The 512,321-nt window shown below is 35.3% G+C and overlaps 2 protein-coding genes across 7 annotated transcripts; one reads left to right on the top strand and one right to left on the bottom strand.

Moving 5' to 3' along the window:
• The first annotated feature begins 36,472 nt into the window (after positions 1 to 36,472).
• pigs (GAS2-like protein pickled eggs) lies at positions 36,473 to 454,798 on the top strand. Of its 6 annotated transcripts, none has more exons than XM_073971919.1 (11): positions 136,141 to 136,216; positions 182,928 to 183,024; positions 221,472 to 221,527; positions 260,785 to 261,326; positions 372,657 to 372,853; positions 375,430 to 375,548; positions 382,149 to 382,423; positions 431,999 to 432,106; positions 446,434 to 446,621; positions 450,126 to 450,775; positions 451,540 to 454,798. In XM_073971919.1, the coding sequence occupies exons 4-11, from the start codon at positions 261,156 to 261,158 to the stop codon at positions 452,775 to 452,777; spliced, it is 2,946 nt and encodes a 981-aa protein (XP_073828020.1). In that variant the 5' UTR covers positions 136,141 to 136,216; positions 182,928 to 183,024; positions 221,472 to 221,527; positions 260,785 to 261,155; the 3' UTR covers positions 452,778 to 454,798. The 6 variants fall into 6 exon arrangements, with proteins under 6 accessions (XP_073828022.1, XP_073828018.1, XP_073828021.1 ...); XM_073971918.1 differs by lacking the exon at positions 136,141 to 136,216 and adding an exon at positions 145,678 to 145,871; XM_073971921.1 differs by lacking the exons at positions 136,141 to 136,216; positions 182,928 to 183,024; positions 221,472 to 221,527 and adding an exon at positions 36,473 to 37,275.
• A 49,179-nt stretch (positions 454,799 to 503,977) lies between these two features.
• LOC141398235 (transcription factor Adf-1-like) lies at positions 503,978 to 506,716 on the bottom strand. The gene is made up of 3 exons (XM_073975507.1): positions 506,546 to 506,716; positions 506,316 to 506,469; positions 503,978 to 504,161 (listed from the first exon to the last, which is right to left on the bottom strand). The coding sequence occupies exons 1-3, from the start codon at positions 506,676 to 506,678 to the stop codon at positions 503,978 to 503,980; spliced, it is 471 nt and encodes a 156-aa protein (XP_073831608.1). The 5' UTR covers positions 506,679 to 506,716.
• Positions 506,717 to 512,321: the final 5,605 nt, after the last annotated feature.

The raw sequence follows: 512,321 nt of genomic DNA, 5'->3' as shown, positions 1-512,321 counted from the left end.
AACCCACCTATCTCCTCCCCCGGGATTCGCCTCCACCACGGAACCGCTTACGCATTACTTCGAGGTGGACCCCTTAGTGGTGCCTCTCACCAACTTCTTCAAAAATTGCCTGCGTCCAGGCACCGCTGCCTTATTTTATGGGTTCATATCAAGGTCTATCTTTTTCTTGCGGAGAACGAATTCCACAAACTTCGATATCGCTTTCCATCCAGCTTCACTTTCCAGCATTTTTATTGCAATGCTTGAGCATTATAGTAATAATAGTAATAGTAATAATAATAATAATAATAATAATAATAACAATAATAATAATAATAATAATAATAATAATAATAATAATAATAATAATAACAATAATAATAATAATAATAGTAATACTAATAATATTATTAATAATAATAACAATAATAATAATAATAATAATAATAATAATAATAATAATAATAATAATAATAATAATAATAATAATAATAATAATAATAATAATAATAATAATAATAATAATAATAATAATAATAATAATAATAATAATAATAATAATAATAATAATAAAAATAATAACAATAATAATAATAATAATAAAAATAATAATAATAATAATAATAATAATAATAATAATAATAATAATAATAATAATAATAATAATAATAATAATAATAATAAAAATAATAATAATTTTTTTTTTTTTTTATTATTTCTTGAAATATCATACATACATTTACATTATTTTACGAAGCCTAACTAGGCTTGTTTGTAAAATACTAAATTCTTATGTATATGTACAAAGTATTTATTCCATGCTGTAGAATTTATTTTTTAACTTAATCGTAATTAATTAGTTGTTAATAAAACTATTTTTAATATGTTTAATTTTGGAATATTTATTTCTTATTTCTAAAATCTCCTTTGGAAGTTCATTTAGAATGCTAGGAAGAGCGACATCAAGAGCGAGTTTTCCGTATTCGTTTTTAAATTTCGGTATTATGTAGCGTCCTTCTAGTCTTCTTCTTGTGTTTCTTTCGTGGTTTATTTTTTTTGCTAGATTTGGATCATCTGAGAATTCTCCAACAATTGTCAGTGCGAAAATTTCTTTTATATTCAGTATTCCTTGGTTTTTGTATATGTGTTTTTTGTTATTGCCTGGTACACATTCACGAGTGTTATTATGTGTGTGAAGATATTTTTTGTGTAGGTACTTTACGATTCGGTCCTGGGTTTCTTGAAGCGTTCTGCAACACCTTGCATTACCCCAAGCTGTGATACCATGCCTCAGGTGTGATTCTACTAGTGAGTAGTATGCTTGTTTTAATGTAATGTATGGTGCACAATTGCCTAGGTGGTAGAGGGCATAAGCCGATTTACGTAATTTGGTTTGTAAGCTTTCTATATGATTTTTCCATTTGAAATTTTGATCAAGGTTAATGCCTAAGAATTTGTAATTTTCAACTACTTCCAAATAGGTTGTGCAGTTTTCAATATTTTGTTGGGTTGTCTGTCCATGTAGACAATCATTGTTGTGAAATAGGATTTGGATGCTATTTTTGGGAACATTTCTTGATCTGAAGTGCATAATCTTTGTTTTCTTGGGGTTTATTATGAGACCATAATCATGACACCATTTAGTTATTGTGTTGAATTCGTGCTGCATTGTTAATGTAGCTTCTTTTAAATCATGATGTGAGACTATTATTGCAGTATCATCTGCATATGTGAATGAACTACTGTTTTTCAGAGTTAGTGTCATTTCGTTTGTATATATAAGATATAATATTGGGCCCAATTTTGATCCTTGTGGGACTCCATATCGTGTTGGTAGTTGTAAGCTGTTCGTCTTATCAATTTTGACGCTGAATGTCCTGTATGTCAGATAGTCTTTGAACAATTTTAGACAGTTTCCTCTTATGCCAGTCTTTTCGAGCACATTCACTATTTTTTCATGTGACAATGTGTCGAATGCTTTGCTGAAGTCTATGAAAACAGCGATGCAATGTTTTTGTTGACTTAAGCTTTGGTTTATATGGTTTGAGAAGTGGCCTAGTAGTTGGTTGATGTTTTTGTTTTTTTGGAAACCAAATTGGTTTTTATTTATAACGTGATATTTAGTTAAAAAACTGTTCAGTCTTCTGACTAAAACCTCTTCCAAAACTTTTTCTAAAATGGGAAGTATTGAAATAGGCCGGTAGTTGGCATAGTCTGTTTTTATTCCTCCTTTGTAAATTGGTCCGATTATTGAATGTTTAAGGATTTGTGGTATGGATGATTCGCATATGCTTTGGTTTATTAATTTGGTGATTACTGGTGTTAGAAAGCTTGCATTGTTTTTAATATCAATAGCTCTGATATTATCTATTCCTGGAGACTTATTGATGTTAAGAGTCTTTAGTATTCCGTTTATCTCAGTATCTGTCGTATATTCGAGGAATATTGAATTAGTAACTATTTTTGGGCTGTGTGTGTTTAGTGTGATTATATCACATTGATGTATAATGTTCATAACATTTTGATTAAAATTTATAGCAAAGCTGTCAGCAATATCTTTTATATTTTTATTCGTAAAATTGAGCTTTATGTGTTCATCAATATTTTTCGTTTCCTTTCCAATTACCTCGTTAATTACTTGCCATGTACCGCGTATATTGTGTTTGTTTTTAACGAATTGACTGTGTATGTGATCGTTTTTAGTTTTAATTATAAGTTTATTTAGTTTGTTATTAAAATTTTTATAAATAGTTTCATTTGTTTTGTTTGATTTATTTTGTTTCCACTTTTTGTATAACTTGTCCTTTATGGCACAAGATTTTAGTATACTTTCGTTCATCCACGGTAGACTGTTACGATTTTTCTTTTTGTATTGTTCAACTTTCGAATTTTCATAAATTTTATTAAAAGTTTCGTAAATGTTGTTAAAAAGTTCGTTTGAGTTTTTGGATATGTTGATTATTTCTTCCCAATTAGTGTTTCTAATTTGTCTATTTACGCTGTTGGTACTGATTTTGTTTGTTGCAATGTTCTGATTTTTTTGTTTTGTATTTGCGTTTTCTTCAAATAATAATAATAATAATAATAATAATAATAATAATAATAATAATAATAATAATAATAATAATAATAATAATAACAATAATAATAATAATAATAATAACAATAATAATAACAATAATAATAACAATAATAATAATAATAATAATAATAATAATAATAATAATAATAATAATAATAATAATAATAATAATAATAATAATAACAATAATAATAATAATAATAATAATAATAATAATAATAATAATAATAATAATAATAATAATAATAATAATAATAATAATAATAATAATAATAATAATAATAATAATAATAATAATAATAGTAATACTAATAATATTAATAATAATAACAATAATAATAATAATAATAGTAATACTAATAATATTAATAATAACAATAATAATAATAAAAATAATAATAATAATAATAATAATAATAATAATAATAAAATTAATAATAATAATAATAATAATAATAATAATAATAACAATAATAATAATAATGATAATAATAATAATAATAATAATAATAATAATAATAATAATAATAATTATAATAATAATAATAATAATAATAATAATAATAATAATTTTTTTTGTTTCTTTTTTTTTTGCGGGTCGAGATGGGAAAATGCTTTACGCATCTGGCGATGTCGTCACAATCGTCGTATGCCGGACTCGAGTCTTATACCGGCTAAAAACCCACCTCTTTTCACCCCGGGGATTACCACCACCTCGGAACTGCTTTCGCATTACTTCGAGGTGGAACCCCTAATTGGTGTCGGTGCACCATTTCATCTTGTTTTTACCTGCGTCCAGGCCCCGGGCTTGCACATTGAGTACTTCCATCAAGATCTTTCTTCTTCTCTGGCAGAACATTTTCTGCAAAGACCTTTATACTTTCCCAGCTTCTTTCATCTTGCAAAATTTTGATAACAATATTGCCACTACTCAGTTCTCCAACCTCTGTTTCCAGTAGTGCTCGTCTGGAGGCCCACCTTTCACACTTCAGAAAAGTATGTTCAGCGTCATCAAACACTTCTTCCTCTTCGTAGATGCAGTACGGTGTACTGCATTTCCCCATGCGGTGCAGGTACTTTCGGAAGTAACCATGTCCCGAAAGCATCTGCGTTATATAGTAATTTACCTCGCCGTGTTTTCTGTTAGACCATATTCGGAGATCAGGGATCACCTTGTGTGTCCATCTTCCTTTTGTTCCGTTCGTCCACCGGAGTTGCCATATATCCATTGTTTCATCTGGTATAACAAGTGTATCGTCTGATTGGGCTACATTTTCTGATTTTGCGATGTAAGCCTTTCGTCGCTTGATTGCCTGCAAATCGATAGGAATCATGCCAGCTATTACCAGGACGGCTTCTGCTGATACGGTGCGGTATGCTGATGTCACGTGGAGCGCAGCAGTTCTTTGTACACCTAATAATTTTCTCGCTCGCGACTGCTTTTCCAGCGTCGGGCCCAGATTTCACATCCATAAAGGAGTATGCTGGACTCTCCAATCGTTGACTTTGTTAATCAGTGTCTCTGAGGCGAACGTGATGTCTGGTATGGTTCCCTCACTCCCTGGGCGTCTAAAAGTTGGTGTGTTCCCCGAGTTTATGGTTATCATACCGAGACGTGCGATCATTTCTACTATGCGCTGTCCCCTTGAGTCGGTTGTTGGCATTCCCCACTCGATTGCTCGAGAGTTGACATCACCAGCCGACTGATACTTTTTTACTTGTTTTACTTCAATTTTTGACTTTATTTTGTTTTCCTTGCATAATTCTTATAAAAATTAGATTTGAATGCAAATGAATGACTAAGTTTACTCCAAACACATGAAGCAAAATATAATAAAACTTAATAATTTCATATCTTGCATAATTTGGAAAAAATGGAGGTTGAAAAAAATTTTGCAGGGGGGTTCTATTCAAGTGAGCGGTAGTGTATATCCATGTCCGATCCCGCTGGATTTGATGATCTGGTTACTTTGTGGGATCCAGATTGCTGCAGTTTTTGTGGTATCTTCGAGCCACTTCCCGTCGTTTTTATTTGTATATTGCTCGCTAATTATAACTATATCTGCATTCACTTCTTCTACTATCTTAGGCAGTAGTGCATTTGCCACTTTGCTTCTGTACATGTTTGCTTGGAGAAACCTAATCATGTTGTGGTTGCAGGTTTACATCTGCGGGAACCGGGCATGTGGTTGGTATGTGGTCCTGTGCATGTTTGCTTGGAGAAACCTAATCATGTTGTGGTTGCAGGTTTACATCTGCGGGAACCGGGCATGTGGTTGGTATGCCTATTCGCAATTCCTGAGCAAATGCAGCATTTAACTGGGTTAGTGCAATCCTTCATGTTGTGGCCTATCTGTCCGCACTTTCTACAAACACCCATTGATTTCCGATCTGGGCCTTTACAGTCCCACTGCATGTGCCCTGGCTCGAAGCATTTAAAACATCTCTTTATATCATCACGGTATTTAACTTTGCAGTTTGGCCATCCAATACGGATCCTTCGTCTTTCAAGGACTGTGTTCGCATTTGATGCTGGTAGCGACACAAAAGCTCTTTTCTGTTCTCGACTGTTTGTTGAAGAGAGCCTCACGTCCATGCCTTCCTTCGCCAGATTCGTCACCCTGTTAATTGATTCGCGGACATCGTCCTCTGTGGTGAGTGCGTCGAGGTCTATTATCTCTATTGTGACCTTTGATTTCTTGCTCTGCACTATTGCCACGTCTTTAAGCGAGTCCGTTATTGCTTCGCAGAATTCGTCTTTGTTTCCTCCTTTTCCCATCACGAGGAGTATAGACCCAGTCTTCGTCTTCCGCACGGATTGTATAGCTACTTCCGTATTTTCAGGATTAACTTTTTCGCGAAGTCTTTTAAGTACGTCTGCATAGTTTTCCCCTCGCGTGGCTTAATGACGACAGCATCTTCCCTTTCTCTTGGTCTTTTAGGGCGTGGTTTTCTCCTCTTCGACACAACTTCCCATTCTTGTGGTTTAACACGAGCGTCGTTAAGTGCTGCTTCTTTAACTAGAGATTCTGCTGCTTTCTGCTTATGCTTTTTCTCTGGATTGGTTTCTACCGGGCTAGGTGCACTGCGCTTATTTTGTATTTTTAAAGGTGCTGGGGTGGATAAATTCTCTCCTTGCTTATTTTAGTACTAAAAATTGTATTTAACAGTTTGTTTGGAAACGCATAACTGCATTAATTTTCCTTCTTCCACCCATATCCTGGGAGCCGTTGGGCGGTCTTTTTCATTTAATTTTTTCTTATCTTTTATGCTGTGATCAATTCCAAGTGATAAGATCAGATCTTATTTATCAAAAATTTTCCCATAATCGTAGTTTTATTTGGACAAACCTTAAAAAAGCGTTCTTCCCGAATAGGCATATATCCCAAAAAATTGCTATAAAACCAAAAGTCACAGGAAGTCGCAGGTTAAAATTTAAGACGTTATTCTAGACAAGATACATACAAATTTAAAAAAAAATTAAAGCTAAACATCACTAATTTCCATACTAAATGTCTATTTTAATTGAAGAAGTTGAAAAAAAATTGACCTTACATTAATTTAGCAGGAAACATGTTATGGGTTATAAAACTATTTCATTTAATTAAATACCATTACGATATATAAAAAATATAAAATATTCCACAAAAATATATTCACAGTATGCACACGTCTATCGCAATTTTAGAACTAAAAAAGGTCATCGTTAACATTGCAAAAAGTATCTATTTTAAATGTTCCGTTATTCCGTTCTGACTAACTATTTCTAATTATTTGGTATGCAGTTAAGTACGGTCAATACTCTAGTTCAATACTATACTAATGTTTTGTAGTTTCTTTCAATTCCATTTTTTGATTTTCTGCACGCTAGATCGGAATTTTTTCCCACTGTGAGCTGTAGCTACAATTTAAAACGAATATTTGGTCCAAAATGGTATTTATTCAACAGAAGGCCGAATTTTCCGATACTGTCTAATATTCCCTATGATCAGCCTTATTAGGCGAAGTCTGTACATAATTAACACGGTCTTTAGTCGAATGTCAGGATATAAAGGGTAACTATAACAAAATGTATGTTTGATTCAGGCATTTCACGATAATTTGAGGTTGGCAAAGCAGGACGAAGAATCCAGACTTAATAAAATGTAAACTTTTGGTATACAGTTTTATTTTTGTTAGGGCTTTTACTATTCTTAAAGCACAATATCTGTCTTAATTTTGATGTCCCCACCTCTAATAACAAAGATATTATGAGATAATTATATAATTTTGATTTTTCAAAGGAGTCTGACTTAATCCCATTGTTGTTGTTTTAATATTTTAAAACAGAGAAGGTTTGGCATTGTTCGCCAAGGGGTAAGGCAGAGAAGACTAGTTTCGATCCTCGCCACGGGATCTCATCAGTTCCCTTGGTTCTTGTTTGTGGATATTCTCCACCGAAGTTACTTTTCAATAATTTCTTCAACAAAAAACTTTTTATACCCAAACATCCATCGTCAGCTCGAAGTATAAAGGTGAACCAAGAAAAAACTTCAATGAGAAGTTTTTCTTTGGCAACCTCACACAACCCCGACGAAAGTGATTGCAAAACAATGCCAAACCCCTTGGCGAACAATGCCAAACTTTCTCCACTAATAAATTAGGTCTTTTAAAATATTAAAGCAACAACAATGAGATTAGAAGTTTACTCTCAACACTTGTTGTGAACGGTTGACTTCTCTCGCACAGCGCATACTGTTAATTTTTTCAATCTTACAACAACTGCTACCTTTTGTTAATATCGTCTGTGTACAAAAAGACATTATTGTAAATCGTTAAATTTCTTTGCAATGGCATCCTCCTCAGGAGGAAATTAGTATAAGGATCTGGATCCCGACGCCGGATCCAGTTCCTCCCCCAAGAGGGAAAAACAAAAAACTGGAAACCTAGCTCTAGGAAATTCTTTCGATTTCCCATCATTAATAACACCAAAAGCCAAGAATCAATCCTGCCCAAAATACATCATCATGAAGAGTAAACACCCGGATAAAACACTCAAATCATTCAACATATTTCTAATTTCTAAAGCAATCCACTAAAAACAATATTCACCAGAGATGGTAATCTTCTCATCTTGGCCAAAAATGAATTTCAAGCCAATCGTTTCATAAAAACTAAAAATCTTGCTGGAATTTGCCCCATCGAGTGCTACTACCATCCAACATTAAACATTGTAAAAGGTTTTGTTCGTTGTGATTTACTCACTGATTTGTCTGCAGAGGAAATAGTGGACGGTTTAAAAACACAAGGAGTAGTTAATTGCCAAAAAATAACCACATTTAAAGATGGTAAAGTATTTAACACTGCCTCACACATACTCAGTTTTAACATGTACGAAGTGCCAAAACTCATTGATATTGGTATTATAAGCTGCATTGTAAAAGAATATATACCCAATCCAATTCAATGTAAGAATTGTTTCAAATTGGGTCACACCAAAAAATTCTGCCAGAACACCCCTATGTGTGAAGTGTGTGCATCTGTAGTACACGATCCAACACCATGTACTCACGTCAAGTGCATCAACTGCCACGGTACTTAAACACAAAACACTCAACAAATGTTCATTTAAAGAAGCTAAAATCAATGCCCCCAAACTTACTCCATCCAACATACCAGTTGAGAAGCTCTCAAATGCAATAGAAGAGCGCAAGAAGAGATTGAACATTTTAAAAAGCCACTCCATCGTTGATCCACAAACCAACAACAATAACAATTCTCTCACAACACCTACCGAACTAACACAGCAAAGCACAGATGCTACAACAAAAGTAACTATCACAGAGACAGTAAACTCAAATAAAACTCAACACACATCCCTCACAACGACAAATATTACAAACCAAAAGAAAACGAATACAAAAACAGAAACAATAAATAAAGTGGAACTACTCAACAAATTTCAAAAGAAAATAGAAGACATCAACAAAAATAACACAGATACCTCAGATTCAGTAAATGTATCTGAAAAAATCCCACTCAAGGAAAGAAGAAAACCGCACCAGCAAAAATAACATCTAGAAGATCTGCAATTAGCGATCTTGAAGATACGGATATGAAAGAGTAATGTTCATTTTGAGGCGGATTGGGGCAGTGGGTCTCCCTTGTGTTCCCGGTGTGCGTAGATCTGTTCACGCTCGCAGGCTGTTAGATTCTACACAGGTAGCGGGCTCGAATAGTTGTCGCTCGCTGGGATCACAGGGGAGATCCATTGCCTTACTCTGTTTTAAACATGATCTCATACTTTTATATCCATATCTATGATCAATTTTAATATAATCCAATGGAATATAAAAGGGCTAATAAATAATTACGTTGACCTGCAATTACTTATTCAAGATCATAGCCCACATTTCATCTCCCTACAAGAAACTCATCTACCATATTCATCTCACCCCATAGCACCCAGTTCATTTTGTTCATACTCTGTGAACCATCCCTCCAACACGTATGCCAAAAATGGCCTAGCTGTTTTTATTAAGAACCACATCCCACATAATAGAATCTACAACTCGTCAAAGCTTCTCAATATAGTGGTAGAAATTACATTAAATATAAAATTAACAATAATATCTGTTTATATACATCCAAACGAAACGTTCACAGCAAGTGACATTTCGGCACTTTTTGAAAATGGTCAGACTCCTGTGTTATTAATTGGTGACGTTAACGCTTGGAATGTTTTATGGGGCTCCATTAAAAACAATCCAAGGGGTATCGTTTTAGAAAATGCATTAAATATGCATAATATGTGTATACTAAACGATGGGCATCCTACTCACCTTTCCACTCTCAACACACTAACGCACATAGATATTGCTAGCTGCTCTACGGCCCTATTACCTGTCGTGTCTAGTGAGACTATTGATAACCTTTATAGCAGCGACCACTTTCCTATCATAACTAAGGTCAATACGAGTTCTTCCTGGTCGACATCAAAACGGACTCCAAGCTATAATTTCAAAAAGGCAAAATGGTCACAATATAGTTCTGCTGTAGACATGGCGTTGGCGGGTAAATCATTCGTCGGCAATCCAAATAAAATAAATGCAACCATCACCAAAGCAATACTCACTGCAGCCAATAAATGCATTCCATTGAAAAAGACTAACAGAAAACACTACGTCCCCTGGTGAAACAAAAACTTACATCTTTGCCGTCTAAATAAAATCAAAACCTATCGAACTTTTCGTAGATGCCCCACAACAAGCAACTTAATCCTTTACAAAAGGGCTAATGCTAAGTTCAGATATGAATGCAAGCAAACAAAAATTGCTTGTTTTATAAAATTTACAAACACCATTAGCAGAGATTATCCCCTCTCTAACATATGGAGCAAGGTCAATAGAATCCCAGCAAAATGTTCGATGCCAAAGATGACATTCAATCATGGGTGCAAGTGATCTAGCATGTCATCTATTTAGCATCTTCATCGATGAATTTTATATGAGCGTGGACCCCAAAAGATGACGTTCTTTTCTGGATCCTAAGCATGTCATTTTAACCAATGCGTTGACATGTCATTTCCACCAATGCTTTGGCATGTCATTTCCACCAATGATTTGACATGTCATTTTCACCAATGCTTTGACACGTCATTTTCACCCATGCTTTGACATGTCATTTTAACCAATGCTTTGGCATGTCATTTTCACCAACCCCTTGGCATGAAATTTTCATGTCTTGTTTGGAAAATGGAAATGCTGTATTGAAATATGGTTTTCATGAAAAACAAAACTCTTTATTAATTCAAACGAATTCATGAAATAGCTACAATTAATTTATCAGTTTAGTTTTTCAAAAGTTTACATCCAAAATTGCAATGTAATCACCACCGCTGCAACGCAAAAGATTACTTCCTCCGTTCTCCGCAACTGATATTCTTTCATCTTACAAAAGGTTTTTTCAATTATCTTCCCATCACCAGTTCAGATTTCAACATGGACTCCAAATGCACTCCTTTAAGTATTTTTATTTCGTAAATTACTTTTATTTTATAATCTTGTTTTTTTATAACAACATTTTGGTAATTTATACTCTTTTGTTTAGTGACGGAAATATGTAGGGATCTACAACCCGGCTTGCTTTAGGGATCTCTAAGAACAAAATGTAACGAACGGGGAGGAGAGACTTTTTATGGAAAATACCATTTATGCTTAATTAATTTATTTTTAATTGTTTCTTTCCAAAAGTAGTTTCTTCTTTATTTTCAGATTCTTGTTCCTTTTCGTTTCGGACTTTTTTTTTCAAATTCCAAGAAGCGAGATTTGATTGATTTCATTCTATGTCAGATTTAGAACAGACAAGGGAACTTTTAAAATAGCAATGGGTGCAGTCCGAGTCTATGTTTAGCTCGATGGTTGGGACTTCATATAATACCAATTGTTTAGAAGTTTTAGTTGTTTGATATGCAGGAAATGTAAGACAACATCACGACGACAGTTCTAACAACTTTGGTCTGTTCCAGAAACTGCAAGAATCTACTTATTTTTACTACGATAACAATTTTTCCTTTATGTTATCGGAAAAAATAGTAAAAATTAGTAGATTTTTGCAGTACTGGAACATACCAAAATGAAAATAAACAGGTGTGTAAATAAAAACACAAACATTATCTCTATTGGATCGATGGAATGTGTACAAATGCTGATGAAAAGATCGGATCTTTCACGACTTCCTTTGCATTGGTTCAAATCCTAATGAAAAGATCGGATCTTTCACGACTTCCTTTGAACCAATGCAAAAGATGACATGAAATCACGTCATCGCAAAGGACCCCTTCCGTCAAATTTTGCTGGGATGTCAAACCGCAACACGTCACACACATTTACAGCCATAGAGACAAACAATTCAATACTATCTGATCCGTCAGAAATTGCAAACTTTTTTGGGCAGAAATGGTCATCTGAATCTTCGGATACAAATTTTTCGGCAGAGTTTTGCGCAGCAAAAGATAACATTCCTAACCAGTTTAGTAACCCTGCCACCAATAAGTGCGCCTCATGTATTGAAAATGCAATTAATTTTTCGGAATTGTCCATGGCTTTAAAAAAAGTAAAAGGTAATACGCCTGGTCATGACCGTATTCCCTATTTGATGCTGCAATATATCTCCAGTGATAATCGTGTCTTTGATTCCGGAGTAATACCATTTTCATGGAAGTCGGCAATAGTCGTTGCTCTTCCAAAACCAAATAAGAGCAGAACTGATTTTTCTGGTTATAGGCCAATTTCATTATTACCATGTCTCTCAAAATTAATGGAGCGTATTATTTCTAATCGACTGGCTTGGTTTATAAGGACGAAAAAACTGATTACACCAAACCAAGTAGCCTTTAAAGCTAAACAAGGTTGTGATGATGCACTTTTACATATCGATTACTACGCCTCCAAAGCTATTTCTACCAAAAACCATATATCGATACTTGCGATAGATTTTGAAAAAGCCTTCGACCGTATTGGGGTCCATGTAATTATGGATTCCTTAAAATCTTGGGGCTGTGGGAGCAAAATATTAAACTACATTAAATCTTTCTTAACTGGGCGTAACTTTCGAGTAAATATTAACAACATATACTCCAAAAGCTTTACCTTGCAAAATGGGATACCCCAAGGATCACCACTCTCCGTAACTCTCTTTCAAATCGCCTTCAATCAAATAAGCAATATTATCAACAGATACAACAAAATATATCACTGTCTTTACGCAGATGACGTCTATATTTTAAGCCAACAAAAGGACAACAACATTACCAATGACACGTTTACTAAAATAATTGCAGACATTCATAACTGGTGCAAAATATCAGGATCTAAAATATCTTCTTCAAAATCATCTATACTTCATATCTGCCGAAAACAACAATGTAAACCGAATGATTTCGTAGTTAATAATATGACTTTCCCTTATGTTAGCGAGTTGAAAATCCTCGGCATAACATTTGAGAAAAATTACAGATGGAAAAATCATATACTGAGATTAAAAAAAGAACTTACTGCTAGATCAAACATTATTAAATACCTATGCAGTAAAAGTTACTCCCATATAAATACAAATATTTATTTGGTAAGAACACTCGTGCTGAGTAAAATAGATTATGGCTTTTACTTGTTTGGCAACAGTCCCAATTCTACCTTAAAATACATCAAATCCATCTACCATGATTGCGTGAGATCAAGCATTTATGCTTATCGAACAACGCCATTAAAGATATTGTTTATTGAATCTGGCTTACCTTCTCTAGAGGAGAGATTTAGTGTATGCAAGAATAGGCTATTGCCAAAAATTCTTGCTATGTATTCTTCAGTTATAGATGAAGACGTGTCCAAAGTAATCTCATCAAAACGGACACCCAGAACACCTTCTGTCATATACCAATGTATTCACAACAACATTTTAAACTTCAAGGAAAAAGTGACAACGTACATTTCAAAGCATCCTGTTTGGTTCTTCTCGGAAAACTCATGTGACGTATCTTTATCTTCATACAAGAAAGATAATACACATAACGAAGTTTTTATCGCACATTTTAATGAGCTCATTGCCAGGCACAACAACTGGAACTATATACAGCAGGCACAACAACTATATACGGATGCCTCAAAAAACAACAGTGCCACCGCATATGCAGTGGTAAATAATGCTGGTGATATATTAGCCTCCAAAGTTTTGTCACAATATTGTTCAATTTTCACTGGAGAAGTGGCGGGAATTTTGGAAGCCATATCCATCGCCACACATACCAATGGCAGAACCGTAATTTTAACTGATAGTTTGTCTGCAGTCAAATCCATCGCAAACATATCAAATACAAAATGGGCTGGAATTAATAAAATAAGGGATCTTCTTATGTCTAACAAAAACAAAATCAAAATAGTTTGGATTCCTGGTCATGTAGGCTTACCAGGGAACATTTTAGCAGACAATGCCGCAAAACATGCATGCAACGCGCCAATGATAACAGATACAATTATTGAAAGCCTCGATCTTAAATCACACATCTCTAGTCGTATGCAGCAGCTAATCTCTAATCTAATCTAATCTATAATCTCACACAAAAGAAACAACTACAAACATTATCATTACAGCGCTATAAATCCACATTGCCATTGAAAAAAGAAAATAAAAACATTCTCTAGATTACGGATGGGTCATAGTATCTTAACTCACCAATACCTAATTAATAAAAACATTGACAACAAATGTCCCAAATGTGGTGCTATCGTCGACGTCAAACATATTCTCCAGTCATGCAGATTATTATCTCAACAACAACAATAATTTTTTCTAAATAATGGATTTCACTTGTTAAAAACTGCCAATACAAGCAATATTGATCTCATCTTCAATTTTATTAAAATAAATAATTTTATCATATAAGCTGATGGCCTTTGTAGCTAATGCTTCTACCGCATTTGTAATTATCCTTATATTCACTATAAGTATATTTATTAATAAATAAATAACAATGGGATTCAACCAGACTATTTTGAAAAATCAAAATTGTAACAGCTATCCCAATAAAAAAACGCCACCAATCTTCTATATATATAAATGAGCTTGGTGATAAGTGACTGACTGACTGACTCATCATCAACGCCCATTACGTACTTATTCACTTAGTTGGCCCTCTGCAAGACATGTGTCAAATTAACAATGCTATAACTTCTTGATATCGTAAGAGATCACACATAATTTCAAATTTTGTAGTTTACTTCTAGGCGCACTTATTTTTATCGTAAACCACTAAATAATAGAAAGACAATTACGCAAAAAATACAAACCGATCCTGATTTTGTTTTCACATACAGGTGTCGCACAAAAAATTTTCATTCGTTAAAATCCAGTTAGAAAAAATGATTACAAACGATGCATTTGTAAAAAGTCTTTCAATAAATAATGTTGGGTTTGTTGAACAAATGAGTTGATGTTGACAACATTAGGGGAATAAATTCAGAAATCGGCCAGAAATAACAACTACTAAAAACTGTATGGACCTGACTTTTTGGTAATAACTAAATGTTTGCAAATCAATGAAAGTGCAATAAAATTGTGCATATTACAACGATTTATTTGCAATTAAGAATTTTATCGTATATGGAGATGTACAGTCATAACTATTCAATTTTCAATTTCAAAATCTGTAATTTGAAGAAATTGCTAAATAATTAATGAAATCAATAATAGTCCCCAAACCAGAGACAAAAGATTGGTTCTGTAATTGAAAACGATTTTGGAGTATGTGTGTTACGTGAAAAAGGCAGAAAAGTATTACATAACAAGTATTCATCACGAAGGGTTAGGAAAAAATTCTCTCCCCGCAAAATATAAAGCAACGAATCAGATTTGCTGCTAAGAAGATTTCAAGCCCGTTAAAGTACTTTGATGACGTTATATTTTCTGATGAGATGAAAATTATGTTGCACTATTACGACGGAACCCAAAAAATATGGCGCAATATGCAATACATACTGTAAAGTTCGGAGAACTGTAAGTTATGGTAAGGGCATAGACAAATGAAGTGTATAGACAAAGCATTACTCATGTTGAGTGCTGTCAACAGACTCAAACCAAAATACTTAACATTTTTCGAAGTCGATTTTTGAGAAAAATTGCAAGATTTTCTTTTACATCTGAGTATGTAGATTTCGTCAAAAACTAACCCCATACAGTTTTTGTTTTTAATTGAGTTGTTCTGTAAACGAAATCGATGTTAACAAATGAATCGTATAGACAAAGGATTACTCATTCGATTTGTTCCTAGGTTTTACCATTTTTGAGATATAGAAGTTCAGGTCACAGTTTTAGGTTTTTGTTAGGTTTTCGCGAGTTTGCTTGAAAACGGCATGTATTGTCAAAATGGGACTAAAAAAATCTTATAGCTGTGAAAATTTCGTAATTTTTTCATAGGTTGTACCATTTTTGCGATATATAAGTTAAAGTAGGGAAATTGCAGTCGTGACATTGTTTCATATGGAGACGATACAGTCAGTGAATTGTCCTAATCTGAACATCTATATCTTACAAATGGTAAAACCTACAAAAATATCATAAGGGACAATTTTGTAGAGAATTTTCGATGCTACAACAATTTCTTTATTACATTTTGATAGGGCGTGAAAACCTAAAAACCCCCAAAAAATGTGAACTTTGACCGTGATTTGTTTAAAAACGCTCAGGCGATTTTTTTATTCCCAGGTGTAAGCTCCTTTCATTTAATGTTGGTTCAAGAGCACCACATCATGTTATATGCTGTTAACCGACCCAAACAAAAATACTCAACGTTTTTCGAAGGCGTTTTAAAAAAAATGCAATATTTTCATTTATACATTTATCTGAGGATGTAGATTTCGTCAAAAACTAACCCCATACAGTTTTTGTTTGAACAAAATATGATTACAATTGTATTTTTAATACAGTTGTTCTGTCACCAAACTCAATGTTAATAAAATTGGTGAGAGCAGTCCTTTGTCTATACAATCCGTTTTTCTGTGGCATGGGGTTGTATATAAAGCAAGGGCTTTGGTAAAATACGGATTTCGGAGGAAACATTGAAAAATTATTTAATCGACAACGTCAACATTGGGTTTTTGGACACTGAAAATTATAATATAAACTCTACCAATACAAGACAGTCTATACAGACGTAAATCTTATTTACGTAGGACTTGGTTGTTATACAACAACAACGAAGACATCGACACTAAAGTCCAAAGTCCAAATATTAACCCCATTGAAAATTTATGGGTTCATCTGAAGACAGAAGTCGGGAATAAGACATCCCACTAATATGAGAGACTTAATAAAGATCAATGGCACAAATACCAATAAAATATGACATTTCGAATTGTATTTTTTTAAATCCTAGGAGTTTAAAAGCTGTAATTGATACCCAAAGTAGGTATACGTTATATTAAGACCAACTTTTCCTGAAAGTCCCGATACGATAAATGTTATACAAATAAAATTTGTATAACATTTAGATAACTAAAACAGTCAAATGTATACATTTTTCGCAGAATACTTTCTTCGGACATCCTCAATGTTCATGTGAAAAAGAATGTCAAAAGTCGACCAACCCTAAATATGTACATACAAAATGTATATGAAAAGTTTCAACACATATGTAAAAACATATCGTGTAAAGTATCCATTACATATTTAAAATTACAACGAAACTAAATTCATTTTTGCTCTGCAGAAATATTGCAATACATTTACTTTTCAGTGAAAAAAATCTCCGTTTTTGAATAATGGTTATTGAATGATTATAGTATAGTAGATTTCTATTAACGCTGAATATTTTAAGACAAAATAATTAATTAATGGCCTGTTTCTCTAAGATGATTGGAAATAAAATCCGTTCGAATTACTACCAACCAAACTCCTGCTGTTGTAGAAAATATTTGTTTGACTGAAAACAAACATGACTCATACATTTTTATATATTTTTCAAAAAAAAAAGTTTGGTAGTAGTTTGAACGAATTTGTATATGTATGGTATTAATGAAACTGGCCATGAATCTTCTTATGATAAAGTTTGTCGATTTTAGAATTTTTTGTTATACCCTACACCACACTGTGTTAAGGGGTATTATCAATTTGTGCATTTGTATGTAACATGCAAAAGGAAACAAAATAGGTCAATGGTTCCTTTCGATGATCTACATAGCATCACATTCTGAGTCCATTTATACGTTCCCATCCATCCGTTAATGCACTTTTGTCGCATTTATCATCCGGGTTAAAATTTATGATGGTCGCAATTTTGACCAAAGGACTATAGCTATTGCTTTTGACGAGAATCGGTTGAGATTTGGATATAGCCCCCATATATTCTCCCGATTCCGTATATTCTATCCACCAAACAACTATTTTATAACAAATGTGTAATGAAATCACTTCAGTAATGCGATTCACTAACTAATTTTGTGAGTTACCGACAATTGTCATTGTTTGCACTTATTTTTAATGCCAATAATACTGTAATACTTAATAAAATACTGCTTAGTGTAGTACAATTCAACTGTTTTGCCCATCCGAGGAACATTGAAGTGACGGTTGAGCTAAGTACTTTCATTACTAAAGGGATTTAGTTATGCCATATTCGAAGTAGTGTAGGGTACCAAATGTTAAAGGAATATGTAGTTTAAACAACAGTCGTTTAGAATAGTAGAGTAGTAGTTTAGAAGTTTTAAAAATACTACGGCCCACATTTTTTGAAAACAAAATTTAGCCGTTGATAGCTTCTACTTCTACACGGCATCAATAAAGCAAAATAACACAAATTGATTAATCGATTTATGTAGTTCTATTTGAAAACCACAGGTATGATTTTTAGAAAGATTGTGTAGTAAAACCTTAAACTGTCGTACTTTACTGGATAAAGAATTTGTAAATAGGAACGGGTGAAACTATACTCTGCATTTCAATTTATTTATTTATTATCCTCCTTTATATTCATGTGAATTCTCCGCTAACGAAGTAGCGGGCACTTGCTAGTATTCTATAATTACACTGTAACACAAAAAGGGGGTGAAAATCTGGAGCAGACATAATTCCTTTTGGGGATGAAAGCCCTAGGTGAGTATATTAAGAATCCCAAAGGACAGATCCGCCGTGAGTCGAACTTCCAAGTTATGGCGTGATTAAGTGTCTGTGAAGACCCTGTAAGGTATCTGAAATTAGCGTTATATCTTTGTTAACTGTCGTTTTAGCTGAGATGACATATCTGCAGTCAAATCAAATTAGGATTATTTTAGTAGAGCATTTGGAGCCTCTAACTCGCTTCATTCTATGTCCTTTTCGTCCTTTATGTTAAGAACCGCTATTAAAGTACCACAAGATGGCGTTTTTCAGTTTCGAAATGTTTTGCAAAAATGTCGTTCAGAAAATTTTAGGTACGACTCTCATTAACAACTAATCGATTTTGTCGCGTTTTCATGATCATGTTTGACATTTACTCTGTTTTGGTTCAGAAAAAAACTATGTTTTGTGTTTTTGTATATTCTGTATATTCGAACATTCAATAAATAACGAATATACAAAACAAAAAAAAAAAAAACAAAATATAGTCTTTTTCTGAACAAAAACCGGGTAAATGCACAAAAGGACTATGAAAACGCGATAATGTCGATAAGTTGGTAACGAGAACCGTACCTAAAATTTTCTGAGCGACATTTTTGAAAAACATTTCCAAGCGGAAAACGTCATCTTGTGGTACTTTTATAGCAGTTCTTAAAATAAAAGACGAAAAAGGACATTGAATGAAACGAGATAGAAGCTCCAAATGCTATACGAAAATGATACCCATTCGATTTGACTGAAGAGATGTCATCTCATAAATAAGCTAAAACAACAGTTAACAAAGATATAACACTAATTTCAGATACCTTACAGGGTCTTTAGCAGAAACTTAATAACGCCATAACTCGTAAGTTCGAATCACGGCGGATCTGTCCTTCGGGATTCTTAATATTATCACCAAGGGCTTTCATCCCCAAAAGGAATTATGTCTGCTCCAGATTTTCATCCCCAAAAGGAAAGGAGGTGTTATATAATAACGAAGTCGGTAACTTAATTTACCCCTTTACCCGCACATTTTTAATCAAATATTTATCAATTATGAGCAATTTTGTACCTATTTAACAAAAACGGGTTAAACCAGTTAACCGGTTTTAAAAAATTTTGAAAACCGAAACCCGGTTTTTGAAAAAATTTTAAATTTCGGCTAATTGAAAACCGTTTTGTTTGGAAAACCCGTTTTTTGGACACCCTAGCTAAGAACTCTATACTATTGCAGCGGAGTACCTTGTTTCCATAGGCAGAGCAAATTCGAAAATGGAATATATCGGCCAACATAACCGAACTAGCTTTAATTTTACATTAGTTAGTTAGTTCTTAGGGGTCAAAATATTTCTCTACCAAAAAAAGTTTCACTCGCGAGTGGAATTCGAGCGAGTATTCGGAGCTTTGGGTGCAGGAAACCAAGCTCAACAAAAACTACAGCTTACTGCGTTTTGATGGTTACAACGTAATGAGGAAGAGTAGCACCAAATGTAGAGTTGGGGATTACCTTTCTTATTGTACCAGTCTAATCAATACAGACCTATCTCTTTTGAGCCTACACGCATAGAAGAGATATTGTGTTTCCTGACACAAAATATATGGTTGAAACAACAACGTATATTTGCACATTTTTAAAATATACTATTTTGCTCATAGTATATGATTGCTCCCACAATATCTTTTCTCTGCGTGTAGCTCTTGAGTTGTATATGGAATGTATGGTGGAAGAAGCCAGGTGTGGAACTGCAGAGGTAAAGTTACTTAACGTATACATCCTATCCAGGAACGTACGCAGGGATACGACCTCCCGAAATTAAAATTTTCTGTAAAATTTTTGAACATTTTGCTTCCAAAAAGTCAAATTTGAATTGTGGGTAGAAGGAAGATAGAGGACCTCAGTCACGTTTGGCGACGTTACGCTGACTGATCCGAAGAGGTGCGCAAGTTATTTTAATCGACAGTTTGGCGAACATCCCTGGAGTGACATGGCGAAGAGAAGAGTACTACGTCACATGAGATATTTTCCAGCCACGGATGAACCTCCACAATTTACAACTGATGATGTTGCGAATATCATCAGAAACGCTGAATCATCCAAAGCGTGGAGCCCTGATGGAATCTCCATGGTAATGCTGAAAGTGCTTGATGAGCCGGGAATCGAGAATCCCACTAAAGTTCTCAACCTGTAGCTAGCCAGCCACATCGTTCCCGAAATCTGGAAAGTCGGTAGGTTGCCAGCAAAGGTGAATCGTACAGACGGATTCGATTTTGCCACCAGAAGCAAAGACAATTGAGGCTTTAATAGTCCTCACCGTGAGAAATAGGTATCCTGTTGCCGATCATCAGCAGGGGTTCCGTAAGCAGTACAGAACGACAACAGCGATGCACTCCATCTCCACACATATCAGTCGAGGAAGCAACCAGAGCAAGCCGTGTGATAGAACAGTGCTGGTGGAGCTCGACTTGTCAAAAGTATTTGACACTGTCAAGCACTCCATGCACTCCGTCAAGTTTTAAGTGTTGTATAATCAATTATATGCGTGATGCCAGTCCTACCTGGAATTTAGGAAGAAGAAGTCCATGTCCAATAGAATAAAACAGGGAGTTCCCCAAGGTGGCGCGATATATCCGGAACTGTTTTATCTCTACCTTTTCTGCATTCCACTCCCTCCAGACGGCATTGAGATCGTAACGTATGCGCATTAGAGTGGGGCGATTTGAACACCATCACGGGCGCCTGGAGTTTCTGATTTTTGGGATTGTACTGAGCAAAAAAGTCAACTAGACCATATGTCTACGGTGAAAATCGAGCCCCCGGATTTTGACTTGAAGTTTTTTTTCAAAGATTTTTGGATATTTTGGCATATAACAACCAAACCACTGAGATTTTCGATCCAACACAAAGACAACAATTGTAGCCAAGACAATAATAAAGAACTCTCTAGTACATCGCAAAAGCATTGGAACGCTCCTTCAGGTAGTTATGACCTCGATAAGGTGCACATTTTTCGGAAAATATCGATAAACGACACTGTGCTACAAAATGGAACTCAAAGTCAGTGGGTGGAAAATTACTTTTGGAGATGAAAGCCCTTGGTGAGTGTACTGAGAACCCAAAAGGAAATTTTCACCATAGGTCAAGTTTCCGAGATATTGCGTGATTAATGGTTTAAATTGTGATCAAATAGCTTTATATCTCTCTAAAGCGTTATTGTAGCTTCATTTTGACATTACATGTCTTCAGTCAAATCGAATGGTGAATCTTTTTGTAGAATATTTCATCCCTCTAACTCAATTCCTTTCATGTCCTTTTCGTCCTTTATTTTTTGAATCGTAGTAAAAGTACCACAAGACGAGATTTTACAGCATCCAAATATTCTACAAAAATGTTGTTCAGAAGATTTTAGGTACGGTTCTCATTGATGACCAATCGATATTTCCCCGTTTTCATGGTCCTTTTTGACATTTGCCCGTATTTTGTTGAGAAAGCTGTGTTTTGTTTTTATGTATATTCGTTATTGGTCTGTGGTGCATCTGAAATACTTACCATAAATATCTCTTGTAATGATGAACACGTTAATAACAAATTTTATTGAAGGATAGATCCGGGTATCTAAATTGAACCGGATATTCTGATATTAAAACCGATTTTGGAACCGGTTTTAAGTAACCGATTAACCGAATATGTATATCATTAGAAAGCTAATCAAATGGTCAATCAAATGACAGCAAGTAGCTTGGCTACAATTGTTGTCTTTGTGTTGGATCGAAAATCTCAGTGGTTTGGTTGTTATATGCCAAAATATCCAAAAATCCTTGAAAAAAAACTTCAAGTCAAAATCCGGGGGCTCGATTTTCACCGTAGACATATGATCTAGTTGACTTTTTTGCTCAGTACAATCCGAAGAATCAGAATCTCCAGGCGCCCGATAACACTTTTTTTCTTCCATACAAATCGCCCCGGCCTAATGCGCATGTTGTACGATCTTGGCGTCAGACCCTTTCCCTGATGTCATTTATGAAAGGCTGAACTCCTATTTAACGGATCTTACCGTTTTTTTCCACTCGACGAATATGAAAATATCCACCAATTAGTCTTCGTCCATTGTTCACCACATGGACTGCAGAGGTGAGCACAGAGGTGGGTCTGTGGTAAGCTATGCGGTGCTAGCGATGAAAATATTCCAACATCATGTCTTCAATGGACAATCTACATGAGGAGACAACGATTATTCCAGTACAGTAACACAATGGCATGCTTTCGTTGCAGTACTTGTTTGGGTATTACCCTGAGAGCCATTCTAATCACCACATGGTGGATAGGACTCCCCCACCCAGACATGTCAGGATGGATCTTCATGATCTAAAAAGAGAGGTCCAACGTTACAAGGCAGAATCCCAAAATCAACAAGCCTATCAAACAGGTTTAAATATCATTCACACGGATGCAGACTATCGTTTGAGGGCGGTCCTTGGAGACCGCTCAGGGAGTTTAGCTGCCACGACAAACCAGATTGAAGCAACCACATTCCTAGAACTGGAGACATACCCAGATACAGTTTAAGCTGAAAAACGAACTTACACACATATCAGCTTTGTTCCTTTACTTTTTTAATGGTAAAAGTGGTAAAAGAGAAATGTGTCAAAATTGCTCTCTCATGAACATTTTTACCAGAAAAGTAAAGGAACGGAAAAAGGTAGATCTGGTAGCAATGTCAAAAGGAAACATAAAAAATCAATTTTCGTCTTTTATTTCACAGTTTTTAATTTAGTTTTGTCAGCGTTCGACTTTTTCTTCTGTTTTCATCCATTTTTTCTTCATTGTGAAATAATCGTCAAACAAAAGTCGAAAAATCAGTTCTACCATTTTTTACCTGTAGAAATTTGTCTGGTAGCCTGTGGTAGAATAGAAAGGCATATGTGTTCTCTCTCCTCTCTCAATCTCTTAAAAATTGCTGCCAGTTTTACCACTTTTGGGGTTAAGGAACGCTTTGCAGGTTAAAAATGGTAACAAATGGTAAAAATGGTAACCTCAGGTAAGTAAAGGAACACAGCTATCATATACGTTACAACAACATTATGGTCGCTAATGATAAGTTCCAAGTGCTTTGGGTGATTTTGAGAAAATTTGCGATTGAATAACATCAGCTATTTCAGTCACTGATGGGATATTAGGATTTATTTAAGATATTGGACCTGCAAGAATATGGAGAACTACTGCAGCAATGATTCTTAGCAGTCCTTTTAATTGTTTCATGAGCTCGCATCACCAAAATAATTATTTCCATGTCTTAGAAGGCAGTAAATACATGAGTGGTGGAAAGTTCCGATCAAACTGGCAGTCCATCAGTAGTTTTTCTCTAACGATGACTCGATTGATGGTATTAAAAAAAATCTGTGAAATAATTTCGACTTGAAAAGAAATGGCCGACGTAGGCAGTCCAGTCAATTCGTTAATTAGAATGCGAAAATTCCTGACGTCTTCTTTGAGGATCAGGTATCTTTGGTAGTGTATCTTTGAATAGTTGCCCCCTTTATTGTCGAATCCTTATTCTGTGTAAAAGCAAAATTCCGCTTCTACTTATTCCAAAAAGTAGAAGCGATTGTCTGCTCGATAATCTGATTTATGCTCGGATGTTGAAGAAATTAAGCGAAAGTCTTCTCTGATATAAAACCTCGTATGATAGCGAACTATTCGGAGTGTTTCTTTTCGAATTTTACTTCGGTTGATGTGCGAGTTATTGTCGTCTTGCAAAGAGGAGCTAACAACTTTCGTAACCTACAGGAAACTAATTATTATACCCTCCACCATACTATGCAAGCTATATTAAGTTTGTTTTTCAGTTTGTAACGCATTCCAATAAAAACAACAGCATCTGCAATTTCATCCATTTTCCGAAAAACCATTTTTTAAATAGGAACCTTATTTTTAAACGTAGAAGCTTGAAATTTTGCTAGAGCATGTATTTTAGCTTTATGTATCAGATTCCATCAAAAACGAATTTCGATTACGTCTTCGGGCATTTATGGTGACGATATATATTCTTGATCACATCACCTGATAACGAGAATTGTCCACCCAAAAACATTTCGCCAAATCAAAATATGACATCTGAGAGAGATTTGCTTTCATGGAGTAAACTCGGTGATTTTTTTTTGGTATAACCTTTCCCCCGATTTTCTGCATTTTGAGGATTTTAGCTAAAAATTTTTACCCGAACTAGCTGCAACTTCTCCACCAAAAATCGGTAACATAGGTCCATGTTTTGGTATAGAACCCATATAACGGTACCTCCCGATTTCGGGTATTTTGAAGGGTATAGCTACCTTGTTTGATGGAACTACCCGTAATTTAACATTTAAGATTACCGGTGGTCACAAAACGTTCTTACTACAAATGTTCAATATAGTTCCACTTTTTGGTATAGGCCCCAACGAATCGTACCTCCCGATTTTCGGTATTTTGAGAATTTTAGCTGTATTTCTTGACCGAACTTGCTGTACTTTGACATTTGAAGCTCCGAATGGTCACAACACTTCAGCACCAAAAGTTGTCAACATAGGTCCGGTTTTCGGTATTTTGAGGTTTTTACCTACATTGTTTGAAGGAACTACCCTGCAGTCAAAAACTACACTGTGCTACAAAAGTGGACAAAATTTTTTTGCAGGTGTTCTGATGCATATATTCGATATTTTGGGAGTCCATGGAAGACGAAAATACGTTTGGTTTCTTTGGGTCACTTCGCTATTTGATTTTATAACGGAAAATGTAGTGAAAAACGGGGTTTCTTGGATTTTCAACTTAAAACGGACATAACTTATTTTTTCCACAACGGACATTTACAGCTTATTATACCCTCCACCATAGGATGGGGGTATATTAAGTTTGTCACTACGTTTGTAACTACTCGAAATAATCGTTGTAGACCCCACAAAGTATATATATTCTCGATCAGCGTGCAATTCTACATCGATATAGCCATGTCCGTCCGTCTGTCTGTCTGTCCGTCTGTGGAAATCACACTAGCGTCCGAACGGATTGACGTAGGTTGATGAAATTTTGGGAAAATATGTTATATTTACGTAGGACTTTTGGTATTGAAAGCGGGCTATGTAGGTCCACGCTTTCGTATACCCCCCATACAAAATGACGCGTGGTCGTTTTAAGGAATTTTTAAGATATTTGGCCCATTTTACCACCGAATTGGTTGTAATTTGGTACTTTGTGTCTCCAGAGGCCAAAAAATATTCCTACCAAAGTTGGGTTATATAGGTCCACATTTTGGTATAGCCCCCATATAAGGCCCCATATAAAGTACGCGTCATTTTAATATATTTTGAATGTATTAGACCCATTTGACCACAGAATTGGTTGTAAGTTGGTATTTTGTGTCTTCAGAGGCCAGAAAACATTCCTACCAAAGTTGGGTTATATAGGTCCACGTTTTGGTATAGTCCCCACATAAGACCCCTTATAAAGTACGCGTCATTTTAATATATTTTGAATGTATTAGACCCATTTGACCAAAGAATCGGTTGTAACTTTGTATTTTGTGTTTCCAGAGGCTAAGAAACATTTCTACCATAAAATGTTTATATAGGTCCACGTGTTGATATAGCCCCCATAATACAATATCTCCCGATTTTCGATATTTTGAACGTTTTAGCCTCATTATCACACCGATATGGCTGAAATTTGGTATTTAGTCTTCTTTAGGCGTATAAAACTTTCCCCCAGAAATTTGTAGGTATAGGTCCACGCCATCATATAGCCCCCATAGAACGGTACCTTCCGAATTTCGGTATTTTGAAGGTTGTGGCCACATTAATCCACCGAAATGGCTGAAATTTGTGGTGGAGGGTATAAAAAGTTCGGCCCGACCGAACTTAACGCTTTTCTTACTTGTTTTTTATTTAAAAGATGAGAATCGTGTCTTTCGAACAAGCCATAAAAATCGGGTAACAAATGGTTAAGTTATAGTGATTTAAGTGTGACGAAAACGAATTAAAAAACAGGAAAATGCTTTTCCTCGTGCTCTAGGAAAACCAATGAAATCGGTTGAAAAATGCGTGAGTTACGCCATCTTTAGTGTTTTAACTTTTTGGTTTTTCGTTTATAAAAGATTAGTACCTCGTGCGTAATTATTTAGTAGACAAATTCAAACTACAATCATACGCACCAAGGTACCAACTTTTATAAAGGAAAACCCAAAAAGTTAAAACACAAAAAATGCCATAACTCACGCATTTTTCAACCGATTTCATTGGTTTTCCCCATTTTGTAAAGCTAACTAAATTTCCTTCTTGATAAAAGAAAATAATGACGCAGCTTGTTGTCTTCTACGCCGCCTAGAGCACCAGGAAAAGCATTTTCCTGTTTTTTAATGTGTTTTTGTCACACTTAAATCACTATAACGTAACCATTTAATACCCGACATTTAAAAATTATGGCTTTTTCGAAAGCCATGATTTTTACCTTTTAAATAAAAAAATAAGCTGTAAATTTCCATTGTGGAAAAAAGAAGTCCGTTTAAAGTTGAAAATCCAAGAAACTCCGTTTTTCACTACATTTAGCGTTATAAAATAAAAAAACGAAGTGACCCAAAGAAACCAAAGGTAGTTTCGTCTTCCACGGACTCCCACAATACCGAATTTATGCATCAGAACCCCTGCAAATTTTCACTGTAGCACAGTGTTATCAACGTAGTTCCAAACTTTGATGTAGCCCCCATATAAAGGTACCACCTGAGGTAATACATTTTTATATCCCTTGCATTTATGCTATCGAGGATATATACACTTTCATATGGGCAAAATGTTCCTCATCAACATAATGTATTTAGACCCCAAGTATGTTTGGACGAAATCCGTTTCAGACAATTTGGAGTTCATTTAGCCATGTCCGTCCGTCTGTCTGTCCGTCTGGCTGGCTGGAGCGCACGATAACTCTCGAACGGATCAACCGATTCGGTCCAAAATTTGGCTTTCTTAATATTTTGTCTAAACTAAGTTTAAGTTCGAAAATGGCTTATGTCGGTCCACTCCTTCCGGTACCTTCCACACAAAATTTTGGAAAAGTTCAGTTTAGGACCTGCTCTCGAATCGCTTTGATTTTTGTTGTAACAACATGTATTCACTGCCCCCCATATAACCGTACAAGTTTCGTCGGAGGCAAGTCCATATTTCCTGAGAAATTAGCCTGAAAGTTACAAAAACACCGTGTGTAGTGGTTGGAGCGCAAGATAACTCACGAAGGTATCTGCCGATTCGGTCAAAAATTTGACCTTCGTAATATTTTGTCCAAATTAGTTTAAGTTCGAACATAAGCCATATCGGTCCAATTCTTCAGGTACCTCCCCCACAAAAGTTTAAAAATGTTTGTAAAAATTGTGCGCACGATAACTCTTGAAGTGAGTGACCGATGTGGTTCATACTTTACACATCCTAACATATCTACCAGATATAGATCAGCTTCGAATATAGACTATATTTGTCAACTCCTTCGGGTACCTCCCACACAAAATTTCGGATAAGTTCACTTTAAGACCTGCTCTCGAATCAGTTAGATTTTTGTTGAAGCAACTTGAAGTCGCTGCCTCAATTATTACGCTAAAAGTTGTTTTTAGGGGCAAGTCCATACTTCCTGAGAAAACAGCCCGAAAGATGTAAAAACCCACCATATGTGGTGGCTGGAGAGCACGGTAACTCTAGAACTTACAACCGATTTGGTCAAAAAGTTGGCCTTTGTCATGTTTTGTCCAAACTTAGTTTCAGTTCAAAGATGGGAAAATACCGGCCCATAACTTCCGGTACTTCTTCATAATATTTAAAAAATGTCACTAAAATGGTATGCACGATATCTCTAGATCGGGGCAACCAATTCGATCCTAACTTTGGATCTCCTAATATTTCAAATTTAATTTAACTTCTAATATGGCCCATATTGGTCCACTTTTTGTGGTACTTCCCCCACAAAAGTTCAACATTTGTGTCTAAGTGCAGTTTAAGGTCTGTTCGAATATCCTTTGGAAATGTATACCGATGCTGTTCTTTGTGGTCCTGTTTACAGTGATATTATGTTTTCCGAAAGTAATGCGATGACAATATTTATCGGAAAGATATGATTCCAAAATAAGATCCACTTCCATAATGGACTATGTCGGTCCATTCCTTTATGTACCTCCTCCGCAACACTTTTGAACTTTAATCCTAATCCACATTTTTGTCGGCAGGTTCAAATGTCCAGAAAGTGCCACTATAATCTGAAATTACCCTAAATACATTCGATCTGTACGTATATGAAAGATTCAATTCACATAAGCTGAGGGTATACCTCCGTCGGAAAAGCCGACCGATACTTTTTTACTCGTTCAGATTAGATTATATAATTTAGGCATTATGGGGTATCCGCGGAAAATTTTTGCACCTAAAATTGTGAACAGGAAAGAAAACTAATTATTCCATTTGAGTTAAGAATATTTGTATGGTGGAGGGTATAAAAAGATCGGCTCGGCGGAACTTAACGATCTTTTACTTGTTCTACATTAGTTCAGTATAAAAAGTTCGGATCTGCCTTGTTTTACAATATTTTCAAGCTCGATTTGTAATGCCTTCTCCTGATTACATCCGATAGTCCCCCTGTGATGAACCATTGCTGTTATAAAAGTTTTCAGTTGTTTGATGTATTTTTGTAAAACAAAAGTCATAATGTCAAATCATATTTTACTTCTCATAGCAGGTCCTCCTACAAAATTTTTATTTGCACTCGTCATATGCCCTATACATGTCCACATAATCTATAGCTTCTTCGACGTTTTTTACACATGTCGACTCCAATTTCCGTTTCCTTCGAATAATGTGACACTAATCGATTAGTTTTTTTCTGTAACATTCTCAGCTATAGCCCACTTGACTTGCGGCGTCCCACGTACTTAATTTAAGGCTTCATTGACTAGACACAACAGCGACACCCGTACGTCATCGTCGCTGTCTTCGTCAGCATTTATACGCAAATAAAGATTCCCAGTCCTTGGACAAACACTTGATTCCGTTAAGTGAATTACGTTCTTTATGAAAGCATTAAACCGAATGACTGCCTGCTACGACGGACGACAACGACGATAACTTCCATTCAAATCATTGAAAAACAAAAAAAAACGGGAAGAGTAGTATTGTGATTGGCGCTTGTGTCCAATGAGGCCAGGCCAATCCTTTTCCATGCAATGACAATGCGACCTTGACATTTTGTCGATGTAAGCAGGAGAACCCTCCATTTGGTATTGATGATAGACGAGTGGAAACGGAGAAAGAATAACGAACGTCCTTGATGGTTGTTGTGGCCACATTTAAATTGCCTTATTTTGTTGTTCTGCTTGGCGTATGTGTTGAGTGTGTGTGTGGATGGATGGATAAAATTGGTTACAAAATATCTTTCGATGGTTTCTATTCAGTCAAATGAACCATTCAGTGAGGACATTCTATCCATGTAATTAAATAAAGTGAGACCAAATAAATTATTGACTTTATTGTTGTTGTAAAATTATGTATATGAACCAAAAATAAATAAGTTAAAAATGTGTTAAGTTCGTCCAGGCCGAACTTTCTATATCCTCTCTGCAATGAAATATTATGAACTCAAATGAAATAATTATTAAGTAAGACCACTGGAAATCCTAAATACAGATTACAGCAAATTTGGGCCGAGAGTGTAGATTGAAATTTCAAAAATACCTGAAATCGGGGTGCGGTTATATGTGAACTATATCCTACGTCCACAATTTTAGACGGAGAAGTTATTGACCACTGTAAACCCAAATACTACGTAATAGCTAATTCGGTCGGAAAACTTCACAATACCAGAAATCGAGAGGTACAGGCCTCTGCCCACAATTTTTGGTGCAAAAGTTTTTGGATCACTGGGAATCCTAACTGTCAAATGGACTGGACCTATATCCACAATTAGCGCTGAAAAGCTTTTTGGGCACGGGAACCCAAATTACAGCCAATTATAAAAGTAGAAAAAAAAACAAGTAAGAAGTCATTAAGTTCGACCGAGCCGAACTTTCTAGACCCTCCACCATAAAATATTCTTACAAATATGGAATAATTAGTTTTCTTCCCTGTTCACAATTTGAGGTGCAAAACATTTTTGACCACGGATACTCAAAATGCCTAAACTATCTAATCTAAAAAATGTGCTCAACCACGTAGTACCTTTTTATTGGGTCTATATCAAAATTGGACTTATCTTGAAAATTTTTGGTGGAAAAGTTTTGCAAGGAAACTAAAATGCCTAATTACAGGTAGTTCCTTCAAACAATGTTGCTAAGAACCTAAAAACAACGAAAACATTTTTAGCAAAAAATCTCAAAATATCGAAAAACGGGAGGTACCGTTGTATGAAAGCTATACCAAAACATGGACCCATGTTGACGATTTTGGTGGAGACGTTTCGTGATCAGTGATCACTGAGAAACTACACCAAAAAATTTACCTACGTTGACGATTTTCAGTGAAGAAGTTTCATGACCATCGGTAAAACAAATTGTAGCTAAAACCCTCAATCTACCGAATATCGGGAGGTGCAATTATATGGGGGCTATACAAAATCGGACTATCGGAAGAGTGACGCGAATACGAACAATTATATTTGTTCACACAGCCAATCCTCTTCAAACGTCAACCTTACACACTGTCTACTTGCGACTTGGTGTCCTCTGTTTACTCAAACGAGGCTCTGGGGACCGATCATGGGGGGTATAACTCTAACTCGTTGCACGGAAGAAATAACTGCATCAATACCAAAATATCTGTAAGAGGCAACTCGAACTACTTAGGGAATAGGGTCTACAGATATCTGCGTTGTTATGGCGGACAAGACAGTAAGAATGGCAGCGGATGAGCCCATATATAGGTCAACGGTGGCGCGCATAGGCTTCCAAGAAGTTTTCGCTCGTGCTTAGACGTAGTTGAGTGCCAGGCTCTCTAAGTTCTTTCTTGTGCTCACAAGCAAAGAAGCAATCCTGACGAATTTTGTCACCAAAAACATGAAAAAAAGAACCGAAAGAAATTTAATTCTCCCAGGAAGTCACAGGCATATGTCAAATCCTCCCGCAACTGCGGCAAGCTCCACGTGTCAGACAGTGTTTCAGAAACCTCTACAAACAAGAAAATAAATGAACCATTTGCTTTTAAGAAAAGAACCAAAATTGCTTGTTGGAACGTACGCACTCTATATGAAAACGGAAAACTACAACAACTATCCATAGAACGAGGAAAACTGGGGATATTTATATTGGGTATAGCCGAATGTCGGTCGAACGGCACTGGTATGTTTACAACAAAGTCCGGAGAGAAACTTTTATAATCCGAACTCGAAGAAAATGATATCCACAGCGAAGGACTGGCAATTTTACTTAGCCGTCCGGCAATTGCCTTATTAATGAACTGGCGTTCCATCAACCACCGTATAATGACTGCTCGTTTCCATTCCAAGATTAGAAATATCACAATTGTCCAAGTAAACGGACCAACAGAAACATCAACAATCGAAAGTAAGACGGAATTCTATAGCGAATTGGACCATACCCTATGGGAAACTTCCAAAGGCGATATACTGATTTGCATGGGAGACCTAAATGCTAAAGTGGGAAAGGACAATACGGGTTATAGGAGGCCACGGAGTCGGTTAGAGAAACGAATATGGCGAACTTTTGTTAGTAACATGCAGTCGCCACGGTCTTATTGTTGGTGAACCCTATATAATCACAAACGATGCCACAAAGCCACATGGGCCTCTCCCGATGGCAAAACAGAAAACCAAATTGATCATTTCTGTATGAGTCGCAAATGGAAGCACAATCTCCAAATAAAGAACAAAGGAGTGAGAAAGGCTTATAGAAAGTACAAACGTATGTACATAGACGAGCTTGCGACGTTAGCTAATGACACAGCAAATAAAAATGATACAAAAATGGTCTACAAACTTGCAAAGAAACTCATGGGAAGGAATATTTCATCAGACAGGCCAATAAAATCTAAAGATGGAACTCTCCTTTCGAATACCGATGATCAAATAATAAGATGGCGAGACCACTTCATGGGAACTCCTAACAACTATCCATACATCTCTTCTACTCTAGACTCAAAAGAAATTATAGAAGCAGCTTCCTACGAAGCTCTATTCTCGTCTGTGAGCATATGCTCTATTCCTTTACATGCAAGAATCTTCAAGTTTTACCACTTTTTACTCGAAAAGCGTTCCTTTACTTCTGACACCATACAATTTCTATGGGAGCAGTTTTCAACTTTTACTACTTTTGTCAGTTTTACAATTTTCAAAAGTAAAGGAACAGCTGTTTTGTTTGTTTGGCAAAGCTGTTGTTTACATTTTTAGGTTATGTCATACCAAAAAACTTAACCATAGAAACAGAATTGAGCCCCAGGTATCATAAACTGTATGTAAAATGAAAATTTTGTTGTACATATGAATTTGCATGTGAATATACAAGCTACATAACATACGAAAAATGCAGATGGTCTGATGGCACCTTTAGAAGGAATAATAATTAAGATTTCAAAAAAGCAGATCTTTCTCAGTGTAAGAACTACAGGGAAATATCACTGTTATCAATACCATCGATAGTGTTTACCGCGAAAAAATATGGAGTATTCTTAGCTCGCTTGCCATCCCCAACAAATTGATCAACCTCATAAAATCTCAGAACCGTTTTTTCCTATGTCGGGTGTAAGACAAGGCTGTTTACTTCCACCTATTCTTTTTCTGCTGGTCATCGACAAAATCCTCACTGACACAATCGATCACAAAAATCGAGGAATTCAATGGACGTTAAGGGAGAATCTAGAGGACATGGATTATGCAGATGACATATGTATGTCATTTATCCACAAAACACTGCGATATGCAGATCAATGACTTAGTAGTAGAGTCAGCTAGTGCAGGACTTAAGATCAATATAAATAAGACCAAAGCAATGAAGGCAAAATCCACTAACTCAAATCACTTCTTTATTGGCGACGAAGCGATTGAATTCGTAGAGAAATATCTTAGAAGCATTATTGCAATCGAAAGCGGAGCAGAAGCCGACATCGCAAACAGAATTGGCTAAGCAAACGTAGCTTTCAATTAACTGCGAGCCATCTGGAACTTTACAATAATATCGACGAATACAAAAATAAATATATTCAAATCGAAGTTTTATCCGCACTACTTTACGAGTGCGAAACTTGGCTGACAACAGCAGCATTAAACTCAAAGCTATATTCATTTACAAATCGATGTCTCCGATACATAATGAGGATATGGTGGCCAAATGTTATAAGCAATTCCGATCTACACCAAAGATGCAATACCGTTCCAATAACAGCCATCATAAATAGAAAAAAATGGAAGTGAATAGGCCACATATTGAGGAAAAATAGTGATGAACTATGTCGTCAAGCCCTAGATTGGAATCCCCAAGGTAGCAGAAAAAAAGGAAGACCGAAAAATTCGTGGAAAAGAAGTCTTGTGAAGGAGTTAGAATCCACCGGAAAATCATGGAGCGAAATAAAAGCAATAGCAAATGACAGATCATCCTGGAGGATGTTTGTAGAGGCCCTATGCTCCTCAAGGAGTTAAAGGGAAAAGAAGAAGATATAACGGTACCTCCCAATTTTCGATATTATAAGGGTCCTACCTAAATTGTTTGACGGAACTACCCGTAATTTGACTTTTGAAGTTGAAGATGTTTGTGGTGGCCCTATGCTCCTCAAGGAGTTAAAGGGAAAAGAAGAAAATATAACGGTACCTCCCGATTTTTCGATATTATAAGGGTCCTACCTAAATTGTTTGACGGAACTACCCGTAATTTGACTTTTGAAGTTCCCTGTAGTTGTAAAACTTTTCCACCAAAAATTGTAAAGATAGGTTTACACTTTGATATAGCCCCGTTGGTGGTACCTTTCATTTGTATAAACACATTTTTATACCCTCCACCATAGGATGGGGGTATATTAGGTTTGTCTTTCCGTTTGTAACTACTCGAAATAATCATTGTAGACCCCACAAACTATATTCTTTTTATTTTCATATTAGGCGAAGGTCATTTTTTATTAAGTTTTAATTAATTTCTCGTTAGAGACGAGGTTACTGACCAAGATGCTTTTTGAAAAAGGAAAGCCGCCGACGATACGAACCCACACAACCACCACTGTGTGACATGACATGTTTCGCCTTTGGTTTAGGAAGGCTCCTAAGACACATCGATTGTGGGGCGGCTTCGCTATCGTCTAACTTTTTTTCTCTTTCAAATGCAATTTGTTTTTTTTTTACAAGGTTGAATTGTTTGTTCAAATCTTTGTGTGGCTTTCATGACAAACGCTTAGCCTAGCCTTTGAAAGTTAAGAGTTTGGTTCTGAACACTAACACGCCGAGACAACACTTTTTTCCATGTGTTTTTCAAGGACGTGGGTTCGAACCCCAGCCTGGCTCAAGCTAATTTTTATTTTTATTTGAAAATTTTGCCTATTAGGCGAAGGTCATTTTTTTATTAAGTTTTAATTAATTTCTCGTTAGGGACGAGCTTACTGACCAAGATGCTTTTTGAAAAAGAAAAGCCGACGATACGAACCCACACAACCACCACTGTGTGACATGACATGTTTATTGATCAGCGTGCAATTCTACATCGATATAGCCATGTCCGTCCGTCTGTGGAAATCACTCTAGCGTCCGAACGGATTGATGTAGGCGGATGAAATTTTGGGAAAATCTTTTAAGGAATTTTTAATATATTTGTCCCATTTTACTACCGAATTGGTTTGTAATTTGGTATTTTGTGTCTCCAGAGGCCAAAAAAACATTCCTACCAAAGTTGGTTTATATAGGTCCACGGTTTGGTATAGCCCCCATATAACGCCCCATATAATGTACGCGTCAATTTAATATATTTTGAATGTATTAGTCCCATTTGACAACAGAATCGGTTGTAACTTTGTATTTTGTGTTTCCAGAGGCTAAGAAACATTTCTACCATAAAATGTTTATATAGGTCCACGTTTTGATATAGCCCCCACAGGACGATATCTCCCGATTTTCGGAATTTTGAAGGTTTTGCCCTCATTATCACACCGAGATGGCTGAAATTTGGTATTTAGTCTTCGTTGGGGGTATAAAACTTTCCTCCAGAAATTTGTAGATATAGGTCCACGCCATCATATAGCCCCCATAGAACGGTAACTTCCGATTTCCGGTATTTTGAAATGGCTGAAATATGTGGCCCGACCGAGATGAGATTAGAAAATTTGGTGTATCCGTGGTAGAAAAATGTTTCCACCTAAAATTGTGGAAGGTAACTAATTACTCCATGTTAAATAAGACTATTTTATGGTGGAATGTATAAAATGTTCGGCCCGACCGACGACTTTATACTTGTTATCAAAATAAGGTAGTATTGGCGGTTCACTTAGTTTGGAATCTTAATTGTGTCGGCTATATCAAATTGCAATATATAAAATTGGGTGACGTAGGGGATGAAAGATACCAAGCAACGGCCCTAGCCGGCTTTAACATGGCAAAGCTCAGGATTTATCTTGGTCCCTCTTACATCTCAAGTGGGCACTGGCTTCCCCGTGTTGCCACCTGGGGGGCTGCCTTTAACAGCCCTTAAAGGTAGTGAGCTAACATGGCCGTCGTAAAAGGTAAGTATAAAATTGGTGACTGCACAATTTAAAATGCAATCATTTCATTTTGCCCCAAAAGGGGTGTGCTAATTCTGTGACCGACACTGTTTGAATCTGAGAATTGAGTTGGCCTTGAAATATTAACAATATTTTTTGCCTTTATTTTGTATCTACTTAATTTTTTCAATTCTCATTTGCAAAATCTTTACGCCTAGAAAAAAATAAGATCTATCAAAATTGGCGACAGCTTAAGAAATTACACGTCGGGTCATGGTAGCTTGTTTTGTGTTGACTGGAAATAAATTGCAAAAAAAACAACATTTAATGTGTAGCCGTCAACAACATTCAAATTTGGCGAAAATCCCTTTTAACTTAATTCTAATAAATGGTTGGCCAATGAATTAATCGCCAAACATGCGCAAACGTTCTCGTCAGAATGAAGGTAAAACAAAGAACTGCGCTCAAGAACATGAATGCAGTGTCAAATCAGAATCTTGTCGGCTTGGGGCCGACATTGGCGTCACTGCCTGTCATCAGCCAAAAAAAGCTCAAAGGTGTGGTGCCAGCCAGCACGTTTGGTTCTGACATGAACATCGAATAGATGGATTAATTTCAATTGGGGAATAGAGATAAAAATCATGTTTGTTCATGACTTGACATGATGCTAGAGAACAATAAATAAATGGATTTTTAAATTGGTTAATGTTCGAATCCGATACGGTTTGGCAAATTTACACTGAATATTAATGCTGCTGCTGTTGTTGTTATTGTTGTTGGTGAACAGTATGTTACTGCCAAAAATCACCACCAATCAAGACAACAATGGGAAATATGATCGCACGCCATTCAAGCTGGAGTTAGTTAACTGGAGTATTGGAGATTTGCATGAATATGGAAATTGGCAAACGGCATGAAACATAAATAAGGTGGGTGGTAAAATTGACATTTAATTATTAATGTTGTTGTTGCTGTTTTTGTTTCTTTAATGTTTTTTAATGAATTAAAGCAATTTGCACTTTGCTTAACGAGCGTTTATTCCATTTATCTTGAAATTTATTTGCATGTACTCGTTCGAACATGCCTGAATTTGGTTAAACCAATCAACCAACCATACCTTGCCCCAATCATATTGTGATTAATGAGTTCACAGATAACCGACTAACAATGGACTTAATAGACAATTTGGAAGTAATTGGGCAACGTGATGAACTTATTATAGGGCGGGAGAGAGAGGCTCAGACTGCGAACGAAAGTGAAAGTTTCAAGGTTACAACACAACATGACAGTCTTTTTTGTGTGTGTTTACTTTACTCGATTTTAACGTGTATTTTAAATATAACGCCTGTCTAGAAATAATTAGGAAAATATCAGGCCGTTACACATCTAGGACACAATTTTTTGTGCATATTTGCACTGCTTAACTTTATTGAAATAATAAACAGATGGGATGACATAAATATGAAATGGAATTATTGTATACAGTCCACAAAAAACAAGTGTGTGTGTGCAAAGGCTATAGACGGGATGGACCAACTATGTGATACCCTACTACACCACTCACGGAAAACATAATATTGCTGTAAACAGGACCACAACGAATAGCACCGGTATATATTTCCAAAGGATCTTCGAACAGACTCTAAACTGTACTTAAACAAAATTGTTGAACTTTTGCAGGGAAGGTACCTTAAGGAGAGGATCAATATGGGCCATTTTTGGAAGTTAAACTAAATTTGGACAAAATATTAGAAGATCCAAAGTTTGGTCGCCCCGTTCAAGAAAGTGTATCGTGCATACCGTTTTAGTGATTTTTTTTTTAAATTTTGGGTGGAAGTGCGGGAAATTGTGGACCGGTGTTACCCATCTTCGAACTGAAACTACGTTTGGGCAAAATATGTCTGACCAAATCGGTTGACCAGTTCGAGAGTTATCGTGCTCTCCAGCGACTATATATGGTGCCATAGGGATTTTTACAATTTTCGGGCTATTTTCTCAGGAAGTATTTACTCGCGCCTGAAAAAACTTGTACCATCGTAAAGGGGATCAGCGAATGCAAGTTGCTTCAACAAAAATCAAAGTGATTCGAGAGATAAAGTGAACGTATCCGAAATTTTGTGTGGGAGGTACACGAAAGAATGTACAAATATAGTCTATATTCGAACCTGATCTATACATGGTAGATATATTAGGATGTGTAAAGTATTGACCAAATCGGTCACTACCTTCAAGAGTTATCGTGCGCACAATTTTTCCGAACATTTTTGAACTTTTGTGGGGGAGATACCTGAAGATGTGGAATGATATGGCTTATATTCGAACTTAAACTAAGTTTGGGCAAAATATTACGAAGGCCAAATGTTGGACCGAATCGGCAGATCCGTTCCAGGGTTTTCTTGCGCTCCACGGAGTCATAGGGGCTTGCCCCTGATTAAACTTGTACCGTCGTATAGGGAGGCAGTGAATTCAAGTTGTTACAACAAAAATCAAAGCGATTCGAGAGCTGGTCCTAAACTGAACTTTTCCGAGATTTTGTGTGGGAGGTACCCGAAGAGTAGACCGATTGATACGATATTGAAACCTCATCTAAGTCTGGTAGAAATTTCACGATGTGCAAAGCATGGACTGAATCGGTTACTCCTTTCAAGAGTTATCGTGCGCACAAATTGTCCGAACATTTTTGAACTTTTGTGGGGGAGGTACCCAAAGGAGTGGACCGGTATGGCCCATCTTCGAACTTAATATAAGTTTAGGCAATATATTACGATACCCAAAATTCGGTTGATCCGTTCGAGAGCTTTCGTGCGCACCAGGCACACAGACAGACGGACGGACGGAATTTTATTCCATATTAGTTTTTTGACCATTCCGACCAATGAATTTGAGCCGACCATCAACAAGCTCAACACAGTTTTTCCTATTCGGGACACACACTTACCACCAAAATTTCGTGAAGATCCGATTAAAATTGCGACATGTAACGGGATTACAAAAAATGAAAAAACAAATGGGATGTTTTACCGAATATTGCGATATCTACGTTGTTTGACCGCCTACGCCAACCTACTTTGATCAATGTAAGGGTGATCTTTTCTTCTTGTATCGATAGGATTTGCTTTTGGAATACCCCTACTAGAGACGGAGATATTCGCATATGAATAAAACTTTGATTTTTTTCACACATTCCTACCCCTGAATATTATCTTATACTTCCTCTTTGGGACCCTCAAAATTTCGTGATGATCAGATGCAAAACAAAATTAAACCTACTTTGCATCATTGCCACCTTTTCAATGATGAAAACTAGATTTTCTACTTTCATCGTCAGGGTTTGCTTTTGGAAGGTCCCCAATCAAAGCTGTGATATTCGTCATAACAATTAAAATAGCAAGAATAAAAAATTGGGTTGGATTACTGACTATTGCGATATCTCCGTTGTTTGACGCCTACACCTACCTATTTACATAATCGTAAAGTTGATATTTTCTACTTTCATGGCCAGGTTTTGCTTTCGGTGTACCCCTTATAGAAGCGGAGATATTAGCTGTGGAATTAAACTTTGGCTTTTTCTCCCATTTTTTTGCCGATGTTTTATTGTATATTTATCCATAATTATACTAAGAATAGCTTCAGATTGACAATTTTACATCATTTATTGATATATTTGGCCGATTTGTATTATTTATATTTTTTTATATAACTCCCATAGGGCGATACCTCCTGATTTATGCAATTCTGATGATTTTAGCCGCATTATCTAACTGAAATGGCTGAAATTTGATATTTAGTCTTCGTTGGGGGTATATAATATTCCCACATAGAATTGTCGGTACAGGTCTACTTTTTGATATAGCCCCCATAGGAAGGTATCACCGGATTTTGGTAATTTTGAGGATTTTAGCGGCATTATCCAACTGAAATGGCTGAAGTTTGGCATTAAATCTTCATTTTGGGTATAAAATATTCCAACAGAGAATTATCGGTACAAGTCCACTTTTTGATATAGCCCCATAGGAAAGTACCGTTCAATTTTGCAAATTTTGAAGATTTTAGCCGCAAAACCAACTGCAATGGCTGAAACTTGGCATTTAGTCTTTGTAAGGGTCTCAAATATTCCTACAGAGAAATGTCGATACAGGCCCACTTTTTGATATAGCCCCCATAGAAAGGTACTGCCCGATTTTCGGTATTTTTAAAATTTCACCCACATCATCCATACGAAATGGCTGAAATCTGATTTGAAAATACATAATTTATGGTGGGGGGTGTAGTAAGAGTTCAAAATTATCCCTTTCTGCACTTTTTGGTAATAAAAAATTGTATTTAACAGTTTGTTTGGAGACGCATCACTGCATTAATTTTCCTACTTCCACCCCTATAGTAGGTACAGTAGAACGGACTTTTTCATTTTGTAATTTCATATAAGCTATGCCGTGATCAATTCCAAGTGATATTTGATCTTATTTATCAAAATGTTTCCCATAATCGAAGTTTTATTTGAACCAAACTTAAAAAAAAGCTTAGTTCCCGAATTGGCATATTTTCTTAAAATCGCTATAAAACCAAAAGTCGCAGGAAAAAAATTAAGACATTGTTATAGACAAGACACATAAAACATTAAAGCTAAACTCGACTAATTTCCATACTAAACCCCTATTTTAATTGCAGAATTTAGAAAAAATGGGCCTCACATTTATTTACACCGAAACATCTAAATTAAAATAACTTATGGGTTACAAAACTATTTAATGTATTTTAATACCATTACGTTATATCAAAAATACAAAAGATTCCGTAATAATATATTCACAGAATTCACACGTCTATTGTAATTTTACACCTAAAAAAGGTCATCGTTAACATTGTTGAAAATATCAATTTTAAGCATACCGTTATTCCGTTCAGACTAACTATTTTTAATTATTACATATGCCGTTGAGTACAGCCAACACTCTAGTTCAATACTGTACTAGCGATGCATAGTTTCCTTCAAGTCCATTTTTTGATTTTCTGCACGCTAGATCGGTATTTTTCCCCATTGTGACATGGTTTCCTAGGGTTTTTGAAACTTTCAGGCTATTTTCTCAGGAAGTATGGACTTGCCCCTAATGAAACTTATACCGTCGTATGGAGGTCAGGGAATACCATTTGTTACAACAAAAATCGAAGCGATTCGAAAGCAGGCTCTAAAATGAACTTTTCCGAACTTTTGTGTGGGAGGTACCCGAAAGAGTGGACCGATAGAGTCCATATTGGAACCTTATCTAAGACTGGTAGACATTTTACGATGTGCAAAGTATAGACCAAATCGGTTACTCCCTTCAAGAGTTATCGTGCGCACAAATTTTCCGAACATTTTCGAACTTTTGTGGGGGAGGTACCTGAAGGAGTGGACCCATATGGCCCATCTTCGAACTTAAACTAAGTTTTGAAAAAATATTACGAAGGCCAAATTTTGGACCTAATCGGTTTATCCGTTCCAGAGTTATCGTGCGCACCAGCCAGACAGACAGACAGACGGACGGACATTGCTAAATCGACTCCAAATTGTCTGAAACGGATTTCGTCCAAACATTCTTGGAGTCTAAATCCATTGTTTCGATGAGGCACATTTTGCCCGAATGAAAGTGTATATACCCTCGTTAGCATAAATGCTGAGGATATAAAAACAAAATACGTAAAATTACTGAATTTAAGATAATAAAGCCAATGTCCCGATAACCGTGACTAGGTACGCCTTAGGGCGAAAATAGAGTTTATTAAAAAACTTTTACGCGTCTGGTAAATGCAAAAGGTGGGTCGTGCCAGAAAGCAAATCCTTGAGACTATTTTTAAATGGTACGGAAATACCATTTAAAGATAGAATTAAGTATTTCGGAGTGACATTTAATAAATTAGTCAAATTTAATGAACATGCACGGAGTCTTATGGGAAAGGCTTATAGTATAAAGGGATCATTTGGAACGCTTCTTCAAAGTAAATCACTACCTAATTTTGTTGGTTTAGTTTGGCTTTTAGCTAATTAAGTGATAGCTAATTAAGTGAAATTGTAATAAATAATCATTCTTTGCTTATATATTGTTATAACATATATTATTTGTTTATTCTTTAAAAGAAAAATCCCTGATGATGAACGTCGAGGACGTTCGAAATATTGGATAATAAAGCAAACAAAATAAAACAAAAACTCTTGTTTTTATTCCTGACCTAAAAGCCAAACTAAACCAACAAAATTAGACAGTCCAAAGGTCAACAAAAACTACATTCGACAAATGTAAATCACTACCAATTAAATCCGAATTGATGTTATACAAAACATGTGTTAGACCCGTACTATTATACGCCTTTCCCATCTGGTTCACTATTTCTCCCACGGTTATGCAGGAATTAGAAGTTTTAGAGAGGAAAGTTCTCCGGTTATGTATAGGAAAAAAATTTCAATCCGTAAATAGACGCTTTTCAAACGCATATGTGTACGAAACTTCAGGTGTTACACCCATTTCTGTATATTCAATGCAATTAATTAAAAAATATGTAGACAGACCATAGGAAAATTTTGTAGAGTTAGGTTAGTTGTAGTTTTAGTAATAAGCTAAAATTAAAATGAGATATACTCTCGAAATATGAAAGAGCCGGGAGCAAGCTCGTTATTGATTTTACGTAAATATTAAATAATGAACTCAAATTATTAAAGAAGTTAGTTTCTGAATACACCTCATCATGTAATTGAAACCATACATAATAGTTAAAAAAAAAAAAAAACTGGGGGTAAGTATCAAACATGTTATGAAATTATATGCTTTTTATGGTTTGAAAAAAAGGCTCAATAAACTTAAACTTCAAAAACTTTTTCTTTTTTATCAATTTTTGGAATGAAAAGAAACATCTTTTACATTTTATTCTTGTTTAAATGTATTCAAGTGGTTTTGGAGCTATCTGGATACAGCTGACTACTTGGAGAACGCATTGGTTGTAATCGTTCGCGTATGTCGTTCACAACTTTCAAGTTGTTTACCCTGCTTTGCGCCTCCTGGAGTTACTGTTTAATCTCTTGAACAACAATAAGTCTCACTTTTAATTACGTCAGGTAGGCCTTTTTCTAGGAACTTCGGCAGTTGCTCTTTTGTAAGTTTGGATCGAATATTTCTGGAGAAATTTCTATCTTTCCTTTGTTAACATTTTGTCGCCATTTGCCCCTTTACGACGTGTTGCGGGGTCGGTTCAAACAATACCACGACAACAAATTTAGGACTAAGATACCAAAGAGGATTTATCATTTTGCTATTTCCTTTTTTGATATTTGTTTGTCGTATTTCAATAGATTTTCAATGAGGTCTATGTCTTGTTTTGATGCTAAAGGCATCGTAGAATCTGAAGGACCATCGTCCCGAAAATAATCAAGTGTGGCTTCAAGATAATCCTAACCGTGGAATTGTCATTGCTGCTGGACCCCTGTAGCATGTCCTATAGGAACGTTACTCGTATCAATTTGGCTACAGTAGAAGCTCTCGGGGAGGATCCCAACAAATATAAGATCTCTAGAAGCGTGAATAGCAGAGAATAAACCGTGAAAACAACTTCAAGGAATGCTTAAGATACCCCAAAACAAGGCTATTTGCACTGGCATGGATAACTATTACCAGGTATTCTCATAACAGAGCAGAAAGAACGGCTTGCTGTTATGGAATAGAGACAATAGATTGAGTTGAATACAAAATAGTGAAAACGATATTCATAAATATTTTTTAGATCCAATACAGAACCTATTATTATTATTGAAATACGAAAGGCATTCACAGACAAATATCAAAATGATAAATCATCTGTGGTATCTTAGTACTGAACTTTTTGGAATGACACTATTTGATCTGATAGTGCCAAAGAGCCAAATGCGACAAAAATCTTAACAAAGCAAGCAGAAGAAGATGGGAATTTCTCTAGAAATATTCAAACCAAACTAACAAAAGAACAACTGCCAGGCGTAATTACAGGTGAGACTTAAGGTAAGGTCACATTAGGCAAATATTTGCTCCAGCGACCGGCATTGTGGGCTTACTGAGAGCAAGTGAGCATAAATTCAATGTATTACTAACACCCACTTGATCTCAGTAAGCGCACAATGCCGGTCGCTGGAGCAAATATTTGCCTAATGTAACTCTACCTTTACTTGTTGTTCAACAGATTAAGCATTAACTCCGAATTTTTTGAAAAATATCATGTAACTTGGACACAGAACATCAATTACCAGGAGGGGTAAAGGATGGTAAACAACTTGGAAGCTGTGAACGGCTGTACCTAGATGGCCCCAAGACCACATTATGTCAGTCCCTTGTTAATACGTGCCACTGGGTCCTCGAAGTTACGAAAATCTTGATTTGTTGGCTATTTGGGGATTTCGGCGACCCATATCTCTGGAATGGTTAAAGCTATTTGCCAGTATTATGCATTGAATTAAAGGCAATTCTGTTCCTAACATTTCTTTCTGAACAACAAAATACGTAAGTATTACAGAATTCGAGATAATAAAGCCAATGTGCCGAAGAACGCCTTAGGGCAAAAATGGAGTCTATTGTGAAAAAATAAATCGCTAAGATCGCTATTTTAATTGGTGATGATCGTGAAATATTTAGTGGGTGAAATGGACCAAAAACATAATTTTTATCCGATGTTGTGTATGCTCTGTAGGTCGCAATAATATTCAGATCGCCTCGAAATTTTAAATAAGCTAAGAGTATATGACAAAGAAGTAGCTTGCAATTTGAGATGGCGATCAGATAATATTTAGAGGTTTAAACGGACCAAAACTTTTGTGTGAAAATTGTGAACAATTTTCCGGGCGAGTAAGCTATACTTGGATGAGGAATGCTTGACCCACAGTTTATACAGTTGGCCATTCAGAGTTCTGTTAACAACATTTGACAACAAACATAATAGATTGTTCATTATTGTGATTTGATTTCCTTTGTATTTTATGTATTTGACAGCAAACTAAATAGTCAGGGCTAACTAGTTTGGGCTGAATGGCCAACTGTATAAACTGTGGCTTGACCTTTCTAATGATGTCAATTGTGTTGGTGTACATGATAAGATAACAGAGTTACAGCCTAATGTCCCCTGTTATTTGCTTGTATTGTAATGATGAAACACGCTAGAGGTCGCAATTATAGTTCAATAATGACGAAATTTTGCATGAGTTGAGAGTTTAGGTCGAAGAAGAGGCCTACAATTTTGGATGATGATCTGATATTATTTAGCGGGTGAAATTGATCATTACATTTGTATGAAAAATACAAAAAAAAATATTTTTAGTTTATATCTTTTATATTATTTAGCGGGTGAAATAGACCATTACATTTGTATGAAATATACAACAATATATTTTTTCCTGGAGGGCATATACCGGCAAAGTAGACTACATATGAAAATAGAACTACTGATCTTCCCCCCGATGAAAATTGCAATAAAGTGTCTGCTAGATAACGGGCCTACTGCTTAATATATAATGGGTTATGTGTAGAGAACCACATTTTCCCATTCCCAGTTGTTGCATTGTTGCATATTACATCGACACCTCCAAATAATAGTATGCTAAGTCTAAAAAGTGAGTTTTGCAGGAGAAGCTCTCAAAGTGTTGACATTTTTTTGAACTTCAGTACTATGCTAAGTAAATATTTGTTTATAACTTCTGTTCGGATTGGCCGATCATTACCAAAATTAAGTTAAAGGACGTTCGGCACCTCCAAATAATAGTTTGCTAATTCTGAACAGTGAGTTTTGCAGGACAAGCTCTAAAAGTTTGGAAATTTCTTTGACCTTCAGTACTGTTCGGATTGTCCGATTATTACCAAAATTTGACAGAATTTAAGTTAAAGGACGTTAAACATAAAAATGTAAAGAACTTGAAAACATGCTAAGTCGACTTAGCATACTATTGTTCGGAGGCGTCGACATGGTGCCCTAACGTTTTAATTGTACAATTGGATTTTTATATATACATTGCAGCATGATTCGCTTTGCCACCTTCTTTCAGAACGATTCCCCAGCCAGGCAAAATCAATTTTTAAAACGGTTTTAATACGCGATGAGTTAATACACATGTAGTGGTGTAGGGTATCACATGGTCGGCCCGTCCGACTATAGCCCTCTCTTACTTGTTTCCTTATGCAACAAATTAAGACAAAGAAAATATTGAATTTTATATTTTTATTTAATTTTAATTTTACATTAAATATTCCCGAGGGTGTTTGTCAGTTCTCCTACCCGGCGCGTCCCCACCGGCGGATAGGGGGAGGTGGATGATCGTATCACTCTACCCCAAACTAGGAAATCACTAGTGACTGTACTGTCTGAGGTAGAGTGGTACGATCACCTACCTCTGGAAACTTCGAATTTCCCGCGGACAAAAAAACTGACTACGGGGGTGTTCCCCTAAAACAAAAAACAAATATGGATGTTGAAAATGAGATAAAAGTTATGGTGCAGGTAAAATGGAGGAGGAGACAGGGAAGCCTAGGGATAGATTAAACTTGACCCAACCATCAGAGTATGGGAGCGACCCTGACTCCGACAGCAACAGCAAAAACAATACTGCCGTCGTGGAAACCCCAAATAAAGAGGAGGTCCCAAACATGGTAGAAGAAATAAGCGATAACATCGCTAAACTTACAACAAATAAAGTGCGGTGGACTGGGGCTCAAAGACGAAGGTATAAGAAGAACCAGGCGCGGCTTAACAAAAAACAACGGGCTGCTCCAAAAGAGACCAATGATACTCCCTCCCCTTCCTCGAAAGCGGCGAAGAGGACATGGTCTCCCGAGGAACAGAACACCGCTAAGCCGAGTAAAAAGAAAAAGAGCTTCCCACACTCGAATGTCCCGAGCAAACCAATCCAAAACCCACACGAAGGAGACTGCCCAAAGAACCCTTCGAAGGAGGGCGAAGAAGTGAGCTCAGACATGAAGAGTGTGAGGGCGACTGCAGAATCTTCTGGAAGACCCGGTGACTCAATTAAGAAGTCCAAGACCTTCCAGAAGAGGAAGATGGTCGCAGAAAACGGAGCGGAGTCGTCAACTTCTTACTCCAAGGTAACCAGGAAGTACTACAGGGACGAACAGTGCTATGCAGTGATCGACGCCAGTAGAGGGTCCGGCAGATTGCCAAAGGAACACCAGGAGGCCATCGAAAAATGATCGGCGACAAAATATTGGATCACATCCTGAGAAGTGGCCCAATAAACATAATTAGCAGCGAGCTCAAGGGGGACTTCCTGTGGTTCTACTTGGGCCCAAAAGCAAAACCGACCGCTCTCGAGGAGGTTATAAGTGGAGTAACCACCCCTTGGGAAGGCGGTAAATTGAAGCTGGTGAGGAAGGAGGACGTACCTCACCTGACTAAAGCGGCAGTCTTCGTAAAAGGTTATGGCTGCAAGTTGGAGTCAGAGCGCATGCTCGAAGTCTTTGGAAAACAAAACGAGACTTTGGAAGTGAAGAGGTGGGAAGTCTTCCACAGGGAGGAGAAAGAAGATGGCACTCTCCTTGTGGTGGGAATTGACGACCTCTCACTAGCCAGTCTCTCAAAGACGAAGGGCAGGGCGTTCTATATCTGCAACGCAGTCACCTTCAAGACTGGGAGGGCAAGAGTCGGAGAGGAGGAAGATGCCCAACCACCTAGCCGGGAAAAAACCTACCGAGCGAAGACACAGAGGGAGACGAACCCATCAGCGCCTCCCAAGAAAACCGTCTACTGGACGACCAATGATTGAGGTCATCCAGATCAACCTCCAGCGGAGCGAAACGGCAACTCATGCGCGATGGAGAAAATGAACAAAGGTAATATACATATAGGTCTAATCCAGGAACCTGGGACAGTGAAGAACAAGGTCTCTGGATTGAACCATATAAATTATCAACTTTTCTACGCTAGTACAGGTACCCGCCCGAGGACCTGTATTATAGTCCATAAAAATTTATGCTTTCTCTTCTCTCCGGAGTTGTCATCGTCGGACGCCACGGTATTGAAGCAAGGGAATGGTAATATATACCTAGCGTCTATATACCTACCGTTCGACTCCCCGACATTACCACCTACGTCGGAATTGCAGCAGCTGGTGAGGAAAATCAAGCAAACAGGTAACGAAATACTAGTAGGTAGCGATGCTAACTCACACCACATTTCGTGGGGTAGTACTAACACTAACAAAAGGAGTCAAGCCCTTCTAGATTATTTGAATACTAACGACCTAATAACTCTTAACGTAGGAAATAAACCTACTTTTGTTAACAGAATTAGGGAGGAAGTACTAGATATAACAATATATTCAGAAAACCTAATAAACGAGGTACATGACTGGATGGTCTCAGATGACCACTCCTTCTCTGACCACAGGTATATTAGGTTCAAAATATCAAGGCCACCGCCAAACCCGATAACATTCCGTAACAAATCCAAAACAAACTGGACCAAGTTCGGAATTAAATTAAGGTACAGACTAGGGCAAGGAGAAGATGAGGAATGCCTAAGTAAAGAGGACATTGACAGTACCAAAAATAGACAGCTCTATGGTTAAGCAAGCCATAATGAGCTTCTCACCAAACAAAGCAGCAGGACCTGACCAGATCTTCCCGGCCTTACTTCAAAGGGAAGTGGACTACATTTCGTCCAAGCTGGTCAAAATTTTCAACGCGTGCTTAAAATTTGCGTATACTCCCATAACCTGGCAGGAGGCACGGGTGGTTTTTATACCCAAACCAGGTAAGGCAAGTTACGCAGTACCAAAATCTTATCGCCCGATAAGTTTAACATCTTTTTTACTCAAGACAATGGAACGGACAGTCGATACCATGATCAAGAGCAAAAACTCCAACGACATGTTGAAATATAAACAACATGCATACGTGAAAGGAAGATCAGTGGAAACCGCATTACATGAGGTAGTACACCACATAGAGAGGACCTTCGAAATGAAGATGTACACACTCGCAGTTTGCATCGACATAGAAGGTGCTTTCAACAACGTCAGCACGGAAACGCTGATCCACTCCTTAGACGAATTTCGTGTAGACAGAACGCTGAGGAACTGGATAGACGACATGCTAAGGAACAAATGGATAAGCTGCGCGCTACATGACGTAACAAGAAGAGACAAAGTAAGGCAGGGAACGCCACAGGGGGGATTTTATCGCCGCTTCTGTGGGTTCACTACCATAAATAGTATACTAAGGTCCTTAACCAAGGAAGGATTTGAACCAGTCTGTTATGCAGACGACGTTATAATACTTCTAAGGGGAAAGAATCCAAATCTACTTTGCAGGAGAGCCGAAGAGGCTCTAAATATAGCTTACAACTTGGCTAGACCAAGAGGTTTTAATGTTAACCCGGAAAAAACAGAGTCATGTCTTTTCACTAGGAAAACGAAATTGGGCTCCGTCGAGGAACCAGTTTTCCTGAATAAGACATTGACTATATCTCCAACAGTTAAATATCTGGGGGTAATCCTAGATAGGAAACTCAAATGGAAAGACCATATTCAGGAAAGGGCTGCCAAAGCACACAGATGTTGGTCAACTTGTAGAAGGGCTATAGGCTCAAAATGGGGTTTTAATCCTAGAATGATACACTGGCTATACAGAAGCGTAATAAGACCGATACTTACTTACGCATATGTTGTATGGTGGACAGCTATGGACAAAAAGTACAATGTGGAAATATTGCAAAAAGTCCAAAGAAAGTGTTGCCTAGGCATTAGCGGGGCGATGAGGACTACACCAACTAGGGCTTTAGAGACAATTCTATTTGTCCACCCGATTAAAATACAGGTAAGGTATGAAGCAGCCATCGCGGCTATAAGACTGAAAGCGATGAGCGAGTGGATCGAAAGAGACCACCAAACATACCACCAATGCATATTACGGTTCACAACGGGTGAATCTATAAATCAAATAGTATCGGACCGGATACCAGAATCAAGTGAAGTAGCTCTGTGTGAAGTTCTAATACCGGACAGAGGTATGTGGATCGATGGAACCTTTGCACAGATTCCCGCTGGAAGCTGCGGGTTTACGGATTGTGTTAGGGGGGAGAACGGGACTGGGTCTTTATATCGTAGACACGGAAACGAGGATCTCCCTTCGTCTGCCGGATCATAACACGATCCTCCAGGCCGAAATCCGAGCGATCACAGAATGTCTGAACTGGTTTAAAACAAATACAAGGCCACTCACAGTTAACATCCTTACGGATAGTAAAGCAGCAATTAGAGCTATAACAAGTAAGGCAACAATATCGAAAACTGTCTTAGAGTGTAAAAATTCAATTAACGACTATTCCCATTATGGCTCGGAAAACATTATATGGGTACCAGGACACATAGGGATTACGGGAAACGAAGTAGCAAAACAAGCCAGGGAGCTACCTACAGTAAGTCTAGACAATGCCAAACCTTTAAAGGCGGCGCGTATAGAACTAAAAGCTTGGGCAAAGAATGCTCATGTATCCCTATGGAATAACCAGGAAAAGGGAAAAACTACAAAAATCCTATGGGGAAACCCAGACCAGGACAAAACAAGTGACCTCCTAGTGATGAGTAAAAAGGATATCAGTAGACTTATCGGTGTCCTCACAGGGAATCTAGGACTACAAGCGCATCTGCACAGAATAGGCTGTGCAGAGAATGGTGAATGCAGGGCATGTGGCGAGGACAACGAAACGTTGGAACACTATCTCTGCCACTGCCAGGCTTTCACAAACTTGAGAACTCAACTAATGGGAAACGACATAATTACAGGACTCGACCATATCAAGGACATCGGGTTCAAAAACTTGAGGGACTACGTCAATGGGACGGAACTCCTAAACTAACAACAACTTCCAGGACACATAAAATTAGAGCGCACAACAGGCCTCTTCTGGCTTAAGTGTATGCCTTTTCTTTTTAAGGACATGTGGTGATCTTGAATCACCCCTCTTCTCAACCTAACCTAACCTAACCTACATTAAATATTTCAAAATTTAACAAATTTTATATTTTTGCATAGTTTAATAATAAAGAAGTGAGAAAAGGCTATAGTCGGTGCGGGGCCGACTATGTGATACCCTACACCACTACCTCTGTGAATAATCTTTTCACTCGAAAACATTTCGTTTATGGAGATACGAAAGTTTTCACCTATCTGGCTTTTATACCAAATGACTTAAGGCGAACTGAACCAAAATAATTAATATTTAATTTTATATTTGACTACTCTCGACATCACCAACATCAATAGGCTTCTATCTCTGTGAGAAAATTTCGTGATGATCCGATCAAAATTCCGACCTGTATTGTGATTGCAGAAAAAGTGGAAAAAGGGATGCATTAACGACTATTGCGATATCTCTATTATTTGACTACCTACGCCAACCTACTTTGCATAATTTCAAATATGGGATTTTCTACTTTCTTAGTCAGGCTTTGCTGTTAGAAGGTCCCCAACCAAAGGTTTTATATCCGACATTACTATTAAAATCGCAAAAATGAGAAGTTGGGTTTTATTGGCGACTATTGCGATATCTTCGTTGTTTGACCACCTACGACAACCTACTTTACATCGTTAGAAAGGTGATATTTTCTACTTTCATTGTCATGTTTTGTTTTTGTATACCCCTTATAGAAGCTGAGATATTCACTTTGGAAGAAAACGTTGTCTTTTTATCCAAATAAGTTTTTTGCCTATTCCGACCTCTAAATATTATTCGACCCTCACCAAAATCAATAGGCTGAGATCCCCATTAACTCTCAAAATTTCGTGACGATCCGATCAAAATTGCGGCCTGTAGCGTGATTTCCAAAAAAATGGAAAAATGGGATGAATTACCGACTATTGTGATATCTCCGCTATTTGGTCACCTACGCCGACCTAGTTTGCATCATTGTAAAGGTGGAATCTTCTACTTTCATAGTCAGACTTTGCTTTTGGAAAGTCCCCAGCCAAAGCTGTGATATTCGTCATTATAACTAAAATCGCAAGCATGAAAATTTGGGGTTTATTTGCGACTATTGTGATATCTTCGTTATTTGATCACCTACAAGAACCTACTTTACATCATTAGAAAGGTGATATTTTCTACTTTGGTTTTGCTTTTGCATATAGAAGCTGAGATATTCGCTTTGGAAAAAAACGTTGTCTTTTTATCCACATAAGTTTTTTGCCCATTCCGACCCCTAAATATTATCCGACTATCACCAAAATCAATAGGCTTCTTCCCCTCCGGGACCCCCATCAACACCCAAAATTTCGTGACGATCCGATCAAAATTGCGACCTGTAGCGTGATTACAAGGTTTAGATGGACAGACGGACGGACGGACGGACGGACTGACGGACGGACACACATAGCCAGATCGACTCAGCTCGTCGAGACATTCATTTTGATATATATATATATAAGTATGGGTCTACGACCATTATTTCGATGCGTTACAAACTTTTTGGCCAAAACCAACTTATAATACCCTCCCCACATAGTGGTGTAGGGTATAAAAAATGGTACTACACTATACATACAAGCATATTTTTATACCCTACACCACACTGTGGTAAGGGGTAATAACAAATTAATCTGCTAAAAAATCGACGTTAAACGGCCAAAAATCTTAATTTAGAACACTTTGAAGAATTTGGTGATTTTTCCAACTTTAATTGACAATTTTGCGACTTTTATGACAATTTTCGGCCAAAAACGTTTTGCATATTCTGCATATGTTTTGCATATTACGCATATTTCTTGCATATTTTGCATATATATTGCATATTTGCCATATGCACAAAATTTGCAACAAAAATATAAAATATGACCCTATTATTAAATTCAGTTTTCTTTGAAACGAATTTTGGTCCAATCAGAATCCTCGTATCTTTATTATTAAAAAAATATGCAAAATCCGGTGTCTAGTCACTATGTAACCCATTACAAAGTAATGTAACAAAAATAATACCTATATTATTTCTTTTTAAGTGATGAGTACGGTGGCACAAAGCGTGTGTGTCCCAAATCGTAGGCTTGTGTGTTCAAAAATATAAAAAAACAGTTGGTGATGCGTATGTAAGCGTTTAAACACCCCTAAATGTTAGTACGCGTGGCACAGTATGTGGTATGTTCCGCTACAAATCAGAAGTTCGCACGAACAAATCCAGCAGAGAGCAAAATAAAATAATAAAATGAAAATATGAATTGTGTGAAATTGAAAACAAATCCCACCTCAACTGTTCTAAAAATAGAACATTATTTTAACATATTCTTCAACTTCTAGTGACCATATAATAACTACAGTTAACCAAAAAAGTATACATGCACCCTATAAATCTCGAGTTTTAAGGATTAGGAAACATTTTTATAAAAATCCAAGTACATAGTTCCATTTCATATCCCTAAACAACAAAAAGTAAAATATATTCCGTAATACGAATAACGGTAAATTCTATAAAATTTAAAATAATAATAGGGAAAAGTTTACATACACCCCAATGAAATACGGATATTACCGTAAACTTAATGGAATAAACAATACAAATTTTACATTTTATTGCTTTAGCGAATGCCTCTGGTTGTCCATGATATATTTTAGACAAACTAATTACGGGTGCCATCGTGGTGCAATGGTATGCACACCCGTCTTGCACGCTGAAGGTCGTGGGTTCGATTCCCCGGCCAAGCAACATCAAACAATTTTCAACGGTGGCAAAATACCCCTCAGTAATGTTGGCGCCATTTCCTGAGTATTTCAGCCATGTAAAACTTCTCTACATGTGGTGTCTTAAGACACGCCGTTCTGTCTCGACGATGAACTGTAGGTCCCATAACATTGAGCTAATATGAATCGGGGTGCACTCATTGATATGAGAGAAGTCCTGCTTATCCCATCTGGGACGTTTGTGGAACAATTATATAATTATAATAACATATTTGAGGGTTAATTGCCGTTACTTAGCTGATAGCTCGTTAAAAAGGACCGTTGCAAAATTCTTTGACTTTTTCACTCTAGTTCTTTACATAACCCAAGAAATACCGTGGAACTGAAGATTTTGAGATCCCAGAGCGATTTGAAGTTGTCCTTGTGTCCTTGAGCTTCGCTATAATTACTATTTATTTTCTCATAAAGTTTATAGATTCGTTCTTTTATATAATCCACAACATTCCAAGAGGCAAATTAGATGCGGAATGCATTGACTCAGCAATGTACAATTATCAGATATTTATAGCCATTTCAATGACCCTAACGATCATGTGATACACAGTATAATTTCATGCCGATTTCATGCATTCTTTGGTGTTGCTTTTATTTTGATGGTTTGGGAGCTTTAGGAGCAGGTTTGTAGAATAATAGTTTACATTTCTGATTAAGACAAGGTCCAAACATTATATCAGACCTTATTTCGAGGTAATTCTAATAATTTGCGTTTGGAATGCTATTGAATCAATGCTCTGGGATCTCAAAATCTCTAAAGTAAAAAACTCAAAGAAATCTGAAAAGGGTCAGTTTTAACGAGGTATCTGCGAAGTCTGACCTTAAATAACGGCTATTACCAGATAACAAATATGTTCCAATTATATTTGCTTATTCCATAAATTTTACGGTAATATCTATACTTCATTGGTGTGTATGTACACTTTTTCCTATTATTTTTTGTTAATTTTTATGGAATTTACCGTTATTCTTATTATGGAATATATTTTGGTTGTATTAAACTCGAGATTTATAGGGTGTATGCAGACTTTATTAGTTGGCTGTAGTTATTCTAGTGGTTATAGAATAACTAGTTATTCAGTGCGACATGCCCTTGTTGAAATAATGGGTATGGTTTGTAGGTAGCTGCGACTACCAAAAAGTACTTTTAAAACCCATTATTTGGTAATGATTTTTTTGCTGGGGACAAAATAAATTCATGGTTTGAACATAGTAAGATTCCTGGGATTGTACCCAGCAAAAATGTCTACTAGAGCATATGTCTACGGTGAAGATCGAGCATCTCGATTTTGACTTGAAGTTTTTTATCCATGTTTTTTTGGATATTTTGGCATATAACAACTCTAATAATTTTAAAATAAACTAATAATATATCGCGATTTGAGAAATTTATGTATTAGATGTACTTTTGTAGAACTTTCCGATACTGATTGTATTTAATTTTAATAAAAATAGCTTTTTTTAAGAAAGATTTTGTGTTTTAATGAAAAATAAAAAAAAAAAATAACTACATAACAAAACTTGAATGCAATCGGTGCGGGCACAGTCTATAGGGGCTGGCAAATTTTTGACGGCAGAGAAATAGTGACAACTACAAATCATTTCTTCAAATTTTCCATGCTCTACACGGCTATACTTGCAAAGTTATAACCCCCCTATTGTGCACAAATGGACAAACTGTAACATGGTATTTCGGATTTGAATGGGAAGAAAATATTGATGCCTTATTGGTATTAAACCTTGTTCAAACGAGTGAAAAAAGTATCAGTCGGCCTTGCCGACATAAATATTCTCTCAGCCTGTTTGAATAGACACACTTCTATCACAAAAAACTTATGAGTTTAGGGGGTTTTCAGAATTTGGAGCGTATGGACTTGCTAAGCTAAAACGTTTTGCGGGGGACTTACCTAAAGGAATGGACCGACATAGTTCATTTTGGATGTGGGTCTTATTTTGGTAGTCATTTCCCTAGCTAGATGTTGCTCCCAACAACCATTTCAGTTGGTTACCATATAATTTAGACCTTTAGACCATTATATCAAACATCATAGAATTGATATGAGAGCAGTTTACGACTTTTATTGCTACCCAGCAAAAACCAAAATTGGATGTTTGAAGTCCAACAAAGTTATGAAAAATACACTCCGTTCGATACATATAAGCATTTGCTTAGAGATCCCTACAAAGCAACCCAGTTTGTTATAAAATAAAGAAATACAAACTAAACACGAACAGTTTTGCGGTAATTCACGATTAGTGGAGGTGAGTTGGACTCTGTTTCGAAATCTGAACTGGAGTGGGAAGACAATATAAAAAATCTTTGGCCGATAAAGCAAAATCAAATGCAGAGCGAAGGAAGTAAAGTGAGTTGTGATTAAATGTAAGGAGACTTTTTATAATTTGTGTTAAAGTAATAAAGTTCTTAATATTCTTATTTTGAACCAATTAAATTGCATTTTATTTATTTGGGGTTGCTTGGATTTTTATAGCATCTTTAAACTACATCAAAAGTTGTGTGCTTCTTTTCGGCGCGTTCTCTTGTAAAATTCATAGAAAAAGATTGTAGGGTAAGTGCACCTAATGTCGGCATGTACCTGTAGTTGGCAACTTTTGAATTTGAACTCAAATAACTGAAAATTTATAAAACAAAATAGGAAAATAATCCTAAAACTGCTTTAACAATGTTGTCAGCTAACTTTATATAAAATTTCATTGAGCTAGGACCAATTTTTATATCGAAATTTAAGTTTTTGTCAGTGAAGGGTTTTCACCACAACCGAAAATGCATGTTTCTTAAGAAAAAAATTGTGGAGATGTTAACCTTATAAGCTCTGTAATTATATTAAAATGAAGAAATTTTCCACAACATTTTTGTTATATAGGTAGAGAACAGTTAAAAGAACACTTTAGAAAAAGAAATTTTTAAAAAATATTTATGATTGTGCAATTTTTGCTGATGCCGACTTTAGGGACAAAAAAATATAAAATTTGCCTGATGTCGGCATGGGGTTATAAACATTGGTTTTTATCGATTACTTTTAGCTAAAAATTATAAAAAATACTTAACATATACTTTAGCGATTTTAAGCAATATTAGCCATGATTTGAAGAACGTAGGTTGTGGGTTGCCGACAACTGGGTAATAGATGCCGACTATTGGTACGAACTAATTTATTTAAACAATATGTTTAAATTTCCTTATTTTTTGAAGTAAAATGTAAATGTATATAATAAACTACAAATGTATAACAAACTAATGCTTAAGCTATTGTTCTTTCAAATATTTAAGAAAAAATATAAAGTATGCATTTTTTCTTTATTTAAATATAACATGGCGACTACTGGATCATATCATGCCGACTATTGGGTAATGGTGCCGCCTACTGGTGAAAAAACGGTATTTCACTAAAATTGTAATTTTTGCATGTTGAACAGAAATAATCAAAAAAATTGTTTATATAATCCAAAACTACACAAAATAACGAATCATAACAACTTAAATTCAATTTGATTGGACATTTAGACTCGGAATTACATACGGCTAATGATACGAGAATCCTTAAAGTGCCGACTACTTGTGCACTTACCCTACTTTCGTGACATTTGTACTCATTTAACAGCATCCGTGGATGCAAACTTTTTGCAGGGTATTAATACTTTAAACATTTGTAATACCCTATACAGACGGCAGCGTTAATTTGCATTAACTGCCTTAATTCAAATTAATTCGTGCATTATCCACATTCCTATGCACAAAATCAAATGGTCTGTTCCTTTACTTTTGAAAGTGGTAAAACCGGCAAAAGTAGCAAAAGTTGTAATCTGGTTCCATATGAATTGTATGGTGTCTGAAGTAAAGGAACGCTTTTCGAGGAAAAAGTTGTAAAACTTGAAGATTCTTGAACGTAAAGGAACAGAGCTAAAGTGAATTTAAACTGAATTTAGGTATTTCAATATGGTAATACTGTAGAAAAGAGCCCATATTCATGTAAGAGGTAGTTTACACTATCTATCAATGTCATATGACACGAAAAAAAACCATTCCATATCTACCCACGGAGGCAATGTGGAGACGTAGTTTTTTTACATTTTTGCTGGTGTGGACCCACAGGGTAAATGGCGTAAGGAAAATCTCCAATATTGCACATATTATCGAATATATAACGATGGAAAATTTCATGTCATATGACATTTACATATAGTGTAAACTACCACTAAGGGAGAGAGCATATTCATATATTCATGCTCTGAGACACAATTTACATAACAAAAAACGACAAAACAGTTGTTTACCTGCAATCAGCTGTTTCGTAAATGCTGAAACTGTCGTCTGTCACGGTAAAATGCAGTTCTTAATGCAAATTAACGCTGCCGTCTGTCTAGGGTATAAAGTAAAGGAACATACCAAAAATTGTTCAATTAGTTTGCCATATATCCTCCGTTCAAATTAAAGGCTGTGTCTTAGAACATTTTTTCATTCATGTTATTATCATCCAATTTATGTTAAATAACATTTGGTTTTCTCTAAACATTTTTCCATAGCTACCCTGTTACAATTCATGAAATGTTAATAATATTTAAAATTTTCCTGACTCACCCGGTAGTTAAACATAACATACAGCCATGCCGCTGTTAACTAACCTATTGGACATGCCAAACAAGTTGTGTTGTGTTTGTGGTAGGTTGTGTTTACGTTTGACGGAGTGCTGCCATCCTACGAACGATAACATTTGGTGTTGTTGTTTTGCATTGCAAAAGTTAAAATACTGTTAATGTCAAACATGTTTGTAGCTACAGCGCGAGTGGAATGTGGATGTCATTGCTGTAGTTGGCGGATGTTGTGTTGGAGGTTCGGAACATTCAGTCGTTCGTTCGTACGTTCAATCATCAATTTATATATTTCAGTTTATAAACGAATGTTTCCGATAGAATTACAGTTGTTTTTTGCAACGAACGCGTGTGTTCAAAACGAAAGTCGCACGGTGTCGCTTGTTTGAATTTTGTTATTGTGTTGTTGTAATTGTAAAAAAATAAAGAAATAAAAAAATATTAATTTTTGTGTTATAAAATTTCGGAAATATAAAAATTCATATTTTTTGATGTTTCATGATAAATGATTTATGGTGAAAATAAAATTATTAAACCGAATATTTCTGGCGTTCTCAAATTGTGTTGATTGACTTCCATGGAATCAATCTTTTATGTGAATCAACAATGAATATTTGAGCGAATTTTAAAATTTTTTGAAAATTAAAATAAAAGAATTCACACTCCTTCCTGAAGGGAGCACAAATACAAACATAACATTCCCCCAAGTTTCTAAATAAAAAAAAAAAAAACAAAATAAAAATCCCACAATTTTGAAATGAGTGTTTGAGGTGTGTACGAAAATTGAAAGTGAAAATTAAAACTAAAATCCCAAGAAAAACTTAAAAATTGTGAAAAATTTAGTTTTTGGATAAAATTTATAGAAAAATTTAAAACCTTTATTTCCAAAAATATTGTGTATTTGAAAAAAAAAGCTTGAAACAAATCTCTGGATTTTTGCAACCCCCCATACTGGATTAAACTTTTGTTTCGGATTAGACCCCAAGCTTCAAAAAATTCTACGTGTTCCAGTTTGCAGTTTATGAAAAATTTGAAACAAGAAAAGGTTCGTTAAATATATTTTTGTGTGTTATGTGACCGGAGCTGAAAAAAGTAAATAAAATTATATGATAACACTTATCATCAATTATTGTCCATCAACGCAGTCAGCAGTGTCCGTCATCGTCGTCATATAACTTTATATCAACAACAAATACTATATGAGGGGCTACTGAAGTGTTATTGGTTTTTGGATTCTCTTTTGCATCCCCATTGTTGTCACTTCCATTTAGTTTTTTGTTTTTTTTTTGTGTAACGGCATTTCTCACATTAAGGGTCAAAGTGCATATGGCTGTTATAAGGGTACCCCACCACCCAGCACAGAACAGTCATAGACAATCTACATTTAAGAATCCATAAATGCTTTTAAAATTCCATTGACTACCGTTTTTTTTTGTAAATAAAATAAATTTTTTGAAAATAAAAAAACTTGAGATAATTTTTATGACACTTTTCCCTTAATGGAAGGAAGATCTTATTAGAAATAGAATATTTTTTTTTATTATTTTTAGGTCATAAAAATTTATTGATATTTTTTGAAATAAAAATTAAAAATCAATAGAGAGCAATAAAATATAAAAAAATATTTTTTATTTGATTTAAATTTATTTTTCATTTGTTTTTCAAAATAGTCAGGCTTAATCCCATAGTCGTTGTTTTAATATTTTATTAAAACAACTTTAATTTATTAATGGGAAAAAGTTGGCGATGTTTACCAAGGGGTAAGGCAGGGAAGACTATAGTTTCAGATCTCGCCACAGATCTTCATCAGTTCCCTTGTTTCTTGTTTTTCAACAAGAAACTTTTTATACCCAAGTGTCAATTGCCCGCTCAACCCTCCTGATTTAAATTTATTTAAAAGGAACAAAACAGAATTGTATTTATTTTAGGAAATTTAATTTTTTAAGAAAATAAACAAAAGTACAAAAGGATATCCCACAAAAATGTATCCGCAGGCATTGATAGCAAACATCTATTTCAAATATAAACAAGTGAGCAAAGGCTATAGTCGGGATGGGGCCGACCATGTGATACCCTACACCACTACCCCTGTGCATAAGCTTTTCACCGCTAAACATTTCTTTTAGGGAATATAATCCGACTAACACCAAAAATAATATGCCTCTTTCTCTCTGGGACCCCCATAAGCAACCAAAATTTCGTGACCATCCGATCAAAATTACGACCTGTAGCTTGATTAAAAAAAATGGAAGAATTCGATGCATTATCGACTATTGTGGTATCTCCCTTGTTTGATCACCTTCGCCAACCTGCTTTACACCAATGTAAAGGTAATATTTTCTTCTTCCATTTACAGGTTTTGCCGTTGGAATACCACTACTAGAAGCCGATATATTCACAAAGAATAAAACTTTGAATTTGTCTCCAAATAAATTTCTCCCCATTCCGACCCCTAAATATTATCCGACTATCACCAAAATCAATAGGCTTCTTCCAGGTTTTGCTTTTGATATACCTCTTAAAAAACAGAGATATTGGCTTTGAAATAAAACGTAGACCTTTTCACTAAATAAGTTTTTGCCCATTCCGACCCCTGAATATTATCCGACCATCATTAAAATCAGTAGGCTTCTTCCTCTGTGGGACTCCCATTAACTCCCAAAATTTCGTGACGATCCGATCAAAATTGCGACCTGTAGCGTGATTACAAAAAAATCGGAAATGGGATGCATTATCGACTATTGCCATATCTCTGCTATTTGACCACCTACGACAACCTACTTTACATCGTTGTAAAGGTGATATTTTGTAGTTTCCTTGCTTTTGATATACCGCTTAAAGAAACAGAGATATTGGCTTTGAAATAAAATGTTGACTTTTCTCCAAATAAGTGTTTGCCCATTCCGAACCCTAAATATTATCCGACCATCACCAAAATCAATAGGCTTCTTCATCTGTGAGACCCCCATTAACACTCCCATTTTCGTGACGATCCGATCAAAATTGCGACCTGTAGCGTGATTTCCAAAAAATAGAAAAATGGGATGTATTACCGACTATTGCGATATCTCCGTCATTTGGTTACCTACGCCGACCTAGTTTGCATCATTGTTAAGACGGGATCTTCTACATTCATAGTCAAGCTTTGCTTTTGGAAAGTTTACAACTAAAGCTGTGATATTCGTCAATATAATTAAAATCGCAAAAATGAAAATTGGGGTTTTATTTGCTACTATTGTGATATCTTCGTTGTTTGATCACCTACGAGCACCTACTTTACATCATTAGAAAGGTGATATTTTCTACTTTTATTGTCAGGTTTTGCTTTTGGTATACCCCATATAGAAGCTGAGATATTCGATTTGGAAAAAAACGTTGTCTTTTTATCCACCTAAGTTTTTTGCCCTTTCCGACCCCTAAATATTATCCGACCATCACCAAAATCAATAGGCTTCTTCCCCTCCGGGACCCCCATCAACATGCAAAATTTCGTGACGATCCGATCAAAATTGCGACCTGTAGCGTGATTACAAGGTTTAGATGGACAGACGGACAGACGGACAGACGGACGGACGGACGGACTGACGGACGGACACACATAGCCAGATCGACTCAGCTCGTCGAGACATTCATTTTGGTATATATAAGTATGGGTCTACGACCACTATTTCGATGCGTTACAAACTTTTTGGCCAAAACCAACTTATAATACCCTCCCCACATAGTGGTGTAGGGTATAAAAAGTAATTCTCCAAAAATTAAATTTAACAGATTTTGGTAATTAGTTTTTAATTTACATGATTTTTTATTTGGATTTTTTCTGAAATCATCGACTTTGTAGGTGGCAAGTTTTGGGTTTGTGACAGGATTAGGATTATTTTTTCAGGATTTTTAGAATTTTAGTAATATATGCATTTATGTATATAAAAAATATCCTCAGCTTTTAAAAGCAAAAAAAAGGATTTGTCGGAATTTTAAGCCTGTTTATTTAGTTTTTGAAATCAGGGCCCTAAATAACGCATGCGGTAAAAAATTGCAAAATAATGAAGTGACTAGTCTTAAGCTTAATAGGGTGCCACCGTGGTGCAATGGTAGGCACAGCCGTCTTGCAAGTTCGATTCGCAGGCCAGGCAACATCAAATTTTTATGATGGCGAAATACCCCTTAGTATAATGTTAGCGACATTTCCTGAGTAACAGGGGTGCTCAGAATAGTTGGTGTATTAGTAGTGGTAAAACACTCTCCCCATTGCTAAGCAATGGCAAATCAGAAATAAAGAGAGAATACGTGTGCTTTGTTTTTACGCTACCGTAAGGAAGCGAGCACCAATGATGTAAAACATCTTCACATTTGTTATCGTAAGACAAGTTAATATGAATCCGGGTGCACTAATTGGCGAGGGAAGTCTCCCTCAATCTGCACCTAAGCGTCCTTCACCATAATATGGAAGGTATAATTAAAAAAGTCGATATAACCATGTCAGTCCGTCCGTCTGTTGAACTCAAAATACAGCTAGCAATATTTAAGGTACACACGGTGCTCTTGAACCAAATTTAAAGGGAAGGTGCTTACACCTGGGAAGTTTTTGAGGATTCTGAAACTACAATGTTCATAGATGAGAAAAATCTAAAATAAAAAACGCCGGAGCGCTTTTTAAATAAATCGCGATTCAAGTTGAAATTTTTAAGGGTTTTTTTATGTTTTCACGATTTTGCTTGGAAACCGCAATGAGACTAAAGAAAATGTTGTAGCTATGAAAATTCTTTACAAGATTGACTTTTATGATATCTTCGTAGTTTTTACCGTTATTACGATATAGAAATTCAAATTATGACAATGGATTGACTGTATTGCCTCCATATAAAACAATGTCATGACTGCAATTTCCCAACTTAAACTTATATATCTCAAAAATGGTACAACCTAGGAAAAAATTACGAGTCAATATTGTAGAGAATTTTCACAGCTACAACATATTTTTAGTCCCATTTCGAAAGGATTTGCAGTTTTCAAGCCAATCCTGAAGACCTAAGAAAAAAATCTGAAAGTTTGATCTGAACCTCTATATCTCAGAAATGGTGAAACCTAGAAAAATATCAATCGGCAAATCTTGTACAGAACTTTCACTTCTACAACATTTTTTTTAATCCCATTTCGATAGGACTTGCGGTTTCCAAGCAAAATTGTGAAAACCAAAATAAAAAAAAATGAAAATGTGAACTTTGATCGCGATTTATTAAAAAATCCATCCAGCGATTTTTTGTTTTCAGATTTTTCTCATCTATGAACATTGTAGTTTCAGAATCCGCAAAAACTTCCCATGTGTAGGCACCTTCCATTTAAATTTGGTTCAAGGGCACCGTGTAGTGCTTTATAAATTGGTACAGAAGTTTATATTGCTTCTAGGATGTTTGGTATGGAAAACGGCCCATATCAGCTCACGTTTTGATATAGCCCTCATTTGGAGCTACAAAACTTTCTCCAGAAATTTATATAAGTTCACGTTTTCATATAGTCCCCATAGAAGGGAACCTCCTGATTATCGGTATTTTGAGGGCCTCAATATCCCACCGAAATGGCTGAAATTTGGCGGTATAAAACCTTCCCCCTGAAATTTGTCGGTATAGGTCCACGTCTTTATATAAAACGTCATATCCCGATTTTCAGTATTTTGAAGGTTGTTGCCTCAATATTCCACTGCAATGCCTGAAATTGTGCATTTAGTCTTCGTTGGCGGGTGTAAAACTTCTTTTTATATAGCCCCCATAAAACGGACCCTCCCGGTTTCCGGTATTTCAAGGTTGTGGCCTCAATATCACACCTAACTGGGCGAAATGTTGGTGGTATAAAATTTTCCACCATCAATTTGTTGGTATAAATCCACGCTTTTATATAGCACTCGGATTTCGGTATTTTGAAGGTTGTGGCCTCAATATTCAACCGAAATTGCTGAAATTTGGAGCTAAGGAAGGAATTGACTGATATAGTCGATATTCCAACTTAAGGTACGGTTGGAATAAATATTACGACAAGTAAAGTTAGGATCAAACCTCAAACTCACTTCGAGAGTTATCATTCTGTGCTATTTTAGTACGTGTAACTAAGGCTTTCGAGCCATTATCTCAGGTAGTATGAACAATCTCATGTAAAAACATATATTGTTGTAATTAGGATCGGAAATGCTACCTGTAATAAAAATTTCAAAATGATCCGCCAATTACTCCTAAACTGCACTTAAGCGAAGATGTTCGACCTTCATCTTCGAACTTATCTATGTTTGAAAGAAACATTCGACTCTGTGAAAGTTTTGATACAATTGCGTACTATCATAGAAGTTGAACGAGGACCACCTTGACACGATCAAAAATTTGCCTCATCGAAATAATGGTTTCAGACCCCAAGCATGTTTGGACGAAATCCGTTTCAGATAATTTGGAGTCGATTTAGCCTCGACCTACCGACTGTATGTCTGACTGGCTGGCTGGTACGCACGATAACTCTCAAAGGATCAATCGATTTGGTCCAAACTTTGGATCTCGTAAATGTTTTCAAATTTTGTTCAAGTACGAAAATGAGCCATAGCGGTCCGCTCCTTCAGGTACCTCCTCCACAAAAGTTCAAAAATTTACCGCCGACACAATATTTCAAAATTTCGCAAAAGTTATGTTAAAGACCATCTCTCGGATCGTTGTTAATTTTTTTGCAGCAGGTTGTCCTTTTGAAGTATGACGTACACTGTTTTGTGGGGGCAAGTCAAAACTCCCTGACATAATGGCCCAAAAGCTCCGGATATGCCAGAATATTCATACATCTATTTTCAAAAAGGGCTAGAACGAAGAACCCCCATCACCAAAGGCCTTGGCAGCTCAATTTTTGTATTACGCATTGTTTTTGTTTCTGTGAAGAGCAAAGGTTTGCTGAATTTGTTCCATCAGAATTATTTTGTTATACTCCTAGCCTTTAGGCTAAATACGACCAAAATTGTGCCTCATCGAACTAATGGTTGTATGTTTGGACGATATCCGTTTCAGACAATTTGGAGTTGATTTAGCCATGTCCGGCCGTCTGTCTGTCTGGATGGTGCGCACGATAACACTCGAACTGATCAACCAATTTGGTCTAAATTTTGGTTATCGAAATATTTTGTCCAAACTTAGTTTATGTTTGATGATTGGCCATATCAGTCCACACCTTTCGGTACATCCCCCACAAAATTGCAAAAAATTTCACTAAAATTGTGTGCTCGAAGGGAGCAACCGAATCGATCATAACTTTTCATATGACAATATTACTTCCAGGCATAGATCAGGATTGAATATGGACTAAATCGGTATACATACTTCTTCGTGTAAATCGGTGTACTTTCCCCATAAAATTTGGAAAAAAGTGCAGTTTAAGACCCCCTCTGGAATCCTTTTAGTTTTTGTTGTACCAACTTGTATTCGCTGCCCCCATTACGATGGTGCATGTTTTTCAGGTGCAAGTCCATATTTCCTGAGAAAATGGTCAGAAAGCTGTAAAAACCCGCTATGGCACCATGTGTAGTGGATCCAAAATTTAGCAATGGTAATATTTTGACCAACGTTAAGTCAAGTTCTAAGATGGACATTATCGGTCCACTCCTTTGAGTACCTCCCCCACAAAAGTTCAAAACTTTTCGCTAAAATGGTGCGCACGATAACTCTTGAATGCAGAAACCGATTTGCTCCATACTTTGGATATCGTAATATTTCAACGAGACATAGATCAGGATAGAATATGAATTAACTCCTTCGAATACCTCCCACACCAAATTTGGAAAAAGTGCAGGTTGGGACCTCCTCTCGAATTATTTAGATTTTTCTTGCAACAGGTTGCATTCAAAACCCCTATTACGATGGTACATGTTTTTAAGTGGCCATACTTCATGAGAAAATGACCCGAAAAGTATAAAAAAACCCGTACGGCCAGCATGTGTAGTGGCTGGTGCGCAAGACAACTCCCGAACCGAATAATGCGTTGGTCCACACTTTGCATATCGTAATATTTCTTCAAATATTAGATGAAATTCGAAGATGGAGCTTATAGGTCCACTCCATCCGGTACCTCCCGCACAAGAGTTCGAAAATATTCACTAAAATGGTAAGCGCAATATCTCATAAACAGATCAACCGATTTGGTCCAAACTTTGCATCTAGAAATATTTTTGCCAAACTAAGTTTATGTTCAAAAGTGGGCCCTATCGGTCCATTCCTTGTGGTACCACCCACACAAATGATCAACATTTTTGTTTAAGTGCGGTTAATGTTCTGTGCGAGAATTCTTTGGAAATTTTTACTGAAAGTACTCCTAATAGACCTATCGACAGCGACATGTTTCCTGATATAATGGTCCTATAGAGAGGAATGAATCCCAAAATAACACACACTTCCAAAATGGACTATGTTGGACCATTCCTTTAGGTATCTCTCCTGCAAAATTTTCGAAATTTTATCCTAATCCATATCTTTGTCGGCAAGTTCATACGCCCAAAATTCTAAATACATACTTTTTTGGGAAAAGGGTGTTTCAATTTCACACAGGCTGAGGGTATACCTCTGTCGGCAAAGCCGACTGATACTTTTTTCCTTGTTCGGGGGCAAGTCCATAAATCCTGAGAAATTGGCCCAAAAATTCAAAAAATCCCAATAGACGTCAGAAGTATTGTGTTAACGTTTTTTCTTTAGGTCCGAGGCTAAGGGTATGTCTTCGTCAGCACAGCTGACTAATACATTCTTACTTGTTTTAGAATAGTTTTCATGTCTCTTTGGAATTATCTTTTTATGATATTCTATTAGAAATTTTGTTATTAATTTATAAAATAAACATTTTTGAAATGTTCTCCAAAATATGTTTATAATAAATATTAAAAATTATATATGTATGTGTGTCTATTGCAGTGACTGTAATCACCTCTAAAAGAATACTAAAACTATTTTTATATTCCTAGTTTTTAAAATCCTCCACACAAACATTCATACACAAGTATGAATGTATGCTATATATGAATGAAATCCTCCTCAATACAAAGTGAACGAACAAACGAAAAAAACCCATATCCTTTAGTGGAGGTTATACAAAATGCAGTTCTATTTTTAAAACAGCATTTACAGTTCCTCTCAATTCCTTTAGTCGTATGGTATGGTGCATTTGTTGGTAAGGGTCTTTTCATTATCACATTTTCTCTTTTTGCTCTCACTTATCCCTGGAGGGGGGTAAATGCAAAGGTTTCAAATAGAAGACGACATTTATTTATAGAATTTAATTTATCTGCATGCAGGCAACAGCAGCAACATTATTACTCATAGTCCTCCTCACTTTGTTCAGTTCACAGCTCATAGTTCAAAATTCACAACAAACGGCTACGTTGGGTGTTACGTTGTAGCTGCTTAGGTATTGCTTCTGCTGCTGTGTCAGACACCATTTATCAACTATGACGATTATAATTATATTTCAGTTTTGAAAATAAAAGAACATTAAATGTTATAATTGCTTGAGATTATCAGAGGAAGAGGAGAAGGGGAGTTTCTGCACTACAGTACAATTGTTGTTCACTTCGTTTGCCTCTCTTAGGGTTCTTAGAAAGTCACAGTCAGCTTTGTTAAGTTTTGTGGATTAATATTAAGGTTTTCTTAAGAATTCCAGTTAAACTTGATTATTTTTGAAGATTTGCAATTTTTGTTTTTAAGTTATTTTGTTTGGTTTGTTTTTTTTTTTTCTTTTTTGTTTTGCAAAATAATAATTTGCTTAATATGACGTTAAATGTGATTTATTTTATAATTACGGGAATTTAATTCTTAAAGCAAAGGGGGATTTAAAACGTTAATGAGATCAGTGAATTGCTTGAGCAGTAATTATATTTTGAAAACATAACAATATTATAAAATTATAATTAGATTTTGTGACATATTAAAAAACTAAAGATTAAATTAAAATATATTTAATCTGCGGACCCCAAAACACTCACACACCCAAACATCTAAAAAAATTCCTTTCAAACTCCGTTTTTGTTTTCAAAATACCAATTTCCAAATCTGTCTTTAAAAATTTATTTTCTTTTAAACCTGCTGACCATTTAGGTGGATAATTAACACTTCCATAGTGGTGAAGCTGGTGATTGTCTGTCGATATTAACTAAATGATCAATGAATCAACAGATATGGCCACAAAAACTTACACAAAGCAGTAAAAGACATAACTTTTATGGCCAAAATGAGATGGAAAGAAAACAAGAAAATATCCAAAAAGTGTTACAAAAGTACGCCTTCGCAAAACACAAAAATGTTGTATGAGCTTTTCTTTTCTCTTTGCCCGACAAAGTGAACAGTTGTCGTTCATTGCTTGACGTTATCGTTCATTGTTGATGGGCAACTACCAAAAAATCTGCTGAATGACTAAACGTCGTCTGATATAATACACGTAACTAAAATTTGTTACTAATACACCTCATATAAGAGGTAGGCCAAGCAGCCAAGTTTAAAATATTCAACTAACATACAAAAGCCGTTATGTCTAAATGTGTGTATTTTTTAATGTGTAGAGATATGAAATATCACTAAATGTGTGTTTGTATAGTATAAAAGATTATGAATGCGAAGAAGAAGTAGCAAGCATAACATTTCAAAACTAACAACCCACACTAAATATTCTAAATCAGCTGAGTCGAAAGAAGGCAAAGTGAAAAATGTTAGCGCCAAAAAAGAAATCGATAAGATAGAGAAGAAACAAGCAACAACGGCATGCAATTTGTTATAAGAAGGTCGTCAGATAGGACAACAAACAAATTATTTCTGCTTTTTTATTTGCTTCTAATAGTTAATTGGCTCGTGCTTAGACAAAAAGTGCAAAATCACAGAAAAAATCTTATTTAAATTGTTTATAACGGAAACGTTTTTAAGGGAGATGTTTAGGCCTTAGTTTATGATCAAAAACCCGTAATTCAAGTCGAATCTTCGGCTTTCGTTTTTCACATGCAAAAAATCTTTGATCAATAAGCTCGACTCCAAAGAGAAATTAATTAAATCAATATTAAAATAATTTTCGCCCTAATAGGAAAAATTTTCAAATAAAAAATTGTGCTTGAGCCAGGCTGGGGTTTGAACCCACCTCCTTGAAAAACATATGAAACGTGTTATCATGGCGTGTTAGCGTTCGAAGCCAAACTCATAAATTCCGAAGGCTGCGCTTAAAAGTTTTTGTTGTGGATGCCATCCAGGTGGAATGAGTTAAAAGCTTATCACTATAAAAAACACATTGCGTGTGAGAAATGAAAAGTTATGTCTGATGAGCTGCTACCATCAGCGAAACATAATAGAGGCTGTGGGCTCATAACCTCCACCACCCTCTTAACTAAAATGGAATAATTAGTTTTCTTTCCCGACCACAATTTTAGTTGTAAAAATTAAATCTAATCTAAACAAGTGAGCAAAGGCTATAGTCGGGACGGGGCGGACTATGTGATACCCTACACCACTACTCCTGTGCATAAGTTTTCACTCGTAAACATTTCTTTTAGGGAGATACTAAAGTTTTCACCTATGTGGCTTTTATGCCAAATGACTTAAGGCGAACTAAACCAAAATAATTAATATTTAACTTTATATTTGACTACTGTCGACATCTACTTGGTACTGATTGAAATCTTTGCAGGTCTTCTTGATTAGCATTTTACATGTCTTCAATAAACCAAATAGACAGCTTAGCGCATTTATTTTGCAATAACTCTGATATTTTACCATAAATGCCACATTTTGTATTAATTTAAAGCCCAGATGGTTTAGTTTCACTACCCTGTAGGAAATGTCAATAGTGAATCTATACTGACTTACTACTGACATTGTCAACAGTACTACTGACAAACTGTAGACAACTCATGTAATTTCCTATAGACATTTTGTATGAACGTGTCATTCGAAATTCAGTACTGACATTGGAACTAGTATGTCAGTAGTTCCTGAGGAACCATGTGTTGACATTGGAGGTAGTGAGTCAATAGTACATAAAGGCTCGTATGGAGGCATTTAGGCATTAAGTTTTTTGGTCTATTTGGAACTTTTTATAGATTAAAAAACTATATAGTGTGTTTAATAAAACGATGAACTTATACTTTTGTTTAAATAGTATATTTTATTAAAGAAAAACATATAATTATGAAAATACTAAAAAAGTACAAATTACGTATTACAGTCTTTTTTATCTTTATAAAGCCCAAGATTCCACATAAACACAAAATTAGTAAATAAAGCCAATGTTTTCAACATTCTAAGTCATTATTATGCCGTGTCCAAATATCAGATATAATTTGTGTTCATCATTTCCAGTGAGACAGGACAAATATTCGTCAGGCTCCACAATCTTCTCTAAAGATTCCATAAAATGTCTAATTGTCGAAGTTTCACCACAAATGTTGTCAGCCGCCTCAGAATTTGTATTTTGATATATTTCACTTGTCTGTTATTTTCCTTTCCTTAATTACTTTGTTCATACTTGTTATTAAAATTAAATATTTTATTGATTTTTCACAAAAACACTTTTTTAACGAAGTTTATTTTACGCCAATCAATTAAGAAAATGAAGAAAAAATTAGAAGATACCTCGTTGGGCTATCAGTTTTCAATATAAACAATGCTTCTTCTTATTAAGGTAAAAGTATCATTGTTGACAACCTATTGACAAAGTGTTGACTTTGTCACCATAATAGTAGACAAAGTGGTGACATGTCAACACGTGTCCCCATGCTTCCTACAGGGTATCAAGCTCTCTAATTGGAATATGTACAACAGAAGCAGAAATATCTGACATGGAAATAAAATTATATTAAAAGGAAACTGGAATATCCCAGCGCCTTTTTCAGCATCACAAACATTTTACCAATTTTGGTACCGCAATTGGGAACATTTTAAAGCTTAGAATGTATTTATTGCTGAAACGCATCCAACCAAAGCTGAGATACTCGTCAGCACAATTCAAATAAAGGTGATATTTTCCTGATCCATTGACGGGCTTTCCTTTTGGAATACGAATAAAATAAGAATAAAACTTTGTATTTTTGTCCGCATAAGTTTTTTGTCCTTTCCAAATCCTGAATATTATCCGAACTTCACCAAAATAGGCTTCTTCCTCTATGGGACCCCATTAACCCTCAACTTTTCGAGACGATCCGATCAAAATTGCTACCTGTAGCGCGATAAAAACATCGAAAAATGGGATGTATTACCGACTATTGCGATATCTCCGTTGTTTGGTCACCTACGTCAACCTACTTTGCATGATTGTAAAGATGGGATTTTCTGTTTTCATAGACATGCTTTGCTTTTGGAAGATCCCCAACCAAAGCTGTGATATTCGTCATTATAATTAAAATCGCAAAAATGAAAAATTGGGTTTTCTCTTCTTCTTTATTTGCCAATTCGGTTTTCGAATTATAGGCGACCAAAACAATATTACAAAAAATCATTATTTGCTTAGGATATTATAATTTCACATATTTTTTAGGATCTCTGCAAAGGCATCTCTGTCTCTAGCATCACTTAAAAGTCTTCCAGAATCCCGAATTCCCGTCCATACTTGGATATTGTCTAGCCATATAGTTTCTTTTCTGCCTCTTTCAGCTCTGCCAGCAATAGTTGTCCGTAGTATATTTTGTAGCAATTTGTATTTGGGGTTTCTCATAATGTGTCCTAGGTATGATGTCTTTCGTCTCTTTATCAAATCGATCAACTCCCTCTCGCAGTGCATTTTTTTTTAAATTAAAATATATTTAATCTGCGGACCCCAAAACACTCACACACCCAAACATCTAAAAAAATTCCTTTCAAACTCCGTTTTTGTTTTCAAAATACCAATTTCCAAATCTGTCTTTAAAAATTTATTTTCTTTTAAACCTGCTGACCATTTAGGTGGATAATTAACACTTCCATAGTGGTGAAGCTGGTGATTGTCTGTCGATATTAACTAAATGATCAATGAATCAACAGATATGGCCACAAAAACTTACACAAAGCAGTAAAAGACATAACTTTTATGGCCAAAATGAGATGGAAAGAAAACAAGAAAATATCCAAAAAGTGTTACAAAAGTACGCCTTCGCAAAACACAAAAATGTTGTATGAGCTTTTCTTTTCTCTTTGCCCGACAAAGTGAACAGTTGTCGTTCATTGCTTGACGTTATCGTTCATTGTTGATGGGCAACTACCAAAAAATCTGCTGAATGACTAAACGTCGTCTGATATAATACACGTAACTAAAATTTGTTACTAATACACCTCATATAAGAGGTAGGCCAAGCAGCCAAGTTTAAAATATTCAACTAACATACAAAAGCCGTTATGTCTAAATGTGTGTATTTTTTAATGTGTAGAGATATGAAATATCACTAAATGTGTGTTTGTATAGTATAAAAGATTATGAATGCGAAGAAGAAGTAGCAAGCATAACATTTCAAAACTAACAACCCACACTAAATATTCTAAATCAGCTGAGTCGAAAGAAGGCAAAGTGAAAAATGTTAGCGCCAAAAAAGAAATCGATAAGATAGAGAAGAAACAAGCAACAACGGCATGCAATTTGTTATAAGAAGGTCGTCAGATAGGACAACAAACAAATTATTTCTGCTTTTTTATTTGCTTCTAATAGTTAATTGGCTCGTGCTTAGACAAAAAGTGCAAAATCACAGAAAAAATCTTATTTAAATTGTTTATAACGGAAACGTTTTTAAGGGAGATGTTTAGGCCTTAGTTTATGATCAAAAACCCGTAATTCAAGTCGAATCTTCGGCTTTCGTTTTTCACATGCAAAAAATCTTTGATCAATAAGCTCGACTCCAAAGAGAAATTAATTAAATCAATATTAAAATAATTTTCGCCCTAATAGGAAAAATTTTCAAATAAAAAATTGTGCTTGAGCCAGGCTGGGGTTTGAACCCACCTCCTTGAAAAACATATGAAACGTGTTATCATGGCGTGTTAGCGTTCGAAGCCAAACTCATAAATTCCGAAGGCTGCGCTTAAAAGTTTTTGTTGTGGATGCCATCCAGGTGGAATGAGTTAAAAGCTTATCACTATAAAAAACACATTGCGTGTGAGAAATGAAAAGTTATGTCTGATGAGCTGCTACCATCAGCGAAACATAATAGAGGCTGTGGGCTCATAACCTCCACCACCCTCTTAACTAAAATGGAATAATTAGTTTTCTTTCCCGACCACAATTTTAGTTGTAAAAATTAAATCTAATCTAAACAAGTGAGCAAAGGCTATAGTCGGGACGGGGCGGACTATGTGATACCCTACACCACTACTCCTGTGCATAAGTTTTCACTCGTAAACATTTCTTTTAGGGAGATACTAAAGTTTTCACCTATGTGGCTTTTATGCCAAATGACTTAAGGCGAACTAAACCAAAATAATTAATATTTAACTTTATATTTGACTACTGTCGACATCTACTTGGTACTGATTGAAATCTTTGCAGGTCTTCTTGATTAGCATTTTACATGTCTTCAATAAACCAAATAGACAGCTTAGCGCATTTATTTTGCAATAACTCTGATATTTTACCATAAATGCCACATTTTGTATTAATTTAAAGCCCAGATGGTTTAGTTTCACTACCCTGTAGGAAATGTCAATAGTGAATCTATACTGACTTACTACTGACATTGTCAACAGTACTACTGACAAACTGTAGACAACTCATGTAATTTCCTATAGACATTTTGTATGAACGTGTCATTCGAAATTCAGTACTGACATTGGAACTAGTATGTCAGTAGTTCCTGAGGAACCATGTGTTGACATTGGAGGTAGTGAGTCAATAGTACATAAAGGCTCGTATGGAGGCATTTAGGCATTAAGTTTTTTGGTCTATTTGGAACTTTTTATAGATTAAAAAACTATATAGTGTGTTTAATAAAACGATGAACTTATACTTTTGTTTAAATAGTATATTTTATTAAAGAAAAACATATAATTATGAAAATACTAAAAAAGTACAAATTACGTATTACAGTCTTTTTTATCTTTATAAAGCCCAAGATTCCACATAAACACAAAATTAGTAAATAAAGCCAATGTTTTCAACATTCTAAGTCATTATTATGCCGTGTCCAAATATCAGATATAATTTGTGTTCATCATTTCCAGTGAGACAGGACAAATATTCGTCAGGCTCCACAATCTTCTCTAAAGATTCCATAAAATGTCTAATTGTCGAAGTTTCACCACAAATGTTGTCAGCCGCCTCAGAATTTGTATTTTGATATATTTCACTTGTCTGTTATTTTCCTTTCCTTAATTACTTTGTTCATACTTGTTATTAAAATTAAATATTTTATTGATTTTTCACAAAAACACTTTTTTAACGAAGTTTATTTTACGCCAATCAATTAAGAAAATGAAGAAAAAATTAGAAGATACCTCGTTGGGCTATCAGTTTTCAATATAAACAATGCTTCTTCTTATTAAGGTAAAAGTATCATTGTTGACAACCTATTGACAAAGTGTTGACTTTGTCACCATAATAGTAGACAAAGTGGTGACATGTCAACACGTGTCCCCATGCTTCCTACAGGGTATCAAGCTCTCTAATTGGAATATGTACAACAGAAGCAGAAATATCTGACATGGAAATAAAATTATATTAAAAGGAAACTGGAATATCCCAGCGCCTTTTTCAGCATCACAAACATTTTACCAATTTTGGTACCGCAATTGGGAACATTTTAAAGCTTAGAATGTATTTATTGCTGAAACGCATCCAACCAAAGCTGAGATACTCGTCAGCACAATTCAAATAAAGGTGATATTTTCCTGATCCATTGACGGGCTTTCCTTTTGGAATACGAATAAAATAAGAATAAAACTTTGTATTTTTGTCCGCATAAGTTTTTTGTCCTTTCCAAATCCTGAATATTATCCGAACTTCACCAAAATAGGCTTCTTCCTCTATGGGACCCCATTAACCCTCAACTTTTCGAGACGATCCGATCAAAATTGCTACCTGTAGCGCGATAAAAACATCGAAAAATGGGATGTATTACCGACTATTGCGATATCTCCGTTGTTTGGTCACCTACGTCAACCTACTTTGCATGATTGTAAAGATGGGATTTTCTGTTTTCATAGACATGCTTTGCTTTTGGAAGATCCCCAACCAAAGCTGTGATATTCGTCATTATAATTAAAATCGCAAAAATGAAAAATTGGGTTTTCTCTTCTTCTTTATTTGCCAATTCGGTTTTCGAATTATAGGCGACCAAAACAATATTACAAAAAATCATTATTTGCTTAGGATATTATAATTTCACATATTTTTTAGGATCTCTGCAAAGGCATCTCTGTCTCTAGCATCACTTAAAAGTCTTCCAGAATCCCGAATTCCCGTCCATACTTGGATATTGTCTAGCCATATAGTTTCTTTTCTGCCTCTTTCAGCTCTGCCAGCAATAGTTGTCCGTAGTATATTTTGTAGCAATTTGTATTTGGGGTTTCTCATAATGTGTCCTAGGTATGATGTCTTTCGTCTCTTTATCAAATCGATCAACTCCCTCTCGCAGTGCATTTTTCTCAGGATTTCGGCATTAGGTATGAAATTAGTCCATGATATTTTCAGTACGCGCCTATATATCCAGATTTCGAATGCCTCTAATCTTTTTATGTCTGCTGATTTTAAAGACCATGTTTCTACAGCATATAGCAAAACTGACCAAACATATGTTTTTATAAATCGTCGCTTTGTTGTAAGATTAATATCATGACTTAACAAAATTTTTTTGTATTTATAAAATGCGTCTCTTGCCATTTCTATGCGGCTTCTAATTTCTCTTGAGCAATCCCATTTCTCGTTTATATTGAATCCAAGATATTTAAAGCTCTTTACTCTTTCGATAAATGTGTCCTGTACTTGCAGCGTGATGTTGTTGTAATTATTGTTCTTGCTGATAATCATGTATTTAGTTTTTTGCATATTAATTTTTAGTCCGTAATATTGACTGTATGTGGATAGTTGATGCATTAAAAATTGCAGTCCAAGCATACTATCAGACAGTATTGTTGTGTCATCCGCATATCTTATATTATTATTAAGGAATATACCTTAAATATATACCTTTTTGAACGTTGTTAAGAGCCTCTTGAAATATTTTTTCGGAGTAGATGTTAAAGAGTAATGGAGAAAGAATACAACCTTGCCTGACACCTTTAGATATAATGATGCTTTTCGTCAGTTCTCCGCTTATTTCTATTTGCGCTGATTGATGCCAGTATAAGCTCTTTATACATACATTGGATCTATTTTTGGTCTATATCAATGGATGTAAGAATTTCTATCAGTTTATCATGCTTCACTGTATCAAAGGCTTTCTCGTAATCAACAAAGCATAAGAAAACATCCTTTTTTGCGTTGCGGCATTTTTGAACCAGTGTCTGTATAGAGAAAAGTGCTTCCCGTGTTCCCATGCATTGTTTGAAGCCAAATTGGGTTATACCCATGGTGCTTTCGCATTTCCTTTAAATTCGGGAATGTATTATTCTGAGAAATATTTTTAACGCGTGACTCATTAGACTTATTAGTCTGTAATCATTGCAATATTTTGGATGACTTTTCTTGGGGATAGTTATGAATGTTGATTTCAGCCAGTCTTGAGGAAATTGGCCCGTATCGTACATTTTGTTGAACAGTATTGTTAAAATGTCCATGTTGTTGTCGTCTATCAACTTCAGAATTTCCGAAGGAATTTCGTCTGGACCGCAAGCTTTCCTGTCTTTTAAAGACGTTATTGCAGACTCTACCTCTTGCTTGGTAATTGAGGTTCCTGTGAGTGGTGAGGAAATAGATTCGTAAGTGGATCGGCCGTCGTCTGTGAATAACTGTTTTATGTATTTAATCCATATCAGCTTCTTCTCTTCAGTACTAATCACAACTTCATTATTGCTGTTATATAAGATTTTGGAATTTGTTTTCCGGTATACTCCCGATACTTCTTTTAGTTTTTTATGGAGATTGAAGTCGTCATGCAGATTTTGTAGTCTTTCTATCTCCTTGCATTGGCTTCTAAGATGATTGTTTTTTGCTGCACGTACTGCTATTCGTACTTCTTTGTTCAATTCCCAATACTTTTCATAATTTTTGTTTTTATATTTACGACGCTCATTTATTAGTTGTAGTATTTCATCTGACATCCATTCTTTCTGTTTTTGTGGTCGATTGCAGCTTCCTAGACCATTGTCTGTTATATATATATTAAAGTTACCTTAATGGAGTTCCACATATTCTCAACATCCTCTGCGTTGATCCTACTTAACTCCGAATTGACGCGTTCTTTTATATTTGTCATAGTATTTTCATCTTTTAGTTTTTCAATATTTAGTTTCCTTCTTGGTGTTTTATTTTTTGTTGTTTTAAGTTTGGTACATAGACTCGTCATCAGGAGGTTGTGGTCTGATGGTACATCTGCCCCTGGATATGTTGAAGTTTTTGTAATGGCTGTGCTGTACCTCTTGTTTATAAGAATATAATCTATTTGATTTCTGACTATATTTCCCTCTCTGTCCTGGGGGGATTTCCAGGTATAAAGCCTTCTTTTAGGTAGGCAAAACATCGTGTTTGTTATCAGCATTTTATATTCTTGGCAGAAATTAATTAGCCGGTCGCCTCTATCGTTCCTTTCACCAAGTCCATATTGTCCAGTAACACCATGTACTACATCATTACCCACTTTGGCATTGAAATCGCCCTGTATTATCGTGATTTCATGGTGTTTTGTCATTTTCATTAAGTCTTCAATTTCTGTATAGAAGGCTTCGATATCTTCATTACTTTTATCTGCTGTGGGTGCATAAACTTGGATGATATTGATGTTTATTGGCTTGGCTTCTATTTTTAATAGCATTGTTCTGTCAGATTTCGGGACAAAACCACTTATACACTTCGCTATGCTATTTTTTACTATTACGCCCACACCATTTCTATGATTTTTGTTATTATTTCCGGAGTAAAATATTTTTGTGTTTTGGGAGCAAAATTCACCATTATCTGGCCACCATGTTTCACTAATCCCAAGAATGTCAATATTTAGTCTGTTCATTTCCGAAATTGCATTGGCTAGTTTTCCTGATTCATGTAGACTGCGGACATTCCATGTTCCGACGTTAAGTTGTTGTTTTCTTTTACCTCCGGGGATTCTTAGCACCCTCGTATTACCGGAGATTGAGGGCCATGTTTCATTGTTTTCATTCATACTGTTTGGTTTACGAAGGATAATACTTCAGTGGTTTCCCGTTGCCTTCTGAAGGGTTAAGTTTTCCGTCTATATATTCAGCCGCTCCATATGGAGTACAGATGCTGTTTGCTGCCGCCAATTGTTGGTCAGACGCTGCATTTTCCTTTTTTTGGTTCGCCCCGCATATTTTATTTTTGCGGTACCCGCCATATCTGACGCCCTGGGGAGGCGTCCGATGGGAGAAAAAAATAAGGAAAAAAAAGAACTCCGACTATTGTGATATCTTCGTTGTTTGACCACGTACGACAACCTACTTTACATCGTTTGCTTTTGGTATTCCTTCTTATAGAAGCTGAGATATTCACTTTGTAAAAAACTTTGATTTTTTCTCCAAATAAGTTTTTTGTCCATTCCGACCACTAAATATTATCCGGCCATCACCAATATTAGTAGTCTTCTTCCCCTCCGGGACCCCCATCAACTGCCAAAATTTGGTGACGATCCGATCAAACTTGCGACATGTAGCGTGATTACAAGGTTTAGATGGACAGACGGACGGACACACATAGCCAGATCGTCTCAGCTCATCGAGACAATAATTTTAGTATATAAGTATGGGTCTACGACCGTTATTTCGATGCGTTACAAACTTTTTGGACAAACCAATTTTTAATACCCTCCCCACATAGTGGTGTAGGGTATAAAAATGTGTTCAATCAGATGGTACTTTTATATGGGGGCTATATCAAAGTGTGGACCTATGTTTACAATTTTTGGTGGAAAAGTTTTGTGACTGCATGGAACCTCAAATGCCAAATTACGGGTAGTTCCTTTAAATAATGTTGCCAAAACCCTCAAAATACCGAAAATCGGGAGGTATCTGTATATGGGGCCTTACCAAAACATGGGTCTATACCAATAGGACCTTCAAATATCAAATTACAGCAAGTTCGGCCAAGAAATACAGTTAAAACGATCAAAATACCGAAAATCGGGAGGTACGTTTAGATGGGACCTTTACCAAAAAGTGTAAAGATATTGAATATTTTTTGTGAGAACATTTTGTGACCACTGGGAACTTCAAATGTCAAATTACAGCTAGTTCGGCTAAACATTGTAGCTTGTACCCTCAAAATACCGAAAATCGGGAGATACCGTTATATGGGGGCTATACCTAAAAATTGATCTATTTGGAGGAGAATTGACTATATTTGGAGGAGAAGTTTCGTGACTTCGAGAAATCTCAAATGTCAAGTTACGTGTAGTTCAGTAAAAAAATGTAGCGTATACCCTCAAAATACCCAAGATCAGGAGGTACCCTTGTGTAAGGGCTATTCCAAAACATGAACCTATTTTGACGATTTTTGATGGAAAAGTTTTGTGACTGCAGGGAATCTCAAATGTCAAGTTGTAGTTCAGTCAAGTAATAAAAATAAAACCCTCTAAATAGCGAAAATCGGGAGGTACCGTTATACAGGGGCTACACCTAAACATGCACCTATGTTGAAAATTTTTGATGAAGAAGTGTGCTGACATCAAATGTCAAATAACAGCCAGTTCGGTTAAAAAATGACCCTAAAATAAGCATGGATTTGTGAACAAAAAAATTATACCAGAATAACACAGACCGCCTTCGATAGAAATTTTAAAACTATACTCGAACAGCCCTTAAGCTAAAAATTTGAACTTTTGTGGGGAGATACCGGAAGGAGTTGGTTGGTCGAGAAAATTTATTACGATGTACGAAGGTTGAACCACCACCATTGGTCAGCATAGGATTTCTTAAAGCTTTTGGACCAATAGGGCAGGATGCATGGGCTTACCCAACAAACACATAATATCGCTGTAAACAGATTCGAACCAAATTTTGCACTCCGTAATATTTTGTTCAAACTTAGTTCTATTTCACCTGAATGAATGGATGGTATTGCCACCGGCAGGTTCCCCGCTCGAGAAACCAACGCGGCCTTTGCTCTCAATTAGCAGTTTGTAAGGTTCGTAAAGAAAAGTCGAAGAGTCTTCAAACTAATCTACTATGTGCTCCTCTGATATATCAGACTCACTGTTGATAAAGAATTGGACCTGGTCTTTTGCGGGTCATAGACTCGTATTTAAAATTGTGTTTCCCGTTTTTGTGTTAAATTTGCTTTGTCTGGTGGTATATAATTAAAATTCATTGAATGTCTGCCTTGGGATAATTCGCCCCCTCCTCTTTCACATAATTCTTATTTTCAGATCGATGTCTAATCCTAGGAGCACTTTAACACACATTTAATTGTCCTTCCCTCCCCCGGTTTTTTGCAACTTCAAATACAATATTCCCTTTCGTTTCTTTTTTTTTTACAAAACTCTCAATGAGATTTGTTTTCTTTGGGGGGAGAGAGGCTTTCACTTGAGATTCAATGTGTTTTGACAAACACGCACACACAATTCCCCCACACATCATCTAATCCTTGGAGGGTATTTCATTTCCTGGTTTTGTTGTAATTGTCAAAGAGTGTTGCATAGACATCCTCCCTCAAAACCATAAAAAACAGAAAATTGTATCCCCAAAATGTTAGAGGGTGTAAAAAGGGGGGATGATTTTGTGGCTCCAACCATGTGTAACTTTCGTTATTATTATTATTTTTGTTTTGTCTGGCATTGCAGAGCACGAGCGGGGAGGGAAGGAGAAAATTGTGAATTGTCACTTTCTCGTTAAAGAGACATGCGCACAACTAACAGCAGGTTATTTTAGTGCAGTTTGACAGCTGTCAAAATCATTTGTTTGGGTTTTTCTCTCTACCCTTCATTGTAGACTTTCCATCGACGAGGATACACAAGTGTCAAAAACAAATCATTCAAGAGGAAAAACAACAAACAAATCTCTCCACTTCATACACGGCCACCGGATAGTCTGTCTGTCTGTCAGCGAGTCATCTGTTGTGTGTATTTACCTCAAGATATGACGTGAGTTTACCGTTATCCTTTGTAACGTAAAGTTGTCGCTTGTGCCGTCGTAACAAGGAAAAGCAACAAACAACGTGTGTGTGTGCGTAAGCGCTCGAGTAAACGGATTTTATTTTCTGAGCATATGTAATTCTTTGTATGTGGCATTGCGTTATCCTTACACACGTACATACACAGAAAAAGAAATTGTTTTCCATTCGGTTTTTGCCTGTAATTACGGTTTGCGGAATTTCCGTTTTAGTTTTCTTCGTTATTGTTTTTGTGTCGCGTGTTGATTTTTGTTGCTTTATGTCCTGTGTGTGTTCTCTTTTTGCTGCTCTCTCTCCGGCTGTTTACCAAAACCGCCATGGATAGTAGGGTAGTGTCCTAGACAGACGGTCATAAATATTCCGCATGCCAAAAAAAGTTCTATGTGCCATGAAAAATTCACCCAACATTTCGGTTCTATTTGGGGTGGAAATTTAAAGCAAAAAAGGTAAATCTACAATTTAAGGATAAGTAAATGAGTGTAATAAAAAGTATTGAAAACAATATAAACAAAACAATAAAAAACAAACCAAATAGCAAAGGTGGGTTATAAAAAAGGATAAAACTAAATATTAAATAAATGAAAGAAGCAGTTTTGAAACAAACGAAAAAAACCAAATACACGGAAGTAAAATTTGTTATAGAAACCGACGAATAACAAAGCCAGACATGTTTTGCTTTAAAGGGATTGAACAGAGTAGTAAGAGAATTTTCCAATCTTTTGAGTATTTCAAGTCGTCGTCTAACCATGGCGAATGAATGAGTCAATAAAGAAAATAGTTTTAGTGTTTAAATGAAAACGAGAAAATATGAAATCATGATAACGAAATAATGAAATCATCACAAAAGAAAATCGGAAAAAAATTTGAAAATTTCACAATCTATAAATCGAATTTGTAAATGATACCAAATGTGTATTTGTGTGTATTTCCAATTAAAAAAATCACAACATTTGTTTATAATTCTAGGGCGTATTCACAATTGGTGATAAAAAAAAAACAAGTGAGTGAGACATATGGTGGTGAATAATGAATTTTTTCCATGATAAAACTTGTTCTAAATTTGAAAACAACATGAAACAATCAGCATCTGAGAATGGTTCTTTGTTGCAGAGATAAGAATTCCACTACCAATGGAATGTTTTATTACAATAAAATAAATTTGTTCAAATAAAATTGTTCTGCGGTTTGTGCATGCATTTCGAGTGAATCAAGATTCTAGGCACTACAAATATTGAAGTGTATTCTAGTAAATACATTAAGAAGAATTTTAACTATAAAATTATTGTTTTAATCACGTAAAAACGAACCTGTTTATAGATGTTGGGAATCACAATCCTAAGAATCCTAAATACTTCACAATGATAGTTCATGGATTAACTTAACTGATAAATTTTACATACTCAAACCATCAAACGTTACCAAAATTAATGTTTTTTCTAAAAGTAGAAATCCTGCAATGTCTTTATATGTGGGTTTTTCTAAATGATCTCATATCGACATGTTGTAGTAGGGATGTTCTTCATACTATGAAAATCCAAAATACACAATTCGCCCATAATAGTTCTTCTATCTTATTATTTTATTATTTTTATTTTTATTATTTTATAACATTAACTTGTGTATAGAGACGTGTCGTTGAATAGGTAGATCCATGGTCCAATAAAGAAGGTCACCAAAAAGGCAAATTCACCAAAAAATACCAATCTGCACTTTCAAAAGTTGTTGTTGCTGCGAATAAAAATTATTTCGCCTTGATTTTGCTATTATTAAAAATTTGTATTTTTGATTTCTTTTATATCACACAACAATAAACGTCTCAAAACACAAAGATAATTGAAGAAAATGTTTTATTCGTGATATTTCAAAAGACAATACGACAATATATTTTGACAGGAAATCGAGGTATCAGCTTGTATTTTTAGATGACCTTTCATTTGGATCATGGGTAGATCCATCAGTATTCAGTCCTGCGAAATGTCAAAACATTTCGCAAAAATAAAGCAATTCTTACAATTTTTCCACACAATTTCATTCGGAAAATTTGAATAAAAATGTAATAAAAAAAATCATTACAATTTTTTACATTACAGTTCTGTGACTGAGAACTTGCAAATTTTTGCTGAGAAAATTTTTCCCGTAAAAATTTGCAAGTTTTGCCAGCTGACTTGAAATCAGCTGTTCAACTGAAATGTTAAATTTTTTACCAAGAAAATTTCACAATTTCACATTTTTTAGATTCTAAAGCGTTGTGGATAGGATCATTGCTTTAAATACATATGTACGTAAAATGCAATTTTAAAATTTATGTTTTCATTTGGTCTAAAATATCAAAAGAAACAAAAACAATTTTCATACATTTTCGGAAACATCTGACTTTCTTGCATGTTGTTACAAAATGTTGTTCGATAACTTTCTGCAATTTTTCTTGCATGAGAGATTAAAATTCTCTGAGAGACGTTGCTGAAACATGTTAAGCATTTATTGCTGTGAAAGTTATCGTACAGGCCTATTATGTAAAAAAAATTAAATCAAGTTCGGCAGATCGTTGTACCATCAGCTGGACTGATACAGGTACCTTCATGATTCTGCCATGGTCGTTCCAGATCGAACCAGTTCAATGGAAGTATTCCACGTAAGGAACGTTTGGTACTACATATATTCATTTAGTTCCACAACCTCATATAATACCATCAGTTCGTGTTCATCAGCTGTATCTCTTTTATTAATGAGAAATGGATGTTGTACACATAGTTGTATTCAAATAATAATAATTATAATAATAGTATTATTTTTTAATTTACTTACTTTTTGACGTAAAACCGGACGATATTATTAAACGATTGAACTGAAAAGAACTATGGAACTAAATGAGCGACCTAGTTCCTTTAGAGGATCGGAACGAAAAGGATCGAACCGCAAATGGAACAAGATTACCTATTCGTTCAAAGCTATTGTTGCCATCTCAATTGACCATATAATAGAGATATAACCGCGCCTACCCAGCAAAAAGTTTACCTCAAAAGATGCAGTTAATTTTCTTGAGCAGGTGATGGGGCGTGACTTCAAAATATTAATTTTCAATCATTTTTTTACAAGAGCATGATTCCTAATAGATGCAGTCTATTTCGGGTCATAAGCATGCCATTTTCTCTAAAAACTTGGTTTAAATTCCACATTAATACTATGTTTAATTGAACTATCTCGATTTATTTTACACATATTGTAGTATAATGGCAACTTAAATCCACTGGATTTGCTAAATAAAGCATAATCTAAACACTGCATTGTTACCAAAATGTTGGCTTTGCATTTCCAGGAAACGCATGGAATTTTCACCAAACCTTTAGGATAGAATGCCGCACATTTTACTTTAGCAGACTTTACTTTAGCAGCACGTTCTTTTCTTGAATGCATTGTACTGAATTAAAAGACATGCTTCGGAATGTATTTTTAATCCGTTCAAAGATGCAATACAAATACAAGCCATTTAAAAATATCCCAGATATCGTGTAAAACAAGAATATTAAAAACTTTATTTCATAAACACAAATTATAAAAAGTCGCCATTGAATTTAACCGCAACTGAGTTTGTTTCCTCCGCTCTCCATTTAATCCAATCTGAACTGTTCTTCCTTCATCCTTTTATATTGTTTTCCCATCACCAGTTCAGTAGGCCTATTCTGTAACTTTTATCGATTGAAAAGTTGTTATAATTTCTTTTTTTTTTGTAACAACTACAAAACAAACCAATGAAATTGTTGTAAAATAAACAATGAGTAAAGTTGTTAAAAAGTTACTGAATATGGGGCTGCGCCCTTTTTAATCGATAAAAATTACAGAAATGAAATCCAGGTTTTGAAATGAACTCCAACTGCACTCAATTATTAAATTTTCCTCTCGTGAGTTACCGCAAAAATATTCGCAACTTGCGATTTTTTATTTAGTAAGAAACTTTTGGAAATGTTTACACGCTTTTCTGTTTTTGAAAGAAATGATGCCGCTGCTTGTAGGGATCTAAAAACTGAATTGCTTGTAGGGATCTCTATAGCAGTAGCACTACATTACATGCCTTACAATTTTGTTGCTGGGTTCTTTAGAGGCATCGGTATACACAAACCAAAATTTTTAGGCACATACACCCACGAATGTGACAATAATTTTAATCTGAATAATTTTATATGATGTCAACATCGACGCTAAATGTTCCGGCTATTTAACTACAATCACAATATTTCCGGGAACGCAATATAAAGTTATCTACGGCAAAAAATACAGTGTCCTTATTCACTTCCTGGATTAGAGAAGTCAACAAACAGCTTAATATATTCTTCAATGATAGGTGTATCCTCATAATATCCAAACTCCAATTGGCCTTCGACAATCTCTTTCATTTCTATTTCAAAGTCACCCCTATCAACTAGTAGGTGAAATTCAGAAACAAAGTCCTAAAATCATGAGCTAGCTGGCACCTTCTGGGACAAGGATAAGGAAACATTGATAGCGATATATAAGGTTCATTCGTCGCTCTGTCATAAATTATGCCACCCCGATCTGGACATCCTCAAAATAATGCTCTTCGAATTGCCACGGGTTGAGTTCCAATGGCAAAAATGGATCAAAATATGGATCAACAGAAAGCTGAGAGTCAGGTAACATACTACAAAAGTCAAGTAATTTATGCAAATTGTTACTGGATGTTGTTCGTTTACTCTACAGTACAATTTAATGACCTCAGTCGTTTACAAGAAGTTACTGAACTTGTACAAATTTGAACAAATTATTGAGTAAACGAACAAACCTATAATGTGTTGCTGACTACACAGTTCCTGTTGGCATGCTATCAGCCAAGTCAATCATCATCAAGTTGTGGTGGAAAATCCACCACATAGGCGCATTCGTAAGAACTTCAGTTAATATCGTGAGATCATCCAAGACGTCATTTCAGTCAATATCAACCGACTGTTGATAGCGAACTCTCTGAACACCTTGCATCAACTGGCAGTTTCCAATGCCATAAATGGTTACAAATGCAACAAAGTCCTAAACCAACATCCTTTAGCAATTTCGGATTTCTTCCAAGGCAACCGCGTTCAATACGGGCACAACTAAAGTCGGGTTACGGTAGAATTCCTAACTGGGTCGATCGTGTCGACCGTGCTTCGGATGTTTTTGCGTTTTACATGACACAAAATAACAAAAACACGATACACAAGTTAATGCACCTGCGTGCTATTCGCGGCACGGGCACTCCAAATATTGCCCATATGAATTTTGGTTATTGGTGAGTTATGAACTGGACTTGGAAGTCGTCTTCTTCGTTCTTCTATCGAAAGACTAAGCAAATTTGTTAAATTTACTCACGCCTTTGAAGAATAAAATTGACACACGTGTTCACTTGATACTGGAGGATTCAGCAAGCCCAAAATACTGCCCATTCTAATTTTGATTGACCCAACTCTAACCCTGCTGATTAGTGACTTTACGAACGGCGGACGTGGAAGTCACAAATCATCATTTCGGTTTCCTGAGCTTCAATAGTCTTCTTCGATCTTTGGACATAGAAGATTTTCTTTGTTAGTCTGGCGATGGAGAGATCATCTGCTCCTTGGTGATTCTGTGAACTGAGTTCTTAGAAGTCGCTAATGGCGTCTTCGAATGTCCTCTTCGGCCTTTGATTTTCAAATGTTTAAATAAGCATATAGAGGTTATGCACATAGGTTTTGTCAGACTGGCTATAGAGATACTATATAAGTATGATATATAATTGTTCCACAAAAATCCCATACGGGACAAGGTGACTTCTCTCATATCAATGAGTGCACTCCGATTCATATTTAGCTCAATGGTATGAGACCTACTGTTTATCGCCGAGTCCGAACGGCGTGTCTTAAGACACCACTTGTGGAGAAATGTCACCAACATTACTAAGGGGTATTTTGCCACCTTTGAAAAATGTTCCCTGCGTTTAGCCAAAGTCAGACCAGATGTGGACAGATTATCTATGCGAATTTGAAAAGTTTACTTATTTTATCCATCAAAGCCGCCTCACTTCAATGAAGGTTTATCTGGTAAATCTCATGTGTGATTCTTGAGGATTTCCATTCCATGTTTTCTTTCAAACCATACCAACACACTTATCAGTTTTGTCTGTCGTTTTTTCGGAAATATCGATAAATGTCCAACTATCCAGCAATCACAACACATTTTTTGGTTGCCTGATGACTGGCAACAATGAGCGGTCACACTGGCAATCAACCGATTATTTGAGCAAAACTGATGGTGTGTTCTCCGCTTTATAGTACATTTAGATTACCGACAATTATCGATAACTGATTTTGTTACTTTTTGCTTCTGAACTTTTACAACCGAGCCCAAGCTAATTAGAAGGGACCCCAAAACTGAGAGACCTAACAAAGCAAACCCTAAATAGGGCATTTTAGTCACTATGCGCACATTCAATATTTGCCTATTGCAAGTTATTTGCATTTTTGAAAATGAATTTGTATACACTAACTCTCCCGGATTTAAATCTATACACCTGCACACCTTGCAATGGTCGTGTCTAACCTTAAGTTCGCATGCCGTTTCTTAAAGACATTGAAAAAAGTAAATTTTGCAATGTCAACAAAAGTGATTAACAACTTCAAAACTTTGCAGTACGTATATTTATTTGTTTCCTGATCATTTATAACACAAAATTTATCACCTTTTGAACGCTGCACGTAATAGTTTTTTTTTCTAATCTATTGTTGTTTTGCTTTTAGCATAACACCATTATTTTTTGTTAAAATGAATGAAAACAAAACAACAAAATCAATTGACATGTGTCGGACAAATCAGCTGTTTATGTCATTGCAAAACACAGCTTGAAGCCTTTGAAGAATGGTGTCACTGCAAAGACAGACCTTACAAAATGTAGGCCAAAATAATAAGTGAAGTGTAAACAAAATGTAAAGCGAAAAAAAACGGAAACTAATTTAAAACACTATATTGATTTATTTTAGTTTATTGCGTGGAAATAAATTATATATAAATTATCAGAGTCATTATCATGATAATAATTGTCAGTGTAAATGTATCTTTAGTGAGGGATCTATAAGTCGAATCATATTAACTGGTCCCCATAGCAAAACAGCTGATTTGAACTGTCAATGTTACGGATTGTGATTGAATCACAGTACAAAAAGTAAACAAATATCTTAAACATGTTGATGTTTAAACTTTAAAGTAAAAATAATCATAAGTTGTTTTTGCTGAAGACTTGTTAATCGGGTCATGGTCAGAACCATGACGATTGGGAAATATTGATCGATTCATGAGTTGTAAGATCTCCTGTTTTCTTTCTTATTGAGAAATTCCTTCTTTAAAGATGTTCTCAAACTGAACATTTCTGTGTTATCTAATATCACAGTAAAGTTAGCTTAACGCTTATTGAAAAAATATTTTTTAAAAATCCACGATTATAAAAAAAAATATTTTTATAAATATCCACAATAATGGAAAAATTTTTAAAATTCACGATTACTGAAAAAAATATTTTTTTTTTTAAATTCACGATTACTGAAAGAATTTTTTTTTTAAATCCACGATTATTGAAAAATATTTTTTTTAAATCGTCGATTTATTCAAAAAAAAAAAAAAAAAAAAAAAAAATACAAATTTACGATTACTGAAAAAAATGTTTTTAAAATTCACGATTATTTAAAAAATGTTTTCTTTTATAAAATCCACGAATATTGAAAAAAATTCATTTTTAAAAATCCATGATTTTTCAGAAATCCGCGATTATTGAAAAAATATTTTTTTAAAAATCAGGGCTAATTTGAAAAAAGTATTTTTTAAATGTCCACGATTATTAATAAAATATTTTTTAAATGTCCACGAATATTGAAAAAATATTTTTTTAAAAATCCACGATTATTGAAAATGAAATATTTTTTAAAATCCAAGATTATTGAAAAAATTATTTTTTTATAATCCACGACAATTGAAAAAATATTTTTTAAAAATCCACGATTATTGAAAAAATATTTTTTTTAAGTCTGGAGTATTACCCCAATTTTACTGATCGCTACCAATATCATGATTTCATCCCGGCGAAGGGAATTATAAATTGGCTTTTCAGCATTTTGAAATGATGCCTTTTTTTGCGAAAAACCGTTCGGTTGTGTCTAGTGTGTCTAAGTGTCTAGTATTCTGAAATAAATGAGAATCACACTCACTTTTCGGCTTTCCCAAAAATCATCAGAACAAAAATATTTGCAAACAACTATCAGCACGTATCAACTAAGAACTCACCGAGTTCTGTAAGTTGAAAAGAACATCATTCGCTAAAAAGGCATCATTTCAAAAAGCTGAAAAGCCAATTGATAATTCCCTTCGCCTTGATGAAATCGTGATATTGGTGGCGACCAGTAAAATTTTGCAACACTGTCTGTTCGTTTTGAAAAACATTACTCTCTGTAACAGAAAGTAATGATGAAGCTTAAGCAATTGGGGTAATACTCCAGACTTAAAATCAATCAAATGAGATTGAAACTTTAACCAAAATAAAAAAAATATATACATACATATTTTTTTTTTAATATTAAATATTAAAGTAAAATGGAACAATTAGTTTCCTTTCGTTTATGAAAAAGACAATACCAAAATTCAGCAATTTCGGTAAAACAATATCCGTAACCTTCAAAATACCGAAAATCGGGAGGTACCGTTCTAAGGGGGCTATATGGAGGCGTGGACCTAAATATACCGACAAAATTAGAGGGGAAATTTGAATACCCCTAACGAAGATTAAATACCAAATTTCAGCCATTTATTGTGGCCATAACCTTCAAAATACCGTTTTTATACCACCAATGAACACTTAATACCAAATTTCAGCTATTTCGGTGTGATAATGAAGCTAAAACCTTCAAAATACCGAAAATCGGGTGCTACCGTTCTATGGGGGCTATATCAAAACGTGGACCGATGTAGCCCATTTGCAATATCAAACATCCGAGGGTAATAGAAAAGTCTATACCAAATTTCAAAGCTCTATTTTAAAAATTGCGCGCGGTATCTTGATTTCAACAGACGGACGGACGGTCAGACGGACATGGTTATATCGAGTTAGAATTTTACCCTGATCAAGAATATATATACTTTATAGGGTCTCCGGTGAATATTTCGATGTGTTACAAACGGAATAACAAATTTAATTATACCCTCCATGTTATGGTGGAGGGTATAAAAACCACGATTATTATCAAAAAATACTTTTTAAAATTCCACGATGATTTAAAAAATAATGTTAAAAAATACACGATTATTCAAAAAAATTTTAAAAAATCCACTAATATTGAAAAGAAATATTTTTAAAAAATCCACCATGATTTAAACTAATATTTTTTAAAAATCCCCGATTATTGAAAATAAAAATTTAAAATCCACGATTATTGAAATAAAAAATATTTTTTAAAAAATTCACGATTATTGAAAAAATATTTTTAAAGAATCTACGATTATTGAAAAAAAAATATTTTTTTAAAATCCACGATTATCGAAAAAAATATTTTTTAAATAAACCGACGATTATTGAAAAAATATTTGGTAAAACCCACGATTATTGAAAAAAATATTTTTTTAATAAATCCACGAAATTCGTCCTCGGTTATTGAAAAGTATTTTTTGTTTAAAGATATTGGCGAAAAACAAATGATGACATTGGCTAATTTGGCCTTCTTCTGTACCAATAGCTAACCACAAAACAACAAGAAGATAATTTATTAGAAGCTGATAGCAATGAAGCCTATTGCAATAATAGACTTAAACAAGTTCAATATAGGAAAGATGTGTGCCTCAATGATTGGTACTTACATATATCTGGCATTTTATTATCTTTCAAAGTTATTGAGACAAATTGCTAAATAACAACAATGAAGACGAGGCAACAACACATCTTTGGAATTATCCATAAGACAAATATACGAGAAGCAAATAGCAAATAGGCTGTGGAATGTAAAAACAAAAACTTACATCAATGATTATTGATTGTGCTAACCACAATTTATTTGAACTCTCGTTTCCTTTTAAATTTACGTCCAATTTCCAAGGCATTTAACCCATATTCACATAGAAAACCAAGCCAATCAATGCCAAACAAAGCAAAAAAAAAAAAAAAAAAAAAATAAGAAACAACGTAAATGAGTTCCTTGAACATCACATTCCTTATTCCCATTTATGCAATATTAAATTGTTAGCCAGCCTATGCCTACGTGCGGATGAGTTCGCCACAATATTTAGGCTATTAATTTATGGTGTTATTGTTGGTGATAGGTTTTCTGTAAATTATACCGTGTTTTGTGGTTAAAATTGGATCATTCTACAACTGCCACTGGCAAGAGATATTCGATTGGTGACGCCTTTTTCTTGTGTCATAGATAGTGTGGCGCTTTTTAGCTAGAACTAATTAGTTGGAATTCGAAACCTTCAATCTAATCAATTAAGTTTTTTCTTTCGAATAATACTTTCAAACATTCAGCGAGAGGAAAACATGAGAAAATTAGTTTTTACTACAAGTATTAATATTTGTTACACAAAAAACCAACTACAAATTCATAAGAAACATATACGCTGATTAATTCTCGTTATTTTGTTGCTGGCGACATGAGCACAAATATTGTCGTGTGTATGAGATCACACGGGGTTTCAAGTGGCAAATTGCCAGCAGTAAAGTAAAGACATTCTAGGGTTAATAGGAAGAATTTTTAATTGTCACACTGATTTTTACAAAATATTTTTTTAAAACTTAAAATACTTTTTTCAATAGTCATGGATTGTAAACTTTTTTCAATAACCGTGGATTTTAAACTTTTTTTTCAATAATCGTGGATTTAAAAAATATTTTCAATTAATGTTGGATTTAAAAAAAAAATTCCAATAATCGTGGATCTTCTTTAAACAATATTTTTTATTTTTTAAAAAAAAAATTTAAAAATCCGCAATTATTGGAACAATTTTTTTTTTAAAAATCCACGATTATTGGAAAAAATATTTTTTTTTATAATTCACAATTATTGGCAAACTATATGTTTTTAAATCCACGATTATTGGAAAAAATATTTTTTTTTATAAAAATATACTTTTTTATTGGAAAAAATATTTTTTTTTTAAATCCACGATTATTGGAAAAAATATATTTTTTTAAATCCACGACTATTGGAAAAAGTATATTTTTTTAAATCCACGATAATTGGATTTTTTTTTTAAATCCACGATTATTGGAATTTTTTTTAAATCCACGATTATTGGAAAAATATATATTTTTTAAATCCACGATTATTGGAAAAAATATATTTTTTTTTAAATCCACGATTATTGGAAAAAATATATTTTTTTTAAATCCACGATAATTGGATTTTTTTTTAAAAATATTTTCTTTAAAATCCACGGTTATTGAAAAAAAATTTTTTTTTAAAAATCCACGACTATTGAAAAAAAAATACTTTTTAAAAATCCACGACTATTGGAAAAAATATTTTTTTTTTAAATCCACGACTATTGAAAAAAATACTTTTTAAAAATTCACGACTATTGGAACAAATATTTTGTTTTTATACCCTCCACCATAGTATGGAGGGTATATTAAGTTTGTTTTTCCGTTTGTAACGCATTGAAATACTCATTTGCGACCCTATAAAGTATATATATTCTTGATCAGGGTAAAATTCTAAGTCGATCTGAGCACGTCCGTCCGTCCGTCCGTCCGTCCGTCTGTGGTAATCACTCTAGCATCCACAAAAATGGAGATAGGACGCTGAAATTTTGGGAAAATGCGTCTTTTGTTTGCAGGCAGGTCAAGTTCGATGATGGGCTATATCGGTCCACGTTTTGGTATAGCTCCCATATAACGGTACCCCCCGATTTACGGTATTTTGACGTTTTTAGCTACATTTTCAGACCGATTTGGCTATAATTTGACATTTAGGGTTCTTTAGTATCAATAAACTTATATAACAAAAGTTGTGGACATAGGTCCACGTTTTGGTATAGCCCCCATATAACGGTACCCCCCGATATACGGTATTTTGACGTTTTTTGCTACATTATCAGACCGATGTAGCTATAATTTGACATTTAGGGTTCTTAAGCGTTAATAAACTTATAAATTAGAAGTTGTGGACATAGGTCCACGTTTTGGTATAGCCCCCATATAACGGTACCCCCCGATTTACGGTATTTTGACGGTTTTAGCTACATTTTCAGACCGATTTGGCAATAATTTCACACTTAGGGTTCTTAAGTATCAATAAACTTATATAACAAAACTTGTGGACATAGGTCCACGTTTTGGTATAGCCCCCATATAACGGTACCCCCCGATTTGCGGTATTTTGACGTTTTTAGCTACATTATCAGACCGATGTAGCTATAATTTCACATTTAGGGTTCTTAAATGTCAATAAACTTATATAACAAAAGTTGTGGACATAGGTCCACGTTTTGGTATAGCCCCCATATAACGGTACCCCCGATTTACGGTATTTTGACGGTTATAGCTACATTTTCAGACCGACTTAGCTATATTTTGACATTTAGGGTTCTTAAGTGTCATTAAACTTATTTAACAAAACTTCTGGACATAGGTCCACGTTTTGGTATAGCCCCCATATAACGGTACCCCCCCGATTTGCGGTATTTCGACGTTTTGTAGCTACATTTTCAGACCGACTTAGCTTTAATTTGACATTTAGGGTTCTTAAGTGTCAATAAACATATATAACAAATGTTGTGGACATAGGTCCACGTTTTGGTATAGCCCCCATATAACGGTACCCCCGATTTACGGTATTTTGACGTTTTTAGCTACATTTTAAGACCGATGAAGCTATAATTTGACATTTGAAGTTCTTAAATGTCAATAAACTTATGCGACAAAACTTGTGGACATAGGTCCACTTTTTGGTATAGCCCCCATATAACGGTACCCCCCGATTTACGGTATTTTGACGTTTTTAGATACATTTTCAGACCGATTTGGCTATAATTTGACATTTAGGGTTCTTAAGTATCAATAAACTTATATAACAAAAGTTGTGGACATAGGTCCACGTTTTGGTATAGCCCCCATATAACGGTACCCCCCGATTTACGGTATTTTGACGTTTTTAGCTACATTTTCAGACCGATATAGCTATAATTTGACATTTAGTGTTCTTAAGTGTAACTAAACTTATATAACAAAAGTTTTGGACCTAGGTCCACGTTTTGGTATAGCCCCCATATAGCGGTACCCCCGATTTACGGTATTTTGACGTCTTTATCTACATTTTCAGACCGATTTAGCTGTCAATTGACATTTAGGGTTCATAAATGTCAATAAACTTATATAACTAGTGGACATAGGTCCATGTTTTGGAATAGCCCCCAAATAACGTTACCGCCCGATTTCAGGTATTTTGAGAATTTTACCAACAAGTTTTAACCGAATTATCTGTAATTTGAACATTTGAGATTTGAAATTCTTAGTGGTCACCACACCTCTCCACCAAAAATAGTCAAGAAAGCCCCCATATAACGGTACCTCCCGATTTTCAGTAATTTGATGATTTTAGCTACAATATTAAACCGAACTAGCAGTAATTTGACATTTGAAGTTCTTAGTGGTCACAACACCTCTCCATCAAAAATTGTCAACATAGGTCCATGTTCGGATATAGCTCCCATGTAACGGTACCTCCCAATTTTCAGTAATTTGGCAATTTTAGCTACACTTTTTAACAGAACTAACCGTAATTTGACATTTGAAGGTTGTAGTGGTCACCACACATCTGCATCAACAATTTTCAACATAGCCCCAATATAACGATACTTCCCGATTTTCGGTACTTTGAGGATTTTACTTAAAATGTTTAACCGAACGTAGGTCCATGTTTTTGTATAGCCCCAAAACAAACCTCCCGATTTTCCGTACCTTAGCTTTATTTTTTGGACGAACTTTCTGTAATTTGAAATTTAAAAGTCAACAAAAATTCTGCAACAAAAATATTTCATTTAAGTTCATATTTTCGTATAGCCCAGATACCTCCGAACTAGCTGTTAATGGCATTTGAAGTTCCCACGTTATGTACCGATTTTCGATATTTTGAGGATTCTAGCTAAATTTTTTAACCGAATTAGGAGTTATTTGACATTAAAGGCTCCCATCAAAAACTGTCAACATAGGCCCATGTTTTATTATAACCCCTATATAACAGTACCTCCCAATTTCTAGCCCACCAAAAATTGTCAACAGTTAGATATAGGCACCATAAAAAAGGGCCTCCCGAATGAAGCATTTTATGTACATTATCGGACATTTTAACGTACTCACTTAAAGTTGGGGACAGGAATGAATATTTTATGGTGGAGGGTATGAAAAGTTCGGCCCGGCCGAACTTAATGCTTTTTTACTTGTTAAATCTACGATTATTGGAAAAAATATGTTTTAAAATCTGCGATTATTGGAAAAAAATATGTTTTAAAATCCACGATTATGGAAAAAAATATTTTTTAAAATCCACGATTATGGAAATAAATATTTTTTTTTAAAACCCACGATTATGGAAAAAATATTTTTTAAAAATCCACGATTATTAAAAAATATATTTTTAAACATCCACGATTATTAAGGAATATATTAAAAAAAACACGATTGTTGAAATATATATTTTTTAAAAATCCACGATTATTGAAAATTATATTTTGCAAAAATCAGTGATAATTAGAAAAAACAATTTTTTAAAAATTCACGATTATTGGAAAAAATATATATTTTGTTTTAAACTAAGACTATTGGAATTTTTTTTTTAAATCCAAGATTATTTAATAAGATATTTTTAAAACTTCACGATTAATAAAAAATATATTTTTTAAAAATTCACGATTATTGAATTTTTTTTTAGTAATCCCCGATTGTTAAAAAATATATGGTAATATTCAAAAAAGTTTTACAATCGTTGAAGTTGAGGTTCACCATTTAATAAGTCGCGAACTGTTGATATATTTTATAAAATATGAATATCTTTATATTAATTGAAGTGTTTTAGCTACGATCTGATAATATGGACCATAACAAATAATTTTCGTGGAAGCTGCGTTGGTGGTAATATAAAAAAATGGGAAAAATGTGTTGAAGTAATCAAGTTTTTTTGTGTTCTTTCTTGATTTCTGGCCAAACCACGCAAAATTCAAACCTGTGCTCAAAGAAAGAACTAAAGAATACCCCTTGGGAAACATGGTTCTAGTGCATGACTTTTCGATATATACACTACATCCCACTAAAATCGATGCTGACATTTTGAAGTTTTGATTTCAGTGTTTTTCGAATTTTTCTTATAATTATATGGTGCAACTGGATAATATTTTCAAACTAGTTACAGGATTGTAGAACTCGCGATTCCACGTCGTTCGATGTATATCTCATGAGTGTGCTCCCTACAGCTTCCTAGTAATAGGAGCCCAAAGGCCAAAATTTGGTGCGTAAATTTTCTGAAAAAACCTATTTTTTGGCTTTAAAATTTACAACTGTCGTACAGGTACCCCTGAACCCCGCGTGATTTTAGTTTTTTTACGTGCCGGATCTAATAAGACCTTTCGCGTTCGAATCCATTCACTAAAACGCCGGATATATATACCTTGAAAGTAGGAAATTCTGCAAAAATATATTTTGACAATTCCGCGAATTGAACCGCTATTTTCTTTGATTATTTTTACATAAATGTAATCCTTTATACGCGATTATAATATTTGCCAAAAAGAGGTGTCACAAATTACAAAGATTCGGGAGTAATATCCCTATTTATCCCAAAATAGGATGTGGTGGCACATCCGCAGTTCTTGACGAATCTGTCTAAAATCATTCATATTGACGTATTTTTAATAGGCGGCCATTGAAATCGGATGCACCTTATAATCATATGCACATCGCGCAATTTTTGCCCACTTGAATGTTTTTTGAATAGTAAGATGCAACTGATGGCACACTTTGGCCGCTGAATGAAACATGGGAAAATCCATGCATATTGATAGACATGGACTCCCTGTATCCGAAAAGCACATGCACCTCAACTGATTTAAACGGATTCGCGAATTACACGCTTTTTAAACTTTAGTGTTTTTTCTTTGATTGTGATTTCAATATTACTCTGTACTTCTTATTTCTATTGCTTATCACAGAAAGCAAATATACTTTCACGATGACTAATTACTTTTTTCGTAGAAGTTTAAGCAAAATACTTCAGGATTTGGATGGAAATTTAGCGAAAAAATGGAATAACTACCAACATTTATTTTTCAAATTTTTCGTATTTAACCAAAAATATATTTTTGAAATAATTTCCAACAATAAGTTTCCGTTCTTTGTTGTTGCTGTAATATGCAAGTTATAAGCGCGATCTTTATAATTTTGGTCTCACATTTTTCTACGCGTTGTCTAGATTCTGTACGTATTTTTAAATTATTTTTTAGAGATTTTTTGGCCTCTGATTTAGAATAAATAAAATTTATTTCAAGATTTCTTCAATATTTTTTGACTTTCCGCGAAAATAAAAATAAATTTAGCAAATATTTTAGCATCTACGGATAGATATCAAATGCTGCTAACGATTCATATATACATGTTCTTATTACAGCACAATAGGAATTTTTAAATATTTTTTCTTTACAAGAGAGTAAAACCGCATATAACTTTTGAGTGCAGCATCCAATTTTGTGAACGCGAACAAATTTGAAACCACGATTTTTTTCGTAACCCATGTACCAAAAATGGCGGATGTGCTCGCCAAAAAAGTTTTTAATTTTTTTTCTATGTAATTGTAAAGGAAATTTGAAATTTACCATATATATTTTTAAATCCACGATTTTTGGAAAAAATATTTTTTTAATAATTCACCATTATTGGAAAATTTTTTTTTTAATCCTAGATTATTGGCACAAAATATTTTTTTTTTAAATCCACGATTATTGGAAAAAATATTTTTTTAAATCCACGATTATTAGAAAAAATATATTTTTTTAAATCCACGATTTTTGTATTTTTTTTAATCCACGATTATTGGCACAACATATTTTTTTAAATGCACTATTATTGGCACAAAATATTTTTGTTAAATCCACGATTATTGGAAAAAATAGATTTTTTTTAAATCCAAGATTATTGGAAAAAATATTTTTTTTTTTAAATCCAAGATTATTGGAAAAAATATATATTTTTTAAATCCACTATTATTGGATTTTTTTTAAATCCATGGAAAAAATATTTTTATTTAAATACACGGTTATTGGAAAAAATATTTTTTTAAAAATCCACGACTATTGAAAAAAATACTTTTTAAAAATCCACGATTATTGGAACAAATATTTCTTTTAAAAATCTACGATTATTGGAACAAATATTTCTTTTAAAAATCTACGATTATTGGAAATAATATGTTTTTAAAATCCACGATTAAGGAAAAAAATATTTTTTTATAATCCAAGATTATGGAAAAAAATATTTTTTAAAAATCCACGATTATTAAAAAATATATTTTTAAAAATCCACGATTATTAAGGAATACATTTTTTAAAAAACCACGATTTTTGAAAAATATATTTTTTAAAAATCCACGATTTTGGAAAAAAATTTTTTTAAAAAACCACGATTTTGGAAAAAAAATTTTTTAAAAAACCACGATTGTTGAGAAATATTTTTTTTTAAAAAACACGATTGTTGAAAAATATATTTTTTAAAAATCCACGATTTTGTAAAAAATATTTTTTTTAATCTATGACTATTGGAAAAATATTTTTTAAAAATTCAGGACTATTGGAACAAATATTTTTTTAAAAATCTACGATTATTGGAAAAAATATTTTTTTAAATCCAAGATTATTTAATAAAATATTTTTTAAAAATTCACGATTATTGAAAATTTTTTTTAATAATCCCTGATTGTTAAAAAATATATTTTTTAAAAATCCTCGATTATTGAAAATTATATTTTGTTAAAATCAATGATTTTTAAAAAATCCACGAAATTGTTTATTTGAAAAATTCAGGATTATTGATTTTTTTTGAAAAATTCACAACTATTGACTATTTTTTTTTAAATTCACGATTATTAAAAATATGTTTTTAAAAAATTTCAGTATTATTGAAATAATATTTTTTAAAAATAAACAATTATTAAAAAAAATATTTTTTAAAAATCCAAGATTATTGAATATTTTTGTAATGCTCCTTGTACTATTTTATCTTTACAGTCATCAGTTTCAATTGATTTTTTAATACTGCAAATAGTTAATTAAAAATAACCTTCACATAATGAGGAAAAAAGTAAAATGAACAATTCTATAATTCCCCAATCAATGCAAAGCTTTCCTTGGAATATCTAAATACAATATTCCAAACGTCTTGCCACAATGCGTCTTTAGGTTGAAACACTTAACCTTCATTAATCAAGGTTTTTGTTTTGGTGAAGTCAGTCAGGCGTGTTGCTAATTTCTCTAATCACTAAAACGCCAATTTGTCCTTCGTCCTCAGCTGCTTACCAGTGTGAATCATACGGCATTGTGATATTGTGTTTAAGGTTAGGTACGAAGTCCAAAGTTCTTTTCCAACAAAATCTCAATGGATTTGTCAGCAATATTTTTAATGAACACAAAGGAGAGCAAGAACCCCACTATCCATCCTCCCCCCTCCTCCACCAACAACAGAATATTTTTGTAATGAAAACCGCTATAAATATCATATTCCACCAATTGGGAAAACTATTGTAGTTGTTGTTGTATGGTTGTTTTGGTGTTGTTAGGCATGACTCGTACACTCATAAAATTGGTTAGGGCAAGGAGCAAAAGGAGGTCATTACTTGGTTGATTGAAGTACTGTTTGCAGTTGATGGTGACGGTGGTGGTGGTGTTGTACCCCCAAACCTTACCGCCCCATCAGCTAAATTAATGGTGTCATAGTAGGTTCTACATTTTTATGAACCGACGCCATTTAGTCACCATACCAGGGCGACATCCATCCATACGAGCCCAAATGACTCACTTGGTTTTTCGTGTTTTTATTTTCGCATTTCATTTCATGTTGTTTATGACATTTTCATACTGGGCCTGTGGATATTTTGTTTCCAAACTTCTAGATATTTGAATTCTTTTTACATACATTCATGTTTGTAAATGTTACCTATGAAACCTAGCCTAGCTATGTACATTAGGGCTATAACCAAAAAAATACCACCACATAGCCGTGTAGAGCATGGAAAACTATTATGAAATACGGCGTCAATTTTTCTCTATCGCGAAAAAAGTTTCCGCACCAAATGCATGGAAGTTCAGTAATGCATTTTTTAATTTTAGCTGTTATGACAACATATTTGCTTTTAATTAAAATTTTTATTTTTTTGTAATCTAATTTAAAATCATTATCAAAGCGTTCTGGACCAATTTGTTCTCAAATCGCGCCATTACGGAGCATTTTATGAATTTTTGACACCATTGCAGTTTTTGCTTTTTCTTTATAAACTCGTGAATTTTATGTTTATATTTTTTGTACCTACCGGACAAAAGAATATGGGGTCATTTGCAACGAAGTCGCGAAAGTTACAGACTGTTTTTGTTGACTTTGCCTGTGAGAATCGTACATGTTTTTTACAAAAATACAACACCAGTACCACGTGGGGAATTTTGTCCTAATAATGAAAACGCGTTTCTAAGATCGATTCGGTGAAAAAAGTTTCCGCGCCGACTGCAATTACTAAAACCCTTTTGATATTTTTTCTACTTATAATTTTAAATTTGCTTTGTTTGAATAAATATTCATAGAAAAAATACAATTCTCACAGGCAAAGTCATTAAAAACTGTCTGTAACTTTCGCGAATTTGTTGCAAATGACACCATATTCTCTTGTCCGATAGGTACAATAAATATAAACATAAAATTCACGAGTTTATAAAGATAAAGCAAAAACTGCAATAGTGACAAAAATTCATAAAATGCTCCGAAATGGCGCGATTTGAGAACAAATTGGTCCAGAAAGCTTTGATAATGATTTTAAATTAGATTACAAAAAAATAAAAAATTTAATTAAAAGCAAATATGTTGTCGTAACAGCTAAAATTAAAAAATGCATTACTGAACTTCAATGCATTTGGTGCGGAAACTTTTTTCGCGATAGAGAAAAAATTACACCTTTTTTCATAATAGTTTTTCATGCTCTACACGGCTATGTGGTGGTATTTTTGATATTTGCAAAAAAGTGCAAAAAGTTAGATCCCTAATGTACATACACTCGGTCGTACATAACTATCCCCTGCATAGGCTTGTGGATGGATGGATACCTTGGCTTGGACTGTAGTTATGTGGAATACGACGAATATAAAAATAGTTGACATGCAATGTCGGCTTGAATATCTATTTAATGGGTTTTTCTTTACAACAGCAGCAACAACAACAAACAAACAAAAAGAACTACATACTCACTGTTCTAAATTGTAAAACATTGCGGTATATTGCGATAAATTCGTTAGCATGCTATGGTATGTTCTGATATTCGTTTTTTGTTTTGCATATCAAAGTCTGGAAGAAAAAAAGGTGTTTTCAATAATTTTTTCATTAAAAACATGTACCTATATTGTTTTTGGACGAAAAGCTATTTGAAGGGTAAGAAGGTTTAAGGCACGAAACAAGTAAGAGAGGTTAGGGGCTCCAAAGGACTAACGACTCAACTCTTTTGATATTTTGATATATTTTTTTATAATACTAGGTTATTGAAAAAATATTTTTAAAAAATTCACGCTTTTTGAATAAATACTTTTTAAAAATCCACGAAATATTTATAAAAAATCCACGATTATTGACAAAATACTTAAAAAAATACTGAAAAAATATTTGTTTTATTTAGATCGGGTTTAGATTTTATGGCCTCATCTAAGCCGACTTAAATGAGCCTTTTTTCCAGTGATCGCACCTTTATCTCCGAAACTAATAAGAATTTTTCTTTGCAGTCTTCAGCAATATTGTGGCCCTAAAGTAGTAGAACTTATGTGTCAAACAGATGAACTAGGAAAAGCTGCATCTAGCGCATCGAACTCGTTAAAATATAGAAAAGTTTACATAATTTCTGAAATTCTGGTCAGTAACAACTAAACTGTTTGAAGTTGAAACAAGTAACAACTCTAAAAATTTTCTAAATAATGTGACCATCAATTCTTCACAACATTCTGAAACTCTAAAATTGATATTTCACGTTGTTTAAGGAGTATTTCATAACTTACCTTTTACAAAACTTATTTCAAACAATGTTCACACAGCCTGTTTATTCTCATGTTGGGGATTTCAATGAATTATTGAAATATTTACCAAATTGCTGTTGAAAAATTTGCTATAAACAAGGCGATAGAGGTAGTTTACAACAATATAATGTTCTGAAGAGTTGTGTATTACATTCCAATGAATATTTTCCAAAAAAGTAAAATTAAGAAGAATCTAACATTTTGGGAGATACGTTGCGAAATATACACAAATTATAGAATTTTTAGATATATTATAAAATTTGAGGCAATAAATGCAGTTTTTCGAGTTCACTATTTGTGAAGTTTGCTGCAGATGTCAAAACAAGATTCGTATTGGTTTCAGAGATACAGCCCCGATTTGTTTTAAAAATTCGATCTCTAGCCATGTTTAGATGAGGCCATAAAAACCGAACCCGATCTAAGAAAACAAACCCCAAATATGGTTTTTGCCTATTGGTCCTCTACTTTCATAAAATTCTGCACAGAAGTTGTTTGCACGCGATTGGCTCAAAAATGTTGCACAGTGTTATTAAAAAATTATTTTTTAAAATAAATCCTCGAAATAAATATTTTTGTTTTTCAAATAAAAAAATATTTGTTTTTAGTTTATTTTGTTATTGTTGAAGATTCAATCATATGATTGCTTAAGTCTGGAGTATTCCCCCTTGGGTTTTCCTTCATCATTACTTTCTTTACAGAGAGTAATGTTTACAAAACGCATTGACAGCTTGCGGCTTTCCCAAAAAACACCAGAACAAAATATTTGCAAGCTGTTTTGGTGTTTTTTGGGAAAGTCGAAAAGTGAGCATCATTCTCATTAACATGAGAATATTCGATGCTGAAGGAGTTCAGGTTTTCACTAGAAAAATCATCATTTCAAATACTGAAAAGCCAATTGATAATTCCTTTCGCCGGGATGATATCAGGATATTAGTAGCGATCAGTAAATTTTGCAAGCTGTCAGTGCGTTTTGTAAACATTACTCTCTGTAAAGAAAGTAATGATGAAGTTAAGCTAATAGGGGAGTATTCCAGACGTAAGCAATCATAAAAAAATATTTTTAAAAAAAATCTCGATTATTGAAAAAAATATTTTTTATTATCGAAAAATATTTTTTAAAAATCCACGATCGTTAAAAAAATAATTTTTAAAAAACAGGAATATTCAAAATTTTTTTTCAAAAAATCTACGAATATTGAAAAAATATGTTTTAAAAATCCACGATTATTGAAAAAATCCCCAACAATTGTTATAAAATATATATTTTTTTAAATCCACGATTATTGTTGAAAAATATATTTTTAAATCCACGACTAATGAAAATATCCACGGCAATTATTGTTTTTTTAAATCCACAACAATTGTTAAAAAATATATTTTTTTTAAATCCACGATTATTGAAAAATGCCCACGACGATTGTTGAAAAATATTTGTTAAAAAATCCACGACTATTGTTCAAAAGTATTTTTAAAAAATCTACGACGATTATTGAAAAATATTTCTTTTTAAAAATCCACCATTTTTTAAAATTGTGTTTTTTTGTAAAAAACGATTATTGAAAAAATATTTTTTTAAAAATTCACCATTATTGAAAAAATAATTTTTTAAAAATTCACCATTATTGAAAAAAGAAATTTTTAAAAAATCCACAATTATTGAAAAAATATTTTTTAAAAAATGCATGATTATTTAACAAATATTTTTTAAAAAATCCACGATTATTGAAAAAATATATTTTAAAAAATCCACGATTATTAAAAAAATATATATTAAAAAAATCCACGATTATTGAAACATTTTTTTTAATCCACGATTATTAAAAAAATATATATTAAAAAATCCACGATTATTGAAACATTTTTTTTTAATCCACGATTATTGAAACATTTTTTTTAATCCACGATTATTGAAACATTTTTTTTTTAAATCCACGATTATTGAAAAAACATTTTTTAAAAAATCCACGATTATTAAAAAAATGTTTTCTTTTTAAATCCACGATTATTGAAAAAATATTTTTTTAAAAATCCACGTTTATTGACGAAATATTTTTAAAAAATCCACTAATTTTGAAAAATGTTTGTTAAAAATCCACGATTATTGAAAAAACATTTTTTCAAAAAATCTGTATTATTGAAAAAAATAGTCCATATTTTCATTAGGCAATTTTCCTTGCGGCAATTGTCAGTTTGAAGGAGAGAGAGGTGAGGCATATGGTAAGCCTTTGCCTTTGAACAACCTCTGTCATCGACAAACTGACAATTGCCGCAAGGAAAATTGCGGCATATTTTTTAAATCCAAGATTAATATTTAAAAAAAATACCAATATTGAAAAAAATATTTTTAAGAAAATTTACGAATATTGAAAAAAAAATATTTTTAAAAAATCCACTATTATGAAAACAATATTTTTTAAATAAACCACGATTATTGAAAAATATTTTTTAAAAAATCGACAATTATTGAAAAATACTCGTACTTTTTAAAAAATCTAGCTAATATTATTTGTAATATTTTTATAAAATCAACTATCATTGAACAAATACGTATGTTTTAAAATTGGACTAGCTATATTCAATGAGAGGCAAGTCTTCATTTGTGCCTCAAGTATGTTCATGGGAAATAGTTTTTATTCTTTAATATTCTGGCTATTAAGCTATACAAACGAACTAACTAACAGAAACGAATCAAGTGTTTGCTACGCCTATTTTGTGTTATATCTGTGACTAATGTGTCCGAAATTGAGTGTCATAATTCTTAACATAATTACAAAATATAAGAAAAATTTTAATGCCAAAATGTCTCAACAGATTGTAAATTAAATGTGACAAATTTAATTCTATGCCTAGTTATGACATGATAATGTAGAAATTTTTTCGAAAAATATACAAAAAAACTATCGTCATCATAATCATACATGTGTTCAGCAAATGTGTAAGCGGAAACTGGCTACTGGCTTTAAGGCATGTACATATGTTCATAACCATGTGTAACTGAATGTCTCGTGGCAACCAAACATTTGTTGTAGATAATTAATAAAAATGAGCTTTAAAGTTAAGCACTTAATAATTAAGATCCCAAAATATGCCTCTGCCTCTCTTCAAAGCTCCCTCTTCTTTTTACATTTTTTTTGTTGAAAATTATTAAAGAGGCTTAACAAAACGATTTGCCATTAAAAGCAAATTATTTTCATTACATTACTTTATTAAGTTTTTTGGTGGATAGTTTTGAATGGGTTTTCTGGCTTGGGAGCATGTTTTGAGGGTACCCCCACTCCTCCAGCTGATAATATAAAAAAGATGATTCTCATCTTTGATGGCACTTGTTACGAAAGAAGTTTTCGTAACCACCACCAACAACAAAATAATAAAATAAACGTAACGAATTTAATACCAAAATTGAATCATAAATTATGAGCCTTAAAAAGAAGCAAACCGATGACGTCGTAGAAGGGAAGAGGAAACCAGTAGCTGCATGGAAACGGCAGCAATAATTAACCAAAATTATTTTTATGAACGATCGAGAAAATATTCAGTGAAAAAAAGACCTTTAAAAAATTGTAACTCATTGAAGATAAGACTTCAAACTGTTTTATGATCGAACAAAGGAGGAGTGCTGGGGACTGTGTCTGTATCCCCAACCGGTTATTTGATTGAATTCGTTTTCCGATAAGACAATTTTTGTTTTCAATGTGGGGAGTAAATTTTGTCACCCTGTTCTTGATTATGTTATTATTATTAGAATTGTTGTTACTGGTATTGCTGATTTTTATTGTTGCTATTTACTTATTTCCTTTTTGTTTGAAATGACATTGACGCCAATTTGATTTTTGGCCATTAATGTTTATTTAATGCCGGTGCTGTTGGTGTCTCCGCTGCCTCATTCGTGCCGCCGACATGCGGTTTTACATTTTTTCTATTTGCGTTTTTTTCAATTTACAAGTGGGAATTACGGCCACTCACTTGAACTGAGTGAATTGTCGCTGTTCATTTCAATAACTGACAATTTGGGTGCATATGTCTGTCTGTCCAGATTCATGTCTATGTCAACTTATATCTGTCTGTTGTTGTTTTTTCTCCGACTCTGTTGATGGTGGTATGGTGTCATTGCAGTGTAATTGATTAAAAATAAATAATTGACAAGCCAGACGACGATATGACAAACAATTGGAAAACAATAAAAAATTGAACTAAAATTGAAAATAAATAAAATTTGGGTAAAAACAAGGTCGCCGGATAAATTGTCTGAAGAGCAGATTTACATCTTGGAAACTTGATGCCAATTGGGCTATTGCGGAAGAGCGAGACGCTTGCAAGGCTATACTTAGTCAATATTCATGATTTTTAATTTCCCTTTCCATAAAATCTGTTTTCATAACTTGTTGCTGCCCCGCCTCCAATAGTCAGTCTATCGAACGTGACATCTGCCCATGATCTACCCAAACATTGCAATAATGGCCAAATCAAATATTTTATTTTTGGATTACATAGCACTGAGTACCCCATTCCTATAAATTTGTATTTTTTATGGACCTTTTTATGTTTGTTTGACATAGAATTAAATGACAATAACAAATATTTTGCAAGATTTCAATAAAGTTTTTTTTTGAGAAATTTGCACTTACTTTTTATTTGTCATTTCTTAATGAACCGGCATTTCTATTGGGCAAATTGCCCAAAATGACAAAAAGATTCTCATGACGAAACATTTTTTTTTCTTTCTTCATCAAATCAAGAAGACATACCCCAAAAATAACAGATAAAAATCCTGACCTACTGCAAAGCATCAATGATGATGTTACAAAAAATAGCTTTTTGTGATGATGCTGTGGCTGCTGATGGCTACTGTTGCTGATTTCACAAATATTTTTGTTTGATATTGCCACAGATAACATCTACAATAATTTTGTTCAGCTGGCTGGCTTACTTATGCGGCAAAATAGTGGCGGAATTTTATCAGACTACGATGGCATGCCATTCATTTACTCTTTCATTCATTGCCAGATAAGTGTATGACCATTTTGCGTTTTTATTATATGACTTGATTATGTGTAATTGTTTCAATTTTTTGTAGTTGTTGTTTTTTGTTTATGATTAAAATAAACCACCAGTCATTCAACCGAATTCGAAGCAATTTTTATGATTCATAGACAATGTTTTTGGTCAGTGAAGTCATTTTTATGAAAGGGAGGGGGCGTTCAAATAACATTTTTCCAACAGTAAAAAAACTTTTGTAGCTTTTGAGAATTTTAAAATTCAAATTGGCAATATTGTTGAAATGTTTATTAATTCTTGAACTCGGTTCGAAGATTTTTTTATATTTCAATAAAAAAAACTAAGATAAATGGTGAGGATATGTGGCGATATCCGAAAATATATTATTTTCTGCCTTCTAAAATGAAAAAACAAATCTTGGAGAAAGGTCAATTAATAACCAATAATTAAAATATTTTCTGCTTTCCCTAAAGCAAATCAGTTTTAAACTCCTCATATTCTAAAAAAGGTCGACCTTGAATCACTTAGTTCGAGCTTGACGTAAAAAACAGGTCCCATATTATTGGTATATAATTGGGCTACACTTATGTAGAGAGGCAGGTCTCCACTTGTAACTTCGGGGTATTCGTTGGGAATTTGTTATGTTCCTTTAATATTCTGGCTATTAAAATATTTAACTAACGAAAGCGCATCAAGTATTTGTTACGCCTGTTTTATGTGGCGATATCCGAAACTATATTCTAAGGGTATGTGGCGATATTCGAAACTACTGTATTATTGTCTGCCTTCCCCATTTCAATTTAAAATACCTCTTTAAATAACTGTTTTAAAATTTAAAGTAACAAAACTGATATTAAGCTAAATTACTTTATAAATAATATTTAAGAATTTTTTTATAAACAAGTCTAATTTTCTCTTTCTTTTCAGGTAATTGTGTTTTACAAATCTTCTATTGATTCAAAGGTAAAATATGATATATTCGCAAGTATATTTAAAAAATATTCTAAAAAAAGGTTGTTTAATAACCGTGTCCCCCGGTTAACACTTATCTCACATCAATCAGAACTTTATATGCACCCTACTGCAAATGTTGCGCCACTTGCAGGGACGTTTTCATGGGTAAAATTCTCAGAAAATGTTAAATTTTGTCAAATTCGTTCTATAGTCTGACTCTGGAAACCCATTTTCAGACTTGTTTCCTTCATCAATTGTCACGGTGGAAAATTATTATTTTAAAACTACTATGCTAGATAAGAAAAATAATAAAAAAAAACAAAAAAATCGCCGGAGCTCTTTTTAAATAAATAGCGATCAAAGTTCACATTTTTAGGGGTTTTAAGGTTTTCACGATTTTGCTTGGAAACCGCAAGTCCTATCGAAATGGGAAAATTCTCAATAAGATTGACCTTTATGATATTTTCGTAGATTTTACCAGGGATGCCAAGTTGGTGGTTTTCCCGCTATTTGTGGTGACTTTTGACGTGCAAAAAAACACTTTTTAGGAGTTGTAGCGATTTTTTATTTTAAATCGGTACAGTAGCGATTTTGGCTGTTTAAGGTAGCGATTTTTACACAACATTGTTTATTGTCAGTAGTATATTGTGCATCGAGTGAAATATTCATACATGTATGGCCAGATAGAGTTCAAAAATAAGAAAAGCAAATAGCATGGGAATTGGGATATTCTATTGAAGAAATGGATAAAAATATGTATGTGCGATATTTCTAGTTTCTCTCTTTCTGTTCAACAGTTGATAATTTCTGCCGTTTTTCAAAATTTTCGTACTGTTTTTGGTCTTAATCAGTAGAGATTTGTGGTGGTTTTCAACACAACTTTTCTGTAGCGATTTTTACCTCGGAACAGTTGGCATCCCTGGATTTTACCATTGTTGAGACAATGCAATGACTGTATCTCCTCCATAGATATGTATATCCCCAGTCTCGGACCTAGTGAAAAGAAGTAAACACAATGCTTCTGACGTCTATAGGAGGTTTTTGAGTTTTTGGGTCAATTTCTCAGGAAGTATGGACTTGCCCACGAAAAAATTGTTCCGTCGTAACCGCAGAGTTCTTAAGATGAGTGCAGTTTAAGAACTCGTCTGGAATCTTTGTGTGGGAGGTACCGGAAACAGTTGTTCGATGTAGTCAATATTCGGACATATACGATGTACAATGTTTAGATCGGTGTCTGCTTTCGAGGGTTATCTTAAGTACCACCTAGTTTAGTTGGTGCCGGTAGGCTTTTTTGGAGCCTTTTGACCATTATCTCAGGAGGCATGGACTTGCCTCCGAAAAAAATATGAATTGAGTCGTCATTCATAACAGCGCACGCAACAAGAATTTCTTGCAAAATTTTCAAAACGGTCCGAGACGAGCAGTTTTTTTTTTAATTTTGCGTGGGGGGTATACTTAGGAATATACCGATTTAGTCCATATTCAAACCTGGTATAAACCTGGAAGTAATACATATTAAAAGTTATGACCAATTCGGTTACTCCTTCGAGAGTTATCGTGCTCACCAGTTTAGCAAAGATTTTTGAACTTTTGTGGGGACGTACCGGAAGTAGTATGCCGAAACGAAGTTTATACAAAATATTGCTATAATCAAATTTTGGACCGACTCGGTTTATCCTTGCGAGGGTTATCGTTCGCTTCATCCAGCCAGACAGACGGACGGACATTGCTAAATCGACTCCAAATTGTCTGAAACGGATTTCGTCCAAACATACTTGGGGTCTAAAACCATTATTTCGAAGAGGCACAATTTTGTCACATCCTAGTGTTTGTAATGACTTACAATATAAATAAATTCTCTTCTTAACCATGACTCAGAAAACTAGTTGCAAAAGTGTTTATATTGGTTGTATATAATTCTCATATACATTTTCTAAAAATACATGTAAATGCGTATATTGCAAAATACTTCGGAAAGTGCTGATGAAACCCAAATGCATCAAAATAAATGATTCATGGGAATTATATTTGCACGAGTTCGTTTAAACTCATTCCAAAAGAAAGAATCACTTGTAACATGAACGAGACACAATTTATCGCCATCCTTCGAAATAGTAATTTCTCCAATTCTTTGGAATGGAATTTTTTCATTAAAAAAGAAAAATATGACATTTCTAACAAATCTTAAGAGAGTCATTTTCATCAATTATTTGGATGTACATTTGCATGACTTGAGTTGAACCCATTCCAAAGATTAAATGAAAACACCAGCCTATGTAAAGATTCATTTTCACCAATTCTTTGGAATGGAATTTGCACGTGTTCGTTGGAACTCATTCGTAAAATAGACTGTGGAAGCACTTGATTTTATGGTTGTGCCCATTCTGTCATCGGCGAATGACATTTGCAAAAATTCCTTTTATGGGTCGCCACAAAGAAAGACGAGGTGTTCTCCTGATTATCCTAAACATGTTCGAGTTTAACTTAAATAATTTCATTGGTAGAAAAATGGGTTACTCGATTAATAAACAGAGATTCCCGATGTTTAACTTAGGGATAGGTAATGGAAAGCAATAATCGATTTTTCGATTTTGGTCTAAAACTACAAATGCGATTTTTCGGTCCGGCGATTATTTCAGTTGTCCTCAAACTCGACATTCGACTTTTTCATAACAGCAGAAAATCGATTATAATCGACTATTCGTCGATGTCCGAGTTTTTGAAACTTTAAAACCGCCAAAAGTGTAAAACCGCCCAGTCAACAATCTATGGGCAAACTCGAAAATCGACCACAAGATAATCGATTATGCGATTTTCCCTCCAGACAAAAGTCTTGCACGTGTTCGTTCTACGATTTTTAGACTTTTGACTGCAAAAAGTCGATTAATCGATTACTCGAAAGTCGACTTACCTATCTCTAGTCTGACTTAAGGATGGAGTGACGATAAGGGTCTTTTTTTATTTACTCATCTGTAATTTGGATATTGGTAATCGTTCAAGAATATTTCAATGATATATGATATTAAATATATATTTATGATTATTTGTTGTTACACAATGATGTTCAGCTCTCTATTCACGGCGGCATGTAAAAGAGTGTATTCAACATTATAGCCAGTCCATATCTGGATATTTTTGAGCCACGTTGTCTCTTTTTACCTCTTCCGCGCTTTCCTTAGATTTTTGGCTTAAGGATTTTTTTGTATTATTTTCTATTTGTTATTTCTCAATATGTGTCCAAGGTAGGAGATTTAACGCTTTTTAATTGTTGACATTAGTCGTCGGTTCACATAAGTACATCGTCATTTGATATTTTGAAAGTCCGAGGTATTTTCAGTACGCCGCGAAATGTCCGCGTTTTATTTGAGTGGAGGTTCTCATATGAAACTTGACCGCATTGCCCTAACACATTGCCTAAGCCATTTGCAGATTGTATGTAATTGTATGTTGTTCCAATCCATCCTGCATTTACCTCTTTTATGTGTGAATTAATGTCATGTTAATATAAAGACAGAATTAATGGGTGAATTATTGTCATGCCAATATAAACACAGAGATGATATGACATGTTCGCAGTCATCATTGACAGTATGCCTTTATGCAGAACGCTATGCTAATATTAATGTCGTCCATGCCACATATGACTGTTGTGCAATTTCGTATTCAACATATTCCGTATTGTATTCATTATTAAAGAACATCTTCAGTTGTGGCATCCAAACGAGTGTTTTATGTCTTGCTATGTCATCCAACAAAAACACAAATATGGCATGAAATGACATGGTTCGCTGTCATCATGAATAGTATGCCTTAATGCAAATCTATTCTATGTCTTGCCATGTTATGTCAACAAAAACTCAAAAATAGTTTATATACTGGCTAACCAATGTAAATTTTGTGTGCCAACACATAAATGTGCGGTCACATAAAAATAGAACAACAAATCAATTTTAAAACACACAAATGACATCTAATCATGTTGGATGACATGGTTCGCTGTCAACATTTACATGCCTCAGACGACTATTGTCAGTATTGAGATCATATTCTATCACTTCTGACCAGTACTTCATTACCTCGGGTTGTTAGAAATCGTTTAGAACTTGATATATGCATCAATCGATGAACCGAAACCGCTCTGAATGATTTTGGACTGTAATCAGCAAAATATCCTGTTGCTGATATGTAACCCCTTGATGTGAATTTAAAGGGACAATATAGCATGACTTCCCGAGTTAGTTCAGATTCGACCATGTATTAAGGAAATGTACAGAGAACGACCCCGTATTTGTTACGCTTCCACCCTAGCCGTGATGTGTGATCCTGTGACATTTAAATATAGTACAGGATTAAATTCACTTTTCGGCCCAAAAGTAAAGTTGCTCTATGAGTATTGGATATTGACTATTTTTCAGTTCTTATAAAAGTCCATATTTACATTAGACCATCTTCCTTGCGGCAATTGTCAGTTTGTCGGTGAGAGAGGATGTTGAGAGGCAAAGGGTTACTATATGGCAATTGCCAAAAGGAAAATTACCTAATGTAAATATGGACTAAGAAAATTTCCGGTATAACTATTTGGAAAGTTTTCTGTTAGGACTATAATTTCTTGAATAGCTTCTTTAACATAAATTTACAAATACTTTCATATCCCTCAGCAGAGGCATATAGCAGGGCTGTTTTTTAGGGAATTCAGGCCAACGAAATGCAAATTCCTCATACAGTTTTTGAACATATTTCTTCCAAACAGTCATATTTAGTGAAGTGCAATGAATGTATATGCACGTTGGTGGTATATAGTATGAGCATGAGTCTATTTTCATTTCGGTGAACCGGAACTAATTTCCCCTCAAAACACGTCAAACCTCAGTAATCAACAATCAGAAATAAAACACACACAAAACACTTTGTTCATGTAACTGTTATCTAACTTCTTGGCTGCTAACCCAAATATTTTGTGTTAAATGAAAATTGTGTCATTCGCTGTTATCAAAAAAGTCCCCAAGAAAAAATAAAAAACAAAACTCAGTCATGTCGCATTAGAACTGGCACTACTTATGTCAACAACAACAATAATAATAACATATGGTGGGTGATGATGATGATTCCAAAGAAAAATGACAAAAAAATCAATACTGACTCAGACTTGGCAGGCAAGTCATTCACATGTCCATTTAGTCAGTCAGAGAGATATTAGAATTGGGTATTATATTTGCCATAGATTTGCTTGGGTAATGTTTGTCTTTTTTTGCGGCCATACCTGTCATACCCTCTAGCAGAAAATACTTTCTGATTTAAATTGTTACCTCGGCCTTTGGTTTCATATTGCAAACAAAAATTGCAAAGATTGCAAAACAAAAAATTCCACCTCCATACCATGGCCCAATCAAATAGTATTGCTTCTGCTCATCGTTGAAATACACTCAGGTACATAATTGCCATTACACCTAAGAATGTATGTTATGTGAGCATTACAAGGAAATACAACGACACTACTTTATGCGGGTCTTTAAGCTAAGTCAAAGCTTTAGAAATCATTGAACGATTATGAATAATTGAACAGAGAGTTGTTACACATAGAGAGAGGAAAATGAAAGATGATACAATTAGTCAAACAGTCAATGCACTTGTTGGATAATATGTATGTTGCAATATGACACAGTGGTGTCATGTGGAAAAATAAATATTTGGCAAAAGCACTTCAAACTACAATCCATGAATTTATCTCAGATGCAGAGAATGAGCCAGAAGAAACCAATGCAAAAGATAAGGACGGTGAAGTGTCTGATAAAGAAAAAGATCCGGTTCGAAGTACCAAATGTTAAAAATTGAAATGCGCGGAGGACTAATTTTACTAAGCTTTTAAGTCAATAGATTTGGCTCCAAGGACTTTCTAAAAAAGGTGAAGACGAAACCACTATGCGGCTCGAAGGACCAATGTAAAAAAGTGAGATCCATACCACAACCATTCCGCCTGTAATGTCTTACAAGCACTCACAACACGTCTCATTGGTCAAAAGGTTGAGGGTAAATAGAGAGGGTTACATAAAATCAAATAAGAACGGAGTTAAGTTCTGCCGAGTCAAACTTGTCATACCCTCCACCACTAGTTGTATTGAAATAAAATGGAACAATTAGTTTCTTTTCGTTTATGAAGAAGACTAAATACCAAATTTCAGCAAGTTCGGTAAAACAAGATGGCTAACCTTCAAAATGCCGAAAATCGGGAGGTACCGTTCCATGGTTGCTATATCAAAACGTCGATCTATTTCTACAAATTTCTGGCAGAAAGTTTTTACACTCAAAGAAGACTAAATACCAAATTTCCGATATTTCGATAAGATAATGAGGCTAAAATCTAAAAAATACCGAAAATCAAAAGGTACACTTCTATAGGGGATATAGAAAACGCGGACCTATACTCATAATTCTCTTCTGGAATATTTTATAACCGCATTGAAGACTACATAACAAATTTCAATCATTTCGGTGGGATATTGATGTCGCCACCTTCAGAATTACGAATATCGGGAAGTACCGTTCTATGGGGGCTGTATCGAAACATGGACCTTTACCGACGAATTTCAGTCCGAAAGGTTTTTACCTCCAACGTTGACTAAATACCAACTTTCAGTTATTTCGGTGAGTTGTTATGTTGATACAACCTTAAAAATAACGATAATCGGGAGGTGCCGTTCTATGGGAGCTATATGAAGCCGTTGACCTGTACGTACAAATTTCAGGTGGAAAGTTTTATAGTACCAACGAAGACTAAATACAAAATTTTAGCCATTTCGGTTGATTATTGGGGCCAAAACCATCAAATTACCGAAAATCGGGAGGTACCGTTCTATGGGGCTGTACTGATAAATTTCCGGGGGAAGACTAAATGACAAATTTCAGCCATTTCGGAGCAATATTGGGGCCTTAACCATCAAATTACCGAAACTCGGGAGGTACCGTTCTATAGGGGCTACTTGAAGGAGTGGACCTATACCGACAACTTTTATAAGAAATGAAGACTAAAAAAAGTTCTATAACAAATAAACGCTTGTAATAATATTTACAAAACACACACACACTCCGAATACTAAGATAGTGGTCATGTTGATCAACATCAATATCGGCTACAATCAACATTACCATCATCAACACCATCAGCAACAAATGTGTCCGGATGGCGGCCGATCGACCTCTTTGTCAGGTTTTTGTTTGATTTGCTGGTGGGATGGATGTGTTTACACAGTTTGTTCACATTTCACATTCTAAGAGCGGCGCGGTAAATATCAACACACCAGCCGACATACATACATACATTCGGCATTCAATAAAGTCGTAAAGACAAGCATCTAAATGGGAATGGCTTTGTCAACACCATATAATACAAAAACAATGCAAACACAAATTTTTTAAAGATAAGATTGTAAATAACCTGGATTCAGATTATGTGGTGGTGTTCTAAACGTTCCATCACCCAATTGTGGTGATGGTTGGTGGTAGCTTAAGATGGTGTTGCTGATGATGACAGATTTTCACACACTTACTAACGGCATTCTCAACCACACGATGGCACCTTTTTGTGTGTCTGCTGGTTAGCTAGGCAATCAGCCAGACAGACGGACATAGCCAGTTGTTGCTACTGTCGTTCACCCGTTTATTTTTGGGATTATTGTCGGCGCCAAGGGTTTAGATTCGTTCGTTGTTTGGCTTATTATGACTGCCAATCATAACAAGGTGTGAAGTAGGAGCCATTGTTAAATCTTGTGGCTGATAGGAGTGCATCTGGTAGGTAGCACATTTGTGGTATGTGATTTACTTCATGTTTGCTTTGTTGTTGTTATTGGTCTAAGGATAATTGATTGTTATCCTTTGTTTGGAAAAACTCTGTAATCAACCCATATGCCATAGCCTTTATTTGCTGAGTGTAAAAAAGGTGTTTAGTCTTCAAAAATCACCATAAGACTGGAAGTTCTATAAATGAGGGAGTTTATTTTGTATGGTGTTATGTTGCTATTTACATAAGGGGATTTTAACAAACCCACTGTAGACGGCTCATAAATATAAATATTATAAAAATCATAAACTTAAAATATTCAAAAAAAAAAAAAATCCGATCCTGTAGGCTCTTAAAACCCAAGTTTTAAGCTATTAATATTTAAACTATAAATATTTTTTGAAATCCGAGGGTTTAAGGGCTCTTAAAAAATTGAAATATTTTTTAACAAATCAGCGTTTTTGGGTCAATTAAAATTTTTCATTTCTTTTGTTAAATTTCAAAAATAATTTTTTTTAAATTTTTAAAGTATTTTTTTTTTAATTGCACTTAAAAATATATTTTTTCTTAATTCATGTTCTTTAATAATTTTTTAAAAACATTCTGTTCAAAATTATAATTATTTTTTAAAATACTTGAAAATTTTTTTAAACATCTTAATAATATTTTTTAACATTCACGTTCCTTAAACATATTTTTAACAAGTAAAAAAGTATCAGTCGGCTTTGCCGACAGAGATATACCCTCAGCATGGGCAAATTGAAACACTTTTTTCACAAAAAACTTATGTATTTAGGGGGTTTCAAAATTGTGGTCGTATGAACCGACAAAAATGTTGATTAGGATTAAAGTTCAAAAATTTTGCGGAAAAGGTGCTTAAAGGAATGGACCGACATAGACCATGGGGGTGCCATAGGGGGTTTTTACACCCTTCGGGCTGTTTTCTCAAGAAGTATGGACTTGCCCCTGAAATAACTTTTACCATCGTGAACTTATCCAAAATTTTGTGTGGGAGGTACGGGATGGAGTGGACAAATATAGTCCATATTCGAACCTGATCTATATCTGGTATATATTATGAGAATGTGTAAAGTATGGACCAAATCGGTCACTCCCATCAAGAGTTATCGTGCGCAAAATTTTTCCGAATATTTTTGAACTTTTGTGGGGTAGGTGCCTGAAGGAGTGGACCGATATGGCTTATCTACGAACTTAAACTAAGTTTCGAAACAATATTACGAAGGCCAAATTTTGGCCGGAATCGGCATTTCTGTTCGAGAATTATCTTGCGCTTCCACCCATAAACATGGTGTCATAGGGTTTGTTTTTCAACTTTTAGGCTATTTTTCAGGAAGTATGGACTTGCCCCTGAGGAAACTTATATCTTCGTATAGGGGACAGTGAATACAAGATGTTACAACAAAAACCAAGGCGATTCGTGAGCAGGTCCTAAACTGAACTTTTCCGAAATTTTGTGTGGGAGGTACTCGAAGGAGTTTACCGATTGAGTCCATATTGGAACCTCATCTAAGTCTGGTAGAAATTTCATAATGTGCAAAGTAATGACCAAATCGGTAACTTCCTTCAAGAGTTATGGTACGCACAAATTTTCCGAACATTTTCGAACTTTTGTGGGGGAGGTACCGGAAGGAGTGGACCGATATAATCCATCTTTGAACTTGAACTAAGTTTGGACAAAATATTACGAAAGACAAATTTGGGACCGAATCGGCAGATCCGTTCGAGGGTTATCTTGCGCTCCAACCATTACACACGGTGTCATAGGGCTTTTTGTAACTTTCAGGCTATTTCCTCAGGAAGTATGGACTTGCCCCTAATGAAACTTACAGCGTCGTATAGAGGACAGCGAATACAACTTGCGTAAACAAAAATCAAAGCGATTCGAGACCGGGTCCTAAACTGAACTTTTCCGAAATTTTGTGTGGGAGGTACCCGAAGGAGTGGACCTATTGAGTCCATATTGAAACCTCATCTAAGTTTGGTAGAAATTACACGATGTGCAAAGTATGGACCAAATCGGTTATTCCCTACAAGAGTTATCGTGCGCACAAGTTTTGCGAAAATTTTTGAACATTTGTGGGGGAGGTACCTGAAGGAGTGGACCTATATGGCCCATCTTCGAACTTAAATCGAATCTGGAAAAAATAATTCGATACCCAAAATTTGAACCGAATCTTGATCCGTTCGAGAGTTATCGTGCGCACCAGCCAGCCAGACAGACAGACAGACGGACAGACGGACAGACAGACAGACGGACGGACATTGCTAGATCTACTCAAAATTGTCTGAAACGGATATCGTACAAACATACTTGGGGTCTAAAACCATTATTTCGATGAGGCACATTTTTGGTCGTATCAAAGTGTAAATACCCTCTTTAGCCTAAAGGCTGAGGGTATAAAAATCAACTTACATTAAAAATGTGTTTTTAAATCCAGATTCCTTAAAAATATGTAAATAAACGTTCCTTAAAATCATATTTTTAAGTCCACGTTCCTTACAAACATGTTGTAAAAATCTACGTCCCTTATTTTTTAATTAACGTTTCTTATTTATTTTTAAAATTCACGTTCATATTTTTTTAATCCACGTTTTTAATTTTTCTTGATCATCCTTAAAGATATTTTTTAAAAATCCCCGTCCCGTAAAATGTATTTTTTTACATATATCCGTTTCGTAAAAATAGATATTTTAAAAATTCACGTCCCGTAAAAATATATATTTTAAAAACTCCTCGTACATTTGTTAAAAACCCCAAAACCTTAAAATATTTTTTTAAAAATCGATGCACCTTAAAAGTATTTTTTAAAAATCTACGTTCCTTAAAAATATTTTTAAAAATCCTTATTTATTATATGTATTTTAAAAATACATCGTTCTTAAAAATATTTAAATAAGTTCACATACTTATTTGTAAAGTAAGTCAGCCTAATCACAGATTTAATGTTTTCAAATTTTAAAAAATTCTGTGATGAAGCTGAGTTACTTTAAAAAAGGAGTAAACACACATCACAACAAAACTGCCAAAGTGAATCTAAGTTCACATACTTTAAAAATTTATTTTAATAACAATATTTTTCCATAACAATATTTTTTAAAAAAATCAGCTCACTTAAAACTATGTTTCAAAAATCCGCTTTCCTTAAAAGTAATTTTTAAAAAATTAAGGTTCTTTAAATATATTTTTAGAAGTCCACTATTCATAAAATACTTTTTTTTAATTTACATACCCCCTTAAAATATTTTTTTAAAAATCCACTAATAAACATATTTTTAACACCAGTGCTTTTGGACTCCATAAAATATGTTTTAAAAAGTTGATATATTATTTTTAAAAAATATATTTAAAAAATCCACGTTTTCACGTTAAAAATATCAAAAACAAAAACTTTTATAGAATCGTTAAAAATATTAATTATTATTTATACGAAAATCCTTCAAAAGATTTTGTCAAAAACATTTTAAAAATTAATTGATACATAATTACGGATCTGAGTTTCCGAATCCGAATATGTTTTCATATTTTAATTAAAATATTTGCAGTTTATTGATTACCCACCCATATATGCCTTAAATAGAAATCACATAACACTCAATTAATGATGTAAAATTTAACGAAGGGTAGGGATGTCTTTGTATTTTTCAATGCACTTTTTTCAATGTTCTTCACCAATAATGGCGAACCCGTATGGGAAAAATTAAGTAGACGAAGGAAGATTATTACATGTCTCACTTCAAATTCAATTTCTTGACAATAAAACAAAAAAAAATCAAAATCAAAATAAATTCCAACTAATGCGGTACACAATTACCTCTGGGTAGATGGGAACCCCTATAATACATGCAAATGCAAGTGTGTGAATGCGTTGTTAAACTGTAGAACATGGAAAACACCCCATTTTTCTCCAGAGCAGAAGTGAAAGAAATTAAGTGGTAACCACCAGTATTTTATTAAGCTGAGATAAATGCATCCTGAGATTTGAATAATTTGCTGAAAATACAACTTTTACAACACCCCCCATTTGAAATGTCAATTATGTACATACATAGCTAAAAATTATTTTAAATTTAAATTGTTTTTGACAGTTACAAATCATGCATTACAAGCAATGGAGATGGAGATGGGAGAGAAAGAGAGAATTAAATGAATTTTAATACCATGTTATTTCACAAAACATGATTATTTTCATATTATAATGAAGATTATGATGTTGGCATTGATGAAGATGTGTATTTTCATAAAATAAATTTAAAAAGAGTCTACTCTCCGCGCCTTGGGGTCTGTTGCTTCCCATGCAAATGTCAACCGAAAAGCAATTGCATCCAAAGTAGGAACACGTGCATATTTTGGTGTGTCTCTAATCCACCGGAAAAAAGGACAGACAGACAGACAAACACATTATTCCCATTAATTTCATCTTCATTTGCCGGTGTTACATGCAAATCATCTCCGTAATGAGGTCCCGCCTCTTGAAAATAATTCATTTACTGTCTAGAATGGCTGCATTCTACGTTTGAATCTATTTTGATTTTTTATTAAGAATCGAATGAATATCTAGATGATGTCATGATATGCGGATATACTGTGGCATCTAACCTATTATTTGGGGGTTTTATTGCTGTTGTTTGCGGTGCGGTGTGCCGCAGTACTTTAGACATGTGTTGAAATACAATGTTCTTCAAGGAGAAAGCATTGTAACAGGTTTACATAGGCAGGATGCACAAGGAGAAAATCTTATAGAACATTTATACGAATTGAGTTTTGGTAAAACGGTCAATTATGTTGTGAATTCCATTAAAAATCTTTCAAACAAAATAAGTATTTTACAAAAACTCGCATTTTAGGTGTCAGTGTAAAAGTATGTTAACATTAAAATTTTTTCCCGGGTTAATCCCCATTATGAGAATGTATTTGAAATGGAATTAAAAACCACTGGATCTACTTCAATGTAAACGTACTAAAAATTAGAAAATTTGTACTTTAGATTAGATATTATCAGAAATCCCCTAAATTTATTTTCTTTCGGTGTATTTACTCCCTTTCATATGGTTGGTTGGTCCCATTTCAAACATTTCTATTTTCCTAATGTAAATATTTAGACAAACTCCAATAAGAGTTCAGACATTTTCTTTCTGTTCTTCGCTTTCTTCTTGAAGGCAATTAAATACAAAATTCTAAGGTTAATAAATCAATCAACACTTTATGTTTTATTAGCTCCAATTTTTTTCAACTTCTCTACCTTCTTCTTCTCTTTGGCGGCAGAAAAAAATAATTTATAAAAATGTATTTGTGTTGACTTTTCTGGCAATCATTTGAACAGAAATGCAAACAAAAAATTTAATTTTTTTTTTAAATGTTAATTGGTGACCAAAGTAAAGTGTTTGTTGACTTTTCCCCAGCTAAGGTGTGTGAGACATCTTCTCGTTCTTCAATTTAAAAAAAAATGTAATGATTTATGACCAAATTATTAAATTGAGGAAATCAACATCTGTAAATAAGATTTATGTCACAGAGGAAAAATTACAGGATGAATATGCCGTGGGGAAGTTAATTGGGAGAGTTAATAATAGTGCTATATGCTGGAAATATTTAATTCTAATAATTTTCTAAACCAAATTTCTTAAAATTATATTTATTTTAATCCATGTTCCTTTTTTAAAGTGTTTTTAATCAAAGTTCTTAAAACAATATTTAAAAAGGAAACATTCCCTAAAATATTTTTAAAAATCCACGTTCCTTTAAAATATATATTTTTTTCAAATTCACGTTCCTTAAAAAATATTTTTTTATCCTTAATAAAAATAAAGTGCATGTTTCTAAAAAACAAAAAGTTTACATTTTTTAAATCCACGTCCATTGAAAACATTTTGAAAAAATCTAATTTCCTTAAAAATATTAATTTAGAAAAGTTATGGTTTAGTTGCTTCTTTATAATATTATTTTTAACAAGTTTTTTCCTTTATAAATTGGGCAGAACTTTCAAAAATAGTACGTTTTTGCAGAAATTTGACAGACATTTACAAAAAATTAGGTTTTTGCAGGTTCTCGTACGGAACATTATTGAGTATAATTTTGCTTCAAAATGTGTCTGAAAAATATTTTTTTAAATCAAAATTTCTTAAAAAATCCATGGTTGTTTAAATTTTTTCATCCATGCTTCTTTAACATATTTTTCATCCATGCTTCTTTAACATATTTTTGTTTTAATCCACGTTTCTTAAAAATGATTTTTTTTAATTTCACCAATGTTAGTTTAACCAATGTTCTTTTAAAAATATTTTTAAAAATTCACATCCCTTAAAATATTTTTAAATACCCACATCCCTTAAAATATTTTTAAAAATCCGCGTTCTTTTCAAATATTTTTATATCACTTTCCTTTAATTTTTTTTTAAATCCACGTTTCTTAAAAATATTTTTTTAAATCCTCGTTCCTTAATAAAATATTTTTAAAAATGCATGGTTCTAAAAAAATACTTTTTTACAAATCCACTTTCCAAAAACAAAAATTTTAAAAAATATTTTTACAAATCGGCTTAACTAAAGAAAATTTTGAAAAAATCCAAGCTTTTATTTTTTGTTTTTAAATCCACATTCCTTGAAAATATTTTGCAAAAGTAAAATTTCCTCAAAAATATTAATTTTGCTATTTTTAAAGAAATTAAAATATAAATTTTCAATATTGTTAAAAAACCACGAAAATATTTTAATACGTGATTATGGGCCCCTGAAAATATGTACATAGAACAATATTTAAACCTGTCAGAATGCCACTTTGAGAACTGCAACAGGGTTTCTTTTCATGTCTTCAGAGAACCATCTGCATGAGGAGTCAAAGATTCTTCCAGTACGGCAACACAATGGCATGTCCTCCTTGCAGTACTTGCCCGGGTGTAACCGTGGATTTATGTTAATGACCCTATGGTGGATAGGACCACTCCACCGAGGCATGTCAGGAGGGATCTTCATAATCTACCGAGAGGGGTCCAACGTTACGAAAGAGGAAATTTAGATCAGCAGGCAAGACTTAATAGCATTCACACAGATGAAATCGCAGATGCAAAAAAAAGATCGTGTGAATGCAGTCCTCAGAATACATCCGCTATTAATCACAGCTAAAGAAAATCAGCTGCCACGACAAAGCATAGTAGTTTTGACTCAACTATGTTCAGGATGGTGAAACAGTCTAAATTTGTATAGAGAAAGGATTGATGACACCCTACAAAACATCTGCCCAGCCCACCCACAAGGTACACTGTGTAGACCTAGCCCGGCCCCCCTGAAGTGGTAATTCTGTACACATTTTTGGCCACCAGGCCCCCCACCATGAAATGGTACTGAGCTGCATTTCTGACCACGTCCCTGATACAATATGCAAAAATAGCAAATGCTGTCACAACAGCAAAAACCGACCTTCACTGTGCAAGACGGCCGTTGTACCTACGGTAGGTCCGATAAATCATAGTTGGTATGTAGATGATCTCACTCGTTCTTAGGTTCAGTATCGCAGATTAATTACTGACGTCCAAAATTAAATAGCAGTACAGCTATATATGCGAAGAAGGGCGTCTAAAGTTGAATTTAAAGGTTAAGGCACTTAGAAGTCCAATAGAACACTTTTTGTTATAGAAATCTAAGCACATACATATATATTATGTATATTTTTTTTATAGATTTTTATGCAACGTTTAAATATTTTTCATCGTCCAACTCAAGCTCATAACGGTCTTCGGCGATAAATACCACGCAGAGGCTGTATTCATTCATCCATTAAAATCTATGCAATGTGTTTTCGTTCACAGTTAGCTTTTATAGCTGTCTTTAAGATAAAAAACTGTAAAAAATATCATCAAACACACATCATAAAAATTTTCCAATTATAAGCGGAAAGAAATTTACGACTACTTGATGATTGAAAGATATTTAATATGAAAACAATAGACAAAGTCTTTTGTTCAGCTGAAAGGTTTATTTAAAAACTCATATTAATATTGTGGATTTTTTTTAGAAAACGCAGTACTGTACGGTTCATATGAATTGATAAGTGTGTCTTGAAAATTATTTTTACTAATTTATGCAATTTTGTGGTTATTTTGTGAGATGAAGTCATCTACAAAACCACAACAAAGCCTTGAAGAATAGTTCTTTTTTATTCTTTTAAAAATAGTATCATAAAGTAAAATAGTATCATGAGTATTTCTCAGATCAGAAATAAAATAATTAAATAACTTATTGTTATGAGATATAAAAATATTGTAATAAAATTAAGACATTCAAAAGGAGAGAAGAGAAGTAAAACTATACATCTTTTGAAGAATTTTCATATAAATAAAAAAACATAATTTTTAAACGTTGTTTTTTTAATATATTTTTAAAAATATTATATCAACTTTATAAAACATACATATTGTGTTATGCTTAAATTTGCTCGGCGTTATAATGTCAAACAGGTTTCTTTATCTGCCCCCCCAAGTGCAGCCCATTTGTGACTTTAAGACCTTGTTCCTACATCTCAGCTTATCGCAGATAGCAGTGGCATGCGCGGACGAGGCACTATGTCGCGAGTTCATATAAACCCAAAAATAGAAGGAACTGGCGTAGGTGAATGAGTTTTGGTACAAAAACTTAATGTTGGCTGACAATGTCGAGGGCATTGTCCACGTTTTGGTATAGCCCCCATATAACGATACCTCCCAATTTTCGATATTTTTACTATTTTGGCTAAACTTATCGATACAAATAGCTGAATTTTGAGGCATAGGGTTGCCAGTTAACAAAAAAAAAAACTTTCCCGACAAAAATTATGGGCATAGGTCCACGTTTTGATATAGACCCCATATAACGGCAACTCAAAATTTTTGAAATTTTAAGATTTTACCTAAGTTTCTCAAGCAAAGGGGCTAAATTTTTGCATTGAGGGCTCCCAGTGGACAAAAAACTTTTCTTATAAAAATTATGGGCATAGATCCATGTTTTAATATAGCTCAAAGAACGGTAACGCCCGATTTTCAGTATTTTGAAGGTTTTAGCCACATATATAATTGTTCAACAAACATCCCATGCGGGGCAAGGGAGACTTCTCTCATATCAATGAGTGCACCCCGAAAATTCGAAATTTCGATCTTGACTGTTCACCATTTTTTAATGTGACCCCTAGAAACTTGGTAGTAGGTGGTCGGACTTCTGCTGTCATCGACCATGACATTCAACTCGGTCCATGTGGCGAACAGAGTGGCTGCTGATTTAGTGGCGGATATTTGCATATTCCTCGCGTGGAAAGTAGTGGTAAGAAATGAAATAATCCATATTCGAACCTGATCTGTGTCTAGAAGAAATATTATGATGTTCAAAATTTTGGTACAAATCGGTTGGAAGTTTTTCTGACATTCGGGCACCTGCAAAGTTAATACTCGACCGTCTTTATCTATTCTGCATTCCCACAAAATCTACAGTAGTCGAAGCAACTGTCATCCCATCTTGAAGTTAAAAATCTAACCCTACAGTGACACGTAATGAGGCCCATAGTGATTTCATCCCCAACTTATCGATGGAGAAAATGTAAATATTGTCTAGGATATTCTGCATCCAGATTCCATAAACCTTCTAATGTGCGACTTCTCAATGTAGATCTCAAGAAGATCTCTGTAGTAATTCATCAGTGGCCGAATAGATTCATCAATTGATACGTCGATCAACTTAAAACCCCCACCGAGCTAATTCATCGGGTGATTTGTTTCCCCTTATGTTGTGTCCTAGAACCGAGCAATTTTTAACGATATGAATGCGAAACCCTTCTGCAATGAAGAATAGCTCTCGATTTTATGGTCCTTCACTAGAGAGCCTTGAGGGCTGTCCTACTATCGAAATATATAGTCATGCGTCTTGTAGGATTGAAGTTCTAAAAACAACTCTGCTGCTTTCCCAATAGCAGGAATTTCTGCCTGAAAGACGCTACAACTATATGAGTGTTATCGACCGCTGTGTAAACAACATCCCCCCTATAAAGGAGGCTAAAGAGTTGAAAAACTTGAACTTGGAGGCATTCTGCAGAAGCCGAAATTATATCTATCAGATTAAACGCAGTTTATATATAACCGTATTTAACAAACCCGTTTGGTTTCAAACGTCAATTCCATAGAATATACGTCAAATAAATCCTCATAGGAGATTACCCCAACTTGTCGTACAACTTGCCGTGATAATATGGAAAACGGCTATTGCTAATGCCCTACGCTTCAGTGAGAGTTGGGATTGGGGTGTAGGTATTTAAATTTTATGGTGGTGATGATAGGAATGAGAGGAGAAGGGTTAAAGTTCTCTTTGACACATTATAGATGTTGGGTACCACCGTGGTACAATGGTATGCACACCTGCCTTGCTCGCTGAAGGTGGTGGGTTCGATTCCCCGGCCAGGCAACATCAAACATTTTTCACACGGTAGCAAAATACCCTCAGTAATGTGGCGACATTTCCTGAGTATTTCAGCCATGTAAAACTTCTCAACAAGTGGTGCCTTAAACACGCCGATCGGACTCGGTGATAAACAGTAGGTCTCACATCATTGAGCTAATATGAATAGGGGTGCACTCATTGATATGAGAGAATTCTTCCTTGTCCCTTCTGGGATGTTTGTGGAACAATTATAGATGTTGTATTAGAGGCCATTTTTTATTTAAAACTTGTTTTATTTGATCCGACCTAGCATAACATTAAGAATTTCTTCATTTTTTTTAACACATTACTCTTACTTTACACTCAAGGGTCACATCAAAACCTCACACATATTCATACATACATGTAGGCATATTAAATAAACATAGCCTAGCATAACAATTACCACATTAAGCTCTTCTGTGTTCGCATAGCAGAGTAACAATTTTGCATTATGTAATTAAGACTCAAAAATATGTAAAGAAATATGCATGCCATTCGCAGCATATAAAATGTTGCTCTGACATTGTTAATTCCCCTGCCAAATAACCTCAAATTAACGCCAGTCATCTTAGCTGGGGTTGTAACAAGAGAGCTAACATTGGTCTTACCACATATGACGCCATCTTTTAGGCAATTTATATTCATGGTCTGGTCTATTAAATGACACAAAGAATAGGCCAAAAAGAGTTGCCTGGTTGTTGTCCCAAACGGCAACAACAACAACAAATGGTTTTCTTTTGCAAAAAAGTTCGCACAATTCTGCAAAAGTTTTAAGCTGATTAACTTCCTCATTGTCACACGAAGTTGTTAAGCCTATTTAAATTTAAATTAGTTTTTTTTTTGAAAGGGTTTTAAATTTTCAAAGGCCGCTGATCATTCCCCAACCCCAGTCGGCCAGTAAAAAGAAACACTAAAACCAGAAAATTACAATGCTTTAACAAAATATGAAGTATTAGCTGGGAGTTAAGGTCATTCTAGCCATGTTTACAAAGTGACTAGATTTTATTTCAGCAATTGAGGGGATTTGGGAGTTAGTTTGACTTTGATGAAATTAGTTGAATAATGAGCCGCTTTAGTAATAAAGCTACCAGGTGACATCATGTTCTTGGGTGACAAATGAAGTGGGACATGTTGGGTTAATGGCATAGACGTTATGGGTCAGTTGATTGTTTTTTTCTTTTTCACTCTTTGTTTTAGCAAAACAAATGACACACGTCAAGTTTAACCCAAACCACCATAGTTGGTCGGTCATCAATTGCTGTTGTTTGCTTTTTAACTTCATGGCTTGGTTTTTTCACTAAACCCCTATAGCTGTCATTGCCATAATCATCAGTGTAATCAGCAGGAGCACAGCTGATTTGCCGGTAGCGGTGCGAGTTTTCACACTGAATATGGGATTATCTCTTGCCCGTTTTATGTTTAGGTCATTTAATGCGAATAATGCGTGAGACTTCGGTTTTGTATGCCTTCGTGTGTGTGTTTTACTACTTGGTTTTATAAGAATTCCCCAGTTTATTACCATCATCCAACCATTCATTCAGCCATCCTACCGTAATCTATCTTCAGTCATTTTAATGGTTGATAATATTTATTCATTTTGTGTCACACAGAATCCACTCAATGTTTATTTTCTTTTCTCTCATCACTTCTTTGGTTTGTTGCTGTTTTTCTTTTTGTTTAAAATATTTCAACTTTCAAATGTGTTTATGCCGTTTTATGGTCATTGACGTCTGGATTGGCCATCGCATTTTTGCCTGATTTCTTCAGTGAATTTTTAAATTCGGATTTTTTAATTGAATGTGCCAAGGCTCACTTTGCCGGCCATGACAAATATACAAATATATGCCAAACATTTTGGCATTGGAAATTTGTCATTGTTACTACTTTGTTGGTGTTGTTGTTGGTCTACATGCACTCGTATGCATGATGATTGGAAATGGTCATTTCAGTTTTCAAGATGCCTCAATATCAAATAAGTATTCCTTAAAAAGGCAGTCAGAATTTTGGATAGGTTTTATTGTAATACAGTAATTGTGGATACATAGCCGATATCTGCTTTAGAGCAAATATTCTTACTAAACCACCTGTTATTTGGCATTCCAATTTTTCAGTGATCAGAAATTTCCTAACAAAAAATTACGGACATAGACCCACGTTTAGGTATAGACTAAATATTACGATTTCACCCGATTTGAGGCTTTTGCAGCAGTTTTCTACCGAATTAACTGTAATTTGGTACATAAGGTCCCACATTAAAAATTGTGGACATACATATGTAGGTCTCGTATTGTTATAGCTCTCTTATACCGGTTCCTTCCGATTTAATGTAGTTTCGAGGTTTTAGTCGCATTTGTCTAAAAAATTGAACTTTGAAATTCTCAGAGATCAAAATAAATTTCATAGTTTTGGTATAGCGCCGATAAGAGGTATTTTGTGACCGAATTATATGTAATTTCGTATTTTCGATTGTAAGTCGTCTTGGATGTATTCGCGAATAGTTTTCACTCAATCGTGGAAGTCGAAGGAGCTGTGGCTTGCTTAACCGATATTCTACTGACTTGTTACACGGAGGAAAAAACGCCTCTCTAACATATGTCCCAAACATATTATGCAGCAAACATATATTTGTTTGCAATCAGTCCCAAACATAACATATGTTTGGGTCCTGCAAACAAATATATGTTTGGGTGCAAACAAATTATATGTTTGGGTGCAAACAAATACAAACCCAAAAGCCACAAAAAAAAAAAACAAACACATGCACCAGTGGGCGCTTTCTGAGAGCAAAAATGTCAATGTGAAACACATTGAAATATATGCTCACTTGCTCTCAGCAAGCGCTCACTGGCTATCTCCAACATAAACACACATTTATAAATGGTGGTGGTTTATTGAAAGACATAGAAAAAAAACAAAGGCACAACAGACACATTGGTACATAAAAAATTCCAAAGAAATACAAAACAGACTTTAATAAAAGAAAAAACTGAATGAAATAACTTATAAAAAGTCTAACAAAAAAACTGACCAAAATTTTGAAAGTTCATGTTAGCGAAAATGTCTTATTTAGCAAAGATGTAAACCTTAGTTTTCGGATGAAATAATTTTCATTACTTTTTTTAATTCAAATGGCGTAAGACTTCTTGGCCAATTTTATCTTGTTTTTAGAACTTTTTTGACAATATGTCACAGTTAATATGTGGTCAAAACAATGAATATAATTATTAATAATACCATATACACTACCGCTCACTTGAATAGAACCCCCCTGCAAAATTTTTTTCAACCTCCATTTTTTCCAAATTATACAAGATATGAAATTATTAAGTTTTATTATATTTTGCTTCATGTGTTTGGAGTAAACTTAGTCATTCATTTGCATTCAAATCCAATTTTTATAAGAATTATGCAAGGAAAACAAAATAAAGTCAAAAATTGAAGTAAAAAAATTGGCTCATTTGAATAGAACCCCCCTTTAAAACTTGGGAATACAGAAAGATTGTAGTAGAATATCGATGCATATTTACTCTATATTGAAAACGAAGTACTTTCAGTAATATTCAGTAAAAGTATATCCCTCCTGATTAAGGATACACCCGTATATCCTGCTTTGGCAAGGATTCTTTAAATAATCGGGTGTAATGCCCAACAAAGCTTGCTTTTTTCATTCAACAAGTTTATTTTTTGAAGATTGCTGTCTCCTTTAGTCGTATATTTTACGCATAAATTATTCCCATATATTTTAGAGAATATTTACCACTGTAGAATATGGCGGACCCACAAGGATTTTCGTATTTCTTTTCAAAATTTTAAGTTGTTATGACTCGAAGTGTACAAAAGTTTATAAAATCGTGATGAAATTTCCACACGGGATATCCAAAAATGTTACTCACTACTGGCTATGTCTGTTTCAGAACTCCTTTATAAATTGCCGTACGCATTAAGGTGAAGTAAATTGACGCTCATGTCCTTAATAATTAGTAATGCCTTGCAGCACCATAAATCCACATTCATCGCTACAGAAACAATTTAGAAGATGGTCTTCCATTCAATAGACGCGAAAAAAATAGTTTTATAGTTATGCAATTGTTTACTTAATAAGGAGAGTCCTTACTAATTATGAAGGACTTGGGCGTCAATTTCTTTCACCCTAAATGCGGACGACAATTTACAAAGGAGTTCTGAAACAGACATATCCAGTAGTGAGTAACATTTTTGGATACCTCGTGTGGAAATTTCATCACGATTTTATAAACTTTTGTACACTTCGAGTCATAAAAACTTAAAATTTTGAAAAGAAATGCGGATGTCCTTGCGGGACCGCCATATTCTAGAGTGGAAAATATTCTCTAAAATGTATGGGAATGATTTATGCGTAAAATATACGACTAAAGGAGACAGCAATCTTCCAAAAATAAACTTGTTGAATGAAAAAAGCAAGCTTTGTTGGGCATTACACCCGATTATTTAAAGAATCCTTGCCAAAGCAGGATATACGGGTGTATCCTTAATCAGGAGGGATATACTTTTACTGAATATTACTGAAAGTACTTCGTTTTCAATATAGAGTAAATATGCATCGATATTCTACTACAATCTTTCTGTATTCCCAAGTTTTAAAGGGGGGTTCTATTCAAATGTGCCAATTTTTTTACTTCAATTTTTGACTTTATTTTGTTTTCCTTGCATAATTCTTATAAAAATTGGATTTGAATGCAAATGAATGACTAAGTTTACTCCAAACACATGAAGCAAAATATAATAAAACTTAATAATTTCATATCTTGTATAATTTGGAAAAAATGGAGGTTGAAAAAAATTTTGCAGGGGGGTTCTATTCAAGTGAGCGGTAGTGTATTTTTGGGCGTATCATTTATCAAACTAAACTACAGTGAATGTTATGAAATTCAGTGATATCAGTTCGGTAAGACCAAAAGAAAGCGAATGCAATCGGAAAACCTTAGAAATATCATAACATTTAATTTTCAAATATCTTAACATTATAATTTTCAAATATATGCAAAAAACCGATATCTACTTATCGCAAAGAAGTTCTGAAGACCGAGAACCAATGCTTAGCGTTAGTTAGTCTATCCATCAAGAAATTCTAGCACCTAATCGCGGTTATGTAAATGACAAATTCTGTCGCCAAATCATGAAACTGTCAATAGACTAATTTTGGTGTCCAATCGTCGGACTTCACTTATAGAAATTCTGGTTTCCTATCCTGGATCTTCTTTCTCATAAATTGATCAGGAACAAGGGAAACTCTGGAATACAGTCTTATATTCTTTTAAAATGAAATTATGTCGCCCAATCCAAGGTATATACCTGTATACATTCGTTTATCAAAAATCCATAAACATAATTTTTCCCAATCTACATTTTTTATACTCTCAGCCAAAATGTGCCTCATCGAAATAATGGCTTTAGGGCTAAAGTGTGTTTGGAAGAAATCTGTTTCAGAAAACTTTGAGTCGACTTAGCTATGTCCGTTCGTCTGGGTAGCTGCCTGGAGATCACGATAATTCTCAAACATATTAAGCGATTTGGTCCAAAATTTGGCCTTCGTGATATTTTGATCAACTTCGAAGATGGGCCGGCAAACTTCAGCAAAGTATTTCAAAAATTTTCAGCGAAGTGCAGTTTAAGACCTCCCTGGATAAGCTGTGTAAGCTTAAGACCTCAATTGTCATGGCTTCACTTCCTTTATGCTAATAATAGTTATAAGTAAAAATATGAAATAATTAAATTAATAAATAAAAAGAACTCTCTGGAAACGCTTTGCATTTTTGCAACAAGTGTTCTCGGGGCCCCTATTACTACATTAATCTTTACTTCCAGAGAAAATGGCTCAAGGCTGTAAAGAATGGCAATCATGTATAGTGGCTAGTGCGCACGACAACTTTCGAACCGGATACCGCGTTGGTTCAAACTTTGTTTATGGCAATATTTCAGCGAGCCTTATATATACAAAATTCGAAGATGGTGCTTTTCGGTCTACTTCTTCTAGTATTTTCCCCCCAAATTTCAAGAATTTTAGCTAAAGTGGTATGCGCGAGTTTTCTTGAAAGGAGCAACAGATTTGGTCCAAACTTTGGATTTAGTAATATTTTTTCCAAACTTAGTTTTTGTTCGAAAATGTGCCGTACTGGGGTACCTCCCTCACAAAACTTCAAAATAGTTGTTTAAATGCAGTTTAAGGTCTATTTGAGGATCATTAGAAATTTTTACTGAAGGTATTCCTTGTGTTCAGATCGGTATTATGTTTTTCGTGGGCCAGTCCATATTTCCTGACATAAGGGTCAAAAGATGAAAATTATACTGTGGCGAACTTAAATGACTGGTGGGCGCAATATCTTTTAAAATTAATGACTCCCAAAATAAGATCTACTCCCAAAATGAACTATGTCGGTCCAGTCCATTTCTCCATACCTCCTCCGCATATTTTGTTTGCAAGTTCATACGTCAAAAATGGCTACAAATTTCTGAAAATCTCCTAATACATAGTTTTTGGGTTTAAGTATTTTGGCTGTGTAGCTGCTATTCGATCTATCTATAGATGAAAGTTTTAATTCACACAGGCTCAGGGTATATTCCTGTCCGCAAAGTTGAAGGTACTACTCAAAATTCATTGAAGATGAAATTCATTGTAATTTTGAAATATTGGAAATAATATCTAATAAATCCATATATGTATGTATATAAAGTAGACAAATGTTTGTACGTTTGTTTGTTTGAAGTTTATGGACTCAAAATCCGCTGATCTTCCTGAAATTTTCAGAGTATGGCCTGAAAGTAACATAGGCTATAAAATTTTCTGAAATTCCGCGTTGATCCGGAAAATAGCATCAGAATCACAGGAACCTCCAAAAATTTAAATTTTTTATGCAAATATCTATAGAATGGTAACAGATAATGTATCCAAATTTTGGATGTGTGCAGGAATTTGGTCTAGAAATCAATTTGCCAAATTATATTGAAATCTGTTCAGATTTGGATATAGCGCCCATATATATTTTCGGTCGATTTCATGTATTTGATGCACCAAACACGCCTTATATACCCTATTTTAATGAAAGTTGGAATGAGTGACGAAAATTGGCCTACAAATAAATTTGTCAAAATATATTTTCCTTATTCGGGGTAGCGAAGAGCACCGAGTTCAGCTAGTAAAATATAAACATTGACCTCAAGCTCAAGTTTGATTTTGTTAACATTCGAAAGGTCGAACAAAACAAAATTCGACATAAAAATCTTTTTGTCCAATAGACATTTACGACACTGCGGTGGAACAGAAATTATATGATAAAAAATGGTTGATATAGTTTTTCTATTGCAAATTTCAAACATAGTAAAGAATTTGTAATTGTTATGAATTTCAGAATAGTTCATTATAAAAACGTGTTAGAGAAAATATACAAACACTGTTGCTCTTATAAAAAATTTCAAAAACAAAATATAGCAAAAATTTTATTTGTGGATGTTTTTTATAAGCCAAAGTATTGGACGTAATATGTTACAAACGTTCAATAAAGTTCAATAAATACAAATAAACGTTTTGTTCTGAACTCAGTTACACTTACAGTCAGCCTAAAGTTCCGATTAAACGCTTAAACAACACCTGAAAACGTAACAAGAATTATGCATAAAATTGATCAAAAAGCCTAACTTGTTCATTATTTTTGTATTTTCAAATATGTTGGATAATATGTATACCAATGTAGTTAAATAATTATCTGTAATACTTTCAACTACTTTACATATTTCTTGAACAATTTAAAACAGTTTAAAATTTTACTCAAAAATTTAAAAATGTGTAACATAAGCAAATATCCTATGGGAACTAGAATCATTTCGGGGGGGGCCCGGGGGGCCGGGCCCCTGGCTACGTCGGTGATTAAAAAATATAAATAAATAATTGCATAAACTTTTAATTGTTTATGGTTCACAAAAAACTAAGAGTACGTTTTCACCATACACACAGCTCTTTATTATAAATCGGCATTCCGCAGCCGCGAGAGCCCTGTTGTTACTCTCTTTGACAAAAATCTTCTCTCCACCTATAAAAAATATGTTTTAACATAAAAAATATGTTGGTACCCAAACAAATAAAATTGAGATATGTTACAAAATGTTGCAAACATATATTTGTTTGGACTCAAACATATTATGTTGGGATCCAAACATATATTTGTTTGCAATCAGTCCCAAACAAATATTTGTTAGGATCCAAACATATTTCTAACATATATTTTTCTTCGTGTATAATACTTGATCTGTTCCAGAACCTGCAAGAAGCTACTATTTTTTACTACGATCACATTTTTTCCTTTATGTTATCGGAAAAAATAGTAAAAATTAGTAGATTCTTGCAGTTCTGGAACAGACCAACTGTGTCAAACTTCACCCCGGCAGCCTTTTTTGATATAGTGTGAAGCTTGAATCCATCCATTTCACTCTCAGCAGAACAGGGATCAATGAGGTGCTGACAAATAGGATAATCAATTTGTGAATAGGAGAGAGTTCCGGAAAAAAATATTAACAGACCATAGGAGGGGGAGAGAATCTCTAACCTCTGCTCTGGCTTCTCGTGATAAACTAAATTCTTGTGTGTTTCGACCAGCTGAAAACAAAGGTGATGGCCTATGCTGATGATGTTGAAGAATTGATTTTTTTACCAACCCTTTATGACCTTATTCAAGGTGCCCTTTTTTATTCTGTTTGATTTCTCAATTTATATTTTACTAATCACATTTCTTCCACTTCTTCTATTTGCAGGTAAATTTTGCAACCGTTATTGGATGATTATTGATCATAGATTCAGTGCTGAAAAAAAACTTTATGAGAGGTGAGCATGTCCCATAGAAAATATTCAGTAAAATGAGGAGATATACAAGACTGCCAGCAAAAGAGAGGATTTTTTATCTGAGGTACGGTTAGGTATTACTCACTTAGATGATCTGTTCTTGTTCCATTTGCCCAACTAACCGATCTCTGATCATTTAATTTGTATATCCAATTTTGAATTCGAGTTTTGGTCTCTCTACTAAATGCATCGTCATAAAGGGTGGTGTTCATATGCCTCACTATCTGGTAGAGTTAAAAATTTTGAATTATTTGAAAAATCGCTCAATACTATTCAGATCCACTCTTTTGACTCAACTAGTTCAGAAATAATGTTCATAGTCCACTATCTAGTTGAAGACCATTAAAAAACAAAAAATGTTTTGTTAGTTCATTAAATTTGAAAACTATATGGAATAATGAATTTGATCGTTCGGTCACTCTCTCATCTTAGTTCAATAAAATTGTGAACCATGGCGACTGCTCTTTAGTTTATACACTCTTTTCGGGGAATCGTTCTATGTGATATATTTCATTCATGAGCTAAACAACTTTAATCTATTCTGAACTTGCCATAGCAAGAAGTTGTAACTCGTTGTAAACCATATTGAACTTTATCGACTGATCTAATTCATGCGGTCTTTGTCAAAGAATCGTTCAATTGAACTATTTCATTTGTGAAGTAAACAACCCTAATCTAATTTTGCCATAGTTATGCGTTGTAACTCTATACCAGGCCTGCTCAAGGTGCGCACCTGAGCTGTCGGTGTGTGTCAATTTTCTCACACACACAATTTAAAAAGAGAGCTTTTGTTTTTGTTTTGAATATTTTCAAAATTAAAAATCAGTCTCTATTGAACATTCAATGAGGAAGGTTCTGTTTTCGAATTTGTCTATGAATTTATATGCGTACACTGAAAAAATGAATGAAGATACTGAATACGAATTTTTATTTGCCTAAAATTTTTACGGCAAATTAGAGTGTTTGGTTTGTCAACGCACTTTGGTTTGTCACGAACTTGATTTGCAACAAATTATAACATCAACAGTCACATTTGGTCAAAATAAAATAATTATTCTACTCTATATTTTGAAATATAAAATAAAAAAAAACTGTTACGATATTTCTCACAGTATACAGAGAGACAAAGGAAAATTGAAATTTGTGTATTTCAAAACCAACACAATTACAAAATGTGTTTGTATGTGTCTGAGCAGGCCTGCTCTATACCTTTAACTAATTTCCTGAAAAACTAGATTGGCAATTGTTCCTAAATCGGTCCTTTCTTGATCGTTCGGTTGATTTTAGTTCAATGGACTTGTGAACTATATTGACTGATCTAGTTCATATGCTCTTTTCGGGGAATCATGCAATTGATCTAATTCATTCCTCAGCTTAACAACTACAAGCTATAGTTACACTTAGAAGTTGTATCTCGTTGTGAACTATAATGAACTATATAGACTGTTCACTAGTTCATGCGCTCTTTTCCATGAATCGTTCAATTGCACTATTTCATTCGTGAACAACTGTTATCTAATCTTTTTATAGTTAGACGTTATAACCTAACCTTGCGATAGTTAGACGTTGTATCTCTATACCGACACCGTTACTCAGCGTCAACGTAGGTGGGAAAAAATATGTCATATAAACCAAGTATAGCTCCAACTGCATTCATAAGTTCCATGTTTCAGCTCTATATGCATTAGTAAGGATATAATCCTGAGTAGGTAGGCTTTCGCATGCGCAGGCTATAGTAAATTGGTCCCTGTGAAGCAAGAAAAAATAATCCATGGGCCAAGCCGACAGCTAAATGCAACCGATGATGTACAAAAACAATAATAACGAGGTTCAAATCGATTCGAGAAGTAACCTTGAACTGAAATGCGTAATAGAGTTGAACTCTTGCGAAGGAAGAACCTAAATGAATGGACCGACATTGCTTGTAAAGTGGGTTTTTCATCGTCTGGGGTAAGTACGGTGGCGTCCAGGCAGGAACGAACACAGAAATTAATTTCTGGGGTGCCCACCAGAACAAATATGACATTTTTGAAGAAGAATGTAAAAAATTGTGTGAACATCCCAAATTTTTCATTTGGGAGGGAGACATGCCCCCCCCCCTCCCCCCTTCTGCACGTCCCTGCGTCCAGGGTCTAAATTACGACCCACTAAACCTTTTTATTTGTTTTATTTATGATTGTGCCGAGAAAGTTAAAAACGTAAATTACCTCAAAATTTCAATTTTCAACTTTAACAGCTGGTTTGAGCCGTGGTTTACTGTCGCACCCACTTTGTCAGATTCTCTTCAATGTTTCCAAAGATGGCTGTTACAGCTCGCAATGGTCGACCCATTACATCTCGATATCTTTCCTATTTTTACTGCTGATCATATTCCGCATGAATGCGAAGGAACCACTTTGATTTCTCGGAGCCACAAAAGCCCCACCTTTAGTCGATGCCTAAGTGGAATATTTTGATTTCAAAACGACACTTATAATAATTCTGTTTTTCCTAAGAAATAATGGAATTATTTTCCATATTATTCTTTGTCCTTCGTGGTTCCAAATCATATCTTTTGATTTAGTAATTTGTGTCTTCCAAATCATTTTGAGTCATAACCTCCAGCATTAGAGAGTTTTTAATAATAAATAATGTGGTATTATATGAGTTAAGTGTGCTTGTTGATAGTCATCTCCAGATTGCAAATTTCAATTAAATTTTGAAAATTAATCCCCGTTATGAAATGTTATGCAAAACAACCTCAAGGTTGTTTGAAAGATTTTGGAAATTAGATAAAATTTTCTTTTGAAAGAAAGAAAGGAGTGGAAGCCATGAAATTTCAAACTCATGGCTTAGTTTGACACATATCATTCAAACCTAATCTAATATGTAACACAATTTTGGAATTGGTTTTACGTTTTCTCTATTTTCTGTTTTGAATGGCGAAAATGACATTTGAAAATTTTAATTACACACCTTGGGTGCCACCGCCTCTGTTTTCGTAGCTATTATCACAGCTTACCGAGAGGGGGCTTATGGATGGATAGTGGAATTTGGTGAATTTGAAATTTAAATAAAACCCCTTTGATTGCTTGATTACAAAGAGATGCTTGACGCTCACTCAAATTAGATACAAATGTATGTATGACTAAAGGGCATTTTTTGGGTGCTGGTGATTTGATATGATATTGGATCTTTGAATAAAATTTGAAATGAAATTCCCCTCAAAGGAAAGGAGAAGCTTAATGCATGAAGATCAATCACATAAATGTGAAATTTTGTTTTCTTCCCGTTTGAATGTTTGTTGGAATTTTCAAGTAGAGCCGTCACTTATTATTGGACATCATCTTGCTGTATTGCGTGCAGCGAGATTTTAAACAGTTTCAAATACAAATTCATGCCAGCAGAAGAAGAAAAAAGAAAAGATTTAAAAGTAATTTAATTTCGTTTTTTCAATCAAATTGTCTGATAGTAGACACTTGGCGGCGGCATGACATGCATTTGAAATCAATTGCGGTGATATTTTCCATTTTGTCTTTCAAGCATTCGATTTCATTAAATCAGATGCTTAATTATGTGGCAGCGTGAGAATGATGGTGATGATGATGATGATTGATAACAATAACAACATCATCGCCATCATTGATGGATATGTGTCCACTGTATTGCCATTCAGCTTTTGCTACTCTTCTGCTGATTTTAATTTCAATTTCTTTAAACAAAAAGTTCAAAATGATTTAAAACTTTGATTTGAAGGCATAGCGGGTCTTTATCATTAAATTTACCGAAATAATAGCCTACCGCCCGCCATTTGGATTGGCATGGAAGGTTGTTGGTTGCTTTGGGTTTGTCTTTGACAAATATAACCCAGATAAATTGTTTTCATCATTTTTGTCTTTCTTTTTTATTTATTTATTTTCTTTAAAGAGAGCCAGACAGACCCCAACTTCTTTGTACACCATAAATGCGGTTGAATGATCCGCCGGATTTTATTGCTACACGCTTGATAGGCCCACTTGATTAGCAGTTTTATTATTTCGTAAAATTTTGCTTGGAATGACTAATTTTGTTCAAATAACCATCAAATAGTTGGCGATTTTTTTCTGTTTGTTTTTGTTTATTTCCATTTATGATCGACGACGGACTATTCATCAATTAAAGTCCACACACATTCATTTCTTTTAGGCCTCCCAAAGCTCTGTTATGACACACGCACATTTGGTTTAATAAATTTAACTTCCTTTGTGGTTGTTGTTGTTTTTCTTAAGTTTTATTGATGTTTAATTGTGTAACAAACATTTGGGCTACTCCACTGTGGGCAGATGCGCTTCAAAGTTGTTGTTGTTATTTTTTGCCAAACAATGTTTCAAAAGACAAAAGAAAAGCGAGATGACCTTTAAGGGCCATTCCAATAGGGGTATTCAGTCAAAAGTGAAAACTTCTTCCATCGAACATCTCCGTAGAGACAGGGGAAAAATTCCCCATATCAATGAAAACAACGTTAATCCATACGTGATAACTTAACCACTTAGTCTATGAAACTCCAGAAAAAGAAAATCCAGATTCCAGGCGATAATAAATCATCTTTTTGTGTGCCTTACGGAATCCCGAATGGAACTCTGACCAATATTATCCTGCTATTAATCCCTTTACCAATCCATTCTGTAAAGATCTCGGTACATAAGCAACATGGTCACAATACCCTTTACAAGGGAATCCCATTTTCAGTTATACCCGAAAATAGAACCCTTCCCCAATGTTGTGAAGATTGCTGACAAATTTAAAAAACTCCTTCATTTCGCACGACGTCTCGCCGCGCGCCTTAAAAGAGACGCCATTCTGCCCTCAATCTGCATATTTCTGGTATAACTTCTTCTGAGAAAACAATGTTGTTCAGACGGACTTCCTAAGGATCAATTTTGTAAATGAATGCCACCGAAGACTAACCCTTCCTACCTTTGTAGGATATGCTTGGCCTGCCGTTAGATATAGATGGTCTGGCCTCTTCGAGACATGCACAGAAGGTTTGGTTCGATTTCGGATCCACATCCTAATTGGTCTATGTTATACAAGAAAAACCCTGCAAGCAAAAAATATAACGGAAGTGACTTAATCGTGTCGCTTAGGTGATAGAAACAATCGCGGATGATGCACAATGAGTGACTTCATTCGTGAAGAAATGAACAACACCCGCATCTCTTCCTTGAAGTACCCTTACCAGAGAATCCCATTCTCAGTTATCGCAGCAAAATAGTATCCTTCTCCACGGCTGTCAAGATTATGAACAAGTTTAAAAACTCCTTCATTTCCCAGGATGTCTCCGCCGCGCCCTTGAAAAGAGGCGCCACTCTGGCTCCAATCGGCATATTTCTGTTATACCTTTCGTCCGAGGAACCAATGTTGCTCAGACGGAATTCCGTTGATTTCTTCTTCAAATTTTTAAATGAATGCCACCCGAAAACTGATCTGTCCTACCTTTGTAGCACAAACATGGGCTGCCAATAGATAGAGATGGATATGGTTTGGTTCGCTTTCGGATCCACAGGATATAGTAAATTGGTCCATATAAAACAAGAAAAAGAGTGATTTAATCGTGTCGCCTAGGTGATAGAAACAGTAGCGGAAGTCAACCGAAGCGACCTCATTGTTGAAGAAATCAAACACGCCCACATCACTTCTTCTTAGGCCAGGGAGATAGAAACTCATTTCCAAAGAATCCGGCGGCCAAGTCGATAGCTAAATACAGTCTATGATATACAACAACAAAAATCACAAGGTTCTACACGATTCGAAAAATAACTTTAAACTAAGGAAGTACCTTAATAAATGAACCGACATAGTTTGTAGTGTGATTTTCTCGTCGGCTTGGGTAAGCCCAGTTGCGTCCAGGGTGTGCTTAAGGGCCCACTAAACCTTACGAAATAAAAAAAACTAGTTTTCACCCTTATAAGGTAAAATGTTCTATTTTATTGAAATGCGATAGGATGATGTGCGTGTAGCAAGGCCGGTGTGAGACAAATGTCCCTGTGCGCAATGCATTGTTAAGGAATTAGGGTTAACTTAATCCCGTGTAGACGCCGTTTTATTCCCTGATACAATTTGTACCAAATAAAATGAGGGTTCGATTCAGATTACGATTCTACATACAATGCTTTATTGACGTTACCCGCGCAAGACTTAATTTCTCTATTAAGCACAAAGCTTATATCTGGTAAACACACAGCTTTACTCTATTCAGATTACTCTTTCCTAAGTTTACGCTCATAGTTTAAGGTCGCGATCTGAATGACAACTCAATCGCCCACCCGCTACTCTCCCGCATTTGTACTCGCTTGCGTATGCATAGACTGTTCCAGCATCCTTCCTTCCAGTTGCACATACACATAATCTTATACAAGCAGAAGAATTAATATAAACAACTAATGGGGCAGACGTAATAAATATAGGGAGTAGGAAGATTTACAAGGAATGATGTCACAATGTAGAAGTATAACTGAATAGTCAAGAGAAAAATACAACAAACAATAGCTAAGTAAACAGTGGAAATTAAGACTAAGGCATAATTACATGATTGTAGTAAATTCCTTACAGTAGTTGTTGTTGCAAAACTGATACAAATAAGATAAATGCTTAATAAAAATTTACGTTACAATTCAAATGTTTATATTAACAGAAATGCATCTAAATAAACTTAAATCTACCAGTTATATTCGTAACAATATTAAAAGGGTCGCCGCAATAGGTAGATCTTCCAAAATTTTTTAGCACAACTTCTTACCCAAAATTATCTTGGCGGATATCAAGTGCCTCTGTAGTAGCAAGCTGGTATCAATGGCAAAAAGCGAAATACTAAAGCCTCCGACGACATGAGGTGAATGAGAATTATTTCTGTTACAGCCTGTGATGAAGTTGCAACGAAGTGAATAAATCCATATACATTAAGGTGGATTGTTTTATGGAGTTGATGTCACGTTATAGGTTCATAGCTCCCGCCAGCCCTTTTAGTTACTTTTAAGGGTTTCTGTCAGGAAGGATGGAATGGAAAACCATTATATCGCTGTAAAAAGGATCACGGGAAGTACCGTCTGTAAAATTTTCAAAACGATTCCCTCCCTTAAACTTCTCTTAAGCGGAAATTTTGAAATTTTGTGAGGGAGATAGCCAAAGTTATTGTCCGACATAGACCTTCTTGGAACTTGAATTAAGTTTGACAGAAATTTTACGATGTGCAAAATTTCAACCATATCGCGTACTCAGTCCGTAAGTTATCGTGCTCATTTTCTTGCTGTAGCACCGTAGAAACCTACGTAGAAGCATAGGTTTTATGCTCATCAGTCATTTTAGTTGGTGCCGACAGCTTTCTTTCGGAATTATCTTAAGAAAAACAAAATTGAATCGTCTTAATAGATGCCTTACTCCCACCGAGAACTACCATGCGCAAGTCTTTAGCGAAAAAATTTAACTTTTGTTGGGGAGGTACCCAAAGGAGTGGACCAGTATGATCCATCTTCGAACTTTGGACCAAATATTACGTGTGGAAGGAAGGCTTTTAGGGGTAAAGTGGGCATCCAAACGCCTGTTCCTTTCGAGAGATGTCGCGCCCATCAGGTTAGGTTTAAGGATGCGCTAGATGGCTGTCTAGTTCCTGCTTCAATCGGAGTTCTTTGGTCTAGAGATGATAGGTGTTTGGCAAATTTAAAAGGATAATGGGATCTATGTCTGATAGGAAGGTGAGAGTATCTATGTAATATCTGCCCAGTAGTCAGCGTCTTCATGGGCGAAACAATGGACACTTGCAAAGTAGATATTCTGCATCATTAGACAACCTACAGTAATCAATGCCACCTTTCTCTCATTTTGACTTTGGAGTTCTAATCCTGCAGTGACCTGTAATAAGACCCAGTGTTGTATCCATTACTTATATCGTTCTACGATGAGAGATCACAGCCGAGATTGCTTTGGAATTTCCGCATCCAGATTCCATAAGCCATCTGAGATGTGTCTACTCTAAACATATCTTACTAAGTTTGCCGAGGTAATAGCACATTGGTGGCCGGACATCAACTGACTTAGCGAGACTATGCATTTGTGTTGCTTGCGCTAACGCAGGTTGTGTAAGTAGAATTTGTGTGTAAAACTAATGTGTCTGTTACTAATTGCGTCAAAAGCAATGTATTGGCCATCAGGGCTCTAGAGTTTATTTCCGTGGCTTGAGACCTTAAGTGACGCCTGACTATCAACATATGTATGTACAGTAGAAATCGCTTATAACGTCGTCGTTTATAACGTCATATCGGTTATAACGACGACATCCAAAAGTCCCAAATCTCTGGGGCCCTTTATAGCCCTATCGCTTATAACGACATATCGGTTATAGCGACAAATTCCGTCGGTCCCTTGACCGACGTTATAAGCGATTTCGACTGTACATAGTTACTGGCCTTGTAAGATTGCTTTCAAGTCTTCACCAATTCTGCTGCTTACCTGATAGCAAGAATCTCTGCCTATAAGAAGCTACAGCTATCATTAAGCTTAAATAATTGTTTGGTTAATGGGTTCTCTCAGTAGACGCCGGCGCCAGAGCCTTCCTCGGAGCGTAATTATAAACAAGCTTTTCCTCCTGGTCTTTATCTAGTTTTATACTATTCTTCTCTGTAAACATAATAAATTACTTCCATTACAAATCAAATAGTTTAAAGCGGAATTTCATACCCCACTTGAGCGTCAAACCTTTATGTGGTAAACATATGAATATTGCGAACAATGAACCGCCCTTATACAACATGGGATTAACACACCTCAGAGCTTGTCTACACCACACTTACAACAGATCATAACAGCATGACACATGATCGGTTGCTGGGAAAGTTTTGCGCTGAGATATTTTATTACGAATCCGATTACAAAATCCAAAAAAAAGACAAAAACCACAGACCCACACAGAAGTTATTGAACTATAATTTTTGCCAATAACTGTTCCACACATTATGAAATGAAATCTCCACAAAAGCAATTTGTTGCTTTGTTTCCCCCACACAAAGTGAATACCCCTAATGTAAGAAATTATTATTTAATATTAAGCAGAACGTGGTAACTTCTTGCAGAGTTTTTGTTTTCATTTTGTTTGTTTTTGGCTAAGGTTGACCAGCTGACGTCGTTGCGACGTCCGTCTTCGTACTATGACTACAATAGTATTTGTTGTAAAATGCGTAGCGTAACGTATCCCAAACGTATGGACATGAGCGAACCGCACGTGCGTAGGCTAACTAATATGAGGTTTATTGATGACGATTTGTTTGGTCTGACGGTCGATCCGTTGGTCGTTCTCTCTTCGCATTGTGCGATGATAGTTTGTTGACTTGCCATATGGATAAGGTTTCTTAAAGAGCAAATCAATAACAAAACAAACAATAAAAACTGAATGAAATTGCGGCTTCGCTGGGTGAATGAATGAGTTAGTGCCAGCAGTAAGTATTGTTATACGAACGCGCGAGCATATGTAGCGGCGTTGTCAACGTCTTCATATTGCGGTGGCATCATATTCGAAAAGAAAAAAAAAAAACGTTTGGCTAAACGCGAAAAACATAAACAAATAATAGGAAAACGATCCCAATATACGGTTTGGAAAATCGTCTCCCTCTTTCACTCTCGCTTTAAAGTAAGTTCGTTATTCGTTCGTTTTATAGATTTGTGTGGAATATTGTTATTGGATTGTCCGCCTGTTGCTTGATCTCCCAGAGCCAGAGTGTCTAATATTAAATGCGTATATTTTGCAATCGTTTTCAACTTCGTCATCTTCTTCTTGTGTCATTAAGAATTCAATTCGATTTGAAGAGTTTCGAATTTCAAATTAGTTAAGACTAGAGATTTTGTTGTACAGCGTGTGTATGCAAGTGTTCGTGTGTGGCCATAAACGCCTGTCGTTTTGTTTTTAAATAAAATTATGGTCATCTTTTTTGTTGATTTTGATTTTGGAATACCAAATTCTGTAAAATTGTGATTTGTGTATTGTACATATTTCCTGATGCCGATTTATGAGTTCGCCTTTGGAATATTTTGTAATGCTAGCTTCTATTATTACCATGTAAAAAAGAGGAAAACCAAATGGCAAATGACAAGAGATACAAAAAATGAAAGTTGAAATTCCCAAAAGTCTAAAAGCAGTAAGTGATACAAGTTTGACCAATGCACAAATAAGGATATAATATTTGCGGAAATAAAAATTATCGGAATTTTGTGTATAAGTGTGTGTACAAAAGTAAAGCGTTTTATTCTACAAAGTATTTTTTTAGAGTAGTAAAGAATTTTGCTTATTATTTTGCTTTGGAATTAATGTTTGTTGGACAAATTTGCGTTGGGCGCCACTTTGTCTTCTAATCGGTATTTAACTCACAATGAAAATAATTTATTGAGGTACATAAATATAAGACAGCCTAATCTGAGCTGAGCTTAACTGATAATGAAATGTTGAAATTTGTAAGATGATTACTTCAATTCGAAATCATAAGGAAATGAAACAAAATAGAAATAAAAAAGTAATTCTAAAATATAGTAAATATATTTCAAAAACTAAATGAAACAAAACAGAAATAAATAGTAATTCTAAAATATAGTAAATATATTTCAAAAACTAAACATGAGGGTGAGTTTTGTGGTCGTTGCTAAATTTATGCAAAAATTTAGTTGGGCGCCACTTTCGACATAAATGATATCCTCTAGAATCTGATCTGCCAAACTCTAAGCCAATGCCTATTTCAGTTGGAATTCCTTCGAGATGTCAAATTGAATCATTGTTTTTATCTAGGATCGATTTGAAGATGCTGTTGAGATGATTTCTTTGTTATGCTTGTTGAAATTTCCGGTACATTGCTCGATGGCTAATACGGGAACAAAAATAAAGTAAGATGGAAAGAAAGGAGTTAGAAGTTTTTACCAAGCCATAATAAGTTTTCGACAAATTCAAAATGGTAAAAGAAATTTATGTCTGATAAGAAGGTGAGATTGTATCTTTCACATCTACCGAATAGTCGGTGTCTTTTTGTGTGCAGAAACATTGCTTTCAAGTCTAATTCTGCTGCTTTACTGATAGCAGGAATATGTGCCTGTAAGAAACTACAGCTATCATTAAGCTAAAAAAATGTTTGGTTAATGGGTTCTCTCAGTATTGTGTTCTCACAGTGATTTTATCCCTAGAGGAAAGTCGGTCTACAATAAGTGATCCCAGGCTAGATTGCATTGAATTTCCTGCATACCGGTTCCATAAGCCACCTGCGCTGTGCCTTCACAAAGTAGAATTTACTATGTTTGCCCATTAGTGTCCGGAAAAACTCATTAACTGGTAGATCGATAGACTTAGAGCCACCTCGAGTTAGTTCATCTGCTAATTCGTATAATTAAAACCTGGAACCCAGCAACGTTTAACGATATTTCGTTATACATCATACAGAGTTCTTGTGAATTCGAGGATTGCTCGCGAGATTATGGCCCACGACTTCAGAGCCTTAAGGGTCGCCTGACTATCAACATGTATAGTCACGAGTACTGTGAGACTTAAGTCCTCTAACAAACTCTGCTGCTTTCATAACAGTAGAGTTTTTTGCCGAGAATCTCTGTTAAATAGACTCTACAGCTATCTCTAAGCTTGACCTGAGAGTCTTTAGGGCTTCCTGACTATCGACATGTATAGTCACGATTCCTACGAAACTGCACTCAACTGCATATTGCCAGACCGTCCAGACTAGAAGTATCTTTAATTCAAATGTATAATCTTGGAATAATTACTAGGATTTAGTCAAATCTGAAAGAGGTGGGCATAAAATTGCTTGTACGATTACTGATTCAAGCTCCAACCTGGTTCGCGAAGTTTAAAATCCGTGCTCGCACGCCGTGCGCCCTTGATAGTTTAGACAGTAGTGCCCTTTTTCCATGCGCTGTCTGCAGCTTAAGATCAAATTTGATAGAGGTAGACATATAATCGGTTGTGCGATGCTCCAAACTGTAAAATTCGCACACATTTCTGACTCTCGAAGTCTAAAAGCCGTGCTCACAACCCTTAGGGCCCTGGATAGTTTGGGCCGGTGTGCCTCCATAACTTTAGATCAAACATGAAAAAGTTGGGAATAAAATTGCTTGTACGATTACTACAGCCAGACTCAAGCTCCAAACTGTGAAGCTCAAAACGTTCCTGACTCTCGAAGCTTAAAATCCTTGCTCACAGCCCTTTGCACACTTGATAGTTTGGACAGTAGTACCTTATTCCCATGTGTCTGTCATCAGATAAATCCACCATAGGTTAAGTTGAACAGAACCACGGTTTCATTTGCCAGTGGTGTTCTTGCAGGAGTAAAGTGAAATGTGACCTTACTTTGATCGCTCCTTAATATTCCTATTCCCGGTCATTTGGCGGTCTAGGATTATACAAAGAGAAAATTCTAATACAACTTCATCCAAAATTGCTGGCTGAAAATTGGAAAGTTTTCGCTTCCTGATGAATAGTACGAGTTCCGTTTTCTACGGGTTTATTCCAATTGTCATGGCCTAAGCCTGATAGTTGTACTTGAGAACCTTGCACATGTCTTCGGTTGCAGATCATGTCGTTAGTTTCAGGTCAGGAAGAACTTTACAAGAACTTCGAATTGATCTTTTAGAAGTCCTAGAAAGTTCTAGAAGAAGTTCCATACGGCATTCTAGAAGAAGTTCCACACGGGCTTCTATAAGAAGTCCTAAACGAGCTTCCGTTAGGAATCCTATTCGAGCTTCATTTAGGAGACCTAGACGGGCTTCTATAAGAAATACCATACGGCGTTCTATAAAAAGTACCATATAGCCATCTATAAGAGATACCTTAGGATTTCTATAAGAAGTACTATACGGACTATTAGAAGTCCTATACAGCCGTCTATAAGAAGCCTTATACGAGTTACTATAAAAAGTACCATACCGCATTCTATAAGAAGTCCCATACGAGTTTCTATAAGAAGTCCTATATGGACTATTAGAAGTTCTATACAGGCTATTAGAAGTCCTATGCGGGCTTCTATAGAAATCCTATACAGACTTCTATAAGAACTCCTATACGAGTTACTATAAGAAGTCCCACCATACGAGTTTCTATAAGAAGTCCTATATGAACTATTAGAAGTTCCATACGGGCTATTAGACGTTCTATGCAGGCTATTAGAAGCCCTATGCGGGCTATTAGAAGTCCTATGCGGGCTTCAATTAGTAATCCTTTACAGGCTTCCATAAGAACTCCTATACGGGTTACTATAAGAAGTCCCACCATACGAGTTTCTATAAGAAGTCCTATATGGACTATTAGAAGTTCTGTACGGGCTATTAGAAGTTCTATATGAGCCATTCGAAGCCCGATGCGAGCTATTTTTTTTTTTTATTATTAATTACCCCTTAATCACAGATCCCCGACAACAATCTGTCCTACAAAATGTTACAAAATATCCCCTACTTAATATTCCTCTGGCATTCCGCAAAATTCAAACTAAAATATATCGAAATCGATTTTTAACACTCTCCTGGCTGAGAAGACCGCTTCTTGGTATTTCAATTATTAAGAACACAATGAATTCTACCAAAAACCCCATTTACGTATAAGATTCATTCAGTATGCCGAATACCTGCTCCCCACCAGTCATGGTTTACAATAAAACGCAAAAAATACCAACAACAACAGAAACGAAAATCTTGATAACTATTTAGCCATGGGGAGAAAATTTGCCGATGAAGATCACATAGCATAAAGAGACGGACAAGCGATTGGACAGACAGTCAAGTTACATGAAGAGGCCTGGCAAAACATTTACTGCTCTTCAAAACGCAACGAAATTGTGAAGGATAGATAGGTGGATGGATGGATGATGGTCGGTTGGTTGGCTGGCTGGCTGCCTGTTAAAATGGTCGGACGGCATCAAGTATAATTATCACGTTATTATCAACATTTTCATTTTTATGTCAAACTTATCACTTTAGTAGTGAACATACCCCCATACATAATTACTGGAATTTAACTGTCGGGATAGATGAATACCAAACGAAGCGATCCGAGTGAACAGTTTAAACAAGACGCTTTGATGGTAAACAGCAAGTTCCTCAATCTTAGAGGTAAGTTAATTGTCTACAAGGTATAGCTGGAGTATTCATATTTGTTGTTAAATATTGTGTGGAGCCGAAGCTACGTCCCCAACATCCATCCATCAATGGTGGAGATGATGATGGTGACGACCACTAACGTCAATCATCTGTAACCGGAATGTTAACAAGAACCTTCTGTTTTTTAGTGTTGTTCTTGATCGATTGCGATCAATTTATGCAAATCAATAATTACAGAAAGAGAAAAATACAAAAGACGCGACAATGAAGAGGTGTTGCCACAAAAAATAGCAGATGTGATTGTTATGTGACAGATGGGAGGAGGGTAATTTACATTACTAATGGGGTTTTGGGTTTTAAACTAAGATTTTATTAAAAATAAACTGCTTCACATAATCTAAAATATGAGAACCATTCTCGAAGTTATCGATTGTAATCGATGCCTCAAGATCTAGAAAACCCTAACCGACGAATCAAAATGCAATGCTTAAAAATAACAATCAAATCCGGAGGACTGTTAGATTAGAAAGGAAAGAGCCTGCTACAGGATACTGAAGAGATTTTTAGAACACCAAAAGGGGTTCTACAAAATGACAAATCCGAAAAAAGTTACCGTTTGCTATCAATTCGCATTACCTAGCGGAACCTATCACAAATCATATCCAATATTTTGTAGTAGGAAAATAACAAAACTCTGCAATTCTGTTAATATACAACCAATGGAGCTTTTTGGGATGACCAACTGATTATTCTCATATAAAATGGATTAGACATTGTTATAGGAGATCAATAACCTTTTTCTGACCATCTAAAGAAGTTTCGGATTAAAAAGTTATTTATTTCATATTTTCGGAAATCAAATCGGGAATAAACAATAGCTAAATGATTAGTAATATACATGTATGACAAACCAGTTCTAATCTGCCCAACAGCTGTTGTTCAAATCAAGTTGCCATTGCTGGCGAATTGTGATTTTAAGTTCTTGACAGAAGCAAAACAAAAAACTGAAAAAAAAAAAACAAAATACAACAAACACTTACAGTTAGAGCTGCTGTGCTGTGTGCACTAGCCGCCACAGTCAAGAAGTAAACAAAAAAGCACACTTTATCAAAATAAAGTAAAATAGCAGCAACAACAACAAACAAACCAACAATTGTAAAAAACAACTTCCGTTTAAGGTTTTCTACTTAACGAAAATAACAAAAAAAAAATTCAATCAGACTTTTAGCAGCAGTGGTAATGCTGAGGAGAAAAAAGTATTACTAAGTGACTGAGTGAGTGACTGCGTGCGTGGTTGTATTTAAAACCGCTTTAAAAGATATCTTTGCGAATAAATGGATTTTTGTTTTTTGTATAGAAATTCGTTATAGAATTGAAGTACAAAAATGGCAATAGCAGGCTGTTGTAAGCGTACATATGTGGGGGGTTGTATGATAAGTTTTTGTTTAAAATGCCCCTTGCGAAAGTGGCTTATATATACGGGCTTCTATTAGAAGGCATTTACCCGGGCTTCTATTAGAAGGCCCTTACGTGCTTCTAGTAGAAGGTCCCTATGTGCTTCTATTAGAAGGCATACGAACTCCTATAGAAGTCTCTAAGAAGTCTTATGCCTCTTTCTATAAGAAGTCTTATGCGTCCTTCTATAAGGAGTCCCATACGTCCTTCTATAGGAAGTTCCGTACGGGCTTCTATTAGAAGGGCCTTACGTGCTTCTTTTAGAATGACCTTACAGGCTTCTGTTAGAAGGCCCTTACGGGCATCTATAAGAAGTTTCATAGGGCTTCTATCAGATGTTCAATACGGGCTTCTGTAAGAAGTGCCATACGACCTCATATAAGAAGTCCCACACAGTCTTCTATAAGAAATCCCATAGGGACTTTATAAGAATCCCATCGGGCTTCTATTAGAAATCCCATACGGGCTTCTATTCGAAATCCTTTAGGGCTTCTATAAGAAGTCTTCTATGGGCTTCGGTAAGAAGTCTTCTACAGGCTTCTATAAGAAGTCTCACACGGGCTTCCATTATAAGTCCGGTGCTTCGGTTATAATTCCAGTACGGGCTTCTAAAAGAAGTCTCATTCGACCCTTTTTAAAAAATTTAATACGCCCTTTTATAAGAAGTCATCTACGGGCTTCTGAAGGAATTCCTCTACAGTCTTCTATGAGAAGTCCTCTACAGGCTTCTAAAGGAATTCTTCTACGGGCTTCTATAAGAAGTCCTCTGCAGACTTCCATTAGAAGTCCCATACGGGCTTCTATAAAAATCCTTAACGTGCTTTTATGAGACGTCCCATACATGCTTCTATATGAAGTCCTATACGTGCTTCTATAAGAAGTCCTCTACGGGTATTTACAAAATTTCCCTTATGGTCTTCAATAAGAAATCTCCCTATAATAAGTCCTATACGGGCTTCTAGTACAAGTCCCATACGGCCTACGTTTAGATGCCTAATACGAGCTTCTATAAGAAGTCCCATACGGGCTTCTACAAGAAGTCCCATACGGACTTCGATCAGAAGTATCATACGGGCTTCTATAAGAAGTCCCACACGTGCCCATACCATACCAGCTTTTACAAGACGTCCAATACGGCCTTCTATAAGGAGTCCCATACGACTTTCAATAAGAAGTCCCATAAGGTCTTCTTAATAAAGTCCTTCTAAAAAAGTCTTGTATGTGCTTTCTACAAAAAGTTCAACTCCGGCTTCTGTATGAAGTTTCATGCGGTCTTCATTAAGGAGTCCCATACGGGCTTCTTTAAGAAGTCCCATAGGGGTTCTTTAAAAAGTCCCAAAAGCTTCTATAAGACGTCTCATTCTACAAAATTTTTTCATGGGCTTCTATAAGAAGTCCAATGCGGGCTTCTATAAGAAGTTCTACACGGGCTTCTATAAGAAGTCGTATATGAGCTTTTTAAAGAAGTCGTTGACGAAATTCTATAAGAAGTTCCATAACTCCTACTATAACGACTTTTTATAAGAAGTTGCATGCTGGCGTCTATAAGAAGTTTCATACCGGCTTCTATGGAAAGTTCTACGGGTTTCCATAAGAAGTTCATTGTTGGCTTTTATGAGAAGTCCCTTGCGGACTTCAAAAGAAGTTTCATACGGCTTCCAGTAAGCAGTTACATAAGCCTTATTTTAGAAGTTCCATGCGGATTTCTGAGGTCGTAGAGACTTTTAAAGACCGTTCCGGACTTCCTTTAGAAGGCTTTATTGGCAATCCTATTGTAGGTCGTTTTTTATTTCCAATAAAAGGATGTACAGAACTTCCTAAAAAAGGATGTTGGCACTTCTTATAGAAGATCATAAAGGACTTCTTATATAAGGTCGTGCAGGACTTCATGTAAAAGAGAACCTCTTTTATGGGACTTCTGATTAGGCTTCTTATAGAAGTCGGGATTTCTTTAAAAATCCGTAAAGGACTTTTTGTAAAAATATTGTAGAAGACTTCTTATAGTAGAATGTGCTGACTTCTGTCTGAAGACCGTAGAAGACTTCTATGGAACCTCTTATGGGACAGTTACGTGAAATTTTCTCCATTGCAGGGAGAGTGGAACTATTTCACATTTTTTAAAAGTCGCTGGCTGCGAAGTTTTTTAGAAATCACGTGGTTCTATCATGGTGGCCATCCTCATATCCTTCATCTGATCAATCAAACTCTCCGCTTTTGCGCTTCTCCAATGGCAGTGAACTGTTTGATTAGAAATATTTAAATTAGCTTTGATGTTGGCGGGATACTGTCCTGGTCAGTCACAAGAATGCTTGCTTTATTTAGTTCATCTCGGTTTATCTATAGTCTCGGTTTATCTATCGACTTGTGATGTTGCAGCCTAGAATCGGACAAAGTATTACCATCTTTGCGATGCTTTGATTCGTCGTTGAAGTTTGCTTCTCGTCGGGTTACCGCACTAATCAGTTCAACTCTTTCACGTACTTTTAGTGCAGATTTAATTCTGATTAGTGATCGATGTAGATTTTATTTTAGTTAGCAACCCATAACCCATTACACCTATAGAATTTCCCCTCTTTGGCCTAAACCACGCGTTCCAATTATTACTAAGACTCTACAGTCGCCTATTATCCATGTTTTTTTCCTTAATTAATCTCACAGTCTCTACTTTAGGCGTTAAAGCTGAATTGAAATGAAATAAAACAGTCAGTCGTCACACATTCATCAATTCCAACTACGCTTAATAATAGATAGACGACATACATACAAACATATGTACATATGTATGTGCAGTTGACAACGGCGTCAATGAAATCTTGAATGGAAGAACAACAGCAGCAGCAGTAGCGACGGCAGGCAGCACCAGCAGCTGTGGCAACAAAAAAATCGGTAGGAAGTACTGATTCAAACGATGAATCACAAAAATTGCTACAAGTTTCTGTTTTCGTCAGTAAATTTTGGTGAAGCTTAAAAGCAAGTGAGTTTTAAGTGGAAAATCTAGGAAAGGCTATTGGACGTGGGGCAGGGATAGATTCCAGACGGCGTTATGACCTTCCTATAATGGACACAAAGCCAAATTAAATAGGCCACAATACCCAATTGCTTAGTGTAGAAAAAAAGTTTTTGAGTTGGAGCCTTCGGCCAGAATTGAAGAATTTTTCCCTTAGACAGATGCAAAGTTAGCAACGCCTATAAAACCTCCTTGACGCTGTAAGCAACTTATGTTAGGAAGCCAAGGACATACCATATTTGAGGTTTACGATACGCAACCAATTAAAATATAGTCCTAAGATTTTCTACTTAATATTTATGAAACATTTATAATATTTTATTGAATATTAATACCAATATTTAAATTAAGTCGCTCCGCATTCGAATTTTTTTCTTTGTCGATTTTCAGGCTTTTTTCATAGCTTTGTTCCCTATTGTGTTTTTTCTCTGCATGCAATTTTTGCAAATCAAAAGATTTATTCAATAAAACTGTCACGACTGTATCGACACCAAAATTGTCTTGTCAATTCATACGTCTGTCCGTCCGTCCATTCATCCATCAATGGCTTTTAGCAGCTAATGCCGGTACTTTTTTAGTGTGCGGTGACTGATGTTGATTGGTTTGTTGGTTCACAGAGACACAGATTCAGTCATTTTTGCCGCCGCCGTTGAACTTGATGACCATGAATTTATCACAAAATCACATCAATGACTAAAAACAAACGAAAGAAAAATTGCAAAGAAGAAGAAAAAGGGAGGAAAAAAGAGTTGGGACTGTAGTGATGGAGGAAAATGGTTTTGTGGTCCAAAAAATCCATAATTAAGGCATGTGCGACTTAATCCCATTGTTGTTGTTTTAATATTTTAAAACAACTAATTTATTATTTTTTATTTTTGCCTTATCTCGAAAGAGAATAATTAAACTAATTTATAAGTTGAGAAAGTTTGGCATTGTTCGCCAAGGTGTAAGGCAGGGAAGACTAGTTTTGATCCTAGCCACAGGATCTCATTAGTTCCCTTGCTTCTTGTTTGGAGATATTCTGCACCGAAGTTATTTTTCAATAACTTCTTCAACAAAAAACTTTTAATACCCAAACATCAATCGTCAGATCGAAGTATAAGGGTGACCAAAGAAAAAACTTCAATGAGAAGTTTTTCTTTGACAACCTCACACAACCCCAACGAAATTGTTTGCAAAACAAGACAAACCTTCTCCACTGTTATGTAGCGTTGAATTACAACGAAGGCCACAAGAAAATATACAAACTGTGTCAGTGTTTCTCAAATAGACCATTGGTGGCTTTTTTATTCGAATAACTGTTGCCATTTCGTTTATTTAAAATAGTCTGGCTTAATCCCATTGTTGTTGTTTTAATATTTTAAAACAAGTAATTTATTAGTGGAGAAAGTTTGGCTTTGTTCGCCAAGGGAAGGGAAGACTAGTTTCGATCCTCCCCACATGATCTTATCATTTAAAATATTAAAACAACAATTCGATTAAGCCAGACTATTTTGAGTAAACAAAATTGCAACAGCTATCCCAATAAAAAACGTCACCAATGCTCTAAGGCATTTATATTTGAAAACAAAAAAAATGTTCGTAATTTTGTAACTTGCCTCATATTAAGATTTTCCTATTAACTATTTCTATGAGCGTATAATTTCTTCTAATTCCCACCTATGTTATTATGGTTCTTCAATTTTCTATAATGAGCTTATTTTATTACATTGCAACATTGTATTTTTTCTCTCCACTAAATCTTTAGCCTTTATAAGATCTCACATTGCTATATTATGTTACATTGTTGCAAATCTGTAGTTACCATAAATAGAGTGTTTGGTTGGGTCACTTCTGGCCAACTAGCGAATTAACTTTGTTGCTGTTTTTGTTAAAATTTAATGTTAATTTTGTGAATCAAAAAATTATGTTTTTGCTGCAGTAACTAAATCACGTTTTTTGTTTAAATTTGGGAAATGGCTATGTGATCTCCAAATTTAGGAACCACCAGTTTGGCCTATTGCATAGAGAAATGGGTAGAGGTGATTTTGGCCAGATTTTAGCTTCAAAACTTCTCTGCCATAAAAGCGCAATCGATTCATAATTGAAGAGCATTTCAGTCTGTGAATATCAAAATATTGTGGATTGGGCACAATATTTCGATACTCACAGACTGAAATGCTCTTCAATTATGAATCAATTGCGCTTTTATGGCAGAGAAGTTTTGAAGCTAAAATCTGGAACTTAATACTGGTCTGGTAGTTTTTACGATGGCAACAAACAAATCTTTTCAGAATCTCTAGCTTTGCCAACCAACATCCTGAAGTTCTCGTTCCTATTGTTAATATTGTTACGAAATTAAGTTTAACTTGTCATCGGACAGAATACGATTTAACAATGCTTTAATGACTTTACATCTATTATTCACACAAGTCTTTACTAAGCACACAGCTTTATTTTACTTTGCTTTACAAACGATTTTTATTTGCGTTATGATTTACAACTAACGCACCCACCGGCTATTCTCCCATATTTATACTCGCTTACTGATGCATAGAATATTCTATCATCCTCAATCTAGGATGTTCTATAATGGACAGGGAAATGTAAATCGATTCGAAAATACACATACAAACAGACGGATAAATGAAAACCAGAGTTAGGTAAATTATTTGGTTTTACTCTCACTTAGTGTAAAATACATTCAAATTTACGCTCACTGAGAGTAAAGTGCGCACATCGCCTACCCCTGATGTAAACAAAAAGTGGAGCAGAGGTAATAAATACGAGATACTAGAAGAGGTAGTAATGAATTAGGGATAGGTAAGTCAACTTTCGATTAATCAAATAATCGACTTTTTGCAGTCAAAATTCTAAAAATCGAAGTCGACTTTTGTCTGGAGGGAAAATCGAATAATCGATTATCTTGTGATCGGTTTTCGAGTTTCGGTTATAAAAAAGTCGAAAGTCAAGTTTTAAGACAACGAAATAATCGCCAGACCGAAAAATCGCATTTTATGTTCAAGACAAAAATCGATTATTGCTGTCCATTACCTATCCCTATAATGAATGACGTCATTTCTTAACTGTGCTTTGGTGCAGATTTTATTCCTATCAGGGGTCGGTGTGGATTTTATTTCAGTTAGCAAGCCATGACCCATGTACGCAAGTTCCAATTATTACTAATCCTCTTCTTTTGCTCACAATTAGTGTTTCCCTTAATTTATTTCCTTAATAAAACCTCCACTTTAGGCACAGATGCTGAATTGAAATAAAGTAAACAAGTTACATCCAGTTTTTCGTCCCATCACAACGACATTCCAACTGCTAATACAGGTGGTGGCACAATGATTATCACCCTTTCTAGGATTAGTTGTTTTATTTCTGATTTACAAGTGTCAGATAAGTACCGAACAGCTGCAGCAATTTTATTTTTTTAATCCACGTTTAAAATTTTTCGCCGAATATTATTTCCTTTTTTAATCTAGGTCAAATTTATTTAAAAAAATACGTACTTTTAATATATTTTAAAAATCCGAGTTTATGAAATATGTTTTGAAAAAATCAAGTCTAACATATACTTAATCCACGTCTAATATTTTTTTAAATCCGCATCTATGAAAACAATTTATTTTAAATCCTCGCCTTTGAAAAAAAAACATTAAGTTCACGTCAAATATTTTTTTCAAAAAACCTGAGTCTATGAAATATATATTTTTTTAATACATTTTAATATTTTTTAGATCCGCATATATGAAAAATATTTTTTTGAATCCACGTCTAACAATTTTTTTTAAATCCACGACAAATATTTTTTTAATTCGAATTTATGATTTCTTTTTTAATCCAAGTCTAATATATATTTTTAAGTTCGAATCTATGAACAGTACTTTTGTTTTGATCCCTATGAAAAATATTTTTTTAAGTCCACGTCTAGTATTTTTTCAAATTCACGTCTATGAAAAATGTTTTCTCTTAAGTCAATATTTTTTTTTTAATCCTGGTCTTTGAAACATTTTTTTAAATTATCTGGTACTATGAATTTCTATAAAAAATATATATTCTATAAAAAATATATGTTTTTTAAATTCTTGTCTATAATTTTTTTTTAATCCGCGTCTACAAAAAATATATATATTTTTAAATCCAAGAATAAAATATTTTGTAAATCCTCGTCTATAATATATTTTTTTAATCCACGTATGATATTTTTCGAAATTCGCGTCCATAAAAATATTTTTTTTTTAATTAATAATATTTGTTTAAATAACCGTGACTTTGAATAATATTTTTTTAAAAAATCGAGGACTATAGGGTTATGAAAAATATTATTTTAAAAATTCGTGCCTTAAAAAATATTTGTTTTAAATCTGCGTCTATTAAAAATATTTTTTTTTAAATCCACGCATAACATTTTTTTTAATCCAGATATATAATATTTTTTTTTAGATCCACGTCTAGAATTTTGTTTTTTTTAATTCGCCTCTATGAAACATATTTTTTTACATCCACGACTATTATTTCTTTAAATTCGCGTCTATGAAAAATATTTTTTCTTAAGTCCACGTCTAATATTTTGTTAAAGATCCGATTCTTTGAAAAAAAAAATTTTTTATTTTTAAATTTTTTTTTTTTAATTTTTAAAAATTTTTGTTAAATTTTTTTTTTAAATAAAATATTTTTTTTTTAAAATCTGCCTCAATAAAAAATATTTTTTTTTAAATACACGCATATTTTTTTTTTTTTTTAATCCACGCCTCTAATATTTTTTAAATTCACGTCTAAAATTTTGTTTTTGTTTTTTAAATTCGGCTCTATGAAAAATATGTTTAAAATCCACGACTTTATTTCTTTAAATTCGCGTTTACTAAAAATATTTTTTCTTAAGTCCACGTCTAATATTTTATTAAGCAGTCGAGTCTTTGAAAAATATTTTTTAAATCTGGGACCATGATAGTAGTTTTAAAACAATCAGCTTCAATGAAAAATATTAAATTAAAAATTCGTGTCCATAAAAAATAATTTTTTAAATCCGCGTCTATAAAAAATATTTTTTTTCAACTCCTGTCTATAAAAAACATTTTTATATTTATTTAAAATCCACGTCTATAAAAAATATATTTTTTTTAATATGTGTCTAACATTTGTTTTTAAATTCGCGTCTAAAAAAATATTTTTTTTTAATATGCGTCTAACATTTGTTTTTAAATTCGCGTCTATGAAAAATATTTTTTCCTAAGTCCACGTCTAATATATATAACTTTTTTTATAAATTCGAGTCCTTGAAAAATATTTTTTAAAAAATCTGGAACTATGTTTTTTTTTTCAAAACAATCCGTGTCTATTTTAATACGTGTCCACAAAATTTTTTTATTCCGCGTCTATAAAAAGTATTTTTTACTAAATGCTTGTCTATAAACAATATTTTTTAAATCCACGAATAAAATATCTTTCTTTTAATTCTCATCTATAATATTTTTTTAAATCCACGTCTGATATTTTTTATTTTTTCTATGAGAAATGTTTTTTCTTAAGTCCACGTCTAATAATTTTTTAAAAAATCCAAGTCCTTGAAAAATGTTTTTTTTTTTTTTAATCTGGCACAAAGAAATTTTTTTAAAACAATCCGAGTGTCTTAAACATGTTGTTTTGAAAATCCAGGACTATGAAAAATGTTTAAACAGTCCGCGTCTATGATTTTTTTTTTGTTAAATCGCCGTCTATAAAATATTCCACGTCTGGATGTTTTATAAGGTCTTTAGAATTTTTTTTTTTACAAACTCCTCCCTCATTCTTCCAATGATACTTTACAAAATTTGTTTAAAAAATCCACACACATTTTTCTATTTGTACAAGAGCAATTCTGGTTTAAACAATTTACGCTCTTATGGCCCTAGAAATTTTTTTTTTTTTTAAATAATAGTTCTGGTGGTCCTTGTCAATAAAATCCACTCTTCTTATTTAGATGATCGCTGAGAAGTTATTCTTAAAAGAATCAAGAATGATATACAGAAGGCCCACAATTTTGGCCGCAATATTTTTATTAAAATTAAAAAAAGTTACAAAAACCCAGTATTAGCTACTTTTTTATATACATATTTAAGGCTGACTGTGGAGCAACTTGATATAAAATCTGCAACAATGTCGCTAAACTAAACTAAATAAATCGCAGGCGCGCATGACTTTTTAAGATTTTTGCCAATGTCGTTGCGGTACGTCGTCTCATGATGATGATGATGGACCGACAACATGGCTTAGAAATACTTGCGTTTTTATTTACACACACTATCTATCTACAGCAATAATAATGTTCTTTACTAAGTTGTCTTTCCTTATTTTACTTTTCCGCGACTCTAATGTTATTTTGTATAAGTTGTTATTGTTATTGGTGTTGTTGTTATTTCTTAAGTATGTTTAAAGTGATCTTTTTGATTCAAGCCGCCTTCAAGTTTTTTTTGGTTTTCTGTAATTCTCCCTCATAGCTGGTATTTGTTTTGGTCTAGAGTTTGCGCTTTTGACTAGCGCTAGCTGTTCTGCTAGCTAGCCTTTGTGGTGAACTACATGTTTTCCATTAAGTGGTTTTGAGACTCTGATCTGCTTTGCTGGTTGGTCTCTTTCTTATGTTCGGTTTTGTCATCGAGCGGTAGATACCAATGATAGACAACAAGCGGGCAAAGTAGTTTGCATAAATATTACAAAGTTATAGAGACAGTCGCAGCAACAGCTATAACAATAATAGTAATAACAACAACAAGAACAACAACAAATGCTGCAATAAAGTTGTTACAACATAGTTCTTGTTATATGGCCAAAGAAAAACTTGTAACACCATCTCATCAACATTGAGTCGGGCTGGCAGTCCGTCAGTCAGCTAGTCAAGGCGACAGTTGGCCATATACGACCACATGATAACGTTATAAATTTTGCCATTAACAACTCCAAATGTTATTTTTGTTCAGAAATCCACAATTCTTAAAAAGAACAACAACAATAAAAGCTTTTGAAAACAACATTTGTTTTTTCTTACTTTTTGCATCACCAATTTCATTACGAATATGTCGGCGTTCGGCCAAGTGCGAGGGCGTTATTTGACTTTTAATTTATACGCTACTGTGTAAAAGACACTGTCACTCAGCTCAGCAGAGTTGGCAAAGGGGGAATAGTGAGTGGCTCTAGATCCACCTTTGGCTCCACTAAATATTTTTGTGGTTACATTTGTGGTTGTCCTCCCCCTTGCCAACCAGCCCCCCTTCCACAACCTTTACATTATAGAGACTATAAGAAATAAGAAACAATTTAATTTTTTTGCTGTTGAATATTTTTATTACCGCTCAATTTGGTCTCTTGATTGGCCGGGTTGGATACCCCTACCCTTTTAAGGAGTTTTGACGTTGAAAGTAAAATTAAAAATTGTCGCGACATAAGGTTTGTATATTGTATTTGTTTGGTTGTATGTATCTTACATTGATTATTACATTGACTTTACACACATTCCGATTACACGATGGAGGCTATTTGTAATGAGTTATAGTTCAATAAAGTCTATTGCCTTTTGCGGATTTTGTTTCCTTTGTTTGTTGGTTGGTTGTTTGGTTGCTAATGGAATGGAGGAGGGGGGCCTCTGTAGTGGTATAGTATGCGGATTTGCATATTATTCAATAGTTTATAATTACCACTTTTTTGTTGTTGTTTTTGTTGTCATTAGGGTGTTTTGTTGTGTTATTTATCATCATAAAAATGCGGAAAGCACTGCCTTACAAAATAGACAAAATGATTATTTAAATGATCCTTGAAAAAATATATTTTTTTAAAACAAACCACGTCCATATTTTTTTAATTTTTCGTTTATTGAAATTCTATAGGAAACGTTTTTAAAATCCACGTCTATTAATTTTTTCATATTTTATTTATGAAAAATATTTTTTTAAATCCACAACTATTTTTTAATTTTTTATTTGAGAAAAATATTTTTTTAAAATCCACGTCTATTAAAAATATTTTTTAGTTTTTTATTCATGAAAAATATTCTTTTAAAAAATCTACGTCTGCGAAAAATATTGTTAAAATTAGTTTTAATCCATGTCTAAAAAAATATTTTTTTTTTTAAAAATCATGTCTATAAAAATATTCTTAGAATTTTTTATAATGAAAAATATTTTTTTTTAATCTTTATTTAATGCATTTTTTTTAATTTTTTATTTAATAAAAATATACGTTTTATAAATTACGTCTATCAAAAAATATTTATTTTAATATTTTACTTATGTATGTATTTTTGAAATATTAAATAACTGACAGTTACATAAATAATTCGAATGTACAATTTTCGAATGACTTGTGGTGTAAATGGTAGTTTCCAAGTTTAGACTTCGTTCACCCACTAAAATAAAATAGCATTCTAATATGCCTGATGATCGGACTTAACCAGCCATGAAACGTAGCATGATGGTTGAATAGGTGGGACTTCGGTGGATTCCTAATTTTTCTATGTACCTCTTAGGACATAACACCTCAATTTTCAATTCCACGTCGATGAAAAATATATATTTTTAATTTTTATTTATGAAAAATATATATTTTTTAATTTTTTTATAAAAAAATATATTTTTTAATTTTATTTATGAAAAATGTTTTTTTTTTTTAATTTTTATTTATGAAAAATATTTTTTAAATCCATGACCTGAAAAACATTTTTTTTAATATCCACGTCTACGAATAACGTTTTTCTAATTTTTTGTTTACGAAAAATATTTTTAAATTCTTTAATAATAATAAAACAATCTTTAATTTTATATATATTTTTTTAAATATATTTTTTAAATTTTTTAAATAACAAATAAATTTTTTATATCTTTTATATATAAAAAATAAATCTTTTAATTTTTTATTTATAAACAATACATATTTTTTTTTGAAATCTTAAAATGATCGAGGTCTATGAAAAATAGGTTTTTTAGAAATCCACGTCTACGAAAAATATTTTCCATGTTTTATTTATGAAAAATATTTCTTTCTACTGAAAAATATATTTTTAAATTACATTTATTTATTTATGACAAATACTTTTAAAAAAAATCCAGGTCTTTTAAAATTATTTTTTTCAAAAATCCACCAATATGAAGCAGGATTTCATTTCGGGGGGGGCCCAACTTGACCAAAAATTATGAAATTAAAAAATGTGGTAAAGCATTACGTAAAGCTATTTTTAAGGGGTTTTAGTTGATTTTATATGAAATATAGATACAAAGTACATAATTTCAATTGAGAGAGTTTACAATATTTTAGATATAACTTTGAAATTTGGAACAGAGTATAATAAATTAGTCTTTGGATGTTTAGAATTGAAATTAAACATATCAGAACATGTTCAGTATAGTCCCCATACACAAATTCCGCCTAGTATTTTGAAGATTTTAACCAAATTCTCCAACGCAATAACTAAAAAATCTTTCAAATGAACATTACCCATATAGGTTTACGTTTTAATGTATCCCAGAATTTTTAACCACAGTAGCCCTTATTTGGCATTTTCGATTGTATTTCAAAGATTTTCAGTATTTCTTCTTCTTTAAAGTACATATCCATATATCCCACATTAACTTCAGTCCCATTAAAAAAGTTTTGTCTTATTAAGTCATCAATTGGGCACATTTTTACCACGAGGACTGATTCTGACAATAAGATCTATCTAAAAATCTATTAATGTTATTTGTATACCATTAATTAATTGAAATCATAAACTCCAAAAAAGAATAAATCGAATCCGCGAGTGCAGATTGGGCTTGTACCGAACTATTGTTAGAAAATAATATTCTTTTATGTCATAAAACACCAAAACTTTACTATTTTACCAGAAGTGGTAGAGTTCATGCAAGCCAACTACAAAAAAATCTACTCATTTTTAGTAGCAAAAATGTGTAGATTCCTGAAGGTTCTGGAACAGGCATTTAGAAAAAAGAGAAAACATTTTTATCAGGAGTCGGGCGATACCAACTACGACTTATAGACTCCGAATTCTACTCGCAGTACTGTTTGAGACTACGAAATCCTCATTCTGTCTCGGCAAAATGTTAGTTAAGTCCTGACAAAATAGGTTAAGTCGAAAAACTCCATCAGTAGTGCGATTGTCTAACACATTTTTTGAGTTACCGACAAAAATCGGTAAAATTTAAACCCAAAATTATATATGAAAAGTTCAATAAAAATTTAAAACAGTCTTACTATCGGTATAACTTTTCACTGCTTTTTATTCGTCGCTAACTTACCGAAAAAATCGGTAATTATCGGTAACTCAAAAATTTAATTAGAGAATCGCTCTACTGATATCCCAATGGTTGTTGTTTCGCCTTATTTCTATCTTAATTGTACGATTAGATGTTTATGAACTCGATGACATTTAAAACCTTCCAAGGACTATGACTTCTGTTGGCACAGCGGAGGTAAATTTATGAAAATTCATAACTTTTGTTTTCTCGAAAACAAGTAAAAAATATCAGTCGGGTTTGCCGACAGCCTGTGTAAGTTGAGACTTTTATCTATAGACAGATCGAATACGGGCTTCATAACCAACATCTTTGTCCTATAAATTGTGTAGTCAGAGAGTTTCAGAATTTCGTGGCTTTTTTTGGACGTATACACTTTCCGACAAAAATATCAAAACATTTGGGTATAAAACTTCAAAATTGTTGGTGTTGCGACTAAATGCTTATGCTGAGCTCATAAGTTTGACTTCGATAAGACCGAAAAATTTTGCACTTTTGTGGAGAAGATACCTGTAAGAATGGTCCATTTTGGAAGTGGACCTAATTTTGGAAGTCATTCCTTTTGATAGTTATGGTGTTAAGCCGTTATTTTAAGTAAGATTTAGAGCTTTTGAACCGTTATGTCAGGAAGCATGGACGAAAAATAGAATATCTCCGTAACCAAGACCGCAAGCAGTAGCATTGGTCAAAATGTCCAAAGGATTCTCGAACAGCACATAAATAGCACTTATGTTGAAATTTTGTCAGGGAGGTATTCGAAGATGTTGTCGCATATAGACCCTCTTGGTACTTGATATACATATCGCTCAAGTACTCAAAGAGTGGCATAATTCAAAAAATGCACTTTCTGAGTTAGTAATTTCTATTTTTTCTACGACTTCTACTTTATCTTGTGTCAAATTTTCATGCTGATATCTCTAAAACTCGACGTGTTACAGCTGATTTACTACGAGTTTCGCATAGATTAACACAAAAGTTTTTGGAATTTATGAAGCAATAAAACGCTTCAAATCATGCTTGATCTTGCACAGAAATTAAACACTGATATCTGGCTAGGTGTTTGAAAAATATGGTCCAAGTAGCTATTTTATTTTTTATGTAATATTCTTTTTAAGTTGGGAAGTCAAATTTTAATCGCTAACTTAAAACGCATTTTTCTCGAAACTCGTTTTTTTTGAAATGTGACACTCTTTGAGTAAATGAGCGATATGTACGTCCGGAAGTAATTTTAGGATGTTCAAAGTTTCGGTGAAATCGGATATTGAAATTTTGTGTGCGAGGTACCTGAAAGAGTGAACCGATATAATCCATATTCGAACCTAATCTATGTCTCGAAGAAATCGATTTGGACCTTCGAGAGTTATTGAGCGCACCATTTTAGCGAAATATTTTGTATATTTTTGCTAAATCGACGCCAAATTATTTGAAGCGGATTTTGTCGAAAGATATGAGATGTCAAAGGTCATTATTTCGATGAGGTACATTTTTATCGTTAGCGTAAAGGCCGAAATTACAGCAGATTTTAATACCATTTAACCAATGTTTGAGCATTAATTTCGTTTACGGTTGTTTTAAGCTACAACTTTGTTAATGGTAGGAAAAAAATTCTGTTGGGTATGCTACGAGACTTATAGCAGATATTAGCACTTTATAACGCACAACAATAAATTTTTCTCCATTAAATAAATAATAAAAAAATTAAGGTAGTAAAACAATTTTCTAATTGGTTTTAGCGATATACTCCACGGAAAACACTTGATATATCGTACATTTTGTCCAGTAAACATGTCATTTCATGCACTTCCAATCCGCACAATAATAAACTCGTAATTTTTTGAATACAGAATGAGTTTAAAGCCTCAAGACCTTTATATTCATTATAGAATTCCTCGGCCCTTTATTATTTGACAATGAAATTACATGAGATAAAGAAGTAATTCAGATTTTACTGTAAGTTTTTCACAAAAAGAGTATTCAAAGAAAAAATTTTTTTAAATATTTCTTAGACAACTTGTTCATACAGTACATTTTTAGTACATAACCTTCAGAACAATCTATATTTACTTTTCAAAATTCCAAAAATAAAAATTATTTTAGAAAAAAAAACGCAATAATTTGTTAAAGTAGCTCAAAAAATTTTAGTCGAACAAATCATTTCGGAAAACACTGCGTACGTCCCTGATATGAAGAATATTTTCTAATTTTTTATTTATGAAAATTTTGTGTTTTTTTTTTAAAGAATTGTTATTTAATTTCATATTTTAAAAATCCACATCTATCAAAAGTGTTTCTTTATTGTTTTATACATGAAAAATATATATTTTATTTATGAAAAATATTTTTTTAACCTACGTCTACGGGTTTTTAGAAATCTGAAAAAATATTTTTTTAATTATGAAAAATATTTTTTTAATGAAAATATATTTTTAAAAAATCACGCCTATAAAAAAGTTTAAAAAAATTCACGTGTGTTGATTTTTTTTAAATCCATGTTTTTAAAAAGGAAAGGAAAGTTAAAAAAATTCCATGTTAATGGATTAAATTATAAAAAATTTACCCAATGGAATATTTTGTTTTTAAAAATTCTATAAAAATATATTTTAATAAAATGCTATCAAAAGTATTTTTTAAAGATACACGTTAAAGAAAAATAATTAAAAAGATACCATGTAGAATATTTTTTTAATCCACTTTCATGAAAATATTAAAAAATCCACTTCTATAAAAAATTTGTTTTTTATACCCTACACCACTATGTGGGGAGGGTATTATAAGTTGGTTTTGGCCAAAAAGTTTGTAACGCATCGAAATAGTGGTCGTAGACCCATACTTATATATACCAAAATGAATGTCTCGACGAGCTGAGTCGATCTGGCTATGTGTGTCCGTCCGTCAGTCCGTCCGTCCGTCCGTCTGTCCGTCTGTCCGTCTGTCCATCTAAACCTTGTAATCACGCTACAGGTCGCAATTTTGATCGGATCGTCACGAAATTTTGCATGTTGATGGGGGTCCCGGAGGGGAAGAAGCCTATTGATTTTGGTGATGGTCGGATAATATTTAGGGGTCGGAAAGGGCAAAAAACTTAGGTGGATAAAAAGACAACGTTTTTTTCCAAATCGAATATCTCAGCTTCTATATGGGGTATACCAAAAGCAAAACCTGACAATAAAAGTAGAAAATATCACCTTTCTAATGATGTAAAGTAGGTGCTCGTAGGTGATCAAACAACGAAGATATCACAATAGTAGCAAATAAAACCCCAATTTTCATTTTTGCGATTTTAATTATATTGACGAATATCACAGCTTTAGTTGTAAACTTTCCAAAAGCAAAGCTTGACTATGAATGTAGAAGATCCCGTCTTAACAATGATGCAAACTAGGTCGGCGTAGGTAACCAAATGACGGAGATATCGCAATAGTCGGTAATACATCCCATTTTTCTATTTTTTGGAAATCACGCTACAGGTCGCAATTTTGATCGGATCGTCACGAAAATGGGAGTGTTAATGGGGGTCTCACAGATGAAGAAGCCTATTGATTTTGGTGATGGTCGGATAATATTTAGGGTTCGGAATGGGCAAACACTTATTTGGAGAAAAGTCAACATTTTATTTCAAAGCCAATATCTCTGTTTCTTTAAGCGGTATATCAAAAGCAAAACTGGGCAAGGAAACTACAAAATATCACCTTTACAACGATGTAAAGTAGGTTGTCGTAGGTGGTCAAATAGCAGAGATATGGCAATAGTCGATAATGCATCCCATTTCCGATTTTTTTGTAATCACGCTACAGGTCGCAATTTTGATCGGATCGTCACGAAATTTTGGGAGTTAATGGGAGTCCCACAGAGGAAGAAGCCTACTGATTTTAATGATGGTCGGATAATATTCAGGGGTCGGAATGGGCAAAAACTTATTTAGTGAAAAGGTCTACGTTTTATTTCAAAGCCAATATCTCTGTTTTTTAAGAGGTATATCAAAAGCAAAACCTGGAAGAAGCCTATTGATTTTGGTGATAGTCGGATAATATTTAGGGGTCGGAATGGGGAGAAATTTATTTGGAGACAAATTCAAAGTTTTATTCTTTGTGAATATATCGGCTTCTAGTAGTGGTATTCCAACGGCAAAACCTGTAAATGGAAGAAGAAAATATTACCTTTACATTGGTGTAAAGCAGGTTGGCGAAGGTGATCAAACAAGGGAGATACCACAATAGTCGATAATGCATCGAATTCTTCCATTTTTTTTAATCAAGCTACAGGTCGTAATTTTGATCGGATGGTCACGAAATTTTGGTTGCTTATGGGGGTCCCAGAGAGAAAGAGGCATATTATTTTTGGTGTTAGTCGGATTATATTCCCTAAAAGAAATGTTTAGCGGTGAAAAGCTTATGCACAGGGGTAGTGGTGTAGGGTATCACATGGTCGGCCCCATCCCGACTATAGCCTTTGCTCACTTGTTTTTTTTTAAATCCACGCTTGTGGTATGGATGAACCTTGAAAATATTTTTTTTAATTCATGCTTATGGTATCGATGATCCTCGAAAAATATTTTTTAATATACGTATGTGGTATGGATGGTCATTAAAAACAGTTTTATAAAAATACCCTCGCTTATGTTATGGATGATCCTTAAAAAATATTGTTTTTAGAAATCCTCACTAAATCAGCCTAAATATCCAGTCTTCAAGTCCATCCGATTGTAATCATGTGTAATTATATTTTCTTCTTCATCATAATGTTGTTGTTGGTATTGTTCATTGCATTCAATTAAGTATTCTCGTTGCAAAAAAAACAATTGCGCTCATGCGCAAATGCTATTCAATTGAAATAAATTTAGCTGCCGCTCATTATTCTTTGTCTATTGATGGGTATGCGTGTGTATGTAACTACAATATTTATGAGCATATGTCTATCTCTTAATTGTTAAATTATTCGCATACAAACAAACAAAGCAGTCTAGCCTAAGCTTCTCTTGATTAATTTTCATCTAATTAAAATGCAATTTTTGAAATTTATTTTTTCACTACACGACAATTAATCAGAAAAGGGGCGTGGCGTCTGTGGATTTCGTAAGCGTTGTTAGAATATTAGATGTTTGTTCCGGGATATTGAGTGCTTCTCTATAGGTTTTGCAGTAACGCAAGAAGCTGTAAAACAATTCCCAGTGATGGGGGTGGTGTTTACGTAACACGATTTTATAGTTGTTTTCCATATAATAGCTTTCCTGAAAAGCTTGACAAATTGAAAGGTCTTCCAAGCAAAAATTTTTAATGGCATCTAAATAGGTACGATGGCTTCAAATTTACTCAATTTACTCTTCGCAAAAAGAAAAAATCTTTTAATAATTGACAATTAAGCCAATAGCTCTTCCCTTTAATTTATTGCTCCACTTGACAATAATACCCAAAGAAGACAGAAAATCTCCATTGAAATGTCTTAAAATTCCGAAACATTGTATCAAGATCTATAATTCAGATTTCATGGTTTGATAAGTTTCCACACTATGGTGGTGTTTTTCACTCACCTTTTATTTATGGCGCCAGTAAATTAATAAAATAAATTGGTAATAAATTTAAATGCTTTTCTGTTGTAAGTGCTCACATCTCAAATTTCCCATAAATTTGTAAGCGGTATTTGTTGCTGTTTTTTTCCTCTTCAGAACTTTGTGAGAATATTAAACAGCTGAAAATGAAGAACTTCGAAGTGAATTTTTTATTTATTCAGACACAACTATAAATAAAATATTGTCATGGATGATAATAATCGCAATGGAACTTGTGTAATGGTGGCATCAAGCAGTAATATTTTAGTAGATGGATGGGTGGTAAGCTGAGAGAGATGAACAAAAGAGTGTGTTTTAAGTGGCATGAAGACTACCATTATGCCTGCATATAGTACTACTCAGCCTTGCTGAATATGGTCTTCTATAGGAAAACTGCTATTCAGCCTCGCTGAATATGATTTTCTATAGGAAAACTTCTGTTCAGCCTGGCTGAATATAATATAGGAAAACTTTTATTCAGCCTGGCTGAATATGATTTCCATAGGAAAACTTCTATTCAGCCTGGCTGGAATAGAAATAGAAAACTTTAATTCAGCCTGGCTGAATATGGTTTTCCATAGGAAAACTTTTATTCAGCCTGGCTGAATATGGTTTTCCATAGGAAAATTTTTATTCAGCCTGGCTGAATATGGTTTTCCATAGGAAAACTTTTATTCAGCCTGGCTGAATATGGTTTTCCATAGGAAAACTTTTATTCAGCCTGGCTGAATATGGTTTTCCATAGGAAAACTTTTATTAAGCCTGGATGAATATGGTTTTCCATAGGAAAACTTTTATTCAGCCTGGCTGAATATGGTTCTCCATAAGAAAACTTTTATTCAGCTTGGCTGAATATGGTTTTCTATAGGAAAACTTTTATTCAGCCTGGCTGAATATGGTTTCCCATAGGAAAACTTTTATTCAGCCTGGCTGAATATGGTTTTCCATAGGAAAGCTTTTATTCAGCCTGGCTGAATATGATTTTCCATAGGAAAACTTCTATTCAGCCTGGCTGGAATAGAAATTCAGCCTGGCTGAATATGGTTTTAAATAGTAAAACTTTTATTCAGCCTGGCTGAATATGGTTTCCCATAGGAAAACTTTTATTCAGCCTGGCTGAATATGGTTTCCCATAGGAAAACTTTTATTCAGCCTGGCTGAATATGGTTTCCCATAGGAAAACTTTTATTCAGCCTGGCTGAATATGGTTTTCCTTAGGAAAACTTTTATTCAGCCTGGCTGAATATGGTTTTCCATAGGAAAACTTTAATCCAGCCTGGCTGAATATGGTTTTCCATAGGAAAACTTTAATTCAGCCTGGCTGAATATGGTTTTCCATAGGAAAACTTTAATTCAGCCTGGCTGAATATGGTTTTCCATAGGAAAACTTTTATTCAGCCTGGCTGAATATGGTTTTCTATAGGAAAATTTTTATTCAGCCTGACTGAATATGATTTTCTATAGGAAAGCTTTTATTCAGCCTGGCTGAAGATGGTTTTCTATAAGAAAACTTTTATTCGGCCTGGCTATAGAAAAACTTTTATTCAGCCTGACTGAATATGATTTTCTATAGGAAAACTTTTATTCAGCCTGGCTGAATATGGTTTTCCATAGGAAAACTTTTATTCAGCCTGACTGAATATGATTTTCCATAGGAAAACTTTTATTCAGCCTGGCTAAATATGGTTTTCCATAGGAAAACTTTTATTCAGCCTGGCTGAATATGGTTTTCCATAGGAAAACTTTTATTCAGCCTGGCTGAATATGGTTTTCCATAGGAAAACTTTTATTCAGCCTGGCTGAATATGGTTTTCCATAGGAAAACTTTTATTCAGCCTGGCTGAATATGGTTTTCCATAGGAAAACTTTTATTCAGCCTGGCTGAATATGGTTTTCCATAGGAAAACTTTTATTCAGCCTGGCTGAATATGGTTTTCCATAGGAAAACTTTTATTCAGCCTGGCTGAATATGGTTTTCCATAGGAAAACTTTTATTCAGCCTGGCTGAATATGGTTTTCCATAGGAAAACTTTTATTCAGCCTGGCTGAATATGGTTTTCCATAGGAAAACTTTTATTCAGCCTGGCTGAATATGGTTTTCCATAGGAAAACTTTTATTCAGCCTGGCTGAATATGGTTTTCCATAGGAAAACTTTTATTCAGCCTGGCAGAAAATGTTTTTCCATAGGAAAACTTTTATTCAGCCTGGCTGAATATGGTTTTCCATAGGAAAACTTTTATTCAGCCTGGCTGAATATGGTTTTCCATAGGAAAACTTTTATTCAGCCTGGCTGAATATGGTTTTCCATAGGAAAACTTTTATTCAGCCTGGCTGAATATGGTTTTCCATAGGAAAACTTTTATTCAGCCTGGCTGAATATGGTTTTCCATAGGAAAACTTTTATTCAGCCTGGCTGAATATGGTTTTCCATAGGAAAACTTTTATTCAGCCTGGCTGAATATGGTTTTCCATAGGAAAACTTTTATTCAGCCTGGCTGAATATGGTTTTCCATAGGAAAACTTTTATTCAGCCTGGCTGAATATGGTTTTCCATAGGAAAACTTTTATTCAGCCAGGCTGAATATGGTTTTCCATAGGAAAACTTTTATTCAGCCTGGCTGAATATGGTTTTCCATAGGAAAACTTTTATTCAGCCTGGCTGAATATGGTTTTCCATAGGAAAACTTTTATTCAGCCTGGCTGAATATGGTTTTCCATAGGAAAACTTTTATTCAGCCTGGCTGAATATGGTTTTCCATAGGAAAACTTTTATTCAGCCTGGCTGAATATGGTTTTCCATAGGAAAACTTTTATTCAGCCTGGCTGAATATGGTTTTCCATAGGAAAACTTTTATTCAGCCTGGCTGAATATGGTTTTCCATAGGAAAACTTTTATTCAGCCTGGCTGAATATGGTTTTCTATAGGAAAATTTTTATTCAGCCTGGCTGAATATGGTTTTCTATAGGTTTTCCATAGGAAAACTTTTTATTCAGCCTGGCTGAATATGGTTTTCTATAGGAAAACCACCATTTTGTCTTGCTGAATAAGGTATTCTCTAAAAAAATACTATTCAGCCTGGCTAAATATATTTTACTATGAGTAAAATCTTTTTCAGTCCGGTTAAACTGAGATTCATCACCCCATAACATTAGTACTCTCTTGATTTGTTAAGCTTTCTTTCAATTGATTTAAAGTTAACACTTGAAAATGTCAAATTACCCATCACGACGCCACTGCATAATTCATTCCCCCACCTCTCCCAAGAACATGAATAAATTTCAAAGTTAAACAACATCAAAAATATTGGCAAAATATCGACAAGCCGAACAATATAAATCTTATGTAACTGAAAATGTTTGCTTTCCCCTCCCCCTCTTTCTTTCCGCAACCATTGCCATGACCAAATCACAGACTGCCTGCCTGCCTCTATGTCTGACTTTGTCACAGCAAACATAAGAATGACACTCGAATTTTTTGAACGGAACTAAGAAAAAATTGTATGACATCGTGAATGAAGTGCATAGTTATGGAAGACTGAAACAACAATAACAAGAACAACAGGAACCATAAATAAACTACAATCCAACATGGTTATGATGAACTCCAAATTCTGGCATTTTACGAGTCTTCTTTGAGGAACCGTTATAACCACGTCCCACTGTATTCTCAATAAAAATTGTGTTTTTATGAGAAAATTATTTATGGTTGTCGCATAATATTATCTGTGTGTATGTCCGTCTGTTTGTGTTGTTAATTTGGATTTATTTTTGGGCTTTATTGTTGCACAATAAATGCATAATGCAGGCAACTGCGGCTGCAATAACAACAAAAACAACAACTGTACAAATATTAAACAATATAATAAACAATTTATTTATTAGCATATAGCCGTTTATATTTGTTGATTTACTTAAATAAGCCGGAAATCTTAAAAATTTGCCTTTGAGTGTTGGTAGCTTTGTCTGGCGACGGATTTGGGTTTCAAAAGTGAAACAACTTCACTTCATTTTTTAGTTGATTTGTTTATTCTCAAAGTAAAGTTTTACAGAACAAATTGCAAGAGGGCTGAATATACAACAAGTTTGATAAAATGTTCTACAACCGTGGACTGTAAAGATTGAATGAGGCAAATAAATGATAAACATGAGAGCGGCGGACTCCCCTTTTAAGGGTTAACTAGATTAAGTAAATTATGTTTTTGTGCATTTGTAGTGGACAACTGTCGACATACATACACACATACATAAATATATATGTATATGTATGTATGTATGTCTGAAGAATGAGTAGGTTGTGTTCGTTATTATTCTTTGTATTTCAAAACATTTAACCGAAACATGCCTACTCAATTTCCCCCTATATTCATTCATTCCTTTAACATTCACAGACATCAGTTCAGCCTTTGAGACCCAGAGATTTTAAGCCCGACAGAAATAAAGATTCCTCATAAAAGATCTTATTCAGCCCGGCTGAATTAAAGATTTCCTATGGAAACTTTTATTCAGCCCGGCTGAATTAAAGATTTCCTATGGAAACTTTTATTCAGCCCGGCTGAATTAAAGATTTCCTATGGAAACTTTTATTCAGCCTGGCTGAATTAAAGATTTCCTATGGAAACTTTTATTCAGCCCGGCTGTATTAAAGATTTCCTATGGAAACTTTTATTCAGCCCGGCTGAATTAAAGATTTCCTATGGAAACTTTTATTCAGCCCGGCTGAATTAAAGATTTCCTATGGAAACCTTTATTCAGCCCGGCTGAATTAAAGATTTCCTATGGAAACTTTTATTCAGCCCGGCTGAATTAAAGATTTCCTATGGAAACTTTTATTCAGCCCGGCTGAATTAAAGATTTCCTATGGAAACTTTTATTCAGCCCGGCTGAATTAAAGATTTCTTATGGAAACTTTTATTCAGCCCGGCTGAATTAAAGATTTCCTATGGAAACTTTTATTCAGCCCGGCTGAATTAAAGATTTCCTATGGAAACTTTTATTCAGCCTGGCTGAATTAAAGATTTCCTATGGAAACTTTTATTCAGCCTGGCTGAATTAAAGATTTCCTATGGAAACTTTTATTCAGCCTGGCTGAATTAAAGATTTCCTATGGAAACTTTTATTCAGCCTGGCTGAATTAAAGATTTCCTATGGAAACCTTTATTCAGCCCGGCTGAATTAAAGATTTCCTATGGAAACTTTTATTCAGCCCGGCTGAATTAAAGATTTCCTATGGAAACTTTTATTCAGCCCGGCTGAATTAAAGATTTCCTATGGAAACTTTTATTCAGCCCGGCTGAATTAAAGATTTCTTATGGAAACTTTTATTCAGCCCGGCTGAATTAAAGATTTCCTATGGAAACTTTTATTCAGCCCGGCTGAATTAAAGATTTCCTTTGGAAACTTTTATTCAGCCCGGCTGAATTAAAGATTTCCTATGGAAACTTTTATTCAGCCCGGCTGAATTAAAGATTTCCTATGGAAACTTTTATTCAGCCCGGCTGAATTAAAGATTTCCTATGGAAACTTTTATTCAGCCCGGCTGAATTAAAGATTTCCTATGGAAACTTTTATTCAGCCCGGCTGAATTAAAGATTTCCTATGGAAACTTTTATTCAGCCCGGCTGAATTAAAGATTTCCTATGGAAACTTTTATTCAGCCCGGCTGAATTAAAGATTTCCTATGGAAACTTTTATTCAGCCCGGCTGAATTAAAGATTTCCTATGGAAACTTTTATTCAGCCCGGCAGAATTAAAGATTTCCTATGGAAACTTTTATTCAGCCCGGCTGAATTAAAGATTTCTTATGGAAACTTTTATTCAGCCCGGCTGAATTAAAGATTTCCTATGGAAACTTTTATTCAGCCCGGCTGAATTAAAGATTTCCTATGGAAACTTTTATTCAGCCCGGCTGAATTAAAGATTTCCTATGGAAACTTTTATTCAGCCCGGCTGAATTAAAGATTTCCTATGGAAACTTTTATTCAGCCCGGCTAAAATAAAGATTTCCTATGGAAACTTTTATTCAGCCCGGCTGAAATAAAGATTTCCTATGGAAACTTTTATTCAGCCCGGCTGAATTAAAAATTTCCTATGGAAACTTTTTTCAGCCCGGCTGAATTAAAGATTTCCTATGGAAACTTTTATTCAGCCCGGCTGAATTAAAGATTTCCTATGGAAACTTTTATTCAGCCCGGCTGAATTAAAGATTTCCTATGGAAACTTTTATTCAGCCCGGCTGAATTAAAGATTTCCTATGGAAACTTTTATTCAGCCCGGCTGAATTAAAGATTTCTTATGGAAACTTTTATTCAGCCCGGCTGAATTAAAGATTTCTTATGGAAACTTTTATTCAGCCCGGCTGAATTAAAGATTTCATATGGAAACTTTTATTCAGCCGGGCTGAATTAAAGATTTCATATGGAAACTTTTATTCAGCCGGGCTGAATTAAAGATTTCATATGGAAACTTTTATTCAGCCGGGCTGAATTAAAGATTTCATATGGAAACTTTTATTCAGCCCGGCTGAATTAAAGATTTCATATGGAAACTTTTATTCAGCCTGGCTGAATTAAAGAATTCCCACAGAAAATTAAATTAGGTTAGTTAAATATATTTCAAGAGTCCCCACACCCTTCCTTTGTATGAAACCACTACAACCACTGTCTGTGTGTCTGTCAATTTTCCAATAGCAATAAATACATTTTCCGTTCCGTATCTCATTAAACCGATCCATTTTAATTTGATTGTCAGTTTTCGGTCGACATTAATTTATTTATTAAGTCCGTTTTGTTAACAATTTGTTGAGTGTTAAATGATGGTGGCCCGTAGAGGTGGGAAAACCTCACACACACACTTTGAATGGGTATGTGGCCAACAACATTGTTACATGGTTAATAGCCACACTTATGGGTCTCACCAGCCAACAATCGGCAATTTTCAAGAAAGAAAAAAAGTGGTGTGAATGACAATTTTTTGTTGTGTTGTGTCCCTCTGTCTGTCCGTCTTAAAACAATTGATAAGAGGCGGTTGTTAAGAATAAAAACACAAGACAATGCAACAATAAAAGACAATGGTAGCAACAACAACAACAATAAGAGCGTTGCAAGAGCTTCAAAAGAATAAGCCGGCTCTATGTACGACATGTCTGCCACATTGTCTTTTAACCTAACAATGTTGTTGTTGCATTTATTTAGGTCTCTGTATTCTAACCAGTGTTGTTGTTAATTGTTATTGTTGTTGTTATTGCCGCTGTTATTCGCACCAGGCACGTGACCCGCAGACCTAATAAACAAAATAATATAACCACCAGCCCACCACCACTCGGACAGCTATCATTGTTTCAGCCACAACAATGGAGTTTAAAACCTGACTCAGTTTTATTTGGCTAAAAAAGCCAGCAGTAAAAACAATAACCCCGTGAAATTTTGGGCTTAAACTAGAACAGGGAAAATTGGGAAGGGTCGAGATGAAAAAGATAAATTCTTATATGTATTTTTCGGAAGCTGAACCGAAAAATTTATGTATATGACCAGGAAGTCAACTCTTAGGCATATAATCTGGCAGACGTTAATAGGGAAACAAATGTCGCCTTGTCGTACACTCAATGTCCTTCACAATCCTCCTCGCTTTCGTGGCAACTCCCAAACAAAACTAATTCAATTGTTTTGTTCAGTGTAGTTCGTAGATTTGTTTTGTAGTCCTACTTAGCATGTTGCTTAAAATTTTTGTTGCTGTTATACAAGCAACGACAAACAATTTTTATTCATGCGTTTTAATGAATGATTACCAACCCCACTCAATTTTAGAAGAGGGAGCAAGCAACAACAATAACCAGCTAAAAGAGTGTGCCGTTTTGACTTTGAACGGAAAGCGTGAATGACCAGAGTTATCTACTCTGGCATTGAGTTGCACACGGGAAAGGTTACGATGGATGCTGGAGTATTCATAACGGTCGAATGAAACCATATTCAGCCGGGCGGAATAAGAGTTTCCCTATAGAAAACACTATTCAGCCGGGCTAAATAAGAGTTTTCCGTATAGAAAACCTTATTCTGCAGGGCTGAATAAGACCTATAGAAAATCCTATTCAGCCGGGCTGAATAAGAGTTTTCCCTATAGAAACCTCTATTCAGCCGGGTGAATAAGAGTTTTCCCTATAGAAAACCCTATTCAACCGGGCTGAATAAGAGTTTTCCCTATAGAAAACCCTATTCAGCCGGGCTGAATAAGAGTTTTCCCTATAGAAAACCCTATTCAGCCGGGCTGAATAAGAGTTTTCCCTATAAAAAATCCTATTCAGTCGGGTAAATAGAAGTATTCCTAGGGAAAACACCTAATTCCTATGGGCAAACACTTATGCTTAGTTTACATTTGGCGTCGTTTCGTGATTTCGAAGGCGTTTCGTGGTTTCGCGCGGAATCAAGCAAAATTTATCATGATTTCGCATACAAAAATGAAATCCTCTCATTTCGTGATTTCGGCGAAATCAACATCGAAATCACAGTACACAAGATATACAACCCTGCTTTTGCCTAAAAAAGTACCAAAAGTTGCAACACTTTTCACGTATCATAATAAATAAGGTAGATGGTCAATTGCTGCAACAAAAAATGTTAGTATAAAAATTTGTAAACAATGTGACAAAATTATTAAATTACTTTGTTACAATGATATTTCTTATTGTGTTCCCGTACTTTTTAATGGTAATGTTAGAAAAAAGAGCGAATTGTAAAAACTTGCTTCCCCATACAAATTTCTTAAAAAATACGGAAACGGAAAAATGACGGAAATTGCAAAAACTCCAGCATAAATATCAAAATCAACGTATCGGCTTCATATTAGATGCCAATGAACATGCTTGCTGCTAGTTTCTACTAGGCCAAAATTGTATGGCAGAAAACAGGAGAAGAGGGTGTTATTCGTCGCTATTTTTGTTAAAAGAGAAGTGCAAGTCTTGCTAGATTTCGGAGTATGAGTACGCATTTTTAGCACTAAACGGGAAAACTACTGCAAATACTAATATTGTGCAGGTTCTGAGCACAACTTTTATCTATCAAAATTTATTATAACGATGTCTCAACGATAAAATCATTTGTTTATTTTTTTCATTTGTTAGTACTATACACAATTTATACGATATATAGATATTTTTACGATAATTTTTCGAATAAAGTTGTAAAGTTCTATATTGTCGTATATTTTTAATGAATAATTCAATTTACAACAACTTGTTTTGAAAATTCATGTTCAATTAGCTGCGCATATGCATCTACCTTGATCATTGTGATATGTTTGAAATCAACAAAAAAATAAGTGTAAACACCGGGGTGTATTTCAGGATTTCGTGAAATCCAGTGGATTTTGGAACGCAAGTATAAACTTGGCATTATTCTGCAGGCTGAAGAGAAGTTTTTGTATAGAAAACAACTATTCAGCCCGGCTGAATAGGGTTTTCTATAGGGAAAACTCTTATTCAGCCCGGCTGAATAGGGTTTTCTATAGGGAAAACTCTTATTCAGCCCGGTCAGAAGTTTTCTCGTAGATAAATCTATTCAGCTAGGCTGAATAGACGTTTTGTTATAGAAAACCCCTATTCAACTAAGATGAATTGTAAGATAAATTCAACGAAGTTATGAAAAATAATTTAGAAGTTTATAGAACAGGTATTCAACTTTGCTGAATTAAGTGTTCAATATTATTTCTTAATTCAGCTATGCTGAATTGAAATCAAGGGTCATAAAAGAAATTTAAAACCTTTTGTGTAATGATTTTACGTTAAAAATTAAGGTATTCAGCTTTGCTAAAATGATGTTTTTTAGCTAAACTAAATTATGAGAAAAAAATCTCATAAGCCAAATCTTAACTTATTATTCATCTTTGCTGAATTATGTTTTCAGTATTATTTCACTATTTCACCACTCAACATAGCTGGATTGCATTTTCAATACTATTTCTTTATTCAGTCTAGCTGAATTACAAGCAAAGGTTGTAAAAGGAACAACCCTACTGAAAACTGGCTTATATTGGTTTTATTGTTTTCTAATGAATTCAGCTAAGCGGAATTATGAGTTTAAGACATAAAATGTATAGAAACTAATTTATAATTTATTATAAAATGTATTCAGCTTCCCTCCCGAAAACTGGGTTTTCATTAAAAATGACTTATTCAGCTCAGCTGAATTGAGGTTTTATAGTTTTTTTTTAAATCCAGCACAGTTGAATTCAAATTTCACGAGTTATTTTGTAATTCAGCGGAATTGCCAGTTAAGTTTCTAAAATAACTGAAAACTAGTTTGAAATTGAGATTCTTATAACAATTTCGTAATTCAGCTCAGCTGAATTGCATCTAAAAGTAAAATTTTGGTTAAATTTTTAGGAATTTCACTGTAAAGAGTGCTTCTTCTTAAAGTAAAACATTTTTTCGTCAAGGTAACCATACTATTTTGTAATTCAGCGAATCGGCATCGCTTTAAAATATAGAAAACATTAAATTTTTAAAATAATTTTAATATATTTTGAACAAATTCTGCTTAGCTGAATTGCATGAAAATTATATAAAATGCTAACATAAAGTCATACAAGTCAATAATTTACAATTCAGCTCGGCTGAATTACAACTAAGGGTAAATTATTGTTACATTTATAGGTTGAACACTCTAAGCGTATTATTTCCTAAATTCAGCTAAGCTGAATAGAACATTTCGTATTTCTGCTATGCTGAATTGTTTAAAAATAAAGAAAACATTTATATTTTTATTTTTTAAATAAATTCAGCCCAGCTGAATTGCATGGAACTGCTATAATATGCAAACATTAAGTAGTAAGAGTCAATATTTTACAATTCAGTTCAGCTGAATTGTGTATTGTAGTGGATTTTAAAGGACATTTATAGGTAATTCACTTTAAAATACGCTTATTATCAAATTATAATTAATTTTGCTAAGCTGAATGTATAATTTTGCTATTCAGGTAAGCTGCTAAGCTAAAATTTTGAGATTTTTAAGCAAATTTTTACATCTGAATTGCAAAAAAACGTAAATTGTATATAAATTCAGCTGTGATAAATTTAATAATTTAACATTTCAGATTAGCTGAATTACATTTAAATGAAGGGAGTTTTAAAATTTCATTAATTTTTAAGGGGATTATTCCACTTTGGATGGAATCAACTGTGCTGAATTGAGGTTAAGCTGAATAAAAATAGAAATTAGGACGGTTTTAAGGAAGTTTATATGAAATAGGCCACATTGTTTTTCACATAACCTCCTGGTTCCACCACTTATTCAGCTAGTCCTTAGTTATATTATTTTGTGCCCATGATCTTTTGTGCTTGCGTTACATATGTTTCGTACATTTCTGCCCAGTATATGCGAATGTGTGTAAATATGTCTACACACTAACAACACAAAAATTAAAGAAAAACATTGTGGTATAAACACGTTCTGGCTGGTTTCCGGCATGAGTAGGTTTCATTCACAAAATTCATATTGAACATTATACATGTGTACGTACATACGATCATAGTTAGTTGTCTAGTCGATGTTATCGTTGTTAGTACTGCAGCAACAGATTTCTGTGACTATGTGACGACGATACTTTGCCGCTTAGATAAATTGTTCCAAGTTTCTTATACAATGTTGTGGCGGTTCGTTATGTAAAATGCTTTGGGTAACATAATATTCTGGAATTCGTAAAATGTTTCTAGTCTGCATACATGGTATTGATGGCATTCCACTCCTCTCCACGCCAATCTTGGCGGTATTTGATATCTGATGTTACACATAACCCCCTCGTAGTTTCTGAGCGTTCGGTGCACATTAATGTGATTAATGATGACATTTGCCGGTTAAATAATTGTCAATAAGTATTGCGTTAAACTCTTTCACCATCATCAGCGCTGGCTGAGATTTATAGCAAAGTGACCGTGGAACGTGTTCTACACTTAGATTAGTCGGTAGTTCGTTCCATTTAGGTGAATGGGCGATGAGTGAAAAAAGGAAGTGTACGTTATCACGTTTATACGTGTGCGGACATAAAATGTTTAGAACTTTGGGTGACAATTGTCAATGTTTGGAATATATTTTCTCCCTCTTTTACTATTGCTCTCACTCCTCTTTTCCCCTTTGATTTTAACTAGAGTCCAAGGTATCGCTGAGCCAACATACATACAGGAAGTTGGTGTTTATTATAAATTAGTTGTGTGTAAATATTGTTTTGTTTATTTATGTGACTTATTTTTGTTATTATTTTTGCTTAGTTCTAGTTGTTGTTGCTTTTCCATAAATTTTAATTAATATTTTTCTATTTTATTCTTTGCAGGTAATAAATCGTAAAATTTTGAGGCGTTGATTTTTTTATGAAAGGTAGGAAGAAGAAAATTTATGACAAATAATTTATTGGGAAAGTAATGATGGGGAAATAAATGACTGGACCACACTATGAGCCTGAGGAAGCAATCAAGTAAGCGATATTAAAATAAACCAAAAAAAGTTAACTGTCTTATAGTACGTTTAGACTATGCATGATTTACCACATAAGTTGTCATTTTCATAAAACATTTGTCAAATTAATCGAGATAATGCTCTTAATCATCGTATGAGTGTATAGTCTAAACCAAGCTTTAGCAGTTTGTTGTTCTACCACATGTTGTTAGTTTGTAATTTAATATCCCGCAATTTACATTTGTTTTTCTTAATGAATTTTGTAAAAAAAAACATATCCCCAATTTGGCCATATTGTGAAATACATATTTGTTTGCGAATTTATTTGAAAATTTGATATTTACCGCATGTTTTGTGGCACACTTTACAATTAATGAAGGTGACACATTCCTCGCAGGCATAAAGCGCACGCTCTGCTGACTATAATCAATTTGAAATGTAAAATTATTACGAGTTATATCTGGCCAAGCCGAAGCAATCACTATAATTAACTAAATAACGTTAATTATAATTTGCATATAGTTGTTTTTGTGCGGCCGCCCCTAAGGCATTTTCATGTTTTCATTCAAATACATATTTGACAAAACATTGATGGAATAGCGTTGTCAGGTGAAATATTTGTTAAAGAAACTCGGGAAAAATATATATTTAAATAACGTTTTAATGGACAAAGGTGAATAGATACACACACACATTTATATACCAATACCGCAATAAAGAAGAAGTAAGTTCGAGTTCCAGACAAGACAATATCAGATGACGGTGGTTAAACCCATCAATGTAATCTTTGGTTGAGTTTCCAGATTCTTATTATATCATGTCACTTCTTTGCAAACGGTGTCATTCTATGTTTGTCACGCAGTTCGGGTTAGGTGTTAAAAATGAGGACACATATCATTAAGCACATGCAGCAACGTTTGGTTGATATTTTCCTTATCCTTTTGTCTATTAACCCCACTTTAATAAATCTATTCTTTAGAATTTTCTCAACAATGCACAGTGGTGGCACTTACATGTGAAGGTGTGACAAAAATACTTCTAGATAATATATCGAACTGAAATTTTTATTACACTAACAAAAATACTGGTCGTGGGTTCGGTTCCCAGATCAGGCAATATCAAAATTTCAACGGTGGCAAAATATCCCTCATTGATGTTGGCGACATTTCCTGAGTATTTCAGCCTTGTAAAACTTCTCTACAAGTGGTGTCTTAGGACACGCCGTTCGGACTCGGCAAAAAACAGTAGGTCCCATATCATTGAACTAATCTGAATCAGGGTGCACTCATTGATTTAAGAGAAGTCTCCCTTATCCCATTTGGGATGTTTGTGGAACAATTATAACAAAAATATTGTAGTCCTAGGTCCAAGTTTTCGCGTGGCTCCCATATAACGAATCACTCTGAATTGACGTATTTTACGTTTACCAGCACATTATATAATTGTTCCACAAACATCCCATACGGGACATGGGAGACTTCTCCCAGCACATTGTTCAATCGAATTTGCTGCAATTCTGTACCAGTAGTTCTTATTGCGTAAGAGACCCCCCGCGAAAAATGTTTCCTTTTTGGCCCATGATTTGGTATACTCTCATACGATTTATATCTCGATTTATTTCGGCAGATGTTAACCAAATATATAAACCCAATGGGTTTTAATAATTAACTAAGAGTTCAGAAAACCACCTTATAAAACCAAAACCTTTTATTTTTCTTTCACGAGTTTTCAGTGAGACTCCAAGTTACCATGAGAAAAGAAATCACTAATAGATAAAAAACCTTATATTGAATATAAATGTAAGAAAGCATAATAAAAATACTTAAAAATATTCTAAAAAGTATAAATTTAGCATCTAAAAACAGAGTTAATTTTTTGGCCATAACTGCCAAAACCGCAAATGTCCGCAAAAGGTCTAAACAATTTTGAAATCTAAAGCCAAATGTTGGTACTAGTGGCGATTCTTGCATATGCTTGGAAAGTAACTACAACTTTAAAAGAAATCCATACATGTATATTAAATATTTTCATTCAATTGGAGCTTAGACAATCTACTAAAATATTAAACTTAAGTTAAGGCGTGAATAATAGCCCTTGGTTTCAGAAACTCGCTCTATATATAACTATTTTCTTCTCATTTTTAAACATATTTTTCTCACGGCGGAACTGTCCTTCTGGGTTCTTATTATACTCACCAAGGCCTTTCTTCCCCAACAGGAATTTTCCGTGCCCCAGACTCTCACCTGCATTTTGTTGCACAGTGATATTTATCGCAACCACTTCTTCTTTGGTAAAGTATTTGGAGTAGATATGCTTCAAAAAGTCAGTTCACATTTCTTTAAATGGCGCCCAACGTGGGAAACTTCTGACTATGGTACATGTTTTGGTACAATTTCTGAGAGCTTCAAGTGGTGTTGTTGTTGTTGTAACAGCATATGATATATTTGTACGTTCGTGATTCTGCTTAATCTGACTCTGGGTCTGTCTCCAGTTCTGGAAATGTGGCTGCATCGATGGGTTGCAACCACAAAGCTACTGGAGTTAGTTGAGTAGGACTGTCACAGCGGTTGAAAAGGTGCAGTGTGCATATGTTATGATCTCAATGCGGTCTGGAGGGACTGGAATACAGGAGAGTTAGAGTTTAAACAGTTCGGGAGATAACACCCCACCTTGGGGAAATCCCTGCCTCACTCTACGGTAACGACCTACATTTTTTTACGTTTTAAAAAAGTTCAAATTTTGTTTTGAGATGCAGTTCTGGCTAACTTCTGTGCTCCTGAATTCGAAGAACGACTGGCACCCAAGCATATTATTGATTATCCAAAGTTTCAAACTTGGCAGGAGGGTAGTCTGCTCAATGTCCTCAAACAGCATGGAGTGCTTGAACACATAAAAGGCTCTTGATAAGTGGAGCGCCACCATCACTGTCCTATAGCACGGCTAGCTCTGGTTAAGTTCTCGACTAATATGTTTGGAGGTGGCATGCAGCGCTTTTGTCGAGCGGTACTGCTTACAGAAACCATGATGATGATCAGCAACTGGATAGCTATTTCTAGCGAAAAGTCAAGGGTCTTTGCTACGGGTGAGAAAAGCGAAATCAGCATGGAGCGGGATCACCCTGTCTATTTTTCAGACTGCTAGAACGATGTGGGTGGCTTGCGACAGGTTGAGAACTTTGGTGAGATACTCGACTCCTGGCACATCCAGCTGTTTCAGCATTACCATGGAGATCCCATCAGGGCCAAACGTTTTGGACGATTTAGTAGTCCTGATGACATTTGTAACATCCTCCACTGTAAATTGTGTTAGTTCCTCCTCTGCAGGAAGAGATCTAATGCGACGTAGTACTCTTCTCTTTGCCCTGTCACTCGCGGAGTGCTTGATTAAAATAACTTGCGCACCTCTTCGACTCAATCAGCGTAACGTAGCCAAACGTGACTGATGTCCCATCTTCCATTTTCCAGGGTTCGAGAGTGACTTAACCCTTGCTCACAATTCACTTATTCCGAGTCCAATCTTGCAACTCTTCAGAAGATTTAACCACTTGTTCCGCTTATGCTCACAGACCAACCTAGTAACTTCAGCTCCCTGACTCTGGGTTCACTGGGGCTGGGACGACGAAGCTAATCACGTTTAGTTGTTGATCTCGTCGTATCTGCTGGAAAGTTTGGCCTTACTATGGGTTCCGACCAGCAGGTATACGGCGAGCGGCTGCAGCACTGATGATGTCTCGGAACGTCATTTCTGTTACCCGAACATCAAATGGGTTGGGCAGATCTCTGAAGCGGTGATAAGCGAACTCTCTGAAACTCGCCCAATTAGTTTTCCCAAGATTGATGAAAGTGCAGCGTTCAGAGGAGATGAAACCGGGATGTTTGCTGATGGAGACAATTATGGAGAAATGGCCTGATCCGAGAGACCAGGTGACATGACATGCAAAACGTAGAGCTATCAATCTGCTCAGCCAGCGATATACAACTCTAATTATTTCCGAGGTCCATGGCATTCGATGGGCATTAAGACCAAGACCAGATTGTTATGACATTCCCTAAGCTGGCTAATGTCGAGCCTATAACCTGGAATACAGCTATTTGTGGGCGGGATGTTTACCTTCAGCAGACCTGTCTACTACCCCCATACATTCCATGCACGGGCCATTAGAGCCAGGCTCAAGCGAGATAGATCTGTATTGAACAGAAATGTGCGATATAAAAGCTATTTCCCGCCTACACTTCTGGTGCGGATTTTCCTCCGTCCCGGCAAGGACATTCCGGGCTCCCAATACAAAAAACAATACAAATACAAACAAGTGTACACTGAGGTGGCAGCTGCAACAAGTTTTTGGTTCCCGGTCAATCCGGTATCGAAGAACGCGCCGCCGTGGGATTGGCTTTTCTATGGTCAGAAGGTCTTCTAAAAGTCTTGTCTAGTCAAAAGTTCTTCTATGAACAGAATGCATTTTTCTTGCCTTGTCGGCTCAAACCATGGTGCAACATTGCACGGGAGCAGAGATACCATGTGTCGACCAGAGCCTCCTTGGGATAACTTACAGCGCTGCTAGAGTGGCTGTCCTCCACAGAGCTTTCAGATCTATCCCCAAGGTGGCAATTTGAAGATCCACTTCACTTCCTCCTGGTAGGAGGATGGGGTCTATCTTTCTATCTGACTTCGTAGTCAACACTACTTTACTGAGGGGTTTACCTCGTGGTTGAATGTGAATTCAGGGTCCAAGACGCAAATGCTAAGGTTCGCACCACGGTGACAATGATATGAATGGTGTACTGTCTTATATTTTACTTTGGAAGCCACAGTAGACAAGAAATAGAGTATCTATTTTGTAACTTCCACCGTGGAATGAGAATACCTAAGAAATGTTAGCCCACATGCGTCGCAGTGGTGATGAAATGAATGGTTTCTTTATTTAGAAAATCTGTGCGGCACCACTTTTTACTGCGTTAAATTTGCGCTGCAAAGATTAGATAGATATTGTTTTTTTGTCGACTCTAACGTAGAATATATTCAGGAAATGTAAGCCATAACTGCGTTAAAATTTAAGTTGGGCGCCACGAGTTAAAAATTACCATTTTCTTAGTTAACTAGGCTTTATAGACGGCTTTAGGTTCGGACCATTATTTCATGTCGCCTGAAGTTCGTGACAAAACGTTTTTTTCGATTTCTCGCTGTTTTAATGATTTAAGGCCCTCTTTCCAAATAAAAAACTCGAGATTTTTCTCATTCAATTTATAGAACCCCACTAGTCGAAATTTCCAAATATATAGCCATGTTTTGGTATGGTCCCTTCTAAGGATATTTGTCAATTGTGAGGGTTTCAAAGGTTTTCAAAACAATTTTCCACATGATTTTGCTTGAAATCGACATTTATTTATTGCTCAAATTATCCTTATCACTTATCTTTTAACCTTCTATATTCTGTTACAAGAGAGCACGGGGCTAATATCGGATGTGTTCATGATGTTACGTTTTATATTCCTTTATTTGTGTGTGTAAATGTGTGTACTACACTGCACAATGCAACCAAAGATGCTTTTGCTATATAAAAGTCATTTGATATCGTGCAATTGTGTCACGCCTCTGTGGCTTAAGGCTGCTGCTGCTACTCTACTCATATGGATAGGTGGAAAGATGGATGGATGGTTGGTTGGCTAGTTGGTTGTTTGGATGAATGAGTGGATGTTAGTAGTGTCGATGGCAATGCTGTTGTCGTTGTTATTGTTGTAGTCATTGTAGTTTGTTCTTATTTTAGTATTTTTGTACTTGACAGCCAACAAAACATTGCAAGTTTAGGCCAATTGAACAATACAACTCCGAGACACATAATAGCCAAGTGACTTTGAGTATCTGTATATATGTGACTGCCAGTCTTTACGTCTGTTTATTGGACTGTCTGTCCGTCTGTCGTCTTAATGTAACATATATGACTGTGACTCTTTATGGCCTTTAATTTAAAAGTTTCACCTACAAAACACACATGACGAGCAAAGCATATTTTGCTGTTGTTGTAAACATTCTTAACAAAGGATGCTACAGAATTTTTTATAGTGGAACAGCGGCAGCACCAGCTTCAGAACATAAGAAAATGTCACGCTTTAACACATCTCTTTAAGAAAAAAATACATAACAACAAACATGATGCTGCACATGACGACTGCTACTTAAATGATGATGATCATGTTGATGCTACTAATGATGATGATGATAATATGTTGCTTTGGTGTAGTTTTGTCATAATGATGAAGGTACAAATGCTGTGGCATCTATGTCGCCTTTTAAATGACTTGGTTGGCTGACTGGCTGGATATGTATGGCTGGTTGGCCACTTGAGAAATAAGGTCTTTTTCCTATTGTCATACGCTTGTCATTTCCTCTGTTACACTTTTGAGTTTTAGTATGTTATTTCTTTACTGATGTTGTTGTTGGATGTTTTGCTTTGGAGCCATGGCGATAGCATCACCAAAATCAACCAACAAACTCAGTGACTGACTTGGCTGACAATTAGTAAACAGAGTTTGTTAAACATGAATAGGCTATTTGTGTCTCTGTGTGTAACAATTACAAGTTTTACGTTCGTCAATTTTATTAATGTAGCATTCCAAAGAAAGCACGTAATTCCTCTACGTCAGCACTAATCCCAACACCTATGGGAAGCCAATCAAATTCTTGGGGAAACGGGTATTTTTCGAGCTTGTATGGGAAGATTGGTAGACAAATTTCTATTGGAAAGTAGGATACTGTTTTAACTGCTAGGCTAGGACATCGTCGTCAGCACATACATGATATTTTTCGAACACCCTAAACCACTCAGAACTATGTAACTTAATAAACGAAGACTCCATACATATGGATTCGTCATACTGTGGTTAAGATGAATTTCATTAAATCTTTAAACAAATTCGATAGGTTTGTGTGTGTTTAATACGACCCAATAGCTTTTCAAGTTGTAAAATTTATTGCAAATCTCAAACTTCTTTGGGCGCCAATATTAAAACTCCGACCCACAAATCAGAAATTTCAGACAAGTCCATAAGTGTGGTCGTTCCATGCTCGGTGTGAGCTTAGGAAGAACTTGAACAGTCAGAGACCACGTTGGCCGCCATTTATTAAGATGAATTTTATTGAATCTTTAATTTGGGCGCCACCGAGATCCCCAAACATCCAACGATGCAGAAGTTCGATTGACCATTGTCTGTTCAATACGACCCAACAGCTATTCAGGTTGGAAAATTGATTCCAACTCAAAAATTTCTTGGGCGACAATATTAAAAGCCCAAACCAGAAATCAGAAACTTTAGACAAGTCCAAAGGTGTTGTTCCGTGCTCGGTGTACAATCTGGAATCATTGATAAGAATGTGAACCCATACCAGTGAGCATGGGAATAAATGGATCAGTCAGAAACCAGGTTGGGAGCCATTTTTTATGTCATGCTGATTTTGGAAATCATTTTTAAAGTAATATAAGCATTCAAAGATTTGAAGTTCACTGTGCTCTAAATGTAATCTAAGATACAATATGGCTAAAAAATCAGACTACGAGAGAACTCAGGTGATCAGCAGGTCGTGGAATGCTAAATATATGTTCTATTAAAGTCTAGTGAAAAACTACTATGGGACGATAAATTAAAAACCATATCTGTAGTGCGATTCTATAACTCCTTAACGACAGAATTAACGACGATTGTCGGTAGTTAACGATAATTTTCGGTAAGTGCTATTCTGTAACCAATTTTAACGATTTTTGTCGGTAAATTTTGTCGTTAATTACCGAAAATTATTGTTAAGTTAACAACCAAAAAAAGTAGTCGTTAGGTCTTAACGACAGTACATTGTTGCAATATTTAGCTGATTTCTTTTATAAAAAAGGCGTTTTTATGTGAACATATGTATGTTAATGAGGTGGGTATACAAATTCCGCATTATTGACCTATGTTGACAACTTTCGATGGATAAATTTCGTGACCACAACCTCAAATGAAAATAACAGGTGGTTGGTTCAAAAAATAGTTCAAATTCTCAAAATACCTATATTAAAAATGTTTAGTGGAGAAGTGTTGTGACCGCTAGGACCCTAAATTTGCAAATTACAGCTAGCTCTGTTAAAAATTGTAGCTAAAATCCTCAAAATTCCGAAAGTCGGGAGGTATCGTTGATCCACGATCTTATTTCTAATTGTAAACCTCAATCTTCGTCTGGTTCTTCTTTTAATTGCGCTATTCAGAATTTCCTTACAAAGCGCCAAAACCGAAAATATTATCCTACCTTTGTAATTAGACAAAATAAAACAGCGACTTAAATACATACATACATATAGGATCTACCACTATATCACACACATTCATTACATCTATCAAACATAAATCATCCAGCTTCTGTTGCTACTCCACACACGGTGTATAGATGCACACTTCCTTAGACTGTTGTCAAATGTATTGCTCCACTTCAAATCCATAAAATAGAGATATTCTGCATTTTTGGCTTGCCGAGCTATTACATAAATGTTATTCATATCCTGGAATAAAACCACCAAAATCTATTTCAATCACGTATTGTTTATTTTCCTCCTAAATTTACTCACATAAACATTTGATGCTTTCAATCCCACGGCAGCGGGTTCTTTTTTACCGGATCGACCCGAAACTATAGCTAGCGGCTGCCAACCCAGCATCAAACCTATGCCTCTACATAGGTTTCTATGCTGCAACAGCATATATTGCTACAACAACAACATTTGATGCTTTACCCTTGTGTAACACATTGTTGGGGTACTTGCGGATACTTATTTTCAGCACATTCCTCCAAACAGCAGTCCTTTTTTCCAGATTTATGCGATTTATGTTCAGTAGTTGCGAGGGAATTATCTTTTTAACACAAAAATTCATTAATAATATTAAAATATAATATTTGACATTTTTTCTTTCCATCGATATTCGTCGGTATGTGCTAACGATTTCTACAATCGGTAACATAAAGTTACAGAATAGCACATTCGTTAATTCAACCGAATATTTTCGTTAACTACCGATGTCGGTTCAATATTAAAATAAGTTACAGAATCGCACTACTGGCCTACATATCTTACCCTTCCCAAGGTGTTTAAGGGATACGAAAAGACATATCAGTGTCCTACTTCGTCTAGAACATTGGCATGGTAGAAGTTGGCACCAGTGGAATATGTATGGTTTGAGCTTTAAATTGTTCCTTAGAGTTACAAAGAAATGCGTAATGTTGGGCGCCATTTTGCTCCAGTTTACTTCCTACTTCGTTTTTGGCATTTGATCCTCCTCGTGTTTTCTTTGTGTTCTTAAGGCACTTTGAGTTGCGAGCTATCTAAAAATGTACCGTATTCTGACACGAGTAGTGGTGCCTACGGATTCCTGAGAGGTTAAATTCCGTGCTCGAATATTACAAAATAACCGAATTTTATAAATTCTCCTTGTGTAAACAGGCATGGAAGGTGGCAAATCTGATAAAATAATGAAGTGTAGGAACTTAGTTTGGGCGCCATTTGGAATTTTCTATAGAGTTCTAGAGGTAAACTTTTGGTAACCATGAGCACCGTAACGTGCCTTCAATCATTTAAGCGGAGCTAAACGTATTGCCCTAACATTGGATCCTCCTCCAGAATTCTTGGTGTTCAAAAGCTTTAGTTGCAAGCCGTCTAAAATGGTACCCGATTCCGATTCTAATACGACCGGTCCTATCTTAGTGGTAACTACGGATATCTAGAAAGTTAAAATCCGACCTCGAAATTTATAAAAAACCGGGTTTAGAAATGTTTCCTTGTGTAGACATGGAAGGTTGAAATACTACACTTTTTTAAATGTAATTCGAAATATTTAATTTGTAATTCGTAACATTTCATTTGTCTCGAATTACATTATTATATGTGTAATTCGAAGTATTTCATTTGAAATTCGAATTATTCAATTTGTAATTAGACTTATTCCATTTGTAATTCGTAGTATTCCATTTGATCTTCGAATTATTCCATTTGTAGTTCGAATTATTTCATTTGAAATTCGAATTAATCCGTTTTTAATTCGAATTGTTCTATTTCTAATTCAAATTATTCCATGTGTAATCCGAATTATTTTATTTGTAATTCGAATTATGTTATTCGAAAATCAAAACTTTAAATTTTCGAATTATAAATAAAATGATTCGAATTACAAATGAATCGAATAACAATTGGAATAATTCGAATAACAAATTGAATAATTCGAATTTCATATAAAATAATTTGAATAACAAATAGAATTATCGAATTACAAATAAAATTTTACGAATTGCGAATATAATTCACGAATTACAATTAAAATAATTCGAATTACATCTGAAAAAGATTTAATAATATTATCAAGTGTTGTATCCCAGGTTTGGCGCCATTTGGTCCTTTTATAGAGTTCCAGAAGCAAACTTTGTGTGATCATGAGTACCACGACGTGCCTTCAAACACCATTTAAACGGAGCTAGTCCTCTCAAACGAAGCTACCCTCTAAATTCTGACAAACATGTCATGAGTATATGGAAGTGGAAAGGAAACTATATAACATCCAGATAAGCTCCGCGAAAGAGAGAGACATTTTTTGCTTAACACAATGTTATGTGACTTTCTTTCCTGCAGAAAATGTCTTTGGGCAGTCTCCTCCGCGTGGGTTTTGAATAGGTTTGCACTGGGCATTTTAAGTTAGGAAGCTCTTTTTCTTCCTACTCAGTTTAGCAGTGTTTTGTTTCTCAGAAGATTTTATCCTCTTCGCCGCTTCCGAGGAGGTGTTATTGATCTCTTTTGGAGCATCCCGCTGTTCTCTGTTCAGTCGCGCCTGGTTCATCTTAAACTTCCACCGTTTTCTCGTTGTAAGTTTAGCGATGCTCTCGCATACTTCTTCTAGCATCTTGTAGACATTATCTTTATTGGAGTTTTCCACATTGGTGATGTATATTTTGCTGTTGCTGTCGCATTCGAAGTCGGGGTTGCTCCCAGTCTCTGATGATTGGGTCAAGTTAAAACTATCCCTAAGCTTCCCTGTCTCCTCCTCTCTTTTTCCCTTAGGTTGTGTGCTTGTGGCAGTATCTTCGATCATAGATGCCAAGGCACCCAAATATGTGGTTGATGTTTGCTCACGATCGCTTGATGACGACGAGTTGTGACTCGCAGGCAGATTACTGCACTGTAACTTTCATTTCAGAAACTAATTATTCAACTTTGTAATTGGAAACGGAAGCTCCCGTTTACTGAAGAAAGGTTTTAAAGAATATTTTTTGCTGGATTCTTACACCCAGTTTGAAGTTTCTAACAGATGTTGATTATATGTTGGGCGCCATCATTTTAATTTTTCCCCAGAAGTATGGCGTAGATTATATAAGTTATCCCAATTATATACCTTCTTAACTCCTTGCTTAGAAGTTAATAAATTTTCCTTCAATGTGACGGCATCTAACAAATATTATTACCTCCACCGAAAAAGATCTTTATCGCCAAACATAAGCATGACATGATTTTGCGCTTGCATGCCATAGCCCCCCCGCCTCTCCTCCTGGTATAATGGTATCGTAAATCAAAAATGGCATACAATAATTGTAATAATTAATAATAATAATTAATTCCCACGAGAGATAACAACAAACAAGCTAACCAGCCTATCAACTAAACTAAGCTTAGCTGACAAACAAACGTTTTACAAACATGGCCATGAATAGGCTAGCCACTCACTCACTGTTGGCCATCACACACACATATTCCTTTGGCCATATCTGCCGAAGATCTTCAATTTGAAATAGACCAAACGAAAGAAAAAAATGATCTGTTTATGGTTCGCATAAAGACGCCTGTCCCGTCAGCCTTTCTTTAGCAATTGCAGCAGCTGCATGTCTCTTGCTTTTCTTCTTGGCATTCCCGTTTATTTGTGTCTGCTTCCATCTGTTGATGTGCGCTGCGGCGGCTGCTGTTCATGGCACATATGAGCACGGTCCATTTACGGTATGACAATGACAAAGACGGCCACTGGTGCAAAATGATAATACCCCAGCGCGCTGCAATGCGTCTAACTTTCCATTGTCAAGTGTAACGGTTGAAGGCTGTTGTTTAGGCTGGGTTGGGTGGGGCTATGACAGAGGCTGGGTAATATGTCTTGTCTACTAACCTCACTCTCTATTGACTCCTTGGCCTAATGCGTTAGCAGATCGCTAGCTCGTATCATACTTCTTGGCGATTATATTGCTTTTTCGCCGTTGCTGCTGCCAACAAATCTAATTATGTTGGCAATGCAAGACGACAACACCTATTTAACGAATGTTTAACGAATTATTGTAGATCACTTCTTCTTCGGTGTCGTGCTGTATTGTATCTCACATCTTGCTATCTTGAGCAGATAGCCTTACATTTAAGATGATATGATAGTCATGGTGACATGCTTAGAATCAAAAAAAAAAAAAAAAACTTTATGTGTGATATAAGGAGATGTTTGTTGGACAAGCCAAGCCATTTATAGCTAATTTAGATATTTGCAGAATAAAAATAAATAGAATAAAGCTTCATGCAACAAGAATAATGCCAACGCGCTAAGTAACCGCAACCCGATAAGTGTTCTATGTTTTATGGTTTTCATTTCACAAAATTGCCAGTGTATCCGTGGCTAATGCAACTAAATCTAAATATGGGAAGGTTAGATATCATGGAAACGCAAGGAGAAAACAACTTTTACTCTTGTCCAAATGGCGCTAAATCTGGAAGATTTCATGGATTTGTTATATGGCGGTCACTCAGATAAAATAATGTCAGTCTTCTTAATTGGGAGTAATGGGAAAAATTTTTCAGAGATCTGAAGCATGTCACCTGACGTCAATTCCTTACAAATATGTGGCAATAATGTCAAGGTTTTAGTTGCATTCTATGGGAAACTTTGTATGTATATTTAAGAAACCCCTTGTCAAACTACTTCCGCTGAAGTATGGCGAACTCAACTTTTAGTTTATCCTGTTAGGACAGATATAATTGTTGAAATTCACTCATAATAATGATGATGAAGACAGTAAACGTCAAAACATCAGTAGCCTACTGAATAAGTATAATGCAGAAGGAGTCGAGCTTCACAACAACGGTGAAAAGTCAGTGTCATAGCAGGAGGGGAGCATCCTACCATAACTCCACTTTCGAACTGCCCTATGTTTATGGTAACTGATAAGAGACCAGTATTTAGTCTGGGAACAGTTACATGATTAGACTGGAAACTTAAATCTTGAAGAAATTTCAAAATTTGACCAACTTCGTGCAGATCTGCTACCAATGTATAATTCTACTGCCCATTTCTCCAATTTCACCTGTAGCATAAAATTAAGAATCCTTCCCTTAAAGAGCACTTCCATATTGCAAGGAAATTTTTTTCTGGGAAGCGCATAGCTCAGCGGCAGCTTTACTGATGATTACGATCAAGACTGCGAATGGCCTAAATCAGCAGCAGCTCCTAGTACAGTCGTTCGATACGCTTGTTCTTCCAATGCTGAATGCACACGTTGGTTAGCTAATTACCGTATAGATGGACAAACCATCATCGAATTACGAGGCCAAAAGTTTAAATATTGCAAAAACTAAATGGGTGTGGCGGAGTCTTTCTTTCTCCACCAGGAAATATTTCAATGGTGTCGTACGTGGATGAATGAAACCTTTTTCCATCCGGCGTTAATATTCGCGACGTAAGTGCTCAGGCCCACAGCCAATAATTTAAAAAAACTGGCAGTAGTCTTCGACAATCTTCCCTACTTCTCACGCCGCATATATACATATGTAAACCAGAAAAGATACAGTCCTCAAAACACAAGGCTGGTACCTCCTGGAGCTGTAATTAGGAAACATAGGTAACGACGTATAGAAACACCGGTCGTTCCGTCCCTGACTATACAATTCCAGTCTTGACTTGAGGAAAGCCTCAGCGATGGCCAAACATACCAAAATTATGCACTCCGAGTTAAAAGATGTTGTCCAGTGTGGATCAACTCCATGAGGAGACCAGGATGCTGTCAATCTGACAGTAAAAGGTTGCTGACTAGACAGTCCCTGCTTCCGTTCTATCTGACTCATCCTTATGGCCTCGAGATGCTATTGGGAAGGTATTCAAATCGTTATGCCGAAGATATCAATCGATTGTCAATAGCGAACTCCAGCTACCGTTCTGTATGCCGTGTCAGGCCAGCCATCACACTGTAATGGAGAATCCACCTCCCTGTCGCAACTGCAAGGACAATAGTGAAGACATCCAAGAGGTCATTTCATCAAACGTCAACCGATTGTCAATAGCGCCTAACGTTAAATATAAACCAACTTTGTTCTATCGTTAGGATACCCGCCTTGCACACGGAATTCACATTTCAACGATGGTTAAAGCCCTCAGCGTAATGTTTTCGTACAATTCCTGAGTACTTCCATTCCACGGTAGACTCGGTAGACTTGGCGCCCAATTTAAAATTTAACGTAGTGAAAAGTGAAGGCGTTCACATTTTCGTTAGCCGTGGTGGCAATCCCTTCTTTAAACCCCGAATTCACATTTCGACGATGATTAAGCCGCACAGCGTAATGTTGGCATACATAAGGTAGAATCTAATGTCAAGTTCATGTTTTCTGTGGCATACTTCCCCACCATGTAATTTCAGACTGTCTATGTATGTAGCTATTTTAGCTAAACTATGGATACGACGATGATGCGATTACGACAATTGTTACCTGAAGAAGCAGAAGACAAAAAATAGAGAAGCAACAAAAGCCAAGAAAACAAATTACCTTGTACAGACCTCTAAGTATTATCTAAGTTTATATGCCATTTAAACCAGCGTATCATTGTTGTTACAGATATTTAATCTTTGTCCGTGTGTGGAAATGTGAAGATTAAAGCATTTGACTTAAAAGTATTTGAAGCGTGATAAATGCAGATACGTACATACACATAGAAAACACTTAGAACTTGGAATCACAAATCGCTCATTTACTCAAAGAGTGGCATAACTCAAAAAATGGGTATTTTGAGTTAGCAATTTCTATTTTTTCTACGACTTCTACTTTATCGTGTGTCAAATTTTCAAGTTGATATCTCTAAAACTCAACGAGTTACAGCTTATTTTCTAGGAGTTTGACATAAATCATCAAAAACCTTTTTTGCATTTATGAAGCACTAAAACACTTCAAGTCATGCTTGGTCCTGTACAGAAATTTAGCACTGATATCTGCCTAGTTCTCTGCAAAATATGGTCCAACTAATAATTTTAGTTTTTGTGTAATAATCTTTTTAAGTTGGGAAGTCAAATTTCGATCTACAACTTAAAACGCGTTTTTCTCGAAACTTGATTTTTTGAAATGTGTCACTCTTTGAGTAAATGAGCGAAATGTATTTCAAGTATAACAGCGAAAGAGAGGGAGAAAATAAAACGACCTTGCAAATAAAATAACTGTTGAGGTTCACAGGGAGAAAATGTTGTTAATTATGTAAAAAATGTGAAGAAAGCAGTTCAATTTCCGGTCTGTTTGACAATGGAATAATCGAGATGTATAAGAGTCAGAACGAAGTCCGGTCCCAAGTTTTTTTTTGCAGAGATTAAAACACCTGCAAAGACGATGCAGAGAATATAGTGTGCTGAGGATCTGTATTCCCACTGAAGGACAATTAGAGTTAACTGTGGATCTGACCTCTGTTGACACCACTGTCCTGCTAGGATCCATTCATTAGACAAGCTATCCAAAAACTCATTGAAATGTTTTCGCATCGGTCATAGACAGCAGAATGGCGCCCAACGTAAAAAACAGTTTTTTGGAGTATCATTAAAATATTTCTATTCCCTTCCTCCCTTCCAAAGATTTAAATTATAGGTAATGATTGCACGCTTTGTATTGTTTAGCCATATTTAAAAAAAAACACTTGTCCATAGGCTCCACAAACAGTTTGTGCACGGTGGAAAAGTTAATAAGCCTGACCACAGTTTTGTGAGAATTCTTAATAAGCGTAAAACATAAATTCTAAGCCTTGAAAAAAAAACTTGCAAACATACAGGAAAAATGGTATACTTTACAAAATCGAAACTCCATGCATCGCCCAGCAAGCGGCGGCAGAATAACTTTCCTTAATGAAGCGTAAAACCATATTTTTCTCAATTGTTTCCTTAAAGATATAACCAAACATGAAGAGCAACCCCCCCAAAAAACGGCAAAATTTTTTTTTATTTGCTGTCAAATAAAAAACTTGACTAACCTTTTTCGTATGGAGAACAACAGACAAGCCAAAAATACTCATAATGATGCTGGCGATGATGACGGCAATGATGATGATGCTGTTGCTTTTATTTGGGATTGGGTTTTGAAAATAAACCAAACAAAAAAACTAACCTGCACTTGCTGCCATTGCGTGCTGAGCGCCTGTTCACTTTGGCTTTATTACCCATCCGGGTATGACGTTTTTGGCTGGCTGGTGCTTGGCTTAGATTTGAGTGTGCCACATTTACCCAAAAAAAAACGCACACACACATTGGCTAACTAAAGCAAAACATCATCAGACGCCTGGGGCTATTTAGCTCAGTGATGCTGACTTATTTTGTTGCTATATTTATTCATTGTGGTTTTTTGTTATTGTTGCCGGCAAATGTGTCGTTTGTGCTTCTTTCTGTTCGGTGTTCCTTGTATGTTGTTGCCGGTTACCGGCTTTACTGTGCTGCTCTACTGTTGCTTGAATCTTATTTTAGATATGCCGTATGAATCGCCCCGAAATACGAGAAAAAAACAACAAAACTTGAGCTTAAATTTAACTCTTGCTGTTTGATTTGGCATCTCTTTGCCGTCGCCTCTTTACAAAGAGAGCTAGCTAACCATTCATGCACAATCGGAGGTAACAAAATCCTCGGCTTTTTAACATGAAATTTACTCACACTTGAACACTTTAGATGAAAGATACACCTGAACAACAATCGTGATATGTTCATCGGAGAGGATCAGGAAGTTTCGGAAATTGAAACAAGGTCCTTGAGAAACTGTCACCAGATAAACACAATTAGGAAGTTAGGAAGTGTTACCGAGTTTTAATGGTGATGTCGAAGACAACCTGCTGCAAAAAAATTACAGAACGATCGACGAAAACTTTAAAACAAATCCCGAACAGCAGTTAAACTACACTTAGGGATAGTTTTGAAATTTTGAAGGAGATAACCCTATATAGACCTTCGCGGAACTTGATGTACGTTTGGAAGAAATTTTACCACTTGCAAAGTTTCGGCCAATTCGAATACTAACTTCGTAAGTTATCGTGCTCAGCAGTCATTTTAGTTAGTGCCGGCAGGTTTTATAGGCCTTTGGGCCATTTTCTCAGAAAGTATGGACTTCGGTGGCAAAAAAAATATGTACCTTTGTAATAGAGTCCGCGAGGATAACGTGATACAAAACTTTCAAAACTATCCGATACATGTCCGTTAACTACATTTATGCAAAATAATTTTGAAATTTTGTTTGGAATGTACCCAAAGGAGTGGACCTATATAATCCATATTTGAACTCGATCTATGTCTAGAAGAAATACTACGAGGATCAAATTGGATGAATTCGTTCAAGAGTTATCGTGCGCACCATTTCCTAATATAATTTTTAAACACTTTACATTTTTTACAGAAATAAACTAAACAAATTGTGAAAGTGGCGCCCAACGTTCAATTAACATTTTCCCGGAACATTTGGAAATTAACTGACCAGGGGTTGGCTGAAAATTGTCAGGCTTAAAGAAATATGAAAATCCATAAAATCTTTTATTCAGTTGCCATCGCAGAGTTTCCTGTGATCTTGACACCGTTGTGTAGAGTTTAGCCCAACCTGTACTGTTCTTATTAGATCTCTCACTGGTGGTACTCCATCAACGTAATGTGCTCTATCAACAGCCATTTTTAAAAAGAACGTCTCTCCTATCGCAATTCCCGAAAACTCTATTTTTGGACGAACTGTTGATCGCGATGTCTTGGTGTCAAGCTTTCGATTGCGCTCGGCCATCTTCGTTCTAAAATGATTTTCGAACACTTATCTTCTTTCTTCCATGATTAAATCAAAAATTGTAAAAGTGGCGCCCAACGTTGAATTCACATTGTTGCCTAGACATTTGAAAATAGTTACGCTTAAGAAAAACATTTTAATGCATGAAACATTCGATTTTGTTGCAAACTTTTTGGCGTTCCAAAGTATCATATGGTCTTGGCGCCATTATGGAGAGGTTAGCTCTTCCTGTTCTGTTTGAATTAGATCTCTCTCAGATGGTACTCCATCAACAACATTTCAACAAACAAACCAAAAATTCTGAAAGTGACGCCCAACGTTGAAGTTAAATTTTTCCTGCACATTTATTCCTGGACATTTGGAAATTTAATGACCTGCATTGGAACGCACGAAATTTTTCCATGACATTGAGACCAAACAGTCTACTGTTCCACTTACCTTCATCAGCAAAGAACAAAATGTATCACAGATAAGAATCGATCAGTTTCCACCAATTTGTCTAGACTAGAGCTTCCTACAGGATCAAACTTGTCAATCATTTACAAATGAAGATTTTCCAAGATCATTGTTTGAATTTCTTCACGTCCTCTTCTTGCATCCGGAGCTAAGAGCGGAACATTTTTAAGTAATTACAATTTTGCCAGAGGATATCAACCCAACACTTATTATAAAAACCAACTAATGGCTTCCACCGCAAATTTTAATACCTCTTTTGAGTTGATACGGAATCAACAATGTTTTACATCTAAAATATGCTAGATGATCCTCTTCTCTTAGATGATTATCAATCAGAAAAAAAACTTGAACGTCTCAATAGACAGATAGGTAGATCAATAAATCTCAAAATTTCAACACGAAATCTGTTGAATTTAAAAGCTCAACTTGTTGTTTACCTGCTGTTCTATTATGACCCTCGAAATATTAAAAGTGGCAACCAACGAAAATTGGTTATTGGATATTCCAATTGCCTTTTTAAATAATACCAAATTAGTAAGTTAAGCATCCTAATTAAAGGCAAGAATGTCTAGTACCAAGGCGGGGTAAAATATTAATCTCCATATTAATTTCCAAATGAACAAGTGCAACCTGATTCAAATTTAGCTAATGATATGCGCACTACTTTTAATAGAGGAGTCCGAACGGCGTGTTTAACGAACCATTTGTAGAAAAGTTTTAATAAAAATAAGTATTACACAAATATCCCAGAAGGGATAAGGGAGACTCCTTTCATACTAATGAGTGCACTCCGATTCATATTTAGCACAACGATATGGGACCTACTTTTAATAGCGGAGTCCGAACGGCATGTCTAACGACAAGGCTGAAATACTTACTTACACTTTTTCAAGGCTGAAATACTTACGAAATATCGCCAACATTTTTGCCACCGTGGACAATGTGATGTTGTCTGGCCTGGGAATCAAACCCGGACATTCAGTGTGCAAAACGGGCGTGTTTACACAGTGCAATAAGGTGGCGCCCAATCATTATGCAGAATTTATTACCATGATTTTTTTAATATTTTAGGAAATGGTGCCCAATGTTTCTTCCTTGGCTTTCTTCACATGCTTTTCTACATTATCTCTAACCACACTTTCCGTAAAAACCTCGTATAAAGCTGAGCTTTATTCATGTTGTTTCCAACCAACCAACACTCACCTCTACCACTTGACATTATCAAACACTGGTGTGTGCGCGCACACTCTCACTCGTCGTTCGCTGTATGTTAAAAAGTCAAGAAAAAACACACACAACACGGCAACAAACAAAATAACATTAACCTTGAACTTGTATTATATATTTTTTGTCAAAAAGATTTTTGTGTTTCAAGATAAATTCGTTTTCAGTATTTGTGTTTGCTTTTTTTGTTGGTTTTTGAGATGCTCTACTGAAGTTTTTTCGTGTTCATCTCCTTTGCTGTCGTTTTTGTATTGGGCGGCTAATAGTGTTTACTGAGTTAATATGAAACTGAAATATTGAAATTTGTTATTAAAGGAATATTTTTCAAATAAATATGAAATAATTATTTTATAGGTAAGAGTTACAAAAGACCTCATATAGTCCCTATTGTATAGCCAAATTATACTAGTGTCAATTATATCTCTATTTAAGACAACGACGTTGGGCGCCACGTCCAGTTCGTGTAATAGATACATACATACAATATAGCATGTCTGAAAATTCGGTTATGTTTGCCCATCATAGAATATTATTCCTTCGGATTACGGCAATTCAATCATAGCAGTAGAAGATAGCAATGCTATGAATGTTCAAATCTATTGGTTCCTTTTACAGTACTAGGTGATTGTGAAATTTCCGCCGGGTGAAAAAGAATTCAATCACATTTACGATATATAGAAATTGGGCGCCACTTTTATCACTGTGAATTTCAAAATTACATTTGTGAAAAGTGCATAATTTTACTGACTGTAAAGATGCCTTAAAATGTCTGATACTCGTACTTTCATAAGAGCTTACAGTATCGGAAGAATATCTGATCAACTGAGAGTCATGGTACATCAATGATGTGACATCATCAAGGTAACACAGAAATTCAAATAAAATGTATATTTATTTGGTTTGGGTAATTCATGTATTCTTATTGGTAAAGAGAATCAATTTGTTTGGCTGAAAATGTGATATATTTTAAAGCATGTATGCAATTTAAGTTTGGAAAAGTGTTAGTTCGTTTTCCGCAAAATTTTGGCTCTTTTGGGAAATAAGCACACCATATTCATTACTTTTTCTGCAAATCATTTGCAACATATAATCGTCGAAGAATTGTTCAATCGATAAAACTTTCGTCTGGAAAAATGTGTTTCGAGGCATGAAATGCAGACTGGGACCATTTAAATTTGTCCTTCAAATTTGACACATTTATTTCTGGGCCAACATAGCGTAATTGATTCGATGCACCCTGCGAAATACTACAATTTTCGACTTTGGGCATTTCTTTGTCGATTCCCTCTTCCAGCATAACATAATCGTCATTCGATCCATAAAATTCGATTTCGGCTGTTTGACACAACTAATCGTGGTGTGAATCCAAAATGGCGCCACCTTCGTTTTCATCTGCTTCATCCCCAGCTCAATCATACACTGAAACGGCAGCAATTTTTTCCTCTGCACCATCCCCGTCATTCAAAAATTCTAAACAGCCTGTATTTCACATAGTTTCATACTTAAAATAAACCATAATTAATAAAAATTAAATAAAAACCTTATAAATGTACAAAAAATATATAAACAACGCTTTTTATACACTTAAAACCCGATAGCAATATGTTTTGACAGATTTATAATGCGTCCCTGTGATGGTTCCATATGGTACCACTTTTTTAACACATTTTTTTTAAAGCAAATACTAATTTTTTAAGTATAAAGATTTTACATTATGTAGACTTTTTTAATCACTTTAATTATGTATTCATGGTTTGTTTAAAACAAATATAGAAATATGTTTAATTTGCTCTCACAACTTGCGAAAACTATTTTTTCACTTTTTTGTTTAATTTTTTTTTGCACACTTTTAACTAACTTCTGGGACCGCGCAGTTACATGCACCGAAACGTAAGAGAGAAAAAGTTAGCTGCATGTGTTTACTGTTAGAACAAAATTTAAACAATATCAAAATATTATGTTCTTTACCAGAAATTACTTATGCAAGAAAGCCAGCCCCTTATGAAACGAGACCTTAACTGCCTCAGACTTCAAAAGCATATTTTGCAAAAATTAACGACAAAAATTACCATTTCCCATAAGCAATGGCAAACGTTTTATACGTTTTGTCATTCCTGAAAAAATTTGCAGAGTTTTATTGACGTTCATTAAACTGTACGAAAAAAACACCGAGCACCCAATTCCAACTCAAGCCGCACGCTTACACCACAAGTTAGCTGAAAGGCTTGCGACTACTACCGTATTACAATAATTTGTTAAACACCACCAATAACCAAAAACAAATGATCGCATTTACATTAATTGGTATAATAAAAAATTGAGATTTTTTGTAAAAAACAAACATTGATGCTTGCAGCAAGCACACTACATAACCCAACCTCAAAAGAAACCCCTTTAAAGATAAAGAACTTGTTTTCTTGTTAGCATTTTTTTTGTAGTTGTTTTGGTTTTCGATTTTTTTTATTAACTGTTAGTTATTATTGTTTTTGTTGTTTGTAATACGCAGTTGTTAATATTTAGATTCGATGTGATTTAAAGCTTTAAACATTATTGAACACCGGTGTTGATTGTTTAAAACACCAGTGTGGACATCCCTAATGTGACGATTTGTCAAAAAAAAAAAAAAACAAACAGACAAAAATTAGGTTTAGCTTAAAATTCCATAGAATAACAGCATTTAAGAAATGATTTATTGGAGATTCTTCTTTGTGTTGTTTGAAAGTTTTTTCTTTCAACGAATTGAGTAGAAGCTGTTAATTTTTTTAAAACCAGTTTTGTTAGAAATTCTTGATGCTAGGTTTGTTTATTAAAAAAACAAATTGCCAAAAAAAGAATATCTAACTGTTGTAGAATTTAGAACGATTATTTAACATATCAATAAAAGGGTGTCAGAGGTGAGTTATTTATCTAAAGTCAAAGTTTGCAGATCTGTGTTATATTCCCAGATCACAAAAACTCCTTCAAGCGTGTTTGATGAGTGCCAGTTCAGTTTTCAGTTTTAATATTGCAGATAATGGACATAAACTACCACAAATATGTATACTGCATAGAAATATTCCCTATATTGTTGGGTTGTTAACGCATTTATTTACTTTTTTAATTTTTTAATGAGTCAAAATACTTAGTTGACTCACTGTACATTTTCCAATATCTGTGGCATAAAATATCAAAAGGATTTGGAGGGATAAACTTTTTAAACGGTTTGCAAGATATGACCCTGAAAAAATGATACCATTTGAAATCAAGGCCACAAATCTTTAAAGGCCGATAACAGCGAAAGTGCGTGTCTGGAAAAACGGCAAGAGAAACCAGTTTTTTTTGCGATGTCAGAATATGGTTAATGTTTTCGTGTTACACATTGTTAATAACACAATTTATAGGAATAATTTTATTTATATATTTAGGGTTTAACTTGATCTCATATAGATGTTGCGTTATCCCCCAATACGATTTGTTCCCAATAAAACGATTCTAGAATGCTTTATTGACTTTATCCATGCATGAATTTATTTTTCTATTAAGAACAACCCTTATCTCTAGTAAGCACACAGCTTTACTCTATTCAGATAACTCTTTTTAAGCTTACACTGACGGTTTTAAGTCGCGGTCTGAATTACAACTCACTCGCCCAGCTGCAACTCTCCTACATTTATCGCCCACTGATGCGTAGACTGTTCTAGCATCCTTCATCTAGGAGATTCTCCAATTTTCAAATAGATTCACATGCACAAACTCGCGTACAAATAGACAAATGAATGTAAACAACTAATGGGACAGAGGTAATAAATACTCGAGAGCAGTGAGTGGCGTCACAATGTAAGCTACAACTGAATGCTAAAAACAAATATAAGAGAGAGAAAAGTACAACAAAACAATGGATAAGTAAACAGTGTAAATAAGACTAAGCGATAATGTCATGATTGTAGTAAACTCCATAAAGTAGTTGTTGTTGTAAAACTGATACAAATAAATTAAATGCTTTATAAAAAGTAAACAAGTATCAGTCGGCGAGAGATATACCCTCAGCCTGTGTGCGTTTCCTTATGCATTTAATGTTTTTTTTTTAATTTTGGGCATATGCCTTGCTGACAAAAATATGGATTTGGATCAAAGTTAAAATGTTTTTGTAAAGTAATGGACCGACATAGTCAATTTTGGAAGTGGGTCTTATTTTGGAAGTCATTCCTCTCGATAGATATCACGCCCACCAGACATTTCAGTTGATCACCATATAATTTAGAGATTTTGGACCATTATCTCAGGAAACATGCATTTGTACTTTCGGTAAAAATGTCCAAAGGATCCCCGGACAGACCCATAACCGAGCTTAAACAAAAATTTTGAATATTTGTGTGGGGTGTACCCTATAGAGTGGATCGTTAGGCCCCACTTATGAACATAAACTAATTTTGTACAAAAAATATTTCGAGATCCAAAGTTTGGACCAAATCCAGTGGGAGGTATCGGAAAGAGGAGGAGCACCATCTTCGAATTTCATCTAATATATTACGATATGAACATCGGTTAGTCCCATCGAGATTTATCGTGCGCATAACTTTTGCGAACAATTTTGAACTTTTGTGGGGGAGTGGACTGATATGGTCCATCTTCGAAAATAAGTTTGGGCAAAATATTCAGAAAGCCAAATTTTAAACTAAATCAGTTAATCCTTTCGAGAGTTGTCGTGCGCTCCAGCCAGCTCGACAGACGACGAACGTTATTCATTCGACTCCAAATTGTCTGAAACGGATTTCGTCCAAACATACTTGGGGGTCTAAAACCATTATTTCGTTGAGGCACAGTTTGCACTATGAAAGTGAATATACCCTCGTTAGCTTAATGCTAAGGGTATAAAAGATTACGTTACAATTCAAATTCCGAAATTCATCCAAATTAACTTGAGTCTTACCAGTGCCATTCGTACCCAATTTTTTCCCAATGATGGCGCCCAATGTGGATTTTATTTCTTGACTTTCCCATATTTAAAAGATCTTTGATCAGAAGCAATGTCAACTGAATAGTCCTGGAATGTTTTTTCTCTTTCGGAAATACAATGGTGTATGCTATTTTCAAAGCGATTGGCGTTGGGCGCCACTTTTACTGTTAAACTAACAGAACACACATAGTAAGGTAACTTTATATAATTATCTCATGGAAATTATTCGAGAAAACTTAAGAACATTTATTTTTTTATACACTCGCGTTACTTTCCACTTCACTTTCATTTAGTTGAACCACTGCCACAATATTTTATGCTTCTTGTGCGCTGAAAAATGATTTAGCCCCAGGTGTTTCACTCCTTGAGTAACACCAAACATTCGCTCTTGATTTGTATCTGAAATTCCCATGTCAACCGATTGATTTATTGGCTTGAATATTAGATTTATTAATAGGAAAATGTTATGCAGCAACATATCGCCAACATAACCTTCAAATAAAAAAAAACAACAAAATTTATTATTGATTTTAAGTCACATTTCTAACAGATCATAAAGTAAAGTGCCCATGTTATGCCGGCAATATATAACATATCAATTATAAAACAATTTTATTCCACCAAACAAATCAAATAAACTTGTTTTGCCGTTCGTTCGGCTTGCAGAACTGAAGCGTACCAAACGCCACAATATTATTGATGATTGTCGCCATTGAAACACCTGAGAACTTTATGGTGGTTCTTAAGATACAAATTGTATGTATTTTTTGTCTTATCTACTTACTTTCCCCCCTACTCCTACTTTTCCGTGGGGATATCACTTCGAAATTGCACACATGATTTCTGTGCAAATAAAGCACAAAGCTAGAAAGCCACACACACACCAAGACCCTTAGCTTATGAAAATTAAACTTGTTTATATCGTTATTGAAAACAGAAAAAAATTGTATAAAAATATTGATCCGATAAGAATAGTAAACTAACGATACACACGTGTTAGAAAAAGCGTTCCAGCAGCACCACAACACCACACAAACGCTACGGTGGCAGCAATCTTTTTTAGTTTCAGTTGTACTCCATCCAGCCAACCACTACTTCAGTGGCTGTCAATAAATGTATTCATAAGCGATTTGTGAATATGGAACTGGACACAAATAATACTTCATGAATTCGAATCGTCATATCGAATTAAATCAAGTAACGAAATGGTAAACAAATACGAACATAGAAATTGAGTAGACAGACAGATAGACAGGGGTATTGTTCGTATGTACATATCGCCCAATGGTTAACTGAAAACATTCTACGTTACAACTTTAATTTTTTCTATACAAATGTGAAATGAATTATTTATTGCGAACAAACAATCGCTTGTATTTGACAAATGTCCGAAGAAAGAAAAATCTCCGATGATGGCGACAAATGTTCGTTTACCAGAGATATAGTAAAACCCCAAAAGATCTCTTTTACAACGTAAAACAGAAGTGTCAACAACAACGTCTGCAGCAGCATAAACAATGCAAATGATGATAATGATCAACGCTGGTGCTGCTGCTACTCAATAAATGTCCCATGGTAAACAAAAGGATCTTTATGGGTGGTCGGTGAGCCAATCGATCACACATTCCGCACCCGATCAGTATGTAGTGACCAATAGAAATAGACACAACTTGGAGACAAACATACAAAGTAAAGAAACATGGTGCATAGATGAAAGTACATATGTACATACATACATACCTCAACGAAGACATGCCAACTTCTTGAATGACTATGAGTGGGTACAAAGTACACAAATGTTTGTGTTATTTGCAAATTAAGGAACCATTGATTAAATGCCACAAGTTTGCTGTCAGTCACACGAAACGGGGGCATTGACATATTTCGATTTTGGGTGTTGGCTGTAATTTTAGATTTTTGGCTAACTTAAAAGGAATGTTCTTTTTTCTACCAAAAAAAAACAAACAAACAAAAGCATTGCGATAAATTTGAGTGAAACAAATATGGCTACGTTTACATAGGTGAAATAGGTGAAATTTTGTATGAGGTTAGAGACAAGGATAAGTATCCTATGGTTTTAGATGGTGATACAATAAAATAGTCACCGTATTAGGTTTAACTTATCTCCGTTTAAACGTTGTTCTATTTTCCGATAAGATGTGTACAAATAAAACGAGGGTTCATTAGATTATGATTCTAGAATGCCTTATTACCGTTAATTCACGTATTCTCACAAGACTTTACTAAGCACACAGCATAGTTCTACTTGGCACACCACTTTAGTTTACATACACTCCGGTTCATCTGAATAGAACCAACCAATATTTGTCTACAAATACCGTTATATCTGACGAAAGGAGAGGAATTGTAAATTATAGTTTTGTGGACATGTAGAGTATATAGTAGCCGATATTTTCAATACCTAAAATGTTTCACATATGCGTTATAACGGTACTTTTTTCTCGCTTTATGAAAAAATGTCAAAATATTAGCATTTTTTAATGGTTCACCAGGATAGAACCACCCTAAGAATTTACACAAATCCTTTGTTAGATGTGGTAAACTTTAACAAAAAAACTATTTATAATTATAAATAAATGCCGTGAGTGTTGATTGCCATCAAATATCATGGGAAAATTTGTACTAGGGTCTTCAAATTTGATGAAAATCGAGGCTTAGAGCTCCAAAAAAATATTTGTATGAAGAAATCGGTAGAAACAATTTATAAAGACAAAATTTTATACTGAATTATGTTCAAAATTTTCTATACTACAATAAAATTACAAAAAAGTCACATTTGATAGGTTTATGAGTCCGAAACAGAGGAAATATGGTAAAGATAATTCAAAACTCTACCTTTCCAATCCAAAATTTGATATTTTATCTCAGGAAAGTGAATGCAAATCGATGGGTTCCACCCAGTTTCGTTCGCTGTGGACATCTACAGGTCCAAAAAATAAAGAAAACTCCACCGCCGAACGTTCCATGTCACCATCAAGTCCTTGGAATTTCAAAAGGTTCTAAGGCATTTGATGTGAAGAAACAGCTTAGCGATAGGGGAAGGCAGACGTTAATTTTTTCGAAAGGAAAGGGTTTAATTTTGATGGTTATGATGTTCACACAACTTTTCCTCATAGTATAAGTACCGAAAAAATATTTCTGATCCGTTATTACACAAAAAAGAGCGCCTATGTTTCTGTGCTTTCCATGTCATGCGATATCTTCTAAATCAAACCCTTGATGTTGACATGAAGCGTTCGGCGGTGGGATTTTCTTTATTTTTTGGACCTGTAGATGTTCACAGCCAACGAAACTGGGTGGAACCCATCGATTTGCAGTCATTTTCCTGAGATAAAATATCAATTTTTGGATTGGAAAGATAGAATTTTGAATTATCTTAACCATATTTCCTCTGTTTCGGACTCATAGACCTATCAAATTTGACTTTTTTGTAATTTTATTGTAGTATAGAAAATTTTGAACATAATTCAGTATAAAACTTTGTCTTTGTAAAGTGTTTCTACCGATTTCTTCATACAAATATTTTTTTTGGAGCTCTAAGCCTCGATTTTCATCAAATTTCAAGACCCTAGTACAAATTTTTGCATGATATTTGATGGCAATCAACACTCACGGCATTTATTTATAATTATAAATAGTTTTTTTGTTAAAGTTTACCACATCTAACAAAGGATTTGTGTAAATTCTTAGGGTGGTTCTATCCTGGTGAACCATTAAAACATGCTTATATTTTGACATTTTTTAATAAAGCGAGTAAAAAGTACCGTTATAACGCATATGTGAAACATGTTAGGTGTTGAAAATATCGACTACTATATACCCTACATGTCCACAAAATTATAATTTACAATTCCTCTTCTTTCGTCAGATATAACGGTATTTGTAGACAAATATTGGCTGGTTCTATTCAGATGAACCGGAGTGTACGTTACGCTTCAATTTTTTACTACCTGAAGGTTTTAGTTCACGGTTTGGTTTATTTATATATATTTTATATTATTTATATTATTTGTACTCGCTCGTTGAAGCACAGACCACTCTACAACCCTCAATATAGGATATTCTACAATGTTCATACATAATGCAACCACATCCATTCGCAGATGCGAAAGTTAAAGCAGAAACGTAGAAGTATAGGGTATCACATGGTACCTATCTAAGGTCAACATAAGTTCTTCCCACCATTCCTACATTGAAGTTAAGTCGGTGGAATCGCCACTAATTGAGGTCCTTGTGTTAATCAAGAGAAATATGGAAGGTTCAAACTGCCTCCAATAACGTCAGGCTTGAATCCGTCCATAATTCAATCATAAGCTTAGGTGTTCCCTCGGCACTGATCAATAGGATTGGCAAAATGTTTAGCCACAGGATAACCAATTCAAACATCGGTGAGAGTTCAATTCGAAGGTATGCAACCTGGGACACACGCACAAGGTGGTGTCTTATCGCCATTAACGTGACTATTTGTGATAAACGAATTACTTTAGAAAGCTATCGACGTAGTCATCTAGATCAACTAAGTACCTCGGAATTATTCTGGACCACCAATTAACTTGGAAAAACAATGTCCAGGAACGCACCAAGTGGGGTCTAATAGCACTGGTTTTCTGCCTGAATTTCATTGACAAGACCTGAGGACTGAGACCACAGGTCATTAACCCGATTTTTATGACCATTATATGTCCAATTCTGGACTATGGGGCTCCGGTGTGATGGTGGAATGCATTGAGACATCAAGACATCATTTATGGTAAATTAAATAAGTTCCAAAGAGCATCATGAATTCTAATCACCGATTTCACAAAGAGCACTCCATAGGCTTCCCTAAATGTCCTACTGGATCTCCTCCACTGAATTTTGTAGTGCAGGAACTGCCAACCACGAGTGTACTTCGGGTCAAGGAGCTAAACTTATGGCGCAGTTTCAAATACGACTAGGCTGCCATACATGGACGAATAGAATTACCACTGAGCTCCAATTCCCCAGCAGAGGTTTTTTTCTTACCGGATTGACCCGAAGCCATAGTGTTTTGGCTAGCGGCTGCCAACCCAGCATCAAACATATGCTTATATGCTGTTGCAACAATAAACACTGAACTCGGAAGAAATCTGTGATCTGTGAACTTCGAGCCAACATATACCTGAGAGGAAGGCCTGTACAACACAACCCCCACCTCTTGACTTTATTGAGATTTGTACCGATGGCTTTAATGACACGGGATCAGGCGTCTATAGCGATACCCTCAAGCTACAATTCTAATATAAGTTGAACAAAAATTGTGATGTCTTCCAAGCCGACACCTTTGCAATGAAAAAATCTACATAACTGAAAAACAACAGGAAAGGGATATAGATGAACCGGCGATAGTCATGCAGTCCTTAAGTCACTCAGGTCCCACTGTATCAAGACTGCGACGGTTTTGGTCTGTAAGAACACCTTGGGGCCCTAAAATTAATTGTAACTTCATGTTGACGGATGAACCAACGCATTGCGGATAGAAGTTACACCATGTTGCAATCAATAACTCGATCAAGCCACTCCTGTACCACTTTTTGAGGCTAATAGAACAAAACTTTAGGAATAAGGATAGCCAGATTTGGCACAACGAACCCAACAAGTTCGGCTGATGAACTGATAGACAATAGGAACAAGAACATCGATGGATCGGTGATTACCTACGTCGATAGTCAAGCGGCCTTTATTTCATTAAGGTCCCACTATATGAAGACTGTGTCGGTTTTGCACTACAAGAATGCCTTAGCGACCCTAGAATCAATAGTAATTTTATGTTGTCTTCCGGATCAGAACAATATAGAAGGAAAGGCAATAGCGGATGAACTGGCTCGTTTTCGATCCAGAACCTGACGTTTCAATCGATAAACCATCCTTTGCTGCCACTTCATGTGGCTGTTAGAACAAAGTTATATGGAAAAGGCTAGACAGATTTGGCACAACGAACTCAATTAGAGGGTTTTCAAGGTTTTTCCTTGTAGAAGTCCGTCCTGAAATTTGCAGTAGGATTAATCACAGGTCACTGTATGAAATTTCTGACTACTGCAGGCTATGCGAAGATGAAGAAAAAGCAAAGCCCATCGAACACTTTTTATGTCGCTTTCCAATGCTGAGGACCAAATGACTGATATTCATGAGTGAACATTAGGGTTATGACTTTTTTACAACCTTCTACCCCTGTATTATATTTTGATGAAGTTTTACCCGAGATTAGATAAAATCTTAATTATAAAGTGATTCGATAAAAAAACTTCCACACAAATTGCTTTTATTTTTCAGAAGTTTTGACAATTTTTTGAAGTCACTGTAAGCAGCTTTTTATCAGGTTTTTTATCAGGTTTTAACAGGTATAAGGACACACGACATAACCAAAATGAAGTATATCTTTTATATTATATATAACTTTATTTCATACATCATAAAAATTAAAAGTGGTTTGTGCGGTTATTTTAGTCATTAATAGGCAAAAGGTCATGCATTCGTGCAACAGGAAATAAGTTTTTGAGAAAAAACGTGCAACAGGAAATACATTTTTGAGAAAAAAAATTGTTTTCACTTCATAGCATTTTTTTAAAAAACAAAAAAATTTAAAGTGGTTTGTGCGGAACCTTTTTATACCCTACATTACTATGTGGAAAGGGTATTATAAGTTTATTTTGGGAAAAATTCATGTAACACCGCGAAATATTCGTCGGAGACCCCCAATGTGGTATACCAATCTTCATATCTCGGCGAGATAAAGCGATTTTGAGATGTGTGTCCGTCCGTCCGTCCGTGTGTCCGTCTGTCCATTATAAATTGTAATCAAACTCCAGGCCGCAATTATGGACCGATCGTCACAAAATTTGGTATGGAGGTCGGCTTCACATCAGAATAGATCGCTATTTTGATTGGTGATGATCGTGAAATATTTAGCGGGTGAAATGGACCAAAAACATAATTTTTATCAGATTTTGTAGCTGCTCTGTAGGTCGCAATAATAGTCCGATCGCCTAGAAATTTTAAATAAGGTAAGAGTATATGACAAAGAAGAAGCTTGCAATTTGAGATGGCGATCAGATAATATTTAGAGGGTTAAATGGACCACAACTTTTGTGTGAAAATTGTGAAAATTTTTAATAAACAGCTTATATCTCTGTTCCTGAAAGACACCCTCCCCACTCGTGAATTATATTTGGAAGACGATCTCTTGACCTTTCAATTGATGTCAATTATACTGATGAACGTGATCAGATAACTGAGTTACAGCCTAATATATCCATTTTTTTGTTTGTAGTGTAATCATAAACCCGCTAGAGGTCGCAACTATAGCTCAATAGTCACGAAATTTTGCACGAGGTAAGAGTTTAGGTTGAAGAAAATGCCTATAAGTTTGCATGATTATCTGATAATATTTAGCGGTTGACATAGACCATTACTTTTGTATGAAAAATATAAAAATTTTATTTTTGGTCCATATTTTAATTCCTGGAGGGCATATACCGGCAAAGGAGCCTACATATGGAAAAATGATGCAAATTGCAATAATGTGTCTGCTAGATAACGCACCTTCTGCCTGATATATAATGTGTTTTGTGTAGAGAACCACAATTTCCTCCCATGCTACAAATTGTCTCTATCATGACAGAGAAATTTTCAATTCAGTTGTCAAATTGGATTTTTATACAAATATTGCAACATGGGGTCGCCTCGCCACCTATTTTATACCTCATGATTTAGGGTAAAGGGGATACAAACAAAATACGACCAAAGATGTGTCTCAGCGAAATATAGGTTTTAGACCCCAAGTATATTTGGACGAAATTCGTTTCAGACAATTTGGAGTCTATTTAGCCCTGTCCGTTCATCTGTCTCTTTTAATGTCTAGCTGGCTGGTGCGGACGATAACTCTCGGACGGATCTACCGATTAGAACCAAATTTTATACTTCGTAATATTTTGCCCAAGCTTTGTTTAAGTTCGAATGTAGGCGATGTTGGTACACACCTAACCCAAAAAAAGTTCAAAATTGTTTTCGAAAATTTGTGTGAACGATAACTGGCGAAGTGAGCAATCGATTCGCTAAAAACTTTCCATATATTATTATTCCATCCAGATATAGATCGGATAAGAGACTATATCGGTCCTTAGGGTACCTCCCACACAAAATTCGGAAAGGGGAAATTTAAGAGTCCCTTTGAATCGTTATGATTTTTTTCAGCAGATTGTACTTGCGCCGCAAATCCGCAAGTTAACTCTCAAGGGGATTTTCTGATTGGTCGAAACTTTACACATCGTATTATTTCATCCAGCCATGTGTCAGGTCGGAATATGGACTATATCTGTCCGTCCTTCGAGTACCTCCCACACAAAATTTGGGAAAGTGCAGTTTGAAGAGCCGTATCAGATATATTTGATTATTATTTTCTTTTTGAAGAAGGTTCTTTTTACGTTCCGTATTCTGGTCCCTTTCCCGGGGTAAGTCATACTTCCTGAGATAATCGTTCAGAAGTTCCAAAAACCCCTGCCGGCTCCAACTAAAATTACAAATTTGAAAAAATAAATAATAATAATTCTAATAGAATTTAGCTTACTAAAATTAATTTGGTATATCCCCATATTACGATACCTACAGATTCCACGTATTTTGAAGCAAACTCGTGTTACAAAATAAATATATTTGTAGAGGCTAAAGGTATATCACCATTAGCGCCGCTGACTTATACTCCCTTCTTTGCTGTTTAATTGTCTCTTTTAATTTTCGAAGCATATGTGAGGTACAAGTGCACAATTTTGGACGCTAGATCTTCAATAAACTTCCAATTTTCCCAATTATGAAATATACCAAATTGCGTGGTATATATGTATTTATTTTAAGTGTATTCTAAAGAGGAACCTGATACTCAAAGACAATTTGAAAATGTAACAGGAGGGGCTAATCAATGTGAATTTTCCAATTTTCGAATATTATTTAGAAATGTTTAATTTATATATTTTTCCACAAACATCCCAGTAAAGACAAGAGAGGCCTCTCTTATATCAATGGATTCATATTAAGTTATTGATAGTGTCCTAAGGTGCCACTTGTAGAGACGTTTTTCATGGCTGAAATACTCCGACAGGTTGTGGTGTAGGGTATCACATGGTCGGCCCCGTCCGACTATAGCCTTTGCTTACTTGTTTATAAAATGGAATGAATGTTATTATAGGCATTAATAGGCCAAAGGTTATTCATTCTCATTACAGGAAATCATTTTTGAGAAAAAAATTTCAAAAAATCATAACCTTAGTGAGCATACGATCCAATCTCTGACAGCCTTCAGCCAAGCCGTGCCAAAAAGTCTTCTCCTTCTTTAACATCTTTGTTCAGAAATCTATAGGATGAATGGCTTTTTCACTCGGAGACCTTATAGTCCATTGTATAAGTTCTCTTAGTGAAGTAGCTGTTAATTAAGACAGCTATGCGTCCTATAACCTAACCTAAGCGCAGCAAATCTTGGAGATTTGAGGCTATTACAGGCTAGCCTTTGGCAACTTCTATAATAATATTCTAAAGTCTTCAAAAGATAGATTTTTAATAGCTACTAGGGGCTACTTTTTCCATTATTGAACAAATGCTCACCTAAAGTGGATTTCACATGCTTCCGTAAACCCATAAAACTTAGATTTTTCAATGCTGCTACGATGCTTCGCCCAATATTGTGAAATGTAAATTTAAGAGTTATGTTGTTCATGAACGAAACAGTTCAAAACGATCGATTCTGTGAAATGAACGAACGGAAATATATCTAGCTTATTCGTTTTTATCCTTCATTTAGCTCTGCTCGTTTATTTATTTCCCACAGTTCATGTTTTTAGTTTTCGCTCTATAACAATAAAAAATGAGAGGATGCATGTGTTCTCTAACTTATGCTCGGTTTAAATTTACGAAATCCACCCGATTTCAACTGTCAATTCCTTTACGTATACGTCAAATGAAAACTCATTGAAAATCCATTGGATTTCATTTGACGTTTAAGCAATGGAATTTACAGTTGAAATCGAGTGGATTTAGTAAATGTAAACCTTCTTTTAAGGTCAATAAAACTTGGAGATTTAAGGTTGCAACAGGATGGTGCCACCGTGGTGCAATGGTATGCACACCCGCCTTGCACGCTGAAGGTCGTGGGTTCGATTCCCCGGCCAAGCAACATCAAACAATTTTTCAACGGTGGCAAAATACCGCTCAGTAATGTTTGCGACTATTCCTGAATATTTCAGCCATGTAAAACTTCTCTACAAGTGGTGTCTTAAGACACGCCGTTCGGACTCGGCGATAAACTGTAGGTCCCATATCATTGAGCTAATATGAATCGGGGTGCACTCATTGATGTGGGAGAAGTCTCCCTTGTCCCATCTGGGATGTTTGTGGAACAATTATTACAGGATAGTCTTTGAAAACTTCTTCAATCTTTTTCTAAAGTCTAAAAAAGATGGATCTTTAAGATTCCTTTCCCAATATTGATTAAATGCTTACATAACATAGGTTGTATATGTTTTCATTGGGGCCACAAAACTTTGACTTCTAAATGCTGTTTCGAGCTCTAATAATATGTGTGTTCGTTTACTTACAATCTGTACAAATTGTTATTGGATGTTGTTCGTTTACTCTTCAGTACCATGCAAAAGACCTTAGTCGATTACAAGAAGTTACTGGACATGTACAAATTTGTACAAATTATTGAGTAAACGAACAGACCTTTTGTCATTCATGAACGAACTGGTTCAAAGAAACGATTCTCCAGCTCATTCGTTTATATCCTTCATTTAGCTCCACTCGTTTATATATAAATTCCCACAGGTAGTTTTTTTAGTTTTCGCTCTTTTAGTTTCTAGTTCTCTTTATTTTTCGCTCTATTACACTCAAAATTTAGATATGTCATATTGAAGAAAAATTAGCGATGAAAACAATTCGTTCATTTCGTTACTGAATTCAAAACTCAAAAATAATATGTGAGTCGATCGGGGTATTTTTTATTTCTTTATTTCATTTCATTTTCAGTCTATGGTCTATTAAACCTTCCAGACTGAGGAAAAAACTTATATCTATAATTTACATTATTTTAAGTACATAATCTTATAATAATAAAAATATCAATGAAGAAATCTTTGAATATTCTCTCTCAACGCATATTTTGTTGCACTAAAATCAATTTGAGTACATCTATTTAGTAAATTGAAATCCATTAGAGCCCTATTAATGGGGCAATTATTTACGTAATTATTTCTATGACAATTGACATGAAAGAGATTAGCCGTCCGCAAATTACGACTTGGTACATTAAAAGATATATTATACAAAAGATAAGGACAATCTATAGCAGAGTTTATTACATCATATATAAACAATAAAGCAAGACATTTTCTTCTCCATTCAAGGGATTCCAAATGAATTAATAGGGATCGGGATTCATAACTCGGCAATGGGTGAACAAAATTTAATGACGACAGTGCATATTTAAGAAATTTCTTTTGTACTCGTTCAATGCGATTAATGTGATTTGCAGAAATTGGACTCCATATGAAGCTTCCATATTCAAGTGTAGATCTTACATAAGAAGTATACAGCAATTTCAAGGTATATGGGTCTTTAAAATCACCACTATTTCGTTTTATGAAGGCAAGCATAGAATATGCTTTCGGAATAATATGATCAATATGTGAATGAATGTCAGCTTATAATCAAAAATAATACCAAGATCTTCTATCTCATCTACTTTAAACAGGACATGCGTACCAAGAAAAAAACTTAACTTTTTAAATTTTTATAATTAAAAAGAAATACATTATTTTTAACTAATTTTTCTATAGTGATTAAAAAGTGGATATACGAAACATTTATTTTCTTAGTTGTAATCCACATTTACACCTAAAGGGTTTTGCAAAACATGTGTCATTTGTCAATTCCATATAATACCTATATGCCAAATAAGTGATGTATTTGTCCCAAATATTTGTTTTAGGTGGAGTAAAGTGAGTTTTAAGACTGATAAAACTACTTTTAATTACTTATAATGAGAAGATGAAGCATGGACGATATTCACAAGAAAATGATAGACGGAAATGAAATATTGAACTATAATCAGTCAAAGAGCAAAATTAACAACCTAGTTCCGTTTGGAGAACGGCCAATGAACGAGATTGTCCAACACTAGTTAATATGTAAAGTCTAATAGAAGGCCTCCTTTAATATTATTTAAATATTCTTCAAATCTGTATTTGAGGCCTTGTCCCTTTGAGATTTTGTTTTACAATTTCATTCACGATTTGAAATGTAAATTTGAAATATTATTTCCTTGATATTAGCCTTGCAAATGTCTCAACTTAACTTCATTATGCATGGTTTTTATTAAGTGGTTAATATTATGTTACGGATAATTTCCCCCACAGTTCATTTTAACAATGAATTTAAAGTGAGTGTGTGACAATTACGCTTAAAGGAGTGGTGGCGGCCAAGCCCAAGCCCTTTTGTCCCACGATGGTCACTCATTGGCTTACCTACCACCACCACCGCCACTAATACTCATATGATTTATAGCTAAAAACATTTAACTAAGTTGCTGACAACTTTAACTTTGAAAGAGGGAGTTTAGAGCGTAAAATATTGCGTTTGGTTATGTTAAAGCGGTAATTTACCGTCCCTAAGCTAACTTGCTAGGTACTCGTATGAAATTATGAATAACTTCATAAGGCGATGAAATTGATCAACCATACATCCGGATATTTTCCAGTGAACGAATAGGAAAAAATGTAATGATATGAGTGGAAACTAACTAAATAATATTTAATATGTTTGTTGAATGTGGAGAAATTCTCTGCTACACCTTATCAATATGTGATAAGTAAAAATCGGGGAGGATACTCACTTTCTCAACTAAAAAGAAACATGCCATACCATTACAATGGCCAAAGGCAAATTCATTACGTTTGCCCATCGATTCCAAGAAATTTATGGACTTTTAAATCAAAAGTGTACTGTTGCGTATCTTGTCATCAATCAAAATGTAATTATTATTTTTTTTTTTTGATATGACGATGTGATTGATTTTTTCTTATTTTCTGCATACTTGACAGCTTCTTAATGCCTGCTTCTCAATTGCCAGTAGTAGTTTCTCTAACAAAAGAAATATCCCCCAAGACAAATAACAAAAAATCAGACAACAAAACAAAAGCTGAATGAAATTGTATTGAGTTTATTTATTGAATATTTTGTCTGCACTTGGCATTCTTGAAATTTATTAAAAGCTTTATTTTACAAATAAAAAAATGATTAGCAAAAAATCAAAGTTAAGGTGAATGAATAATATCTCTATGTCTCTGTCTCTCTCGAGAATGTCAATCCAACTAACCATTAACAAACATATTTACATTAGGTGCCTGCCAGTAATTCTATCTGTCTTGATAATAACTCGTTCAATTTATAATCTGACAGGTTTTCTCGAATTCGAAAGAATTCATTTAAATCGCCTTTGACAGTGATGGTTGGTGGTGGCAACGATGACCGACGGCGGCGGCATAATGTCAAAGTCATTATTTAGAGTTCAGCTATTAAGATTTTTTCTTTTTTCAGAGTTGTTGTCAGAATAATAATAAAATAATAATCTCATGATTTCCAGCAAACCAAATTGTATTATATTACATTATAAAATAATCACCTTTTTTATAAATGTGGGAGTCACTGTATTTGTCATTTGTGTATTTTAAATTTGCTATGTTAACACTGAACTTGAAATATTCAATAACCTAACAAAATTGTTTTTTTTTCTTTGGTTTCTTTTTAGGTATCTAATCTCTTTCGCTTGTTTGGATAATACTTATTTTGATAAAAATAAAGGCGGTATGTAGCACTTAACACTTATGTAGTTACGTCTCGAGGCAATAAACCGTTTCGTATTGGGCTTATTATTTAAGAATTAGAATCAATGCCATTTGGTTGGCTACAAACAAGAATTGTTGTTAACAAATTATTGTTGAGATTAATTTTTATGTAAATTTGATAACACATAATAAGTTATTTTAGATAATAAGGAAATGATTTTTAAGAGTTTAGTTTTCAGGGGTGGAGGTCAATAGTCCGTATAAGAACATATTCGGTTACATAGATTTAAGTATAAAATCAGTGAAAGGAATCTTTGCTACCAATTTCGAAGTAAAAACATTAATATTAACTTAAGTGATTGCTTGGAAAATTTCGATTAGTGTATAATTTTGGGGGCACAGTGGTGCAATGGTAGTAAGCATGTCCGTCCGCACGCTGATTGCTCAAATTCGATATCCAGGCAAGACAACATCAGATTTTCAGCTGCGATTCTACGCCCATAAAAACTACCACAACAACCACTAAAATTAGTGATTACATATCACCACAAATAAACTTCGTGCCAATTAATGTACCTCACAGGGCAGACCTGGACCCACACCTTACCACCTCTAGACGTTATAAATATTTATATCTATGGCTCGGAAACGGGACAGGAGCAGGCGTCTATGGTGATACCATCAACTAACTGTTCTCATATAAGTTGAAAGAAAATTCTAGTGTCTTCCAAGCCGAAATCTTTGCAATTAAAAAAGCTGCAGAACTAATAAGCAAGTGACTATTTACTTCGATTATCAAGCGGCTCTTGAATCGCTCAGGTCCTACTCTATTAGGTCTACGGCAGTTTTAGATGACAAGAACGCCTCGGGGACCTTAAAATCAATCGTAACATTATGTTGACTCCCGGGTCATTGTAATGGGGAACTAAGGTTTTGCACCGCAAGACCGCCTTGGAGATGCTTAAATCAACCGTTACTATGTGTTGGGTCCGATATTGCAATCAACAACTCATTCAAGCCACCCCTGTTTCACTACATGAGATAAATCTACCGGGATAAGACTAACACGATTTGGGTTAATACACCCATTTTTTAGCTATACAAGGCATTCTGGCTAATCCTTTCCAAGCGAAGAACTACATCTCAACTTTCCAAAAAGAAATTCGACTTGAAATAAATACTCGTCACTGTAGAAGAAGAGATTCACTTAGTCTAATTTCTGCCCTCTGCATAGTGGCGCCCAACGTAAAAATCCTAATGGCCTATGAAACAGCCATTCCTTTAGAAATGGTCAATAGAAGCGCTCTTTTCTTTGGAAAGGATCAATAGAAGCACGCTTTCCTTTGGAAAGGATCAATAGAAGCACCATTTCCATTGGAAAGGATCAATAGAAGCACTCTTTCCTTGCGAAAGGATCAACAGAAGCACACTTTCCTTTGGAAAGGATCAATAGAAGCGCCCTTTCCTTTGGAAATGATCAATAGAAGCACACTTTCCTTTGGAAAGGATCAATAGAAGCATTCTTTCCTTTGGAAAGGATCAATAGAAGCACCATTTCCTTTGACAAGAACCATTTCCTTTGGCAAGTGTCTATAGAAACACCCTTTTTTTCTCTGAAAAGATTGAAAATTTATCGCAACATCGTTGTTTTATTCTGGGGCAGATATGTCACTTCACATTTGTTGTTGTTGTTTCTTTTTTTGCAAATAGCGCCCCACTTTAGAAATTTCTGACTGCTGCAGGTTATGAAATAGGGTTCTGGGTCTATCTTCAGTTCTAGGAATATGGCTGCTTCGATGGGTTGTAACCACATAATAGCATGTAGACCTGAACAACTTACACTCATATAAGTTTCGCTATTTAAAATATGTTGTTCCAAACTGAAAAATTATAAGGTTCTGGAACAGACCTACAGTAAAAATACAGTAAGAAATTTCTACTCTTATTTGGAGATTTTATATAAGATCAACAGACTTTAATGTTTTTTACATTATATATTTAATGTTTTTTAAATATGTTTTTAAATATCACTTCCATTTATAATACCCCCAATTCCAAAATTGTGGCTTTACATTTTTATCTCTCGCGACACTCCTTAAAGCTATTTACATTTTTTCCAATTAAAAAATAATAATTAATTAATTATTTTATGCCGCATGCCATGGCATCTCGGCAATAAATTTACAAAACAAATTTTGTAAAAATTAACAATGTGACGATCATTAAACAAAAATAACACATGTTTATGGTTTTGTTAGCCGCCGCAAATGGCAACATGTATCCGATGACACTTATTCTCATTCAAATGATGTCTTATTGTCTTTGTTTTTTTTTTTTTTTTTTTTTTTTGTACAGCAATTACAAAACATTAAATTCGACATACGAAATAAATGAATAATTAATAAATTTAATAAAAATCCATTTGCATACAAAGTTGTCTTTTTACAATTGACCACGCAGAGAGCCAATGAACCGAACCAACCGAACATTATTTATGAACATTTGTATGAAAATGAAAAACATTAAAATTCTTTGGTGTTGTTGCAGTTTTCTTGAAAATTGTTATTTGTTAAAATTGTCAAATGTTTTTACACCAACAGCTCCGCACCCCCTTACCCAAAGTAAGAGTCGGTGGCATGCTGCTGGTACATTTGTTATTAACAATAATCAGTTGCCTTGCTGGTTAATGTTTTTTTTAATTTTTTGTGATCTTTGTCACAATTTTATGTAACGTCAAGAGACCCGAGTGTCGCTGGCCTGAGAATCAGGTTCGTATGTATGGACCTAACACGTACGTGCTCCTTGTACACATCGATTGAATTGGGGGTACAAAATCTAAGGCTGCAAATAAATTTACAAAAAACATTGTCAAATGAAACAACAAAACTTTACGAATAGATTTGTTATTATTATTCTACAGCAACACTTAACAGCAGCATGATTCCAAGAAATAACTCCAACTCGAATGTACATGTGTATGTACGAATTCGCACTTGAATACACAAATTAATCGTAAATCGTACAATTAAAATGGACAAAATTGTACATTACGCGCAATTGACAAAGCGAAAATCTCGCGCACACACACCTGAAACCTTTGCACATGCCCAGTTAAACAACTTAGAATAACAACAACAACCCCAATCTTGTCCATATAACATCGGTTGTGGGTATAACAGCCACCTTTTTTCTTCAAAGGCCAAAACTTGGTTGGACAAACTTGTCCACATATCTTTGGAAGTGAAATAGTTTTTTTTTTATTTTCCACCAATCAAACACTTGGACTTGAATGGAGTTCGGCCATTTGCAGTTATACTTAAATTACGCATTGACAGGGTTCTTTGACGTCATTACAAGTTACAAGCATATGTACAATAAAGCTAGCTACATAGAGCTAGTTCAACCTAAAGCCACATGCCAAGGCAAAATAGTTAAGTTGCAAAAAATTAGCATTCAATAACAAGAAAAAATAACAACAATAAACAGTGTAACTGCTCTGCTCTTTGCCAACCCACAGGCCATAAAAGTTATGCATCCAATTACCTATCTTGCATTTAAGCGATAGCTAATGTTGGTGTACACTGAGAAAACATTACAACATTTGACAAAATTAGTTTACAACTTTGCTAAAGGAATTAAAGTTGTAGTATTTTCGGGTAGTTTAGGGCTAAAAAACAGCTCCAACATTGCTAAACTCCTGACGGATTTGAAATTATGTCGTATGCTATTGAGTGTATGGTCTCACAAATGGAATCTTCTTTCAAATTGAACAATTGCAGTCTGTCTCTATGCTAAGGTTGGTAATATCCTTCGTAAAATTTTCTCTTATTCGAGATATGTATTGTGTGTTCAAGAAATCCGCAAGCGTTCCACCAAAGCGGTTGGGATTTCTTCCTCGGATATATGATTGGCAGGAGTGCTCTTAACAAGTCAGGAGAGTTTTGGTATGAGTACTCTCAGCTCCCTTGACTTTTTTGACTCTGCGCCAACTGTTTTCACACAGTGTCGAAGGCGTTAGCGCACAGAATGTACCCAAATCCGATCTACTGGTATTTAAAAAAGTATCATCATGTTGTCCGAGAAGGAACACTTTTCAAATATCCTCCAATTCTTTATATCAGAATCGTTCAAGGATTACCAGACCTATGCTCTCCTATTCATTCAACATGGTGGTAGAGGTCTTTTAGGGAAAGATAAAAGGCCTGTTGCATTCTCATTCCATACGTAAGGTACACGCAAAAAAAAATCGGCCTCTCTAACATATGTCCCAAACATATTTTGCAGCAAACATATATATGTTTGCAACAGTCCCAAACATAATATATGTTTGGGTGGAAACAAATATATGTTTGGGTGCAAACATATATATGTTTGGGTGCAAAGATATTTATGTTTGGGTGAAAACAATTTTATGTTTGGGTGGAAACAATTTTATGTTTGGGTGCAAACATTTTATATGTTTGGGTGCAAAAAAATACAAACCCAAAAGGCACAAAAAAAAAACAAACACATGCACCAGTGAGCGCTTACTAAGAGCAAGGGAGCGTAAAATTCAATGTAAAACACTTTAAAATGTGTGCTCACTTTCTCTCAGTAAGAACTCACTGGCTATCTCCATAGTATACACACAAATGTTGAGGTTGTTTATTGGAAGGCAAAAGAACAACAAACACATAGGTACATACAAAATTCCAAAGAAATACATAACACAATTTAATAAAAGAAAAACTGATTGAAATAATTTGTAAATAGTCACACTTTTAAAAAGAAAAAATATATAGAAACGTAGTTGAATGCTTCTCCTTTGTTGTGAAATAAAACAAATTGTCCTCATAGTTGAAATCATCAGCGGGGAATCGGCATCTAGAATCAAATGATTATGTAATGTAATAAATAAATATGGATATGCCATATTTCAAATATACACAAGTATGTATGTAATTACCAATATTAAATGCGATTTCTTCCTTGTCCAATAAAATAATTCCATTCAACTTTCCGATTCAATTATAAAATGTATTGGGCATTTAATTTACTAAAAAGCACAATTTCTTTAAGAAAACACAAAACACTGATTTATTCACTCACTTTACCGTCTTGACTCTACAAAGGCATCTAAAACACTGAAGAAAGAAATAAAATATAATTCATATCATTTCTTCTTTTCTTATTCTCCTCCTAAGTTGGTTAACAACAACAAAACAAGAAACACACGAGTTTGTCGCATACACGCCACCAAAGCCCCCTTCTTCGCTTCTACGTCTTCTATTATACAATACACACAACTCTTCATTATAAAACAGCAATCCACCGCCGCGAGAGCACTGTTATTACTCTCGTTGACAAACATCCTCTCTCCACCCATGAAAAAAATGTTCTAACATAAAAAATATGTTGGTACCCAAACATATCAAATTGAGATATGTTACAAAATGTTGCAAACATATATTTGTTTGGACCCAAACATATTATGTTTGGATCCAAACATTAATTTGTTTGCAACCGGTCCCAAACATATATTTGTTTGGATCCAAACATATTTCTAACATAAATTTTTCTGCGTGTAGTCATGTCACTTCTACTACAAGTAAGAAGAATTAAATTAAGGTTATTTTTAACAACTATACACATTCTCACCCTGTCCCCACTTGACCCCCATTTTATATCTTACTTTTATATGAAATAAGTTCCCGGAATAGGTCGATGAGGACAACTAAAGTCGAGAAGGTTTGAAGGAGTTCAGCAGCATCAGCTTAGGAATGATTCAGATTTGCACAAAGCTAAGCTCTTGCAGCTTCCGTTCTACTGGTGCCTCTGTGGGATTCCGAAGCATAAGCTTTCCAATCATAAGTTCAGGACCCAACCCCTCCCCCTCTACTTCTTACATGGTCTTCTCCTGTATGATCTGTGCCAACCTTTTTGACAAGCCCGTCGTTCTTCGACGTTCTTCTTCTCCACTCACTTTAGTATCTTGCTGCTTTTGTCCTACTGGTGCTTCTGAAAGATTCGGAAGCACATACCTCCTAATCCGAAGTTTAGAAACCCCCTCGACTTCTTAGATAGTCTTCTCCTTTTTTATCGGTGGCAAAATGTTATTACAAGTCTGCCATTCTTCAGAAAGGAATTTATAATCCTCCAACTTCCCATCCGTAGGCCTACCTTCTGTTTCTCAGTCAGTAATCTCTCCAGCTCCATAGAGGAAGGTACCCATACAGGTAAAGCCGGCAGGCTACTGCCTTCCTAAAGTGGGCCAATGCCCTTAACTGCCTGCATAAAACATCCACCGATTGCTAAGAGGGCTTACGTACGGTGCTGTGATCCGCAGCGACTGAAATGAGGATATCCCTGAGATGACCGTCGAGCGGCAGGCAATGACTATTACTGATACACCCATTGAGATCAACCCTCCAATGATTCGGTACCAAGCTCCATACATCTTTGTCAACATGCTTCTGGTTAGACATGCAAGGTTTCTGAGAAGAACTGGTCTTCACACTGACCTTATTCTCCCTCGCAGACGTACAAAGTTTCTGCAAAGACTGCACTGTCTATACGGATTTTGGACTCTCTAGTAGTGATCTTCTCACGAATTTTCATCATAAGTTTACTAAGCAGACCAATGGACCGGCAGTGTAAACTTCTTCGTGATCATCTCATCCTTTCCACAAACAGTGGTCGTGATTTCGGGTTGATCGACTGAAAACTAGCGGCTTAGGGAAGTGAAGCAACCAGTGACTACTTGCAAGAAGACAGTGCCTTAGCTGTCATGGTTGTAGGACTTATCTATGCAGTGTGTTGGGGATTTATAGATCTTAACACCTTCATAACCTTCACAGGTTGAAACTGAGTTGCTATCCTTCGATTCCACTTTGAGGTGGATGAGGTAGTCGACTATTTTGACACCTTCTCAACTACCATCGCAATAATCTATTTGGGGTCTCGAGAATATGGAACCACTCTCTGCACATGAAGTGGGAATTTCGCTGATAGGAAAGTTCCTCTTAGCTATGCGAGGGTAGTTCAATTCAAACTTCCTTTCTAACTTGAGGTTAGTTCTTATCAACTGATATTCCGTTCTGCTGATGATTTTTGGATCCTTATTCACGTACCGACTGCAGTACCTAACGATATTTGGGTTATTACTTCTTTAGCTTTGTCATTTTTGGATATCAGAGGTAGCCGTGTGTCTTTTTGATGGATGGATGATTCTCCCTTACCAATTTCCTCCTCCAATACATCCTGTCTAAGAAGGGTTCATCCGACGCTAACAAGTCAAGTTCAAACGACAGGTTGTTTCATCATATTTTCCAACAGATTAAGGCGCAGTATCTTTATCTCTAAGTAGCACCCTGTTCTATGTATGTTAAAATTGCACGGTGCTCTTGAACTAACTTTTACTGAACTGGGAAGTATTTGCGGATTCTGAAACTACAATGTTCATAGATGATAAAAATGAAATAAATAAATCGCTCCGGCGATTTTTTTTTGTTTTTTTGATTTTTCTTATCTATGAACATTGTAGTTTCATGTTATTCTATATGTTTTATATGTCAATGAAATAACAACACACCAACAGCGATCATCTTCTATTTTTTCAACACCTGAACGATGAAAATGAAAGATTCTAACTTATATCGATTTCGGATCTATTTGGAACGAAGGACCTAGAACCTTTTAAACTCGAAAAATTGGAACCCGCTTGTGAAAAACCGAGTATTTCCCTATTCTCCCTAATGTTTCTAATATAATTATAGATACACAGAAAATATGGTCAGAATTTAGATAATGTTTTCTGGAATCCGAACTCAGGCATCAACAATCCGGTCCTTACTCATTTAACTGGCGAATTGAACTAAAATTAACAACAGAGACTGGAGTGGTTCACATGCTCTTTTATGTGAATCGTTGAATTGAACTACTTATGAAGTGAGTTGAGTTTTTCTTTAACCTTTCTATTTGAAATCTGTATTCATTATACATAGTATCGTGAAATGTCATATGTGAAATGAGCATTGTGTCCTTCATTATAATTGATTTTTTTAAAACTAAAACAACTTAAATGTTGTGAATTTTTCTCAGTGCCTTAATTTGCTTACAAGCCCCCCTATAGTTACTCCGTTGTTACAAATGAATTGTTTATAGACTTGTTTTGTTTTTTCTTTGTAGTCTTATTTTGTTGTCATTACTTTTCAAATCGTTAGTTAAAACTGTCGGAATTAATTGTAATTTACAAATTGTGTTTACTTGTCCATTTAAGTGAAGTGAATTTGCTTTTAATGCGACAGACACCACTTAGTGTTTATTGGAACTTGCATATTTCTTAGGTTCAGAGTTATTACTCTGTTGTTTGTGTGGTTATAAGAATATTAATGCAAATTAATAAATTAACGGCCGCTTTTCTTTTTCAGTTTTAAATAAGTTTAAATGTACTTCTAGAACAATTTTCTACGAAACAATTTTCTGCAAAATAAAGTACAGTTTAGAAAAATAATTATTAATTATGTGTTCTACGCTTTTGTAATATGGGCCATATGAACCCCATACCCTCACACTATGGCACCTTAAAGATTATAGACACTTGTAAAACATAATAATTTTATTTTACATCGTATAGCTTTTCATTGTACCACTTTTCCGAATGCTATTAAATTTCCGTCTATAACTAATACCACACATGAAATCTTCACATGTGTGTGCTCTCTTTTCTTCTGGCTTTGAAGTACTTTCACTAATGAGGTCATTGCATCCTGACTTTGATTGTGATGTGTTTAGTACATATTAGTTCAATATTTTTAAAAGGAAAACTTGTAAGTTCAACCACATGTGGGCGCTTATCCTTCATACAGTAATGTACATTACAACATCATCAACACAAAATACCGGTGGGTACTTCAAATCCACACAGCAATAAATTTCTTTAGCACTACTTATGTATACAGTAGGGTTAGTCATTTTTTCATTTTTTTTCGAATATCAAAAATCTGTGGAAATGGCATGTAGGGCAGGCAAAAACAAGCAGAATTGCGTTTCTACTTTTTCGAAATTGTGAAAAAACGTTCCGCACAAAATGCAACTACTTTAGCTAAAAACAAACTTTTTTAGTTTACTTTTTTTTTTAAATTTTTAAATTTGAGAATTTTTTTCTGCAATAGTTGTTCTTAGAAATTATTTTTTTAGTTGGTTTTAGTGCATAGATTTCAAATATGCAATTTCATCAAAAATCTGTAATTTAGTTTTTAAGCTACAAACTTTTATTAGAGCAACTCGTTTAAAATTTTTAAAACTGGGAAATGAAACCGAGTTGCAAATTTTAAAATCGATGTAGCTTAAAAACTATATGACAGATTTTTGATCAAATTGCATATTTGAAATCGGTGCACTAAAACCAACTAAAAAAATTATTTCCAAGAACAACTATTGCAGAAAAAAATTTCTCAAAATTAAAAATTAAAAAAAAAGTAAACTAAAAAAGTTTGTTTTTAGCTAAAGTAATTGCATTTTGTGCGGAACGTTTTTTCACAATTTCGAAAAAGTAAAAACGCAATTCTGCTTGTTTTTGCCTGCCCTATATGCTATTTCCACAGATTTTGAATCTAAAAAAAATGACTAACCCTAGTATACAGTGGGTGGAAAATTGGTAAATATGATTTCCATAAATTCCCTAATGACTTTGAAAAGCAACACGGCGGCATTTGAAGAAAATGTTCATTTATCGTAGATCTACAAAATCTTATTTACCAAAATTACCTAGGAGCTAATCTGGGTATTAATCAAAATGTCAGAAAAAATACTGCCAACTCTAGGTATCACACAAAAGACCATAAAGCGCCATCTACATTTAAAATGACAAAATTGTTGTTATCAAAGATCCCAACCTCTGCCGAACAACATATAGGTGTCATCTCCATTATCATCTACACTAAATAGCGGTGGGCACTTCAACACCACACAGACATACATTTTTTCAGCACTATGATTTTCGGTAATGTGATTTTCTTACATTTCCGAAAGGCTTTGAGAAGCGACTTGTTGAAATTTGAAGAAAATTCCAGATCTCTAAAATCTTCTTTACGAAAATGACACGTTTACTATTTTGGGTTTTTTCAAAAGTTTTGTGATTCTTAGCGGATAAAAGAAACCCAGAAAACGCCATATACTCTTGAAAGTGACAAAATTATATTTATCAAAGATTCCAACCCGCATAAAACCACATCCAGGTGTCGTTTCCTTTAAGGATTGGGAGGTAAACTTTAGATTTAGCGCATAGCAAACGTCCACTTTTGGTTATAGAGGAAGTCGAACAGTCAACTTTTTTCAATTTCCCTACCAACGGTTTTTGAAGGACATGTTTCGGAATGGTTAGTAATTAATATTGTCGCCAACAGAGAGACAATATTAATTACTAACCAAAAGTTGTTAATGACGCCGATTTTAGTCGCTTTGAATTCAAATTAAACAAACGAAAATTGGGTGATTTTGTAAACAATCGCCTTTGATCCCATACAAATTCGGCTTTGGCTCCATACACATTTTAAAGAAATCGCTCTACAGACCACATTTATTGTCCAATCGATGAAAACAGTTTACCAGTTCTTTATAGTGGCTAAACAAGTAATCCTACAAAATTGTTAAAAATCGGGTCAGATTTTAATATTAGCTATATAAAGGGCCTATGGAAACTTTGAGGCCCCAGTGGCACGTGTTACACATATTTCGATTGAGCTCAAATCTTAATCTTTAATTTTTAACAAAACTAAACATCATTTATTACCCTCTATTATAGAGAGTAATGTTTTTTTCAAAACGAACTGACAGTGTTTTGAAAAACATTACTCTCTGTAATAGAGGATAATAAATGAAGTTGAGCCAATGAGGGAATACTCCACTCAAGCAATCGAAAATGAGATTGAATCTTCAACAATAAACAAAACAAACACAAAACTAAACATTTTGGGATGGTGCCGCATAAAAAAATCAGACATCGATTTTTTAAAACCACTCTATTCGGTACAAGTGGTGTCGAAAGACACACCGTTCAGACTCGGCGATAAACTGTAGGTCCCATATCATTGACCTTATATGAATCGGGATGCACTCATTGATATAAGAGAAGTCTCCCTTGTCCCGTCTGGGATGTTTGTGGAACAAATATACATACTTTTAACTTGTTTTGGTGTCTCAAGGAACTATTCGGTCTTCCAATTGCCCTGTACGTTTGTCTAGCTGGCTGGTGTTCACGACAACTCTTAAAGGTATCAACCTTATCGTAATATTTGGTCCACACTTCGACCAAGTTTGGAGATGAAACATATCGGTCCACACCTTTGGCTACATTCCCCCAAAATTAAAAAAATGGTGCGCACGATATTTCTTGGAAACATAGATAAGGTTAGAATATGAACTGAGTCCACTCCTCCCTTGCTTGATTTCACTATTTTTCGCAAAATTGCGGTTTGAGACCAGATCTCGGATCGTTGTGATTTTTTTTTTTTGCAATAGGTTGTCCTCGCGGCAGCTATTTCAACAGTACAATTTTTCGGGGTCATGTAACTACTTCTGAGATGATCACCCAAAATAGAGTCGTACTGTTCTCGAACGAACTAATTCAATTGACCGATTCTTTGAAATGAGCTTATGAACTAAATCAATCAATATAGTTCATTATAGTTCATAAACAATCTAATATTTTTATTTAAAATTCATTGGAACTTGCAAATTTTCAATATTACTTTCCATAAGCAAGCATCTTATTAAAAAATCAATATCTCCACTTCCTACGGCCTTCATTGTATTTATTCTACCAAAGGAAGCATTCAAACTATACAACGCATACAGTAATATTTCGTTTCGAAAAACAACACCTTTACAAAACAAACATCACAACAAGAAAAAAAACTAAACTAAACCTTTCAAGTACTTGACCCACTTGTAGGTCGATCGCGTTTAATCTTTTAAGGCGCATGCAATACAACGATGAGATGAACTTTTGTTTTAACAGAACAACGACGAACGAACGTTGGAGACGAACGGAACAGAATCACAACAAAAAAAGCAAACAACATCTAATATGTGTTCAAAGGTAATCTAAGGTTAGCTGAGTGAATAATGCTGGCTGAGATTTGTTGTTTGATTTCCATGAATCATCAGAAGGAGGTGGAGGGGTGTTCTAGGGTAATAAAATTATTGACGCTTGCATATGATTGCAAAAAATTGTAGCAATTTAACCTTCAAAGCATTGAACGACTGGGGTAATTGTGGTTGAGACGGTTAATGAACCCGGTTACAATTAGACTAGTTTAAATTGTGGCAGTCAGTCAGCCCGCCAGACAGCGAGTCAGTCATTTGGCCCAGAGATGTTTGTTTTTTGCGGTTAGTCGCTCCCACAATTTATTGGTGGAGCTTAGCTTGCCAGCCAACGAATTGACGGTAAACCTTCTTTTGGTCAAATACTCTGCTACTGACGACAGACAGTCAAAGCTTTTGAAGATAGATTTTTTGTTAATGATTTGCGGAAATTTGCTAATGAATGAAAAACAAAGACGCCAAAGACAACCAATAAATCACGATAAATCTCATAACACCCACTATCCAGCAACCACATTGGGGGGTTTATGCAGAGTCAGAAGGGGCCCTCAATTATGGTAACCGCTAGATGGTATTAAATACTTAAATTCAAATCTTACATTGTTGCTTTTGTCTTTAAGATGTATTATTTTTTTTTTTTCTTGATTTAAAAGGGGCGCCTGCCCTCATCAACACCATTACCATCATTGGCTTACTCGCTTGTGGTCAACAACAAGATGAAAACAAAGTTGAAATCCATTGCCAAAGCCGTAACAAATTGCAGTTTTAACTCTTGTCGTACTTGAAACCAATTCTTTGAAACTCAAAGACGCTAAGCAATAGCTAATAGTTTATTTTGCTGGTTTTTGCAAGAGTTTTTTGGCTACTCTTTTGTAAGAAACAAAAAGGTTTATTTCAATTTAATTAGTGGATACGACAGTCGAAGCTAAGTATGGCGAACAATTCGAAAATAAATGTAGCTCAACTAAAAAAGAAAAACGTTCTAAAAATCTACAAAAGTGTTTATCGATTTATTAGAAACTATTCACCGATTTGTCCTTACGATTTCGGTGGTTTTAGTATTTTACATCATCATGCTAATGACAATGATGAAAATTTATAACCAAAGTCCACTGTTTCATGTTTTTTTAATATCGAACATTAAAACTTTGAAGTATTTCTTTGATTAATGATTTGTTCAAGTCTGTCCATTTTTGTTTTTTATTTTATGGTCTCCCTACAACTTACAGATATTGCAAAATTTTTGGGCAACGACATGACAGCTTAAGCTTACGGACAAGCTTCTTTATTTGACAGTTATTATGTCAGTTTTTAGCCAAAAATAGTGGAGAATCACAAACAACAACAAAAAAGAACTGGAACAACATTTGTTCTTGTCCAACAATAAGTTTGTAACAACCATAATACAATAACAACTATGACAACATGAGTCAACAACAGTCAATGAATAATATTTTGGCATATGAAAGACATCGGGACAGTTAGGGCACTGTGACACAAATGTTAGAAAGGGGTTTTGTCCATTCAATGTTACAGGGATATTAAATTAAATTTTTGGAGTGCAGATAATTTATTTTTAAAAAATAGGTTAAGTTGTTACTACCTAATACAATTTTTGTCAAGCCAATTCGATTCTTCCTGAGATAATATTTCAAAGGCTTCAAAAATTACTGTCTGTCCTACACAAAATTTCGGAAAAGTACAGTTTAGGACCTGGTCTCGAATCGCTTTGATTTTTGTTTACGCAAGTTGTATTCGCTGTCCTCTATACGGCGCTGTAAGTTTCATTAGGGGCAAGTCCATACTTCCTGAGAAATTAGCCTGAAAGTTACAAAAAACCCTATGACACCGTGTGTAGTGGTTGGAGCGCAAGATAACTCTCGAACGGTTCTGCCGATTCGGTCCAGAATTTGGCTTTCGTAATATTTTGTCCAAACTTAGTTCAAGTTCAAAGATGGATTATATCGGTCCACTCCTTCCGGTACCTCCCCCACAAAAGTTCGAAAATGTTCGGAAAATTTGTGCGTACGACAACTCTTGAAGAGAGGAACCGATTTGATCCAATCTTTGCACATCGTGAAATTTCTACCAGACTTTGATGAGGTTCCAATATGGACTCAATCGCTCCACTCCTTCGGGTACCTCCCACACAAAATTTCGGAGAAGTTCAGTTTAGGAGCAGCTCTCGAATAGCTTTGGTTTTTGTTGTAACAACTTGTACTTGCTGCCCCCTACACGACGGTTCAAGTTTCATCAGCGGCAAGTCCATACTTCCTGAGAAAATAACTTGAAAGTTGCAAAAAGCCCCTTTGACACCGTGTGTAGTGGTTGGAGCCCAAGATAACCCTCGAATGGGTCTGCCGATTCGGTCCAAAATTTGTCATTCGTAATATTTTGTCCAAACATAGTTTATTTTCGAAGATAAGCCATATCGGTCCACTCCTTCAGGTACCTCCCCCACAAAAGTTCAAAAATGTTCGGAAAAATTGTACGCACGATAACTCTTGAAGGGAGTGACCGATGTAATCCATACTTTGCACATCCTAATATTTCTACCAGATATAGATCAGGTTCGAATATAGACTATATTTGTCTGCTCCTTCTGGTACCTCTCACACAAAATGTTCGATAAGTTCACTTTAAGACCTGCTCTCAAATCACTTTAATTTTTGTTGAAGCGATTTGCATTCGCTACCTCCATATTTCTTGGGAAAACAAACAGGAAGGTGTAAAAACCGCCAACGTCACCATATGTGGCGGTCGGAGAGCACGATAACTCTCGAACTGTTCAACCGATTTGGTCCAACATTTGGTCTTCGTCATATTATATCCAAACTTAGTTTCATGGGGCAATGCCGGTCCACAACTTCCGGTACTTCTCCCCAATATTTAAAAATGTCACTAAAATGCTAGGACGAAATCACTTGAATGGGGCAACCAATTTGGTCCAAACTTTGGATCTCCTAATATTTTGTCAAAATTTAGTTTAACTTCTAAAATGGTCCATATCGGTCCTCCCTAAGAGTACCTCCCCCACAAAAGTTCAACATTTGTGTCTTAGTGCAGTTAATTCCTAATCCACATTTTTGTCGGCCAGTTCAAATGTCCAAAAAGGGCCACAAAATTCTGAAGAGACCTTCAATACATTCGATCTGTCCGTAGGTGAAAGTTTCACTTCACCTTGGCTGAGGGTATATATCTGTCGGCAAAGCCGACTGACACTTTTTTACTTGTTTTCAAAGACAATCGCCCTGGTGAATGATCGTGTTTCAAATAGTGTTTGTCAAATACCATTAGGGGCATCGGGGAAATGTTCGCGGCTTTTTACAATATTATTTATCGAAAACCAATGATCGTTGATTTTTAAAATATTTTTTTTCCAATGATCGTGGGCTTTAGAAATAATTTTTTTTTCAAAAACCAGTGATCGTGGATTTTTAAAAGTTTTTTTTTCAAAAACCAGTGGTCGTGGGCTTTTAAAATAATTTTTTTTTTTAAAAACCAATGATCGTGGATTTTTAAAATATTTTTTTTTCAAACACCAATGATCGTGGATTTTTAAAATATTTTTTTTTTTTTCAAAAACCAATGATAGTTGGCTTTTAAAATATTTTTTTTTTCCCAAAAACAATGATAGTTGGCTTTTAAAATATTTTTTTTTTCCCAAAAACAATGATAGTTGGCTTTTAAAATATTTTTTTTTTCCAAACAACAATGATCGTGGATTTTTAAAATATTTTTATTTACAAAGACCAATGATCGTGGATTTTTAAAATAAATTTTTTCAAAAACCAATGATCCTGGATTTTTAAAATATTTTTTTTTTTTTTCAAAAACCAATGGTCCTGGATTTTTAAAATAATTTTTTTCAAAAACCAATGATCCAGAATTTTTAAAATAATTTTTTTCAAAAACCAATGATCCAGAATTTTTAAAATATTGCGATTTGCCGAAACATTACATATTGTATTTTTTCCAATTGTTCATTAATTTCCAGGGATGTCTATATCCCACGAAAAAGTTCGAAATATACGATTATGTACAATTCCAGGGCTGTCCGAGGATAGTTTCAAAATTTTTACCGAAGATAATCGCACTAGTCTTTTTCTCTTTTGAAATAATAATTTCCAGGGACCAATGGAGCAATGATCTTGGTTAAAATTATATTTTTCAAATACAATCGCCCTGGTGATTGATCGTGTTTAAAATAGTATTTGTCAAATACCATTAGGGGCATCGGGGAAATGTTCGCGGCATTTTACAATATTATTTATCGAAAACCAATGATCGTTGATTTTTAAAATATTTTTTTCCAATGAACGTGGGCTTTAAAAATATTTTTTCTTCAAAAACCAATGATCGTTGATTTTTAAAATTTTTTTTTAAAAAACCAATGATCGTGGGCTTTTAAAATATTTTTTTTTTTTAAAGCCAATGATCGTGGATATTTAAAATAATTTTTTGCTTGAGTGGAGTATTCCCCTATTGGCTCAACTTCATTTATTACCCTCTATTACAGAGAGTAATGTTTTTCAAAACGAACTGACAGTGCTGCAAAATTTTACTGATCGCTACCAATATCATGATTTCATCCCGGCGAAGGGAATTATCAATTGGTTTGTCAGTTTTTGAAATGATGCCTTTTTAGCGAAAAACCGAACTCTTTAAGTGTCTAGTATTCCCATATGAATGAGAATCACACTCACTTTTCGGCTTTTCCAAAGAAACACCAAAATCAAAATATTCTGCAACATGTCAGCACGAATCAACTAAGAATTCGTCGAATTCTGTGAGTTGAAAATAACATCACCATAACATTGCCTGTGAGGTAGTTTTTGGAATTTTGTTTTTAACAAATCGTGGACTTTAAAAATATTTTTTTCAAAAACCAATGATCGTGGATTTTTAAAATATTTTTTTTTTTCAAAAACCAATGATAGTGGATTTTTAAATTATTTTTTTTTTTTTCAAAAACCAGTGGTCGTGGGCTTTTAAAATATTTTTTTCAAAAACCAATGATCGTGGATTTTTAAAATATTTTTTTTTCAAACACCAATGATCGTGGACTTTTAAAATATTTTTTCAAAAACCAATGATAGTTGGCTTTTAAAATATTTTTTTTTTCAAAAACCAATGATAATTGGCTTTTAAAATATTTTTTTTCCAACAAACAATGATCGTGGATTTTTAAAATATTTTTATTTACAAAGACCAATGAACGTGGATTTTTAAAATAATTTTTTTCAAAAACCAATGATCCTGGATTTTTAAAATATTTTTTTTTTCAAAAACCAATGATCCAGAATTTTTAAATAATTTTTTTTCAAAAACCAATGATCCAGAATTTTTAAAATTTTTTTCAAAAACCAATGATCCAGAATTTTTAAAATATTTTTTTTCAAAAACCAATGATTGCGGATTTTTAAAATATATTTTTTTTTTTTCAAAAACCAATCATCGTACATTAAAAAACCAAAAACTAATAATTTCACAGTGGCCAATTTTACGGAAAACCTGACCAAAACTCTAAAAATGAATGAATTTAGACCTAACCTTAAGTTCTTATGTTTTTCAGGTCGCTAGTTTCATTTCTCCTATAAAATTTGATTATATCAGATCAAAATATTCTACAAATTTGTTCGCCATAAATTTTTACTATAGGACCTAGAATACACCAAAACTCTATATCCTACCTAAACTCCAGAAATATGCAAAATTAGAAACACATTTTAGGGTTAAGGGCGTACTTCATGTGGGTTTTGGCAAAATTGTCATACAAAGCATCAGTTTAGATGAACGGCGTCAAAGACAAAAATGTTCTCCGCTAAATTTCACCATAAGTCACCAAAGAAATGAAATCTTTATTTACATTACATACCAAGAAAATATCGGTATCAAATTTGCAAAAAAGCCAAGAAACCTTGCACTTTATGTGTATAATGACTTTGGCAACTTTACTGACAAGAATGCGAGGAATATTTTTCTTAAAAAAATTTACCCTCGTGCGAGCCATAAAAGGGGTCTTATTGGTCCCTTTTTCCACAAATCTTTAAAATCTTCTAAAAATGTTATGGAATCAGATCAAAATATTCTAGAAATTTGTTCGCCATAAAATATATCAAAACTCTAATCCATACCCAAACTCCAGAAAGTGACCCTCTACTATATTCTGACATTCTGAATCAAAGAAAATCTGTACATACCTGCAAGACAAAATATCACATAAAAACGAAAAGTGCAAACATGTGCAGAATGTTTCGATGGAAATTGTTAAAAAAATCTTCCCTTTTTCTGATATGGTAAGGTACACAGCTCAACTCGATATTACTCACAACTATTTTCATAATTTATTGTGAAAATTGACCCATAAAAAATCAACAAGTACGGACATAAATTATTAAAAAAACGCGCACTTTATTGGCGACACTTAACATTTTAAAATCGTTTCACATACCTTTCATTACAATTACACCAAAAACTATTTAAAAACCGTCGTTTATTTTGGATATTATAATATTTTAATAAAGACTTATATATTGAGAAAAATTTTTTTCTAAATAGGGTCACTTTGACCTGCTACTGCTACACTTACTAAACAAGAAACGTATATATTTTTTCATAAATACACGCAGTGGGATCCTATAAACAATATTTGACACTATTTAGCGTAAATTGATAAACGTATTTTTTATTTTTGGCCAGGTTTTTCGGAAATTTTTTATAAATTAATTTTTTTAAATTAATGATCTTGCATTTAAAAGAAATTAAAAAATCAATGATCTGGCATTTAAATATTTTTTTTTTCAAAAACCAATAATCTTGGTTTTTTAAAATAATATTTTTCAAGGACCATTGGTGCAATAAACGTGGATTTTTTTTATTAAATAATATTTTTCAAGGATTTTTTAAATAATATTTTCAGGGACAGTCGAAGCAATGATCGTGGATTTTTTGAATAATATTTTCCAGGGACCGTCGATCATAGATTTTTAAATGATATTTTTAAGGATCTTCTGAGCAATGATCGTGGATGTTTAAAATAATATTTTTCAAGGATTATCAGAGCATCGATCGTGTTTTTTTAAATAATATTTTTCAAGCACCATCAGATCAATAATCGGGGATTTTTTAAAGAATGTTTTTCAAGCACCATCGGTCCAATAAGCAAGGATTTTTAAAATTTAATTTTTCAAGCCAATAAGCAAGGATTTTTAAAATAATATTTTTCAAACACCATCGGGTCACTAAACAAAAATTGCTAAAATAATATTTTCAAGGTCTGTCCTTTGAATAATATGTCTACTGAAAACTTTCAAAACTAATTTTTTCGCCTACAAAAATAGTTCATTTAGGCCCTATACTTCCGTTACTTTTTTGTACAGTAATAGGCTTAGGGCGTAGAACTGCTGGTAAAGCCGATTGGTTATTTTTTATTTGTCTTTTCCTTACCTTTCCATACCTACTGACTTTCCCTTTTCAAAACACAGTGTTATAATCTTTTTTTGCAAAAAAAAAAGACACACGAGCTCACAATTTACATGCAAAACAAGGGATTAAAAACAAGCGATTAAAATTCCTTAAAAAAATACTACCGGACCTCCCAACGAATAAGGCCAGATTTAAAATGGTGTAAATCATATGCATAAATGCCAATTAATTGTTGTTTGAGTGAAACCAAACCATGTTCATTTTTTATGTCTTAGGGTGTTCAGGATTATGGCAAAATATGGACCATAAATATACAAAAAAGAAGAAATATTTAGGGAGGTTAGAGTCCAATAAAACCAATCTATAAATCATTGCTTGGTGGAGTTCCATTCAAAAAGTGATAAAAATTACCATTTCAAAATCATGAAAGGTGTTTTGTTTCGTGTGTGGTTTTAGATAAATGGCAATTCAAGGAATTTGTTTTAAACAAACCCATTGATGCATTCAACATATATTTGAATATCATGTTCATCTTGGTCAGAAATCAAAGACCAAAAACCAGTGCAATATCATGTCATGAAATATAGGTGTGTACAAAAATTAATACAACGTTTTTTTTTTTTTTTTGGTTGGTTGGTTGATGTTGTGTTCATAAGTACCACTAACACCACAACCACAGACACCAACCATTCATTGATTTGTTGTTAACACAAATATGTTTGGCTAACAAAAGTTTTAAATTTATGGCCATAGATAAATCTCCCCTTTTCGGTTTATTGAAATAACATCTATCGACAAGATAATGATCATCAGTTATTCAGGCTCTTGGCGTTTTTTTTCGGAAATTCATCAGAAAATTAATTGAGTTAATTATGTCTAATATAGAAATTCGTGGAATATTTGAAGTGAATTTTTGCCAGTTAAGCCAAAATTACTGTTGGTTGACCACCAACCAGCCAACCAAACCACATCAAAGGATACCCAATTTATGTGTGCTTTCATAAATTATGATAACATTCCGAAAATGAAGTGTGTATCAAACAATTTGCATCAATATCTTGAAATGAACTCATTAAAATTATTTACATTTAATAATAATTATGTAAATGTTTCATATTCCACCATACATTCATTCATTGTTTGGGGAGATGGGAATTATGGGCCGATAGATAGCCTACCAGTTGTCAGCTTCCCATAATGTTTGGCATTGTTTTTATAAAATATTATTAAATTATTATAATTAAATGAATTAATTTTCTCATTTAATTAATGTGATGATGTGATATTCAGATAATGAACAAAAACAACCTTGTAATCTCTACGACCTTTATGACAAATGGAAGACCTGACCTATCCATCTACCTACCGTGTACTCAAATGACGTCAAGCGTTAACAAGTTTTAAATAATATTAATCTTTGTAGAAGACTATAAAGGTATTTAAAACGAAATTAGTTTTTGTAAAACAAATATGTTAATGGAAAATATATGCTAGCATGGGTTTAATGAAATATAAATAAGTTAACACCCTTTATTATATGAGCCGCTCAGTGCACACTTCGACTAACTCCACTTTTTGAAAAATTTGAGATTTTAGTGTCAAAGCCTTTGATATCGCCATATCTATTTATGATAATAATATCTTTCCTGAATAATAAAGATGAGCACCTTTAAATAACAAGTTTTTATTGACCACTGAATAATATGCAATTTTTTTCAGTGCACACTTCGATTAACTCCACATTCAAATGTAGCTCTGCTCGCAACGTGCACATGCAATACTCTTTCGGCTTTTGTTGAAACCATAGATGGCCTTTAGAAAATTATGACGTATATAACATACATTTTTGACGTATATTACATACGTCGAAAACGTCGTAAACCTAGCCATGAAGAATGACGCTAACATAAAGCTAACATGAATTAATTACAAATATTGTTTTATAACCGAACTAGCAACATTAATTTTTATGTGAAACCTGTAATATATGTGTATAAAACTAAGTTTTTCGTTAAAAAAATTCAAAACCTAACTTTATTACTTTTTTCAGTGCACACTTCGATTAACTCCACCATTACCACAACATTACTAACGATTGTTTGTTGACTATTGTTTTTATTTTATTTTATATACCGTTAGATGAAAGCTATACCTGCTATTATGCATTCTACATTATATATTTGAATCCATATTATCAGGGGAATTTTAAAAAACAATATACATTTCATCATTGCTTTTCTCAACTTTTTGTTTTATGGAGTTAGTCGAAGTGTGCTCTGAACGCTTCATATAATAGAAAGGTAGGTATTTTGTTTACAAGTTTGTTCTTGTATATTTAAAATTTGGAACAAATAAATCATTAATCATGGATGTCAAAATAATTGTAAATAGAAATCAACAAGTTGAACTTAAAATAATATTTTCAGGGTCATGGGGCCAATGTGGATTTTTAAAATAATATTTATCAGGGGTTATTGGGCCAATAAGCGTGGATATTTAAAATAATATTTTTCAAGGGTTAGTGGGCCAATAAGCGTGGATATTTAAAATAATATTTATACCCTCAGCATTTATGCTAACGAGGGTATATGAGGAAAAGTCAAAATTTTTTAGTTTCCATGAAGCCAAGGTTTGCACTATTATAATACGCCAACTATTGTAGTTTACCAGTAACTATGACTATTGCTGGATTAATTTAGATGTTTTTGTACAAAGCTCAAAAATTTAGGAAAAAAAATTAATTTACGTGGTAGTTACGACCGCGTAAAGGAAAAAACATAGGTAAAAACACGTTGAAGCTAAACAGGTTTTTTACATTGCTATTCGATTTCTGATTAAACCATTCAAATGACGGACATCTGTCCAAAGTAAAAGTAGGAGAATACAAAATGAAGATTACACTTCTAATGTATCACCTTCCAAAATTTCCACTGCATCCACCTTTTATTGATGCTGACATTTTGAAGCCGGATTTCAGGTGTTTTTTGTATTTTTTATGTAACTGGGACGCGCATTCGGATATTTCGAAAAACCAATTATAGGATTAAAGAAATCGCGATTTCGCATAATCTGATATGTATATTGAGTAGGTAGCCAACACAGCAGCAGAGTAATCTACTGCCAAAGGCCAAAATTTAGTGTGATATTTTTTCTAAAAAACCTATTTTTTGGGTACAGTATTTACAATATCGTTTTGAGTGTGCTGGTACCCCGCGATATTTTAGTTTTTCGACGATCCGGATCATATGAATCACAGATCGTAAAAATTCATCTACTAGAACGGCGGAAATGGCTACTGCAAAAATTGAAAAATTTGCGAAAAGTGTTTTTAAAATATCGCTGACTAATTCGCGTTTTATGTGGATCGTTTCCATTTAAATGAAGAAAGTGAATCATCACTCGCGTTTGTGCGAAAACAGCGGTTTGAAAAATTTAGTGGCATGGGAGCTGTATCCGATTTATCCAAAAAATACTGTGTGATGCTACATCCACGGTTCTTGATGGATTTTATTGAAATATGTTTAGATCGATGTATTTTTTCACGCTTGATATTGAAATCGGATGCGCATAAAAAGTGTATGCACTTTGTGCAAAATATAAGCGTTATACAGTTTGTGCAACACTAAACTGCAGACGATGCTACATCTTAGCGGCCAAAGTAAATCCTGGCAAATGTGTACAAATTAAAAGAGAAGAATTCGCTGTATTGGTAAACCGCATGCGCATCAATTGATTTTGAGGATTTCGCGATTTACACTCATTTCAAAATGAACATTACTCGATACAATTTTATTTCAAGATTATACCCCATTTAAAGGAACCCAACATTTATTTGAAAGATATCCATATCTTCTGCTAGATGTTAGCGTGTTTTCGAGAAGTGATTAGAATAAAAAATGTGATTTATTGCGTGAACTTTAACTAAAATAGAAGAAAACCTCCGACCTATTTTTCTTACATTTTGTTCAACTAACTCACAAAATAAATTTTAATAAATATTTTCTCTTACAAACATTTTATAAATTTCCTCAATATATTTTTTGTTTTTTGCTATAATATGCAAACCGCTTAACGGAATTGTATAGTTTTGGTTTCATTTGAATCTTCGCGATGTTTAGATTACGAATATATTTTTTTAAATATTTTTAGGATGCGTAAACAGCTTGAATTTTATTAAAACAAGTTGCAAAGTACCAATTTTTTTAACTCTTTCTCAATTTCCGCGAAAACTTAAAACTTTTTCACTAATGTTATGGGGCCTCAGTAATCATATATTACGTAGGGAGCCCCTAATTAACAGAGTTTCTCAATATAATGATTAGAGTCTTTTAAAGATTTTTTTTCTTTTTATCAGAATTGAAACCGCCATAACTTTTGCGCGCAACAACCAAATTAAGTATCTCGAACAGATTTAAGAATGGGATTTTTTTTCCAATCTATGTACCAAAAATATTTCATGTAGCTTAAAAAAAAATTTTTAATTTTTTTTTTATGGAAAACTAAAAAATTTTGTCTTTTCTTCATATACACATTCATCGAAATAATGGTCTTAGACCCCAAGTATGTTTGGGCGAAATCCATTTCAGACAATTTGGTGTTGATTTAGCCATGTCCGTCCGTCTGTCTGGCTGGAGCGCACGATAACTCCCGAACGGATCAACCGATTCGGCCCATAATTTAGTTTTCTTAATATTTTGTTCAAATTTAGTTTAAGTTCAAAGATGGGTTGTATCGGTCCGGTCCTTCCGGTACCTCCCTCACAAAATGTCGGAAATGTTCGAAAATTTGTGTGCATGATAACTCTTTAAAGGAATATCCGATTTGGTCCGTACTTTGCACATTGTGAAATTTCTACCAGGCTTAAATGAGGTTTTAATATGGACGCAATCGATCCACTACTTCGGGTATCTCCCACACAAAATTTCGGAGAAGTTAAGTTTAGAACTAGCTCTCGACTCGTTTTGATTTTTGTTGTGACAACTTGTACTCGCTGACCCCATATAACGATATAGGTTTCATCAGTCCACACTTCCTGAGAAAATATCCTGAAAGGTGCAAACAAACCCCTTTGACACCGTATGTACAGGTTGGAGCGCATGGATCTGTCGATTCGGTCCAAAATTTGGACTTCATAATATGTTGTCCAAACTTAGCTTTAAGTTCGAAGAAAACCCATATCGGTCCACTCCTTCCGGTACATCCCCCACAAACGTTCGGAATTTTTCGGAAAATTTGTGCGCACGATAACTCTTGAAGGGAGTAACCGATTTAGTCCATACTTTGCACATCGTGAATTTTCTACCAGACTTAAATGTGGTTTTAATATGGACTCAATGGATCCCCTCCTTCGGGTACATCCCACACAAAATTTCGAAGATGTTTGATCCGCTTTCATTTTTGTTGTAACAACTTGTACTCGCTGCCCCAATACGACGGTATATGTTTCATCAGGGGCAAGTCCATACCTCCTGAGAAAATAGCCTGAAAGGTGCAAAAAAACCCTATGGGCTGGAGAGCACAATAACTCTCGAAGTGATCAACCGATTTGGTCCAAAATTTGGACTTCAAAATTGGACAAAATATTAGTCCAAACTTAGCTTTAAGTTCGAAGAAACCCCATTTTGGTTTACTCCTTGAAGTACCTCCCCCACAAAAGTTCAAAAAAGTGTGCGCGGTAACTCTTGAAGGGATTCACCGATTTGGTCCATACTTTACACATACTAACATATCTATCACATATAGATCAGGTTCGAATATGAACTATATTTGTCCACTCCTTCGGGTACCTCCCACACAAAATTCCGATAAATTCACTTTAAGACCTGCACTCGAATCACTTTGATTTTTGTTGAAGCATTCGCTGCCTCAATTACGACGGTAAACGTTTTTTCAGGGCAAGTCCATACTTCTTGAGAAAACAACCGAAATGTGTAAAAATCCCTATGGCACCATATGTAATGGCTGGAGAGCACGATTTGGTACAAAATTTGGCCATCGTCATATTTTGTCCAAACTAGTGGGCGCGATATCTATCGGAAAGATATGACTCCCAAAATATGATCCACATCCATAATGGACTATGTCGGTCCATTCCTTTAAGTACCTCTTACGCAACACTTTTGAACTCTACTCCTAATCCACATTTTTGTCGGCACGTTTAAAGGTCCAAAAAGGGCCACACAATTCTGAATACATTTGATCTGTCCGTATATAAAAGTTTCAGTTCACATAGGCCGAGGATATACCTCTGTCGGCAAAGCCGACTGACACTTTTCACTTGTTTTTATATATAATTTTGCATTTTTCGAGTCTCCGCTTGCTCCAAAAAACAAAACTTGTTATATTACACCTTCCCACCACTAAATTATGTCGTTAACTCATAGACAAATTAAGTAATCATCTTTGTGTTTTAAAAGTAAAACAAAATTTATGTGCGGTTTTATTTGATTTTATATGGTCCTACACACACCCTCTTTTAATACAATTATAAAGCCAAAATCTCGTTCAACTTCGTTGCACAAATTCATGCCAATATCACACGGTGTACCAAGCCAACAAAAACAAAACCAACAGATTAAATGATAGATGTTAACCAAATGGTGGTTGTTTGTAATAGGACATAACATATGGCTAACCATACTCCACAATCTTCAGAGTTCCAACGAATTTAACTCTGAACAAATCCACCGATTAAACTTTGATTTTCGCACATAAGTCATTTACGCACCTTTTGATTTTTTTTTTTTTGGCAAATGGACCAAAAATTTTGCCAACAAAAAAACTGTGTATTTGAAATCATATATCAAAGCGAAAGTAATTATGGTAAAACTTATAAACCCTGTTCGAGTAAACATTTACTTAATATATTTTGTTGTTGCTGGTACCGCAAAAAATTTTACAGATTAAAAATAATCTCTTGATCATTTAAATGGAGGGAAGAAATTAACGCCAACAACTTATTTTCGTTTCGTTTTATTTATTGGCAACACCATATACAATTTAGCAAAGAAAAATGTCTGAAACAAATTACTAAATAACGACCACGAAGAAGCAAATATTCGGAAACGTAATTAAGACTTTTACCGAAACAAATTTTAAATGTAAAATTACGGGCAATATGATAAAACTAGTGCTGGTGGTTGTGATCCCGCTGGGTTTATACTACAACATTGTGGACGAAAATGTTGCAAACATAATTCTCCGGGTCCGAAAACGGTTTTTATGAAAACCTATCTGGTTTGAAATCCTTTAGGTCGAATTCAAATATGACCCACTCACTGGTTTCTCTCTCCATCATCCTTCCAAATATTGGGGCAAACTTTCGTGTTGATATTCGAAAAACTCAGCGAGTTATAGCTCATTTATTAGAATAGTTGCTATTTCGAAAAGCAAAATATTGACGTTATCTCAAATAAAAAAACGCTAAATTCAGAGAATTTTTTTACACTTATTGAATCTGTATCGCACTCTTCATCCTTCTTGATCCTGTGTAAGATATCGAAATATAAAGAAAACAAGTAAGAAAGTATCAGTCAGTTGAGCCGACAGAGATATACCCTCAGCCATGTACCCGAATAAAGGGTTATTTTACACATTAAAGGGATATTTTACACATTAGCCAGTTTAGGTGGTACCGGTAGGATTTTCTGGACCTTTTTGGGTCATTAGCTCAGGAAGTATGGACTTACCCACGAAAAAAATTACAACTTCGTAACAGGGGCCACAAGTGCAACTTGCTGCATCACAAATTAATAAGATCAGAGAGGAGTTGTTAAACTATACTTTTTCCAAATTTTGTGTGGGAGGTACCCAAATGAGTGGACCGATATAGTCCATCAAAGAACCCGATCTATGCCTGAAAGTAATATTACCAATAGCAAAGTTTGGCTCAATTCGGTTACTCCCTCCTAGAGTTATCATGCCCACAATCGTGGAGAAAAATTTTGAACCTTTGTGGGGGAGGTACCGGAAGGAGTGGACCGATATGGTCTATCTTCGAACTTAAGCTAAGTTTGGACAAAATATTGAAAGACTCAAAATTTGAACCAAATATGTTGATTCGTTGGAGAGTTATGGTGCGCTTTAACTACGACACATGATTTTACATGGGTTGTTTGCAGTTTTTGTGCTGATTTCTGAGGAAGTATGGACTTGCTCCTGAAAAAAATTATATCGTCGTAATGGGGGTAGTGAATACAAGTGGATGCAACAAAAATCAAAGCGATTCGAAGCAGGCCTTAAACTGCACTTAAGCAAAATTTTGTGTGGGAGGTACCCGAAAGAGTGGACCAATAGGTTCTATATTAGAACCTCATCTAAGTCTGATAGAAATTTCACGATGTGCAAAGTATGGACCAAATCGGTTACTCCCTTCAAGATTTATCGTGCCCACAAATTTTCCGAACATTTTGGAACTTTTGTGGGGGAGGTACCGGAAGGAGTGGTCCGATATAGCTCATCTTTGAACTTAAACTAAGTTTGGACAAAATATTACGAAAGCCAAAATTTGAACCGAATCGGTTCATCCGTTCGAGGGTTATCGTGCGCACCAGCCAGCCAGACAGACGGACGGACATTGCTAAATCGACTCCAAATTGTCTGAAACACATTTCGTCCAAACATACTTGGGGTCTAAAACCATTATTTCGATGAGGCACATTTTGCCCGTATGAAAGTGTATATAGTAGGGTTATGACTTTTTTACAACCTCATATCCCTGTATCATAGCGTGATGAGTTTTGCCATAAGATTACATAAAATCTTAATTATAAGGTGATTCGGTGAAAAAACCTCACGCACAAAATGATTTTAAAATTTGAATTTATCAAAATTATGGACAATTTTTTGAAGTCACTGAAAACAGATATATAATTGAAAATAAACTTTAGAGCCACATGAGATAATTAAAATGACATAAAATTTATTTATCACTATTTTTCTTCAATTCTGAGAATCGTAAAAATGTCGTAAACGCTTTTATTCAAAAATATAATTTTTTTAACAAAAAACAAAAAATTTAAAATTTTTTCGAAGTGACTTTTTTCGCGACTTTTTTAATATTTGAATGAAATAAACGTTATTATAGTTATTAGTAGGCTTATATTTATTCATTCGTGCAACAAAAAATAATTCTTTGAAAAAAATTTTTTTTTTCATTTCATATATTTTTTCAAAAAAATATTTTTTTAAAATCGATTTGTGCGTGAACTTTTTTTATAATTCAATGGAATAAACGATAGCATAGTGATTAATAGGCAAAAGTTCATTCATCCCTGCTACAGGAAATCATTTTTGAGGAAAAATGTCAAAAAGTCATTACCCTAGTATATAGCCTTTCTAGCATAAAGGCTGAGGGTATAACAAACTTCAAGCATGTTCTTTAAAATTGTTTTTTAATTAGGACACTCTTTGAGTAGATGAGTGTTATTTCGAACTTCTGGTTGTACCACCACATTGGGTAGAAATCAGCATCTCACCCAAAAAAACTTAATGAAACAATTTAAAACAACAACAAAACAAACACTTCATGTTTTCTACTGTTTGTAACTTTTTGCAGATCGTATCACCCAGTAAAACAAACGTGATCTTAATTAAAGGCAGCAAAGTTTCATTTCTTTCTTCTGTTTTACCGGAGACAATTCGCCTCACATATCTGTTAACTACTTCTTTGTTTTTTTTGTGGGTTGTTGGCGGGATTTTTATTTTATTTTCAAATTTTATCTCCAATTCCAAAAGGGGTGTTTGTTCAATTTGCTGCTGGACAGTCACACATATCAGCAGCATTTGCGGCGGCAGCACCAATAACGTTTATTTGGCTTGATAGTATGTTAATTTTCGTAGTGTTAACAAATAATATATATGAGTAGTGGTGATTTGGTAATAGGGGTGTTCAAAACAACAGTGTGAGAAATCTACTAACCGATAATTATACGAAGGACATGGCACACAAAATAAGTAGTTAATCAACACCAAAAGTCGGTAAGGATTGCTGACGTTTAGCGTCTAACTGCCCACGTCACCACTTACCTGCTTTCAATTTTTCCTGGGTAATTTTATATTCGATCTTTTAACTTCTAGTCTACCGTTGTTATACGTGTTCTAACTAACTCTATTATCGATTAATATTAGTAAGCTTAGGTTATACCATATGCTTTTTTCCACATACTTTCGCGTCTACTGAAGGAACAACTCTTTTTCCAAAAAAAAATATGCTTCAACCTATTAGGTAACGGTGTAATATATCACATGGCAGGTGTAGAGTAAAAATTTACTTTAATACGTCGTCAATATTCTTCTTTTTATACCCTACAACACTATGTGGAAAGTGTATTATAAGTTTGTTTTGACAAAAATTCATGTAACACCGCGAAATATTCGTCGGAGACCCCCAATCTTCATATCTCGACGAGATAAAGCGATTTTGAGATGTGTGTCCGTCCCTCCGTCCGTCTGTACATTATAAAGTGTAATCAATAGGGTAATGACTTTTTGACATTTTTCCTCAAAAATGATTTCCTGTAGCAGGGATGAATGAACTTTTGCCTATTAATCACTATGCTATCGTTTATTCCATTGAATTATAAAAAAAGTTCACGCACAAATCGATTTTAAAAAAATATTTTTTTGAAAAAATATATGAAATGAAAAAAAAAAATTTTTTCAAAGAATTATTTTTTGTTGCACGAATGAATAAATATAAGCCTACTAATAACTATAATAACGTTTATTTCATTCAAATATTAAAAAAGTCGCGAAAAAAGTCACTTCGAAAAAATTTTAAATTTTTTGTTTTTTGTTAAAAAAATTATATTTTTGAATAAAAGCGTTTACGACATTTTTACGATTCTCAGAATTGAAGAAAAATAGTGATAAATAAATTTTATGTCATTTTAATTATCTCATGTGGCTCTAAAGTTTATTTTCAATTATATATCTGTTTTCAGTGACTTCAAAAAATTGTCCATAATTTTGATAAATTCAAATTTTAAAATCATTTTGTGCGTGAGGTTTTTTCACCGAATCACCTTATAATTAAGATTTTATGTAATCTTATGGCAAAACTCATCACGCTATGATACAGGGATATGAGGTTGTAAAAAAGTCATAACCCTAGTAATCAAACTCCAGGCCGCAATTATGGGCCGATCGTCGCGAAATTTTACACGGACGGTGGGTTCCGATCAGAATAGATAACTATTGTTATTGGTGATGATCGTGAAATATTTAGCGGGTGAAATGGTCCAAAAACATAATTTTTATAAAATTTTGTAGGGACTCTGTAGGTTACAATAATATTCCGATCGCCTCGAAATTTTAAACAAGGTAAGAGTATATGACAAAGAAGAAGCTTGTAAATTGAGATGATTATCAGATAATATTTAGAGGGTTTAATAGACCACAACTTTTGTGTGAAAATTGTGAAAATTTTTCTCCCACGTGAGTTATATTTGGAAGTCGGTCTCTCGACCTTGTTATTTAGCGCATGAAATGGACCATTACTTTTGTATGAAAGAAATAAAAATTTAATTTTGGTCTATATTTTAATTCCTGAAGGGCACTAAAAACTTTCTGGCCTAGGCAACACCCGTGTCGCAAGGCGTCATTTGACATTTTTTGGAAATTTTGATAGTTTTAAGCCTAAGCGTACTTAGGACAGTTTGACATGTGACCATGTGTTGGGTTGTTTTCAGAGGTTTGATTGAGACGCCTCCAAAATATGGTTTTTGAACGCTTTTACAGCATCTTCTGGCGACAAAAATCGTTGGCCACGCCTTTTTATCTTGATGTGCTGCAATTAAATGAAGCCATTGGATCCCCAGTCAGGGCTGTACGGTGGATGACCCATCAATTCCACGTTTTGTCCGTTCAAACAGGCGCTGGTTTGAATCGATGTGTGAGAGCTCGCATTGTCATGATGAAGAATGATTCGTCATCTCTTGTTCGTTTTTCGAATTTCTCAGGAAATGTACCACTCAGAATTAACAGTCCTACATTTCTGAAGCCGTACAGTCGCCACAAGGTCAGTTTTGGCGAAGAAACAGGAGACCATTTACTTCAAAGTGCTTCTTACATGAACAACTTTCGTTGGATGTGGAACGCTTTCGAAGACCTAATCGGTCGATTTCTGTTTTCATAGTGCTATACAAAGATTTAATTTGATCGATGCACTCTTGCCGTGATTATCCACGTCGAAAGTTGTGAAAAATTATCGGACGAAAATGTTCACAAGTAAATTCCATTTTTTTTTTTTTTTGCAAAGCGATTTTTCAAGTCACTGTAAATAACACAATACAAGGTTGTGTAACACACTGTTCAGCTGTCAAACTATCAAAAAAAAAAATTCAAATGACCCCTGGCAACACGCGGTGTTGCCTAGGCCAGATAGTTTTCATGTAGCCCTGGTAACATATCACACACGGTGCTCTTGAAACAATTTTAAATGGAAGGTGCTTACACCTCGGAAATTTTTGCGGATTCTGAAACTACAATGTTTATAGATGAGAACAATCAAAGAACAAAAAAAATCGCCGGAGCGCTTTTTAAATAAATCGCGATTTAAGTTGAAATTTTTAGGTGTTGTTTAGGTTTTCGCGATTTTGCTTAGAAACCACATTTTCTATCAAAATGGGACTAAAACAAATGTTGTAGATATGAAAATTCTCTACAAGATTGGCCTTTATGATATTCTCGTCGGTTTTACCGTTTTGAGATATAGAAGTTCAAATTCGGACAATTCAAATTCAATTCAATTCTGTATCGCCCCCTTATAAAACAATGTCATGACTACAAATTCCCAACTTAAACTTATATATCTAAAAAAATGTTACAACTAAGGATAAATTACTTAAGCTAGTCTTGTAGAGAATTTTCACAGCTTTAAGATTTTCTCAGGTCACATGTCGATACGACTTACCGTATTCAAGCAAATTCGCGAAACCCTAACAAAAAAAACTAAAAATGTAAACTGAGCTTCCTTATCTCAAAAATGGTACAAGCTGGGAACAAATGATAAAGTCAATCCGCTAGAGAATTTTGACAGCTACAACATTTACTTTAGCTCCATTTCGATTGGACTTGCGGTTTTCAAGCAAAATCGTAAAAACCTAAAAAACACCTAAAAATGTGAATTTTGACCGCGATTTATTTAAAAATGCCTACAGCGATTTTTTCTTGTTTTTGGACTTTTCTCATCTATGAACACTTCTGATTCAGAATTCACAAAAACTTTCCCTGTGTAAGAGATTTTCATCAAAAGTTAGTTAAAGCGCACCCTACATGACATTGTTTTATAAGGGGGCGATACAGTCAGTGCATTGTCCCAATTGGAACTTCTATATCTCAAATATGGTAAAAACTACGATAATACCATAAAAGTCGATCTTGTAGAGAATTTTCATAGCTACAAATTTTGTTTTAGACCCATTTTTATAGTAAATGCGGTTTCTAAGCAAAATCGCGAAAACCTAAACAACCCCTAAAAATGTCAACTTAAATCGCGATTTATTTAAAAAGCGCTCCGGCGATTTTTTTTGTTTTTTGATTGTTCTCATCTATGAACATTGTAGTTTCAGAATCCGCAAAAACTTCCGAGGTGTAAGCACCTTCCATTTAAAATTGTTTCAAGAGCACCGTGCACATACATATGTCATTTAGGACACGACGCCAAGATCCGCCTGGAAGGCATAGGAAAGTGGAGGTTAAACATTTCCGGAGATATCACCGCGCCTTGAAGAACTTTCTGTTTCACTCTACGGGAATTCTACAAACGACTTCCACACATATAGTTGATTACCAACGTTTCAAATACGACTGGCATGGTTCGAACAGCTTGGCATGGTTGATGGCATTGAAAGCCTTACAATCCCGTTAATTTCTAGTGCAACTGTTGGGTCTTCTGGGTTCGCACTACCAAGCTCATCACGTTCAGTTGCTATTCTCCTCGCATCTGCTGGAAATTAGGTCTGATTTCGGGTATTCGACGAGAAGGTATGTGTCGAGCGGCAGCTGTGATTAAGTCCGGGAAAAATCTGCCAGCTATCCGAGAATCTAAAGGAATGGATAGCTTTCTAAAGCGGTGATTCTCCGAAACATTGCCAATCCGTTTTCCATGGTTCAGAAAAGTATGGCAGTCAGAGGTTATGAAGTCGGGTGGTTTGTTAACGGAGACAATGATCGGAAAATGGTCTGAGCCAAGGGAAGTAACGGGTTGCCAAGACACGTCATTTATCAGACCGGGTGACACAGTTGTGATATCTGGAAAGCTGAGACAATCTCCTCTTATCCTCGTAGGAGCGTCTCCGTTTACCGTGCAAAGTGTGGAGCTATAAATTTGTTGGACCAAAGCTGTACCGCTCTGATCATTGCCTAAGACGGAATGTGCATTAGGGCTATGACATTTTTTGCAACCTCGTATCCCTGTATGATATTTTGATGATATTATGTTTCCTGCAATTATATTCTTTGTCTATGTGTAAGATCGGTGTATTGTCGCAGATATTTTAATGAACTTATTTTAAGGAACTTTACACTGATTTTGGTATCTATCAAGTCTTAGTGTTTATTCTTCTAACACTCATACCCCCAGTGCCTTACCATTTGTGTTATTTACGCCGTTAAATTTACATCGCATTCGCCAACTACATATGTGCGAAAACTATGTGATGTATGCCACAAACTCTGAATACCCCACATGTTTGTTTCAATTGAATTGCTCCCCGAAAACATGTTTGTACATAAACATAAAACTCGTGTTTGTTATTTATTGGGTGTATGGATTACAACCATGTACAATTATTCCGAACGAATATATTTCTTTCATGTATTTTTTTTTTCATTTCAATGTACAAAAAATATACATTTATTTGTTTTAAGACAACAATTGCGGAATTAATTAAACATTTCACTTGCAATAGTCGATTTGCCAGCCAATTTTTTGTAATGGCAGATATTGTTTTAATTTAAAAGTTTTTACTTCACACATAGATTTTTTTGAGAAGCAAAAGAAATTGAAATATGCTCTTAACAAACAGTCTTACAAAAAAGACCCTCGTTGGGCGCCATTATTTTTTGGTGTGATGATGACAACATGCAATGAATTGCTTTTAAAATGAAGGACATTGCTAGGTTTAAGAATAGTTATTCAAAGTTTGTGATTTTATAAGCACGGTCTTAACGTTGGTCGCCATTTTGCAAACTTGTATAATTTCAGGCTTTCATGATGTTCATTAATAATACATTCATTTCTTCTTTATTTTTGTAAACAATGCCATAGATTTCAAAAAAAGTACTAAAATCATGCCCTGTCAATCCCTGACTTCCGATTTTCGCAATTTCTTATCACGTGAATGTCTCTCTATATCACTTTTCCCATTAAAATTCATTGAATGTGTGGCTGAATGGCTCCCGTCAATGACTTAAATCATTCTAAATGGATCACTTGACTGTCAATGACTTTTTCTCGATGCCGATTTCATTGTTGACAATGACAATACTTCAAATGCCAGGCTGTCATTGTTGTCTGTTGCAATGGCGAGGTTCAATCGTGTCTGACAGCCAAAAGCGCCATTTGAACCCATGCCCAAGTATTTGGTTAAAAGATTAACTTTACATAATGCCACTTGATTGCGTTTCTGTTGCTCTTGACATTAACTTTTGATGTAGGCAACATAGAAGTGAAAGAGTGAGAGAGAAAGAGAGAGGAATGCTACTATAAAACTCATTGGAAATCCTTTAAAGAAGATACTTTAAAGTGCTCATAAAAATAAACGCTAAAAAGGATTTTAATCCTAACGGAATAACTTTGATAGCTACGAACATTATGCTGGCAGACGGTGTTTTTTTAAGTTGAGTCAATCAGACATCATGGCAGCGAAAGGATATGAAAGTCAGTGAGACAGGCAGTCAGTCTGGCTGGCTGGCTTTTTATTTTTGTCTACTGTTACGGAAAAACAAAAGGAAGTGAATAAAAATCGATTTGCGAATAGTTAGTATACCCACATATCCTCCTTACAGTACATAAGTTTCACGATTGCCTTTAGGGATAAAGTGTGATGTGCTTTTGAAAAGTTTTATGATGATGATGATGACAGTTTTCTTTAACTGTGGTAACTTTTTATATTCCTGATGGTAAAAGGAATTCTTATTCTTTATTGTCTTAGTTCATTGGGAGGGGGAGTGTTATAGTTCTTGGAATTGTTTTTCACGCAAGACAGAAGACGTAAAACTTTCGCTTTGACAAGCATGGAATTTCTTCAATAATCTTCTTTGTGTCTACTCAATCTTTTGCCGGCATTGATGAATAATTTGCATTGTCTGACATTGAACATGAAATAAAAGGGCGATAATCACGCAATCCGGGTGAATCATTGGCACTTCTTAGAATTTAATGAATAAAAAAACATAAATGTAATCAATGGACAAAGGAAAATGAAATGAGATCACTCCATATACTTTGATTTAATGTAAACATAACTTCTGTTATATTGTTCTTGCTTAGTTCATTTCTGGAGGAAGCGTAATCTTACTAGGAACACGTAAATGGAGTATAGTGAACTTAATTAGGTGCATTACGATAACTTTTAAATTTAAGTCCCAAGACACAAACCACGCAGTTGGCAGAGCGTTAGCAGCGCATAATATTAAAGCTATTGCAAAATTGATTTTGCTACAAAATCGAATTTATTTACTCATTTCAGCCTAAAAAGGATCAAAAAGGACACTTTTTAGTAATTTCCATTGCTTACCAAGTAATCCCGGCTGTATGGTTATTTACAATCTGTATGTAATAACAGAAGTATAGCGATAGGTCATTTGCGTACTTCGTTCACAAGGACGTTTCTGCAAGGACAAAATAGATAGCATTCCATTGGTACGCTTTTTGACCATGCAGAATTGTCCTTGCGGACGCTGGAGTTAGAATAATCGTCCTGACTAAGGGTTACCTCCCAAAATGGTCAAATATCTTGAAAACTAGCTGATCTTTTCGACTGTTTTATTATTTCAGTAGATGCTACTCATCAATAGCCCTTTTTGACCATGCAGAATTGTCCTTGCGGACGCAGGAGTTAGAATAATCGTAGATGCTTCTCATCAATAGCATTCCATTGGTACCCTTTTTGACCATGCAGAATTTTCCTTGCGGACCCTGGAGTTAAAATAATCGTCCTGACTAAGGCTAACCTCCCAAAATGGTCAAATAACTTGAAAACTATATGACCTTTTCGACTGTTTTATTATTTTAGTAGATGCTTCTCATCAATAGCATTCCATTGGTACCCTTTTTGACCATGCAGAATTGTCCTTGCGGACGCAAGAGTTAGAATAATCGTCCTGACAAGAGGTTACCTCTAAAATGTTCAAAATGGTCGATTCCCCGGCCAGTCAACATCAAACACTTTTCAACGGTGGCAAAACACCCCTCAGTAATGTTGGCGACATTTTCTGAGTATTTCAGCCTTGTACAACTTCTCTAAAAGTGTTGTCTTAGACACGCCGTTCGGACTCGGCTGTAGGTCCCATATCATTGAGCTAATATGAATCGGGGTGCACTCATTGATATGAGAGAAGTCTCCCCTGTCCCGCCTGGGATGTTTGTGGAACAATTATATAGATGCTACTCATCAATAGCATTCCATTGGTACCCTTTTTGACCATGCAGAATTGTCCTTGCGGAATCAGGGGTTAGAATAATCGTCCTGACTAAGGGTAACCTCCCAAAATGGTCAAATAACCATAGAGCCGGGATTACTTGGTAAACAATGGAAATTACTAAAAAGTGTCCTTTTTGATCCTTTTTAGGCTGAATTGAGTAAATAAATTCGATTTTGTAGCAAAATCAATTTTGCAATAGCTTTAATGTTATGCGCTGCTAACGCTCTAACGCTCTAACGAAACTAATAAAAACAATCTCATTAACATATCGTTGTACTATATGATAAGCAAACCCCTCATTGGGCGCCATCTACTGTATATATTAACAATCCGTACAACTTACAAATTAAGGGAGATAATCCTTCTTCGCGGGTTGTTGAGAACAAAGTTGCATTTATTCCATTAAAGGAGAAAAAGGTAAGAAAGGTAGCTTCTACATAACCTTTCTAAGAGAAAGGGTGTTTTTATAGATAATTTCTGAGAGAAAGGGCGCTTCTATAGATCATTTCTGAAAGAAAGGGTGCTTCTATAGATCATTTCTGAAAGAAAGGGTGCTTCTATAGATCATTTCTGAAAGAAAAGGTGCTTCTATAGATCATTTCTGAAAGAAAGGGTGCTTCTATAGATCATTTCTGAAAGACCGTTTATGAAGGAAAGCATGCATCTATAGACCCTTTCTGAAAGACCGTTTATGAAGGAAAGCGTGCTTCTATAGACCTTTTCTCAAGGAAGAGTGCTTCTTTAGACGCTTTCTGAAGGAAAGGGTGCTTCTATAGACTCTTTTTGAAAGAAAGTGTGCTTCAAAAGACCCTTTCTGAAGAAAAGGGTGCTTCTATAGACCCTTTCTGAAGGAAAGTGTGATTCTACAGACACTCTCTGAAGGAAAGGGTGCTTCTATAGACACTGTCTGAAGGAAAGGATGCTTCTATAGACCCTTTATGAAGGAAATGGTGCTTCTATAGACCCTTTATGAAGGAAAGGGTGCTTCTAAAGATCCTTTCTAAAAGAAAGGGTGCATTTATAGACCCTTTCTGAAGGAAAAGGGTGCATTTATAGACCCTTTCTGAAGGAAAAGGGTGCATTTATAGACCCTTTTAGAAAGAAAGGGTGCATCTGTAGACCCTTGTTGAAAGAAAGGGTGCATCTGTAGACCCTTGTTGAAAGAAAGGGTGCATCTGTAGACCCTTGTTGAAAGAAAGGGCGCATCTGTAGACCCTTGTTGAAAGAAAGGGTGCATCTGTAGACCCTTGTTGAAAGAAAGGGTGCATCTGTAGACCCTTGTTGAAAGAAAGGGTACGTCTGTAGACCCTTGTTGAAAGAAAGGGTGCATCTGTAGACCCTTGTTGAAAGAAAGGGTGCATCTGTAGACCCTTGTTGAAAGAAAGCGTGCACCTTTTTTTAAAGACTGCGTCTATAGACCTTTCTAAAAGAAAGGCTGCTTCTGAAGTCTTTTTCTGAAGGAAAGGCTGCTTCTGAAGTTCATTTATATTTATTAAGAGTTTTTAATTCATGTCAGAACCAAATTTATCACAATTGTCTGGAGTTTTCGCAAGGTTTCGAACATTATCGAAAAGAAAGCTTGGCGATTTATACCACCTATACGAATAGTTGACACTTATGGTCATAACGTTTCCAATCACCCACGTACCCAGGGAGAGGCATAGAAGGCCCATGCCGTACAGTAATTTTCGTTTTTATGCATTTTTATATTTTATTTCCAAAAGTTCAAATTGAGCCCCCCTCAGCAATGAGAAAATGCATTCTAAGGCTGCAATGAAAGATGATCATATGGTGGCGGAACATGGTGTGATAGACACAATCATAGAACCCACATCAGTTTGCACTGAAATAAAGACATCACATTCTTTCAATTACTCCCCAGAGATTTATTAAAGTAATGAAACAAAAGCACACTTTTTTATTTCATTTATTCAAAGGTCAACTAGAAGTCAGCGATAAGGAAACCGTTTCTCGTTGATAGTAAATATTAAAAAGTCATAAAACACAATTGTATTCTTCTACATATTGCCTGAACATTTCCCCTCCCCCACCCCTCCACTTGTATTAAAAACCCATTAATTTTTATATATTTCTCTCTATCTTTTCTATTTACAGATCTTTCTTCTGAACAACGAATCGAATCCGAATAGGCATTATTAAAATTAATTGCCGCTTGTTAACACCAAAACCGCTCGTATCTACTGGCTCGTAATGGCTATAAAAGCGAGTCAGTTGGATTTAACAAAGAAGAATTATGTTTGGTCTACGCAATAAATTGTAAATTATTTTCATTTCTACCCCCCACCTCGTCCCAAACCACAATTTCGTTAACAAATTTAATTTGAAAAGTCTCGTAAAGACATTTCTGGAACGGAATTTTCGAAGCTGACGAATTTGCCCAAAGAAAAACTTTAACCTGTTGCCGAGAACGCAAAGAAATTTTTTAACAACACATAAAAAGTTGATACAAAAGAGAAACGACAAAAATGGCTATGCTTTTGGAAGCAAGGCCATATCGACCCTTCAAGTCAAGCGAGGAGTACTTGGAAGCCATGAAGGAAGATTTGGCTGAATGGATGAACACATTATATCCCGAATTAGCAATAAATGCAGAAAATTTTATGGATCGTTTGGATACAGGTGTAGCATTGTGCAAGGTAAGTGGGTTTGAATTATTATTTCAATAAATGTTAATTGAAAAAATAGTTATTTTATAAAATCATTAGTATAGTTTGATTGCTTTTAAGTCTGGAGTATTACCCCAATGGCTTAAACTTCATCATTATTTTCTGTTACAGAGAGTAATGTTTTTCAAAATGAACTGACAGTGTTTGCAAAATTTTACTGATCGCTACCAATATCATGATTACATCCCGGCGAAGTGAATTATCAATTGGCTTTTCAGTTTTTTTTTTATAATTATGCCTCGAATAAATGAGAATCACACTCACTCTTCGGCTTTCCCAAAAAACATCAGAACAAAGATATTTGCAAACAACTATCAGCACGTATCAACTAAGAACTCATCGAGTTCTGTAAGTTAAAAGAAAACATCGATCAATGGCGCCCAATATTTAAATTATATAAATTGCCAAAGAAAAGACTATTTGATTGGGCGCCATTTAACATAGATAAATTATAATAATGTCAAAATGACACATTCATACTTCATATCTTATGATAATTACGAGCATAAGTAACGGAGTACTGATGGCATAATTCCAAAAGGTGGATTTTATTCCAGGTATTCTAAATGGATTACTTAACTGTCAGTGACTTTATCTGATAATGATTTCATTGTTGACAATGACAATTCTTCTAATGCCAGGTTGTCATTTTTGTTTGTTGCAATGCTGCAAGGTTCAATCCTGCCTGACAACCAAAAACGTCATTTAAACCCAAGACTGGGGTTCTTTGGCAAAAAGATTAACTTTACATAATGTCGCTTAGTGGCGTTTCTGTTGCTCTTGAGATTAACTTTAGATGCCGGCAATTTGAAAGTGAAAGAGAGAAAGAGAGGACTAAAAACTCTTTGGTAATTCTTTAAAGAGGATACTTTAAAGTAGAGCTCCGAATACTCGCTCGAATTCCAGTCGCGAGTGAAACTCTTTTCGAATTCGAGCAAAAATTTTCCCCACCACCAAATAAACTTGCCCCACTCCCATCAAAAAAATTGCACCCAAAAAAACTGATTACCTTCCCCCGACTTTTCACTCGGGAGTAAATCAGAGCTCTGCTTTAAAGTGCTCATAAACATAAACACTTACTATGTAATTAATTCTTATAAGTCATAACTAGACAGTGGAATTTTATGCAACCCATATTTTTGGTCCGATTCATGTCAAATTTTGGGACTGGGCATATTTGTGGCTTCTGATTAAATTGCAATCGAAACATATGACATATGCAAAATGCATACATTTTTGCATATGCAGAATTGATCAATTTTACATATTTTCTTATGCAACAAATATTTCAATAATAGGTAGAAAAATGTTTGTATGTACAGTTTTTCTGTATAAAATTCTTTTAAGATAAGTCAATAAAATAGAGAAATGTATAACCACAGCCTCAACTTTCAAAATACCGAAAATCGGGAGGTATCCTTCTATGGGGGCTATATGAAGGCTTGAATTAAAACCGACAAATTTTAGGTGGAAAGTTGTTTACCCCCAAGGAAGACTTAGTACCAAATTTCAGCCATTTTGGCGGGATATTGAGGCCACAATCTTCAATATACCGGAAATCGGGAGGTACCGTACTATGTCGGCTATATGAAGACGTGGACCTATACCCAGAAATTTAAGGTGGAAAGTTTTATATCCCCAACGAAGACTAAATAGCAAATTTCAGCCATTTCGGAGGGATATAGAGGCCACAACCTTCAAAATACCAGAAATCCGGAGGTACCGTTTTATGGGGGCTATATGAAGACGTGGACCCATGTAGACAAATTTCAGGTGTAAAGTTTCATACCCCTAACGAAGACTTAATACCACATTTTAGCCATTTCGCTGTAATTTTTAGACCACAAATCATTGTATATATTTTTGCATATGGTTTTGCATATGCTCATTTTATGCAAATATGTCAAAATATGCACGATATGCAAAATATGGAAAAATTTCTGGGCCTAATTCGTTTTATTTTGCAATAAAACGAGTTTCTGTCTAATCAGATTTTCTCTACGACCATCCTAACCATATATGCATTTGCATAGGATTCCGCTGTCTAGTCATAACCTCCCTTTCCTGAGAAAATTGCTAAAGTTAATCAGAAGTTTGCCATTATCAGTTTTCATTCTATACTAATGTCTATGAAACTCATAATAATAATAATTGTTCCACAAACATTCCAGAAGAGACAAGGAAGACTTCTCTCATCAATCTGTCACCCGGATTCAAAGATATGGGACCTACTGTTTTTCGCCGAGTCCGAACGACGTGTCTTAAGGCACCACCTGTAAAGAAATTTTACATGGTATTTTGCCACCGTTAACAATTTTATGTTGCCTTGTGTGGGAATCAAACCCTGGCATTCGACGTGCAAGGCGGTTGGGCATACCATTCCACCACGGTATAGCATATAGACCCATTGCTAAAATTCCTGATCGGAATTCTATTTGCAGTACCCATTTGAACGTCTATGTTAGCACAGAAATGAGAAAATTACGTTTGTCCAGGGTTGAATTTGTTTGCACATGCTCATTCTGAATTTTTTTAAGTTTACGTACGGATATTTCTGGGTTATGTATGAAGACCCACTTTGGGTGCCATCCACTGCATCTTTTACGCCGATTATGATTCTTCTCATGTTATTGAGGCTAAACTCAAAAAAGAAAATATGATTTTTGAAAAGGTATTATCGTAAATCAAGATGAATAATCGGTTTTTGAGATAATTGATAATTGCATCAATTATTGAAAAAATTGGTAAAAAGTCCCAAGATGTGCACGATTTTCCTTCCGATATCATTCATGCCACAAAAAGATGCCGCAATGTCGATCAAAAACTTTATTTTATGTGTTTTGCTCTACTTTTTCCAATTTCTCATATTTATCAATGCATTTCTTCGTACTTCTATTATTAAGGACGAGAACTGAAGGCCAACGTTGGGCGACATATTCTTATACCCTCAGCCTTTAGGCTAATTATACACTTTCAAAATGTGCATTCTCGAAATAATGGTTTTAGACCCAAAGTATGTTTGGACAATTTGGATATTTAGCCATGTCCTTCCGTCTGTCTGGCTGGAGCACACGAAAACTCTGAAACAGATTAACCGATCACGATAACTCTTAATAATAATTACTCGTTATATTTCTACCAGACATAGGTGAGGTTTGAATATGGACTATATCGGTCGGCTCCTTCATGTACCTCCCACGAAAATTTTCGGAAAATTGCAGTTTTAGATCATTTTAATTTTATTGCATAAGGTTGTCCTCGGGCCCCTATTACGATGGCATATGTTTTTTCAGGTGCAAGTCATACTTCCTGTGTAAATGCCTCGAAAATTGTAAAAAAACCTTTTGGCCACCATGTGTGCCTTCCAAACTTTGTATATCGTTTTTTTTTTCTGCAAATTTTAGATAAAGTTCGAAGATAGTGCTTATCAGTCCACACCTTACCTCCCCCACAGAAGTTCAAAAATATTTGGTCCAAACTTTGGATCTTCTAATGTTTTGTCCAAACTTCGTTAAAGATCGAAAAAATTCCCTCACAAAAATGCAATATATTTTTTGCAGTACAGTTTAAGGTCTGTTCGAGGATCATTTGGGCATTTTTAACGAAGCGACTTCTTGTGGTCCAGTTCATAGCGATATTATGGCATACAACTGGACTATTGTCTTATAGTGTAATGTAGAAGGGCCCACATTGGGTGCCATAATTGCACCTGCAGGTTTTTTGGGCTGGAGGTACTCCTGCTTCTTGAATTTCTGAAATTATTCTAAAGTGAAGACTTTCAGAATAAGGAGAATCAAACAGATCAGGGAAAGGCAGAGAAGACTAGTTTCGTTCAACGCTACTTGGACTCACTGTATTGAAACAAAGAACTCTTCCCCAAATTTATGAGAGCTTTTGAATTTTTCTGTTGAATTCGCATTTAAACGAATTCGTCGGTCACTGAAGAATAAATTTCAGCTCGAGTCGTCATAAAATTGGGGAAAAGTTCTTTGTTTCAATACAAAGAACTAAGAGAACTCATGAGTCAAAGTGGCGTTGGACGAAAATAGTCTTTTCTGCCTTTCCCTATAGTAAATCAATTTTAACTATACACAATTTAAAAACTTGTTGTTTTTTTTAATTTGAAAACAACAAAATATGAGATTAAGGTGGCGGACTTTACAAATAATAAGTAAACACACATCTCAACAAAACTGCCAAGGTGAATCTAAAAATATCTGAAGAAGAGAAATCTGAGAAACTAAATTTTCTTGATGAAATTCGACAGTTCAACCGTAATTAACTCAAACTTGGAAAAACAAAAATTCAACAAAGAAAAGAAGAATTATTGATTTGTTTGAAAATCCCTCCGGCTATCTTTTTTGTTTTTTCATTTTTCTCATCTATAATCATTGTAGTCTCAGAATCCGCAAAAACTTCCGAGGTGTAAGCACCTTTCATTTAAAGTAGGTTAAGGCGCACCGTGTCATGAGTCGAAGAAAGACTACGATATCCTACACTTAGTAATCTACTTAAGATTGCTATATAATATTCCAATCCTCTGTACGAAATCCTCACTATATAAAAAGTTACTTTTATTCAGTCTATTTAAAAATTGTTGTAAAGGAAGCCCCTCGTTGGGCGCCATTTATCATTATTATTAAATTTAGCAAGGTAACTGGTGTGAATCAATTCACTTTAAAGGATTTTTTTATTTTTATAAACAGTTTTCTTTGAAAATTTTGACTATTAGGGCGAAGATAATTCTTAATATTCATTTTAATTAATTCTCCTTGGAACCGATCTTAATCGCCGTTTATGTTTGCAAGTGAAAAAGGAAAGCCGAATATTCGAACCCACACAACCACCAATATGCGATCTGCATGTTTTCTTTTTTGTTTATTTTACAGTTTTACGTTTTCACAAACTCGCATCAGATCCTAATTGTTTAATATTGCATCCTGATTATGACACTTCATGTTGGCCGAAATTGAAATTACAGTCGAAATCGCTTATAACTACAGTCAAGGGAGCGAATGAATTGGTCGCTATAACCCATATGTTGTTACGAGTATAAGCAATATTTATTTTGTATGGGCTATAAAGAGCCGCATAAGTTTGGGGATTTTGGATTTCGTCATTATAAACGACGACGTTATAAGCGATTTCGACTATATGTGCTCATAACGTTTCCAACCACCCAAGTAGCCAGGGAAATTATGTGGCGGGTAGCTGCTTTCTAGTAGTATATGGTAGAAACCCTGCGTTGAGCGCCATTTCTTAGACGTCTATATTTTGCGAGTTTTTAATTCCACCTTTCATATCGGAACCAAATTTATCATTAATTTTCTGGGGTTCCGCTAGATTTTAAAGATAATCGAAAAAAGACCCGCTCTTCAATTTATTCCAATATAAATAGTTTGTACATTAGTACCTCTATCGCTTTAAAGATCTTAATATTCCATGGAGATTGATGACTTCTGAACCAAAGTTTCTGTGCAACAACAATGCAACTACATTGCAGATCAATAAAAAATCTAATCAAATACCGCTTCCACAAAACATTGCAATTCACCTTTCATGAGGAGGTTGGCGCACTGCTGCGTATAACTCGGAATTCAATTATGTTTCGATTTGCCGACTATAAAACAACATTTTATGTACATTTTCACTTCAATGAAGTCGTAACAGCACAAAACATAATGACCTCGTGCGCCAGTTGACCAGCGTAGAGAGTAATTACAAAATGCATTTGCATGGTAATAAATAAAATTTACGCCTTTTAACGTTGTTTGTTTTCTTAAAACTTTAGCATTTAAGAAGCGATATCAGACGGCGATGGCTATGGGAAATGCGGAGGAAAAAAACAATTACTGGATCTACAAAAGACAAAGCAAAATAACACATGTTAAACCAGGGAGACGAATGATAACAATAACATCAAGAAAACACTAAAAACTATAAAGCAAAAACGAAGAAGCTCCGCTAACTTTAGAGACGACATGCATAACCTAAGTTTGTTTTATTTGCTTTCTGCAGAATCGTCATCATCATCGGCCATATGTTGAATATAGACAAAGTGAGATGCACACATTGAGGAAAACCATGGCCCATCTCCAACGCCCATAGTTGCTTCGCAACAGCAGAAGTAACTGCATCTGGCACTCTTGCATTGTTGTGTGGCATTTTGTTGATGAACACATGTTGTCGTTACTTCGGCTACTGGAAATGCGGCAACAAAAAACAGCTTCTGTATTGTTTTAATGCTTACACACATAAATAGTATAATTGACTTGACTTCAAACATTATCTCTAGCAGCTGAAAGGGGGTTAGGGGGCTTTCAAACATCATCTAATGTGCCAGAAGAGAATTATGTACCACCTAGGCACCTCACAATGCCTAGCGGCTAGAAGTACACTAAAGTGCAAACCCCCCTTTCCCCCTCCCTCCACTCAAAAGCATTTCAATGCTATGCACATCATTGTTTATTGATACAACCCACAGATTTTTTTCCACCGAATCCATCCAAAAGCCTTTAAATAATAACTTTTTTCCGAACAGATGCTCTCCCTGTGCTGTTGTTTGTTGTACACCATCAAACAACAATGTTTATTTTGTAAGTATTCACACCAAGGCATAGACGACGCTGGTGCATTGATGCTGCTGGTGCAACCAACATCTGCATGTGGTACAAAAAATTTCCAAGGCAACTGCAACCGCTGAGCTTGGCATTCGCGGCGGCGATAGTGGCAGTGAAGTTTATTAAAGTTTATGATTGTTGTACACGCTTGACTGAATGGCCATGCATGAATAAATGCGCCCATTTATTTATGATCGGTAGTCAAATATTATCTCAATGGATGCAAGATGATGAGGAGGAAAACGAAGAACAGCAGCATATAGAAAAGTCATAGCGAAGTCATATAAACAATAAATAGCTAGAAAAAGTGTAGTGAAAAGTTTTTATAGTGCAGAAGCAGACTGAAGAAGGTGCTTCATTTTCAGATTCAAAGAGCAGATTCGACGCAAGGGTTATCATATAAGGGGTTATCATTTCGAGTCATGGGTTCGATCCGGTCAAAAGCGTCGTCATATTTAGTAATGTGAAGAAAATCCAAAGTAGGCTAATTAGCAGCCCAGCTAATTTCATGTCTATTTTCGGTAGCAGCCCTCTCACCTGAGATGTCCAGAATTTTACGATAAAAAAAATAACACTCCAATATTATTACACAAGTATCGACATGGAAAAGACAAATTGGATTTGTTTGCACATGAAGCCCTACGTTAAGCATTATTTACTGTCCATGGTAATTATTTTACCATTGTCTTCTTATAGAGCAACTTCAGATTTTTTGGACTTATGGGTTCGATTCAAATCAAAAATATCATCAGCGCAAAATAGCGTTTGTCATGAAGAAATACATTTCAACGGCCAAGTATCCGTTAATGTATAAAACACATTTGCATTGAAAAACGACAATTTCTAGGACAGCGAAACCATTCGACAGTCGATACGTCAGAAGAGCTGCTTAACCAACAGCGAAACCAAGTAACGTAATTTGGTGACTGTGTGGGTTCGCGTCTTTGGCTTTCCTTTTTCACTTGCAAAAAAAATTTCCGATCATCAAGCTTAACTCTAAACGATCATTAAAAATTATCTTCGCCCTAACAGGCAAAATTTCAAATAAAAAAAAAACAGGCTGAGCCCGGCTGGGATTTGAACCCACGTCCTTGAAAACATATCAAAAAATATTGTGACGGCGTGTTAGCGTTCAAAGCTAAACTCATACCTTCAAAGGCAGCGCAAAATAGCGTTTGTCATGAAGAAATACATTTCGACGGCCAAATATCCGTTAATGTATAAAAACACATTTGCATTTGAAAAACGAAAAGTTCTAGGACAGAGAAGCCATTCGACAGTCGATACGTCTAAAGAGCTGCTTAACCAACAGCGAAACCAGGTAACGTAATTTGGTGACTGTGTGGGTTCGAGTCCTTGGCTTTCCTTTTTCACTTGCAAAAAAATTTCCGATCATCAAGCTTAACTCTAAACGAGAAAATTAATAAAAATATCATCATTTTTAGTTATGTGAAGAAAATCCATATTGGGCGCCATATTTGGATGCCCAGCTCATATGGAATTTAGGTTCTCTCAGGATTAAATTTGGCAGCACATGAAGCCCTTCGTTAAGCCTTACATACTGTTAATGCAATTATTTTATTCAATAAAAAAGTAAATAAAGGAGGATTAACTTTTTCGGTGTAATGTATGAAGGCCCACTTTGGGCGCCATAATAGCAACAAGAGATTTTTATAGCTTGAACGTAACCCTAATGAACAAATCCAAATTGGGCGCAAATTTTGGGAGCCCAGCTAAAAGGAAATTTTTTGGTTTTCCCAAACGAATAATTTCTGACATATCAAAAATACGTGGGAAGCGTGGCATACCTGGCCAAGAAATTGGACTTAAACAAAATTTGGAAATCTTAGGTATTTTAAGGATTTTCACTAATCTGAATTTTGCAAATTTGCGTGAACTTGACAAATGTATACGTTTTACTATGACATTTTAAAAATAGTGCTACGCTCATAGGTTAGGTATAAAGATGCTCTTCACTCGGCCACCTTTAGCCCATTGTGTTCATCATGAAAAGGTTTCTTTTTGGTATCTACCCATTAGTCGGCGACATTTTTTTTTCAAAGACATGTTGCTGTTCCTTCATGCAACTTCAGTTTTTATTCTGGACTTCATTAGATATATCCTTTTTCCTAGGAAATTTCTTCCAATTGAAGACGTCAGAGAGACAGACAGTCATTTTTAGTCACGGAAAATTGCATGCAGGTTTGGGTTTCTGAGATTATTCAATAGGAAAGACTTTCAGAATTAGGGAAACATCTCTGTTTCATCTTCACATAATCTTCAGTAATTGTATTTTTTATTTTTCGAACTAGACAAGTCATTCTATGATTAGAGATCACATGCCAGATTACTGTGAATGTTGTGCATCCAAGTTCCCTAAGCCATCTGCGGCGTGTCTTCTCAAAGTAGATCTCACGAACCTTGCCGATGTAGTAGCACATTAGTGACCGAACAGATTCATTAATTGATAAATCTATAGACTTAGGGCCACCTCGATCTAGTTAATCAGCTATTCCCATTATATTACTATTTCCTTGAATCCATCAAAGTATAACGATAGAATGTATATCATGGTCCGTTACTTGAGAGTCTCAAAGCTGCCTGACTGTCGACATATGTATATAGTCAACGGTCATATAAGTTTGGTATCAAGTCTTTTAACCAATTATATTGCTTTCCTGGAGAAAAGTTCTACAGCTATTGTTATGTTTATATAAGTGGTTAATGAGTGGGGAGATCCAGGATCACGATCAAAGCGGCCTGAGTAGGTGCTTTTGATTGCTGCGGATCAGAATTAACTCAGTCCCTTGCACATTTGATATTTTGGACGATTGTGCCTGCCTTTTTCCCAAGTGCTTTCCACCAGACAAATCCACCATAGGTTAAGATGGGCAGAACCACGATTACATACACCCAGTTTATGAATTGTGATCTGAGTCCCGATAAAGGTATAGAGTGCAATAAGATCTTTCTTTGCCCAATCCACGGTATTCCTTTCCCATGTCAAACGAGGGTCCGAGCTTGTGCCGAGATATTTATTTCCCAGAGAAAGTTGAAATGAAACTTCGTCTAGAAGTGGTGGCTGGAATTTGGGAATTTTGAGTGAATAGTACGAGTTCCGTCTTCTCAGAGATGACTTCAAAACCACTTATCAGCACTACTAAATTATCAGTATAAGCCACCAAGCCAGACCACTCCACCATAGGATAAGATGGGCAGAGCCACGATTACATACATCCAGTGTATGAAATGTGCAATGAGACTCCCAACTTCCTCAGAAAGGGTTATTCCAGGAATGGAGTGCAATAAAACCTCTCTTCGCCCGATCCTCGGTATTTCTTCTCAATGTCAATTGACGATCTAGGATTGTACCGAGGTGTTTAGTAGGATGAAGGAAGTTTCTGTATCGCTGACAGCGTTAAGAGGGTCAATTTTTAATTTTTCCATGTTTTGGGCACCTATCCCGCGGAATTCAGCTATTAGATTGAAAGAGCTTTTCTTCATATATTCTAATGGGCGCCATTTTAGTGACTTCAGTTCAGCATTCATATGCAATATTTATTGAACACAAATTTTTTCAAGTGTAATATGACAAGCCTCACGTTGCGCGCAATTTAAGCGCCTTCATTAGCAGTTTGCTTATCTAGGAAACCAACAACTTAAACTTGGCAAGTATTTACAAATCCTCAAGTGTGTGTCCTCTTTTAGACACCTTGTTATTCGGCCGCTAGATATTGCAATATGTTAGAAAGTTTAGACGTCTAATACTTTGTATACTTTTTTGATTTAATCCATCCAGACATGCCTTTTGATTACGTTTCCCTATTTTTATCACAAAGACGTTTTTTATTGTTTTATTGAGTTCAGTTATCTCAGGAATCAGCGCCTAAAATTATGAAATTACATACTTAAAAAATCCCGATTATGTGTGACCTGTCCTACGGAACTCGGCCCGTAGATAGAAAAAGCTGAGCCAAAAACTTGTCATCATGGACTATATGGGAGTTTCACGTTGGGTGCCATTTTAGTGACTTTTTCTTTTAGTTTTTTTTTTTTTTTTTTTTTTTAATTCAGCATTGATATTCGATGGTGATTGAACTCGCAAAAATGTTCATCTTTTTTTAATTGTAATACGGCAAGACTCGCGTTGGGCGCCATTTAAATCTCTTCATTATTAAACTAAATATCTGGAACATCAATCAACTTGGCAAGTAGTTACAAATCTTCCAACTGTCTCTTTAAGAGGTGAACGCCCTCTTTTACCTATTCGGGATTTATAAGTTAAATATTTTAATGTAATACACGTTTAAGCCGCTTACTACTTTGTACACCTTTTATCGTTGAAAAGTCTGCATATGCACATACATACATATCTGTACATCATTTGTAAATGTTAAATATTGAATATCCCATGTTGGGCGCCATTTTAGCGACTTCAGTTTCTCTATAGTTTTTCTTGGCGACCTGACTTAACGCCCAAGGACATAATGTCCAAATTAAAATTGGATATTATCAGCCCTACCTCCGGACATAAGGCCCAAAAAAAATCGGACACAACGCCAAACATTTTTGGTAAGTGCACTAACGCCCAAAGTATTATTTTATGTGTTTTTTTTTTCATATTTTAATGAATTAAAATTAATATTTGTAATGCAGCAATTGCTCTGTTCCAGAAACTACAATAATCTACTATTTGTGAAATATCTGCAAAATTTAAAAACAAAAAAAAATTTAAAAATGTCGGAATGGTAGAGTCTTTCAGGTTCTATAATGGTTATGTAGATTTTAAAAATGATTTGATTGACATTTTTTTATAAAATATACCGTTTCTGACGTTTGCTCAATCGCTTCCAGCATTTTCAGGTTTGCTCTGTATATCAATTTTTTATTTACAATTTTGTATTTTACTATAGAAATGTCAAGGCACACAAAAAAAAACTTTCAAAAAAACAAATAACAATAAGATCAACAATAGCTCCCCAGTGGTTTTAGACAAAACATCTACAGATGACAGTGAATCCGGAAATGAAAGCCAATCTACCCCTCAGAAAAAGTTTTATCCGAAATACCTTTAAAAGAAATTGAAGGTTTACAAAGTTGTGAATGTTACAAGGTACATTACTATTGTGTAAATTTTGCCGACAAATTGTTGGAAAACCCGTAGAGATTTGTATAGGATTTCAATAAGCTTATTTCTGGAATAAACAATTCAAATTTATTCCTAAATAAATCTGTATATTACTATATGAACCGGTAAAATCTTTTATTTTGGAAAACGGACATAACGCCCAATGGGTCCGCTATGGGGGCGGACATAACGCCCATTTTCATTTTGGGCGTTAAGTTAGATCGCCGTTTTTGTTGTTTCAGAACTCATATTTAGTTTTCATTATACATACGGGGCCACGATGGGCACAGTTTGAACCAATTGAACTTTTTATGGTTCAGTTTTGTGTAATTACATTCGAGTTTGACGACCCATATATGTATACATCTGACAATTTTACATAACATTGTCGCTATTGAAATATGCAATAAACAATTGAACTATGCATTTTTAATGACACTGCTAGTACACACAAAGAAGTTCGTTGGCTCCCTTAAAAACGTAAATAGCCCTTCATATGTTAAAGTTTCTTATATGAACATTTTTAAATTTCCAAATACATTTTGAAACAAAAAATTCCAATGTCACTTCTTATCCCATGAACCGATAATACTTTATATTTCCACTCACTCACTTTGCAGTACATTAAGGTTTATTTGAATAAACGCACACACACATAGCAACAGCAAGAACTTGTGAACTTTCCCATAAATTATGCCTTACAACATTTTGCCTTCTAATCAGCTGCAGTAGCAACAGCAGCAATAGGCGATTTATGAAGAATTACAACAACAAGGAAACAAACATTAAAACATAAACATAAAAAAGCAACATATCTGAAAATCACTAAACGCAGTAAAAAGTTTAGTTTATAATGTTTACATTGATTTATTTCCATTTGGTTGTGATGGTACTGCTGCTGCAGTTTTTGTGGTTTAAGCTATTACATCTTCAATTACCATGACATAGACAGATAAAGAATAAATAAAGAAAACTACATTCTAAGATGCAACGAAGGGAATTATGAATCTCCTTCTTTGGGATTTTAATGCTGTTCCCTCACTATTTTATTTGCTTTACAAATGTTTTGTTAATTTTTTAAATAAATAATCAGCAGAGATTTTCCCGACTGCTTGCAGAGATAGGTGACTTCTGTTGACCATATGTTGTTAAAAGTTTTTCAGAATGAAAAAACTGCGTTTGGTTTTTCAAATAAACATTCAATTCATCAAATCATGTTAAAGATAATAAAATTTACTTCCTGCTTCAAGTTGTTAGGTTTCTTTATGGCCTATTCTTTTATGATCCCTTGGAAGTTATGGGAATTTTATTAATTAGAAAGAAACATGTTATTTTACTATATAAACAAATCGACTTGACACTATCAAGCTTTTTAATTCTTTCCGCCGAGAAATTAGGATAAAACAAACGCTGTTAAAAACAGAATCTTACGAGATGAGAATTTTAACAATTTGGTTATAAACTATTAACACTTTCTTTTGTCCATGAAGGTTTTTAAGCTAAAGATGGGAATTTTTGTTGGGAATGTTGACTATGTAAACATTTCAAATGACAGCATCTGTCAGTAATTTGTAAACACCCTTATTTAATACCGTTCGTTGTTTACAAAACAATCACAAGTTACCTTGAATGCCATGTGCACCAGAACTTACATTTATACAACTCAATATTAGTTTATTTGACATAAATGGTATTGAAATCTTTGATAAACTTAGTATGACAGAGCACTAAAGCGCATTTATATTATTGGAGAAACCACGGGATATAATATTAGGCGGACTAAGAAAATATATCATCTTAAAGGAAGTTAGTCCAGTCGATTATAATATTCAGAACTCTTTTCTTTCGATCAATTGTTCCAGTCGATGGTCGCTTCAGTATAATTCAGTCGGTCATCTGATACTTTTATATATTTTTTATTCAGTAACTAAAAGAGGTCAACAAGATTTCTTTGTCAGCACCACAAGTGCTGTTGAAATGCTGTTGACTTGAGAACCTTGTTACTACTTCTGATCTTGTCGCAAACAGCTGTGAGAAGAGAACGAACATTACACCCCATTTCTTGCTATTGGTAGTGGTCGGAATCAGGATACCATCCACCAATCTGTCCACGGGAGCCTCGTTTCAGGCATCCCTCTTGTTAACAGCGTGACAGTGGATTTAGGGAACGATATTTTCAGATTTCTCAGATGGAAGAACGACACGAAGTCAGCTGTTTAAACTAGCACTTATGTATGCCGACGCGACGATCAGCCGCATTGTAAGTATCTGCCATTCTATCATCCTTAACGGTTGCCCATAATTAATTTAATGCTGCTGAAAGCTACTGTTGCCCAGTGATGAACACATCCGCCTTGCACTCAAAAGGTCTGCGGTTCAATCCCTGACCAAAACATCAACATTTTCGGCGGTGGCAAATCCCTTCAGTGTAATGTTTTCGACATTTCCTGAGTATTTAAGCCATGACGAAACTTCTCTACAAGTGGAGTCGTAAGACACGCCGTTAGGACTCGGCGATAAAAAGTAGGTATTATATCATTGAGAAAAAATAAATTGACATACACTCATTAATATGAGAGAAGTCTCTCTTCTACCTTGTCCTTCGGGAATGTTGCTTCAGATTATCTAGACACTTTTTCGTTTATGTTCGCCTATTAGGCTGTTGACTTCAAGAGCAAGTTCCCTAACTCTTGGGCCATAATGACGATTTTCTAGTCCCGTTGGTAAATTATTGTTAAATTTGGTATCATTTCGGGTATTCGACCAGCAGGTAATTAGCGAGCTGCAATGATGTCGCGGCAAAATCTCTCAGCTACCCACGGATCTGTGGGAATGGGCAGCTCTCTGAAGCGGTGATTGGTAAATTCTCGGAACCCTTGCCCATCAACTTCTCAATGATTCACAAAAGTACGGCGATCAGAGATTATATAATCGGGTGGTCTATTAAATAAGACTTTGATGGAGAGGTGGTTTGAGCCAAGGGAAATGATGTGTTGCCAGACACGGCATGAACAGACCAGGTGCCACAATTTTTGGTTTGGTCTGTAGCAATCTTCTCTTATATTCGTAGGAACGTCTTCGTTCACCGTGTGAAATGTGTAGCTATTAATTTGCTTGGCCAGCGCTGTACCCCTCCGGTCATTGCCTAGGACGGAATGCCAAAGCTCATAATGAAGTCAGTTGAATGGTGCTCGACCGTCGACTAAGATGAAAAAGAAGCTCCAAGAAACGCACGAAAAGTGGCTGACTGCGTTATATTCCATGTGGAGTCTCTGGCCACATGACTGTATAAGACAGACCACTGTCCTTCTATCTCAATAAATGGATGTCTTATTAGGTGGCATGCCCTGAGCAATAATTCGAACCTGTCCAAGCTAGGTAATATCGAGCGAGTAGCATCAGTTCTAATTAATGGAGTAGTAAAAATAACACCTCAACAGCCTTGGACATGCAAACATTCTACAACGAGTAGGAAGCCAGCTTACAACAACTCATAGAGAGAGGGTGAAACTTGAAGTAGTCATCCCGAATAGAAATGACTGGATTCCGGACAAACCAAATCCGGATAGCCATGCAGGTAGAGTAGTTACGACATGTTTGGATAGCCAGGCTGATCTAAAGACATGAGATCCTTTCTGTCTTAAAAATTTGTGGTAGGGTTGTAAAATTTTGTTGGTACCGGGACACTTCGATATTGTCGAAAAATGTAGCGAGACATGGTTCTCAGTCTTCTGACTGTTTTCTGCAGGTGGAGGATTGTGTTAGTCCAACGCTCTGCCGTAAGGATCTGGCATGGCAAACCTGGATGCAAGGTATCGAAGTCAATCTGGTCCGTAGTGCCAAGGCGTAGACATTCAGCCCTACTATCACTTAGCAAAAACAGAGATCAAAATTGATGTAGAGGTTATTACTGGCCACTACTGCTCTATAACAAACCACTGGGAGAACAACACTATTGAGTACTACAGGCTCTGTGAAGACAAGGAAGAGTCTGAATCAATCCAGTAACTTCTATGCCACTGTCCCAGTGAGATTGAATTTGTCTCTTACTTTTCTTCCATAGAACCCCCGACCTAGTATAGCTTTGGGGCAGGTATATTCACGTAATATTTTCTCCAAACACACTGAGTTTGTATGGGCGTAAGAGCTTCGAATATGGACTATATCGGTCCACTCCTTCAGGTACCTCCCCTACAAAATTTTAAAACTTGTGGCATAAGTGCAGTTTAGGAACTCTTCTCGGATAGTCATAAATTTTTTATGAGAGTAAAATTTTTTTCGGCGGCAAGTTCATACTTCCTGCGATAATGTACCAAAAGCTCTGTCTGCACCAACTCAAATGACTGCTGAAATTGAGTATCCGATTTGGCCGAAACTTCGGAAGGTCTATATTGGAAAATAATGTTTGGTGAAAAAGGTTTGTAGTCGGTATTTGATGTGCTCACACCAGCCGAGGGTACATCTCTGTCGCCAAACCGACTGACATTTTTTTACTTCTTATATAACCTCCATAGAACGGTACCTTCCGATTTTCAGTATTTTAAGTCTTTTAGTCTTTTTATACCACCGACCAGGACCATGTTTTGGTAAAGTCCCCGGCGGTATCTTCGGGGCATTTTCGGCATTTTGAAGATTTTAGACATAATATTCAACCGAAATGCAGAGAATTATCGCTATAAGTCCACTTTTTCATATAGCCCCCAAAGAACGGTACCTTTTGATTTTGGGAATTTTGAAGGTGTTTGCCATATAATCCAACCGAAATAGGCGAAATTTCGTATTTAGTCTCCGTTGGTTTCAATATAATTTATGGTGGAGGATATAAAAAGTTCATCCTGGCCGAACTTAGTGCCGTTTTTACTTGTCCCCTTTCCGTTTTTTCCTTTTCCTCTTCTCTCTTTTCATCAAGAACACAATAGACCGCTGGTCACCGAGTGAAATAGTCGTCCACGACAACGGCATCTGCGCATCTCCGAAACTAACCTAACCTTATCTAGGAAGAGTGGAGTAGTTTAGTTGGTTAGCACATGCAATATCTTCTTTTCCATTTTTCCACTTAAATAGTTTGCATTTTTTGATATCCTTAACTTTCTCCTCTTGCGAAGTCTAGCCAATCAATTAGACTGATTGAAATTAATTACTCTGCTTATAGGCGAATTGTAGCGAACTGGTCTCTTCCAATAACTAAACGCAAAAAACGTTTATTTTCTTAAACAACTAAATTCTTAGACATTTCCTTTTGTTTTCAATATCCATTTCCTCACACTCCCAAAGCGACAAAAAGGGTTTCATTGGAATTCTTACTTCAACCATAGACGACGATTCCATTATAAAAATCCATTAGACTTTAATTAGTTTCTAAATGCAAAAAAAACGACATCAAAATAATGTTATTGTTCACAGGAAATAATTAAAACTAGCAAGAGAGAGAAATTCCTTTGTTCCCTGTCTGGGAAGGCAATGACATTCATTGCCGGCACTAGTAATGGAGCCCAATGGAAACTCCTTCCTCCCTCTCTTACTTATTGGCAAAAAATAAAACGAAGCAATAAAAAACAAAGAGCTATTTTCAGAAAAGAAAGAAATTATTCATTGCTGGGAGCAATAATGCAATGCAAAATGATGATGATGATGGAGGAGGCAGTGATGACAATATTGTTGACGAACGCAACGCAGGCAAACAAACAATAATGCAACAGATATCAATGAACTAAAACAAATTATAATGCATTCACACATGTATTGTCACATGAAATCATTTGTGTGAGTGTGCAAACGAAGAAAAAACATGTAAAATTGTCACTACATCAAGTAAACAATGGTATGTAAAAATTGTCACAGGACCCATGGAGAAGCAAGGGGAAACTAATTGTGCCTGTTGTGTCAATAACAAAGACAACTTGCCTGCCTGCCTGCCGCCTGCCTGCCTGCTTGGTGAAATGTGTAATCATTGATGTGTAAGGAAGGAATATCAGCAGCAATAGCATCGGCATCAGCAGTAGCATCAGTACTTGTCAGCCAGCCTTTAATAACCAACCAGAGAAAATGAATCCATGTCCCGGCATCCAAGTGCGTTCAAAGCAAGCATGCAAGGATTGTTACATGAAAATGGCAACAACAACAACAACAGCAATGAAATATGTTTTATTTATTTCCATACACATGTTTATATAAATCATTTTCTGTACGACGTTTCTTTTCGGAGGAAGACATTTGGTGGAGTGATGGTTTGTAAGGCACAGTTGATCGATTTCAGGTTGTTTTAAATAAAGATTTAAAATTTTCATCCAAATTTCATCCAAACTTCAGAAACGATTATTTCCCCTTGGTCTGCCCATAGCCTTTCAGAATTGAAAATTACGACTATTGTTCCGTCGATCTTCCTAATGCCGTTTAAAATTCACTACCATTTCCACCAAACACTTTCGAAGTGGATGATTATTTTCCTATCGAGCCACGCAAAACCTTTCAGAATCGATTATTATTGTCTCCTCCACTCCCCCAAAAACCTTTCAAAATTCATCGAGCCATCCAATACTTTTGAAAATCAATGATTATTGTCGCCTCGAGCCAACCAACAACAACAAATAAAATAGCTTTAAGTTCGAACGGACCGAACTTCTTACATCCTACACCATGAAATATTTTGAACTTTTATGGGTCGTCGACTGTCCGGGAGGACTGTTCATTGACCGGAGCCGATAAAAAAATTCTGCAGGAGTAGGAAGCTACTGAAGATAGAGCCTTGACCAAAGTCATGGCAGAAAAGGCTCGCAGCGCCTCTGACAGCAATGTAAATCGGTTGACTAAGGATAAGAGAGCGTATCGTAGGTCGATCGATGTACTACCTTAAGAAGTGCATTGGCAGAGAACCCTCGACCATCTCGATGAGAGAGTACAAATTGATCAAGATCAATCTCAAGGTGGTGAGAAGTTTGACCTGAGACATCCTCACCTACTCAGATAAGTCCTGAAGTTAATAGGCTCTATCTCACCAGATGACCGAGAAAGCTATGCTGACTTCAACACCAACATTGACTCCTGTAGCCCACAAAGGTCAAAACAGGAGCGCTATTTGCTTTACTCAGCGTCCTACAGACTTGCCTCTCTTGACTCCGACACCTTCTTCAAGTAGGCACAGACTGGGCAACCCTCAATGGCGAAGGAGTTTAGTGTAGCAGAGGTGAATCAGTCCCATGTGAAAGCATGGAAACGGAGGTCTGGGAGGCCTGCCCCCGGAATCGCTCCCTGCACCTGGGTGTGTGGACCCTACCAACATGCTACCGACCTCATCGAAAAAACCGATGAAGAGGGATAGATCAAGGCCAAGAGACACAAACTAGAGGTTGGCGAATGTCGTGTTTCGTGGCACTAGAAAACACGACACAGCAAAGCTAAAAGGGTTTAATACTTGGTCTTAGCTAAAGTGTTGTTTATGTCCGTATTTGTTGTTCTGTCGTGTTTTCTAGTGCCACGAAATACGACACCTCTAGACCAAACCATCCTCCTCCTCTGTCCGCTGCCAAAAGAATGAGATCGGGAAGCAAGACTGCCAAGACTACCTGTTAGGGAAACTTGAGCCAAAAGGTGTCGTTCCAATCTCCTCTCACCGGTAGCGGACTTGTTATGAAAACTAGAAGACCGCTGATACCGGATGAACTCTGGGTAGCGGTCATCGATAGATCTGAACCCGACGGCAGGATCAGTGACAGTCGATGGCTGCTGATTGAGAATCGTTTACGGACATCGAGTTCACAGGGGAACCTCCCAAATATGCCCAGTTCGACGTACACAGGGGTATCAAAGTCATCTGCTGTGAAAACAAGGAATCTTTAGATGCCCGAAATTTCAAGTGGAGAAAGTTTTGAATACGTGAACTCCAACAGCCTAATTTTAGTTAATTCGATTAGCTAAAAACTCGAAAACAGCTGAGATCGGACGGTACCTTTATTTGGGGGCTAAACCGCAACGTGCGCCTATGTCCACATTTGTTGATGGAGAAGTTGTGGGACCACTGGAACCAAAAAATATAGCAAACATCTTCAAAATACCTAAAATCGGGCGGTACCGTTATATGGGGGCTATGCCAAAATAGCGAAAAATCCTTAAAATACCTTAAATCCGGAGGTGCCGAAATATGGGGTATATTCCAAAATATGTACCTATGTTGACAATTTTTTGTGAGGAAGTTTTGTGACCACTGGTACCCTCAAATGTCACATTACAGCTAGGTCGGCCAAAAAATTTAGCAAAAAATCCTCAAAATATCTTAAATCCGATGGTACCGATATAGCTCATATTCGATCTTGACCTGCCTATGGAAAAATTACACTTATGTGACTTCCAGCACAATTATTGTGGACGCTAAAGTTATATATGGTGGAGGTTATAAAAAATATTTTTATTCCAATCAATAGCACCCTTTCTCCATATCAGTAATTTTTTCCTAATAGGATATCTTAATGCATTCATGCATGCAATGACGAGGATGGCGATGATGATAGTGGTTTACCGCACAAAAAAGAACATTCAAGCAATAATTCATCTCCCACAAATTCGCAACAGGGTTCTTACACAAAAAATAAGCGCAAACAACAACAACGTTGGATACTTAAAACAACAGAGGAAATCAAAATTCATTCAATTGCATATTTCCAAGGATATTTCCAACAAGCTGAGTAGTCATAGCGCTGCAATTGCATTTGCATGGTATGACAGATAAGTGTTTGAAGCGAGCGCAACAATGTTGGAGCTGAACACAGGAAAAAAACTGAATCTGAAATGAACGAAGATGGTGACAATGATGACAACGAGGATGATGATTATTTTGCCAACGGGGTATGGCAATATTTAAATGTAAAGGCTGATGACTGACTAACTGACTACACCACCACCAGGCAGGCATGCAAAGTGGTGCAACATTGTTAAGGGTTATCGCCTAAACAGAACCCTGTTGAGCTCATGGTGCTGCTACTGTTTAGTTATGCGGTGTTTAGCTTAGCTGAATTCATTGAATATATGGATGGATGGTTGCTATGATATATTCAATTTTCACTTTGAAAGAAACACACAAAAAAAACGACACTGCAGGTTATGGCATTTATGCAGTAATTCCGAACCGGGTGAGCAAGTATCTCTAGCAAATGAAATTTTCATAATGCCACCACAAAAAAGAGGATAAAATACCTCATCATCAACCATAAATGACAACAAATTATAATGGACTTTTTTCTAAAGCCAGCTAAGGCCTTGGAAAAGAGGTTGGAAAAAATAGGCATTGCAGTGGCATGTATTTCATTTCCACTTGTACACTTTTGAGTGTCATTAAGCCAAATGTATTCACTACTATTACGGTATATGAGTATTCAGCAGATAAACTTGCAACAGTCACTTAGCAGCCCTGTTCCTCTTACCTTAGCTGAAACCTATGCCACCAATTCTGTGACAAGGACTTTGTCATAGTTTTTTATTTTCTCAGTTGTTTGAAAAATAAAACAACTAGAAAAGTTCTCACATTTAGTTCACATATCCTTATTTAACTTTTTGCTAAACCTATTATAGTTAACACAAAAATAATACAAAACCTAAAAAAGTGCCCTCGCAAGGACATCAGGCCTCAGGTGTACGAGTCAGAGCAACCGACAATATGTTTCCTAAACATTTTTATGGTGGCAGATAGTTGATGTCCTGTTATGAAAACACATAACCCCACATAACTATGGCATTTGTACAAAGCCAAAGAAACAGGAGAGAGGTCTTGTCAGTCTCAACATGATGTTTATTAGTGCATACCACCGCCCCACTTAACAAGGCTAACAAGCAGGAAGCACAAACCGAACTATGATGATATGCCTAAAACTAAAAATTGTTAGAATTTTTGTTTTGACGTGCCATAACAAGCGGAAGAACTAGGCCGGGACACAAGTCTACAAATGTTAAGGCTGTGAAAAAGTTGTTCTAAGAACTACAAATTCTGAATGCACAAAATCCGAGGAATGAAAGGGAAAAACACTTACTCAAGAGATTTAAATTGGCCATGGATTTTTACAAATATTTTCTACGGGACTAAAAGTTAAAAATGGATGTGGATTTTTTTAAAAATATTTTTTACGGTTTACAAATGGTCTTGGATTTTTTATAAATATTGATCAAAAGATTGCAAATCGGCGTGGATTTTTTAAAAGTATTTTTCAAAAGATTACAAATGGGCGTGGATTTGAAAAACATTTTTCATAGAACTAAAAATGGGCGTGGATATTTTAAAATATTTATCAAAAGATTAAAAATGAGCGTGGATGTTTTAAAATATTTATCAAAAGATTAGAAATGAGCGTGGATATTTTAAAATATTTTTTAAAGGATTAAAAATGGGCGTGGATTTTTTAAAAGGTTTCAAAATGGGCGTGGATTTTAAAAATATTTATAAAATGGGCGTGGATTTTTTAAATATTTTTTAAAGGATTAAAGATGGGTGTGGATTTTTCAAAATATTTTTTAAAGGTTTAAAAATGGGCGTGGATTTTTTTGTTATATATTTTAAAGGATTAAAAATCGGTGTGGATGTTTTTGTTATATATTTTAAAGGATTAAAAATGGGCGTGGATTTTTTAAAGGCTTAAAAATGGGCGTGGATTTTTTAAATATTTAAAAATGGGCGTGGATTTTTTAAAGGTTTAAAAATGGGCGTGGATTTTTTAAAGGTTTAAAAATGGGCGTGGATTTTTTTAAAGTTTAAAAATGGGCGTGGATTTTTTAAAGGTTTAAAAATGGGCGTGGATTTTTTAAAGGTTTAAAAATGGGCGTGGATTTTTTAAAGGTTTAAAAATGGGCGTGGATTTTTTAAAGGTTTAAAAATGGGCGTGGATTTTTTAAAGGTTTAAAAATGGGCGTGGATTTTTTAAAGGTTTAAAAATGGGCGTGGATTTTTTAAAGGTTTAAAAATGGGCGTGGATTTTTTAAAGGTTTAAAAATGGGCGTGGATTTTTTAAAGGTTTAAAAATGGGCGTGGATTTTTTAAAGGTTTAAAAATGGGCGTGGATTTTTTAAAGGTTTAAAAATGGGCGTGGATTTTTTAAAGGTTTAAAAATGGGCGTGGATTTTTTAAAGGTTTAAAAATGGGCGTGGATTATTTAAAATATATTTTAAAGGATTAAAATATATTTTAAAATATTTTTAAGGGTTTAAAAATGGGCGTGGATTTTTTAAAATATATTTTAAAGGATTAAAATATATTTTAAAATATTTTTAAGGGTTTAAAAATGGGCGTGGATTCTTTAAAATATATTTTAAAGGATTAAAAATGGGCGTGGATTTTTTAAAATATATTTTAAAGGATTAAACGTGGGGTGGATTTTTTAAAATATATTTTAAAGGATTAAACATGGGCGTGGATTTTTTAAAATATATTTTAAAGGATTAAACATGGGGGTGCCTTTTTTACATTTTTTTTAAAGGATTAAAATTTCTAAAATATTTTTCCTTACTTTTTTAAAAATATTTTTCAAAAGATTACAAAACATGTTCCAAAGAATAAAAACGGGAGTGGACTTCTTTAAAAATATTTTTCCAAAACGTGGATTTTTTAAAAATATTTTTCAAAAGATTACAAAAAATGTTCCAAAGAATAAAAATGGGCGTGGACTTCTTTAAAAATATTTTTCCAAAGCGTGGATTTTTTAAAAATATTTTTCAAAAGATTACAAAAAATGTTCAAAAGAATAAAAATGGGCGTGGACTTCTTTAAAAATATTTTTCCAAAGCGTGGATTTTTTGAAAATATTTTTCAATGATTACAAAAAATGTTCCAAAGAATAAAAATGGTAGTGGACTTCTTTAAAAATATTTTTCCAAAGCGTGGATTTTTTAAAAATATTTTTCAAAAGATTACAAAAAATGTTCCAAAGAATAAAAATGGGCGGGGACTTCTTTAAAAATATTTTCCAAAGCGTGGAGTTTTTAAAAATATTATCCAAAGCGTGCATTTTTAAAAAAAAATTTCCAAAGCGTGGATTTTTTAAAAATATTTTCCAAAGCGTGGATTTTTTAAAAATTTTTTCCAAAGCGTGGATTTTTTAAAATTTTTTTCCAAAGCGTGCATTTTTTAAACATTTTTTCCAAAGCGTGGATTTTTTAAAAATATTTTCCAAAGCGTGGATTTTTTAAAAATTTTTTCCAAAGCGTGGATTTTTTAAAAAAATTTTCCAAAGCGTGGATTTTTAAAAAATATTTTCCAAAGCGTGGATTTTTTAAAAATATTTTCCAAAGCGTGGATTTTTTAAAAATATTTTCCAAAGCGTGGATTTTTTAAAAAGAATTTCCAAAGCGTGAATTTTTTAAAAATATTTTCCAAAGCGTGGATTTTTTAAAAATATTTTCCAAAGCGTGGATTTTTTAAAAATATTTTCCAAAGCGTGGATTTTTTAAAAATATTTTCCAAAGCGTGGATTTTTTAAAAATATTTTCCAAAGCGTGGATTTTTTAAAAATATTTTCCAAAGCGTGGATTTTTTAAAAATATTTTCCAAAGCGTGGATTTTTTAAAAATATTTTCCAAAGCATGGATTTTTTAAAAATATTTTCCAAAGCATGGATTTTTTAAAAATATTTTCCAAAGCGTGGATTTTTTAAAAATATTTTCCAAAGCGTGGATTTTTTAAACATATTTTCCAAAGCGTGGTTTTTTTAAAAAATATGTTCCAAAGCGTGGATTTTTTACAATTTTTTTCCAAAGCGTGGATTTTTTAAAAATATTTTCCAAAGCGTGGATTTTTTAAAAATATTTTCCAAAGCGTGGATTTTTTAAAAATATTTTCCAAAGCGTGGATTTTTTAAAAATATTTTCCAATGCGTGGATTTTTTAAAAATATTTTCCAAAGCGTGGATTTTTTTAAAAATATTTTCCAAAGCGTTGATTTTTTAAAAATATTTTCCAAAGCGTGGATTTTTTAAAAATATTTTCCAAAGCGTGGATTTTTAAAAATATTTTCCAAAGCGTGGATTTTTTAAAACTATTTTCCAAAGCGTGGATTTTTTTAAAAATATTTTCCAAAGCGTGGATTTTTTAAAAATATTTGCCGAAGCGTGGATTTTTTAAAAATTTTTTCCAAAGCGTGGATTTTTTAAAAATTTTTTCCAAAGCGTGGATTTTTTAAAAATATTTTCCAAAGCGTGGATTTTTTAAAAATTTTTTCCAAAGCGTGGATTTTTTAAAAATATTTTCCAAAACGTGGATTTTTTAAAAATATTTTCCAAAACAAGAGTGCGTGGATTTTTTAAAAATTTTTTCCAAAGCGTGGATTTTTTAAAAATATTTTCCAAAACGTGGATTTTTTAAAAATATTTTCCAAAACGTGGATTTTTTAAAAATATTTTCCAAAACAAGAGTGCGTGGATCTTTTAAAAATATTTTCCAAAACGTGGATTTTTTAAAAATATTTTCCAAAACAAGAGTGCGTGGATCTTTTAAAAATATTTTCCAAAACGTGGATTTTTTAAAAATATTTTCCAAAACAAGAGTGCGTGGATCTTTTAAAAATATTTTCCAAAACGTGGATTTTTTAAAAATATTTTCCAAAACAAGAGTGCGTGGATCTTTTAAAAATAGTTTTCAAAAGATTACAAGTGGGCGTGGATCTTTTAAAAATAGTTTTCAATAGATTATAAATAGGCGTGGATCTTTAAAAAATATTTTCCGAAAGGTTACAAATAAACGTGAATATTTTTAAAATATTTTTCAAAAGGTTACAAATAAACGTGCATTTTTTAAAAATATTTTTCAAATTCTTGGAATTTTTAAATATATTTTTCATTCCATTTGTAATCGGACGTGGATTTTTTAAAAATATTTTTAAGGAATAAAATTTGGCCAAAATCAAAATATTTTGCAACATGTCAGCACGTATCAACTAAGAATTCTTCGAATTCTGTGAGTTGAAAAGAACACCAACACTGTTGCCTGTGAGGTTGTTGTTGGAATTTTGTTTTTATTTTTAAACAAATCTCCCCGACGCGTGCCATTCGTTGTTTTTTGTTTGTTTTGTTTTTGGTTGAAGTTTCAATCTCATTTGATTGTTTTTAAGTCTGGAGTGTTAACCCCAATGGCTTAAACTTCATCATTACTCTCTATTACAGAGAGTAACCACTACCAATAATAATCGCTACTAATATCATGAGTTAGTTGATACGTGCTGACATGTTGCAAAATATTTTGATTTTGGTGTTCCTTTGGAAAAGCTGAAAAGTGAGTGTGATTCTCATTCATATGAGAATATTAGACACTTAAAGAGTTCGGTTTTTCGCTAAAAAGGCATCATTTCAAAAACTGAGAAGCCAATTGATAATTCACTTCGCCGGGATGAAATCATGATATTGGTAGCGATCAGTAAAATTTTGCAACACTGTCAGTTCGTTTTGAAAAACATTACTCTCTGTAATAGAGAGTAATGATGAAGTTTAAGCCATTGGGGGTAACACTCCAGACTTAAAAACAATCAAATGAGATTGAAACTTCAACCAAAAACAAAACAAATATTTTTTAAGGAATAAAATTTGGCGTGGATTTAAAAAAAAAAAATTTAAGGAATAAAATTTGACGTGGATTTTTTAAAAATATTTTTTAAGGAATAAAATTTGGCGTGGATTTTTTAAAAATATTTTTTAAGGAATAAAATTTGGCGTGGATTGTTTAAAAATATTTTTTAAGGAATAAATTTGGCGTGGATTTTTTTTTAAATATTTTTTAAGGAATATAATTTGGCGTGGATTTTTTAAAAATATTTTTTAAGGAATAAAATTTGGCGTGGATTTTTTAAAAATATTTTTAAGGAATAAAATTTGGCGTGGATTTTTTTAAAATATTTTTTAAGGAATAAAATTTGGCGTGGATTTTTTAAAAATGGGCGTGGATTTTTTAAATTTATTTTTTAGTGATCTGAAATGAGCGTGAATTTTTTAAAAATATTTTTAAGTATTAAAAATGAGCGTGGATTTTTTATAAATATTTTTTAGGTATTGAAAATGGACGTGGATTTAAATAAAACATTTTCAAGGATTAAAAATGGACGCGGATTTAAAAAAAATAGTTTCGAAAGGATTAAAAATGGGCGCTGATTTAAAAAAATAGTTTTGAAAGGATTAGAAATGGGCGCGGATTTAAAAAATAGTTTCGAAAGGATTAAAAATGGGCGTGGGTTTTTGAAAATATTTTTCAATAACTTATTACTTTATTTTCATAATCATCTTCCCTATATACATTTGTTTACTAAATCATAACATAACAATCCTTAAAACTGCAGCTGTTAATCAGCTGATCTTCTAACGCTACTAACAGGTAATCAATCTTAGGGTAGATCACATTTAAACATTTATCGGTTTATAAAAAACACTACATATATTTTTTCTAATTCAAATCTGCAGCCAAACTCGTGCTTTACATTTACTTTTATATTTGCGATCCTGATTCGATCCTATGTCGTCGATTCAATGTCGTTTGGAACTAGTTCATTGCTTGTTTTTCTAAACTTAAATGGAATGAGTTAAGCTGTTTTCTTCAGTGAATTGTTCAACTGAACTCCTTGGCTCGTCAATGGTGACACCGTTTTTAAGTGCGAGTGTAAATCAGACTTAAATTGTCTTATATTTTAAGGTGTGTGTTGAGTTGAGAGTCGTCATGTGTGCTTATTTATGTCCCTGTGCTTGTTTTTTTTCTCATCAAATCATTGCAGGTTGGTGTAACTAGCCGCTTGGTAAATTCTACACCTGAAAAAGTCTACAAAGTGAAGAACAGTTTTTCCTTTTTCACAATTTTTTTTCTTAGTAAAAATAGCAAGGGAAATGTTTTCTGAATTAGACAGGCGACAGTCTAAGGACTTTATGCACATACACTTTGTCAAAATATAAGCCAAAGGATTTGCTAAAGTGTGGTGTTTCTTTCAAAAACCGACAGTTTATTTTTGAACAGTGCATTTATGATTTATTTTAATAGACTTTGTTGTTGTTTCTCAGTTTGTTTTGGAAGGAAAATTATCCTTAAAAACAACAAACAGAATAAAATACAGAAAAATATACTTTGACAACATAATAACAGCATTATATTTGGCACGGGGCCAACTGGTATATTTTTGCCGCTTTCTCTTTTGGCTTTATGTAAAATGAAAAAAGATATCTTCTTAAGGATATGCTAAAATATCCTTCAAAATAAAACTTGTTAAAATATAATATTTTAGTTATTTAGGACAGCAAGCAATTTGCTTTAATATCCTTTATTTTCTCCATTAAAATTTCGAGATACCAAATTACGTTTGTTTTTATTTCTTTCGGAAGGACGAACAAGGAAGATTCTATAAGATTTTTTAACAGCATCCACCAATAAAAACAAATGGGCTCCCATGATCTTTATGAAATCCCCTTAAGAAACCAAAGAAAAACAACCCTTTTCTGGGGTGCAAACAAAATCACATAATTTCTTTTGGGGATACATATCTGTGGCATAATCTTAATATCCTCATCTTCAACAACAATGCTTTGTTTACTTACCAGATGACATAAATATTTGTGGTAACTGACATTTATGTTGACAAACAAATATTGTACAACAACCACCCCCAAGAAAGTCAGTTGATGCTACAAACAGATGACAAAAACATTTACAAATTGGACAGATTGTTGAATAAAATTGTTACCAAACTTTTTTTCTGTAAGTCCTTTTTGTTTATCCTTAAAGTAAAGATGGAGATACATATTTATGTAAGTTGTGGGATACCTTTACATATATTCAAAGGACTTAAATGTGTGAGAATAAAAATAAACAAAATTTAAGGCAGTAGGTGCATGTGAGTGAGAAAAGTTTTGAAGTAAAGTAGGTATAATTTCTTCTACAGTTAGAAGATCTTTCAAAATTTTTTTCATATAGAAAATAAAAATATTCCTTTGACAGAAAACCATTTAAATTCTTATTAAATTAAAATTCCCTTTTGCATAGAAGACATTAAAAGGAGGTATTTATGAAATTTGTTCCTCAGCTTCGAATTTCCTTTCCTTTATTCCAAATGACAACTTATATTTAGCCTTAACATAGTTTCAAATTCCCATTGACTTCGATTCACAAATCAAAAAACTTCCCATATTAATTAAAAAAGAAATACAACAACTATCTAGCCAGCCAACCAATTATGTGTGATCGACACATAAAATTTATTAATTGCATACTGCCGACAAAAACAAAAAAACTACAAATTATCAGTAAAACTGCCAACATGTAAATTGCCCAGTGACAGCCAAGGTGATATCTCAACGAATCCAATCAGCAAAAAATACACTTTTTTACGAACGGAAAGGTAAACGAAAATGTGTAAGAAGCAACAAAAAGCTCCGCGATAAATAGTAATATTGGTAAACGGGAGCAGTTAAAAAAACAGAAGCAAAAACATCATCAACATCAGCAAATTGAAAATGCTACAACTTGTAGTTTATCAATTCCAATTTTCTCCGGTGCACTTAATTAATTTCGAAAATTGATTGATAACAAAATGGACAGGGTCCAGTTGTAGTATAGTGTGGCCACCAACCACCAGGGCAAACGGACGGCGTGTAGTAGTGGTGCACCAGCATCAAACTTGTCGTTATCAGTTCAAGGAAACGTACATTTAGTTTAGTTGTTCTTTTTTTCTCCCATTCAAATGTGGACCAAGGAAAAAGAAAAACGAGAGACCAATCAACACTTTGGCACTTTGCTAATGAGAATTGTCGGCTAACGAAGCAGCAGTGATAAAGTTCATAACAGCAAGTGATAAAAATTGAGTATTACACCATTTCAAATAGGGGTTTCCTTAGTGAACTAAAATGAATTAGAGTTGTGTAATTGTGTAACAAACTAGTTCCAAGGTACTATTCTGGACAAGGAACTATTGGAACTATATCCAGCTTTTGCGTTTATATAGTTTCTTTTCTTCATATAGTTAATTTCGTTCTTCTCGTTCCTTTAATTTAATGCCTATGTCGATCTTTCTGCGTTGCAGTTTATTCGCTGCAATTTATTTAATTATATGTCAATTTATCCACGAAACCATGAAAACACTTCGGTCTCGGAACTATTTAGAACGAAGGAAACAAAAAGAATGAACTATTTCGGTCTCGCAACTATTTGGAACAAAAAGACGATAGAAGAGAAAAATTCGTTAAACTATATCTGTCTCGGAACTATGGAACTATATTAAGGAACTAGAAAGTTCGATCCGCTCCGGATCCGCACAACTCTAAAATGAATGGTTTGGAAATAATTTAGTTGCTCATTATGGTGAATCATTCAGTTGAACTATGTTCGAATGAAACATAAAAGAGAAAACGTAAAAATTCTTCTCCGCCCGCCAGAGCCATATCTCAAAGTCGGTTTCCGTCCACGTAATATCGGAAAGAATAAAATCCATAACCAGTCGTCATCCTAAACCTATTTTTATGGGTTCTAATTCTTTGCACTAGAATTGTTCTGGGGAGTGTCAAAGAGAAACATCTTCGAAAAGTAACATTGGTCCTTCGAGCTTGATTAACTGTACGGGAAGGAAGATTACCAGATAAGTGAGTTGTTGCTGTTCTAGCAACGCAAATATATTCGTTCGTGTATTATTTCAGTTACCAGGATCTGGTTCCTCTGTATCCAGACTCAAAAACTCTGCAACTTGGACTGGTTACGTCCATAAAAAATCAGGAGACAGGTGACTGTGGTCGCAATACACATCTTCTTCATGTGGGTATCGGGGAACCTTCGTCCCCTCATGAAGATGGCCCACATGTCTCATGAGGAGGCACCCTTTTGCAGTACTTAGGGCGGCAAACTGCCAGGAATATTCTTTTCATACAACGCTGGCGCCGCATAGCTTACCAGCGACCGGCCTATTGCTTAGTAAGAGGTCAACAAGCACTAAAACATGCTATCGAAAATTACACCCAATATTTTGGGGTAGTTAGTGGTCGGAATCAGTACACCATCGAACAATATGTTCAATGGGAGCCTCATTTTATCCGTCCAAGTGATGAACAGCGCGGCAGTGGATTTAGCGCAAATATTTTCATATTCCTCAGATGAAAGAACTGCACTAGGTCAGCTATGTAAACATTTAACCTATCACATATATGACATAGACGATAGGACCCGACACCAAGGTCGTACAATCAGCGGCATACATTACGATAATGATCGTATGGAAGGTGTTAAATGTCAGAAAGGTAGAGGATATACAGTTCCGGAGATATCAACCCGCCTTGGGTAACTCCCACTTTCAGTCTACGGCTTTTGGAATTCTTGTTTTTGATTATCCAACGTTTCAAATACGGCTGGAGAGTATTTCGGTCTATATCCTAAAACAGCTTGGCATGGTTGATGGTATTGAAGGTCTTCGATAGGAGAAGTGCCACCATGACTGTTCGGTGGCACGGTCTGTTCTGTTTCATACGGCGCAGCACACTCCTCTTCGCCTATCATTTTCGGGGCTCGGGCAACGCTCTGATGTGGTCATTGGTAAATTCTGTGAACCCTTGCCAATCAGATTTCCCATGGTTTAGAAAAGTCGTTGTGAAGTCGAGTGCTTTATTTACGGAGACGATGATAGGAAGGTGGTCTGAGCCAATCGAAAAGACGGTGATATCTGACAAGCTGTGGCAATCTCCTCTTATCCTCGTAGGAGCGTCATCATTCACCGTGCAAAACGTGGAGTTATCAACTTGCTCGGCCAGCGCGGAATGCCAAAGCTCATGATGGGCATTGAAGTCCCCTAGCACTAGGAGGATATTTCCCTCTAAAATAAAACTAATATCGGGCGTATAACACAGGGCACAGCTATTGATCGGCGATATGTACACTTTTGGCAGCTATACTTCGGCAGTACCATACTTTACTACTACCGCCATACAATCCATGCATGGGTCATTAGAGTCAATCAAATCCTCCTCTTCTTCTTTTGTGATCTTTCCACATGAACAAAAACTAGTGTTATAAGGTGCGTTTGTTGTTGTTATGGAAACGGGCGTCTCATGTTCCGACGACAAAGTTGGAGACACACTGGGAGATGTTCTGGCGCAGCAAGCGGCAACCTACCTATCGCAGTAATCCTGGGAGGGCCCTGTGCTCCTCAAGGAGTTAAGCGGAAAAGAAGAAGAAACCCCTCGAATGTGCACCCATTCCCTACATCCATTACATCTCACCATTGTTGACATGTAGTGGATGCGGATCTGGCAAACAGAACAGATCCATACTGACCAGGGCTTCAAATAATTTAGTTGCTCATTTTGGTGAATCCATTCAATTGAACTTTGGTGTTCTATTGTCAAAGTTCACACTAGGGTGGTTTTATTAAAACAATTTCATGAGATTATGCGTTCTTAGATCGAGTTACATTACGAAATTACTACGAATTTGGTTAACTAAAACGAATGGTATGAATAAATTGAAATTATTTTGTTGTTCATTTCGATTAATCATTCAAGTGAACTATGGGATTGTTTAGACAAAATTCCGACCAGAATGGGTTTATTGAGGCAATATCATGATATGAATAAATTGAAAAAATTTTGTTGCTCATTTCGGCGAATCATTCAATTGAGCTAGCTTATTAGCAAGCTTTTTTATTTCTTCCGATAAACTTATATTTTGTATTTAAACATTAAATTATCAAATTCTTTTCTTCTCTCTTTGCAGGTATGTATCATCAAATCGAACTAATCTCATCTGGTTTGTAAAACATAATTTCCCCTTTGAAACGGTGTCATTGGACATCGAATAATCTCCGCCAGACGACAAGGGTAACAAATAGAGTGAAAACTGCCACAGCTAAATATGATAAGTCATGATTTTCACAGTCATGGAATTATGTTCAAATAAAAAACAAAATTTAATTTTCAAAATTCCCAAGTCCATCAGAAAATGAAGAAAACAAGAAACCGGAAAGAGAAATTGTGCGGAAATTGTTGAAATGCATGACATTTTTGTTACTTAGTTCGCTTTTTTCTGACAAAATTCAATGCAATTGCTTGCAAAGGAAAACGCTTATGAAAAATTGCACGTTCAACAAATTTGCCAGCCTTGCCTGCACTTCACTTGCAGATGTCACACGGTATCGTGCTTAAGACGACAACGACCATGATGATGTGTTGATGAATTATGATTTGCTGCCATGTGACGCATGGCGTCGTTGTTAGCTGCTTGTTACACTGATGGGCTGCTGTTAATGCCATGTAACAAGTCTGCTAAATGAAGTGTTAAACAAACTACCGGTGCAATTAAAATTTTGGAAGAGAAAAAACAAAAAACAAATGGGGATTCATGTTAATGTGGTACAATAGGAGCTCAAATATAAAATGCGATTAGCAAATTTATACGATATACACGAGGCTAACTAGCTAATAGTGCCACTGTTGAGAGAAAACAAACATTAGAATTATGCTAATATTTTAGACAAAAATACGTTTCTCTGAATCCGCCATGTAAAACTGCTTAAATAACTTCACTGTTGCCTTATCTACAATGTTTGTCCGAGTTAACCAAGCAATACAAATATTTATTTGCATCATTGCAAACTGCGTTCCACGGAATTCTGATTCAAGCTATATTGTTTCTTCTTATTACCAATTTGCTTTTCACCGAATATGCCTTCAATTAACAATATGTACGCCTCATGTTCATGTCCTTTACTCTCCACCGCCCTATTTTGCAAATGCATTCAATATCCGTATGGGTATGCCTTACTTCTTTCTGGTCATGATCTGTGTGCTCCCGCAACAGAAACATTTTAACTTTTTAATTAACATTTTACGCTTTGTGCGAAAACAAAAAACGCAACGCAAGAACAACAGCATGAACTAGCATGAACTGCTGCTGACATAGCGGTGCCATAGCCTGCCTCATACGCACGCCATGGCATACGTATGTCAGATAATTTAGCATGGTATAACCATTTGTGTGTCTTTTTGTCTTGTTCCGATAATGCTCACTTACTCGCTGACAAAGTAGTCTCGGATTCTTGGCGCCATTATAGTCATAGGCATCACACATACATATGATAGCTGGAGGTCAATGGTATAAGGAAACCCCATTGGCTTTGTAGGAGAAAGGATTGTACACTTTTTGATAAATAAAATAATAAATAAAGGAGTAAAAATCAGGAAGAATATTTGAAATTCGACAAAGACTGGCTATAGTTGCTGTGAGGTTGAAAATAGTTCCTCATATCGACCAGCGCTTTAAATATTAAATTAATTAATTTTTTTTCTTTAGAGAATGATTTTAAATTCAATATTCGGAATATATGAAACCTCGCTCTCTGATTTAAGTCATTGGCTGGCGAATTCGCAAATGAATAAAATGATAAGGGTAACATAATACCGAAATTATCGAACTATGATACTCTTTTCATTTTATTCATGTACAAATACGCCAGCCAATGACTTAATCCATAGATCGAGGCTTCTTATGTACCTAGGCCTAAAGTTAAATTTACTCTGTATTTGAAATTGAATTTTTTCAATTGTATTGTTTTAAAGGTTCCTTTGCAAATAGATTTGATACGGATATTTTCGATTATACTAAAACATGGACCAATATTTTGAGAGAAGATTGTTGGGATAGCGGAGATCCCCAAGTCATGGATCTATTTCATTTACCAGATCCGCATTCACCACATGTCAACATAGGGCAGATGTAGTGGAAATAGGAAATGAATAGACTTTCGAGGATGCTCTGCAGTAAAGTGTAAGAGTGCGAGGTAGAGTTGCTTAATGCGTACATACCGCCCATGAATAGTTGTGCCATTTGTTATATTCCTAATATTAGTTCACTCTTAGAAGGCAATAACCGTGTGGTGCTAGGGATTTCAATGATCATCGTGAGCTTTGTTATTTCATCCTAGCTAATGAAGAGAGGGGTACAGCGCTGGATCCATCATTTCCCTTAGCTCAGACCACCCGACTTTTTATCTCCTGACCACCGCTATTTTCTTAACCATGGAAAAACTGATTGGCAAAGGTTCAAAGAATCCACCTAGACCACCTGAAGTAATGCAACATTGGTATTTGACAAGTGTTCTCAATTTAGTGTCATTAGCCACCTATAGTGTACCAGAAACCTGGAAAGTTGGAAGGATGGTTCCTCTACTGAAGCCAGTCAAGGATCCCAGAGGAGGCGTATCGTGCAGGCCGATTTTCCGCCTGTCGCCAGTGGCAAAAATTATTGAGGCATTATCTTTGCCATGATGAGAAGCCGTTTCCCAATAGGCTAACATAAACATGGATTCCTAAAAATGCACAATACCACAACAGCATTACACGCCATGTCTCGAGGTCAGAAGCAGAACAGACCTTGCTGCCAAACAGTGATGGTGGCTTTATCGATAATCTCGCCAATGTGTTCAAGGACATAGAGAAGCCTACGCTCCAGCCGTATTTTAAACGTTGCATAATCAATTTGAATTCAGAAATAAGAGGTCTAAGACCCGCAGAGCAAAACAGAGAGTTCGCCAAGATGGGGTGATATATATGCAGAACTATTTAACCTCCATACCCTCCAAACAGCAAAGATATCATCATCTATGCAGATGATTATACGATCTTGGCGTCGAGTCCTATCGTTAATGACATATTTAATATTGATAGGTTAAATATCTACATAGCTGACTTAGTGCAGCTCCTTCATCAGAGGAATATGAAAATATCCGCCACTAAATCTACTGCCACCCTATTCGCCATATTGGCATCTTAATTCCGACCACAAACTGCCCCAAGTTATTGGGTGTTACGTTCAATGAACAGCAGCAGTTTCGGTGCTCACAGAGTGGAAATATCAGATCGTTTTTTAGGACAATTGTTCTGCAGAGCGCTAGCTATATACGTACATAAGGTTGGGGCGATTAGTATGACAGGAAAAAATCTTAATGTGCGCTTCACGTTTCTGATTTGTCTGAAGCAGTCACATTCCTAGACCTGGAAATAGAGCCAGATTAAGCAAGAAAATTAACATCAGGAATAGATACAATGGTCGCTCCCCGACAGCACTTGGGGTGAAGACCTCTTACAAAGCAATAGACCGGCATGTGGTAAGCTATGCTGAATTAGTGTGGTGTGCAAATGTTAACGTTGCACAGTGGAAGAATATTCAAACCTGCCAGAATGTTGTTACAATAATTCGAATTTCAAGGTTTTTCAGGGCGTTGATCTGTCAGTCAGACACTAACGGTAAAAAGCGGTTCAGATTTGGATATTGTTCTCTTCTCTCATCTCACCAAACACGCAAATTCTGTACAATTTCAATGGAATTTAAAAAAATGTCACCGAATTCGGACTAGAAGTAAGTTTGCCAAATAAAATTAAAATCGGTTCAGATTTGGATATAGCTCCCACATTTTGATGAAATTCGGAAAATGTGAAGCGATCTTTTCTAGATCTTTCTTTCTCTCATAGAAGAGAAAAATCAAAAAACATAAAAATCGCCGGAGCGCTTTTTCAATAAATCGCGATTCAAATTGACATGTTTTGGGTTTTTTAGGTTTTCACGATTTTGCTTGGAAACTGCAAATCCTATCGAAGTGAGACATAAGAAAATGTTGTAGATATGAAAATTTTCTACAAGATTAACCTTTATGATAATTTCGAAGGTTTTACCGTTATTGAGATACAATAGAAGTTCAAATTGGGACAATGCATTCACTGTATCGCGCCCTTATAAAACAATGTCATGACTGCAATTTCCCAATTTAAACTTCTAATCTCGAAAATGATACCACCTAGGAAAAAATTACGAAAGCCAAGCTTGTAGAGAATTTGCAAAGCTAAAAGATTCTCTCTAGTCCCATTCCGATAAGACTTACCGTTTTCAAGCAAATCGTGAAAACCTAACAAAAAGCTTAAAATATGACTTGAGCATCTACATCTGTATATATCTCAAAAATGGTAAAACATAGGAACAAATCATAACGGTAAATCCTCTAGAGAAATTTCACAGCTACAACATTCTCTTTAGCTGCATTTCGATGGGACTTCCGGTTTCCAAGCATAATCGCGAAAACTTCAAATAAACCAAAAAATGTGAATTTTGACCGCGATTTATTTTAAAATCCCTCCAGCGATTTTTTCTTGTTTTTGGATTTTTCTCACCCAATGACATTCCTGCTTCAAACTCCGCAAAAACTTCCCAGGTGTATGCGGTTTTCACTTAAAGTTAGTAAAGGCGCACCATGTATGACATTGTTTTATAAGGTAGCTGTTCAAGATTTAACGTTGAACCATTTAAAATGAATTTTAGATTTTTTATTTTATGTACTTTAATTATCGTCATACAGCACATAATAAGTGGATTGTCTCATATCCAATAATTTACATGCATAATTGCCAAATCCACTTTTGCTTTTTCAATTGCATTATTCTTTATGACTTCACACTTTGGGTTTGGTTGACATCTCTTTTTTCTAATCTCTCTGTTGAGATCAAAACACACAAGATTGCCTACATACTTACACACACACACATCTCCGCTCCAAGCATACGATGTTGTTGTTCTTGCTATTTTTTGCATTTTGTCTACTGCCCTTTAACAAGAAAAGGGACAGTAAACAAATTCAGTTCTTTTACTATCTTCTTACAAGCAACAAGCAGCAGTATTTTTTTAACGTTGATCAACCAAACCAAAAGTGCAAAGTGAACAAAGAAAAAGAATCAAAACTAATAATTAAACTTAAACAAATAAATACGTCTATTTTGTAAATGAATTAAAATTAAAATAAATCTATTTTACAAACTGAGAATAATCAAAACATTTTGTACAAGGCACTTGTGAAACAACTGAATAAAAGAAATATAATAAATACTTGAATTCCAAAAAAGATATCCATAGTTTTGTGAAATAAAGGAGAAACATAAAACGGGTAAAAACAAATCATCAACATATAAACAAAAGAAAAAGAACAAAACTTTGAAACCCCCTCACCCCGCAGTTAAACAGTAGCTATAGAGAATTTTCATAGCTACAATAGTTTTTAGTCCCATTTCGATAGGACTTGCGGTTTCCAAGCAAAATCGTGAAAACCTAAAAACGATTTTTCTCATCTATGAACATTGTAGTTTCAGAATCCGCAAAAACTTCCCAGGTGTAAGTATCTTCCATTTAAAGTTGCTTCAAGAGCACCGTGAGGTTACAGATTGAAAATCTTCCAATTTCGCTTTGTATGAGTCTGATAGCATGTTAACACAGCTATCTAAGGTAATGTTCCGCAAAGACAATATCGAAAAACATGTATTTCAATCAAGTTTACAATTCATTTTGCCTAGGTGCAAGATGTTGTATCCTAAGCCTTTTAAATGGCACCCAGCTGGTTGTCCTTCTCACTAACAAACAACATGAAGATCAACAAAATTATTCATATTTCATGGATATAATTATTATTGAACACCAACTACAAAACAAATGAATGCCTATTTACATTGAAAAAAACCAAAATTATTTCTTCTTTAAAACGATGGACTAGATGGATGTGTGTCCGGTTAAGGGATTGCCATTAATCTTACACTTCCCAAACTAAATTTACCCACCACGATTGACCACCGGTGTAAATTCTATGAATAGCCAACACAATGTGAGGTCTTTTTGTCTGTGCGGCGTTAGTCGCCGTCGCAGCCTTGATGTGTCACAAGAGTTAATTCTAGAGTTTAGTATTGATTTTAAGGCAAGAAAAAAGTTCCCAGGAGATTGCGGAATCTTTGTCATTGTTGTCGACTTTATTCGATCAAAACAACAATGACAATAGGCGGCATTTTGTCCCCATTAACAGAATACTCTTTAGGACGCACCGTAGCGCTGTGGGTGATCTTGTAAATGATGACCATGACATTGGCATAAAAGAAGTACTTAATTATTATTGGTAAATCATAGGAATTTTTAAATGTTGCTTAATAACAAATGTATTGGCTAAAGAAGGAACGCTGAGATTGTGTGGAGTTTTTTTCAAATTATTCTTAAAATGTAGTGGCCAAAGAAAAAGCGACTAGATTTTCTGGTTATTAAAATTATTCTTGAAATATGGGCAACTTTATCAGCTGGCTTTTCAATGGTATTGATAATTCCCTTCAAGATTTAACACTTCTTTGCGTGTGTGTGTGTATCAATATGTATGTATCTGTTGAAGATCCACAACGATTTGTAATATTGACATGACATCTAAAGAAGCTATAAAATGCCAGAAAACAAGTGCAATATAAAAAACACGCAGTGCAATTAAAAACGTTATGACTTTTTGGGTGCCACCGTGGTGCAATGGAATGCACACCCGCCTTGCACCCTAAAGGTCGTGGGTTTGATTCCCAGACCAGGCAACATCAAATTTTCAACGGCGGCAAATACCCCTCAGTGATGCTGGCGACATTTCGTGAGTATTTGAGCCATGTAAAACTTCTCTACAAGTGGTGTCTTAGGACACGCAGTTCGGACTCGGCAATAAACAGTAGGTCCCATATCATTGAGCTAATATGAATCGGGGTGCACTCATTGATATGAGAGAAGTCTCCCTTGTCCCATCTGAGATGTTTGTGGAACAATTATTATTATGACTTTTAAGTAAAATAACACAAAAAGAAGAGCATAAAAGTATTCCAACCCAATAACAACATGATTTGACACTGGCATTAAATGTCTAAGATCTTTATAGTGGGGAACGCATTTTTCTTCTCAATGTTGCTTACATCAAATTTCCCGCCTAATTGCCATGAAATAAATGCATGAGCTGTTGACAGTTATTAGATTTTCTTTTTGTTTTTTGTAATTGAAACATTTTATAAAAAGGGGTGAATTGGAGGTGGCGTATTCCCATTTGTATTTCAAAAGTGCGTATGTAAAAATATGATGGGGTACCATTTCATTATTTCCATGCGTTGACAATTTCCCTTTTTTACAGCAACAACATGTGTGGGTTTGTGTCCCTGGCATATTTGTTTACAATAAAAACGCATGTGTTTTATTGCATGCCTGGCACAAAGAACATCTCTGACATCCATCCAGCCCCAGATAAAACCGAGAGACAGTGTCAATGAACTTGAATTTCTATGCATTTCAAGCATTTGCTACAAAAAAAAACATGGGGAGATCTTACGCACGCATGTTTACAACTTGGGTGTATTTTTAGTTTTTTCTTTACTCCCCTTTTATGCCATGGGAGAAGTTTTTAAAATGCACTCACTGGCTGCAGCGATAGTCAGCCAGCCTCTGGCATTGAGAAATGACAAAATCATGGAATCTGTCATAATTTATGAAAGCTATCAAAATGCCTGAGTTTAATGACCTTCTTTCATTGGGAGGGTTTTCATTTTTTATGCAATTGATAAATGTTGGGGAAATGGAAATTTATATTATAAATTCCTTTTCAAATCGTTTATTCACTAATTTCTCTTGACTCAAATTGATGATGATGATGACAGATAATTTGCTTTATGTCACATATAATTTTCATTAATATTGTCAATAATTTTTTTAAGATAACATTCCAATGTGACTCTGCCGGGCAATTAACCTTTTTTCTCTCGTTGTAAATCGTTTTAAGGTGTGCTACAAAAAAAAAGAAATACAAACAAACATAAAACACAAAGTTTACAACCACAAAAATCTATAATTCCACCTTCAAATTACAATTTATTTGAAGATCAGATGGCAAATTGTTAAATGTTTTGTTGTTTTTTTTTTGCTTCCCAGCATCGTAAATATTCCATAATTGTTTAAAGTAAATCATAAAATTTAATGACATCTTTTGGAAATACTATAATAAAATGCCATACACTCAAAGAAAATGGCTTAGGAGAAATAACCAATTCACAAAGCAGATTACTTAAAAAACCGGACTAAGAACTGCTTCAGTGTGAATGCTATACAAGCCTGACTACATGGCTCATTGATCTAAGGGTCTCGTTTGTACCTTTGGGCATCTCTAAAGCATGAAGATCTATACTGACGTGCCAGGGTTACGGAAGCCTCTTCTCTTCATTCTGGCAGGGAAGCTCACGTCGATAACTCCCAACAACACCTGGATGTGCTGATGAACCGATAAAATCTTCGTCACGAAAAGATACCCTGTTGCAGTCCTCAGTGTGGCATTCTGTCACGTTTGAATATCCTTCCACTGCGTATCGCTAACATTTACATACTACTCTGACGCCGCATAGCTTACTACATAACGGTCTGTTGCTTTGTAAGAGGTCAACACGCGCAATAAATGCTGCCAGCCAGCGACTTCAAGAATTCTTTCCTAGTTCTGATCTTGTCGCAATTGCTGGGGTTCGTGCGGACAAATTAAACGTGCTATAGAACGTAACACCCAATATCTTGGGGTAGTTAGTGGTCGGAATCAGGGGAGCCTCATTTCAGCCGTCAAGGTGATGAACAATCAGGAGGTACTTTTAAATTCCTCAGATAGAAGAACTGCAGTAAGTCAGCTATGTAGATATTTAACCTATCAAATATTTCAGCGACTTTAAGAGCCGACACCAAGATCATACAATCTTCCGCATACATTTCGATATCTATGCCGTCTGAAGACTGTGGCATTTCAGAAATTTCACCCGCTGTTTCACTCTTTGGGTTTTAGACTTATTTCTGAATTCCACGTACGACTGACGTTCATGCATTTATGTAGTTCATTAGCATTTCAAACTAGGCTGGAGAGAGTCTTCACTATGTCCTCGAACAACTTGGCATGATTGACAGTATTGAAGGAATTCGATAGGTCAAGAGGTTCAGTCTTCGACTGATATGTGTGGATGTGGCCTTTAATGCTGTTGTGGTACTGTACTTGCTGATGTTGGACAACAATTTGGAAACTGCAACTTATCATGGAGAGAAGTAGTGCCTCTAGAACCTACTCTAATGGCGACAAGAGGGAAATAGGTCTCTATGATTCCCCCCTGCTGTCATCCTTGTCTTCGATAGGTCAAGAACCACCATGACTATCGTTAACACGACCTGTTGAGGTCAGTCCTTGACTAATATGGGCGGATATGGCGTGTAATGCTGTTGTAGTACTGTACATGTTTCGGAATCCATACTCATGTTGGGCAACTGGGAACCTACTTCTCATCATGGGAAGAAGTAGTACCTCTAGAATCTTCGCTACTGGCGACTGGCTTCAGTAGCGGGACAACCCTGGTGCATTACGGGTGGATAACAATAGATTGAGGACACTTGTCAAATAATAAACTCCGGGTTTATCCAGTTGCTTAAGCATTACCATTAAGATTCCGTGTGGGCCCAATGCTTCGGATGACTTCGCGTTGCAGATGGCATGTGTAACATTGATAATCGCAAATTGTGGTGGTACCTCATCGGCTGGGAGGGCTCTTATACGGCGCAGTACGCTTTTCTTCGCCCTATCACTATCGGAGTACTGTCTGAACTGCCGGTTAAAATAACACGCCCTCCATCTCCGATCTGTCACTTTCACGCCGTTGAACGTCACAGCCGTTCTACCATCTTACTTTCACTGATTCGAGATTGATTTCAGCGTTGCCCTCAATTTACCTAATCCTGTAAAAATGTTGCTTTGCTTTAGGCGGTCTAGTCACAACCTATTTCCGCTTATGCTCGCCTAAAATCTTGTTGACTTCAGGAGTATGTTTCCTAACTCTTGGGTCTTCAGGGTTAGTAAGATAAAGCTCGTAATGCTCATTTTAAATTCCCCTCTACTGGGAGATTTTGTGTATTCGAACAGCAGGGATGTCGAGCGGCTGCAGCTGTGATGATGTCACGGAAAATTCTCTCAGCTACCCGAGGATATGAGAGGATGGGCAGCTCCCTAAATCGGTGATTGTTAAATTCTCTGAAAGTTGCCAATCAGCTTTACCTTTCATAAAAATACGGCGGTCGGAGGTTATGAAGTCGAATGGTCTGGACAAAGGGAATACCGGGTTTCTCAATGGTGATGTTTGGTGAGCTGTAACAATCTCCTTATATCCTCTTAGGTAATGCAGAGTACAACTGTTCATAGGCGGTATATTTTCATTAAGCAGCCCTACCTCGACAGTCCCATATTTTACTGCAACCCCCTGAAATAGGTCTGTTCTACACCGCAAAACGTTGTAACCATCGCAACGTTGCAGAAAAAATCCACACTGATTCAACAACTTTTTCCTTAATTTGCTACAAGTTTTTTTGTGAGTGTAACCAAGTAATGCTGTTGTTTGTCTGTAGCTGATCAGCTGTCATGATAAAGTTATTGACAATAAGTTATGACCAAAACATGACTAGCTAGTCAACATATAAAATCCTTTTTGTTTTTTTTTTTTTGCTCGCGAGACATTGTTGTGATCATGATCATCATAAAGTTGTCATACACACCTGTTGTTTAATTATGATGACAATTGTTAGTGTTAAGAGTCAAATGTAACAACAACAATAAAAACACAAAACAAACAAACATAACTTACAAAACAATAGAAAAAAACTGCACGACTAACCAATGAACTGTGCAACAACATACCACCAACATAACATAATGGCCCAAAGCTATCTTACGGCGAGTGGTTCGCAACTGATGCCGGTGTAGTGCAACACCACCTCGGAGTTCACAAGAAGAGATTTGTAATTATTGTGTCAAGTTACAAATTAGCATAACTTGTCCAACTATTGAAGCATTTTATTAACAAGCTTAAGAAACAAACAAATAAAAAAAAACCAACAACACCATGCAACACGGTAACAAACAACAACTAAACCAACACCCTATCAAACATGTTAATGTTAAACGAACAATTGAGCAGGAGGAGCAGCAGCAGCACAGCAGTTGTGATATGCTGAAACCCAAAAGTTTTCAATTTCAAGGGATGCTGAACATAAACAGTAACAGTTATTGCAGATGGTGCATAGGCAACACCACCGCCACCTTACATTTTGGCTGGTATGGCTTGCAACAGACAAGCTGCAAAACTTTTTCCTCGAAAAAAAAAAAAACAAAAACCAAATGCCGCTACAATGACATAAGCCAAAAAAAAAAAACAACACAAAATTAACTTTACAAAGGAGTTACAACATGATTTTTATGTTTAAGCAAAAACAACAACAAAAATCGCCATTGAACAAATATTGGTTATTGGGTCCTCATGTTGTACTACAACAAAACAATATGAGAGAGGTGTCACAGTGGTGAGCTGGACTTATTTAATCGTATTTATTAACATTTTACATAGACTGTGTTAGGTTGGGAGAGCTTCAGAAGTCGGAAGTTGTTGTAGTAAAGTGGCGCCCAACGTTTTAGTAGCATATAATACAGCTTCTCTGTCGAGTTCACGTTCTAGCGTAAAAACATTTTTAATTTATATGATTTAGTCAAGTGACCTGGTCACTACGTTCCATGGTTCTGTAAGCCATTATACACATATGTATACAAGATATGCTTCTGTACTAATTAACGAGAATATTTATCATCAAAAATGGTTTTATTGTTTTTAAAATATTCTCCCTCATGATTTATATACTTTTGCATCACCTTCCGATTGAATCACCTCCAATACATGGTTTTTCAACACTTCAAGATCATCTCTTTTGCCAACGATAACAAACCTTCGTCCTTGAGCGAGCGTTGGCCACGATTTAACTCATTAAAACAAGTTTTCGCAATACTATATGATGGTGCTTCATCGCCATATAAAGATTACATTTCATCGATCACACTTAGTGTTGCCTAGGCCAGAAAATTATCTAGTAATATTACCTTTAATGATTGTCTCCATCATGGTTACAGTTGAAAATGCTTTCACTACGGTGGAGTTTATTTCGATGATCTCAAGCACAGTTTCTCCATTAAACTGACTTTGGAAAGTCACTGATTCGGTTCCCTCTTCCATATGTAGCTCGGATGTTAGCCTCCTGGCTGTTTTTTAGACATCATCTTCCTCGTGTGTCGCTCGGAGGCTAGCCTCCTGGCTGTTCATCTTCCTCGTGTGTCGCTCGGAGGTTAGCCTCTGGCTGTTTTGTTAGAAGTCTTCTCCTTACTCACCGATTCTTGCCCTTCCAAGCTTGAAGTTAACTGCATTAGAGACGTAGCACGTCCTGCCCATTGTCCTTGTCAGACTGGCCAGAGAGGTTTAGACTCTCGGCTGTTTTATTAGGCTTCATCTTCCTCACGAATTTTTGTTCATCTAATTCTGTATTGGAGATGTAATAGCCCTTTGTCTTTGTAATACTGGGCAATGAGAGATCAATTCCCACCACAAGGAGAGTGCCATCCTCTTTTTCCTACCTGTGAAATAGTCTTCAATTCCAAAGTCTCGTTTTGTTTGCCAAAGACCTTGAGCATGCACTCCGTCTCGAAGTTGACTGCATTAGAGATGTAATACGCCCTGCTTTTGGTTTTGTCAGACTGACGACTGAGAAATCGTCAATTCCCTTATTGGAAGAAGCTGATTCTTGCCCTTCCAATTTTGAAGTTGATTGCATTGGAGATGTAGAGATCGTTAATTTCCACCACAACAAGAGTGCCATCCGCTTTCTCCTCCCTGTTGAAGACTTCCCATCTCTCACTTCTTAAGTATCGTCATGAAATTGACTGCATTAAGATGTAGTACACCCTGTCTTTTGTCTTTGACAGTGTGGCCAGTGTGAGAGATCGTCAATTCCCACCACAACAAGAGTACCATCCGCTTTCTCTTCCTTGTGGAAGGCTTCACTTTCCAAGTCTCGTTTTGTTTACCAAAGACCTCGAGCTTGCCCTCTGTTCCGAGTTTGCGCCATACCCCTTAACGTATACCACAGCTTTGATCAGGTGAGGGATTTCGTCTTTCCTAACCAGCTTCAATTTACCGCCTTCATTATATTGCTGACTCCTCCCCGAGAGCGGCAGAGTTCGCATGTGACCCAAGTGGTACATTAAGAGATAATCTTTACTACTGCTGATTATTTTTAGTGGTACATGGCCTTGAAGGATATGGTCTAAAAATTTTACGTAAATCATTTTCCTCTACTGGTCGATCACCACATAGCACTATTTGCCTCTGCAGTGCCTTTTGGATACCTTAGCGTAAGTTGCTGGCTGCACTTTTGCAGTCACCGAGGTCATCTTCCTTTTCTAAATGGTCTAAGATTTTATTTCAGAATTTTCAGTCATTTCAGATAATTCAGTGATCGAGTTACTCTCTTCATGTCTGAGCTTGCTTTGTCGCCCTCTGTGCATATCACTCCATATCTCACCTCGTTCCTTTGATGCCTTTTGTCTACCTTACTGTTAAATTTATGATCGCTCCTTTATTGTCTCTACAGCCATTTTCCTCTTCGGAAAGGTCCGAGAATTCCTTTCAAAATCCACAGTCTTTCCCAGAGGATTCAGCAGTCGGGCTCGCATTCTTCTTCATGTTCGAGCCCATTGTGCCGTCCTGTGCCTAAGGATAGTCTGCTTTGCATGGGACTTGACGAGGTTTAATAACCAACCAAAGGACGGACAACCTCCTCCGTGTGTCTTGATGAGGTTTACTCGACACGTTTGAAGGTAGGATGTTCTTTTTCTCCTTCGATGGTTTAGTAGTGTTCTGTTTTTCGCCTCTTCCGTGGAAGTGGAGGCAGTGCTTCTGATCTCCTTCAAAGTAAAGTTTTGCGTCATTTCTGGTAAAGAAATAAAAGACCAAGGGCAACATATCGATCGATCGATTTTTTCTTCATTATTTTATTAGAAATGCGCAAAAGATTTGCGGCAAAATTTTACTCAAATATTAGATGTGTTTTCGGCCAAAATTTCCCCTAGACCTTTCTTCAAAGTTAATCTCCTGTAGGTGTTTTAGGTTTGCAATTTCTGATTCCTTGTGGGTTATATACCAAAAAGCAGTTGCATTCTTCTACTTCTTATATATTTATCCCTGCATTTAGCCATATCCCATCAGTAACTTGACGCGCTCATAAAAAAGAAATTTAGCCTTGTCTCTTCGTAGACGACAAGTTCCCACGAACCTTAACAACCCACTGTGCCCCACCACACTCACTTTACATTATGTATGTTATTAAAACATTGTTGTTAAACAAAAGACCCTCCCAATCAAATTGTTCATTAGAAAAACCATTGGATTTTTTTGTTTCATGTTTGACGTTAAACAACCAAAAAAAAAACATGAAACAACAAAGAAAACAACATTACATCCGACACCATTGTTGGTGACCTATTGGTTTTTTTCTTGTTGCTGTTATTATTGGTGGTGATAACGATTATGTTGCTGATGAGCAGCATCAACGTGACAATCAATGTTGCTGCTGGTGGTAGTGCCAATGATGATGAGGCTGCCAAAGACGACAATACCTAATCACGATGATAATCAGCACGAGTGCAATTAACAAAAATCCGCCAAAAAGAGATGCCGGCTGCTTGACTAGTTTGTTGGCTGGCTGCATAATACCCAGCCATTAAACATTTAAATGCTTGTTTATGTAAACAACTTAATACCAGCAGTAATAAGAGATTTTTTGTTGTGGGTAAAAAACAAGATGTTGACTTTTTTCTTTTCAAGATTCATCTTTTTTGTTTTGTGCGACTACCCAACATGGTGAGTTTAATTAATTGTCACTGCTAATAATCGAAGAGTACACGCAAAAAAGGCTTCAAAAGCTGGTGAAAAGTAATCAACAGCAGCAGAGGCAGCCAAAGAAACAAAAAATAAATAATTATATTGCCAAACAGACACTCACACAAAATCATTCAATTAATTATGGCAACAATTTATTTTTACTTGTCTCTCTGTCTGTCCATCCGTTGGTCTGTCTTTTTTGTCTGCTGGTAGCATGCAACCAATCTTACTCATCTAGCCAAGAGTATTTTGGAGACTTTGCTTGTCTTTTTAATTATTTGTTGTTGCATTTGTTGCTGTTAATGAAGTAGTTTTTTGGAAATTCCCTCCATTTCTTGTCTCCTCCTCCTGCATGACTACAACGAGGGCGGACGTCTGGCATATCTGTGAGATCATCATCTTATAATTTCGTACAATATTACCCCCAAAATTCATAATATTTTATATCTTGTGTTTATTTTGAAATTATTGTTGTTTGAAATTTTAAAATTCCTTTGAAAACACTATGACACCTAAAACTTATTTTAAGAATTTAATTTATGATTAGTTGTGGTGTGGTACAGCCCGCAATGAATCATTTTGCATTAATTTTGTGGGAGAAGAATTTGATTTGAGTAATTTTAATGTTTTAAGATATTAAAAAATCTGATAGTTGGATATTTCAAAAAGTATGCAAGGGACAGGGGCCTTTACATTGGGTCCATAATGTAAAGTTGAACTGGCAGCAATGATAGCTTCCACATCGATTACTTTCAACACCAAATAATACCCACAAAAAAACTTGTTTATTCGTACATTTTGCATAAAAGTTGTCTGTAACACCTATCCCAGTGTGTGGTAAGGGGCCACAGCTTTTTCGTAATAACAAATATTTTCTTTAAATTCTTTCCCACATGATTATCTCGAAGTAAATATCCATATTCTCTTTTTTAAATAGTCTGTCTTAATTCCATTGTTGTTGTTTTAATATTTTAAAACAACGAATTTATTAGTGGGAACAATTTGGCATTGTTTGTCAAGGGGTAATGTAGGGAAGACTATTGTTTGCGTAGCAATGAAAATATAAGAAAATAAATAAAACACAAAAGGATTAGAATTCTTTCTCAAACAAAATTGGGTTATTTTTTATTTATTTTATTTATATTACAGTGTTTTTTTAGTATTTACCTTTTACGACGAAAAGGACGAAATCCAAAGAGCGAGTGAGCTTAACGAAGTAGAAAAGCTAGGATGTAACAAAGCGGCGTTAAAAGTTACTCGCTAGATTTTGTTACTATCCTTGTTTTTATGTACGGGATACGCATGGTTGTTTACAAAGGTAGGAGACAAAATCTAACGCAGGTGTGGAAAACTTATAGAAAATATAAAATCAGTAATATTAATAAAGTCAAGTTTGAAATTATCGACTAAAGTTTCGATCCTCGTCAGAGGGTCTCATCACTTTCCTTGTTTTTGTTTGTGGATATTCTGCACCGATGTTTTTTCAATAACTTCTTTAACAAAAAACTTGTTATACCCAAACATCAATCCTCGGCTCGAAATATAAAACAAACCTTCTTTACTCTGAAATTAATTTGTAGACATTTTAAAATAAGGGAGGTGCTGGAAAGGACAAATTTGAAAAACATGTCATATACCTTGAACATTTTACGGCTATAACAAATAAAGGTCACATTCAGCATTTTTTTTTTTTTTTTTTTGTTAAAGCAATGCAACTTTTTAATTAACAACTGGTTTGTCGTTGCCTATAGAACTCCACACACACATAAATAACTATGTATGCTAATTTTAGCCTACTCCTCCACTTTTTCGATTTTGTTTGCAAATTTTATTGGATTTTTCGCCGCTACCCCTCCACGAATTGTTTTTTAGCTTTTTTTGCAGTTGTATTGAATTGAATTTTCAAGGTCTGTTAGTTTTACATAATAAAAATATATCTTAATAATAATGGATATTTTAATTATGAATCATAAATAAACAATTTTAAATGTTTTTGTCGTTAGGGATGACGATAACGAAGTCGACGGAGTTTTCTTTGAAATTTAATATGAATCAAAACTCAGTATACGACGATTGTGTTTTGAAAGAATAACAGGTATGGTAATGAAATAGCAAGACATTTGGTTATACATATCACTCGTTGTCGTAGTGTACTCGAATATTATCTATACACGCATCTATGCGTCCTTCAAAGAACATTAAGATGATAGATGGTAAAAATGCGTTTATTTTAAAACAAAAACTAAAGAACAAAATTATGAATGAAAAAATGTAAATATTTGTTGAAATCGTAGAATAATTGTTCATTCGAATGATGTTACTAGAATAATTTACAAAATTATTTATTTTTCTAAAACTTTTTGACATTGTTGTAACAGATTGCTAATGTATCTACCTTAGTCTCGCTTCACACTTAAGCGATTTCAATGAAATAATTTCATGAAATTCTTAGATAAAGTAATTTTATGATTTTGCTGTAGTGGGGAACCCGAGCTAAGAACGCCTAAATTCTTTAAATTATTTCATTGAAATAACCCTAGTGTGGACCGGGACATAGTAAATGTACGGATGGTGGCGCGAATAGGTTTTCATAGTTCAATTTTTTAATTCACGAGCAAATACTCGATCGAATCGAATGTCGTAATTAGACCCCAGCATTTTTATTGTGAATAAAAACACATGCAATAGGTAAACAAGCTATTAACAGTAATGCATTATTGTAAACAATTTTGACGTTTAGTATGGTTCATGGCACAATTTTTACCACTTTTACACATTTTGCGTTCCCGTACATATAATATACATATTTAACGTATAAAGTATTCCCTCCGCTTATGTTAAACGCTTCCCATTTATGCTTTTCACAGGAATCGTCTTCTTTATGTTTGAGTACGCCATTTTTTTTTTTGTTTTAATTTAGAGAAGGTATTTTTTGTTACCTTTTGCCCCTGCATTTTCTGCATCTACGATCATCTTGGTGCAATCAAGATGAAGTCCCTGCCGCAGACACCTTCGGTATCCACGATGGATCCGGACTTGATTGGCTCCGATGTAGTAAACGCCGTTTTGGACTGGCAACGATCTTCGGGTCAGACAGTGGATTCCGTTCGATAGGTAACGAACGCTTCTCACCTCCTGGGTATCTATCCACAAATTTGGAGAGCTCTTCTATAGCAGTGTTTATCCTTTCTCTCCCGGGCCTTACTACTATTGGTGGTTGGGTATGTTAGAGAATGCTCAGTCTCTTCGTCCTGCTAGTGAAGGACAGTTCTGAAGGCACCGACCGACGTTTCATCCCTTGAAAAGGTTATTCCCTAATTACCTGGTTTAATGCTCCCCAGAGCAGCTGAGGAGGACACCTTCCTGTCTGATTGAGATGTGATAACCGTAGTATCATCTCATCATCCGACAGAGGGGTGTCTTCCCACTTACTCATGGGAGAACTTTGCCATCTTAGATCTAGAGACGCACTTTCCCTAAGGAGTTTGAGCAATTCCCTGTCTTAGTAGAGTCGCTCACAACGTTCCGCCCAAATTTGAGTCTTTCTTTAGCATAGTCCGTAGTCGTAGTAGTCTTTTACAAGGTTGTTTAGTTTTTGTATTTAATTTAGTTCCATTCATGGAGAATTTGTGATTGGGGGAATCGTCCTCAGTGATATAGCACTCCACTACCATGATTAGGGTTTGACAACTAAGCCTGCTACTCGTTGGGGCGCCCAGGTATCCACTTGGTTCCGTTCTATTACATTCGGTACTCTGACTGCAAACCTGAACACTGATGGGCACATGGTCGTGATAGGGGATCTCCTTTTATGTATGGGTTTTTGCTATAATACACAGACCAACAAAATTTTGTTATGCTTAGTGCATAATTACATTAGGCAACTTTCCTTGCGGCAATTGTCAATTTGATGGAGAGAGGGGTGAGGAATATGGTAACCCTTTGCCTCTCAACACCCTCTCTCACCGACAAACTGGCAATTGACAAGGAAAATTGATTAATGTAAATATAGACTTACCTTACCGCCCTTACACTCAATATGCTGTTTGCTCACTCAACTGCGTTTCGTTTTGGGGTAAATTGCTAGTTTTTTATGTGAGGATGTAGATTCGGACAAGATTACCCACATGCCCATCATAAATAGTTCAAAAATGTATTGTTATTGCCATTTTAAAAATTAAGTACCTCGTCAACTGACTCAATTTTCATTGAGTGCGAGAATTTTACTGAGAGGATTTCTTGATCTATACCAATGCACGTAAACAAACAAAACGATTCCCGTACCAATCACACAAAGCCACAAACTTTTCAGCTTCTCTGAATCGTTTCATTCTCACGACCAAAACAAAACCGCAAACTTTTCAATGTAAAAAGATCAAAACCGTACGATTGCTGAAATGTACTTCGGCTATGCTTTGCCGAGTTGTTTCATTCACCACCGAAACAAAAAGACTTTTTGGCAAACGTTTGCTGTGCGTTATGGTGAATGACACACTCAGGTACACACATGTGATTGCTTAACAAGCCTATAAGTTAGCATACAGTGAATTTTATCAACCACCAAACGTTTTTTATATATTCACCTGTGTTTAGTCCTATTTCGTTTTCTATCTGCTCTTGTGGAGTTGAGTTCTTTTCGTTTTGTTCGTACTCACGAATGTAAACAAAACGAAACTAAACAGCGTGTTCGGTCAACGTGGGTTATGTTTCGTTTTATATTGTTCCTATAGAAAATACGAAACGAAACGATTAGAAATGTTATTTATAGTATTTTCCTCATTACACTTTAAACGGTAGCAAAGCGCTGAGCGTAATGTTGACGACATTTCCTGAGTATTTCAGTCAAGTAAAACTTCTCTACAAGTGGCGTCTTGAGACAAGCCGTTCAGACTCGGGGATACAAGTAGGTCCCATATCAATGAGATAATATGAATCGTTTTGCACTCAATGATATGAGAGAAGTCTCCCTTGTCCCTAGGGTGAATTAGTATTGTATTTTACTCTGATGGGTTTTGGTTCAATAAACTGTACCTCATTACTAAGTAACAAAGTCCCAAGTTTGTGCTTTAAGACATTTCCCAATCGACATGCCTGCCTTGCCTTTTTTAAATAAAGAAATAACATTTGTTTTCATGTTCTCTGTTTCATCGGTAACTTTAGAACATTGCGTTTATAAAATGCATGCGCCGCAGCACTTCAACTTCATATTTGCCTTCTTTGAGTTTGGCCGGTTCTTCCCCTTAGGCTATTGTCTATAAAATATGTTTTTGTAGAACCTAAACAATATTATTATAACCATTATGTTGTCGTGTTGCCATTTTAATGTTGTTTATTGCAATATTGCTATGTTTGTAGTCTCATAAAAGCACAAAACAAATACAAAACGTTTAAATAACCGTTTAACGCATTTATATTCATTTTAGAGGAAATGTCAATAGTAAAGCTTTTTTTCCAATTCACCATAAATAATCTTTGGTGAGAATGAAGTATTCCAGAACAGACAGATTTTTCTAAAGAATGTCTTTCAAGGTTGAATGCGTTTAAAATTGATTGGTGGTAGTCGTCTTTCTAACCATAATTAATTTTTGAAAAGCATAGAATTTAAAGTGATAAATGACTCCCTGAGCTGAGATTTATGACAAAAAAAAAACAAATTTATTGTTTTATGGAATAATTAGTAATTTAATACTTGAATTAGATATATATTTCAATAGATCTGAATAAAATGAGGATTTGCTTTATAATTTCACATTGGCAAAACTAATAATTGAAGCCTAGCGCCGACAGAGTTTTGTCTTAAGTACTTCTCGTATCATTCGAGAGATACATGTAAAGCTTTCTTGTCGATGATGTAATTAAATAAAAAAACAAAACCCCACCAGACAAAACTATTTATTATCAATTTCACTTTTGGGTGGCTCCAAAATGCTTTCACAGTCAATTAATTTCGATTTATTTCCAATAATCATTATTTTCCACTTGTTTTCACTTTCTGAAAGCAAACATCTTCAAAACCATTTGAAAAACAAAATTTAATAATTTTCAAAAAAAATATTTTAAGAGTTTTAAAAGAAGAAATGCAAATGTACATATGAAAACAAATCAATCTCTTAAGAAGGGTATTTTATTATACACTTTGGCATAAACACTTGAAAACATATGGTATGGTGCACTCTTTAGAAATAGTGAAGGGCGCTTATTTTGCTTTCACATATGAAAATGATATTGATTTGGGAGATGTTATTAGATAAGTGGTGGTGCTGGTGGACTTGACACATAATTAGATGCAATATGGCTGCATTCATCTCCAATTTATTTATTATTTTTTTTTTATGAAATGATACCCTATTAGGAATGCATACATATCTATGAAACGCTTCTGCCACTTATGAATGAGAAGGCTATAAAAACAATGCAGCTAAAGTGCATCCATCACAATTATTGATTTTTATGTGAAATTTCTCCTCGAAGTTTTGAAAAGATCCTCTTTGTTTATTCAATTGTCCACTTCATGGCCATTCTATGAAGCTAAATAAGAATTTCCGACTCTTATATAAATGAACCCAATTGTATTGCCTGAGAAATATTCATATTCATGAATAAACTCAATTCAGCACTACTTTTTTTATTCCCAAAATGATGCCAACTTCTCTAGTCATTAATAAACTTAAATGCTTTGAAATAACACGAAAGTTTTTCAAACCTTAAAAAACCAATCCAGAATTTAAAGAATAATTCAAACCGGAACTTTAAAGCAATTCTGGAAAGTGACAACATAATTCAATTTATTTTGTGGCTTTAAAAGTTTTCTGTGTGCTCTAAGATGAATGAAATAAGTGGTCAATGATATCATCAAAATATCATTAGTATTTTGAATTTATTTTTTATTGGTTTCCTGACTGCGACATCAGCACCTTTTAATTAGAAGTTTTGCCATAATAATTTATTTTTAATTAATAAGCTGTTTGGTTTTTGAGTATTATTTTGATTATATTTGGTCAAAAACAAAAACTTTGATTGATGGTAATTTGTTTCTGAAGACAAATGAAACATAGGTTTAAATAGAATTATTACACTATGCAACACTGAAAATGCAAACAACTTCTAGTATGCATTTTTTGAAAGTACATATTTAGACTACAAAAACCCTAGTAGGGTTTTGTCCTGTCAGATCCAGTTCGGATTTTATTTAACCGGGCTAAATCTACACTTTTTTGCATTTATCAGGCCTTTATCTCAGAAATGAATATGGCCTTGCTGTCTTTAGCAATATTGTAGCCATCAACTAGTTGAACTTATCTTTTGAAAAAAACCACATAAGAAAAACTCCATCTAGGGCATCAAAATCTATAAAATATAGAAAATTTTACATAATTGCTGAAATTCTGGTCAGTATCGGCTAAACTATTGAGAGTTGAACCAAGTAACCTTTTTCAAAAATCTTCCAAAAAAAGTTCTCAACAATTCTTTAGAACATCCTGAAACTCTAAAAGTCTTACTTCATGTTGTTTCAGGGGTATTTTGTATCATATGTTTTACATCACGTATTTCAAACACAGTTCACACCAACAGTTTATTCTCGCATTTCGGATTTCACTGCATTATTGACATTTTTATTAAATCGTCGTTGAAAAATGTACTGAAAACAACGGCATAGAGGCATTTTACAACAATGACATGTTCTGAAGAGTTGTGTACTACATTCCAGAGAATATTTTTCCAAAAGAAAAAAATGTTCAGAAAAAATTAACGGTTTTGGATGTTTAGATGGGGCCATAAAATCCGAGCTGGATCTGACACAACAAAACCCAACTAGGGTCTCTTGTCGTTTGGGTCTGTACTTTCAAAAAAGTCTCAGTTCGAATTGTTTGCACAAGATCACCTTAAAAATGTTGCACAGTGTTATTGGTAATGTAAGCCAGCTTAATCAATTTTTTTTTTAATTTTTTGTTTTCAAATTTAAAAAAAAAAAAACAAGTTTTTAATTTGTTTGTAGTTAAAACTGGGGAAGAGTTCTTTGTTTCAATACAAAGAACTAAGAGAACTGATGAGTCCAAGTGGCGTTGGACGAAACTAGTCTTCTCTGTCTTTCCCTAAAGTAAATCAATTTTAACTACACCCACTTTAAAAACTTGTTGTTTTGAAAATTTGAAAACAACAAATTTGTGATTAAGCTGGCTTACTTTACAAATAAGAAGTAAACACACATCGCAACAAAACTGCCAAAGTGAGTTTAAATAGAATTTTGCAAATAAAGGCAGTAAAGTGCCAACCTCTTTCTCCTCTTGTCTACACTTCCCATCTAGGGTCTGGATTTTGGTTGCCAAAAACTTCAAGCATGCGTTCCTTTTCAAGATTTCAGACTTATCCCCTGTGATTCAAGAGTGGTCCAAGAGATTTTTACTGACCACTTTCTCTTGGTTTGTGTCGTTCAGAGCACACCAGAGTCCCAGTCTTTTCAGAAGTTTCAGCGGTCGAGCTCACCTTCTTCATGTCCGAGTTCTATCTGTCATCATCTTCCTACAGACTTACTTAACGTACTCATAAATTTCTTAATGGCACTCTTCAGACTGGGTTTCATTATCTCTTTGCCTAGGTGATGAATCCAAGAAGTCTCTCTACTTCATCCTCAACTTTTGCTGCAGTCTCATTCAGACGCAGTATGATAAACTTTCCTTTTTTTTAAGGACAATCTCCAGATTTGGATGACAGTTTCTTCATCATTCTGACCCGATATTCTCCCTATTGAGGCACATTTTCTAGGGTTCTTGGTTTCGGCCACTGATCTGGCTGGAAGGATCAGTGCAAATTGAGATATATTCTCTTTAAGTGTTTCTTTTTAAAATAAACAATAATCTTAAGAACTGAGTATTACAATTTGACTCAACCTAACTTAGACTAGTGTGTAAAAGAGAGCAAGAGGGGGAAGGTACACATTCTGTATGTTCGAGCTCACTGTGTCGCTTCTGCCAAAGCGTTTTTGGAAAAGTCTTCTTTGTATGGGTCTTGAGGTTTACTCGGGCATTTGAAGGTGAGAAGCTCTTTTTTTCGATGGTTACGCAGTTTTCTGCTCTTCAAGAAAATTATTATGTTTGCCGCTTCCGCAAATGTGGAAGGAGTGTTTTAGATCTCCTTGGCAGCATCATATGCTGCTTCTTTCGTTTGTGAGCTCTGCGGTACTCGCCACCATCTTGTGGACATCCTGTTTAGTTGGGACTTCCACAAAAATTGTGTCTGTTTAGCTGTTGCTGTCGGAAGTCAGAATAGTTCCCAGTCTCTGATGATGAGATTCTATGTGAAAATCTCTCTTTCTGCTTCGATAGTTTTGCACTGTTCTGCTTTTCAGAAGATCTCATATTCTTCGCCACTTCCGAAGAAGTAGAGGGGTTGTTTTTAATATTTTATATTTTTCTTCTTCCATTTATGTTTTTTGTTTTAGGGGATCATACCCGTAGTCAGCTTTTGATAGTACTACTCAACTCTAAGCAGGCCTGTAGGTAAACTGACAGTTACTGCCCAATTCAATCGATGTATCTCACACAAACTTTCCACGTATCTTTGCTGACTTTCGGCAAATTTTGCACATAGTCAAGGTCAGCAAATAAGTTTTCAAAAGACTTGGAGAGACTACCGAAAATCATAATCACTAGTAAGTCCTCAATTAGCTCCATACCTGTTTCTGCTTCTACAACGGCACATTTCCCATTGGCCAATTTGTCTCACTCAGACTGTTTCACGCATTTCTTGCTAACTTTCGGTAAATTTGGTTAAGAGTCGAGGGCAACAACTTGTTCTTTATATATTTGGGCAGGCTGCCGAAGACAATAATCAGCAACAGGACTTCAGTTAACTCAATACCTGCTTCAGCCAGCTTATCCACAACTGACGGTATTCTTCATCCTCATAGTTAGCAACTGAGTGAATAACGACACTTTTCTCACTGAGCCTTTGCTGGCTTTCGGCACAGTTTGCTAAGAGTCGAGACCAACAACTAGGCCCTTCAAAGACGTTGGCAGGCCGCATAAGACCATAATAGCTAAAATGATTTTAGTTATTCATCCTTATAATTAGTAACTGCTTGATCAACGCCAATTTTCTCATTGGCCTTTTATCCAATGGCTTTCAGCAAATTTTGCGACGAGTCGAAATCAACAACTAGTTTCTTAAAACTCTTGGGTAGACTGCCGAAGATCACAATCAATAATAGCTAGAAACTGTTTCAACAACGAAACTTTTCTCACTGTCCCTTTTGGTTAATGGATCTCATTCAGACAGTTCCACGCATCTCTTACTGACTTTCGGCAAATTTTGGGAAGAGTCGAGAACAACCACTATGTTTATAAAAGAATTGCGGTGATTGCCAAGGTAATGATCACTAATAGAACTTCGGTTAAAACAATACCTGTCTTAGCCAAAATATCCACGACGGACTGGGTTCATTCATCCTCCTATCTAGCAACTGTTTCGACAACGACAGTTTTCTCAGTTCTATACTTGACCTCAAAAAAATTTTCTTCTGTAGGCCACTCAAATTGGCTATTAACATAATTCTGGCTCCATTGCAGCCTTGAAGAAAAAAACAACAACTTCTACAATGCATCCTCGCAACTGAAACTCTACACACAACCAATTAATTTTTATTACCATATTTATTCCATATTAGATCAAAAACATTTTTATTGCCAATTATTTCTTTATAGTTTTATTGCCATTTTCATTTTCTGTTGTGGCTTGGCAATTTGCTAATTTTTTCTATAAAACAAAAATAGCAAAGTGAAGTTAAACTGTCATTAGCGTGACAAGTATGACGGTCATAATTGTTCGAACTTGACACTCGAGTGATTCATCAGCACTTTGATTGTCAAATGGCTTACTGAATATGGGTAAAGCGGTCGGCATGTTTACGTTGACGTTCAAAAGACAAGAATCAAACAATAGATAGTCAATCGAAAATAGACTCACTCGCATTAAACTCTATTAATGACATTAAATATTCACTGTATTATTATTAATAGTAATAACAGCAATCATAAAAACCAATCAAAAGGAAAATCTCTATAATTTAGTATGGCATTATTTCCTTTTTTGTTCGGATCTTTTTGTGTTTCCACAAAAAAACATTCTCCAATAATAATTTTATGATTGTTTCAATTATGTTTTGTGTGTTTTGTTTTGATTTTGTTTTTTTTTTTCACCAATATTTTTTGAAGTTCATGTGTCATGTTTAACTGTTTGGCGCTTCTATTGAAGGCAATATTGGTGGCGTCAGCGGTGGCAGTTGTGTAGGCATTTGTAGTTACTGTGGCGTCGGTGGCGGCATTATTGCCATATTAAAAGTCAAACAAGTTTCTGTTGTAGTTTTTTTTTAAGAAAAAAAATCGCACAAATATTTCAAACTCAAACATTTATAGAAAACTAGACTCTTGAAAACGTTTATAGCACTCAATGCATGATAATAGGCATGTTAAACATCGTCAATGCTTTTATTTAGTTGAAGATCTTTCCGATGTCGTAGCAATACTTTCTTAAACAATTATTAAATGTGTAATTAATAGCAAATATTATATGGAGCTATGGATCCATCGATGTTTATCTTCAAACAAAATTAAAATTATAGACGACATAATTTCAACAGAGCTTTTGAGGGTTATGGGAACACTTGATGTATTTTAAGCGCCGCTATATAATTTTTACTTTAGGATAGCTATCAATAATTCAGTTGTATAGTCGAATACACACATTAATTAATAAATAATTACTATTGTTAATTATTACAAATAAATCTCATATTGCTAAACATTATTTTCTATGAATTATTCAACTACAGTGTGTCTAAATATACTTTGGACAAACTTTAAAATATATTTCATATAAATAAATACAAAAGTTTGCACGGAATTAACAACAAACGGTGTTTTTGCTTTTCAAAATATTTCTGACACACTGCTTCATTTCTTTCCAATCTTTGATTCATTACTTGAGTTTTTTGTGCCTTTCATAAAATGTTTCAAAATTAATTAATAAAAAAATTATGGTCGTGTGAATTTACTTTTGTTCAAATAAAACAACTGCAAAGATTATTTGTGTTGAGATTTTAAATCACAGAATAAGAACTAGATCTTGAGAATAGTATTGAATTTGAAATGAACACGTTTTTTTTTTGTCGCAACATATTGACTTATAATTAAACAATTGAATATAAATAACAATTTACAATGCGATTGCTTTTCATTATTTGTTCACAATAATTAACAAATCAAATAGGAGAATGCTTCTAACATTGAAGGTCAATTCCAAAATCAGAAGGCCATGGAAGGTAGTAGTAATTGTAGTATAAATATAAACCTCATTATTGTATAAATAATTTCATTAAATATGCTACAATTCATTAAATATATATTAGTTCGTTAGAGATATTCCCGACAATATTTAGAAATAAGTACGAAAACAACAAAAAACAGTGAGGAAAGGATCAAAGTCGGGCGGGGCCGACTATATGATACCCTACACCACTGTGAATATGTAAAATATAAATCGGAGCTATATCCAGATCTTAACCGATTTTAATATAATTTGGCACATTTATTTCCAGACCGAATTCAGTCACACATTCCAAATATCATTGAAATCGGACTTATATATCGTGTTTGGAGCAGAAAAAAAACGAAATCGGCCGAAAATATATATGGGTGCTATATCCAAATCTGAACCGATTTCGATATAATTTGGCACATTTATTTCTAGACTGAATTCAGTCAAACATTTCAAATTTCATCAAAATCGGAAATATATAGCGTGTTTGGTACAGAAAACACGTGAAATCGGCCGAAAATATATATGGGAGCTATATCCAAATCTGAACCGATTTCGATATAATTTGGCACACCTATTTCTAGACCGAATTCAGTCAAACATTCCAAATTTCATCAAAATCGGACGTGTATAGCGTGTTTGGTACAGCAAATACGTGAAATCGAGCGAACATATATATGGGAGCTATATCCAAATCCGGACCGATTTCAAGATAATTTTGCACACTTATTTATAGACAAAATTCAGTCACACATTCAAAATTTCATCAAAATTGGACGTATATAGCGTGTTTGGTGCAGCAAATACGTGAAATCGGGCGAAAATATATATGGGAGCTATATCCAAATCTGAATCGATTTTCACCAAAAGCAATAGCGTTCTTCCGACGGCTAAAAAATTGTATTCCCCAATTTTCAGCGAAATCGGTCAACAAATGCGACCTGTATATTGCGAACGGACGGACGGACTCAGAAAGTGATTCTATGTATATCCCTAGAAGGAACTATGGGTCTATCTCGCTTCCTTTTGTATGTTACATACAAATGCACACATAGTCGTTTAGGGTATAATTATTTAATATAAGTTGCCGATATTTATAGAGTATTCTGAGAAAAATTACTAAAATAATCCCAGTGGTCTTCTTTCAACGCCACTTTTCTCATAAGCCTTTGGGTTGACGTATCTCACTCAGACGGTTCCACGCAACTCTTGCTAACTTTCGGCATTTTTGCGAAGAGTCGAAGACAAATACTAGGTTCTTAAAAGACTTGGATATACTACTACCGAAGATCATGAAGACTATTAGGTCCTCAATTACTTCAATATCTGCTTCAGATAGCTTTTCAACGACGCACTGAATTACTTCATCCTTATACTTAGCAACTGCTTCAATAAAGGAACTTGCCAATTTGTTCGATATGTCTCCCTCAAATGTTCATCTCTTGCTGACTTTCGGCAAATCGATAATCGAGGGCAATATCTTGGTTCTTAAAAGGCTTGGGCAGTCTGCCGAAGACCATAATCACTAATAGAACTTCAGTTAAATTAATAATTGCTTCTGCCAGCTTATCCACAATTCAGTGAATTAATTCATCTTCGTACTTAGCAACTACTTTGATAACGGCACTTTTCTCACTAGCCCTTTGGTTCGATGTATCTCACTCAGACGGTTCCACGCATCTCTTGCTCACGTTCGGCAAATTTTTCGCAGAGTCGAGGACAAATACTAGTTCATAAAAGGCTTGGGGAGACTAATGTCAAGATTTAATCTTTAAAAAGGAACCTGATAATCTAGAAAGAAACCTACTCTGTACCAAAGGTTTTGGCACAGACCAGGAATGCAATCCTAATGTGGCGGCGGTAATATGCCACATGCATCTTGAAAAAAGTACACAATTTCTGTAACAAATAATTTAAGATTCGAATTGAATTATGGTATGCAAAATGTATGGATCAAAAATTTTTTAAAGTAATAAATTTTTCTATCTCTAGAGTTTTATGCTGATTAAAACATCAATTCTTGGACAGACTCCCGAAGATAATACTTACTAATAGGTCTTCAGTTAACTCAGTACCCGCTTCAGTCAGCTTTCTTCCCTCTGTCCATCTTGTATTTTAATAATTTAAACATCAACATCACCCGAATCACAAATATGGCATTCTGGGGAAATCATTCCACTATAATTGTCCCACAAACAAGCTCAATGATATGGGACCTAAATTTTATCGCCGAGTCGGAACGGCGTGTCCTAAGACACCACTTGCATGGCTGAAATACTCAACATTCGCCAACATTATTGAGGGGTATTTTGCCACCGTTGAAAAATGTTTGATGTTGCCTAGCAGGGGAATCGAACCCGCGACATTCTGCGTGCAAGGCGGCTGTGCATACCATTGAACCACGGTGGCACCCAAATCCTTTCACTACGTACTTTAAATATACATTCCAGTTTTCATACGAATATATTTCATTCAAGTATAGTTGTGGTCTGTCAGGATTCAGACATCCATAGATAGATACGCTTTATCTATCCTGCTTTCTGCGGAATCCCTCTTAAACAAGTGTAATTTCATATTGTTTAATAAATTGCCACAGTCATTCTAGTTAGAATAGACTGTGTCCATTGCTCGTTAAACGTTTGAAACAGTTTTTTGGCTTTTCGAACGTTCCCAACGTCACTTTTACACGCCCCTGCCGACCACGTTTATTCACCACTACTTAGATAAAAGAAATAAATTAAGGTTCCTTTAAGCAACTATATACGTTCCCACATTGTCCTCATTCGAGTCGCAGAACACAGTATAGGGCTTGTCGCTTAAACTGCTCATCTTCTTTTTGTACAAATATAAGGTTCCTGAACTAAAGCGATAACGATATCTAAGGTCGAGAAAGTTCGTATTAGTTCTGCACCAGCAGCTTTGCAATTAACAGATTTATCTGGACAAAGCTGTTGTTGGTCTTGTAACCCAAACTTTTTTTACAATTTATACTAATTTAATTCATACTAATTGGTTCGACAACTCCAATGTCACGTAATTTATTTAAAAAAATTAATTAATAATTTGTACTGGAAATGTTGTTGTGACACATAACACCTACGATTTTTTTCTTCCCTGATTTTTCCCTTACAAATTATTTGTCATTGTCATATGTAACACTTATAATGTCAACATTACTCAGTCAAAATAAATATATAAAAATTGTGGTCATTACATTCTGTTTACATTCCACTTCAACTAGTTCATCACTTTACGCTCTACTTTTGCAGTATGTGCTGCGCATCACACATATTTATGGCGTGCCAAAATGCGAATTTATTATCTCTTGAGTGTGTGTCATAATTATTTGCATACTCTCATATCTCTAGACTAATAACATCTGGGATCAACAAAAATATTAAAGTAACTAGCAAAGTGCCCGCTACTTCGTATGCGTTAAATATATAAAACAAATAAACAATATATAATATAGAATGGAGGAAACATTTTGTGTACTAATACGTACCATTATAGTTCGATTTTTGTCACGCCTACACATCAAGAGCAATCCACATTTTTTGAGATATTTTAATTGAGGTTCCCTGCGCAAATACGGCCTAACCCAACAACCGCCATCCTCATTTCTAGCTCTATCTGTTCCCCCAATTATAGAACTATTTAGTACTTTACATGTAAATATATACATACGAACCTCCTCCTATTATTTCAAAATTCCCATTACACAATAACAAATTGTACCAAATCCTGTGCCATTTACAACTTTTTACGTATATTTATGGCACATATTTCTTAAATCGGACGTTATAAGCAAATGATAACAATAATCTTAATTCCAAATCTCACGAATCCAGATCTATCCGTTCATCCAATACAAAATTGTACCATACATGGAACCATTTCGTACCCCTAAGTGTACCTAATTCCACATTTTAGGATTCGAGCGCTATAATTTCACCTAAATCCAAATTGTACAAAATGTAGTACTTTTTGTAAGCATAAGTACGCATTTCTAAAACTAAGTACGCATTTCCAAAACTAAACCCAACAGTAATATTAACTCCAAAATTCAAGATTCCAGCTCTAACCGTTCGCTCAAATCCAAGTTGTAGCATATCTCAATCCTACACTCCAACAGTAATATTAATTCCAAATTTCTTGATTCCAGCTCTACCCGTTCGCTCAAATCCAAGTTGTACCAAATTTAGTACCGTTTAGTACTTTTCGTACATATAAGTACGAATTTCCAAAACTTCATCAATCCTACACCCCAACAGTAATCTTAATTCCAAACTTCAAGATTCCAGCTCTAGCCGTTTGCTTAAATCCAAATTGTACCAAATTTAGTACTTTTCGCACTCATAAATACGAATTTCAAAAACTACTTCTATATCTCAATCCTACACTCCAACAATAATCTTAATTCCAAATTTCTTGATTCCAACTCTATCCGTTCGCTCAAATCCAAATTGTACCAAATTTTGTACTATTTAGTACTTTTCCTACCCATAACTAAAAATTTCCAAAATTTTATCAATCCTACAATTCAACAGGTATTTTAAGTTCAAAATTGGGGATGGCAGCTACATCAGATCACCAAAATCCAAATTGTACCAAATTTAGTACCATTTAGTACTTTTCGTACCCATAAGTACAAATTTTCAAAACTACCTCAGTGCTATGTTCAAACGATAACTCAAATCCAAATTTGGTTCCATTTAGTACTATTCGTATCCATAGTACGAATTTCTAAACCTACCTCTATCAACACTTCAACATCAATTTTAATTCCGAATTTCACGATTCCAAATGTATCCTATCACTGAAATCCAAATTGTACCAAATTTAGTACTATTTAGTACTTTTCCTACCCATAACTAAAAATTTCCAAAACTTTATCAATCCTACACTCAAACAGTACTCCTTATTCCAAATCTCGGGTTTCCAGCTATATCCGTTCACCCAAATGCAAATTTACCAAATTTGGTACCATTTAGTACTTTCGTACCCATGAGTACGAATTTCTACAACTACCTCAATCCTACACGCCAACAGTAATCTTAATTCCAAATTTCAGGATTACAGCTGCATCCGATCACAGTAATCCAAATTGTACCAAATTTGATACCATTTAGTACTTTTCGTATCCAAAGTACGTACTTCCAAACCTTCCTCTTTCAACACTCCATCAGTAATCGTAATTCCGAATTTCAGGATTCCAAATGTATCCGATCACATAAATTAAAATTTGGTACCATTTAGTACTTTTCGTACCCATAAAACTAAAAATTTCAAAAACTTCATCAATCCTACACACTCACAGTAATCCTTATTCCGAATCTCTGGATTCCAGTTCACCGTTCACCCAAATCCAAATTGTACCAGATTTGGTACCATTTAGTACGTTTCGTACACATAAGTACAAATTTTCAAAACTATATCAGTGCTATGTTCAAACAATAAGCTTAATTCCGAATTTCAGAATTCCAGATACATCCGATAACTCAAATCGAAATTTGGTACCATTTAGTACTATTCGTATCCAAAGTACGAATTTCCAAACCTACCTCTATCAACACTCCAACAACAATTTTAATTCCGAATTTCACCATTCCAAATGTATCCCATCATTGAAATCTAAATTGTACCAAATTTAGTACTATTTAGTACTTTTCCTACCCATAACTAAAAATTTCCAAAACTTTATCTATCCACACTCCAATAGTACTCCTTATTCCAAATCTCGGAATTTCAGCTATATCCGTTCACCCAAATCCAAATTGTACCAAATTTGGTACTATTTAGTGCTATTCGTACCCAAGAGTACCAATATCCACAACTACCTCAATCCTACACGCGAACAGTAATCTTAATTCCAAATTTCAGAATTACAGCTGCATCAGATCACCGTATTCCAAATTGTACCAAATTTAGTACCATTTAGTACTTTTTGTTCCCATAGGTCCGAATTTCCAAACCTACTTCTATCCAACACTCCAAAAGTAATCTTACTTTCGAATTTCAGGATTCCAAATGTATCTGATCACCCAAATCCAAACTGTACAAAATTTGGTACCATTTAGTATTTTTCGTTGCCATAAGTACGAATTTCCAAAAGTATCCCAATCCCACACTCCAATAGTAATCTTAATTCCAAATTTCACTATTCCAGCTCTATCCGATCACTTAAATTCATATTGTACCAAATTTGGTACCATTTAGTACTTTTCGTACCCAAAAGTACGAATTTCCAAAATACTTCTATCCTACACCCCGACAGTAATCCTAATTCTAAATTTCAGGATTCCAGCTCCATCCGTTCCCCCAAATCCAAATTGCACCTTATTTGGTACTATTTAGTACCTTTCGTACCCATATGTACGAACTTCGAAAACTACCTCCATATCTCTAACCTACACTCCAACAGTAATAGTAATTCACAAATTTCAGAATTCCAACTTTATCGGTTCGCCCTAATTCAAATTGTACCAAATTTAGTACCATTTAGTACTATTTGTACACATGAGTGCACATTTTCAAAACCACCTCCTTGTATCAACTCATCTTTCTAACCTTGATTTGCATTCCAAATTTCAAGATTTTAGCTCTATCCGTTCACGTAATACCAAATAGTACTAAATTTAGTAACTTTTAGTACTTTTCGTACACTTATAGTTCGAATTTCCAAAAACCATTTGGTACACCTTTCTAACTCACCATCAGTGAACCTCATTCCAAATTTCAGAATTCTAGCTCTTCGCGTTTGCCTAATACAAAGGGTACCATATTTAGTACCTTTTAGTACTTTTAGTACAGTTCTAGTTCGAATTTCCAAAAATCCAGCCTTATCTGACACCTTCGGACCAAGAGTGACCCTCACCCAAAATTTCAAGATTCTAGCTTTAGCCGTTTAGTCTGGGCGTTGATTATCAGTCAGTCAGTCAGTCAGTGAGTCAGTGAGATTCAGTGTATTTTAAATTAATGCCAAGTAGCTTATCTCTCAATTTTGATACACAAAGAATAAATTCATATATATATAAATAAAAGGCAATTTCGATGGGTTAAACTTAATATTGGAAAACTAACCTACCTACTTAAATAGAGAAAATATTCTGTGACGTGGTAATGCGCCACTTACATCTTGCGAAAGTTACATAAAATCGATAGCAGTTATTTTTAGATTTTCTGAATTGAAAATAGTATGCAAAATGTATAGATCATAAAGTTATTATATTAATACATTCTTCTATTTCCATTGAGTTTTAGGCTGATTAAAATGACAACTGTTTTAGGATGATGAATATTGGTAGCAAAAACAATATACCTACCTTCGAGTCGGTCTCTGAAAGATTTACAAGTATTTTAAATATCACAAAAAATAAATAATGGAACAAATGATTCATTCAAACAAAAATGGCTAAAATTAAAATGCAGAATTATGAATGAAAAGTATCAACAAAGCTGACAACACTGTTGCTGTCGGTAGGACTTAGCGGCAGCTTTATTTTGGTTGTTACTTATCGAAAAATTCCGTTAATTACCGAAATTAAAAGCAATTTAATTTTACAGATTTTTGTCGGTAACTCCGCCTAATGATTGAGTATCGCTCTTAAGGTTGTAATCCAATATTGCAATGCTTCACTTGCATATTACAAATGGGGCACAATAGTTGTGTTCCAGAACCTGCAAATTAATATCTGGTAATATTTTTCCAATTTTGTGCTAGAAAATCGTTCTCTTTTCCTTTTTTAACAATCAAATTTGCATGGGAAAGAATTTATTCTTTTGCTAGCTTTAAAATTAAAGAAGTATGAGAAAACAATGAAAGTACGTAAAATACACACACAGAATTGAGTTGAAATAATAAGCAAAATGTATGGATCAATAAGTATATAATTATAATTGTTCCACAACCCAGGCGGGACAAGGCAGACTTCTCTCATATCGATGAGTGCACCCCGATTCAGATTAGCTCAATAATGGATCAATAAGTATTTACACTCCTCGCACTTCAACGAAGATTTTATTAATAGCGAATATCACGTTTTAAAAGTGTCTATGCCGATTGTGTTTTTGACTATTATTACATGAAAAATATTCTCAACAAAGTAGCAAAGCAAAACAACCTTCGATTTCTAGTTAATATTTTGTTCTCGCCATTGCAATAAAGTAAATGAGAGTCTAAATCTCCATTAAACAATATCGCCCACATGCTTTTATAACTGTACATTATAATTCAATTTTATTTGCCGTAACAAATAAAAATAGCTTAGTTTGCTAAGCTAATGGGAAAAAGTTGTCAAGGTTTCCAAACCATTCGCATAAGGTTATATACATAAATACACGACAGTCGCACAAGGTGTCGTGAAAAGCTCTTATCTTTGTGAAATTTGCATACTGCAAACTAAAAATGCAAGTTTTTTATAACATTTCAATTAAATGCTTTTTATATAACAAATACTCTGTGACATATTCTAATATCCGTGTTATTTTTATTTTCTATTTTCAGGTATGTATGTCAGAAAAAAATGAGGACAAAATTATATAAACAAAACTCAGCCAGTGGTTTGTCATCACCACCACCAGTGACATGGTGATGAAGCATCATCAGGTGTGTCGCTGTACAAGTATTTTAATTTAATTTGCCAAATATGACCACACAAACAGATTCATAGCTGGTAAGTTCTTTAGAACATTGTCGGCTATCAGATGTTGCTTGTTGTGGGCACGATTACGGCCAGAAAAACAGGTATGAATGTGAGAGATGAGAGTTTCAGATAATGATGCTGGAATATGAAAATGTAAAAAATTTCCATTTACATCTTTTGTTACCAAAAATGGCATCAAACCATATTAAGGCGTGAAATTGCACACGTAACAAGCATTTGAATATTCGTTACCGATAAGGCATTGAACAATTTTCGCAAACATTTTAACGTTCCACTCTGTGCAAAAGGGAACTGCCAACATTTTGCGCTAATTTCAAAGCTTTCCCACGCTATCAACTGAAAAAAAACAAACACTGGAAGAGAAGGACAGAAAATAGCAACATGTCTTGTAAACAACACTTCAGTATTTGTTCAATGCCTTATTTTAAATATTTGCATATTAATTTAAAATAAACATGAAATAACAAATTCATTCTCCTTGTAGCCTCTCTCAGCACAATAGCACAAAAAATAAGGCAAATGTGGAGAATTCCTTATTTTTCAAATGTCGCCACATCGTACAACGTGCGACAAAGAAAGTTTTTGCTAAAAGTCACGTCTGTTGACATTTTCTTGTTTGACAAATGTCATTTTTTTCTGTGCCGTCGTCAAAGCAAGCGACGAAAATGTCTTGTTTTTGTTTCGTGAATTGTCCAAATGTTTGTTAGCTGTTGTAAGATGTCATTTGTGTGGAGAATCTCATAAAGACGCTCGCTAGGTTATGTGAAGTGAATAGATAATTTGAGCAACGCCGCCAACCGAACTGATGGTTATCAGCTGGTGTGCTAATGTAATTCACATTAGGCTTGCATTTAGCCACATTTGTGAATTGGATCATAATTGTAAATCCAGGTTCTATGAATGATCGCTAAACTGGTATTAAGAGGATAAATATATGGGAACGTTTCGAATGATCGCTAAACTGTTATTAAGAGGATAAATATCTGGAACGTCGAAATATGGGGAAATTCAGAAGGTGGGCGAATATCTATGAAAGAAATAGAAAAGCGGCCGTACATAGATTTCCCCTGATGGTTGATGTTAATTGTGTACCTATTTTCGAAAATCTGTAACATTCTTTCGCCCTCTTTTACAATTTTCGGGAATTGAATGATTCGAAATATGTACAAATTACTGTTATTAGCACTCAAAGTCTCATAAGACCCTAGTTCTGTGGCTTACTAATTATGAATAACTAAATTGAGATGATTCATGCAAAATGTACGGATCAACAAGTTTTTACAATAATTTTATATTTTTCTACGCTGAATAATGAATTCAGTTCTTGATTCTGGGAACAACCCTACCACTATATTAATAATTTGTGGTTGTTGTAAAAGTCTGATTGATTCTTCCACGATGTTTTCCCTGAAATCGATAATGATATAAAGGATGGATTAAATATATGTATTTGTGTAATGCTTTCATTTTGGTTGGGATGCGTTGATGTGGTTTTTGGATAAGTGTGAAATGTTATTGATGGTTTCGACTGAACAAGCGAATAAGTGTATCTTTAGGCCCTGAACTAATATGGCTTGGCAATGATTGAGTAGCTAGATCCTAGTTGCGCAAGTATGATTCTAGCGAGCCTGGGTAGGGTTCTCTTGGTATCCGAAACCACTGGAAGAGGTTGCTGTAAGACATGTGGCCAGGGTTTCGGAGTCGAGGTATTTTCGGCTCGACTCCGACTCCAGGCGAGTTTTTTTCACGACTCCGGGTCGACTCCGAGAGTGAATTCCTATACCACTAAAAATAAATAAAATGTGCACAAAATTGTAATTTTTCCTATATTTTGGCCTATATAGGCTAATGTGTTAGTTTTTCCTTACATATTCATTAGAAAGGGCATTCGTTCGAATACATTCGAACATATCGGTTCTGTTTCTGCCGAATCTTATATTGACAAATAGCAAAGTTAGAAAGTTTTTGTCGGTTTATCTTTTTTGCACGAGTATATTCTGGGCGGAATTCTTCCGCGTGAGAGAATCTTTAAGCCTTTAAAATATGTGAAAATGATGGGGCAATACAAATCGTAAGGGCTACATGCAATAAAAACTATAAGCAATTCACGACCAAGTTTCCAACTGGATGTAAGCCAACAATTTATTGTGCTTAGCCTCAAAAGGAGACCCCCCAGTTGTAAAGCACAATAAAAGCCATTTTTTATGATTTTTTCCCCGAGAAAACTACGTAACTTTTTGGCAGATTTTTTTCTTCATATGAAAGAGAAAAATATTACCAAGTTTTGAGATAGTCTACGAAACCTTGTTTTTATTAAAACAATTTGCGGTGCCAACTCTATCTCGAAAACTATCTCGAGAAAAACACAGTTTATATGCTGCATACACAATAAAATAAATTGTTCCCATCCAACGCTCATACTAAGGCAATATTGTTCAGATCGACTTAAAAATTTGACCACATATTCTATGCTACTTATACTTTCTACTTTTTTTCTGAAATTTATAAGTAGGGATCACCCCTTAAACTAAAATTCAGCGCTCACATTTCGAACTTTGTTGTGGTGTGGATAATTTTATTGAAATATTTGAGATATATTGTGTACACCACTCAGCACGTAGGCTAGGCCGGGGCGATTTGAAAACCTTAATGAGCCCTTCGCGTTTCTGATTCCTGGTATTAAACTGAGCAAAAAGTCCACTAGACCATAGGTCTACCGCGAAAGTCGAGCCTCCCGATTTTGACTTTAAGTTTTTTATCCACGTTTTTTGGACATTTTAGCATATAACGGCCAAACCATTGATATTTTCGATCCAATACAAAGACAAAAATTGTAGCTAAGACAGTGATTAAGAACTCTCTAATAAATCGCAAAAGCATTGCTCCTTCAGGCAGTTTTAGCCTTGAGAAGGTGCAAACTTTTCGGAAAATGTCGATAAATGGCACTGTGCTACAAAAGTTGACCAGAAAAATGTTCAAGCGTTCTGATGCAAAATTCTATCGTGTTGGGATCCATATACAACGAAAATGCCTATAGTTAGTTTGCGTCACTTCGTTTTATTTTTTTATGACGGTAAAAGTAGTGAAAATCTGAGTTTCTTACATTTTCAAATTTAAACGGGCATATCTTATTTTTTTTTACAACGGATTTCTCTTGATCCTTCTTCCTTTTAAAGGGGTGAATAATATCTTTCGAACAAGTTATTATTTTTTTAATCGGTTCACAAATGGCTATGTTATAGTGGTTTCTGTCTGAAAAGCCCCACAAAAAAACTATAACTGAATGTCTCATAATTTTCAAAAATATAATGTTTTTTTGTTTTGTTCAATATTTATTTTGAAAATTGTGAGAAATTCAGCTATAGCTTTCTTTGTGGAAACACTTTGTTAACAGATTTAAAAAAAAAATAATAATTTGTTCGAAAGATATTATTCGCCCCTTTAAAAGGAAGAAGGATCAATAGATATCCGTTGTGAAAAAAAGAAAATATGTACCTTTAAAGTTGAAAATGTAAGATATTTTCCGAATAGTTTGCACCATATCAAGGCCAAAACTGCCTGAAGGAGCGTTCCAATGCTTTTGCGATGTATTAGAGAGTTCTTAATCACTATCTTGGCTACAATTTTTATTTTTGTACTGGATCGAAAATCTCAATGGTTTGGTCGTTATATGCTAAAATGTCCAAAAAACGTGGATAAAAAAACTTAAAGTCAAAATCGGGAGGCTCGATTTTCGCGGTAGACCAAGTGGACTTTTTTGCTCAGTTCAATCCCAGGAATCAGAAACGCGAAGGGCCCATTAAGGTTTTTTCCCTCATACAAATCGCCCCGCCATAACGTAGGCAGATGGATGTTTTTTGGAACTGAAAAATTAGCAAGCGATGAGATTTCGTGCATGAAAATATTCTACAAAAATGTTGCTAGGAAAATTTTATGTTGGGTCGGTCCACTAGGACAAGAAATCGATATTGTCATGCTTTCATTGTCCTTTATCACTTTTACCCGATCCTTTCTCATGAAAACTCTATGATTATGTATTTCATTGAGTTTCGTATATGCAATTGATTGTGTAGAAAACTCGGATACACATGAACTATATCTGCTCCTGGCGGACAGATCCGGTTTTTTGAATGTCTACATCTAAAGCCCTCATTGAATATATAATGAATCCTAGAAGAAAAATTCACCTTTTGTCAGACTTCTGAGTTATAGCGGGATGAATCTGTCGTTAACCAACAACGAATTTATGATGCCTAATTCAGAAGCGCAACCATCCGAATTTGATATATAGTTAATAGATTATGCGAAATTTACCGAAATACATAAACATACTGTTTTTTGAGAAAGTAACGGGTAAAACTGACAAAGGGCAATGAAAACGTGACAATGTCTATTTCTTGGATATGGGAAACCTACATATAATTTTCGGTGGAACATTTTTGTAGAAAATTTAATTTTGTTTTACTTTTTGGGTTCAAGAACAAAAAGGACATGGAAGAAACTGAGCTAGGACAGCATATTTGACAGAAAGGTTCCTCATTCCATTTAACTGAAAACATGTCATATAAAAATTATGAAACAATATCTGCAAACAGAGATATAAAACTATTTTCTCAATGATTGATGGGGGTCAAATAAAAAAACATTATGTCATGACTCAGAAATTTCAGCTATGGGTTCCCTTGGGCTTCTCAGTTGGGGCTTTCATTCCCAAAAGGATTTTTCCACCCCCAGATCTTAACAATGTCTTTAATAGAAGGCAAGGATGACTTCTTATAAAAAACAAGATGAGAATACCAATAGACCTTTGTGAGAAGACCAGTAAGACTTCTGACGAAAGAGGTTAAAGGTCCAGTCTTAATTCGATTGTCATAGAACTTTACTTTAGTTTGTAAAATGTAATGAATCAATTGGATCAACAAAATTGGGATTAATAGACTACTCTTCAAAGGATAGTAAATACCCTGTGAATTGTCCTTTAATTTAGTATAATATATATAATTTGAATATATATTTTCTTATACCTTTTTTTAAAATAAATAATGATTTTTAAAAAAAGTTCTTGTTTCAAATTTAATGTTATATTTCTATAACGTGGAAAAAATTTTGCCCGGAGTCGGAGTCGACTTATTTTTTTCGACTCAGACTTCGAATCCAGCAAAATTGCTCGACTCCGACTCGTAGACTCCGACTCCGAAACCCTGGTTCATGCCGCATACAGCTTGGTGGAGTGACAGTCTGCAGATGTCGGATTGTATGATATCCTGGATGTTGGGGCTGTATCTCCGGATGTGTTTGGCATGTTCTGGCAGATGGCTTACCAGCAGCAACTGTCGCGTGGGCAACGTGTTAAGTTGCTGCACTGACAGGAAAAATGTTCCCTGATGCATATAGTTCACAATCAACATCTGGATACATCCGGTAGCGGTTTGAAGAGCGTTATTTCGGGTGACAAAAAAGTTCATACCGGGGCAGTGTAATTTATTACAGCTATATCCAACCATAGTTCTTTGTAGTAAGGTTTCATGGCTTTGTCTAATCTCTGACAGAAGTTCCATACGGTCACAATACATTAGCAGTAAATGGAAGTTTAATCAAAGAAGAATATACAATATTTTCTTTATAATTTCCTATCAGACAACACCTACTGTAGGCATAGACCTCTTTTATACTTTTGTTTAGTACCAATGCTAAGTGGGCAGTTGCATATGAAAAAAGTTATTAAAATATTTATTGTCATGGGTTTGGCGGCCGCAATTTAAATGGAATTGAAATGTGCCAAGATTGTCATCAATAATTAAGGGTGAGTAAAAAATAACAACACTATCATCATTGGCATCAGCAACAGCACCACTAACATCATCTTCAACAGTCATCTCCTTGCATTATGGTCATTTTCCATTATTGTCATTGCTTTATAGCCTTGCAGTGCCTTGGATTGTCTTGCCTTGGTTGTTGTTTTTTGTTTGTCAGATCATATCAGATTTTTATTTCGCAGAATATCTGTTTTTTTTTCTTTCCACCTCCACAATCTTTTGTTAGTATCATCTCACCGCGCTTGGCTTAGGTTTCTTTTGTTTTTGGCCAGTTTCAATTTCATTCTGTTTTTGTTTTCTTCAAAGTCATTGGCAAGCGGTTCGTGTTAACGTATTGGCTAAATAAAGGTCTATTAAAGCAGGGGCGTGGTATTTATGTAAATATTACTGAATCCCTAGAATACCGAAATACCAAAGGATAATAATGGCCTACTTCGCTAAGACGATTCGAATACAAATTCGTGAGAAATACTACCTAACTTCTGTTTTTTGAAAAATATTTGATCAATTTTTGTTTTTAATTAAACAAACATTTTCTACAACATCCGGAGATTGAAAGTATGTAATTCAAACGAATTTGAATTCGAATCTTCATTGATAAGCAGGTCATAAGACGCACATAGAGTATTTATATCTGACATTTAAAGTTGACCACAGTGTCTCCCCAATATCGGAAATATGCAAACAAAATATATGGATCAATAAGTCTATAAAAAGTTTATCGATTTTGGTTTACAAACAATTTTACACTTATTATAAATCTCATAAAGACAATAGTTGTGTTCCAGAACTAATTTTTACAATTTTACCAACTTTACAAATTTTTGTCACAAAGCGTTCCCGCACACCAAAAAGAAGTAAAATATTCACTTCTGTTTAAACAAAAATGATGCTAAAAACGCTCTCTTTAAAAACTTTTTACACGACAAATTTGGGCGAGTAAAAATAACAATGTGTTGTCGGCTTCTAATTGGCCGGTATGCCGACTTTGATATCACTGTGCAACATTTTTAAGGTAATCTTGTGCAAACAATTTGAGCTGAGGATTTTTTGAAAGTACAGACCCAAACGACGAAAACCCTGAATTAAGCATTTTAGAGTTTCAGAATGTTCTGAAGAATTGATGAGAACTATATTTGGAAGATTTTTGTAAAAGGTTACTTGGTTCAACTCCCAATAGTTTGCCTGATACTGACCAGAATTTCAGCAATTATGTAAAATTTTGTATATTTGATCGATTTCGATGATTGCCAAAGACAGCAAGGCCAAATTCCTAAGCGCTTCTGAAATAAAGGCCCGATAGATGCAAAAAACTGTAGTTTTATCCCGATTTAGATGAGGCCATAAAATCCGACTGGATCTGACAGGACAAAACTCTACTAGGGTTTTTGTAGCCTCAATATGTACTTTCAAAACAAAATACATACTAGAAGTTGTTTGCATTTTCAGTGTTGCATAGTGTATTTGTTCCGTATGTGTATCTCATTTTTTACAGTTCGCTCTTTTACTACTTTTTACCATTAAAAAATTACGGGAACACATTATGAGAAAGGATGATCTGAAAGGATGAAAATTGTATGCAAAATGTAAGGATCAATAAGTATATTTTATCTGAAAATTATGGCTCAATACTTTCTAGGATCTCGAATATTCATTAAAGTATTTTTTGAATTTAATTACTTTTTTGTACTGCTGCCTCAATAAGGCATATCGAACTATGAAACCACAGAAGTTTTAGCTTGGACTTTAATAATAGTATTTACATTATAAATTCCAAACCCTCCAATTACACCCTTCCCCAACCGAAGCGCTTCAACGCCTGTGTCAAAAGCTTTTTAATAGAATTCCACATTTGTATTCGAAATAATTGTCCCCAAGGTTCTCGTTTAATCTCACAACCAAACATATTCCGCTTAAACTGCAACAATGCGTTAAGTGTTCGACACTCCAGTGCAGTTTGGGCTATTTATGAACTACATGAAGTTTTAGGCTTTAAGCACATATCTTTTTTTGTCTTGCGGACATCGAATAAATGTTGCCAATTTTGTATTGGTCAATAGGTCTCAGATGGTTTTAAATTGACCAGTTGAGTTAACCACAAGATTAGTATGGCTGTTCTTGCAAAAAAAAAAAAAACAAACAAATCTAACAGAACTGTTAACCAAGAAAACGCACTAAAACAAAAGTACCAATACCAGCAACAATAATGCTCTATTTTATTTATCGATTTCTTGAAATCAAAAGTCACTAAACCACAACAAACGCTTTTTAGTTGTTTTAGCCATAATTTTGTTTCTTCTCCCCTGGAGGAGAGCTGCTACATTTATAGTTGTAGCTCTTGTTTATCTTATTGGTAAGGCTGTTTCAATGTTGTATTATTTCTATTTAACGGTTATGGCCTCGATCGAGTTAACAAGTTCACCCACATTCCCCCAAGTCAGTTTAAATTTAAAAAGTTTGTCTTTGGCGTTCGTTTGTTTGTTTGTTGTCAATACCAACCAGCCAAGATTTCAATGTGGCCAAAAATAGCAGAAAACATACAAACCAAAATACAGAAATATTTTAAAAAAATACTTTTTGTTGACCGTATGTAAACAAAAAAATAGTTTCAACATTTTTGATATTCAAACTTGGTAAGAAAAAATGCTTTACAACCAACTTTGCCTGACCGACCAGACAGAGGCTGGAGAGGATGACGTTAACTTAAATCCAATGTTTTGTTGTTTCTTTCAAGTGAATTGTTAAGAGCTGTTCATGTTACAATGAACAAAAAATAGCAAAAATTGGCTATTATTGAATTAGCTTTTAGTTAAGTCTATTCAAAATTGGCAAACTAGTCTAGCCCCCCCTCGCTCAATGGGCAATTTTAGACAATAACATCATGAATTTACCACAATGAAGAAGTTGGCAGATGGTCATTGAGGCCACTAACAACAACAATTGAATGGTCGGTCATTGATGATAAACATCTTATTAATTGTTTAATAGAGTAACAACAATATCGCTGATATTGTTGATAATAAATGGCCTGCAAAACTATTGCCAACATAAAGAAACAATTGTTGGCTTATAAGATGGACAATGGACGGACTTTTTGACCTTTACATTGTAGATGTAGAGCAAACACCAATGATATTAGAAAAAGTTACGGTTAAAGTAATGTTTGGGGAAAAGAATATGCATTAAGGTTACGCTAGATGAATGTTTTTTTTTAACACGGTTAGAGATGAAAATCATATCCAAAATGTATGGATCAATAAATTTATTAAAATGATTTTTATACCCTCCACCATATGGAGGGTATAATTAAATTTGTCATTCCGTTTGCTACACATCGAAATATTCGTCGGAGACCCTATAAAGTATATGTATTATTGATTAGTATAAAATTCGATGTCGATTTAATCATGTCCGTCTGTCCGTCCGCCCGTCTGTCTGTTGAAATCAAGATACAGCTCGCAATTTTAAAAATAGAGAGTCAATATTTGGTACAGAAGTTTTTATTACTTGCAGGATGGTTGGTATTGAAAATGGGATATATCGGTCCACGTTTTGATATAGCCCCCATAGAACGGTACCTCCCGATTTTCGGTGTTTTTAAGGTTTTAGCTTCATTATCCTACCAAAATGGCTGAAATTTGGTATTTAGTTATCGTTGGGTGTATAAAACTTTCCGCCTGAAATTTGTTGGTATAAGTCCACACATTCATATAGTCCCCATAGAACGGTTCCTCCCGATTTTCGGTATTTTTAAGGTTTTAGCTTCACTATCCCACCAATATGGCTGAAATTTGGTATTTTTTCATCGTTGGGTGTATAGAACTTTCCACCTGAAATTTGTTGGTATAGGTTCACGCCTTCATATAGCCCCCATAGAACGGTGACTCCCGATATTCGGTATTTTGAAGGTTTTAGCATCATTATCACAACAAAATGGCTGAAATTTGGTACATAGTCTTCGTTGGGGGTATAAAACTTCCCTTAGAATTTTGTCGGTATCGGTCCACGCCTTCATTTAGCCCCCATAGAACGGTACCTCCCGATTTTCTGTATTTTTATGGTTTTAGCTTCATTACTTACTTACTTACTTAGCTGGCCCATTACAGAACATTTGTTCTATAGGCCGAACTAAGAAGAGATCTCCATTCCTCTCTATTTGTTGCTTTGCTCTCTGGAATACCGCGCCTTTTCATCTCAACATCCACTTGTTTGCGCCATCTATTCCTTGGCCTGCCAATTCTGCGTGCACCGCCATGTGGCATGTATTCATACGCCTTTTTAGCGGGTTCATCATCGCTCATTCTTATGATATGGCCTAGCCAACGCAATCGCTGCATCTCGATACGTTTAACAATATTCATGTCGTTGTATAGCAGATACAGCTCGTGGTTCATGCGACGTCGATATTCACCGTCAACGCAGATTGGTCCGTAGATCTTTCGAAGAATTTTTCTCTCAAACACACCAAGCACTGCCATGTCTGCTTGCGCAAGTACCCAGGCTTCGGAGCCATACATCAGCACGGGTAGTATCAGTGTTTTGTAGAGCGTTATTTTTGTTTGACGAGATGTGGCTTTGTTTTTAAACTGCTTACTTAATCCAAAGTAGCATCTGTTGGCCAATACAATTCTTCTTTTTATTTCACAACTGATGTCGTTTGTTGTGTTGACGGAGGTGCCGAGGTAGACGAAGTCTTTTACTACCTCAAAATTATAGGAACCAACTTCCACAGTCGGTCCGAGCTCAATGGACGCATTGCGCGTCGACACCATCAACTTGGTCTTCTCACCGTTTACCGCCAGACCCACTTTAGCAGATTCTCCTTCGACCTTTATAAAGGTATCAGTTACTTCTTTTACTGATCGACCCATGATGTCTATATCATCAGCATAAGCAAGTAGCATGTGACTATTGGTGTAGATTGTGCCACTTCTTTTGACGTTTGCCTCTCGTATAACCTTTTCTAGCAGGATGTTGAAGAGGTCACACGAAAGGCTGTCTCCTTGTCTGAAACCTCTTTTGGTACCAAACTCTTCGGAGAGGTTCTTTCCTATTTTAACTGAGGACCTCGTGTCAGTTAAAGTCATTTTACAAAGCCGGATGAGCTTTGCGGGAATACCAAATTCAGACATGGCTTGGAATACCTTTGAGCGCAGCGGACTGTCGAAGGCTGCTTTATAATCGACAAAAAGGTGGTAGGTGTCGATCTGCATCTCTTGGGTCTTCTCCAGGATTTGCCGCAGGGTAAATATCTGGTCAATGGTGGACTTGCCAGGTCTAAAGCCGCATTGGTATGGTCCAATAATCTCGTTGACCATTGGCTTTAGTCGTTCGCACAATATTCCTGACACGATCTTGTAGGCAATAGGGAGTAGACTTATGCCCCTATAGTTAGAGCATACAGTCTTATCTCCCTTCTTGTGGACGGGGCACAGGATACTCAGGTTCCAATCGTCGGGTACTCGTTCTTCCTGCCAGATGGTGCTAACTAGCTGATGAATACACCTTATCAGCGTGTCGCCTCCGGTTTTGAACAGCTCGGCTGGTAAGCCATCGGCCCCTGCTGCCTTATTATTCTTCAGCCGATTTATTGCTGTCTTTACCTCATCTTGGCTGGGCAGTATACATTCAATACCATCTTCTGGGATTGGGACTGTGGTATCTTCGTCTTCTTCGCTGCTATTGGATACCAACAGATTTGAAAAATGTTCTTTCCATATCCTGAGTATACTATCTGTATCAGTTACCAAATTACCTTGCTGGTCTCTACAGGAGGATGTGCCTGTACCAAAGCCATCAGTTTGATGCTTGACTCTTTGGTAGAATTTTCGGACTTCATTCTGGCTCCTGTACATCTCGATTTTTTCACACTCCCGCTTTTCCATCTCTCTCTTTTTCCTGCGGAAAAGACGTTTCTCCTCTCTCCTTTTCTCCCTGTATCTCTCTCGTGCGCTACGCGTTGCTACGGATTGTAAAGTAGCCTTATATGCCGCATTTTTCTCTTCGGTGGCAGCACGACACTCCTCATCATACCATGGATTCCTTGGTGGAGGTCTCTGGTATCCAAGTATGGATTTTGCGGCTGTTTGCATGGAGTGGGCAATGCTTTGCCATTGCGCTGATATGTTATCGGGATGATTTTAGCTTCATTATCACACCGAAATAGCTGAAATTTGGTACTAAGTCTTCGTGGGGGGTATAAAATTTTATCCCAGAATTTTGTCGGTATCGGTATTTTGAAGGTTGTGGCCTCAATATTCCACCGAAATGGCTGAAATTTGGTATATAACCTTTTTGGGAGTATAAAACTTCCGCCTCTAAATTTGTCGGTATAGGTCCACGCCTTCATGTAGCCCCCATAGAACTGTACCTCCCGATTTTCGGTATTTTGAAGGTTGTGGCCTAAATATTACCCCAAAATAGCTAAAATTTGGTATTGAAACTTCAATCTTCCCCTTTACATTTGTCGGTATATGTCCACGCCTTCGTATAGCGCCATAGAACGGTTCCTTCCGATTTTCGGTATTTTGAACGTTGTGGCTTCAATATTAAACCGAAATGGTGATATAAAACTGTTCCCCGGGTATATGTCTGTACAGATCCAAAATATCGCACGTGTCTGTCCACAAATATAATTTTAACTCAACTGTTCCATGTAGGTCAGAATGTACGTAGTTCTTTCGACAGTCCTGTCCTTTCCAAGTCAAACATTTCTCAAATAAAGAAACTAAAAATAGCATCATATTTGTCGTAGATTTCAAATAGGCCCTATTAATCACAGTGGTCTGTGATGAAAGAAAAAAAGAAGATTCAAAATGTACAGATCAGTAAGTTTTTATATAACATATGTAAATCAAATTTAACTAAACAGGCCAAAGTAGGCCAGAAGATAGGTCTTTTGAAATTGCAGACCATCGTGCCATGGTTGATCGTATAAGAAGATACCAAGAGTACCAGTACTAGTCCTAGAAGCTCCCAATTCTGGGTCATTTACGTCCATTTCAAGTCAAACATTTCTCATACTAAAGAAACTAAATATATCATAAGTCGTAAATTTCAAAATGGCCACCAGGAATCGATAATCTGAAATAGGAGATGCAAAATGTACAGATCAATCAGTTTTTATATAACACATGATTTTGGGAGCCATCGTGGTGTAGTTGATACCTAACGAAGCCTCCTAGCTAACGGAATGTATGTGAATAAAGCCCGGTCCAAAATATCAGGATTTGCCATCACTTTTAGCAAAATCAAAATTTCAACTTTGAAAAACTTCTTGTGTCCAACCATTTTTGAGATACCGTTTAAATCACGCTATAAAACAGACGTCCCATATAAATAAGCCAAAATAAAATAGGCCTGTACTCACTGATATAAGAGAAGTAGCCTTGTGTTTTCGGAGATGTGCATGGGAACTAAACCACGATTTTCTCAACACCTTCCTTAGCTTTTAGGTATAAAATGTTAAGCAGTCTTCAGTTTTCCATTTATTACAAATCTACTTCAAAAAGGATTGTTATTAATTTTTTTAAAAGTTTTCACACACGCCCATTTTTTTCTGAATAGTAAAGACGACTGAGGGTGTTTGTCAGTTCTCCTACCGGGCGCGTCCCCACCGGCGGATAGGGGGAGGTGGATGGTCGGGCTACTCTATCATTTACGAGGGAAATCACTTGTGACATGACCCGTCTAGGGTGGAGTGGTACGACCACCTACCTCTGGAACCTCTGAGGTTCCCGCGGACAAAAAACTGACTACGGGGGTGTTTCCCTAAAACAAAAAACAAACATGGAGGACAAAGAAGGAATAAAAGTTACGGTGCAGGGCCTAAATAACCCAGTACCGGCGGGGAATAGTAATCTGCCTGCGAGTCACACCTCGTCGTTATCAAGCGATCGTGAGCAAACATCTCCCACAGATGTGGGTGCCTTGGCATCTGTGGTCGACGGTACTGCTACAAGCACGCAACCGAAAGGTAAAACAGATGAGGAGAAAAGGAAGCGAAGGGAGAGTTTAATCTGAACCCAGCCATCCGAGGATGGGAGCGACCCTGACTCCGAATCAGACAGCAGTTGCAAAATCAACACCACCGTTGTGGAGAAGCCCGTTAACGAGGAGGTCCACAAGATGGTAGAAGAGGTAAGCGAAAGCATATCTAAACTTACAACGAAGAAAAAACTTCGGTGGACTGGAGCCCAGAGACGTAGGTACCAGAGGATCCAGGCACAGCTAAACAAAAAACAGCGGGCCGCACCAAAAGAGATCAACAATCCCTCCACTTCCTCGGAAGCGGCGAAGAGGATTAGACCTCCAGAGGAAGAAAATACCGCCAAACCATGTAAGAAGAAAATGAGCTTCCCACCATCAAATGCCCCAAGCAATTCCTCTCAAAACCCACGCGAAGGAGACTGCCCAAAGAACCCTTTGACGGAGGGCGAAAAGGAGTGCTCGGGCACGAAGAAGGTGAGCGCGACCGCGGAATCCTCTGGAAGTACCAAGGGCTCTGATAAGAAGCCCAGGGCCTTCCAGAAGAGGAAGATGGGCGCAGAGACTGGCTCGGAGCCGCCAACTACTTACGCCAAGGTGGCCAGGAAGAACTACAGGGACGAGAGGTGCTATGCAGTGATCGATACCAGTAGAGGATCCGGCAGATTACCTAAAAAACATCAGCAGGCCATCGAAAATATGGTCAGCGATTAAATACTGGAACACATTCTAAAGAGTGGGCCAATAAAAATAGTCAGCAGCGAGCTCAAAGGGGACCTCTTAGTATACCACTTGGGACCGCATGCGAACCCGGCCGCTCTCGAGGAAGTCATCAACAGTGTGACAACTCCTTGGGAAGGCGGCAAATTGAAGCTGGTGAGGAAGGACGAGATACCTCATCTGACTAAAGCGACGGTTTACGTCAAAGGGTATGGCTGCAAGTTCGAGACAGAACGCATGCTCGAGGTCTTTGGCAAGCAAAATGAGACCTTGGGAGGAGAAAGAGGATGGCACTCTCATTGTGGTTGGAATTGACGACCTCTCACTATACAGTCTTACAAAGACAAAGGGCAAGGCGTACTACATCTGTAATGCAGTCACCATTAAAGTTGGAAGGGCACGAGTCGGGGAAGAAGAAGAGGATGCCCACCAAACCAGCAAGGAGGACAAACCACCGACAATACCGAAGAGGGGGTCGAAGCCATCAGCGACTCCCAAGAAGCACGCTTACTGGATGACTCATGATTGAGGTCATCCAGATAAACCTCCATCGGAGCGAAACGGCAACTCAAGCCCTGATGGATAAAATATACACATCGGTTTAATCCAGGAACCTTGGACCGTAAAGAACAAGGTTTCTGGACTAAACCACATTAATTACCAACTCTTTTACGCTAATACAGGAAACCGACCGAGGACCTGTATTATATGCCATAAAAACTTATCCTTTCTTTTCTCCCAAGAGTTGTCAACCTCGGACGCCACAGTGTTGAAGCAAGGGAATGGTAATATATACCTAGCATCAATCTACCTGCCGTTCGACTCGCCGACATTACCACCTTCGTCGGAGCTACAGCAACTGGTGAGGAAAATCAAGCAAACAGGTAACGAAGTACTAGTAGGTAGCGATGCTAACTCTCACCACATTTCGTGGGGTAGTACTAATACTAACAAGAGGGGTCAAGCCCTTCTAGAATTTTTGAATACTAACGACCTGATAACACTTAACATAGGAAATACACCAACTTTTGTTAACAGAGTTAAGGAGGAAGTGTTAGATGTAACAATATGTTCAGAAAATCTAATAAACGAGGTACATGAGTGGAGGGTTTCAAAGGAACACTCCTTCTCTGACTATAGGTATATTAGGTTTAAAATATCAAGGCCACCGCCGAATCCGATAACTTTCCGAAATAAATCCAAAATTAATTGGGCTAAATTCGGGAAACAAGTTAAAGATAGACTAGGGCAAGAAGTTGAGGTTTGCCTCAGCAAAGAAGATATTGATAGAAATGTCAATAAACTAACAGAGGCTCTAGTAAGGTCTTTCGAAGAAAGTTGTCCACTTCGAGAGAGGAAATCTGCCTACGAAAAACCCTGGATGACAGGGGAAATTCGTAACAAAGGCAAAGAGGTCCGAAGACTTTACAATAGGGCAAAACGTAAAAAAGCAGCTGTATTCTGGGACAACTACCAAACAAAACTAAAAGAAAACAACAAAATGACAAGAAACGCCAAACGGAACTCCTGGAAGCTTTTTTGTGAACAGGTAGACAGCGTGAATGACGTCTCTAAAATTAAAAGGTTTCTATCTAAAACTCACTCACAACCCGAGCTTATGGTTGATGAGACGGGTAAAAAGATGGAAACAACAGAGGAAACTCTAAGCCTTCTGATGAGAACGCACTTCCTGTCGAGTACTACGGCACACACAATGTCACCGATGGAGATAGCTTATGCATCAGAAGAAGCACCAAAAATCAACAACTTGATGATTAAAGAAGCAATAATGAGCTTCTCACAAAGCAGCGGTACCAGACCAGATTTTCCCAGCCTTACTTCAAAGGGAAGTGGACTATATTTCGTCCAATCTGGTCGAGATTTTCAATGCTTGCTTAAACTTTGCGTATACTCCATTGGCCTGGCAAGAGGCAAAGGTATAGTATTCATTCCCAAGCCCGGCAAGTCAAGTTATGCAATACCAAAATCTTATCGTCCGATAAGTTTAACTTCATTCTTACTCAAAACAATGGAACGGACGGTCGACACCATGATAAAGAGTAACATCCCTAACGATATGCTCAAGTACAAACAACATGCATACGTAAAAGGTAGATCAGTGGAAACCGCATTACATGAGGTAGTACACCACATAGAGAGAACCTTCGAGATGAAGTTGTATACTCTCGCAGTTTGCATCAACATCCAAGGAGCGTTCAACAACTTCAGCACCGAAACGCTAATCCACTCCTTAGACGAATACACCACATGCTAAGGAATAGATGGATAAGCTGCGCGATACAAGACGTAACAAAAAGAGACAAAGTTGGTCGGGGGACGCCAAAGGGAGGAATACTATCACCTCTCCTATGGGTTACCACCATAAATAGTCTACTAAGGATCTTAACCGACGAAGGATTTGAACCCATCTGCTATGCAGACGACGTTATAATACTTCTTAGGGGAAAGATTCCAAATATACTCTGTAGAAGGGCCGAAACGGCTCTAAAAATAGCATACAACTGGGCTAGACCGAGAGGTCTAAATGTCAACCCGGAAAAACAGAATTATGTCTATTCACTAGGGAAACGAAAATAGGAGCTTACGAAGAACCCGTTAAGTACCTGGGAGTAATTCTACACAGGAAACTTAAATGGAGAGACCATATTCAGGAAAGGGCTAATAAAGCCCACAGATGTTGGTCAACCTGCAGAAGAGCTATAGGCTCAAAATGGGGTTTCAATCCTAGGATGTCACACTGGTTATACAGAAGCGTAATTAGACCGATTCTAACTTACGCTTCTGTGGTATGGTGGACAGCTACGGACAAGAAATGCAACGTAAAAGTACTGCAAAAAGTCCAAAGAACGTGCTGCTTAAGTATTAGCGGGGCAATGAGGACTACACCAACTAGGACTTTAGAGACAATTTTATTTGTCCACCCAATAGAAATTCAGGTAAGGTATGAGGCAGCCATCGCAGCTATAAGACTTAAGTCGATGAGCGAGTGGATCGTAAGAGACCACCAAACATTCATATATTACAGGTTACAACGGGTGAGTCAATAGATCATATTGTATCAGACCGTATACCTGAAACAATTGAATCCGCCTTGTGTGAAATTTTAATACCAGACAGGGACATGTGGATCGATGGAACCCTGGAACGGATGCCAACTGGAAGCTGTGGTTTCACAGATGGGACCGTTCTAGGGGGGAGAACGGGTCTGGGTCTATATATCGAAGACCAGGAAACTAGAATCTCCCTTCGACTTCCGGATCATAATACGATCCTACAGGCCGAAATCCGAGCGATCACAGAGTGTCTGAACTGGTTTAAAGCTAACACAAGGCCAATCACTCTAAACATCCTAACGGACAGTAAAGCAGCAATTAAAGCAATAACAAGCGTCTTGGTGAAATCAAAAACTGTCCTGCAGTGTAAAAAATCAATCAACGACTACTCCCACCATGGTTCTGTTAACATTATATGGGTACCAGGACATAAAGGGATTAGGGGTAACGAGATAGCCAACTCCTTGGCAAGGCAAGCCAGAGAGCAAGCTACGATAAGCCTAGATAATGCTAAGCCTTTAAAAGCGGCGCGTCTAGAGTTAAAAGCATGGGCAGAAAACGCCCATACATCCCTCTGGAATACTGAAGAGAATGGGAAAAATACAAAAATCCTCTGGGGAAACCCAGACGAGGATAAAACAAAGGAACTCCTTCAAATGAGTAAAAAAGACATTAGTAGACTGACAGGCATCCTTACAGGACACCTAGGGCTACAAGCACACCTGCACAAAATGGGTTGTGCAGAAAGCAGCGAATGCAGAGCATGCGGAGAGGACGACGAAACGTTGGAACACTATCTCTGTCATTGCCCAGCCTTCGCGACGCTAAGAAACCAATTTCTAGGAAATAACACTATACCAGAACTCCACCAAATTAGGACAAGCGAGTTCAAAAACTTAAGAGATTATGTCAATGGCACAGAATTTCTTAACTGATAAATTTATTTTCTTTTTAATAAATTAAGCAATAAAAAATTTATTCCCCTTAGGCTTCCGAAATTAGAGCGCACAACAGGCCTATACTGGCTTAAGTGTATGCCCCATACGGGCATGTGGCGATTCTTATATTCGCCCCTCTTTTCAACCTAACCTAACCTAAAGACGACTGATATACATACATATTGATTTGAATAGCATATAATTTTAGCCATCCTTTGGCTTTCGGTAGAAAAGATAGTAAGAACGTCTCAGCATTTTCTATATTTGCATTTTCTTCGAATTTTATTTATCTTCCTCTTAGTTTATGCTTACATAATAAAGTAGAACAAACAAACATTTCACACGTTCTATAATTTCTTCCACGCGGAAGAAATTGAACTTTAAAACCTCCAGTACCGTTATTTAAAGTTACGCAAAAATGGCCGCATTGTTTTCCTAGACTTAGTTTACGTTTAGCTTCAATTTTTAGTATTGTTTTTTGTTTCGACTCTGTTGTTGTTTGTCCATTAGCAAGCAATTAATTTTTTTTTATTTCACTGTTGTTTACGGTCGTCGTGCTGTTGGTGCATTGAAGTGATGTCGTCGCTGCTATTGATTGGTACACATTTTTTGACCTTTGTGTCTGACCACTCGCTTGCTGTTGTGTCTACGGTAGTCAGTCAGTTTGTTTCTTGTTTACAAACATTAAATTGTTTATAAACATTATGCAATTTTGTTATTTTGACGTTCTTACGTTAAGTTCTAATTGTTGTGCATTTTGTTCTGTAATGTTTAAAGAGTTGTTACCAGGGAAATGAATGTGAAGAATTTTTAAATTGTAAGTTATTTGTAAATATTTATTTTGACAAATTATCGAAAGGAATGGACAGTTGTTAAATGACTTAAGAGTATTTAGTAAGCTCCAAACAAATATTTAATAGTACGGTTACACTAGAGTTTTTTGCCGGGTTAACCCACTTCGAGAGGATTTATTTGACGTTTGCGCTATGGGAATGACATGAATGAGAATATGTTGATATTTGGCCTGTCTTTCTGTCACCAAAATATGTGTTTCTTCATCGAACTATTTTTATCATTAGTTATTATCATAAAGTTATAATTGACTCCCCTTCTCTTCTCTGTTATCTGTCTTCACGTTTTTCTTCCTTTTTTACGTATTTCTGAAAAGCTTCTGAGGTATTGTAAACAATTACACTTAATTATTACCTTCATAAATTTGTCGGCAAACAAATATATAAATGCTCCAAAATTATCGAAAGTATTATTAACTTTTGATTTTTAAATAAACAAAAAACATCAAACAACAACACCTGCTTTATCACAGTGCTATACATTTATATAAATCTGATAAAAATAGATATTGGGTGTGGTTTTTAAAAATATGTTTAGAAATCTTTAAATTGTTCAATGTGGTATCTATAATCGTATTTATCGCAGAAATTTGTAACCTTTTATTTCCATATTCTACAGTGAAATTAAAAATATTTTCTGAAACTATTTATTTCCTCCTTTAAATTTTATATGTAGAGCATATATATAGAGCAAATATACATATATAGAGCATATATATAGAGCAAATACCAATGATACACTTAGAGATGAAAATTCTATGCAAAATGTATGGATCAACAAGTTTATTGAAATGATTTCTTCAACTCCTTACAAAATATCCTCCAAAGTATGTAAATATAGCTTTAGCTGTACAAAACCTGCCAAAAATCCATATAATTATTACTTCATACAGCTCCCGCGACTTGCGAACTTCCCTAATACATTACATATAATATGTTCCATATCTGTCCTGCTGGTAATCCTCATATTCCTCTGCTTAATTTGAACTTAATTTATGTTATTAGCACAAAAATTCCCCCATTATCGATCTGACGTACATTGCCCTATATAACCAATTTTAATAAGTGGGTCGGTTGGTTAGTTTGAAAACGCTTCTTCGTCTTCCCATTCATAATACCGCAATTCATTCATGCGTTTATGCACGCGCTTTGGCGTTAATTACTCATTGCCTAGTGTGAGTTTTCCGCATTTTTTCATTCATTGCCTATCTAGTATATCGGTTGGTTGGTTTCTTGGTCGTATTTTGTTGTTGTTGCTGCTGTCGATTTTCTTGCATGAAGTTATTATTAAATGTTCACATAAGTTTGTGAATTTTATTTCTTGTATTTTTGTTTTCGTGGAAATGCAATAAATTAGGTACGACTTGTAAATAGAGGCTAAACATGAAAACATCGGTATTAAGAGGTCGTATGAACTTTTGAAGAACGCTATTAAGGAAGTAATGGTTAACATGATCGTCTTTTACTTCAAACTTTGGTAAAAATTACCGATGTAGTCAGGAATATAAATTGAAGCCATTTCAGGTAGCCAAATGCACAAAAAATTAACTTTTGCAAAAACTTTATAGAAATTACAAGTTTGAGTTGTTGTTGTAGCAGCTTCTACAAGTACATGTAAATCTTTATTTTATTAATTCGGCTCTGCCTCGGGTTGGCTGGACAGTTAAACAGGTGCTGCGTAGTATGCGGACCGGTGTCACATGCTGGGCAGATATTCCGCGTGCCATCAATCCTGGCCCAGTAAGAATTGAGGCGGCTGCACCAACCAGTTCTAAGTTGCGCCAACACGACTCTCGTTTGGCTTGGCAGCAGATGTTCTTCCGCTGCCACGGGTGGTGGATGATCTTCGAGGACTATATTCAAACTGTAGGCTGCCAGAGCTTCTGCAACCGCATCAGTATGAATGTCTCTTAAACCTGCCTGGTTTGCACGTTGATCTAGAAGTTCTCTTTTATATCTTTGGACCTCTCTCTCTAGATCTCTATAATCCTCCCTAACTCGCCTGGGAGGTTCAGGCATATCCACCAGATGGTGATGTGGGTGGTCTTGCCTATAGCATCCAAGCAAGTACTGCATCGTCAACATCCTGTTGTGACGACTCACAGGAAGGATCTTTATCTCCTCATGTAAATGGTCCACTGCAGACATGAGGTGACACCCTGTAGCTGTTCTCAGGGCAGCATTCTGACAGATTTGTAGATTATCCCATTGCGTATCACTTACGTTAGCAAACCACGCTGGCGCCGCATAGCTTACCACAGACCGGCCTATCGCGTTGTATGTGGTTAACAAGGTTTCTTTATCCGCACCCCAAGTGCTGCCGGCTAGGGAATTGAGGACCTTGTTCCTGTTTCTCAGCTTATCGCAGATAACTGTAGTATGCTGGGACGACTTATACATGCTATCGAATGTGACCCCTATTACTTTGGGGTAGTTTGTGGTCGGAATAGTTGCACCGTCGACCTGCACATTCAGTGGGAGCTTCATTTGTGCCGTCCATGTGGTGAACAGTGTGGCTGTTGACTTAGTGGTGGATATTTTCATATTCCTCGCGTGGAAAAACTCTACAAGATCAATGAGATAGGCATTTAGCCTTTCACAAACGTTACCGATATTGGGACCTGACGCCATGAGTGCACAATCATCCACGTACGTAATTAACTCAATGCCGTCGGGAGGGCGTGGAATTGCAGAGAGGTAGAGGTTAAACAGTTCCGGAGATATCACCCCTCCTTGGGGAACTCTCTGCTTCACTCTACGCGGTTTGGACTTCCTGTCTCTGAATTCCACGTATGACTGGCGACCACACAAATAGTTGATGACCCAGCGTTTCAGACAAGGCCGGAGGGTAGTATTCTCGATATCCTCGAACAGCCTAGCATGGCTGACCGTATCAAACGCTTTGGTCAGATCCAATGCTACCATCACTGTTCTGTGACATGGTTTGTCCTGGTTGAGCCCTCGTCCAATATATGTTGCTGTTGTGGTACTGTGCTGCTTCCGAAACCCGTGTTGATGATCTGCAACTGGATAACACGTTCTGATGCTGGGGAGGAGTAATACCTCGAGTATCTTTGCTACTGGTGATAGAAGTGAAATCGGCCTGTACGACTCACCTTTACTGGCATCTTTGCAAGGTTTCAGCAGCGGGACCACCCTGTCCATCTTCCAGGCATCGGGAACTATTAGGGTGGCTAGTGCTAAGTTGAGGACCTTACTTAAATACTCGACTCCTGGGTCATCCAGCTGTTTTAGCATCACCATAGAAATTCCGTCAGGTCCATGCGCTTTGGATGACTTTGCGCCTCGGATAACATCTGCAACATCATCCATCGTAGATTGTGGCGGTTCTTCTTCGGCTGGAAGAGATCGCAAACGACGCAAAACACTTCTCTTCGCCCGGTCGCTATCGGGGTGCTCGATAAATTGTCGGCAGAAATAGCCAGCGCACCTCCTCGGATCTGTCACAGCCACGCCGTTAAACGTGACAGATGTCCGATCGTCTCTCCTACCAGGGTTCGATAGCGCCTTTACCGTTGTCCACAATTTATTACAGCCGGCTCCAATGTTGCAGCACTTCAGATGTTCTAGCCACTTTTTCCGCTTGTGTTCACTGACTAATCTATTGACTTCCATTGTCAGTTCCCTGACTCTGGGGTCGTTAGGGTTCGTACGGCAAAGCTCATCACGCTCATTAGCTAATCCCGTCGCCTCTGCTGGGAAATTTGGTCTTATTTCAGGTATTCGACCAGCAGAGATAAAGCGAGCGGCTGCAGCAGTGATGATGTCTCGCAACTTCCTCTCTGCTACCCGAACATCAGAGGGACTGGGCAGTTATCTGAAGCGTTTATTAGTGAACTCTCTGAAACCTTGCCAATCCGCATTTGCATGATTAATGAAAGTTACTCTCAATCCCGGCAAGGACCAAAAGAATCCGGAGCAGGCATACCGGGACATGCCGCTCCCAAAATAGAAATATAGACGAACACGAACAAGTAGTTGCTGAGGTGACGGCCCCTGGCCGAGAAGATGGTTCCTCGGGTCAATCCGGTACATAGAACCGGCCGTCGTGGGATTGACAATTTTGAGTTGTGCGGACTGCGCCGGTGGCAAGAATCCTATCATATTTTCAGTGGTATTTAGAAAAAAATTGCCCATTTGTTTTTCGGTACCAATAATCTCCATTTACATATCTGAAACAAAACGAAAAATATGGAAGACAACTATCCTCCTTCCGAACAATTAATGAAGGTCCATTTACCCATTTTAAACTTAATGTAACTTTCATATGAAAAAGTAGTACCAGCGAACTTTTCCGCATTTGTCTGAAAACTTATACATACATTTTGCATATTGTACTTGATATCTTCCATCCTTACTTCCCCGCCACTAGAGGAGATAGACCCTTGATACGGAAGATCTGTTAATCTAGAGGTAATCCCTTAGGCCTTTTAGTATCATAAAGGCCGTTCTATTCCCAACTGCTGGAGTGTCTGTTTCAGTGATCTTTTATTGCGTAGTCTCGGCCTACACTAGAGTTGTGCGTACTTAGATTGAGTTTCCCACTACAGCAATTTGATAAAATTACTTTAGTATGGAACTTGATTTAAGAATGCATAATTTCATGACAATTTTTAATAAAATCACTTTAGTGTGTACCGGGACATATCACTTGTCTGATAATTCTCACTGCAACCTATAGCCTACCACAGACCGCTCTATCACGTTGTAAAACATCAATAAGACTTTTATCTCTGTAATCCAAGTACTGCAAAATAGGAACTTAAGGATATCTTCTTCTTTCTTCGTAACCTTATCACAGAGAGCAGTCGCTAGTGTGAACGATTTATATAAGCTATCGAATAGATCCCGCGATATTTTGGTATATAAGCAATCCTGTTGTGTCTTCTATTTGAAAAATGTTTGATCCATACATTTCGCACGCAATATTAAATGTCTGAATTTGTTATATATTATCGCCAGCACAATGAGAGGACCTATGACAAGATATGCAATTTGTTCTAATGTCTCTCACTGGTGCCTTTCGGCTCTATTATACTCCCTTTTGTAGTCGCCAGGCCTAACTTTCCATTGCGTAGCACTAGTTTTGACAAATTACGTATAGCATTCCAACAACCAGTAGCGGGTAATCGCCCGCATTCGTAACTGTCTGAATATTTTTTAAGGTTAAAAAATTCCGCAGATATCATTATTCCGTTTGTGGAAATCCCTGCTTCACTTTGGGAGTTGCGGACTGTCTGTCCAAACATATAAATTTGATGCAACGGTCGATAATAGGTGAGAGGGTATTTCTTTCAACATTCTTGTACAACGTGGAATGGTTGAACTTAAACAAAATCTACAAAGACTACTTACTATACGATTTTTCGACACGCCTTGTTCTGGTTAAGACCACGAACAATGTGAGTGGAAGTGACGCGCAATGCTGTTGTCTTACAATGCTGCTTCCGGAATACATGCTGGGAAGGAATGATGCCTTAATTCTTAGTTATCAATGACCAAAGGAAGCCGCCCACTTTACGGGTTTCATTTCATGATTTGGGATCTCCTTCGTATAGTCGAGTCCCAACAGCGCACTGAACATAGTAAGACATCACTTATAGAGAAATTTTAATTGACTCTTTTATAATCAATTGCCGATGATGATTTGTTTTGTCTGCAGGAAAGTCTTGTTCTCGGCTTAATTATTTACGAATTTTACTCGATCGGCATACTCAGGAAATATGTGCAGACATTACTCGCGATTCTCATGAACCAAATTTAAATGGAAGTTGCTCACAACTGGGAAGTTTTTGCGGATTCTGAAACAATGTTCATAGATGAGAAAAATCAAAAAACAAAAAGGAACAAATTGAATACTTTACCACCTGACGGAAAAAATTTGAAATTTTTTTTAAATTGTAAGTTTTTTCTATGTAGCCGGCCTTCGGCCGGGGATTTAAGACTTTCTCCTATGGACAGGAGCCAATTTAGGGCACGAAGACATTTTTTTTTAATTTAATTTTTTTTTCTTACTTTAACAAGGGAATTTTCGGAACTTAAGAGGCCCATATCTAGGGAAGTATGGACTTTCCCCGGAAAAGTTTATATATTTGTGATCAGGACAACAAGATCTACCTGTGGTAATTTTTCCAGATTTTTCCGCCAGGTGGAAGAGTATTCTATTTATGCCAAAAAAAAAATCTAATCTAATCTAAAAATCTAAAATCTAAAAATTCGAACCTGGGTCTCCGACAACTGAGTGTCAAGTTTGCCGGCGTCTTAGCGTTCTGAGCCACCATCAACTTGTCAAAATTTTAGTAGACAATAATTGATGATCAAAAAAATCTTCTAATATAGGAGAGCAATACTAATGACGTAGGAATAAAACTTACCATAGTATTTGTGAACATTGAAAAATGGGATTACCAAGCAGGACTATAGGAAAAGTTTGCAGTTTCAGTTAACTGACATAATTTCGCTTATGCATTTATCTAATGAAGTGCGATATATATACTAGTTCCCGAGCTTTGCCTTCGTCTGCCACAAAAACAACATTCAATACGCCTGAAGATCGGCTTAACCACCCGTGAAACGTAGCGTAATGGTTGAATGTGTGGGACTTCGGTAGACTCCTAATTTTTCAATGTATACAATAGGTCTAATAAGATCAACTCGAAAGAGAATTAATTAAATATCACTATAAATGACCTTCGCCTTAATAAGGCAAAAATAAAAAAATCGCCGGAGCGCTTTTTAAATAAATCACGATTCAAGTTGACATTTTTAAGGCTTTTTTAGGTCTTCACGATTTTGCTTGAAAACCGCAAGTCCTATCGAAATAGGACTACAGAACATGTTGTAGCTATGAAAATTCTCTACAAGACTGACTTTTATGATGTCTTCGTAGTTTTTATAGTTATAGAGATATAGAAGTTGAAATTAGGGCAATGGATTAACTGTATCGCCTCCTTATAAAACCTTTCGAAAGCCAATCTTGTAGAGAATTTTCATAGCTACAACATATTAGTCTCATTTCTATAGGACTTGCGGTTTCGAAGCCAAATAGTGAAAACCTAAAAAAAACTTAAAAACGTGAACTTTGATCGCGATTTATTAAAAAATCATTCCAGCGAATTTTTCTTGTTTTTGGATTTTTCTCATCTACAAACATTGCCGTTTCAGAATCCCCAAAAACTTCCCTGGTGTATGCGGTTTTCATGTAAAGTTCGTTAAGGTGCACTGTGCATAACATTGTAATATAAGGAGGCTATACAGTCAATGCATTGTCCTATTTGAACTTATATATATCTCATTAACGATAAAAACTATGAAGATATCATAAAAGATAATCTTGTAGAGAATTTTCATAGCTACAACATGTTCTTTAGTCCCATTTCGATAGGATTTTCGGTTTCCAAGCAAAATCGTGAAAACCCCTAAAAATGTCAACTTGATTCGCGATTTATTTAAAAAGCGCTCCGGTGACTTTTTTGGTTTTTGATTTTTCTCATCTATGAACATTGTAGTTTCAGAATCCGCAAAAACTTCCTAGGTGTAAGCACCTTCCACTTAAATTTGGTTCAAGGTCTGCTGGATGCTACGAGTATAAAGGGGATATGCAAAATGTATGGATCAATAACCTTTTTGAAACGATTTTTTATTGTCTTGTTGGATTATCAAATGTCTTTGGTAGTTCTTTATTCAGTTACTAGAAATAGCCCCTGTATAAACATATTACATTAATGAAAAACAGAAAAGCAAAACATCACATGGAGAATGATGCCTAAAGTCTTTGTTATCAATGACCAAAGGAAGATGTCCACTTTATAGGTTTCGAACTCATTGTGTCTGTCCCCAAATAATATTTTAATCCAACGGTTCAAAGAAGATCCGTGGGAAGTTTTTTCGACATTCTTGAAGGACGTGGCATGGTTGCCTGTGTAAAAACTACCAAAATAACCATTACTATTCTTCGACACGTATAGTTCTGGCTAAAACCACGAATAATATGGTGATCCATAACAATATAAAACTCTTATGCTGAGCAGGGTAATGACTCAAGTCTTAGTACCCTTCCAAATTCGGAATTTATTTAATTTGTTAGCCCATAGTAAATGGATTTGTTGAAGTACTCCAATTCCTTAACATCCAGCGGTGATCTGTAGTTTTCAGGAGCCTTTCTGTAGTGCTATAACAATCAAATGTACATACCTGAAAAGCCAGTAGAATTTTGTCCCAACAAGATCTACCTGTGGTAATTTTTCCAGATTTTTCCGCCAGGTGGAAGAGTATTCTATTTATGCCAAAAAAAAAATCTAATCTAATCTAAAAATCTAAAATCTAAAAATTCGAACCTGGGTCTCCGACAACTGAGTGTCAAGTTTGCCGGCGTCTTAGCGTTCTGAGCCACCATCAACTTGTCAAAATTTTAGTAGACAATAATTGATGATCAAAAAAATCTTCTAATATAGGAGAGCAATACTAATGACGTAGGAATAAAACTTACCATAGTATTTGTGAACATTGAAAAATGGGATTACCAAGCAGGACTATAGGAAAAGTTTGCAGTTTCAGTTAACTGACATAATTTCGCTTATGCATTTATCTAATGAAGTGCGATATATATACTAGTTCCCGAGCTTTGCCTTCGTCTGCCACAAAAACAACATTCAATACGCCTGAAGATCGGCTTAACCACCCGTGAAACGTAGCGTAATGGTTGAATGTGTGGGACTTCGGTAGACTCCTAATTTTTCAATGTATACAATAGGTCTAATAAGATCAACTCGAAAGAGAATTAATTAAATATCACTATAAATGACCTTCGCCTTAATAAGGCAAAAATAAAAAAATCGCCGGAGCGCTTTTTAAATAAATCACGATTCAAGTTGACATTTTTAAGGCTTTTTTAGGTCTTCACGATTTTGCTTGAAAACCGCAAGTCCTATCGAAATAGGACTACAGAACATGTTGTAGCTATGAAAATTCTCTACAAGACTGACTTTTATGATGTCTTCGTAGTTTTTATAGTTATAGAGATATAGAAGTTGAAATTAGGGCAATGGATTAACTGTATCGCCTCCTTATAAAACCTTTCGAAAGCCAATCTTGTAGAGAATTTTCATAGCTACAACATATTAGTCTCATTTCTATAGGACTTGCGGTTTCGAAGCCAAATAGTGAAAACCTAAAAAAAACTTAAAAACGTGAACTTTGATCGCGATTTATTAAAAAATCATTCCAGCGAATTTTTCTTGTTTTTGGATTTTTCTCATCTACAAACATTGCCGTTTCAGAATCCCCAAAAACTTCCCTGGTGTATGCGGTTTTCATGTAAAGTTCGTTAAGGTGCACTGTGCATAACATTGTAATATAAGGAGGCTATACAGTCAATGCATTGTCCTATTTGAACTTATATATATCTCATTAACGATAAAAACTATGAAGATATCATAAAAGATAATCTTGTAGAGAATTTTCATAGCTACAACATGTTCTTTAGTCCCATTTCGATAGGATTTTCGGTTTCCAAGCAAAATCGTGAAAACCCCTAAAAATGTCAACTTGATTCGCGATTTATTTAAAAAGCGCTCCGGTGACTTTTTTGGTTTTTGATTTTTCTCATCTATGAACATTGTAGTTTCAGAATCCGCAAAAACTTCCTAGGTGTAAGCACCTTCCACTTAAATTTGGTTCAAGGTCTGCTGGATGCTACGAGTATAAAGGGGATATGCAAAATGTATGGATCAATAACCTTTTTGAAACGATTTTTTATTGTCTTGTTGGATTATCAAATGTCTTTGGTAGTTCTTTATTCAGTTACTAGAAATAGCCCCTGTATAAACATATTACATTAATGAAAAACAGAAAAGCAAAACATCACATGGAGAATGATGCCTAAAGTCTTTGTTATCAATGACCAAAGGAAGATGTCCACTTTATAGGTTTCGAACTCATTGTGTCTGTCCCCAAATAATATTTTAATCCAACGGTTCAAAGAAGATCCGTGGGAAGTTTTTTCGACATTCTTGAAGGACGTGGCATGGTTGCCTGTGTAAAAACTACCAAAATAACCATTACTATTCTTCGACACGTATAGTTCTGGCTAAAACCACGAATAATATGGTGATCCATAACAATATAAAACTCTTATGCTGAGCAGGGTAATGACTCAAGTCTTAGTACCCTTCCAAATTCGGAATTTATTTAATTTGTTAGCCCATAGTAAATGGATTTGTTGAAGTACTCCAATTCCTTAACATCCAGCGGTGATCTGTAGTTTTCAGGAGCCTTTCTGTAGTGCTATAACAATCAAATGTACATACCTGAAAAGCCAGTAGAATTTTGTCCCTAATTTTGAAACGACGATTATTCTATTCTAATCCTAACATTTCTAAAGGGTTACCAACTGCAGGGCTTGTGCAAAACTTTTTAGTCATCAACCAGTGTAACGTTTTATAATATTACATACGTACACAAAGTGTACCCAGTGACATATTCTATTTCAGGTTGCGTTAACGTACTGCCCAATTAACTTATTGATTCATGCATTTTGCATTCAGAATTTGATGTTTTGATTGTTCATTTGAATGACCCTAAAATAAGTTAGACATTCTTTCCTGTGATTCTGGACTGTTGAATTTTGTTACTAATAAATAACAATTTTGAAATGATCTAACTTTAATATTTCAAAAAGGTTTTAATGACCGACTGTAGGGCTTGCCTAGCTTTTACAAAACTTTATTACCCATTAACTAATGTTAGGTTTTTATTTTTCACATACACTATGTACGCACAGGCATATTTCTATTTAAGCTTAGGTTTACCTACTTCCATGCTAACACAACAGGCCAACACTACGGCTAAAATTTATTGATTGATTCTAAGGTAACTACATACATGTCCATGTGTCTACCGCCATGTCTGCTTGAAATGTGTAATAACGCATTAATTTTTGTTTCGTTGCCTTTTCTTATGTTTTCTCAGTCATTTTCATAGTTTGGCAAAAGTGGAACACTTTCATAATTTTCAAGAAAATGTAAATGCGAAATATGTATTTATAATAACTCACATGTTAACAAAACTGAATAGTTTTTGTTTTTTTTCCAGGAACTAAGTTACGCATTATATTCACGTACAAAATTTCGCGATTTATAATCGTTTTTATGTTCAAATACATTTGAGTTCCCACTTTTGAAGTCTTCACACACTCTTTCCAGAACTAAGGCCTCCTTCCCATGTTTGGCAAAAAACACAAATCTTAATTACTGAAACATGTTTATCCCCCGAAAAATTAACAAAACATTGCCATGAATTTCTTAATTTTGTTGTTCACACCCCAGTTGTGTAACGCGGAACAAAACTAGGTTTGCGCATTTAACATTTCCCAACAACACTTATGACATTCGCTCATTCATTGATTCTGATCAACTGGATTGATTGATACTTCCTTCTCCACCTCTTTGCTGTTGCAATCATCCAAAAAGAAATCATAATAAATATTTATTTAAAAACAAACAACAAATTTCAAAACCAAGCCCATTTCATGTCGTTGGTCTTTCATGAGTGATTTTTAATAAAAAGACGATCTTGAACCTAATTTCAATATACGAAAATATTTTCCTTCGTTTCAAAACACAAATATAAACCAATTGCACTGCCATATACATACATATAAACAATTCAAGCAAAATAACAACAGAGTATTTCCAAAACAATAATAAAAAGGTCTTTAAACTTGTTTTTATTAAATTCAATTGAAGCTTCAATTGCAGAGATTGCCGCCGCCGATTGTCAATTATTTTGTGGCACACACAAAATTCGCCCGCCAAATTTCAAAATCACAACAATTGTTATGTCATTTTTCACTTGATCTTGCAAATCATACTTTGAATTTGCAAAATGAAAACACGGATTCGAAACCAGCAAACAACAACGACTTGAACCAGAGTCACGTTTTCACACTCTCATTTTTGAGCCAATTTATTTTGTTCGTGTTGTGTGTTTTTCTTTTTCGTCGTTTCCGATAAATAAAGCCGACAAATGTCTAAATGGGCGGGCGGATATGTAAAGAAATGAAACCAAGCCGAGAAAAAAAAAATCCCCCTCTTCGGCAAGTGTGAATGAAGATTATCCACATGCTAATCCAAGATTAAGACGTGTAGCATACATAGAAACGCTTTATTGAGTAGTTGCGGCCTGGCTGGCTGTTACTTTGGTTATGTGATTGTTGAATTTTTACCCTTGAACTGCTAAGAGTCGTTTTGTGCAGAATTGAATAATGTCATGCAGTGTTGAGGCAATGCCGCTTATTTGAAAATTAACACAAATTTGTTATTTATTTATTTTTTCAATTAATTTCTAGTATTGTCGAATTGTTAACCAATGTTATAGTAGTGGCGTGCAAATTTTCATTTTCAATGATTTTTATCATGTGTGTGTAAGTTGTTTTGGGGATACTGTAGAACCGAGTGCAGTTGGAACTAGGATCTGATTTGTTGACATGGAAATTTTCGATATTTAAATTTTGAAACGCTACTTACAAAGAATATTTTTCGATTATAATGGTTCTGAGATTATCATATCTTCAAAGATAAAGAATGGCAAACTAATCTTGAAGTTTGGTCTGAGCAAAGAATAGATCGCTTTCTTATTCGGGAAATTTCGAATAGTCTTAAAAAAGTCGACTTTTCAAGATCAACTGTCGTTATTACTAAAATTAATTTATCAAATTGAATTTTTGTGATGTTCCCTACTTTTAAGTCGATCACGAGGACGATTTGGAGATGTCAGGTAAAATTAAAAATTAATTTTCATCCGATTTCTCAAAGTTGCAACATCAAACAGTCGATGGTAAAAATTAATAGTCCAAAAGCCGAGCTTTGCTTACGCTTACGAATGATTCAAATTTAAAGGAATATAGGATATGTTGCCCCGACAAAACCACATTTTAAGGCAGCGGATTACCTATGCGGAAATGTCATTTATTATGAGCAGACATCGAATTTTGTATATTTTTTAAAGTTCAAATAGGTCAATTCCGACATTCTTATGTGATTTTGAATATAATTTGTCACATTTTTACATATCTTATAATATTTGTGCATTACAAAAATAAATATAAAATCTCCAAAAAATAAGCATTTTTCTATTTTAATAATATGCAAAATCCGATGTCCAGTTATCAGTCTCCGCCAGTCTCACACTTCGATTAATTGGTCATAAACAAACCTTAAGTCATAAACAAACTTCGTTCAATGAAAAAAGACAAGTTGTTGCCATTCTCAGAAGTTAAAGTGCCACTATAATCGATTATCCCTAAAAGAATTTTACCATAATCCAACCAAAAAATTAAAAGCAATTAAAAAAAAAACTTGTTTAGCTATACATTTTGCATACGCTTTTTTATTTTTATAGGATCCGGATTGGAATATTATTCCAAATATGTAATATCTGTATGTATGTGGGCAATACTAGGCAATAAGAAGGAGATCCCAAATCACTGGCCTAAAATAGAAATCGGAAGCATTCTATGATATTGGAAACGCTTGTTTTATTTCTTCTGGGATATTTGTAACAAAGTTTTTGCTTTGACTTTGTGCAGAGAATAGGGAGAAACAATTTTATATCGCATTTTATATGTTTCTTCTCAATTCATCCCTAAAGTCAAAGAAAACAACCATAACCTGCATCCAACCCAGAAGAACAAATTTCGAAGTGTGGCTCTGGTTTCTATTTCTAGCTCTATGATATAGGATATCCGTCTTGTCGCCGAATACCGTCAGCACATCGAACATAGTACGACATCACTTATAGAGAAATGTTACTACACCTTTTTTCAGATGTAATTCGATTTATTTTAATTGTAATTCGATAATTCTATTTGTATTTCGTAACATTTCATTTGTAATTCGAGAATTCCATTTGCAATTCGAATTATTCCATTTGTAATTCGAATTATTCCATTTGTAGTTCGTAATTCGAATTATTCTATCTGAAATACGAATTATTGCATTTGTAATTTGAATTATTCCATTTGTAATCCGAATTATTCCATTTCGAATTCGAATGTTTTTATTTGTAATTTCAAATAAAATAATTCGAATTACAAATGGAATAATTCGAATTACAAATGAAATAATTCGAATTTCAAATGGAATAATTCGAATTACAAATGGAATAATTCGAATTACAAATGGAATAATTCGAATTACAAATGGAATAATTCGAATATTACAAATTACAAAATGAATGTTGCGAATTACAAATAGAACTCTCGAATTACAAATGAAATGTTACGAATTACAACTAAAATGTTTCGAATTACATCTAAAAAAAGTGTAGAATTTATTTAAAAGTCAAATACATAAGAATTCTGGGTAGCATAATTTTGAACCATTGATTTCTAATTAATGTCTGTAGGAAATAGGACTTTCCGGCTGAATTATTTACGAATTTTACTTGACCGGAATACTCGGAAATATGTGTTGAGATAGATCCTGTTGTATGCTATAAAGACGATATGCAAAATATATGGATCACAAAGCTTTTTGAAACGGGTTTTGATAGTCTTGTCGGAATATCAAATGCCTTTGGTTCTTTTACCAAAGATAGCAAACATCAATTATCTTCCTATAATAGTCCTTGTAGAAATATTTTACATTAATGAAATCATACAGCATCACACCAAGAAGTTAAACTACCTTTAAAAATTAATGCTGTCTTGTCTAAGTTTCCTCCTATCCTATCCAAAGAAAGGTAACTGATTAAATAACTACTATATGTTTACTTTTTGCAACCACTGTCTGCCAAAACCGATTTCGTTTGGGTTCTTTTTTTGTCGGACAAAGAAAACATATTCAGCATGACAATAACAATTCAAGGCGGTTGAACTCAAAAGCAAAATAATAGATCAAACAAATACTGGGATTGTTGTTAATTTTGTTATTTTGAATGTCAAACATACAATCTGATATGAGGTGGTGGATTATTGTATTTGTATCATTTTAATATTTTTCTTTATAATTTGGACAATTTATTTGCTTATTCTGTTAACACCAGTCAAAACTAAACAATTACGAGTATCACAACTACTTAAATGTTTTTGCGGAATATTTCAGTTTAATTTTTTTTTTGGATTAGTAAATGCTAAAAGTTTTCACCGACTGGTTGGTTGCCTGTAAATTAAGTAACTTTAGTTTGCGGGTAAACGTATGTAATTTTGTTTTTGGTTTTGCAATCTCATCACAAATCATACCTACTGGCAAATGTGAAAGTGTTTTTGCGCATACCTTTGTTTACATAAAAAATAAATATCATTAAGCTTTTTGTTTCTATTGTTGCACAGAGGGTGTTGCGGAAAAATAATTAAACACCGTTTTGTTGTAGTGCCGTTTTTCGGTGTACTCACTACAACGTTTTGTGTTTTTTTTAATGTTTTGGAATTTGTATACAAAAGATGGATATAATAGAAGACAGATGGATAGATATGTAGAGACATCATGTCAAGGTTAAAACTGTTACTGAACTACAACATACATGTTTTCTTTTCTATTACATAAAAGTTTCTTAAACAATGATGTTTTACTCTTCATTGTAATGATAGAGATTTCTTCAGTGGCAATGCTGTTGAAGTTATGAAATGAAAAGTACTTTTAATATATGAAATTAGTGTCGAAACTCAGGATATGGACTAACGATAATTAATAGTAATTCTAAAAAACACTTCCCACGAACTTTCCCAAAGGACAGGTTGGGACTACTCTCAGATTAATGAACGCAGCCCTATTCTACTTATTGTTCCAATTTCATACAAACGTTCCAAGAGGAGTAGAAGAAGCTTCTCTGATATCGAAGAGCTCCTCGGTTTTCTAATCTTAGCTCAGTGATATTGAATCTACTTCTTATCACGGAGTCCGAGCAGCACGTGGAACATTTTAGGCCACCACTTACAGGGAAATTTTACTTAGGAATGTGTGCCAATATAACAATGAGTTAAGTCCTGCTAGATACTGATAAAATAAGGCAATAAAATGGTATACAAAGCGTATGGATCAATAAGTTTTTTGCCTACTGTCACCGGCATAATTGTGAGCTAGGAATTATTTCCAATATTTCCTGTATGACCTATTCTAGAATGGTTATTCCCTACCCAATTCTAATTCAAACGTTGGGCGCCATTCTACAAGACCTTGCCTTTGCACAATATTGTCTTGAGATTGGCGAAAATCAAAACATTCTGTCCTAACATTAACGACGTCTCTTTCCAAAGTATCTTTCACACTTTTTCATTTCAAACTTTCAATGACTCAAAGTAGACATATCACTGATATGAATGCATTTGAGATAATATACACCACAAACAACAACAAATGTGTAATTTTAAATTGTGCAAACACTTCAAAGTTAAGAAATCTTTTCTCATATCATTCTAAAGAAACAACAACAAACATCACCACTACCCTTTCCAAGCACTTATGTACACATATCTCTCAGACAATAACAATGAACCAAAACACACTGAGGGTTCTTTCAAGATGCTTCGTTGGTGGTGGCGATGATGAAGAGATTTTAACAATTGCATTGTTGATATCCCAAAGATGAAGCCATTGTTTTGAAAATAAATACACAGAGAAGTCCAATCATAAGATACAATATTTGCTTACATGGCAAAAATTCTTGCTGTGTAAAATATCTGCTAGCGCCTTTTAAGAATTATACTTCCCCCTTGAGAGTCTTTCTTTGTGTGTGTGTGTTGGATTTTCTTTTAAGGAAACCACCAACCAACATTATCATAGCACTAAAAAAACAAACAAAATGTAAATTTGTATAAAAACAAACAGCAAATAAATAAGGAAAGTTGTTTTGTTTGAAAAATGAGGAAACCAGCAAGAACAATAAAGGCCAAAACAACAACAAAAAATTAACCAACATCAGTACCTACATCAACTACAATTAAGAAAGTGGACGTTGTGGATTGTTGTTTTGGTAATACGCCGACCGCCAGCCAACAACAATGGTGGTGGCCTTAACGCCTCAAGCGCCAACAAAATGCAACAGAACACCACCTAAAGCAACACCAACAAGAACAACATCATGAAAGAATAAAACAAAGACAGTAAAAATCGTCAGCTTAAACAGCCAACCAACCAACTAGCCACCCAATGCAAATAAGTCTTAAGCGCACCCGTAGTCGGGTCTCATTGTATTTGTTCTTGTTAGTATCTCACCAGCATCCCATGTGGTGGCCTGGCTTGGCTGACAATGCTCAAGAGCACTTACAACGCGTTCGCACTTTAATGGTCTTTGTCTTGAGCTTGTTGTTTGGTCTTGGTTCGGTAGGTTGGTTGGTGGTGGTCAACCTCCATGTAGATTGTCGGTTTCTTCGATTTATCTATATCCCACATCCTTGTTTTTGTTGTTTGGTTTTTGGGTCCATGGGGAGCAGAGAATTCATTCGTACAAAGTGTTAACACACTAGAACTGACACCACACACAAAATGCAAAATAGTTTTCTCGTAACATGACAGTAGTTAAATTTACAATTTCCATATGTTTGCGGAACAACACACAGATACGATGTACAACAGCAAGATGCTCATGGGAAGCAATCCCCATATGGTAATGGTATTGGTTTATAGTAGGCTCCAAAAAGTAGATAAATGCTTAGCAAAAGAAAACATTTCCTTTAAACAGCCCAGAAGGAATGGCAGGAGCTTGTTTTATATTCAAGAGTGGCTCCGGAATCTTTTCTTTGATATGAGATCTTCTTTTTATTGCTGATTCAGAACTTCGTGACGAATACATAAATATGTATATGCTAACCTTACGACGAGGTAGGTCCTGCTGAATTCTATAGAGACGAGATAGAAAGTTGTATGCAAAATGCTTGAATCAAGACGATTTTTGAATTACTTTTCGTCTAACTTAGGCGACAAAAGGTGCCTAGCAGGCTTTCTTATATTAAAGTGTGTCCTCAGATTTTATTTTAAGCTCTATATGAGATCTTCTTCTTGTCGAGTCCGAACGGCGAATATACGACCCTTCTTATTAAAAAAATACAAGAATATGTATATGCAAACATTACGACGAGGTAGGTCCTGTTGGATTCTGTAAAGACGATAGAAAGTTGTATGCAAAATGTATGTATCAACAAGTTTTTTGAAGGTACTTTTCTGCTACTCGTTTGTAGTCGGCGATAAAAGTGGTTAGCAGAATTAGCAAAAGAAAAAATTGATACTAGCATGCGAGAGGAACAAGAAGAGCTTTTCTTATATCAAAGAGGGACTTCGGATTCTAATTTTAGCTCTCTGAAATAGCAGAATCAGAACAGCATGTCGATAGAACAGAGTTCCCAAAATGGAGTCGGAAAACAGAAAATAAAATGTTATCTCATCGTATGCCTCAATTCACAAAAGCAGGAGCACGAGGCCTTGAATAATATATAAAAAATGTATGGATAAATAAGTTTTTTCTATTGTTAAAAGACCTTTGTTTGATATACGAGTAATATGTTGGGCGCCTGTTCTATGGCGAAGTTATTTGGTATGTCAGATATGTCATATTATACACTTATTCGTTAAGCGGCATATTTATTGAAAATATCACAATTTGTTTGTACTCCTTTTTAACACTCACTGTCTATAACAATATCTACGACATCTCGAAGTATAGCAATACCAAAAGGAAGACATTCACAATAAATAACAATTGTTTTTTTCTCAAAACAATTGCATTTTAATATGACTCTTATATTGAGTTTACTTTGGCAAGTTGTCCGACGGTGGTTTAGTATTGTCGTCATCATTGTCCTTTGTTGCCACCCTAACATCACCTAAGGCCATGGAGATCACAACATATACATACATGTTAGCAGCAATCATGGATTTTACACAAATATCCACTTTATGGCAACGAGATGATCAACCGAGGCTCTTCATCTTCACATTGAGAGTGTGCTGTCCAGCTATCAATATATTCAAATGCATTTTTGTTTTAAGGGAGCAATGTATTGTGAAGATTTGGCTTGGCTGTTTTACTGTTTGTTTTTGGACATGGTTATTTGAATATTGTGGGACAATTTATTTGTTATTGGCTTTCAGCAACACTTCATTTGAACAATTGACATAAATATTTGCCCCACAAATAACACACAAAAAACAGTACAATGCAAAGCCATAAAATTTACACAGGAATGACTTGACAGGATAACCGCGGTAGCCGTAAAAACAGTGAAAAGTGATTTTCTAATTGTTTTAAATTTGAGGATCAGCTAAAGATCAAAGTATTGTTTTAAGAAATATGTATATTCAATTCTACACAGAGAAGCGTTATTATTTTATCGTTCTTTGGCCTTTTTAATGCAACTTTGTTAAGTTGTTTTTTACCACACAAACGGTAGTCTTAACATTAACACCAATGTCTCATAATTTTTTAATGGTTTTTAACCCATCGTCGTTGTTGTTTGATGTTGAAAAGGGAGCTATATTGAAATTTGCATGTATTTTCACTTTGCTGTAATGGTGTAGAAAATGCCTCCGTCCGGCCATTTATCATTGTTTGTGGCGCCACATTAAAAGATTATTGCCACATTACGTGGCTTTCTTTTCAGCAGTAGTCACCATTGGTTTTACCACATAATTCTTGGCGGCTAAAGTGCGTGACAATTCGCCAAATGCCTGCCTCAGCGTTCTACATTGTTGAGGTGTCTCCAAATGATTCATTATTAAACACTTGACAGAGTTATAACAAGAATGTTGTTTTTATGATTTGAAAAGATTTCGTAATTTTGGAACATTGATCATAAATTCAGAGAGAAGAGTTCGCATGAGTAAACAAGTATCGAAAGTTAAAAGACCCCAGAATGATTCCGTACAGAGTGAAGAGAATTCCTTCATAAGAGATACATTCTTAATCGATTAAGCTAGAGGCAGATGATGGATGATTTTTAGAATCTAACGCACAGAAAATAAATTGAAAATTTTCCAAAATAAAATTTGAGAATTTTTATTGGCCTTCGATCAGGGTTTAACATATATCCGTGAACAGATATATAATTCGTCTCGGCGCACATTTGTTTGTTTGTTTCAAAAAAAAATTAGATTAATAATTTTCGGAATTATGCCTTGGGACGGTTTGCGCACTTAGACCAAACTATGTTTGGAAGTTATGTCCGATTTCATTGAAGGAAATAAGCCCCGAAATTATTTAGGGAGTTATGTTCGGGCACCTGAATTACAAACAATATGCAAAATGTATGGATCAATACGTTTTTAGATAAATAAATTTTTTAAATATATTTTTGGTAAAGTGGACAAGACCGTTATTAATTTTTGAATCAAGAGGTTGAGCCATCAAATACGCTACGCAAAATGTTTGGATCAATAAGTTTTCAAAGGAAATTTAATTTTCTTAATATGTTATTAATTCCTCGAAGATGAGAATAAAAATGAGGTCAAAACGACGATTCTGAACGAAGTGTCGAACATGTTTAGAAGTTTTACATGGCTGAAATACTAAGGACACTTGAGCCGTCAATATGTTGTGGAGTTACCTGGACGTAGGCTCGATTTCAAGAACTTCTATATTTAAGGCTAAAATTGTAAGCTCTCGTTGGTATAGGTACATTCTATCACAAATATAAATTTTGATAAACTATTATATGTCTAAATTTGAAACGGTCCATTGTAAATATTTTATGAAAATATAGTAATAAACATGTTTATATGAGATTTAACTCTTCGGCGTTTTATTAAATGTACCCGTTGAGGAGGAAGATAGAAAATTCGAGGCACAATTTACGAACGCACAATTCCAATAACTTATTCAGGTAAGGCGTAGCATTGACCGTGCTGGGTCATTTTCGCATTGCTCTGCTCGCTTTAAACGACAGCACTGTATGCAAAATGTACATTTACATCAAAACCTTTTTTCCAGTTGATGCTCAAGACTTTTTTATTTGCAAAATTTATATGAACCGCGTTTACTTGAAGTAAAATCACATTATGATTTGGCGGAAAGAAGGACATAATTATTTTCCCTATAATTTTATTGCAAACGAATCAGGAGGTTGAGACATCAAATATGTTATGCAAAATGTATGGATCAATAAGTTTTTAGATGAAATTTAATTTTCCTAATATATGTTTGGTTCCTTGATGATTTTGGTGTAAACTATATCATAAATTCAATGGGAATAAGGCACTGGTTACTTTTTTGAGGGAAAATATACACACTTAGTATAAGTATAAGCACATTATGATTTGGTGGAAAAACGGGACATAGCTCTTTTTTCCTACAATTTTTGTTACACACTGTCCTTCTCTAGAAAATTGAGACAAAATATTTTATTGCAAAACGTATGGATCAATAAGTGTTTAGATGAAATTTATTGTTTTCTAAATAAATTTATGATAACAACATTAAATTCAAATTGATTAATTTTTTGGGGGAAAAGATACGCACTTAGTCCTTTATTGTCTGGAACATGAGTACAAATTTCTAAGAAATGCTAAGTCGCGGCCCACACTAGCGTGAATTTCATTAAAAAATTTCATGAAATTAGGTTTTCTTAGATCGAATTCCCCACTACAGCAATTTTATGATTTTACTCTGTTATGAAAATCGATCTAGACACGCATTATTTCATGAATTTTTTAATGAAATTCACACTAGTGTGAACCGCTACTTACCAGGAAGCTTTATTTTCGTGGTTTCTTTTCAAAGTTACTTCAAGGGGTCATAACATTTTCGTCTAGAAACTTTGTGGGGTTATGTCCGTGGAAAATGTTTTTGTTTTTTTTTTTTTTAATTTAGTTTTTATTTAATTAAACAGTGTTTCCAATTTTATTTGAAAATAAATTCTCACAGTTAGTCCTGAGGCCGGCAATACCATAATGAATATGTCACCAAATAGATTGTTAATATTCGTAACTAATCGATGTGTTTATTATTACCCTTTTAAAGGCTGCTCCTTGTGCAAAATTGTTGTCGTGATTGTTGGTGCAACAGCATGGATGTATGCTTGCAATTTCAATATACATACCATAATACGAGTGCACAACACATTAATGTCTGAAACGTTTAGTGTACTTTTATAAAATGGCATGCATGACATTTAATTGGCCTCATTGCATATAAATACGAAAAATTGGAAACAAAATAATGTGGTCACAAAAAAGAGAAAAAACAACCGACTGAACACCCATTCAATTCAACGAAGTCATTGTGAACTGTTCGTTTTTTGCTTTTGTGCGAAACTGGGTAATTATTCACATATTTGGCTGCTACCCAACAACGGCAAAAATAAAAGTAAAAGCAAACCCTTTTTTCGTAGAGAATTTTAGTTCAACGGGGCTGATGATGTTGCTGGTGTTTTAATTTGTAGTAGACTCACCACTAACCAACTGGCCGAAGACCAAAACAATAAACCAAAATGTTTGCCTATTTTCAATAACTTTTTTAATTGTTTGTTTCCATTGTTAGGCAAACTCGGCAGGCCAACAACGACATTGCCGCCGTTATCTGCTGCTGCTTTTCTTCTTGCATTATGACAGCTCTTTTTGTCAAGCATTATCGATCGCAATGACAATACAGACAAGGAGAAAAAATTTTTGTAAAAATAATGGAAAATATCCCAAAATTTCTTAATGAAAAAAACATAAAATCGTGACAAACGATTTTGTTTCACAAAGTCGGTCGTTGTTTAATTGAAATCTTACAAACAAGTACATAATTATGTGCGGCGAATTGTAATGATAAGCAGGAAAAATATTGTAAAAAGGAGGTAATTATTAGCGGCAAAAAATGGTTTTAAATGTTCACTTAACATTTTGGATTATATAGATGTTAAAAGTTGAAGAATGATATAAAATACATATGTATGCTGCATTCTTTTAGGTGCAATTAGCTGATTTCATCCAATCTCTAGATTATTGCGGATTAATCGTATGAAATTGAAAAAAATTTTGAAAGCTTTAAGGAAATCAATCAAAATAGAATTTTTGCAGTCTTTGTGTCAAATCCTTAAACAGTTAATTTTTTTTTCTTTTTAAAATTTCCAAAATATAACTAACATAATTTTAAAATATTAGCGGAACTGCAAACCGAAAAAAATATTTGTATATACCCACCAAACTGTAAAAACAAATGGCATTTGTTAGCCTCAAAAGCCAAAAAAAAAAAAATGAAATGACAACCAAATAACGTTTCGTCAAATATATTTTAATTTAATTATGCTGTAGCCTCAAAATGTCGTCTGCTTAAAGTGCAACAACATTTGAGGCACAGGCACACACCGCCGTACACCTACCAACAAATGGTTACGCATTTGTGGTTGCCGTTTTGTTTTTTCATTTGTTGTAAAGTATTTACATTGCGTAAATATTTGCAACAACCAAATATATATTTTTGGGTGGTGTCTCTATTGCTGCGGCAAATATATGTACACAGCTAATGGTGGCGTTTGGTTTTCTTGTTTTTGTTCGCAGATTCCTTAAATTGTTTTGGGCCACTCTTGTTCACTTATACCAAAATCGTATTAGACTTGTTTTGTCTTTAATTGTCTTTTCTTGTTGATTTCTGTTTCTGTTCTAAAATGTTGTTTACAATTTTCTATTTCTTGTTTTTTCTTTCTTGCAGCACGCTAACTATGTACGCCAAGCAGCTGAGGATTATTTGGCTCGACGTCAGGCACGCAACAAATCAATGACGCGTTCAATAACTTCAGGCTCGGCTGGGCCAATATTGGCCATGGGCAATGTACACTATTTGGTTGGAGCTAAAAGCGGTACATTCTTTGCCCGTGATAATGTGTCAAATTTCATAACATGGTGCAGGTGAGTCGATGGAAACAAAACATAATTTACAATGCAGTCCATGAAAACCCGTTCGAGCGTTCTATGATCTCTCAAATGCGAATCAGTATGTTAAGAATCAAATATGTTATGCAAAATGTGTGGATCAATAAGTTTTTATGCGAAATTAAATTTTCCTAATATAATATTGGCTTCCCAAAGATTTAAGGCACTACTTTTTTGTTAAATTTATGTCAGTTTCCAATTCAAAGTGGCAAGAAATTGCATAATTAATTTTTGGGAGAAAGAACACACTCTTAGTTATGTTTTCTTAAGAATATGAGTACAAACTTTTAGACCCAGAATTCAATTAATTCAAATGTATCCATTACAATTTGGTTTGTAACGGTCTTGATGCTCGGTTGTTGTAGCGTTCTATGATCTCTCAAAGGTTTTTGATATTGTTGACCATCAGATTCTGCTTGCAAAATTTCCTTATTATAGTGTGCAGGAAAATAAACTAAAGTTACTACAAAGTTATATTGAAAATAAGAAGCATTTTATTGAGATCGATGGTGTAAAAAGTAGTATTGGAATAGTAATAGAAGAATAGTGCCACGAGGAATTGTTTTGTGCCCTATTTTATTCAGCATATACGTAAATGATTTGTCTAAACTAGATATCATTGGGAAATTAGTAATTAGTAAACTATGGGAAATAAATCCCCTCAAATTTATTTTTTAAAATTTGAATAGAACAATTTCCGCACTTTGAAATTTGTATCCCGATTGCACTTAACACGCAACTGAACACATCATTAAATATTCTTATAACAATCAATTAATTTATTTAAATGGCGTAAAAATCCGATAATAATAAGCATCGAACACACCGAGAGAACACCTCTACGTTATTAATGAGGAAAACGTACATTGTGAAATTGTTTTATAGCATAAAACATGAAGAAAACCCAATTGAATTATCCATATAAATTCACCATTCTAACATGTATTATAGAATACCCTGAAAATAATCTAAGAGCTAACAGTTACTAAATTTGTATATTACATAACAAAACAACTTAATTTGAGTTTAATTTTCTTTGATAAAAAATAAACATTATTATTCTCATATCACGCGATCGTACTCATAGGAAACATTAATTGAGAAATCACAAACTTCTAAGCGTGTGAAAAAATATAATTAGAATATTTTAACACCTCAACCTTCACGATTCTTCTATTTTGATCGTAGAACACTTTCACGAAAAAAGAAAACAAGAAATTTTGTTGTAAATATATAGTCTGATCCCGTAACTTTTTAATGGTAAAATTAGCGAATGCGTGAATTGTTAATAATTTGTACGGATTTGTTGAAAAAGTTTGAGAGGAGGATCTTACTGAAATTCCAAATTTTATAGCAAAAATATCTAATTCAATATACTAATCAATCAAAGTCGATTTGGAATGAAAAACGAGTGAATTGTAATTTGTTGTGATGGAATCCACATCTAATTTCAATTATACCTTGTTTCAATTTTATTTAATTTCCATAACCAAAAATTCGAAGCGTTCCGTAAAAACAAATAAAAAATCGTTAAAAATTTGCATGGATTTTCTTTTAAATTATGTTAATTTTCCAAAACTGAAATATCTTTACTTAAATCACTCAAAACACAATCTACTAACATACATATAAACGTAGCATAGCATTTCGGAAGCATTCCTGCCGATCATTGCACTTTCAACCAGAATTAAACAAATACAAAAATTCTTGGCAATAGAATTCAAAGCTAGACAGACTACCAAACAAACAACCAGTCGACTGAATAGCTAGCTGCTTACCACAAATAAAAGCCAAAACGAAATGAAAAGTACTTAGAGAACTATAAAAACAACAACATATTCCTAAGATTACCGCAATGAAATGCCACGATATACTTTGAAGAGCTAAAACAAAACAAAAAAACCAAGGAAATTTTTCAATTAAATTTAGATCAACGAAATTAAACCGTATCCGCGTAAAATTCATTCACAGCAAATTAATGTTAAATAATAAACGCATCACGCAGCCAAACAGTACCAACACCACATTACAAACAAAATCTCTTTGATGTGTGCCCAAAACTAATAATGGGGTAATGAATGGATGAATGCTTTCGGATATAGTCTGACAGACTGATGGGATTGAAAGACATGAAGTCAGGGAAATTGTTAAAAGGCTCATAGTCCGCGAGAGACAGGCCAATCTATGGAAAGACATCATAAAAGAAATCTAAAGCAGCATCACAAGTTATACAGACCTTCCTCAACATCAACCAACACCTTTTTAATGAGAACAAAAAAATTTAATTGGAATCATAAAACACAAAGATTTACAAACTCTCTTCTTCCATTCATTTGCTGGATAAATATAAATCTTCTTATACTTCATTCATTTTTTCTTTCATTCATCAATCCATTTTTACTTTGTTTGCCTAACTTATTTCTTAGTTTATTCCTATGAATCAATGTTTTGTTATTGATAAGAATATTTTTATTGTTTGGTATACTCTTCTTCCCCTGTTGATTGTAATAATTTGTTATTATTTATCTTCTTTTTGTTTTCGTTCTTTACAGAAAAAGCCTTAAAATTATAGAGTGCCTCTTATTCGAAACAGACGACCTCATTATGAGAAAAAACGAAAAACATGTTATTTTATGCCTTTTAGAAGTTGCCCGAAGAGGAGCGAAATTTGGTAAGTTAAGAGAAATACAATACTAAATAATAATGCTTATGGACTAAGGATTGTTTAATGGCACTCAGGGAAAATAAAACAATCAGGGTTTCGATCTACTAAGAATGTCAGAATTCGAAATTGAATATGGCCAGCGTATTCCTAAGACTCCTCTAGGAGTAGTCTGTAAAATATACGAATTTAGACGTAAAAATTACTAAAATTACTAATTACTAAAATCTAACCCGTGAGAACAACCTAGTGCATATTCTCCGTCACACTCTATCTTGTGCTACCAAACTCTGGTACAAAATCTCATCGAAATATCCGGGTCAATCTTCGGACGATGTATCAGTCAGCTGTGACGACATAGATATACCCTTCGGACCTAAGGAAAATAATACTTCTGAAGTCTATAGGATTTTTGTTTGTGCTTTTAGGCCAATTTCTCAGGAAGTATCGACTTGCACCCGAAAAAATTGTACCGTCGTAAATAGGGCCGCATACACAACATGTTGCCAAGAATTTCAAAACTATGACAGAAGGGTCCTTTAAATGCATTCTTTCCAAACTTTGCGTGGGAGGTACTCGAAAGATTGCTCCGATGTAATCAATATTCGAGCATAATACCCAATCCAATCGACTTTTAAAATTGGTAACAATATTCTCAAAAAATCAAGCACTATCAGAGATTTAGGCGTTATTTTTGATACGGCTTTGACTTTTGTTCCACATATGGACCACATAATTCCTGAGGCCTACAAGGTCCTTGCCTTTATAAGAAGAAACTGCGCAGAATTTACAGATCCTTGTACCACAAAAATTGTTTATACCGCCTACGTCAGATCCAAACTTGAATACGCGTCAATTATTTGGGATCCCTACTGCAATTCCCATAAAGCTCGCCTAGAAAGAATACAAAGAAGCTTTACAAAGTTTTCTCTGAAAAATTTCTCAGCTGAACTGCCTTCTTATAAATCTAGGTGTTTATTACTAGGACTGCAAAGTTTAGAAACTCGAAGAAAGTTTCAATCTGCTTGTTTCATTTTTGATTTACTCAATAACGTAATTGATTCTCCTGATTTATTATCGTTAGTTCCAGTGTTTGTTCCCCCGAGGAGCTTACGTGTAGTGAATATGTTTGACATTTCTTTTCACCGCACGAATTATGGTCGAAACGGACCGTTAACGCGTACTTTTTTGGGTCTAAATTCAATCAATAATAAACTACAAAGGGAATCCAAACCATGCATTGATTTTAGCATGTCTAAAGAGAATTTTAAATCAATTTTGTATGAAGAACTTTCCTTGAATATAGTATAATATTTTATTTTAATGATCAGCTATGTTATCTTAGTCTGTAAGGATAATGAATTCCATTGACTAAATAAATAAATAAATAATATCAGTCTGTAAGAAATAATACGATGTACAAGATTTGGACCAAATCGGTTTCTCCCAGTTTATTTTGGAAATTTTGGGCCGTTATCTCAGGAACTATGGACTTCGCCACGAACAGGGCCCGCAAGGATAAATTGTTGCAAAAAATTTCAAAACGATTTGAGACGAGCTGTTAAAATGCTAATTTATACTTTCTTCCAAAACTCCGATTCAATTTTTTACTGAATTACATTGGATTATCTTCTTATGGGGCCAATGAGATTTTTGTAATTCGCTGCTTGCTGTTGTTGATGTAGCAATGCAAATATGTTCGTTCGAGCTCCTCTGTGTCTAGATTCAAAAATTCTAGAACCTAGACTGGCTGTGTTCATAGTGTCAGAATTCAGGTGAGCGGGCTTAGGTGCACGGTTAAGCAGATGCAGCCCAATCCACACGCAACGAATGTGATGGGTATCGTGCTGTTAAGTTGGACCCAATACGAATTGAGTCAGCTATATCGTCCGGATCTTATTTGAACAAAATCCAAGCGTTCTTCAGCTGGAATTATTTTGGGGGTGGTCCCTATTAGCATTAGCCCTATGAATGCTATTCAAACCTGCCTGATATGCTAGTTGATCTAGAGGTTCTCGTTTGTACATTTGGATGATGAATATCTCTCCCTAGATGATGAATATCTCTCCTGATATACCTGGATGGGGGAAGACTATTTACAACATTGTGGCAGGGATGCTCGCGGAGGTAAAACCCAATCAGGTACTGCATCGAGGGCATCTCATGACGCTGAAGCGCAAATAAAATTGTCGTCCACTCATGAAGCTGGCCCACTGGTGGGGAATTTTGTCAGGTTTGAATATTTTGGCATTACACAGCTTACCATACACCGGCCTATTGCTTTAATAAAACTTTTTTGTCATCATCGCGAATTCTGCCGACCAACGACTTGTGGACCTTATTTCCACTTTTGATCTTGTAGCAATTAGCAATGGCTTGGGCGGACGACTTAAACATGTTATCGAACATTGCACCTAATAGCTTGGGGTAGTTAGTGGGGAGCCTAATTTCAGCCGTCCATGGGACGAACAGTGTGACAGTAGATTTAGCGGCGGATATTTTCATATTCTTCAGATCAGGTCAGCTATATAGATATTTAACTATTACATATGTATGTATGTCATCGACGATAGGACCTGACGACAAGATTATACAACCATTAGCATACATTTTGGCCCAGCGCCTTGGATGAATTCGCGTTTCGGATGACATCTGTTACATCGCTCAACGTAAATTGTGGTGGTGTCTTCTCGGCTGGGAGTGTTCTCATACGGCGTACCCCACTCCTCCTCCCCTACTCTTGGGGTGCTCTATAAACTGTCGGTTAAAACAACACGAGCACCTCTCCGGATCCGTCGCCGTTTTGACGTTGACAGCAACAGCCATTCTATCATTCATCTTTCACGGATTCGAGATTTAACCGTTACCTAAAATTTACTCAATACTGTACCAATATTGCCTGTTTTCAGGTGGTCTAGCCACTTTGTTCGCATAGCCTGTTGACTTCAAGATTATTTTTTCAAACTCTTGGGCCTTCAGTGTTTGTACGACGAAGTTCATTACGTTGATTTCCTAGTCCCGTCGGCTCTGCTGGGAAATTTTGCCTAATTTAGGGTATTTGACCAGCAGGTATATATCGAGCGACTGCAACTGTGATGATGTCCATAAAATTCATGCAGCTACACTAGAAGCAGAGGGAATGCGCAGCTCTACGAAGCCGTGATTGGTAAATTCACTGAACCCTTGCCAAATCAACTTTTCAATTGTTGAGAAAAGTACGCCTGACGGAGGTTATGAAGTCGGGCGGATTGTTGACGGAGACGGTGATAGGAAGGTGGTCCCAGTTAAGCATAAGTACTTGTTGCCAGGACACATCATTTATCCGACCGGGTGCCCCAATGGCGATGTCTGGCGAGCTGTGGAAATCTCTTATCCTCGTAGTAGCGTCTTCGATCACAGTGCCAAATGTGGAGCGATCAACTTGTTCGGCCAGCATTGTACCGCTTTGGTCATTTTCTAGGATGGAATACCAAAGCTCATGATGGGCATCGAAGTTATTGTCCCCAAAAAGTAACCTCTGGCATTTAACTAGGCCACAATTATTCGTCAGCGGTATCTACATATTAAGGCACTCTGCCTCGGCAGTCCTGCATTATATTGCTACTCGGTCACTAGAGTCAAGCTCTAGCGAAATAGGTCTGTGGTGGACAGACTAGTTAGTATATTAGGGTACAGGATGCTAACTTTTACATATGTTTATGTTTTTTTCTTACAGTAAACACATCCGATACAAGGTATCTGAAAGAATTTTGTCGATATGTGCATCCATAATGAAGTTATAGCTCTTCAAATATGAAAAAAATTTCCCAGGTAATCTAAGGCGATAATCATATGAAAATAAGGCGACATTTAAAATAACATTTTCTGAAAAATTTGTTGATAATACTAAAAGTTTTGGATGGGGATTTGATGAGTGGGCTTAAAAATATAACGTTTTAGTACAAAAAGTTGACATTAACTGCACATGGGCAATGTAGCGTTATCAAGAAATCAAAATTTAAATTTGATAAAAAAAAATTCAAAATTCTTAATATTTAGTAGAGCAGATCTTTTGATTGCCACCTTGGCTCCTGTTTTCCGTTAATTGGACATATCTTCCAAATCAAAATGTGTAAAAACATTCTGCCCATCCTTGCAACCTTCTGAGATATATCGGTTCAGATTTTATATAGCCCCCATATATATCTTTTCCCAATTTTGCTACAACTCGTTCAATTTTGATCGAATAGCTCAAAATTTACCGAGTTATAGCAAAATCGGGGAAAGATATATACGGGGGCTATATCCAAATCTGAACCGATTTTTGTGAAAATCGGTAGAGCTACTCAGGGGCCTAAGAAAATATTACATATTAAATTTGAAGGCTATTCGATCAAAATTGACCGAGTTAAAGCAAAATCGGAGAAAGATATATATGGGGGCTATATCCAAATCTGAACCGATATGGACCAAAGTTGAAATTTTTCATTCCTATGCCCTTACAAGTACTTGTGCAAAAATGCATCAACCTAGGTCAACTCCTTTTATTTTTGTCCACTTTTGTATGGAAGCGGCAACACTGTGCGTCGTTTGTTTTTGGGCAGACTGAAGGTGTGTTTTGTATTCCGACGACGACAATGAATACGACGATGAAGTTGGAGACACACTAGATGTTTTGGTGCAGCAAGCAGCAACATAACTCCTATTGCAGATATCTTCTCTCTCTACATTAGTGATTTTTTCTCTATATTAAAAAGAATTTGAGTGTCCTAGCCGATACGCACGTTTCAGGGAACTAAACTCTTCGTGAACTACTCATCACTTTCGCTCAAGTTTCTTTATCACCATTTAAAGCTGGGTACACATTGTCAGTTTTAAATGCCGATATTTCGCAATTATCGATAACTGTCAAACCGTCCAGCAACCACAAAACATTTTGTGGTTGCATGATGAATGACAAAAATGAACGGCCACACTAGCAAGCAACAACAAAGCTGTCATTCAAAACTGACAATGTGTACCCAGCTTAACAAGGAATTGCACTTCGTCAGCGTATTCTTAGGATTATTCTATTGCAGAATGCCTGAAGTCGATTAAATATACATATTTTGATACTATACATATCAATGAGTGCACCCCGATTCATATTAGCTCAATGATATGGAACCTACAGTTTATCGCCGAGTCCGAACGGCGTGTCCTAAGACACCACTTGCAGAGAAGTTTTACATGGCTGAAATACTCAGGAAATGTCGCCAAAATACCTGAGTGCCGAGTGCCCTAATTCTAACTTATACGATATTTTCAATGAATTAGGCTGTTCGTGAACTATCAAACACTACTTACGACACTGCGGCTACTTTTGCTAACCTAGTTTAGTCGCTGTTTTTAGTGAATCGTTCAATTGAACAAGTCGGTTCGGGAACTATTCAACACCACTAAAGGCCAGAGTGGTTTAGTTCACGAACGAAGTAGTTCAATTTAACAATTAATTAAAAAAAGCGAACGAACTAGGTCAGTCGAGCGGAACGAGCGATAAAGGGAGGAACGATTAACGAATGAACGATTACCGGCCGAGTTCAGCATGTTGCTCGTGGAAGCATAAAATATTTTTTTGCTAGCGACTTCAATGAAACATTTTCTTAACATACGTATCCAATCTTAGCATCATGTGACAAGATCAGTCCTGGCTTTCTAAAAAATATTGGAAATATCTACTGATGTCGATTACTAAAGAAACTGCTTCTTTGCTGCTTTGAGCATTAATTTCCTATTTCTTGGACATTTGAGTTAATTTTATTGATATTCGTCCTTTCTTTAGTTAATATTTTTCTTTCTCTATATTACTGAGATCTTTATATTCCGTTCTCTATATTCCCAACTAAACCAAAAGAAAAAGTTTAACTGAACTATCTGAGTCGTCCTTTTCGAAAGTTACTTCGTTTGTGAACTACCCAACACCATTAACCTAGCTCAGCAGCTCGTTTTAGGGAATCGTTTTATTGATCTAATCAGTTCGTGAACTACCCAATATGACTAAAGACACTGTAATTAGCTCTGTTCCTTTACGTGCAAGAATCTTCAAGTTTTACCACTTTTTACTCGAAAAGCGTTCCTTTACTTCAGACACCATACAATTCATATGAGTGCAGTTTACAACTTATACTACTTTTGTCGGTTTTCCCATTTTAAAAGTAAAGGAACAGACCAATTATTTTGAAAAGGCGTTCATATTTGAAAATCTGAAAAAACAATCCAGTCAGATTGCAGATCCATAGATGTGTATGTATTCGTCTATGCCGACGACGTATTTTTGACGTTTTTATGTTACAATCGAAATGAAGATTGTTTTGAAAGTCCAACAAACGATCTAATTTGGGGTAGAACAAATCATTGAAATTACTGAATTCAGTATTTAGAACTGTGAAAAATATTTCTAAAATATTTCTACAAAGAAAATCTATACAAAAAAGATATAATCTTCATCAAATTGTTCTTAAGTCAAACCTTTTTCAGAATAAAACACTTTCCTTTTAAGGTGTCATATTAACAATCCTTAATCTCACCGTTACATTAACTAATTCCCATTTATTTTTATTATTGTTGTTGTTGTTGTTTATGTTTTCACAGGTATGTTAGCTCCAATGTTAGTTCAAATGGAACGACAAATTGATCGAGAGATAGCCGCCGACAATAAAGCCAATGGCATTGGCTGTGGCACACAAACCGAATGTGATGGTACACAAACAGATTTTGGCGTGGGAACTGAAACTGTCGGTACTGAAACTGACATTTTCGACGATAGTGACAGTGAAAATGAAGATGATGATGATCAAGGTCCAATGTTAATGTACGGCCCACAACCACAAATCATTACAAATGATTTGAAGAGTCTCGATGAGATGGTAAGTTCAAACCAAAAAATACATTAACACATTTAAAAACAAAAATATTTACAAATAAACGATAACTTTAAAGTAACTTAAAGACAAGAACATCTTCAGCAGATATTTACTTCTTCTATCCATTAAATAGGTATATGAAAAAATATTATTTAAATTGCACTTAAATAATATTTTTATTAAAACGTTTAAACATTGGTCTACAAATAAACTAACAAACCGCCGTAAGCAATCAACTAAGTTAGCGCATGCGCCACCACCATTTGTACATATCTGTGTGGCTGTCTGTCTGAGTTTTGTATTTTTATTTTAAACGACTTTTTATTTGATGAACCATTAACGCCACTTTACTGTTCACTTTTGGAGTTTAAATGCTGCCAAAAACAATCCAAAAAAAAACGCTGGTGTTACTTTGATGGATGTTGTTGTGCTGTTGTTTAAACCTCAAAACGATAATTTAATGACCAGACGGTGTATCGCCTGTACATAGAGTTAAGATGCTTGTTGTTGCTTTTGCCACAACAATGTGACCTTGCTGCTGGTTTTTTGCTTAAAATAAATAAAAGAAACTTCTACATAATGTTCGCGCAAGATGATTTATAATGCGTTGAAGGAAAAAGTTATCTATTTCAAAAAATTTGGAAAAAAAACTACAAAGATTTATATAACGAAAAGCCTACCAGAGTTAGGAGATTTAATTATTCAAGCCATTAAAATGGAGTTGTTACCCTTTGCGAAATGTGAATAGAAAAATTGTATTGATTTTGTCACCACATACATTTACCATGTGAGTAGTGACACTGGAACTAGACATTTGACATGTCACTAATGACTTTGGAACTAGTATTAATAGTTGCTAAAGTCTTACTTGAAAATATATTGAAATAAGTAAATCAGTATTTCATTAGGGATCATATAGAGACATCGGTACCAGCTCTGTCAGCATGATATTTCCCAGTGAGTCAGTAGTGACTCTGTTGGTTATCCAGCTACCGATGAATGAATTATTCTATTGCTATTCTATATCCACGACGGCGGACACCCTAATGCTCTTCATAGTCCACAGAATTTAATCCAGAATTGCATTTTTATTCTGGCTATAGCTTTTTGTATTGCATATTTCATATTGTATTGAACAAACAGAAATAACTCTGAGTGACCTAGTCCCATTGCTCTTTTAAGTGAATAATTCAAGTGAATGGTAATTTTTTATTAAAAGGTCTGTACGATAACTTCGCAAGTAAAAAGTATGTACTTGCAAGTACTCAGTAACTTCTCTCCACTAATTTTACTCACTCGGAGCTAAAAATTTGCAGAATGTTATCGAACAACAATTTGCAAAAACTTGCAAGAAGTCAGCTGATTTGACAAACAATAAGTTTGGCGGATATGATTTAATTTAACAATCGAAGTTTGATTACGAAAATTATTTGATTATCCATTGCTACAAAAATAATTCTCTTTCCATATCATAATTTAACGGCTGGCCGTTCACGTAGTGTTGCTGGGATTTGATACCTTTAAAATAAAACAATCACCACAAACTACAAAATAAATTATTTTACAAAATAAGTAGTCTTCCATAATTTATTTAGTTATCTCTTCTCTTTTTTATCTTGTAATTATTTTAATAACCAAATGTTTGTTTATGTTTTTGCTAACAGTAAGTTTACATTTACGAAATCCACTCGATTTCAACTGTCAATTCCATTGCTTAAACGTCAAATGAAATCCAATGGATTTCAGATGAGTTTTCGAGTGGATTTCGTAAATGTAAACCAAGCATAAGAATTGCAAAGTCCGCCAAATAACATTCGAATTTAAATCAGCTGATCAAACTTGCAAATCCTTACAAGGAAAATTTTGCTTGCAAAAACTTGTAAGATCTCAGTAACAAAAGTCTCCAAAACTCTCCAAAATTCTCTCACAATTATCTCCAAATTCGCTCTCTTTTACTTTACAAGTTTGTTATCGAATAGCATTTTGTAAAAGTTTTTACAAATTTGTACAAACTTTTGGGTTATCGTACAGACCTAATGATTTGAGACGAACAACTGTAGTGAGATTCTGTAACTCATTTTTGCTGTTACCGACAAAAATCGGTAAAATTTAATCGCAGAATTATGACTAAAAACATAAAGAAAAGTTGGCATGACAGTTTATGTCGGTAGAGGCTAGCGACTACTTTTTATTCATCGTTAACTTACCGAAAAATTTCGTTAATTATCGAAATTATAAGCATTTTAATTTTACCGACAATTATCGATAACAGCAAAAATGAGTTACAGAATCCCACTACTGAACTTGATAGTAAACTTTGAAAACATTAAAAAATTTATGTCCTGTTTCTCTAAGACGATTCGAATTCAAATTCGTTCAAACTACTATCAATCTTCTATTTTTTTACAAATATTTGAATTGTTTTTATTTTCAATCAAACAAACATTTCCTACAATAACAGGAGGTATGTTTTTTACATATTTGTGCATACCAACTGTCACTTTTTACAAATCTGAATTTTGTACACATGGTGTGAAGCATACAGAAATTTCAATGCATCAAAGTGTTATGTGCATACATATGTATTTTTTCGAATAGAACGCGCTCTATTCTCGTCTGTGCAACCAAAACCAAAGGTAAACAGCTGTTTTCTTTGTACGATATAAATAAAGAAAACAACAGAAAACGAATGAAAAATAAAATTATGCCGTGCAGAAGGAATTACATATGGACGAAAAAAACGACAGTTGATATGTATGAATATGTAAAAAGCAGAACGTGTGAAAACTGCATTACCCTGCGTTTACACATGACAGGACAGTTGAGTTCATGTATTGATTGTCAAAAACCCAAAGTTGCCTGTGTGACGTAGGCGACCCGACAACTGTAAAAACAGTTGTAAAATTTTGAATGAAAATCATCGATTTCTTTTTATTTTCCGTTCACATATTTTGTTTTTGTTCATATTCTTTTATTTTCAACACATTTCAATTATTATCTCACTTATTTAAAAAAAAAAATGTCAAAAATTTGTTAACCCGGCTGTCTATGAAAAAATGATGGACAGCTGGAAGACAGCCGACCAATGTATGTATGTGTTAGTAAATCAGAGTTGCATTTGCAGACAAACTGTCTGGTGTAAACGTCTTGTTGCAGAAACAGGCCATAGACGTCTGTTCCAGAACCTTCAAGAATCCGCAAATTTTACTACTACAACAAATTTTCCTTTATGATATCGAAAACATTAGTAAAAATTGGTAGATTCTTGCAGTTCTGGTTCAATAAAAGAACTCAATGTGGAGAGCTGTTTTAAATGAACTAGAATCTACAACACTACAATTAAGAACGGGCTTCCTATGATTTTGTTCCGAACTACTGAACTTCAGAGTGAACTATGAACTAGATTAGAAAACTAGTTCAATCAAAAGATCTAAACTGTACCAGCAGAAAGTAAGCATCTACGGATGCAGTTAATTGGAGATGAAGGAGCTCCTTCTCCTCTCTCTCCCAAAAGCAGTGAAAGTTTCGTATGAAAGTTTCACAGTGCACAGTGGTTCCGCCCGTGGACAAAAATCGAAAAATTGATGGCGACAAATTCTATTGCGGTTGAAATAAATATTCTCTAAACATATCATATTTTTAATATCCAGCCTTATTTTTGTAAATTTACAGCGGTTATACGCCAAGTTAAGTCGAAGAAGTTGTGATTTGTATGTGAGGCCTTAAAAACGAAAAATACATCCGCAAAGCATTCGTAGGTTATGAGTAAAATTATAAAAAATTGGAGAAGTAAATGTGCAATTTTCAAAATGAAACTTATAGGTGAAGGCATTGGCAATGTTTTTACAAAAAAAAACAGATTCATAATTCGTTTTCTAACTTCATTAAAAATAAATTCTTAATAAATGACTTTTTCTGTTATTTTTAATATAAATACAATTAATTTATGTTGAGTTTTACTAATGTTGTGAGCATTTGTGAGTCTCGAAATTTTTTTTAGAATGCAGGGGAAAGTCTCTTGTTTACGATTAAAAAAAGTCCAGCTGCCCCCATCTGCCACCCGCTAAGTTATTCCTCTTACACCACGACCGTAAAATCGTTAAAATTCCGAAAATCGGGAGGTACGTTTATATGGGAGCTATACCTAAACTTGGACCTATACTGAACATTTTTGGCAAGGAGGTATATTGCTCACTCAGAACTCAAAATGCAAAATTACAGCCATATCGGTTGGAAAATGTGGGTAAAATCGTCAAAATTTCGAAAATCGGGAGGTACTTTTATATGGGGGCTATACCTAAACGTAGACCGATATTGACCATTCTTTGCATGGAGGTATTTAATTCACTCAGAACTCAAAATGCCAAATGACAGCCAAATCAGTTGGACAGTTTCGCTAAAAATTTTAAAATACCGAAAATCTGAGGGTACATTTATATGGCGGCTATACCTAAACGTGGACCTATATTGAATATTTTTTGCAAGGAGGTAGTTTATTCACTCAGAACTCAAAATGCAAAATAACATCCAAATCGGTTGGTTAATTTGGCTAAAATCGTCAAAATGCCACAAATCGGGCGGTGCCTTTCTATGAGAGCTATATCCAAATATGGACCTACATCCACTAAAAATGGTTTTCTTTCTTTTTGGCGTGTTATAAACCTATGTTTAAAATTTGGAGGAGGTAGCTCGATTAGAACTATTTTTGGCACTCTTTTCCATACAAGTGGAACCACTGTGCAGTGTGGCTTTAGAGTAAATTGTATGAAAGCGTAAACAAACATGTTGGCATCTTGAAGAATTTTCGGCCAAAATAGAGTTGTAGTTGTGCTACTTACGTGACCTGTAGTGCGATTCTCTAACTCATTTTTTGAGTTACCGACAATTGTCGGTAAAATTAAAATGTTTATAATTTCGGTGTTTTCGGTAAGTTAGCGACGAATAGAAAGTAGTCGTAAAGTTCTACCGATAGCAAAGGTGTTGTCAACTTTTATTTGAAATTTTCATTCATAATTTTGCGTTTTAATTTTACCGATTTTGTCGGTAACTCAAAAAATGTGTCAGAGAATCGCACTACTGGTAAATAGATCTTGATTGAATGTATAACGCATTATACATTTAACTTGTTTTATAAAATATTCATCATTTAAGTTGTCAATTCCATACAATATAAATTACGCAAACTCACAAAACACCTGTTTTAAGTGCAAGTGTAAAATGCGTTTATAGTATAGTTATACGTATAGTTTAATTTTTACTCAAAGTTTTTTTTTTGGAAAATGTTGAAATTTTTCAGAGTTCTCTCTTTTGCAACTTTTACCATTAACAAGTTTGGGAACGAAGCTAGTATTAGATGTTAAATTATTGCGAAAGCTTACACTTTTGAATATTTCAAAAGTGAGCAATCACATTTATATTTTCTTGATTTTAAAATTCAAATCAAATAATTACAACAAACATTAATTTATGATGTCTCTACAAGTTACACTGCAGCCCGGTTATCTACCTCTCTGCTTAACTGCCTTTCCCGTTTTATTGCCTCAGAACCCAGCAAAATGCTCGATGCCAAAGATGCTATTCAAGAATGGCTGCAAGTGAAATGGAATGTCATTTTTTCAGCATCTTCACTCATTCTTTTTACAAGAGCGTGACCCCCAAAAGATGCAATTCATTTTCAGATGCTAAGCATGTCATCTTTACTAACTCGATGGAATGGCATCTTCAACAATTCTTTGGCATGGCATCTATACCAATCCTTTGGCATGCCATCTTAACCAATTCCCAAGAATAGCATTTTCACTAATCTTTGGCATGTCATTTTCACCAACCCTTTGGCATGTAATTTTCACGTCTTGTTCGGAAAATGAAAAATGCTGTATTGAAAAATGATTTTCATTTTTATACCCTCCACCATAGGATGGGGGTATATTAAGTTTGTCACTACGTTTGTAACTACTCGAAATAATCATTGTAGACCCCACAAAGTATATATATTCTTGATCAGCGTGCAATTCTACATCGATATAGCCATGTCCGTCCGTCTGTCCGTCTGTGGAAATCACTCTAGCGTCCGAACGGATTGACGTAGGTTGATGAAATTTTGGGAAAATATGTTATATTTACGTAGGACTTGTGGTATTGAAAACGGGCTATGTAGATCCACGCTTTCGTATAGCCCCCATACAAAATGACGCGTCGTCGTTTTAAGGAATCTTTAAGATATTAGGTCCATTTTACCACCGAATTGATTGTAATTTGGTACTTTGTGTCTCCAGAGGCCAAAAAATATTCCTACCAAAGTTGGGTTATATAGGTCCACGTTTTGGTATAGCCCCCATATAAGGCCCCATATAAAGTACGCGTCATTTTAATATATTTTGAATGTATTTGACCCAATTGACCACAGAATTGGTTGTAATTTGGTATTTTATGTCTTCAGAGGTCAGAAAATATTCCTACTAAAGTTGGGTTATATAGGTCCACGTTTTGGTATAGCCCCCATATAAGGCCCCTTATAAAGTAGGCGTCATTTTAATATATTTTGAATGTATTTGACCCATTTGACCAAAGAATCGGTTGTAACTTTGTATTTTGTGTTTCCAGAGGCTAAGAAACATTTTTACCATAAAATGTTTATATATGTCCACGTGTTGATATAGCCCCCATAATACAATATCTCCCGATTTTCGATATTTTGAACGTTTTAGCCTCATTATCACACCGAGATGGCTGAAATTTGGTATTTAGTCTTCTTTAGGCGTATAAAACTTTCCCCCAGAAATTTGTAGGTATAGGTCCACGCGATCATATAGCCCCCATAGAACGGTACCTTCCGAATTTCGGTATTTTGAAGGTTGTGGCCACATTAATCCACCGAAATGGCTGAAATTTGTGGTGGAGGGTATAAAAAGTTCGGCCCGACCGAACTTAACGCTTTTCTTACTTGTTTTATTTTATTAATTCAAAGGAATTAATTAACTATAATTTATTTATCATCATAAAGTTTACATCTATAATTGCAGTTTGTTCTCGTTGTTGTAACATTAGTTAATATGTTTGTATTCTCACTTTTCTGCTTAATCTGACTCTGGGTCTATCAGTCGTAAGAATGTGGCTATTTCGCTATTTATATGGTTTGTAACCACAAAGCTGCAAACTTAAGTTTCTTAGCAGGATTGGTAGGACAATTGAAAAGGAGCAGTGCGTCGTGGGGGCCTGTGCTGTATGCTGGGCAGATGTTTTCCACGGTGTCATCAGTACTTGCCCTATAGGAATTTTGACGGCTGCACCATCCCAAGCGTATTGACCCAAAACTACTCTGGTTTGTCCTGACAGCTGGCGCTTCTCAGCTGCGGTAGATGGTGGATGTTCTCCAAGGACCGCATTCACACGATAACTGTTTACTGCATCTGCGACTGTATTCGTGTGAATGCTACTTAAACCTGGTTGAAAGGTTTGTTGATCTAGAGGATCTCTCTTGTAACGTTAGACTTCTCTTTCTAGATTATGAGCAAGGCTTGCTCTGAGTGAGTCCTCTGCTAATATGGAGATGGAGATGGCCTTCAGCGCAGTTGTTGTGCTGCTTAAGTTATTTCTGATGCTGGAAGAACTATAGCCACAAGGGTCCTTGCTACGGGCGACAAAAGCGAAATCGGTTTGTAAGTTTCACCTTTGCTGGCATCCTTTTCGGGCTTCAGTGACTGGCCTATTTTCCAGACTTCGGGAACGATGTGTTTGACAAGCGACAGGTTGTAAATTTAAGTGAGAAACTTGACTTCCGGCCGTCCCAGCTGTTGCAGTCTAAACACCGCGGCTGCACGCAACAGAGTTTACTTCCTCCGCAACAGGTTTTGATTCATCTTACAAAAGGATTTTACTTCCCATCAGTGCAGTGCAGATTTCGACGTTGACTCCAACTGCAGATTACTATTTCGTGAATTTTATTTTACAACGTTTTGGAAATGTTTGTTGTTTTGTAGGGATCTACAAATCGACTTGTTGAGCAGGGTTCTCTAGAGCAGGCAAGGAAACTTTTATAATTGGTCTGTTTCTTTACTTTTAAAAATGGTAAAAGTGGTGAACTGCTGTCATATAAATTGTATGCTTTTAAAAGTAAGGAAACACTTTGCGGGTAACCTCAGGCACGTAAAGGAACACGACTAATACCAAAGAGTGCAGTCCGACTCTACTTTTAGCTCAATGATTGGGACTTCCTAGCATAATAAATCTTACATTGCTTTAAACGTACATATTTAGATAAATAAAAGAATATATACATGTGTAAAAATAAAAAAACAAGATTCATCTCTATTGGAGCGATGGAATGGGTTCAAATGCTAAGGAAAAGATTGGATCTATCACGACTTCCTTTGAATTGGTTCAAATGCTGATGAAACGATCGGATCTTTCACGACTTCCTTCGAATGGGTTCAAATGCTGATGAAAAGATCGGATCTTTCACGACTTCATTCGAACCAATGCAAAAGATCCAGTGAAATCATAGCATCTCATGGAACACTTCCATAAAATTTAGCTGGGAACATAAATCCCCAAAGTTTTTTCATATAAATAAGTTTAAACACTTCCGGTTAACTACTTTTCTATAAGTACCCAATTCGGACATTTACCCGTCAAATATTTTCCCTAAAAGGAACATTTAATAATATTTTTATCGGTTTATTACCCGCACTGTTGTATTTCTGAGATAATCAAGTTCGATGACATCCTGAATTGTGATGAAGATGTGAAGCGTTATGTTATGGTGCTTTGCTTACTGTTGACGACTAAATTTCTTATTGATTAAATAATATAACTTGAATATTTTTAGACTTAAAATGAACTATTCTACTATACACCGTTTTGTTTTTTGACAATTATGTTCTAGTTTTTGTCGTTATTGGTAAGGTTGAGATCAGATTTTTGTAACTACCCACATGAGGTAGCTATGCGGGATTTTCGTAACTGCCTTTCCCGCATAACTGCCTCAATTTTTTCGAATTTTATGAGAGGTAGTTAACCGGGGTGCAGTGTAATTCAAAATTCTGAAAAATTAAATATTCATTGTTAAAGAAAAATAATTATGTTGGCTTATTTATTGTTCTCAGACAATCATACAAATGTGATAATTCCAAAGAATCTTTTAACAGTCAGCATAAAATTAAAACAATTTTCTGTTAAACCCAAACTTTATCCCCAAAAAAGAAATTGTCATTCTTAGCAAGCATTTTTTCATAAAAAGAACTGACTGATACAACAAATTACTTACATTATTGTTGACATTAACTGTTCTTTTTTCCAACCGATTTTGATCTATTTCTAAGAATTGTTGTCCGAGGTGAAATTAATATTTGTCGTATGAAACCATATATCATGAAATGAAATCATAACGAAAGTAATTTCTCTTGGCCCAAAGCAGACGGACAGACAGACGACCACTGACCACAACATGCAACCTCCAATCGAACCAGCCAGCTAGCCAGTCAACCAACCAACATTGTGACAAAACAATGAACTATATTCATAAATTTTCCTATGAAATCGAATTAAAGTCACGTTTTATGGTTAGGGCGCGCGTGCCTATATCGAGGAGCTATCAAGCAGCTCCATGAGTTGTTTGCATTGAAGCCAGAAATTTGTGTTTCTTTCTCTGCTGACAACCGGAGGCCACAATAAATGAAAAGTGCAACCGCAACAATGTTTGGCACAATTCTTTCTTTGTTTATACATACAGTATGCAAAGTTCATATTCGTACACCCCTAAAAAATTAATAAAATCGTTATTAATTCCATATTTTATGTGCAAATATGAAATAATTGATGGGAATTACCATAACGAAGAAAGATTTAAGAATAACAAAACAAATTTCTAATTTATTCCGTCATTTACCTATAGATGGCGCCTGTGTGGGTGGCAAAGTTCGTATTCGTACACCTATAAGCACTATACATTTGGAGTTTTTAAGGATTTTCAAAGCAATATACCGCAGATTTTTGTTCTTTTCTTCTTTTGGAATGCCCCTGCTATAGAAGTATGTAAAAATAACGGTAATTTTATTAAACGTTTTGCATGAATAAAAAGTCGGACGAATATTTGAAATAATTAAGAAAAATGTGCTAGATATGATTAACTATTGCAATTTATTCCCGAATTTTGGACGAAAATAGCTAATACAGTCCTTCTGTACCAATATTCGAGGTCTAATATGAAAATAAATGTTGTCAGCGTTTGGAAATGCAAAGAAACGTAATCCGGGCTTAGGTAAAGTAAACACATTTTTGGTTTTTACTTGGTGAAAATCGCACGTTTAGTTTCATATTTGACATTAAATGTATTGAAGTTTTAGAATACGGTTTCGAACATCACTTTATGTCAAAACATATCGGAAATTACGAGGAATAATAATTTTTTAAGGATGAAAATTTCCCCGAAAATAATGCATTTCTTCAAAAGGTTACCCCACGTTCTTTCCTGGACAATTTACTTCAATCTTTTGACATTTTTGCACTCATTTTGGATGCTTCGGTAAAGAATTATAATTTTCAATAAGTAAAAACCATTATTTTCCCAATTTTGGCAGCCATAACCCTCGTTCATAGTAAGCGTAGAATTCCAGTCGTACGCGTACAGTATGAAAACTTGTACAGTTTCATTTTTCTTCATAATTTCTCACAGTTTTTGACATAAAATGATTTTCGAAACCGTATTCTAAAACTTCAATACATTTAATGTCAAATATAAAACGAAACTTGCGATTTTCACCAAGTAAAAACCAAAATTGTGTTTACTTTACCTAAGCCCGGATTACGTTTCTTTGCATTTCCAAACGCTGACAACATTTATTTTCATAATAGACCTCGAATATTGGTACAGAAGGACTGATATTAGCTATTTTCGTCCAAAATTCGTGAATAAATTGCAATAGTTAATCATATCTAGCATATTTTTCTTAATTATTTCAAATATTTTCAAATAATAAAATTACCGTTATTTTTACATACTTCTATAGCAGGGGCATTCCAAAAGAAGAAAAGAACAAAAATCTGCGGTATATTGCTTTGAAAATCCTTAAAAACTCCAAATGTATAGTGCTTATAGGTGTACGAATACGAACTTTGCCACCCACACAGGCGCCATCTATAGGTAAATGACGGAATAAATTAAAAATTTGTTTTTTTATTCTTAAATCTTTCTTCGTTATGGTAATTCCTATCAATTATTTCATATTTGCACATAAAATATGGTATTAATAACGATTTTGTTCATTTTTTAAGGGTGTACGAATATGAACTTTGCATACTGTACACACATCGTCACATAGGGAATATCAATAACCATCATCCTACTGCGGAACTGTGTGCCACTAAACCACATGAACCCACAACTAACACGGTGGCCCACATTGGCACAAACCAACTGAATGAGATCGCCACACTGATTATCTATTTGCAAACTGTTTTCTGCGGCAAAAATGAAGTGGTGAAATGAATTGAGCTCAAAGCCACACACAAACACACACCAGTTAGCCAGCCCACCATTTGCAATAACCAAAATTGAATGCAATAGCCATGAATGCATATCCAAATCATGTTGTTGTTATTATTTTAAAACATGTAATTGTTGTGGAAAAATTATGAATATTTGCATATCGCAAAATAATTACAGATCATGAGTGAGGATTAAAAAGTAGAAACGAGGGTTTTTGATTGGTCATTACATTGGTCTGATACATAGATGTCAATTTTGAGGAAGGAGTAACATGGACATGTCATGTTTTTTACATAAAAGAATGGGCAATCCATGTATGAGAGGTTGTATTTATTTTTTAATTATGGGGTTTGCTTTAATCCATTTGAATATTAGTTAATATCTGTGTATCTGTCTGTCTGCCTAGTCAATTTTATTAACATGTTCATTTGATACATAACAACGTTGTTTAGCATGCAAATGATTTAATTTTCTGTAAAAACTACATTCAAATTGTAAACCAAAAACATATTGGGGGAATGTGCATTATATTGATTTCGAGCTCTCTAACAACTACCAGAGACAAAGATGGAACAGTTAGATTAGGTTGTAGGATGCGCAGCTGTCGTTGATTAGTGACAGCCACTTCACTCGGAGGCCAGTGGTCCATTGTGCTCATCCTGAAAAAAGATTGAAAAGTGCAGGGACAGGAAAGATGTAGGAGAGAGTAGATATAACAGGGAGTTAGGGAAGAAATTACTTGCTTTTCCTATGTCTTGGATGACCTTCCGCATACCCACTTAAGAAAAAGATACTATCGCATACGCTCCAAACAGTGTGAGTCTTTTGTCTGAAAGTCTTGGACACGGAAAAAGGAAGTGCTCCATTGTTTCAATCTCTTTCACATCCACACTTAGCCTGCAGTACTCAATGTTGTTGTCCTTCCATTTACTTGTCACAGATCTAATGCTGCTATGGCCAATGATGACCCCTACAATAATTTTGATCTCCTATTTACGTAGGGAGAGAAAGGAAGCAGTTCTACGCCCTGAAATTGCCAGCCGGATTGACTTCGATACCTTGCAGATCAGGACCTTACGGGTTTCTCTGGGTAGAGTTTGCTAAGGAAGAAGCAATGCGGTGGCTTGATACAGTCCTCCGTCCTAACGTCCGATGACTGGGAGCCTCGTCTTGGCAGTTGATCAACTATCTCATTTCCCTCAACATTGCAGTGCCCTGGTCCAAACAAAGCATAACTGCTATGTTGCAAGTTTTTAAGATAAACCACAACTAATAGCGAAGGAACCTAATGCATTTAAGGCAGTTCGACTATCCGCGTATACCGTGACTATCCTCCCTGCAAAGTCCACCTTTCCCTCTATTAGTTGTAAGTCTTTTAAAACTGCAAAAACGTTAAGTTTATACAAGCTCCGTGTCTTCTTCCATCTTCGTTCCATCAGTGAAGTGGTATCAGGAGGTGGTATGCCCCACGTCTACCCACTTCGATTGGGGATTTCGCCTACCTATCCGCTGTAGGACGCTAGCATTTTCAAGCCGTGAGCAACGCCACATATTAAGCTCCTTTAGCCTCAAAGCACATCGGGATGCTTTTCAACTATAAAATCCAGATAGATTCAATGTTTCCTGAGGGGTTCTCTTTACTGTTGATTTCCCTTTGACATAAGCATGTTGCAAGGTGCTTATGAGGTCCCGATTTATCGTATTTTTAAGTCCAGCAGCCATTCTAGTGTTTTCATAAAAAAAGAAGATACTAACCGGTTTATAGTCTTTCGGTTCCCAGGCACTGCAACCTCTTTCCATAGTGCCGTTACTTAATAACCCATCGACAAAAACCCTCTCGTTAGCGGAGCAGGTTCTATTCGTATCCACAATATGCAGATATGAATTTTTATCCTTGCAATTGGGAAAATGAGTACTTGTACGTCTAGGGTTTCTAAAGCAGAGTTTGTCCACGTGCCATCGTTTCGCCAGATGCTCCCAATAGGTTTGTGATCCTTTGAGATCACCCTGCGAAATGTTGCAGCTGCGTTAACTCCTTTTATTAACTCACTGAAGTTTATCCAGGAATCTCTTTTAGCCTTCCTAACTTCGATTTTATAATTATTGAAATAATCTCTATATATGTCCCTATCTGTATTAAGTTTGGTCCTGCTAGCCTTGTTGTATGCCCTCCTGTTCATTTTCCTGAGGTTGCACCAAATAGATTCCCCTACCAGGATATGATAATGAGCAAGACTTCTCATTACGGAGAACACTTGTGACTATTTCAACATGTCTGCCAACTTCCCTTAATGAATGTAGTTCTGACATTTCACTAAGTCTGGAAATTGCCCGAGAATTTCGCTTAACCGGTTCTACAGGGGATCATGTGAGACGGTTGCATTTTACTTCTATACTAGACTTGAACGTGTATCGCCCTGTGAATTGAAAATGAACATTCCTCCCAATACCCTTCAGTCTGTTATGTTGCTATTGCTGTAATGTTCTTTTGTCTGATTAATCTGGCTCTGGGTCTATATCCAATTCTACGAATGTGGCTGCTTCGCTGACATGAAAGCACAACTCTGCTGGAGTTAGTTGAGTAGGTTTGGCAGGGCAATTGAAAAGGTGTAGTGTGTCATCGATACGATCCTATAGGAAATCAGACGGCTGCACCATCCCGAGCGTAATTGAGCTAAAACTACTCTGGTATATCGTGGCAACTGACGCTCCTCATCTGCGATAGATGGGGGATATTTTCCGAAGACCGCATTCACGCATGGTATCTGCAACTGCATTCGTATGAATGTTATTTAAACCTGCTGATAGGCTTGTTGATCTAGCGGTTCTCTCTTTTTTATCTTCATCCAGTCTGTTATTGAAGTATCCTCCAAATTTGTCTGAGTGAGGTCTATTATCTCCTCCCTTACCCTATTTGGAAAGATGGTCGTATTTCCCCAATTGAGATTATCAATTAAAATGAAATCGAATATGGACCACTTGCAACCCATTTCTAAGTCTAGTCAACTAGTTTGTGCACCAATTGGCCCCCGACCCACCGGCATGCTATCCGAGGCTAGCATAAAGGCCCTTCCCGAGCCTTCTTCCAGTCTCTCTACCGTCGTATCACTATTATTAAAATTTTAGACTTGAATAAGATTTAGACTTTTTTTCGCTACAAGTTCTTACCTTCTCCCCATTTAAAGTGTAGAATATGGTGTATCGCCCATCGTTTAGTCCAGAAACCTTATTTTTGTTCATATAGGGTTCCTGAACCAAAGCTATGTATATTTCGGATGTTGCTTACAACAAGAAGGAGTTTGGCAGCAGCCGCTTTGCAATTGCTCAGGTTTATTTGCATCAATCAGAGACCTTGCTGCCTAAACTCTTTACTGCGACTACGGGAAGCGGAACCGAAGCCAACCGTGCCCGAAGTTCAGGTCTCCCTTACATTCCTTGATAAAGTTCGAGCTCGTACTATCCATTGTGAACTTCATCACCTTACACTCCCATCCTGGAAGGATTTGACCAGTTTCTAACTATCGGTCTGGAGGCCCCTGTTTTGTTTCCTGATTAGCTTCAACACCTCTGCCACACCCGAACAGGGAGGCGGCACCCATGTCGTAGCTGTAACCCTAGAAGTATCTGGTAGGTCGCTAAGGAACAGATTTTTAAATACTGTTCTGAAGTGATCATAAAGGCACTCTTGACTTTACCAGTCACTCTTCCAACATTACATTCTCTCATAATCTCCTATACAGTGTAAATGTGCTACAATTATCGGCGTGCATAACCATTTGGAATATGTTGGAGTACGGAGTAGTGAGTAGATGACACCTATTTGCCGTAGTTGACACCATTTTTTTGCATACCTCCAATATTTTTATTCATTGAAAATCCAATTGCTTAAGCTTAGCACACGATCATGCAAAAAAAACTGGCAATCTCATTGAAGTGCACTTCAGTCTTTTTGTCGTTTTTTTCTCGTATTTTGTTCCTTTATTTTTTCTGTGACAGAGATAAGAAAACCAGAAAATACATTCATGTTTATTTTCATGTTGAAATGAAGTAAATTTTGAGATTGAAGCAAAATAATAAAAACAGCGAAAAAAACATCAACAATAATAACAACAGAAATGTGTTAATTCCATGTTGCGTGCTTCAATACACTTAAGTAAATGCTCTTGTATTCATGAAGTGTATGTTTACGTTTTTGACGGCTTTTCTTGCTGTACTGTGTGTGCAACAAAAACTACAAGCAAAAAAGTCTTTACAAGAAATAACTATACGTAACTATGTATTTCGCCAGTAATAAAAACATTATGTTACATTATTTTTTAGTTTATTTTTTGCGGATTTTGTTTATATTCCTTCCCATATGGATTTAAGTATGTCTACACATGTAAAGTTCATTCATTTGTAGCAATTGATTACTTAAGTTTAGACTTCTTATTGTTGATGGCAGCCATATAAACATAGCATAAATACAGAGAAAACATTTTATTTAAATTTCCTTTTTTTAAAGCTACGCCTGAAGATCGGCTTAACTACTCGTGAAACGTAGCGTAATGGTTGAATGCGTGGGACTTCGGTAGACTCCTAATTTTTCAAGATATATAATAGGTCTAATAAGCTCAACTCGAAAGAGAATTAATTAAATATCACTATGAATGACCTTCGCCTTAATAAGGCAAAAATAAAAAAATAATTTCAGCATTAGCCAGGCTGGGATTCTAACCTGGGTCTCCGACAACTGAGTGTCAAGGTTGCCGGCGTCTTAGCGTTCTGAGCCACCATCAACTTGTCAAAACTTTAGTAGACAATAATTGATGATCAAAAATCTTCTGATATAGGAGAGCAATTACTAATGACGTTGGAATAAAGAATCTATAAGCAATATCAATTCACAAAATATCATCTGCAAAGATCACAAGGATACACATCTAAGGGTATGTTTGCACTGGAGCCTAAAATACCCTCAGAACAAATTAATAAATTTATAAATTGCAATCCTTTAACTGAAAACAGCTGTTTACACTGTTGGGCGTTGATGCCAAAAAGTTCAATTATTTGTGATTTCATGCTGCAAACCACACCAACGCACAGATTTTGTGTAATTGTCTATTTATGGTTGTTTATTGTCAAAGCTTCACGTAAAACTTTACTCCAACGTTTATTGTGTTTTCAGCTTTCGGAACAAGTTGATGTAAAATTAGTAACCATCAGTATAAATCTCCTAGTATCTTATTGTAGATCGAAAATTGTCAACAAAATTAATTTAATAATCGAAAACTAGGCTTGTAAATACCTCATCTCTAACAACAAATTCAATTTAAAAATATTTAAAAACTTATACATTATCTCAAAAACCCATCGCAATTTGAAACCAAGCCTATGGCATTTAAAATGACACATATTTTTCCATTAGCAACCAGTTTCAAAATAATTAATCTTTAAAACAAAATATAATTGCCGCATTAGTTAAACACAATTTAAACGTTTAAAACAAACAAAAACAACAACTACAACAAACCGCGACCAATAAAATACAATTTATGTGACAGTTAATTTGTTGTTCAACACTTGTCACAGACATTGTTTTGATTTATACAATAACACTTTGCATTATCAGAAATCTGACATCTCATTGAATGTCAAAATGTGTGTAATGGTTTGGCTTAAAGGCTTAACTGTCATTTTTGTGAAAAAATAAAATTAACTTACAAACTATTTAAACTAATTGGCATAATTGTCAGAAACAAAATCACATCACCCGAGGGGTGTTGGGTGACAGTGACAGAAACAGTTCACAGTGTTGTCAATTATGTTAATGACAGTGAAGATACTCAATACCAAAAACACATTAAACCTTATTTACACGTCCACCGAAAAACAACTATTTTGACAAAAGCATGTCATTTATTTGACTGACAAACAGTCAAGGAAATTGACAATTTGCTATAATCCATTTGATGCAAATGTGGTTTTAATAAACTTAATAAGTGCAATTTAATTAAATTTAAAATTATAGTACGTTTACCAGAGTACGTAAAAATACTTTAAATAACATTTCCAATCGTTTCGTTTCGTATTTTCCATAGGAACAATACAAAACGAAACATAACCCTCGTTGGCCGAGCTCGCTGTTTAGTTTTGTTTATATTCGTGAGTGCGAACAAAACGAAAAGCGAAAAGTACTCAACTCCACAAGAACAGATAGAAAACGGAATAGTACTAAACACATGTGAATAAATCAAAAACGTTTGGTGGTTGATAAAATTCACTGTGGATGCTGATTGGTGGTTGATAAAATTCACTGTGGTATGCTGATGCTATCTTATAGCTCATTTAGACTAGCCATAAATCCTCGACTGGATTTAATAAATCCAGCACAAATCTCATTGCATTTAGATATACATTTTGGAGGATTTAAATGGCAGTCAGCTGATTTTTGTCCATAGCACAATTACCAAGGTAGATGTATCATCCCATCTGATCGAATTTGAAACGTCAAAAGAATTTTTTGTAAATTGAATTCGTCTCAAAAAACATACGTCAAATTACAAATTTATTGTTTAGTACTGAAAATGTTAGCACATTATGCTACTAATGCTAACTAAAGAGCAAATAAAGAATTATTTTATCGCAGTTTGTCCATCTAAAATAAATAAACGAATTATTTTATCGTATAGACATCATAAATATTAGTCTTTGGTTGATTAAAATCAACTTTGTACATCAAAACAAATTAAATTTTTCCGCCTTGTTTACAAAGTTTTTACATTTTAAATTATTTTTAGTGTAGCAATTCACCGATGCATCTACCTTGTTTCTTGTGCCAGCTTGCAACTTTTTGTATTTTCTAGCAACATGTTGCAAAAAAACAGAGTTGTATACGAGGATTTATGCCAGATTTAAAACAAATCCACTCAATAGGAGGATTTATTTTTGTATGGGAAATCTGGTAGATTTTGGCTGGATTTAGCAAATAAAACCTGATAATGTGCTAAATCCGGCTAATGAAGTCATATCTAAATGGGCTCTTATAGGGTTGTTAAGCAATCACATGTGTGTGTGTCTGAGTGTGTCATTGACAATACGCACGGCAAACGTTTCCCAAAAATACTTCTTGTTTCGGTGGTGAATAAAACAACACGGCAAAGCATACCCGAAGTTACATTTCCGCAATCGTACGGTTTCCATCTTTTTACATTGAAAAGTTTGTGTTTTTGTTTTGGTTGTGAGAATGAAACGATTCAGAGAAGCTGAAAAGTTTGTGGCTTTGTGTGATTGGTACGGGAATCGTTTTGTTTGTTTCCGTTCATTGACGTTTACTTTAGCTGACTATAGTAGTTCTTATCTCGGCCCTAGGTCATAAAAGAATTGTTGGTAACGAAAAGGTAGCCAACTACCCAGAACAAGATGCTTCTCTAATGAACTTCCAAAGGTGTCAGTCGCAACACCAATGGGAGTACTTAAAGGGGATATATTCAACATCCGCAAGCTGAGCTCAGCTTTGACAGAACTGAAACATGTCAAATATCAAAATCTGCACGGAAACGTTACAACATCAAATGTACAAAGTCTTGATTAGCCCAAAATCGACAGCATTACGGCTACTGTCGCAGCTAAGGACATGAAGAAGAGGAGGAAACGATTGAGCGTATCCTCTTTTCCTGCCATGTACAAATGCAAGGAAGAGTTAATGCTCTAGGACAACAGTTTGTTCATGAATTTGCTGAGACAACCGAACTAGGACTGTGAGACCATGTGAGATTCTCCTTTTGGTGCAATTTAATTTAATTTGAAATTAATCTACGTTTACATATACGTTCATTATGGTGTTAATCTATTTTAATTTATTTATTGCATGTTTACATATATTTTATTAATAAACATATTCAAATTACTTTTTAAATAGTTAGATCAAATTAATCTGATCAAATTTTCGAAATTAAAAGACATAAATACTCAAACCAACTCCAAGTTACCAAACAGAAGCTTTAGAAGTTGCTGTTGTCTTCATTAATGTTGTTTAGTTTTCCCAGAAAATAGTTTTTTTCCTGGCAGAAGTTATTCATATTTGTTTACAGTTCACAATTTGTATGCAACAGCGTATTTTTATGGGATTTTTTTTTATTTTATGTTCTGCGGCACATTGTCCGTTTATTGTGTTCCCAATGTTGTGTTGTGGAGGACAGATGACGAACAGTGGGACGTTTTTACATGTTACTTATTCCAGACATCTGTGTAACTTTGAGTGTGGAAGTTTTCTCCGTTCGACTCGTATGTCTGGCTGTACTGCGCCCTTTCTGGCTTTGGTTAACTTTTTTCATCCACGATTTCTTCAACAAACGTGTCGATCTTCTACTATACATCTACAATTGTGTGCCATATACCGTCGAAGGGCTCGTATCCCTATGCCTTTCTGACGAAGGCATCTTTATCTATCCTATTGAAATACAAAAGCAATCCTTGTAGCTCGATAATTTTTATGTAATCGATATCGGTAGGCCGGCACAACTTGTGTTTCATACAACACCGGTTTTCACGAGAGGTGGTTTTGCTCTTAGATTTGTTCACCAATAGATATTATTCTTCACTTTATTTTAAAAATGTTGTTCTTCGTTTTATTTATGGCGGTGCAGAGGAAAATAAAGTCATTAATTACTCCAATTGTATTTTTCAGCGTCCATATTTTAGTCTTAGTCCACTGAAAGACTTCCATATTAATACATATCAGACTCTAAATCGCCTTAGCGCTTTTTAAATAAATCACGATTTAATTTGAGATTTTTAGGGGTTGTTTAGGTTTTCACGATTTTGCTTAGAAACCGCAAGTCCTATCAAAACAACAGTAAAGAAAATATTATAGCTATGAAAATTCTCTACAAGACTGATCTTTATGGTATTCTCGTCGGTTTTACAATTTTTGAGATATAGAAGTTCAAATTGGGACAATTAAAATTCAATTCAATTCGGTATCGCCCCCTTATAAAAAAATGTCATGACTGCAAATTCCCAACTTAAACTTATACATCTAACAAAATGGAACAACTTTGGATAGGTTACTTAAGCCAGTCTTGTAGAGAATTTTGACAGCTTTAAGATTTTCTCAGGTCCCATATCGATAAAACTTACCGTATTTAAGCAAAATCGCGAAACCCTAACAAAAAACCTAAAAATGTAAACTGAGCTCCTTTATCTCAAAAATGGTACAGGCTGGGAACAAATGTTAAACGTCAATCCTCTAGAGAATTTTCACAGCTACAACATTTTCTTTAGCTCCATTTCGATTGGACTTGCGGTTTCCAAGCAAAATCGTGAAAACCTAAAATACACCTAAAAATGTGAATTTTGACCGCGATTTATTTAAAAATCCCTACAGCGATTTTTTCTTGTTTTTGGATTTTTCTCATCTATGAACACTGCTGTTTCAGAATTCACAAAAACTTTCCCTGTGTAAGCGGTTTTCATCAAAAGTTAGTTAAAGCGCACACTTCACGACATTGTTTTATAAGGGGGCGATACAGTCAGTGCATTGTCCCGATTTGAACTTCTATATCTCAAAAATGGTAAAAACTACGAAAATACAATAAAGGTCGATCTTGTAGAGAATTTTCATAGCTACAACATTTTCTCATTTTCCCATTTTGATAGGACGTGCGGTTTCTAAGCAAAATCGTGAAAACTTAAACAACCCCTAAAAATGTCAACTTAAATCGAGATTTATTTAAAAAGAGCTCCGGCGATTTTTTTTTTTTTTTTTTTTTTTTTTTTTGATTTTTCTAATCTATGAACATTGTAGTTTCAGAATCCGCAAAAACTTCCAAGGTGTAAGCACCATCCATTTAAAATTGTTTCAAGAGCGCCGTGCTCACTCTAGCGTCCACAAAAATTGAGCAAGAAAGCTATATTTTTGCAATCGGGTATTTTTTCCAAGTTCGAAGATGGGCTATTTCGGACCACTTTTTGGTATAGCCCCCATATAACGGTACCTCCCGATTTTCGTTATTTTGTGGATTTTAGCTACATTTTTGACCGAACTAATTTAACGTTTGGGGTTCCCAGTGGTCACAGAACATCTCAACCAAAAACTGTCAACATAGGCCGATGTTTGCGTATAGCCACCATATAACGGTACCTCCCGATAATCGGTATTTTGAGGATTTTAGCTAAAATTTTTGACCGAACTACCTGTAATTTGAGAGTTGAGGTTCCTGGTAATCAGAAACCACCTCCACCAATAACTGTCGGTACCTCCCGATATTCGATAGTTTGAGGATTCCCATTGGTTATACAACGTCTTCACTATATAAATGTCAACATAGGTCCATGATTTGGTACAGCCCCCATATAACGGTACCTCCCGATTTTCGGTTTTTTGAATTTTAGCTAGAATTTTTGACCCAAGTATCTGCAATTCGACATTTGAGTGGCCAGTGGTCACAAAACTTCTCCACCAAAAACATAGGTACACACTTTGATATAGCCCCATATAAGGTTCCCTACCGGTTGAATACATTTTGGTTTTTTTTTTTACCTTATTTAGGCATCAGTGGTTACGCCTAAAATTGTGGACAGGAAAGAAAATTATTATTCCATTTTTGTTCAGAATATTTTATAGTGGAGGGTCTAAAAAGTTTGGCCCCGCCGAACTTAGCGCTTTTTTACTTGTTAGTAAATAAAATAGTACTGCAAAGAAGCTATAGTTGAACGGCTTCTAAGAAGTAGAAGCTTGAGCTGTATTTGCTCTCTCAGTATTGAAATGTTTTTTTTTTTTAATCAGTTTTTATTCTATCAAATTAAAAACAATCCCACTGTGCCATATTAGCATTTTAAAGTCTCTGTGAGAATATCCATTTAAAAAAAGAATCTCCATTTAGAAAAATCGTGACATTAGGTCACAAAACCTACTCGACTGAAGTTGTAATAATTATAATTTATGCACTCACGTGTAATAACATTACGTTTCTGTTGCTATTGCTGTTGTTGCTGTTTCATTTTTCTATGCTTCTTCCTCTTGAGTTTGTTGCAACAAGCAGCGCACTTTTTGTTATGGTAGTTGTGATTATGTTGCTTTTGTTTACAATGTTTTCCCATTTTTCGCCTATTGTTAACGTTGCCCGCCCCTACGTTCTTCTTCTATCTTTTTCGCTTCCTTTGTGTTATTACGTTCTGGTACTTGGCGGCTTTGAGTGCATTTACGTGACAAGCATTAAAACTCCACGAGGTTTACTTTTCCAGAGATTTTTCATATAATGACGACTTACATACTAAGAAGTTCAGCGTCACTTGCACACACATGTCATTCATTCCATTCCTTTGCATATTCCAGTAATTCATATTTATGTTATTCTCTTTCTGTTCATGCACAAATTTCCTTATGCGTGGTTTTTTGGATTTTCCTCATATCTGTTTTCCCCACATTTGTTTTATTATGAATTCACGTTTCGGGCTGTTGCTGCTCCTGGGAAATTCATTCATTATTTATTAAAATGACAGAAACAGAAGAACCCTGTTGATTGTCGGCATTGGGGTCACTGGTCGCTGGTTACTCCTCGTTCTTTTACTTTTGTTGGCAGGCAGAGAGTGTACATGTTGTTTGTTTTGACATTTTTCACCTTGCCCAATTTTATGCGTGCACGGTTTTTTTCTTCTCTAGTCATAATGAGAAAAACCTGAGAATTTCATAAAACACGTAGATTATGGCTTGTCGCCTGATTGCCCCATTGCATACATCTAGGCGTTTAGTTTGTTTTTATGGTGTCTAACATAAATCTCAGTAAATCGTGCGTCTTGATTTTTTCTGTTGTTGCTGTTGCATTGTGGGAGAGTGCAGCAATTTTGCATTTATGGTATTTAGGTAAATAGTCAGATGATCTCTTGACGATTGAGGTTAGAGCTTTGTCTTTGTCTGGGGTTAAATGCAGTCTATTAAAGCGTATGCTGTTTGTCGCCGCAATGAATGACAGCCAACAAAAACAACGCAGTTTTCTTTTTTTATGAATTATGCTGCGGCACAAAGCAAAATACCTTCAGATTAATGCATGTTTGTTTTTTGCACATTCTGCCTCCTAAGTCGGTCGTTCGGTCACTTATTCATCATCGCCACCTCACCTACATATTTTTTTTAAGTTTATGTTCATTATTGCTATGATTTATAAGTTGTTCATGGGGTAATTTATAATATATGTATATGAAACTGTTCTTTTCTGTGGAATCTATAAAAGGTGTCAATGGAATTTTGCAATAAAAGGCGAAATTGGAAATGTTCTATATAAAAATAGTTCTGATTTTCCCAAGAATTTTTATAGAAAGAAATAATCCTGAGATTCTCAGGAATATTTTGCTATAGCCCTGAGGTTCACAGGAATTTTTTCTATAGTCCTGAGGTTCTCAGGATTTTTTTTCGATAGATAGAAATAAATAGACCTGGGGTTCACCGGAATTTTTGTCTATAGAAATAAATAGTCCTGTCTGTAGAAAAAATAGTTCTGGGGTTCTGAGAAATTTTTTCTATAGAGAAAATTGGCCTGAGGTTCTGAGGGATTTTTCTCTATAGAAAAAATTGCCCTGAGGTTCTCAGGAATTTTTTTCTATAGAAAAAATTGTCCTAAGTTAAGTAAGTAAGTTTAGAACTAAGGTCCTAAGATTTTTTTAGGATTTTTTCTATTGAAAAAAATAGTCCTAAGGATCTCAGGAATTTTTTCTGTAGAAAAACATAGTCCGGAGGTTCTCAGGAATATTCCCAGGATTTTTTCTATAGAAAAAATAATCATGACGTTTTCAGGACTTCTTTTCTATAGAAAAAATAGTATTGAAGTTATCAGGATTTTTTTCTATAGAAAAAACTAGTCCTGAGTTTCTCAGGATTTTTTTATAAAAAACTTGTACTGAGGTTTTCAGGATTTTTTTCTATAGAAAAGACAAGTCCTAAGGTTCTCAGGAAATTTTTCTATAGAATAAGTAGTCCTGAGGTTCTCAGGTAATTTTTCTATAGAAAAAGTATTTCTGAGGTTCTCAGGAAATTTTTCTATAGTTCATAGCAGAATGTGATCATCCCAACGGTTTTCATTGCTTTCTTATTATTCTAACAGTCATATTCCCACAATAGATTTTCCGTTACAATTAACAATTCTCTAACGAGCTGTCAAAAGTTTTTAACAAAAATTGCTCCCATGGCATTGCTTCTTCTTATGGCACATGTGTTTTGCGCATTGCAAAAGTTTAATGAAATTATTTATCACACAACGGAATAATTTGTAATAAATACATAAATTTGTTTTTAGAGTAATGCGTGCACATCATGGCATGGGACGGGACTATCATACGTCATAACTTAATTAAAATGTATTCGACAATTTCACACAAATGCATTCATATGAATATGTATTTATTTTCCCTCTATTTCCCTTAACAAAATGCAAAAGGAAAAAACAAACAGCTAAACGATCCCACGATTTCTCTTTATTTCAAATGAGCTGACAGTTCAAAGTGATACTCTTTGGAAAAACCAAATGTATGTAATGAAATGACTGATTGGGATATTGTAGAGCTTTTGCTGAGCTCATTACCTCATAATTGGTGGTTATGGAAAATGTGCAATTTTTATTTGCTATTGTTGATGTTTTTTCTGCTGGCCGGCCAAGTGGTGTGGTTGCGTTGGTGATGGTGCAATTGTGCCAACCATCCGTTTTTGTGCGAATTTGTAAAAAGTGTGGTGATGTTTTCGTTACTGCTGTGAAATGTTTGGGGATAAAAGCCAAAACAAAAGGAAAAACAATAGCGAATATATGGCAGTTTAAGGTGTTGCACTGTGGGCTTAAAGGAAATACAGACCGATACAGCCAATACGTTAAGTTGGAAATCAACTTTCTTAGGTTTTTTCTTCTATAGAAAAAGGCCTGAGCTTGTCAGGAATTTCTCTTCTATAGAAAAATATTTTTGAGGTTGGCAAAAATTTCTCTTCTATAGAAAAAATATTTTTGAGCTTGCCAGGAATTTTTTTCTATAGAAAAAAGTCCTGAGGTTCTCAGGATTTTTTATCTATAGAAAAAAATAGTCCTGGGATTCTCAGGAATTTTTTACTATAGAAAACAAAGTCCTGAGGTTCCCAGAAATTTTTTTCTATAGACAAAAAATAGTCCTGAGGTTCTCAGGAATTTTTTTCTATAGAAAAAACAGTCCTGAGGTTCTCAGGAATTTTTTTCTATAGAAAAAACAGTCCTGAGGTTCTCAGGATTTTTTTTCTAAAGAAAAAAAAAATAGTCCTGTGGTTCGCAGGAATTTTTTTCTATAGAAAAAAATAGTCCTGAGGTTTTTCTATAGAAAAAATAGTCATGAGGTTCTCAGGAATTTTTATTTTGCTATAGAAAAAAATAGTCCTGAGGTTCTCAGGAATTTTTTTCTATAGAAAAAAATAGTCCTGAGACTATTCTCAGGAATTTTTTTCTATAGAGGTTCTCAGGAATTTTTATTTTGCTATAGAAAAAATAGTCCTGAGGTTCTCAGGAATTTTTTTCTATAGAAAAAAATAGTCCTGAGACTATTCTCAGGAATTTTTTTCTATAGAGGTTCTCAGGATTTTTTTATAGATAAAAATAGTCCTGATGTTCTCAGCATTTTTTTCTATAGAAAAGAATAGTCCTGATGTTCTCAGCATTTTTTTCTATAGAAAAGAATAGTCCTGAGGTTCTCAGGAATTTTTTTCTATAGAAAAAAATAGTCCTGAGGTTCTCAGGAATTTTTTTCTATAGAAAAAAATAGTCCTGAGGTTCTCAGGAATTTTTTTCTATAGAAAAAAATAGTCCTGAGGTTCTCAGGAATTTTTTTCTATAGAAAAAAATAGTCCTGAGGTTATCAGGAATTTTTTTCTATAGAAAAAAATAGTCCTGAGGTTCTCAGGAATTTTTTTCTATAGAAAAAAATAGTCCTGAGGTTCTCAGGAATTTTTTTCTATAGAAAAAATAGTCCTGAGGTTCTCAGGAATTTTTTTCTATAGAAAAAAATAGTTCTGAGGTTCTCAGGAATTTTTTTCTATAGAAAAAATAGTCCTGAGGTTCTCAGGAATTTTTTTCAATAGAAAAAAATAGTCCTGAGGTTCTCAGGAATTTTTTTCAATAGAAAAAAATAGTCCTGAGGTTCTCAGGAATTTTTTTCTATAGAAAAAAATAGTCCTGAGGTTCTCATGAATTTTTTGCTATAGAAAAAAATAGTCCTGAGGTTCTCATGAATTTTTTTCTATAGAAAAAAATAGTCCTGAGGTTCTCAGGAATTTTTTTCTATAGAAAAAAATAGTCCTGAGGTTCTCAGGAATTTTTTTCTATAGAAAAAAATAGTCCTGAGGTTCTCAGGAATTTTTTTCTATAGAAAAAAATAGTCCTGAGGTTCTCAGGAATTTTTTTCTATAGAAAAAAATAGTCCTGAGGTTCTCAGGAATTTTTTTCTATAGAAAAAAATAGTCCTGAGGAAAATGTTCGGAACATTTGTGCGCACGATAACTCTTGAAGGTAGTAACCGATTTGGTCCATACTTTGCCCATCGTGGAGCATGTACCAGACTTAGATCAGGTTTTAATATGGACTCAATCGGTCCATTCCGTCGGATACCTCCCACACAAAAATTTGGAAAAGTTCAGTTTAGGACCATCTCTCGAATCGCGTTGATTTTTGCTTTAGCAACTTGTATACACTGTCCTCCATACGACGGTAGTTTCATCAGGGGCAAGTCCATACTTCCTGAGAAAATAGCCTGAAAGTTGCAAAAAACCCTATGACACCGTGTGTGGAGGTTGGAGGGCAAAATAACTCTCGAACAGGTCTGCCGATTCGGTCCATTCGGTACCTCCCACACAAAATTTCGGATACATGTTCACTTTAAGACCTGCTCTCGAATCACTTTGATTTTTGTTGAAGCAACTTGCATTCGCTGTCTCAATTGCGATGGTAAAAGTTGTTTCAGGGCAAGTCCATACTTCTTGAGCAAACATCCCTGAAGTTGTAATAAACCCCTATGGTACCATATGTAGTGGCTGGAGATCCATTCTTTTTAGTATCTCCTCCGCAAAACTTTTGATATTTAATCCTAATCAACATTTTGTCCGTTCAAACGACCAAAAATTTTAAATCTCCCTAAATACATGCGTTTTTTGGGAAAATTTTTTTCAGTATACACAGGCTGAGGGTATATCTCTGTCGGCAAAGCCGACTGATACTTTTTTACTTGTTTCTATAGCAAAAAATAGTCCCGAGGTTTTCAGGATTTTTTTTCTATAGAAAAAAATAGTCCTGAGGTTCTCAGGAATTTTTTCTATAGAAAAAATAGTCCTGAGATTCTCAGGAATTGTTTTTCTATAGAGGTTCTCAGGATTTTTTATAGATAAAAATAGTCCTGATGTTCTCAGCTTTTTTTCTATAGAAAAGAATAGTCCTGAGGTTCTCAGGAATTTGTTCTCAGGAATTTTTTTCTATAGAAAAAAATAGTCCTGAGATTCTCAGGAATTGTTTTTCTATAGAGGTTCTCAGGATTTTTTATAGATAAAAATAGTCCTGATGTTCTCAGCTTTTTTTCTATAGAAAAGAATAGTCCTGAGGTTCTCAGGAATTTGTTTCTATATAAAAAAATAGTCCTGAGGTTCTCAGGATTTTTTTCTATAGAAAAAATAGTCGTGAGTTTCTCAGGAATTTTTTCTACAGAAAAAAATAATCCTGATGTTTTCAAGAATTTTTCTCACGAATTTTTTGTCTATAGAAAAAAATAGTCCTGAGTTTCTCAGGATTTTTTCTATAGAAAAAAAAATAGTCCTGATGTTCTCAAGAGTTTTTTCTATGGAAAAGAAAGTCCTGAGGTTCTCATGAATTTTATATAGATTTTTTTCTGAGGATTTTTTTCTATAGAAAGAATAGTCATGAGGTTCTCAGGAATTTCTTCCATAGAAAAAAAAATAGTCATTGGGTTCTCAGGATTTTTTCTATAGAAAAAAATAGTCCTGAGATTGTCGGGAATTTTTTTCTATATGAAAAAATAGTCCTGATATTCTCAGGACTTTTTTCTGTTGAAAAAAATTGTCCTGAGATTCTTTTGTGGCAATATGCTGGCTTCCTCATCTCATTGTCAGCTTAAATTCAAGAAGATTTTATATATATTCCTTGTACGCAGCCCACTGTCTCCAATACTACTGCAATTTTTCCCCAGTTTGCTTTAAATTAAATTAAAATCTAAACTTAAGGAAAACAATTCATCATTCAAGTAATGCCTGGTGGCGACAATGTGTTGTCAAGACCAAGCAACACCAAGCCATAATGGGTTTGGAATATTGATCAAGAAAGAAAAGTGTTACAGCAACAACAAATAGATATTGCCAACATCCATAATAGACAGACGATTGAAACGAAAACCCCAGAAAACATATGTTAACGGATGGTTGTACGGTTGGATGGTAGGTTGTCGAGACCAGAAATAGAAACAAAAGGAGTGTAACATAATAAGCCCAACAAGCTAAGTCGACAGACAACACTCAGCAACAATCATTATGGGTATCCGTAATTATTGCCATCCACCATCAACATCAGTGCCTTTTGCCTTTGAAATAATCAAAAACATTTTTAACATTTCCTCACGCCATCAGCGACAGTTTTCCCAACACCAACAACGACAGACAGATTACAAGCAGCAGCAGCAGCAACAACAACAACGACACTGAGCTAACGCCAACATTTGTAATCGAATTTCAATGTTTCACTTTTAACATAACTTCTCACACGAATGGAATGAAAATGAAAGTTATGGTCATAACACCGTGCCCCATCCCCCACCCTTTTTTTCGATCCCTCACAACTTTGTTACATCTTGGGGCTATCTCCCAGATAACTTAAAAGATATTCACATGCTCCAATGTGAGTGCGCGAGTGTATGAATGAATACTTTTGAACTGTATAAGTAAAAGGATAGTTTTCCAACAACAACACCAACTATTGTTGGTGATCAAAGACTGTGTTGTTGTCTAGCCATCAAAACAACGTCATCATCAATGTCCTCGCTGCATAATAATAGGCATCAACACCATTAACTCCATCAGCAACATCATGATCTTTCTTTGATGGTATCATCAACACTGCCAGCACCTCCATCACCAGCACCACCAACCACCACCTCCAACGAGTTACTTTTGTCTGCATTTGATTGCCATCATATGTAGCCAGGCCAGACTCCTCTCATAGCTGATTATTATGTGGCATTTTTGTTAGCAAAAGAAATACCAAAACGAAAATAAAAAACGCCATTTGAATTACAGTGCGAAAATGTTAAAGCGCCACTTATCCACCAACTATGAATCTTTAACGAGCGCCATCATCCATACAACCAATCGTCATCATCAGCAGCGACACCAACCAACAGCCAGCATGTACCACAAGCTTTTAACTCCATGGCAAAAAAAACCATTCATCAGTAATTGGTAAATCTTTCTCTGTGTGTTTGTGTGTTTCTCTCCCTCCCTCCCATATGGCAAGGCATTCAGTTGGTCACCAAAGCGAGCCTGTGATGTATTTGATGATATGCCAACCAGCCAAGCTAACTAGCGTTTCAATGTTAGTTGATGGATTTCTACCAAAAATGGTCTCAACTGTATGACCTGCATGATGATGACGGATAGTACGGTATGTACCACTAGAGATATTCATGAAAAGTTTTGTGGCCAAAGATAAACGGCAGGTTGGTAGTTTAAAGGGGAAATAGAGGAAAGAAAAAATGAGGGTGTCATCCGGGCGAGCTATATCAAGTGCTCACCTCCTTCACATCCAGTGAAGTTTAGAGATTTATCTTCAAGTTCAAAGCATCCAAGCCCCTTGCTGAAGACTGCATATCCATGGTCATGTTTAGGAACTTTTGAGAAGTAGGAAAGAGAAGACAAGAGTCCTGGAACTATCAAATTCCACAATAATTAATTCCAGAAATTTAGAAGTTGGTTCGCATAATTCCCATTCTGAGGCAAGACAAATACTCTTCCAGTGGAGTATTGTACCGCCCGATCTCCTTTCTTTCGCCTAAAGTAAAGGTCTTGGAATACCAATTGTTTCCATTTCTAAAACAATTCTCCTTCTCCCAGTTGACAAAACAAGACATATTTAAGGTGTCGCGCATAATTCCCCTTCTGATGCCACACAAATTCGCACAAGTCTATTAACTGACCGGCTATTCGGTCATCGTTCGAAATTTGTTTCGGGAGCGAAATCTAAAGATATCCCCGGCAAAGTCTACTGTGTCCTTATGCACTTCCTGAACGAAAAAATTCAACAGACAGCTTGATATTTTCGGAGATGGCAGACGTATTCGCAGTGTTCAAAAATCAAATCGTTGGGGTATTCTTCGACAATCTCCTCACTTTTCTTCGCGTGCCAGCCATATCAACCAGAAGATGAAATTCAAGAAAGAAGTGCTAAAATTATTAGCTGGTAAAGATAAGGAGACATTGATAGCGACATATAACACCATTGGTAGCTCTGACTTCAATTATATCACACCGATCAGGACATTTTTTATGAGCAACACACAATTGGGAAACCTGCAAATATCCCAAAATAATGTGTTCCGAATTGCTACGAACTGCGCCCAGTTGTCAAATGTGGATCGTCTTTGTTGTTGTTTTTGTAACAATATAAATAGGTTCGTTCGTGTATTAATTCACTTATTCGGCTGTGGTTCCTTTCTATCCAGACTCAAAAATTCTACTACCTGAACTGGCTGCGTCCATAAAGAATAAGAAGATAGGGGATGGGGTTTAGTTTGGCAGTTGAACAAATGTAGCGTGTCGTGCGGTTCCAATCCACATGCAAGACATGCGTTGAGTATCTTGCTATCAATTCGGGCCCATTACAAATTGAGGCGACTATAGATGCAAATTAGGGTAAAACCACTCGTGTTTGCCTCTGCAGGTGGCATTCTTCTGCTGCGATGCATGGGTGGTCTCCATCTACGGCATTAACACTGCATGTTTGCACTGCCTGCGCAACTGCATCTGTGTGAAGGCTGTTCAAATCTGCCCGAAAATATCGTTAATCTAGAGGTTCTCTTTGTTCCTTTGGACCTCTCTCTAGATCATGAATATCTCTACTGACGTGCCTGGGTGGGGGAAGCCGCCTGTCCACTAAATTTTGGCAAGGGTGCTCTCGGCGATAACTCCCAAGTAGATACTGCATCCACAACATCTTTGTGTGCTAATGCATCCGTAAAATCTTCGCCTCTTCGTGAAGATGGTCCACTAGTGTCATGAGGAAGCACACTGTTACAGGCCTCTTCCACTACGTAGCGCTAACATTTGCAAACCACATTGGCGCCACATAACTTACCATAGATTGCTTTGTAAGAGGTCACCAAGGTTTGTTTGTGAGAATCTCATGTGCTTCCGGATAGCGATTAAACTGTTCGGGCTAATTTCAGCCATCAACGAGCTGAATAGTATGGCAATGAATTTGAGGGAGGCTATATTATATTCGTATTCCTCCAGTGGATGCCAGCTACCATGTCAAGTGCTAAACAGTGTGACAGTGAAAAATAGTGGCGGATATATTCATATTAATCCGATGGAAGTATTGTACGAAGTCAGCTATGACGATATTTAACTTATCATGTACATATGTTATCGACGATAGGATCCGTCGTCAAGATCGTACAATCATCCCCTTAAATTACGATCTCTATGCCATTTTCAGGGTGGAGAATTTCAAAAAGGTAGAGGTTAAACATTGGACGCCACTGTGGTGCATATCCGCCTTGCACGCTGAATGCTTCGGTACGATTCCCAGGCCAGGCAACTTCAAATTCAACGGTGGCAAAATATCCCTCAGTGTAATGTTGGCGACATTTCCTGAGTATTTCACCTATGTAAAACTTCTCTACAAGTGGTGTCGTAAGACACGCCGTTCGGACTCGACGATAAACAGTATTTCACAAATCATTGAGCTAATATGAATATGGGTGCACTCATTTATATGAAAGAAGTCTCCGTCGTCCTTTATGGGATGTTTCTGGGATATTTATTGTAGAAGTGAAACAGTTCCGGAGATATCACCCCGCCGTGGGAAATTTTCTGCTTCACTCTATTCTTTCTTATTCCTTAATACCAAAAAACTGGCGTCCAAACATATAGTTAGAAGTTCTCACTCATGTAAGCAAATCTTCTCTATGTCCCTAAACAGCTTCATATGGCTTACGATGTCAAAGGCCGTCAATAGGTCAAACAGCACAATGAATGATCGGTCGCAAGGCCTGTTCGGGTTCAGTCATCGACTGCTATTTTTATGGAATGTAATGATATTGTGGTATTGTGCAGTTTCCGGAATCCATGCTGATGTTAGGCAACTGGAAACCGTTTCTCATCATGGGTAGGAGTAGTAACTCTTCGATACTGGCGAAAGGATAGAAATCGGTATGTACGAATAGCCTGCACATATAGTTGATTATCCAACGTTTCATGCTCGGCTGGAGGGAAGTCCTTTCACGTCCTCGAAGAGCTTGACATGGTTGACGGTATCAAAGGCCTTCGATAGGTCAAGAACCACCATGATTGTTTTGGTCCCAAAGTCTGTTCTAGTTCAGTTCTCGAATGATATGTGCGGATACGGTGTGTAATGCTGTTGTGCCTCCGGGTATTTCCCGGAATCCACGCAGAGGTTGGTCAACTTTGAAACTTCTTCTAGTCATTCCAAGTAGTAGTGCCTCTAGGATATTCCAAGACGTCATTCCATCGGCCATCAACCGTCGACAGCGAACTCCTTGAACATCGTGCTACAGATGCAATATCCTCCAGCAATTTTGAAGGAGGTTTAATATTTCCGATTTGAATATGGAAACCGAAGAGTTGATGTGAAAAACAATTAACCTTGTCCTCTCTATATGTTAAAATAGGGATTTTCATCATGATCTTCTCTCACAACAAACTTCTGACAAACATTTTGCTCTCACAATTTCCGCCTCCCCTCTCATTTGGGGATTTCTTAATTCAATTTCGGACTGTGATCGGCGGCTTCCGTCCGACCTGAATATAGACTCCGAAGAGTCACTATGAGAAACAGTTACCCTTGTCTCCTCTAGAATGTTAAAATATGTGTTTCTCATAATGATCCTCTCCCATAACACATCTCTGCCAAAAATGTTCCTCTCACAACTTTCATCTCCTCTCTATCCTTTCGGAGGATTTTGATTCATGTTTTGTGATATATGTGTTGAATTTGAATTTACAATTGAACAGTCACAACAACAATATAAGCAGCAATTGGAAATTCATTGTTACATTTGTTGGAGCTTGTGTATGTATTGTTGTTACCGTTTTTGTTGCTGCTGCTGCAACTGACTCTGATGACGATCATTTGATCGTGGCATGTAAAGTCAAATGACTAACAACAGCATTTTTCCATTGGCTTCTGGCGGTTGGTACTTTACCTTAGAGATTATTATTTTGGTGGTATTCCCTTTTCGGTCTGGGACCTAACACCCCAAATAGATTTTTGTTCCCAGACACAAATCAAAATACATGAATACCCCCCAATACATGGTGGTGGTGCGAACAATTGCAATTGGTGTGTAGGTTTCGTGTAAAGGATTACATTTGATTAACGATTACAAACAATGCTGAAATTGTAGATTTATTTTGCTCCCCTTTGGCCCTCGGACAATTGAACTGGACTGCTGGACGGAGAAGCTGAATAATAGTTTGGCTGTCATTCGATCAAGATACAACGTGTGACTACAAATTGTGGCTTCGCTTTGGCTAACTGTGGCTGCTGCTGCTGTGATTTTATGGCTTGTGGCTTTCGTTTCGGTTTTCTTTATTTGCCATTCAATCGATTTCGATGAGTAACCAAACACCACCGCCTTTTATAACAACACAAATTATCATTATTTAAAAGTTTTTTTTTTCAAAACACCAAACATCATCCATCTTATAAATGTCTTTGATTGAGTCAAAAACACCGACCAAGGATCTATTTTTTGCAAAGGTCCCAACGATGCAGCTTAACCGACAAGTTTAGATTTTAAATATTTGCCATTGGGCAAATTGCTATCAACTTTCAACACGAATTACCCCCCGAATAAAAAACACGAAATTCAAACAACATCAACACCACCAGTCCCCAGCCATAACTGCCATGGAAGATGGTGGCTGGCGGCCACCAAACAAACCATCCTAGTCTCCTAGTCACTCATTTACCATTACGTTTGGTCGGCCAACAACATGGAAATTTATTAATCAAAATACACTCTAAACTATGTATGGCCAAAAAGAAACATTTCCTTATTTTGTTGTAGTGCTATGTTGTAATGCCTTCCAAAAAAAATCCAGAAATTACCCGGCAGAGAGTGAAAATAATATTTAAATATCTGCCAGGAATGCATGAATTGCTGCTAGCTCCTAGGCCTAGGCAAGGTACTTAAAACCATTGCAACAACTACTGGATTGCAAACTAAAAACCAAAAACACATGCAACCGAACGCCGTGGGCCCCTTTGTGAATAGTTGCTGTTGTTGTTGCTGCTGATTTGCAAAGCGCGTAAACATAATGATTTAATGTTATCACAATGATCGGTGAATGGTCTTTTAATAATGATCATTTAAATGCCATAAACAAATTTTCACTTTAACGTTTTATCCAGCTGCTCGGATCACCCGCACATTAAACATCTACTGGGATCCACCCCCTAGCAACACCTTTTTTCCCTGCACACATCTCATCATCGGCATCAACAATCACCGTCAGCAGCATCAGCATCAATGATGTCTGGACTCTCTCCGGCTCTGTCTGTGATAAAACCACAAAGAAAGCCACACCGTCCAGAGTCCACTGCGGTGTTTATATTTTCTGTGCATTATTTGTATCCCCCAACTTCCTTATAAAATCACAATAATATGATATTTACCAATAAATCACAATTATCATGCGAACACCATCATCAAGTGGAAGTTTTTATTGTCTGTTGAGTTTATTTGTTTGTTTGGTTGTCGGTTTGTTTGTTTTTGTTTTCCAATTGTGGGAGCCAAATTACCATCAGACAAGAGTACCACCCAATTTTGGCCCAAAAAAGTAAAAGAAAAGAAGAAGTTATGATTGTATTGAAAGGAAAGTCTGAGTTTGAATATCTCTTCAAAATATCACGTATTCAATTAATTACTAATTTGAAAAGAAGGCGTAGAGGAAAGACGGTTGGCCAAAATATTTTCAGAAGCTTCACTATTGAAGGGTAATTTTTAAAAAAAATTATATTATTTTTTATGAGGATGAGTGTCTTCCAATAGAGGATCAAGATGTTATCTTATAAATACTCACTCAAATGTGTTTTTGTGTAGAGGAGAAGGCCATCTAAGGGGACCTGAAGATATTCCCACGAAAACCAAAGGTCTTCTTGTGAAAAGTTTAAGATCTTTCTAAAGATGAGCAAAAGCTTTTGTAATGGATAACCAGAAGATCTTCCTATGATAGAACAATACCGCTAAGTTTAGAGACCAAAGGGGGATTCTTACGGGAGACACAAATATCTTCTTCAGGGCACTCCTGAATAAAAATTCCGTGCGGAATTTGTTCTCTTTCTCCAATTTTTTATTTAAATATTTGTGTCCAAAAGGGAATATTTTTGTCGATTCGAATATTCCATAATTAAGTGATTCTAGGTTCCAAAATATGTATTTAAAAAAATTGTACCTTTTAAAATTATTTTCTCTGCCGAATATTCCGAGAGAAATATGTATATATGATTGCCCTGTTTATAAAAGACCAAAATGTCACCAGAAAAATACCAAAATTCTTTTTTTAAAATACTAAAAGTCTTCTCATAGAAGCTGAAAGTTATTCTCATAGAAAACAAAAAGATAACCTCACGACAAATCCAAGGGCTATTCTACTAGACGATAAAAACGTCCTTTGCGAAAATAACAAAACCAAAGTTTCTTCCCCATCTTCCAAAATATCAAAAATTCTTCTCGTAGAAGACCATGCGTTGCTCTTCTAGAAGTCCAAAATTTCTTTTTCTAGAAGATCTAACAGTCTTCTTATGTAAGAACTTCTTCTAGTAGACCCTTTGGTCTTTTCATAGAAGTTCAAAAATTTTTACATATATGATCGAACGGTTATCTAATGGAAGAACAAAATGTCAAATAAGGATAGCAAATTCTATTTATAAAAGTGCGAGGGATATTCTCCTAAGAAATACAAATACCCTCTCCAAACACCAAAGCTCTACCCATAGAAGATAAAAAAGTCTAATCCTAGAAGTCCAATAGTTCAAAAAAGATCAACACGTCATCTCAAAGATTAGCACGCAATAGCACCAGCAGAGCCATAGACGTGGATTTTTAAGAATATTTTTTCTCGCACCATCAGAGCCATATTATATATAATTGTTCCACAAACATCCCAGATGGGAAAAGGGGGACTTCTCTCCAACAGAGCCATAGGCGTGTATTTTTAAGAATATTTTTCAAGCAACAAAAAAGCCATATGCGTGGATTTTTTAAGAATATTTTTTCAAGCACCAACCTGAATATTTAAGAATATTTTTTTCAAGCACCAATAGAGTCATAGGCGTGGATTTTTTAAGAATATTTTTTCAAGCACCAACAGAGCCATATAATATATAGTTGTTCCACAAACATCCCAGATAGGACAAGGAGGACTTCTCTCCAACAGAGCCATAAGCGTGGATTTTTTTAGAATATATTTTTCAAGCACCAACCTGAATATTTTCAGAATATTTTTTCAAGCACTAACAGAACTATAGTCGTGGATTTTTTAAGAATATTTTTACAAGCACCAACGTAGATATTTTATTAATATTTTTACAAGCACAAACAGAGCCATGAGGGTGGATTTTTTAAGAATATTTTTACAAGCACCTACCTGAATTTTTAAGAATATTTTTTCAAGCACCAACAGAGCCATAGGCGTGGATTTTTTTAAGAATATTTTTACAAGCACCAACGTGGATATTTGAATAATATTTTTGCAAGCACCAACGTGGATATTTTAAGAATATTTTTTCAAGCACCAACAGAGCTATAGGCTTGGATTTTTTAACAATATTTTTACAAGCACCAACGTGGATATTTTAAGAATATTTTTACAAGCACCAACAGAACTTTAGTCGTGGATTTTTTAAGAATATTTTTACAAGCACCAATGTGGATATTTTAAGAATATTTTTACAAGCACCAACAGAACTATAGTCGTGGATTTTTTAAGAATATTTTTACAAGCACCAAGCACAAACAGAGCCATGAGGGTGGATTTTTTAAGAATATTTTTACAAGCACCAACCTGAATTTTTAAGAATATTTTTTCAAGCACCAACAGAGCCATATGCGTGGATTTTTTAAGAATATTTTTACAAGCACCAACGTGGATATTTGAATAATATTTTTACAAGCACCAACCTGAATTTTTAAGAATATTTTTTCAAGCACCAACAGAGCCATATGCGTGGATTTTTTAAGAATATTTTTACAAGCACCTACCTGGGTTTTTAAGAATATTTTTACAAGCACCAACAGAGGCATAAGGGCTTGGATTTTTAAGAATATTTTTACTAGCACCTACCTGAATTTTTAAGAATATTTTTTTAGGCTTGGATTTTTTAAGAATATTTTTACTAGCACCTACCTGTATTTTTAAGAATATTTTTACAAGCACTAACGTAGATATTTTAAGAATTTTATTTCAAGCACCAACAGAGCTATAGGCTTGGATTTTTCAAGAATATTTTTACAAGCACCAAAAGAGCCATCGGTCTAATGAGATATGTTTAATGAACACTACGTCCATAGAGAACAACAAAAAATCGTTGTTCGAACCTAAAATCTACAAATGGACAAAATGAACAAAAATTGTAGAGTCTTACATGCATAACAACGCATCTATTGCAGAAGGCAAACCGATGCTAAGCATAGCAGGCTGACTCAATGGGTTGTATATTTAATTAAAATTAGTAGTGACTGCCAAAGATAAACTTTGAACGTATATTGAATTTTCCTAGGTGTACGAAGGGTCGTATGGGTCGCGGGCAATACTAATATGACACAGAGTTCCTCTGATTATTGTGTTGGGTTTACATTGGAATAATGCTGAAATATATCAGCGCCTGTTTTGAAAATTGTTTGGAAGATCAAAATTAATTTTCTAGAGTTCCACAAGCGCCTTACACGCGTCCAAACGGTTCTCTTAGGAACAAGATGTAGATGATACTCTCGTAGTAGATGACCGCAATGTGTTGCATATCAGACTAGAAAACTACCGCCCAGAATACATAATCTTATGATAAATTATAAATTTTTAATTGATTTTGAAAATTTCGGATATCTGGAACCATCCATCATGTAATCTATTCGAATAAATAAACCATAGGTCGTATACATTATTGGCAATACTCATGCGTCCTACAGTTCCTCTAGATAATATTTGGTTTATATTGAAGAAAGACTAAAGGAATATTTCAGTGCATGGATTATCCAGGAAGATTAAAAAGCATAATCTAGTAATCCACTAGGAGAAACAAATTGACGAATTACAGTTTTAAAATTACATTTTTCGAGTAACTGACAAAAATTGTGCGTTTAAATTTTAATTTGTCGTTAAATCAAAAAATGAGTAATAGAATCGCATTACTGCTGAAACCATCAGTCGTATACTGTATGTAAAAAACTGAACAATAGGCGGAGTGATATGTACGGAAATGTTTAACCTTTACCTTTCGAAAATTCCACAGCCTCCAGACGGCATAGGGAGCGCAATGCATGCGGGAGATTATACGATAACGTTGGGTTCTCTCCTCGATGACATATGTATGTGATAGGTTAAATATCTTCTTGAAAATATACGCCTCTAAATCGCCTGTCACACTATTCACCTGAACATATTGGACGATGAGGTCAAGATTTTGGTTGTAACGTTTGATATCATCTTTGAGTCACCCTTGCAAGCAACAGCTATTTGCAAAAATATAAGAAGTGGGAACAAGACCCTCAAGTTACTATCCGGCAGCACTTGGGTTTCTGAGGCCGGGTTTCTGGGCCGGTCTGTGGTAAACAATGCGGCGCCAGTGTAGTATGCAATTGTTGGTGCTACGCAGTGGAAGAATATTTAAAATTGTAAGAATGCCGCCCTAGGGGTAATGAAATAGCAAACTCCTTAGCAAAACAGACCAGGGAACAACCTACAGTCAGCCTAGATAACGCCAAGCCCTTAAAGGTGACGCGTATAGAGCTAAAGGCATGGGCAAAATATGCACATATATCCCTCTGGAATAAAGAAGACAAGGGAAAAAACACAAAAATCCTATGGGAGAACCCAGACGAGGACAAAAAAGGGACTGCTTTTACTAAGTAAAAAAGACATTAGTAGACTGACGGGTATCCTTACAGGACACCTGGGTCTACAAGCGCACCTGCATAAAAGAGGTTGCGCAGAAAGCAGTGAATGCAGACATGCAGAGAGGACGACGAAACGTTGGAACACTACCTCTGTCATTGCCAGGCCTTCACAAACCCGAGAAAAGGGCTACTAGGGAGCGACATGATACAAAGACTCGACCATATTAGGACAATCGAGCTCAAAACATTACGAGACTATGTCAATATGACAGAAATCTTAGACTAACGTCAATAGAATAATCAGGAATTTTAGCTAATTTCATACACTAAATATACAACCTCATCCTGACCGCAAACTAGAGCGCACAACAGGCTTACTTTATGGCTTAACTGTATGTCCACAAGGACAAGGACATGAACGATAGATCGTATACTTTGTGGCAATACTCATACGACCCAAAGTTCATCTAGATAATTATAACTTGATTACACCGGAGCAAGTTGTTGACATATTTCAGCTACCGGATTCAAAATGCATCCTCTTGGGAGATAAAAAGCAATTTTATAGAATACAAAAAGAGTTTTGCATCGTCCAGGCCACTTGCATATAGAGGACAAAAAGGTTTACTCATAGAAGAACTTATAGGAGGCTGATGCAATTGGTTGCATATTTGTCTGGAAGAACCAGTTCTTAGCTTAGAGATACCTATGATACCTTAGTGCCTAGCTTAGAGATACCTATGAAGTTATCTGAATGTACAGTGGGTCGTATATAATAAACATACGACCCACACCCCATTAATAATAATAATAATTTTATATACTGCAAAATATGTTAGTGGTAGAGGGCGAACTTATATAACCTTTCCACATTCTGTTTACCTTTCCACATTCTGTGGTGGATAATGTAACCAGTAACAGCAACAAACTACCAGAAAATGATGCCAAAAAATGTGGAATATTCGTCAGTATTGTAGTTACTGTTCTCCTTCTATTTGTCTATGTTTGATTCCGCCGCCTCAAACCAAGTTTCCATCGTTCTTATGAGTAATGGTGTCGCTCGGATCATGTTAGCTCTCTAGCTTCAGCAGATGATGGATGTTATTTGGGAGAGATGGGTGTTTATTTGAAACAAAAGCGAGACCAAGATAAGCGCTGGGCTTCTCTACCTCTAAGCTAATAATAGATAGCCTAAATAGTAGGTTATCCGGTAGTTGTTGATATTTAAATATTCTGCCTAAAAGTATGTTCATTAGATTATGTTTCTCAGACTATTTGCCCTATAATAATGTTAATGTTAAGTTATAGGGTTTTAAGGATAGGAAATAGCCTTGTAATATTATAATTCACTTTAAAACCGAACTAGGAATTTAAAATCCTTTCCTAAATCAATTCTATTAGCCTGAATATCTAGCTCGATATGTTTAACTGTGGACTTTGCACACAAGGGCCTTTTATAACAGGAGTTTGATATTAAATCCATTGAATTTGGTTGCAAGCCGTTGATCATTTTTGGCAATTAACCCTTTACAACAGTGAAATTTCTCTTCATTTTTCCTTTCAAGCTAACATATTTTGCAACAATCGTTGTAATCATCTCCAAACCTCTTCTATATGTTTGCCATTAATCGTTTGTTTTTTGTTAAAAAAATCACTTTTTTGTGTAGTTTTTCATTTCATTTCATTTCCTCGAATCGAATTGTTTTCAATTTTTCTTTTACAAATTGCGTGAGTTCAGAGAATTTCTGTTAGCCGCCATGGATGACCAAAAAGGAAAATATCTCAAATGAAATTATGCATCAACACGATTTAACATAAAATGAAATTGTTTTTCTGTTACTTAAATGGTTTTCAACATAAAATTAAACGACCGAAATTTGTTTTGGTTTCATTCGATATGAAGTGCTACAAATGGTATCGAATTTTTGTGCTTGCTGTTTGCAATGCTTGTTGGGCAGGCCGCTGTCGCCGCGTGTTAGAGATCCTGGTGACGATCTTCTAACAACCAAGTCGTCCTATAATCATGAACATAGGGTATTGGCAATATGGCTGGCCAATAATACAACGATAGTTCGATGACGATGAGGAAGGAACATGTAGTCAAACACGATTGTGGTAACAAACATACGACGGCCTCTGCCTAACTGCCATAAACTGTGATTTAAAGACACATAGGCCAAATAGGGACAGACAAGCGTACAAGTCCACAAAAAAATTATATTTTTATGTTGCAAATCCTACAACTCCTCTGTTGTAGACACCACTCTTAACAAAACGAAACGAACCCCAGGAGTACAGAGGTCAGACTATAAAGAAGCCGTTAATGTTGTTTGCTGTTTTTAATTTTTTTTGTTTCTTCTTGGTCGTCGTCTTCTAAGTTTCGCATTTCCTACAGATTTGTTTTGGCCATGTAAGCTGCTTGTTTGTGGGCCTATTTGTTGGATTATTTGTTTAGACAATGAATGATACATACGCGAGTGCAAGATCACTACCTCTAAACGTCCGCCCCGGCATCTTGCAACAATAATAACAACAACAGGCACCACAAATTGCCAAGGAGCGCGTGAATTTATGCAATGCATTGTGAGTGAGGGAGCCTTGCTATGTGGACATGGAAGAAAGACAAACCTCACCACGAGACAGACGGACAGAAAGACAGCCACAGTGACTTTGCTGGACCCTGGAATGATCATGATGATCGTCACGTCTCTGGATCTCGGTAGTTGTTATGGTAGTATCGTGTTTTTTTCATTGTTGTTGCTGTTAGAAGATAGCACACGGGCCATTTAAAGGTTCAACAAATGTCTTAAAAGGTAGCGCCAAACAAAGTGTATTTTACTTGCTGTTGTACTGGAGTGCTCCTGTACGAGATACAGCTGACATCGGCTGCATACTTATATGAATTGTTTCTTAACCTAAACACGATCACAGTGATAATGTCTAATGTTGTTCCATGCCGTGTAATGTGGTAGATGATGTTTCTTCTGCTTGCTGATGGTGGTGGCGGTTGATGCTACCGCAAATATAGAAGGTGGAAGAGGAGTAGGAGTTGTATCATGTACAATATTAACAGAAAAGTAAAAAACGAAACGAAATTATAGTCAGGGCTTGCAATCCGCATCTGTCTGTCCATTTAGGAAAACACAACAACAACGAAAACAACACACATTAAGTTCTGACCTTTCATTTGACTTTCGTTTGCTCCCCAAAAGAAAAAAAAGAAAAGAAAAACTACCAAAAATGCAATCATATTTGTTTGATGGCAAGGAATGTTCGGAAAAAGGTACACAGTGTAACGAAATCCGGCGAAATACGTCCAAAAGTAGACTTAACTGCACTTTTTCCCGGGCAGTGGCCCTATTCCATTTTCATATCTTGGGAAGTATTGGCTTCCCTTACACAAAATTATAACGACACAAGTGTCTTTAAACTGAATTCAAGAGCAAATGTGTTGAACATTTGCGGAGGAGGTGCCTGAAGGAATGGACTAACTAGATTTAAGTTTGAGGGTCATTCATTGGTCACCGCAGGATGTGTTGCTGTTTTAGGTCATGGTGTCAGCAAGTCTATGCTTGCACATGTCAGCTCACTACTTTTAACAGATGTTGGATATTCTATAAGAGAGCTGAGTGTTTATTTCAAATAAAAACTGGATCAAGATAAGCCCTGGGCTTTACCACATTAATAACTATTATCCGTAGTAGGTACTCCCGTAGTTATTAATATCTAAATATTCCGCCTAAAAGTATGCTCATTAGCTAACCTTTCTCAGACTATTTGCCCTATAACAATATTAATGTTGAAGTATATGCGGTGTTTAAGGATAAAAAAATAACCTTATAATATTATGATTCACTTGAAACTCAATACAGGAGTTTAAAATCCTAGGACAATATTACTATGTTAGAAAGCATAGATTTACCAATGAAAAAAATTATATCGTTGCCGTCAGAATTACCAGGACTACTTTAAACTGTAAGTAAATTTCAATTAAGCGAAAATGTTGACCTTTTGTCAGGGAAGTTCAGGAAGGAGTTGTCTTCGAACTATATTATGATTTAGGTTTGAGTCAGTCTCTTCTTTCGATAGTTTTACCACCATTAAATACTTTATTTGTCCATCGTTTCAAAACAATCCTCTAACAGCCCCTAAACTGCACGTAAACGCGTGCGCGGCATTTCAGGGACAATTTTCGATTTTTTGTAGGGAGATTTGCAGATAGAGAGACGAACGGACAAGGCTTAATCGACTACAATTCGCTTGAAAGGGATTTGCATTACTTTGGGTCCAAAACCTTTATTTCGATCAAGCGCATTTTTGATCGTAACAAAGTGGATACACCTTCGGTAGCCTTAAGCCCGAGATTATAAAAATGTGGAGTATGGTTGTTGTTGTAACAACGAAAATATTTTCTTTCGTATATCTTTTCAGTTATTTGGTTATGTTCCTCTGTGTCCCGATTTAAAAATTCTGCAACCTGGACCGGCTACGTCCATAAAGAATCGGAACACAGGTAAAAGGGTTTAGCTAGGCAATTGAACAAATGCAACGTGTCGTCCGGTCCCAATTTACATGCAGGACAGTTCGGGACCAATACGAATTGAGGCGATTGCATCATCCGGATCTTAATTGGGCTAAAACCAGTTGTGTTTATCGTGACAGCTGACGTTATTCTGCTGCGATGGAGGGGGATACGGTTGGCTCGAAGTACGGCATTCACACTGTATCTTTGTACTGCCAGCCTTACTGGATCAGAGGGAATGTTATCCAAAACTGCCTGATAAACTCGTTGATTTAAAAGATTTCTGTTTGTACCTTTTGAAGAAACTGGGTGGGGGAGTCCTATCCACTAGATTGTGGCAAGGATGCGCTCACGGCGACTGCTATAAATATTCGCTAATTAAAGAAATGAAACATAAACAAATGTCGATAAGTTCTATGAAAAACTATGTATTTCTCGCAAAACACCCTGTGGGTATTAGGGGGTGTTTCTCCCATTTCTATATTAAGTTGAATGCTATGGGGGCTACTTCTTGTAACCGTATCCTAACGGTTTCGAATGGAAAGGTCGATTTGAATTGTGGACTGTGCACTTGTGGTTAACCGGACTGTTCCTTTACTTTAAAAAATGGTAACAGTGGCAAAAAATGGTAAAAGTGGTGAACTGGTCTCATATAAATTGTATGCTTGTTGAAGTAAAGGAACGCTTTGCAGGTTAAAAATGGTAAGAAATGGTAACCTCAGGCACGTAAAGGAACAGAGCTAACATCTCGTCTCCGGCTGAAAGATCAATAAGAAGCCCTATAAAAATTAATATCATCAAAAGTATGCTCCTTTCAAGACAAGAAGGAGTTATGTGGCGTATTATTGACGCCGTCAATTATGGGACCCATGGTACTATTGAGAAAACTAAAAAAACGAGAAAGGTTAGTTAGCTCAATGCAAAAATTGGATAGGAATGCTCCTATGCTATGGGTTAAATCGATCGACATATTATAAAGCCATTATAATGGGCGCAGTTACATATATGGTCCTTCTCGGGATCGTAGCGTCCGTGTTATGGACGGGATATACAACTGATATTGAAGAACATATCTTTTATCGGGACTGTCGCTACTCTTTCGGCTGGATAGCCTCTGTTTATTTTATTTATTTTTTTATTAAATCACAAAATCACTTCCACTTCTACATTCAAGAAACCTCTGTCAGGCCATCTGCCGCTGAAACTTATCTGTAAAAAGTCCTGTCAAATTTGTTGCATTAGGGGATTCGGTATTCATTTCATCTTTACACAATATCTTTACAATGGTGGGTTACCGATATTTTACATGTTGATGGATAAAAAATGTTGAAAAAATATCTTCTTAAATTATTACATTATTTTAGCTCAACCATTGATACACTTCAAAAAAAAATAGAATTAAAATTAAAAAGACTGGCCAAACATATTTTTCTCGAATTCCCAAATCAAAGTTAAGTCGACTTTCGTTTAATCGATTAATCGACTTTTCGCAGTCAAAAATCTGAATATCGTAGTCGACTTTTGTCTGGAGGGAAAATCGCATAATCGATTATCTTTTGATCGATTTCCGATTGTTGACTTGGTGGGTTTACACTTTTGGCGGTTTTACAGTTTTAAAAGAAAATTCGGAAATCGACGAATAGTCGACTATAATCGATTTTCTGCGGTTATCAAAAAGTCGAATATCGAGTTTTAAGACTACTGAAATAATCGCTAGACCGAAAAATCGCATTTTTCGTTTTAGACCAAAATCGAAAAGTCGAAAAATCGATTATTGCTTTCCATTACCTATCCCTAATCCACAATCCAACTTTTGTGTAGTTGCATGACAGCTATTATGTTATAGTGTACCTCTGTAATACATAACACCATTTCCACTCCATATCACTTTCACTTGTGCATTCCAAGAACATCTGTCAGGTCATACAATACAACTTCTCTATAAATAATCAGACAATCTTGGTGCTAAAGGGGTTTCATAAATAATTTTCTTTTAATGCAATCTCTTTTCCATTGTTGGGAGAAATAAATTTAAAAAATTTTCAGGTAGTATTTGAAAAAAGTTTAAATTACTGAATGATTATAGGTCAAAAAGTTATGTGTTGTATTGTGTATGTCAATTATACAACCCTTGGCAATCTTCGAAAATGTCGAATTAAAAATAATAAGCTGGGTCAATGATATTGCGATGGAATTCCCATTAAAATTTCTTAAAATCCCCTAATACCGAAATCGGTATTTCGCTACTTCTTGCAGCCCGTAGATTATATATTTATTATTATCGCCCCTGTCTTTGAGCTAGGTATCCGACTGATGATGAAAAATTTCTAATTTCAAAATTATCAGCATTTTTTATCATGGTCAGTAATCTTTAAAAAAATATTTTTTCAAACAGGAGGGTTGGCGTTTTTTTATTTGGGATGACGACTTCTATTTTGTTTTTCAAAATAGTCAGGCTTAATCCCATAGTCGTTGTTTTAATACTTTATTAAAACAACTTTAATTTATTAGTGGAAAAAAATTGGCGATGCTTACCAAGGGGTAAGGCAGGGAAGACTATAGTTTCAGATCTCGCCACAGATCTTCATCAGTTCCCTTGTTTCAAACATCTTTCAACAAACATAATTTTTCAGAACTATAGCTCAAAAGCATATAAATTGTATAATATACAACCACTATTCGCGAGTTATAAAGGGTTAAACCTTGGGTTCAACGATGCTAAATTTTCAATAATATTGTCCATATACCCTTCCAGCCTAAAGACTGAGGGTAAAAAATATCTTCTTAAATTATTACATTATTTTAGCTCAACCATTGATACACTTCAAAAAAAAAATATAATTAAAATTAAAAAGACTGGCCAAACATATTTTGCTCGAATTCCCAAATCAAAGATATAGGGATAGGTAAGTCGGCTTTCGTTTAATCGACTTTTCGCAGTCAAAAATCTAAATATCGTAGTCGACTTTTGTCTGGAGGGAAAATCGCATAATCGATTATCTTTTGATCGATTTCCGATTGTTGACTTGGTGCTTTTACACTTTTGGCGGTTTTACAGTTTTAAAAGAAAATTCGGAAATCGACGAATAGTCGACTATAATCGATTTTCTGTGGTTATCAAAAAGTCGAAAATCGAGTTTTAAGACTACTGAAATAGTCGCTAGACCGACAAATTGCATTTTTGGTTTTATTTGATTGTTTTTAAGTCTGGAGTGTTACCCCCAATGGCTTAAACTTCATCATTACTCTCTATTACAGAGAGTAATGTTTTTCAAAACGAACTGACAATGTTGAAAAATGTTACTGATCGCTACCAATATCATGATTTCATCCCGGCGAAGGGAATTATCAATTGGCTTCTCAGTTTTTGAAATGATGCCTTTTTAGCGAAAAACCGAACTCTTTAAGTGTCTGGTATTCTCGTATGAATGAGAATCACACTCACTTTTCGGCTTTTCCAAAGAAACACCAAAATCAAAATATTTTGCAACATGTCAGCACGTATCAACTAAGAATTCTTCGAATTCTGTGAGTTGTGAGTTTTAGACCAAAATTGAAAAGTCGAAAATTCGATTATTGCTTTCCATTACCTATCCCTAATCCACAATCCCATAGTCATTGTTTTAATACTTTATTAAAACAACTTTAATTTATTAGTGGGAAAAAATTGGCGATGTTTACCAAGGGGTAAGGCTGGGAAGACTATAGTTTCAGATCTCGCCACAGATCTTCATCAGTTCCCTTGTTTCAAACATCTTTCAACAAACATAATTTTTCAGAACTATAGCTCAAAAAGTTATTTGCTTGTTTCTTGTCGAAAAATAATACCATCCCCATAAGAATATAGCCAAATCCCCCTAAAATCGACACTGGTCCTCCACTTCTTTTTGGCGTTCGTAGTATATATTTTTAGTCTATTCGATCTGTCCTTTGGGTGAAGCGCACGAAAGACCATTAAATATTTTTATTTTTAAAAATTTAGAATATAAATCTTTGGAAAGTAATATTGTTTCAAACATCCTCCAAAAAATCATATGTACATTCAAAAATGTTTTTTTAATTTTATAGCTTAATGCCGGGCATACACTATGGGCATGCAGGACAGCATTTGTAATAGTATTAGTAAATTTTGAAGTTTTTGTCAATGTATTTGGGAGTAGTTTTGGCAGGATTGAAATCAAAATAGTTTTGATTTTGTAAATGAACCCCTTTCAATCCGATGAATTTTGTTTATTTTCCAAGTAACCAACAAATATTTTTTGAAAACAACAAATATTATTTGTGAGGAAATTATAAATTTGGAAAACTTCAACCCAAAATCGATTTCTGGAGGAAAATTCATCATTTTTGCAATATGGATTGAAGGAATGCCACACAATATTCAATCACACACTTACACAAGGGTTCATCGGTTGCTGTCCTGCATGCCCATAGTGTATGCCCGGCATTAAGAATTGTGTGGTATGGTTAACGTCGTCTATTATACAACCCATAGTACTCTTGCCAAATAAAAATAAAACAAAACATTTATAGTAATATATTTCCAAAAATGTTTGTCTGCGACTGAAAAAATATTCTTCTAAAAATCCTTCGGAAGATTTTTGAAAAAAAGTATTTCTATGATTGCACACTTAGATATCGTATGATTAACGTCATCAATTACCCAACCCATGGTACTTTTGTCGCAAAATAATGAAAAATATTTCTTTTTTTTATATCGCAGCACTGTGAACCTATCTTTTTCATGTTTTGATACTCCTACTTTGCCCCTTAAAAACCATAACCACAATCATAAGCTAACCACAGCATTATAGGTAGCATCATCCTCATATTCCACTAGGAAGTCATCGATGTATGATGGCATGTCGGTTATTATTGTTATTGTTGGCCAAAAAAATAGTATGTGATTGTCTAGTAATTCAATTGAATATATTTTGAAATGATTACTTTACCGTAATCGATACTTAAAAAAACACTTTTTTGCAAGAGATAAGAAAAATGTTCGGTTGATGATTTCAAGAGTAAGAGCGATTTAAAATAATTTATAATAATAAAATGCCGGGTGAGTGCTTAGTTGTTCTGTCCTTTTTAAACATATGTTAAAGGACTAAATATACCACATTAAACTTGCCCTTTATCCATTTAAGACTTATGACTTTAAGCTTTAACATTTTCCTTTAAAACTTCTTAGAAATAATCAATCTCACGATCACTTTTATTTTCCTTCTTCTATTTCTAGGTTCGTGATTTGGTTGAGAAATGTACCTGTCCATCACAGTTCCCCATGGTTCGTGTCTCGGAAGGCAAATATCGCATTGGTGATACAAAAGTTTTAATATTTGTACGGGTATGTATGACTAAAATAAAATTCCCACATTTACATATACAAATTTCAACATTTAGCGGGTGTTTAAGCAACAAATTAAAACAGCAAATGATTTCTCTTCTCTGCAACAATTCATCAATTGTTTTATTGACGTGTCGGCTTTATTTCACCGACACAATCGTAAAGTCATTGATGTCAATATCTTGAATCTTGGCTTCTTGTCTTCTCTTTTTTTGTTTTGTGTGTGGTGTCAGCTAATTGGACAGCAACCGGGGTGTTAAGAAATATATGAACATTTGTTCAAAATGTCCCAATAAACACCCAACTAAACTTCAACTCACTCACATTGACAATAATAAACAAATAAAAAACATAAATTTATTTCGCTTTGAAATATTTAAGCACTTTTGCGTAAACACCTCACGAAATTGTCATCGTCGTCATCATGGGTAACTTCCTTCCAATCCTCCTCCATTGTCATCATTGGAAAAGGTGGCACAACAATTCCCATTCGACATAATTTCCAACAAAAGATCCTATTCAAGAGTCACCGTCGTCATCGTATTATTTTATTGTAAATTTTCGATTAAAACTGACTTGACTGACTGAATGACTCTGCCTGGACTAAAACTGTTTTTGCATGCAGCTCCAAATGTGGTGGCATTGTAAGCCTGGCCACATGACTGCCTGCCTGCTTGCCTTCCTGAATTCACTTACTCCATTACACGAGTCCATAGTCCGTTCCAATAACACCAAACTATGGGGTAATTGAGTACTAGTCGTAACTTAACATGGTGTCCATTAATACAGCAGTCAATACCGAACAACCAACGATTAACTGGGGTTCAGTGATTTTATTAACACAAAACAACGACTTGCCTGACTGACTCTCTTCATATGAATAGGCGAGCAAAAATGAAAAAAAAAAAAAAAACGCTACATACTTGCCCAATATGGAAATTTTTGTCGTTTGGTTCGACGACAACGACACGGACAACAATGTTGGCACTTTTGATTGTTTGGGCACGAAAACGATAACAAATTTCTTAAATGTTCGGCATGAATATAAACAACTAAAATGTATGTTCGCCGGTGGATCGTAAATGCCAAGGAATTGTAATTTTTATGGAGTTTTTTTTTTTTTGTTATTTTGTTTTGGACTATTGACAGACAATGTCTTGGGGTTGAAATGACACATCCTTGTTGAAAATGTAATAGACTTCAAAATGGACTTGGGTGATATTCCTTGATAGGAAAACATCTCGAGTTTTCCAGGATTCAATTCAATACTTTACATACTTTATTTTTAATTACTACAAAACATTTGTCCCAGTAGCGACTTCAATATCATCCAACCAGTTTCACTCATACCTTAGTCATACAAAGTAAATTTCCTTACCAAACAGCTAAAGACGGAACAATCATTAGTAAAGTATAGACCAAATTTAAGCTGGCTCCTCAAACACAAAACTCTTGAAATACCGTAGAACGTCCTTTCCAGATTGCATTTTTTAGGAATTGACCACTTTGTAGCGTTTTTCACTAGAAAAAACATTATTTCAAAAACTGAAAAGCCAGTTGATAATTCCCTTCGACAGGATGAAATTATGATATTTGTAGCGATCTGTACATTTTGCAAGGCTGTCAGTGCGTTTTGTAAACATTACTCTTTGTAATAGAGAGTAATGATGAAGTCAAGCCAATGGGGAAATACTCCAGACTTAAAGCAATCGTTTTAATAAACCCCATTTGATGTAAATACTTTACACGCGTAAAATAAAGCTTTATTGTCCTATGACAAGCATCGGTATATTGACATCCCAACTTCAAAGGACCCTTAATCAACAAATAAAATAACGGCGTACATCTTACCACATAATTTGTTTGTTGAATTATGACAAACTTCAACTTTTCAAGATGTTTTCAGAACACTCTCAATATCTACACACCCCGGGAAATGGATTTTCAAATTTAGTTCTTGTCATTTCCCAAAGTTTGAGAGTATAAAAGTGTGGAGTATGATCGTATTGAACAATTGTTGGGAACAAAAAAAGTTAGACCATATTTGTACATTAAATTTGTGTTATAAAATCGTTATCATGACCGCGTGCATTCTCTTTTTGGGGGCTCTTTCTTGGCTTGGATGTGTGAAGAACTTATATTTTATTCGGATTGTCGCTACACTTTCGACGGGATACGAGATGTTTTAGCATCCGCCTAACAACAAATCCACAGTCCAACTCTAGTCTAGTTGCATGGCAGTTATAATATTATGGTGCACCACTGCATACATTTCCACTCCAAATCACTTCAGGTTGTATATTCGAATATCGTTCGTTAGGCCATACACTGCGACTGCGCTGAAAAGAATCCTATCCATCTTGGTCTATTAGGGCCTTAGTTTCATTTTCTTTTTGCGCAATATTTTTTTACACAATAATCTTTAAAAATATCATTTTTATTGTTTAAGTCCTATTTAAACAAAATATTCTTAAATTACTGCATGATTATAGCGCAAAGAGTTAGGTGACGTATTGTTAGAGCCGTCAATTATACAACCCTTAGTCCTCTTCGAAAACATGTAATTAAAAATCAAAAGATATTCTCCTCGAATCCCCTAAAAATCTTATTTGGGCCCGTATAATATATAACATAGCTGAAGCCAAGGTTTAGCCTTTTAGAACACGCGACTTGTGATTGTACAAATTAAATATTTGTGGATAAAATGAAATGTTTTTGGAAGTGGCAAAAAATATTGGCCTTAAAAGATAATTTGCGTGGAAGCTGTGACTATATTTATGTTAAAAAATGGGTAAAAATGTATTGAAGCCAACTTGTCTTTTCTTTTTTTTTTGTTTTCTGTCGATTTGTGAGTAAACCACACTTCTCACGATTTTCCTGTCAAAGTAAATGTAGAAGCCAACTAAATGAGGACAATCTCACTAATGTATTTCTTTTCAAAATTTGATCTGCTTCTACCATTAAATGATGCTCATTGAAATAATTAGAGTTTTTATAATATTTTCTTTATTGTTTATTTTTATAGTTGACCTTTGGACTGTTTAAAGTTATGCTTTTTTGTTTGGCTTTAGGTCAGAATAATTAAAAAAAAAATTTGGTTTTGTTTTTTATTTACTTTTTTATTGTTCCAATATTTCGACTTTCCTCGAAAGTCATCATCAGGGATTTTTCACTTTTTGAAAGAAAAAACAAATAACAATTTTCTTGTAAATATATGGACATGAATATAAATATTGAGCGATAATTACATTTTGAACAAAACCAAAAATGTTTTTTAATTATTCTGACCTAAAGCCAAACAAAAAAGCATAAGTTTACTATTTTCTTTATTAAAAGCCGAAATAAAACCAACTCGAAAAATAATTAATTAAATATCACTATAAATGACCTTCGCCTTAATAAGGCAAAAATAAAAAATAATTCCAGCATGAGCCAGGCTGGGATTCGAACCTGGGTCTCCGACAACTGAGTGTCAAGGTTGCCGTCGTCTTAGCGTTCTGAGCCACCATCAACTTGTCAAAACTTTGGTAGACAATAATTGATGATCAAAAAAAAATCTTCTGATATGGGAAAGCAATTACTAATGATTTAGGAATAAAACTTACCATAGTATTTGTGAACATTGAAAAATGGGTTTACCAAGCAGGACTATAGCAAAAAGTTTGGAGTTTCAATTAACTGACATAATTTCGCATATGCATTTATCTAATGAAGTGCGATATATGTATATTAGGGTGGGGCGATTTGTGTGGAAGGAAAAAAACCTTAATGAGCCCTTCGCGTTTCTGATTCATGGGATTGAACTGAGCAAAAAAGTCCACTGGACCATATATCTACCGTGAAAATCGAGCCTCCCGATTTTGACTTTAAGTTTTTTATTGACGTTTTTTGGATATTTTAACATATAACATCCAAACCATTGAGATTTTTGATCCAACACAAAGACAAACATTGTAGCCAAGACAGTAATTGAAAACTCTCTAATACATCGCAAAAGCATTGGAACGCTCCTTCAGACTGTTTTGGCCTTAAGAATGTGCAAACTTTTCGGAAAATGTCGATAAATGACATTGTGCTACAAAATTTGACACGAAAAATATTCAAGTGTTCGGATGCAAAATTATATCGTGTTGGGATCCATGGACAACGACAATGCCTTTATTTCGTTTGGGTCACTTCGTTTTATTTTTTTATAAAGATAAAAGTAGTGAAAATCTGGGTTTCTTACATTTTCAAATTTAAACGGGCATATCATATTTTTTCCACAACGAATTTCTTTTGATCCTTCTTCCTTTTAAAGGGGTGAATAATGTCTTTTGAATAAGCTATTATTGTTTTAAATCGGTTAACAAATGGCTAAGTTATAGTGGTTTATGTCTGAAAAACCCCACAAAAAACCTATAAAGGAATTTCTCATAATTTTCAAAAATATAATGTTTTTTTGTTTTGTTCAATATTTATTATCGAATTAATTTAATATCACTATAAATGACCTTCGCCTTAATAAGGCAAAAATAAAAAAAACCGCAATAAATTTTGTCCGCAACAACCAAAAATTGGCTCGCGACCTGATTCGTACTAGGACATTTTTTCTTAACCTATATACAAAAAAGCTTTGATTTTGCGCGAAAAAAAATTATCCTTTTTTACAAAAATGGATTATGAAATTATTGACAATATTCGTGATATATTCATGACCAGAAGGTTTGTTGAAATTTGAAAAAAATTAGTTTCGAATCGTCTTAGAGGAACAACCCATTATAACTTTCGACTGATGATGATTTTAAAATGTCCTTGTCCGAAATGTTTCAAAGGACATATTGTTACGAATGTAACTGATAGGTTTAGGTTAATTTAGTTTAATTTCCGTTAATTTAAACATTTGAATTATAACGTAAAGTTTTTATTACGCAGTTACTTTATTTAAGCAACAACAACTACCATGTAGAACTCTATTTATTATTCTAGATGTTACTTTACCTTTTATTAATGTGTTTTTATTTGTCTTGCCATAATCATGTAATTATCGTTTAGTCTCTACTTCTTGTATTTCGTGTATTTGTTTGTTGTTGTAATTACGTCATTACTGTGCTGGTCTACTTGTATGTATGTGAGTATGGTTGTTCGCTTAGTGCGAATGTGCGTCTGTGTGTTCACTGCACAGATTCGAGATGTTGCCAGATTACTGGATAATTCTAGACCAAGGAGACTGTGGGATATAAATACAGGGGAACTGGCAATGACGGTTGAGTTGTGTTTTAAGCGTTGAACTGAACAGATCGGTTAAAGAATAGCTGCGTGCTAACTAGAGACTTGCTGTGTGCTTAGCTGTAACAGTCGGTTCTGAATAAGTGTAATAAAGTAAATAAAGCATTGTAGAAACGTAATCTAAAACGAACCCTGTTTTATTTGGTACAAATCGTATCGGGGAATAAAACAACGGACATTAGTTAAATTTAATTCCGTAACAATTGGTGTCAGGAAGTGAGGTTACGATCATCCTACAATGAAGTTTAAGGATCTACGAGTGGAAGACTTGAAGAAGGAGCTAAGTAAGTTGGAGTTGTGTTCTACTGGCAACAAGGCCGAACTACAAAAACGCTTGTTGGAAGAGTTCGAGCGCCGTGGAATGAACATCGATGAATATGAGTTCGACGGTAAGGAGGAAGTCGAGTTATCGGCAAAGGACGAATCCAGCGTTGAGGAAGTTTCGTCGGTAGCTGCCAGGGGTGACGATTTGAAATCAATGCTGGCTATGATGATGCTGGAAATGAACCAGAAAAATGAAGAAAATTCAAGAAGACTTATGGCGGAAATGAAATCTGACAACTTAAGATGTTAGAAGAGATGTCTAGGAAGAATGAAGAAACTTCCAAACTTATGATGGAAATGAAAGCAGAAAATTGCAGAATGGTTGAAGAAAATTCCAGTAAAATGATGGAGAAATTAGAGGTAAATTCTAGAACAATTAACGAGAAACTCGAGAACATCACGATGGTGATTGAAAAGAGAGTAGAAAACGTGGAGGTACAAATTAAAGAGTTGGATAAAAAGATTTTGTCTGTTGACGAGAAATTTCTGGCTCAAGATGAGAAGATTCTGGGCATAGAAAAGAAAATGTCGGAACTGGAAATTAAAGGCGGTCCAGTGAGAGCTATCTATAACGCGTTGAAAATTAAGCCTCCAGTGTTCGACGGCTCTACCTCTTTAAATGTGTTCAAATTACAGTTCGAGACATTGGCTGCTAGAGATTCTTGGAACGACAACGACAAGGCGGTATCACTCCTTATGGCATTGAAGGGTGATGCTGCTGACGTATTACAGAGTATTCCCGCCGCTTCTAGGAACAACTATGGAGATATAATGGCTGCTCTTGAACGTAAGTACGGTAGTGAACACAAGCAAGAGATCTACCGAATGGAACTGAGGGGAAGAGTCCAGAAGCCAAATGAGACCTTACAAGACTTTGCGGCTGATATAGAGCGGTTGGCGCAGTTGGCATATCCAGGAGAGACACATCCATTGGTGGACCGCATAAAGATTGAGACATTTGCAAGTGGTATTCGTGATCCAGAGATAAAATTTGCGACGTATGCGGCACCGATAGGAACATTTGCAGAAACCGTGTCATTTGCCCTGGCCCAAGAAACCGCGAGGATGCTGGTGAAACCTAAAGCTTACAACGTGAGGAGGCTGCAAGTTGAGGACAACAATTCCCAGACCGTTGTCGATCCGCTAAAGGATGCACTGATGCGTGTGAAACGAGGGGCTGGTAAAACGAGAAAGACTTGCTACAACTGTCGTAAAGCTGGACACATTGCACGAGAATGCATATTGCAACGACCAAGGCTCAGATCCACCTCACCGCCTTCAAAAAGCGACGACCAACCGGTGGCCAAGAATCTGGAAAGAGAGACATCAGGTGAATCAAATAAAATGAATTCCGTCAATCACGAGGCGCCGCTGGCAGAGGATGAAAACGATGGTCCCACAATTTCTATAGCCATAGTCCAGCAGGAGAATCACAACCTAACGGTTAAAGGCTTCGTCAATGGTGTATTGCGTACCTTGACATTGGACACCGGTGCAACAAAGTCCATTATTAGACCGGATTTGGTGAAAGGGAAGGTATTGCCGTTAAATGGAGTCAAATTGCGGACGGCCACAGGCGAGACTACAACGGTGCATGGAAAGGCCTACCAAAGGCTGAGCATGGGTAGAAAATCTGTAAATTTCGATTTTATAGTGGCCGATATTGTGGACGAAGTCATACTTGGTGTAGACTTCATGATTGCCTTCGATATCAACCTGGACATAAAGCACCGTGTGATGACTTGGTCCAATGTGGAAATACCGATAAGTGTGGGCTACAACGAGAAAAGCAAACATCGCCCAAAGGCAGAATCCGGCGAGATCGCTGTCGAGGTCCGTACGCTGAAGGTGGAAGCCGCCGACAATTGGCCCGGAGGAAAGCGGAAAAATCCAGCAACGAGGACGAGAAAGCGAAGATGTACGTCGAGGAAAGGTTTATCGAAAAGCGGCCGTACAACAAGGAAGGACAAGTCCGATGAAGACCAGGTGACACTTAAGAAGGTGACCACGAAGAAAGAAGGTATAGCGTCGCGATTCCTGGAGAGAAAGCAACGTCGTCCAGAAGAGCAAGAGTCCAAAGCTGACGCAGTAGAGGATACATCTAAATCAGTTGCCACCACTACAGAACGAGAACTGCGTTTAGTCAAGAGGAACAGGCTTAAGCGGGAGGCAGTGTTACCAATGTCCATACCACCGAGAGAGAACTGTGCCTATTCGGGACGAACAGGCTTAAGCGGGAGGCAATGTTACGAATGTAACTGATAGGTTTAGGTTAGTTTAGTTTAATTTCCGTTAATTTAAACATTTGAATTATAACGTAAAGTTTTTATTACGCAGTTACTTTATTTAAGCAACAACAACTACCATGTAGAACTCTCTTTATTATTCTAGATGTTACTTTACCTCTTATTAATGTGCTTTTATTTGTCTTGCCATAATCATGTAATTATCGTTTAGTCTCTACTTCTTGTATTTCGTGTATTTGTTTGTTGTTGTAATTACGTCATTACTGTGCTGGTCTACTTGTATGTATGTGAGTACTGTTGTTCGCTTAGTGCGAATGTGCGTCTGTGTGTTCACTGCACAGATTCGAGATGTTGCCAGATTACTGGATAATTCTAGACCAAGGAGACTGTGGGATATAAATACAGGGGAACTGGCAATGACGGTTGAGTTGCGTTTTAAGCGTTGAACTGAACAGATCGGTTAAAGAATAGCTGCGTGCTAACTAGAGACTTGCTGTGTGCTTAGCTGTAACAGTCGGTTCTGAATAAGTGTAATAAAGTAAATAAAGCATTGTAGAAACGTAATCTAAAACGAACCCTGTTTTATTTGGTACAAATCGTATCGGGGAATAAAACAACGTCTACACGGACATTAGTTAAATCTAATTCCGTAACAATATTATTTCCAACATACTTGAACACAAAAATGCTTTTTATGATTATAGCTCAGAGGGCTATGTGGCGTATGAAACATCGTCATTTATACAACCCTTCCCAGAAAAAAAAACTCGGATCTGTTAGTCATTATGTAACCAATTACAAACTAATGTAAACAAAAATAACTACTTATATTACTCCTTACTAAGCTATGAGTACGGTGCACAGAGCGAGTGTTTCCGACTACAAAGCAGAGGTTTGTGTGTTCAACGCTCACCGCCGGCCGTTTACTTTTTGTTTAAAAAACGAGGAACAGTTGGTGGAGCACATGTAAGCACATGTAAGCGATTAAACAACCCTCAATGTTCGTGTGTGTGGCCAAGTGTGTAGTGTGTTCGGCTACAAAGCAGAAGTTCGTGTGTTTAAAACCAGCAAAGACCGAAATAAATTACAAATATGAAGTGTGTTGAAATTGGAAACAAATTCCACATCAACTGTTTTAAGAATAGAAAATATATTTTTTAGCTTATAATAATTGTTCCACAAACATCCCCATAAGGGACAAGGGAGACTTCTCTCATATCAATGAGTGCACCCCGATTCATATTAGCTCAATGATATGGGAACTACAGTTTATCGCCGAGTCTGAACGGCGTGTCTAAGACACCACTTTTGTAGAGAAGTTTTTCATGGCTGAAATACTCAGGAAATGTCGCCAACATTACTGAGGGGTATTTTGCCACCGTTGAAAAGTGTTTTGATGTTGCCTGGCCGGGGAGTCGAACCCACGACCTTATGTGTGCAAGGCGGGTGTGCATACCATTGCACCACGGTGGCACCCGTAGCACGGCGAATTTTAGAAGGTGATCGAAAAGGCGAATTCAGGCCGTAGTCTTCATTCGCTGTCATTTTTTAGTGCGAAATATCCACAACGTTTAGAATAAAACGGTAAAATATTCTTCGCGAAGCTTAAATAAAGATGTTGTACACATATATACTTGATAGTAGAGAAATATTTGTTATTTATTTTTGATAAAAAATATGTTTTGACAGCAAATGAAGACATCAGTTGGTATTATTGTATCACCTTCTTTCTTACACCATGGCTTATAGCCTATTTTTCAACTTCCAGTGGCCATAGAATAAATTCTAATTCAGTGCGACATGCCCTTGTTGAAATAATGGGTCAGTAGGGGGTTTAGAAAGTAGTTACGGCTGCCAAAAATTCCTTACAAAACCCATTACTTTGGGAGGATTTTTTTGCTGGTTTGGTACTCCTTGCAAATATTAAAAAATAATAAAATGTTGGACCAAAGACATTCATTCTTCTGAATCCGTTTTAAACTATGCTAGTATACCCAAAATAACGACATCGGTCCAATGATTCTTCTTTGTGTTCGTAAAATATATATTTAGTCTTTTTGCCCTTCTCTTTGGGCGAAGTATGGTTACTTGGTGGTGGAAACTTTTTATTTTAAAACAGCCAGAACTTAGTCACTAGTCAGAAATATTTGAAAAGAAATAATTGGTTTGTTCCAGTACTGCAAGAATCTACTAATTATACCCTACACCACTATGCGGTAAGGGGTATTATGTGTTAGTGCATTTGTATGTAACATACAAAAGGAAGCGAGATAGACCCATAGTTCCTTCTAGGGATATATATAGAATCACTTTCTGAGTCGATTTATGCATGTCCGTCCGTCCGTCCGTCCGTCCGTTCGCAACATACAGGTCGCATTTGTTGACCGATTTCGCTGAAAATTTGGGAATAACATTTTTTTAGCCGTCGGAAGATCAAGTTCGAAGATGGGATATATCGGTCCACGTTTTGGTATAGCCCCCATATAACGGTACCCCCCGATTTACGGTATTTTGACGTTTTCAGCTACATTTTCAGACCGATTTGGCTATAATTTGACATTTAGGGTTCTTAAATGTCAATAAACTTATATAACAAAAGTTGTGGACATAGGTCCACGTTTCGGTATAGCCCCCATATAACGGTACCCCCCGATTTACGGTATTTTGACAGTTTTAGCTACATTTTCAGACCGATTTAGCTATATTTTGACACTTAGGGTTCTTAAGTGTCAATAAACTTATATAACAAAACTTGTGGACATAGGTCCACGTTTTGGTATAGCCCCCATATAACGGTACCCCGATTTGCGGTGTTTTGACGTTTGTAGCTACATTTTCAGACCGATGTAGCTATAATTTGACATTTAAAGTTCTTAAATGTCAATAAACATATGATAAAACTTGTGGACATAGGTCCACGTTTTGGTATAGCCCCCATATAACGGTTCATTTAAGTTCATATTTTCGTATAGCCCAGATACCTCCGAACTAGCTGTTAATGACATTTGAAGTTCCCACGTTATGTACCGATTTTCGATATCTTGAAGATTCTAGCTAAATTTTTTAACCGAATTAGGAGTTATTTGACATTAAAGGCTCCCATCAAAAACTGTCAACATAGGTCCATGTTTTATTATAACCCCCCTATATAACAGTACCTCCCAATTTCTAGCCCACCAAAAATTGTCAATATACATAGTTAGATATAGTCACCATAAAAAAGGGCCGCCCGAATGATGCATAAATGTACATAAACATTATCTGACATTTTAACGTACCCACTTAAAGTTGGGGACAGGAATGAAAAGTAATTATTCCATTTTAGTTCAGAATATTTTATGGTGGAGGGTATGAAAAGTTCGGCCCGGCCGAACTTAATGCTTTTTTACTTGTTTTTACTATTTTTTCCGATAACATAAAGGAAAAAATGTTATCGTAGTAAAAAATAGTAGCTTCTTGCAGGTTCTGGAACAAAGCAAATGTTTCAAACATTCTTTCAAAAATATTTTTTTGGTTGTAGATCATATACTTATGTGGCATATGATTATCGTCGTCAATTATATAACCCATTGTGCTCTTTACATAAATAAAACAAAATTTTTAGCGGGAGTACTTATACGAAAATTTTCTGTAGTGGAATTCTGTAACTAATTTTACGAGTTACCGACAAAAATCGGTAAAACTAAAATACTTATAATTTCAGTAATTAACGAAAATTTTCGGTAAATCAACTTAAAATAAAATTTTTCATTTATAATTTTGCGTTTTAACTTTACCCATGCTGCAAGAAAGAATGTGATACAATAATACCAACAGATGTCTCATTTACTGTCAAAACAAAATTTGAATTAGAAATTAATAACAAAATTTTCGCTTCCATAAAGAATATCCGTTTTCTTCTAACTTTTGTGGATATTTCGCGCAAAAAATTGACAGCAAATGAAGACTACGGTCTGAATTCGCCTTTTGGATCATCTTGTTAAATTCGCCTTGATTTTACCGATATTTGTCGGTAACTCAGAAAACGAGTTACAGAATTCCATTATTGGTAAATAAAAAAAATTGTAAAGCTAAAAATGTTTGAAATTCAATGACAAAAGAATAAAGAAGGCCAAGACTATTTCAAACTAAAGGCCTGCGTACATAAGCTGCCTTGCCTGCTTACCTTGCTTACTTCTGATATAAGAATAAAAAAGAAAAGGGCAACCCAGTTCGAAATTTGCTTGGCCTTCTTTATTCTTTTATTTTTATTATGTCAGAAATGAAGTAGGAAAGCAACGCAACCAGGCGAGGCAGCTTATGTACGCAGGCCTTAAGTTGCCATTTTCCTCTTTATTCTGTTATTTTTATTATGTCAGAAATGAAGCAGGAAAGCAAGGCAACAAAGATATAAATACATAAAGATTTGAAAACATTAACATTACGATATCATAACATTCTGTTAAGTAGTTAACCATTCCGGGCGATTTTAACTGATAAGTTCATACTCAATGAACTGGAAACTGTTATGGAATACAATCCAGAGTCCAAATTGTTGCTTTCCTACAATTTGTATAAGCCGAATTGCGCTTTAATGGGGTTTTTAACATTAACATACCCCTGTTGTTGATAAAATGAAGGGCAACCTTGTTCGAATTTAACTGGACCGTTCTTTATTCTTTTATCAGAAATGACTTAAACAAGAATGTCATGATCCTTATGACCTTTAAGGCTTATTTTTCCGTTTCGCTTTTATGTTTATGTTGTTACTGGTAAAAGAATAAAAGGCAAAGGGCAGCCTAGTTCAAATTTGGCTTGACCTTTCTTTATACCCTTTCAGAAATCATAAAGTTATGAAAACGATGCGCAAGAACTAAACGGGAATAGTGCATTCAGTTTTGACCTTTAGACCTCGCTACATAAGCTGCATGGCATTGTTGCTTAAGTCATTTCTGGTAAAAGAGTTAAGGCCTGGGTACATAAGCTGCTTTGCCTGGTTGCCTTGCTTTCCTGCTTCATTTTTGACATAATAAAAATAAAAGAATAAAGGAGGCCGAGCAAATTTCGAACTGAGTTGCCCTTTTCTTTGTTATTCTTTTATCAGGAGCAAGCAAGGCAACCAGGCGAGGCAGCTTATGTACGTAGGCCTTAAAGAACAAAATTGGCCTTTACCTTTTAAGATCAAAACTCAATGGATTTTTCTTGTTTGCTTCTTTTTTCTTGGTTAATCATAAAGAAGATTAACCTGGTGCTAATAATAACAGCTGATAGATTTTAATCTTTCAAATCCCTTGTTATTGGAAATCAATTGTATAAAAACGTGTGCTGTGCTGTGTTGCTGTGCCAATTGGCCAATAGGCTTCTATCGCAAACGTATAAATAAATAAATAAATAAATAAAACTCAATTTGGCAGCTTGAAGGATTTTCTTGATGTTGTTGTCTTGTTGCACTACTTACGTGACCTGTTAAATAGACCTTGTAAGAAACCCTACGTGTTTCCCGTTGTTAAGCGTTTCATTCGACATCTTGCTAAGGAAGTTAATCGTACGTCGTAATTACATATTATCATTTTATTTTGCAACTGAATCAAACTTGACGCCAAATAATGAAAAGTGTCAAACAGTTTGGTTAGGAATATAAATCCAGGCTCCCATTAATATAAACATATTATATTTTTTAATCTGATATTGTTGTGGATTAAGCGGCTTATCTTCGAAAAACACACATTGCTTAGGTATTAAATGTTATTGCTTTCACTTCCATGGCAAATGATTTGGATTAAATTCCATCTCCCCTGTCTGCCCGTGTTCAGCCACTATGACTATTAAATTTTCAGAAATCCATGTCTTTTTTTTCCTACAATGTGTGCAATTTAATAATTCATGACTACCGGTTTTCCTAGACTGAGACTGTCAGCCACCACAAAATGCCAATCAATCAAAGAAATGAAATCGGCATTTTGTGAAACAGCTTAGATAACAAAGATGTGGTGCATCCACAACATCCCTTCCTATTCGTACAGACAACAAAACATTGCAATTGACAGAAGCGCCAGTTTTGCTAAATTGAATAGCAGCCACTAAATGTGAGTGCCAGAATGCACTAAAAATTTAGTAACAATAAACCGTGTTGATGATGACGATGATGATAATGCCTCAATGATGATTTATTAAAGAATAATTACTTGTCAAATTATCTGGACGCAATAATCTACCATTACATTTAGTAAAATAGTTCTCCAATTGGCGTATGGCACACACATTCCTCCCTGCCTCTTCATGCCTTTTTTGCTACCAACCAAAGTAACATGAAACCCCACAAACACCATGTGGCACATGGCACACAAGTCTGCCTGTCTCCTGTATCTATGTGCAACCACCATAGATGATCATTCAATTTTATCGATGCTGCGCAAAAAAAATTAATTTGTATTACAACAAATTTATTAAATTGTAATTTTTCTTAATTTCATTTTCTTCATCTTCACTGCTTTCCTTCTTCCTTTCCAGATATTACGTTCACACGTTATGGTGCGTGTTGGCGGCGGTTGGGATACACTCTCACACTATTTGGATAAACATGATCCTTGCCGTTGTAAGGCACAGCATCGTTCATCGGTGGCCGCACGTTTAATACCGCGAGCCAATCAGCAAACAAATGGCATTGAGCTGCATAAAGCTCAGGTGATATTTGAAAGGTAAGCGCTGAAGAGTTTTTATTTTCCGTTTTTTAATATATGATTTCCAACGCCAACATCTAGTTGGCTGGCTATGTACATAGTATGCCACATAGCATGATGAAGCAAATTTGTCGAATAAAATATTTATAGATTTTATTTATGCGCATATGAGGGGCAATCAGGGATGGGAGAACTAAAATACAATCTTTTAAACGCAAAATTTTACTCAAACATTTGATGTATTTTCAGCTTTTAAGAAAACCAATAAACGTCTGTGTGGCATAAACAACATGGCATTATGGCTTAAGTCATTTCTGAGTGGTCGATCTAAATTCGAACTAGGTTCACCTTTACAATTTAGCCTTTTACCAGAAATAACTTGAGCAAGAAAGCCAGCCGCATAGACATAATTAACACTTGAATCTAAAACAAGTATTTGGTGCAAATACGTTGTTTATATGTGAAATAATTTGAATTGACAACTTAAATTACCCTTTTTAACCTGTTAGATGTAAATGCGGCCTTAAGTACTTCACTCTTAATGTCTAATAACATATTTACATCAAACCGGTGTTAGTAAATCTTGCCATTTAATCTTTCAATTACTGGAAATTTAGTTTCAAGTGTAAATTAGTTTTTATATGAACCATGGCACAATTACCAAGGTAGTGGTGACACACCAGTAGTGGAATTCTGTAACTCATGTTTTGAGTTACCGACAAAAATCGTTAACAACCAAAATAAAGTTATCGCTAAGTCCTACCGATATTAGCAGTGTTGTCAACTTGTATTGACAATTTTGCGTTTTAATTTTACCGATTTTTGTCGGTAACTCAAAAAATGAGTTACAGAATTCCATTACATCTGTTCGAATATGAAATGTCAAACCCCTTTATAAAAAATTATTTTTGTTGTAATTTAGCCAAAAACATAAAGAAAATTTTGACATAACATATTCAAAGTTTTACGATACTACTACCTTGGTAATTGGTAATTTTTTTACGCAGTGTTGAAATATAGCCGCCGCAGTCGAATATGTCATTGTTTGGTTGGGCGCCGCATGAAATACTTAAAGGAATTATTAGGCTCCCAATTATAATTTTTCAGTTTAGAATCACTTACATTATTTTGGAAATTAGATATATTATCATAACACTTGTTATGTAAGATGAACTGATATATCATATATTAACCATCTCGTACCAAAATTTGGTTCTGCTAGATGCAACGTAGTTTCACATTTGATCCAGTCCTTTTTTGGATCAAGATCTAGAGTACTTATGATTGATACATATCGCCTCTTACTAATTGTACAACAGGTTGTACAACTCTGATATTTGCCTTCGACTAGGCGAATAAATTGCAATTGAGTATGACAAATGGTTTAGTTTGCAGTCAGCACTACCACATTAGGTTTTATCTTCATAGTCATCATTAGCAACGCTAACAACAGCAACAATAACAACTAGAAACTATTAGCAGCAGATACATCATGATCTTAATAAGTGATCAATATAATTTGTCTTCCTTGATCAATTGAAATAAATAATAACAACAATAAAACGATTGATAAATCGATTGATCGCCAACATTATTTGGGGAGTGTCTAAATGAGTTGAGGGAGCAATTAAGTTTGCAAATAGGAACACCAGCACTAAGTAGTAATACAACAATAGGCTATAGTCATAAGATTGATGTTGTCTAGAAAAAATAAACAATAAAAAGAAAATTTCATTTCTCCCCACCGCTTTTGACAAATTAACTTTTTAAATGGCTCTGAACTGAAACATGGAGCTCCACGAATAACACCGACGTTACTTGGGGACCATGTCAATATAATAAATGTATAGCGGTAATCTGATATCGCTTTCATACCCCAAATGGTTGCAATTTGAATTTGACAACCTGTAATTAGTCGCAAGGTGACAAGCCATCAGGGTGTAATAATAACGCGGTAACGTTTTGTTTTAGACTTTAAGTTTGTTTATTTTTTTTTTGTTTTTGCTCTGTTTGTTGTTTTGTCATTTTATTCTAATCTAGAATTATGTTAATAGACAAGAATTATGGTAATAAATTGCCAAGCGAGAAAATGGCGTTTAGTTGAGGTGACAATTTAAATCAAGCAGGGATTTGATTCCAAAAACAAGATACTTTTTATATGTAAATGTATGTAAAGAGGGACAGATAAGGGGAAACTGAGATTCAACTTAATTGTAATTTATAATGGGCGTCAATTGCAAATCTATAGATTGAAAGGAATCCATTTCAGTGGAGGGTAAATGCTGAGATGCTTTATTTTTTGCGATCTGAGGACATACTTCTATTTAAATCTTTACTGCGCCTGTACAGTTTTTTAGATACCCAGATCGATAACGACATTAAGGACTAAAACATCCAACGTTTCAGTAAAGTTGAGCGCAATTTCTGATGAAATAATAAAGAAAAAACGATCTATGTTGCCTATGTTCTTTTATCAGAAATGACGCCCAACTTTTAAAGTTCAGTAATTTTGGGCATGGTATAACAATATAAGATAACATCATTACCCAGCTGACTGTTGGTGTCAAATTCCGTACGACATTTGGTATATTTATTTCTATTTTCGATGTATATTAGGGATATAATTTTTTAAGGAAAAATATATCATTCAGAAAGAAAACAATTTCCCATAAAGAATTCTTCATATCGGTGACATGTAACCTCCACCAAGTCCGAACGACGTGCCGCACAGTATAACACCGCTTATAGAGGCGATACAACATTTGTTAATATGTGTGGTATTTTGTTCAATTTGAAAAAATAAGACCCTAATAAACATGAAAACAAAAATATTGAAACAGCTTCTCCTTTTTTAATGAATTTTTAGCGATCCCGCACATTGATGCAATAATTCAACTTTCTACAAGAAATTATGCATTTAGTGGAATTATACGGAAACATTCAAATTGCAACAAATTTTCATTCATGTTTTTCAAAATATTCTATTAAATGTGAATAATATTAGTTTTTTAAATTCCAATAATTTATAGACATTTCCTTGTTTTGTTTACAAATACCGGTGACACTAACGTTACAAACAAAAACAAATTTCTATGTGGTTGTTGTTGAGTTGTATTTGTTGTAGTATTTACTTTACCTTATTTGTTATACCATGAATGTTGGGCGTCATTTTTTATAAAGAATAAAAGAGCAAGGCAACCGAATTTTTCTTTATTTTTTACCAGAAATTACGTCCAACTTTACTAAAACGTTGGATGTGTTTGCTTCAATCAGATCGTCGCTTGGTTTGCTCCCTTTGCTCTAGTAAAACAATAAATGAAAAAGGGCAACCTCGGTCGATTTTGTCTCGGCCGTTCATTACCAGAAATGAATTTTTACTTTGATGTAATTGAAACTTTAAGAACTAAGGCGATTATCTTTAGACGTTTAGCATATAAAACTGCCACTTTATTTTTTATCGAACACTTAACTTTCCATTTAACTAATCCGACTAATCCTCTCTCTTTCTATATCATCTTTCAGATCACCACCAACAGCACGCAAAAGTATTTCCAATCACAACAATACAGCCACAGTAAACAACACCCTCAATACCTCATTAGCCGCCGCCAGCAACAACAATCATTCGGCTTCTTCATCATCTTTGCTTGCACCCGTTTATGGAGGTCTCAATAAAAATCGTAGTCCTAGTCCAACAATACAATCACGTAAATTTTATACATCACCACAACATCATGAAATTGCCAACACCACAGCCTCACCCTCGTCATTGACATCGCCCAGTGTTGTACGCCGTTCCATGTCACCAAGCCCCAGACGTTTAATTGATATGCGTAAAAAGCAAACATCTTTGGATTCTTATAACAATGGTCCAAAGTCGTTACCTATTACCGTGGAACATGATGGCAATTCGGGCCATGTTCAATATGATTCTTTCGATCAGACACAATCTTCATCGGGTCATCATCATCATCATCATGGAGGACATGCTGCTGGCGGAAATTTGAATTCCAATGATACAAGTTCAAATAGTAATAAATTTGAAAATATTAGCGATAATGGTAGTGAAATCAGTGATGAAGGATATCGCAGTTTGGGTGTCATCCAGTCTAATGCTCAAAAGCGCGAATCCATACATAGCCAAGCATCAATTGATGACGCAGAAAATAATGGTGAGTAGGAAAAATAAATATTTTACAGGCTTGTCTGTTTGGCGCCCAAAGTTAAACTTAGGCAAACAGAGGAAATAATATTCTTGGTTTGTGGCTGCAGGGTTTTTGGAAAGTTCCCCACCCAAATCTCGGAAAGAAAGGACGTCACTAGCACTAGCGACGTTTAAAATTTTAGCACAGTCCGAAAAGTGTATTTAAACTGGATTTAACGGCAAAGTATTGAACTTTTTTAAGGATGGAAGGGCACCGAGTAATCCATCTTTGCACATAATCTAAGATACACCTTCAAGGTCTTTAGTAGCTAACAGAAGACCTTTTAAGGTCTTCTATAGTAGAAAGGAAACATTCTATAATAGATCGATGATTTTTTTCGTTTACACCTTTCTAAAGGTCTCAGCAGTTATTTTAGTTGGCGTCCGTGAGGAAATTTGGAGCATGCGAATCATTATCTCAGGAATCTAAGGCCTTATATTCCATGCCACTACATCTTTTACTGCTTTTGCAGTGTCTCAGTTGGCGCCCAACGTTAGTTCCACCAACAAAATTTTGAAAAAATTAGTTATACAGAGATTATCTGACCCTTTAAAATTTTCGGGGCTTTAGCTCCTGTTTTATAGTTTTGTAGCTCACTTTCTTAAATTTTTTGTATTTAATTTCATACTTTTATTACGCCTGTTTTTTTTTACAAAAAAAAAAGTTCTCTACCATAACAGATACTACTAAATACTAAAATCCCCCCATTTGTGTTCTTTCTCTCATTCCAGTGCGTCACGATCAAACATCAAGTGATTCCCAATTTTCGCCTAGTGAAGATATAACCAACACATCACAAAAAACTCCTGAAACTATGGACAATAGCTATAACACACAAACTGATGATGACATACAACATCATCATCATCATCATCACCACGATATGGACAATGGTCCCCAATCATTGCCAGCCATCTTAAATGCTGAAAACATACAAGTTGGAAGCAACAAATTTGAACAATCTGGAATTTATATTACCGATGAAGAAATAACTGTTGATGTCTCCTCTAGCAACACGGGCTTAAAGGAAAGTGGATTTGCTGCAAAAATGCTGGGTGGTAAAGATGCTCCCGATGCCGCCAGTAAAACTGCTTCCAATAAAAATCTCTCAACGAATAAAAGTAAAATTCCCTATTCCCCAATGGCAATACCACAAAGACGTCGCAGCATTGACAACAGTACCTGTAGCACGGGAAGTTTACAGGATTTGCATTCTCGCACAGGTTTACCGGTTATGAATCGTGCCAAGCCTGTCTATCGTTCAATGAGAAAGCCACCAACTGCTGTTAGTACTATTAGTGAAGTCAGGAAAAGCAAGTCACCAGCACCTGCGGCACCCGCAGCTACAGCTAAGAACATTAACAATACCTGGAGTGGTAGAAATGCCCTTACTGGTGGTGGACGGAAACGCCCCACTTTGTCAAGTGATACCTTTACACCGAATACCGGAACTGCTGGCTCGGCATCACCTTTTGAACGTAATTCAAAAACTCGTTCATCCCACATTATCTATGATAGCAATGGTCGCAGGGTGAAGGGCTGTACAGCCTCGCTAACAACATCACCAACCAAAAATCATGCCAATTCACCATTGGCCCAACAGCTTTTGGAAGCAGCCAGTTCAGCTAAAAATGATGCACAAATTCTAGAGAAAATGAAAACTCTTCTGCTACAATATTCGACAAGTAATACCAAGTTGCAAAATGGTGGTGGTGCAGCACGGCCACAACAAAACCCCAAGAAACCAGTATATGATGATTTCACCAGTGCCTGGGTCCATAGTAATGGTAATCTAGAACGCTCCGCCAGTTGTTCACCCCCCACTAAGGCACCATCAAAACGTAGCTCTGCCGCTTCATCGTGTGAAAGCAATGCTTCACGTGACATGTCAGTGATTGTATCACCACGACGTGAACGTGGCATGTCTAAGATTCCAGCACCAGTACGTCAACATACGGAACTTTACTAACATAAACTGATGTCTCCACAAATTCGTCGAATTGTGGGAATTCCACAATTGCCTAGAAAACCTTAGCATTTAAGACAAAAGGAAAATCATCTGAACAATAATATCAGCAACAACAATAATAATGGAGTGTAGCAGTCAATGTGAATGTTTGACCAACTTGTAATATTGCCAGGCCACATATCAATGTGATTTTATATGTCTCCGGCTAACATTTGAATGGAAAATATTGTCATGTGTGATCAGGTCTATAGATTATGAATGTGCAAGGCTAAAGTGAGATTTACATTAGCGTTTATTATCATGAGATAGTTTGTGTTACCATTTATCTCTGTCAAATGTTTTGTAATAACGGTTAAATTAAATATAATATAGTCATGATAGTAAGTGATAGTGTGAATGCACTGTAATACAGCATTGCCACATTTAAAGAATCTTGTTTGTTTAAGTATTGCCATATTAAATTATTGACAAAGGTCATGAAATGTTCAAATAGACATGGATAAAATATGTTCAGTGCCACAAATACAAAATTTCATCTTAAGATTTAAGCACTCGGCACAATAACAACCACATAGAAGTTAGGTAAGCGATGCCAAGTTTTTCTTGCAGTTTTCATGTGGTTGTTGTAACGCCACACTCGACGGAGACATTATGCCGTGCTCTTTAGAGCCCCGAAACAAAATATAAAATTAGTATTAAAATCTTCATGAAGTTCGCCTATTTCCAAATGGGCTATATCACAAGATGAGATCTGATTAATTAAACGTCAAATAAAATATGACATGCCTGTAATATAGTTTTTTTGTGGGACTACTACTATAAATCAGTTGGTATTTAAAGACTCTGCACAATGGCTGCGTTGGGTGCCGCGTTCCAACAACAACATGAAAACTTAAAGAAAACACTTGGCATCACTTACACTTTTTTCGTGTGGTTGCTGTTTTTGGCGCGTAAAACGGCACTCAACGAACCGAATATGTTTTACCCATTATCTAATGGCTATATTACCCCACATGTTTTTCATATGTATGACATCAGGTGGTCTGTATATTAGTATACCCAAAGTGACAACATATATGTAAAAAACATATGCTGTAATATAGCCATTAGATAATGGGTAAAATATGTTCGGAACCTGGAATTCAAACAAAGATAGTTTCTCTAAGAAGAAACTAAGTCTTATGGCACACGGTGAACTTTCACTAATTTACTTACCATTTTATAGAAGACGAAAAATAAAGGAAAAAAGGAATGGCAATGTAACCTAAAATGAGGAAAATAAATTAATCGTTTATTTCACATGAAAATTTCTGCGTGTAAATGGTTGTAAAAATTTAAAAGAGAATTTAAGAAAATGTGTTTACGGCAAGTTTCAGCGTGTGGCATTAGACTACGTTTTATAATACTGTCCCCTCTGTTTTCCTCCTACCGATATACTTTTCTGTCTATTTGATTTCCCAGTTTTAGAAAATATAAGAATAATTTGACGTACATATGTATATGCAATCATCTGTGATGTAAATGCACTATAAGCAAACAAGATTATTTGCAGTTGGCAATGCTGCCGCAAACTGTAATGGTCAATCGCATGTTGGGGAAATGAATGTGTTCAGAAACAAATGGAAATGAGGTATAAAATTAAGATTAAAGTTGTGAAAAATTTTGATTATACTATTAGTAAGTCGAAGGCCACACTAGAATGGTCTCGTGAAACAAATTGAACGCCTAAATTAACGCAATTTGTTTCACGAAACCACTCTTGTGTGATCTTCGACTAAAATCATTTTTATACCCTCCCAATATGGTTTAAGGTTTCTTTTATCTTCTTTAATGAAACTTCGAAGTTTTAAACGAATTTATCAAATCCTAAATATGCGTTTTTAGAGAGAAAAATAACATCACTTAGAGAGAGACTGCCATAATAATTTTTCACATTTCTAATCAACTTTTTCTATCCTGCATTTAATCCTAGAAAACCCAAGCATTTTGTATAAATATCTTAGAAAACAAAAGAAAGAAAACCTTTACCATAAAGCCTCCAAGAAAACTTTAAACTCCAAAATCAGGTCATAAAGATTGTAATCATAGATTTAAAATGCCTCTTTTTTATTTCCAAAACTCCTAAAAATTTTAAAAACACCAATTTAGAATTTTTTATAAAAGAACAATTAGTAAACATATATACATTCATATTGCTACTACTATTATACATATATAATATTATATTCTGGATTTTAATCGGATGATATATAGTATTTATAACAAGAAAGACAAAAAAGAATAGTTTTCTAGAAATTTTTAAAAGGAAAATACCACAATCGGATGAGATACTTGTATGTAGACGGAAGGCCAATTGAAATGATAAAATATGTCATAGGACAGTTTTTTTTAATGATGGCAACACTGAAGGTCTACCAATCAAATCGTGAATAACAAATTTTCTCAATGATGGCAACACTTAAAGCCTATCAAGTTAATTGGCCTTCTACTTTAAGATCGACGTAGGCATTTTTTATACATCACTATGTAGAAATATTTGAAGGACTAAATTTTAAGAAAGAAAAACAACACTAATGTAGTATTATTAAAAAAAGGGAAGAAGAATAGTGAAATGAGAAATTTATTTTTTCACATGGCATAGATATTAAAAACAAAAAACAATTATAATAGAATTAGTAAACAATGAATGGGCTATATGAAAACAGTAATCCTGCATGTGAATTTTGTAAATGTTATGCTTTCTTTTCTTTTTAAAACAACACCAAGCTTTAAGAATAATACAAAACATAAGGAAAAGTATTTAGGTTTTTAATTTTTTTTAAACGCAAGACACAATAAAACAAAGAAAGGAAAGGCAATGGCATAATAGTTTATTAGGTTTTTTTTGTATTGTAAGATAGATTAGCAAAGGCAAATCACAGCACTCATATCATGAGGCGGACAAGCATTTTGACAATTTTGGACTACATGGAATCCAATATCGGAGTGTTTAGCATAGGGTTGTGAGCTGATTAGAAGAGCATTTGATTTTTAGTTAACTTGTTTTCTCGAGACACTCTATAATTTTAAGCTTCAATTGACGACTAAGAAGAATGACAAAACTCCACAATAAGATCCCAACAAACACTTATTTTTTAAGCACGTATCTATGTCTCAAGACAAAAAAATATATTTTTTATAATTTTTTTCTTTTATTTTTTGTATCTCCCCTAGATTTTAGGTCTTAAATAGTAAATAAATTTAATTTTGGTGCTTAATTTTTAATGACACATAATGTATGAATGTATTCAAAACTATAATCAAAAGAAGAAGAAAAAACACATACACAGCAAATTATATCTATTATTATAACTGTATAATCCTTCTCTTAAAACAATTATATACTCAATTTTATAATCCTCCTTTTATTAAATACTCCTATACTCAAACAAATACTAAACAAACACATGCTGCACAGGCATTGAAAAGAGAAGCCAATAAAATAATTCACAATAAAAGCAACTCTAACATGCATTCATGCAGGGTTGTATTCTAACTAATTCACAATTGATAACAGGGTGATAACATAACACAAAAAATCGCCCCTGGAAAGGAAAAAAAGATCACAAGCTTTGGCTTCTCAATTTTAAGGCTTGAAAATGTATGTTAACTTTTAACAAAAACAACAACTATATACTTGTCACAATTTTTAATTTTAATTATATTATAAACCATAAAAACAACAACAACAACTCTAAGTGAGCACAACTTATAAAAATAATTAATAATTATAAAAAAGCTTTTAAAAACACAGACACGTAAGCCAAATATGAAAAACAAAACATAAAACAATTAAAACCAATTTTAATTTTTATAACAAAATTGCAGTGGAAGGAAGGCCATTAAAACCCCAGAGAGTTCTCCACAAGACATACGAATATTTTTGACCCTCCTTTCTTTTAAAACCAATCACCTTATCTTCTTGCATTAAAGTTCAACTTTATTTGAAAACAACATGTTTTGTTCAACAATATATTTATCAACAATTTAATTGTTATATTAAAACAAATAAATCAAAACAACCAACAAACAAAAATGAAAATTAATTAAATTAAATGTTAAAACCAATTTGTTTATTCTTTAAGTAACATATCTTAAAACATTAGTTGTAATAACTTCAGAGAAAAGAGATTTCATCTCTCTCCGAAATTCTTTATTTCTTAGTTTACTCTTATTTTCTTTGTAATATATTATATCATTTCTCTTTTCTTTTTTGTAATTTGTTAATTAAGCTAAAAATTATTTTTAAATTACACTTTCCTTTTTATTTGAAAACAAAAATGTGTATTGAAAATACATAAAAACACAATTCAATTAATTATTTTTATAAACAAAGAACGAAGCAAATTAAAATTCAGCCGAAATAAAAATTTATTCTAATGAAATTGCAAGTTAGTTATTACTATTATGTCTAAACAAAATAAACAACAAAATATTATTGTGTGACACAATTTTAAAATGAAATATTACAAAAAAAAATAATAAAAACTAAAAAAATCTTTTTTTATTGCATAAAGGAAGATAGGAAATTATGGAATGACAAGACAATGTTTGACTTCTTGCAGCTATATAGTGTATTTGATAAGGTAAATCAGTAACTACAACAACAAAACTATTTTGATTAAAACCCTCAAATTGTCAAAATTGTTTTTTACTTGTTCATATGACCACTTCACAATAACAATGAATTTGACAGGTTGGGTAAAGCAAGCTGGGTTCAATGTTCCACTTTATGGGGGCGATTTTAAACATGGGTGGTTTTAAAATATGGATGATGCAACTCGACACCCTGGCTGTGTCGGTGGCGTGATTGTAGGTAAAGTTTGACCGCCACAAAACGAAGACTTATAACTCGGATAGCATCATAAGTCCCGGTCCACACTAGAGTAAATTTCATTAAAAAATTTCATGAAATTTGGTGTTCTTAGGCCGAATTCCCCATTACAGCAATTTCATGATTTTACTCTACTATGGAACTCAATCTAGAGACTCATAATTTCATGTTAAAATTTCAGTGAAATTATTCTAGTGTGGCCCGGGACTAACAAGCAATTGGAAACTCATCGCCTAAAATTTTGAAAAATGTTCTCCTCTCACTCTTCCTTTTTTGCGTTGGGCGCCATTTCAGCACATTTATACTAAATGAGGCCCGAAACATTAATGCGGATTCTTTATATACTGAATAGATTCTTCTTGTATTGTTTTCTTTACCACTATTGGCCACCATACTTGTGCTCCACATGTGAGTGTTTGTATCATCACGCTGGAATACATTATGATAGGATAATGCCTTGTCCCTGGGGTCAAAGCTAGGGCACAGCACGGACGGAAACAAACCAGAGACAAGTATCACCACATTGTCTGCATAAAGAACCAGCTTAATTTGGCTCTGTGTCTATCTCCAGTTCTAGGAATGTGGCTATTTGGATAAGTTGTGCCCACAAAGCTACTGGAGTTAGTTCAGTAGGTTTGGCAAGGAAGTTGAAAATGTTCATTGAGTCGTGCTGGCCTGTACCGCATACTGGACTGATGTTTTGCACGGTGTCATCAATCCTTGCTTTATAGGAATTTAGACGGCAGGACCATCTGGTTTGTCGTGACAGTTGACGCTCCTCAGCTGCGACAGATGTGGGATGTTTTCCGAGGACCACAATCGCACGATAGTTGTTTATCGCGTCTACGACTGCGTCTGTGCGACTGCTATTCAAACCTGTTAGATAGGCTTTCTGATGTAAGGATACTCTCTTGTATCATTGGAATTCAGACAGGTTTGTATATTTTTCCATTGCGTTGCACTTATCACAGACCGACTTGTCGCGTTATATGTGGTCAGCCAGGTTTCTTTTTCTGCACCTCAAGTGCTGCTGGCTAGGGATTTGAGGACCTTGTTCCTACATCTCAGCTTGTCGCAGATAGCTGTGACATGTGCGGGCGATATGAACATACTGTCAAATATGTGTGTGGTGATCGGAATTCTGCTACCATCGACCATGACATTGCACTCAGTGTTCGCCTCAGCCGTCTGTGTGGTGAAGAAAGAGGCCGTCGATTTAGTGGCGGATATTTGTATATTTCTCGTGTGGTAAAAGGTTGTAAGATCAGTCAAATAGGACATAAATGACATAGAGAAAGGTATGTACCTGACGCCAAGATCTTACAATCTCTCGCATACGTTACGATCTTAATGCTGTGTGGGTGGGAGGAATACAAGAGAAGTAGATGTTAAACAATTCCGGAGATATCACCCCCTTCTTGGGAACTCCCTCTTTCAGTCTACGGGGCTTAGACTTCTTGTTCCTGAATTTCGCGGACGACTGGTGTCCATACATATAATTGATTATCCAACTTTTCAAACTTGATCGGGGGGTAGTCTGTTCAATGTCCTCAAACATCGTGGAGTACTTGACAGTATCAAAGGCTTTTGATACGTCGAGCAATATCACTGTTTCATCACCCGTCTTGCTGTGGTTGATTCCTCGCCTAATATGCGTGGAGGTGGCGTACAACGCTGTTGTTATGATGTGCTGCTTACGGAACCCGTGTTGATGATCGCCAACTAGATAGCTATTTCTGACGCTGCGGAAGGACTAAAACCTTGAGGGTCTTTGCTAAGGGTGACAAAAGAGAAATCGATCTGTCAAGTCACTTTAGCTGCCATCCTTGTCTGGCTACAGAAGCGGGACCACCCTGCCCGTTTTCCAGACTTTGGGAACGATGTGGGTGGCTAGCGACAGGTTGAGAACTTTGGTGCGATACTCGATTCATCCAGCTGTATCAGCATTACCATGGAGATTCCATCAGGATATAACGCTTTGGATGGTTTAGCGTTCCTGATGGCATTCGCAATATCATCTATAGTAAATTACTGTGGTTCCTCCCCGGCCGGAAGAGATATAATGCGATATTACTCTTTTCCTCGACCTGTCTCACATAGACATAGACAAACTATCGATTAAAATAACTCGCACACTTCTTCGGATCAGTCAACGTAACGTCGCCAAATGTGACTGAGGTCCCATCTTCCTTCTTTCCAGGGTTCGAGAGTAACTTAACCGTTATCCAAAATTCACTTATACCGGCTCCAATGTTACAACTCTTCAGATGATTTAGCCAATACTTGTTCCGCTTATGGTCACCGACCGAACTATTAACTTCCAGCTGTTAACGTCCTGACTCTGGGGCCACTGGCATTGGCACGACGAAGCTCATCACACTCATTAGCTCTCACTTCGAGTATTCGACCAGCAGGTATATGGCAAGCGGCTGCAGCAGTGATGATGTCTCAGAACGTCCTTTCTGCTACTACCCGAACATCAGAGGGGTTGGGCAGATTGCTGAAGCGGTAATCAGCGAATTCTTTGTGACTAAGCCAATTAGCATCCTATGATTGATGAAAGTGCGGCGTTCAGAGGTGATGAAATCGGCCGATCTGCTGATAGAGATAATTATGGTGAGATGGTCTGATCCTAGAGAAACTACGGGTTGCCAGGTGACGTCATTTGCCAGACCAGGTGACACGATTGCTATGTCTGGCGAACTGTGACACTCTTTCCTAATTCTGGTAGGGGCGTCCTCCGAGAGTAATAACAGTTCTCTCGCGTCTGCGGAATGCTGTTTTATAATAAAGAGTTGTGTGTGCCGACGCCTTCAAGTCGCAGCATAAATTTGCCAGTTTTGTTTGTGTCGTGTAACAATAAAGACGTAAGTTTGTAAAATGTATTCCAAAAGACATTGGATACATTCAAAAATATTCTTAGCCGTATTGAAATCAAACTGGATAAAAAAAAACTAATCTGATCTTCAAAAAATTGGGGAAAACTTCACTTCATATGTAAGACACAAAGTCATATTTGAATATTCTTTTTTGTTTTTTTGTTATTATTGCTACCATTTTATTTCCCTCTTACAGATACCAATTATGGAAAGAATTTTAGTACCTCGTGGACTATTAAAAAATTGTAATGAACTATTTTAATTTCTGTTTTTAATGAATGAATATTTTTTTTGTATTCTATGAATACTTTTTTACCTACATAAAATCCTTATATTTCTAAATATAAATAAAAAATGAATTAAAATTAATGGTTTTCTATTTTAATCCAATAAATTACTTAAGGCATACCGGGGGAATAAATTATTTATAAAAAGATAATACATACATAATACGATGCATTCCAGTATATGAATTCCATTATATATTACTAAAGAACTATAAAAGAATATACCCATAGATTACACGATGCTTTCTATGGATACTATAAAGGAATATATTATTTTCCTAGGACATGCACCGTGTTACGAATAATGTATTCGGTAATCAATAAAACATAGTGGCTCTGTATTACCCGTTCGATTCCCATCGATTACATTTTCCCACTGGGTTATGTTAGAACATCTTTTTCATGGGTGGAGAGATGATATTTCTCAACGAGAGTAATAACAGTTCTCTCGCGTCTGCGGAATGCTGTTTTATAATAAAGAGTTGTGTGTATTGCAGCGTCAGGCGATTATGCGCCCGTGCGCGCTCATTTACCGTTGCTCTCTCCACACACACAATTCAACCCATTGAAAAAGCATGCACTCACACAATGACACTCCGTAAAGTATGCAATAGAAAAGTATGGTTCCTGACGCTGGTGTATTGTATAATAGAAGACGTAGAAGCGATGAAGGGGGCTTTGGTGCTTTGATGGCGTGTATGCGTCAAACTCGTGTGTTTTTTTTTTTTTGTTTTGTTGTTGTTAACCAACGTAGCAGGCGAAGAGGATAAGAAGGAATGGTATGAATTATTTTGTTTTTTCTTTCTTCAGTGCTTTAGTTGCCAGCGTAGCGTCAAGACGGTAAAGTGAGTGAATAAATCAGTGTTTTGTGGTTTCTTAAAGAAATTGTGTTTTTAGTAAATTAAATGCCCAATACATTTTATAATTGAATGGAATTATTTTATTGGACAAGGAAGAAATCGCATTTAATATTGGTAATTACGTACATATGTATATTTGATTTTATTTATTAAAAAAAAATATTTATTACATAATCATTTGATTCTAGATGCCGATTCCCCACTGATGATGTCATCTTGGAGTAAAATTTGTTTTATTTCACAACTAAGGAGAAGCGTTCAACTACGTTTCTATATATTTTTATTTTTAAAAGTGTGACTATTTACAAATTATTTCAATCAGTTTTTCTTTTATAAAGTGTGTTATGTATTTCTTTGGAATTTTGTATGTACCTAAGTATCTGTTGTTGTTGTGCCTTTCAATAAACAAACACACCACCATTTGTGTGTATATTATAGAGATATCAAGTGAGCTCTTACTGAGAGCAAGAGAGCATATATTTCAAAGTGTTTTACATTGAAATGTACGCTTCCTTGCTCTCAGTAATCGCACACTGGTGCATGTGTTTGTTTTTTGTGGTGTTTAGGTTTGTATTTGTTTGCACCAAATATTTAAATTGTCTGCACCCAAACATAAATTTGTTTGCACACAAACACATAATTTGTTTGCACCCAAACATATATTTGTTTGCAGGACCCAAACATATGTTATGTTTGGGACTGTTGCAAACATATATTTGTTTGCTGCAAAATATGTTTGGGACATATGTTAGAGAGCCCGTTTTTTTCTGCTTGTAGAACTACCAGTCTGCTCTGCCAGCACTATAACCCTCTGGCTGTTTCCGAGGGGCTTATAACCTGGAGTACAGCTATTTATCGACGGGTTGTATGTATATGTTGAGCAACTCTACCTCGACAGTTCCGCACTTGATTGCTACCCCCATACATTTCATGTACGGGTCGTTCGAACCAGGCTCAAGCGAGGTAGGTCTGAGTGAATTTTCTTCATTACTTTATTCATTCTGGCTGTATCTTCGTTGCTGTCTGGCGATCCACAGAATTCAATAGAGGATTGCCTTTTTTTCTCAGGCTGTAGCTTTTTGTGTACTCCGTTAACAGGATCTGTTTTGGTATGTTAAAGTCCATTTAGACTACGCTGGATTTAGCAATTATCCGGCTTTATTTAACATCTGTTGTATTAAAATGACAACTTAAATCCACTGGATTTGCTAAATCCAGCATAGTCTAAATCAGACATAACGTTGAAAGCTTTTCGTGGCTGATTTCGCAGTTTTAGAGCTCGATGAATAATTTTTCTTCGAGAGCCTCAATCAAATTATATATTTCGATATGTAAACACCAGCAACCGTTCAAATTTAAGAGTGAAAAGATGTCGTCTTGAAATCTGTAAACAGCGCATAGAGCATAATGGATGTTTGTAATTTAACAATCTACCTGATCGCAGCCTCGTATTTCTACTTTTAAAATAGAACTGAAGTCGTTTTTGTTAACAAACACAGGAATGCTTCTGATGTAAAATTTGCATACTTATGTAATATTTTTTTTTTTTTTTGATTCTTTGATGCTACAAATATGAAACTAATATAGAACTACCTTAATATTATCTTTTCATAGTACCATCCGTTCATTGAAATATATATTTTAAACACAAGGCCCAAGATAAATTCTACACTTTACCATTTTAAACCAATCTAAAACATTGTTTGTTAACTATCATTCCCTACGTCACCCTCTCTGTATCTTATCCAAATCCAAAATAAGTTTTAACAGAACAATGAAATGTCCAAAATCTTCATATCGCCCTTGGCATTTATAATTTAAACATCATCGTCATAAACAAAACATTTCTAACAACAAAATTAAAAATCTTCCAGGCAAATTCGGAACATTGACAGCAATTTTATCTCACCATCTACTGCTCATCAACACTTGATTGTTGTTATTAATATAATAGAGTATCACCTTAAATCTGACATACATTCAAAACGATTTAATAACTTAATCATAATTAAGCTAGAAGATTATATCTATGGAATCGACATCAAAATTTGATTAAATCATTAAGTTGACAAGGTTGTTTAACTTTCAAGTGATGAGGAGATTTGAAGCAAATAATGAAGTTGTGAATTATAACTTTTTAAGTGATTGAGTGTTTAGATCATGGATGAACAAGATGAGCACTCACCTTTACTTTGTCGTACGATTCACCATACAATGCACGAACATTATTAGTTTATATCAGGGGTGACAAGTTAGTGGTTTTCCCGCTACTTGTGGTGATTTTTGACGTACAAAAACCACTGTTTAAGCAGGAATGTCAACTGTTTTAAGGTAAAATCGCTACAGACCTATGGTGCGTATGTGGCTGTAGCGATTTTTACCTCGGAACAGTTGGCATCCCTGGTTTAGATCAGCGTTAAGCAAGAGAGCGCACTCAGTGAACGTTTCTCTCTCCACACACACACACAATTCAACTAATAGAAAAAGAATGCACTCACACAATGACAGCCGTAAAATATGCAATAGACACTAATCACAATCATGCCAAAATTACGTCAGAATCAATAAAAAAAACTACTCAAAGCGATAGGAAACCAATTATTTTACCATCCTGATTACCAAAATGACATAAAAAGCGAAAATTTTGAAATTATTAATCGATTATTGTGGTGCATAATTTTCAATGCTCACTTTAAAAATGCCCATTTTTTTGTTTCCCCTAAAATTATAGTATAACGGTACTGTAAATGGAATATTTTTGTATGCCGTCTTAAAGACAACTTTTCAGACTACAAAATTGTTTTTTTTTTTAATTTAAAAAAAAAATCAACTCTTTTCCAAGTTATCAACGTTTACATTTTTTATGTCCGGTTGTATCATTTTCAGTGATATTCACTGTATGTCTCGTGAAAACAAATACATGTGTACTTGGCACGCATTATGCCAGTGTTCACCAGCGAGCCCGTACTAAGAGCAACTGAGCATACATTACCGTGTGTTTTGGATTGAAAGTTACGATAATTTGCTCTCAGTAGCAGCTCGCTGGTGAACACTGCATTATGCATACGTGAATGACGTACTGACTCGGTCTTTAATCGTTCCTTCGTTGATCGTTCGTTTATCTGTCGGTGTCAGTGAACTATAGTGAACCATATGGACTGGTCGACTTCATATGATATTTTTAATAAATCCTTAAATTGAACTAGTTCATTCGTGAACTATACAACTATAATTTCTGTGTCTATAAACGCCTGTGCACATACGGTCCGTTCAGTGTAGCGTTACAACAACCACATGAAAACTTCAAGAACAATAGCTCTGTTCCTTTACGTGCAAGAATCTTCAAGTTTTACCACTTTTTACTCGAAAAGCGTTCCTTTACTTCTGACACCATGTAATTCATATGGGAACAGTTTACAACTTTTACTACTTTTGCCGGTTTTACCATTTTCAAAAGTAAAGGAACAGACCAAATGTTGGCATCACTTACATTTTTCATGTGATTGTTGCTTTTTACACGTGACACGACTCACAACGGACGTATGCATCTGAAGGACTATACATGGAATGTATGTGAGTAGCTGTCAGATGTGAAACTGCCGAGGTTGAGTTGCTTAACGTATACATCCCCCCGATAAATTGCTGTACAGCAGGTTATAGACCCAAAATTAGCCAGCTTTTGGAAGGTCATAACCGCATAAGCGGAACAAGTGGCTAAATCATCAGTTGCAAAATTGAAGCGAGAACAAGTGAATTGTGGGCAGCGGATAAGTCACTCTCGACCGTGGAAAGAAGGAAGATAGGGCGTCAGAAGTTACACCGACTGAACCGACGAGGTGCGTAAGTTATTTTAATCGGCCGTTTGTCAAGCACCTCTGAAGTGACAGGACGAAGAGAAGAGCACTACGTCACATTAGATATCGAGGAGAAACCATTGCAAATTTCAATGGATAATGTTGCGTATGTCACCAGCAACGGTAAATCGTCCAAAGTGTTGGGCCCTGGTGGAATCTCAATGGTAATGCTGAAACAGCTAGATGTGCCTGGAGTCGTATATCTCACCAAAGTTCTTAACCTCTTGCCAGTCACCCACATCGTCCCCGAAATCTGGAAAATGGGCAGGGTAGTCTCGCTACTGAAGCCAAGCAAGCATATTAGCAAATGTGAATCGTACAATTCGATTTGGCTTTTGTCGCCCACATCTTTGAAGCTTTAGTTAGAAATAGCTATCCTGTTACCTATCATCAGCGTGGGTTCCCTAAGCAGCACAGCACAATAACTGCGCTGCACGGCATCTTCACACATATTAGTTGAGGACTCAAACAGAGCAAACCGTGTGATAGAACAGTGATGGTGATACTTGATACTGTCAAGTACTCCACTCTGTTTGGGGACATCGATCAGACAACCCTCCGGACAAGCTTGAAACTTTGGATAATCAATTATATGTGTGAACGCCAGTCGTACGTGAAAATCAGAAACCAAAAGTCCAAGCCCCCTAGAGTAAAACACAGAGTTGCCCAAGGAGGGGTGATGTCTGCGGAACTGTTTAACCTCTACCTCTCCTATATTCCGGCCCCTCTAGACGGAATTGAGATCGTTCGATCAATAGGTACCTTCCCTGATGTCATTTGTGAAAGGCTGAACTTCTATATGACTGATCTTAACATATTTTTTCAACCGAGGAATATGCAAATATTCGTCACTAAATATCCGGCCACTCTCTGCACCACATGGACAGCAGAGGGCATTGAGTTGAATGTCATGGTCGATGGTAGCAGAATTCCGACCACGAACTACCCCAAATTCTAGGGGCACAGTTGACAGTATGTTCACGTCGTCCACGTCTACCACAGCAATCTGCGATATAGGAACAAGGTCCTCAAGTCTCCGGCAGGCAACACTTGAGCTGCAGATATAGAAATCTTGTCCACTGAAAAAACTTGTATAACGCGATAGGTCGGTCTGTGAAGTATGCAAAGTTCGAAAGTTGTTGTGCGCACCAACCACACACATGGTGGCCGTAGGGGTTTTATGCAGCTTTCGGGTCATTTCCTCAGGAAGTATGGACTTGCCCACTGAAAAAACTTGTACCGTCGTAATGGGACAGTGAATACAAGTTGTTGCAAGAAACATCAAAGCGATACGAGAGGAGATCGTAAATCTTACGATGTGCAAAGTATAGACCACATCGGTTACTGTCTTCGAGAGTTATAGTGCACAGCATTTTGGCGAAAAGTTTGGAACTTTTGTCGGGGAGGGCAGGAGAGGACCGATATGGCCCATATTCTAACTTAGACTAAGTTTGGACAATATATTTCGAATTTTGGACCGAATCCGTCCGTGCGCTCCAGGCAGTAAGTCAAACAGACAGACGGGTACGGATGGACATTGCTAAATTGACTCCAAATTGTCTGAAACGGATTTCATGCAAACATACTTGGGGTCTAAAATCATTAATTAATCTATGAAACACATTAGCCTAAAGGCTGAGGGTATATAAACGAACTTACAAATATATCCTATACTTTCTGCAACTACTTCTCGCGATAACACTTGATAAAAGTGGCAAAATCATATCCAGCATACTGGTGAACGACTACGTCCTATGGCCAATAGAATAATTGTGGAAAAGATTCAACAGTCCGCATTCCAATCGATGAAAACATTTTTTCACCTGTTCTTTTTTTCAATTTTAATTTATTTTTGATTCGCTGTATTCAACACACATATAACTTATAGGAGCTCCTAACATAAAATCACATGACATCGCAAACCTTGTAACCATTTTCACGATATTTACAATATCAAATAAAGTCCATTATCTTCCTATCTTCAATAAAAAAAAAACTGTGTATACAATTAAGGTTTTATTAACCATTTTTTCGAAGGCTCAAGTGCCGAGACATAATACTACACACACTCACAGCAGGTGATGATGGCATTAATGGGATGGAAATATTTTTCGGAGCATCAGTGTAATTTATGAGAATTGATATTTTATCGATTTAGTTAATCGATATGAAGTACAAAATATCCATTCATCGCGGAAGTAATAATTTGTTGACTTGCCCTAGAGTTGAAAACAAAGAACAAAATCAAAGGAAGCGGTTTAATTCGCTGCATGTGCTAAAATTGAAAAGTTTGCGATTTCTTATCTTCTTTGTGTTTTCCTTGGCAAAGGAAACAGACTGACTTATCTTATTATCTTTGTCAGAATCATCTGGTTTTAGGGTGGAAGGACTTGCAAAGGGCATCGCAAATTGAATGGAAGATTCCAACTTTTCAGTTAAATATTTCATTGTATTCTTTACAACTTGTATTAGGTTAGGTTTAAGGACGTGCAGTCATCTAATACTATTGTGACCGCTTCACTCGGAGACCTTTGGTCCATTGTGTTCATTCTGGATAGGTTGAAGATGACGATGAGAATATTCTTGACTTGATAATATAATAATACAAGATAAGATAAAGATTTGTTGATCAGTGGTTGAGCAGACCATTTGAAATGGTGCAGGTGTCATCGATATTTGTCGTATAGGAATTTAGATGGCTGCACTATCCCGAGCGTAGTTGAGCTAAATATATTAGGGTTTGTCATGGCAGCTGACGCTCCTCTGTTGCGATATATGGGAAATGTTATCCAAGGACCGCATTCAGACGATATTTGTTAATGGCATCTACTCGTATATGAATTGTATTTAAACCTGCTTGATAGGCTTGTTGATCTAGGGGTTCTCTCTTGTAACGCTGGAGCTCTCTTTCTAGAAAAAAAGATTCCTCCTGACATGACTGGGCGGGACCCATCCACCATATAATGATTTTATGGCTCTCACGGTAAGATCCGAACAAGTACTATTACTACGAACGAAGCCATTGTGTTGCTCTACCAGAAGAAGATTTATCTCCTCATGTAAATGGTCCACTGAAGACATGAAGAAGCACCCTGTTGCAGTTCTCAATGCGGTATTCTGACAGGTTTGAACATTTGTTCATCGCATTGCACTTATATCCCGAAGTGCTATCGGCTAGGGATTTGAGGATCTTGTTTCTACATCTCAGCTTTTCACAGATAGATTTGGCATGCGCGGACGACGTGAACATGCTGTCGGATGTGACCCTAGGATTTTGGGGTAGTTTGTGGTCGAAATTCTGCTATCATCGATCATGACATTCAACACTGTTCTCACCTCTGCCGCCCATGCACTATAGGTAATTTGGCCTGTTTTTGACACAAAAAATAATAGCGGTGGATATGTGGGCTTTTTATACATTTTTATTGCTTTATATGCAAAAGTAAGATAAAACAAAGAATTACAACGTAAAATTCGGATATAGCGAACATCGGTTATAAGAAACTGCGTTTATAGCGAACAAAGTTTTATGTTTCCAAAGAATTTTTCTTAATATTTGTACACACATTCAACTTCTAAAACGACCACGACTATAACAAACAAAAGCTGTTACCCCGCGAATAGAATTTTTTACAATTTGTTACGATTTTCAGGCCCGCTTTAAAGCAGAAGCGGATAGTGACGAATTTAAGCACTGTTTCAAATATTTAAATATATGATATTTAAAAGTAGGCTTTAATAAAAATTTTTCAGACGAATTCGTCTATAACGAACACTGGATATAACGAACAAATTTTCTTTTTCCTAGCCCCTATTCTCATTTTACCTATATTTCCGTTCCAACCCAATAAACGCGGTTACAACAAAAGAAAAACGGTTACAATGAACTAAAGTACTGATCCGCCAAAAGATTTTTACAAACATTGATATGTTTACAATATTTATTCGCGAAAATTTTTAAAGGACCAAATAAATCACGCAATCATGATCCCTAGTTAGAACTTATTACAGCTATAATTAACAAAAATGTTGACCACAACACGTATGTACATTTTTAGAACACATGGTGAATATTTCTTTAAAGAAAATGTCTTTTTAGGTCAAATCGGATGCTTTTTCGTATTTAATATTTCCTTCACCAAACAAAAAATTAAAAAAATATATATTTTTCTGCAAGGAGGGCACCTTCAAAAAAGTGATATAACTCAAAAAACGCAAAAAATCGCACCTTGGTAATTATGTAGTTGATTCAGAGCCCTTTGCTGAAGATATTCCCAATAGCAGAATCACGGCCAAACACGGCCAATTTAGTATAAGTCTATATGAAGTGAGTTTAAGAAAAATAAAATATTTATTTCTGACTTTTTGTGTTTTTTGGTCGCTACCCATAATGTTTAAGCTATATTATATATTAAATAAATTCCTCTCGCAATTGCCAATCTATTCCATTTTATATATATTTACATTTGGTTTATTTTTCCGCGGTTTTAAATACATTAAAATATGTCTTACAATATATATATTTTTTAGTTCTTCTTCGAAATTCTCACTTTGACTGCAATTTAAACCGCGATAATGACGCTATTTTGAAAAATATCATTCATATTAATAAATTTTGAAATGTTCTTTTTTTAATGCCAACTAAAAAATTATTATTATTAAAAGTTGCAAAATCGACTTTTTGCCTCAAAAACTTGGCAAATTACCTATAGTGCCATGTGGTGAACAGAGTGGTCGTAGATTTAGTAACGGATACCTGTATATTCCTCTCGTGGAGGAAGGCGGTAAGATCCGTCAAATAAGAGTTTAGCCTTTCACAAATGCCACCTGGGGAGTTACCTGATGCCAAGATCTTACAATCATCAGCATCAGTACCACAAGATGACGTTTTTTCATCTTCGAAATGTTCTGCAAAAATGTCGCTCAGAAAATTTTAGGTACGGCTCTCATTGACAACTAATCGATTTTGTCACGTTTTCATGGTCATTTTTGACATGTAATCTCAAAAATAAGTTAAGCAACAGCTAACAAAGATATAACGCTAATTCCTGAGGGCTTATAGGGTCTCCAGCAAAATATTCATCACGCTATAACGCGGAAGTTCGACTCACGGCGGATATGTCCTTCGGGGTTCTTAATATACTCACCAAGGACATCCATCCCCAAAAGGAATTATCTCTTCCCCAGACTTTCACCTCCATTTTGTTGCATAGTGTTATCGAACGTTTTAATCTTGACCAGAGTGTTGTCTGACAGTATCGAAGGCTTTCGATAATTCAAGCTCCACAATCTATCACACGGCTTGCTCTAGTTGAGACCCCGACTAATTTGTGTGGAGACGGTTTGCAGCGCTGTTATTGTGCTGTGCTGCTTACGGAACCCATGCTGATGATCGGCATCTGAATAGCTGTAGTTGACGCTGAGGAGAACTAAAGCCTCAAGGGTCTTTGCTACGGGCGACAAAAGCGAAATCGGCCTGTACGATTCGCCTTTGCTGGCATCCTTGCCTGGCTTCAGTAGCGGGACCACTAGATTTTGGAAACGATGTGGATAGCTAGCGACAAGTTGAGAACTTTAGTGAAATACTCCACTGCCGGCACATCCAGCTGATTCAGCATTACCATGGAGATTTCATCGGGGCCCAACGCTTTGGATGACTTAGCGTTCCTGATGACATTCCATTGTAAATATTGGAGGTTATCCCCGGCAGGAAGAAATCTGATGCGGCGTAGTACTCTTCTCTTAACCCTCACACTCACGAGGTGCTCGACAAACTCGCGACTCATTTTGCATTTGAACTCTTCAGATGATTTAGCCACTTGTTCGGTGTATGCTCACAGACCAACCAGTCCCTGTTGCTGGGGTTGGCATGGCAAAGCTCATCACGCTCATGTGCTAATCCCGTCGTCTCGGCGGGTCTTTGGTCTCACATCGGGTATTCGTCCAGCAGGTATATGGCGAAAGGCTGCAGCAGTGATGATATCTCGGAACCCGAATATAAAAAAAATTGGGCAGATCCTTGAAGCGGTATTTAACAAACTCTCTCAAACTCGGTCAATTAGCTTTTCCATGATTGATGAAAGTGGGACGTTCAGAGGTGCTGAAATCCGGCGGTTTGTTCATGGAGACAATTATGGGGATATGGTCCGATCCTAGTAAAACGACGGATTGCCAGGTGACGTCGTTTGTCAGACAAGTTGTCACGATGTTTATGTCTGACAAACTGTGTCACTCTCCGCTAATCTGGTAGGGGCGTCCTCATTGACCGTGGAAAACGTAGAGCTATCAATCTCCTCAGTCAGTGCTGTACCTCCTCTGGTCGTTTCCGAGGACCGAATGTTATAACTCATGATGAGTATAAAAGTCCCCCAAGACCAGACGGTTATGACCTTCCAAAAGCGGGCTATTGTTAGGCTTATAACTTGGAGTACAGCTATTTATCGGCGGGATGTATACGTTCAGCAACTCTACCTAGGCAGTCCCACACCTGACTGCTAGCCATCACAACGCTGTAAGCTGCAGCTGTTGTTGAGCTTGGTTTCCTGTACCGTCGGGACCATGATTTTCTTCCGACTCATGAAGTCCACTATTTCCTCGATCCTAACTCGGAGTCCATTGTAATTAAATTGCAAAAAGGATTCATTTTCAGGGATTGGAACAACAACGACTGGTGGTAAATGCTGCGTGTGCGCTCCTATGGGGGACTTTGGGGGAGTAACGTAATCTGACGACGACTCGCTGGGGTCTGTGTTCACACAGAATGCAGCATGGACAAGTCGAGAACAACTCCTTAGATGCGCCCACTACCGACATCTATTGCATTTCACCGATATGGATGTGACAAACCGATATGGATGTGACAAACCGAGCACAAGTATATTCGTCCTGGGTTTTCCTCCGTCTCGGTGTGGACCAAAAGAATACAACACAGAAAAGCGATACAAATACAAACATATGTACAATGAAACACAAATGTTGTATGGTTCCGGGTCAATCCGGTACGAGAGAACCTGCTGCTGTGCGATTGCGTGGTGGGGTTGTTGCTGCGTTTGCTGTTGTTTGTGAGACTGCCTGGTGTTTCGTATTCCGAGGACAACGTAAATCCAGCGACAAATTTACTGACAAGCAGGGAGATGTTCTTGTGCAGCAAGCGGCAACACAACTTATATGGCAGTAGTGTTGGGGGCGACTAAGACCTGAGCAGACTCGGGTTCCTTCGTACCGGATTGGCCCGAAACCACAGTGTTTCGGCCAGCGGCTGCCAACCCAGCATCGAACCTATGCTTCTACGTAGGTTTGTATGCTACAACAACAGCAACCTATTCCCTGCATTCATTGCATTTCGCCGATTATAATGACGCCGATCTGTCAAACGCAGCAGGTTCTTCTCTATTCCAGCACTGACCAAAAGACCTCGGTGGAAGCATTTCGGTATATATGGTAACATGGGGCGTTAAAAGCAAAATTGTGAGTTTAATGAAGATCTATCATCTCCCAAAAGTTGGCAGTTGTGTCATAGGTATGATAGCGGACGCACGCGGTTTTGTGTTTTCAGGGTATTGGGAAAAATAATTATGGTGGGTATTTTTTGTTATATCTTCTTTAACTTTTGTGATATCAAAAACACATTTTATACCTTTAGAAGACAACTACTGAAGAATATAAATCCCAATAATTCGCATGAAAAAAGCAATTGCAAATGTCAATATATTAATATTGGTAAATTCTCAAAAATAATATCTTAAAAACAAAATTATAACCATTTATATATCAAAACTTATAGTCAAGATATGCTAATATTTGTACCAAAAATAATATTTGAAAAAACTTGAACGGTGTGGGTATGAGAACATTTTGAACAAAAACGTGGCGAAGGCGCCCCATGTTACCATATGTACTGCCGTTCCAATGGTGAAAAAAATATACAAACACATAATTGTTAAGGTTATGGCCCTCTTCGAAGATTCCTTCGAGTTAATGCGGCGATTACCTCGTTACCTTTTCCAATTGGCATCACTGCTGCGAATACATATCCTTCGAATGTCCAATTGCCAATTGATTGTACTTGAGCAATCGTGATTTACAACATTATAAACGAATTAATTACACACTTGCATAACAATAAATTACAATTACGATAGGATTGCAGTCACATAGCAGCAGCCAGCCATACCTATATGGTGGCGGCGTCGACGACGATGTCCTGCCAGGTATGAAACACCACATGTATCGTCGATATTGAAAGAATTATTTTGTTTTTCTTTCTTCGTTTAGCTTTTGTGTGACAGCACCATTAAGCAACGGGTTGATCGGTTTGTGGTCTTGTTATCCGCGTTGTAAAATCAGTACAATACCAACAGCAGCAACAACAACTCCAGCTAGTCATCCATATAGGAGGCTAAAGCTACGATGATACTCCAAGAGGAGTATCAAGTTTCACGGCAGCAAAACAACGACGCGAATATCTTAGGCAACAACAAGCGCACCGCCGAGACAAGCAACAACAGTTGTACATTTTAATTAACATCATTACCTTTACAACGGTGGCGGATTCAGTTGGCCGATTGCTTTGGATGATTACTTAGCATGGATTTGCCAGGCTGGATGGCTGGTTGTTTTCTTTGGTTATTTACAGCTTACTTAGCCGGTTGGCTGCTTAGCTACATTTTGGATAACGCTTTACGACTGATAGGTCGCGCTTGGTTCTTTGCCCAGCCGTGCCATCTTAGCCTATACAGACACACGTACATACGTCGTTTGTATAGTTTGGCGAGTGTGATCAAAAGTTGAAAATGTCTTAATTTGTAAATGTCGGTAGAAACAGACGAATATTAACAGCCAACATCACTGCACTGCACCACCAGCCACCAACAATAAACATAGACGTATTTGCCACCATAAAACTTTTTTGAGGCATTGGAAAATATACGGAGTAGAGTAAATGAAAAGGCCCATCCAATAATCAACTAGACAAGCAATAGTCCAACCTTACAAAACATACCACCACTCAATACGACCGACCTCATGGGCAGATTTATCTATGGACATTGCGATTGAGATGGAAAATACCAGCTTATAGCAGGAACACGATTCATCAGTTGTCCTCCCATTAAAAATTTACGAGTATTATAATGAAGTGGCGTATAATTTAGCGCAGTGACTTCTTCGGCTATCAAAGAAAGGGTCGTTGAATTTGATTTCTTTGAACAGATGGCGTTGCCAACCGTTTCTTTGGTTGTCTTTGACAACAAATATATAAACGAAAGCTTAGCTTTGTGCAGATTAATCTTCATCATTACAAAGATGGTGCTGCTGAACTCCTGAAACCCCCCTTGAGCTTAGACATCGACATAGCCCTAGTCCAGAAACCTTAAGGCCTGGGAACATAAGAAGCCTCGCCTGCTTGCCTTGCTTGCTTCTGATAAAAGAATAAAAAAGAAAAGGGCAACCTATTTCGAAAATTTACTCGGCCTCCATTATTCTTTTATCAGAAGCAAGCAAGGCAAGCAGGCGAGGGAAATCCTATAATAAAGTCAGTGAAATGAAACTTAGCACATTGAACATTGAAAAAATGGGATTACCAAGCAGGAATATAGGAAAAGTTTGGAGTTTCAATTAACTGACATGCGTATATATACTAGTTACAAGGCGTTGCCTTCGTCTGCCACAATATGCCTGAAGATCGGCCTAACCACCCGTGAAACGTAGCATAATGGTTGAATGCGTGGGACTTCGGTAGACTCCTAATTTTTCAATGTATCTCTTAGGTCTAAACAGCTCAACTCGGAAGAAAATTAATCAAATAGAAACTTAGCTTAGTTTTAGTGAGTCTATAGGGGGAGTTAATGAAGCAGCTAGGTTTCAGAAGATACTATCTAAGTATACCAACTCCAAGCGGAGCGACGGCTCCTGGACTAATTCTGGACTAGAGACTCAGGGATTCCCGGTTGTGCGGACTTTGATGGTGTCCTGCCTACAACAAGTCACAATGAAACCCGATCTGTAGTGGATGAACAACAGATAGACAGACCAACTAGCCTCTCAAGACTTTAATTGGCGGTTAAGGTTTCAGCCTTACAAATCACCTGTACCGGATGGTAAAGGGTGATCCATTTAGAAGTTCCTACTTTCTTTAAAGACATTTATTTTTCTCAGAGAAATAAGTATAACGGAGCGATATGAGACGACTTTGGTGGTCAATCGACTGGTCCAAAAAGTGCTCACGTAAGTTGTTCGGCCATTGATTGACGCGATGTGTGGGAGGTGTAGCCGTTTTTTTGAAACCAAATGTCGCCGAAATTACGAGTTCAATCTCAGACATCAAATAGTCGGTTATCACGGCGCAATAACGGTCGCCATTCACGATGAATTCTTAACCGGCATCATTTTGAAGAAATAGGGTCCGACGATTCCTCCGACCCACAAACCGTTATTTTTTCTGGATGAAGTGGCAGCTCTTAAATCTCTTTATGTTGCTCTTCTTCCCAAATGTGGTAATTTTGCTTCTTTACATAGCTATAAAGACAGAAACGTGAACAAAATTAGAAAATTAGGCTCGAAACACACTCCCCACATAACGCGAATATTCGTAATAAAGTTGAACGATTTGTAAACGTTGTAGCTTTTCCGTGATAAAATGTCCATCAGTACTAAACAAAAATAACATCAACACTTGACACGACTCACGCGTGATCTGACAAAAAAGGCTGTTGAAAAAGTACCTCTTGTTGGATCACCAGTAAGATTAAAAATCGCTGTAAATGGAACCTCCAGACACACCACTGTATACCAAGAAGCTTTTTTGAGTTGATCTTCTGCTCTTCACCAAACTCACTTGTTGTACGCTTTAATTAATGTTGCCGAGATGTTTGTTGTTGCTTTTTCTGTTAATACTGTTGTTATTTGTCGCCCGATACACTTCGCCTGGACGGATAGCCACACAACCACAGAACACAAGTTATTCATACCGTGTATAACAGGCAAAAACATAATCTGTTAAATTTCTCATCGACGACCGCTCATCGCCCATCACCAATCACTGGAAGCAAAAAAAAAAACATCTTGCTAAAACGTTGCTGTTTGTCAATATTACAAGCATAACAAGAAAGCGAAAATGTGAAGTAAGGATGCTTAGAGATTATGCCATATGCTCGCTGCTTCTTGATGAAGTCATCAACGAACCATGTTAGCTGTGATCATCGTAATTGACAATTACGTAATGCTGATTCTGTTATTATGACATGTTAAAGCGTGATAAAAAGTACATTTAAATTTGTAAACTATCTGTTAATCTTCCAATGAAAGCTGATAAAGAAACAAGGAAAGCCCATCACAAGTATTTGAATCGAATCGTAATGATATTGTACGAGGGCTGCACGAAAACTATCTGACCAGGCGCCATTTGATATTTTTTGAAAGTTTGACAGATTTTAGCCTAAACGTACTCAGAACACTTCGTCATAAGACCTTGTGTTGTGTTGCTGGCATTGACTTGAAAAAATCACTTTGCAAAAAATGGAATTTATTTGTGAACATTTTCGTCCGATAATTTCTCACAACTTTCGAAGTGGATAATCACGGCAAGAGTGCATCGATCAAGTAAAATCCATCCACCATCCCAAAGCTCTATAAAAAACTGGTTTATAGAATTCAATCGTGGCGGACACTAGCCAAAAAAACGAGGGTCGCCCAAAATCGGTCGTTGTACTAGAAAAAAATTAAGCCGTGCGTGAACGGATAATGCAAGATCGCCATGTTATATACCATGAGATAGAGGCATCCTAGATTTTGGATTTGGATTTTTCTTCTTAGATCCAGCAAAATTGAACAATCGCTCAAAAAGAGGCTCTTGTGGATTGGTGCAAAGAAATTGTGAATAAAAACGATCGTTGTGCTTCAAACTACGTTTATAAGATCGTCACAGACGACGAATCTTGGATCTATGCTTAGGAGCACGAAACAAAACAGGAATCGCCCGTTTAGGTATTCGAAAGCGAGGCCAAATCCAACGAAAGTTGTTCATGTAAGAACCACTTCCAAGCAAATGGTCGCCAGTTTCTTCGGCAAAACTGATCGTGTGGCGACTATACGGCTTGAGAAATGTAGGACGGTTAATTCTGAATGGTACACTACAAATTGTTTGCCTGAAGACTCCTTAGAAATTTGAAAAACGAACAAGAGAAGACGAATCATTCTGCATCATGACAATTTGAGCTCTCACACATCGAATTAACATTTGACCGGAAAAAAACGTGGAATTGATGGGTCATCTGCCGTGCAGCCCTGACTGGGGCCCAAGGACTTTATTTTATTCCAGCATTAGCAAACTACCCGCTACTTCGTATGCGGAAAGGAATAATATACAAATAAACAATATTTAATATAAAAATGGTGGACACTGAAAATTTTGATGTTCTTATAGCTATTTTTATTGATATTTAATTTTATCATTCATTTTTCAGTCCACGTTTTATTAGAACGGAAGTAGCTGTAATTGCGGAATTTTTGATATCAAAATGTTGGAATCTTTATTCAAAAAATTTTACTTAATGCGCACACTTTGAACTGGCCCTTATATAACAGTTAATTTTTTAGACATTTTAATTTAGGCCTTTTTGTTCTCAGGGGATAAAAACCTTCTTGTAAAACAATAGTCGCATAGATCTACGTTATCAAGTGTACTTTCTAAAATGTCAAGGTTAAAAAATGAAATTTGTTCAAAAGATACGTTTGATTTTTTGATTTCAGTACATTATTTAGAAACCGCCTTCGCGTTAGCATAAAAGCAAAAGCACACTATTCAGTACAATTGTTAAAATCCATGGTTTTACATGTAGAAACATTTCATATATTTTAAAGGCGGATTTTCATAAACATTCTGACCCAATCTCAATTTATCGGTTCACTCGTCGCTTCAATAATTGGCGTTATTTAATACTTCTAGTACACTTATTGTACTATCACCTATAATAGTGAACCTGACAAATAAATCAGAATTCCACTTCTATTCTTTAACCCAATACCAAATTTATTGCACTTTCGTACTTTTCGCATACTAATTATATAATTCCAGCTTCACCCAACACCAAATTTAGTACCAGTTTGTACTTTTCGTATTTCCAACACCAACGCAATAATTCAGTCTTAGCGACCTCCATACCTACTATACTTCCAGAATTTGTATGCATTTCAAAAGCTCCTTATCTAAACACCAACTTAGACCCTTTACGCAACATCAAAACGGTACTAATTTCAGTATTTATAATTTCAGTATTTAAATTTTCATCGCTGAACGACACGTTATAAATTTTGATATCAGAGCTATCCGGAGTATGATACAATTAAAACTCTCCAAATTAAATCCATGTTTATTTAATTGGTCTATTAATAAGAGATCTTCCACACATTACTTTTGCATTATCAGTGCAACCCCGACTAAATTATTAGGGTCTAATCAATATTTTTATACCCTCCACCATAGTATGGAGGGTATATTAAGTTTGTTTTTCCGTTTGTAACGCATTGAAATACTCATTTGCGACCCAATAAAGTATATATATTCTTGATCAGGGTAAAATTCTAAGTCGATCTGAGCACGTCCGTCCGTCCGTCTGTGGTAATCACTCTAGCATCCACAAAAATGGAGATATGACGCTGAAATTTTGGGAAAATGCGTCTTTTGTTTGCAGGCAGGTCAAGTTCGATGATGGGCTATATCGGTCCACGTTTTGGTATAGCCCCCATATAACGGTACCCCCCGATTTGCGGTATTTTGACGTTTTTAGCTACATTTTTAGACCGATTTAGCTATAATTTGACATTTAGGGTTCTTAAGTATCAATAAACTTATATAACAAAAGTTGTGGACATAGGTCCACGTTTTGGTATAGCCCCCATATAACGGTACCCCCCGATTTACGGTATTTTGACGGTTTTAGCTACATTTTCAGACCGATTTGGCTATAATTTGACATTTAGGGTTCTTAAATGTCAATAAACTTATATAACAAAAGTTGTGGACATAGGTCCACGTTTTGGTATAGCCCCCATATAACGGTACCCCCCGATTTGCGGTATTTTGACGTTTTTAGCTGCATTTTCAGACCGATGTAGCTATAATTTGACACTTAGGGTTCTTAAATGTCAATAAACTTATATAACAAAAGTTGTGGACATAGGTCCACGTTTTGGTATAGCCCCCATATAACGGTACCCCCCGATGTACGGTATTTTGACGGTTTTAGCTACATTTTCAGACCGATTTGGCTATAATTTGACATTTAGGGTTCTTAAATGTCAATAAACTTATATAACAAAAGTTGTGGACATAGGTCCACGTTTTGGTTTAGCCCCCATATAACGGTACCCCCCGATTTACGGTATTTTGACGGTTTTAGCTACATTTTCAGACCGATTTAGCTATAATTTGACATTTAGGGTTCTTAAGTGTAACTAAACTTATATAACAAAAGTTGGGGACCTAAGTCCACGTTTTGGTATAGCCCCCATATAACAGTACCCCCGATTTACCGCATTTTGACGTTTTTATCTACATTTTCAGACCGATTTAGCTATAAATTGACATTTAGGGTTCTTAAATGTCAATAAACTTATATAACTAGTGGACATAGGTCCATGTTTTGGAATAGCCCCCATATAACGTTACCGCCCGATTTCAGGTATTTTGAGAATTTTACCAACAAGTTTTAACCGAATTATCAGTAATTTGAACATTTGACATTTGAAATTCTTAGTGGTCACCACACCTTTCCACCAAAAATTGTCAAGAAAGCACCAATATAACGGTACCTCCCGATTTTTAATTTGATGATTTTAGCTACAATATTAAACCGAACTAGCAGTAATTTGACATTTGAAGTTCTTAGTGGTCACAACACCTCACCATCAAAAATTGTCAACATAGGTCCATGTTCGGATATAGCTCCCATGTAACGGTACCTCCCAATTTTCAGTAATTTGGCAGTTTTAGCTACAATTTTTAACAGAACTAACTGTAATTTGACATTTGAAGGTTGTAGTGGTCACCACACATCTGCATCAACAATTTTCAACATAGCCCCAATATAACGATACTTCCCGATTTTCGGTACTTTGAGGATTTTACTTAAAATGTTTAACCGAACGTAGGTCCATGTTTTTGTATAGCCCCAAAACAAACCTCCCGATTTTCCGTACCTTAGCTTTATTTTTTGGACGAACTTTCTGTAATTTGAAATTTAAAAGTCAACAAAAATTCTGCAACAAAAATTGTTCATTTAAGTTCATATTTTCGTATAGCGCAGATACCTCCGAACTAGCTGTTAATGACATTTGAAGTTCCCACGTTATGTACCGATTTTCGATATTTTAAGGATTCTAGCTAAATTTTTTAACCGAATTAGGAGTTATTTGACATTAAAGGCTCCCATCAAAAACTGTCAACATAGGCTCATGTTTTATTATAACCCCTATATAACAGTACCTCCCAATTTCTAGCCCACCAAAAATTGTCAACAGTTAGACATAGGCACCATAAAAAAGGGCCTCCCGAATGAAGCATTTTATGTACATTATCTGACATTTTAACGTACTCACTTAAAGTTGGGGACAGGAATGAATATTTTATGGTAGAGGGTATGAAAAGTTCGGCCCGGCCGAACTTAATGCTTTTTTACTTGTTATTTTTATTTTTTTTATTTATTAATCAACTTTACAATAATTCTAAGCCATCGGGCCAGTTAAAATGAATTACAATATATTACACATATGCATGTTATCACTACTCTGTGTGCATACGAATCTTTATATAAGAAACTAGCAAAGTGCCCGCTACTTCGTATGCGGAAAAGGGTATAAAAACAAATAACAATATATAATATGAAAATTGCGAATTTTAATCAATATTTATTTTAGTACTGTTCGTCCCTTTTTAGTTCGATTTTCAAAAAGATCAGCCTTATCTCACCTTTACACATTAACAGCGAGACAAACGTTGCAATACTTACTCTAACTCCAAAACATACAGATTCCAGCACAGTCCCTACACCCAACAAATTGAGTACACTTATAGCACTTTTTCGACGACATGTCTCAATCCTACACTAACTTGAATACAAAACAAGTGAGCCAAGGCTATAGTCGGGTCGGGGCCGACTATGTAATACCCTACACCACTACCCCCGTTCATAAGCTTTTGACTAATAAAATTCAAAATATTAAAATTGGGATAGCTTAGCGCCTTTGCTCTGAATGTCTTCATTAACACAGGTCAATTTTTTTGAAACGCATTTAAGTGCTTCGACAGTACAACCCAAATAAAAAATGGAAAAGTGGGATGTATGCCAACCATCAATAGGCTTCTTTCTCTGTTAGACCACCATCAACCCCCAAAACTTCGTGAGGATCCGATCAAAATTTCGTAGTGTGATTGCACAAAAATGGAAAAAGGGATGCATTACCGACTATTGCGATATCTCTGTTGTTTAACCATATAAGACAACCTACTTCACATCGTTGTAAAGGTGATATTTTCTACTTTCCTTGCCAGGTTTTGCTTTCGATATACCTCCTACAAAAGGGAGATATTAACTTTGAAATAAAACGTTGGTCTTTTTCCAAATATTTTTTTTTCACATTCCGACCCCTGAATAATATCCGCCCATTATCAAAAATCAAAGGTTTTTTCCTCTGTGGGACCCCCAATAACACCCAAAATTTCGTGACGATCCAATTAAAATTGCGACTTGTAGCGTGATTTCCAAAAAAGTGGAAAAATGGATGTATTACCGACTATTGCGATATCTCCGTTATTTGGATACCTACGCCAACTTGCTTTACATCATTGTAATGATGGGATTTTTTACTTTCATTGTCAGACTTTGCTTTTGGAAGGTCCCGAACCAAAGCTGTGATATTCCTCATTATTATTAAAATCGCAAAAATGAAAAGTTGTGTTCTATTAGCGGCTATTGCGATATCTTCGACCACCTACGACAACCTACGTTGCAAAGGTGATATTTTCTACTTTCATTAGCAGGTTTTGCTTTTGATATACCCCTTTTAGAAGCAGAGATATTCGCTTTGAAATAAAACGTTGACTTTTTCACCAAATATTATCCGACCATCACCAAAATCAATAGGCTTCTTTCTCTGTAGGATCCCCATTAACCCCCAAAATTTTGTGACGATCCGATCAAAATTGCGACCTGTAGCGTGATTACAAAAAATTAAAAAATGGAATGTATTGCCGACTATTGTGATATCTCCGTTATGTGGCCACCTACGCCAACCTACTTTGCAACACTGTAAATATGGGATTTTCTACTTTCATAGTCGGACTTTGTTTTTGGAAGATTCCCAACCGAAGCTGTGATATTCGTCATTATTATTAAAATCGCAAAAATAAAAAGTTGGGTTCTATTAGCGGCTATTGCGATATACGGCTATATATATGTTGTTGGATCACCTACGAAAACTTACTTTACATCATTAAAAAGGCGATATTTTCTACTTTTATTGTCAGGTTTTGCTTTTGGTATACCCCGTACAGAAGCTGAGATATTCGCTTTGGAAAAAAACTCTGTCTTTTTATCCAAATAAGTTTTTTGCTTATTGCGACTCCTAAACATTATGCGACCATCACCAAAATCAATAGGCTTCTTCATCTGTGAGACCCCCATTAACCCTCAAAATTTCGTGACGATCCGACTATTAATATAATACCGACTATTGCGATATCTCCGTTATTTGGTCACCTACGCCGACCTAGTTTGCATCATTGTGAAGATGGGATTTCCTACTTTCATAGTCAGGCTTTGCTTTTGCAAAGTCCCCAACCAAAGCTGTGATATTCGTCATTATAACTAAAATCGCAAACATGAAAAGTTGGGTTTTATTTACGACTATGGTGATATCTTTGTAGTTTGATCCCCTACGAGAACCTACTTTACATCATTATGTTTTGGTTACACTGAAAAGATTTTGCAGTTGTACAGCAAATATGTGGAGGGAAGAATTTGAAAATGATTTTTTGTTTTGTATTAATATTTTTAATGACGCAGAATGCCTCGTCTGCAATGCAGCAATAAAAAATGTATATCCATCTTACCTTAGGCGTCATAATACGCATATAAAATATCATTTAATGACGGGAAATGAGCGAAAAAAATAATATGCCAGCATAAAGATAATTTAACAAATAAAAAATTTTTTATGCTTAGAAAGTCTTAAAAAATAATTTTATATACAATTTGTTTTTTCTTTCAAAAAATTAACATATGAAGAAAAATACTCTTCAAATTATGAAGTTATTTATATTATTTTTAATTTAAGTCATACAAAGCGAACGCGCCTACAATGTATTTTTTCATTTCACACTCAATATGAAAATCATCACCCTGTTCTGTCAGTGTAATTTACCCACACATAAACAATTTAAGCGCTCGCTCTTCTTGGTCGGCTATACACCAGCCATGCACGCGTCTTTACGAAAAAGTTAACTACAACTCTCTTTCACATACAAAAACCCAAAATAGCATTCTCTTCTTGTGCACCATTGCTATACACCAAACCAAGGGTAGGCATTGTGACTCACAAGAGAGCCCATTTGCTCTAAATGAGCGTAAATTTGTTATCGCTCACAGCCTGTGTAGATCAGCCAAGTTCATCCATATACGTTAACGTAACTACAACAACAACACACGTTCTCTTTTTTTCTCATCTGCCGTGGTTTAGCAAATGAAAGACACTCTCTGAGAGACTAATGAACAAAATATTTTGAGCATCAATGGTGTAGATCATAGGTGTGCACGGGCATCCACTGGTGGCTGCTGTAAAATTCTCTTAATTTAATTAATTCAACAACACTTGGGCGTTTAAGTATTTTTTGTAATAATTCTTTAATAATTAATTTGTAGCACGATTTTAGGTAACATTAGTGCTTAAAAATGTTTAAATTTGTAATGAAACAACAAGAAAAATTAAATATTAATTCTCCCTTAAATGTTCTCTTTTCCTATTTTGCTCACCATTGGTGTAGATGCTAACACGTTGTGAACAACAACAAATTTTCGCTCATTGAGAGCACAAGAGAGACCCAAAAATTGTCTCTGCCTCACTCTGCATCAAACCCGTTCGTTGGTATTGATATGGTTACGAAGTTTTTCGGCAAATCACACACACGCGACCCGAACGCAAAGTAAGAGAGCAAATGTTTTGATTTTTTTACTTCAGTCTTGTACTGAATGTCATGCAAGCAGGTTGATGCCGCTTTTTTTTGGGTACACTGAAAAGATTTTGCAGTTGTACATCAAATATGTGGAGGGAAGAATTTGAAAATGATTTTTTGTTTTGTATTAATATTTTTAATGACGCAGAATGCCTTGTCTGCAATGCATCAATAAAAAAGTATGTATTCTTAGAAAGTCTTAAAAAATCATTTTTATATACAATTTGTTTTTTCTCTCAAAAAAATTAACATATGAAGAAAAATACTTTTCAAATTATGAAGTTATTTATATTATTTTTAATTTAAGTCATACAAAGCGAACGCGCCAACAATATATTTTTCATTTCACACTCAATATGAAAATCATCACCCTGTTCTGTCAGTGTAATTTTACCCACACATAAACAATTTAAGCGCTCCCTCTTCTTGGTCGGCTATGCTATACACTAGAACAGTGCCGAACAGCCTGGCTAGTCTGTGTTTAGACACACAAATTTCTCGGGAAAGTAAATTGAGTTTTTTGGGAGAGAGCGGAGAGGAATGAGCTCCTCAAACTCTTTCCTACCCCCTATTGCCAAAAACTGAATTTACTTTCCCGAGAAATTTGTGTGTCTAAACACGGACCTACGGAGATTTTCTGCAGTTCACACACATACGATCCGAACGCAATGAAAGAGCGTGGAAGAGAAAACACATGTTTTGATTTGCTTTTGTTTTGTAGCTTCCCAGCAAACCAGTCGTACCGACATCTTAACGAAATCGGAACAAAATTCGGACGATACGTCCGATGTCTGATCCGAAATCGTAACGATATCTTAACGAAAGTTGTATGAAGTGGTTGACATAATTTCGGAACGAAATGTCGGAGCGGCATCGTATCGATTTCGATCCGATTTCGTAACGAAATCTGAAGAAAATCCTTGGGAAATTCGGAAAGGAAATTTCTTTCCGACATTCGTTCCGAAATCTGAACGAAATCGGTACAAAATCTGAACTATTTCCGCTCCGAAAAATCGTTTAGAAATGTGCGCTTACTGAGAGCAAGTGAGCGAAAACTTCAAAGTAAAATGCATTGAAATGTATGCTCACTTGCTCACAGTAAGCGCATATTGCCTATCCATGCACTAGAGTGATTTCATTGAAAATATTTCATAAAAATATGCGTCCCTAGATCGAGTCCCACAGTAGAGGAATATCATGAAATTGCTGTAGTGGGGAACTCAATCTAAGAACACCTAATTTCATGAAATTTTTCATTGAAATCACTCTAGTGTGGACCGGGACTAAGATAATAGAGGATTGAAATGAATAAAAACACTTTCTTAAATCAGATGTTTATAATTATGGCACTTTTATTTCTAATTCAAGTATGAGGACAGTAAAAATAATGTATATTTAAGTTTTCACTACAGTGGTAATGACGAATTCATATCAATCTTCAAAAGTTTTCGTTTTGGTCGATATTTAAACCAAATATAAATATTTGCACATAAAATTATAGTTAGCAATATTATAACTACCATACATGTTGAGGGACCACCAGTTCTTTCAAAATTCAGACCTTTGAGATCAAGATTTTCCTGCAGCTTCTTTAAGTCGACGACTTGGCGTTGCAGTTCGTCAATTGCAGCAGTATTATTGATCGTCAATGAACCCAGAGAAGGAGGAGGAGCCATAACTTGAAAATTAAGAGTGTTTATTAATATTAAGATGACAAAATATTCAATATATTTTAATAGGAACACAAATGATTTTTGCCAGACGTCCACGTACAACGGGCGATAAAGTAAAACTGATACTATCAAACAAATTTCCACTCAAAAGAAACCCGTAGTAAATTGAGTATATTAACCTCACACAAAGAAATCCAAATTCTCACTAAAGTTGTCCATTGCCACTTACAACTAGTTGGTTTACTATGCAAATTATTGTGGTAATTAGTATCAATTACCTGTGATAAGATTTTTGAAAGTAAACACAGGTAAACAAATTTCAGTACATATGGCGAGAATGGATTAGTAGAAACCATGGCACAATTACGCAGGTAGTGGTATAACACCAGCAGTTCGAATATGAAAAGTCAAATCCCTTTATAAAAAAATATTTTTGTTGTAATTTCCCCAACAACATAAACAAAAATTTTGACATAACATATTAAAAATTTTACGATACCACTACCTTGGTAATTGTGCCATGGTAGAAACCAAAACTAAATATGGGTATATTTAAAGGGAATTTCTTAGGTAACCTTAAATGCATACCATGGTGCAATAATAACCTGTTCACACCAGTTGCTGAAAATTCGCAGGATTTCAAAAGACAATTCCATTGCGTATACCTCAAATAAACGCTGGTCCTAAATTCAGTGGAGGTAAATCTCGAGTGTACGGACGGCCAGTTGAATAGAGCGATTTGATGGGATGTTCAGAGTAACCGGAACAACGCGTTCTTTGTCGGAATTGGGAATGCTACTGTAACCGAGCCTAATTTGTATCAGTATGAAACGTGTTTGCCTTGAAAGAAGCCACTCATTATCCGAAATAGCTGGAGCATATTGGTTTAGGAATTTGTTGCATCTGCAGCTATTTACATACAGTGAGTGTCAAAAATATTCGGTTTTCAATTTCACCAAGAATAACACCTCAGTATTTTAGAAGCCTATGACCAATATCCAAAAAACAAAATACTTAAAAATATGTTGGTCCTGTGGCAATTAAAAAGTGTATATAACATGGATCCATGGCAACCCTATAAGCGAGAATAACAAAGAAAACGTTGTTAACCCTGTTTTCTATGCGTCAAAAATATTCGGTTTTTTAACTTTTGTTAAATATTTTGCCAAAAACCAGGTCATTATCGAACTTTTCTGCAATATTAGTATACATTTTAATAATTGCGAACAGAATCTTTGTTCTTGTGTGCAAAAATATTATATTTTATAGCAAATTATTAAAATTTAGCTCTAAGGAAAAACGCTATCCCAGAAAAGAGAAAACTGGTCATATTTCATTATAAAAACAGCAGAAATAAAAGGAAATTTTGCTTATTTTTGAATATTTAGTCGAATATAGTCGAAATAATGTGCAAAAGTCACAAAAATATAGAAATAATCGATTTCGTGAAACACATAAGCCAGCCAAAACCAGGAACTGGGAGGGAAGGTAGAGGAATCTCCTGAAAAATTACGGCTAAATCGCCCTTAATTTTCTTGAAATTGGTCACTGTGTCATAAATAACTTTCAGAAGATAGAAAATATGCCCTTACATTACAAAAAATCGCAAGGATAAAGCCTTTCATGGCCTTGTAACACATCATAAGCCATTGATAAATACATGTCTCCTAGAAGCTCCTTTGTACTTTTTGTATTGGAGTACACAGAAAGGCCGGAAACTTGGTGATATGCTGATTTTCCGGCTTAGGCATTCAAAACTAACTCCATTTAACCAAGTTTCTGATGTACAGTGGCACAGGAAAGTATACATACACCCAGCAAAAATGCAGTTTAGGCTAAATCGTTGGGTTTTTTACAGCAACAACTGTACTGTGTGGCTCCTTGGTGACAAAATAAAAATAATTACATAAATTTATTTTAATCTAATACGTATATTAATTACAATTAAAGAAATTCAATTTTCACAACACAGAAAAGTATACATACACCCCAAGGAAATACGAATATTATCGTAAAATTTATGGAATTAGTAGCAAAATTTATACATATTTTTTAGTTTTGGCGAATGTCTCTGGGTATGTGAGATATATTTTAGAGAAAAGACAATAATTTTTGGGGGTCAAATGCCGTTACTTAGGGTCAAATTTCATATATGCCTCGTTAAAGCTGACCCTTGCTTAATTATTTGCGTTTTTAGGTATTGTACTTTATAAAAAGCACAAAATTCGTATCAGATGGCAAATCTTGAGACCCTAAAAAGCTTTGAAGTTGTTTTTGTGCATAATATACCTTCCTGAACGTCGATAAATGCACGTTTTCCCTCAGATTTCTCAGGAAGTGAATAGATTCCGCGGAATTCTTGGTGCAAATTACATATAGATGGCCTTGAATTGCCTTGTAATATTGTCGGATACAATGCCTGGGCATTAATTGAATCAGAAATGTGACATATTTTGTTACAAACTTGTTCCCAAAGCTTCTAAAGCAACAAAATATAATCACTACCAAAAAAACATGAAATTTGTACTGTAAACAACGTCGTTTTCGTATTATGATCATTACCTTTACTATAGGCGCGAAACTTTTCGTATAATTGTACATTTCTGAGTCAATTGATGCCCAAGCATTGTATCCGACAATATCAAGGTCATCTATATGTAATTTGCACCAAGATTTCCGCGGAATCTATTCACTTCCTGAGAAATCTGAGGGAAAACGTGCATTTATGGACGTTCAGGAAGGTATATTATGCACAAAAACAACTTCAAAGCTTTCTAGGGTCTCAATATTTGCCATCTGATACGAATTTTGTGCTTTTTATAAAGTACAATACCTAAAAACGCAAAAAATTAAGCAAGGGTCAGCTTTAACGAGGCATATATGAAATTTGACCCTAAGTAACGGCATTTGACCCCCAAAAATTATTGTCTTTTCTCTAAAATATATCTCACATACCCAGAGACATACGCCAAAACTAAAAAATGTATAAATTTTGCTACTAATTCCATAAATTTTACGATAATACTCGTATTTCCTTGGGATGTATGTATACTTTTCTGTGTTATGAAAATTGAATTTCCTTAATTGTATTAAATGTACGTATTAGATTAAAATAAATTTGTGTAATTATGGTTATTTTGTCACCAAGGAGCCACACAGTGCAGTTGTTGCTGTAAAAAACCCAACGATTTAGCCTAAACTGCATTTTTGTAGGGTGTATGTATACTTTCCTGTGCCACTGTACATCAAGTTTTGAAGGTACATCAAGGCGAAACTTGAACTAGATTTTTGGTTATGTAAATAGCAGATGGTTTGTGATGTGTTACAAGGCCATGAAAGGCTTTATCCTTGTGATTTTTTTGTAATGTAAGTGCATATTTTCTATCTTCTTAACGTCATTTAGGACTCAGTGACCAATTTCAAGAAAATTAAGGGCGGTTTAGCCGTAATTTTTCAGGAGATTCCTCTACCTTCCCTCCAATTTCTTGGTTTTGGCTGGCTTATGTGTGTTCACGAAATCGATTATTTCTATATTTTTGTGACTTTTGCACATTATTTCAACTATATTCCACTAAATATTGTAATGGATCAAGTTGGGTATTATAAAGCGGTGGCACTCTTAGTTGTGGCTGCGGCTTGAGCTCGCCGGAAATGGGGGGTTCTTTTCGCTTTTAATCCGTTTACAAAAAAAAAATAAAATAAGTGCCAGGTGGACTAAAGTTCTATTGGGTTAATGAGTAGTTATCAAAAGAGATGTTGCTCGTAGAATAGGCAAGATGGAGAAAACTAAAACCTTCGTCACAAAGAGATAATATTTTAACAACTGGTTTGACGAGTAGGAACCTGGTGTAATTGTTCCTTGGGCTGCCCACCCTCTTCTGATCACGCTAAGATCATCCTATGGGATTCTTCATTGCCCTCATTAAATGTTATATTACTGGAAAAACCCCCTTCTACTATGAGAATGTTCCTTTGCTGAGCTACGTACCTGGCCTTCTTATATTAACTCAAAACATGATAGTTTCTTTTTTTTAAGGATTTACATGATACAATTCAATTTATTGTGTAAAAATAAATATATATAACCTTATTTTATAATTTTGTGTATACGCATATCAAGATCTAGTATAATAGTTTTTTAATAATTTCGGTATAATTTCGTTAGAATACAATAATATTTTTTTGTACAATTTGGTTTTTATGGATTAATAATTTTTGACTTGATTTAAAATGGATTAAAATAGCTTTTTTTTGTATATTTATACTTAGTATAATTTACTCATTATTTAAATTGCAGTTTTTAAGAAAAGTTGTCGTACAGAATTTTTTTTAGCAATTTTAACTGCTTTGGATAGTTTCGAATATTATAATATTTAAGCTTTTATAAGTTCTTTGGAATGTATTGATTTTTGTGAACTTGAGTTTATTATGCACTATTTGTGCTTTTCATAATCGGACATGTGTGTTGATACCGTTATAACCACATGGGTCGACTTGCTTGGTGAGACGCTGGGTCAAGCCCCAAAGTGGTGTACAGCCTGTTCTTGGATTCAATTTATTGGTTCAAAGATAGATAGGTCTTGAACTACTCCTCTTATAAAATATGATTTTTGGCTAAGCATTCCACTGTGTTAACATTACTGTGATTGATTCTCGTGGCACATTATAGCAATGGCCCTGGCCATAATTATAGCATGGTTTTTGTACTCACTGTTTCTATTTTTGATAAATTGATACTTGTAATTCACCCCGGGGTAAGAATCTGCTCCCACCACAACTGGAATTGTATTCTATTTTCAGGAGCAAACGTTTTTGGCGGCAATACCCCGGGACAACAAGGTATTTAAGTATTTGGCTTGTTAAATAGTTGATATGGTGAAGTAAGTTGTTATTTGTTAAAATTATTACAAAATTGATTTTTCATTAACTTTCTCCTCAGCTTATGCACTTAGTATTGCTGATATTGCAATCAGTACTGTACCCTTGGGAAACACGAGTAGAACTGTACTCTTCTTAAACTCAACGTTATCTGTCCCAACTATCTTACTCTATCACCGCCATCTGCATAAGCCGGTCTTAGTCAAGGTGACATTAAGGTCGTATCTGTGTGTGGAATAAACAAAAAGAATCAACTCTGCGAAGAAGTTAGGACAATAGGGAACGTAAGATTAGTCGAATTACTATTCAAGCTATTGGCCGCGAGGTGTCACTTAGCTGATAATTTAAATATGTAAGTGCTTGGTAATAAGAATTTGTTTTATTATATTCATTTAAGTCAAAAAAATTTAACCGTGGACGTCACAATATTCAAAAATAAGCAAAATTTCCTTTTATTTCTGCTGTTTTTATAATGAAATATGACCAGTTTTCTCTTTTCTGGGATAGCGTTTTTCCTTAGCGCTAAATTTTTAAAATTGGCTATAAAATATAATATTTTTGCACACAGGAACAAAGATTCTGTTCGAAATTATTAAAATGTATACTAATATTGCAGAAAAAGTTCGATAATGGCCTGTTTTTGGCAAAATATTTAACAAAAGTTACAAAAACCGAATATTTTTGACGCATAGAAAACAGGGTTAACAACGTTTTCTTTGTTATTCTCGCTTATAGGGTTGCCATGGATCCATGTTACATACACTTTTTAATTGCCACAGGACCAACATATTTTTAAGTATTTGGTTTTTTGGATATTGGTCATGGGCTTCTTAAATACTGAGGTGTTATTATTGGTGAAATTGAAAACCGAATATTTTTGACACTCACTGTACATATTTATTCAGAGACTCTCTATTTATGCACAGTATTCCGAGAGTTTGCCATCGACAGACCAGGGCTGCCAGATTATTTTTTAAAATAAAAATCGTCAAATGTATTTTATAGAATCGTCAAAAATTAAAATACGCACATTTAGATATATTTCATGGCACAATTACCAAGGTAGTGGTATCACACCAGCTGTTCGAATATGAAGTGTCGAATTCCTTTATAAAAAAAAAAAAAATATTTTTGTTGTAATTTCCCCAACTACATATAGAAAATTTTGAAATAATATATTACAAAGGTGTCGATGCCACTACCTGGTCGATATGCCTTGATATATTTAAATATATTTTTTTATTAAAAGGAACATAAAATAGATATTCAATTTATTAAACACGTTTAAAGTCATTTCGTATTTAATTATATCATTCATTTTGTAAATAAATATTTGAGTTTATCATCTTCAACCTTTTCTTTCTAACTAATTGTATCCTCATATCATGACATATATATCATTTATATTATATATGACTTTATTTCATATATCATAAAAATTAAAAGTGGATTGTGTGGGACCTTTTTAAATATTTTTTAAATGGAATAAAAGTTATTTTTTTTTTAAATAATAGGCAAAAGGTCATTCATTCGTGCAAATTTTTTGAAAACAATTTTTTGTTTCATATTGTTTTTTCAATTTTTTTCAAAGCGGTCTGTGCGGAACCTTTTTTAAATAAAATGGATTTTACTTTATTTTAGGCATTAATAGACAAAAGTTCATTCATTCTCACTACAGGAAATCAATTTTAAGAAAAAATTTCCAAAACTCATAACCCTAATGTGGGACTTATCATAGATCGACCCATTATTATATCCTTTCTGTAGTTAAAGTTCGGCCGGTATCGAACAGATAACCCTTTTTTGTTCTTACATGTTTCCTTTAACAATAAGTGTCAGCCCAGCAAACCAATCGTACCGACATCTTAACGAAATCGGAACAAAATTCGGACGATACGTCCGATGTCTGATCCGAAATCGTAACGATATCTTAACGAAAGTTGTATGAAGTGGTTGACATAATTTCGGAACGAAATGTCGGAGCGACATCGTATCGATTTCGATCCGATTTCGTAACGATATCTGAAGAAAATCCTTGGGAAATTCGGAGGGGAAATTTCTTTCCGACATTCGTTCCGAAATCGCAACGAAATCGGTACAAAATCTGAACTATTTCCGCTCCGAAAAATTGTTTAGAAATCGGAACGATATCTGAACGACGTTGCTTCCGAAATTGTTCAGACGTGTCGGACATCCGACATTTGGTTTGCTGGGAGATTAATTAAAAGGAACTTTGTGTTACTTTAAAAATGTAAACTGCGCCCGAGAGTATGCTGCACCAAAAGCAAGAAAAAAGCAAATTCAAATCAACCAATCAGATTTGAGTAAATTTTATGTATACAGATTTTTTTGCTTGATATTGCCATATTTTTACAAAATATAACATTTAGTTTAAATGGATGATGTAATAACAAATCACTGGTAATGCGAACTTTATTATTATAACAAAAATGGACTTTAAAGACAAGATGTAAGAACGGGCCATAGGCCCATTATTACATCCTTTCTGTAGTTAAAGTTTGAGCGGTATCGGACAGATAAACCGGTTTGTTGTTCTTACATGTTTCCTTTAATAATAAGTGTCAGGTAAATTAAAAGGAACTTTGTGTTCCTTTTAAAATTTAAACTGCGCCTGAGAGTATGCTGCAGCAAAAGCAAGAAAAAATTGTCAGCGAATTCAAATCAACCAATCAGATTTGAGTAAATTTTATGTATACAGACTTTTTTGCTTGATATTGCCATATTTTTACAAAATTTAACATTTATATTAGCTGTGTTCCTTTACTTACCTGAGGTTAACATTTTTACCATTTGTTACCATTTTTAACCTGCAAAGCGTTTCTTAACCACAAAAAGTGGTAAAGCTGGCAGCAATTTTTAAGAGAGTGCGAGAGGAGAGAGAGCACATATGCCTTTCTCTTCTACCACAGGCTACCAGACAAATTTCTGCAGGTCAAAAATGCCAGAACTGATTTTTCGACTTTTGTTTGACGATTATTTCACAATGAAGAAAAAAATGGCAAAAAACAGAGAAAATTATTATTGTTTCTTTTTGACATTGCTACCAGATCTACCATTTTTCCGTTCCTTTACTTTTCTAGTAAAAATGTTCATGAGAGAGCAATTTTGAGCAATTTTGACACTTTTCTCTTTTACCACTCTTACCATTAAAAAAGTAAAGGAACAAAGCTATTAAATGGAACATGTAATAACAAAACCATGGTAATGCGAACTTTATTTATTAATTTTCTTAAAGTAAGGTATAACTAAAATGGACTTTAAAGGCAAGATGTAAGAACGGGCCATAAACTTTTAAAATTGCTTTCAAAAAACATTTTTGATGTTGCCATAACAAAAAAGAACCCAAATATTGCCATATGTGTGTTCGTTTACTCAAAACTTGTACAAATTTTTACTGGATGTTGTTCGTTTACTCTCCAGTACAATGCAAAAGACTTTGGCCGTTTACAAGAAGTTGCTGGACTTGTACAAATTATTGAGTTAATGAACATACCTCATATTAGTAAAATTACAAAAAACTTCATTTTTTGAGTAAAAATCGTCAAATCGTAATTTTTCAATTTTTGACCAAAAAATCGTGAAAATGACGATAAATCGTCAAAGCTGGCAGCCGTGCGCCAGACCGTCTTGGTTGACCTCACAATACATCTGAAGTCCTAACGGATGATAACATGGCAATAGGAACTGTCAAGTCAGCAACATTTTATGTTGCATGGCTGACAGCATCCTGGGGACCTTTTTGAAAAATTTAAGGCCTCGGTTCATAATACGTATGGTTTTCATGCTTAAGTAATTTATGATAAAAAAATATTGCCACTTCCCTTTTAGTATTTTACCAGATATAACTTACTAGGCGTTTACACCAGACAATTTGTGTTCAAATACAACTCTTGATTTACTAACACTTACGTACATTTGTCGGCTGTCTCTCAGCCATCAATTTTTCACAGACAATAGCGTTAACAAATTTTTGACATCTCTTTTTTTTGTAAAAATGTGTGAGATAATAATTGAAATGTGTTGAAAACAAAAGAACGTGAACAAAAACAAAATATATGAACGGAAAACAAGAAGAAATCGACGATTTTCATTCATTAGTTTACAACTGTTTTTGCAGTTGTCTGGACGGCTACGTCACACAGGCAAGTTTTGGGCTTTTGACAATCAATACATGTGCTCAATTGTCCTGTCATGTGTAAACGCAGGGTAAGCAAGAAAACCAATGTCTTCTTATGAAACTATTCGGAGAGAATTATTTTGTGTTAATATTGGTACACGCCTCAAAATGAATAAAACCGTTATTAATTCCATGTTTATATGCAAATATTAAACAATTGATGAAATTGACTATAACGTCGAAAGATTTAAGAACAAAAAACAAATTTTTAATTTCTTCCGTCATTTAATTGTTCAAATTTGTAAGTTCTAAGCTCTGTTCCTTAAGGACCATACCTATATACGGACGAATACCCAGGGCGTGTGTGGTGAAAAAAGTAGAATACATGTATTCTTATGAAAACTACCGAAATACGTCGAGCGTATACTTTTTGTAAGTTGAAAAAGTTTAACTTTGAAAGAACGTTATTGTTTGTATGTATGCGTGTTTTGTATTTTAAAAACAAAAGCCCAACAAAACATGAAATACAATTCATTGCAAAGGAAAATTATTTGTTTTACGAATGAAAACATTTTGTGTTTTAAATGTGATTTGGGACTCAACGTATTTGGGTAATACGGACGCTCAGAGAGCGTTGTTTTGGTAGGTTTGTGAAATATTTGTGTACGACCCGTCGTTATTTAGGTTTAGCAGTTACGTGCAAGTTTTACCACTTTTTACTCGAAAAGCGTTCCTTTACATCAATCACCATGCCATTCATATGGGAGCAGTTTACAACTTTTACTACTTTTGCCGGTTTTACCATTTTCAAAAGTAAATGAACCAACCATTAAACTTCCATTTTGCAGTATGCTCCCCATGTACGGTGTGAACAGCCCTGAGCGCTTTTGTTTTGTTGTCATTGTGACAGATTTGGTGACACGCTGTTAAGACATTTTCACACTTCCGCCCAAATGTTCACTGATTGACGGGGTCCGAAGGTAAGACTCGAACATGCTCTTCTTGGCCTCTACATTAAAAAAATGCAAATTAGTCGATTAAGTCCCAAGACTGTCAAAAAACAACAACAGAAAACACGATCATGATACCACACGATTCAGTCAGATCATTGGCAATATTTTTTTGTTACCAAAAAATAAACAAATGGCTTCTTTTTCAAATTCGCTTTTATTTTCCCCAGGTTGCCATTACACCTCCAAACAACAACAACCGTTAAAAACGAAAATGAAACCAACGGACACAGGCAATAATGACAAAAAATTTGCAATTGTCAATTGATTGGCCACTGATCGAAAAGTAACAAAAACAAACATAGTAAAGTGAAGAAACCCAGTCCTTCGATTGAACAAAAAAATCCAAAACAATTGGTCTTCAACTACATGTCACGTGCTTTCGATAGATCTTGTTGTTCGATGCTGCCGTTGTATGTTACTATTCACAGTGGCGGCTAACTAACTGCATGTCGACGACGTTGAGATCATCTGAAAAGCTCTATGTAGCGATAAAAGTTCAACTAACATAAGCTGTAAACACTACCATTCTGTGTCAAAATACAGCAAACAATATCAAGAGTATAGTGGTCAACCGGTAAATATCCTTTAACGAAAAATTTAATAAGCCTACCGTTCCAATTTTATTATTTTATATTTCACATCGGCCAATGACTTCTGAGTGAAAGCTAACCGCTTTATGCAGAGTACAAAATAAAAGTTAAATGTTAATCTTACTGGACCAGGAAAGAAATTAATTCATCCGTCTTTTAAAGAAAATATTAAACCATGTTTATATTATAGCCCTTTGCAGGGTTAACCATCTTAATGAGGATTTATTAGACGTAAACGTAAAGGAGTTGACATTTGAAACCCAGTGGGTTTGTTAAATCCGATTATATATAAACGTACTTAACACTTGGTTTAGAGATCCCTACTAGAAAGCCAGCTTGTTGATATCTACAAGAAGAGGTATCGTTTCTTCCATGGACAAAAATAGTGTATACATTTTTAACCCGACAAAAAGCTCTAATGCAAACGGCGCGTTAGTCCCGGCGCACACTAGAGTGATTTCATTAAAAAATGTCATGAAATTAAGCGTTCTTAGATCAAGTTCCATATTAAAGCAATTTTATGAATTTGTTGCAGTGGGGAACTCGATCTAAGTACACCTAATTTCATGAAATTATTTAATTGAATCACTCTAGTGTGTACCGGATGCTACTACTACTACTTTCCTGGATGCTAATGTTATTTGCATCTTCTTTAAAGTTGATATTCTTTTCTTTTTTGTCGAATCCTTAAACTTTCTTTCCTGGGTGGTTTTTATTATCGCTTACCTCGACTAATCCGAAACAAACTCTGTTAATAAGCCACTGTTCTGGTGTGGAAGACATACTGACAGATAGACGGACAATCAACAGAATTTTAAAACAAAGTCGTGATGATGAGGTCGCTGTCGGTCGACCGTTTCTTTCTGCTGTTTTGGTTGGGTATTTGGTAACTTTGACTCCAAAGACTCATGTACGGTTATTGTATGGATGTCAGCAGACTTGTTGGCTGCCCCGGGAGCAATCTGTGTTCAAACGTCATCCCAAGCGCTTACTCTGGGACATACGTAAGTAAACCTGAATCAATGTGGCATATTTTTTCGGAAACTCTTGCCCAACAAACTATAACTTTGATTAGTATACTTCTACATGTCGCTCCATGTATCCACAAAGTTTTTGAAGTTGTTTTTATTGTTGTTGCTGTTTTTAATTTCTGCCGTTGGGTTTGCTTGTGGCAACAGTCATCGCTGTTGTGTTGTCATCGTCGACAACAATCATGACAATTTGTAGCGACAATTCAACACGGATACGATCAGTGTAACAAACAAAAAACCGAACAACTAGTACTACTGCAACAATACAATAGCAACAACATAAATAAATAAACGCCAAATAGTTGTCACAAAGACATTATTCGGTGATTGCAACAATCGTTGTATCCATCACCTTGGATGTTGGTTAGTTCTCCTGTTCAACAAAAAATAACTCCCAATGCTTATAAATTAAAATTCGGGAGATATGAAGATCTGCCAATAGAGAATTTTAGGTGTCAGAAATAATGTTCTAATCATGGTGTAATAATATAAGGTGTAAGTGACAATCATATGCTTGGTTTACATTTACGAAATCCACTCGATTTCAACTGTCAATTCCTTTGCGTATACGTCAAATGAAAACTCATCTGAAATCGATTGGATTTCATTTGACGTTTAAGCAAAGGAATTGACAGTTGAAATCGAGTGGATTTCGTAAATGTAAACCAAGCATTACGGTTTTGAACTTTTTTTATAAACTGTATTGTGAGAATATAGGGTAAGTGCACCTAATGTCGGCATGTACCAGTAGTCGGCACCTTTTGAATTTTAACTCAAATAACTGAAAATTAAGAAAACAAAATAGGAAAATAATCTTAAACATTTTTTTATATAGCTAGAGAACAGTTAAAAGAACACTTTATAAAAAGAAATTTTTAAAAAAATATTTATAATTGTGCAATTTTTGCTGATGCCGACTTTAGGGACAAAAAAAATATAAAATTTGCCTGAAGTCGACATGGGGTTATAAACATTGGTTTTATCGATTACTTTTAGCTAAAAATTATAAAAAATACTAAGCAAACACTTTAAAGGCTAATTAATAAAAAATTGTTTCAATTTGAAAGGAACTTTAGCGATTTTAAGCAATATTAGGCATGATTTGTAGTACGTACGTTGTGGGGTGCCGACAACTGGGTAATAGATGCCGACTATTGGTACGAACTAATTTATTTAAACAATATGTTTTAATTTCCTTATTTTTTGAAGTAAAAACAATAGAAATGTATATAATAAACTAGAAATGTATAAATAACTAATGCTTAAGCTATTGTTCTTGCAAATATTTAAGAAAAAAATATAAAGTGTGCATTTTTTCTTTATTTAAATATAACATGCGGACTACTGGATCATATCATGCCGACTATTGGGTAATGGTGCCGACTACTGGTGAAAAAACAGCATTTCACTAAAATTGTAAGTTTGGCATGTTGAACAGAAATAATCAAAACAATTGTTTATATAATCTAAAACATTGATGCTCAAAATATTTTGTTCATTAGTCTCTCAGAGAGTGTCTTTCCTTTGCTAAACCACGGCAGATGAGAAAAAAAGAGAACGTGTGTTGTTGTTGTAGTTACGTTAACGTATATGGATGAACTTGGCTGATCTAAAACTACACAAAATAACGAATTATAACAACTTAAATTCAATTTGATTGGACATTTAGACACGGAATGACATACGGCTAAAGATACGAGAATCCTTAAAGTGCCTACTACCGGTGCACTTACCCGTAAGTGCTCCTAACTCCGGCATGTACCAGTAGTCGGCACCTTTCGTACATATTTGAATTCAAATAACTAGACATCGGATTTTTGCATGTTTTTTATTTCTCATTCGATTGGACTCAAATTTTGGATCTAGGCGTTTTGAGGGTCAATTTTTCGATATTTGGGGCCAATCAAAAATATGCAAAAAATATGCCAAAAAATATGCAAAATATGCAAAAAAAAATATGCAAAATATGCAAAAAATATGCAAAATATGCAAAAAATATGCAGAATATGCAAACAGTTTTTGGTCGAAAATCGCCAAAAAGTCGTAAAATTTACAATTAAAGTTGGAAAAAATCATCAAAAAACTTTAAAGTGTCCTAAATTAAGACTGTTGACCATTTAACGTCGATTTTTAGCAGATTATTGTGTTATTGATACCTCTTACGACGGTGTGGTGTACGGTATATGGTATTGTAATACTATTTTTATTGTTAAACTATGCAAAAATATATAATTTGATAAAATATCAATCATGTTATGTAAATTTAATATTTTCTTTGTCTTAATTTGTAGCTTTAGGCTGGTTTTAGCTCAAAGGGAAGAAATCGATGTCGGATATTTTTAGGCGGGGGTGCCGCCTAAACTTTTTACTTAGATTAGATTTTAGATATATTTAAATTAAGATTGCCAATTGAGCACCATTGGAATAAGTTAACACGTGCTACTGGAGCCTCGAAGTTATGAAAATCTCGTCTCTCTCGCCGACCCATATCTGTGGAACGGTTAAAGCTATTTGCCCGTATTATGCATTAAATTAAAAGCCATTCTGTTTATTTTATATTCAAAAACAAAATGCGTATGTATTACTGAATTCGAGATAGAAAGCCAGTGTCCCGATTAACGTGACTGCGTACGCCTTAGCGAAAATGGAGCCTATCTGGGTATAGCCGACTACTTGGAGAACGCATTGTTTTAGTTGTTCGTCCTTTGTAATTAATTGGTTGTAATCTGTGGTGAGCTCGACTCGGAGTGAAGCTGTGATTTTTTTATGAATTTCGAACAGTTGTTCTTTTGTAAGTTTGGGTCGAATATTTCCGGAGAAGTTTCCATCTTCGCTTTGTTAAGATTTTTGTCGCCATTTGACTCTTTACGGTGTTTTGCACTGTCGGATCAAACTATGCCAAGCCAACAAGTTCAGGACTAAGATACCACAGGTGATTTATTATTTTTTATTTCCTTTTTCTGTCTATGTTTTCGTATTTCAATAGATTTTCAATGAGGTCTAGGTCTTCTTTTGATGCTAAACGCTTTGCATAATCTGAAGAACCATCTGTCCCGAAAATAATCAAGCGCAGCTTCAAAAAAAAAACTCCTAACCATGAAATTCCTATAGGAACGTTAGTCGTATCATTTTTTCTACAATAGAAGCTCTCGGAGAAGACCCCAACAAATATATGATCTTTATAAGCTTTATTCGCTTATTCCGGAGAATAAGCAGTGAAAAATACTAGCAACAACTTCAAGGAAGATACCCCAAAACAAGGCTATTTGCGTGCACTGGCATGGAAAACTATTACCAGGTATTCCCAAAACAGTGCAGAAAGAACGGGTTGCTGTTCTGGTATCATCTGGTATGGGGGTAAAGAACAACTCCTGGGCGTTGCTGAAACTGACAGTAGCTCAGGGGAGAAACAAGACTTAGCAGTGTACGAATGCCTAGAATAATGGGGTCTTACCCGCTTGAGCAGATGTTAAGCCTAAAACACATACAACGTTTGTTTTGAAGTTTCGTGTCGTTCGTCGTCGTCGACTTGGGTTGGGCGTTGGTAACACACATAAAACGTTTGATAACGCCGTCGAAAGCCATATGTTTTATGTAAACAAACAATAACATATGTTTGGCGCTCAACATTTTAGAAATGTTATTTAAAAGTGCCGTGTTCTAAACATACATAAAATGAAATATTTGGATATATTATTCTATTTAAAATTACTTAAAGGGGTGTATGAAGTATGGAAATGTCTTCCTCGCACTATAGAAAGAAAATTTTGGACACGACCTCTGTACGAGAACAGAGATGTTGACGGTACATTCGCACTCGATTTTGAAAGACTGTATCATACCGACGTGGAACAATTCCGGATTATGGTCAGAATGGAGCCTCCAGTTTTTGATGCGCTATTTAATCTGTTGAAAGACGAATTGACCAAGAATTCGAATAGACCATCTATATCTGCTAAATGTAGATTGTTCTTGACCCTGATGTAATTATTTTTTATTTGCGAAATATGAATGTATATACAATGTTTTTATTTTGCATTTTTAAGATATTTGGCACACGGGGATAGTGTTCGTTATCTATCCTTAACGTTTAAGATGGGGGCCTCAACAGTGAGAGCTATAATAAGGCAAACATGCGAAACACTGTGGCAAAAACTGTCTCCTGTTGTATTGCCAGTTCCATCCACAGCAAATTGGGCTAAAATCGCCGAAGATTTTGAGGAAAAGTGGAACTTTCCACATTGTGTAGGAGCCATAGACGGAAAGCACATAAATATTAAGTGCCCTGCAAAGTCGGGATCCATGTACTATAATTACAAGGGTAATTATTTCAAACTAATTTTTTTTTTGTAATATCTTAACACGTATTCTTTGTTCTAGGTACATATTCAATTGTTTTATTGGCTGTCTGTGATGCCAACTACAAATTTACTGTAGTTGACATTGGTGCATACGGTTCCCAAAGTGATGGGGGAATCCTCAGAAACTCTGAGTTCGGAAAACGTTTGTTAGACAACAACTTGGGTCTTCCGGAAGATGAACAGCTGCAACCCGAAGGAATTAAAATTCCTTATTTTTTTGTTGGCGATGCTGCATTCCCCCTCAGGGATAATCTTATTAGACCCTACCCTGGATCCTTTCTTCCCCAAGATAGGGAAGTGTTTAATATGCGTTTATCCAGAGCAAGGAGAACAATTGAAAACTCATTTGGAATTTTGACGGTTAGATGGAGGATATTATTATCCAATTTATATGTATCTCCCGATGCCGCTGAATTAATTGTCAAAGCAACAGTCGTCCTACATAACTATTTGAAAGTTAATGACTAAAGCTACTGTCCGGAAATATTTGCCGGTGATATGGATGGCAAGGAAGGGCTATGGAGAAATGAAATTGTGACTTCTAACAATATCTCTTCCATAGGAAGAAAAAAATTTAATAATGCCACCAAAAAGGCATTTTACTTGAGAGATGTGTTGAAAGATTACATATCAAAAAATCCAATTTAAAAATACCCCATTCTGAATTCAAAAGGCTATGTTCATGTATATATAATTCACATTTCGATTTTATTTTTAATATTAAAAAAATTATTTATTAAATTATTAAATAAAAATAAACTTATTAAATAAAAATGAACTCACAATTGTTATACTATTCATAAGTGTACTTAGTAAACATATGACAAAAGAAATTAATGTATCACTAAAAACATTCTAAAGAAAGTTCGTTCGAAAAATAATTCATTGCTTTTTATATCCAATCAAACAAAACTCCAGCGAATTTTCTTTTGATTCGTCATAGAGAAACCTGTTGTAATATTACGTTTACATTTACGAAATCGAGTAGATTTCTATTGTTAATTCCTTTGCTTATTCGAAATCCAATTGGTTTTCATATGAGTTTTCATTCGGCGTATACGCAAAGGAATTGATATTTTAAATGCACTCGATTTCGTAAATGTAAACGTACTATAAGAAATAAATAAAAACTCAAGAAGTTCAAACAATTACGATTAAAATAATAGATACGAAAGAAGATTTTGGACAAAAAATAATATTTGTAGTATATTGTCAAATAGATTTTTAATCATCAGACATTGAATTTGTACTTCATTAGTATTAAAAATCAAGCAAAGGTACTATTCAGTCTATATGTGTATGTATTGATATACAAAATCTAATTTTTAAACATAGAATACATATGGAAGTACGCATTGTATTTTTTCCACGTATTTTCTATTTATCCAGAAAAGTTTTTACTTTATCAGCTGCAAAATTTATAAGTTCGACTTTTATAATTTTGTCGACAGATTGAAGCAATGATTCTATGAATCTATAACAACCATCATCCATATCTTCTTTTTCTTTTTTCTCTTTAACAATATCGGTAATGTTTTCTACCATCTCACAAAATTTTTCATTAGAGTCGCTACTGGTTTTCTTTTTTTTCTTCGGAATTTCTTGTTGGTGGATTTGTTTTGGGATTGATGCACTAAAATCTCGAATGTTGTTTCCAAATCATCACTTAAGTATTCATATGTGTACTCATCCCCTTCATTTGTGTCAAAGTTGCTAGTTGTTCTGAAAATAAGGAAAACATTCCGTTAGAAATATGGTATGGAAAAGTAGAGTATTATAGTAAGTTTACATATAATAACATTTTATAAACACGCAGTTAAATTTGCTTTAAAAATTAGAAGATTAAGTGTGTGACTGGCATTAGTCCGGGAATTAATGACTTTCATCTATGGACAGGGACCAACACCAGCTATGCGGTTAAATTTTTTCCTAGAAATGGATACGATAACCCAATCTACGCAGTCTTCTTGGTATGGAGTCGTTGTGTGGCCTTACTGGAAGGTATTTGCACATCCGAAAAAAGAAAAGAAATGGCTTCATCGTTGGTTTTTTTGAGAGTGAGCTTCGAACGGCATAATACACTCTTGAAGCCCGTGTTCTTCCTGGGTTAGACTAAATAATAAATTCATCTTTTCAACAGTGATAAAATACCCTTCTTCGCCTGAAACCACATAATGGCCCCAGGCTGCAATATACTGAAATTAAATTTCGGTTTTACCACAAAATTTAACTTCTACGGATAAACACAAAATCACCCCATCATTATTATCATCGCAGGCAATACCAATAAATACGGCAACCTCATCATCCCTTCTAAGATCATAAACAACTGCCGTCAATATGATAAACCACATCAGCAAAATAATGGTGTTGTTAAACTAATAATGGTGTTGGGGCAACTCCAGTTTGTCCACAGCTACCGGCATCAACACCACCATTACAGCAGCTCCAGACGTAGAGAAGACCGACAGCAACAACATTTCTAACCATTATCTACATTAACAGATCACCAACATCAATCCAGTCAAAGGAATAAACGGTCAAAGAAATCTCTTCCACTCGGCGGCAGCGGCGAAACGGAATCCTGTAGTTCAGGAAACGTTTTAAAGATACCGAATGGTATTGGTTGTAATGAGAAGATTCTTGTGAGGAGGGGCAAAATGTTCAAAGTGATGAATCCAATCAATGGTTTATAATGGGTAACCACAGGCCAACAACACCCAATATACACGAAAACAAGTAAGAACGGCGTTAAGTTTGGCCGGGCCGAACTTGTTATACCCTCCACCACAAGTTGTATTGAAGTAAAATGGAATAATTAGTTTCCTTTCGTGTTGAAGAAGACTTAATACTAAATTTCAGCAATTTCGGTAAAACAATGTGAGGCACCATTCTATGGGAGCTATTTCAAAACGTCGATGTATACCGACAAATTTCTGACGGAAAGTTTTTAGGCTCAAAGAAGACTAAATACCAAATTTCCTATATTTCGGTAAGAGAATGTGGCTAAAACTTATAAATACCTAAAATCAAGAAGTGCGCTTCTATGGGGATGTAAGACGTGATGGAGGGTATAATGAAAAGCACAAAGATCCTATGAAAAGTTAGGCACTAACAATGGCATTAGACTAGGCTTACACCAACAATAATATTGGTGTTCTCAGGCCCAAAATAATGACTGTAATTATGATTCCAGTCGTCTTCCTCAGATTAGTCATTATTTAGTAGTCATTATCCAAAGAGAACATTGAACTTGGCGCATGCATGTATATGATCAACCCATTTGTGAAAAAGTAATAAAACTTCTGAAATAATACGAGCGGCACAGAAAAGTTGATTCAGTGGAGGAGTTGTTTGACTTTCCAGTGCTGATCACGCCAATGTATATATCATGGTCAGGAAGTCCATACTTCACGAGATATAGGCTCCGAAAGTTCAAAAATTCCCTTGGTTTTGACGATAAGTTGGCCCATATCTAAGGAATTATGAACTTCCGCAATAAATGTTATAAATATTTGTGATCAGGGTAACGAGTCCTATATGTGGAAAAAATTTGATCCCGATCCGAGCTTAACGCTTAAACTCATCTTAAGCCGTTTAGTTTAAATCGAAATTTTTTCATATATAGCCGGCCTTCGGCCGGGGATTTAAGACTTTCTCCTATGGACAGGAACAAATCTCGGCTAACGCGAACAAAATTTTCCTTTAAATCGAAACTTTTTTATATCACCGATCCAAATCCAGTCCGTATATTCAACTTATGCCGACACTGATATTGAAAAATTTTATATAGTAGATTCTTGCAGTTCTGGAACAGACCAGTAGTCAAAATTCCTGGACTTTGTGTATCCAATCACATTTTTTATCTATACTTACGGCCTGGGTTGAATATAGTCACTTAGAAAAGACATTGAGTTAGTGAACCTCCACTCTGGACTATATTCAGGAGCTCCACTTCCCGAGGACAACTTTAGGTGTTCCTTAGTGTATCTGTCCCGTAAACTTTTCCATCGAGTTTGACACTGTTTTACTAAATAGTTCAAATAGTTAGATTGTATGTAATTAATAGTTTGAACGTAGAAATTAGGATTTTTTTATTAACTTACCCGGCTTACCCACTTCAGCAGCCACAGCACTCCATGCTTTTTCTTTGGCAATTTTGTTTCGGTATAAATTACTGCCTTTATTATAGATGCATTCATGGAGTTGAATGCTGTTAATTAATTCCTCCTCAAACATTTTTATTTTATAATTTTTTGAAATGAATTGAAAACAAGCAAAAACAAACAAAGAAAAACAAAACAAAAAGCGTCCAAATAGTGTCAATGTGTTTGTTTGACATGTAAACAAAGAAGTGTCAAAAAATACGCCGGCATCAAATCGCAAAATTCAAATTTTTTTGACTTTGATGCCCAGAACTGAGCGCCGTTGTGTGCAACACAAAGAGACGTAGAGCAAGAGAAATTTTCGGGCATCGATGCCAAACGCAAAACTTTACCCAAACGTTGTATCTGTTTACAGCTTTAAGTCTAGAGCTTCTGTACCTGCGTACAGATTTATAAGAAGTATTGTTGAGAGGGATTTTGACTGCAAGTTTGGCAGCACATCCGGACATCAAACAAACATATTCACGCGATTTCTATAAGAATAGTGTGCGATTGGCAAATTCAAGTTCGATGTAGGCGAGAATGTTTTAAAACTACTTCCCAGCTGACTTCCCAAGAACAAGAGGTCGTAGAAGCACTTTGTGTTTTCATTTTTCGAGCCCGGTTTAACGCGCCCAGAACGTTTCTTATATTGTTTATTTATTTTGTATCAAAGGACAAAAACTGAGTGTTATAAATGAGAGTGTGGGTTATTGATTTTACAAAACCTATAATGAACAAGATAATGGTTATGTAGATATAATATTGGATGGATTGGGTAAACATAATCAATAGGTTGAAAAAGATTAGAGACAATAGTTTGAGTTTAATACAACAAATAGTGAAAGCGAAATTCAGAAATATTGTTTAGGTCCAAAAAAAAAGACCTAATACGAAACAAATATCAGATAAAGGAAATAACAAAATGATATATCATCTGTGGTATCTTAGTCCTGAACTTGTTGGCCTGATCTTATAGTTCAAACCACCGTAAAGAGCCAAATGGGACAAAAATCTTACGGTTACACTAGAGTTTTTTTGCCGGGTTAACTCACTTCGAGAGGATTTATTTGACGTTTTCGCTATGGAATTGACATTTGAAATCCAAACCCACTGGGTTAATCCGGCTAAGTGTAACCGGGGTATAACAAAAGAACAACTACCGAAATTTCAAAAAAAAGTCTACCAGGCGTAATTACAGGGTATACTTACTTGTTGTTCAAGAGATTAAGCATTAACTCCGAATTTCTTGAAAAAGATCCTGTAACTTGACCGCAGAACATCAATTACCAGGAAGGGTAAAGGATGTTAAACAACTTGAATGTTGTGAACGACATAGCAGAGCAAGGAGTCGAGTTCATCACCAAGTAGTCATATTTACCCAGATGTCTCCAAAATCACATTATGTCAGCCCCTTAAATAAATTTAAATATGAACAAAATGTAAAAACATTTGTTTTCATTCCCAAAAATTGATAATATGGGAAGAAATAAAAAATAATTTAAAAAATTAAGTTACAATGTTTTATTTATAAAAGCACTTAAAACTAGAACATAATTTTTAATGATGGATTCTCTCAAATAAAACGCTGGTGGCCGTTTAATATTGCCACAATTTTTAATTCAAATGCAAGCGTTTTATTTAAGAGATTTAATCATTAAAAAATATTTTTTAGTTTTAAGTGCATTTGTAAATAAAACACTGTAACTTATTTTTTTAACTATTTTTTATTTTTAACTTTTCAGCATTAAATTTTTTTGACCACTGGGATCCTCATAACAAAATTATAGCCAATTTAGGCCGAAAATGTAGATAAAAACTTTAAAATACCTGAAATCGGGTTGTACCGTTATATAGGGGCTATACCAAAACCTTGACCTGAGTCCAACATTTTTAGTGAGGAAGTTTCTGTACCATTGGGAACCCCAAATGCCAAGTTATAGCCAATTCGGCCTAAAAATTTAACCAGAATCCTTAAAATACTTTAAATCGGGCGGTACCGCTATATGGGGGCTCTAAGAAAAAAATGGATCCATATTGGTTTTGGTTTCATATTCATGTATTGTCATCCAAATCTGAAAAGTGTGCAAAGTTTTAGTTCGATTGGTCAACTACAACTGTGTGGAAAATAAGTTACTAGATTTGAACTAAACAGACACAAAAGCAAGTTAAATTAAACACTGTAAAAAGGGTTTTTTCACAAAGACACCATTTTCACCCTAAGGCGTTTTCGGGACATTGGCTTTATTATCTTGAATTCAGTATTACTTACGTATTTTGTTGTTCGGCAAGAAATATTAAGAATAGTATGGCATTTAATTTAATGCATAACACGGGCAAATAGTTTTAACCGTTTCATAGATATGGGTAGCTGAAGTCGTCAAATAGCCCAAAAGTCGAGATTTTCATGACTACGAAGACCCAGTGGCATGTGTTAACATATTCCAATTGTGCTCAAACTTTAACAATCTTAAAATCTAACCAAACTAAACACATAAGGGGAGTGCCGCATAAAAAAATCCGACATCGATGTTTTCCCTTTGAGTTAAAACCAGACTAATGCAACAAATTAAGGCAAAGAAAATATTGAATTTTAAATAAAATATTTGACAATTTAACAAATTTTATATTTTTTATGTCAAATTTTTTAAGACTTAGTCTTATTGGGCTGTTAGGTCTATATTTGGTAGATGAAAATAAAAACTATTTATTTCATTTTTCTATCCAACGTTTCGTCGGTATTTTCCATCTTCTTCAGGGATAATTTTATTTAAAATCTGGCAACGACAACGAGGAAGTATATTTTTTATTTTAAACTTTTACATTCTTTTGCACATAACATTAAGATATGAAATACTTACAAATAATTTTTCGTCAGGTTTTTACATTTGATATTAATATTGCCAAGTGAAATTTTAATAAAAAAAAAACTACTATTAAACTAATCAATATAAATGCAAAAATAATTAAAATTAATGTAAATAAATCACAGAGCTTTCTTAATGCTATTGTATAACAGACGGTAAAAAAACAAAAATCGACTAAAAGATAGCTATGGTGTAAATTGCATTTGTGTTGTCTTTGTCTTCTTTTCTGTTTATTGCACATTTCATCTTTTGTTGGATTCTTATACTCTCCAACGTGTATCTCTTATTCTCCATTCTCTCCTTGTCCAAAATATTGACGTTTACAACAGAGCAGCCATGCACGCGTCTTTACTAAAAAGTTAACTACAACTCTCTTTTCCATACAAAAACTCAAAATAGCATTCTCTTCTTGTGCACCATTGCAACAGAGTGAGGCAGAGAACATTTTTGGGTCTCTCTTGTGCTCTCAATGAGCGTAAATTTGTTGTTGTTCACAACGTGTTAGCATCTACACCAATGGTGCACAAAAAGGGAATGCTATTTTGGGTTTTTGTATGGGAAAGAGAGTTGTAGTTAACTTTTTCGTAAAGACGCGTGCATGGCTGATCTACACAGGCTGTGAGCGATAACAAATTTACGCTCACTTAGAGCACATGGGCTCTCTTGTGAGTCACAATGCCTCCTCCTGGTTTACAAGATCAGCTGTGTGGCCTTTCTCAACACAGTGTTGTGCTAAAGCTGTTGATTGTTTGCCTTTTTGTATATCCGCGTTGTGTTCTGCTATTCTTGTGTTAAGACTAGAGGTGAGCGCGTGTCGTGCCGTGAGTAGTGCGTGTTCGTGCCTTCTCGAAAAACGCCGTGTTTGTACGTGTCGTGCCGGAATACATTTTTGGCCGTGCGTGATCGTGCTTTTTTGTTCGACACGGTTTTGCACGACACGACTAAACACGATCTGCACTATGTGACACGATCGTGCTAAATTTTTGGTCTTCCTTTAGAAGTCGTGCAAGATACTATACTAAACACGAAAATCGAACAAGAATATAAAACCGACCAAAATATTTCTAAAATTATTTGCTTCGTTTTTGTAGTCTGGTACTTATTGCCGTTTTGTTATGGAGAGGTCAGAGCATGAGTTAAAAAGAAAATGATGTTTGTTTGCCATTTGTTTTGTTCATGACGCATAACGCAACATATTCTCTTTGCGAATCAGATGTTTGTCTGACTGTATTATCTGTTATGGATGATGTTATTAAAAAACATCCTCTTCCCGAATTGGGAAAACTGATTGACTGCCCAAAAACGTTGTAAGATATTTTAAACACCCGGAGCTAAATAACAAATTGTCGAAAATGTTAAAACAAGATATAAGAACACGTTGGAATTCAACATATATTATGCTTGAGAGCATATGGTAATATTTAAAAAAGTTTTACAATCGTTGAAGTTGAGGTTCACCATTAAATAAGTCGCGAACTGTTAATATATTTTATAAAATATGAATATATTTATATTAGTTGAAGTGGTTTAGCCACGATCTCATAATATGGACCATAACAACTAATTTTCGTGGAAGCTGCGTTGGTGGTAATATAAAAAAATGGGAAAAACGTGTTGAAGTAAACAAGTTTTTTTGTGTTCTTTTTTGATTTCTGGCCAAACCACGCAAAATTCAAACCTGTGCTCAAAGAAAGACTAAAGAATACCCCTTGGGCAACATGGTTCTAGTGTATGACTTTTCGATGTATACACTGCATCCCCCTAAAATAGATGCTGACATTTTGAAGTTTTGATTTCAGTGTTTTTCGATTTTTTTTTTATAATTAGAGGGTGCAACTAAATAATAATCCAAACTAGTTATAGGATTGTAGAACTCGCGATTCCACGTCGTTCGATGTATATCTCATGAGTGCGCTCCGTACAGCTTCCTAGTAATAGGAGTCCAAAGAAGAAAATTTTGTGTGTAAATTTTCTGAAAAAAACCTATTTTTGGCTTTAAAATTTACAATTTACTGATCTAATAAGCCCTTCCGCGTTTCAATCCATCCACTAAAACGCCGGATATAGATACCTTGAAAGTAGGAAAATCTGCAAAAATATATTTTGACAATTCTGCGAATTGAACCGCGATTTTCTTTGATTATTTTTACATAAATGTAATCCTTTATACGCGGTTATAATATTTGCCAAAAAGGTGTGTCACAAATTACAAAGATTCGGGAGTAATATCCCTATTTATCCCAAAATAGAATGTGGTTGCACATCCGCAGTTCTTGACGAATCTGTCTAAAATAATTTATATTGATGTATTTTTAATATGCGGTCATTGAAATCGGATGCACCTTATAAGCACATCGCGTAATTTTTGCCCACTTGAAGGTTTTTTGAATACTAAGATGCAACTGATGGCACACTTTGGCCGCTGAATGAAACATGGAAAAATCCATGCATATTGATAGACATGGACTCCCTGTATCCGAAAAGCACCTGCACCTCGCGAAATATACGGTTTTTAACTTCTATGTTTTTTCTTTGATTGTAATTTCAATATTACTCTGTACTTCTTAATTCTATTGCTAATCACACTAAGCAAATATACTTTCACCATGACAAACTATTTTCCTTGAAGAAGTTTTAGAAAAATACTTCATGCTTTGTATGGAAATTTAGCGAAATAGTAGAATACCTCCTAAAACTGTTTCTCCAATTGTTTGTATTAAACCAAAACATATATTTTTGAAATAATATTCCAACAATAAGTTTTTGTCTTTTGTTTTTGCTGCAATATGCAAGTTAAAAAACCAATCTTTAAAATTTTGGTCTCACATTTTTCTGGGCATTGTCTAGATTCTGTAGAGATTTTAAATTTA

Source organism: Musca autumnalis, unplaced genomic scaffold (assembly GCF_047663935.1).
Source record: "Musca autumnalis isolate F117 unplaced genomic scaffold, ASM4766393v1 scaffold_3, whole genome shotgun sequence".
NCBI lineage: Eukaryota > Metazoa > Arthropoda > Insecta > Diptera > Muscidae > Musca > Musca autumnalis.
Note: the sequence above shows the minus strand (reverse complement) of the source record. Positions and strands in the feature narration are given on the sequence as shown.

What these genes read in the sequence shown, in the direction of transcription:
- pigs (XM_073971921.1), top strand. Translation starts at nt 261,156, where the DNA reads ATGGCTATGCTTTTGGAAGCAAGGCCATATCGACCCTTCAAGTCAAGC. An exon ending in CCGAAGAGGAGCGAAATTTG is followed by an intron (nt 375,549 to 382,148) that starts GTAAGTTAAGAG and finishes ATGTTTTCACAG; the next exon opens with GTATGTTAGCTCCAATGTTA. An exon ending in GCTCAGGTGATATTTGAAAG is followed by an intron (nt 446,622 to 450,125) that starts GTAAGCGCTGAA and finishes ATCATCTTTCAG; the next exon opens with ATCACCACCAACAGCACGCA.
- LOC141398235 (XM_073975507.1), bottom strand. Translation starts at nt 506,678, where the DNA reads ATGTTTGAGGAGGAATTAATTAACAGCATTCAACTCCATGAATGCATC. An exon ending in TGCTGAAGTGGGTAAGCCGG is followed by an intron (nt 506,470 to 506,545) that starts GTAAGTTAATAA and finishes TGAACTATTTAG; the next exon opens with TAAAACAGTGTCAAACTCGA. An exon ending in GACTATATTCAACCCAGGCC is followed by an intron (nt 504,162 to 506,315) that starts GTAAGTATAGAT and finishes CCTTATTTTCAG; the next exon opens with AACAACTAGCAACTTTGACA.